General features: G+C 42.4%; 3 protein-coding genes across 5 annotated transcripts; 1 reads left to right on the forward strand and 2 right to left on the reverse strand.

Moving 5' to 3' along the window:
* Nucleotides 1-144625: 144625 nt before the first annotated feature.
* Nucleotides 144626-286075, forward strand: SLCO5A1 (solute carrier organic anion transporter family member 5A1). Its single transcript, XM_047782862.1, is given in 10 exon segments — nucleotides 144626-144736; nucleotides 145720-147120; nucleotides 206836-206968; nucleotides 211853-212070; nucleotides 228646-228810; nucleotides 260819-261017; nucleotides 277051-277210; nucleotides 279342-279583; nucleotides 281480-281544; nucleotides 285606-286075. Coding segments are annotated over 9 exon segments (2568 nt in total). The 5' UTR covers nucleotides 144626-144736; nucleotides 145720-146204.
* A 12402-nt stretch (nucleotides 286076-298477) lies between these two features.
* LOC125129261 (uncharacterized) lies at nucleotides 298478-300779 on the reverse strand. The gene has a single exon (XM_047783784.1). The coding sequence runs from the start codon at nucleotides 300777-300779 to the stop codon at nucleotides 300015-300017; it is 765 nt and encodes a 254-aa protein (XP_047639740.1). The 3' UTR covers nucleotides 298478-300014.
* Nucleotides 300713-456126, reverse strand: LOC125129260 (extracellular sulfatase Sulf-1). Of its 3 annotated transcripts, none has more exons than XM_047783781.1 (22): nucleotides 455784-456126; nucleotides 388019-388091; nucleotides 387488-387722; nucleotides 371829-372068; nucleotides 361296-361447; nucleotides 358290-358459; nucleotides 346581-346731; nucleotides 345167-345342; nucleotides 343238-343366; nucleotides 342911-342967; nucleotides 341986-342115; nucleotides 328508-328724; nucleotides 325210-325462; nucleotides 323445-323541; nucleotides 322244-322338; nucleotides 321589-321654; nucleotides 320490-320662; nucleotides 317076-317218; nucleotides 316858-316981; nucleotides 314298-314331; nucleotides 312948-313013; nucleotides 300733-300793 (listed from the first exon to the last, which is right to left on the reverse strand). In XM_047783781.1, exons 3-22 carry the CDS (start codon nucleotides 387660-387662, stop codon nucleotides 300763-300765), a joined length of 2679 nt encoding a protein of 892 aa, XP_047639737.1. In that variant the 5' UTR covers nucleotides 387663-387722; nucleotides 388019-388091; nucleotides 455784-456126; the 3' UTR covers nucleotides 300733-300762. The 3 variants fall into 3 exon arrangements, with proteins under 3 accessions (XP_047639738.1, XP_047639737.1, XP_047639739.1); XM_047783783.1 differs by lacking the exon at nucleotides 312948-313013 and adding an exon at nucleotides 311462-311517 and having other exon boundaries at nucleotides 300747-300793; nucleotides 455784-456125; XM_047783782.1 differs by lacking the exon at nucleotides 312948-313013 and having other exon boundaries at nucleotides 300713-300793; nucleotides 455784-456125.
* Between the last annotated feature and the right edge of the window lie 120590 nt (nucleotides 456127-576716).

Below are 576716 nucleotides of genomic sequence, written 5' to 3' on the forward strand. Positions count from 1 at the left end.
ACTCCTTTGCAGAAATGTGTTTTACAGTTTCTAACAAGAATGGAGTTCAGGTGAATTCAAAAGGACGGAGTTCCCATTGTGGCTCAGTGGTTAACGAATCCGACTAGGAAGCATGAAGTTGCGGGTTCGGTCCCTGCCCTTGCTCAGTGGGTTAAGGATCCGGCGTTGCCGTGAGCTGTGGTGTAGGTTGAAGATGCGGCTCAGATCTGGTGTTGCTGTGGCTGTGGTGTAGGCTGGCGGCTACAGCTCCGGTTGGACTCCTACCCTGGGAACCTCCATACGCCACGGGAGTGGCCCTAGAAAAGGCAAAAAGACACACACAAAAAAGGAGGCTTTTTCTCTACCTTTGCCTCCTTGGGGCCCTGACTAATATGTTTGTGGCCGTCCCCTGTTATGTTTCTTAACAGAATAAATTCTTTAAAAATGCCTCCTGAACTTCATTAGTTTGTAGCAAGTGTTCAGATATGAATTAAGTTCCCATCTTTATTTGGATTCATGTTAAAATCCTTAGTTTCTACCCCTCCCCTGTCACATGACAAATACCTGTTAATGGTTTGTTTAGCACCAAACAGAATTATTTGGAGGACCCAGAAGTTACTTATTTACCCCACCATCTGTGACCTGTACCAGCTGGGGGAAAAAAAAGTGATTATGAGGACCTGTTGTCATGGCTCAGTGGTAATGAACCCAACTAGTATCCATGACGATGTGGGTTCGATCCCCAGCCTCGCTCAGTGGGTTAAGGATCTGGCGTTGCTATGAGTTATGGTGTAGGTCTCAGACGAGGCTCCAATCACCCATTGCAGTAACTGTGGTGTAGGCCAGTGGCTTCAGCTCCGATTTGACCCCTAGCGTGCGAATTTCCATATACCACAGGTGTGGCCCTAAAAACAAAACAAAACAAAACAGAAAGAAAAATGATTACGAAATGAAGAAAGGCTAAACATTGCAATAGACTAAGAAATACATAAATGTATTTCTATTGCTCTAGCTTTCAGCCTGATCTCATTCCTGATGGAGAGACAAGTGGAATTTTTCACAGGTCTTCTAATTAGCTGGTCCATCTAGTATATAACGTGAAATGGAAAACGTGCCATACACATTGTCACAAGGCTGGCGCAAGCTTCTGGAGACTATTCTTCTAATGCCCAGGGAAATGGCAGACTCATTTCATGTGAGGGAAAATAGCCAGCATCTAAGAGAACATCAATCCTATGAGATGGTGCCACTGAGTGAGCACTTTACAGATGAGGAACTTGAGGCTGAGGGAGGAAGGAGAAGTGGTACAGCATTTGCCTCTAAGGGCAAAGTCAGGTCTGCCCACCTCTGAGGTTCAGCCTCTTAATGAATCAGCTTTCTATCAACTATCCCATTCTTCCCTATATTAGGATAAGCAGCAACACACTCATAAATATCTACATGGAAGAGTTCCAGGTGTGGCTCAGCAGGTTAAGAATCCAACTAGTACCCGTGAGGATGCGATACAGGTTTGATCCCTAACCTCAGTGGGTTAACAGATCCAGCATTGCTGTGAGCTGTGATGTAGGTCAAAGATGCACCTCGGATCTGGTGTGGCTGTGGCATAGGCTGGTAGCTGAAACTGATTCAACCCCTCACCTGGAAACTTCCATAGGCTGCGGGTGCAGCCCTAAAAAGGCAAGTAAGAAATCACATGGAAAATTGGAGGGCAGAATGAAAATGCATCCTAGCCACAAGCAGAGCTCCTAAGCTACTAGGTCACATCCCGAGCCCTGGGTCTATTGACCGCCTAGGATTTTTCTGCACCCTTTTTTATTCATGGTCCGTGTCTCTCCCAGTGGAGAAATTTCGCTGCGGAACAGATGCCCCTTCAGAGGGAGGCGCCCAGCTGGGGCAGAGTCCTTTGAGAAAGAGATGTGGTGCAGGTGGAAAAGCAGTGACAGATTTTCCTCTGGGGGATCCTTGGCTGTGCTGAGGAGGTCTGAGTAATTTATCCTAATGGGAGCATGCCCTGTTGTTTTAGGACTGTTTTAGTTCATGTTAATTAAGTCAGAACAATGGTCTTTGGAAAAGATCAGGGCTCATCCTGTAATTAGCCAGCCTTTCTTTGACTGCTAGTTCCAAATATATTTTGAACGTTATTCTAAAACCAGACACTAAAGCAAGACATCAGGAACTGGTGAGATGCCAATTTTTTCACTAGTTGAATAATTCAAATTAACTACTTTGTTCTTTGAACCAGAATAGTTAGCAAAGGAAGGTAAATTTCTTTTCCAACACAATGGGAACTCCTATTTCTACAAAGTTTTGATCATGTTGACCAGGTTGCATATATCAATTTTTGGTTTGAAAAATACAGGCAATTCCTAATACCTCTTTTTAGTAATTGCCTTAAGCTCTCTTATGTTTATTTAAAATGTGCATCTCTGGGAGTTCCCATCGTGGCTCAGTGGAAAGGAATCCGACTAGTATCCGTGAGGATGCAGGTTTGATCCCTGGCCTTGCTCAGTGGGTTAAGGATCTGGCATTGCTGTGGTTTGTGGTGTGGGTCGCAGACACGGGTCGGATCCCAAGTTGCTGTGGCTGTGGTGTAGGCCGGCGGCTACAGCTCTGATTCGAACCCTAGCCTGGGAACTTCCATATGCCACATGTACGGCCCTAAAAAGAAAAGAAAAACAAATGACATCTGAACCCTGGAAAAATAATGAAGCTCAAAGTAAAGTGGCATCCCTGATATTGATGGGACGGTTAATGGGCCCTCAGGGTGTTCTTCTAAGGCTTGAGAAGTTGGCCTTCCCATGAACAAAGCTGTCAAATAGACAGATGTTTGGGACCAGACTTCTGTGGGGCCCACTGTAGGCTCATAAAGTTAGTTTGTACACAGGGAGTACAAGGCATAAAGTTAGTTTGTACACAGAGAGTACAAGGCAGATTGGAATTTCTAGAAACTCCCATTCACAATAAGATAAAATCACAAATACCATCCTAGACCGCCTCTTGCTGGGTCTAATTTTGATGTTTACAGTTTGTACAGAATTTCATTCATGATAGTTTTATGTATTTTATGTATTTTATTCATGATAGTTTTATGTATTTTCAGAATGTTCTATGACTTCTCAAGGACAGTAATTACACTGAACTGCTATTTTATGGCCCTTCTCCAAAGTTCAGGAGGATGGATTTATTTGTTGTTGTTGGTTGTTGTTTATTTGTTTGTATTCTTTTTTGCCTTTTAGAGCCACAGGTACAGCTTAGGAAAGTTCCCAAGCTAGGGGTTGAAGCAGAGCTGTAGCCGCTGGCCTACACCACAGCCACAGGAACACTAGGTCCGAGCTGTGTCTTACGCCACAGCCTGCAGCAACAACAGACCCTTAATCCACTGAGCAGGGCCAGGGATCAAACCCTTGTCTTCATAACTACTAGCTGGGTTCGTTACTGATGAGCCACGGTGGGAACTCCAGGAGGACGAATTTATGTATTGAAGTCTTTTCCATAGACACATTTAACACAAATATATCACAGCACTTTATGTTGGTTGACATATATCGAAATAGAATAACAAAATTATTTTGAAACAGAAACAGTTTTTAGAAATACTATAAAATAGAGAATTTCATGGTGGCCTAGTGGTTAAAGGACCCGATGTTGTCACTGCTACGGCTCAGTCATTATTGTGGTGTGGGTTCAATCCCTGGCCCAGGAATTTCCCCATATCTTGGAGTGGGCCAAAAAAAATCCCAATAAAATAGAGATAAACTTCTCCTTCAATGATAATCTCTACATAAAGTGTGGGAATTTCATAGAAAACTAGTTTTCTTCATTATTTTAAGAGTTTATACAGGAAATATAAAAAGTGGAGTAAATTGCATGTTTTAAAATTATGTAAATTCTATCTGTAAGTGTGTAAAATTTGTTTTGGATTTATTTCCAGCTTAGTACTTTGTGATGAAAGCCCTTCACTGTTAAAATATACCAAAGAGATTGACATTCTATTTATTTATTTTTTTGTATTTTTAGGGCCACACCCGTGGCATATGGAGGTTCCCAGGCTAGGGGTCAATCGGAGCAGTCGCCTTGGGCCTACACCACAGCTCACAGCAGTGTCGGATCCTTAACCCTCTGATCAAGGCCAGGGATCAAACCCACAACCTCATCGTTCCTAGTCTAATTCGTTTCCGATACACCAAGACGGGAACTCCCTGAAATTCTATTCTTGATTTTACAAACTTTTAAAACCCCGTTTTCATTTGCTTCCATGTTCTTTTAGACATCTATGTATCAATTTTTTTTTTTTAATGCATATAAGAATACTAGGTAAGGAGTTTCCATTGTGGCTCAGTGGTAACAAACCAGATTAGTATCCATGAGAACGCAGGTTTGATCCCTGGTGTCGCTCAGTGGGTTAAGGATCTGGCATTGCTGTGGCTGTGGCGTAGGCCGATGGCTACAGCTCCGATTCAACCCCTAGGCTTGGAACTTCCATATGTTGTGGGTTGAGCCCTAGAAAGACCAAAAAAAAAAAAATACTAGGTGAGATTTTAGGGCCAGATATGTGATGTCTCCCCATTCTTCACCAATTACAGGTAGCAAGATAACTGAGAAGGAAGAGTTCACAATTCACAGTAAACCTGCTTTTGATGACAGAAAGTTTTTTTTTTTTTTCTTTTGGAAGGGTTTTCTCAGCCTCTAATTGCTGCAAGACTGCGAAGGGCTGAACCAGGGCAGGGAAGCTGAGGCATTTTGGTGAATTCTACTCTCCCGGTTACCTGACTTAAAGGTGTCAGAGCCAAATTCTCTTAACTTTGCGAAACTTTCTTCCACTAAAAATGGGCAGGATGTTTTCCAAGGGGCTCGTCCAGATTCTCCCTTAGAAGGAGGCTCCTCTTGGAGTTCCCGTCGTGGCTCAGTGGTTAATGAATCTGACTAGGAACCATGTGGTAGCAGGTTCGATCCCTGGCCTTGCTCAGTGGGTTAAGGATCCAGCATTGCTGTGAGCTGTGGTGTAGGTCACAGATGTGGTTCGGATCCTATGTTGCTGTGGCTGTGGCGTAGGCTGGTGGCTACAGCTCTGATTGGACCCCTTCCCTGAGAACCTTTATATGCTGTGGGAGCGGCCCTAGAAAAGACAAAAAGACAAAAAACAAAAAACAAAAAAAAAGAAGAAGAAGAAGGAAGCTCCTCTCCATTTCCTAGTTAAACTGCAAATTCTTTCAGCCCCAAAGGCCCCCAGGGCAGGTCTATTCCCATAACTGGAGGGCCTGGAATCTCCCCTGGTGAAGAGGAGCCTAGGGCTGGGTAGTGCCAAGAACAGGCGTGACAGAGATTCCAGTCTTTCCATTTGCCTAAGGGAAGACTGAAAGGGCTGGAAAGGCCAGTGTTGAAGATGGTGCTGGAATACAAGCCCTTTGAGCCACAGCTCTGGACACCAGGCGGTACTGGAGTCTGAAGACCCGCAGATGCTCCAAGGTGTTCCCTGGTGGTCTGGTGGCTGAGATTCATGCTTTTACCTCTGCAGCCCGGATTCAATCCCTAGTCTGGGAACTGAGGTCCTTCATCCAACCGCTAAATGCCGAGAGAGGACAAATGCTCAGGGGAGTTTCAAGGGGGAAGAGCCTTGCTTGAGTAGGGCCAGCCAAGGGACTTGGCAATTGTCAATTTACAGGTCACAAAGGCCCCTCCTGGTCCACTACTTACCTGGGGACTTAAATGCTGTTGTTTTCCCAAGGAGAAGCAGGATTTGAGGGGCAGAAAGTAAAAATGAAGAACTGGGTGTTTTTCATTTGTATTGTTTTGTTTGGTTTTGTTTGTTTATGTTTACAGCATATGGACATTCCCAGCTTAGGGACTGAATCTGAGCTGCGGCTGTCAGCTTATGCCACAGCTCACCTCGAGGTCGGATCCTTAACCCACCGAGCAAGGCTGGGGATCAAACCCAATCCTCATGGATAATAGATATGTTACCGCTGAGCCACAATGGGAATTCCCTCATTTATGTTATTTGAATAATAAATACACACTGTCAAGAGACGCTAAAAAACAGTAGTCTATATGTGAACTATATATATATTTTTGGACACCGGAAAAAATGTGGAGTCCCTGGGGCCAGAGATCAGATCCAAGCCACAGATGCAACCTAAGCCGTAGCTGTGGCAATGTCAGATCCTTAACTCACTGCACTGGGATGGAGCCCGTGTCCCAGGGCTCCCAAGATGTCACCAATCCCATTGCACCACAGCAGAAGCTCCTGTGAATTATCTTAATTACAGAAATACTTAGGAGTTTCTGTTGAGGCTCAGCAGAAACGAATCTGACTAGCATTAGCATCCAAGAGGATGCAGATTCGATCCCTGGCCTCGGTTGGTTGGTTAAGGATCTGGCATTGCCGTGAGCTGTGGTGTAGGTCACGAACCCAGCTTGGATCCGGCATTGCTGTGGCTGTGGTGTGGGCTGGCAGCTAGGCTACCAATTCGATCCCTAGCCTGGGAAGTTCCATATGCTGCTGGTGCAGCCCTAAAAAAAAAAAAAAAGAAAAGAAAAGAAGAAATACTTAAATGCAGAAAAAGAAATTCTGAGAGACCTAATCCTAACAACCCATATGTCTGGCATCAACTGGTCTATCAATCTGGGTTTGAAAACTGATTTCAGATGTAAAATGAGAAAACCAGGTTTGTGGTTACAGCTGTTTACTTATTCACCCTCTGAGACAGTCCTAGCCCCTAACTTTCTAATAATAGATGACATACTGCAAGAACAAGAAGGTATTTTGAAAGAAAGACAACCAGCCATCCATTTTTCAAGCTTGTACTATTTTAACCCCAAACAGAAGGGGGTTTATCCACCAGAGTAATGGGGTCTCTATCAAGCTTAAGCCTGTGTTTCTCAAACTTGCCTAGAGATAATCATCTAGAATTGCCTATGAACCCTCAAGGTGAGTGGGGAGGGGAGCAGGCTAAGGGTGCACCAAACTAAGCATCTTTTTCTAAGAATCTCAGGAAGGTTCTGTTGGGTTTGGAGGCTTTAAAAACTGCTGTCTGGAAAAGAGGATAAGTAAGGCAATTTAGAATCAATAAATGAGACCACACAAGGATCCGGCGTTGCCATGAGCTGTGGTGTAGCTAGCTTGGATCCCACGTTGTTGTGGCTCTGGCGTACGCAGGCAGCAACAGCTCCAATTAGACCCCTAGCCTGGGAACCTCCATATGCCGCAGGAGTGGGCCTAGAAAAGGCAGAAAGACAAAAAAAAAAGAGAGAGAGACCACACAATAGCCAAAGAATCGGGGCAGCCCATGTCCCTCAGCAGATGGATGGATAAGCAAAATGTGGTCTGTACATGTGACAGAATATGATCCAGCCTTAAAATGAAGAATATCCTGGAAGTTCCCATTGTGGCTCAGCGGTAACGAGCCTGACTAGCATCCATGACCCGACTAGTATCCATGACGATGCAAGTTCAATCCCTGTCCTCGCTCAGTGGGTTAAAGGATCCAGCATTGTTGAGAGCTGTGATGTAGACTGCAGATGCAGCCCGGACCTGGCGTTGCTGTGGCTATAGTGTAGGCTGGCAGCTGCAGCTCCAATTCAATCCCTAGCCTGGAAACTCCATATGTCGTGAGTGTGGCCCTAAAAAGCAAAAAAAAAAAAAAAAAAAGGAAGAAAATTCTGACACGGAACAACATAGGTGAATCTTGAGGATATGATGCTAAGTGAAACAAGCTGGTCATGAAGAGTGAATACAACATGATTCCATGTATACAAGGGGCCTTCACTATGTCAAATTCATAGAGACAGAAAGTAGAATCCTGGTTGCCTGGAGCTGGAGGGACAGGGGAATGGGGAGTTACAGTTTTGTGGGTACAGTTTTCAGCTTTGTTAAGATGAAGAGTTTTTTGGCCATGCCGGCAGCATGCAGAAGTTCCCAGGCCACAGATCTCAAACCCGAACTAAAGCAGCAACCTGAGCCACAAGTGTGACAACTCCAGGTCCTTAACTCTCTGAGCCACCAGGGAACTGCAAGATGAGTTTTAGAGCTGGACAGTGGTGATGGCCACACAGCAGTGTGAATGAACTTCTTGCCACTGAGCTGTACACTAAACGATGGTTAAGAATGTGAAGTTTTTTATGTGTATTTTATTATAATTAAAAATAAATGAGGGAGTTCCCTGGCGGTCTAGTGGTTAGGACACAGCTTTTGCTGCTGTGGCCCAGGTTCAATCCCTGGTCTGGGCACTGAGATCCTACATCAAGCTGCTGCATGCCTAAAAAATAAAAATGAAAATAAATTAAAAATAAATGAGACTGAGGATAGCTACTCCAGAGGCACAAACCACATGAATTCTGGGACTTGAAAAGTACCACCGTTGATGGGAGGCCTTTCCTAAGCTCTGAGTGGCTTTTTCCTGCTTGCTAGCCTTTGTTCCTAATCACTTCCTCCCTGATCCCAGAGGAGCTTCACTTTCAGACGGTTTACCCCAGACTCTCTAAGTGGCTACCTGTCAGTTTCCATCTCAGCTCTACCTTTCTACGTACAGGACAGCTGACCACCAACTGACATGTTACCTGTATTGATTTTCTAAGAGCCGTCAAGGTGGAGGGAGTCTTCTCGAAGGCAGCCCTGGGCTCTTAGCTGAGTGGGATCGTAAACGCCCCCATTAAAGGTTTCATTCGATAACAGTCTTTGCTAAAGTAAATGGACGTCAGTCTCCCATCACCGCGTCCCCCCCCCACCCCTGGCCCCCGCCACTGATCCAGAGGCCATTATCAATGGAGAGCGCGCTGAGCTGCGGCGTATCAGTTTCCACATTTTCAAATGATTCCTTTAATGAAAAGCTGCATTCTTTGCAGGCCATAAAACACCAAGGAAAAGTCTATTCATTTAGCTATTGTACATATTAGCTTATTTATTTATGGCTAATGCTGCCATCAGCATTCTCTGGGTGTTGGGTTAACTCCCTTAATGATGGGTTGATAACCTGCTAAAAAGCAAACGTGCTTGAAAAACGACTCTGACAGCATACGGTGTAAGGGCCAAAGTGTATTTTTTTATTTCCAACACAAATCTTCTGCCTTTAAACTCTGTTTAAAGTTATCTACCTCGGGAGTTCCTGTCGTGGCGCAATGGTTAACGAATATGACTAGGAACCATGAGGTTGCAGGTTCGATCCCTGCCCTTGCTCAGTGGGTTAACGATCCGGCGTTGCCGTGAGCTGTGGTGTAGGTTGCAGACGTGGCTTGGATCCCGCATTGCTGTGGCTCTGGCGTAGGCTGGTAGTTACAGCTCCAATTCGACCCCTAGCCTGGGAACCTCCATATGCCGCGGGAGCAGCCCAAGAAATGGCAAAAAGACAATAAATAAATAAATAAATAAATAAATAAATAAATAAATAAATAAATAAAATAAAATAAAGTTCTGTACCTCGGAATTCTTGTCGTAGCCCAGCAGAAATGAATCTGGCCAGGAATCATGAGGTTGCATGTTTGATCTCTGGCCTCCCTCAGTGGGTTAAGGATCTAGCATTACTGTGAGCTGTGGTGTAGGTTGAAGACAGGGCTCAGTTCCTGTGTTGCTGTGGCTGTGGCACAGGCCTGTAGCTACAGCTCCGATTAGATCCCTAACCTGGGAACCTCCATATGCTGTGGGTACGGCCCTAAAAAAAAGAAAAAAATAAAAATAAAAAATAAAGTTATGCATCTCATGTAGAGTATTTCATATGTGCAGCTCACAAAGATTCATTTCAACCATATTCTTAGGACATATATATCTCACCATCATGTCACCAGATATCCTTGAGTTATTTAAAGAAGACCTTCACCACCAAATTGTAAGCTTGCTGATGCCAAGAATCATCTTCTCTTTCTTTCTCTCCTCTTCCCTTCTTACCACCTGTTCTTTCACCAAATAATTACTGAGCACCTAATCCGGATGTCTCAGTACCTGTGTGTCCTGCCCAGTAGGGACTCAAAAGTTGATGACAGTTTTGTTGGGGGAAAAATAGTGCCCAAATAAGACCAAAGGAGAAAAAACTGGAACTTGCATGTTGGTGATTTCTGAAGATTAGGGCTCAAAACTTGATTCACTGCTTCTGTTAGTGCAGTTCTGATGCTTATAAGCGTTCAATTGCATTTACTTGTTAATGGCTAAATGGTGCACAGAGAAACATCAATAATGAAAGTGGATATAGCAAAATGTAAATTTTCATTGAATTACAGTCACTTTTTTGGGAGGTTAGGTGAGACATAACTGAAAAAATATTACAAAGAAAAATCTTATACACAATGGAATACTACTCAGTTGTAAAAAAGAACAAAATAATCCCATTGGCAGTAACATGGATGGAAGTAGAGACACTCATACTGAGTGAAGTAAGTCAGAAAGAGAAAGACAAATACCACATGATATCACTTATATCTGGAATCTAATATAGGGCACAAATGAACCTTTCCACAGAAAAGAAAATCATGGACTTAGAGAATAGACTTGTGGTTGCCAAGGGGGAGGCGGAGGGAGTGGGATGGATTGAGAGCTTGGGGTTAATAGATGCAGACTGTTGTCTTTGGAATGGATTAGCAGTGAGATCCTGCTGTGTAGCACTGGGAATTATGTCTAGTCACTTATGATGGAGCATGATATGATAATGTGAGAAAAAACAATATATACATGTATGTATAACTGGGTCATCGTGCTGTACAGTAGAGAAAAAAAAGGTAAACAAACAAACAAAAAAAACACCAAAGAAAAATCTTAAGGCATTCCTGATGTGGCTCTGCAGAAATGAATCTGACGAGCAATCATGAGGACGAAAGTTCGATCCCTGGCCTCGTTCAGTGGGTTAAGGATCCAGTGTTGCCATGAGCTGTGGTGTAGGTTGAAGACTCAGCTTGGATCTGACGTTGCTGTAGCTGTGGTGTAGGCTGGCAACTGCAGCTCCGATTAGACCCCTAGCCTGAGAACCTCCATATGCTGCAGGTGTGGCCCTAAAAAGACCAAAAAAAAAAAGAAAAAAATCTTAAAAGTCACTTCTGATTTATGTTCTGCTGAAACAAAATTGGAGAGGAAGGAGGATGGCCGGTCAGCCCTAGGAATTTGGGAGAGCCGAGAGAAAGGTAATATTAGTAGTGCTGGTCCCACCCTACAAGTGTGACACCTGTGGATATTCTGACCTCTGCTGGGACCCCCCCACACCCTTTTTTCTGGAATCTTTACAGGCCCCCTGCCTATACTTCATCTGCATATGCTGGGAAACTGCCTTCTCCTCCCAGTGCGCTCTGTCCCCACGGTAGCACTCCCAGAGCTGGCTTCCACTGCCACCTTGACCTTGCCAATTTCCTCCTGGAAATCTGTGGCTTGGAGGCAACTGATTTTGCCACACCTAAAACTAAACTTTAAATTCTTTCTGACAAGCCCACCACATCCCTATCTTAGGAAGAGTCCCACCACTTCTTGTCCTAGGAACCTGGCTGTCACACCTCCCCATTTCGTTCAGATCTTGGAAGCCTAAGGCCCTCCACCCGCAGTGACATTGACACCATAGCTATTGCATCTATTTCTGCCCCTCCAAATCCTTTCCTTCCTACCCCGAGGCACCTTTTTAAAACATGAATCACTTCTTTGCTCAAAGTTGCTTTTTTTTTTGCCTGTTTTAGGGCTGCATCCATGACGGAGGCTCCCAGGCAAGAGGTCTAATCAGAGCTGTAGCCACTGGCCTGCACCAGAGCCACAGCAACACAGGATCCGAGCCTCGTCTGTGACCTACACCACAGTTCACAGCAATGCCAAATCCCTAACCCACTGAGCGAGGCCAGGGATGGAACCTGCAACCTCATGATCCCTAGCTGGGTTCCTTTAACCGAAAGGAACTCCCTCAAAGGCTTTTAATAGCTTTGCATTTACAGTCCCAAACTTTGACCTTAACCTACAAGGTCTCCAGCATCTTCCGGAAATACACTCGCCTTAGACCTCTGCCCAGCCACACTGGTTTCTGCCTCGGGGTCTTTGCTGTTGATATCCTTTCTGCCAGGAGCACTCCCCACCCTTCTGGAATCTAGCTTTGAGCACTGACTGCCTAGATTTGGATCTAAACCCTGTCACTTTTCCAGCTGTGTAACCTTTGGCTCCTGTAAGCATCCAATCCTTTATCTGTGAAACGGAGGAACTAACAGTATGAACCTGATCGGGCTGTAGAAGGATTCAGTAAAGCCATGTACCTAATCTTATCCTTAGTATAGGGCATGGCATTTAGCATGTGTTCAATAAATGTTCGATTTTAACATCCACATTATTTTCTTCTGTGTTCCCAATAAATGTAGTGCCCTGTGTATATAACAGGTGGTTTGTTCAATGAATACATTGAATGAACAAGTGTATGAAAGATGCGATATGGCCTTTCCTTTATTGTCAGTACTGCGGAACTAAAGTGTAAGAGTAACAGCAGCCACTCAGGGTATGTGACAGCATGGAGGGGCGAGGACAAGGACACAAGGCCAAGAGCAAGTGGGAGAGCATGGCAGCAGGTGAGAAGACAGGAGGGAAAAGGCAGCGTGGTGATGAGCTCATGCCTTGTGCTAGCCGGCAGAGACGAGGCCCAGTTCTGCCAGGTGGGACCTGGGGGGGGTGGGGACGGGGTGGGAGGCACAGTGGGACCATGGAATGTGTTCGTTTAGCCAGCAACATGCATGGTCCCAGTGCTAGAGAGGCCAAGAACAGTGGGTTCAAGATATGCCTCAAGAGGAGTTCGAGTCGTGGCTCAGTGGTTAACAAATCTGACTAGGAACCATGAGGTTACAGGTTCAATCCCTGGCTTCTCTCAGTGGGTTAAGGATCTGGCGGTGGTGTGAGCTGTGGTGTAGGTTGCAGACGCGGCTTGGATCTGACGTTGCTATGGCTCTGGTGTGGCTGGAGGCTACAACTCCGATTCAGCCCCTAGCCTGGGAGCTTCCATATGCTGCAGGTGTGGCCCTAAAAAGACAAAAAATTAAAATTAAAAAAAAAAAGGTACATCTACACTACTCTGTGATGTTTCTGCAAGATACCACATGGCCACCATCAGGCTGCATCTATACCCTATCATTCCCAGCCCCCACCAGCTTTTTTTTTTTTTGGCCACACCCAAGATACGCAGAAGCTCCTGGGCCAGGGATCAAACTTGAGCCACCACTGTAACCAGAGCCATAGCAGTGACAACACCTGATCCTTAACCTGCTGGGCCACCAGAGTACACTAGCATCTTGTCATTTCCATGCACTCACAACAAGTTCTCAACCTCCTCATCAGTAATCAAAGCCACGATCACACTCGTTCTATAGATACAATGTATAGTAAACCAGCACAAAGCTTTTAGTAGGTGGTTCAGCACTGGGCACCAAAAACCTTTTTAAAAGGTCTGTAGTCTTCGGAGTTCCCATTGTGGCTCAGCAGAAAAAGCCCAACTAGTGTCCTTGAGGATGCGAGTTCAATTTCTGGCCCCGACTGGTGGGTTAAGGATTGAGTGTTGCCCAGAGCTGCAGTGTAGTTGACAGTCGCAGCTCAGATCGGGCATTGCTGTGGCTGTGGTGTAGGTTGGTAGTTATAGCTCTGATTCGACCCCCAAGCCTGGGAACTTCCATGTGCCATGGGTGCAGACCTAAACATTTTTTTAAAATAAATAAATAAATAAATGGTCTGTAGTCTTTAACCTGAGTAATTCCAGTTCTAGGAATCCATTCTATAGAGTGTCAGAAATGCAAAGATTTAGGACAAGCATGTTCTTAGCAGTCCTGTTTTTGATATTGAAAAACGTGATAGGAGTTCCCATTGTAGCGCAGTGGTTAACGAATCCGACTAGGAACCATGAGGTTGCGGGTTCGATCCCTGCCCTTGCTCAGTGGGTTAAGGATCTGGCGTTGCCGTGAGCTGTGGTGTAGGTTGCATATATGACTCAGATCCCCGAGTTGCTGTGGCTCTGGTGTAGGCCGGCAGCTACAGCTCCTATTAGACCCCTAGCCTGGGAACCTCCATATGCCGAGGGAGTGGTCCAAGAAATGGCAAAAAGACAAAAAAAAGAGAAAAAAGAAAAAAGAAAAACGTGATAACATAAATATCCAGCAACAGAGCTGGTTTCACAGGAATACAACGGAGTGTTGGGTGGCCAATTAAAATTGAGGGTTTTTTTTTCTTTTTTATTTATTTTTTTTGTCTTTTCTAGGTCCTCACCCGAGGCATATGGAGGTTCCCAGTCTAGGGGTCTAATTGGAGTTGTAGCCGCCAGCCTACTCCAGAACCACAGCAACGCAGGATATGAGCCTCATCTGTGACCTACACCACAGCTCATGGCAACGCCGGATCCTTAACCCACTGAGCAAGGGCAGGGACTGAACCCGAAACCTCATGGTTCCTAGTCAGATTCATTAACCACTGAGCCACAATGGGAACTCCTGAGGGTTTTTTCCATATGCACACTGAGGTATTTGATTGGCCAGTGGGGACCTGCTGTATAGAACAGAGAACTCTACCAAATATTCTGTGATAATCTATGTGGGAAAAGAATCTGAAAGAGAATGGATGTGTGTACATGTGCAACTGAATCACTTTGTTGTACAGCAGAAATTATCACATCATGAATCAACTATACTTCAATAAAAGTTAAAATAAAATCAAGATTTTTCAAAGCATGTTTTGTATTCTTTCTATGAACCCTCTGCATGACCTTGGAAAAAGCTCACAATGTAATGCAAAGCCAAAGAATCCAATCTCTCTAGATAGCTGGTGTGTATTTGAGCAGAGTTTATGTGTATTTCCTCAAGACCCGTAGAAACTACAATTTTCCAGATGTTAGTAACTAGGCAGGGAGAAATTAGACAGGAAGCCCCCTTGGAAGGCTTTATTTTATTTTACTTTATTTCTATATATAATGACTTTTATTTTTCCCATTATGGCTGGTTTACAGTGTCCTGTCAATTTTCTACTGTACAGCAAGGTGACCCAGTTACACATACATGTATACATTCTTGGAAGGCTTTATTTTAATTCTTTCAAGGCTGTCTTTCTGTACTGAGACTATTGTGCCCTCCAGGACTGGCTTGTCACTCCACTGAGATTCAGTTTCCTTATCTGTCACATGAGGAGGTTGAACTGTTTTATCATCACTAAGGCTTTGATGAACAAACATGCAAGGCAGCTAACATTTGCTGTCATTGACTTTCCTTTTTTGGCCCATTGGGAAAGGCAAAGCTAGTAAGCATTTGAAGGGAAACTCAAAAACTGGACAGCAGCCTCCCACCAGGTACTTTAGGCTCCTAATGTTTGTTGTGGGGACACACAGCAAATTCTGAGGAAGCATTTCTGCTCCCAGGGACCTGCCAGCAGATGGCCAGGACACCCTTTCCTAGCTGGGTCTCTGGGGAGCCCTTGGCTGCCCTGGGTTCCATCCCCCACTGGTTTTCTGATCTTGAGTGGGAGTTGATCGGGACTCTGCTCTGAGGTGCTGAGACCCTTCTTCCCGCCAGCCGCCCTCACCTCAGGATGTGCGGATTCCTGGCACGAGGACTCCTGGCAGGTCGTGTGGCCCCCTAACCCTGGTGGGGAGGAGGAGGGGAGAGCGAATATTCCCTTCCTGCAGCTGCCCCAGCCCCTACAACTTCTCCCAACATAGAATGGACCACTTCCAGGGAGGGGAGATGCAGAGGGGATTCAGAATCGAGATTTTTGAAATAACTTTTTTTTTCCTGTTCTCTTTGGGGAATATTGATGCTATGCATCCAGCCACCTAGAAGAAAGCATTTTCCAGTCTCTGCCCATCCAGATTATGTCTCTAACATTTTCCTTAGTAAACAGAAACTCTTTTGTAAACTGCCTCTCCCCCACTGACCATATAATGAACATTTCCTGTTGATCAGCAGTAGCCTTCCATAAAATGATTTTCCATGCGGGCATTAATCCGCGTGTGCCAGGATGTATGATCAATGCTGATCATTTCGGTAGCTTCCCATTTCTCATTATTACAAATAGCTGTGCTAAACATCCGTGTAGGTATTTGCCTACATCCCGCATTGTTTTTCATTCAATTTCTAGACGAAATTAATGGGACCGAAGTGGTAAAGAATGGTAAAGTTTGGGTAAGCCCAGGTGTACTGAGCACAGCACAGCAACAGCAGAGTGGTGGAGATTTCAACAGGAGCTATTGTTATTACTGTCTTGATTTTTCCACTAGCTCGCTCTCCCCCTCGTAATTATTATTCAGAGCTGTCCTGGATAAAGCGGGGCCCTGATTTTATGTGGACTGCCAGCGGTTCCGGCCAAGAGACCAAGCATCCGGAGTGGGGCTGGCAGTTCTGGGGAGGCAGAGTCCAGACCCAATTTATGGATGGATGTCCCTCCCAGGTGACGTCCAGGGCCCCGCCCTACCCCATCGCTGTGCATGGGCGTGGCGGGGGGGGGGGGGGCTCGTGACAATGGCCTTGACGACAGAGGGCCCTCTTCTAAGCCACTGGCCATGGGGAGCCGCAGTCTCCCCCTTCCTCCTTTCTCCTCTCCCTCCCTAACCCCACACCAGACCTCCTTTCCCTCCCCTCCACCCACGACTGCCAGAGCCCCCACGCCCGGGTGAGTTGGAAAACCCAGCTACCACCTAGACTGGCCTCTGGCCAGAGTCGGGGCGGGCGAGCGAGTGTGGCGCGCATCCTATAGAGAGAAACTGACGCGCGAACTGGCTCCCTGCTCCCCACGAGGTCCCCGGCGTCCTGGAGCTCCGAGACCGCTCCAGGCTGAACACCGTCCCGCCCAGCTCCCCGCCCTAACCCTGGAGGCTGGGCGGCTCTCACCTAACTTTGGGAGCCACCCAGGCTGCAGCTAGAGACCCGCCGTTTGAGGAAAGGGTCTAACTCGGGGCTCTCTACCTGCACACTGAGATGGGGCCACAGGTTTCTTCTTTTCTTTTTAATCATTGTGTACAATCTGAGAGAAGACTCATGACAATTCCAAGCAGATCTAAAAGAAAAGTTCCTTTTAAGCTATGTTTGATTGCAGGACGTAACTAAGTAATTCAGGAAAGGAGGAACAATAAGGAATGTCTGCACCCCAGCGATTCCGAGGCCGGTCTCAGTGCAGGGCCGGCCCGGGGAAAAGTCCTCACGGACTGAATGAGAGTCCCGATGGGGTGTCTCCGGCTCCAGGCCAGAGCATCATCGAAGGGGCGCTGCGGGCAGGGTGTAAGGTTGGGGTTCCTTTTCTTCCAGGCTTCCATCCTGTTTTTAATCTGAATTTCCAGCAACTTCCGGGGCGGCCCGGGCTCCTGGCTGCGATCTGGCCGCGCCTCTGTCCCCATCTGCCGGTGCTGGCTTCTGGGGCGGTTTCGCGCGCCACAGATCTGTGCGGTCTGCAAGCATCCTCCGGCTTCTTGGGATGACCTTTGCTCTGTCTGGGTTTCAGCCATTGGCTCCTGGACACGTGCGTCTCCACCACGTTTTCGGCCCCTCTCACCTCCAGAAACGTCTCTGGGCCGGTGCCGGGTGTCAGCAATGCGCAGCATCCCGCTTGCATAGTAATTGCGTCCCTGCAGAACTGGGGGGTTTGGCAGGCATGGCAGCTCAGCTCAGCTCAGGGAACTTATCCAGCGCCCAGGCCGGGGCCTGTTCCCGGTTCAGGGGCGGTGGCATGTGTGACTCAGGACATGCCCACCAAGAGAGCTCTTCCAAGGTCGATGCGTGGGGTTCCACAGCTTCAGCCACCGGAAAAGTCCAAAACACGTAACCGGTTTAGGAAAAGGGGCGAATGATCTTGGTTTCTTTTGGTGACCTTTTTCTTTTTGCTGGAAGGAATCCAGACCTCAGAGAGAAGTTCTTGGTGGGACAGGACTGAAGCAAGGCGTCAGAGCCCGCAGGCAGCCTTCCCCGCCCCCACCCCTTTGGCAAGCAGATCAGGGAGTGCAGGGGTGAAGCCTGAAGTGCCAGCTTGTTGCAACCATTCACCTGGCACCTATAAAGTTTTCCATTATTCATTCTCTGATTGCCCTGTATATGTCCCTTGCTAATGCAGACACTTTTTTTCTTTTCTTTTTCTTTTTAGGGCTGCACCTGCGGCTTATGGAAATTCCAAGGCTAGGGGTCCAACCAGAGCTGCAGTGTTCAACCTAGCCACAGTCACAGCCATGGGAGATCAGAGCCTTGTCTGTGACTGACACCACAGCTCGCAGCAACACCTTGATCCTTTAACCCACTGAGTGAGGCGGGAGATGGAACCTGTGTTTTCATGGATACTAGTCCAGTTCTTAACCTGCTGAGCCACAGTGGGAATTCTTGTGTACTCTTTTTTTTTTGTCTTTTTGCCTTTTTGCCTTTTCTAGGGCTGCACCCTCGGCATGTGGAGGTTCCCAGGCTAGGAGTCTAATCAGAGCTGTAGCCGCCGGCCTACGCCAGAGCCACAGCAATGTGGGATCCAAGCCATGTCTGCAACCTATACCACAGCTCACAGCACCGTGGGATCCTTAACCCACTGAGCAAGGCCAGGGATCGAACCCGCAACCTCATGGTTCCTAGTCGGATTCGTTAACCATGAACTCCTTGTGTACACTTCTTGAATGCAAGGCACTGCCTCTTATACTTGCACTGATGGTTCCTTAATACATGAATATACATGTAATGTATGTCTTCATATACTGAATGTATGTATGTATGTATTTAGTGTATAACCTGCTTGCTACTGCTTAGGCGAGAGAGAGAGCTAAGAGTAAAACGGCAACAATTGTGTACATGGCAATAGGCTGCCTCATGCTCGCTGCTGGACCATCATTAATGAAAATGTCCTCTGCGGAGTTCCCATTGTGGCTCAGCGAAAATGAATTCAACTGGCATCCATGAGGATGCAGATTCAGTCCTTGGCCCTGCTCAGTGGGTTAAGGATCCACTGTTGCCGTGAGCTGCGGTGTAGGTCACAGACATGGCTCAGATCCTGTATTGCTGTGGCTGTGGTGGAGGCGGGAACCTCCATATGCCATGGGTGCAGACATAAAAAGATTTAAAAAAAAAAAAAGTCCTCTGCATGCTTTGAAGGGTAGGGAGACGGAAGGGCAGAGAAGTTCCTCTCCCTGGATCCCTGTGTTCCACCTAGCTGAATTCCACATCTTTTAAGTCTCAGCTTAGTTTTCTCCTCCTCCGGGGAGCTGGTTCTCATCTTTCCCCACAAAATTAGAAAACGTAAATAGTCAGGAAAACCACCATTGAATGGATTAATTAAAGTCGATAATCCCTCTCTCATGGTCTGCAGTTCCTCAGAAGTGAAGGAGTGGGAATCATGGAAAGTATATATCAGATGTCTGAGCAGCATGAACTTGAAATGTGCATTCAATATACAGCTAGTGAGTGAGAGTGACCTAGAAGGATTGAGACAAGATGCAGTCAGAATGAAGGAAAGCTTTATGGAAGGCAAATACTGTGAACAGAATTTTGGTGAGGCGGAAAGACGATATGTAGGGAGGAAGTCTCATTAAGCCATCATTCTAGAAAGACTGACCCGTCGAGGGAAACCATGAAAGGAAGATAGAAGGAAAGAAAGAAAGAAAGCCTAGCAGTGTACGAAATCTAAAACTTCTTTTTCCTTTTATTGTCAAATTTCTGGAAGGAAAAAAAGACTAGTAAGTACTATATACTATGTATGTTAGCACAAAAATTGAATTGAGAAAGAAATGTCAGCTTTATTTGAATTGCTTGGTGTGGAAGGTCCAAGAGGAACATGTCAGTTTGAACCCAGTTGTTTATATCTGCTCCCTCGTTAAGCCCGACTAAAATGATACTGGAAGTTACCCTTGTGACTTAGGGGTAACGAACCTGATTAGTATCCAGGAGGACACGGATTCGATCCCTGGCCTCGCTCAGTGGTTAAGGATCCAGCATTGCCGTGAGCTGTGGTGTAGGTCACGGACTCTCCTTGGATCTGGTGTTGCTATGGCTGTGGCATAGGCTGGCAACTGCAGCTCTGATTCAACCCCTAGCCTGGGAACGTGGGAACTTCCATACGCTGCAGGTGTGGCCTTGAAAAGAAAAAAGCAAAAAACCCCAAACAATAATAATAATAAGGGGGGAGGGCAGAAAACTGTAAGGACAAAGGGAAAAGAAATCATAGTGGACAAGATATTTTGATAAAATTTTGGAGGCTGGAAAGCAGATGGTCAAGTATTAACTGGTGTAGCCAACCTGAGAGAGCTGACTCCCTGGAAGTGGAGAGGAAACCGAAAGGACCAAGATAACTCCTATCATAGCTCGACAGAGATGTCCCATCCACAAATGCAAGTGTGGGGTGGGGATGAAGTTAGGAGAATTGGTTGCAGGTTTTACAAGGAATCGTTAGATCCTCAGATCTTATTCCCCAACCTGTGCATCCAGACCCACCGGGGGGGATGGGTGTGCAGAAAATGCCAAACTGAACATTGATATCCTGAACTTGTTTCATTGACATGGAAAAAAGCCTTCCGTGTGCCAGACAAAGATCAAAATAAGAAAGTAGGAAACAAAACAAAACAGAGCTGGGAGGAAACAGAGCAGGAGAAAATGTTGAAAAAAAATCTCAGACCTCCAGAAATATACTGGGAGAGGTGTTTGGGGGTTTTTTTTTTTTGTCTTTTTTTAGGGCTGCACCCTAGGGTTCCCAGGCTAGGGGTCTCATCAGAGCTGTAGCTGCCGGCCTACGCCAAAGCCACAGCAACTCGGGATCCGAGCCGCATCTGCAACCTACACCACAGCTCACGGCAACACTAGATCCTTAACCCACTGATAGAGGCCAGGGATTGAACCTGAAAACTCCTGGTTACAAGTTGGGTTTGTTAACTACTGAGCCACGATGCAAACTCCTTTTTTTTTCTGGGAGAGTTTTTTTCTGGGAGAGTGTTCCTTTTGGTTAACTCCTTTCCCCCCGTCCCCCAATTTTTCCAAAGTTTTATTGAAGTATAGTTGATTTATAACGTGATCATTTCTGCTGTACAACAAAGTGATACATATACACACATCCACTCTTTCTCAGACTCTTTTCCCATATAGATTATTACAGGCTATTGGGTGGAGTTCCCTGTGCTATATAGCAGGTTGATTAACTTCTAATTTCAGTACATTATAACCAATGAATATGGTCTGTGTGAACTTTTTTTTTTTTGTCTTTTTGCTATTTCTTGGGTGGCTCCCACGGCATATGGAGGTTCCCAGGCTAGAGGTCCAATCGGAGCTGTAGCCACCGGCCTACGCCAGAGCCACAGCAACGTGGGATCCGAGCCGAGTTTGCAACCTACATCACAGCTCACGGCAACACCGGATCGTTAACCCACTGAGCAAGGGCAGGGACCGAGCCAGCAACCTCATGGTTCCTAGCCGGATTCGTTAACCACTGCGCCACAACGGGAACTCCCTGTGTGAACTTTTAATTTGAGGAATTCACTGAAATTTTTTACTGGCCTAATTAATATATGGCCAATATTTGCAAATATTCCCTGAGTGTTTGAAAAGGATGTGTATATTTTTGATGGGAAAGAAAATCTGTGTCTTTGAATTCAAGCCTGTTAATTAAACTGTGTTATTTAATCATCTGTATCTATTTTTGTTATATATATTTGATATGGGTTTTTTTTGGGGGGGTTGCTTTTAGGGCTGCATGTACGGCAACTGGATGTTCCCAGGCTAGGGGTCAAATAAGAGCCACAAGCGCCACCCTACACCACAGCCACAGCAATGGGAGTTCCGAGCCGAGTCTGTGACCTACAACACAGCTCTTGGCAACACTGGACCCTTAACCCAATGAGCTAGGCTAGGGATTGAACCCACATCCTTTGGATACTAGTCAGGTTCATTAGTGCTGAGCCACAATGGGAACTCCTGATCTGTTGATTTTTTTTTTTTTTCAATTTAAGTATAGTTGATTTACAATGTCAGGCCAATGATCTGTTTTTTTTTTTTTTTTTTTTTTTAAGGGCCGCACCCACGGCATATGGAGGTTCCCAGGCCAGGGGTTAAATAGGAGCTGTAGCTGCCGGCTTAAGCCTCAGCCATAGCAACGCTGAATGGGGGCCTCCTCTCCGACTTACACCACAATTCATGGCAATGCCTGAGCCTTAACCCACTAAGCAAGGCCAGTGATCAAACCTGCGTCCTCATGGATGCTGGTCAGATTTGTTTCCACTGAGCCACGACGGGAACTCCTGATCTGTTGAGTTTTGAGTGAAAAATTAAAATCTCCCTCTATATTGTGGTTTTGTCAATAACTCTGTCTTGCTAACAGGTTTTGCTTTAGATATTTTGAATCTGTGGTGTAGGCCGGTAGCTGCAGCTCTGATTCGACCCCTAACCTGGGAACCACCATATGGTACACCTGTGGACCTAAAAAAAAAAAAAGAAAGAAAAAAAAGAAAATATCTATTCGTACCTGTGTAACTCAAACCATAAATAGAATAAAATAATTTTCCCTGTTCAGTCAGATGCACTTGTTTTTTTTTTGTCTTTTGTCTTTTTAGGACCTCACCAGCAGCATATGGATGTTCCCAGGCTAAGGGTCCAATCAAAACTGTTGCTGCCAGGGGTCCAATCTGAACTGTTGCTTCCGGCCTACACCAGAGCCACAGCAATGTCAGATCTGAGCCACAGCAACACCGGATCCTTAATCTACTGAGTGAGGCCAGGGATTGAACCTGAAACCTCATGGTTCTTAGATTCGTTTCCACTGCCCCACGATGGGAACTCCAGATGCGTATTTTTATCATATCATTAAAAGTGCTGATAATCAATCTGTTAGTGTACCTTTCATGCTCAGCACTGGCCTGCTTTTCCACAAGAGGAGTCTGGTGTTCTGATTTTATGACATGTCCTTGAATAACTTTCCGTGATTTGCCATGCAGCATTTTTGGCACCTTCTCGAAGTTCCAAAAGGCTTTTTCTTTCTCATTTGTTTTGGGAAATGTCCCTTTGTTCTAGACATTTTCCTTTTTTCTTTTTAAAAATTACAACTCCTAAACTGAAATGCAGTCACTCTTCTGTCTTACTGAGCAATTTAGTTTATGGAACAAGAAACTCCATATTATTGAAAATATTTTGCCTAAAAGACAGAGAATTGCTGAAGTTTCATTTGAAGTAGTTTGGTGGACATGAGAATGAAGTCTCTGGGGAGACTTAGGGCCCGAGGTTTTTTTTGTTTTGTTTGTTTATTTATTTATTTATTTTTGGTCTTTTTGTCTTTTTAGGGCTGCACCTGTGGCACATGGAAGTTCCCATGCTAGGGGTTGAATTGGAGCTATAGCCACTGGCCTACGCCACAGCCACAGCAACGCCAGATCCAAGCTGGGTCTTTGATCTACACCACAGCTCATGGCAACACTGGATCCTTAACCCACTGAGCGAGACCAGGGGATGGAACTCGTGGCATGATGGATGCTAGTCAGATTTGTTTCCACTGAGCCACGATGGGAATTCCTTTCTTTCTTTCTTTCTTTCTTTTCTGTTTTGTTTTGTTTTGTTTTTTTCCAGATGAGAAACATAACCAGAAGGCAGAAGTGGCGGGTCTTGAACTCAGCTTTTTAGAAACCCCAAATTAAATTTGCAACTGCCATGTTCTATTGCAAATGAGGGAATGATGGACTTCATGACCAGACTTTACTCCCACTTGATGGGTATTGGACCTGACTTGCTTTAAGAGCAAAACTTGAGTGGTTTTTTTGTTTGTTTGTTTTTTCCTTTTTGACTGCCCTGTGGCATATGGAGTTCCCAGTTCAGGGATCAAATCCAAGCCACAGCTGGAACCTAGGGCAACACCAACACCATTCTTTCTTTCTTTCTTTCTTTCTTTCTTTCTTCTTTCTTTCTTTTTTTTTGCCTTGGAAAGTTTGCATATGGAAGTTTCCAGCCTAGGGGTTGAATCAGAGCAGCAGCTGCCAGCCTATACCATGGCTCATGGCCATTCCAGATCCTTAACCGATTGAGTGAGGCCAGGGATCAAACCCGAAAGCTCATGGGTACTAGTCGGGTTCGTTTCTGCTGCACCAAAATGAACTCCCAGCAATGCCATTCCTAACCTACTGTGCTGGGCCAGGGATCAAACCTGTGACCCAGGAGTTCCCATCGTGGCTCAGTGGTTAACGAATTCAGCTAGGAACCATGAGGTTTCGGGTTCAATCCCTGGCCTTGCTCAGTGTGTTGAGGATCCGGCGTTGCTGTGAGCTGTGGTGTAGGTTGCAGACGCGGCTCGGATCCCGTGTTGCTGTGGCTCTGGCGTAGGACGGCGGCTATAGCTCTGATTAGATCCCTAGCCTAGCCTGGGAACCTCCATATAGTGCAGAAACGGACCTAGAAATGGCTAAAAGACAAAAACAAAAACAAAAACACCCTGCGACCCAGCACTCCAGAGACACCACTGATCCCATTCTACCACAGTATGAACTCCTAGAGTTCTGAGAATTTGTCATCTTACTTTTTTTTTTTTTTTTTAATCAATCATCCAGCACACATTTCCAGTTAAGTTTCCTCGAAGTGCCCCTGAGCAAACACTGGGTACTCATGCAAAAGGCTTCTTACCAGAGATTGATTTGTTGATTTTTAAAATGCCTCTTAAAATAAGAATCCCCATTAAATTTCATATTGGAAAAAGAAGCCATCCATTTGATGGACATCACCAGGAATGTCTGCATGCTGCATACATACAATTTTTTTGTCGTCATTGTATTGAACATGCCTCGTTTTGAGAGGATGACCTTGAGTTGTCATTGCTTTAGAAAACCTGGACTGGTTAGGACATCCATTAATGTCCTAGAACAAATGCTACAGCAGAATTCCCAAGGGAAACAGGCATTTTACTAGTCTCCGGACACAGGAATCCATTTGTTGGAGCATATGCTGAGTGTGATGAGCTGTAAAATGAAGTTAATTTCTGTGCCAGACCAAACTAGGCAAAAGACAGAGCAACCGGCTAAGATGAAGGCAGTGTATCCTTCAGAGGAAAAAAATAACTGCATTTTTTCAGATATTGTCACACACACTTAAGGCCGATTGGACAGTAAAGAGGAATGTAATCTAAGAACCCCAAATCAGTGTTTAGGAAGCTCTCATTGCGAAATTTTTTATTTCAGGTTGTACTTCATGCAGCATCATGGAAGAAAAGAGGACGATGTCTTGTTGCTAAAAGCAGCCGGTGAGTGAAAAGCTGTTAGTTCTTGTAGTTGAAATCTTTAAAATGGAAGAATTGGAATTTTCTATCGTCCATTTGGGGTACCTGCTTATCAAAGCAGGTGTAACTTTTTTTTGTTTTATATGCACTATTAGGAGTTAATTTGAAGTCCTGGAGTACTTTTCTGGACAAGAATCTCTTTAAGTTATGAATAGCTTTTCCAGTCTTTTCTTTGTCAAATTTTCCTTGCTCTCCACAGTGAAAAGCAAAACCTCGAGTTCCCTGATGAACTAAGACTTAAGGATTCAGAGTTGTCACTGCTGTGGCTTGGGTTCGATCCCAGACCTGGAAATTTCTGTATGCTGGGGCACGTTCGGGGATGCACTCAAGAAAAAAAAAAATCATAAAAAAAGAGTAAAGCCCATATTTGAATTTTACTCCCCACTCCTCCCCATCTCCACTCAGTCATAACCATTTTGTAAGCAGAGGATCGCCTTACAATGCTGCCCAGTATGGTAATTAGGCTCGGAGACTTTTAAGCTGCTGTATTTGAAATTCTGCTTGCTTTTACAAACTGAGGAAGCTACCTCCTATTTTCTGACAGGCCAGTGGTGTTGTCATTAAGAGGATGGACATAGAAACATGTATCATTAATTGTATGATTTGAGGCAACTAACCTTGGAGCTCAGTTTCCAATTTGTAAAATGAGGATAATTCCTTTCACACAGGCTTTTTGTGTGGATGAAATATTTTCTTAGAATACTATCTGGTTCAAATATTGTAGCATCTTTTTCACTAGTTGTATGATTGCTATTATTTAAGTGCTTTCTGAAAATAGAGCCATAGTTTATTTTTTATTTTTTGCTTTTTAGGGCTGCACCTATGGCGTATAGAAGTTCTCAGGCTAGGGGTTGAATCGGAGCTGCAGCTGCCAGCCTATACCACAGCCACAGCAATGTCAGATCTGGGCTGCAGACTCTGCAACCTACACCACAGCTCAAGGCAATGTCAGATCCTTAACCCACTGAGCGAGGCGAGGGGATTGAACCTACGTCCTCATGGATACTAGTTGGGTTCATTATTGCTGAGCCACGAGGGGAACTACTATTTAAAATTTTTTAAGCACTCTGACTAAAATTTTACCTTCAAAAAATATGTGTGCCAAGCCCTGTTCTGAATATTTTATAGTGGCTTTTATTATCATCCTGTTGTGCAGATGAGAAAATAAATACAGACAGAAAAGTAATCTGTCCAAGTGTACAGCTGTGAGGCTTACACAGGAATCCCACCGCAGAGGCCTTCGACTTTTTACCTTTAAAATTTTTCCACTAGGTAAGACATACGCATGGTTTAAAAATAAAATAGGGGGCGTTCCTGTTTCAGCTCAGTGGAAAGGAATCCGACTAGTAAGTATCCATGAGGACGCAGGTTTGATCCCTGGCCCTGCTCAGTAGGTTAAGCATCTGGCATTGCTGTGAGCTGTGGTGTTGGTCGCAGATGAGGCCCCTTGCTGTGGCTGTGGTGTAGACCAGCAGCTACAGCTCTGATTCAACCCCTAGCCTGGGAACTTCCATGTGCCGAGGGTGAGGCCACCCCTAAGTTTTTTTTAATTAATAAAAAAAAAAAAAATAGGAAGATCCCTGATGGCTCAGTGGGTGAAGGATCCATCCGGCATTGTTGTTGCTGTGGCGCAAGTTTAGTTTCAGGCCAGGGAACTTCTGCATGCAGCGGGATGGCCTAATTAATTTATGAATTAAAATAAAAGTCTATGTAATAAAAAAATGTACAGTGAATTATCTTCCCTCTTCCTCTGAGCCTCTCCCACTCTCATGAGATACCACTGTTACTGGCGTCTGAGATTCCTCCTAGGGTTTCTTTCTGCAAATACAAATGTATGTCTTATTCCCTCTGCATTTTCTTTCATATGAACTTTTCTCATTTATCCCCATATCTTCAAAATCTTTTGCAATCAGACCCTAGAGAGGGCTCTCCTGTTTTAGAGCTGCATAGGACTCCATGGTAGGGATATGCCACCGTTTATTTATATCCTATTGATGCACTGTTTTTTTTTCTGATCTTTGCCATCATAATTAAGGCAGCAATGGCCAACCCAATGGTCTTGGCCATCCCCTCTTTGCTTTTGTGCAAGGACAGAGGGAGGCATTCTTGATGCGGGTAAATACTATTTTCATGTGTAATATTGACAGATATTGCCAAGTTGCAGTCCAAAGGGGCTGTGCCAGTTTACGCTCCTCCTGGTAAAATAAGAGGGCACCTGTATAAATCAAGAATGCTGGAGTTCCCGTCGTGGCGCAGTGGTTAACGAATCCGACTAGGAACCATGAGGTTGTGGGTTCGGTCCCTGCCCTTGCTCAGTGGGTTAACGATCCGGCGTTGCCGTGAGCTGTGGTGTAGGTTGCAGACGCGGCTCGGATCTTGCGTTGCTGTGGCTCTGGCATAGGTCGGTGGCTACAGCTCCGATTCGACCCCTGGCCTGGGAACCTCCATGTGCTGCGGGAGCGGCCCAAGAAATAGCAACAACAACAAAAAAGACCAAAAAAAAAAAAGAATGCTTCAACAAAACTTCTAAAAACTTAAAACTTTAAAAATTAAAAAAAGAAAAATATTACTCTAGGTAAAGATACTTCTACCCTCACTTATATATTGTACTCTTTGTATGAAAGTCACAATGAGTAGTCCACACTGAAAGAGTGGGAATTTATGGTCTCCCTTAATGAGGACTGGGTACCTACGAAAATGCTTTTAATTGTCTGCATGAGAGATTTATCTTTTCCCCTTCATTTTTTTTTGTCTTTTTGTTGTTGTTGTTGTTGTTGTTGTTGTTGCTATTTCTTGGGCCGCACCCGCAGCATATGGAGGTTCCCAGGCCAGGGGTCGAATCGGAGCTGTAGCTACCAGCCTACTCCAGAGCCACAGCAACGTGGGATCCGAGCCGCGTCTGCAACCTACACCACAGCTCACGGCAACACCGGATCGTTAACCCACTGAGCAAGGGCAGGGACCGAACCCGCAACCTCATGGTTCCTAGTCGGATTCATTAACCACTGCGCCACAACGGGAACTCCTTTTCCCCTTCATTTTTATCCAATCGCTTGTCATTAGTAAGGACTTCTGAGTATTAATTAAACTTAAGTGTTAACAAAAAATAAATAAATAAGTAAAAGATACCTTTTCAAATTAAAAAAAAAAAAAAAAAAAGAGGGCACCTGTGTCCTCACAGCCTTGCCATGCATGTGACCCAATTTATGGAGTTTTTCTATTGATAGATGAAAAATGGTGTCTCACAGTAGTTTTAATCTGCATCTCTTCTAATGTGTGGAGTTTCATAGCCTGTAATCATAGCATCTGTATTGTGTGGCCACCAAGGATACTAAGGGGCCCTCGTTGAAGAGAATAATTGTTATCCTCCCTTTCTGATATTTCATTTAAAATATGTGGGCTTGAAGTTCCCTAGTGGCTCAGTGGGTTAAGGATCCAGCCTTGTCACTGCTGTGGCTCTGTACTGCTGTGGCTCGCGTTCGGTCCCTAGACTGAGAACTTCCACATGACTTGAGCATGGCCAAAAACATATTTAAACATTTTCTTTAAAAAAAAAATAAATAAATAAGGAGTTCCCGTCATGGTGCAGTGGAAACAATCTGACTAGGAAGCGTGAGGTTTCGGGTTCAATTGGATCTGGCGTTGCTGTGGCTGTGGTGTAGGCCAGCAGCTACAGCTCTGATGAGACCCCTAGCCTGGGAACCTCCATATGCCACGGGAGCGGCCCTGAAAAGACCAAAGACAAAAGACAAAAAATAAAAAATAAAAATAAAAATAAAATATGTGAACTTGATATTACTGTTTCTATTATTTTGGCCAAAAAAGAAAGTCATAGTCCTGGCCAAGAGGAAGGGAACTAAGTCAGGGGCCTAGCCCAGTGAGCACTAGGTACCTGAGTCTGGATGTGGCCAATGGTTTTTTGTTTGTTTGTTTGTTTTTGTTTTTGTCTTTTTGCCTTTTCTAGGGTCGTTCCCTCGGCATATGGAGGTTCCCAGGCTAGGTGTCTAATTGGAGCTGTAGCCGCCGGGCTACACCACAGCCACAGCAACGTGGGATCGGAGCCACGTCTGCAACCTACACCACAGCTCACGGCAACGCCAGATCCTTAATCCACTGAGCAAGGCCAGGGATCGAACCCACAACCTCATGGTTCCTAGTTGGATTCTTTAACCACTGAGCCACGATGGGAACTCCATGGCCAATGGTTTTTTGACCTCAATAAACTTCAGCAGAAATCACTGAATTCTATTTTGTAGATTTGTTAAACAAAAGGGCTTGAATGCAAATGGCATTTAACGGTAGATTCTCCATTTGAATGTTTAATTATGATTTACCTACATAAATTCTTATTTTGTTTTTGTTTTCGTCTTTTTATTTTAGGGCTGCACCCACAGCATATGGAGGTTCCCAGGTCAGGGGTCAAGTCAGAGCTGTAGCTGCCGGCCTACACCACAGTCATAGCAACTTGGGATCTGAGCCATGTCTTCGACCTATGCCACAGCTCACAGCAATGCCAGATCCTTAACCCACTAAGTGAGGTTAGGGATTGAACCTGCATCTTCTGCTGCACCACAATGGAAACTCCTACATAAATTCCTTTTTTTTTTTTTTTTGCTTTTTAGGGCCACACCTGCAGCATAGAGAAGTTCCCAGTCTAGGGGTCAAATCCAACCTGCAGCTGCCAGCTGAGCCACGAAGGGAACTCCAGTTCTTCTTTGTGCTTACTTGAAACACACCTTCCAGTAGCTTCCACCCCTTGATGCCATATAGAACAAGTGGAATCTGTGATGCAAAACCATTTTTTATATGTGTTGAGGACCATTTTGTGTTTTTTTCTGAGATTTTTTTTGGCTTCCCCACTCTTTACACCTTCGACCGTTTTTCCCATGGTATTTAATCCTCAGAATAATTTAGGAGAAGCTTGTCCATCTGTGGGGAGGAAGAGAGAGACTTGAAATTTGAGAACAATGCATCAACACTTATTTATTTCTTTATTAAACATATTTACCTGAATGCCACTTTCTTAGGTGCTTAAGAAAAAATTACCAGTGGAGTTCCCACTGTGGCTCAGTGGTAACGGATCCACTAGTATCCATGAGGATTCAAGTTCGATCCCTGGCCCTTGCTCAGTGGGCTGAGGATCCTGTGTTGCTGTGGCTGTGGTGTGGACTGGCTGCTGTAGCTCCGATTCAACCCCTAGCCTGGGAAACCTCCATGTGTCTTGGGTGCAGCCCTAGAAAGAAAGAAAGAAAGAAAGAAAGAGAGAGAGAGAGAAAGAAAGAAAGAAAGAAAAGAAAAAAGGAAGAAAGGGAGGGAGGAAGGGAGAAAGAAAGAATAAGAAAAAAATTACGAGGAATGACAGCCTGTGCCCTTTAGGAATTTAAAACTGAAATGGATACAGTTTACATACATACACAGAATATGGCTGCAGCCCAACTCAAAGCAGTAGATGATGAATTGGTAAGGTGATTTCTACCTAGAGTGAGTGAGTGGTTGTGAGGAGGCAGGACTGAGACTGTGGGCTAGAAGATCACAAGGCCTCAAGGAGGCAGGTGGGCTTCCACAAGCTGGACCGGAAAGGTTGAATTTGTGCACGTGGCAGAGAAAACAAATGGCATTTCAGGTAGACTAGTGCCAGACAAACGGGCTCTTCCAGGTTCTGAGAGCCTTGGTTGCCAAGATGAAGAATTTGGGCTATAGCCTGAGGACAAGGGAGAGACACTGGCAGCTTTTGGAAAAACAAGAGAAAAGCTGTGTGAGAGGATGCTCAGTGTGGAGGATAATTACACTGGACCAGAGACCTGGAAAGCAGGCATTTGGGAATAAAGATCAGCCCTGAAGTTGGATCAGAGTCTCAGTCAAACCTGGAGGGCACTCAGCCTCTCCCCTCTTTTCCACAGAGGCCATTGCAGCCACTGGCACATAGGAGGTGGTCCATGGCGTAGGTGTTGGATGACGATGGAAAGAGTACGGGTTTAGGATCAGACAGGTGTCACATCCAAACTGGGATGTAAGCCCAGTTTCTATTCTAGATTCCTTAGAAAATAGAGCCCAAGGGGAGTTTCTGTTGTGGTTTAGCAGGTTAAGAACCCGCCTAGTATCCATGTGATCTCAGGTTCCATCTCTGGGCTTGCTCCTTGGGGTTAAGGATCTGGCATTGCCATGAGCTGTGATGTGGGTCACAGACACGGCTTGGATCCCAGGTTGTTGTGGCTGTGGTGTTGGCTGGGAGCTGTAGCTCCAATTCAACCCCTAGCCTGGGAACCTCCATATACGGTGGGTGTGGCACTAAAAATCAAAATAATAATAATAATAATTTTATATTAGTTACATATTGCAGTGATAAGATGTTCGATAGATTATAAAAACATGCCATAGAAATTAATTTCACGAGTTAATTTTTTCAATGTGGCTATTAGAAAATTTTAAATATTTCCATTGAAGAGTGCTGGTCTAGGATATTGGGCTATTTCCTGTTAGAGAACTCTGTTCTGAGTTTGGGTTTGGAGAAGAAGAGTTTCTTGTTCCATATTTTGTCATCTTCCTGCAGAGAAGGGAAGACCATGTCATCGTTATCATCATCATATTCTTTCTCTGGCCATGAGCAACACTTACTCAATATCCTGAATACCGGAGGCCCTGTGTTCCTAATGCGAAGTCCCCAAACAGTGCTGTCAAATAGTGTTACTGCAGCAAGTAAAGTGGTTATGGTTGGAGAGTGTGTAGAGTCTTCACAGGACTATTATTGAATGACTGTATTCCAACCTGCTTGGCATAAAAAGTAAGATTAAAAAAAAAGGATCGTTAAAAAAAAAAAAAAAACAGTAGGGACTCTGTGCCTTGCAATAAAATTGCCTCCTTAGTTTGCCCTTGCACAGTTTAGCATCAGTGCCTTATTGATCAGAATTAGGAAGTTAATAAGGTTTGGGCTAATTAATCAGATGGGTAGGGACTGGAACTGCCCTGCAAGGCTTAATCAAGTCATCAAAGCTCTCAAGCCATGAAGAAGGTAATTAAAGGAAAAGGATGCCCGTTATATAGTAACAGGAGACCAGGAGCGACCAAGAGCAAGATAGAGAACCTCCATCTTCTTTTGTACACTTTTCTGGTATAAATCAGACCCAATGACCAGAGCACCGCTGCTCAGCTTCCTATCAGAGAATTAACTTGAATGAATTTCTAAATCACCTCAGTGGGTAATTTACTTGCCCTAGACCAAATGTCAATGAAACTGGACTTATTTATCACAAACTTTGTCTTTGCCAAGTTCTGGGGAAATGAAGTCCTGAGGATAACCTGCAGCTGTCCTTAACGGCTACAGCAATTATGATTTAGAAGCAACAAATAATCCAGCAGGGGGTTATTCAACAGATGCTGAGTACCTCTGCTTCCAAACCTGGTACACAACACTGTCCTGTGGGCAGAGACCTATTTATTCAGATAGATTGTGCCGCAGGGCAAATACTGGCGATTCTGGGGCAATCTTTGCGAACTCCCAGAGTCTCCTCAGTCTCTCCCCACATACTACCCCCCAGAAATACTTCATCGCACCCTTCTGAAACTCAAGTGGGAAAAGAATGGGACAGAGTGGGGAGGAGGCTGAGGGGAGGGAGAGGATGTGAAGGAGAGGAGGATGCTTGAAGGCAAAGGCAAGGGTTACTGGGTATGATCTAGACATCATTGCACGCGGGCTGGGTAGAGTCTCCTGGCCTGGGAGGATGGACCAAAATCAAAAGGAGCCGAGGTTGGAGTCCCCCGGTGGCGCAGCCGGTTAAGGATCTGGTGTTGCCGCTGCAGCAGCTCTGGCTGCTACTGTGGCAAGGATTAAATCCTGAATCCTGGCCTGGGAACTTTCATATGCAGGTGGCGCAGCCAGAAAAAAAAAAAAAAAAAAAAGGCGGGGGTGGGGTGGGGTGGGTGGAGCTGAGGTTTGCAGCCATTCAAACTAGGTCTGATCTGACACCTTGATGGGGGTAATAGCAAAGCACGGCTACCTTCCAGGGGCTGACCCAGGACCCTAAGTGACCCAGAGAATTTGTCAAGAGTGTTACAGGGTGGAGGAGAGAGCAGAAGCCAGGTCGCAGGGGGAGGGAGTGAAAGCCTCCCCCTCTTTCTGGTCGACCCTTTCTCCCTGGAAACTCTCCCGCCCTCCTTCTCTCTTTCAGCACCTCTAGCGTCAGGGTGGCCCCATTGAGCTAATTAACATGTGAATGTTCCCTCCTTTTCCTGCACAGCCCCCCACAAATCTCTGATTCCCGGAGTCCCTCCAGTACCTAGAGTCTCCTTAACCTGTGAATGAGACCTTATCTCTAAATTAATACATCTATGCAATGTAATGGAATTTCTCCAGATTAGCTGGGGGAAATTCTGAAAGCAAATAAATAATAGGAATAAGGGAGTCCTAGCTTTAGCAGACATCAAGATGTTTTATAAAACTACAGTGAACCTGACAGTTTATTTACTACTGACCCATGAATATACAGATCAAGAATATATAGATCAGGAGTTGCCCTTGTGACTCAGAGGTAATGAACCTGACTAGTATCCCTGAGGATGCAGGTTTGATCCCTGGCCTTGCTCAGTGGTTTAGGGATCTGGCATTGCAGCAGTGAGCTGTGGTATAGGTCGAAGATGTGTCTCGGAACCTGAGTTGTTGTGGCTGCGGTGTAGGCCAGCAGCTGCAGCTCCGAATGGGCCCCTAGCCTGGGAACCTCCATATGCTGCAGGTGTGGCCCTAAAAAGCAAAAACAAAAACAAAACCCTAGGAGTTTTTAACACAACATTGTAAATCAACTATATGCCAATAAAATTTCAAAAGATTGAAATTTTAAAAAGTAAAAATAAAAAGCAAAGTTTTGGAGATTCACTTCTCCTTACACATACCTACTTTAATGGCTTGAATTTTTTAATAATTAAAAAAATAGTTTAGGAGTTCCCGTCATGGCACAGCAGAAACCAATCCGACTAGGAACCATGAGGTTTCGGGTTTGATCCTTGGCCTCGCTCAGTGGGTTGAGGGATCCTGAGTTGCCATGAGCTGTGGTGTAGATTGCAGAAGCGGCTTGGATCCCAAGTTGCTGTGGGTTGTGGCGTAGACCAGCGGCAATAGCTCCGATTAGGCCCCTAGCCTGGGAACCTCCACATGCAGTAGGGTGCGGCCCTCAAAATGCAAAAGACCAAAACAAAAACAAAAGCAGGACTTGGAGTTCCCGTGCTGGCTTAAGAGGATTTTTAAGAAACCAACTAGTGGAGCTCCCATCGTGGCTCAGAGGTTAATGAAAATGACTAGGAACCATGAGGTTGAGGTTCAATCCCTGGCCTTGCTCAGTGGGTTAAGGATCCGGCGTTGCCATGAGCTGTGATGCAGGTCACAGACAAGGCTCGGATCTGGCATTGCTGTGGCTCTAGCGTAGGTCGGTGGCTACAGCTCTGATTAGACCCCTAGCCTGGGAACTTCCATGTGCTGCCGGTGTGGCCCTAAAAAGACAAAAGGCAAACAAACAAACAAATCCGACTAGTATCCTTGAGGATGCAATTTCAATCCCTGGCCTTGCTCAGTGGGTTAAGGATCTGGTGTTGCCTTGAGCTATGGTGTAGGTCGCAGAGTCTGCAGCTTGGATCTGGCATTGCTGTGGCTGTGGCATAGAGTGGCAGGTGCAGCTCCAATTCAACCCCCTCGCCTGGGAATTTCCATATGCCTCAGGTGCAGCCCTAAAAATACAAAAAAAAAAAAAAGCAGAAGTTTCTACTGGCTCATGAGTTATAGATCTGGCTTTGTCATTGCTGTGGCTCAGGTTGTGTGTACGGGTGTGGCTAAAAAAAAAACCAAAAAAAGCAAATCATGATATATTCATGTTATAGAATATCATTCAGCCATCAAAATTACCATGATAAAAACAATCTTAATGATGCTCAAAAGGTAATGTTAAAATAGGATGCAAAAGTGCAAAAAAAGAAGCGGCAGAAAAAGGAGGAGGAGGAGGAGAAAGAAAAGGAGGAGGAGGAGAAGCAGAAGAAAATACCTTCAAATTCTGGCTCACTTGGAGTTTCCATTGTGGTGCAGCGGAAATGAATCTGACTAGGAACCGTGAGGTTGTGGGTTCGATCTCTGGCCTCGCTCAGTGGGTTAAGGAGCCAGCGAAGCTGTGAGCTGTGGTGTATAAGTTACAGATGTTTCTTAGATCTGGCGTTGCTGTGGCTCTGGTGTAGGCCAGCAGCTGTAGCTCTGGTTGGACCCCTAGCCTGGGAACCTCCAAATGCCACAGATGAGGCCCTAAAAAAAAGGAAAAAAAAAAATTCTGGCTTGCTCCAAGCTTAAATTACATTCTGCATTCATTGTGTCATCCTGCCCTCAGGGAAAAAGAGAAAATGTGCCCTTTGTTCTATCAAAACCGAACCCCATGCTTCAGATTAGATATCCCCATGGGTTCCTCCCTCCTAAGAATCAATGGCTTCTTCCTCCTTCCTCCACTTAAAACATTCTCTAGTCTCCCAATCTCAAAACACAAGGACAATAAAATTATCACCATTATTATCAATGGCCTCCTCACCTACTCTAAACCCTCCCTCTAAACCCAAACAAAACAAGACTAATATCTCCCATGTTCAGTTGTCACCACTCACTCTCCCCTCCCTTCTATAATCACATGGTTTGAGAGAAGTTTGCACACGGTCTCTACCTCCACACCTCCCTCCTCACCTCCTGCTATCTGACTTCTGCTTCCTCCGCTCCACTCAACAGTTCTTGACACGGACTCAAGTTTTTTTCCGGTTGGTAAACACAAGGGCCTCTTCTCTCACCCATCCTAACTGTCCTTCCAGCCCCACTGGCTTCTATGCCTTGAACACTTGTTTATCTGTTCTCCCCTTGACTGGGGAAGCCATCCGCTTGTGGCTTGTTTCCTTCATCTCATCTTCAGCCTCCTCTATGAGGCTCACCTCCTTGGTCCTTCCCTTGAATGCTGACATCCTGCAGAACTCTGTCTTACGCTCCGTCCCTGTTCCCCTCTGCGTGCTTCTCAAGAATGATGTGTGTTTGCTAATGATTCTGTCCTTTATACCTTCAGCCCAAATCTCTCCCCTGAACTTCACAATTGTATGTATATCTGGTCACTCATTCCTTAAACACCTGTTATTGAGGAACATAAATGCAAATGAGGTTTGGCACTTCCTTTCGTGGCTTGGCAGTTAACAAACCCGACTAGGATCCATGAGGATGAGGGTTCAATCCCTGGCCTCGCTCAGTGGATTAAAGATTCAGCGTTGCCATGAGCTTTGCTGTAGATTGCAGACCCGGTTCGGATTCTGCATTGCTGTGGCTGTGGTGTAGGCCAGCAGCTACAGCTCCTATTCAATCCCTAGCCTGGGAACCACCATGTGCCACGGGTGCGGCCCTTAAAAAAAAAAAAAAATCTGGGACTATGTCTGGTCACTTATGATGGAGCATGATGATGTAAGAAAAAAAAAGTATGCATGGGAGTTCCCATCGTGGTGCAGTGGAAACAAATCTGACCAGGAGTCATGAGATCACGGGTTCGATATTGGCCTTTTTTAGTGGGTTGGGGACCTGGTGTTGCTGTAAACTGTGGCGCAGGTCGCAGACTCGGCTCGGATCTGGAGTTGCTGTGGCTCTGGTGTAGGCTTGGCAGCCACAGCTCCAATTAGACTCCTAGCCTGGGAACCTCCATATGCTGCAGGTGCGGCCCTAAATGAAAGACAAAAAACAAATGTATACATGTATGTGTAACTGGGTCACCATGCTGTACAGCAGAAAATTTACGGAACACTGTAAACCAGCTATAATGGAAAAAAAAAAATCGATACATTAAAAAAAAGGCAAAAAAATGCAAATGAGGCTTAACGCCACTGTTCTAAGTCATCACGTGACTTGGAATCTCTCACAAGAGCTGGGAGTTTCTTATCTCTCCAGCCTGCCCTTTCCCCACTCCTGCAGTTCCTGGATGGATGCACTAAGCCTTCTTTTGTCTCTACTTCGCACACATATTCCTTCACCTGTAACACTTCCCTATCTCCCTCTTTGTTCCATTCCCGGTCTGATAATTCCTACTCAGCCTTCATTTCTTAGCCTAGACATTGTTCCCTCTGGGAAGTCTTCCCTAATCCTCCAAGGTTGCGTTTAGATACTTAAAGGTGGCAGAATGTCATGGTTAAGAACACGAACTCTGACTGCCTGGGTTTGGGTCCTGGCTTGGTTGCCTGCTCTAGGACCTTGACTGAGTGACTTAACCTCTTTGCACCTCAGCTGCTTATAGACAAAATGGTACCTTCCTCACAGGGGTATTATGAGGATCAGGTGAGTTAATAGTACATAAAGATTTTTTTTTTTTTTTAATCTTTTTAGGGCCTCGGGTGCGGCATATGGAGGTTCCCAGGCTAGGGGTCGTATCAGAGCTGTAGCCGCTGGTCTACACCACAGCCATAGCAACACCAGATCTGAGATGTGTCTGCAATCTAGGCCAGCTCCAATTTGACCCCTTGCCTGGGGCCCTCCGTATGCCTCGGCTGTGACCAAAAAGACAAAAAAAAAAATCTCTATCCAGTTGAGTTGGTTGGGTGCGTGCAGCCAAGAATTCCATGAAGAATCCACAATGGCAAATGCTCTTATGCAGGAGAAAATGGCTTTGATAGAGGATGGGTCATAAACATTAAATACAAATCTTTCCTTTTATATTCTGGTCTCTTGCCTCATGAAGAGCTTTTTTTTTTTTTTTTTTGTCTTTTTGACATTTCTTGGGCTGCTCCCGTGGCATATGGAGATTCCCAGGCTAGGGGTTGAATCGGAGCTGTAGCCACCAGCCTACGCCAGAACCACAGCAATGCGGCATTCGAGCTGCATCTGCAATCTACACCACAGCTCATGGCAACGCCAGATCCTTAACCCACTGAGCAAGGCCAGGGATTGAACCTGCAACCTCATGGTTCCTAGTTGGATTCATTAACCACTGAACCAAGATGGGAACTCCGGTGAAGAGCTTTTCCAATTTCTAAGTCTTAGTAATATGGGAAAGTTCCCATTTAGATTCAACCCAGCTTAAGTCTGTTTTGAACTGGTAATCAAAACCCCAGATTAGATGCCAATTATTTTAAAAAATGTAATGTTAATTTTTCTTTTTATGTTTATTTTTAAGACAATTTTAAAAGTTATATTTCATTTATAATTATTACAAAGCATTGGCTATACTCCTCGTGTTGTGGCCTATTTTACACCCAGTAGTTTGTACCTCCTACTCCTCCACCCCTACATTGACCGCCCCCCCACCCCCGACCCCGTAAAGACTAGTTTGTTCTCTGTGTCTGTGAGTCTGCTTCTTTTTTTATTTTTTGTTTTTTCCTTTTTGGCCACACCTCGGCAAATGGAATTTCTGGGCCAGGAATCAGATCCAAGCTGCAGTTGAGACCTAAGCCACAGCTGTGGCAATGCCAGATCCTGAACCCACTGCACTGGCTGGGAATCAAACACACGCTGCCACAGAGACAATGCTGGATACTTAACCTGCTGTGCCATAGTTGAAACGTTGCATTCTTTTTTATGGCTGCATAATATTCCTTTGTGTGTGTGTGTGTGTGTGTGTGTGTGTGTGTGTGTGTACACATCACATCATTTTTTTCCCCCATCTTGGGTCACTTTTATTAGATCTTGCTGGCCTGACCACTTTCTTACCCTAGAAGTTTTTTGAGGAACAAAGTCCCTTCACCTCTTTCTAACCAAGCCAAAACATCCCCTCGTATCGCAACTGCGGGTTGGGGGGAGCCCTTTATTACTGATGGAGGGAAGCCCTTTATTACTAATGGAGTGAAATCTAATGGCATCTAGAACCAAGCAGACAATCAGTAAAGGGCAAGCCTGAGAAGACTCTCCTGGTGGGTCTAGCATCAAGAACCAGGACTGCCCAGTCCTGCCGGGTCAGGGATGGCTCCTTATTACCCCAATTGCCTCAGGCCAGGGGCTGTGAAGCCTCTCTCCGTTCTGGCTGTACACCTCCACGTGGTGGAGGTCTGCATCCATGTGGTCAAAGATGAGCTCCTCCTGATCCTCTTTTATGTAAATTCCAAAGGAAAATTAATGTTCTCAGGCAAGTTCCACTACAACCTGAACGCCATGTCATCAAGTGCTCCTAATAGATTATGAACTGCAATTTCAACCAGCTAATCAGAATAGGACTTAGAGAATTCTACATCACATCTTTTTTTTTCTAGGGCCACATATGTGGCATATGGAAGTTTCCAGGCTAGGGGTCAAAGCAGAGCTACAGCTGCCGTCCTACGCCACAGCCATAGCAAAGTCAACCTACACCACAGCTCACGGCAATGCCAGATCCTTAACCCACTGATTGAGGCCAGGGATCCAACCCGAATCTTCATGGATTCTAGTCGGGTTCATTACTGCTGAGCCACAATGGGAACTCAGACACCACATCTTTATCCATTCATCTGCAGATGGACATTGAGTTCGCTTCCATATCCTGGCTTGGCAATGGTAAATAATGCTGCCATGAACAATGGCATGCATGTTTCTTCTTGAATTAGTGTTTTTCCATTTTTCATATATGTAACCAGGAGTGGAACTGCTGAAGCAAATGGTAGTTTAATTTTTAGTTTTTTGAGACACCTCCATACTGTTTTTTCCACATGGCTGCAACAATGGACATTTTCATCAACAGTGTACCAGGGTTCCTTTTTTATCACATCCTCACCAACACTTGTTTTTTCTGTTCTTTTTGATGATAGTCACTCTGACAGGTGTGAGATGATATCTCCTTGTGGTTTTGTTTCCCTGATGATTTTCAATGTTGAGCATCTTTTCGTGTGCCTGTTGGCCTCTGCATTTCCTTTGGAAAAATGTCTATTAAGTTCTTCTGCCCTATCTTAAACTTTTTTTGCAATACTTTCAAACTTTGAGAAATTTCAAGAAAAGTACAGAGAAGTGGAGTTCCTGTTGTGGCGCAGCAGATCCAACTAGGAACCATGATTCGACTAGGAACCATGAGGTTGCAGGTTCGATCCCTGGCCTCGCTCAGTGGGTTAAGGATCTGGCGTTGCTGAGAGCTGTAGTGTAGGTCACAGATGTGGCTCAGATCCCAAGTTGCTGAGGCTGTGGCTGTGGTGTAGGCGGGCAGCTGCAGCTCCGATTAGACCCCTAGCCTGGGAAACTCCATATGCCACGGACACGGCCCTAGAAAAGAAGAAAGAAAGAAAGAAAAGTACAGAGAAGTTCTATATACTCTTAACCAATAAGACTCACCAACTTGTAATAAGTTTGATAATCACCTAAAATTTTTCTTCATACATTTTATTAAAGGTTCTTGCAAGCTAGATATAATATGCAATAATATCTAGTCTAGCACAAAGTATATACTTTTTACACTGCCTTTTTATGTCAGTTTTTCATGGTTGTTAATAACAAGAATTTCTACTTCCAGGTGTTCTAGCACATGAAAAATTTTGAGACATATTGTCCCTGGGAAGTCCCCCCCTCATGGCACAGTGGAAGCGAATCCGACTAGGAACCATGAGGTTGCAGGTTCCATCCCTGGCCTTGCTCAGTGGGTCCGGCATTGCTGTGAGCTGTGGTGTAGGTCACAAATGCGGCTTGGATCCGGTGTTGCTGTGGCTGTGGTGTAGGCCTGCGGCTACAGCTCCAATTCAACCCCTAGCCTGGGAACCTCCATATGCAGCTGCCCTAGAAAAGGCAAAAGACAAAAAAAAACCAACTTTATTTTCAGCAAATTCCATAAAAGCAAAACTTGAATTTGCCACTTACTAGCAACTATTTATCTAACATTTACATAGAATTAGGCATTATCAATAATCTAAAGATGGGAGTTCCCATTATGGTGCTGCAGAAATGAATCCTACTAGTAACCATGAAGTTGCAGGTTCGATCCCTGGCCTCACTCAGTGGGTTAAGGATCTGGCATTGCCGTGAGCTGTGGTGTAGGTAGCAGACGAGGCTCTGATCTGGTGTTGCAGTGGCTGTGGTGTAGGCCTGCAGCTACAGCTCCAATTTGACCCCTAGTCTGGGAACTTCCATATGCCACAGGTGTGTCATTAAAAAGCAATAATAATAATAATCTAAAGATGATTTAAAGTATATGTGAGGATATGTGTAAGTTAGGTTACATGCAAATACTACATCATTTTATGCAAGGGACTTAAGTATCCAGAATTTGGTATCTGCAGGGTTCCTGGAACTAATCCCACTATCCCTCTCTGTTCTAAGGAGGACAAGCAGATCTGAGAGTAGCCATACAATAGTATTAATCTTATTCCCTTGCTTTCCAATGTACCTTTTTTTTTTTTCTTTTTGGCTGTACCCACAACATGCAGAAGTTCCCGGGCCAGGGATCGAGCACTTGCCACAGCAGCGACCTGAGCCCATGCGGTGACAACAACGGATCCCTAACCCACTGAGCCACAGAGTAACTGCCCCGTATGCTTTCTTGAGTAGGAGGGAAAGGGGTGACATTATAAGTGACCAACCAAGACTGGTGCCTCTTCCTGGGGGTGCATGTATGTGCGCTGTGAAAGTGGACAGCATCTGTCAGGACTCACGGTGGAAAAAAGGACAAAACTTCCAGGCTAGAATATCATCATGAAGGAAGCTGTGAGATGTTGACCCCACTGGCCCCTTCCCTGACTGGAAATGAACAGAGGCAGCCATGCCAAGGATGCACAAGGAGGTGATTTTGCAAAACACCCATCCTTGGTGTGTAGAGTAAATACTAGATTCATGGTCTTTATTCTCTGATGGTGCAAAGCACTGGTAGCCATTTTTCCTGGTCGTGAAATGAGATTTCCCAAAAGAAGGACCCGGGCTCTCTCAGAAACTATTATTATGGGGCTCACACATTTCCTAAGATTTGTAACCTAAAATGACTGGAAGTGTTGATGATGGAAGCCTCTATGACCTGGAAAATTCATTTGTGTTTGAGTTGCTTATAGTTTGCATACAAAGACCCATTGGTTACCCATTCTTCTTAAAGTTCAATTATTAGAAAATTGATCACATGTCGAAACTGACAGATTAATTGCCCTGGAAATCTAAATGTGTAAGAGCCTGGCATCTGCAGACCAACTGGTGCCTGCATGTTTGGCTCAGGATGAACGGATCAGACTCACACATGTATATTCTTTGGCTGTTTAATGGCTAATATGTATCATGGCAGATGTGGATTTGGTGGGGAATAGAGTGTGATTCAAAAGTGTCAGCCAGGAGTTCCCGTCGTGGCGCAGTGGTTAACGAATCCGACTAGGAACCATGAGGTTGCGCGTTCGATCCCTGCCCTTGCTCAGTGGGTTATCGATCCGGCGTTGCCGTGAGCTGTGGTGTAGGTTGCAGACACCGCTCGGATCTTGCGTTGCTGTGGCTCTGGTGTAGGCCGGCGGCTATAGCTCTGATTCGACCCCTAGCCTGGGAACCTCCATATGCCGCTGGAGCGGCCCAAGAAAGACAAAAAAAAAAAGTGTCAGCCAAAGATAGCAGTTTGTTTTATTTATTTATATGTATCTTAATTCTAATGGAAAAATCTTGAAAAGCCTATGTGCAATTTCTTTTCCAGATTTGGTTATAAATTAGTGTTATTAAGAACAGTCATTTGTTTATATTATTTTAATTATGCAAAGTAGATAGATGCTATATAATAATAGTAATAGCTAATACAATTGCATGCCCCCTTTCCCTCTCAAATGTGTCCTGGTGGGAGCTCCTCTCGAGGCTTAGTGGAAACGAATCTGACTAGCACCCATGAGAATACAGGTTCAATCCCTGGCCTTGCTCAGTGGGTTAAGGATCTGGCATTGCCATGGGCTGTGGTATAGGTCACAGACATGGCTCTGATCCTGTGTTGCTGTGGCTGTGGTGTAGGCCGGCAGCTGTAGCTGCCATTGAACCCTTAGCCTGAGGACCTCCATGTACTGCCTGTGTGGCCCTAAAAAGAGAAAAAAAAAAAAAAAAAAAGGTGTCCCAGTGGAGTTCCCATTGTGGAGCAGCAGAAATGGATCCAATTATTATCCACAAGGATTCAGGTTTGATCCCTGGCCTCGATCAGTGGATTGGGGATCCAGCATTGCTGTGAGCTGTGGTGTAGGTCGCAGACACGACTCGGATCCGATCTAGACTGGTGGCTACAGCTCCGATGAGACCCCTAGCTTGGGAACCTCCATATGCCGCAGGGGCAGCCCTAGAAAAGGGAAAAAGACAAAAAAAAAAAAAAAAAAAAAGGGGTACCCTGGTTTTGGAGTTCCTACTGTGGCACATTGTGTTAAGAATCTGAATGCAGGATTTCCTGTTGTGGCTCAGCTGGTTAAGAACCTGACTAGTGTATTCTTGAGGATTCAGGTTAAATCCCTGGCCTTGCTCAATGGGCAAAAGATCTGGTGTTTCTGTGAGCTGTGGTGAAGAGTTGCAGACGCAGCTTGGATCTGGTGTTGCTGGGCTGTGGGGTAGGCCAGTGGCTTCAGCTCTGATTCCACCCCTAGCCCGGGAATTTCCATATGCTGCAGATGCGGCCCTACCAAAAAAAAAAAAAAAAAAAATCAGAATCTGACTATAGCAGGGCTCCGGTCTCAGCAGAGGCTCAGGTTATATCCTGGCCCAGCACAGCAGGTTAAGGGTCCAGTGTTGCCACAGCTGTGACTCAAATTCAATCCCTGGTCTGAGAAAGTGTCCTGTTTTTATATGCTATGATCACCCTATTCACTGAAAACTTACTTTGTGCTAAGTGCTCTTCTAAGTGCTTTATGTGGACCCATTTATACATAGTCTGGGTCCCATATATATTGTAAGAATATACCTTCAAATTTTGAAGACAATAACTATTCAGCATTAGCCAGAATGATATTGTGCATGCTCTTAATAGACTCTTCTTAGCATTTTCATTAGTCAGGGGTGTAATGATGCTGGGACAATCTAATAATAAAGGTAAGCAATGGTAATTGGTTGTTATGGATTAATCAAAGAGTATATAAAGCAGCGCATATAAATTCTGGATCTAATCATCACTGTTTGGAAGTGCTCTGGGTCCTTTCAGGGAAGACGAATGAGTATTGAGAGAAAACTGACATTTTTTTTCTCCTTAATGACACTTCCTTTCATTAAAGATGAGTTTATCACTGGTGATTACCTTTTTTCCTTTCAGCAGGCTTTTATAGAATAACAAGGCAAGAGAAAAAACAATGCTAAAAAACTTACCACAATTAAGTGGAAATTATTGGGTCTTTCACATTAGCTTTCTTATATAACAAAGGTTAAATATGAGGTTCCTGATGACTCTGTGAATATATAAAAACCACTGACTTTTACACCTTAAGTTGGTGAATTACATGGTAAACAATTTATATCACAGTAAATATGTAATAAAAAAATTAGGTACTTCTCCCATTGTAGTTTATAATCTCAAATGTCTTTATGCACAAAGAAATATCTGCATAAAGTATACATAGGGACACCAATTTCCATTTGGTGCAATTTTTTCAGTATTGCATGTACAGGTTCCACCAAATGAAAATTGTACTTGAGGGGGGATTATGTGATATGAGCATTGTGTGCTTTATGAAAAGACTGAATTATGTTTCAATAGGATTGATTATAAAGTCAGTCGAGCAAAGGTTTTGATGAATGTCACAAGTGCACCAAATATAAAAATCGGAACCTGGAGTTCCCTTTATGGCTCAGCGGTTAACCAATCTGACTAGCATCCATGAGGACGCAGGTTTGATCACTGGCCTTGCTCAGCGGGTTAAGGATCCGGTGTTGCCATGAGCTGCGGTGTAGGTTGCAGATGCCTCCTGGATCCTGTGTTGCTGTGGCTGTGGTGCAGGCTGGCAGCTATAGCTCCGATTCAACCCCTAGCCTGGGAATCTCCACATGCCACGGGTGAGGGCCTAAAAAAGCAGAAAAAAAAAAAGTTATACTTTCAGAAGCTGTGAAAATAGTGTAGATAATTCCAGCAACCATTCAGGAAGTTTTCCTGTGTGTTAACCTCCAACCTAACCGAAATACAATGATGAAAACAAGGAAATTAATGTTGGGACAAAGCTACAGTTCTTTTACAAATGAAGAAACTGGAGGCCCAGAGAGCTGGAGTAACACACCTAAGGGCACACAGCTCCTTGGCGACAGAGTACCTATTACCTTTGAAGACAAAAGTACCCAGTTACTTTTTTTTTTTTTCAGGTTTAATTTCTTTCTTTCTTCTTTTTTTTTTTTTTGGCTTTTAGGGCTGCACCCATGGCATATGGAGGTTCCCAGGCTAGGGGTGGAATTGGAGCTACAGCTGCCGGCCTACACCACAGCCACAGCAATACCAGATCCTTAATCCACTGAGCAAGGCCAGAGATCGAACCTTAGTTCTCATGGATCCTAGTTGGGTTCGTTACCCACTGAGTCACGAAGGGAACTCCAAAAGTACCCAGTTCCTTTGGTTTCACCTGAAATCCAGCTTATAGTAAAACATGTTTCTAGAGCGAAGGCTGGGTGTAAAGATCATGCTGTCACCTCTGCGCATGAGAGACCCTCCCTCTCAGAAGTTCCTCAAGCTTGGTTTAATGCTCGAAGGCTGTTGCGGTCTTAAATTCTTAATCATTTTTTTTCTTGGAACTTCTATTTTGTTAGTAAAGGCTGATGGTACAATGGGCTGATGGGGCAGCAGTGGGTGGCAGTGTGGGGACTCCTGCCAGCGGGCGAGAGTGTGCAGGCCCCCGAGCCATTGGCCTGGTGCCCAGTGCGCCCACGCCAAACTCGAGCCAGTGGCGGGAAGCAGGGGGCTGGGAGAGTCGGGGTGAGGGTGGGGCAGGACTCTAGACTTCATTAGTGGCAGTGACCCTAGTGGCAGAAGAGAGGGGGCTCCACACCTCTGTTCCTGGCCTATCCCTGCAGCACCTTCTGGCCTGCAAACATTGTTGGTAAATTATTACAAAACAAAAGTGTACACAAGGACATTGCAATAAAGCATCTCAGGGGTTCCTAGAATTCATCAATGAATTTAGAATCTCTGGATTTGAAAACTTGCTGCGACATCTCAAAGGCAATATCCGCAAGCTTAGAAATAGAAATTCAATTTAAAGATTGTCACATTGGATGGAAAAGAACACTCTTTTCATGTGATGCTTCAGCTGAACCATTTATCTGCAAAAACAATTTTGGTGTTCCCACTGTGGCACAGTGGGTTAAGAATCCAACTTAGAAACTCAAGTGGCTGCAGAGGAGTGGGTTTGATCCCCAGGAAGGCACAGTGGGTTAAAGTGCCCCTCGTTGCCACAGGTGGGGCATAGGTTGCAGCTGCAGCTCAGATTAAGTCTCTGGCCTGGGAACTTCCATATGCTGTGTGTGCAGCTATTAAAAAATAAAAAAAAAGAGGTCCCATTTTGACTCAGCAGAAACAAACCCGACTAGTATCCATAAAGACTTGGGTTCAATCTCTGGCCTGCTCAGTGGGTTAAAGGATCCAGCATTGCTGTGGCTGTGGTGTAGGCCAGCAGCTGCAGCTTCAATTCAACCCCTAGCCTAGGAACTTCCATATGCTGCAAGTGCAGCTCTAAAAAGCAAAAGCAAAAAAAAAAAGTGCATTTATTGTGATGGTATTATTCCTTAAGCTTGAACTTTGAACACAGATGTTGTCTGACTAAGCAGCTCTGTAACTTTGGCTACCTAATAAATACATGGCTAGGAGAGAATTAAAGCATCATTGAATAGAGACTTGAAGGATCAGAAGTCTTGAAGGATCAGAAGTCTTGAAGGATCATGTCCAGTGGCTAAGAAGTAATTACAGGGTTGGCTATAGGGATAGAGTGCACTGGATAGAGACTCACAAAGAGGCAGGAGTCAGAAAAGACAAAACAATGCAAAAGATGAGTTGAGGAAAGAGAGCTTACCAGTCTTCTTTTCTCTCTTTTTTTCACTCTTTTTTTTTTTTTTGGTTGCCCCTGTGTCATAAGGAAGTTCCTGGGCCAGGGGTTGAACCTACGGCACAGCAGTGACCCACACTGCTGCAGTGACGTTGCCAGATCCTTAACCTGCCTCGCCACTGGGGAACACTACCAAAGTTTCTTTTTTCTTTTTTCTTTTTGTCTTTTTGCCTTTTCTAGGGCTGCTCCTGCAGCATATGGAAGTTCTCAGGCTAGGGATCTAATCGGATCTATAGCCACCGGCCTACACCACAGCCACAGCAACTCGGGATCTGAGTCGCGTCTGCAGCCTACACCACAGCTCTCGGCAACACTGGATCATTAACCCACTGAGCAAGGCCAGGGGTCAAACCTGCAACCTTATTGTTCCTAGTCGGATCCGTTAACCACTGAGCCATGACAGGAACTCCCCAAATTTTCTTTAAATTAACTTTTGGTTATTATGGTTTGCCTCAATTTCCATTAACCTGCAGGATTTGGCTTTTTCCCAAATAACACTGAAAGATCTACCCAGAAAACCCAAGTCAGTGTATAAGCAGGCATCTGCCCTGTGTCTCACTGCTGCCTCCCAGAATAAGTTAGCCTTTGTTTTTTCTGTGATTTGTCATCACTCTTTTGAGAAGATGAGATATTTAATATCCCAAGGGGTAAATAAGTATTCAGACTCAATACTTGGAGGGGAGTGAATGGTGGACCTCCCCCCCAAAAAACATGCCCTGTGCTAAGTACCAGAGCCTATGACTGTGACCTTCTTTGGAGAAAGGGTCTTTGCAGATGTAAATAAGTTAAGGATCTGAAATCATCCTGGATTATACAGGTGGGGCCTAAACCAAAGACAGGTGTGGAGAAGAAGGAGAAGATCAGTGAAGGCAAGGCAGAGATTAGAGCGATGCCTGGAGCCACTAGATGCTGGAAGAGGCTGGGATTCTCCCACTGAGCCTTGGTAAGGATCACAGCCCTGCCGACATCTTGATTTGGGACTTTTAGCCACTCCTGCACCGCCCCCCCCCATCTGTGAGAGAATCCATTCCTGTTGTTTTAGGTCTCCCAGTTTGTGGGATTTTGTTACAGCAGCCTCAGAGAAAGGAACACAGCCGTTCCCCCAAGAGCATAGGGAAGCTGAGCTTCATTGCTCACAAATTCTTGTTAAGAAGATTTATTCACCTTGTTATTTATGAAAATGGCATTGCACTTGCATCTCCCAGCACTGTCCTGTGGCTCCTTCCTCATGCCACCCACACTATCTCACACCCACAAGCACCGCCCCCCCCACGTCCCCTTTTTTTCTGAACCACTGGTCTGAGTAAGACCCACACAGGTAATACCCAAGGTGGCTTATTAGTAAGACAACTACCTAATTTAGTGTTCCAACATCAGAAAACATAAATCTAATGAAGGATGGTTTTTACGCAAATGAACGTCAGGAAAGTAATTATCGCGGTGATTTGGGGTGAAGTTCTGCTCATTGTTTCCTTAAAGTATTACTTTTCTGCACTAACAGCACCACCCAGACTTGGAAAACCCCATTAGGAGGAGAAAATATGTTTTTTCCTAAAGCTGTGAGCCATTTTTCTATTTTCCTCATGATTAAAAAATAGTCATTTACTACTTAAGCCATCAATTCTCTGTTCTTTTTTAAAAAGATCTTTGAGAGCTAAGCATCTTTAGACCAAGAGTTCATTTTCCTTATTAGTATTTTGACTTCAGGCAATGCTGTGATTTAACTAGGATAACAGCCCCATTATCAGAATCCTGAAGGCATCTTCTCAAGTCTCTTACGGGATCTCGGGTTGAAAAGGAACCATCTCTGAGCAGTTCCAAGGAACAGCCAGCTTATCTGCTCTGATTGGTTTATTAAGACAGTTTACTCTCAAGTAAGTTACAGTTGTGACTTTAGTTTGTACTCCTCATTTATTTCTCAGCAGAAGGTAAAGCAATTAGAAATGAAAAGCAATTGACCCTGTTGATGTTTTTAAAAGAACTTTTAAAGTCCTCTCATTGTGATTTTTCCCCATTTGATTTGTAAATTATCGTGGATTATTAAGAAATGCTGGAGCTCCTGTTGTGGCTCAGTGGAAACGAATCTGACTAGTCTCCATGAAGATGCAGGTTCGATCCCTGGCCTCGATCACGGCGTTGCTGTGAGCTATGGTGTAGGTTGCAAACGTGGCTCGGATCTGGCATTGCTGTGGCTGTGGTGAAGGCCAGCAGCTGCAGCTCCAATTCGACCCCTAGCCTGGGAACCTCCATATGCGATGGGTGCGGCCCTGAAAAGAAAAAAAAAAAGGCAATCCAGAACTTCAGGCAAGGTCTTTGTGGCTATCCAGAAGTAGTGGTCTAACAGCTACGATTAGTGACATAAAAAAGGCCTTTTTTGGGCTGAACCTTCAATGTAGCGAAGTTTCTAGGCTAGGGATCAAATTAGAGTTGAACCTGCAGCTACCGGCCTGCCTACACCACAACCATAGCAACACCAGATCCAAGCCACATCTGCAAACTACATTGCAGCTCACAGCAACTCGGGATCTTAACTCAATGAGTGAGGCCAGGGATTGATCCTACATTCTCATAGATATTAGTCTGGCTCATTACTGCTGCACCACCACGGGAACTCAAAAAAAGGCCATTTGAATTTTAGATAATTTTATCCTAGAATTTTAGTTTTCCAAGAGAACAGAGAAAATGTGCAGGTTTTGTTTGTTTGTTTTGTTTTTCCTTTCAGTGAAAATTCCTAGACTAATTTTTTGTTATGAGATGAAATATAATTACACAGACTATAAAATATTATTATTATTATTATTATTATTATTATTTTTGTCTTTTGTCCTTTTAGGGTCACACCCGCAGCATATGGAGGTTCCCAGGCTAGGGGTTGAATCTGAGCTGCAGCTGCTGGCCTACGCCAGAGCCACAGCAATGCCAGATCTGAGCTGCACCTGCGACCTACACCACAGCTCACAGCAACACTGGATCTTTAACCCACTAAGCGAGGCCAGAGATCGAACCCGCAACCTCATGATTCCTCGTCGGATTCGTTTCTGCTGTGCCACGACGGGAACTCCATACCAAACAGTATTATTTCTTAAAAAACCATAACATAATAGATCATTTGGATAACTCCATAACCACAGAAATCAAATCATTACAGGAGGGCTTGTGGACTCAGCTGACCATTTCATCCCGGTTGATATGGCAACAAGTTGGAAGATGAACACATTCAGGAAAAAGCATCTGAAGGAAGATGACAATGGGATTCAGATTTTCTTTTACAGAACATTTTATTTTTCCAAGATAAGATAGAGACTCCCCCTTGTTCCAATAATGGGCAACTCACTTAACAAACCACTTTTCAATTATGAGTGTATTCACAAATCCCCTGACAGCTTTACGAAGCTATTGCATAACATGCTTAATGACTTACATTTCACTCCCGTGGCTTCATGGTTAAGTGATCTATAGCTTTTCCTCTGTCTTGTTTTCTGTTCGATACCCCCATGCCTTTCCCATCACCCTCACTCTAATGGTGCAAGATCATCAGAAAAGATAACCTCGGAACTGTAAGTTCAAAACCTGTTTCAGAATACCCTCCCACACTTTTAGAAGGACACCCCCGCCACACACACACACGCAATAGAGAACCACTACCCCTTGTCATTTCTGTCACACAGCGATGACTCAGAATCCAACAGAGAAAGAATATATTACAGTAACTGTAGTTCTGATATTATGAGATTATCATCATAGCTCCATTGTTTGAAAATTGATAAGCCAAATATGAGGACCATAATAAGCATTAAAGAGGTGATTTGACGGTAAGAACCCTTTCTTCAACCGATATCACTGGGTAGCAGGGTTTATGCTGCAAATATCTTGACCTCCAGGTAACATATACTATAGATATGCAAACACTTTCTTTTTGGTCACCCCATATAACAAATAAGCTATTTCTGCTACTTGGAAAAATTTTCAGTTGATACAAGCTTGAAATTTTATTTTGAGCATATGTAATAACAACTAGAAAAATAATTACAAATCAATTGACTGTTACATGGATGCTAGAAGATGTCTTTTCTGATGTTGGGTTATTTATTTATTCATTTATATTTCTGTCTTTTTAGGGCCACACCGGTGACATGTGGAGGTTTCCAGGCTAGGGGGTCCAACTGGAGCTGTAGCTGCCAGCCTATGCCACAGCCACAGCAACGCTAGATCTGAGCTGCATCTGTGACCTACACCACAGCTCACAGCAGCACTGGATCCTTAACCCACTGAGCAATGCCAGGGATCGAACCCGAAACCTCATAGTTCTTAGTCAGATTCGTTTCCACTGGGTCACAATGGGAACTCCTGGTGTGGGGTTATTTATTAAGTGCTTAGCCAAAAATGATAATTTCAGTGGCCAAATTTATTTTATTTTATTTTAATTTTTGCCAAACCCAGAGCATGCAGAAGTTCCTGAGCCAGGGATCCAACCAAGCCACAGCAGTGGCAACACTGACTCCTTAAGCACTAGGCCACCAGGGAACTCCTATATGGTGCTTTTAGATCTTTCCCTCCCTTATGTAATTTGGGCCCTGGGGTGCTTTTTTTAATCCTTCATGTTCTTATTACTTGGCTAAATATGTTTGTGGTTTTCTGGAGCTCTTGATAGTACAGATTTGCAAACACTTTCTTAAATGGGAGAATTAGTCTGCCTTTTTTTTTTTTTTTTTTTTTTTTTAAGGCTGCCCCTGAGGCATATGTTAGTTGCTGTGCCAGGGATTGAATCTAAGCTGCAGCTGCAGCAATGCCTAATCCTTTAACCCACTGTGCTGGCCAGGGATGGAACCCACACCTCTGAGCAACCCAAACCACTGCAATTGGATTCTTAACCCACTGCACCACAGTGGGAACTCTTGTGTCTTTTTTTGATGGAGAGCTTTTTATGGCCACACCCACAGCATGTGGAGGTTCCCAGGCTAGGGGTTTAATTCGAAATGTAGCCGCTGGCCTACACCACAGCTCATGGCAATGCCAGATCCTTAACCCACTGAACGAGGCCAGGGCTCAAACCGTGTTTTCATGGATCCTAGTCGGATTCGTTAACTGCTGAGACACGAAAGGAACTCCCTGTGTCATATTTTTAACACCTGAAGGTTCTGTTTCAATCTCTATGCGTTATTGTATAGAATGATAACAGGACATCTATTGATTTAAGAAAATTTACATTCTGCGTCCTTCTCTTCAGAAGAGAATAGCAAATGGTTATTTCTCCTCAATGTTCTTTTTCCCCTGTGATCACTGGGAAACATGGAGAAGGAGCAGAAAATTCTTTATAGCCAACTCAGTGAAGAGCACCTAAAGATTGATTGATGATCTATCCATCTATCTATCTGTCATTTATCTATCATCAAAGCATTTGCTTTTAAATATTCTTCCTCACTGCCTTCCAGCTATAGAGATTTATGGATAAGAACAAGTCAAAGATGCTCAAAATGAATGTATCACCATGAACTTTTGTGGCAAAACCAGGTTAAAAAATTCACACACACTGACACACTAACTTATGTTACACTGGCTTATTGTGATTGTAAATTAGAAATAATTTTAACAGTAAAAGACCTGCCAATCCAATACTGGTGATCTGTCATTGAAGGGAAAGAGAAGCTCACCTCCTGCTCCCCGATGAATCAATTCTAAGCATTTCTAACCAAATAGGCTCTCGAGTTTCATCCAGATTATATTTTATTTTGATTTAGAAATGTTTATTTTTTTAATTTAAATTTTTTTTTGTCTTTTTGCCTTTTCTAGGGCCGTTTCCACGGCATATGGATGTTCCCAGGCTAGGGGTCGAATCGGAGCTGTAGCCGCCTGCCTACGCCAGAGCCACAGCAACTCGGGATCTGAGCCTCATCTGTGACCTACACCAGAGCTCACGGCAACGCCGGATCCTTAACCCACTGAATAAGGCCAGGGATCAAACCCGCAACCTCATGATTCCTAGTTGGATTTGTTAACCACCGCACAATGATGGGAACTCCTAGAAATATTTAAATTTATTTATTTTTATTGAAGTGTAGTTGATTTACAACATTGTGTTAGTTTCAGGTATACAGCATAGCGATGCAGTATTTTGGCAGATTATACTCTATTATAGGTTATTACAAGATAATGGGTATAATTCCCTGTGCTGTATAGAATACCCTTGTTGCTTATCTATTTTATATACAGTAGTTTTTCTCTGTTAACCAAATAACTCGAATTTGTCCCTTCCCACTTCCCCATCTCCTAGGGAAGAGGATAGGGCTTTTTTCTTGGCTTTTAACTCAATGAATTTTATTATATTTATAGTTGTACAACGATCATCACAGCCCGCCCCCATTTTTTTTTTTAATGAAAGAAAGATCAACAGGTACATCAGTGAGATACATTTACGTAGTGATTCTTTCCAAAGAGAAGTTCTTTACCCACTGGGATTGAGACTTATTAACCTTGGACTAATTGTGGTCTTGAGCTGTCACTCATTTATTATTTATCTTCATACCCTCTAAGCTGGTTCCCTATCCAGTTTAAACAAACAAGACAGCCCTAAGGGCTCTCTTAAACCACCTAAATTATATATTGCTTCTCGGCCTTCTGGCTAAGATCAAGTGAAAACCACCTAAATTATAGACCTTTCTCTTCTTGGGCATCAGCCCTCAGTGCTGTCAGTGCCCTCTGCTGACCTAGGCAGGACCAGGAACCAAATTCTTGAGACAGGTAAAACTTAATTCTTGTAGATTTAAGGGATCTCAAACCAAAAAGCTACGGAAAGAAATTAGTGGGGTGTGGAGTTTCCAATTGTGGCTCAGTGGTAACAAACCTGACTAGGATCCATGAGGACGCAGATTTTATTCCTGGCCTCGCTCAGTGGGTTGGGGATCTGGCATTGCAGTGAGCTGTGGTGTAGGTCGCAGACACAGCTCGGATCCCTCATTGCTGTGGCTGTGGTGTAGGCCGGCAGCTGCAGCTACAATTTGAACCCCTAGCCTGGGAACCTCCATATGTTGCAGGTGTGGCACTTAAAAAAAAAGGCAAAAAAAAAATTAGTGGGTTATGATTGTCAGCAGATGCCTGGGGTGCTCCATGGCTGGCTTTGCTGCCTGTGCTCATGGGCACTGGTCCCAGATGTCCATGTGGAAAGTAGTCTATTTGTAGACACAGAGAGCGAATGTACAGCTGAAATGACAGCAGGGCATGCCCCCACTGCCCTGCATTATGGACACTGATTGAAGAATATTCCATGGAGGCGAGGGGCCCATTACATACCACTGTCCTCATCTCCTTCTTGCTTGGAAGACATTTCAGTTTGTCGCTAAAGTCTAACCAAAGTCTGCTTTCCATGTTCCCTTTACCTCGGAACACAGGGCAGTCTCTCCCTCACAGGGTTTCCTCACTGATGGAAACAATCTTTTACCTTTCTCAGGCTTCCTCTGTCCTCCATCGGCCTCTAATCCTCACCTTCTCACCTCAGCCTCACTTTTGTTCTTTGTCCCTATTTCAAAATGCTGTTCTAGCAGTTCCTGGTGTGGCTCAGCAGTAACGAACCCAACTAGTATCCTTGAGGACACGGGTTCAATCCCTGGCGCTGCTCAGTGAGTTAAGGATCCCGAGTTGCTGTGACTGTGACATAGGCCAGAAGCTGCAGTGCCAATTTAACCTCTAGCCTAAGAACCTCCATATACTGTGGGTGCAGCCCTAAAAAGATAAATAAATAAATAAATAAAAGAATCAGGGGAGCTCCTGTCGTGGTGTAGCGGAAATGAATCCAACTAGGAAACTTGAGGTTGTGGGTTCAATCCCTGGCCTCGCTCAGTGGGTTAAGGATCTGGCATTGCCATGAGCTGTGGTGTAGGTCGCAGATGTGGCTTGGATCTGGTGTTGCTGTGGCTCTGGCATAGGCCGGCAGCTGTAGCTCTGATTTGACCCCTAGCCTGGGAACCTCCATGTGCCACAGGTGTGGCCCTAAAAAGCAAAAAAATAAAAAATAAAAATACTGTTCTATTCAAGCAACAAAGCCAGTCCTAGAAGGAAGTCTCAGAGACAGAGCTCAACCCAGGGTTTCTCAGACTCTCCTAGAAGGGAGGAGGCACCCTGGTTTAAAAGAGACTCTCGGGCCTGGGACCTAGAGCAGCATAACCGAATGAATCTTCAGAGGAAGGTACCAGGATTCTTTAGTTTTAATCAGTCCCTTCCCCATCCCAGCCCTGAAGACTTTTTTTTTAAATCACCGGGATAGTTTGGTTAACAGCGAATCAGTGCTTCTCAAACTTGACCCTGCCTCAACATCATTTGGAAGGTTTGTTAAAACACAGATGGCTCCCCCGGACCCCCATTCCCCTCCTCCCTTCCAGTTTCAGAAAATCTGGGGTAGGACCTGATAATTTGCATTTCTAACCAGATCCCAGAAGCTGCGGCTGTTGCTGGAGGTTTGGGAACCCCACCCTGACCACCTCTGATTCTAGTGTAGTGGCTTCTCTTTTTTTTTTTTTAGGGCCCCACCCATAGCATATGGAGGTTCCCAGGCTTGGGGTCAAATCAGAGCTACAGCTGCCGGCCTATGCCAGAGCCACAGCAACACCAGATCCGAGGCATCTGCAACCTACACCACAGCTCACAGCAATGCTGGATCCTTAACCCGCTGAGCGAGGCCAGAGATCCAACCCTCATCCTTGTGGATTTTAGTCGGATTCGTTAACCACTGAGCCAAGACGGGAACTCCATAGTGGCTTCTTTTGAAACTGCTTTAACTACAGGTGAGGGGATGACTCAGCCAGGACTGAAATGCTAAGCATAGAGCTACATCCACGCTAAAGAAGAGAACCAGACTTCCCCTGAAATGTGCTACCCAGAGGTCACTTACTAGAGAGCAAACAGCCCTTCTCCCCACACTCCAGACCTGAATCCACACAAGTCTTTAATTCTGCTTTTCTCGAGCACTGAATTACCAACAAATAAACCAATTTCTTAGTCTTTGTTTTCAAAGCTTTGTTTCATTTCATGTTGGCTTCTTCCTTCCTTGTCTTTTCTTCCTTTTTTTTTTTTTTAAAGGGCCACACCTGTGGTATATGGAAGTCCCCAAGCTAGGGGTCAAGTCACAGCTGCAGCCCGCTGGCCTATACCACAGCAACTCAGGATCCAAGCAAAGCTGTGTCTTCAACCTACACCACAAAACGGCAACGCTGGATCCTTCACCCACTGATCGAGGCCAGGGATCGAACCCGCATCCTCATGATCCTCTTTGGGTTTGTTACCACTGAACCCAAGGGGAGCTCCCTCATGCTGGCTTTCAACTTTTTTTTTTTTTTAATCACAAAGTATCGGAATGACAGGAAGTTTTTGGGTCCCAGTCAGAGAACCTTACAACTCTTGGAAGCCAGTGTCTGTGAAAAAGTTTTTCATAGACAATTCCAGACAGAGGAGCTTTGTACACTGATTCCTGGACAGCACAGTGCCTGTTTCTGAAGGTTTGTTACAGGCCGTGGGGATGGTACAAGGATTCAGCTAGTGCCTGGAAGCAGATGCATCAGCCGGCGTTTTGCTGATCAATTGGGCATCGATGCGCTTGCTCCTGTAAGTAGGTCTTTGGGGAGAGACTCAAAAGGGATCCAATACTTGGCTTCTGTGCTACTTTGCAGACATTATGAGAGTTAATAAAACTCATTACCTCTTAGCTTCTTAGCTTCCTTCTGGCAAGGGACAAAACACCAATTTACTTGAGCACAATCTGTGTGTGTGTGTGTGTGTGTGTGTGTGTGTGTGTGTGTAACTAAAATAACTTTCATGGAGAGAAATGTAGAGTGAAAAAAACTGGTGACTAACATTTATCAGCAATTTATCTATGGACTCCTCGGAGTTCCCGTCGTGGCTCAGTGGTTAACGAATCTGACTAGGAACCATGAGGTTGCGGGTCCAGTCCCTGGCCTTGCTCAGTGGGTTAAGGATCCGGTGTTGCTGTGAGCTGTGGTGTGGGTTGCAGACGCGGCTTGGATTCAGTGTGGCTGCGGCTGTGGTTTAAGCCGGTGGCTACAGCTCTGATTAGACCCCTAGCTGGGAACCTCCATATGCCATGGTTGTGGCCCTAGAAAAGGCCAAAAAAAAAAAAATATCTATGGAGTCCTATATTTTCAGTGTATTTGATAATGATGCTACTTTCTATGTCTGACTTCTTGGAATATAACCATCAGCCGGAGAATGGGTGGGAAACCTCATATGCATTTATAGACTTGTTCCCACAGACTCATGAGAGAGGCCTGAAGGCATAAGTCAGGTTGTGGGCAGAGATGGGAAGGAGCATCGGGTGGAAAATGTTTGTAATTGTTTCACAGTGTTAAGTGTGCAGATGCAACATGAAGAAAACTGTTTCATAAAAAGGAAAGGACATCCGTTCTTTTCAGGATCTTATCTGGAGGCAGAAGAGTCCAAATTCATTACACAGGGAGAAAAATAAGTATTGGATATTCATCTTAATGGACAACACACACTGAGTGATGTTTTCAATACTTACTTTTTTTTTTGTCTTTTTGCTATTTCTGTGGGCCGCTCCCACGGCATATGGAGGTTCCCAGGCTAGGGGTCGAATTGGAGCTGTCTACGCCACAGCCACAGCAACGCAGGATCTGAGCCACGTCTGCAACCTACACCACAGCTCATGGCAATGCTGGATCGTTAACCCACTGAGCAAGGGCAGGGACCGAACCCACAACCTCATGGTTCCTAGTCGGATTCATTAACCACTGCGCCATGACTGGAACTCCTGTTTTCAATGTTTTCTAAAGTCTTTGTGTAAATAGTGTGTAAATATAAAGAACAGGAAGTTAGATGTAAATTAAACTTACAAGGAACTAGGCAAAAGCAATCAGAATTAAAGAAAGACGAATGTGACAAAATCAAGGTTCTGTCTTTCAAACTGCTTCTCCTTGGAGTTGCCCAATGGCTCAGTTGATTAAGGATCCAGCCTTGTCACTGCTGTGGCTCTGGTTACTGCTGTGTCCAGGGTTCCATCCCTGACCTAGGAACTTCTGCATGCCAAGGGTGAGGCCACCTGCACCCTAAAGACTGCTTTACGCCTCCTTTCAAATTTTATAGGCTTTGTCTTTATCCATTAAGGAGAGATAAAACTCTGCCATTCAGCTTTGTATATTGTGCAGGAAAAAGAAAGGATGCTTCTGTCCAGCACATTTTGGAGGTGATTGGAGGTGAGATGGGGGAAATGAAAAGTCAGATAACATAGGATTCCCTTGTGGCAGCAGGGGTTAAGGATGCAACAATGTCACTGCAAAGGTTGCTGCAGTGGCCTGGGTTTGATTCCTGTCCTGGGGAACTTCCACACGCCAAGGGTGTGGCCAAAAAATGTTTTAATTTTAAAAACTTTTGTAGTTCCCGTCATGGCGCAGCAGAAACAAATCCGACTAGGAACCGTGAGGTTGCCGGTTCAATCCCTGGCCTTGCTCAGTGGGTTATGGATCTGGCATTGCCATGAGCTGTGGTGTTGGTCACAAAAGTGGCTCGGATCTGGTGTTGCTGCAGCTGAGATGTAAGCCTGCAGCTATATCTCTGATTTGACCCTTAGCCTAGGAACCTCCGTATGCCACAGGTGGGGCCCTAAAAAATAAAATAAAATAAAATAAGCTCTTATTTTGTAGAATTACAGAAGTATTGTGCACTCATCATACAAAACTCAACTATTACAGAGATGTATGCGAAATATTTCACTTCTGGCCCCAATAGTTTCTTTTTCTTTCTTTTTTTTTTGTCTTTTTGCTATTTCTTTGGGCAGCTCCCACAGCATATGGAGGTTCCCAGGCTAGGGATCTAATTGGAGCTGTAGCCACCGGCCTACACCAGAGCCACAGCAACACGGGATCCGAGCCACGTCTACAACCTACACCACAGCTCACGGCAACGCCGGATCGTTAACCCACTGAGCAAGGGCAGGGACCAAACCCGCAACCTCATGGTTCCTAGGCGGATTCGTTAACCACTGCGCCACGACGGGAACTCCCCCCAATAGTTTCTTAATCCATTAAACACTAGCCTCCCCATTTTATTTAGGAAACTAGGGGAGAGTATGAGTAAATATTAAGTTTCCTGGAGAATTAATCGGGAATCATAACCACTGACTTTTTTTTTTTTGCTTTTTATGGCCGCACACGAGGCACATAGAAGTTACCCGGCTAGGGGTCAAATCGGAGCTGTAGCTGCTGGCCTACAGCACAGCTATAGCCATGCGGGATCCTAGTCCTACACTACAGCTCAGGGCAATGCCAGATCCTTAACCCACTGAGCGAGGCCAGGGATGGAACCTGAGTCCTCATGGATGCTAGTCAGATTCGTTAACCGCTGAGCCACAATGAGAACTCCCATAACCACTGACTTTTGAGTTCATGGTATGCTTTCCCAGTCTTTCTCTCTGTGGACTTCTAAAAATGTTTATCCTGTAACTACTTTTAAGAATAAAAGTAGTTTATTCTTAAACATCAGTTTAAGAATAAAATTTGATGTTAGATTTTGGCATTCAATAGAATCTGTCAGTTAATCGTTCTTGTAGAGGGTAAATTATTGCACACAAATGCTTCACTTTTCCTTTGTGGGCCTATTAATCTATTCATTGATGAATGTCTCATGAAAAAATAAAAAGGTCAGAATGAACGTTATGCCATATAGACCCTCTTCGTTAATAATCTACAGATTGGACTGTGTGCTCCTTCAGCAAAGACCGGGTGCAAAACCATGACCTAATAAATCTAATTACTGTATGTTAACATAATTGCAGTGGCTGCAATGAGGTTAGCAAGGAGTGACACCGATTTTTTTTTTTTTTTGCGGCAAGTTTTAAAGGCTTTTAGGAGTTTTCAATTTTTCATTTAATTGTGTAAAGGTGTTGCAAGGACCCATGACTGACTTTGGCTCTTTGTGCTCGTGGGGTCTCTATTTAGGTTAAAAAGAAGCACTTAGCCCATCTTTTAAACAATCAAATGTAGTCACGCTCTAATACCTTAACCCCGCAGAGCTATTGTCTGCTTGCCAGTATATTCTATAGGCTTTGCATTCAAGATTGATCTATGCAAATAAGAAAATCTTTTGTCAAGTAAATTTAGGAATGCAAATAAATATACAAGAAAAAGAAGCAATTAAAAAATCTTTAAGCTATATTACTCGTCATTCAAATAGTAAAGCAATTGAAGAAAAAAATTATGTGGGGTTGTAAATGTTGTTTGAATTAAGAGCTGAAATATATTCTTTATATTATGAAACAGTATTGTTTAATAGTTATACTGTTGCGCTGTGAAACAAACTAGTGAATATAACAATGCAGAAAGAGACTCACAGACATAGAGAACGAACTAGTGAGTCCCAGTGGGGAGAGAGAGGGGGAGGGGCAAGATGGGGGTAGAGGCTTAAGAGGTACAAACCACTTGGTACAAAATAAATTACTAGGATACAGTGTACAGCACAGGGGTAATGACCAGTATTTTGTAATAACTATAAAGAAGTATAACTTTAAAAAATTTTGGATCCCTACGTTGTATACCTGAAACTTACATGATATGGTACATCAACTAAATAAATACCTCTTCCACAAAAAAAAGTAAGGGTCCCGAATTGTTCCTTTTGTAAATTTGACTAGGAGCGGATAAATTAAGTGAAACCTTTAGATATAATTTCTTCTTCTTATAATGTTAATACATACCAATTATTTTTTGCCTCCGAAATATTGTGGTGTGCCAGATTATAGGCCAATCATTTACGATATTTTTGTTACTTTATGTAAAAAGGCAGCATAGATATCAAATAATGAGTTCAGTTTACAAGAGAAAATTGTGAGACATCTTCTTTCCACTTCTGTCATTTTTTGTTGTTGTTGTTGTTGTTGTTGTTGCTATTTCTTGGGCCGCTCCCACAGCATATGGAGGTTCCCAGGCTAGGAGTTGAATCGGAGCTGTAGTAGCCACCGGCCTACGCCAGAGCCACAGCAACGCAGGATCTGAGCCACGTCTGCAACCTACACCACAGCTCACGGCAACGCCGGATCGTTAACCCACTGAGCAAGGGCAGGGACCGAACCCACAACCTCATGGTTCCTAGTCGGATTCGTTAACCACTGCACCAAGACGGGAACTCCCACTTCTGTCATTTTTGACAACCATTTGTCCTAATGGTTAGGACCAGGGGGCAGTAATTTTACCTACTACTTTTAGATTGGGCAAATCCAATGATATTTAATTGTATAGAAATTTTCTAATGGCAGGGGAGGGGGCAACAAGGGACACAGAAAGCAGGCTTTGTCCTTCCTTTCGTAGCTTTGTGCTAGACCGTCTTCTTCCTTCATCCCCTCCCAATTCATGCTTACAATGAATGTATGACCTTGGGCAAGTCAATTAACTTTCAATGCTTCACTGTTTTCATCTGTAAAATGGGAATAATAAACATAATACTGTACTGAGAGAAATGCTGTGCCAATTGAAGAGATGAATGCAAAACGCCCAGAGCCTCTTTGAAATCTATGGAGTACTTAATAGAAGTAAGCTATGTGGTATTATTATTATTCAGTATGTATATTTTTAGATATAAAAGTTACCGTTACAGGAGTTCCCGTCATGGCTCAGTGGTTAACGCATCTGACTAGGAACCATGAGGTTGAGGGTCGATCCCTGGCCTTGCTCAGTGGGTTAAAGATCCGGCATGGCTGTGAGCTGTGGTGTAGGTTGCAGACAAGGCTCGTATCCCACATTGCTGTGGCTCTGGCGTAGGCCGGCAGCTATAGCTCCAATTCGACCTCTAGCCTGGGAACCTCCATATGCCATGGGAGCGGCCCTAGAAAAGACAAAAAAAAAAAAAAGTTGCACTTACACATACATGGACCCGTAAAAAAACTTTGAGATGTTTTCCAGGAGAGATAATAACCACCAACGTTGACCGCGTATTTGTTTGGGAAGAGACCTGCTGCCATTTCTCCTTGGAGTTTCCCAATTGTGTTTTGTGGCAGAGCTGGGGTGGAGTGCCCAGCATTTCAGGCTCAAGCGCCCGGCTCGCACTCACTCTGTGAGGTCTCTTTCCATGCCATTTTTGAGTGAATTCCTCCTTCTGTGTCTTCTACTACCCTTGGTGATTCTATAGCTCCGGCCAGACCTTCCTCCTAAAACCCAAACCTGTCACTTCCAAATGCATACTTTTTTTTGGATGTACCCATGGCATGGAGAAGTTCCTGGGTCAGGGATGTGAACTCGAGCCACAGCAGTGGCAATGCCAGATCCTTAATCCGCTAGGCCATCAGGGAACTCCCAAATGCATATTCTTTACATCTCAAATGGAATCCTTTCCCAACTAACAGTCTCTCCTGAGTTCTCTATGGTCACTTAATGGCATCACCAGAAACTTGAGAGTTTCTGGATGCTTATTTCCTTGTCCTCCACATCCAGCTGGTCACCAGGTCCCGCCCCTTTCCAACTTCAAATCTTTTTCTTCCTTCTAATAGTCATCACCTTCATTCAGAGCCTCACCTTAATTCAGAATGACTTTCTGAGAAACACCCTGGTCAAGTCTCCTTTGATCTTTTATTTTTTATTTTTTATTTTTTTTTTGTCTTTTGTCTTTTTAGGGCTGTATCTGTAGCATATGGAGGTTCCCAGGCTAGGAGTCTAATCAGAGCTACAGCTGCTGGCCTACGCCACAGCCACAGCCGTGGCTGTGACCTACACCACAGTTCATGGCAACACCGGATCCTTAACCCACTGAGGAAGGCCGGGGATCGAACCCGCATCCTCATGGTCCCTAGTCGGATTCGTTTCCGCTGTGCCACAATGGGAACTCCTCTCCTTTGCTTTTCCTTCCAGATAACCCACTGCTTTCACAACACACTCTTTCCTGAGACTTACAGGACACTGTGATCTGGCTTCTACACACTGCCCACCTTCAAAGCTGAGTGTTCATCCCTCCAGGTGACCTCACCAATCTGAGGTTTCAGAATGATCCAGGCTGCTCCTAGTCTCTGTGTACATGCTCACGTCATTTTCACAGGTTGAAATATTATAAACTCTTGCTGAATAACACACCCAAACACTCCACCTCCCCTGCTATATACTTACTTACCTCATTGTATTTTTCTACATAGTTTCCTCAGTTTTCTATTAGTTTGAACTCCTTAAAACCAAGAAGGCATTGGAGCCAAGTGGAAAAAACAGACAAACAAACAAACAAACAAACAAAAAACAGGTTTTTGGACAGAGACACACTGGGTTTATTAACACTGTGACTCTAGGCAGATGTTGGCTCGATAACATCTGCCTCATAAGACTGCTATGACGATTAAATGAGATAATGACGGTACTGTTGTTTTTGTCATATTCTTGTATTATCGGGTAGAGAGTTCTCAACAAAAGGCACATAAATTGGGAGTTCCTGTTGTGGCTCCGTGGTAGTGAATCTGACTAGCATCCATCAGGACTTGGGACTCATCCCCGGCCTCGCTCAGTGGGTCGGGGATCCGGTGTTGCCGAGAGCTGTGCTGCGAGTCGCAGACTCAGCTGGGATCTGGCGTTGCCGTGGTTGTGGTGTAGGCTGGTGGCTACAGGTCCGGTTCTACCCCTAGCCTAAAAAGATTTAAAAAAAAAGCCACATAAATGAATCAATCCGTTAATACTGATACTCTGTCCTTTCTCTTGGTAACCAGTGGGATGTAATCACAAGACAAAGATAAGACATGTTACCATGGTTGTGGGCATCCTTATGACTCAGTGGTTTTAGAAGAAACAGTACATTGTTCTACAAGGAGGTACATAGAAATCTAGGTTGATGTTATTTAATGGACCATACAGAAAACAATTCTATCCTGTGTTTTTCAAAAGTACTATTTTATTTTATTTATTTATTTTTTTAAACTACTGCCTTTATTTTTATTCATTCATTTATTTATTTATTTTTGGGTCTTTTTGCCATTTCTTGGGCCGCTCCCGCGGCTAGGGGTCTTATCGGAGCTGTAGCTGCCAGCCTATGCCAGAGCCACAGCAATGCGGGATCCGAGCCCCGTCTGCGACCTACACCACAGCTCACAGCAACGCCAACGCCGGATTGCTAACCTACTGAGCAAGGGCAGGGACCGAACCCGCAACCTCATGGTTCCTAGTCGGATTCGTTAACCACTGCGCCACGACGGGAACTCCCAAAAGTACTATTTTAAAATTTGGAGAAATGTGAATTTAAAATTAGAAAACTATCTGGCCAAGATTTGAAGAAAATTTCTAACATGGAACTAACTTAATTCATGATCTGATACTGCTTTGTTTTACTTCTGTTGATGGGATAGAAATGGGAGCTTTGGGAGTTAACTTCCCATGAGGGGCAGAGAGAAGGCAATTACTGTTACTCTTTGCTCGCCGGAAAAGTCCAGGAAATTCTGGTGCCTATATATGACATTGATCAGGTTCTTTCTACCACGAAGCTACTACCAAAACAAGGTCCAAATTGGAGCATTGGATTTTCCATACTCACACATTTTTTTTAAAAAGGTAACTGAAGACAATTTTATATCTTCTATAGTATAACATAGGGCATATACAATAGTAACATATAATGCATACATTTTATGTTTTTTAAAACTTTGACGTGTTTCAAGTGCGTAAGAATGCTTTGTTGACATTCTCACATTTTATTGCCAAATATCAATGATGTCATTAGTTTTTCATCACACTCTGGAGGTCGTGTACAGGTAGGTATTCAATAAATATTTCTCGAATAAGGTTCTTGAAATAATAAAATGTATGTCAGGATGGGAAGAAATAAAAGAGTCATTTCTGTAGCTTTTGGCTCCATCAGCTCTCTTTAAGACTTTATTCATTGAGTTCCCACTGTGGCTCAGTGGTAATGAACCTGACTGGTATCCATGAGGACACAGATTAGATCCTTGGCCCTGGTCAGTGGGTTAAAGTTCCCATGTTACCGTGAGCTGTAGTGAGGTGGCAGAAACGGCTTGGATACCAAGTTGCTTGTGCTGTGTTGTAGGCTGGCAGCTACAGCTCCCATTTGACCCCTAGCCTGGGAACATCCATATGCCACGTTTTCAGCCCGATAAAGAAAAAAGAAAAGAAAAGAAAAGAAAAAAAGACTTTATACAGCGTATTGGTTAAAATTCTTTCGACAGGTTCAAGCTAGAATTTATTGTAAAGGCACATGTAAGCTTCTTGCAGGCCAAGTTTCCCAAACTAGAGCCAGGGACTTGAGTGCACTGAAGCTGTCTTCTCTTTCTTTTGTATCCACATTTCTTTTCAGATCTCTGCTTGATTCATTTTCCTCTCTGCAGCTTCTGTCCACACAGCAGGCTACCTCAGTTTTTCTTTCTTTTTCTTTTTTTTGCCACACCCATGACATGCAGAAATTCCCAGGCCAGGAATCAAACACACACCAGAGCAGTGATCAGAGCTTCTGCAATGACAACACCTGATCCTTAACCCTCGGCACCACAAGGGAATTTCTCCTTCAGCTTTTGAATTTAGTTAGTATAGGTCCCCCTCCCTGCAGAGGTTTAAATCTCCCTCTGGGTCCTAAGCAGGTATTGAGGAGGAAAGGATTTGTTTTTTAATCCTAGGTTAACTTCTAGTTTACATTTTAATTTAAATGAAAAATGTTTTCAGGAGTTCCTGTTGTGGCTCAGCCAATGAATAACCCGACATAGTGTCTGTGAGAATGGGGGTTTGATACCTGGCCTTGCTCAGTGGGTTAAGGATCCGATGATGCCATGAGCTGTGGTGTAGTTTGTAGATGCGGCTCAGATCTCTTGCTGTTGTGCCTGTGGTGTTGGCCGCCCACTGTAGCTCCAATCCGACCCCTAGCCGGGAACTTCCATATGCCATGGGTGCAGCTATTTAAAAAAAGGAGAAGAGGAGTTCCCGTCATGGCTCGGTGGTTAACGAATCCGACTAGGAACAATGAGGTTGCAGGTTTGATCCCTGGCCTTGCTCAGTGAGTTAAGGACCTACACCATGAGCTGTGGTGTAGGTTGCAGATGTGGCTCGGATCCTGCGTTGCTGTGGCTCTGGTGTAGGCCGGCGGCTATAGCTCTGATTCGACCCCTAGCCTGGGAACCTCCATATGTCGAGGGAGCCGCCCAAGAAATGGCACAAAGAAAAAAAAAAATAAAAAAAAATAAAAAAATAAGAAAAAGTTTTAGTTTGACTGAGTTATAGTTGACATACAGCACTGTAGTATATGTTTAATGACCTGACTCACATATATTGTCATACTGTTACCATAATTTACCAAGTTTAGTTCATCATCTCATACAGATACAGAAAAAGAAAAAGGTTTTGACGACGATTTTTAGGATCTATTCTCTCAGCAATTCTCAAGTTCAGCACACAGCAGTGTTAACCACAGTCATATAGTCATCACACTGTGCATTGCATCCCTAGTACATTTCTCTTTCTTTTTCTTTCTTTCTTTCTTTCTTTCTTTCTTTCTTTCTTTCTTTCTTTCTTTCTTTCTTTCTTTCTTTCTTTCTTTCTTTCTTTCTTTCTTTCTTTCTTTTTTTTGTCTTTTTAGGGTTGCACCTGCAACATATGGAAATTTCCAGGCTAGGGGTTGAATCTGAGCTGTAGCTGCTGGCCTACGACAATACTGGATCCAAGTTGCATCTGCAACTTACGCCATAGCTCACGGCAATGCTGGATCCTTAATCCACTCAGTGAGGCCAGGGATCGAACCCTCGTCCCCGTGGATACCATGAGGTATGAAATACCATGGATACCATGTCTATGAAAATCTTCCAGCCAGAGACAATTTCATTAACTAAGGTTGTGATTTTATTTTATTTTATTGAGGTATAGTTGGTTTACGACATTATGATAATTTCTGCTGTACAAGATGAATCAGTTATACATAGACAGACATCCATTCTTTTTCAGATTCTTTTCCCACATAGATCATCACAGAATATTGGGTAGAGTTCTGTGTGTTACACAGCAGGGCCCTGTTGGCCAATCATTTCATAGACCACAGTGTGCAAATGTGCAACCCCTTGTCCACCCCTCCTTCCCCCAGCAACCGCCAAGGTTGTGATTTAAAAAAATTTCTTTTATATTACAGTTGATTTCAAAGTTGTGATCTTTTTTTTTTTCTTTTTTGTCTTTTTGGGGCTGTACCCACGGCAAATGGAAGTTCAGGATAGGGGTTAAATGGGAGCTGTAGCTGCAGTCCTACGCCACAGCCACAGCCACAGCAATGTGGGATCCGAGCCACATCTTCGATCTACACCACAGCTCACGGCAACGCCAGATCCTTAACCCAGTGAGAAAGGCCAGGGATGGAACCTGAGTCCTTATGGATGCTAGTCAGATTCGTTTCTGCTGTGCCAAGACAGGAACTCCCACAAGGCTGTGATTTTTTAAATCCCTCAGCATTTAGGGAAATCTGAAATTATGACGGGAGGTCATTTCCTCAAAAAAATCCTCCTTAATTCAACAACGATCATGATGAATATGGAAACAATAGCGATGTAAACGTGTGCTGTAGGGGACGGTTTCCAGGTATTGGGCTCCCATTTAGTTTCCGAGGGCTGTTGGAACCAAGTCCCACAAAATCTGGGTGGCTGAAAAAAAAATTATTCTCTCGGTCCTGGAGGCTACAGGTCTGAAATCGAGGTGTTGGCAAGGACTTGCTCTCCCTGAAACTTCCAGGGAGGGGCCTTCCTTGTCTGCCACCATCTGGTGGCCCCAGGCATTCTTTGGTGCAACTTTCCCCTCGGCTTCTGCCCTCATTTGCCAGTCTCGCCTCCTATGGGGTTAGGGACCATTCGAATGACCTCACCTTAACTTGATTACATCTGCAAAGATTATTTCCAAATAAAGTTCACGGGTGAGGGAAGCTTAGTGCTTTGCGCTATCTTTTTGGAGGGCACAACTCAGTCCTTCTCAGGACCCCAAGCCTCTCCCTTCTCTAATGGGTTTTACCCTGAGTCTCTACCTCTGAGTTTAAAATTCCTAAGAAAAAACACAGATCAGTCGATGCAAGTGTAAATTCTTAAAATCTGGCTGGGGCCTGAGCTCTGGATATCAACCTTAGAGAACCTCTTTTAATCCTCTTTCTTTAAGCAGTGGTAGAAACTTTCCCCAAGACCCCACCTGGGCTCAGAGGAGATGAGCTCAGCTCCTTGGGGGGAAGGCTCTCAGGCTAGTTCAGGCCCTGAAGCATCTGATTCCCTCTTCCAGGAAAGCTGCTCACCCTGCTTTATTCTGCGGAGCTCTGTTCAGGACTTTCTATCAGCGTCCTTGTCGACAAGCTGAAGGAGATGAAGACAGGTGGACAGAAAGGCTTTAGGCTACACCCTGAACGGTCCCCCTTCCTTCTGAGCTCCTGTAACACGAGATCAGAGCTATCTCTTCATCCAGTCCAACAGCGTGCACATCGCTGGCCACCCTCCTGAGGGGGAAATTTCCCAAGTCCATTGGCAGGGCCATTTCTCTCTTTCTTTTTTTCCTTCTTTTCTTTTCTTTTTCTTTTTCTTTTCTTTTCTTTTCTTTTCTTCCTTCCTTCCTTCCTTCTTTCTTTCTTCTTTTTTTTTTAGGACCATACCCTTAGCATATGGAAGTTCCCAGGCTGGAGGTTGAATTGGAGCTGCAGCTGCCGGCCTATGCCGCAGCTGCTGGCCTATGCCACAGCCACAGCCATGCCAGATCCCAGCTGTGTCTGCAAACTACACCACAGTTCACACCAATGCCAGATCCTTAACCCACTGAGCAAGGCCAGGGGTTTGTTGGAAATTACAGTAACTCTGGCTCAGGTCATCAGTGTCGGAAAGTGAGACTCGTGGACAAGGAGAAATCTCGACAAGGCTCTTTACTTCTGCAGAAGGGCTCGGGCACTCCAAAAAGTGTGTGCACTGCCGAACAAAGGACCCTCTCCTATTTATCCTTAACGCAGGTGATGTACCTGTCCCCTTCCCATGGGTGGGGTCAGGGCACACATTCTTCCCAGTTGGCTAATTTGAAACAAATTGTTACTGGGAGAAGAGGGAAGGGGGGGGGGGGATTCAGCAAAATGGAGTAACCAAGATTCCCTTTGATAGAAAAGATATTATGTTACTTTCCGCAGGTTAAACCCACATCCTCATGGATCCTAGTTGGGTTCGTTACCACTGAGCCACAACGGGAACTCCCTGCAAGGCCATTTCTGTTGTCCTTGAACCCTGACATGACAGACAGCAAGGTGGAATTGAAATCTGGCCCTATTTGGAGCCCAAGATGTTGATGATACACTGACGAGTAGGCAACAAGAGGATGTTGTTGCTGGTGGGAATACGAAATGGTACAGCTACTGTGGAAAATGGCCTGGTGGCTCCCCACAAAAATTAAACATAGAATTACTATAAGATCCAGTAATTCCACTTCTGGGTATGCACCCAAAAGTAGTGAAAATAAGGACTCAGGCAGATATTTGTACACCCATGTTCATAGCAGCATTCTTCACAATAGCTAAAGGCAGAAACATCCCAAATGTCCATCGATGAATGACTAATAAATAAAATGTGGTTTATACATGCAATGGGATATTTTTCACCTTAAAAAGAAGACAATTCTGGAGTTTCCATTGTGGTGCAGTGGTTAAGGATCCAGCGTTGTCTCTGAGGCGGCTCAGGTTTGATCCCTGGCCTTGCTTAATGGGTTAAGGAATCAGCATTACTTTGGGCTGCAGCGTAGGTTGAAGATGCGGCTCAGTTCCAGTGTGACTGTGGCTGAGGTACAGGCCAGCAACTGCAGCTCTGTTTTGACCCCTATCCTGGGGACTTCCAGTTGCCAAGGGTTCTGCCCTAAAAAGAAAAAAAGGGGGGGGGGGGGAAGAGTGCTATCACTCCTCTGATTCTAGTGATCCAGTCACCACAGAGCTGTTTTCTGAGACTCAAGTTCTGTTCTGTTCCTGGCCAGCAAAGCAGTTCAGTGTTCCCAGTGCCTCCGCCCAAAGGACGGTGACAGTCACGGGCACCAGGGGTGGATATCTGGGATGAAATCTTTGCCCTTGCATCTAGCTATTTCTTGAATCACAAAGAGCAAAACATACCTCTGGTTTTCAAAAACCAAAGCATCATACTGGGAGATTTTTTTGACATTCAGAATTTCCAGTTAAACCAAAGATTCATTACAGTGAAGAATTTGGGGACTGGTCTCCTGTGTAAGTGCAGAGTAAGAGACTAAACGGTGCAGCTGTCCAATTTCTACCAGCTCTCTGCTCTTCATAAAAGCTCAGTGTCACCTCTCTCCACATTGCTCTCTTGTGGTCACTGGTTGTTGTCGAGTTGAAAATGGTAAATGACCCTTCAGCCTTTGCTGAGAAACATTATCTATTCAATTAATGGCCCATAAAATGATTTAGCCAAAGACAAGACTGCAATTTCTTCTTCCAAAGGAGAAAGACGATACTGTCTGATTTACTAAACTTCAAGCTTTAAAAGGTTTTAGGACATATACAATAATCACTTGCATAGGATTATAGAAGCCACAAGAGGACACCAGAAGAGAAGAGGCAAAGAAAGACCACAGGTGCATTTTGAAGAGGAAACATCTCTCCAGCTCTTTCCTGGAAGTATGAATTATGCCTCATCTTTCTGCAGACAGATTGCTCATCTGATTAATGCAAATGTTGATATGAAATGAGGTGAGCAGTCCTGTGCACTTAAAAATGAAATGTGGAGGAGTTCCCTGGTGGCTCAGTGAGTTAAGGATCTGGTGTGTCAATTCTGTGGCTCAGGTCATTGCTGAGGTGTGGATTTAATCCCAGGATCTGCTATGACACCTGCCACAGAACTAGTCTCTCTGTGCTTGCCCAGCGTTCTGAAGAGATGAGGTTTGGAAGAAGAGTTGAGGCTGCTTTTGGAAGCCCCCTTGCCCCCTCCTGGGAGGGTCTCTCACTGCACTGCAGCTCTCTTCTCTGTTCTCCCTCAGAGTCCCTCTGAGCCAGGCGATAGGGATAACACTCAACTCTAGTATCGTAGAGCAGCTTCTCGCTTGAATTGCACCTGAAAAATCCTCCCTTGAAAAGACAGGAGTTATGGACTCTGGGATTCATTCAATTATCCATCCATCCATCTATCCATCCATCCATCCATCATTCAATATTGGACTTTGTGTTTCTCACCATAGCTACTAAAGCAGCCAAAAACATATATTTGATCGCTTTTTTTTTTTTTTTTTCTTTTTAGGCCTGAGTCTGTGGCATATGGAAGTTCCTGGGCTAGGAGTCAAATCGGAACTGCAGCTGCTAGCCTATACCACAGCCACAGAAACTCAGATCTGAGCTGCATCTGTGACCTACACCACAAAGCTGGATCCTTAACCCACTGAGCAAGGCCAGGGATCGAATCCTCATCCTCATGGATACTAGTCAGATTCATTCCCACTGAGCTACGATGGAAACTCTTAAGTTGGCTTTTTATTTATTTTATTATTTTGTTTTATTTTGTCTTTTTAGGGCCACACCCAAGGTATATGGTGGTTCCCAGGCTGGGGTGGAATCAGGTCAAATCAGAGCTGTAGCTGATGGCCTACACCACAGTCACAGCAATACCAGATCCAAGTGGCACCTGAGACCCACACCACCACAGCTCACCACAACACCAGATCCTTAACCCACTGACAAGGCCAGGGATTGAACCTGGGTCCTCACGGATACTAGCCAGATTTTTTTTCTGCTGAGCCAGGACGGGAACTCCTGAGTTGGCTTTTTAATCAAGCCCCTAATTGCCTGTCTCCTACCCTCAGGACTCCCCAGGCACTGACTAGGCTCTGCCCCAGGACCTTTGCACTTGCTCTTCTTTGTCAAGCTCCTTTCCCAAATGTCCAATTTGCTCCTCCCTTCGGTTAGTTCTGAGCTCAGATGCCATCTCCTCCAAGAAGACCTTCTAGCCCACTACATCCAAAGTCCCACCCCAGGCCCCTCTATCCCCTTACCCTTGCTCTGTTTTCCTTCATGATACTTACACCACTTTATCTGCTATGTATTTGTTTATTTACTTACTGTCTCCTTCCCTGCACCTGAACAGAAGTACCACAAGATGAGGGATTTGGTACAAATTTTCCACTTATTCCTCTCCGAGCTGCTGCTGTTGTTGGGGGTGGAGGTAGATATTGATGTGACTAATAATGAAACTTTACCCAGAAGCTTCCTCCATTGGGACAGTCTTGCTGCCCCAGGGAATTTGTCTAAAGCTCACCTTTCTGAGGCTCCATGTGGGTCTTTATAATATGAATTAAGGGCTCTGACTATGCCGCCACCAAAGCAGTGTGTTCTAACCGCAGCTTGAAAAGCCTCGTTACCATCACAATGACTAATATTTATGGAGCTCTTATTTTGCACTCACCCCCGATAATCTCTTTATGGGCTTTGAACAAACCTTTTCTTTCTTACCCTCTGAGGTGGACACGAAGCTTATCCTCATTTTATAAATAAGGAGGGAGCTGAGTGAAGCCGTCACACAGTTGGTCTGAGGCTAAGCCTAGAGAAACCCAGCTCACCTGACTCCAGGCTCCTGCTGTTCACCCTATCACAGTGCTGCTGGGTTCCGGAAGGCCTGCCGGCTTGGAAAGTCCATAGGCCCCCAGTCCAGGTGTCTTTCTAGATCCTACTGAGATGCTGGGTTCTTGGGGGAGAGGACCATGAAGGTGATATATAAATATATATTCATTTGGGAGTTCCTGTCGTGGCTCAGTAGTTAATGAACCTGACTAGGAACCAGGAGGTTGTGGGTTCAATCCCTGGCCTCACTCGGTGGGTTAAGGATCCGGCATTGCCGTGAACTGTGGTGTAGGTTACAGATGTGTAGGCCGACAGCTGTAGCTCCAATTGGACCCCTAGCCTGGAAACCTCCATGTGCTGTGGGTGCGGCCCTAAAAAGACAAAAGACCAAAAAAAAAAAAAAAAAAACCACACACACACACACACACACACACACACACACACATTTGGGAGTTCCTGCTGTGGCACAACGGGATCAGCAGCGTCTTGGGATCCCTGGCCAGCCTGACACAGTGGGTTAAGGATCCCGCATTGCCGCAGTTGCAGCTTAGGTCTCAACTGTGGCTCAGATCTGATCCCTGACCCAGGAACTCCATGTGCTACAGAGTGGCCAAAAAAAAAAAAAGTTCTTGAATGATCTAGGGATCGTACCTGTGTCATAGCAGTAACCTGAGCCACAGCAGTGACAACACTGGATCCTTAACCTGCTGAGCTACCATATATAACTCCATATATATATATGGAGTTATTCCACCTACAAGGTTGCTCCAAATCCTTAGTCATTCTCTCCTGTTGATAAGCTGAGGAGGGTAGTGGGAGAACCTCAGAATTTCTTTTGGTGTTCTAGCTGTGGCACAGTGGGTTAATGACCTGTCTTGTCTCTGTGGAGGCACCTGTTCAAACCCCAGCCCCACACAGTGGGTTAAGGATCAGGCCTAACTGTAGCTGTGCTGTAGATCAAACAAAGCTCTGGCTCAGATTTCATCCCTTGCCTGGAAACTTTCAAATGCTGCAAGATCAAATGAAAAAGAGAAAAAAAATTTCTTCCTTTCATCCTATGGTACAAGAAAGAGCAGCTGGAATCTACCTGCTCTGGGCTGGTAGATTTAATCTGGGCCCCAAGGGGTTCTGCTGAGCCCCATGAGCTGGAGGGGCCCCAGAGTCTCTTTGCCTACACTTGGTGGTGGTTGCAGGGCCTTTTTTTTCTTTCTTTCTTTTTTTTTTTTTTTTTTGCTCTTTTTGTCTTTTTAGGGCTGTACCCATTGCATATGGAGGTTCCCAAGCTAGGGATCTAATCAGAGCTGTAGCGGGCGTCCTACACCAGAGCACAGCAATGAGGGATCTGAGCCGTGTCTGCAACCTACACCACAGCTCAGGGTAACGCCGGATCCTTAACCTACTGAGCGAGGCCAGGGATTGAACCTGCATCTTCATGGATGCTAGTGGGGTTTGTTAACTGTTGAGCTGTGACGGGAACCCCTGCAGGGCTTTTTGAGCTTTGTTTTTCCTCCCACAAAAGTCCTAATCATATTTCTAAATTACACATCTTGAGGACACAATTTTGCCCTTTCTCAGAGCTCCTTCCTCTGGTGGCGGCGGGGGGGGGGGGGGTTGCTGCTTGGGCAGAGGGAGGCCTTGACCTCGCCCCCTGAAGGTTAGAGGGTCTGACCCAACACAAAGCAACATGCATTTGGACTTAGTTTTCATTTCAACAAAGAGGTGATGATTTTCCAGAGTGACATATAATCATTAACCTCCTAGTTGGATTGGAAAATGGATCTCTCTTTGCAGCTTCTGTGCTCAAACCACTTCATCACACTGTTGTCTTTGGGTAATTTCAATTAGAGTAGAGACTGTCTAGCCGAGTCTCACGTCCCAGTAGTACGGTGGCTGGTTAAAGGACAGGGAGAGAAGGAAGGATGCGACTCGTGTTCCATTGCCTAGAATATCCGCTGGCATGTCTATGGGTAAGCGAGGCTGGTCAACAACTCAGCACCTGCCTAGTGCATTCTGACCACCTGTGATACACTCATACACAGTCCTGTAATCGTGGGGTGAAGCTGGATGTGTACAATTGGACTTTTTTTTCTTTCTTTCTTTCTTTTTTTTTTTTTGCTTTTTAGGGCCGCACCTGCGGGGGGTCCAATTGGAGCTACAGCTAGGGGTCCTGCACCACAGCCATGGCAATGCCAGATCGGAGTCATGTCTGCAACCTACACCACAGCTCACGGCAACACCGGATCCTCGACCCACTGAGTGAGGCCAGGGATCGAACCCACATCCTCATGGAACCCAGTCGGATTTGTTGCCACTGGGCCACAATGAGAACCCCAATCTGATGTCATTTGATTGTGGTATCGCTTTCAGGGATCCAAGACTTGCCCCTGGCTGGGGATCTGAAATACATCTTCTTGGATGTTCTTGTTTGTTTCTGAGAAGAACCTTCTGTTATTGAACATTGAACTGTCAGTTCTGAGGGAAGCAGATGATTCAGTTACGATTCTTAGTCTGCCTCTGCCGAGCAAATGTGCTGCACCTAGTGCAAATGTTCAAACCCAGAGCATTCCATTTCACCTTTTTAGGCTTCCCAGTTCTGGGGGGAGACTGACCAGACTGAGATTGACTGGTATCAGCTTATGCTCTTAAAGGATTCAAGTCTTCTGTCTTCATGGCTTCTATGACAGTGAGAATGAAATAGGAAAGTCTTGGTTGATGATCCCAGAGCTGAGTGATCCTGGGAAGAAAATATTGTGATGAATCGAGAACCAGGCTAGTTTCAGAGCTGTGAGCTCTACACGTTGTCTGGATCATATTGATGGCTCGTGCTTGTAGCCCATGGATTCCCAATAAAAGCTTATAATTGAAATGGACATAAAAAGCAGAGCCACATGAATTTTACAAAGCAGCTAATTTAATATGAAATGGAAATCCTTTGAAACTAAGGAGAGGACATAAAAGTCCATTCAATAAATATATCAGACAATAAAATAGATAATTGCCAGTCACCATTAGGGAGCAATCCTAAAAGAAAAACTGGATGAAGGGAGAAATATTTGGATGGAGTCATAGATGTTCTTTTTTGTGTGTGGATGTGTGTTTTTAGGGCCGCACCCAAGGCATATGGAGGTTCCCAGGCTAGAGGTCAAATAAGATCGAACCCACAACTTCATGGTTCCTAGTCGGATTCGTTTCCGCTGCTCCACGACGGGAACTCCAGGCCTGGGAACTTCTTTAAAAAAAAAAAAAATCAGCCTCAGAGGTACAGGGTGGGAGAGATTTAACTTGGCCTTTGGGTGTCACATAGGCCACATCTGTGTGTCACCTCTTGGTGGCTGACTGGAGATTGTGTTAAGAATGAATCTGAGGAGTTCCCATTGTGGGTCATCAGAAACAAACCCTACTAGTATCCATGAGGATTCAGGTTGGATCTCTGGCCCCAATCAGTGGGTTAAGTATCTGGCGTTGCCATGAGCTGTGGTGTAGGTCACAGGCATGGCTTGAATCTGACGTTGTCGTGGCTGTGGTGTAGGCTGGCAGCTGCAGCTCTAACTTGACTCCTTGCCTGCAAACTTGCATATGCTACAGGTGTGGCCATGGTGCGGGGGTGAGGAAGGATCCAAGGATGCTTCTGGGTTCCAGAGGACAGTGTGCCACACTGATCAGCATTGTCTGGCATAGATGCCTGGGGGTGCACACCCAGCGAATAGCCTCACATAAAATTGTCTGTGCAATTGAGTGCATCACAGCTTCCAAGTGTGTCAACAGTATAAGCCGAGTGCCTCAAATTGTCAGTGTATGTTGGAGGAAGAACAGAGCCAGGAGGAGGGGTTGCGGTTCACTGCAGGGGTACTGTGCTCAGCACTGGGTACTGCCCTTAACGGGGAGGTGTGGTGTGCTCACTCGAGTGTGTGGGACCAGGGCACCAGGGATAGTGAAGTGATTCAAGGAAGAATGACTAATGTTCGAGGGATGGTCTGGGTGTGAAAAGCATTGAGAGGGACGTTCCTGTCGTGGCTCAGTGGACACGTATCTGACTAGTATCCATGAGGATGCAGGTTCAATCCCTGGCCTTGCTCAGTGGGTTAAGGATCTGGCATTGTTATGAGCTGTGGTGTAGGTCCCAGACACGCCTCAGATCTGGCCTGGCATTGCTGGGCCTGTGGCTCAGAGGCTACAGCTTCGACTTGACCCCTAGCCTGGGAACTTCCATATGCTTCGGGTGTGGCCCTAAAAAGACGGGGAAAAAGAAAAAGAAGAAGAAAAAAGCATTGAGAGAAGAACTGGGTTTATTCAGAAGGCCAGTAGTTGAAGTTATAACAACTCAGATTGCCACTTAATTTAAGGATTCCTTAACAATGCAAGTTTTTTGCAAAGGGAATGTTGCCCAATGAAATAGTGAGGCCCCTGCCAGTGAGATGTTTGAACAGTGACTCGATGGCCTAAAGTACCAATTTTGCAGGGATGTTGTGGAACAGACCAGAAGTTTGAATGAAAGGCTATCTAAGGAGTTCCTGCTGTCTCTGTAGTGCCAGGATGTAGGTTCGCTCCCTGGACTGGCACAGTGGGTATTGGGAGCTGCAACTTGGTTCTGATCCCTGGCCCAGGAATGCCACATGCTGAGGAACGGCCAAAAAATCAAAGAAAAGAAACAAAAAAAAAAAAAAGAAAGAAAAAAAGAAAAGTAAGGCTATCTAAGAGTCCTCTGACCAAGATCCTTTAACCGTAAGTCAAGGCAGAAAACGGGGAAGGAGACTAGAGGGAAAGGCTGCCTCCTCCACCCTGACCGTCCAGGGGGATGGGAGGGGGGAGGGGATGCAAGCTCTCTTAAAGGTCCAAGTCCATGACTCAGGCCCCAGGGGACCTGCATTTCTTCCCCCTCATCTGAAAGCCGGATTTGGGACCGTCTGCTCTCTTAAGCTGCAGCCCTGCTCATCTCAGCCACCACCAGTCTCCTTAGAGACCCCTCCCCAGGCTTGCCCTGACCCTGACCGCAGGCTTTGCTGATTAGCCCTGAGCTGCTGGTTGCTCTGGATTTCCTGTATCATCAGCTCCTTGGGAGGAAATGGGCAGATCAGGCCGACAGGAAAGAAGATAGAAGAAGGTTTGACTGTATGCTAGTACACTCAGGAGAATTGTTATTTAACTAAAAAGAAAAGCACATCCAAGGTAATCCTTAAGGAATATGTTCTTTCTCACATGAAAAGTGATTTCTAGGGGTTCCCGTCGTGGCTCAGCTGAAAGAAATCTGACTAGTATCCATGAGGATGCGGGTTCGATCCCTGGCCTCCCTCAGTGGGTCGGGAAGCTGGTGTTGCAGTGAATTGTGGAGTAGGTTGCAAATGTGGCTGGGATCCCTCATTGCTGTGGCTGTGGTATAGGCCAGGAGCTGCAGCTCCGATTCAGCCCCTAGCCTAGGAACTTCTATATGCTGGGGGTGTGACCCTAAAAAAGCAAAAAAAAAAAAAAAAATTCCTAATAATGTCATCAGTCTTGATTTTGTCAATATTTTAATCGGAGACTTAGATAAATATAACTAAAGTTTACTTATCAAATTTGTGGATAAAGTCAAAGGGGATTACAAATATGTGAGATCAAATCTCCCAAAGACTAGCGAGTTCCCACTGTGGCATGGTGGTTAATAATCCAGCATCACTGTAGCTGTGATGTAGGTTGCAGATTTGGCTCCAATTTGATCCCTGGTCCTGGAAGCAGCTGAAAAAGTATGGAAAAACAAACAAACAAAACAAAACTCCCAAAGACCATATTGTCTGGCTGCAATGAGAAATCAGATCCAAGGAGTTCCCGTCATGGCTTGGCGGTTAACGAATCCAACTAGGAAGTATGAGGTTTCGGGTTCAATCCCTGGCCTCGCTCAGTGGGTTAAGGATCCGGCGTTGCTGTGAGCTGTGGTATGGATGCAGCTTGGATCCTGTGTTGCTGTGGCTGTGGTGTAGGCCAGTGGCTACAGCTTCGATTTGATCCCTAGCCTGGGAAACTCCATATGCCCTGGTTGCGTCCCTAAAAAGACAAAAGACCAAAAGAAAAAAAAAAAGTTCACTGCTTCCTGGTAAATGGGGAGCTGGCCAGTGAGGTGACTTACCTGAGAAAGTAGGATTAGGGCCAGCAGCAAACTCAGCATTAAGAACTTTCTAGTAGCCATACAGGTTGTCCTGTGAATTAGTGAACTGATGATGCTGGAAGGGCAACAACCCCTTGAGGGAGATGTGGCAGGGGACTTCCCAGAATGGCGCTTTGAGCTGGAGAAACCTCATTGTCCCTTTCAAGTTTGATTTTACAAATTCCTTTTTCCCCTCTTAGGGACTAGTCAGGATTCTTGAGTGTGTGTGTGTGTGGGCGCAACAAAATAAAATTTATGAGTTAGAAGGGACTTTAGAGACGTCTAGGTCACCCTTCTTGTTTTCTTAGAGGTTGGGTGTCTGTTCAAGGTCATATGGCGCATCAGGCTTAGAAGGGTCTAGAAGTTGTCACTTCGTTATATCTTCTCCAGGTGAACCTAAGCCTTGTTAAATGGGAGAAATTTTAGGCGAAGTTACAGGGAGCAAGGCTGTACTTAGTTCTTTCTTTCTCACTTTGAAGAAAAGGAGTTACTCTGTCAGTGCTGTTTGCCTATCAGGATTCTGGAAAGGTCATCGCCGGTTTCCTTCAGTTGAAACCAGTGCACGAGCGCCACCTACAGGACTTGTGGAGAAGAGACACATAGCATTTTCCTATTAGGACACTTGTCTTCTGGGGCAAAAATCCTAGATATTCACTTCAGGTCACCTGAAAATTATTATTACTAGTAGTCAAAAAAGGCTGCTAACAGCGGTTTTGCAGAGGGAAAAGTTACACCTAAGAGGAACGGAGGAGGCAGTGTCCTTCGGGGCTATGTCATTGGAACCATCTTAAACAGAACTTCCTTTCTTCCTCAAAGCTCACCGTTTTCCAAGGCTTTTCTCCTTTGAGAAAACATTATCTTTTAGTAAAATACAATTACTAAGAGTGTTACACTTGAGAGAGGCAGAACGGAGTAATGGGAACAACAACACCGGCTTTTGACTTTGCAGACTCAGGCTCAGATCCTGACCATGAGGATATTTAACGTGTGACCACTGCTCTCGATTTCTTCATCTGAGAAAAGTCATGTATAATAAGAATAACAGGAGTTCCCATTGTGGCGCAGCAGAAACGGAATCTGACTAGTATCCATGAGGATGTGGGTTCGATCCTTGGCCTTGCTCAGTGGGTTGGGAATCTGGTGTTGGGGTGAGCTGTGGTGTAGGTCACAGACTCGGCTTAGATCCTGTGTTGCTATGGCTGTGGTGTAGGCTGGCAGCTGTAGCTCTGATTTGACCTCTAGCCTGGGAAGCTCCATGTGCCACAGGTGCAGCCCTAAAAAAAAATAAAAAAATAAAAATAATATTATCTGGGATCTGGCGTTGCCATGAGCTGTGGTGTAGGCCACAGATGCTGCTCAGATCCCGTGTTGCTGTGGTTCTGGTGTAGGCTGGTGGCTACAGCTCCAATTGGATCCTATCCTGGGAACCTCCATGTGCCGCGGGTGTGGCCCTAAAAAGACCAATAATAATAATGATACTACCTGATGTTGTTGTCAGGAGGGTTTCTTTTTCTTTCTTTCTTTCTTTTTTTTTTCCTTTACGGCCACACTTGCAGCATGTGGAGGTTCCCAGGCTATGGGTTGAATCGGAGTAGCAGCTGCCTGCCTACACCACAGCCACAGCAATGCAGGATACAAGCCATGTCTGCAACATACACCACAGCTCATGGCAATGCCGGATCCTTAACCCACTGAGGGAGGCCAGGGATTGAATCAGCAACCTCATGGTTCCTAGTAGGAGTCATTTCTGCTGTGCCACAACCAGAACTCCTGCCATGAGGATTAAAGACACACAAGGTCTAGTATCAAGTTCTCCAAGGCCAACTGCAATGATTTTTAATAGTCCTTGCCTCAGAGGTTTTTTTTTTTGTTTTTTTTTTGTTTTTTTTTTTTTTGGTGTGTGTGTGTGGCCATACTCATGACATGTGGAAGTTCCTGTGCCAGGGATCAAACCCATGCCCATAGCAGTGACTTGAACCACTGTGGTGACAATGCTGGAACTTTAACCCACTGTGCCACAAAGGAACCCAAGAGGGCATTTTATTTGTTTTTTGTTTTTTGTTTTTCCGGGTTACACCTGAAGCATATGGGAGTTCTCAGGCTAGGGGTCAAATTGGAGCTGCAGCTGCTGGTCTATACCACAGCCACAGCCCTATCAGATCTGAGCCACATCTGTGACCCACACTGCAGCTTGTGGCAATGCTGGATCCTTAACTCACTGAGCAAGGCCAGGGATTAAACCCGCATCCTCACTGATACTAGTTGGATTTGTTACCTCTGAGCCACAACGGGAACTCCAAACTTTCCTTTTCTATCACCTACTTGTGCCTTGCTGATTTGCAGAATACAGTGATTTGTATTTTTGTCTAATCCCCACTTTCGGACTCTAAACTCATTGTGGACAGACCGGGTTTACACCTTTCAAGTCTTCACAGCATGTGGCATCTTGCTTGCTCATAAAAGACACTTAAACTGAGCTTATTGAGTTAATGTCTTAAGGTCCAGAGTCAAACTATGATAGGACATACCAGGGAAAATTATTAATAAAATAGGTCTTAATTGCTGGAAATATTTTACCAATGTTTGCTGACTGTTTTAAGGGTTGCGGGAGCCCCACGAATTTCTAGGGGCAATTCTACTCCTCCCCCGTCTTTGTAAACACACTTTTCAATTCCTCCAGGTTACCCTAAGTGCCTTCTATACAGCAATTCTGACGGGCCACGAGTCTGTGCTCTGGATTTCACCAAGAAGTAGAGCGCTTTGCTGTTCTTTCTACCTATGCCCGCGCGCCCTCTGCTGGAAATGCCTAGAAGTGATTCTCAAAACTGCTGGAACTGGCACTTTCTCCTGGATTTGCTGGGAAAGATGATCCTTTCCCCCCTTAATTTTGGGGAAAGATGAATAGTTTCACTTCTTTATTTTTCCTCATATCTTTCCTCAGCCAGTACTGAACTCCTTCCTGGAGGCGAGCACTTCCGTTCGTGGAGGGGTCCTGAGTTTCCTCCAGCTGTTCTGTCCTTTTGCAGAGCCCAGCTCAGGGTTCCCATGAAGTGGAGCTCTCTGACCCGACTCGGGGTGAAATGACACCGGGCAGACCATCCCGCTCTTCGGAAGGGCACCTGGGAACTCTGAATTCACTGAACCCAAATCAATGCAGTGCATCTAATCCACTTAAGAAGGCTTGCGTTTTCTAGCAGCCCCCAAGAAGGGGAAAGTGTGGTGGGACAGGAGAAACGCGGTGGAGAAAAACGCAGGTTAGCCAACCACCAAGCTGTGCTAACATGTGCGAGGTGGGATGTCAGACCTGCTTCTTAGCCACTGCACTGGCAGTGAGTGGAACTTGAGACCCTCCTTCGAACTGTTGAAAATACAAAGATCAAGTCTGCAAATGTTAAGGGTTTACTGTTACTGTATCTAAAAATAAACTGATGGAGTTCCCGTAGTGGCGCAGAACCGAATCCGACTAGGAACCATAAGGTTTCGGGTTCCATTTCTGGCCTCGCTCAGTGGGTTAAGGATCCGGCATTGCCGTGAGCTGTGGTGTAGGTCGCAGATGTGGCTCGGATTCCGTGTTGCTGTGGCTGTGGTGTAGGTTGGTGGCTACAACTCCGATTGGACCCCTAGCCTGGGATCCTCCATATGCCTGTGGGTACGGCCCTAAAAAGGACAAAACGACAAAAACAAACAAACAGACTGACAACTGAGGACAAGTAAAACCATTCCCTGGGCTGAAACCAAAGATAAATTTCTACTGTCTTGTAGACGACATCGTATTATGTCATGAACAACATCCTCAGCAACATTCTTGCAATAAATGTGAGTGCCCTATAGATATATCTATTAAGATTCCTTCACTATAGGCTGAGGGCTCACTACCAAAGCACAATTCATTAGAGGTAATTTGAGGCTGGGTTAGGACAGTGTTTGGTATATGGGAAGAGTTGGGTCCAAAATACACACCAGGACGAAGAACATTCTGACAAAGTGGCAAGTCACTGGCATTTGCCTGAGTACATTTTCTTCCACAGAACACTTTCCAAGTTGGTTGTGGATACTATTTTCAGCTGTGGATTATCCTCTGTCCGAGCTGTTAAATGATCATGATTATTTCCTAATACTCAGCAAAAATCCCACCGCACCAAAGTTAAGGAACACAGACCCTTCCTGCCCTTGGGCAGAATGTTAGATTATTTAAAGTGAGATTTAGAAGGTGAAGAGAAGAACCCGTGACCTGCAACGCAGTGCAGAAGACCCATTAGTCACTGCTTTAACAACTCCTAGCTATTGCGTGGCATCTCTTCTCTGTCAGTTTTCATCATTTGTGCTATTATATATTATATGACGGTGAGCAAAACACAGGGAAGGTCAAATTGATTTAGTCCAGACAAGGTCATTTGTCCAGGCTCATCTTTTCAAAAATTATCAGTGACCAAGAGTTCTCTTGTGGAATAGTGGGTGAAGAATCTGGCATTGTCAGGTTACTGCTGTGGTGTATTTGATCCCTGGTCTGGCCTTTCTGTATGTGGCCAACAAACAAACAAACAAAAAAGAGTGATAGTTCTTTCCTCTTTATTATTATTATTTTTGGCTTTTTTTTTTTAAGGCTGCACCTGCAGCACATGGAGATTCCCAGGCTAGGGGTCCAATTGGAGAGACAGCTGCCAGCCTACGCCACAGCCACAGCAACACCACATCCGAGCCGTGTCTGTGACCTACTCCACAGCTCATGACAATTTCAGATCCTTAACCCACTGAGCAAGGCCAGGGATCCAACCTGCAACCTCATGGTTCCTAGTCAGATTTGATTCCGCTGCACACAATGGGAACTTCTCTTTCCTCTTTAAAAGTGGTAAAAAAAAAAAAAAAAGTGATCAGGAGTTCCCATTGTGGTGCTTTGGAAACGAACCTGACTAGTATTCATGGGGATGCGGGTTTGATCCCTGATCTTTCAGTGAGTCAGGAATCCGATGTTGCCATGCCCTGAGGTGTAGGTTGCAGATGCAGTTTGGCTCCGGTGTTGCTCTGAGTGTGGTGCAGGCTGGCAGCTACAGCTCTGATTTGACTCCTACTGGAAACTTCCATGTGCAGCGGGTGCGGCCATAATAAAAAAAAAAAAATAGGTGATCAATATTTTGCCTTAATTTGTGTGTTTATTTTTATGAAGCTTCTAAATGTCAGAACTGAGACTGGGTTTTGCTGTATTTTGTTTTTGGCTCTGCCTGTGGCATACAAATGTTCCTGGGCTATGGATTGAACCTGAGCCCCAGCAGTGACAACGCTGGATCCTTAACCCACCACATCAGAAGAGACCTCCACAAATGCCTTAAAAAAATAACTCTAAAGGTTAATCTTTATTTAATTTTATTTTACTGTGGTAAGAACACTTAATATGATATCTACCCTCTTAACAAATTTCTCAGTGCACAATACAGCTGTGTTGACTTCGGGTACAATGTGGGGCCGCAGAGCTCTTTCTTTCTTTTCTTTTTTCTTTTTTTTTTTGTCTTTTTGCCTTTTCTAGGGCCACTTCCCGTGTCATATGGAGGTTCCCAGGCTAGGGGTCTAAATGGAGCTGTAGCCGCCGGCCTACACCAGAGCCACAGCAACGCAGAATCCGAGCCATGTGTGACCTACAACACAGCTCACAGCAACACCGGATCTTTAACCCACCGAGCAAGGCCAGGGATTGAACTCACAACCTCATGGTTCCTAGTCGGATTCATTAACCACTGCGCCACGACGGTTATTTTAGACCTTTCTTAACTTTTTTTTTAAAAAAAAAAAAACACAATGAAATGATTGTTTTAGAAACCTCATGTTAGTGGAATCATGCAATATTTTTCTCTGACTGGCTTATTTCACTTAGCATCATGTCCTCTAGGTTTATCCACATTGCAGCAGGTGATAGGATTTCCTCCCTTTTTTTGGGAGGGGGTTGTTGTCTTTTTAGGGCCATATATGTGGCATATGGAAGTTCCCTGGCTAGGGGTCAAATCAGAGCTGCAGCTGCCAGCCTACACCACAGCCACAGTAATGCCAGATCTTTAACCCGCTGAGCGAGGCCAGGGACCAAACCTGCATCCTTGTGGATAATAGTCGGGTTGGTTGTGGCTCAGCTATGACAGGATCTCCTACATGATGTCATTTAATCTTTAAAAGACTAAGTTTGGAAGTTGAGGCTTGGAGAGGTTGGGCAAGTGGACACAGGGCGACAGTCATGTTTAGTGTTTGAGACTCAGGCTGAGGCAGGAAGCCAGGCCTCAGAGTACAAATTTATCAGGCAGTCAGCCCTGCCAAACCTCATTTCCTTGACTATAAATTAGAAATATTGGGAGTTTCCTGGTGGTCTAGTAGTTAGGATTCAGCACTTTAACTGCTGTGGCTGGGGTTCAATCCCTGGTCTGGGAACTGAGATCCCACATCAAGTGGCTGTATGCCATAGCAGGAAAAAAAAAAAAAAGAGAGAGAAAATAAATAGAAATATGCATAGTACTTCTCTAAAGGGTTATTGTGAGAATTATATGAGTAACGTATGTAAAATCCTAAGCAAAGTGAGTAAATGTTGGCTATTGTTATACTCCTAATAATTAAGTTCTGTGCTTTTAGCCACTCCCGCCCTCCCTTTTTTGGTCTTTTTAGGGCTGCACCTGTGGCATATGGAGGTTCCCAGGCTAGGGGTCTAATCAGAGGTGCAGCTTCTGACCTATGCCACAGCCACAGCAACGCAGGATCCAAGCCACATCTGCGACCTACACCACAGCTCACGGCAATGCCGATCTTTAACCGACTGAGTAAGTCCAGGGATCCAACCCGTGTCCTCATAGATACTAGTCAGATTTATTTCCACTGAGCCACGACGGGAACTCCACCACTTTCCTTTTTATTTCAACTGGAATGTTGTACTTGGTTTCAATACGTGTGCTTTTTTTATTTTTTTAATTATTTTTTATTTTTATTTTTATTTATTTTTTATTTTATTTTTTTGTCTTTTTGCTATTTCTTGGGCCGCTCACGTGGCATATGGAGGTTCCCAGGCCAGGGGTCGAATCGGAGCTGTAGCCACCGGCCTGCGCCAGAGCCACAGCAACTCGGGATCCGAGCCACATCTGCAACCTACACCACAGCTCACGGTAACGCCGGATCCTTAACCCACTGAGCAAGGGCAGGGACCGAACCGGCAACCTCATGGTTCCTAGTCGGATTCATTAACCACTGCGCCACGATGGGAACTCCCGTGTGCTTTTTTTTGCTCGTCTCCACTTCTTGTGTTTAGTTTCTCCCTTTGAACTTGATAAAAATCAATAAATGTGGAGTTCCCATTGTGCACAGCAGAAACAAATCCAACTAGTAATCATGAGGTTGTGGGTTCGATCCCTGGCCTCGCTCAGTGGGTTAAGGATCAGGCATTGCTGTGGCTGTGGTGTAGGCTGGTGACTACAGCTCTGATTAGACCCCTAGCCTGGGGGCCTTCATATGCCTTGGGAGCGGCCCTAGAAAAAACAAAAACAAACACAAACAAACAAACAAAAAATTGATAAATGTGCCTCAGGGATAATAAGCTGACATTTTAGGGAATAGCCAAGCATATAAAACTACTCAATTTCATAGATGCTATTTTATTTATTATTTATTTTTATTTTTATTTTTTTATTTTTTGCTTTTTTTTTTTTTTTTTTTAAGGGCTGCACTCACTGCATATGGAGGTTCCCAGGCCAGGGGTTAAATAGGAGCTGTAGCCATTAGCCTACACCACAGCCATAGCAATGCCAGATCCTTAATCCACTGAGCGACGCCAGGGATCGAACCTGCATCCTCATGGATGCTAGTCAGATTCGTTTCCGCTGAGCCACAATGGGAACTCCTTTAGATGCTATTTTATCTTTAAAATAGGATTGCTGTTTGAAATGCATATTCGACAAAAGACAAGCCACTAACTAGCCATTTTTGTATACATATGACAGAATTATAAATTAATGAAACTAATATCCAAAGAGCTTTTATAAATCACTAAGAGACAACAAATATTCCAATAGAAAATGGGCAAAGGACATAGACAATTCATGCCAAGAAATAAGTGCAAATGGCTAATTAACATGCAAAGGAAAAAAAAAAACCATGAAAAGGTAGTCACTCTGTAATACTGTAACAATGAATTATCATGGTCACAAAATTGGCAACATTTTAAATAATCGGAATATTTGTTACTGGTGAGAATGTGAAAATTGAACAGTCAAACACTATTGTTGGCCACGTAAAATGATATACCCCATCAATGAACAGAATAGCTGTTTCTGGAGGAAAGTTTACATGTGTGAAAAGCCTTTAAAAATATGCAAGCCTTTTGACCTAATGATTCTACTTCTAGGAATATCTTAAGGCAAAAATTGGATGAGCAGCAAGCTGTATATGTACAGGGATGTTTGTACAACTGTAGTTATAATAATAAAGTAGAAACAACCTAAACATGCGCTAATAGCTATTACAGTTATTATTATAAAGACAAAATTGTTCAGTGAGATGGAAAGAGTTTTTTCAAGTAATACTATTGAAAACAAAAAAATCAGACATCTCATGTTTGTTTAAGAAGAAAAGTATTGCGTTCCCATTGTATCACAGTGGGGGTGAATCTGACCAGTATCCATGAGGATGTGGATTTGATCCCTGGCTTGCTCAGCAGATCGGGAATCTAGTGTTGCTGTGAGCTGTGGTGTAGTTCACAGACATGGCTCGGATCTGGCATTGCTGTGGCTGTGGTGTAGGCCAGCAGCTGTAGCTCTGATTCCACCTGGGAACTTCCATATGCCTCGGGTGCAGCCCTAAAAAAAAAAAAAAAGAAGAAGAAAAAGAAAAATGTTCATATAATCACAGAAAAAATATTGGAAGTGCATAGCTCAAAATTTGGAAGCAATTGCCTTTGCATGGAGAATTATTGTTTTTTTATTTTTTATTTTTCTGCAATGAGTTGGTCTTATGTTTTAGTTGCTATTGCTGCATTGCAGACCGAGGCAAAACTATGGCATAAAGGAACAGTCATTTTACTATGTTTACAAGGTCTATCTATGGGTCAAGAATTTGGAAAGGTCAGAGCAAGGACAGCTTGCCCCTGCCACATCCTATCACACACCTCAGCTAGGAAGACTCGAAGTCTGGGAGTGCCTTGACAGCTGGGGACTTGAGGACCTGAAGACTCCTTCACTCACAGGTCTGACCCCTGGAAGGATTTGAAGACTCCTCTGTCTGCTGGAGGTGCCTACATGTGGCCTCACCATGTGGCTGGACTCCCTCCCAGCATGGAGGGAGTGCAACTGGGCTTCTTCCATGGCAGCTGAGGGCTCCAGGTATGGACAGTGCAGTGAGCAAGGGAGATGCTGTGCTGCCTTTTCTGATTTGGCTTTGGAGGTTGTGTGGTCTTACCCTGCTGCTTCTACTGAGTATGAATTGCAAGCTCATTCCTATTCAAGGGGGAAGCAACATAGACATGATCTCTTGGTCACACTGGAGAAAAGTGAGAATGGGAGATAGCGTTGCAGCCATCTTTGGAAAATGCACACATCTTGCTTTTGTAGTTAGGAGGAAATAAACCCTCCATAAATATTGTTTCATTAAGAAAAAAAAGTTAATTAGGATTTCCCGTTGTGGGCCAGTGGAAACGAGCCCGACTAGTAGCCATGAGGATGTGGGTTCGATCCCTGGCCTTGGTCAGTGGGTTAAAGATCTGACGTTGCCGTGATGTAGTGGTGGTGTAGGTCACAGACGCAGCTCGGATCTGGCATTGCTGTGGCTGTGGTGTAGGCTGGCAGCTGCAGCTTCAATTGAATCCCTAGTCTGGGAACCTCCGTATGCCACAGGTGCGGTGGTAAAAAGACCAAAACCAAACAAACAAACAAACAAACAAAAGACCCCTGAAAAACTCCTATATAAAATAGCTATGAGCCTATCTGAGTTTTGGATTAGAGAACCATTTTGCATTAATTGAATTGAAAACAACCTTCCCAAAATTTGTGTTGTGTCCTGTCCTATCCTTTCCTTTTGTTTTGACCCTGTCCACAGCATGTGGAAGTTTCTGGGTCAGGGATGGAACCTGAGCCACAGAAGGGACAACGCCGGATCCTTTAACAGCTGTACCACCAGGGAACTCAGAGTCTCTGGTCCTTGATGCATTCCTGAGTGTGGGCACAAGGATAAAAGTGTGGCTGAGTGGGTGTAGGATTCCCAGCTACGATATAAGGAAACCAGTTAAATCTGAATTTCAGATAAAGAACAAATAAAAGTTTAGTATAAGTCTGTCCTAAATTTTTCATGGGCCATGCTGATACGAAACAATTATTCATTGTCTGAATTTCAAATTTAACTGCGTTTCTTACATTATTGTTTTGCTAAACCCCGGTTGCCTAGTTGGAGGGCCGTGGTTATCTTCTGACTCCCCCCTGTCGGGCAGGGAGGGGAGGAGCTTTTGGCCGTGGTGCAGGATTCTATTTTCAGCATGGGCATCAACACTGTCTCAGAATAGAAGAGGCTGAGAGATGGATCGAGGGAAAGAATGTTTTCCAACATGCAAGGCTGGAGACCTGGACTTGATTCCTGAACGTGTTGAAAATGTCCTATGACCTTGGATAAGTCATTAAAATCTCTCTAGGTCCAAGTCTCTTATGTGAATCATACTAGCCTAGCATAGGGTTGTTGGGAGGGTGAAATTAAGACGAGTCAATCTATTTCAAAGACCCCAGAAAAGATTTAAAGCCTTGGCACTGGATTTCCCACCCTGGTGCAGTGGGTTATGAATATGACTACAGAGGCTTATGTTGCTGTGAAGGCACAGGTTCAATTCCCCAGCTCAGCCCAGTGGTTTAAAGGATCTAGCAGTTGCTACAGCTGTGGCGTAGGTTGCAGCTAGGGCCTGATCCAATCCCTGACCCAGGAACATCTGTATGCTATGGGCGTGGCCATTAAAAAAAAAAAAAGGGAGTTCCCGACGTGGCGCAGTGGTTAACGAATCCGACTAGGAACCATGAGGTTACAGGTTCGGTCCCCGCCCTTGCTTAGTGGGTTAACGATCCGGTGTTGCCGTGAGCTGTGGTGTAGGTTGCAGACACAGCTCAGATTCCGCGTTGCTGTGGCTCTGGCGTAGGCCGGTGGCTACAGCTCCAATTGGACCCCTGGCCTGGGAACCTTCATATGCCACAGGAGCGGCCCAAGAAATAGCAAAAAACACCAAGAAAAAAAAAAAAAAAGAAGAAGCCTTGGTACTGACTGGTTTGCTCTCACTCTGAGTCTGAGTAGCACAGAACCTGAGGGGGAGTAACACCTGAGGGGCCACCTCTGTAAGATTTTGGCCACTAGAGCCCATCACTTTTTTAATTTAATATTTACATTTTTTATTGGCCAAGGAACATAGCAGGTGGATGTGGGATCTTAGTTCCCAGACCAGGGATTGAACCCAGTCCACAGCGATGAAAGTGCTGAATCCTAACCACTAGACCACCAGGGAACTCTCCACATCACTGTTTTTAAATAAAACAGCAAATTTGTTGTTGCTTTTTCAAATCTATCATCCACAGTCCCCTCATGAGCTATTGAACTCAGGACAGGAGTCAGGACTTGAACTAGGGCAATAGCAGACTGTCTTGTTAATTAGGAATTAAATGTGTCATTAAGTTCTTTGTCTTTCTCTTCATTTAAGGACTGTGACTCTCTTGTGGAATTCACACAAGTTAGAGGCTAAAATGCTCTAAAGAGTTATATCCTACTAGTTACAAAATAAATAAGTCAGGGAGTTCCCATTGTGGCTCAGCAGGTTAAGAAACTGACTAGTATCCATGGGGATGCAGGTTTGATCCCTGACCTAGCTCAGTGGGCTCAGTGGGTTAAGAATCTGGCATTGCCTTTTTCTGTGGTATAGGTTGCAGATGGGGCTCAGATCCTGCATTGCTGTGGCTGTGGTGTAGGTTGGCAGCTGTAGTTCTGACTCAACTCCTAGCCTGTGAATTTCCATATGTATCCCTAAAAAGCAAAAATAAACAAATAAAGAAGTCACAGGGGTATAATGCACAGCACAGAGAACTTAGTGGACAATATTATAATAACTTTGTGTGGTGTATAATCTAGAAAAATAATGAGTCACTATGTTATAAAGAAACTAATACAATATTGTTAGTCGAACTATACTTCATGAAAAAAAAAAAGAGCTTAATAAAAACTCCCTGAGTTCCCGTAGCTCAGTGGTTAACGAATCCGACTAGGAACCATGAGGTTGCAGGTTCAATCCCTGGCCTTTCCCAGTGGGTTAAGGATCAGGCATTGCCGTGAGCTGTGGTGTAGGTCGCAGACGTGGCTTGGATCCCGAGTTGCTATGGCTCTGGTGTAGGCTGGTGGCTACAGCTCCGATTGGACCCCTAGCCTAGCCTGGGAACCTCCATATACCACGGCAGCGGCCCTAGAAAAGGCAAAAAGACACACACACACACACACACACACACACACACACACACACACACAGCTCCCTTCCTTTTCTTCTTTCTCTGCTAAGATGCGATTCTAGTAGCTAAGAATAGGGTTAGTGAATTTATGCCTGTTTCCAAAAAGAAATCTGGTCAATGGCAAAGGCTTTTTGTTGTTGTTGTTTATCAGTTGCTGGGTAGAAAAGGATTCTGCGTAGCTGCAACCTGCCAGAGTCCTTCCTATAAGGCAAGAAAAAACCGGAGTTCCCGTCATGGCTCAGCGGTTAACGCACTCGACTAGCATCCATGAAGACGCAGGTTCGATCCCTGGCCTCACTCAGTGAGTTAAGGATCCAGCGTTACCGTGAGCTGTGGTGTAGGTTGCAGATGCAGCTTGGATCTGGTGTTGCTGTGGCTGTGGTGTAGGCCAACGGCTACAACTCTAATTGGATCCCTAGCCTGGGAACCTCCATGTGCCGCGGGTGGGGCCCTAAAAAAAAAATTAGTCTCAATAGACTTGACAGTAGTGAATTATGGATAATTATAGTATGCTAATCTCTGGAGAATTAAAATTCTTTTCTCTGAGTGTTTTTATCTTTGGGTCTGAACCCAGTCAAGGGCTGTCTGTTGCTCTTTCAGGGAGGAATTCCCTCCCTCTCCTTTGTGCCCGGCCTGCTGCTTAGCAGCACACAGGTGACAAGGAGAGGACACAGGCCCACCTTGGCTTCGGAGCAGACCCTCTCAGGGGACCTGTCTGGGTCTCCCCAGCTTTCCCAGGAGACAGGACAGGGCCTGAGCTCCAGCTTTCCGTTACTTTGAGGAGAGCTGGCTGCTGGCCGAAGCGGAAAATATTTCCTGTAAATGATAAGGCAGAATTAATATCCTTAATGGCCAAATTGGAAGTGTTGTCAGCTGCTGGTCACACTGCCTGCCTATCCAGACAAATTCTTATTATTGATAATGGTGCATGCCTGGGACTAGAATGAGGCTTGGGAATATTAATATTGGGGTGACAGCTCAGGGGTTGGTGGGTAGGACAACCTGAGCACTGTGTTTGTTTATTTTGGACATGGCTTGATGTGGGATCCCAGTTTCCAGACTCCAGGTTAAAGCACCTAGATCACCAGGGAACTTCGTGAGAGCTGTGATTTCCATTTTTTTTAAGGGTCATACCTGAGACAAATGGAAGTTCCTGGGCTAGGGGTTGAATCAAAGCTGCAGCTGCCAGCCACAGCAGGATCCGAGTCACATCTGCAACCTACACCACAGCTCATGGCAACGCCGGGTCCTTAATCCACTGAGTGAGGCCAGGGATCGAATCGGCATCCTCCTGCATCCATCCTGTGGATAACCTACTGAGCCACAACGGGAACTCCCCTGAGAGCTGAGTTTTAAATCAAATTATGTATCCTTTCTATCTGAAAATACTTAAAAAAATTTTCATTTCTTAAGTGTGGAATATGGTTGTTCTGGCCTCCTGTTCCAAGGACTTTGTAAAATCTTGGAGTATTGAAACACTTGACAAAAGAGTTTAATTCTGCTTATTTGTCTTTGTTCTTAGGTTTGGTTTTTTTCCGTGGCTCCTAATGAAACTGTTTTCATCGATTTTATACTACATTGTCAGGGGTGAGGATTGTGTTTGAGGTTTTTTTTTTTTTTAATTTAAAGTGTCGGAGTTCTTGTCGTGGCTCAGTGGTTAACGAATCTGACTAGCATCCATGAGGATGCAGGCTCGATCCCTGGCCTTGCTCAGTGGGTTAAGGATCTGGTGTTGCCATGAGCTGTGGTGTAGGTGGCAGACGAGGCTTGGATCTGGCTTTGCTGTGGCTGTGGTGTAGGCCGACAGCTGTAGCTCTGATTAGACCCCAAGCCTGGGAACCTCCATATGCCACGGGTGCGGCGCTAAAAAGTAAAAAAAAATAAAAAAATAAAAAAAATGTCAATTCAGCCATTTAAATCTGGAGCTAATTGATCAGGGTTGGTGGGTGAAAAGTTTATACAGATTGACTTTTAAAATAACTTTTTTTTTGTGGGTGATCTCTGTAATGATGATGTACAAAATTCAAAAGAACCTGAGAGTTTATGGTTAAAAAGCAACATTTCCTGTTATCTCCTCACCTGTTCATTTCCTGTTCACAGACACACTTGGAAATGATATGATGCACTCTTTCTTATGTATGGTTTCGGAGAATTCTACAGCATATTTAAAAGTTTGTGTGTGTGTGTGTGTTTTGTATCCCTTTAAAAGTTAGACCACATGCGAAGGATGGCTTGTATATGCAACTTGCACCTGCCCCCGACTGCTTTTTTTCTTTTTTGGCTGCACCCGAGACTGTGGAAATCCCTGGGCCAGGATTGAATCCATACCACAGTAGTGACCTGAGCCACTGCAGTGACAAGACTGGATCCTTAACCCACTGAGCCACAAGAGAACTCTGCATCTTGCTTTCTAAATTATGTATACTGAATATAATACAAATGGTACTACCTAATTTGTTTCAGTATCTACATAGTATTCCATTCACCTGAGCATTTCTTTTTTTTTTTTTTTGTCTTTTTGCTATTTCTTGGGCCGCTCCCGCGGCATATGGAGGTTCCCAGGCTAGGGGTCGAATCGGAGCTGTAGCCGCCGGCCTACGCCAGAGCCACAGCAACGTGGGATCCGAGCCGCGTCTGCAACCTACACCACAGCTCACGGCAACGCCGGATCGTTAACCCACTGAGCAAGGGCAGGGACCGAACCCGCAACCTCATGGTTCCTAGTCGGATTCATTAACCACTGCGCCACGACAGGAATCCACCTGAGCATTTCTTTAGCCAGATGTTTTGTTCTTTCCAGTAAAAATTCTTGTACAAAACAGCATTTGTTATAAGTGTGAGCATAACTGTTGGATCAATTTCTAAATATGGAATTGCCAGACCAAAGAGAATATACATTAAATTTTTTTTTTGTCTTTTCTAGGGCCGCACCTGCAGCATATGCAGGTTCCCAGGCTGGGGTCCAATCGGAGCTGTAGCCTCCAGCCTACGCCAGAGCCACAGCAGTGCCGGATTCGAGCCACGTCTGCAATCCACACCACAGCTCATGGCAACGCCAGGTCCTTAACCCACTGAGCAAGGCCAGGGATCGAACCTGCAACCTCATGGTTCCCAGTCAGATTCGTTAACCACTGAGCCACGACGGGAACTCCTACATTAAATGTTTTGATAAATATTTCCAAATAGCTCCTCCAAAGAAGTTGTATAAATTCGTATTTCCATCAAAACAGTTTCCTCACTTTCTCACCACCACAAATTTTTGGTATTTGCTAATCTGAAAGTCATAGTCGTATCTCATTGTATTTAAAACTATTATTTTTCTTTTAAGTAAAATTGAGCATGTTTTTATATGTACAAAAGACCTTTGTATTTCTTTCGTTTACTCTTTTACCTATTTTTGGTGATTTTTTAAAAGTAGATTTTAGGCATTCTTTGTATATTAATGAATTATTTGTTTATAGCTAGTGATATTTGTTGCAAATATTTTCTCATATTTTGTCATTTCTTTTGATTACACCACAGCTCACGGCAATGCCGGATCGTTAACCCACTGAGCAAGGCCAGGGACTGAACCTGTAACCTCATGGTTCCCAGTTGGATTTGTTAACCACTGAGCTATGACGGGAACTCCTAAAGGTGAAACTTTTAAATATGTATCCATTTGCTTTTTTTCCAAGTAAAAATATTGGAAAACTATGGTAAAATGTACACCACATAAAACTGACCAGGTTAAACATTTCTAAGTATATCTAGTTCAGTGGCACTAAGTGCATTCACGTTGTTATGCAACTATTGCCACTGACCAGTTTGTTTTTTATTTATTTGTTTATTTAATTTAATTTAATTTTTTGTTTTTTAGGGCCCTGCCTGTGGCACATGGAGATTCCCAGGCTAGGGGTCAAATTGGAGCTACAGCTGCCGGCCTACACCACAGCCACAACAATGCAGGATCCAAGACACACATGTGACTTACACCACAGCTCAAGGCAATGCCCAATCCTTAACCTACTGAGCAAGGCCAGGGATGGAACCCGAAACCTCATGGTTCCTAGTTGGATTTGCTTCCACTGCTCCATGAAGGGAACTCCCAATTTTTTTTTATTTTTAAAAATAAATGTACAGGAGTTCTCCTGTGGCAGAGCAAAGATACGGCATAGCCACTGCTGGTCTCTGCTGTGCTGGGGGTTCGATCCTTGGCCCAGGAACTTTTGCATGTTGCATGTGTGGCCAAAAATAAAAAATTTAAAAATTGTACAGCTTGTCTTTTAAGATACAGAGATCTGGAGTTCCTGTTGTGGCTCAGCCATAATGAGCCTGACTAGTATCCATGAAGATGTGGGTTCCATCCCTGGTCTCACCTGGTGGGTTAAGGATCCAGCATTGCTGTAAGCTGTGGTGTAGGCCTGCAGCTGCAGCTCTGATTCAACCCCTAGCCTGGGAACTTCCGTATGCTGCAGGTGTGGCCCTAAAAAGACAATAAATAAATAAAAGACAGAGCTCAGCTTAAAATGATATGTTGAGGGTTCCCATTGTGGCGCAGCAGAAACGAATCCGACTAGGAACCATGAGGTTGCGGGTTCCATCCCTGGCCTTGCTCAGTGGGTTAAGGATCAGACGTTGCCGTGAGCTGTGGTGTAGGGCGAAGATGTGGCTCGGATCTGGTGTTGCTGTGGCTGTGGTATAGACCGGTGGCTACAGTTCACATTCGACCCCTAGCCTGGGAACCTCCATATGCCACTGGTGCGGCCCAAAAAAAGGAAAAAAAAAATGATATGTTGAATTCTTAAGAGGCAAAAGCCAGTGAATAAATTGAAGCCAATGTGCATAGTGTCTTTCCGGATTGCACTGTATAAAAGGAATGTATTTCTTGGCTCTAAATACCATAATGCATTAAATCTGGCCATTTAGAAATTGATCTGAAAGTCAGTTCTTAAATGCTCAGATTCAGGTTGAGCTCAGAGTTAAGTGGCCTCTACCCCTTATGACCTTAGGACAATAAGACTCATCAGCACCCTTTGCTCAGTAGCTGTACCCTCTGTGGAAATGTGGAAACATCCAAGGCCCAGAGCTTGTTATGTTTTGGATGAGATTATTCTAATGTAATCTAGATAAATGGAGAAATTCGTCTTTCACACCTCCCGGCTATGTGTCTCCTGCCCTCTTCTCATCTTGATTCAGGTGCCATGCCCACAAAATGAGCCAATTAATCTGGGATTATCTGTTTTTTAATTGCATGTTGACATATGCCAGTGGCACTCTGAATGGAGGTGCCAGTCTGCCATATTGCTGCTCCCCGCCATCTACAAAGCCTTAGCCAGGCAAGTCTCAAGGCCATCCTTCAGTGGAGAGGCCCTTTTCCAAATTGCAGTGTTGGAGGGACATATGTTAATGAATGGGGCAGGAGAGAGTCCGTTAAAGGAAGCTCTTGGCCTCTTGCTGCAGAGCGAGCTCTCGGAGCGGGCTCAGGAGCAGCTGTGCACTTCTTGCTGACAAAATCCCAACCCCTTGCCCATTCAAGAGGCTGCTTGTCAGCAGATTGCTGCCAAAATTGAAAATGGAGAGCCCATCACAAGGCCAATTTCCTGTTCCTTTTGTACTCTATATTTTTTCTCCTATATTTTTTTAGTAGTCATTTCCCCAATACAATTTTTTTCTACTGTACCGCATGGTGACCCCGTTACACATATATGTACACATTCTATTTTCGCACATTATCATGCTCCATCATAAGTGACTAGACATAGTTCCCAGTGCTGCACAGCAGGATCTCATTGCTAATCCATTCCAAAGGCAATAGTTTGTACTCTATTTTATGCATTCGCTTTAGCTGTGCTTATTGGCACAGCTGGTCCACAAAAGTTAAAAATCGGCTTCCCATTATGGAAAACTATAGGACATGGCAGATTGTATGTGTTACTGGAATTAATCTTTGCATGAGAGGAATAAAGATTCCTCCTCTCTTCACTTTCTAAATCATGTTGAGAGATGCTGGAGAGAGGAAAAAAAATTGAAAGAGCGCTGAACCAACCAATGAAATTCAAGTGTAAGAAACATGTTAGAGTCTTGCCTTTTTTTTTTCCCATGTAGATAACTTGAAGCTAAATTGGTCATTTTTTTCCCCCACATATAGAATGGGAATAATAATAGTGTCTTCCTTGTAGGGTTATGGTGACAATTAAGCAAGTTAGCAGACAGGGAGCCCAATAGTGAATAATCTAAGTGCTAGCTAGTGTTGTAAGTACTCTCACTATTCTGTTACCACCATCATTTCTTGGCCCATCTCTCTCTCTCTTTTTTTCTTTTTAGGGTCGTACCTGCAGCATATGGAGGTTCCCAGGTTAGGGGCTAAATCAGAGCGGCAGCTGCCGGCCTATGCCACAGCCATAGGGATGGGGGATCCGAGTCATGTCTGTGACCTACATCACAGCTCATGGCAATGCTGGATCCTCGACCCACTGAGAGAGGCCAGGGTTCAAACCTGCAACCTCATGGATCCTAATCAGGCTCGTTAACCACTGAGCCACGAGGAGAACTCCCCTCGGTCCGTCTCTGAGTATATTCTGAGACACTGGCATTTTTTGCTTTCCTTCTGTTGGAACACTGCTTCCACATTTCAAGAGGCAAAAGCTACCCAGCTCCCTACCTCACTGTGAAACGAAGGACAGCAACACAGCAACGACATTATTACAAATTATATTTTGCTTTGGATCAGAGCTAGAGATTACACTGCTTTTTCTTTTCCTTTAATAAATGACACTTTCTTCAAGTGTATTTGTTCACAGCAGTACATTTTGGAAGAGGAGAGGAAATGGGTCCTGGAGTCTTAGAGCTGGAAGGTTTTCACTCATTTGCATGAACTGCCAGGTTCTCCCTGGTGGCCTAGCTTAGGATTCAATCTCTTTCAACTGTCTGCTGCTGGTCCCTTAGCCATGACGGGAACTCCCTTTAATCCTTTCTAAATGTAATAGTTTGCATCTACTAACCCCAAACCCCAGTCAATCCCTCTCCCTTTCCCCTCCCCCTGGCAACCACAAGTTTGTTCTCTATGTCCATGACTCTCTTTCTGTTTTGTAGATAGGTTCATTTGTGTCCTATTTTAGATTCCACATATAGGTGATATCATATGGTATTTGAATTTCTCTTTCCAATTTACTTTACTTAGTATTATAATTTCTACTTCATCCATGCTGCTGTGAATGACCTTGTTTTGTTCTTTTTTGTGGCTGAGTAGTATTCCATTGTATACATAGACAACTTTGGAAGTTCCCACTGTGGCTCAGCAATAACAAACCTGACTCGTACCCATGAGATGTGGGTTTGATCCCTGGCCTCACTCAGTGGGTTAAGGATCCAGCATTGCCATGAGCTGTGGTGTAGGTCATAGATGCAGCTCGGATCCCAGAGTGCAGTGGCTGTGGCATAGGCCGGCAGCTGCAGCTCCAATTTGACCCCTAGCCTGGGAATTTCCATATCTTGTTAGTGTGGTCTTTTAAACAAAAAAAGAGACAAACTTTTGTGTGTGTGTGCCACCTTTGCAGCATCCAGGAGTTCCTGGGCTAGGGATGGAACCTGTGCCACAGCAGTGACAGTGCCAGGTCCTTAACCTGATACACCACCATGGAACTCCTTTTTCCTGATTTTGAATTCTGTGAACTGTTACTGTAAGAGAAAAATTGCCGGCAGTCAGCATAGTGATTCTATTTGTACTTTTGCCACCACAGTCACAAAATCAAAACCATTATCTTCCATGATACCTATATCATAGAAGAGTGGAGACTCCAACAGTGAAAAAGTAGGACGGATTAATTTTATGTAATCTCAGATTTAAGAGCAATTTTTAAAATTCAATAAAGGGAACTCTGAGAAAAAAGAAAGAGCTTGTTGGCTTTGTTTTCTCATTATTTTTGTTTTAAAGGTCCCTACCTGCAGCCTATGGAGGTTCCCAGGCTAGAGGTTGAATCAGAGTTGCAGCTGCTGCCCTACACCACAGCCACAGCAACACAGGATCTGAGCTGCATCTGAGATCTACCCTGCAGCTTGTGGCAACACCAGATCCTTAACCCAGTGAGTGGGGCCAGGAAGTGGGCCTGCATCCTCATGGACACAAGTCAGGTTCATAACCCACTGAGCTACAGTGGAAACTCCCAGCAGTGGTCATCTTCAATCGATTATTTTTTCCTTCTTATTGCTTCTCTGTATTTTCTAGATTTTCCATTATGAGCATACATTTTATTGGTAATAAAAATAAGGTTTACTTGGAGATCTCATTGTGGCTCAGTGGAAACGAATCTGACTAGTATCCTTGAGGATGTAGGTTCTATCTCTGGCCCTGCTCAGTGGGTTAAGGATCTGGTGTTGCCACAAGCTTGTGGTATAGGTTGAAAATGAGGCTCAGATCCCACAATGTTGTGGCTATGGTGTAGGCTGGCAGCTATAGCTCTGATTTGACCCCTAGCCTGGGAACCTCCATGTGCTATGGGTACAGCCCTAAAAAGCAAAAAAATAAAGAAAATAAAAAAATAAAAATAAGTGTTACTTTAGGAGTTTTCTTGTGGCACAGTGGATTAAGGATCTGGCATTGTCATTGCTATGCTGCAGGTTTGGTCACTGTTCTGGGAAATTCCACATGCCATGGGCACGGGCAAAAAAGAAAACCAAATTAGGGTTACTTTACAAAGATTTTCCAGGTGTTTATGAAATTCTGTGAGAAGGCATCAATTTCTTTCTTTTCTTTTTTTTTTGTCTGTCTTTTTGTCTTTTCTAGGGCTGCACCTGTGGCATATGGAGGTTCCAGTTTAGGGGTCTAATTGGAGCTATAGCCACTGACCTACGCCACAGCCACAGCAATGCCAGATCTGAGCAGCGTCTGTGACCTACACCACAGCTCATGGCACCACCAGATCCTTAACCCACTGAGCAAGGCCAGGGATCGAACTCACAACCTCATAATTCCTAGTCAGATTTGTTAACCTCTGAGCCACGACGGGAACTCCAATTTCTTAATGATTCATATGAACTGGAAACACAGAGCTTCCATAAATCCAAGATGACATTCCTAAATTGTCTAAATGGAATTTGAACTATTTAGAAAGCCATTTGGTCAGCAGTTCTCAAACACTGGTAAGTTTCAGGCTGCTTCTGATTTGGAAGGTTTTGGAGGGGACCAGGAAACCAAGATGATTCTGTGGCAGTTGTCACAAACCATACCTTTAAAACACAGTTCCTGTCACGATTCAGTGGTTAACAAATCTGACAAGGAAACATGAGGTTGCAGGTTTGGTCCCTGGCCTTGCTCAGTGGGCTAAGGATTGGCATTGCGGTGAGCTGTGGTATAGGTCGCAGACGCGGCTCAGATGCCGTGTTGCTGTGACTCTGGTGTAGGCTGGTGGCTACAGCTCCGATTAGGCCTCTAGCCTGGGAACCTCCATATGCTGCGGGTGTGGTCCTAGAAAAGGCCAAAAAAACCCAAAAAACAAAAACCAAACCAAAACAAAAAACCCAAAACCCAAAAACCCAAACCCCAAACCAAACCAAAACAAAACAAAACACAGCAGTATGTATAAAACCAACTGTTGTCAGAAATACACACCTAGGAGTTCCTGTTTAGATTCAGTGGGTTAAGAACCTGATGCTGTCTCTCTGAGGATGCAGGTTTGATCTCTGGCCTCGATCGGTGGGTTAAGGATCCAGCCTTGCTGCAAAGCTGAGGCATAAATTACAGATTTAGCATTGCTGTGGCTGTGGTGTAGGCTTGCAGCTGCAGCTCCAATTTGACCCCTGGCCTGGAAACGTCCATATGCCACAGGTATGGCCATAAGGAGAGAAAAAAGAAAAACATACCCGTGGAAGCAAATCACAAAATAGCTCTCAAACAATGTTTAATAATGACAGTATCCTCTGCTTAAAATGCATTTCCAAAAATCTACTTCTTATACTTTCCTACACTTCCTAGCAAGAGTCATTCATTTAACAACTGTTTCTGGGTATATGCCCCATGTCGAGTACTGTGCTTTGCCTTGGAAGACAGTTGTGAATAAAACAGGCTTGGCCCCTGCCTGTCACCCACCTCTGCGTCCCTGCCCCATCTCTTATCACTCCTCTGAAGATGTCTGGCAAATTCCATCAAGTTCACCATCACCATTCTGGTTTCCCTTCATCTAAGGAAAAGGAGTGTTAACTGAATTTGCTGAAAGGGATCCCTTTGATTTGCAATCATTCTTCATCTCAGAATGACCCACTTTGTATATATTTCTGCGATTTTCTTCTTATATTCCTTCAGAAGGTTAAGTCTTAGTCAACTCGGGCTGCCATAAAAAAAAAAAAAAAATCCACAGACTGGGTGGCTTAAACAACAGACATTTATTTTCTCACAGTTCTGGAGGCTGGAAAGTCCAAGGTCAAGTCCAGCAGGGCTTGGTTCCTGGAGAGGGCTGTCTTCCTGGCTTGTAGATGGCTGCCTTCTTTCTCTGTCCCCATGGGGCAGAGTAGACTCTACAATATCTCTTCCTCTTCTTATAAGGACACTAATCCCATCATAGGATCCCCACCCGCATGGCCTCATCTAAATCTAACTACGCAGAAAGGTCCCACCTTCAAATATATTGAGGGGTTAGGGCTTCAGCATTCTGGGAGATGCATAACACTATACCTGTTTTAAGAGTCAAGTCGAGAATGAAGTTTTCTTTTCTTTTTTTCTTTTTTTTTTGTCTTTTTGCCATTTTCTTGTGCCGCTCCCTCGGCATTTGGAAGTTCCCAGGCTGGGGGTTGAATCGGAGCAGTAACTGACATTCTACAGCACAGCCAAGGCAATGTGGGATCTGAGCTGCATCTGAGACCTAAACTGCAGTTCACGGCAATGCCGGATCCTTAATCCACTGAGCAGGGCCAGGAATTGAACCCGTGGCCCCATGAATCCTAGTCAGGTTGGTTAACCACTGAGCCACGAAGGGAACTCCAAAAATGTATATTGTAATTTTATTAAAGCAACAACAACACAACTACTAATAAAAATGTATGTGCCTGTGGAGCCCCACTTGACTTCTTAAACCTTGGAGTCTGATGGGACACTACTGCTTTCATTTTCTATTCTTCACTCATTTTCATGTGTACTTGCTTTTTATCAAGGCAGCTGCTAAACACCTAGCTTTGCAAAGATATGACATCATTGAAAAAAGTGAAGCAATCTAATATTGAAACTGTGACTTGGCAGTTCTGTATGCACTGATGGAAAACAATTGCTGATATATAAAGCATCTTTCAGGAAAAAAAAAAGAAACTGTGACTTGCCTCACGTTAGCAGTTTGCCTCGTGTCTGACAGTTGTCAACTATCTCACGAAAGTCAAAAACATTTTGTGAGTTCCCCGTGGAGCCCCAGTTGTGTGGGCACATGGTTTGAGAACGTTACTAAATACTTATGGGTTCTTTTTTTTTTTTTGTCTTTTCAGAGCCGCACCAGAGGCACATGGAGGTTCCCAGGCTAGAGGTCTAATCTGAGCTACAGCTGCTGGCCTATGCCAGAGCCACAGCAATACCAGATCCAAGCCGAGTCTGTGACCTACACCATAGCTCATGACAACGCTGGATCCTTAACCCACCGAGCAAGGCCAGGGATTGAACTCGAAACCTCATGGTTCCTAGTTGGATTCGTTTCCACTGTGCCATGATGGGAACTCCATCAATCAGCCTTTTGTTGTTGTTGTTGTTGTTGTTGCTATTTCTTGGGCTGCTCCCGCGGCATATGGAGGTTCCCAGGCTAGGGGTTGAATCGGAGCTGTAGCCACCGGCCTACGCCAGAGCCACAGCAACGCGGGATCCGAGCCGCGTCTGCAACCTACACCACAGCTCACGGCAACGCCGGATCGTTAACCCACTGAGCAAGGGCAGGGACCGAACCCGCAACCTCATGGTTCCTAGTCGGATTCGTTAACCACTGCGCCAAGACAGGAACTCCCTCAATCAGCCGTTTAAAGATGCTCAGTGATTCCTAAATTGTAGGACGCTGTTAAGTTTCATTAAAACTTTTCTTTTCTCAGAGCTCTTAATGTGTTTGGAGAAATTAAATCTTGAATATTGGAGAAGATTTTTTAATTTTAATTTTATTTTATTTTGTCTTTTGTCTTTTGAGGGCTGCACCGGAGGCATATGGAGTTCCCCAGGGCAAGAGTCGAATCAGATCTGCAGCTACTGGCCTATACCACAGCCACAGCAACGCAGGATCTGAACTGGGTCTGTGACCTACACCATGGCTCATGGCAATGCAGGATCCTTAACCCACTGAGCAAGGCCAGGGATTGAACCCACGTCCTCATGGATACTAGTCAGGTTCTTTAACCACTGAGTACAACAGGAACTCCGATTTTGTGTGTGTGTGTGTGTGTGTGTGTGTGTGTTTGTAGGGCCGCACCACGGCAAAATGAGGTTCCCAGGCTAGGAGTTTAATTGGAGCTATAGCCACCAGCCTGCAAGACAGCTCATAACAACATCAGATCCTTAACCCGCTGAGTGAGGCCAGGGGTCGAACCTGCACCCTCATGGTTCCTAGTCATATTTGTTTCCACTGAGCCAGGACGGGAACTCCTGATTTCTTTTTTTTATTATTGTTGATTTACAATGTTCTGTTAATTTCTGCTGTACAGTAAGGTGACCCATTTATACGTACATATACATTCTTTTTCTCACATTATCCTCCATCATGTTCCATCAAGTGACTAGATATAGTTCCCTGTGCTATACAGCAGGATCTCATTGCTTATCCCCTCCAAATGCAGTAGTTTGCATCTATTAATCCCTAACTCCCAGTCCATCCCACTCCTGGAGAAGATGGTTTTTGAATTTGAAAGTTTGATAGGCATATATCATTAAAACTGAATAATGTTAGAAAGCAAACCCTGGCTTTCTGCAGGGTCTTAATTAATTACTCTTGTCCCAGATAAGGAAACTTAGTCATTGAAAGAGTCAACCAAAGATAAAAATGTGCAGTTACAGGCCTAATTATGTGGCTCAGGGCATACAGAAGCCACTGTTCCCTGCTAGGGAGTGGCCTCCCCAGACTGGACAAGCTGAGGCCACCCCCAGATAGGTTTTAAAGGAGGGGAATTTGCAGGCATTCTTGGCCAGGCTACCCACACTGGAATGGGGCTTGCTGGTAACTTGGCCAAACAAAGATTCCAGGCTATCCTCGGGAAAGGTAAGGTGGGCAAAATTGGAAGGGGCCCGAGGATCTGGTCCTTCTGGGAAGGGACAGTTGGCACAGATGCTGATTCTGGGTGATGCTGTAAGGTCAGGCTGTCAAAATGAGGCTGGTTCAGCTCAGGGGAGAGAGCCCCCTCCTTGTGTCCTTCACGGGGTCCAAGAGGTGGTCTGCTGGCTTAAGTCCCTGTCACACTTCGGGGTGGAGTGAGCCTGGCCTCCCTGGCTTTACTCTCCCTCTCCCTCACTGTGTTCTAAGCCCTCCTGGCCACTTTTTTGTTCCTCCAACAGGCCAAGTTTGTTCCCATCTGAGGGTCTTTGCATTGCTTTTGCTGTAAACTTCTGCTCCCTTTTTGGTTATGCATGACTTCAAAATGCTGAAGTCATAGGATGTACGTGTAAGTCAGAAAGTAGCAAGAATAATGTGCTATTAGCCAGAGAAATTCTAAAGTTCATTGTCACAAGCAACAGAATGTGTATCTCCATCATGCAAGGAGGATTTGGTTCCTTAAAGGAAGGCTCTTGTGGAGGTGCCGTTGTGGCTCAGTGGTTATTGAACCTGACTAGGATCCATGAGGACACAGTTTCAACCCCTGGCCCCACTCAATGGGTTAAGGATCTGGCATTGCTGTGAGCTGTGGTGTAGGTGACAGACGCGGCTTGGCTCTTGGGTTGCTGTGGCTGTGGTGGAGACTGGCAGCTACAGCTCTGATTCAACCCCTAGCCTGGGAATCTCCATATGCTGTGAGTGTGGCCCTTAAAAGACAAAAAAAAAAAAAAAAAAAGGAAGGCTCTTGTATTTATATGTTGTCTTAGCCGTTGAAATATTATGCAAAAACCTTCATGTTGACAGTAGGAACACAGCAAATTTAATTAAACGGAAGTCAGGAAAGGAAGCTGAAAGAGATTTCCTTCCTACGTTAAGTTTATTTGAAACATTTTTGTTTTTAGCTATGGTTTATCTCCAAGTATACCGACACGGTATAAAATATGTTTATTTATATAAAACGTATGGGTTCATTTTGTTTAGGAGAAGCCTGTGAAAAGTGTATGTGCAATATTGTGCACATTTGTTCCAACACTAGTATCCTGGGGAGATTCCAGGACTGGAAAGTGTCTCAATTCTGCCACACGTTGTCATAACCTACCCAGTTAAATGAGCAAATGTTCCAAGGGCATTAGACTATCTGTCATGTAGACACTTGCTGTCTACTACTATTAAATCTTGTGTATCATGAAGCAGATAGTAGGATTAGCTCCACTTTACATCTAAGGGTTTATATAACATATAACAGAGCTGGGACTTGAGCTTTTAAGCTAGGAGGTGACACTGGCTAGTGAGACGCCCCCTGAACCCAGTTTTCTTACCTGCATAAAAAAGATATTACTGGAAAGCTCCCTGGTGGTCTGGTGGTTAGGACTTAGTGCTTTCACCGCTGTGGCCTGGGTTCAATCTCTGGGCTAGGAACTGAGGTCCTACATCAAGCCACTGAGTGCCATGCCCCCCCCCCCCCCCCCCCCCCGCCAAGATAATGTTGAATCCCTTATTTCCTCAGGTTACTTTCCTAAGGACATGTCAAAGCCCTGGGAACAATGCAATGATGAGTAGAACCCCACCTCCCCTCCTGGCATTGTTAGGGAGAATCCCAGCGCTCTATCTCCTTCCCTTCTCCTTTAGGGTGTTTATGTCCCCTCCTTGTAGTTCTGCTTAGGGCCCTGTCTTTTCTGCTCTTGTGTTTTTATCACTTTTCCTGCTGTTGGTGGGATTGAAGGGAGTCTTTGTCTTCTAGCCAATGATTGATTCTATTATTTTCCAGGCCTTTAAAAGGCAGTTGCCTTTTTAAAGTATGGAGCTTCTTGGGGCTAAGAACTGCAACACCTAAGAGCTACCCTCTGTTCATAGCCTAATGCATCTTTTTTTTTTGCTGTTTTATCCTTTTTTTTTTTTTTTGGTCTTTTTGCCTTTTCTAGGGCCACTCCTGCAGCATATGGAGGTTCCCAGACTAAGGGTCTAATCAGAGCTGTAGCTGCTGACCTACGCCACAGCCACAGCAACGTGGGATCTGAGATTTGTCTGCGACCCACACCACAGCTCGTGGCAACGCCAGATCCTTAACCCACTGAGCAAGGCCAGGGATCAAACCCACAACCTCATAGTTCCTAGTTGGATTCGTTAACCACAGCTCCACGATGGGAACTCCCTATCCAGTTATTAATTGTCTAGATATGCAATTTACTTATTAAATGTATTCACCAAGTTCTTTGTTCACCTTTCCTTCTTGTATCTCAGACTTCTTCTGGGTATCCCATTCTTTATGTTTGGGAAGCACACCTGTGAGAATTTCCTCTGGTGAAGAGTTGCTGGCTGCAAACTCTGTTTTTGATTGTCTGAAAAGACTTTGTCTTCCTTCTTTTTTTTCCCCCATGCCCATAGCATCTAGGTGTTCCCAGGCCAGAGATCAGACCCATGCTACAGCAGTGACCTGAGCCACAGTAGTGACAACTCTGGATTCTTAACCTCTAGGCCACCAGGGAACTCCCCGGTTGACCCTTGAACAATGCAGGAGTTAAGTGCACAACTCCTCCTTCCCCCAGTTGAAAATCCACATATAACTTTTGACTTTCCTCCAAACTTGACTCTTAATAGCCTGCCCTTGACCAGAAGCCTTACTGATAAGGTATTTTGTGTATTCCATATATATCTACACATATTTTATGCATTCATGACATATTTTTCTCAATTTTAAAAAATATTTCTAGGTTACCTGATTTGTCTGTGAGTGTCTCAAATGGTTGCAAATCTCCAAAAATTATTCTGATATATTTATTCAAAAAACCTGCATGTGAATAGACCCGCACAATTTAAGCCTGTGTTGTTCAAGAGTCTATTGCATTTAGGATTAAATTCAGCTGCAAATGAAGGACCCCCCCCTTCCAAAATCAGAAATTTAAAGAAAATTGGAGTTCCTGTGGTGGTGCAGCAGTAATGAACCCAAGGGCTATCCATGAGGCTCCAGGTTTGATCCCTGGCCTCGGCTCAGTGGGTAAAGGATCCATCATTGCCGTGAGCTCTTGTGGCTCAGATCTGGCATTGCTGTGGCTGTGGTATAGGCTGGCAGCTACAGCTCCAATTTGACCCCTAGCCTGGGAATTTCCATATGCTATAGGTGTGGCCCTAAAAAGACCAAAAAAAAAAAAAAAAAGAAAAAAAAGAAAAAGAAAGAAAAGAAAAGAAAAATACAAGTGTATTTCACATGCAAGAATTTCCGAGGTCGTCAGTCTTGGAGGGTTATGAAATTTCGTGGGTCAGAGACCCAGACTCCGTCTCTCTTGTGCCTCCACCCGAGTTACTTTCCCTCCCAGTGTCATCTCTGGGCACACAGAGTGGCTGTTAGAGCTCTAGGCTTTGTGCTTACAGTCCAGCCAGCAGAAAGGACAGTGGAGCCTTCCACTTTGGCTTGTATCCCGCTGGTCAGAACTTCACGTGGAGCTGTGGAGCCTGGTAAATGCAGTCTTGATTCTGAGATCTCCTTCCCCCGGTTGAAGATTTGGTCTTCCATTACTAGGGCAGAAGTCGGGACCGTATGTGAAGATGTCTAGCACCATCTAGAACATCAACTCATTTAACTATTTGTCCAGCCTCCTACCATCTGGCAGACTCCTTGCTAAACACCGGGAATATAAATTGGAAAAAATTCAAAGTCTGGGATTTTTTTAAATAATGATTTTTATTTTTTTCTGTTATAGTTGGTTTACAGTGTTCTATAAATTTTCTACTGTACAGCAAAGTGACCCATCAGTCTCTCTCTCTCTCACACACACACACACACACACACACACACATATTCTTCTTCTCATATTATGGGCTTTTATTAAAAAAATTTTTTTATTATGGTTGATTTGCAATGTTCAGTCAATTTCTGCTGTACAGCAAACTGACCCAGTTATACGTATATTCTTTTTCACACATTATCCTCCATCTTGTTCCATCACAAATGATTAGATATAGTTCCCTGTGCTAGACAGCAGGATTTCATTGCTTATCGACTCCAAATGCTATGCTTTGCAGAGATCTTATATTTTTGGTGGCTCCTAATGGCTCGTGGAATTGCAATTCAATATTAGCCTTTTTTTGGTAAGTGTCTTGCTCAGAACCACATGTTTTTGACCACTGTTACTTGTGCATGCAGACTTTCACTTCTTTTTTTAACTTTAAGAATTCTAAATAATAGGGTCGAGCAAAGTGCGTGGTGTTCTTTGTCCCAATATTATCATTAGTATGATAACCATCATACTAATCATTCTATCAACTCTGTCATTCCGGAAGTAACATTGCAGAAGTATCCAGAGCAATCCTGTACTAAGAAGCAAAGTAAAAAGTCCTGAGTGGGATTAAATGGGGTCCTTTATTTTTTTATTTATTTTTTTGTCTTTTTGCCATTTCTTGGGCCGCTCCCGCGGCATATGGAGGTTCCCAGGCTAGGGGTCCAATCGGAGCTGTAGCTGCCAGCCTATGCCAGAGCCACAGCAACGCGGGATCCAAGCCGTGTCTGCAACCTACACCACAGCTCACAGCAACACCGGATCATTAACCCACTGAGCAAGGGTGGGGATCGAACCCTCAACCTCATAGTTCCTAGTCGGATTCGTTACCCACTGCGCCACGACGGGAACTCCAGGGGTCCTTTATTTTTAACTACATACAGATTTGCATTAGACCAGTATTCATTAAGTGAGTAAAATCCCAGTATACTCCATGATGACTGGATGCATTCATACATAGGTTAATCTCTGGGTCAGCTGAACAGTTTTCTGGGACTCTTTTGTCAAAAGCCCTCAGGCTCAAATGTATGGTGAGTGGGTTAGGGCTTTTATCTTTTTCTAGGCTGATTCACTTAATTCTAGACTCTGGTAACAACTAAGGTATTCAAACGGAGGCTGTTTCAAGCTAAGAACTTTTGTCTAACATATGGTTTGTTCGTAGGTTTAATCATCCTAAAGAAAACGAGGGTGCTTTCTCTCATTAAAAATCCCTTAAGCCAGGGAAATATTTGGGGATAGTGTTTATTGTTATGAGGTTTACTTTGATTAAATGCAGATAATACTTTCAGGCGCTTTGTATTTCCAAGTAATTTTATGGCTGCTGCTGTAGTTTTAGGCAGGTGTTTAGTGATTTTCCCATCGCTTATTTTCCTCTTGCTTTTATTTTACATTGCCTTCTGAAATGTTTCTGCCATAAATCAGGTCAGCTCTCAGATTAGAGATGTGGGAGTTGGGAAGAGAAAACATAATCAACTCCTATAAACACGTGCTGAGTCAGCGTCATTTTTACGGCTGATAAATTTAATCCCAGAGGCATCATGTGTTCTTCAAAATGCTAATGCTTTTTGAAAAGCAAGCACATTAGGACATTTAAAACATTTCAAAACAGGATTAATTTGGACCAATAATTTCAAATATTAGAGGTCATATGAAAAACACCCATTATATATTAAACACAGCTCTTTAGAAATGCTTTTTATTTTCTTAAGAGATAGGAATAAAAGTAATAGGAAATTATATAAAATGTTTCCACAGAAAATTCTTTTTTTTAAATTTATTTATGGCCCTACCCATGGCATATAGCCGTTCTTGGGCTGGGGATCAAATCTGAGCTGTTGTGACCTAGGCCACGGCTGTGGAAACGCTGGATCCTTAACCTGCTGTGCCACATTGGGAACTCCAGAAATGCCTTCTATGTCCTTAAGAAACAGGAATAAAAGTAATATGAACTCATATAAAACCTTTCCATAGGAAATTCTTTTTTACTATGATTAAGCACAAAGTACCTTGGTTATCCAAAACAATGCTCTATCAGAGTTCCTTGGTGTCTCAGCAGGTTAAGGATCATCACAGCTGTGGTATGGGTTCTGTCTCTGGCCCAGGAATTTCTGGATGCTGTGGGCAGGCATGGCCCAACACAAAAAACCCCCAAAAAACCCAATGATTCTAGTCCAAGTTTTAACCCTTAAAGAATTTGTTCATTTCCTTTTCTCTCTTTTTAGAAATTTTATTGAAGAACAGTTGATTTATAATATTACTTTAACTTCCTTCCTTCCTTCCTTCCTTCCTTCCTTCCTTCCTTCCTTTTCTTTCTTTCTTTCTTTCTTTCTTTCTTTCTTTCTTTCTTTCTTTCTTTCTTTCTTTCTTTCTTTCTTCTCTTTCTTCTTTCTTTCTTCCTTTCTTCCTTTCTTTCTTTCTTTCTTTCTTTCTTTCTTTCTTTCTTTCTTTCTTTCTTTCTTTCTTTCTTTCTTTGCTTTTTTAGGCATGCACCTGTGGCATATGGAATTTCATAGGCTAGGGGTCCAATCGGAGCTGCAGCCACCAGCCTACACCACAGCCACAACCCTGGATCCCTAACCCACTGATTGAGGCCAGGGATGGAAACTGAAACCTCATGGTTCCTAGTCAGATTTGTTTCCACTGAGCCAGAGCATGAGCTCCACGACACGTTAATTTCTGCTGTACAGCAAAGTGACTCAGTTAATTTCTCTTGTGTGTACATATATATATACACATTTTTCATATTCTTTTCCATTATGTTAATCATAGGATACTGAACATAGTTCCCTGTGTGATACAGTAGAACAGTGTTGTTTATCCTCCTATATATTCATTTTCTTCTCTCTTAGTCTCATCCTAACTCACATGGCCCCTGTGAGCTCAGAGTCTCTCTTCTGGAAAATTGTAATAATAAACATACAATCCTCAGTGTCATGGTTCCGTCGTGGTACAGTGGAAATGAATCCAACTAGGAACCATGAGGTTGTAGGTTCAATCCCTGGCCTCGCTCAGTGGGTTAAAGATCCAGCGTTGCTGTGAGCTGTGGTGTAGGTTGCAGACGTGGCTCGGATCCCTTGTTGCTGTGGCTGCAGTGTAGACCGGCATCTGTAGCTCCAATTAGACCCCTAGCCTGGGAACCTCCACATGGCGCGGGTGTGGCCCCTAAAAGACAAGACAAAAAAAAAAAATCCTCAGTGTCTATTACGTGATGCCTTTGTGCAGTGCAAAACCTGCATAGCCTACTCTGGTCCTGCATGGAGATGCTCTTGCCTAGTTTTTTGTGTGGTTCCTGCAGATGGGAGCTGAGGAACATCCGCCCCCAGGGAGCATAAGGCAATCTGTGTGTGGGAATCTTAGTCTCTCAGTGACAAGTGTCTCAGACAGAGGGGAACACTCTTCTTTTTCTTCTCTTTTTTTCCTCCTCTTCCTTTTTGTGGCCATGCCCGTGGCATGTGGTAGTTCCCCAGCCAGGGATCAAATCTGAGCTGGAGCTCTGCAGCTCAGAGCTATGCCACAGCTGAAGCAATGCTGGATCCTTAACCTACTGCTCCAGCCAGGGATGGAACCTGTGCCACACAGAGACAAGGCCAGACCCTTCACCCACTGTGCCACAGTGGGAACTCCTGATCTCATTTTTTTACGTAAAAGGTAGCATTGGATATATACTGTTGCGCATTTCTTTCACTTACTATATATTGGAAACCACTCAAATCACTCCTCATTGGTACATAGAAGTCTTATTTTTTATTTTTATTTTTTTTGCTTTTTAGGGCCATACCCATGACATATGGAAGTTCCCAGACTAGGGGTCAAATTGGAGCTGTAGCTGCCAACCCATACCACAGCTACAGCAACTCAGGATCCAAGCTGCATCTGTGACCTACACCACAGTTCACGGCAACTGTGCATCCTTAACCCACTGAGCAAGGCCAGGGGTTGAACCAGCATCCTCACTGGGTACCAGTCGGGCTTCGTTTCCATTGAGTCACAATGGGAACTCCCTAGAATTCTTATTCTTACCGTGACTGTATATACTTTATTGTGTGGGTAGTTTATTCAATCAGTTCTGTTGTGAACATTTGGGTGTTTTTAATCTTTTGCTATTACAGACAATTCTGTTAATGACTAACCTTGTGAAATTGTTCCATATTAGTCTATCTACAGGATAGATTCCTAGAAGTGAGATTGCTGGGTCTAACGGGAAGTACATCTGTAATTTACTCCCATCAGCAATGTATGAGAGTGCTGGTTTCCCCACAGCGTCACCAGAATGGAGTGTTGTCAAGCTTTTGGATTGTTGCCCATCTGATATCTGAAAAATTGTATCTTAGTGCAGTTTTGTGCATTTCTCTTATTTTGAGCTGAGATAAGCATCTTTTTCACATGTTACAAGCAAATGAGGTTTCTTTTCCTGAAAACTTTAAGGTTTTTTTTTTTCTATAGAAATTTTTGTTTTATTTTTAAGAAATTTTTATATAAATTTTTGTAATGTTAAGCTATAAATGTTTTCTCACAGGTCATCATTTGTTTCTTGACTTTTCCTTGTAATTGCTTTTGAAATGGCAAAAATAATGTAACAACAATGTCAAAGAAAAAAGTCTTGTATGATCTCAACATAACTTTTTATTTTGCATTTTCTGTCCTAGATATATTTATATTCATGCTTAGATAAAAATCAATTCCAATTTCTGGTCACATCTTCTGTCACTTAAAATTAGGGGGTAAACTGCTTGGATGAGTCAAATTCTGACAAGTTTGGTAATTTCTCTCTTTTTTTAATTCAACAAATTTTTGATTGATTGATTGCTTTTTAGGGCTGCTCCCACAGCATATGGAAGTTCCCACGCTAGGGGTTGAAGTGGAGTTGTAGCTGCCAGCCACAGTCACAGCCACAGCAACACCAGATCTGAGCCATGTCTGGGACCTGCACCTCAGCTCATGGCAACACTGGATCCTCCACCCACTGAGCTAGGCCAGGGATCAAACCCACATCTTCTGGATACTAGTCAGATTTGTTTCCTCTGTGCCACAACTGGAGCTCTTATTTTTATATTTATGTATCTATTTATTTATTTTGCTTTTTATGGCCACACCCTTGGCATACAGAGGTTCCCAGGTTAGGACTCTAATTGGAGCTACAACTGCTGCCTTCTCCACAGCCATGCAGGATCCGAGTCGAGTCTGAGACCTACACCACAGCTCACGGCAACGCCAGATCCTTAACCCACTGAGCAAGGCCAGGGATCGAACCCGAAACCTCACGGTGCCTAGTTGGATTTGTTTCCCTGAGTCACGACAGGAACGCCTCCTATTTTTATTTTAAATGTGCACTATATATGTATGTATTTTTAAAAGACTTTTATTAGAGTGTAGTGATTTACAGTGTTGTCAGTTTCAGCTGCACAGCATAGTGACCTAGTCATACACACACAGACACACAGACACACACACACGTTCATTTTCTCATACTATTTTTCATCATATTCTATCCCAATTAGATATAGTTCCCTGTGCTGTACGGTAGGACCTCATTGCATATCCATTCTAAATGTAATAGTTTACACCCCAGACTCCCTGTCCATCCCACTTCCTCCCCTTTTCCATGGTAATTTCTTCAGAGGGAATCGGCCTGCTCTGGCCCTGGAGTCCTGAGTCACTTCCGGACGTCCCAAGGTCACTGGAAGTTGTTTGCAGCTGACAATCAAATCTTTCCCAGCACTTGGAAGGATGAGTCAGTGCTGGGGCCAACAACAACTGCCCGCCAGAGCTCCCTTTGGAGCCTTGAGACTAGTTAATGCCTTGGCTTTTGTGTCTGTCCTCAACCACCACGTATAGAGCCAGCTGGCAAAATTCTGTCCCCTCTCCTGGGTCTCTCATTTCAATGTGCTGGTGCTTCCAACCTGCACACAGCATCTCTGTCCCCTCTTCTCTCTCTCCTCTTCCTCTTCTCCCTCTCTTCTCTTAGTCATGACCTGGACTCCACATCGCGCCTACAGTTAACAGTATGGAGATCATTTACTCCATGTCTAAATCTGTCTAATAAGAGGATTTCCACGGGCAGTGGAGCAGGTGAGGGCTCTCCCCAAACCCAATCTCGCTTAAATATTTTCCTTTGGGAGTTCTCCCCAAACCCAATCTCGCTTAAATATTTTCCTTTGGGAGTTCCCGTTGTGGCGTTGTGGCGCAGTGGTTAATGAATCCGACTAGGAACCATGAGGTTGAGGGTTCGGTCCCTGGCCTTGCTCAGTGGGTTAAGGATCCGGCATTGCCATGAGCTGTGGTGTAGGTTGCAGACGCGGCTCGGATCCCGCATTGCTGGGGCTCTGGCGTAGGCCGGTGGCTACAGCTCCGATTGGACCCCTAGCCTGGGAACCTGCATATGCCGTGGGAGCGGCCCAAGAAATAGCAAAAAAAAAAAAAAGAAAGAAAAAAGACCAAAAAATAACCTTAAAAAAAATTTTCCTTTGGCAAGTTTGAGGTGACCAGATTCATAATTCCAAATAAATATACCATTTAATTTTTTTTAAAGCTTAAAGCTCTTTTTGATGCAACATAAACTTCTTGGGCATTGAAATAATCTGTAGAAAATACACCAAGTTTATTTTTGTTTCTTATTTTTAGAAAGACAGTTACATAACAAGTCTAGTCACATCTTGGTTTGAGTGCATTTCTCGTTGTCCTATTTTTCTTCCTTGTTAAATAGAAGACTATTTTTTGGGGGAGGGATTATCTATTGAAAGATGACAATATAGAATACATCTCTTTTCTGGAGTCTCTATTTCTTCTTTAATTCCAATATTCCAGAAAAAATTTTAAAGCTATGGTACTAGTAATGTAACAGTTATGTCAAATCGTCATGTTGTACATCTTAAATATACATCTTTATTTGTTAGTATAATGCCATACAACTGGAGAAGAATTTTTCAAATGAACACAATGTATATTAACACACATCAAAGAAAAAAAGACCCCAAACAATGGTGCCTTGTATTAACACAACCTGTTCACAAATATTTCTGCATGTATTCACTTGCTGGGTTCTGGCCAGTTACTATTCCTCTGACAGTAGTTTAGTTAATAGAATTTGTTAAATTTTCTAGAACCCTAAAGCACTTGTTTCAAATCTCTGTGAAACTTCATCTTAAAAATGATTCCCAGGAGTTCCTGTGGTGGCTCCGTGGGTTATGAACCTGACTAGCATCCATGAGGATGCAGGTTCGATCGCTGGCCTCTCTCAGTGGATTAAGGATCTGTCATTACCACAAGCTGTGGTGTAGGTAGCAGACGCGGCTTGGACCTGGTGTTGCTGTGGCTGTGGTGTAGACCCACAGCTGCAGCTCCAATTCTACCCCTAGCCTGGGAACTTCCATATGCCATGGGCGTGGCCCTAAAAGAAAAAAAAAATGGTTTCCAGCTGTTTAATTGAGATATTATTATGTAACGCTGGATAAGTTTAAGCTGTCCAATGTGATGATTTGATATACATGTATATTGAGAAATGATTATGACAGTAAGATTAGCTAAATTACCATTTTTTTCAGGGATGAGAACTTCGACTTCCAAGTATACAATGAAAAATTGTTAACTATGGCCATCATGTTGTACATTAGATGCCCAGAGCTTGTTAGTTTTGTAACTGGAAGTTTGTACTCTTTGGCCACCTTCCTTCGCACCCCCGCTCCTGGCAACCAGTCAATCTACTCTCATTTGTTGTTGTTTTTGTTTGTTTTTTAGATTGCATATATGAGTGATAACACACAAATTTGTCTTTGACTTATTTTACATAGCATAGTCCACTCAAGCTCCATCCATGTTGTCACGAATGGCAGGATTTTCTTCTTTTTTATGACTGAATAATATTCCATTGCACATACATTTTCTTTACCCATTCATTGGATGCTTAGGCTGTTTCCTTGTCTTGGGTGTTGTCAGTAATACAGCAGTGAACAAGGGACTGCAAGATATCTATTCAAGATTGTGATTTCAGGAGTTCCCACTGTGAAGCAGTGGGTTAAAGAGCCTGCCGAGGGTGTGGCTGAAAAAGAAAAGGAAAAGAGATTGTGATTTCATTCCCTTTAGATATACACCCAGAAGTGTGATTGCTACATCATACTGTAGTTCTATGCTTAAGGGTTTAAAAATTTTTTTTTTTTTCCTTTTCTAGGGCTGCTCCCACGGCATATGGAGGTTCCCAAGCTAGAAGTCTAATCGGAGCTATAGCTGCCGGCCTACGCCAGAGCCACAGCAAGGCGGGATCTGAGCCACGTCTGTGACCTACACCACAGCTCACGGCAATGCCGGATCCTTAACCCACAAAGCAAGGCCAGGGATTGAGCCCGCAACCTCATGGTTCCTAGTCAGATTCATTAACCACTGCGCCATGACAGGAACTCCTAAAATTTTTTTTTTTTTATTCTTAAGTTTTTGAAGAACATCCATACTATTTTCCATAGTGGTTGCAGCAACTTACATTACCACCAACAGTGTGCAAGGGTTTCCTTTTCTCCACTTCTGACTGGCACTTGTTATCTCTTGTTTCTGTTTTCCCTTCATTAAAAAAATTGAGATACGATTAGTATATAACATTATATTAGTGTTGGATATACAACATAATGATTCAAAAACATGTATAAATTGTGAAATATTCACCATCATAATATGGTTAACATCCATCATCACATCTGTTGTCTTTAGACTATAGTGGTTCTAACAGATATGAGGTCTCTTTTTATTATTATTATTATTATTTTTTTTTTTTAGGGCCACACCTATGACATATGGAGGTTCCCAGGCTAGGGGTTGAATCCCGGCTGTAGCCTGCCGGCCTACATTGTAGCCCACAGCAATGCTGGATCCTTAACCCAGTGATCGAGGCCAGGGATCAAACCCGTGTCCTCGTGGATGCCAGTTGGGTTTGTTAACTGCTGAGCCACAACAGGAACTCCTTAATTATTATTTAATTATTTAACTTTTTGGCTATATCTATGGCATGTGGGAGTTCCTGGGCCAGGGATTGAACTTGCACCACAGCAGTAACCAGAGCCACAGCAGTGACAATATTGGATCCTTAATCAGATGAGCCACCAGGGAACTCCTGTGGTTTTGATTTGCATCCCCCTGATGACCATTGATGTTGACTTTCTTTTTATATGCCTGTTGGCAATTTGTATGTCTTCTTTCGGAAATATGCCTGCTAAAGTCTTTTGCCCATTTAAAAATCAGATTTATTTGTTCTTTGCTGTGGAGTTATAGGAGTTCCTTATGTATTTTGGGTATTAACCCCTTATCAGATATATGTTTTGTGAATACTTTCTCCCATTCCATAAGTTGCCTTTTCATTTTGTTAATTTTTTTTTTTTTGGCTTTTTAGGGTGGTGTCTGTGGCATATGGAGGTTTCCAGGTGAGGGGTCAAACTGGGGCTGCAGCCAGGCCAGCCTACACCACAGTCACAGCAATGCGGGATCCAAGCTGCATTTGCAACTTATACCATAGCTCATGGCAACGCTGGATCCCTGACCCACTGAGTGAGGCCAGGGATTGAACCCGAATCCTCGTGGATTCTAGTTGGATTCGTTTTCGCTGAGCCACGATGGGAACTCCCTGTTAATTGTTTTTTGTTGTTGTTATGCAGAATATTATTAGTTTGATATAGACCTACTTGTTTATTTTTGCTTTTGTTGCTCATGCTTTTGCCACAAAATCATTTTTGTCTTTTTGTCTTTTTTCTTTTTGTTGTTGTTGTTGTTGTTGTTGCTGTTGCCATTTCTTGGGCCGCTCCCGCGGCATATGGAGGTTCCCAGGCTAGGGGTTGAATCGGAGCTGTAGCCGCCGGCCTACGCCAGAGCCACAGCAACGCGGGATCCGAGCTGCGTCTGCAACCTACACCACAGCTCACGGCAACGCCGGATCGTTAACCCACTGAGCAAGGGCAGGGACCGAACCCGCAACCTCATGGTTCCCAGTCGGATTCATTAACCACTGTACCACGACGGGAACTCCCACAAAATCATTTTTAAGACCAAGGTCAAGGAGCTTTTTTCTTAAGTTTTCTTTTAGAAGTTTTAAAGCTCCAGGTCTTACATTTAAGTCCTTAATCCATTTTGAGTTAATTTTGGGAGTGGTGTTAAGATAGGGGTCCAGGTTCATTCTTTCGCCTGTGAATATGAGTTTTCCCATCACTATTTATTGAAGAGACTATCTTTTCCCCATTACATATTCTTGGCTTCCTTGTCAAGTATTAGTTGACCATATATGAAAACTTAAACTTTCATTCAAAATCTTGATTTATTCCTATAGCTGTAGGTACTAAGTACAATAAACAGCAGAACAGTATGCGGTTGGCTTTGCAAATTTTTTTTTTTTGTCTTTTCTAGGGCTGCTCCCGCGGCATATGGAGGTTCCCAGGCTAGGGGTACAATTGGAGCTGTAGTCGAAGGCCTACACCACAGCCACTGCAACACCAGATCAGAGCCTTGTCTGCGACCTACCGGATCCTTAACTCACTGAGCAAGGCCAGGGAATGAACCTGCAACCTCATGGTTCCTAGTCAGATTCATTAACCACTGCGCCACGATGGGAACTCCTGAAATTCTTACTGTTTATTTGTATGTCTAAATGTCTATGAACTGGAGTTCTTTGTGGCACTATGCGTTAAGGATCCGGTGTTGTCACTGCTGTGGCTCAGGTTGCTGCTGTGGCTCAAGTTTGATCCCTGGTGGGGGAACTTCCTCATGTCCTAGGTGTGGCCCATTTAAATAAATAAATAAATGTCTCTGCACTGCCTCACACATGGAGCTGAGAATTTGCAGAGTCTTTTTCGCAATTTTGCTTTTCACTATATAAAATGTTAACTGGGCGATTACTCTGTCCGTCGGCTCGCTGGAATCATTGTTCTGAAAAATAAGCGAAAACCTGCTTACAGTGTTCTTAATTAAAATGAAGAGCGAGTCATGTGGGATAGTTCTATCTTAATGAAGTCTCATGCATTCGTATTGTTAAAAAGCTTTGTTTTAAAAACTATTCGTCCCACTTGCCAGTGTGTTAAACTATGATTTCCTATCTGTGCTGTATAAACCACCATGTGATTTTTGTAACCCAAATGTAATATATGTTTTCCCATTGATATTCTCTCTCTCTTTTTTTTCTTTCTTTTTCTTTTTCTTTATTAATATTATTATTTTTTTTTTTTTTTGGCTTTTTAGGCCCACAGCATATGGAGGTCCCCAGGCTAGGGTTCGAATTGGAGGTACAGCTGCCACCCTGCGCCACAGCCACAGCAACTTGGGATCTGAGCCGTGTCTGCGACCTACACTACAGCTCACAGCAATGCTGGATTCTTACCCACTGAGTGAGGCCAGGGATCAAACCCACATCAAGGCTCCTAGCCGGGATCTTTAACTGCTGAGCCACGACGCAGGGAACTCCCATCATTGATATTCTTGCCTGAAGCATTCTCTGCCCTGTTACGACCAGTATTATCACAGCATTCTATTTTTGCCTCTGCTGATTGGAGTAAGAATAGAAGAAGAATAGAAAATAGGGCTCCTTTGTTTGGGGCTCTTTTGCAGTTATCATGAGTGTATAATTTCTGGAACTAGATAGAGCCAAATTTAACCCTTTAAAAATAGCCGAGAGAGATCGGTTTCCTTTGTTGCTCCATCATTGTTGTGGGATCAAGACATTTTCTCCTCAGTGGATTCAAAAAACTGATCCTTGCAGCTGCCTGGACTGTCTACCTTCCACAGAAAAATGATTCGGAGACTGTTTGTGACTCCATTGCTTACTGTGCTGTGTGACCAGCTCTCACGTTTCCATGCAAATGAAGGTTAGCTGATCATCCCCCAGGGTCCATTTTAGCCACTAGTTTCAGTCTTTTCCTTTATCAAATCTCCTATGAGCACTGCTCCCAGGGAATGGGTGCAATGAATGACGTCGAGTTTCCTCCAATCTCACTCCTAACTGCCAGCTTCAAAGGACATTGTCTCCTGTTTTCTTTAATTCCCTTGTCCCCTCATGTTTAAAAATATGGTGGGTTTTTTTCAGAAGCTCCCTCCTCTCTGCCCTTTTAGGACTTGTTTTTGTTTTGTTTTGTTTTTGTCTTTTTAGGGCTGCACCTGAGGCATATGGAGGTTCCCAGGCTAGGGGTCCAATCGGAGCTGGAGCTGCCAGCCTACGCCACAGGGACAGCAACACCAGATCTGATCCATGTCTGCGACCTACAGCACAGCTCACTGCAACCTTAACCCACTGAGCGAGGCCAGGGATCAAACCCGCATCCTCATGGATACTAGTTGGGTTCGTTACGGCTGACCCAGGACGGGAACTCCTTTTAGGACCTCTTAATCAACCAGTTTCCATTTTCGCCTTCTGGTTGCCACAGCATCTATTTTATCCATGTCTCCTTGAGACCAACACCTTCTAGTCGTTGAAAATTCCTGGGGCTCCTTAATCTCCTTGCTTTTCTGCAGGATTTTGGACAATGGGATCAGTTGCCACAGATTCAGGAATCATTAGTGACGGTCAGAGCTGCTTGCTTGCATTTGTCTCCCACTCTGTGTCCTACCCGGATTTAGGCTGCCCTCACCGTTCTCATGCAGGACCTCCATGCTGCCTCCTGGTGGACTGGACACAGTATGGCACCCCATTCAGATCTTGCCCAGCCCTGTTCCGTGCAGCCCAGCCCTTCTGTTCTCAACCTAATATTTCCTATCATTCAAATTTCATTTCTGCAGGGCCTTACTCATGTGGAAGCTCTCAGGCCAGGAACTGAAACTGTGCCACAGCAGCGACCCAAGCCACAGCAGTGACAATGTTGGATCCTTAACCTGCTGAGCCAGTGGGGAACTCTGGGGCCTTAACTCTTTTGAGGGCCAAGATCTCCTTACCACATTAGCAGGTAACTTCTGTCTGCCAGTTCCATGGGGGTGGCCCTGATCTCTATACCTTAGATATTCAACCCCTGGTTCCTCTGTCCACCTGGTCCCTGCCTGACCTCTTCTCCCCATCTTGCTCCTCCCAGAACCAATTTAACTCTTACCTTGCTAACTCAGGTTCACCCAGTGTCAGGCCTATGTACTGCTTTCACGTTAGCTCTGCTGGGCCCCCCATGGCTTTCTTATCAACCAGCATCATTTGGCTGCTCACTCAGAGGGGGCCATTTTTTTCTCATCACTGCTATACTTGGCAGAGTCTGTTTTGACTTGGGAAGTTTTGGCTGTTAATCTGAGAAATTAGTTGAGGTCCCTCCCCACCCCACCCCACCCCACCCCAGCTTCTCTTCTCAGGTCTTCTAGGATTTATGGGTCTGTCATCATTAGCACCGTTCCCCTCTGAGTCCATCCTTAGCTCAAATTTGTTCTAACTCATTGCTCAAAGCAGCCACTAAAAGTAGAGTGAAGGTGAGAGAAATGTATGGGATGTTTCTGACTTATACAATATACCATTTTCCAGGGATATTGGTGACAATACCAGGAGGAATCTCAGGAAGTGTATTTGTGAGCAGAAAGTTTTTTGTCATTCCTTAGGTGTTCTGGATCCGGGAGATTCTATTTTTCTGTCGATAGAGCTGACCTATCATTTAAGCAATGCTACTTTATCGACAGCCTCTGTTTGGATTTAGAGTTTATGCTGGTATTTTTTTTTTTTTTTGTCTTTTTTAGGGCCGCTCCTTCAGCATATGGAGGTTCCCAGGCTAGAAGTCTAATTGGAGCTGTAGCTGCCGGCCTAAACCAGAGCCACAGCAACGCGGGATCTGAGCCACATCTGTGACCTACACCACAGCTCACTGGCAATGCCGGATCCTTAGCTCACTGAGCAAGGCCAGGGATGGAACCTGCAACCTCATGGTTCCTAGTCAGATTCATTAACCACTGTGCCACGACGGGAACTCCTGGTATTTTTTTTTTTTGTAAGTGAAGGGATTAATGATAGAATTTTTTTTTTTTTGAACCAGTGTCCAGGCATGCAAAAGTTCCTGGGTCAGGAATCCAACCCGAGCAATAGCAGTGATAACTCTGGGCCCTAAAGTGCTAGCCCACCAGGGAACTCCATCCTAATGATGGAATTTTATATCACACACATTTAGCTGGATTTGAATATTCATGTTCTATCCCACCACCATCCTCCTCATTCCCCACCCACCAAATCCTCACTTTATTTTTTGCAGTATGGCTCAGAAATGCAAGACAAATATTTTTTTTGTAGTTGAAACAAAAATGTGGTTATTTACCCCCATGTTAGGGAAAAAAACTGGGTTCCTAATAGATGATTTGGTATATCCAAAATCACATATCAGCCCCTTAGAATCAATTTAGAGAGGTAAGGAATCATTTGAGTACAGAATACTATATTTTTTTAAATTTGATTGTGGCACCCACAGGGCTTATGGAAGTTCCCTGGGTTAGGGACTGAATCCCAGCCACAGTTGCAACCTACGCTGCAGCTGCAGCATCACTGGATCTTTTAACCCCCTGTGCCAGGTTAAAGGAACTCTTGCCTCTGCAGCCACCTGAGTTGCTGTAGTCAAGATTCTTAACCCGCTGCACCACAGCAGGAACTCCTACACAATATTTTTATCTAATGCTGTCTTTAGACTGTTACCCGACTCTACTCTGTTTTATTTATTCATTCAGGAAGTCTTAAGCTTCTCATGCATGCCAAGTCCTGAGTTAGGTACTGTGGACTTAGAGATGAATCAGATGAATCAGCTTCTCAAGGAGGTTTTACTCTAGGAAGGAGAAATGGACTGCAAGCAAATGAGAAGTTAAGGTGTTATGCAAAGTACATAGAGGGCATGCTGGCGGAGTAAGGAGGATGTGGTCACCTTTTTGAGGTTGCTGTAGGGTTATGGTTAAAAAAAGCTTCAGAGAGTAGGTAACTGCTGAGCTGTGTCTTAAAGGATGTTAATGGGTTAGTTAAGTAAATAGTGGGCAGAGGGGTAGCTTAGGTTGGACAAAACTTTACACGAGGTTAAAGAACCGCCAGGTGGTTGAATATGGCTGAGGCCCAGGGGGTATGCACGTGGGCGGAGTATTGAGAGTTGTCGCTGAAGCGGAAGGAGGAGAGATGACATGGTGGACACATTTATACTTTATTTATTTATTTAAATAATTTTGGCTGGGCCTGCAGCATACGGGAATTGATCCTGAGCCCTGGTAGTGACAATGCTGACTCCTTAACCATTAGGCCACCAGGGAACTCCACCAACTTTATATTCTTCACTATCAGCAAGTGGGAGCCATTGAGGGGGTTCGAGCAGACAGTGGAAGGGTGAGTGTGACAAGAGGGGATTTTTATTCTAGAAAAGTGTATCTGGCTAGCAGCATGAACAAAGAGTGGGAGAGAGGGCGAGGAGAAGGGAAGATTGAATAATGATACAGGGAGAGAGGATGAGAACCCAGAGTAAGGCAGGCCGTCTTAGGAAGGGAAAATAAGTGACAAATAAGATATTGAGGATGCAGAATGGTGTGGAGGTAAGGATGTTTGGATGAGAACAGGGGTTAAGGAAGAGTAAAAACCAACTCTAACTCCCAGGCAACTGAATCAATGGTTGCTATAGACTGAACTTCTGTCCTCCGCAACCCCTGAATTCATATGTTGAAACCTAACATCCAATGTGATGGTATTAGGTGGTGGGATCTTTGGGAAGAGATTCGGTCATGAGGGTGGCACCCTCCTGGATGTGATTAGTGCCCTTTTCAAAGGGACCGAGAGCTCCTTTGCCCCTTTCACTACAGTGAAGGCATAGTGAAAAGGTGGCTGTCTATGAACGAGTGGGTTCTTACCAGACATGGAGTTTGCTGGGGCTTTGATCTTGGTCTTCCCAGCTTCTGGAATTGTGAGCAATAAATTTCAGTTGCTTATAAGCCACCCAGTCTACAGATTATAGCAGCTCACAGGGACCAAGACAGTAGTGATGTCTCCATAACTGTAGACTACTCTTCACTTTCACTTAAATGATTACCTTCAGCAAGTATTTTATAAATAGACTTAAAAGCATTTGGGCTATTGTTCATTCAATCTGGCGAATATTTATAGGCAGTTTATTTTAGGTGCTTAATACTTTGACAGATGCAAAGCTGAAGGTTTACAATCTCATTGTGGAAGCAATGCATAAATACATAAGATTCTACGGTTGCGGAATGAGACGGTATGAAATTATTATCAAAATAGTATATTTTTTTTGCTTTTTAGGGCCACACTGGTGGCATATAGAGGTTCCCAGGCTAGGGGTTGAATTGGAGCTACAGCTGCTGGCCTACACCACAGCCACAGCAATGCCAGATCTGAGCTGCGTCTTCGACCTACACCACAGCTCACAGCAACGCTGGATCCTTGACCCACTGAGCGAGGCCAGGGATCAAACCCGCAACCTCATGGTTCCTAGTCGGATTCATTTCTGCTGCGCCACAACGGGCACTCCTTTAAAATGTATTTTATATTACAATATTTTAAAATATTGCCATGTACAACAAAGAAAACATTTGAAGCCATTTAAGAAATAACAATTGCAATGCAACTAGAGATTCTCATACTAAGTGAAGTAATTCAGACAGAGAAAGACAAATAACGTATGATATCACTTCTGTGAAGAATCTTAAATGTGGCACAGGAGTTCCCGTCGTGGCGCAGTGGTTAACGAATCCGACTAGGAACCATGAGGTTGCAGGTTCGGACCCTGCCCTTCCTCAGTGGGTTAACGATCCGGTGTTGCCGTGAGCTGTGGTGTAGGTCGCAGACGTGGCTCAGATCCCGCATTGCTGTGGCTTTGGCGTAGGCTGGCGGCTACAGCTCCGATTCAACCCCTAGCCTGGGAACCTCCATATGCCGAGGGAGCGGCCCAAGAAATGGCAAAAAGACAAAAAAAAATGTGGCACAAATGAATTTACCTGCAGAACAGAAACAGACTCACAGATATGGAGAAACTCTTTTGCTTGCCAAGGAGGAGAGGAGGGAGTGGGATGGACTAGGGGTTTGGGGTTGGTAGATGCAAACTATTACATTTAGAATGGATAAGCAATGAGAGCCTGTGCAATCTCTTGTGAAAGAACATGATGGAAGACAGCATGAGAAAAAGAAATATGTGTATGACTGGGCCACTTTGTTGTGCAGCAGAAATTGACACAACATGGTAAATCAACTGTACTTTAATAAAAAAATAAAAAATAACAACTGAAAACGAACCCAACCAACTGTGCCCAGCATCGTAGACTCCCATTAAATACTAAATCATAATAATAACACTAAGGAAATGATAGGCTTATGTTATTTTACAAAATAAAAAAATGTTAATGCTGGAAAAGATGTTAAGATCATTCAGGTCCAGCGATTCCAGCCATGGTAATACAAAGGAGAGGCAGATGTGATTTCTCACTTGAGCATTTAAATGCAAATTAAAGTCCTTGGATGCATTCGTAACGTTTGCTATCTAAATAACAGGGCCTAAACAAGGCCTTAAAAAAAAATAAATGAAAATGTAGGACAAATTTTACATAAAGCAATAGAAACAGAATGGACTATTTTGCTTAAAATAGAGCACTCCTATTTAGGAGCCTTTAGTCTGGCATGACCTTGACATTTAAGGCAACAGTTTTAAATCTGATCATAACCTCCATTCGCTACCTTTCATCTCTAAACCACTCAGGGGGCTTAACCCCTCTGCCACAGGAGAATGAAAACAGTATGTTTCTACCTAAGCATTTCAAAACATTAATTTCTTTTTTAAAAAATTTTTCTTTATAGAACCGTGTGTGAAGCCTATGGAAGTTCCCAGGCTAGGGGTTGAATCAGAGCCTCAACTGCCGGCCTACACCACAGCCACAGCAACGCCAGATCTGAGCTGCGTCTGTGACCTGTACCGTAGCTTTTGGCAACACTGGATCCTTAACCCACTGAGCAAGGCCAGGGATCAAACCCACGTCCTCATGAATACTAATTGGGTTCGTTACCGCTGAGCCACCACGGGAACTCCATCAAAACATTAATTTCTTGCACTCCCTGGCCAGCAACTCTTTGTGAGTGTGCGCTGGTGGTTATCCACAATTATATTGTATATGACCATGCCTATGATTAAATTAAGACTGTGTGAGTGTTGTGTTCTAGTCTGTGCTGTTGAGTCTTACGGTCTCAGCACGAGTCAGCTACTTACTAGTTCAGTGGCTGGTGGGCATGCTCCAGTCTCTCTCTGGGCCCCTTCCGTATCATCTGTAATGTGAAGAGATCAGGCTAGAACAGGGGTTTTTCCACCCTGGCTGTCCTGTGGAGTCAACTGGGGAATTTTCAGAAATGCCATGGCATTCCTGTTTCTAGAGATCCCTGTTTAAATGGGTCTGTGTTGGGCCCCAGGTATTCGTTTTTTGGAAAAGTTCCTCAGCTGATTTAAATGTGCATCTGGCGTTGAGGTGACCTGACCAGAAAGATCTCTAAGGGCCTTGACAGCTTGGAAACTCTTATTCTACAAAATGATGTAGACCTGCCACATGACATGCTTCCCGGGTCTTAAGCAACGTCGGGGACCATCTTTAATGCAAAGAATAAAAAAAAATCACAAACAAAATTAGATGTGAAAGAGGACATTTATTCAGACTGAAAAAGAAATCCCAACAAATCATGCATTTTAAAAAGAGGACAGGGGAGTTCCTGTCGTGGCGCAGTGGTTAACGAATCCGACTAGGAACCATGAGGTTGCGGGTTCAATCCCTGGCCTTGCTCAGTGGGTTAATGATCTGGTGTTGCCGTGAGCTGTGGTGTAGGTTGCAGACGCAGCTCGGATCCCGCATTGTGGTGGCTCTGGCGTAGGCCGGCGGCTACAGCTCCGATTGGACCCCTAGCCTGGGAACCTCCATATGCCGCGAGAGCGGCCGAAGAAATAGCAATAACAACAACAACAACAACAACAACAATAACAAAAAAAAGACAAAAAGACAAAAAATAAAAAAATAAAAAGAGGACAAATACCACAGGCATAAAAATAATCCAGAAAAATATTAATATTTTTATTAACTATCAGACCTAATAATATTTTTGTTAACTACCATCTCTGATACTTTTTTCTTCTAAATCTTTTGGCTGCATACTTATTGATGTCTTCTTCACTGGACAGCAATTTCGTTATTTTTCTATGGAGAGAATAAAAAGAAAACTTAGCCTTTTCTTTTGTGACTGTAAAATTTACTTATTTATTTATTTATTTATTTGCTCTTTCAGGGCCACACCTGTGGCATATGGAAGTTCCCAGGCTAGGGGTCGAATTGGAGCTGTAGGTGCTGGTCTACACCACAGCCACAGCAACACCAAATTTGAGCCTCGTCTTCGACCTACACTGTAGCTCACAGCAACACCAGATCCTTAACCCACTGAGCAAGGCCAGGGATCGAACCCAAGTCCTCATGGATACTAGTCGGGTTCATTACTGCTGAGCCACAAGAGGAACTCCTCAATTTATTTTTGTTATGGATAGTTTAGAGAAGTCGGTCTCAGCTTCACAATCCATGATCGGTAATGATATGCAAGTTTTTAGGATTGTTGTCAAATTTGAGAAAATCTCTAGGAAGAATTCAGCACATGTGAGCTGTCAGATTTGGCAGGATTTTCTGGCATGGTACAGGTGATGTTTAATTTTCTGTGTCAACTTGACCGAGTCATGCGGTGCTCAGACGTTTGGCTAAACATTATTCTGAATGTGTCTGTGAGGGCGTGTCTGGGTAAGAGTAGGGATTGAAATGGTTGGCTGAGTCAAGTCCATTGCCTTCCCCAGTGGGCAGGATCCTCCAATCAGGTGAAGACCTGAGGAGAACCGAAAGGCTGGGTAAGAGGGAACTCCTTCTACCTGACTGTTTGAGCTGAGACCTGGGTCTTTGCCTGCCTTTGGATGGAATGGAAGAGTCAGCTTTTTTTGGGTTTTGAGTCTGCTGGCTTCCAGGCTAGAACTTACCTCATGTGCTTTTCTGGATCTCTAGCTTGCTACCTGTAGTTCTTGAGACTACCCAGCTTCCATACTTCCTTATAACAAATCAGAATCTATCTACCTATCTATCTGTCTGTCTATCTATCACCTCCCTCATATATATGTATATATATATATGTGTGTGTGTGTATGTATATATTTGAATCTCCCCACCCCCTATTTGTTTTGTTTTTCTGGCGAGCCCTGACTAATACTATATACATCAAACCTTATCTCTTTCCACTCTCTGTTGTAAGCCGGTGGGCACAATGTCACAGTGTGACCTCCAGTATGACAACCTTTAAGTTCAGATTTTGAGTGAGTAGATGTTGTGGGCCTTATGTATTTTCCTGGGTGCCATCCCCGCTCTGGGGTAGCCCATCTCAGTCTAGCTGTGAATCAGAAAACTATAAGTACGATATGAACGGAACGACTCCTCTTTCCCCCAGACATGGATCTCACAAACAGCCATGGCAATTCCAGTGCCAACAGATCGGAGAGGAAGTTGCACTGGAGAGAGGCCAAGGCCTTCATTGGATTATAGTTAAAGCACCTTACTGGAGTTCCCCTTGTGGCTCAGCAGTAATGAACCCGACTAGTATCTGTGAGGATGAGGGTTTGATCCCTGGCCTTGCTCAGTGGGTTAAGGATCTGGCATTGCCATGAGCGTGGTGTAGGTTGCAGGTGTGGCTTGGATCTGGCATTGCTGTGGCCGTGGCATAGGCCGGCAGCTGCAGCTTCAATTTGACCCCTAGCCTGGAACCTCCATATGAGGAAGTTTCGGCCCTGAAAAGCAAAAAAAAAAAAAAAAAAGAAAGAAAAAAAAAAGAAAAGAAGGAAAAAGGAAGTAGCCTTGTATTACTGAGAGGCAAATGAAATGACTAGGGTAAATCCGTGGGAGCCAGTCACAAGCTGAGGCTCCTTGATTCTCATCCATCTTGGTCCTGGCTGTGATTTGACACTGTTTGTGGAGAACACGCACTATCATTTCCAAAATAAATTCACATTTGTAAAATGGCTCCTAAGTCATTTAAAGCCATGTGATTTGAATAGTCCTCATTCCTCCTTATTTCCTCCCAGTACAAATCTGATGGGTACCGGCAAGTGTGAAGAGGGGCACAGCAAAGGTAAGGAGTGACACCACTCACCTCTGTGTCTGTAAAGAGAATTCCGTTGCCTGAGAGGAGAGCTAAGTCTGAACTCTAAGTAAGGGTTTGGATGTTGTCCAGAATTTCATATGGGCTGCGCAAAATTGCACGAGCTCTAAATACTGTCTAAGACTGTGCAATGGGGTAGCTAAATTAAAACCTGATTTTGGGTCATTAGAATCTTAAAAAGAAGCCAGTTCCACCCAAGGGATTGTAACGCAATTGTTTTTGTTTTGTTTTGTTTTGTTTGGGGCTGCATCCAGGGCATATGGAAGTTCCCAGGCCAGGGGATGAAGAAGAGCTGCAGCTGCCGGCCTATACCACAGTCACAGCAATGCTAGGATGGAGCCCCATCTGTGAACTACACCACAGGTTGTGGCAATGCTGGATCCTTTAACCCACTGAGCAAGGCCAAGAATTGAACCCACTTCCTCATGGATACTAGTTGGGTTCTTAACCTGCTGAGCCACAATGTTTTTCAATAGCTTATATTACTTTGTTCATTCTCAGGTTTGCTTTTTAGTTACCTGTATGAAAGATATTAATAAAAAGACACTTTCTGGAATTCCCAGATAGTGCAATGGGTTAAAGATCCACCATTGTCACTGCTGTGGCTCAGGTTGCTGCTGTGGTTTAGGTTTGATCCTTGGCCTGGGAACTTTCGCATACCACAGGAGTGGCCAAAAAGTTAAAAAAAAAAAGACATTTTCTAAGATTAGTAAAAATTGTTTGTAGGGCTTCACACTTCTTTCTTTCTTTCTTTCTTTCTTTCTTTCTTTCTTTCTTTCTTTCTTTCTTTCTTTCTTTCTTTCTTTCTTTCCTCCTTCTTCCTTCCTTCCTTCCTTCCTTCCTTCCTTCCTTCCTTCTTTCTTTCTTTCTTTCTTTCTTTCTTTCTTTCTTTCTTTCTTTCTTTCTCTTTCTTTTTTGCTTTTAAGGGCTGCAGCTGCGGCATATGGAGGTTCCCAGGCTAGGAGTTGAATTGGAGCTGCAGCTGCCACACTACACCACAGCCTAAGCAACATCAGATCCGAGCTGCATCTGTGACGTACACCACAGCTCACAGCAATGCCGGATCCTTAACCCACTGATCGAGGTCAGGGATCGAACCTGCGTCCTCATGAATACTAGTCAGATCCATTTCCGCTGAGCCACAATGAGAACTCCCAGACCTTTTTTTTCCTTAGGGAAGCCTGAAGAGGATGAATGTAACCCAGAGAGAAAAATGCCTATTTTCATTGAACTATACTCCTCTTATTTCTCCTCGGAGCACATTTCATTTTCTCCACTGGGGTTTAAAATGTATCCTGGGTCCAAAATGAGCGAACGTTCACAATAGTTCTTTTCTGTTTGGAAAAAATCACATTTTTCCCCTGGTGTGAAATTTCTACAAACAAAACTAGCTAACGGAAGGAAAAAAGATCACGATGTTTAGAGGTTATATTTCCACTGTACACATGCCTATTCGCCTGGTCATTCTTCGGTTTGAGCAAACTAAATTTAGACCCTAGTGGCTCTACTTTTCACGGAAGGAATGACATAAGACAAATCACTTGTCATGTAAATCCCATTCCTTGATGACAGTTTTGCAGCCCCCAAATGGAACACTAAATCCTTTAAAATCACTCCCCTGATGGTCCAAGTGGTACATTCTACTTGTGTTGGGTCATTTGGCGCTCGTTAGTTACAACAAAGGAAACAGAAGACTTGTCAGGGTGTCTATTAACATCCAAAGAGAAAGGAGCATAAAAGTCAGGCCAGATACTGGCACCTGTAGACAAGGGCCAAAACCAATAGTAAAATAATTAAAAATAATATAGCACTTGAACTGGGATTTTGGGGGGTTTTCTACAATCAGATAATTGCCAAAAATGTCATCAGCAAGGAGTTCCCGGTGTGGCTCAGCGGTGTACGACCTGATTAGTATCCATGAGGATGCGGGTTCGATCCCTGGCCTTGTTCAGTGGGTTGCTGCAAACTGTGATGTAGGTTGAAGAAGTGGCTCGGATGTGGCATGGCTGAGGCTGTGGTGTAGGCCACCAACTGCAGCTCCGAATGGACCCCTAGCCTGGGAACTTCGGTTTGCTGCAGGTGCAGCCCTTAAAAAAAAAAAAAAAAGGAAAAAGAAAAAGAAAAAGAATCTCATCAGCAAAAGAGGATACAGAGAAAAGGATCTGAATGAACTTTGTAAAGAGCTCTTTCTTGTCGTGTCAACATTAAGAAAGGAGTGTTTCAAAAGACACGCAGCTCTGAGCTTGTGACCATTCTGTACCGCCTCCTACCTTTTTGATTTATTTTATTTTATTTTATTTTTTTAAATTCTGGGCGTTCCCATTGTGGCACAGCGGAAACGAATCCGACTAGGAACCATGAGGTTGCAGGTTCGATCCCTGGCCTTGCTCAGCGGGTTAAGGATCTTCTGCTTTCGTGAGCTGTGGTGTAGGTCACAGATGCAGCTCGGATCCCGTGTTGCTGTGGCTGTGGCGTAGGCTGGCAGCTGTAGCTCCGATTGGACCCCTAGCCTGGGAACCTCCCTGTGCCGCGGGTACAGCCCTAAAAAGCAAAAACAAAAAACAAAACAAAAAATTCTGCTCTCAGGATCTCAGGATGTCAGGGTTGATTTCATCTCCCTCTGCAAGACTAGCTCTGAGGGAATGAGGCCAGGGTCTCTCCCCAGCTGACCAGTTATTCTCAGCCTTTCGGTGGCAGGTGGGCAGCAGCATTCTGAAGGATGGGCGTTCTGACTGTGAGCTTGATGGGTGATGCTCAAGTTCCCGAGTAAAGGAAAGGAAAGCAGAGGAGGCTGGGGAGAAGTCTCAAGTTGGGAATGAAACCACTGCTAGTGACGGAAAGGTTGGACAGCCCCCCAAAAGCCTGAATTCCAAGTCATTATAGAGATGATAGTTCTATGGGTAGCTTGTTTTGTAATTTTATTCAAAAGCGATAGCACGCCTTGTTTGTATTTAGACTGCTTCATCCTTTAATCCACTTCAGTATTTCACTATAGAGACATGCTTCATCTTCATCATAGATGAGTTTTTAAAAATTATGTAAATCCCAACTGGGAGAAAATATAGCATGGTGGCTTGGAGAGTAGGTTGTGGAAGGTGGCAGATCTGGGTTTGAATCTCTCTATCCATACTTTTTTTTTATTTGTTATTTCCCAAATACCATTTTTTTCCTACTGTATAGCATGGTGACCCAGTTATACATACATGCATACATTCTTTTTTCTCACATTATCATGCTCCATCATAAGTGACTATACGTAGTTCCCAGTGCTACACAGCAGGATCTCACTGCTAATCCATTCCAAAGGCAATAGTCTGCATCTATTAACCCCAAATTCCCAGTCCATCCCACTCCCTCCCCCTCCCCCTTGGCAACCACAAACTATTCTCCAAGTCCATAATTTTCTTTTCTGTGGAAAGGTTCATTTGTGCCATATATCAGAGTCCAGATATAAGTGATATCATATGGTATTTGTCTTTGTCTTTCTGACTTACTTTATTCAGTATGAGCGTCTCTAGTTCTATCCATGTTGCTGCAAATGGCATTATTTTGTTCTTTTTTATATCCATACTTTTTTTTTCAGCCTCATCGGCAGCATGCAGAAGTTCCTGGGCCAGGGACTGAACCTGTGCCACAGCAGTGACAACTTGGATCCTTAACCTGCTGAGCCAGCAGGGAACTCTCACATTGTCTAAGCTGAATGATTTAGGGCAAGTTGATAATCGTATCAGATCCTCAGCTCCCTCCTCTTGTAAAAGGGAAGATAAAATAATGTCTGTAAGATACACAGTCAGTCCTAATATGATAAACGAGAGGTAATTATTGTTTAACTTTTGTAGATATTTGCATGGTGGTGCGGGTACGAAGGAGGAAGGATTTCTACATTAGAAAGATACAAAGTGAAACAAAACAAACAAAACTACCAAATATTGGACCCCAAAGGATATGTGATGTTTCATCGGTTTAAACTTAATTTCCTGATAGGAGCTAATCCTAGATCAATGTGTGGTTTGGGTGAAATAGAGGATTCCAGATCCCCTGCCCTCTGATAATCAGTGATGGAAACACATGAATAAGACGAACACAAAAGGCAGCAATGTGTAACGAGGACAATGGCTAACACATACTAGTCCCAACCTTGGTCCAGACCCTTCTGTAAGTGTTTTGCCTACGTTATCCCATTTTCTGCTTACAACAACCCTGTGAGATGGATACTGTGAATAACCCCGACTTGGAAACTGAGGCAGAGAGGTTTAATAAATTGCCTGAGGCGATACCACCATAAGTGGCAGAGCTAGGTATTCCTGCTGTGGCACAGTAGGTTAAGGATCCAACTGCAGCAGCTCGGTTCTCTGCAGAGATGTGGATTCGATCCCTAGGCCCAGTGTAGTGGGTTAAGAATCTGGTGTGGCTGCAGCTATAGCTCAGATCCAATGCCTGGCCTGGGAACTTCCATATGCCACGAGTGTGGCCAAAAATAAGGGGGAAAAAAAAAAAAAAGGAAGAGCCAGAGTTAAAATTTAGATAGTTTGGCAACAGAGTTTTCTTTTTCTCTCTTTAATCATTAAGGTTAAATCACTTGTTAAGATATGTCCTCATCTAACAGGCAGTACTTTTTTTTCCTACTTAGTCGTATGTACAATAAAGGTGTATTTTATTTTTATATTTATTTATTTATTTATTTATTTATTTATTTATTTATTTATTTATATTTGTCTTTTTAGGACCACACCAGTAGCATATGGAGGTTTCCAGGCTAGGGGTTAAATAGGAGCTGTAGCCACTAGCTTATGCCACAGTCACAGCAATGCCATATCCGAGCCGAATCTTTGACCTACACCAGAGCTCATGGCAACACCGGATCCTTAACCCGCTGAGCGAGGCCAGGGATTGAACCTGCGTCCTCATGGACACTAGTCAGGTTCGTTTCTGCTGAGCCACCACGGGAACTCCAATAATGGTGTATTTTAGAATTAAGGAAGTTTCTTGTGATGAAATATGTCTGAGCGACACCCATGCACTCACATGACCATAGAGGTGAAAGAGGGTTAGTTTGTTGTGGACTCTTTGTTCTGACCCACTCTGCTCTAGCTGTCCCACAGAGGACACAGACCTTGGACAGACATGGGGAAGTGACAAGGATTGTGCTGTCCCCCAGGCAATAGAACTGGGCCTTATAACCGCCTGAGCTTCAGGTCCTTTCCTATAAATGTAAAGACACGAAGTCTGCTTTGTCTGTCGCTGCAGTGATTGTGTCGTTTCATATTACCTTTTTTTTTTTTTTTCCAGGGCCGAACCCACTGCATATGGAGGTTCCCAGGCTAGGGGTCTAATCAGAGCCACAGCTGCTGGATTACACCACAGCCATAGCAATGCCAGATCTGAGCTGCATCTGCGACCTACACCACAGCTCATGGCAACGCTGGACCCTGGACCCACTGAATGAGGCCAGGGATTAAACCCACAACCTTATGGTTCCTAGTCGGATTTGTTTCCACTGTACCATGATGGGAACCCCTCATACTATCTTAATTATTCTTATATACCCTGGAATGAGATCACCTCCCCTTCAGGTCACCTCTGAAATCCGAAACTTTCTAGTCATCTAGGGAAGAAGCATGTTCTCAGCCAGGAAATGGAAATCCAGAAGGTGAGAAGGCGAGAGGAATTCCAGCTTTCTCTTGGCTTTGCCCTCTCGATCCAGATTCTGAGATGCTTCCAGAGAGTTCAAGGTCATCCCCAAAGGGATACCCAAAGGGACTTCTTCTGTAGAGGGACCCCAAACTGTGGAGGAGTGGCCCTGATTTACAAGCTGACTAACCCATGTATTGCTGTTTTTTTCCTTCCTCTTTTTTGGTCACCGCATGGCATATGGAATTCCCAGGCCAGGGATCAGATCTGAGACACGGTCTTGACTGAAGCCTCAGCTGTGGCAACGCTGGATCCTTAACCTGCTGTGCTGGGCCAGGGATCAAACCTGAGTTGCAGTGCTCCCAATATGCTGCCAATCCTGTTGTGCCACAGTGGGAACTCCTCATGTATTGCTTTTTGCCCAGAGAAACCACTCCTGGCTTCCAGGCCAGAAAGGGTTTCACCACAGGAAGCTGTGAGTTTAAGAATCTCTGGAAGGGCTGGTCTTTAGGTTGGGTGCCCAGGCAAGACTCTTAGAATGGCAGATCTCTCCTTTCGGGGAAGCTGGTCCACCTGCCAGAATTTGGAGGGTGGGAATCCAAAGTCTTCACTGGTCTTCTGACTTCAAGATGCCCTGTTGTGGTAAATCCAGAGATGCAACACTGTAACTGGAGTTCCCGCTGCGGCGCAGTCGAAATGAAGCCGACTAGTACTCATGAGGACACGGGATGAATCCCTGGCCTCGCTCAGTGGGTCAGGGATCTGGTGTTGCTGTGAGCTGTGGTGTAGGTCGAAGACACGGCTTGGATCCCATATTGCTGTGGCTGTGGTGTAAGGCAGCAGCTACAGATCTGATTCAACCCCTAGCCTGGGAACTTCCATATGCCTTGAGTACAGCCCTAAAAAGCAAAAAACCAAAACCAAAACAACAAAAACCCCCCAAATCAATGCTGCAACTGCCTCTTGACATCCAGAAACTGACAACTAAGGGCTGACATAGAAATATAACACCTCCATGACTTGCTTGCTGGCATAAGATAGCCGTAAAGGCTGTGGTGCATGCCTCTGCCACCTTCCAAAACTTGTAAGCCTGTATTCATTCTAATCCAGGACCTCATCTGCAAAGGAGTCAAGGAAATGTAGTTTTGGTGCTTGCTTTGCTTTTCAGACCCTGCCACTCAAGAAAGAATAGAAATGTTGGGGCTGCATGCTGTGTGCCCCTCAACCGTATCTAACTCAGTTTCATGTTATCTCATGCATTTATTTTCTTTTACTGGTTGTTAGGCTTAAAGAAAGCTCTGTTTAAAAGTTCAGGCCATAGTTCCCACCATAGCTCAGCAGAAACGAATCTGACAAATATCCATGAGGATGTGGGTTCGATCCCTGGCCTCTCTCAGTGGGTTAAAGATCTGGCATTGCTGTGAGCTGCGGTGTAGCTTGCAGATGTGGCTTGGGTCTGGTGTTGCTGCGGCTGTGGCAGAGGCCAGCAGCTCTAGCTTCGATTAGACCCCTAGCCTGGGAACTTCCATATACTGGGGGTGTGGCCCTAAAAAGCCAGGAAAAAAAAAAAAAAAAAAAGCTCAGGCTTTGGGAGTTCCTTCTGTGGTGCAGTGGGTTAAGGATCCAGCATTGCTGCAGCTGTGTAAGTTGCTGCTGTGGCTCAAATTTGATCTCTGATCTGGGAACTTCTATATGCCGCAGGTGTCGCCATATAGACGACCAAAAAAACCCCTCAGGCCTTGGCCCAGCTGCTGTACTATAGAGTGAAAGAGAAGCTGGGCCAGAATGTTAACAGCTTGTGATGCCTCACAAGAACCCTGTAGGGTCTAGGATTTCAAGCTCCTCCTAAACTACCAAGTTAGCCTGCTACTGCCTCACGGATCCTGCTGAGGAGAAACTGCAGAATCAGAGACAATGTATGTTGTCCCTCATGCAAAAGCAGTAGGCTGAGTGTCAGGCTGAAGTCTACTCCTGTTCCCCTCTAAGCCCCATGGGTGATGGAGTCCGTAGTTATGGAGCATTGGCCTTAGGGGGCTGCTCTGCCGCCAGCAGAACCAAGCCTGCTCTTTGTTTGGATGTAAAGGTTACATCACCCCTCAAGGCTGCTAGTTGCAAACACAACCTTGAGCATCGGCCTCGGTGCCTTGCATTTTCAGTACACCCACAGAGAATGCGCAGAGATGCTGAGGGCCCTGGCAGAGCGTCTCTCATTGTTTTCTTTTCCTAGGCCCAGGTGGCAGCGGAGATAATTATGAAAATCTTTCGAGGGAATGTAAATGTCTGGGGACAGATGTCTCTTCTTCACAGGGAATTTTCTCCTCATGACTAGCCTTGGAGTATCTGACATTTTTTCTTTTTTGTCTTTTCTAGGGCTGCACCTGCAGCATACGGAGGTTCCCAGGCTAGGGGTCCAATCGGAGCTGTAGCCACCGGCCTACACCACAGCCACAGCAATGCCGGATCCGAGCTGTGTCTGCGACCTACACCACAGCTCATGGCAACGCTGGATCCTTAACCTGCTGAGCGAGGCCAGGGATCAAACCTGCAACCTCATGGTTCCTAGTCAGATTTGTTAACCACTGCGCCACAACGGGAACTCCTGACATTTTTTTCATTAAGGGACTTGGTGGCAGTTTCTAGAAGGTCCTGGTTGATACAGTGTTTGTTGTCTTCTTGTCCTGGCTGCTTCGCCGAGTCACTGCCCTCTTGTTCGGCTGAGGGTGACCGAGTGTCCAAGTGTTCACAGAACTGTGGTTCCCTGGGTTGGGAACTTGCAATGCTAACATTATCACCGTTGGTCATCATATTCAAACCACAGGGCAGGAGTGATTGCCTGAATGCACTGTATCCCAGGGCCAGGTCTGTCCTTCTGCTCTTTCACCCACCTTGAAATTTACTTCTAAGTCAGGTGTAAATGCCACGTTCTGTTATGAGTTTACCTTATAACCTTATCATTAATAATATTGTATTGGATATTTGAAAATTGCTAAGAGAGGAGACCTTTTTTTTTTTTTTTCTTCTTTATATCACTGCACCTGTGGCATAGGAAGTTCCTGGGCTAGGGGTTGAATCGGAGCTGCAGCTGCTGGTCTATATCACAGCTACAGATGTGGGATTCGAGCTGCACCTGCTTGCGGCAAGGCCTGATCCTTAATCCACTGAGTAAGGCCAGGATGAAACCTTCAACCTCACAGACACTATGTCAGGTTCTCAACCCACTGAGCCACAATAGGAACAAACTCTGGGAGTGGACCTTAAACATTCTCATCACAAGAAAAAAATTTTCTTAACTATATGTAGACTTGTGGTGGTGATCATTTTGCAATATATACATAGAATATGAAATCAGTATATTGTACATATGAAATAAATACAATGTAATATGTCAATCATATCTCAATAAAAATAAATTAAATAAAAAGAAAAGAAATTGAGGAAATCAGTCATATCATAAACTACCTTTTCTGAATCAAGAATAGAGATGCAATTCATGTCACAGAGGCTAACAATCTAGATAAATCTTCAGGGTCTGTGAAGAAAGCTGTATTTCAATTTTATAAATAAGTATAAAAGATTACCTTAAAGATACAACTTATCCCCTCTTTGAGAACCAACACCACAGTTCCCATGTCAGTGGGTTAGGGATTGTTGCAGTAGTTGGGTCACTGCTGTGGTGCGGTTTTGATCCCTGGCCTGGGAACTTTCGCATGCTAGGGTGCTGCTAAAACAAAAACAAAAACCTAATTCAATTAGAGTGGTAGCAACTATGGATTGTATTCTTATTTATTTATTTTTGCTTTTTTTAGGGCTGCATCCACAGCATATGGAAGTTCCCAGGCTAGGGGGCGAATTGGAGCTGCAGCTGCCGGCCTACACCACAGCCACAGCAACTTAGGATCTGAGCTATGTCTGTGACGTACCTTATCATTAATAATACTGTATTGGATATTTGAAAATATCATGGCAACCCTGGATCCTTAACCCACTGATGAGGCCAGGGATCAAACCCACATCCTCATGGTTACTAGTCAGGTTCTTTGTGTGTGTGTGTGTATGTGTGTGTGTGTGTGTGCGCGCGCGCGTGTGTGTGTGTGTGTGTGTGTGTGTGTGTGTGTCTTTTATTTTTGCCATTTCTTGGGCCGCTCCCGCAGCATATGGAGGTTCCCAGGCTAGGGGTCTAATCGGAGCTGTAGCCACCGGCCTACACCAGAGCCACAGCAACTTGGGATCCAAGCTGCGTCTGCAACCTACACCACAGTTCATGGCAACGCCGGATCCTTAACCCACTGAGCAAGGCCAGGGATCGAACCCACAACCTCATGGTTCCTAGTCGGATTTGTTAACCACTGAGCCATGATGGGAACTCCACTAGTCAGTTCTTAACCCACTAAGCCACAATGTGGATTCCTATGTATTTTTTTAAATGATTTTCATTTTTTCTATTATAGCTGGTTTACAGTGTTCTATCAATTTCCTACAGTACAGCAAAGTGACCCAGTCACATATACATATATATATTCTTTTCCTCACATCATCCTCCATCATGCTCCATCGTAAGTGACTAGATATAGTTCCCAGTGCTATACGGCAGGATCTCATTGCTTGTCCATTCTAAAAGCAATAGTTTGCATCTATTAACCCCAGCTTCCCAGTCCATCTCACTCCCTTCCCCTCCCCCTTGGCAACCACAAGTCTGTTTTCCAAGTCCATGGAACTCCTATGTATTGTATTTTAAGCTCGGAAAATATTCTAGACCAAAACCCAGTTCTTGAGTCTGGGAGTCCTCTGAATTAAACCCTCTTAAGGAAAAAGGGAAAGGAATGGAGAAAGGGGTCTCCTTGGCTTTCCCTGCCCCTTTCTAGGAAGCAGCTAGATTTTAAGCCCACAGGCAATTCCAAAGGCTACCATCTTATTATATGGAGATTGGGAAAGAAGCAATTTGTGTGTAAATTAGACTGACTAGTGACATAGAAGAAGCATCAGCACATATGGAAACTTGAAGTGAGTTTTTATTTATTTATTTTTATTTTATTTTATTTTAGTCTTCTTAGGGCCACACCCTCGGCATATGGAGGTTCCCAGGCTAGGGGTCAAATAGGAATTGTAACTGCCGGCCTACACCACAGCCACAGCAATGTGGGATCTGAGCCGCATCTGCAACCCTACGCCAGATCCTTAACCCATGAGCGAGGCCAGGGATCGAACCTGCATCCTCATGGATGCTGGTCAGATTTGTTTCCGCTGAGCCACAATGTGAACTCCTGAAGACAGTTTTTAGTCACGTGCTTCCTCTCTCCATATACTTAATAAGGCAGGAGCGGGATCCTGGCAACTGACCTCTTTCATACCGTGTGAAAAAAGCCATGGCTGTAGCAGAACCCCATGAAGCAAGTTCATTTCTTTCTATGAATCTGAAGATTAGGACTGATGGAGGTGCCCCTGGCCTTTCCCAGAGTCACAGTTTACTATGCAAGGGAAAAGCACAAGAAATGTCTGTAGCTAAATGTTTTCTTCTTGTTTCCTATATGGGTAGCTAGCTGCACCTCTTGAAGTCTGTCTATAAATCATGATATTTCTATTAGTGGCCCCCCCCAAAAATCTACAGGTTCTTAGAATTGTTTCTAGTGTAACTATGGTAATTGACCATGAATAAACACAGTGTGTGGAAGGAACATGATTATTTGACTTTCAGCAGGGAAGCCCTCTGCAGGCATCTGGTGTGACAGATTGAATTTGCCGCAGAACAACTGATGTCTGAGGCTGAGTCTGACATGAGAGAATGGGCCACAGAGCTTAGAAGGATGTAATAGGAGGCAGATCGATTCTGTTTTGATCCAGAATAAGCTCAGAGGAATAATCAGGTACAGGAAATGCCACAGAGCAAAAATCTGGGCAAGGGTGGCAGCTGGAATCATATTTCTTGTTTGTGGAAGAGTGGCAGTGGGCTTGACAGAGATCTCAAGAAGAGGGGCTGGGGCAGGGGGTGAGGAATGAATGAATCTTTGCCCTGTTTGATCGGTCATTTTGGCAGCTGCCAGATCAGTGCTGTCTCAACATGGACTCTGTGGTATCAGAATCTTTGCCCTGTTTGATTGGTCATTTTGGCAGCTGCCAGATCAGTGCTGTCTCAACATGGACTCTGTGGTATCAGCTGACTTATTTTGTTCTGTAAGCATCACTTGTACATAGGGTGGTTGTTGGACTAAAGTGAGATAGTTAACAGATACAAAATGTGTTGAAAAGTCAAGCTGTGATATGATTACAAGGGAAATGGGATAGAGTCAGAGTTAAGAGCATGGACTTTTTTTTTCTTTCCCCAGCAAAAGAAAGATTGACTTTACATAGCACATTTTCTAGTATGTACATCTCACATCCAGGACTCTCTGAGAAGGGCACAAATGTTTATTGGCTCTTCTGCGCATTAAGGCATAGGCTGAATGTCTCAACTACGTCATTTCATCTATCCTCTTGGCAGTTTCTAGTGGGGAATCTTGTCCCTATTTTACAAATAAGGAAATTAAGATAAATAATAGTCAAATAAGGAGTTCCCTGGTGGCTCAGCAAGTTAAGGATCTGGTGTTGTCACTGCTGTGGTTTGGGAACTTCCACATGCCTGGGTGTGGCCAATGACAAAAAAGAATAGTCGAATAAATTGTTCATGGCCACGATAACTGAGCCAGGATGAAAATTCAAGTTGCTTCCATACTCTTCACTATCCTATGATGCTTTCCAGTATTAAATAGGCTCTCCTAAGAGAATAAATAATTTAATATTCTTGGAACTTCCAAATTGTCATGTAAAACACTATAAGAAACAGTGAGTGGAAGCTTATTTCTCTATCCAAAAATAAAACAAATTCTGGTTTGGAGTAAAATGATTTTTTAAAGCAGATTAAAAGCTTATTTTAGCCATCCCTGGGGAATCAAGTATTAGGGAGCACAGACTTTTTATTATCCAGAGACTAGCTCACTGCCTTTACCCAGTTACTAAATCTCTCTACACTCTCTACACTCATTGGGCTTGTAAAGTGGACACAGCGCTCTCACTGGATGGGGCCAGGGGCCCCTGAATGGCTGTGGCATGGCAGCAATGGCCAGCATAGTCACTGATCATTGCTGAACCACTCCCTTCCCTCACTGGCCCACTCGGAATCAAGAAAGTATTTCCATTCTTTTATTTGGTGTGGTGGGCACCTGCCATATCCCAGGGACCAGAGCAAGTTCTGGGACCCAAAGATGAACAGGACAGAATCTCTGTCAAAGTTCGACAGTGTTTTTCTACTTGCTGAAGCTAATGGACTCTTTTCAGTCATCATCCTATTTGGCTTCTCAGCAGCCTGCGATGTATCCGAACACTCCTCTATTTTTTTTTTTTTGGCTTTTTGTTTTGAACACTCTCTTGTTCAAGTTTCCTTTGGCTTTGGTGACACTTGTTCTTTTCTGATTCTTCACAGATCTCTCTGACCATTGCTTGTAATCTTCCTTCTTAGCTGTTTTCCTCTACAGTTCCCCTTTTATTTATTTTTTTTTTTTTGCCTTTTTAGGGCTGCACTTGCGGCATATGGAGGTTTCCAGGCTAGGGGTTGAATCAGAGCTGCAGCTGCCAGCCTACACCATAGCCACAGCCACTTGGGATCCAAGCCGCTTCTGTGACCTACACCACAGTTCACTGTAATGCCAAATCCTTAACCCACTGAGCAAGGCCAGTAATTGAACCTGCGTCTCATGGATACTATTCAGCTTCATTACCGCTGAGCCACAATGGGAACTCCCTTCCTCTCCAGCTCTTAGATGGTGATGTCCCCAGGGCTCTGTCCTTAGCCCACCTCTCCTCAGATCTCCTGCATGATCTTCCTTATTCACCTCATGCTGCTTTCGGGCTGATGTCTCCTAATCCATGTCCCTAATCCCAACTGCCTGTGTGGCATATGTCCAACTGTGTATGGGACATGTACAGTCAGATGCCCCAAAGGCATTTCAAAGTCAACACATCTGGAGGGAAAAATATCTCTCCCCTAAGCGCAAGTTCCTCTTCCTGTGTTTTTCTTTTCATTCACCCAGTTACCCAAGTGTCAAACTTGAGAGACATCCTACATTGGCCCATTTTCTCAGCCTCCAGATTACATCGGCTTCCAAGTCTGGCCACTTCTACTGGGTTAGTGTTTTCAAGCAGTTCCCTCTCCTCCATGCCCTGGCTACTGCCCAGTCATATTTTGCTCAGAGATCACCTCTCAACTTGTCTCCATACCCTCCCTGCAGCCTCCACTCATCTACCACTGCCAGGACCAGCTTTCTGGTGAGCAAATCAGCAGGTCATTGGCTCTTCAGGACCAACAGCACAGGACAGATGAAGCCCGTGCTGACCTTTCCTATTCTGCCACTCTTTCTTTCCAGTCCTTTGCCCCACCCCAGCAATCATCATCCTGTGAACCATCTGCTTATTTCCTTGCAGAACCGGGGCCAGGCCCCTGGCCCTTTGCACATGCCTTTTCCTTCTGCCTGGAAGTGAAGGTCTAATTGGTTAACAATGGACGTTAAGTTCTCCAGTATCACCCTGCATAGAATTTACCGCGTTGTTTTAGGCTACTTACAGGGGGTATTTCTTTCACCGGAAGGAGGTTTCACAGTCCAGAGATTCTTGTCCTGTTCCTCTTTGGTCTCCAGAAACTGCTATAGTCCCTGGGATATGGTGGGTGCCCACCTCGAGGAATAAGAACGGAAATGCTTGCTATATTTCGAGTGGGCTCTTTGCCTCGTCAGCTGACTTTTCTGGAGTCCTGAACCCTCAGGCTCCTCGCCCTCCCCTGCCTCTCAGGTGAAGGGCAGCCGAGTGGCTCTCTGCCTTCCGGCTGGGCAGGGCGGCTGCCCGCGCGCCTGCGCCCTCTGCTGCTCCGCTCCGGGCGCGTCTTGTGCGTCTGGGTCTGTTTGGAGAGGCTTGGGTGACAGGCGAGGGGTGGGGGGAAGAGTTCAGCTTGACTCACAGCCTCATTCACTGATTTCGCCCGCTGGACCGAGGCTGCCTCCCCAGGCGGTTCCTAACTACCCTCGCACCTCCGAGGTCCCCACTACCGCCTCTCCACTTTCAGCGACGGACCGACCGGCCGACTCTCGAGTGAGTAGCGGCGGCTCATGCGCCCGGCAGCGCTGCAAGCTGTCGCCGGAGGTCCTGTCTGTCTTCCTGCGGGCCGTGCTTGTGTGTACGCGCGCGCGCGCGCGCGCGCGCGTGTGTGTGTGTGCGCTCGCGCGCGCAAAGGGAGTCCCTGGGGTCCCACGCCATCTCCGAGAGCCCCCTGCCGGGGTCCGTGTGTTCTCCCGAGGCTGCGCTGCGGTGCGGGCGCCCGCCCGGCAGGGGCTCCAACGCCCCCGGCGCGGGCAGCGAGTTTGCCGGGATTCCCTGGCTCGGCGCACGGCCGCGGGTGGGGTTTCCCGGGAAGGCGCCTGGGCAAGGAGGCGGCGGGAAAGCCCCGGCTGTGAGCGGCTGGCAGGCGGGGAATCTGGGAGCGGGTCTGGCACAGAAGCGCCGAGGGAGACGCCGGAGCGGCGCCCCGGAATCCCAGCCTCTCCGCCTTTCTCCCTTACCCTTCCTCCTTTCTTTTCTAGCAGCATCACAAAAGCGCGCCGCAGAATGAAACCCAAGGCAGCGAAGTCCTGCTCTCCTCTCCCACCTGGTGCACATTCCCACCCCCTACCCGCGGCCGGAGGAATGGAGTGGGAGTCCCCGAGATTAGGGAAACAGGTTTACCCCGGGGACACACCTGTTTCCCGCCCGCGCTGAAATCAAGCTGGGTGCCGGATCGCACGAAGGGTTCCGACGCAGAAACGCCGGGGTGTGTGTGTGTGTGTGTGTGTGTGTGTGTGTGTATGCGTGTGTGTGCGCGCCCGCGCGCACCCGGAGCCCACGCTGTTGGGGTGCGCTCGATGTAAATAGCACACCTCCCCGCTGTCCGGCGTGTGCCAAACCAGCTCTGTGAGCTCCCGGGGCGCTGTGACAGCGCGTCGGCATCTCTTTGTTTGGTTGTGGCTTCCCTACCTCTCCGCAAAGCAAATTGATTTTCGGTTTCGCTTGACACCGCGCGCAGGGACTTCGTGTGGGCCGCAGCCTCGAATGCCCCTGGTATTTGTAATTGAATAGTTGTCTCTGCCGGCTGGGAGTAGGGGTGTTATTTTTAGTGTTGAGAATAAAGAGGCAAGCACGTTGACCTTTTGCCGCCGCCTTGGGCCTTGAATACTTGTCTCTGGTTGATGGAGAAGAGGAATTCACATCCAGTCGCGCACACGTGCCTGGGCACAAGTGTGTACACACATTTCTACGCACGTAGCTTTCTTTTCCTTTTCTTTTTAAAAGTCAGTACTGGGAATGCATTGTCTTTGGAAAAAAAAAAAACTTTCCTTTGTTCTTTTGGGCTTTTTCTATTTTGAGTAAGGGAGTAGGAGTACCAAAAGGTTGCAATTAGTTCACTCGAATAAAAGACACTGCCTCTGAGTCAGAACTGCCAGGTTGATAATTATTAACATATAAAAGCAGATGAGCTGTTTTAGGCAAAAGGGGCGGGGAGGGGGCTGGTCCACCGTAGACAATGAGGGAGGGTCTTTGCCGACCGCCTGCTGCTTATTGTTCGGGCACTAGAGGCTGCAGCCTGCAACCGCCTCCTCCTCCAGGGCTTCGCTTCACATTTGTCCCTCTGTCCCACTTGGGACCGTCCGAGTCCCCCAGCGCCCAGTGTTGTTCCCCCTCCTCCTGTCGGGGGTGCCGGGACGCCGGCCCCAGCCGCAGCTGCCTTTCTCTGACCGCCTTCTCTCTGCTTTGCAGGCTGGCAGCTTTGCGCCCGAGGGTTTCGCGAGCAGAGGCGGCGAGGACAGGACGTCTCTGGCCCAGTCAGCCAGGAAGCATGCGGTTCGGGCAGCAGCGCTAAGCGCCCCCACGCTGGGCACGGGGCGTACGAGCTCCGCGCGGCTAGCAGAGCGGCGGCGGTGGAGGGGATGCACCCGGGACGCGCCAGGCTCCTGCCGCGAGCTACCAACCCGAGGTGGACCCTAAGTAGGGCTCATCGCAGGACCGCGCAGACCCCTGCCCTCCGGGGCGCGCGGCTGCGGAGCCTCGGGGACGTGTCTGCGGTCAGGATGCCCTGGGCACCTCTCAGCTGGTGAGGATGTCCTGCTGCGCGGCTCTGCATCCACAGCCCCAGACCCTGGTGAACACGACTGCCTGGGCCCGGCATTGGCCCCTCGTGCCTGTGGATGAAAAACGCTGGAGTCCTTGAATGCATTAGCGATCGAATCTGAATTCTAAGAGCCATGGACGAAGGAATTGGGCTGCAGCCCCAGGCGGGAGAGCAGCTGGAAGCACCGGCCAGAGTAGGAGCTGTCCAAGAGCAGTGCGAACCAGAGACCTTTAGGTCCAAGAGTTTACCCGTCCTAAACAGCGCCTCCTGCCGGTCAGATCGGCGTCCCGCGCGCGAAGGCGCAGAACCCGCCTCCGGCTGTACGGATTCTTCCGACCATAGGGAGTTGAAGCAAGGACCCGGCCCACAGGCACCCAGCCCCTCCGCCCGGTCTACTTCGGCAGAGATGGTAGGGCTGGTGGAACATCACCACAGGGTGGAAGTCGGCAAGACCATGTCGGTGTCCTCCGCTTTGGCCATGCTCCAGGGCAGAAGGTGCCTCTATGTGGTCCTCACTGATTCCCGTTGCTTCCTGGTTTGCATGTGCTTTCTGACCTTCATCCAGGCTTTAATGGTTTCTGGGTACCTGAGCAGTGTCATCACCACCATCGAAAGGCGCTACAGTCTGAAGAGTTCCGAGTCGGGGCTGCTGGTCAGCTGCTTTGACATCGGGAGCCTGGTGGTGGTGGTGTTTGTCAGCTACTTTGGTGGCCGGGGGCGGCGGCCCCTGTGGCTGGCGGTGGGGGGCCTCCTCATTGCCGTGGGGGCTGCCCTCTTCGCTTTACCTCACTTCATCTCGCCTCCCTACCAGATCCGAGAGTTGAACGCCTCAGCCTCCAACGACGGCCTGTGTCAGAATGGCAACTTTTCGGCCACGGTGGAGCCTCCCACCTGCCTCAAGGACTCAGGAGGAAATAATCACTGGGTCTACGTGGCTTTATTCATTTGCGCACAGATTCTTATTGGAATGGGCTCCACGCCAATTTATACTCTGGGACCAACCTACTTAGACGACAATGTCAAGAAAGAAAACGCATCCTTGTACCTAGGTAAGACTTCCCTGTCCTTTCAGATAAGCTTGAACTCAAAAATCACAAGGAAGCACTTTCCTTGTTATCTATTACATATAATGTATGATGCTATATGTTATATTTATGTCTTTAAGCATTAAGTTTAAGTTTTTATTTTTATTTTTAGCTTTAGTGTGGATCGTTTTCAGTTCGAGAAAGAATCAAAGAGTCGATAGTTCTTTGAACTAATTTTCAGACTCCCACTTGTCTTTTCCCAAGTAACACAAACTTTTAACTGTGGGTTAGTGCTCCTTTTTCTTGCTGCCTCTCTTTGGAAAAGCCCTAATTTATGACGTTTATCTTCTGAAAGCTGTCCCTTCTAGAAAGGCTCAGGAAGGAACAGAAGTAACTGGGGTGGAGTGAGGTTATTTACTGCTTTTATCTGCTGCCGCTTCTCATTCCTGCCCTCAATGGCAGGGTTAATGGAGTGCCCAGACTACATAAAACACGCTTTATTGCCTCCATATCTGTATTTCTTACACACCATCTGCATCACTATTAAAAAAAAAAACTTGAGTGATATCAAATGACGAATCTATCTTTATGTGGAAGCAACGTCACAGGTTGTAAAGTTTATCCCAAACTATTTTTACTGTTGATTTGAAGACCTCTAGCAACATGAAGTTGGGAGAAGGATCATTACTACTTTCTGAAAAGCCATGGCTCTTGGACTGTGAAAGGGCAGTGAACATGATACTCAATTAAGAGGGCTTTGCTTTTTCCTCAGTACAACTGCTGTCCCCAGAATCGGGCGTAGAAGATGTCTGAACAAGTCTGAGCCATTTATAATCCTCAGTATCTGGCCCAAATGCATTAGGACAAGCATTTTATAATTTATTTTTATTATTAAATGCAAGAGGAAATTTTACCTAACTCAGGAACTTAAACATCCAAAGAAAGTTAATAACCATTCCATTTTATCCTCAAAAGCCAGGTTGTATTCAAATGTCCTCAGTTGTCCACTCAAGGTCTTTTATAACTATATGTTTTTTTCAAAGCAGGAGCCGATCAAAACTCATTCATACATTGCATTTGGCTGTTGGACGTCTTAGTATTTTATAATCTAGAACATTTTATAATCTAGAAGTGCTTCAACTTCTTCCTTTGTCTACCACATAGACTTTTTGTAGGAACAAGGGATTTATGGACTGTTCCACATTCAAGATTTATTGATTATTTCATTGTACGAGTCACTTACCTTGTTCCTCCATTCCCTATGTTTCTTGAAAACCAGAAGTTCAGTCTAAAGGTGTGATGAAATTCAGACAATATGTTTTTGTCCAGACTACTCCATAGGCAATGCTGTGTTTTCCATTACATGGCTTTGGCCATTTATTAGTGTTTGGTAAGTTTTAAATCACTTGGTTGGGTGGGTGACTGCCAGATCTTTCCATTGTGAATATACATTTCTCTCTTTGAAAATGTTATGCAATCTTTAGAGTGACACATAGACCCTGCAAATATCCCAATTATTTTCTGTATACTTACTGATCTTTGCCTCCGTTTACTTTGAAACCTTGGATCTCCCTTCCATCCCACTTCTGGATGCCATTGACACAAATCTGCTTCATGAAGAACACAGGCAGAGCCCTACACAAAGGGAGACCATCTATTAGTCAGAGCCCTGAGATTTTTTTTTTTTTCTGGTAGTGGTTGCCCGTCAAGAAGGAAAACAGCAAGTGCATATTCTGTGCTGGTCATTGTGTTACTAATGGGAAGACCAACAATGAGACATGGTCCCAGCATCTGAGGTACCTTCAATGAGTGAAGAAATATTGCCAGTTTAAGGAAAGGGTGTGAAGTGACACATAAAAGGGGAAGAAAGTTTTACACATGGGATTCGATTGCCCCCCTCTCCTCCCTCCTCCTCCTCTTCTTTTAGATATTGACTAATAATCGTGTTTTGGAAAACATTTTGATGACTGCCTTAGGACACATTCTTTGGGAAGCTCATGAAAATTCTGCTTCATATGAAGTGAATCTCAGTAACAGCGCCAGGGGTTTGAGTACCAGGAATCTTACATTTATTATTATTTTACTTTTTTTTTTTTTGACCACTCCTTGGCATGTGGAATTCCCAGGCCAGGAATCAGAGGCAAGCCAAAGTTGTGACCTTAAGCTGCAGGTGTGGCAATGCCAGATCCTTAACACATTGTGCCGGGCCAGAGGTTGAGCCTGCATCTCAGTTCTCCCAAGATGCCACTGATGCCATTGAGCCACAGTGGGAACTTCACATGTAGTATTTTATTTAATGTTCTCAATGGCCTTATGAGATGGGACTTGTCTTCCTCATTTTACGCATGAGAAAACTGAGGCTCAGAGAGTTTAAGTGACCTGTATGGCCCCAGAGCCTTTGAACTTCCCTCTACATACGTTGGGTGTTCTTTGGCAAGAGGATCTGAAAGCCAACTGAAACCAATGGATGGGCCACACTCAGTATAGTTCTGAATATGATGCAGAGGGATGCAGAACTAGCCCAGAACCATCAAAACATGATCAAAACCAGACCATTCTTTACACTCTTAAAGCAGCTTTTACAGGTCACCTCAGTACAAGATGAAATCAGAGACAAGTATATTCTTAGAACATGAGCAGTGTTTACTTATTATGATTTTTTCCAACGAATAACTGGCTATACGTTCTTTGTTATTTTCCACCAAACTCTTCTTCTGTATTACCTTGTCTACAGCTCACCCTTTTCTTAACTTTTTAGTCAGAGTTTCCACCAAAGGAGAAAGGAAAAAAGCAGGTAGCAGGTTAGTAGTTGCAGACAGGAACAAATATCTGAATTAGTGTAAAAACCATTGAAGTGGATCGTAAATGTATACCTTAATCTTTGGACTGTTGTGGCATTAACATTCTGGCAGCTGTCAGTGTAGAAGAGATGAGGTGGTAGATGAGCTCCAACAGCCTTCACACCCATTAAATGCCCTAATTCCTTCTGCCAGGAGAGAGGTTCAGTGTTCACCCCGAACACAGAGAAAGCTTTGTAGGTACGAAGAAGTGAGGTTAGCACCTGGATCATGATTTGTAATTGTATCTCAGGGAGAGGGAGAAAATGCGACCCTTAGGGGGCAAGAAATTCATGAACCAAATAGGGAAACAAGAAAGAATGGCTAGCAGGTGGGAAAAGGAAAAAAAAGATGGATTTCCAGACTAGAAAGCCATACCTCTGATTCTCAGAATGACTGGCAACGGGCTGGCCATTTTTCCAAGAGGTATGGGTGTAGCCATGTCACCTCCCTGGTATGTCCCCCCACCTCCACCCTTCACAGAAATGGCACAAGGCCTTAGAAAGAGCTTGAGAAGTTCCCATTGTGGCTCAGTGGTAATGAACCCGACTAGGATCCGTGAGGATTTGGGTTTGATCCCTGACTCTGCTCAGTGGGTTAAGGATCTGGCATTGCCGTGAGCTGTGGTGTAGGTCACAGACGTGGTCTGGATCTGGCATGGCTGTGGCTGACAGCTGCAGCTCCAATTCAACCCCTAGCCCTGGTACTTCCATATGCTGTGGGGTGGGGCCCTAAAAAAAAAAAAAAAAGAGAAGAAAAGAAAGAAAGAAAGAAAAGAAAGCTCCAGACTAGGAGGCAGTGGATCTATTTTAGTCTGGTTCTACCAATGACTGGTTGTGAGACTTCAGACAAATCCCTTAACTTCTCCCAGCCTCTCTTCCCGTGTGGAGAGTATTACATTTGTTTCCCTCACTGCGGCATGTTGAGGATTACATGTGTGCAGGCACTGTGCCAACTGTAAGAGGCAGCACTTGTTCTGCTAAAGCCGAATTCTAACTCATCCCAGAGAGTGGGCAGAGCGGGGAGCCGGAGCTGTTTTACTCTGAGTGTGAAAACCTTTAAACATAGCTTTTTATAATTGGAAAAAGGAAAGAAACATTATGTAGGCACATAAAACATTGTATGGGAAATCTCTCTGACATTGTGTGGGACAGTCTTTTTTTTAAAAAAGTATTTTGAATATTTGCCCATGCTTTTAATGAAAAAATCGTTCTAGAATGTTGCCTTTATTCCCTGTGTTATCCTGCTTGTAGCTGATTTTTTACATAATAGTTTGTACCCCTTCATCCCGGCTCCCCACTGGTGACCACTAATTTGTTCTCTATACCTGTGAGTCTCTTTCTTTTCTGTTTGTTTTATTCACTAGTTTGTCGTATTTTTTAGATTCCACATACAAGTGATAACATATAGTTTTTGTCTTTCTCTGACGTATTTCACTTAGCGTAAGACCCTCCAAGCCCATCCATGTTGTTGCAAATGGCAAAAATTCTTTCTTTGTTATGGCTGAGTCGTATTCCATTGTATATATGTACCACATCCTCTTTATCTGTTCATCTGTTAATGGACACTTACATTGTTTCCATATCTTGGCAATTGTAAATAATGCTGCTAGGAACGCTGTGGCACATGTATCTTCTGTCAGTGTTTCTGTTTCTTTTGAATATATACCCAGGAGTGGGATTGCTGGATCAGAGGGTAGTTCTATTTTTAGTTTTTTGAGCAACCTCCACACTGTTTTTCAGAGTGGAGGCACCCGTTTACATTCCTACCAACAGTGTGTGAAGGTTCCTTTTTCTCTGGACAGGGAGATCTTGATCAGGGTTTCAGCAGTGCTATAGTCCAATTAATTGCATTTTCTGAGACCCCAGGGTTTACTACAAGAACTTTCTGCCTGCTAACCTTTGACAACGCTCTTTCTGTAATGTATGAACATTTATATGATGTATATTTGTGCCTGGTGTAACATAACAAAAGCTCTTTGGGGAATTCCCATTGTGGCTCAGTGGAAACGAACCTGACTAGGGTCCATGAGGACGTGAGTTCAACCCCTGGCCTTGCTCAGTGGGTTAGGGATCAGGTGTGGCCATGAGCTGTGGTGTAGGTCGCAGATACAGCTCGGATCCTGCATCGTTGTGGCTGTGGTGTAGCTACAGCTCCGATTCAACTCTTAGCCTGGGAACTTCCATGTGCTTCGGGTGTGGCACCCCCCAAAAAAAGCTCTTTTGAAGTTTGAGGGCCTACAGTGTCCAGGCTTCTCCACTGTGGGTCCTCGTTGGTCTACATAGACTGTACAGGATATTGGTGAGCAATAACTGGTCCCAAACCATGAATAAAATAAAAATGTTGGAAGTAATTACCGTTCTTTTAAAATAAATTTCTAATAGCTGCTTTATTTTTAAAAATATCTTCAGTCTTTTAAAAGAAGGATGAACTTGAAATTAGTTGAGTTCTGTTTCAACAACATTTTCTAGTAGTATAAACATTATATATGTGAGCGTGTATATATGTGTGTACATGCATATATGACCCCTCACTTCTCTCTCTCCATCTATCTGGCATATATTGCTCTTCCTGAGTATGAAAAGCCTTAAATGTATCTTTTTTATATGTAATTAGAAAAAAGAAAAGAATTCACTTCTTCCAAACATTGTCTAAAAAATATGGATTGAGGAGTTCTCTGATGGCTTAGCAGGTTAAGGCTTCTACATTTTCACCACTGTGGCTCTCTGGTCACTACTGTGTGGCGTGGGTTCAATCCTTGGCCCAGGAATTTCCACATGCTGTGGGTGTGGCAAAAAAGAAAATAATAATAATAAAAAAACACAAGAGAGAACCTGAAATAAACGTTGCAACTCTCATTTAAAAAAAAAAAAAGGAAAGAAAGAAAATCTTGATGGGTTTTTAGCCATGTTTTATAGCGCAATCTCTATCTCTGTATATAAGATTTTACTGACATATGGCCAGGGATCGAATCCCAGCTGCAACTGCAGTAACACCAGATCCTTAGCCTACTGTGCGGGGTGGGGAATTGAACCCTGTCAATGCCACAGAGACAAGCCAGATCATTAACCCACTGTGCCACAGCGGGAACTCCCATATATGTATCTTTCAACTCAGGGTTCCTGAGAACCATATAACCAAGTGTATCTTGGTTTGACAAGTTAGGGGGTTATTTATCTTGAGCCACAAGCTGGCTTGGGCAGGTGGTCAAGGGCTGGTCCAGCCTTCCCTGGTGCCAGCTTCCTCTCTTTCCCTGCCCAGCTCTTAGCAAGGCTGCTCCACCTCAGGCATCACAGCCTCTTCCTCAGAGGAGGAGAGAGTGGAAGAGGCAGCGTCTGCTTACTCTTGGGGATGGAGTCCCCTGGCCTCTTCTGGCTAACAGAATTTTTGGGAAGGCACGTCTTAGATTTCAGTGTGAGTGCGAAAGCAAGGAGGTGAGGGTGGACTGAGCACTGAGTGGCCTCGAGTTATAGCTACCACACTGGTCACATGTTCCCTTTTGCCTCAGTATCCAGAAATTTCAGGACATTCCCCTCCACCCCCCCCCACCTTTTTGGCTTTTCAGGGCTGCACCTGTGGCATATGGAGGTTCCCAGGCTAGGGGGAGAATTGGAGCTTCAGCTGCACTACAGCCACAGCAACAAGGGATCCAAGCCACGTCTTTGACTTACATCACAGCTCACAACAACGTCCGATCCTTAACCCACTGAGCAAGGCCAGGGATGGAACCCGCACCCTCATGGATACTAGTTGAGTTGGTAACCTGCTGAGCCACTGTGAGAACTCTCCTGATCACTGTTAATAACCTATTGTAGGTGGCTTGTAGCATGAACTTTCCAGATTTTTTGGTTAGGATTTTGAAAGGGCTTAACAAATAGCACCCTGGCTGTTACGTAAGTTCTGAGCTAACTGAGAAATAAGTCAAAGAAGTAAAGACATGGGAGCCAAAATATCACTATTTATTTATTTATTTAATTTTATTTTCTAAAATTTTATTTTATGACCGCACCCGTGGGGTATGGAAGTTCCTGGGCCAGGGATTGAATTCAGTCTGCAGCTGTGACCTATGCAACTTGCGGCAGTTGCCAGATACATTCAAGCCGATATGCTGGACCAGGGTTTGAACCCATGCCTCTGCAGCCACCTGATCTGCTGCAGTCCAGTTCTTAATCCATTGTGCCACAGCGGGAACTCCGAAGTATCACTTTTTAAAACTGACGGAATCAATCTTGAAAATGCAGCTCCTATCTTTGTGCAATTGGATTTTTTAATAATCCCATCCATCTGATAAACAGGCTTACCCATCCAGCCACTGCCAATGCTGGACCTCAACAGGGTGGCAGCCCTGGCTCTCCCCATGTGGGTGGGGGCTGGGGTGTATATAGGTAAAACTTGTGCCAAGAAGGGGCAGGGCAGAATCTTTGCTCCCCATGTACATACTCACTCCCAGGAGGCAGAGAGGAGGAGATGCACTGAGCATCCCATTTGATTTTCAGATTCATCCGTCACATTAATCCCCTTCTGCTTTCCTGGGGAGAAGCAGTGATGAGGGCCTGGGAGAGCTGAGAAAGGAAAGATCATGCGAACACACATTATCTCCTAAGACGTCTAACTGGGTATTTATTCTGCTTTAATTTTGCTCATCTTGTTTACAACGTGTTCATCTTTGTAAGCCACGCACAATCCCCTTGGGAAGTAGGTTCTGTACAAATAATGAATAAATAGAAAAATAAACTCCACTGGAAACTAAGACGAGGGAGAGCGATGGTTGAGGGATTGGAGGCAACGATCCAGGACATGTGGGGGGATTCCTGGGATGGAGGCAGTGCAGAGTGAGAACAGCTGGGCATCAGTGGCCTGTGGCAGCTCCTTGCTGGGGTGTGGGTGAGTTTCATGTGTAATTAGGACAGTTCATCTCGGTCTTAATGGTGCACTGTCTCTACCCTTAGCAATTCCCGAATTTATTGGTTGCCTGGTGGTCACCTTTGGCCAGTCAGTCTAAGACGCTGACAGAAAACTTCAGATTCTAACTGAAAAGCAAAGGGATTTCTGGTCTCATCATGGAAAAGGCAGTTGGGTGCACAATGATTTATTCAACCCCCTCCCCCTGCAAAGAACAGAGAACAGTCTTTTCAGTCAGATTTATGATACATCTTTCCCATTGCTGTGGATTCGTTATCTATGTGGTTTGAAACGGTCCTTCCGAAGCTTGAAGGTGTGTGTGTGTGTGAATCACCAGGTTATCTTTTCAAAATGCAGATTCTGCTTTTGGAAGTCTGGGGTAGGGCCTGGGATCCTGCGTTTCTAATGTGCTCTCAGCTGAGGCCGGTGCTGCTGGGCCAAGGGCCGTGTTTTGAGCAACAAGGGTCTAAAAGACCACAGAGCTGGAGTTCCCGTCGTGGCGCAGTAGTTAACGAATCCAACTAGGAACCATGAAGTTTTGGGTTCGATCCCTGGCCTCGCTCAGTGGGTTAAGGATCCGGCATTGCCGTGAGCTGTGGTATAGGTTGCAGACGTGGCTCAGATCCCACGTTGCTGTGGCTGTGGTGTAGGCTGGTGGCTATAGCTCTGATTAGACACAGCCTCGGAAACTCCATATGCCACGGGAGCGGCCCTAGAAAAGGCAAAAAAAGACAAAATAAATAAATAAAAGACCACAGATCTTTGGCTCTTTTGACAGGTGGAGAGTCTCTCTCTGGGCTTGAGGTTGGAGCCACTGGTGGCAGAACCAGCTGCTGACGAAAGTTCTGCTTTAGCAGGAAGAATGCCGCCATCTCTCAGTGCATTTGCCAAAGCAAGACATCCGTTTTGGGCATTTCTATGCCGTGGCTACTTTTTTGAAGTCTGCTGTTGTGTGAGAATGGTTTTGAATGAAAGGTGTTCACTTTGCTCTTAACCAAAGGAAGCGCCACTGTCCTTTTCCTCTGACCCCCCTGAAGGATCTGTGCTCACAGGTTTCTCTCTGCTGGTGGTAAGTCTGTGAGCTCTGTATTTGCCATCTCCCTGTTATAGAGAAAAGAGATAGGGATTCCACTGCTGCCTGGTCTTCCTCGTCCAGGCAGTTGGTATCCAGGCATTGTGTGTGTTCTGAACCTCAGCTCCCTGTGGAAAACTGCATAGGTTACAGGTCATTCTAAAACAGCGGGTTTCAACTTGGGGCATTTCCCCCCATTCCCAGGGACCACACTTGTTAATGTCTAGAGTCATTTATTCTTTTTTTTCTTTTTACGGCCACACCTGCGGCATATGGAGGTTCCCAGGCTAGGGGGAGAATTGGAGCTGCAGCTGCCAGCCTACACCACAGCCACAGCAATGTGGGATCCGAACCGCCTCTGCGACCTAGACCACAGCTCACGGCAGTGTCAGATCCTTAACCCACTGAGGGAAGCCAGGGATGGGAACCTGCATCCTCATGGATCCTAGTCAGGTTCGTTAACTGCTGAGCCATGAAGGGAACGCCAATCCATTCCATTCATCTGTTGATGAACACTTGGGCTGCTTCCACTTCCTGGCTATTGTGAATAATGCTGCTATGAATGTGGATGCACAAATATCTCTTTGAGATACTGATTTAAATTCTTCTTCTTCTTCTTCTTCTTTTTTTTTTTTTTTTTTTTTTTTTAAGAGCTGCACCGGAGGCATACGGAGGTTCCTAGGTTAGGGGTCAAACTGGAGCTGGAGCTGCCCGCCTATACCATAGCCACAGCAACACGGGATCCGAGCTGCGTCTGCAACCCACACCACAGCTCACAGCAATGCTGGATCCTTAACCCACTGAGTGAAGCCAGGGATCAAACCTTCGTCCTCATGGATACTAGTTGGGTTCGTTAACCACTGAGCCATGACAGGAACTCCCCTGATTTAAATTCTTTTGGGTATATACCCAGGAGTGAGATTGCTGGATCATGTGGTGACTCTACTTTTAATTTTTTGAAGCACCTCCATACTGTTTTCCATAGTGGCTGCACTATTTTACATTCCCACCAGTAGGGTGTGAGGCTTTCAACTTCTCTGCACTTTCACCAATACTTGCTGTTATCTATACTCTTGGCAGTGGCCATCCTCATGGGTATGGGGTGATATCTCATTGTGGTTTTGATTTGCTTTTCCCTAATGATGAGCGATGTTGAACATCTTTCCATGTGCTTATTGGCCATTCGTGTATCTTCTTTGGAGCATGTCTATTTAGAGCCTTTGCCATTTCAAAATCAAATTATTTTTTGTTATTGTTGGCCTGGAGAAGACACTCTTCCTGTATTCTGGATATCACACCCTTATCAGCTCTGCGATTTACGGTCATTTCTTCCCATTTTGTTCGGTTGCCTTCTCACTCTGTTGATTGTTTCTTTTAAGGTGCAGAAGTGTTTAAGTTTGGAGTCGTCTCATTTGTCTCTTTTGTCTTTTGTTGCCTGTGCGTTTGATGTCATAGCCAAGAAATCATTGCCAAATACAGTCATGTCCTGAAGCTTTCCCCCTGTTTCCATCTAGAGGTTTAATTGTTTTAGGCCTTACGTTTAGGTCTTTAATCCAGTTTGGGATAGTTTTTGTGTACACTGTAAGGTAAGGGTCCAGCTTCATTCTTTTGCATGTGGATATCCAGTTAAAAATCATTTGCTGAAGAGACTATCCTTTTCCCATTGTGCAGTCTTGGCTTCCTTGTGGACAATCAGCAGCTTGTTCACATTTTATAGAAGAGAAACATCAAGGTTAACTAATGCACTCAAGGTCATCCAAAAAGTGATAAGACCAGCCCTCAAAGTCATCATCCAAAGCCCAAGCTCTAACTGTTGCCATTATGGAGGGGGAGGGGAGGGAAAAGTTTTAAAAACTTCTGGTGTGACTTCGGCTGAGTTTCTTAATTTTGCTTATGTTTAAAGTGGACAAGGAAGCAAGGTTAGTGGTTTCTTAGTTTCCTGTCACCTTTTCAGTTAGTTCTGTGCCTCGTTCAGCCTGACTGGATATGATTTGATTTGCAGCTCGGGATTCTGGGCTGCCGAGGAGTTGTAGCCTGTGCTGCTTCCCTTGAGTCATCGGAAGCAGGGCTTTTTGGAGCTTCCTCCACACCCTGGTGGCTTGAGTGATGTCGCCATGTGACAGCTGTCCCTGGGGAGTCAGACATTCCTTTTGCTCTTTTTCCAGGCAGCTGCGTATTACCTGGTGGCAAATCCAGACTCTTCTTCCCCTCCTGGGAGTTATGATGGCTTGTGAAATTGTCACCCTGCAAAAATACTAATCCCTGTTACCTAATATAAGTTAGAAAGGCAGGTGCAGGTTACTCTTGCTTAAAAGTAAAGAGCATATTCATGTAATTAATATTTTCAGCAGGATGAAATTACATAATTTGCAAGTGTTTGATATTGAGTTGTATAGTTCCTGACTTTCTAACATATGAGAATTCTTTAATGATAATAATAATAGGTTTTGGTCTTGGCAAAATGTTTTCCTAGTTTTTTGGCCTTGAGTTCTAATGAAGGACAGGATTTTTTTTTTTTTTTGCTTTTTAGGGCTGCACCTATGGCATATGGAAATTCCCAGGCTAGGTGTTGAATTGGAGCTGCAGCTGCCAGACTATGCCATGGCCATAGCAATGCAGGATCTGAGCCGAATCTGTGACCTACACCGCAGCTCATGGCAATGCCAGATCCTTAAAGCACTGAGCGGGGCCAGCGATTGAACTCACATCCTCATGGATACTAGTCGGGTTTGTTACAGCTGAGCCATAATGGGAACTTCAGACATTTTAAGATAATTTTTTTTTTTCTTCAGTGAGAAGAGGGAAGAAATGTATGTGAACATGACTGTAGAGAGTTCTAGCATTCTGGCTGTAAATCAGCCTCTGATCAATGTATAAAGATGTACAAACAGAGTTCCCATTGTGGCTCAGTGGTTAATGAGTCTGACTAGGAATCATGAGGTTGTGGGTTCGATCCCTGGCGTTGCCGTGAGCTGTGGTGTAGGTTGCAGACGTTGCTGTGGCTCTGGCGTGGGTCGGCGGCTATGGCTCTGGTTAGACCCCTAGCCTGGGAACCTCCATATGCCACAGGATCGGCTCTAGAAAAGGATCCAGTGTTGTCACTGCAGTGGTTTGGGTCAGTACTGTGGCATGGATTCGATCTCTGGCCTGGGAACTTCTACATGCTTCAGGTGTGGCAAAAAAAAAAAAAAAAAAACCCAAAACCAATAATCCTAGTTTGCAAAGTGTCTTTGTATTATTGGGTGAAAAATATTGACACTATTTTATCAAGAAATAAACTAGGAGTTCCCATTGTGGCTCAGCGTGTTGAGATCCCGCCTAGTATCCATGAGGATATGGGTTCGATCCCTGGCCTTGCTCAGTGGGTTAAGGATCTGACATTGTTGTAAGCTGCAGTGCAGGTTGCAGACACAACTTATATCTGGCATTGCTGTGGCTGTGATGTAGGCCTGCAACTGTGGCTCTGATTCAACCCCTAGCCTGGGAACTTCCATATGCCTCGGTGCAGCCCTAAAAGGAGAAAAGATTCCCCCCCCCCAAAAAAAAAGAAAAAAAAAGAGAGAGAGAGAGAGAAAAAGGAAGAGAGGGGCTCCAGTGGCTGAACTGTGTTCTGGGTGTGCAGTGTTCCCCTTGATACGTTCTTTCTTTCCTTTTAGGTTCTAGAGCCGTTGTTGTCAAGGAAAGGCCTGCGGGACTGTCAAGTGGATCCCATAGGGCGCTAATTTAGTCACTTCCGTGATGTCCCATACCACCTTAGGAATGATGAATTTAGGACTTCAATCTTCTAGGTCATCCAGTCTCATATAAATTCATCTGTAATTACTGATATCACTCTGACTTAGTTACGTAAACTTTTGGGACCTCAGTTTCTTCTTCTGTTGAATAATCTAATTTGGCCATACCAGAAGTCTTCTAAGCTAATGTATGGTGACTTTTTGAAAGCTTGATTAGGGGTTGGAGCAGTGAGAGAATAGAGTCGATATATACACATACATTTGCATTTTAGGGCCACACTAGCGGCATATGGAGGTTCCCGGGCTACGGGTCCAATTGGAGCTACAGCTTCCAGTCTACACCACAGCTCATGGCAATGCCAGATCCCCAACCCACTGAGCAAGGCCAGGGATTGAACCTGCAACCTCATGGCTCCTAGTCAGATTCGTTTCCACTGTGCCACGATGGGAGCTCTGAGTCAATATATATTATATTTCTAAAGCTAACCCTAAAAAGTGGCTCCTATACAAATTAACTTATTTACAAGACAAAAACAGACTCACGGACTTGGAAAAAAAACCTATGGTTACCAAAGGGGACACTTGGGGGAGAGGGGTAAATTAGGAGTTTGGGATTGACATATACACACTATTATGTATAGAATAGATAACTAACAAGATCCTACTGCATAGCTCCGGGATCTCTACTCAATATTCTTTTTCTTTCTTTCTTTTTTTTTTTTTTTGAATTCAGAACACTTTTTTTTGTCTTTTGTCTTTTGTTGTTGTTGTTGTTGTTGTTGCTATTTCTTGGGCCGCTCCCAAGGCATATGGAGGTTCCCAGGCTAGGGGTTGAATCGGAGCTGTAGCCACTGGCCTACACCAGAGCCACAGCAACGCAGGATCCGAGCCGTGTCTGCAACCTACACCACAGCTCACGGCAACGCCGGATCGTTAACCCACTGAGCAAGGGCAGGGACTGAACCTGCAACCTCATGGTTCCTAGTCGGTGAATCCAGAACACTTTTAATACATGTAGCTAAAAAGGGAGTGGAGGGCAGGTGTGTATCTGTAGTCTTGACTGTGGTCAGCTGTCTGATTGGTTACTGATTTCTACTCAATATTCTATAATAAATTATATCTGAAAAGAATCTGAAGAAAGAATGGCTATCTGTACATGTATAACTGACTCACTTTGCAGCTCACCTGAGACTAACACAGCATTATAAATCAACTATACTGCAATAAAAATTTTTTTTTAAAAAAGAAAATGCGTTGGGAAAAAAGCACACACATACACACAAAAAGGCTCCTGATTGCCAAGGAACTTATAATCTTTTTTTTCTTTCTTTTTTTTTTTTCCCAAAATTGAGGCATAGTTAATTTATAATGTTATATTTGTTTCGAGTGTACAGCAAAGTGATTCAGTTATATTTATATATTCTTTTTCAGACTTTTCTTACAGTTTAGTTTGATTTTTTATTTAGCACCATCTATTCTGGATGATTTAAGATGATGTGTGAGCTCTGTGACATCTGGCAAGTCATTTGTCATCTCTGGCTTTCAGTTTTTTTTGTTTTTTGTGTTTTTTTTGGCCATGTCTGCAGCATGTTGAAGTTCCTGGGCGAGGAATCGAACCTGCGCCATAGCAGTGACCTGAGCCACGGCAGTGACAACGCTTGATCCTCACCCTGCTGGGCCACAAGAAAACTCTGGGTTTCAGTTGTTGAATTTATAAATTGATGGCATTGAATTGGAGCATCTTGAAGGGTCTTCTTGGACTATACTTTCCGATTTCTTCTGGACCTCCTGTGGCATAGATCCAGAAGTTTGCATATTCAAGGCAAATGAATTGTGATTAAGAGTGGCTGCTGGAGTTCCCGTTGCGACCCAGCGGAAATGAATCTGTTTAGGAACCGTGAGGTTTTGGGTTCGATCCCTGACCTCGCTCAGTGGGTTGAGGATCCGACATTACTGTGAGCTGTGGTTTAGGTCGCAGATGTGTAGGCTGGCAGCAATAGCTCCGATTAGACCCCTAGCCTGGGAACCTCCATATGCTGTGGGTGCAGCCCTAAAAAGACCAAAAAAAAGGAAATGGCTGCTGGAGCCTGGCTGCCTGGTTCAAAGCCCAGCTCTGCCAGGGCCAGGAGTGTAACCTGTGCAGTTTTTTTTTTTTTTTTTTAATTTTTGTCAATTGTTTTACTCCCAGTTTAAATATATGCTACATAGATATCTTATATCTTGGCAAGTTTTTTTTTTTCTTCTTTTTTGGCCACCCCACAGCATATGGAGTTCCTGGGCCAGGGATCAGATCTGAGCTGCTGTTGCAACCTATGCCATAGCTGCAGCAATGGAGGATCCTTTAACCTGGTGTGCTGGTCCAGGGATCTTACCTGTGTCCTGGTGCTGGAGAGATGCCCCTGATCCTATTGCACCATAGCAGGAACTCCTATTTTGGCAAGTTTTGATGCCAGAACACGTAAGTTTGTGATAGCTCTATTCATAGCTAACGCACCAAGGCAAAAAACAAACATACAAATAAAAAGTACTGATTTTGAAAGGAGGCAAAAACATACTTAGTTGCACTTAATATGATCAAATATCTAAAGAATCTCGGAGAACCAACTGAAGATTTTTAGAAACATGAGCTATTTTATTAAGGTATTTAGTTACAAAATAAACATGCAAAAATACAAAGTTTTACTGTATATGATAATAAAACCATTATGAAGACAACCACCACAAGAGAAGTTTCTTAAATCAATGCAAAGAATGTCTAGTTATGAGTATGGTAAGAAATTAAAAGTTGTGCTGACATTCCTAAGCCTGACGGATATAAAGGAAACTGAGTCAATGGAAAAATGTTTTATGTAAACATAGAAAACACTATTTATCCTTTTATGGGCAGGTTCTGTGAACTCTCTGCTGGATCCCACCTCTGTTAACTGTGGGATCATTGTGGGCTAGTTGTGAGTTAATGCCTCTGATGCACTTTAAATAGAAGCTGGCCTGGCCTATGATTAAATACCCAAATCAGTGGGCTGTCATTATCTAAAAAAAATTAATCCTCTTTGGGAAGAGAGTGGTGTTAGCTTTCCTTGTAGCTGGCAGGGCATGGCTTTTCTTGCGACTTTTCTGCACAGGTTGCCTCACTGATCGCCCCTGCTCGGCTCACTGTGCATCAGGCTGACACTGAGCAGGTGGAAGGAGGCACGTGGTTCCATTGCATCAGGGGTGTTCTTGGCTGGTCAGTGCCTTCCCTGGAGGCACTCACCCCCCTTCTCCCATCCCCTCACAGTGAGGGACTCTGGGCTTTGTTGGGTCTGGAGGGTCTGTAAGCTCCCCTACAGAGTGGAGTGACCATGGGGAGAAAGGAGACAAAGCTTTCGGGTTATAAATAGCTTCCTGAGGAGATGCTCTTGCTGTGAGCCTCTGATAATTATGATGGGAGCTGCTGGCTATAATCAAGTTTAATTGCTATGGAGCTAGGGAGGTAGCCCGAAATGCACATGCGCGTGGGCTCTCTTTGTGCTCTTTCTGTCATATTCTAGACTTAAAAATCTCTGATGAAACTAGGAGTTTGGGGTCAGTAGGTGCAAACTGTTACATTTAGAGTGGATAAGCAATAAAATCCTTCTGTACAGCATGGGGAACTAGAGCCAGTCTCCTGGGATAGACCATGATGGAAAAGAATATTAAAATAATGTGTGTGTGCATATATATATGACCCAGTCACTACTGTACAGCAGAAATTGGCACAACATTGTAAATCAACTATATTTCAATTTAAAAATCTCATTGGTATTCCTGTTGTGGCTCAGCTGATTACTGACTAGTATCCATGAGGATGCAGGTTCAATCCCTGGCCTCAATCAGTAGGTTAAGAATCTGGTGTTGCCTTGAGATGTGTGTAGGTCACAGACATGACTCAGATCCCGAGTTGCTGTGGCTGTAGCTGGCAGCTGCAGCTCCACTTGGACCCCTAGCCTGAGAACTTTCATACGCTGCAGGTTCAGCCCTAAAAGGCAAAAAAAAAAAAAAATCTTGATCAGGTCTTCAACCAGCAAGTTAACAAGTTCTGCTAACTCCAGAGCCTTCTGTGGTTCCTGGAGTGGGTTGGTGACTCTCCTGGGTAGTTCACTCCTCATGTCTTGGCTCTTGCTTATTTTAATTTTATTTATTTTGTTTTGTCTTTTTACAGCGGTACCTGCAGCATATGGAAGTTACCAGGTTAGGGGCTGAATCACCGCTGCAGCTGCAGGCCTACACCACAGCCATGGCAATGCTGGATCCCAGCTGCACCTGCAACCTATGATGCAGCTTGCAGCAATGCTGGATCCCTAGCCCCCGAGCCACTACGGGAACTCCTCATGTGGTTTATTATAGTCGGGAAGGTGGGATGGATTATGTAAAAATGCAGCTTGCTAGAGCTGGAGTAGGAATGTTTGTATTTCTTCTAATCTGTATTTTTCTATTGAATGATATTTAATATATTTTTATCAAAGCCTCTTGTTCTGTCTCTCTCTCATCACAGTGAGTTTATTGCCTATGGTGTCACATTCATAGTTTGCCTGGGCAAAGAAAGGAAACAAAGGCCTAGTTAATTGATTTTTCTGTATTTAATTACACCTATAAAAGGTTTTGCATACAAAGTTGATGACCACAGTGAAGTTTGGGTTCTCATCAATGAATCATGTGACTTGCATCATAATATCATATAATGGTCGCATTATTAGTATTTGTGGGTATTTGGGTTTCTTCTCTGCTGTAGGAATTGCTATCAGCTCCCTCCTTGTCCACTTTTAAGCCTTTTGCCTCCAACAACACTTGGCAGGTGTCTCAGAAAACCCCCGCAGGCTCCACTTCCTACCCTGAATTCTCAAGCAGCCTGCCTTGCCCCAGCGCCTCCATTCATGTGCGTGGCCCCGACCATCGTTCCCCTCAATCTGCTCGGTCCCCGTGGATTTCAGTGCAGTGTTTCTTGGATCTTTACGGTGACTTTACTGGAATGCTGAGCTTTTTCTCTTTCTTGGCTCCCTGCTGCGCTTGCCCCATCCCATTGTGTACAGAGGGCCTCCTCAAGCTCTCAGAACCTCCAGCGAGGTCTGGGGCTCTGGACTCCCTTGTCCTGGTGTGGGACGCCGACGTGTAAGCCACACACAGGGGTTCTGCTGTGCAAGGCTGGACCGCTCGGGGGGGATCGTCTTGTGTCTATAGCTGGTGAGTTCCCTGGGTAGTGGGTAGGCATAGCCCAGTGTTAATAAGGCTTCTGATTGTAAGTTAACAGGCGAGTCAGGTACCATTGTTCTGTCCCATAATCCACTGTCCTCCCCTTGTCCTGTCAGCTGGCAAATGAGGTTGCTTGCTGACTAGGAGTAGGAGCCATGCGCACCCATCCCATTGCAGAGAACAAATAGGAAAACAAAACAGACAGCCCCCACTTCACCCCATTTCCCCCCCAAAAAAAGACCATTGCAAAACCATCTTAAGTCAGTAACTATCTCAGTACATGGAAAATATATAATAAAAATTATAATTAATTTGGCATTGTCACGAAGGCATGGTAATTATAATCATCACCTTGTGAGGAGACTGATGAAGGCAGAGTGTTTAAATGGTATGACCAATCTGGTCTGAAGTGACTCAGACCATCCTAGGTCTTTTCAAATTTTCTTTTGCCATGTTTGACTCATATTCTGATAGGTTGTTTGCCTTTTTTCCCCCCAGTGTATTTATCAAACAAAATAATTACACATCTCTTTGGCAATTGGATTTAGATTAAAGAAGTATTATTTTTCTCCTATTTGGTCTTGATATCTTTTCATATACTTAAAAGAGGAATTGTTACTCTTTTTTACCTCTAGTTATTAGACTAAAAAAAGACATGTTGGTCATTGCACATTTTCTTTAACGAAGTGATTTCAGATTATATTGGCTCATTTTTGAACTGGTAGGTTTGTCTTGCTTTTAAAAAAACTAATATGCAAAAATAAAAACTTAGGATGTTCCCACTGTGGCTCAGCAGAAACGAACTTGACTAGTATCCATGAGGATACAGGCTCGATCCCTGGTCTCCTTCAGTGGGTCAAGAATCCAGTTTTGCTGTCAGCTGCGGTATAGGTAGAAAATTTGGCTGTGTTGCTGCAATCCTGCATTGCTGTGATTGTGGTGCAGGCTGGCAGCTGCAGCTCTGATTCAACTCCTAGCCTGGGAAATTCCATATGCGGCATTTGCAGCCCTAAAAAGCAACATAAATAAATAAATAAATAAATACAAATAAACAAAAAGATAGAACATACTTTTTTCAGGTGAGATGGTGCATTTCTCCAATTATAAGGTTTTATGTATATATATTTATTTATTATTAATTGCTCCAGCTATGATTTTCAAAAATGTACTCTGTAGCTTTTAGGAGCATATGCATCCATTAAAATCTTACATATGTATATTCTAATTCCAGATGTCTATTTCTCATTGATCACAGAATCCAGCTAGGAAATGGTTCTCTCTCTTTTAAGTTTTCTTCCTCTTTTTTATTTGGCATCATCTTTGGTCTTAATTTGAGGGCTCTTAATCCTTTCTGGGGTCATAATTAAGCTGACTACCAAGTCTGTGGGTTTCCACTGAGACCTTCTTTAACTCTAAAAACGTGATTGGTTATTACCCTTTGCTTTAATTTACTCCTGCCGACTTGTCTTTTGACAGCTCTAACGGGAGTCAATCTGAATTACTGTTTCAGAGAAGACTTGAGGACGCCTTCAGTCAAATACTTACTAAGGTTTCCGTGCTTATTTAGTTACTCAATAAAGCCTCCATTTTTTTCTAATTTTTTTTCTCACTGATTCTATTATTTTTTGTTTGTTTTGTTTGCTTTTTTGGGGGGGGGGCACGCCTGTAGCATACGGAAATTCCTAGGCTAGGGGTCGAATTGGAGCAGCCGCTGCCTGCTTAAACCACAGCCACAGCATTTCAGGGTCTAAGCCACATCTTCGACCTACACCACAGCTCATGGCAATGCCAGATCCTTAACCCACTGAGTGAGGCCAGGGATTGAACCTGCATCCTCATGGATACTAGTCATGTTTGTTAACCACTGAGCCACGAGAATTCCCTATCACTGATTTTATTACCTAATTTGCTATGATTTGCTCTCTCTTTTGCATTCTTTTATTAGAGATATTTGCTGAACTACTTCGTGTAAATATAATTTGAAAAACTCACTGGTTTCTTTTAAAGAAAAGTTGCCATTGTGCTAACAGGCTCAGTACCTGACTTCCCTTGTGACTCTGTACAATCAGAACTGCTGTTGTGACTTAATGTCACTTTTCCAGGTATGGGACAGACATGTCAGAGTCTCTGTTAACAAAGTATTACTAGTCCCAGATGGGCGAGTTTCTAATTTCATTATTGTTAAAATCAGATTTTTTAATGACCAGTGTAGTCATTTCAAAATTATAAATGTATTTTTATCCATTTAATTTCTAGAATTTCCTTTTCTTAGATATTCCTTTTAGTTTCTTATAAATTATTTAGGTTAGAAAAAACTCATGATATTTTATTCATTAGCCTCCCCTCCATATTTAGGTTTCCATTAAATGTGCTTTTCTTTCTTTCTGGCAAAGGATTCTTTTACTATCAGTTTTGTGAGAGTTTTTTGTTTGTTTGGTTGGCTGTTTTTTTTTTTTTTTGTAGCTAAATAATCTTCCTCTCATAATGTGCATTTTTTTTTTGGGTCTTTTTGTCTTTTGTTGTTGTAGTTGTTGTTGTTGCTGTTGCTATTTCTTGGGCCGCTCCCTTGTCGGAGCTGTAGCCGCCGTCCTACGCCAGAGCCACAGCAACTCGGGATCCGAGCTGCGTCTGCAACCTACACCACAGCTCAGGGCAACGCCGGATCGTTAACCCACTGAGCAAGGGCAGGGACCGAACCCGCAACCTCATGGTTCCTAGTCGGATTCGTTAACCACTGCGCCACGATGGGAACTCCCATTTTTCTTTTTTATCAGAGCTAGAATTGATCATGCCAGGGTATTCCAGCAAACTTTCATTTTCCCACCCTACATCATCTATATGGTTTGTCTATTAAAATAAGAGTTTGTGATTTCAAGGTTTCTACATAAGTTCCCAGTGGCTTATGCTTGTGAGTTGCACAATGACCGGTCATGCAAATAACCATGAGACTTTGAGACTCAGGGGATTTCTTCAGCAAGTTTCATATTAATAAATTGGAACCCAGTTGTGCTATTTGCTGTAGGGTGGCAACACATGCACATACAATTATATATATATACACACACATATATATATACATATATATATTCTTTTTCAGATCTTTTCCCTTATAGATTATTATAAGATATTGAATATAGTCCCCTGTGTTATACAGTTGGTCCTTTTTTTTTTTTTTTAATTTATTCTGGCACAACTATTGCTTCCTCCTCTCTGAACCCTATTCCCCAATTAATTTTTTTTTTTGTCTTTTTGCTATTTCTTTGGGCTGCTCCTGCGGCATATGGAGGTTCCCAGGCTAGGGGTCAAATCGGAGCCGTAGCCACTGGCCTACGCCGGAGCCACAGCAACACAGGATCAGAGCCGCGTCTGCAACCTACACCACAGCTCAGGGCAACGCCGGATCTTTAACCCACTGAGCGAGGGCAGGGACCGAACCCGCAACCTCATGGTTCCTAGTCGGATTCGTTAACCACTGCGCCACGGCGGGAACTCCAAGTCCTTTTTTATTTTATATATAATAGTATGTATTTGTTGATCTCAGATTTCCAATTATCCCTCCCCTCCCTTTCCCCTTTGGTAGCCATAGGTTTCTTTTTCTTTCAAAATTTTCTTTCTTTTTGGCTTTTTTAGGGCCACACCTGCGTCATATGGAGGTTCCCAGGCTAGGAGTGGAATCGGAGCTGCAGCTGCCAGCCTATGCCGCAGCTCATGGCAATGCCAGATCCTTAACCCACTGAGTGAGGCCAGGGCTCGAACCTGCGTCCTCACTGTTCCTAGTTGGATTAATTTCCACTGTGCCAGGACGGGAACTCTCTCTTTTCAATATTTTCTTAATTGAAATGTAGTTGATTTAAAATGTTGTTAGTTTTAGGAGTTCCTGTCGTGGTCGTGGCACAGTGGTTAGTGAATCTGAGTAGGAACCATGAGGTTGCAGGTTCCATCCCTGGCCTTGCTCAGAGGGTTAAGGATCCAGCGTTGCCGTGAGTTGTGGTGTAGGTCGCAGACGCGGCTGGGATCCCGAGTTGCTGTGGCTCCGGCGTAGGCCGGTGGCTACAGCTCCGATTCGAACCCTAGCCTAGGAACTTCCATATGTCGCAAGAAGCGGCCCTAGAAAAGGCAAAAAGACAAAAACAAAATGTTGTTAGTTTCATGTGTACAGTAAAGTGATTCAGATATATATTCTTTTTTTACATTCTCTTCCATGATAGGTTATTATACGATATTGAGTATAGTTCCATGTGCTATGCTGTAGGTTCTTTTTGGTTATCTTTTTTTAAATTTGCCATACCTGAGGCATATGGATTGAATCCAAGCCGCAGCTGTGGCAACACCAAATCCTTTAACCCACTTTTCTGGGCCAGGGATAGAACTCATGCCTTGCATTCTTAACTCGCTATGCCACAGTAGGAACTCTGGTTATCTGTTTTATATATAGCAGCATGTTTATTTTAAATCCCAATCTCCTAAATTACCCCCCCCCCAACCTTTGGTAACCATAGTTTATTTTCTATGTGTGTCAGTCTATTTCTGTATTATAAGTAAGTTCATTTGCATCCTTTTTTTAGATTCCACATATAAGTGATATCATATGATATTTGTCTTTTTTTGTCTGGTTTACTTCACTTAGTATGATAATCTCTAGGTCCATCCATGGTTGTTGCATTTGGCATTATTCATTCTTTTTTATGGCTGAGTAATATTCCATTGTGTATATGTACTACTTCTCTCCTTCTTCTTCTTCTTTTTTTTTTTTTGTCTTTTTAGGGCCGCACCTGCAGCACATGGAGGTTCCCAGGCTAGGGGTGGAATCAGAGCTGTAGCTGCTGGCCTACACCACAGCCACAGAGACTTGGGATCTGAGCCGTGTCTGTGACTTACACTACAACTCACAGCAACACCAGATCTTTAACCCACTGAGCGAGGCCAGGGATCAAATTTTGTCTTCATATACTAATCAGATTTGTTTCTGCTGAGCCACTATAGGAACTCCAGGTGTTTCTTTTTTTTTTTCCTACATCTTCTTTATCCATTCATCTGACAATGGCCATTTAGGTTGCTTTTATGTGTTGGCTATAGTAAATAGTGCTATGATGAATATTGGGGTGCACCACTATTAGTATCTATTAGACTTTGAGTTTTTGTCTTTTCCAGATATATGCCTAGGAGTGGGATTACTGGCTCATGTGGGAGTTCTGTATTTAGTTTTTTTTTTGTCTTTTTGCCTTTTCTATGGCCGCTCCTGCAGCACATGGAAGCTCCCAGGCTAGGGGTCCAATTCAAGCCTCAGCTGCCGGCCTACGCCAGAGCCACAGCAACTCGGGATCTGAGCCGCGTCTGAAACCTACACCACGGGAATGCCGGATCCTTAACCCCCTGAGCGAGGCCAGGGATCGAACCCACAACCTCATGGTTCCTAGTCGGATTTGTTAACCACCGCGCCACGACGGGAACTCCCTGTATTTAGTTTTTAAAGGAAACTCCATACTGTTCTTCATAGTGGTTGCACCAGTTTACATTCCCATCAACAGTGTAGGAGGCGTCCTAAAAATAATTGTACTCCATTGACATTATACATTCAGCAATAAGATGAACTGAAACAAGTGAAGATATTGTCCTTTCATTCAGCAAAGAGTAATAGTCATATACTTTGTGCTAAATACTGGAACGGAAAATTGCTTTCATAGGACTAAGTCCAGTGGAGAAGACAAATAATAAACAGGTGACTGGTAAATAATTAAAAGTCATGGCACCATTGCTATAAATAGAGGAAACCACATGGTGTTGCATTTGCGGAGGAGGTACTTAAATAGAAATCAAAATCCATAAGAGGAAACTAAGGCTTAAAGGATTTTTGAGAACTGTGATATGTGAAATGTAACGTCAGCCCACCATTTGATTATTGGAACCCCAGAGTGGGATTCTTAAACAGGTCTGCACCTCATTATTACCAGAGAAACATCCTTAAAAATGTGATTCCTGGACCCACCTCTCAAGGTCTAATTTGGTAGAACTGTGGTCAGGTCCTAGAATCTGTACTTTTTCAGAGCTTCCCAGGTGATCCTGTTAATCTCTCAGGGTTGGAAACTATTCTCCTAGAGAAACCCTAGGCAGAATGGATGAACTTTCAAAGGAAGGACTGTGACTTAGTCTTTTTTTTGTGGCGAGTCGGGGGTGCGCTCCCTCGGCATATGAAGGTTCCCAGGCTAGGGGTCTAATTGGAGCTGTAGCTGCCAGCCTACACCACAGTCACAGCAATGCCAGATCCAAGCCGCGTCTTCGACCTACACCCCAGCTCATGGCAAGACCAGATCCTTAACCCACTGAGCAAGACCAGGGATCGAACCCGCAACCTCATGGATCCTAGTCGGGTTTGTTAACTGCTGAGCCATGAAGGGAACTCCAAATTCTTCTTGTAACTTTATACCTGGGAATTCTATGGCAGTAATGGTTGAAATTCCCTTCCAGCAAAATTCATTGTACTTCCCTGCTGCCAAGTTTTAAGATAACATGTATACATATTTATGTCTATTATAACATGTGTATATGTTTAATATAATGGAGTGGTTTAAAATATGGAGCTATGAGTGGCTCTTATGTTGGGATCCTAAGGTCTCAAAAAGCTCAATTTGAATCTTGGTGAAAAGGAATCAGGAGCTTCGTCCTCTTTTCTCTCTCCCTCTGGGGATTTTCGAAAGCTGGTAGCAGTTTATTTGAGAAGATGGAGTGGCCACTGGGATTTACCCATGAGAGGCTTTTGCAAAAAGTTGTTTCTTTTAGAAATCTTCTATGCTCCAAAGTATATTTTAAAAAGGTTGGTTGGGAGTTCCCGAAAGTGGCTTAGTGGAAATGAATCTGACTATCATCCATGAGGACGCAGGTTCGATCCCTGGCCTTGCTCAGTGGGCTAAGGATCTGGCGTGGCCATGAGCTGTGGTGTAGGTCACAGATGTGGCTTGGACCCTATGTTGCTGTGACTGTGGTGTAGGCCGGCAGCTGCAGCTCCTATTCAACCCCTACCCTGGGAACCTCCATATACTGTGGGTGAGGCCCTAAAGAGAAAAAAAAAAATTAAAAAAAAGGTTGTTTTTTTGCTGTCCAGTAGTGTTTAGTGGCTGGCAGGGTGTGGCAGGTGACAAATAATCTGTTGGAACAGATTGTCCTCGGTTGTTATTCTTAGTAGTTCTGGCGGGGGAGGCCAAATCACCTTTGTGCCCAGTGACTGCTGCTTTTAGGACTTCCCAAAGCTGAATGACGACTATCATTCTTTGATGAGAAGGAGTTAAGCCAAGGTCTCTGAACGGATTATCTCTACTTACTTATTTATTTCTTTTCTTGGCTGCACCTGCTGCATATGCAAGTTCCCAGGCTAGGGGTCGAATCTAAGCTACAGCTGCTGGCCTATGCCACAGCCACTGCAACTTGGGATCTGAGCAGCCTCTATGACCTATACCACAGCTCACAGCAATGCTGTATCCTTAACCCACTGAGAAAGGCCAGGGATTGAACCCATATCCTCATGGATGCTAGTTGGGTTCTTAACCTGCTGAGCCACAGCAGAAACTCCCAGATCATCTCTATAAAGCCCTGTGTGACTGTGCAGGCCTACCTTGCCTTTGGGGAAGGAGAGCTCAGAAACCTCAAGGTTTCTCTGGCAGGAGGACCCTGGGGTGGGGCAGTAACTCCGGAGTCGGACTCTGACATGTCTGGTCACTGGGAACAGCTTGCCTCTGGTTCTGCATCATTTTCTCACTCATCCTGAGTGTACAGGTGGGGCGTGTGGCCTCCTGTTTGATGTGCTAATAACTATGGAACAGACGACTGCCTTCCTTTGTTTTTTTTGGCATTCTGAAAGAGGCTGCAGCTTGTGAAAGGCTTCCACAAATTCTGAGAACAAGAGAAAAATAAACTCACAAAATAGAAGCTGTAAACCTGATTGATTTTGTTTTGTTCTTTTTTGCTTTTTAAGACCACGCACGCGGCATATGGAAGTTCCCAAACTACAGATTGAATCGGAGCTGCAGCTGCCGGCCTACACCACAGCCACAGCAACACCAGATCCAAGCTGCATCCAAGACCTACACCACAGCTCACGGCAATGCCAGATCCTTAACCCACTGAGTGAGGCCAGGGATCAAACCCATGTCCTTAAGGATACTAGTTGTGTTCTTAACCCAATGAGCCTCAATGGGAACTCTGCTGATTGATTTTTAAGGTATAGATTTTAGGTCTGAACACAAATGTCTTGCTTTCAGCCTGGTTTTATCCTATGTCCTCTCTTGAGGATTCTAACGTCTTGGACTGTGAATAGTTCACGTCTACCGGGCCAGAGGTGGTGTCTCCCGTGGTCTCTGAGCTACTTCACAAGGAAGGAGCTGCCTCATCACCTCCCCTTTCCCTGTAGTGGAGATTCCATGTGTCAGGACTCCCTCCTAGCTATTCGCTCAGATTCCTCCGTGTCTGATTCTCTCCCCTACAGGGAGGTGAGGAGAGGAGTTGAGGGTGGGACCCATAGGGCTGGTAGAATCCCTTGATTGCTTGAGGGACGGTCTTGTAGCTAGAGCCTTTGTTTTTAAATCATGTGATTTTTCTCCTTTCACTTTTATTTTATTTTAATGAATTAATTTTAATTAATTAATTGTCTTTTTTTTTAGGGCCGCATCCACAGCACATGGAGGTTCCCAGGCTAGGGGTCGAATCGGAGCTGTAGCCACTGGCCTACATCACAGCCACAGCAACGCGGGATCCGAGCCGCGTCTGCGACCTATACCACAGCTCATAGCAACGCCAGATCCTTAACCCACTGAGAGAGGCCAGGGATCGAAGGATGCTAGGTGGGTTTGTTAACCACTGAGTCACGACGGGAACTCCTATTCTATTCTATTCTATTTATTTATTTATTTATTTAGGGCAGCACTGATGGCATATGGAGGTTCCCAGGTTAGGGGTCAAATTGGAGCTGTAGCCACTGGCCTACACCACAGCCACAGCCACGCAAGATCCGAGCAGCATCTTTGACCTACACCAGAGCTCATGGCGACGCCAAATCCTTAACCCACTGAGGGAGGCCAGGGATCAAACCTGCAACCTCATCGTTCCTAGTCTGATTTGTTTCCAGTGCACCACGATGGGAACTCCTTTTTTTTTTTTTTTTAATATAATTAAAGCGTAGTTGATTTGCAACATTTCTTCAGTTTCTGTTGTACAGCAAAGTGCCCCAATCACACCCATTTCCCTGTGCTATACAGTAGGGCCTTATTGGCCATCCATTCCAGGTATAAGAGCTTGCTAGAGCTTTGAATACTGCTAAAACCAAGACACAGGACAGAGGTTCGAGATGGCAGGTTCAGGAGAACGGGTGAGGGAGGGTACAGAAAGGTGTACGCACCCCCCCCCCTCGCTTTCACTGAAAAAAATTAAGAGGAAAGGAGGCAAAGTCATGTCAGGTAACGGGGGCCCAGTCCAGGTCGTTCTAGGCTTTTGCTGGATTTGCAGGTATCGCTGGCACAGGGGTCTACCTGGAGTGAGGGGCAGGACTGGGCTGGGCCAACAGACTGAGGGGGTGTGATGTAAAGAGGGGAGATGGGGACGGAGCTTACAAGTCTCTCAGCTTGGCAGGAAGCCAGCGTCGTCCTGGATGAGTGCAACAGCGTGTTTGGGCCAGACCGTGAGGGTTTCGCAGGCTTTGTGACTTGTCAGTGATGTTTATGCCCCTGGTGTTCTGCATTCGATGATGCTTACTTGATCTGGCCTCTTCTAGTAAAACTTTATCAAAAGTCACCCTTGGAGTTCCCATTGTGGCTCAGTGGTTAACAAATCTGACTAGGAACCATGAGGTTTCGGGTTCGATCCCTGGCCTTGCTCAGTGGGTTAAGGATCCAGTGTTGCCGTGAGCTGTGCTGTGGGTGGCAGATGCGGCTCGGATCCTGAGTTGCTGTGGCTCTGGTGTAGGCTGGTGGCTACAGCTCTGATTAGACCCCTAGCCTGAGAACCTCCATATGCTGTGGGCGTGGCCCTAGAAAAGGCAAAAAGACAAAAAAAAAAAAGTTACCCCATTGTTTATCTTCTTTTAACAAAATGTGAAAACAGATTAAAAATGACTGTATAAATTGTCCTCTCTAGTGTTTTTCAATATTAACATTAATTGAGTTTCATTTATTTATTTATTGTTTGTTTGGCTGCAGCCTACAGTGGCTTAATGTGGGATGTTAGTTCCCAGACTGGGGATTGGACTCAGGCCACAGCGGTGAAAGCTCTGGGTCTTAACCACTAGACTACCAGAGAACTTCTTAATTGGGTATTAATGGGGACCTGCTGTATAACACAGGGAACTCGCTTCAGTATTCTGTAATGACCTATATGGGAAAAGAATCCTGGGGTTCCCATTGTGGTTCAGTGGAAACGAATCTGACTAGCATCCATGAGGACGCAGGTTCCATCCCTGGCCTCACTCAGTGGGTTAAGGTTGCGGCATTGCCGTGAGCTGTGGTGTAGGTGGCAGATTCCACTCGGGTCTGGCTTGGCTGTGGCTGTGGTGTAGGCCAGCAGTTACAGCTCCGTTTTGACCCCTAGCCTAGGAATCTCCATATTCTGTGGGTGTGTCCCTAAAAAAGACAAAAAAAAAAAGACTCTGAAAAAGAATGGATATGTGTCTATGTATGACTGAATCACTTTGTTGTACAGCAGAAATGATCACAACCTTGTAAATCAACTCGACTTCAATCAAACTTTAAAAAAATGGAAAAAGTTAACTGGGTTTTCTGCATTGTCTTTGGGAATATAATCAAGTGATGAATTCGAGTCTTTCTTTATGTGTATGTATTGTGTGTGTGTGTGAGAGAGAGACTATTTCTTATTTTGGAGAAAGAACTCAACCTTTGTTAATGCTTTAATTGTTCTAGGGTAACTGGTTTTTCTGTTATAACAGATGGTAAAATGACTGTCAAGTACGTTGGACTAGCTGTTAAACTGATTAATTCTCAGTGAGATACTGTGTGTTAATTAGGGCTTTGTTCTATTGGAGGGAATTGCCAGTATGTTACCATATATGATGATTCTAAGACTCTCAGAAAACATGAGAAATTACTTTATTCCCCTGGAAAATGCTCAAAGCACCTTATGAGAATTGCTCACAAATAATAGGCTTCTAGGATTTCAGGGGTTGCATTTAACTTAAAGATATCCTAGATCCGTGCTTCTCAAACTTTATTGAGCATCACATTCTTTTGGAAGGCTTGTTCAAATCCAGATTGCTATTCACCCTGTCCTCCTCCCCACCCCTACCCCCACCTCCCATCCTGAGACCCCTCCGCCTCAACTAGTTGTCTGGTTCAGTGGGTCCAGAGTAGGGCCCGAGAATTTCTGTCAAGTGTCTGGCTGTTGCTGATGCCTGGTCTGAAAACAATTCCTCTTGTTCTACAGAACACTCTTTTCATGGGCTTTGCTAATTGGTCTGTTAGTTTATCAGTTCAAGAAATACTTAAGCGGGAGTTCCCGTCGTGGCGCAGTGGTTAACGAATCCGACTAGGAACCATGAGGTTGCGGGTTCGGTCCCTGCCCTTGCTCAGTGGGTTAACGATCCGGTGTTGCCGTGAGCTGTGGTGTAGGTTGCAGACGTGGCTTAGATCCCGCATTGCTGTGGCTCTGGCATAGGCCAGTGGCTACGGCTCCGATTTGACCCCTGGGAATCTCCATATGCCGTGGGAGCAGCCCTAGAAAAGACAAAAAAAAAACCAAAAAAACAAAAAACAAAAAACAAAAATAAATTGTGCTCTATTCACTGGAAGAAAAATATTAAACACATGGCAAAGATTTAATACACTAAAACATAACTGTGATGTAGTTTTCCCCTCCTTCCAGGTCTGCAGTCTTTGGCAAAAACAAACAAAAAAAAACCTTATGCATCCCTCTTCTCAGAATTTTAGGTGCTGGGGGTGGGGGTTACAGTTATGTCCACCACCAAGCGCTGCTCTCTGGAAGCCCCTGTTCTAGTGCAAGAGGTCGATGGTCCATCATGTAACTCTAGGCAGGGATAAGGGATATGAAGAACACCAAGCAGGACCCTGCAGGAGCCTGGTGGCCACGGAAGGGGTCTTGGGGAGATGAGCCCTCCAGACAGAGGGTGAGGCAGGTCGAGGGCCAGAGGCAGGAAGGGGTTGGGGTGTTTGGGGCTCATTTTACTAGAGGATGGGGCACAGGACGAGGGAGAGTGAGGAGAGTAGTAGGTAGGACACTGAGGTGAGTCCAACAGGGAAACGGTCCTCTCATCAAATAAGTTCGGGAAACACAGATGCCACCAACATTCGGTGTTGTTTTTTTTCCCTTTTTTTTTGGCTGCCCTGTGGCATATGGAATTCCTGGGCCAGGGATCAGATCCTAGCCACAGTTGTGACCTTTGCCGCACCTTCTGCAGCACCAGATCCTTTAATCCACTGTGCCTGGTAGGGGATTGAACCTGAGTCCTGGTGCTGCAGAGGTGCCGCTGATCCCGTTGCGCCACAGCGGAACTCCTCAATGGTTATTTATTTTTTTAAATTTATTGCAGAGTTTCTTAAAGCCTTTACTCTGCTGATATCCATTAGAAATCTCCAGGAAAGGACTGAAGCATTTAGTCTTCCTCAAACTTGGGTGACCCAAATACTTTTAATCTTACAGTCGTCTCAAGAGGCTGGTCTTGTTTGAAACCCTCTTGGCAAATCTTGATCTAGTGAGTCCTTCTCCCATCTTCCAGTTGAGGAAACTGAGGACCAGATAAATGACTTGTCCAGAATAATGAAGCTTGGGGCAACACAGGGTGCTGGAAGCACACTGAGTTCGGAGGTGGAAGCCTGGATTGGAGATGTTGCTTTAACCCATTGTTGTTCGGACTTAAGCTCGTCATGCCAAGTCCTGGGGTCCTTGTTTCCTCTCCTAAAATGAGGAGATCACACTCTCTGCTTTCTAATGACGCTGAAATCACTTTGGGGGAATGGCTACTGGTTTTGCCCTTTTTTTTTTTTTCCAACTACTGAATTTGTGTCAGCTAACTAAGGCAGAGGAAAAACTTTGGAAGGTAAATATACATATATTCATCAAATACCACTATTTCAATTCTTTTTTTGCTTGCAAATGAATTGCAAATGAATAAATGAATTTTATTTTATTTAATTAAAATAAAATCTGTTAGAGAATGTAAAACTCTGCCTCATAAAGTGTTGGTAAGGAAAATAAGAAATATATAAAAAGATTCAGATCTATGGTCATGTGCTTTCCTAAAAAATATTTTAACATAGATTTCAATTTTAATGAAATTCATATTTGATTTGAATCCAAATGGCAAATCTCCTGAGAGGTAAAACTTTTTTTTTTTTTCCTTGCATGTCCTGCAAGGGATTATTGAGGGAATCGTAAACACAAAAATGCTCTCTGATGTTAATCTGTTACTAGTTGGGGGTTACTTTGGACAGCTGTTCTCTGGGCTTCATTTTCTTCATCTGTGGAAGGGACCCAAATGTACCTTAAAGGTTCTATTCATTTAAGCTAGTACCATAAAGGCATCTTTACAGCTATGCTAATTCAGTCTATATTTGGCAATCTTTCTCTTAAAAGATATTAGAAATAGAACCTTTGTCAAGGTGTGGCTTGAACCCTAGGGCTCCAGGGACTCAGGATGCAGTAAAGTCAGGGATGTTCCTCTCCATTTTGGGCCAATGGGCAGAGTGTACTTAGCCTTTGTGAGGCCATGTGACAAGTTCTGGCCAACAAGTCATGTGTAGTGACAGGTGCTAGTTCCAGGCCAGAGCATTTAAGTGCCAGAGCAAGACCCTGCAGAGACTTCTTTACCTCGCTCGCCAGAGTGGCAACATTCAGGTGCCATCAGCTTGGGTTGTGAAGTCAGAAGTCATGGACCAGATCACCCTGAAGCTTGATGGATCATGAATTGTGTGCAAAGAATATACCTTTGTGGTTATAAACCCAAAGAGGTTTTGGGATGCTTGTTACAGTAACATCCTGTAGCCTATCATGACTACATGATGGATTCAGTGAACTGGGAAAATCTCAAGATAGTGAAGGAAGACCAGCCTTTGGGAAAATAATTATTGTAAGAGAAGATGACAGTTGACTGCTCCATCTTTAAGGGAGTTTGCCTAAGGAATTCTGCTGTTCCTGTGAACAGCAAAGTTCACAGACTTGGTTAAAGAATGAATGAATGAGCATAGGTTCTCTCACTGTGTGTTCAGACTGATATGTATTATATAAGCACAATGTGCAAGAGACAATATACCTGATGGTTAAGATCCCAGGTCAGACTGGGTAACCTGGGTTCAGAACCCAATTCTGTTACTTTGGGCAGTTTTCTTAAATGTTCTGGGCTTTAGTTTCTCCATTTGTAAAAAGGGATAATGGTAGTACCTTCCTTAGGGCTGTTGTGAGGAATAAGTTCCTTAATGTATGTCAAGAGCTTGGAATGTACTGGGCAGTCAGTAAATCTTAGCTCTTTTTCCCCTCTCTGCCTCCTCCCTTCCCTCTTGTTATTATTATTGACATTGAAAAAAAAAACTGGAAGAATAAACAGTGTTAGAGCAGTCATCTCTGGATAGCAGGATTATGAGTGATTTTTTTTTTTTTTTTGGCCATGCCCTTGGCATGTGGAAGTTCCTGAATCAGAAATCAAACCTGAACCTCAGCAGTGACAACGCTGGGTCCTTAACCCACTGAGCCACCAGGGAACTCTTGTTCTTGGGGGGAGGGTACCAAATGTGTCTGTGCTGAAAAAGCTGCGTTTTAATTAGAAAAAAAGGTCTTTAAAAAATACATTTACTGTGATTATTTTCCAAGAAGGATGTGTCATTATACACATAAAATCCCATGATTGCTGTTTTTGCCTCACCATTTTAGGGTCTATTTCTGCTGAGCTTTTAGCTGCTCTGAAACCAGCTCTCCATCTTGACTTTTTATTTTGTTCATGATTCTTTCCATCTCTTGGCCACATGTTATGGAGACTAGTGAATCTCTTGATTTCTTATAACTTACCAAGTCTTACAAATTCTTTCTCCTGAATCCCTCTCACACCACCCCCACCACCCCCAGCCTAGTTCAGATCCTTACCACGTCACACCTGGACTGTTGGGTTTTCTTGCCCACCAGGGCTTCTTTCAACCCTTACATAGTGATGCCATCACGACAGTCTGTGATGTTCTTAAAATACCACTTTGATTGTATCCTTTCTTTGCTGAAACACTTTCAGGGGCTTCTTAGGTTCCCCATTACCGAGGATAAAATCCAGTTTCCTAGGCTGATAGTGAAGGTATCTCCACATTTGTTCTTTCCCTGCTCTCCCGAGTATGCCATTTGGGTTAACCTTATTTTTGGACTTTTCCTACCATATTTCTGTGCATGAGTGCCTTTGCTGTCCCATCCCTTGATGTCCAAATTTTACTCATCCTCGAATATCTTGCTTAAATATATTCTTGTCCAAATGTTCACATTTTTGCTTTTGTAAATTGCATTAGCTTTGTTCATTTGGCTGTTTATCACTGCCGTGTACTTTTCTTGTGTTGAAATGGCATTAGTCTCTTTGCCTTTTAACATTTCACATGCTTCCCTCCTCTCTCTATCTTACTACTTTGGAATGTTTCTGAGGGTGCTTATGCTTTTTAGCATCCAGTGTTTTGCATAGGATATTGACTGAGAAATTCATATATGTTTAATATTTGATAAACATAGATTGTAAGAATAAAAAGGTTTACTTTTTTTTTAAAAAAAAGACAAGGCAGAATTCAGTCGTTATTTTCCTCGTTGACTTTATTTTTGACAACTGTTTATAATGTTGTTTATCCTGATAGTCTGTGCTTCTTTTAATGGTCAGATCCCCGATATTTGCTTGAACATCTCTCACAGCAAGCCTTCTGTTATTCATTTATTAGAGAAAGCCATTAAATTATTGAATTGTTGCGTGTAGGATATTTTTAAACAAAATAAACTCCAGCTGATGAAATCTTAGGGATAGGGAGCAAATGCTTGTGCTATTTATGCCCCAAATGCTGTCCCACTGAACTGTGAGCTCCTTGAGGAAGCTGTTGTTTCTGTCACTTCCATGAGTCCTAGTGTCCAACACAGTTCCTGACATAATGAGTACTGAGCATGTATCAGATCAAAGACTGCAGACCTGGAAGGAGGGGAAAACTACATCACAGTTATGTTTTAGTGTATTAAATCTTTGCCATGTGTTTAATATTTTTCTTCTAGTGAATAGAGCACAATTTATTTTTTTTTTGTTTTTTGTTTTTTTGTTTTTTTTTGTCTTTTCTAGGGCCGATCCCGCGGCATATGGAGGTTCCCAGGCTAGGGGTCTAATCGGAGCTGTAGCCACTAGCCTACGCCAGAGCCACAGCAACGCGGGATCCGAGCCGCGTCTGCAACCTACACCACAGCTCACGGCAACACCGGATCGTTAACCCACTGAGCAAGGGCAGGGACCGAACCCGCAACCTCATGGTTCCTAGTCGGATTTGTTAACCACTGCGCCACGACGGGAACTCCTGAATAGAGCACAATTTAAAAAAATGATTTTATTGAACTCTAGTTGATTTACAATGTTGTAATTTCTGCTGTACAGCAAAGTGACTCAGATATACACATGCACATTCTTTTTCATATTCTTTTCTATTATTATTCTTATTTTCTACTGCAGGATATTGAATATTGTTCCCTGTGCTCCATAGTAGGATCTTGTTGCTTATCCATTCTACATATATTAGTTAGCATCTGCTAATCCCACACTCTCAATCCATCCCTCCATAAATCTATTCTGTGTTTGTTGGTCTCTTTCATAGATAAGTTCATTTGTGTCATATTTCAGATTCTGCTTAGAAGTGATATCATATGGTATTTGTCTGACTTCAGTTACTATGATAATCTTTAGGTCCATTCATGTTGCTGCAGATGCCATTATTTCATTCTTTTTTATGGACAAGTGGTATTCCATTGTGATGTACCATATCTTTTTTATAGTGGTTTTTATTTTTTCTGTTATAGCTGTTTTACAGTGTTCTGTCAATTTTCTACTGCACAGCAAGGTGACCCAGTCACACATACACATATACATTCTTTTACTCACATTACCATGCTCCATCTCAAGTGACCAGATGTAGTTCCCAGTGCTATAAGCAGGATCCCATTGCTTATCCATTCCAGAGGCAATAGTTTGCATCTATTAACCCCAAATTCCCAGTCCATCCCACTCCCTCCCCCTCCCCCTTGGCAACCACAAGTCTGTTCTCCAAGTCCATGAGTTTCTTTTCTGTGGAAAGATTCATTTGTGCCATATATTAGATTCCAGATATAAGTGCTATCATATGGTATTTGTCTTTCTCTTTCTGACTTACTTCACTTAGTGTGAGAGTCTCTAGTTCCATCCATGTTGCTGCAAATGGCATTATTTTGTTGTTTTTTATGGATGAGTAGTATTCCATTGTATATCTATACCACAGCTTCTTAATCCAATCATCTGTTGATGGACATTTAGGTTATTTCCATATCATGGCTATTGTGAATAGTGCTGTAATGAACATGCGGGTACATGTTTCCTTTGCTGTGCAATAGCTTGTCAGTTTGATTAGATCCCATTGCATGTACCATATCTTTTTTATCCATTCCTCTGTCAATGGACATTTAGGCTGCGTTCATGTCTTGGCTATTGTGAATAGTTCTGCTGTGAACATAGGGGTGCATGAGTCTTTTTTTTTTGTCTTTTTAGGGTCACCCCCATGGCATATGGAGGTTCCCAGGTTAGGGGTAGAATTGGAGCTGTAGCCGCTGGCCTCCACCACAGCCACAGCAATGCCAGATCCAAGCAGCGTATGTGACCTATACCACAGCTGACAGCAATGCCAGAGACTTAACCCACTGAGCGAGGCCAGGGATGGAAACTGCATTCTCATGATACTAATAAGATTTGTTTCTGCTGAGCCATGATGGGAACTCCCATGAGTCTTTTTGAATTATAGCTTTGTCTGGATATAGAGCAAAATTTTTAATGCTTGTAATTTTAGAATATGATTTTTTTTTCCCATGACTGCATCTGTAGCATATGGAAGTTCCTGGGCTAGGGTTTGAATCTGAGCCACAGCTGCAACCTACATTGCAGCTGTGGCAATGCTGGATCCTTTAACCCACTGCCCTAGGCCAGGGATCAAACCTGTGCCTTTGCAGCGACTCGAGCCCCTGCAGTGAGATTCTTAATCTGCTGTGCCACAGCAGGAGCTCCTAGAATATAGTGGCTTTTAAAAAAGGCTTTCGCTTCATGTTATGGACTGAATTGTGTTCCCTCCCCACCCCCAAATTCCTGTTGAAGCTCTAACCCCCCAGTATGACTCTATTTGGAGATTAGGGACTTTATGAAAATAATTAAGGTTAATGAGGTCGAAGGCTGGAGCCCTAATCCAGTAAGACTGGTATTCTTAGAAGAAGAGGAAACAACACCAGAGCTCCCTCTCTTGACACATGCATGAAGGAAAGGCCGTGTGAAGACAGTGAGAAGGTGGCCGTTTGTCAGTTAGGAGGAGAGCCCTCACCCACCCTGACAGCACCTTGATCTCGGACTTCTAGTTCCCAGAACTGTGGGGAAAATAAGTGTCTGTTGAAGCCACCCAGTCTGTGGTGATTTGTTGTGGCAACCTGAACAGGACCAATACATACTCTGACTCAGTACCTCCATGGATTGGGTTTACAGCACCTACCCATTTTATTGTGACCACTGCCATCCTGGTTTGCACAGATTTCATGTTTCCCTGTCTCCCTTCCCACAGAGGGATAATGCTGGCTGCCTATCCCTATGCACGTCCTTGCCTCCAGTTTTTGCTTCCTTGAAATATGATCCAGTCCACCCAAGGCTGGCTCTTCCTACCAAGCAAGGAATGAGAGAGAAGGTGGCCTTGATCAGAGATCCTCTGGTGTGTGGGGACTGACAAGCAGGAATAGGAAGCCTCCGTTCTAGCCCATTTGATGCCAGAGGAACAGGGAAATCCCAGCCCTTTGCTCTTTTCCTTTTTTTTTTTTTTTTTAAGATGTTAGTAACATTTGAAAGGAACGTCATGTGATGACAGTGTTGGCAGTGGCTTTTGATTCTCTTCCAATCTTCTGAAGTCGTGACTGCCTCTGGCCTGAGTTCTTTCCAGTTCACACTCTCTCAGTTGTGGATGACTCTTCAGTTCTGTTTGTGTTGCCCTCAGAATATCAAAGGGCTTCCTTCACAACCCCTCCCACCTGCTCATCTTCACCCTCTGTAACCTTGACCATGTCCTTGATGTCTCTCAGTGGACATAAAACTTACAGGTACTTGCTTTTCCACCTCCACACTGATTTTCCTAAGTTCGTTTGGATCATATGTTCAGCACTATTACTAGTATATTCTTTTTTTGGACAATAGGGGTCAAAATTGTTCATAGATAAATGGACAAAAGAGAAGCCACAACTGTGCAGACCTATTCACCCTGGTCATTGGCTGAGGTTCATTGACCAAGAGGCCCATTGTTGTGTCCCAGGTCAATTTCTTTTTTTGTCTTTTTGGTTTTTAGGGCTACACCCACGGCATATGGAGGTTCCCAGGCTAGGGGTCCAATTTGAGCTGCAGCTGGCGGCCTACGCCACAGCTGAGCGGAAGTATTGGATTCTTAACCCACTGAGTGAGGCCAGGGATCGAATCTGAGTCCTCATGGTTACTAGTCAGGTTCGTTAATCACTGAGTGACGACAGGAACTCCCTTGGGGTCAAATTCTACTGCTTGAAAACAAAATGTGTTTCTTGGGGGATGGAACACACACATTCAGAAATAGAACAGATTATTATGTGTGTACAAATTAATATACATGTTTGGGGGGATTTCAGAGGCAGATGGTATTTAGATAAATCAGCACTGTGTGTTGTATCCATAAACTCAGTACGCATGTATTCCAGATCAGGCTAAACTTCTTGGACCCAAATCCTTGTCTTAGGCTTTTCTTCTGGGGGAATCCAACCTAAGATATTTGCTCCAGAAACATTCATATTTGCGAGAAGATAATTTTAGATCATACCAAGATTATGATTTTAGTTGGAAGACTTCCCTTGTCCCGTAATTAAGATGCACAGTAGAGAAGCATCTTATTTAAAGAATAAAATGATCATATATTATATTGTTATAGTGTCTGATTCATTGTTTGAACTAAATGGATTTTAAAAAAATGATAATTACACACGTAATCAGTTTATACCAGGGTTGTTAGCGTGCACTGTTCACCCAAGCACTAAGGGATTATTATCATCCTCGCTGCAGTCTCATATATTACAATGTTTATGATTCTGAGAGCATCAGGCTGATAAAAAGCCCACATGATGTATTGTAGGCCAGCATTTTTCAAGCTGAGCTGGCAGGGTTTGGGTGAGGAGTAATCCAAATTACTAGGGTAAATGTGGAATAAACAGCGAGGAAGACTGGATCACTTAAGCTGCTTATGGTGACCATGACCTAGGACAGGTAATGAGATTTGCCTTCATCTCTGGATGCTAGTTTTGGACTCAGCAAATTACTGTCCAATTCAATATGAACACTCTGAGCTTTTTCACCGCCTTTTAATTTTTTAAATCGAGTGTTTCCTAGTGGTGGTAGGATCAACACAAAATTCAAGTTTATGGGATGATCACGCAGGAATTCACTGGAAGAAGCAAAGCTGCCTTAAAGGGATGATCATCTGCATATAATTTTGGCCAAAGGAACAGAACTAGTGAATGACCTAAGGGTTGCTCCTGTGGGTGTCCGAATCCCCTGAAATAATTTGAAATGTGACTTTTTTTTTCTTTTAAATCTACCTTTTGACATGCTATGTAGATCTCTAATGATACTGAAATCCTGTTATCAAAGAAAGGCTGGAGTAATATTCAAAGGAGAAAGAATTCTGATTTAAAAAATGCTCTTAGGGAGTTCCCCTGTGGCTCAGTGGTTAACGAATCTGACTAGCATCCATGAGGATGCAGGTTCGATCCCTGGCCTCGCTCAGTGGGTTACAGATCCGGCGTTGCTGTGAGCTATGGCGCAGGTTGCAGACAAGGCTTGGATCCCGAGTTGCTGTGGCTGTGGCGTAGGCCGGTAGCTCCAATTTGACCCCTGGCCTGGGCACCTCCACATGCTGTGGGTGCCGCCCTAAAGAGACAAAAGACCCCCCCCCCCCAAAAAAAAATGCTCTTAGTATTTGTTTTTTCCTTCTCAGTGTATTTGCCTATTGGTAAAACTTCCTGAAAGTAATTGAAAATTGAGGGATTGGATAGGTTGTGGGGTTTATAAGGTAGTGATAAATCTGTATCATTGAGAAGGGCCTAAAATATAAAAAAGAGTTGCTGCATATAAAAGGGTGTTATTTATTTAGGCCTTTTCTGATACAAAATGCAGCACTCTTTTTTTTTTTTGTCTTTTTGCCTTTTCTAGGGCCTCTCCCGCGGCATATGGAGGTTCCCAGGCTAGGGGTCTAATTGGAGCTGTGGCTGCCAAGCCTACGCCAGAGCCACAGCAACTCAGGATCCGAGCTGCGTCTGCAACCTACACCACAGCTCATGGCAACGCCGGATCCTTAACCCACTGAGCGAGGCCAGGGATTGAACCCACAACCTCATGGTTCCTAGTCAGATTAATTAACCACTGAGCCACGATGTGTACTCCCAAAATGCAGCACTCTTAAAAAGAGAAGGAGAGGGAGTCATGGCTCAGTGGTTAACAAGACCAACTATGATCCATGAGGATGTGGGTTCGATCCCTGGCCTTGATCAGTGGCTTAAGGATCTGGCATTGCCATGAGGTGTGGTGTAGGTCCCAGACATGGCTTGGATCTGGCATCTCTGTGGCTGTGGTGTAGGCCAGCAACTGCAGCTCTGATTCAACCCCTAGCCTGGGAACCTCCATCTACCGCAAGTGCGGCTCTAAAAAGACAAAAAAAGACCAAAGAAAGGAGAGAAATTGACAAAACTCAAAGCGTTTTTGGCCGTCACAATTGATGTTTATATATACTAGTTTCTTTGATATTTTTAGAACTATATTAACTTCACATTTGAACTATTAAATATCACATAATAGCTATATTATCTCTAGTCAGGTCTCAGAATTCGTGCTCTGTAAGTGATGAGGTTACTGTAGAAATGTCTTGAGAGCTTGATAAAGTATGTGAATAAATTTGAAATTTGAACATAGTAAATTCATGGAAACATCTCTAAGATACCTTTGCTCTGAAAACTGTAATGGTTCCTATGACAGTCCAGGATTTTATTTTTAAAGGTTAGGACTTAGTGTTGAGATTTCTTTATGTATTATTTGTCTATTGTATAAATCAATGTCTTTCTGCTGGGAGAACACTAAGGATCGTTTAAATTTTTTTTATGCTTTGATTTTAATATTTGTTGGGTGTGAAGTGTGATTTTATTTAAATCAGACGGAGGCCACTAGATGTAGTGGTCTTTGGAGTCAAACAGACTCTGGCTGGAATCTACCGCTTGCTGGTTTTGTGACTTGGGGAATAATTAAACTTTCTCTTCAGATATTTTGTTGGGAAGATTATTGTGTTTAAAAATCAAAGAGAAGGCACTTAACAAGTATTCATTTTCTAATTCTCTCCTTGTCTTCTCATTGTTTTTTTTAACTGGGACAACTTTGTAGTGCTTATCATAGAATGTCTTATGTTTTTGATTATCTTTTTTTGTGTGCATTTCATTCCTCCCAAAAAAGATCCCCCTCCACACACAAAAAATATATATATATTTGCTTTTTAGAGCTGCACCCGGGGCATATGGAGGTTCACAGGCTAGGGGTCCAATCATGCTACAGCTGCCAGCCTACTCCACGGCCCACAGCAACATCAGATCCAAGCCGCGTCTGCGACCTACACCACAGCTCAAGGCAACCCCAGATCCTTAACCCACTGAGTGAGGCCAGGAATCGAACCTGCAACCTCGTGGTTCCTAGTCGGATTAGTTTCTGCTGCGCCGCGACGCGACAGGAACTCCAGCACTCATAATATTTAACACCAGGTATTTTATACAATATAATTTCAACAAGTAACTGCTGATTGATTAATGATTGAGGCATAAGGTGTTTTGGGTAATTGAAGTCTGATCATAACCAGGTATGAGAATCCCATCTTTAAAGATTTCGGAAACAATAAAATGCACTTAACACTAAAATGATACTGAATATAACATCATCATCCTTTGGTGGCTCTGAAGATCCTTTAATGATCTGTATTGTCTCAGAATCATAATTTTAACAATGAGGTTAGATATAGTAATAGAAGTAATAATAATGAAATTGTTAAAGCTGACATTGACTGACCACTTAGTGTTAAGAGTTTTATGTCATTATCTCATTTATCCCCTCACTAATTCTTGGAAGTAGATAAATTATACCCTATTTATAGATGAGGCAGCTTGACTAGCAAGATTAAGTATCTTGCCTAAGATCACTGGAGTCAACCCCTGATAGAGACCCACACAGCAAGTGATGCTGAAGCCAACGCTCTTCAAATATTGAGTTGAATAGTAATTGCCCTCATATAATGACATTGAACATGACTTTGTATTTTAACACAAAATGCCTGTTATTAGATTGTTCATTTGCCATATTCTTTTCTCATTAAAGAAAAGTTGTAAACCAGCTTTCCAAAGAGAATTTACTTCTCTAAGTTAAAGTGTTGTGTGACAGGAGAAACACAAAGCACGGAGGTACACTAACTTAGTAAAATGCTTGTATTGATAAATTATCTTCATTATTGTTTGGTAACCAAGAGTCAGGGATTATCTGTTCTTAATTTGGATGAATTTATCCTATCCCTTCATTGATGAGGTGGTTACAAAGGAGACTGCCTCAAATTAGGACAATAATAGTACCTACCTTGGGAGTTCCAGTCGTCGTGCAGTGGAAAGGAGAGGTCTGTGCATCATGAGAGGCCACTTGCTAGTCTGCAGGAGACTGAGTAGCTCTGATGCAGGCTGCATGCTGTGAGAAGCCACTTGCCAGTCTGTGGGAGATTGGGCACTTCTTTGGCAGGCTACAGGTGGCCAGCATGTCTGTGGGCTAGGAGCATTAGGGGGCTAAGTGCAACGCGGTGCCTAGCAAGCATCATAGGAACCATGAGGTTGCAGGTTTGATCCCTGGCCTCGATCAGTGGGTTAGGTATCTGGTGTTGCTGTGAGCTGTGGTGTGGGTCGCAGATGCAGCTCGGATCCTGTGTGGCTGTGGCCAACAGCTGCAGCTCTGATTTGACCCCTAGCCTGGGAACCTCCATATGCTGTATATGTGACCCTAAAAAGCAAAAAAAAAAAAAAATAGTACCTACCTTATATGGTTGCCGTGAAGATGAAGTGAGAAAATACACATAAAGGCATTTAACATGGGATCTTACATATAATAAAGGGCCAATGTTAGCTTTTTGTAATAGCCCTCCAGTCAGTGACTGCAGACTTTTACTATGAACTCTCGTCTAAATATAAAAGTAAGCTTTACAGTGAGCCCTTGTGTAAGAGTTTTATACTGATAGAGTCAATTCCTGTGGATTTATCGAGATGGGTGGGGAGGATAATATTAAAGGTTTTTTTTTTGGTCTTTTTAGGACCATACTCTCGGCAAATGGAAGTTCCCAGGCTAGGGGTTGAATCAGTACTACAGCTGCCAGCCTACGCCACAGCCACAGCCACACCAGATCCAAGCCACACCTGTGACCTACACCACAGCTCATGGCAACGCTGGATCCTTAACCTACTGAGCAAGGCCAGGGATCGAACCCACATCCTCATGGATCCTAGTCGGGTTTTTACCGCTGAGCCACCATGGGAACTTCCCTAAAAAGTTTGTATCGTTCGAATGGCTATAAAATCTGATGGATGGGAGTTCCCGTCGTGGCGCAGTGGTTAACGAATCCGACTAGGAACCATGAGGTTGCGGGTTCGGTCCCTGCCCTTGCTCAGTGGGTTGACGATCCGGTGTTGCCGTGAGCTGTGGTGTAGGTTGCAGACGCGGCTCGGATCCCGCGTTGCTGTGGCTCTGGCGTAGGCCGGTGGCTACAGCTCCGATTCAACCCCTAGCCTGGGAACCTCCACATGCCGCGGGAGCGGCCCAAGAAATAGCAACAACAACAACAACAACAACAAAATAAAAAAAAAAAAATCTGATGGATGGACACGCTGATTCCAGTGACTGTAGGACGTTTGCACGTGACATTATTCCACTGTGTCTGAGTTTTGCACTCTGCTTGGATCTTTCCTGCAAGAATCATGCTTCCTTAAGTGCCTGGAAAGCAAATTGGAGTTGTGTCATACCTATGGCTGTTTACTTGGAAGGTGTTTCTTGGCAGTGACTTATTTTCTCAGGAGGTATATTTAATATGCTCTCAACAGCTGGTCTGCTCTTCTGAGTCTTCACCGTAATTACCGAAAAAATGTCATACCACATATTTGGAATATATGTTTCAGATAATGTACATTTCTCTGCCATCTTGATGGCAGCAAATTAGAGATGAAACTGAAGGTGGAATTTTAAATAGTGAGCTTCTTTTTCGTTTAGAATGCTTTTAAAACTCCTGTTCCTAGCAGTTCCAAAAGTAGTTTGAGATTTTCAGCTCTAACGGGACTTATTTCTTCAGTAGTGGGGACCTTGACATGTCTTATGATTAAACTCTTGTTGCTTTTTTGTGTGTTTTGGTGAAATGTGTCCATAAGTGGGAAGAAGACAGGCTTTTGGTGTCAGGTCTCAGAGCCAAGTTCTAATTTTGGCTGTATCATTTGCTAATTGTTGATCTCCTTAGTTTTCCAAAGTGTTTTCAGGGACTCATCTTTCTCAGCTGTAAATTGGGAATGAAAAAAAAAATTTTTCCCCCCATGAGGTTGTTAGTGTTGAGTGGGATAAAAAATGTAAAATACCTAGTGTAGTTTCTGGAAGGTAGTTTTTCTTCTTTACAGTGAATTAGAGTTCAGCTAAAATGTTCCATGGAGTTTTCACTCTTAGAAATTGAATATTAGGTGTTCCCATCATGGCACATCGGAAATGAATCCGACTAGGAACCATGAGGTTGAGGGTTCGATCCCTGGCCTCGCTTAGTGGGTCGAGGATCCAGCGTTGCTGTGAGCTGTGGTGTAGGTCGCAGACTCGGCTTGGATTTGGCATTGCTGTGGTTCTGGCGTAGGCCAGCAGCTATAGTTCTGATTAGACTCCTAGCCTGGGAACCTCTGTATGCCACGGGTGCAGCCCTAAAAAGGACAAAAGACCAAAAAAAAAAAAAAGAAAATTAAATTAAAACATATATAGAAAAGTGGCTTTTCCAGATGTGCATTTAAAGAAAATCTCACTTCTACCTCAGTGATTTATATCCATAGCTTAGATAATTATAATTACCTTAGAGGTGAAAATTTAGAAAACTGTGTGTGGATATTTAGCTGATAGTAAATATGCAATAAATGACTATCATTATTTATTATGAGGGTTGGCAGTTTTTTCCTTTTAATTAATTTTTATACTGTTTTTGAAGATTACACTTCATTTACAGTTTTTACAAAATATTGACTATATACCCTATGTGAATATATATATATTCCAGTGAAGCCATCACCACAATCAAGACTGCAGGACATCTGCAGCATCTTCAAAAACATCCTTGAATCTCCTTGTAATCCTTCTCTGGTGCCTGGCCCCTTCTTTCCCCTAGTTACCACACACGGGTTTTTTTTTTTTTTTTAAATTACTTCAGATTAATTAGCATTTTCTAGAATTTTATAAATTGAATCAAACAGTATGTATTCTTTTATGTCAACTTTCTCTGAGCGTGATTATTTTGAGCTTTATCCTTGTTTTAGCGTGTATCAATCATTCACTTCTTTGTGTTGCTAATTATTATTCCACTGTATGAATATGCTACAATTAGTTTATACGTTCACCTCTTGATGGATGTTTGGTTGTTTCCAGTTCCTGGCTCCTACAAATAAAACTTCTATGAACATTTGTGTATAACTCTTCTTATGGAAATATGCTTTCATATTGTGAAAATTCCTAGGCAGGACATGGTTGAAGTATATGGTAGTTATAGGTTTGCTTCCTTCAGACACTACCAAACTGTTTCCCAAAGTGTTTGTAACATTTTATGTTTCATATCAGCCAGGCATGAGAGTTTTATTTGCTAGACATCTGCACCAATAGTTGGTATAATTTATCTTTTCCGTTTTAACCATTTTAATAGAAGTTTAGTGATATCTCATTGTGGTTTTTTTTTTTATTTATTAAAAAAAATTTTTGGCCGCATGCGTGGCATGCACAAGTTCCTAGGTTTGAATCTGTGCCATAGCAGTGACCCAAACCACTGCAGTGACAATTTGGGATCCTTAATCCGATGAGCCACAAGAGAACTCCTCATTGTGGTTTTAATTTGCACTTCCTAACAATGACTAACAATGCCAAACATCTTTTTTTTTTTGTTTGTTTTGTTTTTGTCTTTTTAGGGTCACACTCACAGCATATGGAAGTTCCCAGGCTAGGGATCAAATCGGAGCTGTAGCCGCCACCCTATGCCAGGGGCCACAGCAACATGGGATTCAAGCTGCGTCTGCAACCTACACCACAGCTCACGGCAACGCCGGATCCTTAACCCACTGAGTGAGGCCAGAGATTGAACCCACGTGCTCATGGATGCTCGTTGGGTTCGTTAACAGCTGAGTCATGACAGGAACTCCTACTTTGAAAATGTTTCTAAAGGAAGATAGTGAGTTTCAACCAACTGTCGCTCGCTGTGTAGTGAGGGAAAAATACCCTGAATCTGCTTAAAGCCATTTCCTTCATCTTCTCATGTGTGACCTAAGATGTTCTCTGGATATTTTAGCAAAGTGATCGACTCTTCCTTGACTGCTATGGCAGCTGTTCTTTGGCTGTCAGGCCTGTGTCAAAATAACTGAATCACTTAAAAAAAAATTGCTCCTCAAGATAACTGAGAGCAAAAGGTCTCTTAGCTGCCTGGGAGTGGAAGAAAGGAGCCAGGGACTATTTGCCTTCAACATGGTGCTCTGGGGCTGTGAAGTACCTTGGCTAATTTCAAAAAGCTGTGCAAAAAAATTAAACAAAATATAAGAATTAAATATTAAAAAAAAAAGAAGCTATGGAAGTTGAATGCAAAGTTGGCGTCACCACTGCTGTGGCGTGGTGACATGCGACTTATTTTTTATGTCCTCTTGTTGTGAGTAGTAGCTGTGCTACCCAACACATTCAAGAGGGGGACCTGCTCCCGCCACGTCCCTGTGGGTTTGGTGGTCATTTGGGCACCTTAGGCAGGTAGGCAAAATGTTTCTTGGCGGGAGCATCCTGGGTGCTGGGCCAGGTCCTGAGACTGAGCTTGAGTTTTACTTGTAACCTGAACCCCCTCAGCATTAGTTCCCAGCAGTGAGTACCACCACGTGGGTCACTGAGAAAGTAGGTCCTGCCCCAGGGGGGACTTGGGGGAAGAAGCAGTGGGGCAGAGAGGGATGAGTAGTGGGAGATGGGGAGCAACACGGATGCAAAGGCTTGTCTTTGAGAGGCCAAGTTCAAATAAGGGCCTGGCCAACCCAGACCATGCAAAGAGGTGCGAAGAGTTTGGGAAGCCCAGTTGGGGAGCTTCGTGGCCCATGGAAGGCCTGGCAGAGGTAAGGGTCAGGCCTGGAGTGGGATGGGGGACAGTCAGTGCTCTGTGTCTGTAAAGCATAGTAACTGTCTTGGTCAAACCCAGCACTTTATGGGAAAGGAGGGGTGTGATGGCACACAGGATAGGCCAGCCCCAGGGATCTAGGGAGCAGGAGCCGATGGATGGCTCTTCAAGGCAGGGCTGCAAAGATGAATCCACTTTGATGGCTTTCGTTACTTCACTCCATGCTGGAAGGCTATGTCTTCGTGGCATCTCTGTTCAACAATGTTTATTAGAGGTGGCGGCCCACACTGTGCAGGTGTTGATAAGACATCAGTGCAAAAAGGCAGTCTTTGTTCTTTGGAATTGACATTCGGGTGGGAGAGACAGATAATAAGCACAAAGCCACATGTCTGATGTAAGGAAAACTCCAGCAGGGTAACGGGATCAAGCACAATGGAGATGGGGAAGGGGGGGTGTATGTTAGATATGAGGTGAGCCATGGCTTCTCTCAGGGGTGATATCTGAGTGGAGGTCTGGAAGCAGTAGGGGGTGAGCCACACGGATGCCTGGGGGAGGATGTTCCCGGGAGAAGAGCACCTGATTGATAGGCCTGGTCTGGTCATCTGCCTATGGATGGACCACGGAGGAGAGGGCCCCACAACAGACAGGCCATTAAGACTGTGTGATGGGGAGCTCCCGCTGTGGCTCCTAATGTGGAGCGTTACTCGACCATTTGGGGTATGAGGCCAGGAAGGAAGTGCCTCTGTATCCCTCTGTGATACTGGGATTTTTGCTGTTTTTCTTTTCTTTTCTTTCCTTGCCACACCCTTGGCATGTGGAAGTTTCTGGGCCAGGGATCAAACCAACACCACAGCAGTGACCTGAGCCACAGCAGTGACATTGCTGGATCCTCAACCTGCTGAACCACCAGGGAACTCTGATCTTTGCCATTTTTGAGCAGGCTCCTCTGTTTCCCAGGTCCAGTGAGGCTTGTGGCTGCCAACAGAGCACTGGGAGGAGTTCTGGAGTCGTTTCTTGGGATTTAGGATGTAGGGAAGCAAAATTCACCAACTCAGAATCTCTCTTTGGTATGTGGCGTATTTCAGGCTGCAAATAATCAAGGCCCCAAACTCGCAGGAAGAACATTTGATTTTCCTCTTAACTACCTGAAGAATGAAGATAGAGGATGTGGAGAACAGACTTGTGGTTGTCAAGGGGGAGGGGGAGGGAGTGGGATGGACCGGGAGTTTGGGGTTAATAGATGCAAACTATTCCATTTAGAATGGATGAGCCGTGAGTTCCTGCTGTAGAGCACAGGGAATTATATCCAGTCACTTGGGATAGAACATGATAGACGATAATACAAGGAAAAACGTACAGTAGAAATTGACACAGCATTGTAAATCAACTATAATAATAATACTAAAAAGGAATGGAGATAGAGGACCTGTTCTAGGAAGGAGCTGTCATTGTAGGTAACTGTAGATGAATGAGGTATGGATGGGGAGGAACCCAGTGAAGTCTGTTAAAATTCCTCTCTGTGTCCCAGAGTCTCTGCAGGGCTAGGAACATTGGTTTACCAAACCTTTGCTTTTCCATGTCAGTGGCCTCCCCCTGCCTTGGAGGTTCCAAACCACTTCCCCAACATCCTCTTTTGTCTTTAGCTGAAAATGGTATTCAAGGGGAAGATTTTGGCCATGCCAGTGAACTACTCAGTTTTCCCGAATCTCTCCTGCACATCCGTGTTATTAAGCTTTTGTTTGACGTCTTCTTGTTAATCTGTCTCTAGTCAATTTAACTCTTAGACCAGCCAGAAGAACCAATAAGGGTAGAGGAAAATGTCTTCCTCCTCAGTGAAGGGCGGGTTGAGTTTCTCAACTCGGACTCTAGAGTTGGGTTCAGAGGGCTGCTCCCTGGGTTGCAGCTGACCTCATCAAATAACCTTATTTGAGAGAATCCTCGATGTAGCCAAGTTCGGCTTTTGTGATGAGGAAGGAGCAGCTTTCACCTCTGCTGGAAATGGAGAAAAGGAAGTTAAGTGTCGGTCTGCAGGGTGGGGCAGTTGCAGTCTGGCGTCATTGGGGTTATGCACCCCCTCTCTAGAGGCGTTGGGGAAGGCCGACTCAAAGGACCCTCCCCAGGGCAAGCGGAATGACTGAAGGGCCCTCCCGGTAGTTTGTTTCACTCTGCAGTCCTGGCTTGTCTTAGAGTCAGTGCTTATTCATCAGAGACCTTGGATTTAGCACTTGCATTTTCTCATTCCTGGACAATTCAGGACAACAGTCATAGGGTCCAGCTAATCAAATACGCTGTGTGCACAGTGAACCTGGAGGCTGGGGCAGAATGAGCACTGAGTCACTCAGGCTACCATTCCTAACTGATGGGAAGAGTCCCACAGGGCAGCTGGGGCAGGACCACGGAGGCAGTGGGGAGATGGGCCCAGATGTGATATGAGGCCTGGCCCAGCTTCTAATGAAATCGATTACAGAATAGGCAACATGTAAGAGAAGTCTTATCTTAAGATAAAGGCTGTTGGAGTTCCCGTTGTGGTGCGGTGGAAATGAATCCAACTAGAAACCATGAGGTTGTGGGTTCGATCCCTGGCCTCGCTCAGTGGGTTAAGGATCCCAAGTTGCTGTGAGCTGTGGTGTAGGGTGCAGATATGGCTCGGATCTGGTGTTGCTGTGGCTCTGGCATACGTTGGCAGCAACAGCTCCGATTAGACCTTTAGCCTGGGAACCTCCATATGCTGTGGGTGTGGCCCTAAAAAGACAAAAGACAAAAAAAAAAAGAAAGAAAAAGAAAAAGATAAAGGCTATTAAAAGAAGATCTTGTCAGAAGATAAAAAGAAAAAAATGAGTTCCTATTGTGACTCAACAGGTTAAGAACCCGATTAGTATCTATGAGGACGCAGGTTCAATCCCTGGCTCTGCTCAGTGGGTTAAGGATCTGGAATTGCTGTGAGGTGTGGTGTAGGTTGAAGATGAGGCTTGAATCCCGCATTGCTGTGGCTGTGGTGTAGGCCAGCAGCTGCAGCTCTGATTTGACCCCTAGCCTGGGAACTTCCATATGCTGCTGCTGTGGCCCTAAAAAAAGCAAAAGAAAAAACCATCAAACACGAAAATATAAGGTAAAATTCAGGAGTATAGCAAAGATTTACAATTTAAAATCAAGTCAATTTATAAGAATAAAAATAGTAAAAAATTAGCTAGGAGCTCTCTTGTGGAGCAACTGATTAGGGATCAGGTATTGTCACTGCAGCAGCTTGGGTTGCTGCTGTGGTGCAGGTTTGATCCCTGGCTGGGGAATTTGCACATGTCAGCCAAAAAAAAAAAAAAAAACCTACCAAAACCAAAACAAAAAATTAGCCTAATATGGTAAGGCTAAAAAAGTAAGCAAACTTACCTAGGGTATACGAAATAGAAGGTAATAAATAATTTAAAAGAAAAAATTGAACATTATTTAAAAAATAAAACCCCAGTGAAAAGTGTTTCAAAAAAGATAAAATGCATTAGAAAGTAAAGTAAGATCAAAAGTTAAAACAGTTTATGATATAAAAGTAAAAGGGATACTAGATTATAAAGGTTCTGTCTACAGGACAAATGCTGAAAATGGAAGGTAATGGGATTAAAAATAGAAGTTAGCGGGCTTTAATGTAAAAAGCGTCAGTGATCACAGAATAGGGTAAAAAGTAATTTAGGGAGGAAATTGAAATGGGAGATCTGAAGGTGACACAGCTTGTGAAAGTTAAATGACAGCAACACAGGCTAGAAACTGGGGAGGTGGTCTCTGCTGAACCAGCCGTGATATTCAAATCTAAGGTGAAGAGCTGGTTCTTCCCATGAAAGGGGCCCTTTCCCATCAAGTGTGGCTTCTGAACGGTGCAAAATACATGGCTCTGCTGGGTTTGGAGCCGGGGTTATAATCCTCGGGCTGTGACTGTCTGATTCAAGGCAGCACACACATAACAGAGCTCCAAATCGGTCTTACAGTCATCAGGGGAATAACCCCAGTCCGACAGCTGTGATGGCAAAGAGCTGGCATCTGGAAGGGATGATTGAGTGAAGTGGGTCATAGCCATGGTTATTGTAGGGTAACACACGATTTAGCCGTAACGAATGTTCTAGAAAAAAATATTTATCAACATAGGAAATGTCGGAGCTATTACGTGAAAAACATTTTAAACAAGTGCTCTCATATTACAATTATACAACAAGTACTATACAATGCCAGCTACTTAAAAAGTTTATACAGTATACGAATATTACAGTGTATTTATTACCATTGTTATTCAGATGGTAGGGATTGTGGTTGATTCTTAAAAAATTGTGACTTTTTGCGCTCTTGAGAGTGTTCTCTGCTGTGAATCCATGTTATATTTTATATCCCTGGAAAATCCCTGAAGATTATTGATGAAGGAGAAGGACAGATCTAGACATATGTTCAGCTTCAGAAAGATGTGCTATTCTGTCCTTCTATGAGGAAGGAAAGATCTAGACAGTCTCTCCTCCCACTCCCATCTGCCTGGCCCATTATCAAAAACAGTGATTCCAGAAAAGGTCATTTTCTCAGGTACTCCAAAGCTGTTAGGTATGTCTTCTGTTAAATAATGTATGTTTGATCTATACAAAGTTAATATTTAATAATATTTATTAGGGAGTGGATAAATAATCCTTCAGCACATAAAAATACAACTTCGAATTTCTTGTATTTATTATATAACTATGCACTTTATGTGCCTAATTTTATTTAATGTCCATTTTTAGAGAAAAGAGAGGTTAAATCATTTTTTTTTTCTTTTTAAGGCCATGCCTGCAGCATATGGAAGTTCCCAGGCTACTAGGGGTTGAAGTGGAGCTGTAGCTGCCAGCCTATACCATAGCCCCAGCAACACCAGATTCGAACTGCGTCTGCAACCTACACCACAGCTCACAGCAACGCCAGATCCTTAACCCAGTGAGCGGAGCCAGGGATCAAACCCACATCCTCAGGAATACTAGTAAGATTCGTTACCGCTGAGCTGTAAGGGGAACTATGAGGTTAAATCACTTTTGCTGTTGCACAAAGGCAGGGAAGTGGGAGTTTAACCTGGGGCAGTTTGACTCCAAGGTCATGTATGCTGCACTGCACTGGCTTCCGTGCTCCCTGTGTGAATTGTTTTGTGTTTTAGGTCTTGGGGGAGATTCAGAGATGGGTAGTTCATGTTGCCTTCTTCCAGAAGTGTCTAGCCTAGCTGGAAAGATAAAAAGGTGATGAGTGGGGTGTAGCAGTAATTAGCACCTGGTAGAGAGGACAGTGATGTGACCTTCAAGGAAAGACATTCCTGTGGTCAGAGGGGCCCTCAGGAAGGAACCAGGCTTTGAAGGATGGGAAGGGTCACACATGAGGGCCAGAGAGTCATGGGTCCAGCAAGAAATACCATGTTTGGGAGTTCCCATTGTGGCGCAGCAGAAACGATTCTGACTAGTATCCATGAGGACGAAGGTTCGATCCCTAGCCTTGCTCAGTGGGTTGGGGATCTGGTGTTGCCATGAGCTGTGGTGTAGGTCACAGATGCAGCTCAGATCTGGCATTGCTATGGCTGTGGTGCAGGCCGGCAGCTGTAGGTACAACCCTAAAAAGCAAAGAAAAAAAAAAAAAAGAAGAAAAAGAAAAGAAAAAAGAAACACCATGTTCTAGTGAAAAGGACTAGGGAGTGACCACACAGCCGGCACACAGAAAAAGAGGAGACTTTGGGGATGGCTCAGGCCTGAGGGGATGTTACTGGAAAACATCTGCTTGCTGACTGGGCAAGTTGAAGGCAGCGTCAGGAGAGAAATGATATCCAAACTCCAGGAGACAGGCTAGGGGTCAAGTGAGGACAGAAGTGGTAGATGAGCCGTGAAGAGATGGCAGAGAGGAAGAGTAAGGTGACAGCAAGGGGTCCAGTCTCTAAGCCCGTGACTAATGAGCAAGTGGTAGGGACTCTCTGTGTCTGTGAGGAAGCAGATCCAGACAGAGGAGAAGCCAGAGGCACGGGGTGCGGAATAAGGGATATAGTCCTTCTTTAGCCATGGTATTGTTCTAAAGTAGAACAAGTGTATTAATAGAAAAATTTTTTTTTGTCTTTTTGCCTTTTCTAGGGCCGCTCCTGCGGCACATAGAGGTTCCCAGGCTAGGGGTCTAATTGGAGCTGTAGCTGCCGGCCTACAGCACAGCCACAGCAACCTGGGATCCAAGCCGCATCTGTGTCCTACATCATGGCTCACAGCAATGCCAGATCCTTAACCCACTGAGCAAGGCCAGGGATCGAACTCACAATCTCATGGTTCCTAGTCAGATTCGTTAACCATTGAGCCACATCGGGAACTCCAATTTGAGGTTGGTGAGGCCAAGGGATTAGGACAAATTGCCGTTGAAAAGACAGATTGCTTGTCACAGTTGCCAAGAAGGGGCACATACAAATCCACATGAGGAAGCACCAGGGCCTATTTCAGGAGGTGGAGGGAGGAATTGTGGGCTGGAGCCTTTACTGTGCTTTCGCCAGGAAGCAATGGGTGAAGTGGGGTAAGTGGATTTAGGATTGGCTGGTCTGAATAATTTCAGTGGGTTCTCAAGCTGTGGAAGCAGCCTAAGGTTGCACTGATGGATGCGTGGGCGAAGAAGATGCAGATATGTCTGCAGTGGGATACAACTCGGCCAAATCAAAAGGAGAAATCTTGCCATTTTTGACCAGTATCCATCTGGACCTCAAGGTTATGATGGAAGGAAATGAGGCAGATAGAAAAAGCCAGACGCCATATGATTTCACTCAGGTGTGGAATATAATAAAGAAAAAAAATGAATGACAAAACCAATTCAAAGGCAAACAAACACTTAGATACAGAGGACAGAGTAGTTACCAGAATGGAGAGGAAGGGGCGGGCAGGAAAAATGTGGTGATGGATGGAAACTAAACATTTTGGTGGTGAGCATGCTGCAGTAGAACTCTAAATATAATGGAACTTCTATAATGTTATATACCAATGTCACTTCAATTAAAAAAGAATGTAGAAATAGTTCCCAAATTGCAGGTGATAAGCATCCCAATGGCATGTAAATATGGAGATCCATATTTATGTGCCCATTTTATGTCTAGTATTTTTTTTTTTTTAACAGCTGCACCTGTGGCATGTGGAGGTTCTCAGGCTAGGGGTCGAATCAGAGCTGCAGCTGCCGGCCTACACCACAGCCATAGCAATGCAGGATCCAAGCTGTGTCTATGACCTGCACCACAGCTCATGGCAACATCAGATCCTTAGCCCACTGAGCCAAGGCCAGGGATCGAACCCACATCCTCACAGACATTATGTTGGGTTCTTAACCCTCTGAGCCACGGGGGAACTCCATATGTCCAGTATTTAAGGAAACAAAAAGCAATTCACGCAAATAATTTCAGTGGGCTCTGGGTTTGGATGCTGTCCCTAGTTGTCTGTACCTGGCCCTGGGGTGACTAGGGCAGGGGATAGTGGCCCCGGGTGTAGAGCCGATAAAAGAAGCAGCTGGGGTGTGAGCTCCACATTGGTTGGTTTGCATTTGAAAACTGCACTCTCACTTTTGGAGCTATTCGCCATCTCTAGGGGGTGGCTGGTCCTGGGAGGGGCTGTTCTTCCAGGGTTTGAAAATCCTTAGATGTCAAAGCACAAGAATACATAAAACAAAAGATATGGTTAATACAGATATATAACCAACTCATAAATATTTATCGAAGGCCTCCCATGCCCAAACTCCAAACTATGTGCATCTGTTAATACAAAATAATAATAATAACAATAAAACCCAGAATAGTGTTCTGTAGCCCTCATTTTGTACCAGACAGTCCCTATACTTTACAAGATTGGACCCATTTAATGACTATAACAACCCTATGAAGAAGTATTTTTACCATCTCAGTTTTACAGATGAGGAAACTGAGGTTCAGAGAGGTTAAACAACTTGCTCACTTCACACAATTAGGAAGAACCGAAGGTGGGGTTGGAGTTGGAGGTTGGAGTCTGAGCTTTAAAGATGAGAGAGTAGGGAGTTCCCGTCGTGGTGCAGTGGTTAACGAATCCGACTAGGAACCATGAGGCTGCGGGTTCGGTCCCTGCCCTTGCTCAGTGGGTTAACGATCCGGCGTTGCCGTGAGCTGTGGTGTAGGTTGCAGACGCGGCTCGGATCCTGCGTTGCTGTGGCTCTGGCGTAGGCCGGTGGCTACAGCTCTGATTCAACCCCTAGCCTGGGAACCTCCATATGCCGCGGGAGCGGCCCAAGAAATAGCAACAGCAACAACAACAACAACTACAACAACAAAAAAGACAAAAAGACAAAAAAAAAAAGATGAGAGAGTACTATATATGACAAGGTTCCTACTGTCAAGGTTGAAGAGCTACTGTAACCTTGTGGAATCTTATTTAGAAGATATACAGGAGTTCCCGTCGTGGTGCAGTGGTTAACGAATCTGACTAGGAACCATGAGGTTGCGGGTTCGATCCCTGGCCTTGCTCAGTGGGTTAAGAATCTGGCGTTGCTGTGATCTGTGGTGTAGGTCGCAGACGTGGCTTGGATCTGGTGTTGCTGTGGCTCTGGAGTAGGCCAGCAGCTGTAACTTGATTAGATCCCTAGCCTGGACCTCCATATGCTGCGAGAGTAGCCCTAGAAAAGGCAAAAAAAAAAAACCCCAAAAAACAAAAAACAAAACCACCCAAAAACCAAAAAAAAAAAAAAAAGAAGAGAAGATATACATATATGAAGAGATATGGAGAAGTAAAGAGCAGGGTGTATTTCATCTCAGAAGGATGGAATGGGTCCAGCATTCCCATAAAAGGGACTTGTGCATAACTGAAAGTGTGTGTGAGACCATCGTGGAGGGGGCAGGGAGAAAAAATGGTACTTCTATTTATGTTTCTAGCTCATTGAATAGCCTGTCTTCCTAATACAAGCTCCTTCTCATGAGAGAAAAGCAGTGATGCTCGAATCACAGCTGATGGACAATAGTCAAAAGCCATGAAATGATCAAGTTCACTCTATGAAATGTGGACTGACATCCATGTCATTAGCCAGTATCTCAAGAGATGTGAGACACCGAGGGAGAATTTTACCACTGACGTCTACTGTTGCGATGCGTAGAGGATTCAGACCCAATGCGGTGAGGAAGATAATGGATAAGGAGAGTGAGCTCGATGCCCCTTATGCTACTGGCTATGGGGGATGCAGCCGTGAGCGCCCCGCCAGGAGTGCCCGCTCGCCTGGAGCTTGCGTTTTAGTTGGGGAGGACAGGTGACAAGCAAGAGGAACCAAGGAAATAGCCAGCGTCTTGGGTGATGATATGTGTTAAGGAGAAAAATATAGCAGAGAAAGGGTGGGAAGAATGGGGGCAAGAGTTGTAAATGTTTAGAGAGTGTGGCTGAGGATTGGTGAGAAGGGACAGAGGGACTATTGGAGGAACTCAGGGAGTGAATCATGTGGCTGTCTGGGGGTAGAGCACTCCACAGACAGACAGACAGACAGACACAGCAGTGCATTACGAACACACAGCAGAGTATTACTCATGCACACGCGCGCGCGCACACACACACACACCAGAGTATTATACACACATATACACAGGGCAGAGCATTTTACACACACACAGGGCAGAGTATTATACATACACATACACCCTCCAGAGCAGAGTATTACATGCACACACACATACACAAAACAGAGTATTACACACACACACCAGAGTATTACACACATACACACCCAAAGCGGAGCATTCCACACACACACTCACACACACACACACCTAGAGCAGAGCATTCCCACCCCCTCCCACACACACACTCACACACATACACTCACACACACACAGAGCAGAGCATTCCCACTCCCTCCCACACACAAACACACACATGCAGAGCAAGTACTAACACCCTAACAGGAACCTGCCTGGAGGGATGAGAAGAGTGAGGTCAGTGAGCCCAGGGCCCGGTGAGCAGAAGAGGGCTGGAGAGCTGGTGGAGAAGTAAGAAGAGGTGGGACAAGGGTGTGGACAGGTCCTTGGAGCCACGTACAAGGACTTTGGCTTTTTCACCGGGAGTGCAATGGGAAGAGACTGGAGGGTGTGAACCAAGAGGTGATGTGATCTGGCTGGTGTTTCTAGAGGGTCAGTCAGGCTGCTGGGTTGAGCATACATTGGAGGGAAGTGAGGATGGAAGCACAGATGCCAGCAGGAGGGCCCAGAGCCATTTTCCAGGTGAGGGATGCTGGGGGCTTGGACCAGGGTTAAGGTACAGAGCTGCATATTGGGCAGGACTTAATGGTGGAATTAGTAAGATTTACTGATAGAGATTGGAGCTGTGACAGGGACTAATGGCACATACACAGTACTTTACTGAAAAGAACACTGACGGTAAATGCTGAAAACCTTTTACCGATAGGGGCGTGCAATGAAAAATTGTGGCGGCCCCTGGAATAGACCATATTGTCTATGGGGAGGATGGTCAGTGCTGGACATGGTTGGGCCTTGAAGAATGGGAAGAATTCAGATAGAAAAAGGCCAGGAGGCACCATGGGAGCCACAAAGGAAGGGAGCTGGTTCTGCCCAGGCCTGTTCTGAGTCAGTCTGCACAGAGTCTTGAATACAGGCAGTAGGTTTTAAGAAATGGCAGCAAGAGGCCAACTTGTCCCGCCCTTGAACTCCAGGGAGAGTTTTTTTCTTTAGGCAGTGGGGGCCCATTGGGAATTTTTGACTGGAAGAGTGAATGGTTGGATTTACTTCAACAGTTTGCTCCTCTAATAAGCTCCAAATGAGTGCCATTAATTAAAGAATTAATAAATGTTAACTCAGTGGCTAGAATGATTTACGTACTAAATGGGACCATGTCAGTGAGTTATTATATGTACATATATACTCAGTGATATATATTATCAATACATATAAACATGCATTTTTGTGTGTAGTATAGTTACTGTACCGTGTTATATAGTAGAGCACATAGTATAGTTACATAGATATACATCAGTAGGTGTACGTATGTGTATTTCTGTTAAGGAGAATGATTCCACTGGATTTAACATTGTTTGCTATATAATAACAGTGAATTCTTCTGATAACATAGCTGTGTTTTAAAAGCTTAATCTCTCGTTCATAAAGCAGGTAAGGTTTCTCGGTGAATGTTCTTTAAATTGGTTTTCCATTCTCTGGCTAATGCGTGGTCCAGCCAGCACACAGCCCGCGCATGGCTTCTTGGTGCTCGAGAGGCTGGAGTCAAGTGCCCAGGCATAAACAGTATGGTGGAAATACCCTCTTCCCCTGTCTGTGTTTGTAAGACAGTCTTTTTCATGCCAGAAGAACTATTTTAGGGAGATGATTCATGTCACATTTTGGCCTCATTACAGTTTGAAGTTGTAAATGGCGCTCTTTTGCCCGGAGGTGTAAACACATATTTTATCTTTGCGTGCATATGGGAATACCTGGAACTGAAGAAGTCCTTTCTATGCTTGAGTTCTGCGTGAGGCTCTAAGCAGAGAGGTTAACAAGATATTTATCAAAATTCGAATTTTATTTTATTAAAAGCATGCTTCCAAAAGAATGCCAATTACTTGCGTGCCTCTGTTCTCCATTTCCAAACACAGATGGAGAAGTCGAAGGACCTAATATCTTTTTGTTACAAGCAGATGATCCTGTAAAATAAATAAACACTGTGCTTTCTCTTGTGAGATGGTGAGAAAAGTGTGAGCAGGTGTTAAATTACTGTCTGTAGTTATAAGTAACAGGAAGTAGAAGATTATTCAATGTTTATTTAGGTGCAGCTGATAAAGTCAGGTGAAGCTATTCTGATTAGTCCAAATTTGCTTTCTGGTAAATAGGTACTATTTAAAGGATATGACAAATCACTTATTTAATTCTGTGGTTTCATGATAGCAGCAGAATGAGAAGCAGGTATCACCTGAGTTTATCATATCTTGCACACAGTGGTATCTTAAAAGTGTTTATTGGCTTGTCCCCAAATAACTACGTTTCAACAGGGAGAAAAATGTGTTTGGAGTGTTGCTAGATTTTTCTATGACTTTCAAGGAATTTCATATTTTACCTCAAGCTTACAACATTGGCAATATATTATTTATTTAAAAATTCTAAATCACAGCATTAAAAGCAATATAACGAAATGACAGTGAATTTGTTGTTATTTTTTGCTATCAGCCCATTTTGGTGGCCACGTTTTTGGACAGAATGACAAACTTTCTGATCTATTGACAGTAAACCCTCCACCCCCTCTGGACAAATGCTTTAACCGTTTTTCTAATTCAGCTGTCTGTGAATTTCCATTTGGACTTTCTCACTCATGTCATTTAAAGAGATTTATTAATCCTCAAGTAAGATTCCTCAGTTAACAGTAAGCCAAATGCTGTGAGGTCTTCTTTAATTTTAAAGTTGTGACTCGAGGAGTTTCTGCTGTGGCACAGTGGGTGAAAGAAACCGGTATTGTCTCTGCAGTGGGCTCTGGTCACTGCTGAGTTTGATCCCTGGCCTGGCGCTGCTGCAGCTGTGGGGTAGGTTGCAGCTGCAGCTGGGATTCTATCCCTCTTGAGGGAACTTTCATATACTGCAGAGGTAGCCAAACAAACAGTCCAAAAAAAAAAAAAAAACTAACAAAACTTGACTTGAAAATATTAGGGATCTGAGAGTGCTTAAGTAGCTTTCGTAATTCAGTTGGATCCAACTTCATGGCAAAACTGTCCTTGAGTTCCCTCAATCTGTTAGAATCTTCCAGCTGGGAAGAGTGACAGCTACTTTTTTCTTTTTTTCATCTTTTTTTTTTTTTCTTTTTGCTGTTTCTTGGGCCGCACTGCGGCATATGGAGGTTCCCAGGCTAGGGGTCGAAACGGAGCTGTAGCCACCAGCCTACGCCAGAGCCACAGCAACACCAGATCCAAGCCACGGTCTGTAACCTGCACCACAGCTCACGGCAACGCCGGATCCTTAACCCACTGAGCAAGGCCAGGGATCCAACCCGCAACCTCATGGTTCTTAGTCGGATTCATTAACCACTGTGCCACGACGGGAACTCCTCTTTTTCTCATCTTGAGGCTACCTGTTATCCTCTCTTGGTTATGCAGTGACTGCCTCAATAACCAGCCTGGGTCTCCAAAAAGACTCTGATGTTCGAAGGGGACAACAGACAACAGTTAAATAAAGGACATGGTTTGAAACCCAAATGTCAACCTAGACAGAATCTCTAAAGTTCTCTGTTTTCGGAAGTTGTTAACTGGGTTTAACTGTGACATATGCCTAGTATGACTGAAATTAGAAAACTACTGAAGCAAATAACACAATGTTATATTTAGCTTTTCCCTTTCTGTCTTCTCAGCCATCATGTATGTCATGGGAGCGCTTGGTCCTGCAGTGGGATATTTATTAGGTGGACTTCTTATTGGTTTTTATGTTGATCCCAGAAATCCTGTTCACCTTAACCAGAATGATCCTCGTTTCATTGGAAACTGGTAAGAATTGTTTACTAAATATTTCATTCCGTTTGTTATTTTGATCATTAGGGTCATAGACCCCTAGTAGTTAAAATAAAAATTTCCCCAATGGGAAGATGAAAAACAGCCACATGTCACCTGGGAGGGGGTGGTAGGCCGAAAAATAATCCGCAAAGATATCCACTTCCTGATCCCCAGAACCTATGAATGTGTCAGCTTTACATGGCAAGAGGACTTTGCCAAAGTCAATAAGTTTAGGATCTTGAGATGGGAAGATTATCCTGGTTGATCCAAGTGGGTCCAGGAAAATTACAAGGGTCCTTATGTGGGAAAGAGAGAGGCAGAGGAAGAGAAGGAGATCTGATGACTGAAGTGGGTGATGTACCTTGAAGGATGGAGGAAGGGACCTCGAGCCAAGGAATGCAGGTGGGTTGCAGAAGCTAGCAACCGGTTCTTCCCCAAGCTTCCAGAAGGAATGCAGCCCTGCCAACCTGTGTTTTCTGACCTCCAGAACTAGAAGGTGATACCTATGTGCCGTCTTAAGCCACGCAGAGTGCACTGATTTGTTATCGCACCAGCAGAAACTAACACTGGAGGGTCAGGAACATCAGTCAGTCCACATTCTTTAGGATTGAGATGGCTGTTGTCTTCACAGCAGAGTGAAGGAAAAGGGGGATGTGGCAGGATTGGGGCTTTCCTGTGTGCTTTAATCATAGCTTTCATCATCTCTTCTGTACCTTTTATTTATTTATTTTAAATTAAAAGAATTTGTTTTTGTCTTTTTGCCTTTTCTAGGGCTGCTCCTGCAGCACATGGAGGTTCCCAGGCTAGGGGTCTAATCAGAGCTGTAGCCACCAGCCTACACCACGGCCACAGCAACACAGGATCAGAGAGTTTATTTCATTATGAGAAACTAGTATCAAAATAATTTCTTTCTAAAGAGTTTCTTGGGAGTTCCCATCATGAGTCAGCAGTAATGAAGCCAACCAGTATCCATGAAGTTGCAGGTTCGATCCCTGGCCTTGCTCAGTGGGTTGGGGATCTGGCAGTGCCGTGAGCTGTGGTGTAGGGAACTTCCATATGCTGTGGGTGCAGCTCTAATAAATAAATAAATAAATAAAGTTTCTTCAATTGTGTTCTGTGTTTCCTTAAAAAGTAACCTCATAACTTGTATGTGGGAATAACATTTAACACGACTTTCTAAGCAATAAATAAATACTAATTAAATTATAGGACACTTGCTATTTTCATAAGTTAAGTGCTGTTTTTCTTTCTTTCTTTCTTTTTTTTTTTTTGTCTTTTTGCCATTTCTTGGGCCACTCTCACAGCATATGGAGGTTCCCAGGCTAGGGGTCTAATCGGAGCTGTAGCCACCGGCCTACACCACAGCCATAGCAACACAGGATCGGAGCGGCATCTGCAACCCACACCACAGCTCACGGCAATGCCAGATCCTTAACCCACTGAGCAAGGCCAGGGATCGAACCCACAACCTCATGGTTCCTAGTCGGATTCATTAACCACTGAGCCACAACGGGAACTCCCTTTCTTTTTTTTTTTTTTAAAGTGAGTACTCTTTGAAGATGGAAGTGCTAAGATCTAGATGAGCCTGGCCTGGCAGAATTTTCAAATCAGACAAAAGGGAGTTCCCTTTTCAGCTGTAGGGGAATCACACAGGAATTTTATGTTCTTTTTAAAAGTATTTATTTATTTAAAAAAATTAAAAAAATTTTAATCGAAGTATAGTTGATTTACAATGTTGTGTTAATTTCTGCTGCACAGCAAAGTGATTCAGTTCTACATATACTTGTATCCATTCCCATGGAAGTGACCACAGACTACTGAGCATATTTCTCTGTGCTATATGGCAGGTCCCTGTCGACCATCCATCCCTATGCAATAGTGTGCATATGCCAGTCCCAAGATCTTACCCTATCCCTCCCATCCCCCCTTTCCCCTTTGGTAACCATAAACTTGTTCTTGAAGTCTGTGAGTCAGTTTCTGTTTTGTAAATAAGCTAATTTTGTAGCATTTTTAAAGATTACACATATAAGTGATAGCATATGATATCTTTTTCTCTGTCTGACTTACTTCGCTTAGTATGAGAATCTCTAGGTCCATTCATGTTGCTGCAAATGGCATTATTTCGTTCTTTTTTATGGCTGAGTAATATTCCATTGTATATATGTACGACATCTCCTTAATCCATTCCCCTGTCAGTGGACATTTAAGTTACTTCCATGTCTCGGCTATTGTAAATAGTGCTGCAATAACATTGGGGTTGCATGCATTTTTTCTAATTATGGTTTTCTCTGGATATATGCCCAGGAGTGGGATTGCTAGATCATATGGTAGTTCTATTTTTAGTTTTTTGAGGAGCCTCCATACTATTTTCCGTAATCGTTGTACCAACTTACATTCCCACCAACAGTGTAGGAGGGCTCCCTGTTCTCCACACCCTCTCCAGCATTTTTTTTTAAAAGTTTTATTGGCGTGTAGTTAATTCACAATGTTGTGATAATTTCTGTTGTACAACAGAGCCATACATATACACATATCCATTCTTTCTCAGATCCTTTTCCCATATACATTATCACAGAATACTCTCCAGCATTTATTGTTTGTAGGCTTTTTGATGATGGCCGTTCTAACTGTTATGAGGTGATACCTCATTGCAGTTTTGATTTGCATTTCTCTAATAATGGGGATGTTGAGGAACTTTTCATGTGCTTTTCATCTGTCTGCCTTCTTTGGAGAAATATCTGCTTAGATCTTCTGTCCAAGGAATTTTATGTTCTTGATCAATAGTGAGACTTTCGGTCTAAACTACTATTTTCTTTGCAGTTCTAAAATGATTTAGAGTAAGGAATTTTTTTAAATTCTCAGAAAATTAGATTATCAAAATATATCTATGAACATCCCATGGATATTCTATGTCCTTATTTTTCCTTCCCATGCCTGTGGCAAGTGGAATTTCCTGGACAGGGATCAAACCCTCACCACTGCAGTGCCCTGAGCTGCTGTGATGACAATGCTGAATCCTTAAACTCTGCTCCACAAGGGAAATTCCAATAGGGGTCTCTTTGAAAATGGATTTTGTTCATTGAGTAACCCTGTTTGTAACAGCCTTCTACCTTGAACAAAGACAGTTATTTGACACAATGTTATTTTTCAATGATGCCTAGTGGTAAGGACAGATTTTTCAGTCAATATATAAAGGAAGGACTGAATGATATTTGTTGGGTGGTTACTATGTGCCAAGCATTATACTGAGAGCTTTACATTTTCATTTAGGACTTTTAACAACCATATGAGGTCACAAAGAATTTGCCCATTTTGCAGATGAGGAAATTGATGGTCAGTGATTGAATCCTTGCCAAAAGCCTCAGAGTCAGTGAGAGCGGGATAAAAAACTGAGTCCACGGTGGAGGTCTTAGTCAATATACCTAACTGTTCTCTTTTCCTGAATAATCTCTGAGTAATGGTTCATGAAAGGGAGTCAGGGGCTTGGTTTTTTCAATGTCAGCCAAGAGGTTCATGATTATACACTGAATAATTGAAATTGCTGGAAGTTGGCCCTGAGCAGTCTTCTGAAAATAAAATGTTTTTCTGATTGTTTTAGAATCTAAATTTAATAACAATATAAAATTAAGTGTCTGAAAATATCACACTGGATTATTAATGATGGGTTCTAGGAATCATTCTCTCAGCTAAACTGTGACCTTTAGCAGCTGATAACAGCATTTTAAGGGAAATACTTATTTTTAAAAAACACATTTTCTTTGCAGTTGATCTGTATTCTTACCGGGTTGTATTCAGCATGAATGCTTAGAATGCTGTTTGCATTCTGATAACAACCGCTAGAAATGTGTTGATACAGAGCCTGAATCTCAGCATTTATGAACTTGGAAGCTTTGAGGGCAGAGTTTGAAGTTAAGGAATCCTAGTTGGAAGGTGGTGGCCATGTTAGGCAGAAGTAGGGATCTCTTAGCTAAGAAAAGGTTGAAAGGGGACTGAAAAGTTGCCCTTGGGGAATTATGCAGGCAGAAGCCTAAGGCCTTAACACATGCTTTAGCACAAGGCTAGAATTTGAGATCTACTCTATTTGCTTCCTAGTTTCTGTAGCATGGCAACATCAGATGAGTTTAAAGGCAGAATCTCAGTTTGACATTGCTCATTTCTACTTCTCCCTGGAGGTTTTCTGACACGTTGATGTTCCCTCTGAATTTTTATAGCATTCATCTTCTATACCATGTGATCTAACAATTAACTATGTACATCCTTGCATTTCTTGGAATTGCTTGTAATTTTTCTTTCTTTTTCTTTTTGTAGAGCAACACCTGTGGCATATGGAAGTTCCCAGGCTGGGGGTCGAATTGGAGCTGCAGCTGCCAGCCTACGCCACAGCCATAGCCACTCGGGATCCGAGCCACGTCTGTGACCTACACCACAGCTCATGGCAACACTGGATCCTTAACCCCCTGAGCAAGGCCAGGGATCGAACCAGCAGCCTCATGGATCCTAGTTGGGTTCCTTACTGTAGAGCCACGATGGGAACGCCCTATATTATTTTTCTATTAAATTTAGGAGCTGTCGGGATTTATTAAAAAATGCACATTGTAGTAGGACTAACAACGTTAATAAGCAGAACTGACATAGGTGTGCTCAGAAATACTTGAATGAAGTTCTAGTCAGGCTGCTGATTAGTGTAATTATTGGGTAGATTTCTCATTCATACCCCAGAAAGGGAATATTCCTCTATTTCTCAGGTTCCCTGTCTTACTGCTGCACAGTTGACCAAGGTAGAAAGTTCTCTCTGGGGAAATTTATCACTACTTTGCTAATTTGTTCTTACTCGTTATGCAAAAGCATAAATGCTATTCACATTTCCCGATTTTTTAGGTGGAGTGGATTCCTCCTTTGTGCCATTGCAATGTTTCTTGTGATATTCCCAATGTTTACTTTTCCAAAAAAGCTTCCGCCTCGACACAAGAAAAAGAAAAAGAGAAAATATTCTGCTAATGTTGCTGGCGATGATGATGTTGTGAAGGAGAAACCAAACAGTTGTGAACAAGCGGACAAAAAAGTTTCTTCTATAGGATTTGGAAAAGATGTCAGAGGTAAAGTATATCTTTTGAATAAATACGTGCATCGCTCTTCAAATCAGTGCTACTCAAACTGCGGTCCCAGGCCAGTGTTGTCCACCAGCAGTTACTGACCTGGGACAAGAAGCGGGCTGAAAGTGAGCGTAAGTGCTCAGAAACTTTTAAAAAGAAATTTGACGAGTTCCCGTTGTGGCTCAGTGGATTAAGAACCCAACTCGTATCCATGAGGATGCACGTTCAATCCCTGGCTTCGCTCAGTGGGTCAAGGATCTGGCAATGCCGTGACCTGTGGGGTAGGTTGCAGATGGAGCTGGGATCTGGCGTTGCTACAGCTCTAATTCGAAGTCCTAGCTTGGGAACTTCCATATGCCACGGGTGCAGCCCTAAAAAGCAAGAAGGAAAAAAAAAAAAAGGAAAGAAATTTGACAGAGTGATTTTGTGTCTGTTGAATCTAATCACAACAGTAATGAATTGGGCTTAAATTTTGTATGTTTTAAGAAATTCATTTTCTAACACCTCATCTTTGATGTATCTTGCAAAAAAGTTAGTAACAATAGATTGGAAATAATAATAATAAAAAAAGATCCTTCCTCACAGCTTGAGAAGCACTGATTTAGAATCTCAAGTTGAAGACTGTAATTAGGGATGTCTGATTTTTTGAATACTTATTGCATTATACAATGGATGGTTTGTCTCAGGGAACCGTGTGTTTGGGAGTGTGGCCTGGTCCACACCTACCCCTGGGAAGGGCTCTCGTTCAGCAGTGGCTCTTATGAAAGGCTTGTAAATGGCCATGGAGAGGGGTAGCCAGGAGACGGTTCTACAAACCCAGCGGAAGAACATCCAGAGAGTTTCAGTGATGTGTATTGGTCTATTTTCTTTTCTTTTCTATTCTATTCTTTCTTTTCTTTTTCTTTTTTTTTTTAGGGCTGCACCTGTGACACAGGGAAGTTCCTGGGCTAGGGGTCAAATTGGAACTATAGATGCCAGCTTACACCACAGCTATAGCAACTTGGGATCTCAGCCATGTCTGTGACCTACACCGCAGCTCACAGCAACGCCAGATCCTTTACCCATTGAGTGAGGCCAGGGATCAAATCCACATCCTCGTGCATAGGTTCTTAACCCTCTGATCCACAACGGGAACTCCTATTTTTTCATTTTTATTTATCTTAAAAATAACGACTTCATTAAAGCTAGATTAGGCAATTGTAAATCTAAACAACTTAAATTAATCTTAACCAGGCCATCTTGTTCTGTATTCAATATCTCTGTTGAGTAGCAATAAATCCCTTTAATCTAAATTCTCATTAGTTCCTGCCTATTTCCTGAGTTCTCTGAATTGATTTCTTAAAATTATGAAGCATGACATTTATCAAGTGCTTACATCGTAAGTTGTTCTCAGTAAAATTTATCTAGGCATATAGGTCATCTCACTTTGACTACACCCACAGTAAAGGCAAAGAGGAACCTTCTAGGCCTAGGAGGAAGTCATATATTTTGGAACTGTCTCTGCAGCCTCACATGGTTAGATTGGATTCTTCTTAAAGACTATTCGTTCAAAGCAGTGAAGTAACCTTTCATTAGAAATGCTTCTTCCCAGTGAAATTTTAGATTTGCCCTCTCTGCTTCCTCCCCATCACTTTGGGACAATGTGTATTTTTGGAACTGCCAAATTTACTTCTGCTCTCTTAACATAAAAGATTCCTTGGGTGGTAGTGTTGCCTAAGCTCTTACCTGATGGATCAGTCCATCATTTTTCATAGATGTGTTATGGCCCATAATACTACTAAGGGAATGTTTTTTTTTGGGGGGGGGGAGTGTTTTGTTTTGTTTTTTAGCAACTCAGTTGAGAGCAATGTTGATGTTAAAGAATTAAAGAATAAAGTCTTAATTTATGGAGACTGTAGAGTAGATTCAAGGGGAGAAATAAAGGATAAGCTAAAATTGTATATTTTATAACTTAGGAGTGGTTGGCTTGAATGCGAAATATATGCTCTATTGGATAGTAGAGAAAAGGGAGAGAGGCGACTGATATAAATGCCAACGGCTAACACATCGTCGATGGGCGTGGAATTCTTGCAGACGAGGCAGTGTGGACGATGCTTTCAGTGTCCCATCTGTCCTCTGGGACCTTACTGTCTTCATGGTGGAGGATGAGGGTCCTCTTTTTGCCTGAAGTCTCCTTTGGAGGCTGCAAAACTGCTTGGCTCCTGCTGAAGGCAGTTGCTAAAGTCAAGGAATTAACACCCTGGTCTCCCACCCCTAAAGCAGTCTTAACCAATGGCTGATGAACATCTCAGCCCAGCCCCTCATGGGTGGGGCCGTCCTAAGGTTTGTTTCTCCATCCTTTGTAAGCTGTCCTTTCCTCCCGTGTATCATATTCATGCTCCTAGTCCATCGTTTCCCGAACCTCCCAAAGAAACGACTTGAACTTGAATCCTTGACTTGGGGGGACCTGCTTCTGGGGGAAAGCTCACTTAGGCATGCAGGTTCAAAAGTGATAGAAGCCATCATGGAACTTAAAAATTATTTTTCAGAATTGAGTCTATGTCTGATTCTTTTGGATGTCTTCTTGTTCTGCTGTCGGTTGTTTTCCATCTTTTCTGTGCTCAATTTGATGGCTCGGGGTGTTTTCTTTTAGAGGAAAGAACAAGAGGAGTCTTTTGACAGTGATGGGTAGTTGGTTTACAAAATCCATTTTCATTCTCATTTTCTTGTCAGGATTTCTGATAAATTCTCATCTTTTTCTCCCTATGCCTTAATTATGATGATTGATCTCACTTCTGTAGCTAACCTTCCTGATTAGGACACAGAGATGGTTTATTTTATTACTTCCACTTGCACTGGATTCTCTCATTGTGTCTAGTCTGGAACTTCAAGAGATACTCTCTCTTGTTAGGAAGGAATCCTGATTATAAAGTGATAATGTTTTACTAAAAACTATTCAAATGATGTTGATGATATTGGAATAATGTTCGATTACGGTGTTTAAAATTAATACGTATATGTCTTGCCCCCGTTTATTTCTAACACCTATCGCCTGTAGGAAATGACAGTCTAATACTTAATCTGATTTTCAGAAGAATCAATTAAATCTCTGAGAATCATTCCACCATTGACATAATTTGTATTGCACAGCTGAGGTTCATTATTAAAGTCTAGAGTTAAAGAATGATTGCTAAGACTTTATTGGGAGTTAAATCTGAATTTGATTCTCAGATCTTCTTTTTCCTTGTCCTGTTTTCTGGAGCAGGGCTCCATTTATTCTTTATTTTATATTTAAAATTTGTACATCAATATTAGCTTCTTCAAAGAGGAGGTGGAAATATAGCCATGTTAGTACCTTTTATTCCCTTAAAGCAAAAATGACTTGGGGCATACAGAATGGTGCTCTCTGAGAAGTTTTATTTCAGAGAACACAAGAAGAAAACACACTACTTTCTACCCTCCACCTCCACATTTTGATGATAGACATTGGGGAAATTCGACTCAGTGTTTCTAGATTATTATAAATTATGCAGGAATAAGACTGTTTCAAAACACCACAAAGGAGAAAGCAGAATTTTTAGTGTGTCTGTATCAGCTTTCCATAAAGAGATTAGCATTGAGTGCTGCGACATCTTACCAATAAAAATAAACAGTTAAAATATTTAAGTGGATCAATTTTCCCGAGGTTTGAGGTTCAGCATTTTAGAGGTCTTCCAAATGTAGCCGGGTATCTTCCTAAATATAAAATTTTGGTGGCAGTTATTCATAAGAATTTTTTTTGTTCTTTTTTTTGTTTGTTTTTTTAGGGCCGCGCTTGAGGCACATGGCAGTTCCCAGGCTAGAGGTCGAATCAGAGTTACAGCTGCCGGCCTGCACCACAGCCACAGCAACGCGGGATCCGTGCTTGTCTGGGACCTACACCACAGTTCATGGCAACGCCAGTCCTTAACCCACGGAGCGAGGCCAGGGATCAAACCTACATCCTCATGGATGCTAGTCAGAGTTCTTAACCCAGTGAGCCACAACAGGAACTCCCAGAGCATTTTTATTTTTGTGTCTGCTTTTAACCTTTTTAAGCTTGATTGCTTAACATTATTAATTAGCATAAAATATAACAGACTTTGCTAGACTTCATCTGTGTTAGAGTACCATATATTATAATCCTAAGTAAAATAGTTATTCTGAGGTGATGGACTGATTAAAAGAGGCCATTGGAAGTTACAGAATTTTGATCACTTGATTTTGTTGTCATCATTTAATTCAATAACTATTCACGCTGTAGAAGCTGCCATACTCCAAGCTGAGGCAGAGACAAAGATGAATGAGTCATGGTTTGCCCTCAGAGACCTTGTAGTCTGCTGAAGGAGACAAGACACATACAGACGGAAATATACTAAAGACTAAAACCAAGAGAGACACAGTGGTGTGAGGGTCGAAGGCAATTGAGGGAACATTTAGTTGAGGGATGAGGAATGGTTTCATGGAGGAGATGGGATTTGCAATGTACCTTGGAAGATGGGGAGAATGTCAGTTGGGGGAGGTGGGATGGTGGGAGTATTCCGGTCAGAGAGAGCAAAGGCAAGCAGATCCGACCATGCAGATGCAGTTGAAAATGCTCTACAAGCGTATCAAGGTTGGTGTGTTGGATATGCATGGCGGAGGCCTGGCGGATGAGGTTGGGAAGGTGAGGTAGGGCCACCTTGTGCATTGAGAGCTGGAGTCCTTACCTTTACCTGAATTTGTCCTGAATGGGGAGAGTCGAGGTCTGAGCAGCATTTGGCAAGCTCTCCATTAAGTAGGTTAGGGAGGGAGGGCAGTGGAATGGAAGGAGGGGGCCTAGGTAGAAAGCTGTGGGTGGAGCCCAGGGGAGAGGCGATGATGGTTTTGCCTAGTAGAGACGGAAAGGACAGTAGCCTCCTAAACTGGTCTCCCGGCTTCTATCCTTGTCCCCTTTCAGCTGCTTTCAACTGTGCAGCCAGAAAGATCCTGTTGAAATGCCACTCTTCTGCTCAAAGCTTCTGTGGTCTCCCATCTCACTCACAGAAGAGTCCCCTCCCTCTGTGACCCACAAGGGCTACCATCAAACCCTTGGTTACCTTGGACTCCTTCTCTTTCTTGCAGTTCCATTTGTTCATTCTCCTTCAACCACATTGGGCTCATCACTGTCCTCAACTAAGCCAAGGACAATCTCACCTCAGGGCCTTTGCACATGCCACTCCTATGCTGGGAATGTTCTGCCTCCCTATTTAAACATTTCTACCTTCCTCTCCAAAGCTTCTTATCTCTTTCCCGCCTTTACTTTTCACCGTAGCACTCATCACTAACATACTATGTATTTCCCTTATTTATCTTTTTTTATCGTCTCAGCAAAGAGAAAGTAAGCTCCATGAAGGAAAGGATGTTTTGTCCATCATGTTCCCTGATGAATTCACACCACCACCTAGTAGATATTCAGGAAATGTTTGATGAATGAATTATTGAATGATGAGAAGGGAAGGAAGAGGTTGTGTCTCTGGGATGTGGCAACTGCTATGGGAAAGAGGGGGAGGGATATACCAAAGATGGTTTCAGGGTTTCGACCTCAGAAGATGGCGAGAGGAATAGAGGGGCAGAAGGAATAAATTCTGAATTAGAGTTGCCTAGGAATATACAGAACTATTGCATGTGGCCTTTGCTAGGTTTTTTAAAACCTCACGTAAGAAGGAATATGTTAGAGGCGACACTTGACTCGGCAGTTAAGGGCTATGCCATCTTAGCCCTCTTGCCTTTGTCTTTGCTTTTTTTTTTTGCTGAATTGCATTTTAGTCTTAGGTTTGCAGCTTTTATTGAAAGCTGTTGCCTGAATTCCTCATATTTGCCAAAGGAGCATTGCTCAGAGCCCTTTATATAAAACCGTATTTCTTGAGAACAGTGGTTCTCAAACTTGGCTACCTAAGAAGTGCCATGAGGGCTTCTTAAAACCCAGAGTGCTGGACCCCAGCCCAGAGTGTCTGACTGAGGTGTGGCCTGAGAATCTGCATTTTATTTTATTTTATTTATTTATTTTTTTTGTCTTTTGTCTTTTGTCTTTTGTTGTTGTTGTTGCTATTTCTTGGGCCGCTCCCGCGGCATATGGAGATTCCCAGGCTAGGGGTTGAATCGGAGCTGTAGCCACCGGCCTACGCCAGAGCCACAGCAATGCGGGATCCGAGCCGCGTCTGCAACCTACACCACAGCTCACGGCAACGCCGGATCGTTAACCCACTGAGCAAGGGCAGGGACCGAACCCGCAACCTCATGGTTCCCAGTCGGATTCGTTAACCACTGTGCCACGACGGGAACTCCAGAATCTGCATTTTAAACAAGTTCCCAGGTGATATTGATGCTGATGGTCCAGGGACCACACTGGGAGGATCACTGCTCTAGAACTTAGTTAGGAAAAGCTTTGTTTTCCACAAGAAAATTAGAATGTTCCTGCCAATGGTGATTAAACAACTTTTTGCTTTGGTGGCCAGGAAATTGAGGGTCAAATTCGAAGCCCCCCAAAAAGACTGTAATCATGTATGTGTAATTGGGTCACCATGCTGTACAGTAGAAAAAAAATAAAAGCAAAAAGAAGAAAAAGAAAGAAAGAAAGATTCCAGTAATAAACAAACAAAAAAAGAAATTGTAAATATTCAAAATAAAAAATTATTTTATTCAAAATAAAAAAAATTGAAGCCCAAGAAGAATCTTATAGACATATTTAATTCTTTTTTTGGCTTTCATTTTCTGCTCTATTTATATCTTCTTATTTCTTCTTTCAAGGAAATATGATGAATTTATTATTTCTTTTTCCTTTTTTAATTGAAGTACAGTTGGCTTACAATATTGTATTATTTTCAGGTGCACAACATAGTGATTCAATATTTTTATAGACTTATGGATTTATAGATTATACTCTATTTAAAGTTATTACAAAACAATGGCCATATTTCCCTGGCCATATTTCCTTATTGCTTACGTATTTTATATATAGTAGTTTGTATCTCTTAATGTCATACCCCTATCTTGCCTCCCTCTTCTCCCTCTCCCTTCTCTATTTCCACTGGTAACTTTGAGATTGTTGTCTATATCTGTTTCTGTTTTGCTATATACTTTTTTTTTTTGGTTTTTAGGGTTGCATCTACCACATATGGAAGTCCCTAGGCTAGGGGTCTAATTGGAGCTACCACTGCTGGCTTACGCCACAGCCACAGCAACACCAGATCCTTAACCCACTGAGTGAGGCCAGGGATTGAACGCATGTCCTCATGGATACTAGTTGGGTTCTTTACCTACTGAGCTGGAATGGGAACTCCCTGTTATATTATTTACATTTGCTTATTTTATTTTTAAGATTTCACATATAAGTGTTTACAGAGTATTTGTTTTTTTCTCCATATGACTTATTTCACTAAGCATAATACCCTCTATATCCATCCATGTTGTTGCAAATGGCAGACTCTTATTCTTTTTCATGGCTGAGTAGTATTCCATTGCATGCACACGCGCACGCTTGTGTGTGCATGCCACATCTTATTTATTTATTTATTTATTTATCTTTTTAGGGCCACACCAGCAGCATATGGAAGTTCCAAGGCTATGGGTTGAATCAGAGCTGCAGATGCCAGCCTGTGCCACAGCCACAGCAACACCAGATCTGAGCTGCATCTGCAGCTTACACCACAGCTCACAGCAATGCTGGATCCTTAACCCACTGAGCGAAGCCAGGGATCGAACCTGCATCCTCATGGCTACCAGTTGGGTTCATGACCACTGAGCCACAACAGGAACTCCCCACATCTTCTTTATTTATTCATCTTGTTTTCTCTATTTCTAATCCTTTGTTTCATTTCTCTTTTACATTTACTTTGTTGCATGTATGTTTTCTTGTGGTAAGCTGTACCGTTAGATTTGGACCTTTAGCATATGGGGCAAAATGTGAATCGTAACAGGCCTGGCAAAGAAATCCTGAAAAAAAAAAACCACTTTAAAAATACCCCGTTCAAATTAACTGTGGAACTACTACTCATCAGAAGGGCATCTATTTAGAAAGAGATATAAAAATTCACATTAGATTTAAACAAGAAGGATAGTACCATGGCCAGTAACCGTGACTGATGTATTTGGGCTCTGATGGCCACTGGTTCTGTCCACTGCCTGTAGGTAGGTGGTTCAGGAGCTTTGTGTGTTTGCCCAGAGGTGACTGGTGTGCCAGGGTCATCCAGCTGCTTCTGTTCTTTTATTGGCCAGCAGGGAATGGTGTTTGCTAGTATGTTGTTGGGGGTGGGGGAGAAACTGGAATACTTTCATGGGCACTCATGACTGGCGGGGTCATTAATTTCAAAGAAAATGGGCAAGAAATGGGGGCCCTTGGGTCCTGTGTTGGAAGTGTTACACAGGAAAGGCAACTTTGGTTTTGCTTTTACAGAAAGAGGTGACTAAAAATAGTCTGATGTTCTCTTGTAATTGACATCAAAAATTTCTATCTGCTTTATGCCCATGAAATACAAGGCAGGCACAAGATTTACAGGCCATAAAGGGGGCTATTGAGGCTTTCACTGCATGATCACGGTCTGTATCCATTGGCTTTTTAATGCATCTGGAAGCTTAAAAGTAGATGATAAGAAGAACTAAAAGATGAGAGGTAAAGGAAATTTCATGGAAATTTAAAGGAAGCAGTTCTATAGTTTGTACTTGTAGATTTTAATTTGTGGAAGTGACTGAGTGATGACATGGGAGGTCCGTGACATTGCAAGAGGAATTTATTACTTCCATCTCCCAAGAGAAGGGGGCACACCATGCCATGCAGGGCCACAGGGGAAGCACCAGGTTTTGGTCAGGAAACAAAAGACAGGAGCAAGGGGAAAGCCAAGGCCAGGGCCTCTCTTGGGGTTTCCATGGGGAAGACAAGGCAGGCAGCGTAAACAGCTTATGACTGGCTAGTCTGAGTGATTCCAGTGGGCCCTGGGTGGTAGAGGTGGTTTCTAGTTATCTAGTTCCTGGCTCTGGGTGGTTTAGGGCAAGGGAAATACTGCCTTGGTGTGTGAGAGTTAGATAATGAAGTGGTTGGAATTGGTGGGTTAACATATAAAAGATGAGCTCCCAGCTGAGCCCTTGCTATATCTAAGCACTGGTGTTCCAGTCTCTTTCCAGCCAGAAAGCTTTTTTTTTTCCTCTCCCAGTTTTAAGGAGTTGTCTTTATTTTCAGAGATTTCCAAGTTAATAATGAAGGTAAGATGGGTTTATTTTCCCCTTACTCCTCCAATTTGAGAATGTTCAGCAAGCTTTTTTTTTCTTCTTCTTCTTCTTTTTTTGCCTTTTTTTAGTGCTGCACCTGCGGCATATGGAGGGTCCAGGCTAGGGGTCCAATTGGAGCTACAGCTGCCAGCCTACACCTCAGCCACAGCAATGCAGGATCCGAGCTGTGTCTTTGACCTACACCACAGCTTATGACAATGCCGGATTCTTAACCCCTGGATCCCCGAGGCCAGGGATCAAACCAGCAACCTCATGGTTACTAGTTGGATTTGTTTCCACTTCACCACAACGGGAACACCTGTTCGGCAAGCTTTTTAAGATGTCCAAACATGATAAAATACAGAGAAAAAGTACTTAGGGGTTCCCTGGGGGCAGAGCTATTAAGGACTTGGCATTGTCACTGCTGTGGCTCGGATTCAATCCCTGACCCGGGAACTTCTGATGCTGTGGGTATGGCCAAAATATGATGCAGTTAAAAGCTTATGTTACAGTCAGAGCACACTTTTACTCCGTCCAGGTTCACTAATGACCATGTGGACCTCCCTCTGCCTTCCTTTCCACCACCTTCCCTCGCCTCACTTTGTGGAGGCCTTTCCTGAGCTCATGAGGCCAAGTCTTCCATTCTGCCCATGCACTTTGAAAGGCAAACTTATTTTTAATGCATCATGCTAGTTTAGAAAATTCCCAGTCTTCTGCATAACAGTGACCCCTACTCTGCTGTTTCTTTTTTCCCTCTTGGTCTCCTTGGCCATGACCAATGTCAGTTCTGAGCCTGGTTTGATTTCATCCATTTGAGCCGCCTTTCTCTACTTGTTCAGTTGAGATTTCCTTTCAAATTTTACTTTTATCTAAGAAATCGGCACTACCTAAGACTTTTAGGAAGAAACAAGAATGGTTCCCAAGTATCGTTCTGAGTCTTGAGATAGATGGCTGGCCATATCCATCTGAAGAAAATTTCTCTTTCTTTCTTTGTTTCCTTTTTTCTCTCTCACAAATATCTTTATTGAGCAACTCCTGTGGTATAGAGAACTCAGGATACATATGTGAAAAGTTACAGTCCTGGCCTCAAAGGGGGGTAGAAAGAAAGCATAAAAAATGCAAGTCTTGGCGCTCCTGTCATGGCACAGTGGAAACAAGTCTGACTAGGAACCATGAGGTTGTGGGTTTGATCCCTCACCTTGATCAGTGGGTTAAGGATCCAGCTTTGCCGTGAGCTATGGTGTAGGTCGCAGACATGCCTCAGATCCTGCAATGCTGTGGCTGTGGTGTAGGCCAGCAGCTGTAGCTCCAATTGGACCCCTAGCCTGGGAACCTCCATATGCCGCAGGTGAGTCCCTAAAAATCAATCAATCAATCAATCAAATAAAATGTAAGTATTAAAATGGAGAAATGTACATTCTGAGGAAGGAAGGAATGTTGAAGGAAGAAGAGGATGGGACCTACATCACAGCTACAGCAACACCAGATCCGAACCACGTCTGTGACCTATACCACAGCTTGTGGCAGCACTGGATCCTTAACCTCACTGAGTGAGACCAGGGATCAAACCCTTGTCCCCAGAGAGATGACATTGGGCCCTTAACTTGCTGAGCCACAGTAAGAACTCCTAGAAGGTACTATCTTTTGCATATGTATGGGTTTGTAAAAAGGTCTGTTTCAGGACGTCCAAGACAAGTGCAAATGGACACACCGTCAGTGTTTTCAAGCGGTAAAGGACAGAAGCAAGTTCAGGCCACCTGAGGTATTAGGGATCAGCATGAGACTCTCGGGGCCCCCAGTCAGTGCTGGAAATGCGTTCTTTGCTTTCAGATGCACGATCCCTCTCTGCATCCCTCTGCGTCCTCGAGTGCAGATCGAGGCTCTGTTCCTTCCCCATTTCTTTCTTCTCACTCTAATCTTCACATTCACCACCTAATTCACCCTCTATCTCAGGGGGCAAACTCTAAGGGACACAAAGTAAAGGACTTGGTCAGTCTGTGTCCACACACTGGTACCAGGCTGCTCACGCTGGGATGCCTTCCAGGATCCTCTCTGAGCCTCCTTGCCTGGACCCATCAGCTCATTTGGGGATATCAGGTCACGGTGTAAAACCACTGCCTCTCAGCATAAGGAGCCACTGAAGAGGGTCTTACAGGGTGGCAGGCCCTTCTAGACCATTCTCCAGAATGGGAAACACTTCTCACCAAACTAGATGTGTTCCCAATGAGTTCCGCCTCCTGCCCACTTGAAAAGAGCACTGTCACCTCTCAGGTTCCATGAAACCCAGGCTCATGGAACGTTTTAGTCTTCCAAGTCCTTCCTCTAAATAGAAACTTCAGGTTCTAGACTTATTATGAATGAGCTTAAAATAGTCACACCTCCTGGAGCACGTTTGCTTGATGGGCAAAAAATGCTTGATGGGCAAAAAATGTCATACATGTCAATATCTGGTGCCTCATAGTATGCTGTGAGCTGTGAGGCTTTGGAGAACAGTAAGGTATGCTCTCTGCCCTTGCTGACACCGTCCCTTGTCAGCTTCCATGAGAATCCAGTCACACCAGGCAGCTCAGATTTTCTGAAACTTTGACTAATAGTTTGCAAGGTCAAGGGGGAAGGACCACATCACGTTTGTTGTGGCGTAGCCCTGTGGTGATGGGGGTGCGATTTAACACCTGGTCCAGGTGCACCTGATGGCTGGATGGGGTCACCTGCTCTGTCACTGACATGTACGTGGGAATGAGCAAGGGATCTGCCAGTGACAGCAAGGCTTCTTCTCAAGGTGATCTCTAAATATTGTCCACCTTATATGACATTCTCTTCAATTTGGGGGCTTTGTATTAAATTTTATTCCCCATTTACCATTGTCAAAGGCATGTCTGGTTTTAGTGTCAGCTTGCCCTTATAATTGAGTTTGTAAAATTTCTTAGCACATAATGATCAAAAAAAAATTAATCATCATCACTGTTAATCTCTCGTCCATCACTCTTTTCACGGCATCTTTGATCTCACAAGGACACAGGTGTAAAAGACAAAAGGAAGCTTATCCAAATTATATTCTACAGCATAATAATCAGGTATTGGGCTGCAAATTGATGGACTTAGCAGCTTCTTTTCTAACTTAGTTTTTTTATACCCTGTGTTTGTGAAATGATTTTGAATTTACATAGGAAGCCACAGAAAGAGCACACAGAGTTCCTGTGTACCCTACCCCCCAATTCCCAGATGCTGATCCATCTGAGAAGTCACATGCATGACACTTTACTGTCCCCCAGTGCTTTGGTGTGTTTCCAAAGTACAAGAGTACTCTCCTGCAGGACCAAGGGCTGCCATCTAAATCAGGAAGTTAACCTTGATCCTGTGATACCATCTAGACCATAGACCCTGTTCAAGTTTCTCTGATCATCCCTACGATGTCCTTTATGTCCAAAATCCAGTCCTCCACCACATCTTGTGTTTAGTTGTAGTGTCTTTTAGTCCTTCTGTCTGAGTCAGTTCCTCATTTTCCCTGATCTTTCATGACCTTGATCTTTTAAAAAAAAAGTGTAAGCCAGTAAGCCTTTATAGAAGGTCCCTCAGTTTGGGTTTGATGATGTCAACTCTTGACTTATGCACTTCTGTAGACATACCTCTGAAAGGATGCTGTGTTCAGTGCCTCGTCACAGAAACCACGCAATATTAATTTGCCCTGTTATCAGTCCTATCTTGATAAGATCGGATCTGCCAGGTTGCTGAACGCTAAAGTCAATGAGTACATTGCGTGTATTCATCCAGCAGTCAATACATAACTTTGTATTAGATGTGTTTCTGTTCAAAGTCACCTTATTTAATGTATATTGTTGCGTTTATAAAACAGTACGTAACTTATAAATACTCTGTGGGAAGGCACTTTGAGGCTATGTAAGTACAGTTGATTCTCGTTATTTGTGGTTATTGTGTTCTCTACAGTTATGGTAAACATTGAGTTAGTGAATGTGGGAGCATTGCTCTGGGGGAGATCCAGGGTTAGATTCCTGCCGCCACGTAATCATCCAGCAATCAATACATAACTTTGTGTTAGATGTGTTTCTGTTCAAAGTCACCTTATTTAATATATATTGTTGATTCATTAACATTAACACACAGCCAACAGTAGTGTAACTCATGCCTGAAGAAAGCTTACCTAACTCATGTTTTAGACAGTTCTCCAAGGAGCTCTGGTTTCTTTTAGTGTAAAATGGCATTTAGGAACCAAGAACTGGGTGGGCTCATTGCTAAAAGGATGTCATTACCTTTTTTTTTTTTTTTTGCTTTTTAGGGCTGCACCTATGGCATATGGAGGTCCCCAGGCTAGGGGTTGAATTGGAGCTGCAGCTGCCAGTCTTCGCCACAGCCACAGTCATGCCAGATCCGAGTCGCATCTGTGACCTACACCTCAGCTCACGGCAACGCCGGATCCTTAACGCACTGAGCGAGGCCAGGGATCGAACCTGTGTCCTCATGGCTACCAGTCAGGTTCGTAACCCACTGCACCACAGCGGGAACTCCTGGCTGTCATTACTTCTAAGCCTTGTTAGTAGACAGTTAGGAAGTGGGTGTATGTGTACACACACACATGCACACACACATCTCTCCGCCTATTTGTCTGTCTACCTACCTACTTATCATCTGTCTGTGTAAACCATGAACTCACATCATTATCTCCAGTTCCAATCAGATATTTAACTGTCCACTTTCCATATTTGTAACTTCCCTCTCTGGCAGTTAGAAAACTCCCATTAGCGTGGATGTATTTGCTTGTTTACTCATGTCCCCTGTATGTAAACAAATAACCAGCCCCACCAGCCAAAGATGTAGCCCTAGAGACGTGGCCCTCCACTCTGCAGGGCATGTAGTTTGAAAGTTTAACTCCAACAAAAGGCAAGGAGGAAGGTGGAAGAAAAAAGGAAGCTAACTTAAAGTTGCTGAAAGTTGGAACTTTTGCCAAATTCTTCTTAAGCAACAGTAAGTTTTCTTTCAAGTAAAAAAGAGAAGGAGTTCCCATGTGGCTCAGTGGTTAACGAACCTGACTTGCACCCATGAGGACTCAGGTTTGATCCCTGGCCTCGCTCAGTGGGTTAAGGATCTGGCGTTGCTGTGGCTGTGGCGTAGGCCAGAAGCTGCAGCTCCGATTCGACCCCTAGCCTGGGAACCTCCATATGCCATGGGTGCGGCCCTAAAAAGACAAAAGACATTAAAAAAAAAAAAAACAGAGAGAGAGAGAATCACCATGTGTGTTTTTTAGTTAGCTTTGAAATTAGAAGGCTATCTTACCGTACCAAATGGGCATAAGAGAAAAACCAGTTTTATGTAACTAGTATCTTTTAAAATATTCATGTTATACATATGTTATCTTCTTGGATTTAAACATTTTATTTTGTATTTTCCCCAGATGTTTTCGATTCAACACATTGGCTTTTAATATATTAGCTAACTTAATTTGAATCTTTAAATGTTGACAGGAAATCTTATTAACTTTCTAATTTTTAATTTTGGGCATGGCATTTTGATTTGCCGTATTTATAAGACAATATTAGGTACTTATATGAAGTACTCTGATGATACTTTTTCTGGTGTGTTTGTCCATGTTAAAAAAAAGTATGCATCTTAATTTTTCTTTTAAAATATTTAAGCTTGAAACAATTAAATTATGATCTAGAACATCAAAGTTAGTTTGCACTTTAAAATGATAATAGTGAATAGTCTTGACTTTGCAAGTCTTAAATTCTGGTGAACAGGCTCTGAATTATAGCTTTAATAAGAGTTGGTGCTTAATTTTTATGAAATGATTGTAGCATAAAGAGATAACTGTTCTGATAACTGAGAGACTGTACATGTCAAAAGTAATGCAGCTTATGTACCTTTTCCAGGAAAACATGTAAAGATCATATACACGTGAGTGAATTCACATTACAAACATGCCAAAATACAAAACTATATACATAGAACCCCTTTTTATTTCTCTTTCCCAATGTTACTTGATTTATAGAATTTCTCGGTGTTATATATTTTTTTGTTTGTGTGTTTTTTGTCTTTTTTTTTTTATAGCCACATCTGCGACATATGGAGGTTCCCACACTAGGGGTTGAATTGGAGCTATAGCTGCTGGCCTGCACCACAGCCACAGCAACGCCAGGTCTGAGCCGCGCCTGTGACCTACACCACAGCTCGCAGAAGTGCCAGATCCTTAACCCACTGGGCAAGGCCAGGGATCGAACCTGTGTCCTCATGGATGCTAGTCAGATTCGTTACCGCTGAGCTACCACGGGAACTCCGGTGTTATGTATATTTAAAAGTATACATTCAACTGTATATAAATGCATTGTTTTGGTTTGTTTGATTTTTAGCTAAATATTATATGTATATTTACACACATGTATAGGTATATTTCTGCGGCAGCTTGCTTTATTCATTAAGTATAAATACTTCTTGGAGTTCCTTTTATGCCAGTACATAAAGCTCTATTTCATTTCTATTGCATAGTATGTCATTACACGGCTGTGCCATAATTAAATATTTCCCATTGATGGACATTTAGTTTTTTTCCCTAAATTTCTGTTGTTGAAAACAGTGCTGCAATGAAAATGCATATTCATCTTGAAGCACGTAGATAGCAGGTTATGCAAAATAAATGCCTAGATTCCAAAATGAGGCTTTTTTTCTCTTCCTTGAGAGGCAGCTGGATGGCCCCTGAGCTCCCGCCTCTGGGCTGTCCCGCTCCTTCGGAGATCATTTCCGTTCGTTCCTTGAGCCAAAGTCCCTGGAATGTCTGGCGTGGTGGCCTTATCCCTTTTAGCTGTAGTATTTCCTGTTTCATAACGAGGCTGGAAGAACAGATGCCTGTCGTCATGTACCAGCTCCTCTGCTGTGGGCGTCAGCGTGTCAGGCCAGGCAGATGGCACCTCCGAAGTGACTTTACTCAGGGAAATGGGAGTTGGGTGAAGTGGAAACTAATTTAGGACTACATTGCAGGTACTTTCCACATTTGGCAGACTTTTTTAGGGTCTTACAAAAAATAGCTTTATTTTAATCCATAAAAATGCCAATCATTTGCCTTAAGCAGTTTCTGAAACAAGAGTCATAGATTGAGTACTTCTTATAAGGATATGTGTGTATGGGTATGTGTTTGGATTCTATATTAAAGTTCCTTATCCTAGTTAAAAAAAAAAAAAACAAAAAAACAAACCCAAATCTGTTTAATAAAGGGGATGAGTTCTAATTAGTGATCAGGTTTTTATGTATTGCTGAATGGCTAGTTCCAGTTCATTTCAGAAGCAATTCAATTTTCTTTTCTTTTCCATCCCTTGTTTATAACATTCATTTGTCATTTTTGTCATTTTATAGACCTACCAAGAGCAGCTGTCAGGATCTTAAGCAACATGACATTCCTTTTTGTGAGTTTGTCATACACAGCTGAGAGTGCCATTGTCACTGCTTTCATTACCTTCATTCCCAAGTTCATCGAGTCACAGTTTGGTATTCCGGCTTCCAATGCCAGCATCTACACTGGTAAGGCACTGCTGTTAGAACTCCTTGAAACCATGATCATTTTTGCCCACTAAACTAAAATGCAATGAGTGAAGAGAAAGTTCGTTCTAACATCGAAGTGTTAAATTTAAGTTCATTCACAGCAACCTTCCCCCTCGCAGATTTTAGGAGGAAGTCTTTGAATGTTTTCTCTCTGCTTCGGATTGTATTACTGTGTGACACTTTTTACCAACTGTGTTCTGAAAAAGGGGGAATTCTGCATAGTTGTGTTCTTATGGTTCTTAGTTATAAAGCTTGAAATAGGCAAAGCCTTCACATTTAAATCTGAATAAATCTTATGGGTTGACATGAGTATGAAAGTATTAAACTAAAAAAAAAAAAAAAATTGGGAGTTCCCCTCGTGGCGCAGTGCTTAATGAATCCGACTAGGAACCATGAGGTTGTGGGTTCGATCCCTGGCCTTGCTCAGTGGGTTAAGGATCCGGCGTTGCTGTGAGCTGTGGTGTAGGCCGGCGGCTACAGCTCTGATTAGACCCCTGGCTTAACTTCCATGTGCTGTGGGCGTGGCCCTAGAAAAGGCAAAAAAAAAAAGAGACAAAAAAAAATTCATGGTATGAAATATAGATCAGTTTCATGGTAGCAGGATTTTCCCTTCATAATGTGAACAGATTTTAATTGCGTTACTGGAGATGCTTGAAGTTGGAAAGGAAATCTGTGGATTTTATTTTAGATGATGTTTTATGTCTGAGAAAATTGATTTTTAAAAGACTTTGGCACTTGGACCCACAGTATTTAATGGTCAGATAGTCAGAATTTTTTTTTTTCCATAGTAAGGTGAGTGCTCAGAAATGTGGGAACATGAATTCTCAGATACTGGGATTTTTAGTGTATTGTATCATGTAATATTATGGATGTTTCCTTAGTGGTTTCAAAGATGGTGAAATAACTTTATCCACCTAAGGCTCAATTTATTAATAAAGTATATTTAAATAGTTAAGTGGAGAATTACAAGAACTTCTCTGTGGCCTTGGCTCCCACTTTCTGTTCCACATTCATATTCAAACTCAGCAAGCTTGGATCACCTGAATATTAACAGACACAATTCCATTATTGTAGAAAAAGAAGTTGACTTGACATAGCTGCGTAATTATTTTGTTGTCTTTTCACTTTGCCCTTAAACAGACATACATATTGGCTTGTGAGTTCATGATAGCTAATTTTTTCATGAAGCATGCCCTGCTGTGGACCTTGAAATTATCACCTATAAATATGTTTTTTTTTCTGTTGGTTTTTTAAAAATGTATGTTTTCCTGATATCAAGGTCATATTTATAGACTGTGAAACAAGCCTTGAGCAGGAAAACCAAGAGTTGTCTCGTAGGTAGATCTGAAGCCACAGAACTGTCAAAAGTCATCTCAGCATTTCCCGAAATAAGTTTCAAAATTAAGAGGTGTTACTGGAAAAGTTCAGCATCAAATAAATTTGGGACTTTCTGAGTTAAACAATAGTTCTTTGCTGCAGGACTTTTCACAACTTTTAATATAATAATGTGCATTGAGAAACTTCCAAGGAAGGTTCGAAGTACACTCTTTCCCTAATTTATTTGATCATAAAGTCCAGCTTTTTTTTTTTTTTTTCTATAAGGCATTCTTTTTCATGAACAGTGTTCCTCAGGACACTCATTGGGAAACACTGCTAGTCCATCCTGTGTGTCTCTGTTCCAGCCAGACTAAGGGGCAGAGCTGTCTGGATCATCCCATTTCCCTCCAGATGCACCATTTTGACCTCAAGGTTTCTTGGGCAGTGGTCCAGATCTAAGCTGGGTAGGAATTGATGCATATTGACTGCATATTGACTAAGGCCGTGTCTTAATTACTGGTTGAGGCGGAGGCTGGATAGGCAACTTCTTGCAGAAAAATGGAATAAAGAGCTCAGCAGGAGCTGGGTTGTTCGGCTGCAGAGGTCCACAGTGGTGTTGTCAAGGCATTGGTCACTGAGTGTGGCCTCCTTGGTGAAGAGGGTACAGGATTGAATAAAGCTAATCCCATGTTCCAACATCCGGGTGAAAGAAGCAGCATCACACAGTACCAGTGCTGTTCTGGTTTCATCATCGGCAGGCTTTTTAATTTTTATTTTTACTTATTTATTTTTATATCTTTGATGATGCAGTTTATACCAGGTTTGGCTGTCCCCTGCATTTTGATAAAAGACCTTTCATTCCCAGCTCTTATACTTTTTCCTGCCTTTCCAGACAGATAACAAATAACAATAGTCAAGAGATAACTCAGATTAAGAGTAGAGGGTAGCCTGACCTATTACAGTCAGATTAAACAGGGATGCTCCTTCTTTTTAAAACTCACCTTGATTTTTCGAATTTGTAGCAATTGAATCCTTTTTACTCTCTAAGCAGAGATTTGTGTTCTTTTAAGGACTTAACTGCATTCAACGTAATCTTTTGCCTCTAATTCCCTTTCTGTGGCTTGGAGAATTAAGAAATGTAGTATCTGAACAAGGATTCAAAAATAGTTTTAATTTCTCATCTGAAAGAATTTTCGCGTTGAAGTTCTTTTTTCATTTTAAAAAATTACCTTGATTTCCACAACAATTTGCTTGTGTTGTGTTATGTGGTAGAGATGAACTCCATACATTTATCAAAGGACAAACCTTTGCTCATTCACACCCCTGCATAGCTTTTTCTTTTTTTGTCTTTTTAGGGCCACACCTGTGGCATATGGAGGTTCCCAGGCTAGGGGTCGAATCGGAGCTATAGCCACCAGCCTACACCACAGCCACAGCAACATGGGATCCGAGTCATATCTGCAACTTACACCACAGCTCACGGCAACGCTGGATCCTTAACCCACTGAGCAAAGCCAGGGATCAAACCCGAGTCCTTATGGATGCTAGTCGGGTTCATTAACCTCTGAGCCACGGTAGGAACTCCCCCTCGCGTAGCTTTGACCACCAGCTCCGTGCACAGCGCTGTGCTGTGCTGTGTGTGTGTGTGTGTGTGTGCGTGTAATATAATGATTCAAGACCTTAACTTGCTTGTAGATCTAAGAGGAGAGAGAAAGCTTATGAAGTAAGTTTAGAAAAGCTGTTTAAATAAATAATAGAAGCTTTGGGTTTCAGTGATTATTTTGGCTGGCAGCTATCTGTGTTTAAGTCGCTTTTCATGGAGGAAATGGCTTTTCACCAGGCTTTCAAGGAAAAGTGGAATTGGACGATTTGGAGCATGGAAGACAGGTGCTTTACTCTCTGTAAAGGACCAGCTTGAGCAAAGGCAAAGAACAGGGAAGGATAAGGCTTGTTCTGGCAACAAAACAAAACGAAAACCAAGAAAGTTCCTAGGACAGAAATAGAGAAGGCTCAGAAAGGCAAGCAGCTGGGAGGAGGTGCGGGTGGTGGCGAGATGAATGCTTTCCCGTATTGAGATAGGACCGTCAGTGCTACTGGGCTCATTGGCATCACATTGGAGGGCCCCTGCCCTGGGAGGAGGTGGTGACACTGATAAGAGCATCCTCAAAAAGCCTCCATTGACCCTAGTTCATCCCATCACACTGGTGTTTGTACCTGCAATGGTGGAGCTGTGGTCGAGTTAACCCTCCCCGTTTGTGGTCTTTCTGCTGATCCGCTTAGGGTCATGTTTATTGACAGAGATTAAATATTATGAAGTTGATGTTTTGGAAAAGCCTGAAATCATGGGAAAAACCCTGCAGGAAGTGTTAGAGCAGGTGTGAACCCTGCCTTGCTGGTCGCTTGCTCTGTCACTTCGGGCAAGTCCCTTAACTCCCTGAACTTCAACTAAAACTGAACTTTATCTGTATCATGAGGACACTTTCTCCTCCATCTCACTCTGTGTCAGTGTTGTCGGGATCAAATGAAGGAGTAAAGAGTGATTCGTTCTGAAGCTTACCTAACTGCAGAAGGCACAGCAATATAAATTGAAATGTATAACTTAGTCATATATTATAGGAAAGAACATTATTATTTATGATGATGATGTAGTATCTTACATTTGAAGTCCTGTATCTTGAGCAGGTGTCAGAATGAAGGTGCTGTAATAACAGTGATGATGGTAAAATGACAATATTTATTGAGTGTTTACTAAGTAGAAGATGCCAAGTTTTTTTTTTTTTTTTCTTTTTAGGGCCTCACCTGCAGCATATGGAAGTTCCCAGGATGGGCGTTGAATCAGAGCTGCAGTTGCAGGCCTATGCTACAGCCACAGCAATGCGGGATCCTTAACTCACTGAGCAGGGCCAGGGATCGAACCCACATCCTCACGGATATTAGTTGCATTCTTAACCTGCTGTGCCATGACAGGAACTCCTTGTGTAAAACATTATTTAACCCATGAAATTAACGCCTATGCTATATGTATTATTGGTGATGCCCATTTTTCCAGATGAGGACACAGAGGTCCAGAGAGCTTTGAATAACTTGTTTGAAAACATGCAAATGGTGAGAGCTAGGAGGCTGGAGTTTGGCATTCCTTGGAGTATATAAATGTCCATATGTGATTTTTGTCTTTTTGTCTTGTTCTTTTTTTTTAGGGCCACACCATCGGCATATGGAGGTTACCAGGCTAGGGGTTGAATCGGAGCTGTAGCCGCCGGCCTGCACCACAGCCACAGCAACGCCAGATCCAAGCTGCGTCTGCGACCTACACCATAGCTCATGGCAACGCCAGATCCTTAACCCACTGAGAAAGGCCAGGGATTGAACCTGCAACCTCATGGTTCCTAGTAGGATTTGTTTCCACTGCACCACGACGGGGATTCCCATATGTGATTTTTATTGAAATATTGCAATAGGCATATTCGATTGTCATCCATTTCCAGGTTTTTTTTTTTTTAACTATTTCCATATAAATAACAGTCTAAGATTCTACTTCCTCACACTCTATAACAGCATTTGCCATTCAGCCGTGGTCAACAACATTCTTTCAGAACCCCATGGTCTTTCAGCATCACCTTTGCTTTCCTGAGATCCTGCTCTTTGTGTGTAGAATTACACTGAAGAATCATCAAGATACTTTTCTCTGTAGTTTGAAAAGATAAAGGGATTAGCTTGGGGGTGTGTCTTTAAAAAATTACTGTAAATTTTACTGCTGTCTTATTAACCAAATATTTGCCACCCATCTTCAACCTCTGCTTTGGAGTTCATGGATGAGATTCAAGGCAATACCAGTGAACTCGAATTGCAGCCTTTGAGATTAAGTGCATGTTTAGATGCAAGAGAGGCATGAACATGCTTTCATTTGTTCCATCCTTCTGAGAGCTTGTCTATACAAATTCTTTATGAAAGTAGTTTAAAAAATTTTTTTTTATTAAACTAGAGTCGATTTACAACTGTGGTATTTTGAGTAATGCAGCATCACCACCAGCCTTGACCATGACCAAACATTTTTGACCATGAGCATCAACATTCTCTCTTTTGCTTTGTTGAGGGCCGCCTGAGGTAGTCTGCAGACTTTTCTTTTAATCCCAGATCTGTCACTTAACTAAATGCGTGATTTCAGCCAACTCACTTCACGCTGTATCGGTTTCTCATTTGTGAAATATGAATGATCCTATCTCAGAGCTACTGAAAAAAAATTAAATGAAGTAATTATATTGCAAAACATTTGGTGTATAGTGATAGGTGCTCAGTACAGATTTGTTTCCCCCTTTTCAAGTTGTGAGCCTGTTAAATTCAAATCCCCTTTGGAAAGTTCTGGATTTAAGACAAACTTTCGTGTGTGTGTGTGTGTGTGTGTGTGTGTGTGTTGTGTGTCTTTTTGCCTTTTCTAGGGCTGCACCCATGGCAGATGGAGGTTCCCAGGCTAGGGATCTAATTGGAGCTGTAGCCACCGGCCTACGCCAGAGCCACAGCAACGCCAGATACAAGTCGCATCTGTGACCTACACCACAGCTCATGGCAACGCCGGATCCTTAACCCACTGAGCAAGGCCAGGGATCGAACCCGCAACCTCATGGTTCCTAGTCGGATTCATTAACCACCGAGCTACGACGGGAGCTCCGCTTAGCCATTCTAAATGCAATAGTTTGCATCTACTAGCCCCAAATTCCCCGTCCATCCCACCCCCTCCTCCTCCCTGTTGGCAACCACATATCTGTCTGTTTCTTACTTGTATATAGGTTCATTTGTACCTAGATTTTTTCCATGGTATTTTCCATGCCTTGCCTATTGTGAATAGTGCTGCTATGAACATAGGGGTGCATGTATCTTTTTGAATGTAGTTTTGTCTGGATATATGCCCAGGAGTGGGATTGCTGAATAATATGGTAGTTCTATATTTAGTTTTCTGAGGTATCTCCATACTATTCTCTATAGTGGTAGTACCAATTTATGTTCCCACCAATAATGTAGGAGGATGCCCTTTCCTCCATACTCCTGCCAGCATTTGTTATTTGTAGGCTTATTAATGATGTCTAGGCCTTTTTTTTTAATAGAAAGAGAAAAACAAATCATGATGTTACACTGATATTTCCACTTCCAATGCAAGACTACAGGTTATCACACCTGCAGCATATAGAAGTTCCCAGGCTAGGGGTCGAATTGGAGTTGCAGCTGCCAGTGTATGCCACAGCCACAGCAAGGTGGGATCTGAGCCGCATCTGTGACTTACACCACAGCTCACAGCAATGCTGATCCTTAACCCACTGATCGAGGCCAGGGATCGAACTGCATCCTCATGGATACCAGTCAGGTTCGTTTCCACTGAGTCACAGAGGGGACTCCCTCACTTCCTTGATACTGTATCTCTTTTCTTTAATGCTGAAAATCTTTTTTTTTCTAATGACTTTTATATAATTACTTTATCCAAGCGTGCGCACGTGTGCGTGCACGCGTGTGTGTGTGTGTGTATAAAATGGTTTCAAACCAGCTATCGGTATGATTACTAACTATGAAATATGAAATGCAATTTTAGATATCTTTATAGTTCTTCCTGGTTCTTTCTGCCTGTAGGCTGTCTCTTGGGGATTTACAAAATACTGTAACCTAAAGTTATTTGAAAAATTCTCTGTTTGGGTGTGCTTACAATGTGATAGGTCGTAAAGATTATTTCCTTTAATTGTTTTTCAGTTTTAGGGATTATTTTTATATTTTAAATTTAATTTGTTTTTTAAATTATGTAAGACGTGTATGATGTGAAAGTCAAAACTATAAAACAAAGGACATCCAGAGAAGCCTTGCTTCCATTCTGTTTGCTACAATTTTCTCTCTCTTTCTACAGATAGCATTTTATTAGTTCATCCCTCTCTTGTTTCTTTTTGAATATGTAAGTAAATATGCATATTATGTATGCAATATATGTAATACATGCATCAGTATTTTATATTTGTTTTTCCCCCTTCTCTTACCCCAAAGTTGATGCACTCTTCACTCTGTCCTGCACTGGAGCAGCATCAGAGACCTTGCTCACATCTTTTACAGCTGCATACTCCTCTGGTTATGGATGTACTGTAGTCTATTTGGTCCCCTATTGGAGGACATTGGGTTGTTTCTGTTCTTTTGCTGTAATGACACGTGCAGTGATCTAAGTCCTTTCATAAGTGAAATATACTTATTTCTCTTGAACTACTTGACTTCAGTGTCCAGCTTTCAATTTGCCTTTATCCTGGCGGAGAAGCTGTTTCCAGCCAGGGGAGGGAGACTCATGAATCTATTTGTCACATGAGATTCCATCCTTACTCCTCACCCCCACTAAGGTTTAGCATTTCCCTCAGGTTGTTATAAAGATCAAAAGAGAGAGTCTTTCTGCAAGTACTTGGAAAAATATATAGCTTTTGGAAATCCAAATAAGCTTGGAGTCTTTCCTTCATATGAGCCTGTGTTAGGATGCTAAAAGCCAGGGACCTTTATCAGGATCCCACTGTCAGCCGGGCGCAGTGGTAGAGAGGGGCTGTCTGTGCAGCTTTGCATCCTTGCCTCAGCGCTGTAGTGGAGGAGGTCCTACTCTCTCCAGTGTAGAGTGGACAGAACCAAGGTTATAGAGCAGTTTTCACAAGCTCCACATCCAGGAACCCATAATACAGGCCCGCAATATATGGATCGAGCTGGTCCGCAGAGAAGGTGTTCATATTTTAGAATTTTTTATTGCACTAATTCTTGTCCCTCCGACTTTTAATGTATTGGGTAAGATATATAGTACAGTTTTGTAAGGAGGCAGATCTTGTTGAAATTCTTGCTCTTTCTTTTCATCCATCCATCCATCCATCCATCCATCCATCCATCCATCCATCCATTGTCCATCGATGCACAAATATTTATAAAGCATCTTTGATGGGCTTGGCACTGTGCTAGGTGCTGGAAAAACCATAATGAGAACAGAGGGATCCCACTCTCAAGGACCTTACAGTATAGTGACCCTAGTGGACTGCCTATGTTCCTGGATAAGTTTATTAACTTTTATGAGAGTTAGAGGTTGTGATGATTAAGTGAAGGGAAATAGATGGTGTGTGTATCACAGTGCCTAGAAAGTAGCTATTAATAACCACAGCGCCCACTTTGTGAGATACTCCCAGGAAAAGGAATCTAAGGCAGAGGAGTGAAGCTGGGACTTAGGACATGCGGAAATATTCATGGAAAAGAGTATCTGGGAGAAATTGACTTGAAAAGTAAGAAGAGAGGAGAAATGGCTAAAAGTAGTAGGAAAATGAAAGAGAAGGCAAGAGACTTGATATTAACATGAAGGCTGATAGATTATTTCATCAGAACTGAAGGATGCTTGGAGATGTAATGTAAATGATAAAAATATACTTAAACCTATTGGTAACAAGGACCTACTATACAGCTTGGGTAAATCTGTTCAATACTCTGTGATGCTCTATATGGGGAAAGAATCTGAAAAAGAATGGATATGTATGTATATGTATAACTGATTCACGTGGCTGTACACCTGAAACACAGTATTGTAAATCACTTACATCCCAATAAAATTTCTATAGAAACAAAACAAAACAAAAAGTGCACTTGTTTTAAGAGTGTAGCACATTACATGTGAGACTGATTTCAGTTGAATCAGTGTTGAGCTCGGGTTAAATCTTTATATCTGATTTATTTATTCTCCTTTATTTTTCAACCTCAAATAAGTCTATTTTTCTCAACTCTCAGAAGGAAGAAATACATTTTAAGTGTTTTAATTTTCAAATATTTGAGCACAGTGCAGTGAAATGTCAATTGACCGAATCTCTCGGTTAGATGAAATGTTTTCATTTCACTCATCTTTGATGATTAATAGCAAAGTCCTTACATCAGAGATTTGTTTCCCTTGCATGTGTGTGTGCACGTGCGCACGCACGCGCACACACGCACACACACACACACACGCATGAAGACAGATAACCTTTATAAGGGATTTTCGGGGCTCAGAAGACATTCAGATCAGTTTTCTCCAGATTTCCAGATCTATGTTCATGGATTCATTCACTGATCATTGAGGCTCAGAATGACCCAGAAGCCCCTTAAGAGTCTTAGTCATCAAAAATACTATATTATGTTCACAGAGCAGGATTCATTTTTGGATTAAAGTTGAGAAAGATTAGGGAGTGTTTCAAAAAGACTGAAAACCCAGGGGGAAGAATGAAGTGTCAGGAGCAGATTTAAGAGCATTTCTGCTACCAAATGCCTCACATCCTTGGTTATATTAGTATCCAAGATACACCCAACAGATTTGATGAATGAATGGATGAATACAAACTTTAAGCTCTTTGACCCCCAGTCTCATCTTTGGAATGAGGGATTGAATTAGACAACCTTTCACCAAAGACCAACTAACAGACATCCCGCTGTCTCTCCCCCACACTCCCAAGCCCACCAAATTCTCTGATTTTTTTTTTTTACAGCCGCACACACAGCATACAGAGGTTCCCAGGCTAGGGTCCAATGGAGCTACAGCTGCTGGCCTACGCCACAGCCGCAGCAATGCCAGATCTGAGCCACGTCTGTGACCTACCCCGCAGTTCACAGCAACACTGGATCTTTAACCCACTGAGCAAGGCCAGGGATTGAACCCACAACCTCATGGTTCTTAGTCGGATTTGTTTCCACTGCGCCATGATGGGAACTCCAAAATTCTCTGATATTTGTGAGCAGCCTCTTTTTCTAACATTCAAGTTAGCCACTGTCTTACCATTTTACACATTTTACTTTGGAGTTATGTAATACGTTTTCCTGGCATGTTACATTTTTTTTTATAGATATATTGATTTTTTTTTCTCCTCTGGTTGATGTGACTGGAATTGAGGCTACACTTTGGGCTTTTTCTGGCGAGACTATCAGGGAGTGAGATAGCTTGATGGTTAAACTTCTCCTTTTAAGAACTCAGGGACTTTTTACTGAGCATGGTCTTGTTTTAGCAGGTCCACACCTTGCTAAAGTAAGGTGATCCCTATCTGCTGTGTAGTGAGTCAACATCTTATAAGAGACAGGTGATGAATTTTGGAATCATAAGGTCTGGGGTCAAGACCTCCTCCTGCTGTTTATTAGCCATATAACCTTGGGTGAGTTAAGTAATTTCTCTGGCCTCCGTTTTACTAGCCGTGAATGCTGCACATAGCCATTTTACAGGGTTGATGAAGTTTTTAAAAGTTTTACAGTTACTTATTATGTGTAAAGAACAATATACATATTATTAGCAAGAATGACCCTGGCTTTCATCTCAGCAGATAATCCCGTTTTCCATAAAAGGACAGGTAAACCAGGGTTATTCTTGTGAGAGACGAGGAAGGGAGCAAAGCAGGGGCTGGAGTATAATATTGTCTCAGATTTATAGATAAAGTATAAACTTTAATTGAAGGATTCGTGGCCTCACAGGTAGTGGCAAACTGGGGCTGGCGATGAACTGTTCTGACTCCCAGCTCATGCGACCATTTCTCATTTCCTCAGAGATGCTGTTACCTTGTAAAAATCACATCCAGACCAAATGAATATCTTGGCCCCTAAGCATGGCCAGGATATGGTTATTACCACACAGGCAGGAAATACCTTACTCTTTTTCAACTAAATAATGCAGCATGTGCTTAGACATTATTAGAAGTTGCAGTAATGTCCTCTTGTAACCGGAACCATCTCATGATGGACCACAAAGAGTTTGCTTTGCTGCCAGCTTCAACTTCCCAGTGTGGCATCTTCCACTGCCAGAAGGTAGAACATGGGGTTATTTTCATTTATTACTGTTAGACTGATTAGATTTCAGGCTAATTGTTAATTTTTTTTCAAGTCATTGTATTGACAATTTTCTTATGTCTCCATTTGCAGTAAAGATGCATATAATTTATGTGTTTTTTTCAACCTCTGCTTTTTAATATTTTTTTATTTTTTTCATACTTTTTTATTACTCAAATGAATTTATCACATCTGTAGTTGTATAATGATCATGACAATCTGATTTCACAGGATTTCCATATGTTGTTTTTTTATTAAAGTAGATATTTTAAAAGATTATGGCTCCCACTTCTCTTACCTGTGCAAAGAACAATTTGTGTACAATTGTTGTATATAGTAGATATTTTGCAACATCTCCCTTAAGTTTATTTGAAATATATTCTGTGTCAATACCAAACTGGAAATGCTGTTGAATTGGGCGGAATCATTCGGTAATGGAGTAGAATAGGACAACTGTGTAAATGTCACACCCTTTTTTAAGATTTTCCAATAAAACTTTCGTATTTGTGATATTGCAAGTTTTTTCCTGTTGCTCTCATTTAAGCCTTATTCTCAGCAATAGTTATTCATGTAATCAATAGGTTGATAATTGTAGTTGCAAGACAGAAATATAAGGTCCTACTGTCTAGCACAGGGAACTATATCCAGTCTCTTGGGATAGACCATGATGGAAGATAATATAAGAAAGGGAATGTATGTATGTTAGTGACTAGGTCACTTTGCTATACAGCAGAAATTGGCACAACATTATAAATCAACAAATATTGTATATATACTAACAAACTGTCAAATTGTACTTAATTTTTTATTTGATAGCATCATTGGCATTTGCTTTGCTGGGCAAAGCATTTCTGTGCATTAATTGAAGGTTTTTAGAATGAATATTTACAATACTTAAGGAAACAACTTTACAGTTGCTTCAAGTACTGTGGGAGTATCAGGTGTGTTTTTAGTGCTGACAGCTAATAATAGATAAGTCTTCCTTTGTTTTTAGATCCAATTCCCAAGAATCTTGGAGCAAGGTGGCAGTAGAGATTTTGTATTAATGCGAAGTGTCTGCGCTGAGGAGAATTTTGCTCTATGGTGTGTGCTCCTGGCCCATCTCGGGGTCATAACCTGAGGATACTGTGTCCACTCCTTGGCTTCATTGAGTGTTATTGATCGCCTACAAGTAGCAAGCTATTCTGATGGGTATTAGGGCATAGATGAAGACGAATAAGAGTTTTAATAGAGGAAATAAAATAGAAGAAATAGTGTGGAATGGTTTTTGTTATGAGCTTTATGTCTCTAGTTGAGGATTTTTTAGATGACGGTAAATAATAGAAAATAGGGGGACTATTTTTTTTAAGAAAGACTGCTGCAATTCTGTTAATTTCAATGGTATTATTATTCTATGGAGCTCCATTTAATTGAATGGACACTCATATATAGTGGTATTTTTGAGTCACTTGGTATATATGCTACTGTTTCTGAGAGGCATACTGAAATTGTCCTGAACAAATGAGCCCCTACAATTTTTTTTGGAGGGGAAAAAATTAAAGAAAGAGATTATGCAATTTTTGTTAAACCTTTCCTATTGTTTAATAATCCTATTCATTTGTTTTAAAAATATTGATGTTTCATCTCAAATTCTCTTTTAAAGGGATCAGAAATACTTTAGAAATAATGTTTGATTTATAGTCAAACATTTGTTATGCACAAGATTAAATGTAGTCATGAAAATGGCCCTGTAGCTAGAACAAAAAGTTAGTTTTGATGTTGTGCAAAACAAATACATCTGTAAAATACTTTGACGTGGCTGAAGATCAAGGTTCTGGTCTCATGCTCTCCTTTTGGTGTGTGGCCCATCTAATAGGTAGGTTCTTCCATCAGCATGATTTGTCATTTCTGCTTATATCAGTGTAATAACACTTCAAATGTCAGTCATTTGCTAGAGTATATGTTTATAAAGTCTGTTTATATATGTATGTTTATATGTTAATAAAGTCTCACTTACTGTGGCTAAATTATGGATCAAGACTGGTCACTATCTGCCTCATCTCTGATTCAGACAAATTAATTCATCACACTAAACATGCATATGTACACATAAATATATGTATATACACTCGTACACACATTTACTTGCATACACAACACACAGAGACACACACACCACACGTAGGTTAACAAATTTCGGCAATCTGTGTTGAAGCTTTTAGTTGGTTTTAGGAGAGAGTATAACTAATTGAAGAAAATCAACAGGCATTAAGAGATTAAATTTCAGCTTTAGAAGGAACAATGAATTTGGAATTCAGGTAGTGGATTTCTCATCTCAGATCTGAAAGAACTCTGGCTTGGAAACCAGATTTGTGTCCTGCTCTGCTGTATTATCTTGAGGATATTGAGCTGGGTTTATCATTCATGTGTCTTAGTTTCCTCTCCCATTAAATGGGGTAAAAAGTAACTCACCTCATGGGATAAGATTAAATGTCAGTGTTTTAAGAAGACTTAAGATAGTCTACAAATTTATCATGATGATTATATGCTCATTTCATTTTCCCCAATGTTCATCTCCTTATTGGTGTAAGCAAATAGTACCTGTTCACAGAGCTAATGTACTGATCAATTAATAATTGATATGAAGGTGCTTTGAAAAACCTGGAAAGGCTTACTTCCCTCATATGATTTTAGGTTGTTGCTGCTAATTTTGGTTAAAGTTGAAGTCAGCTTGCTCTAACATTTAACCTTTAATCACGGCATTTATTTCTTTGTGGATGCCTCACACTTCAAGACAATAATAGGTAAGATTCTTTAATTTTGAGCAGTCTTTTGCTGTTTTAGGTGGAAAATTAGTCTAAATAGAATGTAGAAAAATTACTCTCAAAGTAATTTCTAGAAATAAAAATGTCATTAGGGAATAGGTAGCAATCACTGCTTCCACTCCCAAATTTTATGGATTTATGATAACAAATTAAAACCCCAATTAGTTTTATATTATGTGGGAATAATTTTGCAAATGTTAATAAACACTAAAATGCATTCTAGTAAATACAAAACGCAATCTCCCTTCCTGCCCTCGCAGGTTGAAACTTGAGTTGAATGTGTAAAAATACTTTTTTTCTTTTCTTTTTCTTTTTTTTAATTTTTAATTTTTTTTATAATTTTTTTTGGTCTTTTTTTGCTATTTCTTGGGCCTCTCCCACGGCATATGGAGGTTCCCAGGCTGGGGTCGAATCGGAGCTGTAGCCATTGGCTTACGCCAGAGCCACAGCAACGCTGGATCCTTAACCCACTGAGCAAGGGCAGGGACCGAACCCGCAACCTCATGGTTCCTAGTTGGATTCGTTAACCACTGCGCCACGATGGGAACTCCTCTTTTCTTTTCTTTTTTTCTCTTCTCCTCTTTTCTCTTCTCTTCTCTTCTCTTCTCTTCTCTTCTCTTCTCTTCTCTTCTCTTCTCCTCTCCTCTCCTCTCCTCTCCTCTCCTCTCCTCTCCTCTCCTCTCTTTTCTTTTCTCTTTTCTTGTTCTACTCCCCTACCTTTAATGGTTGCTTTCAGTTCCAGTTCAGTTGTCTAAGACATCAGCTACTCCTCTCCAGCTTTGAGTAAAAAACGACTTCGTTTGAAATGCGCCTAGCCTATCCTTCATTTTGGAGAAAAAAAAAATGTTGAAAGATCCAGGACTACCTTTTAACCTGAAGTAGTGCCCCTAGTGTTGTAAGTGAGCCAGTTTCCCTCACACTGGGAGAGATACCCATTAGCCATTAGCTGGCAGGTAACTTGCTTTGATTGCTGCACTGTATTTTTTTTTTTTCCTTTGCTGGTTCACGTGTATCATTTGGGGTGAAATTTGAAATATTTGTTACATTTCTTATTCTTTTAGTTTCTGAAGATCTATTATTGTCTTCCAAAGAGAAGTTTTATTTGAAAATGTGTGGTTTTATTATTCAAAATCAAAAGTAGATAAGATCTGAACAATAAGGAAAAGAGACCAGTAGTGTTTTGTGAATTAGAGATATATCAGTTGGTGGAGTTTGTCGTTGTATTAGGAAGGTACACAAAAACCATGTCATCTGTTTCTTTTCTATTGTTTTTTACCCAATGGCTATTTTTATAAAATTGATTAATTAATGGATTTCTGAAACTTAAGTTTTCATAAACAGTAAGTTTGGTGTCCTCCAAGGATACTCAGACCATTTTATTACTAGATTGTGTTTGCATTCATAAAATTTATTTTGTGGATTGCATTACCTGGTAGGAAGTATGCATGTCATTTGAAACACAATAAGGAGTTCCCCTTGTGTCTCAGCGGGTTACAAACCCCAGTAGTAGTATCAGGAGGATTTGGGTTCAATTCCTGGCCTTGCTCAGTGGGTTAAGGATCTGGTGTTGCTGTGGCTGTGGTGTAGGCTGCCACCTATAGCTCCCCTAGCTTGGGAACTTCTGTATGCTGCAGGTGCGGCCCTAAAAGGAGAGAGAAATACAAAAGAAAAGAAACAAAACAACATCTTCAGGTAAAAAGTGCGGTATGTAGCATGATAGTTAAGATTTCCATCTCAGCTGCCCCCTGCCTTGCCCATAGTTCTTAGTTTTTCTGGCTTAATCCATCTTATTTGGCAAATAAGTTAGGTTGATTAATTTTTGGATTTTCTTTTAGTTATAATATATTCTGGCCTTTAATAATCTTGACCCTTGGAAAATTCATTTTACTGCATAGATGAAAATTTTGTGTAATTGGGGAATCATTTATTTTCTGTGCATGCTGTAGGTCCTTTCCCCCCAGTTTTTGCTCAAAGGGACGTCCCCTGGTGCACCCCATTTAAAAATGCAACACTTCTCCCAGAACTCCGGATTTTCCTTTCTAGGCTGAATACTTTTTCTCTGTAGTGCCTTTCACCTTTTAAAATTCAGTATGGTTTGCTTAGTTATTGACTTACTGTTTTATTGTCTTTTCCTCCCACAGTAGACTGTAAACTCAGTGAGGGCAGGATTTTTTGGTCAGCTTTAATTACAATGTATCTTCAGGGTCTGGTACAGGGCCAAGACATAGTTGATGCCCAGTAAATATTTCTATGAAATTAAATATATGATTTAAACATGATATATTTTCATGAGCTTTCTGAAAGTTATGCTTAACATGTTTGTAAATAACACAAGAATTAATACTAGCTCAGCTACCATTTAAGTGATTAGAAACTAAAAACACAACGCAATCAAAGGCATCTACAAAAAACCCACAGCTCACATCATACTTACTAGTGAAAGACTGGATGCTTTCCTCTTATGGTCAGGGATAAGATAAGGGTGTCTGCTCTTGGCACCTTTATTCATCATTGTTCTGGAAATTATAGCAGGAAAATTGGGCAAGAGAAGGAAATAAAAGGCATGAAGATTGGATAGAAAGATGTGAAAATATCTCTATTCACAGATTATGCCATCTTATAGAGAGAAGATCCTAAGGAGTGCACTAAAAAAGTATTAAAAATAGTAAATGAGTTTAGAGAGGTTGCAAGATACAAGATTAATTCAGAAATACACCTGAGATATTGTGGGTTAGATTCCAGGTCCCTGCAATGATGTAAATATTTCAATAAAGCAAGTCACACGACTTTTCTTTATTTCTCAGTGCATATACAATTTATATTTACTCTGTACTGAAGAACTATGTACACACCTTAATTAAAAATGTTTTTGCTAAAAATTCCCAACCATCATCTGAGCCTTCAGTGAGTCATAATCTTTTTGCTGGTGGAGGGTTTGAAATCTTGTGAAAATTACTAAAGTATGATGCAGAGAGGTACAAAGTGAGCAAATACTATTGGAAAAAATGGCTCTGATAAACGCACTTGACTCAGGGTTGCCACAAACCTACAATTTGTAAAAATGCAACGTCTGCAAAGTGCGGTAAAGCAAAATGCAGTAAAGTGAGGTGTGCCTGTATGTAGACATCAATAGTATTTTTATGCACTAGCAATGAACAATTGAACAATGAAACCGAGGAAACAACTGCATGTACACTAGGATGAAAGAATGCATTTTTTGGGAATATATTTAACAAAAGAAATGCAAAGCTTTTATTCTGAAATCCATAAAATATTGTTTAAAAATGAAAGGAAACCTGAATAAATAAGAATATATTTCATGTTAGTGAATTGGAACACAGTGTTATTAAGATGGTCACACTCCCCAGACAGACTGGACACAATCCCTGTCAAAATTCCAGCTGGCTTCTTTGAATACTTAACAAGCTGATCCTAAAATTCATGTAGAAATGCAAGTGATCCAGAATAGGCAAAACAATCTTGACAAAGAACAAAGTTGGAGCATCCAGACTTCTTAATTTCAAAACTTAATAAAAAGGAACACTAATCAAGACAGTATGGTGCTGTCTTAAACTAGACATAAACATCGATGGAATAGAATTGGGAGTCCAGAAATAAACCCCTACATCTATGGTCAACTGATTTTCGGCAAGGGTGCCAAGACCATCCAATGAGGAAAGAATAATTTTGGAAAAAAAAAATGGCACTGGGGTAGCTGAATAGCTACATGCAAAAGAATGAAGGTGGACCCTTACCTTACTCTCAGAAGTAAACATAGAATGAATCTTTGTTGACCTCGAACTAGGTAATGCCACCAAAGAAAAAATAGACAAGTTGGATTTTATCAAAATCAAAAACTTGTATATGCCAAATAACACAATCAAAAAAGTTAAAAAAAACCCAGAGATTTGGAGAAGATATTTGCAAAACATATATCTGATAAGGGACTTTTCTATTATAAAATTCATATTCTACATGAAGAATTCTTAAAATGCAATAATAGAAAGAAAAATAAACCCATTTTAAAAATGGGCGAGGAGTTCCCATCGTGGCGCAGTGGTTAATGAATCCGACTAGGAACCATGAGGTTGTGGGTTCGGTCCCTGCCCTTGCTCATTGGGTTAACAATCCGGCGTTGCCGTGAGCTGTGGTGTAGTTTGCAGATGTGGCTCGGATCCCGCGTTGCTGTGGTTCTGGCGTACGCCAATGGCTACAGCTCCGATTCGACCCCTAGCCTGGGAACCTCCATATGCCGTGGGAGCGGCCCAAAGAAATGGCAAAAAGACAAAAAAAAAAAAAAATGGGCGAAGTATCTGAATTGACATTTCTCCAAAGAAGATGTGTGCAAATGGCTACATGAACAGATGCTCAACGTCATTAGTTATCAGGGAAATACAAATCAAAACCACAATGAGATAACACTTTACACCCACATGGATATCTGTAATCAAATATTATTTCTGGAAAAAGCAAATGCTTGTGAAGATGTGGAGCAATTGGAACCTTCCTGCTGGTAAGAATGTCAAATGGTGCAACTGCTTTGGAATAAACAGTTTGGCACTTCCTCAAGCAATTATGATATGATCCAGAAATTCCATTTCTAGGCATTTATCCAAGAGAAATGAAAACATATGTCCACATAAAAACTTGTACGTGAATGTTCATAGCAACATTATTCATAACAGCCCAAAATAGAAACAAGTCCAGTGTCCATCAACTGATGAGTGGATAAATCAAATGTAGTCTGTTAGTACAATGGATTATTATTTGGCCATAAATAGGAATGAAGTCCTGTCACACACTGCAGCATGGATGAGCCTTGAAAATATGATGCGAAGTGATAGAAGACAGCCAGACATATTTTATGACTCCATTTACATGCAATGTCTGGAACAGGCAAATCTATAGAGACTGAAAGTAGATTAGTGGTTGTCTAGGGCTAAGCGAGGGGCGTGGAAGGAAATAGTGTGACAACTAATGGTATAAAGTTACTTTTTAGGGTCATGAAGATGTTCTCAAAATGACTGTAGCAGTGGTTGCACATCTCTGAATATACAAAAAACATTGGATGGTACACTTATTTAAGTAGGTGAAGTGTATGGTATGTGAATTATAGCTACCGATAAAAAAAGAAAGAAGAAACCCAGAACATTTAGATGAGCGAGCTGACGATCTTTATTAAAAGGCCATTCTGGTCCTCCTGATTCACTTGGCAGAATTAATATGGTTTTTAATGAACCAAATGGCCACTTGGTCCCTTGTGGGGCAAATGCATTCTAACGAGTAGAGTCGAGGTGTGTAGAAATGTGTCAAAACAATTTTTTTGGGGGGGATAACTAGAGTTTGAAAAATCTGCTTCCTTCTCTCAGGGGAAGGAAAACTTTGTCAGGTTTTGTGGCTCAGCTGTTCGAGGGCATATGATGATCAGCCCTCTCCATGGGAAAGCTCCAGAGCTGCTGGCTTTGGACCACAGTGGAAAGGGGAGAGGTTGAAAGCTGCTGGCAGAAAACGGATCTCACCCGAAGGGCCTCCCAAGAGGGTTTTGTATTTGGCACCAGCTTACCTGGCTTTGCCTCTCTGAATGGAAACTAACTACCACAACTTAAAACCAAGGTCTTCCTTTGAGGCTTATTTTGACAACTGAAAAATGAGATCCTGTTAGTCTCCTGTGAAATGGCCTCTGCAAGAGTCTCCCCCACTTCTTTGGCAATAGTTTGTTTAAAGCTTTGGCGGGTTCACCCTGAGTCTCTCAGAGCCACTGAAAAACAGAAGGAAACACTCCAATTTTTGTGCATTTCATCATTTCAAGTTATTTTTTGCCCTCTGTGGCTTCATCGCCCGGATGCAAAAAATTCTTTCAGGTTTTTTAAGCCCTAAAAGATGAAATATTAATTTGTTTGATTTTCGAATGCCTTTCATCACACAGCTTGGCGTTGGATGGGATGTGTTATTGCAGCCAGAGCTTTGCAGAAACCTGAAATGAGAAGTGGTCTTGTTTTCTCTGTTGAATGAACCTTTTTATTACCTTTCCTTCAGGGCTCCCAAGACGTGAGTCCCAAAGATTGTGGTTCTCGTATTTCTCTCCTACTGCATGGTGCTTCCTGGTGTTGACAGAGTTGAAGAAAGTGCTATTGTGATTGAATGGGGACTATTTACCCTGGTGGGAGTTCCAGGCGAGCTTGATTTTTTTTTTTTTTTTTTTTTTTTTTTTTTTTTTTTTTTTGCTGCACCTGAGGCATGTGGAATTTCCTGGGCCAGGGATCCAATCCATGCTCCAGCAGTGATTCGAGCCGCTGCAGAGATGAGACTGGATCCTTAGCCTGGTGCGCCACAAGAGGACTCCTGGTGAGCTTGATTTTGCTGTCTCTGTGCTGAGATGATGGAGGCTAAGGTTGTCAGAGGTGTGTAATTCCTTGGAAAGCCTTTATTAATCATTTCAGCAAGGCCATGGGAGACTTCAGAGCACTGTCTGTTGGTGAGCCCCCCTGTGGCCATCACGGGGTCCTTGAGAGAGATAGCTGTGGTCTGAGACTCTGTTGCTGGGCTGGTGTCCTCTAACTGAAGCTGTAGAGGGGCAGAACTTGAGACAGGCTGTCTGCAGCAGCCCTGTGCAAGGCTAGCCACCCTGCCAGCTTAGCTGCCGCAGGAGAATTCCTACAAGAACCCCTAGGAGTCCTGCCACTCAACATAGTGGGCTTCTCCCCAAGTGCCAAGCTATGATCAACATATGCTGCTCAGTTCAACACACATGGACTGCCTCTCCTAATCCAGTCAAATAGGGCATCCTTTACAATTCACCTGGACATTGTGCTCTGAAATATTGTGGGTTGAAATTGAAAGATGGGCAGAAGAACAAAATAGACATTTCTCCAAAGAAGACATGCAGATGGCCAATAAGTACATGAAAAGATGCTTCTCATCGCTAATTATTAGAGAAATGCGAATCAGAACTACAATGAGGCACCGTTTCACACCAGTCACATGGCCATCATTAAAAAGTCTACAAATAATAGGAGTTCCCCTCGTGGCTCAGTGGTTAATGAATCCGAGTAGGAACCATGAGGTTGTGGGTTCGATCCCTGGCCTTGCTCAGTGGGTTAAGGATCTGGCTTTGCTGTGAGCTGTGGTTTAGGTTGCAGACATGGCTTGAATCCCTCATTGCTGTGGCTCTGGCGTGGGCTGGCGGCTACAGCTCCGATTAGGCGCCTAGCCTGGGAACCTCCATATGCCTCAGGAACGGCCCTAGAAATGGCACAAAAAAAAAAAAGTCTACAAATAATAAATGCTGGAAAGGGTGTGGAGAAAAGGGAACCCTTCTACACTGTTGGCGGGGATGTAAATTGATGCAGCCACTATGGAGAACACTATGGAGGTTCCACAAACTAAAATAGAGTTGCCACATGATCCAGCAATCCTCCTCCTAGACAAAACTATAATTTAAAAAGGTGCATGCACCCCTATGTTCATAGCAGCACTATTCACAATAGCCAAGCCGTTAAAGCAACCTAAATGCCCATGGACAGATGAATGGATAAAGAAGATGTGGTGGTACACCCCCCCCCCCCCATGACTATTACTCAGACATCAAAAAGAATGAAATACTGCCATTTGCAGCAACATGGATGCCCCTTGCTTGTACTAAGCAAAATCAGAAAGACAAATACCATATAATATCATTTATATGTGGAATCTAAAACATGACCCAAATCAACATATCTACGAAACAAAAACAGACTCTCAATTATAGAGAACGGACTTGTGGTTGCCAAAGGGGGAGGGGGAGGGGGGGAGTGATGGATTACGAGTTTGAAATTAGCAGATGCAAACTATTATATAGAGAATGGGTAAACAACAAGGTCCTACTTATAGCACAGGACTTACATTCAATATTCTGTAATAAACTATCATGGAAAGAATATGGAAAAGAACATATATATATATATATATATATGCACACACATGTAGAACTGAGTCGCTTTGCTATACAGCAGAGAATGACACAACATTGTAAATCAACTTCAGTAACATTAAAAACAAGAAATACGGATTGAAAGAAATGGTTTGGTCTCTGTCTTAAAACCGCCACTGTATAAAAAAGGCATTATAATTCTAATGAGGTACCTCATTCCTGGTTTGTGAAGAGATTTTTGAGACTTTTCACAAAGGTGGTCTTGAGAGATATGAGTTATATTGTGTTCTTGTGATACTTTGTGGATTTATGTATAGTGTGTGAAGTGTGTACTTATTACTATGCCGTCTATTCTCAGATCACTTAGAATTTGCGAGCTTCAAGGTTTAAACTTTAAAAATAATCTCTTCTATTACCCCCAACAGTCATTATTATTTATTTCCCACTAGAAAGTATTTGTAAGGGAAAGTGGAAGCTTAAAAGGGTAAAATGATTAGCCTTGTGCATTAGAAAAACATTTATTTGGTTTCATAAGATGAGAAGCATAGTCTTGGCAAAGTTATACTTGAGTTTGTTATCCTGCCCTATCACTCACTAGATGTTTCTTCACGTGGCATGTGGAAAGAAGCTATATTCCTTCCAACCTAAGACACTGTAAGTTGCCCCATGATTTACTATGAAAGAAAAATGCTTCTAATTAAACGATGACATAAGGTCAAGACGCTGTTTATTAGAAGACACATTCAGATTTCGGAGCAACTCAAAATGTATACAATTTTGAGTTAGATGGGATCCTATACATACAGTTGTTGTCACAGTATCTGGCATATAGCCAACATCAGAGTGTGTGTGTGTGTGTGTGTGTGTGTGTGTGTGTGTGTGTGTGTGTGAGTGTATGGGTACGGAAAGAGAATAGAGGGGGAGAGAGGGAAAGAGGGAGAGAGAGAGAGAGAGAATGGAAACTGTGCTTCCTTCTCTTCTAGATGCTCGCCCTGCCTTCTCCTGCCCTCCCCCTTGCCTGGCCGCATCCCCAAAGACAGCGGCAGAACCTGGAAGCCCTAATGGCTTCATTATAAAGATATTCTATATTGATTCACAGTCTTAGGTTTGCAAACTGCTTACTTTTCAACATAACTAAAGAAAACTGGATGTGAAATATGCAGAAAAAGTCAGTGAATTTAAAGAAAAGGACACAAGGACTTCTAAGATTCTGAGGATCTGTCTATAGTAACTTTATTCACCACAGTGGGACATTCTGCACCTTTGTAATCTCATAATAGAAAAGAGTTATCAGAGGGCTGTTGACATTTCCACACTTGGACACCTATGGTGGCTTAGCAGTTAAGTTTTTGCTAATAACACCCAAGGCAGAATTTTGATAACAGTGAGATTTTTCAGGCATCCAACTAGATATTTCATGCCTGCAGGTTTAAACTGATTTTAGCAAGTTATTTTAGCCCCAAATGAGATCTTGGATTTCCTGTTTATAATTTGGTCCCCTCTCTTCCCGTTCAAGGTTTTCTTGTGTTGCAAGTGATACATTAAGCTTAGGCATATTTTAGTGTTTCTTTGTGACCTAGATAATATCTACCTATTAAAAAATTGAAGTGAAGAGGAAAAATTCCATCAGTAGCTTTTGTATCTGGTAATTCCCTGAATATCATTTTTCATAAAGACCTTTTAATTCCATCCAGTCACACTTTATAGGGCAAGCAATTTTGTGACCCAGAGTAAAAACTTCAAAATTGAATGTTAGGGGAGTTCCTGTTGTGGCTCAGTGGTAATGAACCCAACTGGTATCCATGAGGATGCAGGTTCAATCCCTGTACCCGCTCAGTGGGTTAAGGATTAGGCATTGCTGTGAGTTTTGGTGTAGGTTGCGGATGAGGCTCGGATCTGGCATTGCTGTGGCTATGGCTATGGCTGGCAGCTGCAGCTCCGATTTGACCCCTAGCCTGGGAACTTCCATATGCTGCAAGTTTCCACTATCCTAAAAAAAAAAAAAAAATTGTGTTTGAAATAAGAGCAAGACAGCAAATAGGGCAACTAATATGTCAGTCTGCTTGGAAAAATGAGTAGATAAAAGATCTACAGGGAAACAGTAGAATGGGTGCAGATCTGTTATGAACAAAGTGGGGTCCTTTTGTCAGTAGTTAATGCAGTGATTAGTTCTTTAGACTGAGATATATACACACAGTAACTCAAAAGCTAACACAAGTTTATGTGTTCAGGAGGACATGGTAGCTAGACATCAAACAAAAGTTTGTATATTAAAGAACATGTACAAGTTTATGTGGGACCATTGGGCAGTAGCTTCAGTTCAATCCTATAGGTTAAATAGCATAGAGAAATTTGCCTAATTATAATTCTAATCTATTTATTTGGGCCAATTTTAAACTCATTATAGCAATATTGTACTTGTGTCTATTGCTGCCATTTATTGAGAATATACTATGGGTCAGACACGGTTTTAAGCCCTCATATGGCTTAACCCGCTTAATCCTAATAGGAGGAAGCAACCATTCTTATCCACGCTTTACAGATGAGAAAGTCCAAGGCCTGGAATGTTCAGAAACTTGCCTGAGGACAGACAGCTTGCAGGTGGCAGAACTGAGATTCCAACTAGAAATCTGCATGGCCACACTCTTACCTGGAATTGTCTTAGACATCTGCAGATGCATTGGCCTCCATCCTCCGCCATCTTTGTGGGCCCTTAGGATTGGTCCAGGCATTCTCCTCTTTCCACAGTGCTCTGTCTTACCTCCTCTGCCTCATCCTTTTCCCACCCTCTTGTGCCCTGCCCTTCCCACATCTTGGCCACTAGAGGGCACGAGGGGCAGAAACTCAAGGGTAACGGAACTATTTTTCTTTTTTTTTCTTTTATGATTTTTATTTTTTCCATTATAGTTCATTTACAGTGTCCTGTCAATTTCTACTGTATGGCAAAGTGACCCAGTCATACATATGTATATTCTTTTTCTCACATTATCCTCCATCATGTTCCATCACAAGTGGCTGGATATAGTTCCCTGTGCTAAACAGCAGGATCTCATTGTTTATCCACTCCAGATTCAATAGTTTGCACCTATTAACCCCAGACTTCCAGTCTATCCCACTCCTTCCCCCTCCCCCTTGGTAACCACAAGTCTGTTTTCCAAGTCCATGGGTTTCTTTTCTGTAGAAAGGTTCATTCGTGCTGTATATTAGATTCTAGATATAAGTGCTATCATATGGTATTTGTCTTTCTCTTCCTGACTCACTTCACTTAGTATGAGAGTCTCTTGTTCCATCCATGTTGCTGCAAATGGCATTATTTTGTTCTTTTTATGGCTGAGTAGTATTCCATTGTGTGTGTGTGTGTGTGTGTGTGTGTGTGTGTGTGTGTGTGTGTGTATACCATATCTTCTTAATCCATTCACCTGTCACTGGACATTAGGTTGTTTCCATGTTTAAGCTATTGAGAATAGTGCTGCATTGAACATACAGGTGCATGCATTTTTCCCAAGGAAAGTTTTCTTCAGATATGTGCCAAAGAGTGGGATAGCTGGGTCATATGGTAGTTCTAGATTTAGTTTTCTGCAGTACCTCCATACCGTTTTCCATAGTGGTTGTACCGGTTTACATTTCCATGAACAGTGTGGGAGGGTTCCCTTTTCTCCACACCCTCTCCAGCATTTGCTATTTGTTGATTTGTTAATGATGGCCATTATGACTGGTGTGAGGTGGTACCTCATAATAGTTTTGATTTGCATTTCCCTAATAATAATCAGTGATATTGAGCATTTTTTCATGTGCTAGTTGGCCATCAGTATATCTTCTTTGGAGAAATGTCTGTTCAGGTCTTTTACCCATTTTTCATTTGGGTTGTTGGCTTTTTTTTGCTGTTGAGTTGTACAAGTGGTTTGTATATTTTAGAGATTAAGCCCTTGTCAGTTGCATCGTTTGAAATGATTTTCTCTCATTTCCATAGATTGTCTTTTTTTTTTTTTTTAATGGTTTCCTTACTGTTTCTGTGTGACTGGGAAAGGGGCTGGGTCAGGAGCAGAGGCTCAGAGGAGGGGAGGTAAAGGAGGGGCTTTGGAGTCTGGGGACACCAGGGAAGGGCAGGAGAGCAGCAGCCAGTGAATTTGAGCTCCTAGCAGCAGGAGGGCAGCTTTGGCCAGGAGAGCCCATCTTATATGCTTATTTTCCTCTCCCCAAAAGGGACTGCTGAAGTTGGGGACTCCTAAGTGGTAGCGGTGGCAGCGGGTTGGTGGGTGGAGAAGCTGACCCCAGCCCCTCCATGCTCCCCACATGCAAACCCCAAACTACTAAAGCTGGGTTCGCCAGGGCCAGGGACTTGGAGAGGCGGCCATGAGAAGGTGCTCTTGGCCCCCATCCCCCACCCCGCCCCCTATTCAGCCCAAATCTTCCCTCCTTTTTCATACGCCTAAAATTCTAACACTGAAACTCAAGCTGGAGATGGGAGCATTGTAAGATTATCCTGACAACAGTCAGACTCTTTCTGTTTTGATAGTGCAGTGAGATTTAAATGACAGGGGACATGAGAAGGAAATTTTAATAGATCTTCTCTCTGTTTGATGAGCCCTCATCCTTACTCATGACAAATATTCTGTTTTTAAGAGGTGAATACTAATAGGGTCCACAGTCAATAGATTACACTGCTTTTAAATGATGACACAGCCGTGAGCATTGGGGTTGGTTTTGTTGTTATCCGGGGGTCTAGCACAGTATCTATAACCACATAAATCATTCAGTTGAAATAGGAATTTTATTAATGGACCAGTTTCACTCTAAAGGTAAAGATTTGCCTATTTATTCCTATAGCCAGAATGTGTACTATTCTGTAATGAAGAGGAAATTACTGACCAGCTCATCTAAGCCCAGAGCTCAGGTCACCATACCTGAAAGAGTCCAAGTAGCCATCGGTTCTAAGAGGCAGCTGTGATGCTGTGGACTGTGTGCTAAGCTGGGAATTTTTTTTTTATTTTTCATTTTTGGCTATCCCAGGCATATGGAGTTCCCAGGCCAGGGATCAGATCTGAACTGCAGCAGGGGCAACTCTGCAGAGTCAGGGATCAAACCTGCATCCTAGCCCTGCAGAGATGCCACCGATCCCCCTGTGTCACAGTGTGAACTCCTAGGCTGGAAATCAGAGACTTCAGTTTTCATTCTGTGTCTCCCTCCCTTGTGTGGCTGTCACTTCCTCATCTGTAAAAGGGCCATTACTGGTTTTATAAAATCGGGACCAAGGTGAGGATTACAAGATGAACCCCCCCTTTTTTCCTGAAAACTCAGGCAAAGCTCACACTTTAGATTAATCTAACCCTTCTTCTCTGCTCCTTCACATCAGTTGTTGAACAGGCAGGAACAAGCCCTCCAACTATGTGCATCCACGCAGCTGCAGACCTCTGGAATCTAATGTCCTCTGGACGCACATTTTTCTGCGTTTGCAAAGCTGATTACATTTTTTTTTGTCTTTTTGCCTTTTCTAGGCTGCTTCCTGTGGCATATGGAGGTTCCCAGGCCAGGGGTCTAATCAGAGCTGTAGCCGCCGGCCTACGCCAGAGCCACAGCAACTTGGGATCCGAGCCGTGTCTGCAACCTACACCACAGCTCACAGCAACGCCGGATCCTTAACCCACTGAGCAAGGCCAGGGATGGAACCTGCAACCTCATGGTTCCCAGTCGAATTCGTTAACCACTGTGCCACGACGGGAACTCCTGATTACATATTCTTATTTAGTGCTCTCTTCACTGTCCTACGATTCATATCCTACAATGGATATTCCAACCTTGACTATATTTAAAGTTTATATCCTTTCCCTCAAAGAGTTTAGTTTTCAGTTATTCAGAAAAGAACAAAAGCCAACCAAACACACACACCCACATAGATAGATATCAGTTCTTGAGGGAAAGAAGCATAGAAAAAAATGGAGTGAAGTATGTCAAAATGTAAGCTGTGTTTTTTTTTCCTTCATGTTTCTCTGTGCTTTTCAAGTGTTCTCTTGCATGGTGTGTCCAAACAGTAACAGAACAGAAGGACTACATTTGAAGAGCTACCACTCATCCATCGATGTATCCCCCCTGCCCCCACCTTCCCAAATCATCTGATTCCCATCCCAGATGCTGGGCTCTCTATCTCTCCCTCCGTCCTGCCCTCCCTCCCTCTCTCTCCCTCTCTCCAGGGCAAATCTGATCATCTGCGCTATTTTTTTTTTCTTTTCTAGGGCCACTCCTGCAGCATATGGAGATTCCCAGGCTAGGGGTCTAATTGGAGCTGTAGCCACCAGCCCACACCAGAGCCACAGCAACTCGGGATTCGAGCCACGTCTGCAACCTACACCACAGCTCACGGCAACGCCGGATCCTTAACCCACTGAGCAAGGCCAGGGATCGAACCCACAACCTCATGGTTCCTAGTCAGATTGGTTAACCACTGTACCACGATGGGAACTCCCATCTGTGCTATTTATTCCACCTTCTCTTGACTTCTCAGGGATCTTGCCTGCCTGGGCATTCGATAAACTTTTTCTCTACATCCAGCCTCCCATTCCTTTTTAGTCCCTTTTTGTGTGCAAATAAATATGCTGAAGTCCCTTCCATGTGTGAACAAGAAAGTAAAACTCCCTAAGCCCCAGCTCTGCCTCGTCCCCACTCTAACTCTAGACCTATACCCCTTTTTCCTTTTATAGTCTAGAAAGTTCTAGAAAGCATCTGAGTTCCAGCCTCTGAATCCCCACACCTGGCAGTTCAGCCCATGGCAGGCGGGCTTCGCCTTCACAGCGCCCTCACACCTGCTCCTGCTGAGATCTCTGGGCACGTAGCGTCCTTTCAGGCTTCCTCTTCCTCTGCTCTTCTGACTTCGTTCAGTCTTGTTGGGGTGTTCTGTCTACACCATGAATTTCACTACCAGTTATAAACACCCCAGGCCAGCTCTTTCCGAGTTTGTGGTACAGGGACCACTTTGTGAGGCTGTTGCTGTCCATGCAGAGCCTGCCCGTGCCTCACCAGGACCTTTGTGGGTGCTTTCCTGACCACGTCACTGCCTCCCGTGTTGGCCCGGTCTAAGCTGTCTTCCATCTTTGTAACACACACTCCCATCCTCTTGGAACCCAGCTCAGAATTCTTGGGTGTCCTCCCATTGCCCAGAGGTGCAACATGAGCCCCTCCCCAAGGTTCTTCACTGTCTCGCTCTGCCTGACGTTTCTTGCTCATGTCCCCGCCAGGCCTCAGCAGCCTGCATGCCACACTCCCATCACTTGGAGTACTCAGAGTCCTCAGTTCTGTTATCTCATGCCTCTTTGCACATATTTCCTTTGTACAGGATATTCTCTCTGTGCTTGTATATATTGGACAGGTTCAGTCTAATCTGTGTGTCTGCTCAAATACTGCCACTTCCATGAAGTCCTCCCTGATTTCTCCCAGAGAAGACTCAAGGGCTTCTTCCCTCTGTTCTCCCTGCCCCTTGTATAATTGTCTTACTAATCTCTAATTTGTTTTGTTTGTTTCTCTTTTCAATTGTAAGGTTCCTGGGGCAGCAGTATGACTCATTTTTTAGCTTTTTTTTATTGTGAAATAAAATGTACACAGAAGGGCATTTATCAAAACTTAGATCACTTATATGTGGAATCTGAAATGTGATACAAATAAACTTGTTTACAAAACAGAAACAGACTCATAAATATAGAAAATAAACTTATAGTTACCAAAGGGGAAAGAGGGGAGGGACTAATTAGGAGTTTGGGATTAGCAGATATAAACTACTATACATAGAATAGATAAACAGCAAAGTCTTATTATACAGTACAGGGAACTATATTCTATATCCCACGATGGAAAAGAATGTGAAAAAGAACATGTGTATATATCTGAATTACTTTGCTATATAGCAGAAACTAACATAATGCTGTAAATCAACTATGCTTCAATTTAAAAGACCTTAGAAATCATGAATAATCATAAAGCGAACACTTACCAAGGTCATAGGATGGAGTATTTTCAGTCCTTCAGGAACCCCTGTATCTTTTCCTGATCCCACCCATTCTGCTACTATGCTGGCTTTTATGGCAATCTTTTTTTTTTTTTTTGTCTTTTTGCTATTTCTTTGGGCCGCTCCCGCGGCATATGGAGGTTCCCAGGCTAGGGGTCGAAACGGAGCTGTAGCCACCGGCCTACGCCAGAGCCACAGCAACTCGGGATCCAAGCCACGTCTGCAACCTACACCACAGCTCACGGCAATGCCGGATCCTTAACCCACTGAGCAAGGGCAGGGACCGAACCCGCAACCTCATGGTTCCCAGTCGGATTCGTTAACCACTGTGCCACGACGGGAACTCCGCAATCTTGACTTCATAGTTGCCCTACCTGTATGTTCATTTCTAAGGAACTCATTTAGTTTCACCTGTTTTTGAAACTTTATACCATCAGGTCATGTTTTCTATTTTACTTCTTTCATTCAACACTGTGTTATGCAATTATGTGTCTTAATTTTTAATGCAGCATGGCAGCATTTCATTACATAAATTTACTGCATAGGATGTATCTATTAATGGACGTTTGGTTTATTTCCACTTTGGGGCAGTTATGGAGCTTCAGGTATCTCATGCACTTCTTTTGTCCCTGTGTGCAGGAGTTTCTTTAGGGTAGAGATCCAGGAACGGAATGGATTCCACTCCATCAGATAATGCTACACCATCCTTCAAGGTCTTTCACAATTTACATCCCACCAGCCATGTAGAGTGTCCGTTACTCTGTATCTTTGCTAACACGTGGCATTGTCAGACTTTTCCATTTTGGAGTCGTTTTTAATTGTAGCTTTAATTTGTATTTCCCTCTTAGTAATAAGACTAAGTGCCTTTTGGGAGTTCCCTTCATGGCTCAGTGGTTAACAAACCAGACTAGGATCAATAAGGATGCGGGTTTGATCCCTGGCCTCACTCATTGGGTTAAGGATCTGGCGTTGCCATGAGCTGTGGTGAAGGTTGAAAATGAGGCTCGGATCCTGTGTTGCTATGGCTGTGGGATAGGCTGGCAGCTATAGCTCAGATTCGACCCTTAGCCTGGGAACCTTCATATACCATGGGTACGACCTTAAAAAGACAAAAAAAAAAAAAAAAAAGAAAAGAAAAAGAAAAGAAAGAAAAAAAAAAGAAGACTGAGCACCATTATGTATTAATGAGTTGGCTGAATTTCCTCCTTAGGGAAGGGCCACTGAAGTTTTTCTCACTTTCTAATGGGTGGCTTGTCATTATTTTATGGCTTACAAAAGTTTTTTTGCACTCTGTTTATGAGTCCTTTGTTGGTTGTTTTGTGTTGAAAATAAATTATACTATAAAAATCATGCACTTTGGAGATTTATTGATTACAGTATTTAAAAATTTTTTTACCTTACTAATGAGCAAGTAGAAACAGAATAATTGAAAACAAGTAGCCATTTGCAGCAACATGGATGGAATGAGAGACTTTCATACTAAGTGAAGTAAGTCAGAGAGAGAAAGACAAATACCATATGATATCACATATCTGGAATCTAATATATGGCACAAATGAATCTTTCCACAGAAAAGAAACTCATGGACATGGAGAACAGACTTGTGGCTGCCAAGGGGAAGGGGGAGGGAGTGGGATGGACTGGGAGTCTGGGGTTAATAGATGCAAACTATTGAATCTGGGGTGGATAAACAATGAGATCCTGCTGTATAGCACAGGGAACTATATCCAGCCACTTGTGATGGAGCATGATGGAGGATAATGTGAGAAAAGAGATGTATATATGTATGTGTGACTGGGTCACTTTGCCATACAGTAGAAATGGACAGAACTCTGTAAACCAGCTATAATGGAAAAAATAAAGATCATTAAAAAAAAGAAAACAAGAGTTCCCGTCTTGGTGCAGCGGAAACGAATCTGACTACGAACCATGAGGTTGCGAGCTAGATCCATGGCCTTGCTCAGTAGGTTAAGGATCTGGCATTGCTGTGGCTGTGGGATAGGCAGGCAGCAACAGCTTTGATTAGACCCCTAGCCTGGGAACCTCCGTATGCTGTGGGTGGGACCCTAAAAAAAAAAAAAAAAAAGGAAAACAAGTAATAGTATACATTACTTCAAATTAATCCTGTCCTTCCCGTCTTCTCTCCAGGCGTCGTCATTGTCCCCAGTGCCGGTGTTGGGATTGTCCTGGGAGGCTACATTATAAAAAAATTGAAACTTGGTGCGAGAGAATCTGCAAAGCTAGCAATGATCTGCAGTGGCGTGTCTTTATTGTGCTTTTCCACCCTGTTTATTGTCGGATGTGAAAGTATCAACCTCGGGGGCATAAACATCCCTTATACAACAGGGTAAGTATCTCGGGAGAGCCGTCTGGTCTCGTCCTGATCGTGATTTAAATGCAAAGCCCTGCGGTGTTTGGATCCCAGGGTCCCTCCCTCCATGGGGGACGTGCTGCCTGCTTTGTTTCCCCAGATGGAGCTGCACCCTTGGAGGGCAGAGGCTGTGGTCTCTCCCCTGTCTGTGCCCCCCCTTGACTCTCACAGAATGTCTCCGGTTGCATTTGGATCACAGAACATGACGAGGGAATGCTTGTTGGCATAACGAAAACTGCTCTTTTCCTTTAATATAATGTTTTGAATACGTAATACATTCGAATACAAAATGAAGTTCAATGAAAATACGGCCCTTCACCCCTCTTCTCTGTAAGCACAAACCAGGGAGCTACTTTAATTCGTTTCTTGTGTATCCTTCCAAGGATGTTTTTATACAGGAAATGATGAATATGTGTTTTCCAGTGTTCCCTGTTTTCTATCCAAAAAGCAGCATCCTATGCATACTTTTCTGAGCTCATTTTTTAGTGCAACAGTATAGGTTGGAGATCTTTCTGTCCTAATACTAATGATGACGACAATGTTCAAAATATAGCCAACTCTTATATTAACACTGCCGCATGCCAAACATTCTCCTAGATGCTTTGCATGTACTAACTCATTAATACTCACAACAACCTTATCTGGTAGCTACTATTATTATCCTGATTTTACAGATGGCAAAATAGAGGTACAAATCACCCCTATCAGTATATTAATCGGTTCGGGCTGCCGTAGGAGAACACCACAGATCAGGCGGCTTAGAAACAACAGAAATGTATTTCTCACAGTTCAGAAGACTGGGAAGTCCAAGATCAAGGTGCTAGCAGATTCGGTGTTTGGAGAGGACTTGCTTCTTGGTTTCTAAACGGCTGTCTTTTGTGGAAACCTCACATGGTGGAGGGATGAGGCATCTCTCTAAGGTCTTTTTTATAATGGCGCTAATCCCATTCGTGAGGGGTCCACCCTCAGGACCTCATCACCTCCCAAAGGCCCCATCTCCAAATACCATCACATTGGGAGTTAGCTTTCAATGCATAAATTTTTCAGGGACCCAAAGATTTACTTGATTTCAATAGTTAATGACCTTAGAAGACTGCAGGCAAGGATTCCATGAGAAACGCATGTAAAGCTCTCAGCTCTTCTGGCACAGAGTAAATGCTCAGTGATAGTTAGCTACTATCATTAATTACTAGTAAATTAAGAATAGTTTCTATTTCAAATTACTTTTACTACAATGGGAAAGCATAAATAGATCTAAAATTTAGTAAGGAAAAAACCAAAGTTCCTACCATGATGCAACAGGATCAGCAGCATCTCTGGGGCCCTGGGCTGCAAGTTTGATCCCACCTGACACAGTGGGTTAAAGATCCCCATTGCAACTGCAGCTTGGGTCTGATCCCTGGCCTGGGAAATCCATATAGCCAAAACCAAACAAACAAACAAACAACCCACACAAATCCTCCCCCCACACATACACACACACACACACACACAAAAAAAAAAAAAAAAACAAGAGAAGAGAGAAACGAAAAAACAAAAACAAAACAAAGAAAGTTCTATTTAACACATTGTAAATCAACTATACTTTAATTTAAAAAAAAAAAAAGAAAGAAAGAAAGAAAGGAAAACCCCAGCAGTCTCCTGACTAACCTTTCTTCCCAGGGGCAATAATTTAAAATTCTTTTCAGCTATTTCTTCTGGTATTTATTTACCTCTGTATTTTTCAGACATACTCTATAAATTTTAGAAATTGAGACGTTATTTATGGTTTCCTGTCTTGGTGAATGAGGAGTTTGGCATCTGCCTCACAAGTTGGCTCAAAGCCTTTTTTGATCTGTTATGATTATGACAGTGTTGTTGGCGTCTGAGACACACGGGTGTATCATGATTAGATTTCCTCTTCTGTACTGCACTGATTTCCCTGGAATTAAATCATTGCCTTATTTTCATTTCCGTTGTTTTCTTTGAACTTGCATCTGGTTTCCCATTACTATCTAAGGGCTCAAGGAATCTCGATATGATTTTTCACCCATCTGATGAACTCATGACTCCGTTGCCCCATTCCTGGGAGTCATTTCTATGGGGGCCGTGGGTCCCTGCTCCCACCCCGACTCAGAGCAGGGTCTGCTGCCTCACTGTCACCCTGGAAGCCTATTTGCCAATCTCAGTACTGATCCTTGTTTTCTGGGCTCTGTGAATGCCTCTTGTTGGGCTTCCTCTTTTATTTTGTTGCAGTATATACTCCAGTAGCTACAGCAAGGCTCCATAGGCTGTTACTTTTTTTTTTTTTAAATTATAGTTGATTTATAATACTGTGCCAATTTCTGCTGTACAGAAAAGTACCCCAGACATACATACATTCTTTTTCTCATATTGTCTTCCATCATGTTCTATTCCCAAGAGACTGAATAGAGTTTCCTGTGCTATACAGTAAGGTCTCAAGTTGCTTATCCATTCTAAATGTAATAGTACGCATCTACTATCCCAAACTCCCAGTCCATCCCACTGCCTTCCCTCCCCCCTTTGGCATCCACAAGTCTGTTCTCTATGTCTGTGAGTCTGTTTCTGTTCTGTAGATAGGTTCATTTGTGCCATATATTAGATTCCACATATAAGTGATATCATATGCTATTTGTCTTTCTCTTTCTGACTTACTTCGCTTCACACGAGATCTCTAGTTGCATTGAAATAACCTTTTTTTTTTTTAAGTTAAATTTGGTTGTCAGATTGGTTGGGTAAAGAATTTTGGATCGGATGGATCATTTTCACTAAAAATTTTAAAGTTTCCACTCCACTGTTGTCTAATTTCTAATACTGTTGTAGGAAGTCTGGCCTTTTTTCCCCCTGGTCCTTTGTGTGTGCCCTACTTTTCCTTCCTTGGAGTTTCCATTTATTTCCATTTCTAAATTTCACCATGATACACTTTGGGACATGTCTTTTTTTCTCTTTTGAACCCTTGGTGAGCTTTTAATATTTGGAGACCACATCCTCCAGTTCCATTTTTAATTAAAAATTTTCACAAATATTGTCATTTCCTCCCAACAGTTTTTACCCTTTTCTCTCCTTCATTGATCCTCTACTTTTCTTATTCTTTATCACCTTTTTTTTTTCTTTTCATTTTATGGCCCTACCCACCACATATGGAAGTGCCTGGGCCAGGGATTGAATCCGAGCCTAAGCTCCACCCAAACTACTGCAGTCAGATTCTTAACCCATTGGGCCATGGCAGAAACTCCTTTTTTTTTTTTTTGTCTTTTTGCCATTTCTTGGGCTGCTCCCACGGCATATGGAGATTCCCAGGCTAGGGGTCAAACCGGAGCTGTAGCCGCCGGCCTACGCCAGAGCCACAGCAATGTGGGATCCGAGCTGCATCTGCGACCTGCACCACAGCTCATGGCAACGCCAGATCCTTAACCCAGTGAGCAAGGTGAGGGACCGAACCTGCAACCTTACGGTTCCTAGTCGGACTTGTTAACCATTGCGCCACGACGGGAACTCCCAGAAACTCCTTTTTTTTTTTTTTTTTGTCCTTTTGCCATTTCTTGGGCCGCTCCTGCGGCATGTGGAGGTTCCCAGGCTAGGGGTCGAATCGGAGCTGTAGCTGCCAGCCTACGCCAGAGCCACAGCAACGCGGGATCCGAGCCGCGTCTGCAACCTACACCACAGCTCTCGGCAACGCCGGATCGTTAACCCACTGAGCAAGGGCAGGGACCGAACCCCCAACCTCATGGTTCCTAGTCGGATTCGTTAACCACTGCGCCACGACGGGAACTCCCCAGAAACTCCTTTTATCATCTATTTTTAAATCTCATTTAGCCCTACTTTTTGCAAAGATTTCTTCAACTTTATTTTCCCAGTCTTCTGTTGAATTCTTTTTGTTTTGTCTATTGTGTTTTTTAGTTTCCAAAGTTCTCTCTTGGTTTTTGATGGTTCCTTGAGTCTGCTCTTCTTGCTTCGTGGATTGGATATCTTCTCTTCTCCAACATTAAATAATAAGAAACTAAATAGAGTTTCTTTTCTTTCCTAAATTGTCTGTGCCTCCTGAGTATCTGCTTTCTATCTATTTTGCTGCCTCAATTGTGTTGAAAGCCCTTCTCAAATTTCAGGTGATCCTTAGCTTTCTCTCAGTATTGCAGAACATGAATTTAAAAGGCTGAGTAGGTGCTCTGTGTCTGAGGGTAGCTAGGGTTTATCCTTTGGTGGATTTCACTGTAGGATAGTTGCAGGGGGGCAGTTGGCATTTTCATTGGGGTGCTCAGGTTATGTGTCCCTTTCCCCTGCACCCCCTACAAAAATTAGGGAGTTTTATTCTGAGCCATCAATATCTAAGGTCAAAGCTTCGCTTTAAAGTTTTTTCCCAGGAGTTCCCTTTGCAGCTCAGTGGTAATGAACCTGACTAGTATCCATGAGGACACAGGTTCGATCCCTGGCCCTGCTCAGTGGGCTGTGGTGTAGGCCGGCGGCTATAGCTCCAATTCAACCCCTAGCCTGGGAACCTCCATATGCTGCAGGTGCAGCCCTAAAAATACAAAACAAACAAACAAAAAAATCCAATTTCTTTAGAGAAGAGATTAATGATGAATTTTGGGGCTCTGAATTGAGGATGGAGGTGGGTGGATATGAGAATGGACGTGCCCATTGATACAGTCTTCTCTCCCTCACATCTCCAATGAGTCCCATTGTTTCCAGCTCTGCACTCACTTTGGTCCCCCACTGCACCGGCTGAATTTGAGCTCAGAGCCTTGCAGAGTTTCCATGGCGTGGGCTGGCTCCACTCCAAGGTTGGCATCTGCTCATTTCACACACACCTTTTCACATCCCCTTGCTGTTTTCATGGGGTTTGGTGTCACCCTTTTCATTTTTTTTTTTTTTTGCTAGCTTTCTTCCTTTTCATCACAGTCACTTTTATTTTAAGTGCATTCTCACAAGAGATGGATGGCAGACTCCCAAGTCTTACCTGTTTTTAAGCTGCAAGTCCCTTTCAAAACTTCTAAAGTTTTTGCTTAAGACTGCATCAGTCTCACCAATCCTGAATCAACTGATTCCGGACTCCCCAGCACTACTGGGAAAAAGAAAATTATGTAATTGTGCTGATCGGCTCCATTACAAATTTATGAGCTCCAGTCTTTAGCAGGCCCTCATCTTTGCTGAGCAATCCATTTCCTTGGTCAGCTTCTTTTCCTATGCCTGTATTGGTGGTTCCATTTAAAAAATTCCTCTCTTCACGTTTTCAGTCTTACCCTAGTCTTGTTTTTTTTTGTCGGACAACCTTGTATTCCTTCTTAGTGAGAAGAGGTCTCAAGAAAGAATTCCTTGAATTTTTCTCCCATGTCCCCTCAAGTTCCTTTGTCAAAGACACCCTTCTTTTCAAAGGCAGATACTAGTGCCGTCATTTTCTAGCTATGTGACCTTATAAAAAATTATCTCATATTGTTGACTCGGTTTTCCTCATATGTAAAAGTGGCAATAATGCCCATCATACCTAGTTGCAAGCATAATTAAAGTAAAACACGGTGCGGTTGAAAAAAATACTGCAGAAGAGTAAAAAATGCAAAAAGTCAGTATCTCCTGCCTCCATTCTCAACCTCCATTTTGAAGCATTTAAATATTATAAACAAATGTTTGTAGCTTTGATTTTAAGGGTTATGTAAGGGAAGTTTTCTGATATTTCCCAGCAAAGAGTATAGCACTTGGTATGTTATGAAAAAAGTTAATTTCTTGGCTCTACTCCCATCTCATCTAGATCATGCAAAGCAACCTTTTTTTTTTTTTCTTTTTTTAAAAGATTAATGAGGAGTTTCCGCCATGGTGAAGGGGGTTAAGAATCTGACTGCATGGAGTTCCTGTTGTGGCTCAGCAGGTTAAGAACCTGACATGGTTCTGAGGATGTGAGTTCGATCCCTGGCCTCACTCAGTGGGTTAAGGATCCAGTGATGTCGTAAGCTGTGGCATAGTCACAGATGTGGCTCAGATCTGGTGTTTCTGTGGCTGTGGTGTAGGTCAGCAGCTGAAGCTCCAGCTTGACCCCTAGCCTAAGAACCTCATATGCCACAAGTGTAGCCCTAAAAAAAAAAAATCTGCAGCAGTCCTGGGTCCCTTCGGAGGCTCGGGTTTGATCCTCAGCCCCACCTAGTGGGTTAAAGGATCTGGCGTTACTGCAGCTGCTGCTCACATTCAACCCGTGGCCTGGGTACTTTCACATGCCACTAGTGTGGCCATAAAATTAGAAAAAAAAAAGATTAATGAATGTCTTGCATCCACCTCTGCACTGGGATGTTTCTTGTATAGTGATGCTGAAACAATAAGAACTTGATGGAAATAGACATCGTAATGATCTAAATCCATGATTTATGGTACACTTCTTCTCATTTAATTGTATTCAACAAAGAAAAACTTGATTAGGAGTGCAAGAAGCTGCTGCAAGCATTCATTCATTCTAGTATTTGCAGCCTGACTTCCTTGAAGTTTATAAATTAGTGAAAAAAAACTTATTTTTCTTGGAGAATTCCTCTGGCTTCCCAAATACTTCTAGGAAGAGAGTTACACATTGAATTAGTATAGACATATTAGGGTGATACAGCTGCACAGGTCTAACACTTTTAAAGTAGCAGTCACTTTTGTGTGAAAAATAAAGGGGACCTTTCTCCAAGCAGGGTATGGGCTAAATTTCACATCTCCTGGCTCTCTTGTCTGGGTGCTCTTGTGCAGTGCTCAACCTGCTCATCAGTACATGGTTGACCTTTTTGCTAACAACCTTGTATTGTTCTGCATGATTTTGAGACTTGGCATATTGGATCTTCTTCTCCTTTTAAAGCCAATAAATAAAGAGACGAAGGGGAGTGGTAGAGAAGCAAGTCGCCTTTGTTAGTCACTTGTTTGGTTTAGATTCAGTGTTTGGCACTTGTATATATACTTGTGTATATACAATATATATTTTTGTATACACAATGTTTACATCATCACTCTACCATGTGTATTATTAGCCACATGTTTTGGTTAAAGAAACTGAGGCTTGGACAGTAAATTATTTGCCCAAAGTTATCAGTAGAGGGTGGAATGGAATGACGCCTGGGTTCTCTATTTTAGAGTTTGTGTTCTTTCTGAGCACTGTGCCAAGATTCTCTTTTAAATTTTGCATTTCATATAAGCACCATCTATGAGCACACGCCACATTCTTACTCAGAGAGCTGTAGAAAATGCATCTATTTCTTTTAGTAGCATGCTAATATTTGGCCTTGCCACATACTAGTTGTGTGACTATGGGCAAATTAATCTTTCTGTGCCTTGGTTTCTACGTCTTTAAGGTGAGCATACTAATAGTATCTATCTGGTTGAATTGCTGTGAAGATCGAATAAGGTATTTGGCAAATTCTTTAACCTCTCTGTGTGTTAATTTCCTCATTATTAAGATGAGTTAATCAAAATCTCTTAGAATTTGATCCAATCTCTTAGAATTATAGAGATGATAAAATGGGATAAAACCCACAAATAATAAGCAATTGTTAAATAAAAATTTAATGTTGTTTTTCTCATTTTAAATATGAGAAGAGATTCAGAGGGATCAAATAACTTGCTTAAAGTCATGTACCCAGGAAGTTCCTGCTGTGGTGCAGGAACTTAAGAAGCCAACCACTGTGTTTTGGGTCATTGCAGAATCACAGGTTTGATCCCTGGACCAACCCATTGGGTTAAAGGATCCAGTGTTGCTGCAGCTGCGGCTCAGATTTAGTCCCTGGCCTAGGAATTTTCATATACTATGGGTGTGGCCATTAAAAAAAAGTCATGCAGCCAGAAAATGATAGAGCTACAATTTGAATCCAGGTTTCTCTGATTTTGAGTGCAATGTTTTTGATTATTAAACTATCCTGAAAGAAGAAGAGAAACACAAATAAGAAAGCACAATATATAAGTCGATTCCATTTGTTAAAGTTTGTATGAGAAGCTCCAGGTTCACCAGCATGGTGAATTTTCTGACATTAAAGGAGGTAATGAGTAACCCATCTTTGAATTAGCATTAGTACTCAAGCGACACCTTAGTACCTGGGATGGGGTTGGGAAGTTTTTAGAAGGATAAACTTTTCTTACTGATCCAAGATGGAGTCACAGGTTTTTTGTTTGTTTGTTTGTTTTTGTAGAATGAACCTGATGTGCTATTAGTGGTTCCTTTAGAAAAGTCAGATTTGATAGCCAAGATGTGGAGGTAACCTAAATGTCCATCAAGGCATGAATGGATAGAGAAAATGTCTGCATACTTATAATGGGATGCTATTCAGCCTTAAAAAAGAAAGAAATTCTGTGATAGGTGACAACATGGATGAACCTTGAGGACATTATGCTAAGTGAAATAAACCAGTCTGAGAAAGACACATATTCTGTGATTCCACTAAAATAGTCAAATTCATAGAATCAAAGAGCAGAATGGTGGTTGCCAGGGGCTGGGGGAATGGGGAAAATAGGAGTTACTCATCCAGGGAAATGTTTCAATAAAGCAAAATGAATAAACTCTGGAGGGCTAACGGACCCCTTTGTACCTGTAATCAACAATACTGTATTGTTCCCTTAAAAATTTAAGAGAGTGGATCTCATGTTAAGTGTTCTAACCACAAGAAGACAAAATTAAAGAAGAAAAAAAAATCCAGATTTGAGAATCTGATGATTTTTCAGTATGAAAGATCTTAGGAGCCCTAGATAATATCCTGGCCCATTTTCAACTCAAGTAATTACGGTTCCAGCACCCACAGGTGTATCCTAATCATTTTGTAGCCAAAGGAGCAAGTGAAAACTGTAGCTTAAGCAGTGTTTTATAGAAGCACATTGCATAATGTGAGTTACTTGCTCTTTACCTTCAAAGACATTTCTCAAATGGGATTAAATCTGATGTCTCTGGACAGAATTTTTCACCAGTACTAGGTCTTGATAAATCACTTAGTGCTTCTAGCTTTATTATCTTTCATTTATCAAGTGTCATCTCTTTGGATTTAAACTAAAATCAATTATATCATCTTTTGGTTTGGAGACTTGAGTTACTGGGCCAGAACTTTTCCAGGGATGCTTTCGTGAGCTCTGACGTGACCAAGAAGTATTTTCTTAGTTTTCTGTGTTGGGCAGTGGCTGTTGGATGGAGTGGTCCAGCAGTCCCCAGCTCCAAAAGCTCAGAGGCTGGGATTTTTCTCCTGCAGATATCTCTTTCAATATAGTTTTATTGCCCCAAGGTACCAAGATTGTAGGAATTAAAGATAGTCTGATGAGTTCCTGTGGTGGCTCAGAGGGTTAAGAACCTGACTAGTATCCATGAGGATGGGAGTTCAATCCCTGGCTTCACTTAGTAGGTTAAGGATACAGTGTTGCTGTGGCTGTGGTGTAGGCTGTCAGTGGCAGCTCTGATTTGAGCCCTAGCCTGAGAACTTCCATATGCCGCAGGTGTGGCCCTAAAAAGAAAAAAAAAAGTTCTGTTAATTCGGACCTTTGCTGCAGCTTCCCAAAGGTACACTTCATCCTCTTTGTTGCCACTCCTGAACTTGCCATTCTGCCGCTATTTTCATAGTACTCTACTACCAGCTCCCAGGGACCTAGCGTTTCCAGCCAGATTTTTCCTGACTTCAGTTAAACCATTCGTCTCATCTGTGTTTCACAGACAGCTTAATCTCCTGAAGTTTTTTTTTTTTTTCTATTGTGTATTTTTCAGGTGATTTTAAGATCTTTTGTGTATTATAGGTATTACTAATTTTATTTTACTTATTTTATTTTTGGCTGTGCCTGTGGCATGCAGAAGTTCCCAGGCCAGAGATTGAACCTATGCTGCAGCAGCGACAATGCCAGATCTTTAACCCACTAGGGAATTATGTGCCAGGAAACTCCTCAGATATTACTGATTTTAAAGGAAATTCCTGAAAAATAGAGGAAAAACAGTTTACTCAAAGGATCTTAGATATGTTTGTTTCTGAATTATCCTGACTACTTTTATTAATAGGCTCACAGTTCATTTCTAGCCATAAGTATATGATTCAATCTATTTTTTTGGCTCTATTTGGGAGTTACAAAATTTGCTTTACGTCATGTTATGAGTATCTAGGGGATATGAAATATAAGCAAATTCTCTTTCCAGTGAGTTTTAAATTTTGTAACTAAGATCTAAACAAATCACAGGAACTCTATAAAACCATGTAATATCTGCTTAAGCATAATAAGCCTTGAATATTATTAAACTCAGGACCAAATTTGCCATTCATAACCTCTGGTAACATGGCCAATAGAAAATGTTCATCATGTAATGTTAACAGGAAAAACAGAATTTAGAATTCTCTGTAAAATTTTAACAATGTTATTAACATTTATTTATATGCATATTGAAAAAAAAGACCAGAAGGAAAGTAGTACTAAAAGCATTCTGGTGGGTATTCCTGGATGGTGGCATTATTGTGTGAGCTTAATTTGATTTTTTTTTTTGTCTTTTTGCCATTTCTAGGGCCGCTCCCGCGGCATATGGAGGTTCCCAGGCTAGGGGTCTAATCAGAGCTGCAGCCACCTGCGTACACACAGCCACAGCAACGCAGGATCTTTAACCCACTGAGCAAGGCCAGGGACCGAACCGACAACCTCGTGGTTCCTAGTCGGATTTGTTAACCACTGAGCCACGATGCGAACTCCCTTAATTTGATTTTTTAGTCCTTTTGTATTTTCCGATTTTTCTACATTGAATATGTATAATTTATAGCAATAAATAAAGGCATTGCAAAACTGTGTCCAAGGGACATGGTTCTAGATTTAAAGAAGTGTTTTGCATAAGTTGTAGGCTATGTAAATTTCAGATTATATCTGCTTTGAATTTGTTGACTACAAGGGTAATGAGGGGTTACTTGGTGTTACTCAGATTTAAACACTTAAACCATTGTTATAATCCAGTCTGTTTTCTCGAGCATGAATGACAGTCAAACGAGGCAGTATTACTCTTTTTTTTTCATTTTTTAAAGCTTTGTTGAAGGATAGTTGATTTACAGTGTTGTGATAATTTCTGCTGTACAAAGAAAGTGATTCAGTTATATACCTACACAACATCCATTCTTTTTCAGTTTCTTTTCCCATTAGATTATCACAAAATATTAGGTAGAGCTCCCTGTGCTGTGCACACTGTGGTATATGGACAATATTACTCTTAAAAATAATTTCTTTTATCGGCACAGTGTAAAGGATTAACTGTGTCAGCATCTTTCTTTTTCTGTGCCACTATGGCCTTTTTTCCTAATGACTTTTTCCATGAATGCTCCCTTCTTTTCACTGCTGTTTGTATTTGTTGCTTGTTTTGATTTTTCTCGGAGCTTTTCATATTGTATCTTTTCTTTGTAGTAGACACCATGATCTCATGAGAAAAGCATCCCCAAGGGTGACCTGGGGCCGTGCCTTTGTTTCCAGAACTCAGAAAAGCTTTTGCCTTCCTATCATTTCTGAGCATCTGTTGACATTCTATTTAGATTCCTTTCTCTTGAGTGGACATACTCATAAAGGAGAGGTATTTGGAGTCGGCGGCTGTTGTAAATGAATACAAAGCATGCTGTTAATAAGAAACCCCTTGTAACTTCTAAATAGCCATAGTAATAACACCATCATATGGATTTGAAGCCTGTCATTTTTAGTGACTAAGCATGCAGGCAAATAAATCCCTTTTATTTGGTCACAGCTTGCAGTTTGATTCTTGAAGAACTGGCGAAGAGAATGGTACTGCACATAGAATACTCTTCATGTGATACCAGTTAAAGCAGCATAGTCAGTCTCATAATGAATCATTTGGCTTCCTTGGACTTCTGTTTCATCATCCATGGAATGTGGTAATAGGCCTAGAACAGGCTTTCTCAGACGCAGTATATTGGGATTTGGGCCAATTAATTCTTAAAATTTTTTTTTTATTGAAGTATTGTTGATTCACAATGTTTCAGGTATGTAGCAAAGTGACTCGGTTTATATATATATATATTTATATATATACACACATTATATATTCTTTTACATATATACACACATTATATGTTCTTTTTCATATATGCATATATTTTTTAGAATCCTTTCCATTATAGGTTATTGCAAGATATTGAATATAATTCCCTGGGCTATACAGTAGGTCCTTGTTGTTTGCTTTATATATAGTAGTAAGTATCTGTTGATCCCAAATCCGTAATTTTATCCCCCCTTTTCCTTTATAACCAGAACTGGTTTTTTTTTAATGTCTGTGGATTTATTTGTTTTGTAAATATGTTCATTTGTATCATGTTTTTATTCTGCATATCAGTGATATATGATACTTGTCTTTCTCTTTCTGACTTACTTGGTCTGATAATCTCTAGGTCCATTCTTGTTGCTGCAAATGGCATTATTTTGTCCTTTTTATGGCTTAGTAATATTCCATTGTATATATGTACCATGTCTTCTTTATCCATTCATCTGTCAATGGACATGCAGGTTGCTTTCGTGCCTTGGCCATCATGATTAGTACTGCTATGAACATAGGGGTGCATGTATCTTTTTAAGTTAGAGTTTTCATCTTTTCAGGATATATGGCCCCAAAATGGGACCAGTTAATGCCTTATCATGTGTGTGGGGGTGCTGCTCTGCACATTGTTGGATATTTAGAAGCAGCGCTGGCCTTTACCCACTAGGTGCCGATCACACCCCTTTAGTCGTGACCAACAACAGCATCTCCCAATATTGTCGAAATTGCCCCTATGGAGAACTACTGGTCTAAAATCACAGTTCAAAGTTATATATCGAATGGTGTGATTCTAAGACTTCGTGAACATAATTATTATGAAAGTCCTGTGATAAGATTTCTTCTGTAAAATGACAGGGATGAAATTTGTTTTACTTTTGCCTCTTTGGAAGCCTTTGTTGATAAGGTTTAAATAGTGCTATGAATTTATTCCTTCTGTTAAAATTCAATGACTCAATTAGCAGAGTGTGAAAGTGGACACAGGAGAAAAGCCTTTTTTTTATTATCACCTCTGTAGTTGTATAATAATCATAACAATCTGATTTCACAGGATTTCCATCCCACAGCCCAAGCACATCCCCCCACCCCCCAAACTGTCTCCTCCGGAGACCATAAGTTTTTCAATGTCTGTGAGTCAGCATCTGTTCTGCAAAGAAGTTCCATCTGTCCTTTTTTCAGATTCCACATGTCAGTGAAAGCATTGGATATTGGTGTCTCATTGTATGGCTGACTTCACTTAGCATGATAGTTTCTAGGTCCATCCGTGTTGCAAAAAATGCTGGTATTTCGTTCTTTTTAATGGCTGAGTAATATTCCATTGTGTATATGGACCACATCTTCTGGATCCACTCCTCTATCGATGGACATTTAGGTTGTTTCCATGTCATGGCTATTGTAAATAGTGCTGCAATGAACATCGGAGTACATGTGTCTTTGCGAGTCGTGGTTTTCTCTGGATAGATGCCCAGGAGTGGGATTGCTGGATCAAATGGTAGTTCTATGTTTAGTTTTCTGAGGAATCTCCATACTGCTTTCCACAGTGGTTGCACCAATTTACAATCCCACCAACAGTGTACTAGGGTTCCTTTTTCTCCACACCCTCTCCAGCACTTATTGTTTGTAGACTTTTGGATGATGGGCCATTCTGGCTGGTGTAAGGTGGTACCTCAGAGTGGTTTTGATTTGCATTTCTCTAATAATGAGTGATGTTGAACATCTTTTCATGTGTTTCTCGGCCATCTGTATGTCTTCTTTGGAGAACTGTCTGTTTAACTCTTCTGCCCATTTTTGGATGTGGTTGTTTGTTTTTTTGGTATGGAGCTGCAGAAGTTGTTTATAAATTTTGGAGATTAATCCCTTGTCCGTCGATTCACTTGCAAAGATTTTCTCCCATTCTGTGGGTTTTCTTTTTATTTTGTTTAGGGTTTCCTTTGCTGTGCAGAAACTTTTAAGTTTGATTAGGTCCCATTTGTTTATTTTTGTTTTTGTTGTCAATACTCTGATAGGTGGATCTGAGAAGATGTTGCTGTCATTTATGTCAGAGAGTGTTTGGCCTATGTTTTCCTCTAAGAGTTTTATAACGTCTGGTCTTATACCTAGGGCTTTAATCAGGAGAAAAGCCTTTGAACAAGCAACACTTTATAGATTAATACATATCATTGGGATGGGCTAGGCTACTGGGTGAACGGCTGCTCAATATAGTCATTAAAGATAAATTCAAGGGAGTTCCTGATGTAGTGCAGTGGGTTAGGAATACTGCAGTGGCTGGGGTTGCTGCAGAAGTACAAGTTCAGTCCCCAGTCCAGGCAGTGGGTTACGGATCCAGTGTTGCCATAGCTGAGGCTCGAATTCAAACCCTGGCTCGGGAATTTCCATGTGCCCTTGGTGGGGCCAAAAAGTAAATAAAATAAAATAAAATAAAATGTCAAAAAAGAGGCAAATCCTGGCCCATAAAAGACATTCCAAAATATCTATTGAATGGATGGATGATGAATAATTGGACATGTGAATGAAGGATCTGCTCTTGCTAACTCATGTGGCTTTAGGAACAGTATTTCATCAGAGACACTTAAAAAGGGTGGTCACAAAAGCAAAGGAAGGAGGTCATTGTATGTGAATGCTACAGGGTCCCTCTCATTCATCCACGGTTCCATCTGGTTACCTGCTTGCCTCTGCCTTTCCATAGCCATTTCTTTCTACTTCTCTCTCTCCAGCCCTATATCGTTACTCACCTCATTTCCCCTTTTATATTTCTTGCCTGAATTGATTTTTTTTTTTTTTTGCTGCACCTGCAGCATAGGAAAGTTCCCAGGCCAGGGATTGAATCTGAGCTGCAGCTGTGGCAACACTGGATCCTTAACCCACTGCGCTGGGCTGGGGATTGAACACTGGCCTCTGCAGTGATCTGAGCCACTACAGAGACAAGGTTGGATCCTTAACCTGCTGGCTGCTGCCTGAACTCCTTGCCTGAATTTCTTTTATTAGAGTATTTCATATTGCATCATTTCTTTAAATCAGACATTGTGACCTCATGAGAAAACAGAACCTGTCACATTTGCCTTTGATGCCACATCTGTTTTTTTTTTTTTTTTTTGTCTTTTGTCTTTTTAGGGCCGCATCTATGGCATATGGAAGTTGGGCCAGGGACCAATTAGAGCTGCAGCCACCGGCCTATGCCACAGCCACTGCAACGCGGGATCCAAGCTATGTCTGCAACTTACATCACAGCTTATGGCAACGCCGGATCCTTAACCCACTGAGCGAGGCCAGGGATCCAACCTGTGTCCTCATGGATACTAGTCGGGTTTGTTAACTGCTGAGCTACAATGGGAACTCCATATCTGGGCATTTTGTTATGAGCCACATGGGAAGTTGACACATCTGGACATTTTGAAGGGAGGAGTGTTTAATTGTTGTTTTCTAGTGGTCTGAATCGAACTAGTGACATGATTCGTGATAATCTTCAAAAAAAAAAAAAAAACCTCCTTTTGATTTTCTAGTGTTCCATGTCCTTCTTTGATCATTTATCCCAGAACAATTAGAGATTTTGGTCAAAGGAACCTGTGTGGACAACGGTGATTGATGGATTCCATGTTAATGCCTCATGATGATAGAATTAGTTGGCACAGAAAAGTATTTCTTCCATTTTCCAGTTAAAGAAATTGAGGTCTCAATTTGTTGAGATATCGAGCCAAGTGACTCTAGTAAGTAGTTATATGAGGGTCAGAACTACTGAGCTCAGATCCGCAGAACAGGGTGGAGGGTAGAATTGAGGCAAGATTGGCAGGTAGAATACATAATCTGATACAAACATACAGAATCTGTAGAGCCGGAAAATTGAAACATTTTTTTTACATTTTGTTTTCAAGTCATTAGAGTAATGATCTAGGGTGAGTTTTCACAGTACCATAGCTTTGATTTCATGGGAATAGCTTCTCTAAATGGACGCCTTACTTAGCCTCAAGAACTAACTCTCCTACGGGTTTTATTTTAGCAAATGTTGCTCACGATCTGCTTCTTTTCTCTCCTTAGACCTTCCCTGACCCGGCCTCATAGGAATCTGACAGGAAGCTGCAACGTTAATTGTGGTTGTAAAATACACGAGTATAAGCCTGTCTGTGGATCAGATGGAATTACATACTTTAACCCTTGCCTGGCTGGCTGCGTTCACAGTGGTAATATGAGCACTGGGGTGAGTTTCTGTGCTGTTGTTAGATTTCATATGCAAACACAAACCTTCACTCTCCCTTTTCAAGAACCTTCAGATAATCTGCAAAACACCTTCTGACAAAAGCCCAGAGGAAAGAAAATTACCCAGTACTTTCATTTGTTCCCCAGGGGTGTTTGGAGCATATGAGAATAGTGGTCTGATTCCACGTCCACCCTTCCCTACTTACATTCGTGCCGACCCAGTGAAACCTGATAAAGTTAAGAGCTTGATCTCTCCTTTGTTACCCTGTCAGGGCCCTTGTGATGGACTTGAAGGTCAAGACGACTGCATTTGGTGCAGGTTGAAGAGAGACTAGAGCAGATCAGAGCCTGGGAAGATGGGCAATGGCCATTTTTCATAGATTGTCAGTTCAGACTTTTTTTTTTTAATTTCAGAGTAAAGATATTTCTGTCAGTTCAAGAATAGGCTATTTTGAAAATTCCCTTCCCCATGAATTATAAATAAGTAGTAATACTGTGGGAGAAGATTTTCATATTTTACTCGGTTCTTTATGGAGCCTGGTTTCATTCTTTGCATAAGAACAGATTGTTGGAGGCTGCTTTCATGAAAAGGTTAAAGTGCCTTTGCTTGTTCTGTGCAGGTGATAAGGGATTTTACTGTTGCATGTTTCTGAGTTTTAACCTATAGTGATAAATTGAGAATTCATCTTGATGGCTCCTCATTATTTAATTGGCAAGCTCCAGTGTGTGACTGAATTGAAAGGGACAATGAGATCTGTTCTTCTCAGTGGCTAAGTCCTTCCCTAGACGTGAGTGGTCTTCTGGTGCACAAGCCCTCATTTTTCCATCTTTGAAAATAACTTTATTACATCCACTTGATATCATGCTGAAAATTAACACATGTGGATAAGTAGCACCTCAACCATGAATTGTCTCTGTCTCATCACAATTTTAAAAACTGATATATGCTTGTTCTAACAACAGCAGCATGGATTATTCCTATATAGGGAGCAACGTATTCAACTTGTCTTCTAGTCTAGATATTGGAAAGGATAAATCAGAAATATGCAAAGATGTCTTGCTACGCATTGTAGAGTTCACCAAACAATGCACTGTAAACTCAATTGATAAGGAAAACCAAGAGCATCATATAATTAAAAATCAATAGCAACTTTGACCCCCTTACCCTTGGCAAACGTGGATAAGTGTTTCTAAGGAGGTCAAGCACACAGACCACCGAATGTCCTATTTTATGGAAGCTGGTTCCATTTCTGGAATCTTTCCTGGGAATGTAAAAAAAGGGGGTGGAAGGAGACAAGATCAAGCTTTCTGGACCTTACTCTGGTCTAGATATCTGCTCATTTGCCAAGATCAACAATAGCATAAGTCTTCAAAACTCTTGCTTCAGGAGAGGAAGGAAAACAAGGGCTCCTTGGGGATCATATCCCCAGGTCAGCCCTCATTCATAAAAAGAGGCCAACAGTCCCCGGAACACAGGCACCCATAGAGCATGCCATCTTTGTGTTTGTTCCTCCTGCCTCTCTAAGTGGCCGAGAGGTCACAATGTAGCGAGCTCAGCTAGTGCCCATTCAATAAAAGCAGGATAGTAGGCAAGAAGGATAATTCGTTTGAAACACATTGCTAGTCCCTTGAATTAGCTGGTTTGCAATGAAGCATCCAATGATACGTTCACTGTTATTGGCACTGAAGTCATCACAGTGCATTATGAATTCTCTGCATGTATTTAACAGATATTTACTTTTGGTCCTACACTGTGTTCAGGGTTACACTATGCCCTTCAGTGAGTACAAATAAAAATAAGGCTTAGTTCCTGCTTTTTGAGGGGCTTCTCCATTTGGAAAGCCCAAGTGGCCTATGATTATGGTGAAAAATGAGCATCTGGAATGAATGATACAGAATGGAGGGTTGAAAGCTTCTTATCAAAGTTTAGGTTTAAGCAGTCGTGGCCAGCCCATGTTGTTAGTTGCACTTTTCTGGTCCTTCCTATTAAAATGAGGAAGGGTATTTTCACTGAAACATCCTGCATATTTTTCAATGCTAGAGCTATTGTAGAGCATTTTACCTTCGTCTTTCCATCCCTGTGCTGAATTTTGCTTTTGGCTGGCATCCGACTGATCTTTCTCATCACTTAGATAAGGAATTACACAGAATGCACGTGCGTCCAAAGCCGCCAAGTGATCACCCCCCCCACGGTGGGCCAGCGCAGTCAGCTCCGCGTGGTTATTGTCAAGACCTATCTCAACGCAAATGGCTACGCTGTGTCCGGGAAGTGTAAACGGACCTGTAACACCCTCATCCCGTTCTTAGTTTTTCTGTTCATAGTGACCTTCATCACAGCGTGTGCCCAGCCGTCAGCCATCATCGTGACACTCAGGTGAGCACAGCGTTCCGCTTCAAGGGCGGGTCACCACTCAGAACTGCCAGAATCCATATTCCAGGCTGGGGACCGATGGGGTAAAGCAGAGAGCAAAGCAAAACGAGGTTGTGCAGGGTTCAGACATTCCTTCATTCACCTGGTGTACTTGAGAGAAGGGAGCTTTCCTGTGTCAGAGACGGGAAGGAAAGGAAGGTGTTAACATTTCATCCTCGAGAACCTTCTTTAGTCAGATGAGCTCTCTCTCTGGAGTTTAGGGAAACTTCTCTTGGGCACCTTTGGTTCCTAAAAGGTTCACCTTCAAGAGCTGAGAGTTGTCACCGTGTTAGCTCCAAGAGGCCTGGCCCCAGAGGAGGCCAGGAGTCATTTGGTGAAGTTGCTGAATCGGGCATGCGCAGAAGAATATTCTCTCCAGCCCTGTAGATGGTTAATATCTCCAGGATCAGTGACCGCTGATGCTGGGCTGACAGTTCCAAATGCTGATGTCATTCACTTCACTGTCATATAAAATTTGGGAAGTGAATCAAGGACAGGGAAGACCAGGAAATGTAATGTTTAAGTTGTTCATGCTATTCTTTCTCTTTCTTCTTCTTCTTCTTTTTTTTTTACCACCGATTTTTTCCTAAGATGTTCATGCTGTGCTTTCTTTGCCATGTTATCTTTTTTTGTGTGTGGGTGGTGTTTATTTATTTATTTATTTGCTTATAAGAGAGAGCATGGAAATTACCTTAATGGAAGTCCTATTCAAAATGTGGACACCAGCACATTCAAATCAGAGTGTTGGTATTTGCAGTAAAGACTGAAGCGGACAAAGGAAGGAAGGAGATGGCGGGGTGAAGAAACAAAAGCAAAAGCCCGCAGCAGCTTTAGGGGGACTGGCGATGAGGGAGTGAGGGGTGTCAGTCTCTCTTCCCCCTTTATGTCCTTCCTGGCTCCTCAGTATCCCACCATACAGGGCACCTGGTGGGACGCACCGGCTGAGATGTCATTCTTAGCAGGGTGGATGGACTGCCTGCCTGTTTATTCTGCATGTTCTGGCTTCCCATCTGAGTTAGAAGATTCCCAGGCAGTTCAGTCCTTGACAGTAAGATAACAGCCCATGCAAATCCCATTGGTTTACTCCTTCGGTTCCCCCATCAGCAGAGACTCATGGAGTAATGACAATGTGTGCAGTGTTGGGGAAATTGCTGTGAGAAAGCAAAGAACCTGGGGGAAAAGATGACAATGTGCGCCCGTCCTTGGGAATTTTACGTGATATACCGAGAACCCCATGTGTGGGGGACACAAAGGATAAAGTACTTCCTCATGAAAAACATCTGAATCATTAGCAATCTAATCTTTCAACTTTGATTCTATAAGAGATGTTAAATAACCCAAATAAGGGCTGCCCATTTTGTAATGTTCAAGCATGACACATCACCAGTTGGCTTCTAACCCAAAACTTCAGAAAAGGAGCCCTTTCATTTTTGCTAATTACAAAATCAGTAGACTCCAATTTCCCTGCCCTGTGGGAATTATTTGGAGCATAAGTTTTAGGAAAAGAAGAAAAAGTGAGGTGGCTGGCAGGGATTCATTCTTTTTCTGACTTTTGACTTGTGTCCTTTACATTTTGGGACCATTAAAAAATATTTTTTTCTCTATGCTTTTCCTTGAGCAATGATGGGAGTCATTTTCAGTGTAAACACCTACCATCTGGCAAAGCATAGGCAAAAAGAGAAAAAGAATGCAACAGTTAGGGTAAAATGCTATGTATTTTCTTTTAACAGAACTGATTTTGTGAATTAATTATTTTGGCATCTATTTGGTCCCTGGCTCCATAGCTAGGCAGGCTTGATTTGACTTTGATTTTCTTAAGGTCATTATTCTAAAATATTTCTTTCTTTCTTTTCTTCATAGGTCTGTAGAAGATGAAGAGAGACCTTTTGCCCTGGGAATGCAGTTTGTTTTATTGCGAACACTTGGTATGTTCCTGAATTTCCAAGAGTGCCTCTTAGTTCCTCTTTGCAGATGGCAAATTTTCACTGTCTTTTAAAAATGGCAAGTCAAGACATTTGTTACCATTAGTAGGAGCTAGGATTTTACAGGCTAGTGGGGAGGGCACAACTTCCTCATTTTCTGACTTGGACTAAAAGCCGACCAATTCTGTTACTAATGAAACAAAGCAAAACTGACTTTACATGTCAGTTTCTTTTTCACTGTGAACATAAACTTGAACTAAATTCCCCAGAGTTTTTACAGTAAGAAATCTCGAATCAAGAAATTGTTATGAGTTTGCAATCCTGGTGGTTTTGTCTTTTTTTTTTTTTTTGTCTTTTGTCTGTTGTTGTTGTTGCTATTTCTTGGGCCGCTCCCGAGGCATATGGAGGTTCCCAGGCTAGGGGTTGAATTGGAGCTGTAGCCACCGGCCTACGCCAGAGCCACAGCAGCGCGGGATCCGAGCCGGGTCTGCACCCTACACCACAGCTCACGGCAACGCCGGATCGTTAACCCACTGAGCAAGGGCAGGGACCGAACCCGCAACCTCATGGTTCCTAGTCGAATTCGTTAACCACTGTGCCACGACGGGAACTCCGGTTTTGTCTTTTTGTAACATGAAACTGATAGGAATTGTTGCTCATTGTGTGTGTGTGTGTGTGTCAAAACTTTAATTCCTTACTTCTTTCCAGCAATTTTATTGGACTGGGTAAAGAGTATACTGATCAAGTTTTTTGAGAAAAAGAAATTAAAAATTCTAAAAAGAAAAAAGATCTCCCAATTGGTATATAGGGACTACTTTTTACTCATTGACAAGAAAAGCTTGTTAGCTCTGTGTCACTGTGGTAAGTCACAGAGTTTATTTGGGCATGAAGACGATTGTTCTGACTTTTACAAACATCGCATCACCTGTGATGTCTTGGGACAGTGGCTGGGAAACAGAGTGTGAAGTGGCTCATTCCCTTGATTGATTTTAATGTCTTTTGATATGACTTCCTCATCATCAAGCATCTTTTGTTTTTTCTTTCTTAAGGGGCAGCCTGTCATTTTCTTCAGCTGTTATTTCCCCCAGTCATCAGTATCCTTGTCCACAGAACCAAAAAAAATTATTACTTTTTTGGATTCAAATTGTTTCTTTCAGTTTTGAAGGATGAAACATTTTAAACATTTAAAAATCATCTGGCCCTCGGAAACACAAATCCTCTCTGGAATTCTCATTTTTGTCTTAGGTTGTGGTAGATGGCTTGCCCAGACCAAGACTGATGACTTGCCAGTGAGCATCAAAGGCTTCCAGTGGCTTTGAACTGGATGGCTTATTTTTTTGGGTACCCTGAATACTTTGAAAGTGCAGCTTTCCAAAGAATGCTGGTTCAAGGAACTTCTGACATACTTTGATATAGTTAAGAAGTGGGCTTTATACTTCTCATTAAAAATAAAAAAGTTATTTTCAGAGGAGGAAATTTGTTTATCGAAGGGGTAGTTGAATGGGAAAAGAAAAAAAAATTGTTCCTTCTTTTTTGCTCAGCTTGTCTCTGATACCAGGGGATTGGGTAATTTGATACGGATGTGGAGATAAAGTGAGTCAACAGATGGACAGCATAGCATCTGGAATAAGTGCAGGGAGAACAAACACATCAGGCATTTATTATTTAATTCAACCTAATCTTAAGTTCTATTGATTATGAAAAAGCATAGTTAAGCCAGCAAGCCATTTTCCATCTCCCCGAGTTCCGAAGCAAAAAGAAAGCATTAGGCACTTTAATGATGTTAAATTAAAAAAAATTTAAACATGGTTGACATACAATATTATGTTAGTTTCCAATGTAGCAATTTGACATTTGCCTACATTATGAAATGATCACTCCGGTAAGTCTAGGAACCATCTGTCCTCATACAACATTATTATAAAATTATTAATCATATTTCTTATGTTGTATATTGCATCCCTTTGACTTCTATTATATGTTTTGTACCTTTTAATCCCCTTCACCTATTTTGCTCACCCCAATAATGTTACATTCCTACAATGTTACATTCCAATTATAGTGACAATATCTCCTTTTATTGTATTTCTTTTTCTTTTTTTTTTCTTTTTTCTTTTTTTTTAGGGCCACACCTTGGGCATATGGAGGTTCCCAGGCTAGAGGTTGAATCGGAACTGTAGCTGCCACCCTACACCACAGCCACAGCAACGCTGGATCCTTAACCCAATGAGCAAGGCCAGGGATCGACCCCACATCCTCATGGATCCTAGTCAAGTTCATTAACTGGTGAGCCACAAGGGGAACTCCCACAATATTTCCTTTTAAATGAATATAGTGTGTGTATGTATGTATGTATGTATTTTTGTCTTTTTAGGGCCACACTCATGGCATAAGGAAGTCCTCAGGCTAAGGGTCAAATGTCAATCAGGGCTGTAGCTAACTGGCCTACACCAGAGCCACATCCACGTGCGATCCGAGCTGCATCTGTGACCTACACCACAGCTCATGGCAATGCCAGAGCTGTAACCCACTGAGCAAGGCCAGGGATTGAAGCCAAGAGTCCTCATGGATCCTAGTAGGGTTCCTTACCACTGAGCTAGGACGGGAACTCCCAGTACAGGTATTTAAAAGTGTGTCACGGAGTTTCCGTCGTGGCTCAGTGGTAAACCAATCCGACTAGGAACTATGAAGTTGCGGGTTCGATCCCTGCCTCGCTCAGTGGGTTAAGACTCTGGTGTTGCTGTGAGCTGTGGTGTAGGGTGCAGACCCGGCTCGGATCCCGCGCTGCTGTGGCTCTGGTGTAGGCCAGTGGCTACAGCTCCGATTCGACCCCTAGCCTGGGAACCTCCATATGCTGCGGGTGCAGCCCTAGAAAAGCCAAAAAATAAATAAATAAATAAATAAATAAATAAATAAATAAATAAATAAATAAAATAAAATAAAATAAAATAAAAAATAAAAGTGTGTCACTCACAGCCTCCTGGCTATTGCCCACCTGTCCTCTCTCCCCTCGTCCCCTCCCCCTCCCCTTCCCTTCCTCCCTTTTCTCTGTTCTTCTTCTCTTCCTTCCACTCATCGTATCCTTTTAAAAACTCTTATTGAGGATCCATGGACTGTTCTGATAGGTCCTCGGGGTGCAAAGAATAAAAGGCATGAGCTCTGCCATCAAGGAGCTTATGAGTGACAGCTGTAACAGTTTAAATTCTGCAAGATAGTGGACACTATGGACGTATATACGAAATGCAGTGGGAATAGAGTCGCATCTGAGCAGGTCAGGAATTTAAAGGAGGCGTAGATATTTGCAAAGTGAACAAGTTGGGGTGGGGACACATTTCAGCAAAGGGAGCAGCATGTGATGAAGGCTGTCTACTTGGACAGACTTTTTTTTTTCCTTGTGGGAGTAAAGAATGTCTACATCATAGCCTAGACAATGCAGCTACTACTCATCACAGATGCTTCCTAAGCTTTAAAGATGAATATTAGGCCTTAATTATTTCCATACTCCATGTGCCTTTTTGAAGTTGCTGTCTGATGTGGTCTCCAACTTATGCGGGGCAGTGCTTTCCTCATAATTCTTCCTGCAGCCAAGGACTTGAACCCAACCCGCAAGAACGCAGTGTATTGAATTTCTGAGGATCAGGAATGGTCTAATATGGCCACTTGTGTATTGAAGGACAAAAATCTGATTTTTAAGTTTAAAAGGATTCCCTAATTGCATTTTTATCAATAGAAACTTTTCTGTCTAAAAATGTGTTATTAATTTTTAGAATTTTATATCATAATCTGTCTAATATAATACGTCATAAAATGAATGTCCTCTAACATCTAAAAAAAAACCCATTCTAGCTTGCAAACTGGAAGCCTTTAAGGAGTTACAATTTAGTGAACATTTCTATAATAAGACTATGATGAAGTGATGTACATATTTACCAGAATCAAGTTACACAAGAGAACTACCCCACAAGTGGTTGTCGAGCAAACAAGCGCCCCATCGAGTCACAAATCTGTTTCCCCTTAGAAGGTGTGCTAACTTTTTTTCTTTTTCTTTTCCCCAACAACTCTAGCATACATTCCTACTCCAATTTACTTTGGAGCAGTCATTGACACCACCTGCATGCTCTGGCAACAGGAGTGTGGCGTGCAAGGCTCTTGCTGGGAGTACAATGTCACATCGTTTCGTTTTGTCTATTTTGGTTTGGCAGCCGGCCTCAAATTCGTTGGCTTTATTTTTATTTTCTTGGCCTGGTACTCCATTAAATACAAGGAGGAAGAACTGCAGAGGCAGAGGTGGAGAGAATTCCCTCTGAGCACTGTGAGTGAGATGGTGGGCCATACCGACAGTGCCGATAAGTATGCCCGGACTAGATCTTGCCCAGCTTTCAACACCCAGGGAGAATTCCATGAAGAGACTGGTCTGCAAAAAGGGATCCAATACACAGCACAGACCTATCCGGGGCCCTTCCCAGAAGCAATAAGTTCCTCCCCAGACCCGGGGCTGGAAGAAAGCCCTGCTGCCATGTAGCCTCCCTCCTGAAGCTTGAAAATGGAAGACTTTAGTTTTGTTGGTTGAGTTGAATATGGCGACTTGAGAAACACCTGTGCCTTCTTTACTTTCTTTCTTCTTTTAACCTCGAGAGACACAATCCTCAAACCAACAGAACTCAGTATACACAGCCACTGTTGATTGAGGGCTGGATACCTCAACAAGACTGAGCCTTTCCCCACTTCTGTCCAAGAAGGAGGTGTTTATATAGATTTGTTTCTATTTCTGAGATGTTAATTTGACGCTCATGCTCCAATATGGGTATACGGCTGGGTGCATGGTTAACAAAATCATGGGATGTGTAATGCCGGTGCATATCATTAGCAAACACTCCAAACAAGGGTGAGTCTGACCATGACTTTGCATTTACAAATCCAGGTTTTGAGATATGAACACCTACTCTGAGTTCGGCTACAAAGCACAAATGAATTTGCCTCAACTATGCAATTTGGGACGATGTAAGTGCAGCATGTTACTTTTGCTTTCAGAGACTAAAGCAGATACATTTTTGAAAAGAGGAAGCTAAACTTTCCCTAAAGTACTGTTCGTAGCATTTTAAGCCATAGCAGAATTAAAAATCAGGTAGAACTTTTCAAAAGCTTCAAAGAAACCCTAAGTATAGCGTGATAAAGGAAACAGCTACTTCATTTCATAAGACACATTCTCTTTTAGTCTGTCTGCCCCACCATAAAGGAGTTAAAGAAGCTGCTGAATCATGAACCTAAGAGCTTGAATATAAATTCCAGGATTCTTTTTTATGGGGCTTTAACACTAGTGTGCTAAACAATATGGCTAGAAACCTTAATATGAGATGCATAATAAGGTAGGAAACTGATGGCTTTCTCACCCAAAGAAAATTGCTGCCGAAATTTTAAGGGCCCACATGAAGGTGGTTAAGAATTGTGACCTTGACACTCTAAGTAGTTGGAAAAAGAAATCCCACGGGAGTAAGATTGGGTCTCACCTGATCATTTGAGATATATCTGGAAGCACTAGCAAATCTGCAGTTACATATATAAAATTGCTGTGGTTGCTCTGAAAATGGAGTCATTTAATTAGGAAAGCTGAACCTGCAATATGAAAATCACTTTGAACGCAGCAGGAGGGAGATCTGGGAGCCGGACCTAGGTTATGATCTAAAGTCATGACTAAAAATTGTTTAAAATGTACTGGTCTATCATACAGAATCCACCCTTATCAGAGTTAGAATCATTTCACTTCTCATTTTGATTCCTTTCTACTGTAATCTTTCCAAAGGGATTCTGAGACAGGGTTTTTCTGTTTCTAAATGCACTTTGGGTTTATTATCCGTCATTCTTTTCTGTACCTTCCAGCACATCACTTTGATTTAGATGCCACACAGAATGTTTTCTATGTGGTTCCTAAAATAGATGCCTCCTGACAGCCCTAGGGAGCTGATAGCAAGTTAATTCATGGATCTGGCTGTTCAGAAAAGGAATTATGACAACTCAGATTTAGGAGGGACTCTAGTGTACAAATATCAATATAACTGTGAACTGTTTCTGTTGATGAGCTTCTGCTTTTGGAGGGCTAATTTGGGAAATGGTTTCCTTGGCTGATTTACACTCTTCCACGGAAGGGATGTGATTGACCCATGATTCAGGCTTTTAGCCCTCCATCGACGGCTGCACAGGTAGAGTTGGGTGACTATTCCTGGGTAAAAGGTTGTTTTCCTCTCTACTTAGGAATAGCCTGGGTCAAATGGCTCTCTTGGTTGCATGCAGTTTATGGAGAGGATTCTCACAATTGGACTAAATGATGTCTACAGGGAGTGGAGGCAGGGGTCTCAGGTGACAAGGACTTCCCTTGGAGCAGATTTGTTTAGCTGAGTCATCACTGCTGTTACCTGTAATGACACTGTGTCTGTCAAACTGTGGTCAAAGTGGCTTTTTCTGAAGATCTTCAGAGAATATTGTTGATTGTCTTTGTGCCTACTCTGGGGCTTCAGAGTAGACATAAGGGAGATCTTGGATCCCTTAGAAGAGAAAGTTTTCCTTTGTGTTGGGCCTAACCATATATGGATTGGGAAGAGATGATGTTTTCTTAATTTTCCTCTGACTGTTAAGAGATTGCATTGAGAGAAGTTGGGTGGGATTGGCACTTTTTTTTTTTTTTTTTTGGTAACTAAGATTGTGAGTTCCAACACTCTTGGCATTCTCTCTTCCTGGTAGCACATGTTGAAAAGGAGCTGCTCTTAGAAATCTAGGAAAGGAAATGATGCACTCAGCAGGTGTAATTAGAGACACCCTCCCTCCACCTTTCTCCACCTTGATCTGTCATCCAGTTCAGCCATCACTGACTGAGCGCCACGTCCCTATCAGGCACCATTTTACCCACTTACCATCTGCCAGTCTATGACATCCTTTCCATGGATTAGGTCAGAATTCAAAGAAATTGGCGGTACCCATACGCCACAATGTTAATAATGGACTTCCTCAAGTATCCGGTACCTATAAGTAGCTAGTATATCATTCCTGTGTTGTTGGCAAATGTAGCATGAATAGTAAAAAAAAAATCATGGGGGGGGGCTGATGTTTTGGAATATGGATGAATTGAGTTGTCCTCAAAATGCTTTGCGCTCTAGTAGCATCGCTGGAATAGTCACATAGTCAACTAAGGTGACTATTTGATAGATGATACCTTCTAATTGTATATACGAGGTCCTTAAATGCTTGCTAATAAGTTGGTCATGTCACTTTAGAGTCATCATTTTTATTACACTTTTAATTGCCACTCTCTGTGAGCTTCGGCTTATAATTATTATTATTATTTTTTGAAAAGTCACCTTGTTCCTTAATAAACTCTGTAGGTTAATGTATTGTTTGGCTTTAATAAGCAAATATCCTTGAGTCTAACCTATTAATTTAGAAACTCCCAGGGGGTGCAGTGGGCAGTTGGTGCTCATTATTTTGACTGTCTTCTTTAGCTTGACATCCTTATCCTTTGTGGTGGATTTAATTCTTAAAAACAGTCAAAAGTCATTCAGAACTAGAGTGAGGAAAGAAAGGAGCAGCAGAAAGGAAATAAATTAGCATTTGCTGAATGTTGACTATTTTCAGAGCATTTGGTCAAGCCAAGCAATTAACATACATCATTCAGTTCTCTTGTGACTTTGCAAGATAACTATTTATTACTATTATTATTATTTTTAAAGATGAAAACTGAGGCTCAGAGGTAAAATGACTTGTTCAGGATTGTACAGAGTGGTTAAGTCAGGGTTCAGATGCACATTTCTCTGTTGCTCACTTTTTTTTTTTGCTTTTTAGGGCCGCACTCGAGGCATATGGACGTTCCCAGGCTAGGGGTCGAATTGGAGCTATAGCTGCCGGTCTACGCCACAGCCACAGCAACGTGGGATCTGAGCTGTGTCTGTGACCTACACCGCAGCTCAAGGCAATGCTGGATGCTTAACCCACTGAGCAAGGCCAGGGATTGAACCCTCAACCTCATGGATGCTAGTCAGATTCGTTTCCGCTGAGCCATGAATGTGTTGCATACTTCTTACACTACATAATGCATAACGTAGTTTTGATTAAAATACGCAAGGTGTGACTATATGGTAGTGAGGTGGAGTGTTTCATTTTTTGATGTGTTACTGTTTCTGAAATGTAGAAAAGTTATTTCTTTGTGTAAAACAGAAAAAAATCTGTAGAAAATCAAAATTGAATGTTTCAATTTTCAAGGTAAACTTATACTTATTTAGCTAAGTCTTATATTCAAAACTGTTTGTCCTAAGATACCTCAAGAATTTATTTAGAGTTCCTGTTTAATAGAGAACAAATCCAATTTCGATGTTAACTCTGAATCTCAGTAGAGTTTCTGAAACAAAACATTATGAGGAGAGGTGGTTCAGATTTGTCGAATCTGAGCTTTAGGGATTTCAGGTGTATGCTTTTTTTTGGTCCTTTTTCAGAATGTTAACATTTCCATTAGTTTTTTGTTTATTTGGTTTTTGGTTTTTTAGTGAATGAATAGTGGTTTTAAGTTTACTAATAAAATTTTAAATGACCATATACAAAGTGTTACATAGTGAATGAACATATATAAAATGTTGTATGTTATACACCAAACCACAACCCGATTGTTGCCAATTGTTACCATCAGTAGCTGCAGTAACAAACCAAAGCCTGGCCCTGGAAATGTCAGCCATCAAAAAAGCGACCTCCATGGAGGAGGTATCGGCAGTCCCACCTTTCACCAACCACTAAGAAAATTCTCCCTTGGTTTGCATTTCTAGCTTGCATTCCTTGGTGGCCTTAGAACCAGAAAGTTTCTTTTTGGAGCCTGTTTTGTATCAACTACAGGTGCACCAAAGAGGAGCTTCCTAGTTTAAGTGGACCTGAAGCATTTGCAGAAATCCTCTGGTTGTGTCTAGGAGCAGCTGGAGAGCCCCAACCTAGGGTGACAGCCCATTATACTTTTTGTGATTTTGTGTGTACTGAAAACATCCTACATGACACAGAAATGTGAATATAACTATTGATATGGAGGTGCATACTGAGTATCCTAAGTAGCAGATAGGTATCAGAACACTGCATAATCCCAGAATGGCCTAGACGGCAGGTTTGCTAACTCTCTGTTACAGCGGCTGGTAGCTATCCTTTTCACACACCTATTCGCATTTCCTCTTCCGTAGTACGGAAGGGAGTGCCGTGGCTGGCAAGGCGAAGTTAGTGGCCTCGTTCTCTTCATCTTTTCTGTCTTCTCTCCTTTCCTCACCCTCCAGGATGCTGCTGTCTGCGTCTGTCCCAGACTTCTTGCTACTTTGAAATCCGATCTGTGTATGTTTGAAGAGGTTATTTTCAGCACTTGGTTTTTACTCAGCCCTAGGAAGGGTCAAATAGGATGAAAACCCTCCCTGGGTATTTGCTTTTGCAACATTAAAAAGTAAATGCCTTGGTGCTAAAAGTATTTCATGCATGTTCACTGCAAAAACAAACAAACAAAACCCACTGAATTCATGGTATTTCACTGAGAAGGGACTGCATGTGCTTTGCTTTTGGAAATCTGGAGAACTTCTCAAAAAACAAGCTCTCATTACTCTCATTACTACAGTTAATCCATGAACTTGACACTGCAAAAATGAAGAGTGTGGGGGGGAATACTTTTTTATGGAAAACCCAGTGCTTTTTATATTTATTTTAACAAGAAAAATCAGATGCTAAAAATAATTTCAGAGAGAGGTGAAAACTGTTTCAGATAGACTTTTCTTATTTCTTTTCCAAAAAAACAAAACAAAACAAAAAACCTTACACCCGTGTACCTTGTTTTTAATATTGAAGTTTGGAAGGTATTGTCTTTTTCTGGTATTCTGCTATTACAGATTAAAATCAAAGGAGAAGATATTATTGATAACTAAAGTAATGGCAGGGATGTATTAAACCAAAGGGGTGAACAAAAGAAGTTTAAAGTTTGTATGTAGAAATGAAAAACAAGGACAATTGGTAAAACTTTATAGTGGGCATTTTTCTTCAAATACATACCTCTCCCCCAAATATTCATCTAGAAGCATCAAACTGGCAGGTCAGCCTCTAACTCCTTAGTTACAGGAAGTGTAATACTGTGTCAAATAAACTGGCATTAGGATCCTAGTGGAGTGTGTGTCCAGCGTGTGTGTTTTTGTTTGTCTAGGTGTGCTTGCGATGAAAGGCTGTTTTGAGTTCTTGAGCAAAGGGAGTTTGATTTTGTGGTTTTTAAAATGACTATTTATTTGAAGACCTCTTAGGGTCATTGAAAAGATGTATAATTTCCTGTGTTCAATGAAATCTATTGTCAATGTACTAATAAACCTTGGTTTACAACATCTGGAATACTTGATTATTGAAAATTCAGAAAAGAGGTAAAAGAAAAAAGAATAAAGTGTGTTGGATTGAAATTAGTTTGTTTCTTAGGATTTTTGTTGTTGGAAGGGATGAAATAATGATGCCAATGTTTTCTCTCTCTATAAAGACCCAGTGTTTATTTTTTTAAAGTTATTGTATTGCTTTTTATTGTGTAAAATTGTTTCATTGATTTATGTCATTAAGAAAGGGGGTGGAGTTCCTGTGGTGGCGCAGTGGAAACGAATCCTGCCAGGAACCAAGAGGTTGCCGGTTTGATACCTGGCTTCATTCAGTGGGTCAAGGATCTGGCATTGCTGTGGCTGTGGTGTAGGTTGGCGGCTACAGCTCCAATTAGACCCCTAGCCTGGGAACCTCCATATGCTTTGGGTACGGCCCTAAAAAGACAAAAAGAAAGAGGGTTACCAGTAGAGTGCTTTGATGGGATTAAATGGGCTCAACTTACTCTGGAAAATGGCAGTAATGAACTCTTTATGTAACTGATAACTCTGCCTCAAAACCAAATGTCCTATGTGTGAACTATTAGGATTATAGTTTTAGGAACCTGCAGTACTGCATTTTCCATTGAGTCATCAAAGACAGTAATTTTAACTATTTCACCACTTACCTATTCCAATTCAAATAGAATTTGGGGTTGCAGAATTATGCGCCTTGAATGTGGTTGGCATTATTCAGGATAGGCTACATTATACGTATGGAACATGCCAACCTCCAAATCTCAGTGGCTTCATAGCACAGAGATTTATTTCTCATTTACAGAACATGTCTCTATGGGTCGTTTCCAGAGAGACCCTCAGAAATCCCGTCTGACAAAGACTTCCCCATTTTGAGGTTGCATCATTTAGAACTTTAAGGGTTGCTGAGACAAGGAAAGGAAGGGCCCAGAGAAAGGCAAAGGGACTTGGCTCTTTCTCAGCCCTGAAGGGACACATGTCACATTGCATTAGTCTGAACTAGTACCACGTCCCTGCTTAAGTGCTGGGATCCTGGCAGTGTTGGGGAACATATGGCAGCCCTTTGATGGGTATTATTCTTTGCCACACAGTTGACCATGATCAGGTAAGGATATTCCTAAAGGAGTCCAACTCATTTTTATAAAAACTGGTAAATCGAGGGCAATTCTCAAGCATAAAAAGTAATTTCCAAAGGAGTTCATATCAAAGCTTGGTCAACACAGCAGTTAAATGCTCCCTTTCCTTAATCTCTACTAGATAATAAGCGAATCTTGCTCAAGGGGCCCAGGAGCTGGCTTGAGACTGGAGGAAGAACTTGTGGTCGGACAAGAAAAAGTCCTGGATGTTGAGGTCTTGTCTTATGTCCAGCAGAGTTCTCTAAGTAAACTGGCATCTAAAACTTTTAGGTGAGAGGCGGAAGGAGCTAAAGGAGCCATGGAAATAACAGCATGACTCATAGACTGAAGTGCAAAGTGGTTATATTTAGACTCCAGCCTCAAGCACCCTAGGTGGAAAGCAGGGCAATTGATTTCCATTTCTCACTCCATCCCGCCCTTGCACACCTAAACTAAAAGGTCACAGTGGCCCAAGACACATGGACTATTGGAGGGAGCATTTGCATCTGTGCTGACTTCTGGGTGAACCTTTCTTTTCCTCCCTGGCTTGGTGCATTTATCTAGGGAGCCATTTATGCAAAGAGCAAATAATAACCCCTGCCCAATTCTACCATCTTCTCTTCAATGACGTGTGCAATTTAAGCAAAAGGGTTTCTCTTGAATCTCTTCAATACCCACACTTTCAAGGGAGAGGCAGAGCCATTCTGGATACTATGCTGTTTGAAATACACACACAAGAGAACCGTTTCTCTTTAAGAAATGAAGGGAGGAGTTCCCATCGTGGCGCAGTGGTTAACGAATCCGACTAGGAACCATGAGGTTGCGGGTTCGGTCCCTGCCCTTGCTCAGTGGGTTGACGATCCGGCGTTGCCGTGAGCTGTGGTGTAGGTTGCAGATATGACTCGGATCCTGCATTGCTGTGGCTCTGGCGTGGGCCAGTGGCTGCAGCTCTGATTAGATCCCTAGCCTGGGAACCTCCATATGCCGCAGGAGCGGCCCAAGAAATGGCAAAAAGAAAAAAAAAAAAGAAAGAAAAAAAAAAGAAATGAAGGGAGCAGAAAGGTTATGAATGTGGCCACTCATCTTCCTTGCTTTGTCCCAGACTTGGTAAAACCTCAGCATTTTAAGAGCTGTTAAAAAACATCCAGTGCCTTTCTTTTTCTTGAAATTGCCATCTGGGCAGAGATGGCCTCTGTAGCTTCAGGGTATGGGAGCCAAAAACGTTTTTTAATTGCACAGGGTCATTGGAAAGCAAAGAGATCAATATTCAGTGCTCACTCTTGAATTTAAATGTCAAAGTTTGATGCAGTTCCAACTCATAACACTGATATAAATCAGTAGAAGGCCAAGCTATTCTTTGGCCTGCTGGAATGGCCAAGATCCTAGGCACTGAAAAAGAATGAGTCTGCTATGGATCAAGTTGTTCTAGGTGTTTTCTTGTCGAAATGGTTGTACTGCTGCCCTTTTTTTTGTTTTTGTTTTTGCATTTTGGGGCTGCCCCCGTAGCATAGGCTAGGGGTCTAATTGGAGCTGTAGCCGCCGGCCTACACCAGAACCACAGCAACGCCAGATCCAAGTTACCTCTGCGACCTACACCACAGCTCATGGCGATGCCAGATCCTTAACCCACTGAGTGAGGCCAGGGATCGAACCCACAACCTTATGGTTCTTAATTGGATTCATTTCCGCTGCGCCGTGACGGGAACCTCCCTCCCACCTTTTTTTCCTTTTTTTTTTTTTTTTTTTTTGATTTTAGAAATCCGCTTTGCCAGGGCCCAAGTCCTGGCACCTGGCAAAGAGGTCTTTAGTTGCGCTAGAGTGACACCTAATGGTCATTATGGGAAACACATGCTCTGCTAATCTCGGCCCTTCCGGTTCCTCCTGGGTTTGAGTTCCTAATACATATTAGGGTGGCAAGGTTGATGACATCTCCTCTTCTGCTGACACCTATTAGTGGTTGGCTTGGTTCCCCTCTGGCTCTGGGTCTCCTGTGCTGTGCAGGCTGGGAGGTGCAGTAACGTAGGGGAAGAGGTTTGGCAGGGGGAAGGATGCAGATTCTGGAGTCCTGGGATGCCCACCTGTGTGGGGGCTAGAAATTCAGAACAGAAGGGAGATACCTTTAATCACCACTTCTATTCGTCAGCAGAACAGTGAAGCAATGCTGAGCACAAAAGACCGCAACATTTGCAGCTCCCTTTGCCGCCCCCCAGCACACCTCCCCCCCCAACCCCGCCCTCCGCCGTCTGCCGTGCTTTCCCTAGTACCAGGGAGCAGGAGCATCCTCATCTCAACAGGGAAAAATCTAATTCTTGAAAGTATTGTCTCTGCTTCATACAGCAGTGGGCTCACTTTCAGCCCAAGGTACTGTGCTGGGGAAGTTCCTTACACCCGCCGCACAACTTAGGGGGAGGTGAGTCTTCTGGACCAACATCAACAGGAGGCACATGAGGCCAGAAATGGGGGCAGGAGTCAAGTTATGAATGTGGCCAGTTGTTCCTCACTCCCTTGGCTTCAGGCAACATCAGTGTTTCTTTTTGTTTTTGTTTTTTGTCTTTTGTCCTTTTAGGGCCGCACCTGTGGCATAGGAGGTTCCCAGGCTAGGGGTCGAATCGGAGCCATGGCCACCGGCCTACACCAGAGCCACAGCAACGCAAGATCCGAGCTGTGTCTGAAACCTATACCACAGCTCACGGCAACGCCGGATCGTTAACCCACTGAGTGAGGCCAGGGATGGAACCCACAACCTCATGGTTCCTAGTCGGATTCATTTCCTCTGTACCAACATCAGTGTTGAGAGAGACTGAGCAATGGGCAAAGTATTATGTCCAGGGATTGGGGGGTGTGGGCATCCAGGGAAGTTTACATAGAAGGAAAAGGTAAAATTTGAAATGACATGGGAATGAAGGATGGGTGAGAGGTCTATGGGTTGAGATGGGGAATGGAGCTACGCCCAGGAGGTTTAGATGGAAAGTTAGAGAAAAATTCAGACCTGGGCGGGTGGTGCTAAACCAGGGGAAGCTGGTAGTGACAGGCGAGGTGGAGAGGGGAGAAGGTGATGACTAGAAGTCTAGTTTCTGAGCAGGAGGCTGAGGTTGGAGTCGTGGCAGTGAGAGGCTCAGCCGGCAGTGAGTGTGGATGTTGGAGGTGGAGGGGCAGGGGGCAGGGAAGGGGCTTAAGCAGCTTTTACAGCTTTCAGAGCAGCTTCTACAGGGTACAGAAGAAGCAGAGAGGGAGGGGTTAACTACTAATAGTCGGGTTAAACAGAGGGAGACGTGGCAAAGCAATTGGGAAGAGAGCGGAGACAGAAAAGCAGGGAGGAGGGAGAGGAAGATGGAGGGGAAGAGGCTTTTTCTTCTCTTTTGTCTTTTTAGGGCTGCATCCTGGGCATATGGAGGTTCGCAGGCTAGGGGTCTAATCGGAGCTGTAGCTACCCCTTCTGATCCATTTCTGCGACCCACACCACAGCTCACGGCAATGCTGGATCTTTAACCCACTGAGCAAGGCCAGGGATCGAACCCGAGTTCTCATGGATACTAGTCAGGGTCGTTAAGGGCTGAGCCACAACGGGAACTCCCAAGAATTTTTTTAAAGAAGCCAGCTGGGAGGAGCCTCCCGTATTACCTAGCTTGGGTCCAGTAACTAGGTTTTTATCTTGCAGGCAGGCCAACACCAGTTTCACAGTGTTGGGAGTAGCTGGCTGGAGGAGCAGCTGGCTGCACTGCGGATTCTAAAGGCACAAATGCTCTGGCTTAGTGAAGAATTGTTCCAATGAATTAGCACCATCTTCTCTGGGCACATTTTGGGAAAAGCAGCACACATGTATTTGCCGTCCTTGATTCAAATCTCCCATTCTATAGTCAGAGCAGCTGTTTTGGAGGGGTCTGCTGACTTTGTCAAATTCACACAGGTAGTAAAAGCTAGAGTTTGCAGTGAAGTTAGTCTTCTGCAATTTCACGTCTGCAGTTCTTTCTAGGGCTCCTTATCAAATGGGGTCCCACCGTGACCTCTCTTCTCACTAACTTGGTGAGCGTGTGTGTTGGGGCCAGGGTGGCAGGTTCTCCCCTACCCTGCCCGCCCCGCAATGGGCGTGCGCATGTGCATTGAGAAGAAAGTGGAGCGGGGCTGGCCCTCACCTCTGCTCAGTCTCATTTCTAAATCTGTGGGGAATGTGCAGCTGGGAAATCAGCTCAGTCTTCCGGGTGTCGGCTTTGCCGGAGGCCAAATGAAACCCCCTGGCCAATCTCCAAGAGCCCTTCGAGATCTGAAAAAGCCTCTCTTGTGCCCTTTCCACATAGTAGCTACTCCAGAGATAGTTATTGAACCAAAATGGAATTTTCTCCAGGAGAGCAGCATTTGGCCTGTTCACATTTGATGGGACAGGAACAAGGAGGAAGGCATGATGCCATGTCTACAGACAAGACTCTTATCCTGGATTCTTCTCCTGATGAAACTGTGGTGTTATGGGCTGACCTGAGTTCCCTCGAAATTTATGTATCGAAGCCCTAATCCCTGGAGCGACTGTATCTGGAGAGATCTTTAAAGAGGTAAAGTTAAATGAGGTCCTACAAGTGGAGCCTTGATCCAGTATGACTGGCGTTTTTATAACGAGAGATCCCAGGGGTGTGTCTGCACAGAGAAAAGGCCATGAGGACACAGCAGGTGCCCCTCCACCAGCCAAGGACAGAAGTCTCAGGATAAGCCCGACCTGCTGCTACCTCAGCTATGGGTTTTCAGCCTCCAGAACGGTTAGGAAATAAAGTCCTGTTATTTCAGCCACCCAGTCTGTGGTACGATGGCAGCCCCAGCAAACAAATACAGATGGTTTCCTTCAGTATTCCAGGATGGAACTGGCAGATGCCAAAGTCCTTTGCTTTTTTTCCTCTATGATTAACCTTCTGAGCTCTGGACATTTCACAGATGGAAAGCTCCTCCACCTGTAGGGGAGAAAGGTCCTCAGGACATCTGGAGCAGAAGGAAGTCTATGGAACTTGTCAAGCAGGAAACCCGAGGTCTTGAGTTCTCCACCAAGTTCATGGTTCCCCAGAGAACCCAAACTCACTTGGGGGGGGGGTCCTGTCTCCTAGCATTTGAAAAACTCCATTTGTGCTGCCCAAGACTGGCTACATAATTTGGGGATTCACTGAAAAATGGAAACGTGGGGTCCCTTGTTCAAAAACTATTGAGGATTTCAAGATGGCGACAGTAAAGAATTCGACCCAGCCCTGGCCTTGCACAACTGCCCGGTTGCATGCCTGGGAAGCTGCCCCTGGGGGGGACTCCGACGACCTCCCAACAGCAATGAGACACATCTGTGTTGACATCATTACCCTGAGAATGTTCTGTAATACACTGGCTTTGGAGCAATTTGACAAATAAGGCTAGAAACTGAGATGAGGACTCAGTTTTACTTGCAAAAATGGGTAGACCACACAATCTCGGTTAAGTTCATTTCTCTGCAACAGGTAAAGTTTAAACACCTTTTATTTCAAGAATATTGCTTCTAGACTTTCCCGAAGCCAGAATTGTTCTATAAAAGTATTACAGAATATTACACAAGATTAAAAAAAAAAACGCAGTATGCTTCCTAATAACTTGAAGCTTTTTTACAAAGCACGTCATTCATGACCATAAATATGTTTCTTCTGTCATTCAGCCGGTGACACACACATCGGATGAAGCGAGAGTTATTTTTAACATATGTACAGAGTCTAAGGTAAAGACTTAAAAGTATCAAAGATTCAACTATAACATATTAATTTTCTTTAAAAGAGTTTACCTTAAGCACTTAAAGAAAACATAATTTACCTATGCATTTGAATTATCTAAAAATAAAATGAAAAGTACTGTTAAGCTAAAAAAAAAAAAAACTTTCTTGGGAAGTTGGCTAGGATACCGGTAACTCTCAATGAGGTAATAATCCTTTTGCTGGTATTTAAACATCTAATGTTATGACAAGAATATTTTCAAGAACACAATTTCAAAAGCAGTTTTGAATGATGCCTTAAAAAAAAACCCAGAACCTGGTGAAGGCCTTAAAAATAATCATACCGACACATATGGTGTTTAAATTATGAAACATTCATGAGTTTGTTTTACTGAAAAAGATTCCTTATGCAAATGCAACATATTTTCTCAACACTGAAGCTTATTAGCCAGGTCAAGAAAACAAAACAAAGATGGAAAAAAAAAAGTCTTCAGTCCTTTGATCCTGTCAAGAAAATAATAAAAATGCAGCAACCTTAAGCATATGATGAGCACACTGAGGCTGGGCAGAAAGAGAGCAGGCGATCTTTGTTTTGTTTACTTATTTATTTTTACTGCCGACATCCTTAGCCATGCCTTTCTGCTAATCAGTTTTAGCAAGTCGAGGTACAACACATGCATTATGTTCTGGAAAAAGTGGTATGCGGGACAATATGTGAGCCATCCTGCGTGTCATCCTTTGGGATCCACTTTGTCACACTGAGAGCAAGCAGACTGTGACAAGCCTGTAGGGTGGGGTAGAGGGGAAGGAACCAAATAGACATGGCGTTCCAATCTCAAAGTGCAAAAATCACGAACTAAAAATGAGGGCACGGAAAAATTCCAGTGGTTAAAAACGAATCAAAACCACATTGACGTGCGCAGTGGAATGTGGATTAAAAGGTTCACCGAGGAGATCAAGGTTCAGAAACTCAGAAAAGGCACAATTCTAGCCATCATGACGGAATAACATTGCTACACGCATGTCCCTACAACTTTCAAAGATAATACTGTTTTAGTACCCCCGCCCCCCAACAAACAAACATAATCCCACAAGGGGAGTCACTTTCTCCCCTTGGTGAATCGTGACTTTGAGCCCCAAGTTCTTGTGCGCGGACCACTCGCATGCGCATTAACGTCCGCTGCGCGGGTGTCCCTGGGGCAAGTTTGGAATGTTGGTTGTCATGATTGCCTTTATTAGTTGACTAGGAAAAAGTTAAAAAAAAAATACTGTGTTTAGGGTAAGGGAACAGGGCATCTAATCAGAGGACAGTGGAAAGGAGGCACTGCCTTCCTGACCCTGGAAGCTCCCCCTTCTGTGATTCTCTTCCACCTTGTTCGACATCCTCTCGGTGCTGCTGGAGGAAGCAGCCTGCTCCACGGTGGACACTTTCATCATCCGCACAGGAAGATGCAGGCGGTCGTCGGCAACATCTTCTCTTGGGTGATCGTCCTGGGGAAGTGCCTTCTGGTGCCCGCTCCTGGGCTGCCCCAGCTCGGCCGGGCCATCGCCACTCCAATCAGGTTCAAGACGCTGGATCCCTTCACGTTCCATCCATTTGTCAGTTTTATGATTTCTCCAGTGTTCAGAATTCAAACGATTGACTTCCGGAATGTCGTTATTCCATTCAAGTTTACTCTCGGGACTGAATGTGGGTCGATTCCAATGCAGGGTTGGAAGGTCAGCTGGCAAGGTCAAAGGAGGCGCTTCTTCAACCCTACGCCGGGGGTCTTTATCTGACTCCGCGGAGGCTGTCTCTGCCGGAGCAGAGCGCTCAGCAGACACAGCCAGGAACCCATCACTCTGAGCACTTGTAGTCTGGTTTATTCTATTTTGCTCATGGTGACGGTTCAGCAGTGCAAATACTCTATCTACATCCTTCAAGTAATTAGTCCAGTCAACCAGACTAAGTCTAGAGTTCTGTCTGTCCTCGTAGATGCTTCCATTCCCACCGTAAACCTCCTCCAGGCCTTGCCAGTTGACGTCTGCAGTGAGAGGGGCCAGGTTAACCTTCCCATCCATCCCATAACTGTCCTCTGTGAAAAGAGAAGGAGGTGGGACCTTAGCGGGGAAAAGATTTCCTGCTTATGGAATAAGCAACTCACACTTTATATGGCACACATCAACTTGAAACATAACATTAAAAAGTATATTTCTCTAGTAATTTGTTATTGAGGAGTGGCCTTAGGTTACAAAAGTGACTGAATGATAATGAAATCTGGAAAGAGGATCAAATGGGTGAAAACTTCTATGACCAGGCTTGGTTGCTACTGGAAATACACGGGTATTTTACAGTGTTCTACTCCTGGCTCTACTCAAGTCATCTCTGCAACCAGGAAATCCTGTGAGAGAGCTTGGGTCTTGGTTCCTCATCAGTCAAGTGTGGAAATAGTTTATGTGATAAAACCTTTACTACTTACAGGGTTGTTGGGGGAATGATGTGTTTCCAAGTATTTTAATGTGATAGGTGATCCTCAGCAAGCTATTTTTGTTTTAAATCCCCTGGCACTCAGTACGAAACTGCATTTGAGTGCAATTAAACTCTTCAAATTAAGCAAAACTGTTTCTTTGTTTTGTTTTTGTTTTTCTCTAAAAGTTCTAGCCTTTAGATAAATCAATTGTTGAGTGTTTTTTTTCCCCCCAGCATGCAAAGACTACACTAGCTTTCTCTCTCTCAGACTTTTCTACATCACCAAGATGACCACAGTTCTGCAGAAAACAACATCTTTTCTCTAGGTGTGGCCAAGTACTACTTAGAAAGAGGTGGCCTAGATGAATGCAATGAATTATAAAGCAATACAGATGAGCAGGAAGAGGAAGTAAAACTACACAAGCTCCACACCCTCAGTATAACTAGAAGATAGAGAATTCTATAATCTTCAAATCACCTGTAATTAAAAGAAGAAGTTAATACTAAATCTCAGTAGAGCTGCATGTTACACTTTTGGTGCAAGCCTGGGGAAAATAGTAGCGAGAAAAAGGAAGTGAGAATGGAGTTAAAAATGTATTTGAAACCATTGCTGGAAAGAATGTCAACCTGAAGTATAAAATACTATAGAGTTTTGGCAAATCACAGTAATGACAATGAGGAAGAATCTTCAAAGGGCTCATGAATCAAGGTGGCAGTTTTGAAAGGCATCACTTCAAGGAGAAAAGGGGACAAAGGAAGAGGGAAACATCCTTTGGAAACTGGGTGATAAAAGAAAAAAGAAGCCATGGTGGGGGGGAGCATTTCAGGTCCTGCAAGAAAAAAAGAGAAACAAAAAATTGGGGGACACACAACCTCTTCAAATCCCATCCTCAAATAATAATAAAATAAAAAGGTAAAAAAAAGGTATACGTGGTTACACTGACAGAAAAGGATCTTCTTAAACTAGGCATCTTGTAAATACTTGAAGTTCATTAAATTAATAAAAGGAGTCTAAATACAAACAAAATTATTACAAAAGAAACAGAAAATAAGAATAAAAATTCTATCATCTTATGAAAATGTCCCTGCCAAAATAAACTATGAAGTGGAGAAAACTACAACATAACACTGCTAAGTACATTACATCTTCTCAATCAAACATCTGAGGATGTGAAAGCCATCTTAAATCAGAAATGAAACTGTGAACCAGGGATTGTATATCCAGTCAAGCTCTCCATCAAATATCAAGGCTACAGAAAAACAGTTTCAAACATGTGACTGTGCAATAGCTCTTGAACAGTTTTCTAGGGGATGTGTCATTCAACCAAGAAATCACTGGGGAAACTTCAGCAAAAGGATTGAAGATGAGCATTTAACATTTATTGGGACATTTCTAGAGCTCTCTATATTATAATGCTCTATGAGCATTTATTAGATCCAGGAGTAAAAGAAAGGTAGGGGAAGGGATACACACACACACACACACACACACACACACACACACACACACACACACACACACACACACATATACATTTTATATGACAAAGTAGAAATAATCCAACTAAAACTGGGAGAAGTAGAAAAGCTGGAAGATAATAGGTCATTGAGTATCATTCAAGTAGTAGTTGGTAGTCAAAGAACACCATTAAAAACTGACCAATGCAATAACATAAGATTAAATAAGAAACAGGGGAGTTCCCGTCGTGGCACAGTGGTTGGGGAATCCGACTAGGAACCATGAGGTTGCAGGTTCGGTCCCTGCCCTTGCTCAGTGGGTTAACGATCCGGCGTTGCCGTGAGCTGTGGTGTAGGTTGCAGACGCGGCTCGGATCCCGCGTTGCTGTGGCTCTGGCGTAGGCCGGTGGCTACAGCTCCGATTCAACCCCTAGCCTGGGAACCTCCATATGCCGCGGGAGCGGCCCAAGAAATAGCAACAACAACAACAACAACAACAACAAAACAACAACAAAAAGACAAAAATAAATAAATAAATAAATAAATCAGAAACAGGGATTTGGGGCATTAAGAATGTATAAGTTCGGAGGCAACCGACAGAACAGGAATACAAAATCTACTAAGTTTCAAAGGTGGGAGAGGAAGGGCAACCATCTTCATAAAGAAGAAACCTGTATAAGATGCAATGAGAAATACACAGAAACGGTAATAGGAGATACTCAATCTAAGACAGGTCACACGGACTCAAAATATAGAAGATTGAAATATATAATCAATCAAAATATATAATCAATCAAGTAGTTCTCACAGATACGTATCCAAGGGTCATATACTCTGAGAATAGAGATTCCACTTTCTCAAACACGCACAGAAAGTCACGCAATTTGATTACATATTAGGTCACGAAGAATACATCAGGAAGTTGCATAAGGTAGAAATGTTACAAACAGCACTCTGATAAAATACTATAAAACTAGAAGTTAATTAAAACAAGAAAGCCCTTTAATCTGGAAATGAATAGACCTTCTATTAAACATCTTCTGGGTGAAAAGGGAAATACAAATCTAAAATTATAGAATTTCTTAAACATAATGCTAATGGAAAACAGCAGATTAGAATTTATGATGCATTTAAAGCAGTAACTAGAAGAAAATTCATAGCATTACACACTTCCGTCACAAAAAATAAATAAATCAAACCCTCAAACTCAAAAGGCTGGATAAAAAGAAAGCACAAAGAAAGAAATAATAAAAATACAAGCAAAATGAGGTAGTGAAGAGAAAAATGACATATCTAATTATTAAATCAAATTTCTGGTTCTTTCAAAAAAGTATCAAAATGGACTGTCACTAGCTGACCTAATTAAGAAAAAGTGGAGAAATTTCAGAGTTCCCATTGTGGCACAGCAGAAACAAATCTGACTAGGAACCATGAGGTTGAGGTTCAATCCCTGGCCTCACTCAGTGGGTTAAGGATCTGGCATTGCTGTGAGCTATGGTGTAGGTCACAGATGTGGCTTGGATCTGGTGTTGCTGTGGCTGTGGCTGTGGCGGGCAGCAACAGCTCTGAGTAGACCCCTAGCCTGGGAACCTCCATATCCTTTGGGTGCAGCCCTAAAAAGACAAAAGACAAAAGACAAAACACACACACACCAAAAAAAAAAAAAAAGAAAGAAAAAGGGGAGAAATTTCAAATATTCAAAACAGAAAATGACAAGAGAAATAATCATTGAGATATAAAAAATTTAAAACATGGGCAACTACTTTGCAAATATCAAAACAAATAAATTGAAAGCCTAGGTGAAAGAGATAATTATCTAGGAAAATACATCTTCTTGAAATGGATTCAATAGTGATAGAAAGCTTAGATAGAACAATTTCCAGAGAAGGAAAAGGTTTATAACCTTTATGTAGATTATTTGTTTATAAAAACTACTATAAGAACTTTATATCAGCTTTATAAGAACTGCACTCCAAAAAAGCCCCAGTTCCATACAGTTTCACAGGGGAATATTCTCAAACCTTCAAGGAAAAGAGACTCTTAATGCTATACAAACAGTTCCAGAGCAGAAAACCAGAGAAAACGTTCAAACTCTCTTTATGAAGCAAGCAGAGCACTGTTGGCTGTGGTAGGTGGAAGAGTGGACACCCACCATCTACTGATGTCCCCATCCTAATTCGTGGAAACTGGTTTTGTTGCCTTACATGGCAAAAGTGACTTTGCAGATGTGAATTAAGTTATGGATTTTGGGATGAGGAGATTATCCAGGCATAGCTAGGTGGGGCCAAGGTAATCCCAAATGTCCTTTTCAGGGAAAGGGAGGCAGGAGAGTCAGAGAAAAATGTGACCTCAGAGGCATAGGCTAGGGAGAGAGAGTGAGGTATTGAGATTTGAAGATGCTACATTTTTTTTTCTGCAGCATGTGGAAGTTCCTGGGCCAGGGATTGAATTTGCACCACAGCAGTGACAATGCTAGACCCTTAAGCTGCTGAGATACCAGGGAACTCCCTAAAGATGCTACATTTTTAGCTTCAAAGATGAAGGAAAGGACCAAAGAACAAGGAATGCAGGCAGCTTTAAAAGCTGGAAAAGGCAAGGAAATGGGTTCTTTCCAAGAGTGCCCCCAGTGGAAGGAATGCAGACCTGCTGGTACCTTGATTTTGGCACTTTAGTACTTGATTTAGTACTGTATGCACAGCGAACTACATTCAGTATCTTGTAATAACCTATAATGGAAAATAATCTGAACAAAATAATCTGGATCACTTTGCTGTATATCCAAAACTAACGAAACATTGTAAATAAACTATATTTCCATAAAATAGTTGTTTTGAAAAAAAGTTTTCAGGGAGTTCCTGTTATGGCACAGTGGAAATGAATCTGACTAGTATCCATGAGGATGCAGGTTCAATCCCTGGCCTTGCTCAGTGGGTTGGGGATCTGGCATTGCCATGAGTTGTGGTGTAGGTCGCAGATGCAGCTCAGATCCCATGTTGCTGTGGCTATGGCGTAGCCCAGCAGCTACAGCTCTGATTTGACCCCTAGCCTGGGAACTTCCATATGCTGCAGGTGCGGCCCTAAAAAAAAAAAAGAAAAATTTCAGACTTATGACCTCTGGAAATGTCAGAGAATAAATCTGTTGTTTTAAGGCATAACTATAATTAGTTATAGGGGCAACAGGAAATCCATATGGTACCTAAAAAGATAGTGCTAACATAAACAAAATTTCAGACTGAGACGATTTATTAAGATACAAAAATTGTAAATGAAATATTAATGAAGAGAACTCAACATTATATTAAGAAAATAACACATAATGGCCTAGTAAAATATATTCCAGAAACAAAAGGTTGGTTCATTTTTGGCAAATCTATTAATATATCATGTCAGATCTAAAGAGAAAAGTTATTTGAGCATCTCCATAGATGATGAAAAGGCTTTATTTGGGGGGGCTGCACCCGTGGCATATGGAAGTTCCCAGGCTACGGGTCAAATCGGAGCTACAGCTGCTAGCCTATGCCACAGCCACAGCAATGCCAGATCCTTGACCCACTGAGCTAGGCCAGGGAACAAACCCGCATCCTCATGGATACTAGTCAGGTTTGTTTCTGCTGCACCACAGTGGGAACTCCCTGAAAAGGCTTTTGACAAATTCAACACTCACTGTTGATAAAAACACTTTAAAAAAGAATTGAAGGCTATTTCCTTAATGTGATAAAAATGTATATAGCTTAGTCCTAAAGTCTGCTTCTCTTTTCATGGGGAAGTCCTAAGAGTATTTTCAATAAAAAACAGGGACAAGGTAACATTGTATGAAAGTATTAGTTCATTCAATTAAATAAATCAATTAGAGATATACAAACAGGAAAGGAAGAAATGCTCTTTCTACTTGCAAACATATGACAGTGTGTCTGGAAAATCCAAGAGAACCCATGACAAAGTTGACTCAAAAAAAAAAAAATCAAAAAGTAGCAGGATGCAAAATTAATATATAGAAGCCAATAGCCCTCATATACACAAGCAGTAATCAAATAGAGGTTTTAATGATGCAGGGAAACCCTATTTACAATAGAAACAAAGATGATAAAGTGCTTACAAATAACTTAGGAAATGTTCAAAACAAATAAGAAAACACTTTAAAAAGCTCCTAAAAGACCCAGGAGTATACTTGGCCAAATAGACATCCTCTGTTTTTGGATAGAAGATTAAGCATCATAAGGATATAATTTTTTTCTGATAGCCAATATTTTATTTCATTTTGTCTTATTCTATTCTATTTATTTACTTTAATTTTTTTTTAGAGCCCCACCTGCAGCATATGGAAGTTCCTGGGCCAAGGGTTGAAAAGAGCTGCAGCTGTGGCCTACAACACAGCCACAGCAACACAGTGGGATCCCAGCTGCATCTGTGACCTACACCTCAGCTTGTGGCAACTCAGGATCCTTAACCCACTGAACAAGGCCAGGGATCAAAAGTGCATTCTCACAGAGACAACATTGGGTCCTTAAACTGCAGAGCCACAATGGGAACTCTTATTTTATTCATTTCATACTTAAGTATAGTTGATTTACAATGTTGTGCTACATTCACAATGTTGTGCTGCTTTTAGTTTCAGGTGTACCGCAAAGTGATTCGGTTTTATATAACCATGTATCTTTTCTTTTTCAGATTCTTTTCCCTTATAGGTTATTACAAAATATTGAGTAGAGTTCCCTGTGTACACAGTAGGTCCTTGTTTATCTATTTTATATATAGTAGTGTGTGTACCTTAATCCTAAACTCCGATTTATCCCTGCCCCCATGTTTCCCCTTTGGTAAACATAAATTTGTCTTCTATATCTGTGGGCCTGTTTCTTTTGGTTTCTTTGTATATTCAAACATATACTGAACTCTTCATCAGCAGGTTGGTTTTTGCAGTAGTGTGATTTAGCAGTTCTGCAATGGCTCGCTGTGTACCGCAGCATGGAACAAAGGAGTTAATCCACTGAGGGAATGGGAACCGCATGTCTCATTGTTGGAAAAGGAAATTCTAACATAGGAACTAGAATGAACCTTGTGCTGCAGAATTAGAATTAGAGGCATCAAGGATTTGGCATTGCCGTGAGCTGTGGTGTAGGTTGCAGGTGTGGCTTGGATCTGGTGTTGCTGTGACTGTGGCGTAAGCTGATAGCTGTAGCTCCGATTCGACCCCTAGCCTGGGAACCTCCACATGCTGTGGGTGTGGCCCTAAAAAGACCAAAAATAATAAAAAAAAAAGAATTAGAGGTATCAGTATAAACATATGTTTTTACTAAGTCTATATCCACATAGGGATAGCTGTTCAGTATATGTATGTGTATATTTTAGCTCTGGCCACCAAAAGGGTCTAGATACAAAGACACCTTGTTTATACACTTCAAACCCAGATCTTGGTATCCTAATGCCATCCCCTATTTAAAAGGAACAGGGGTCCTTTGGAGAAATGGCTGATTCCAGATGTGTGGGGGGGTAAAAATACAAGCTGTGTGGGGAACGTATTGTTAGGCTAAATGGCAAGCAAAGGGCTCAAAAGATGATGAGGATGCATCCACAGGACACAAAAGCCACCTGAAAAGATACTATTGGCTAAATCTGGGACTCCTTGATCATCCAAACAAAGAATGGCAGCAGAAGAGTATCCATGGAATAAAATGAGGATCTATGAGTCCATACTGAACTAAATAAATAAATAAACAGAAAGAAGGGAAATCTCTTCTCCATGGTAGAATACCGCTTAAGAAATAGGAATGATTGAGTTAGAAAAATTGCCCATTTGCAGCCACCATCATCATAGTGATTCAGGTAAGAATCAGGAATTCCTACCAAAGCTAGTGGATGAATTACTTAGGAGCTAGAAAAGGAAACATGGGAATTTTGGGGTGGATTAGCTACCTTACCCAAATCATCAAAGGCAATGATTATTTCATAGACATGTCACGGAGCTCCTGATAAAGTATCCTGAGGGCTCAGCATTACTCCTGTGGTTTTCCTGCCCCCAAAGCACCGCTTCAGTCCAATCACGGAGAAACATCCAAACAACCCCAGCTGAGGGACATTTTTCGAAATGGCCTGTGTACTTTAGAATGTCATGAATGATGATGAAAAGGCGAGGAATTATTCCAGGTGGAAGGAGATTTAAAAGATAATTTACAGTAATGTGTGATTCTGGACTGGATGCCAGGCCAGAAAAACAAAAATGAAAAAGCCCATAAATATGACATTATTGGGACAATTGGGAACATTTGAATATGGGTTGTGGATTAGATAACTGTATTGTATCAATGTTAAATTGCTTGGTTTTGATAAATGGATAACAGTTACGTAAGAAAAGTTTTTGTTCTTAGGAAATATGCGCTAAAACATTTATATTACTTGCAAATAATTCAGAAAAAAAAAAAGGTGGGTGTGCGCGCCACGCGCATTTGTGTGTGTGTGTGTGTGGGTGTGTAAAAAGAGAGAACAAGAGAAAACAATGAGGCAAATGGGGTGAAATTCCTTGGAATTACCCTTGTAAAATTATTTCAAAATATAAAATGAAACCATTTATTAGAACCTAAATTTTCCACACATCTTTTTCTGGTTTCTGCCAGTCCTCATCTCACCGAAAAAAATCTTTTTCGTGGGTTATTCTGAAGCCCTTCATTCAGAGAGGAAAGGTGTGGATAGATTTCTCCTGAAAAGTGAATTCTTGAAATAAATGTGAATGATTTCAAGTTACAATTTTCCTCCAGCCCCGGAAATAGAAAGGTTGGGAAACCACTAAGGCAAATATGAAAACACGTGCAGGTTTCAAGCTGAGTCACATTCCTTTCTGGATGACACTTAACAGACTTTTAAAAATATGACCACCTAATCATGTCACCCTGTATTCTACAGATGGGTAACTTGGAGATGGCATAGCGTGGAATTTCAGCTCTTCCTGGAGAAGTGTTGAAATCAACAAGAGCTACCAGTGTCATAGCACCATAAAAAGCAGAATGGATGCTTTCCACACAGACGCCAAGACCTCTTCATCTTATTCTTTTCCTTCTCTTACTTGGCCTCCGCCTCCCAGAACAACGTACAATGATTTTGAAAGCACCAGACTCTCTCCCCAGAGCACCTGCATTTATTCCTACAATGTGCTTCTCTGCCTCACCATCCTGGTCAGCTCTCAGCCTTCAGCATTCAGGTTGAGCATCAGCCGCTCCACAAAGGCCCTCGTGATCACCTCTCCCCTTCCTCTGGAGTTCCCCCATCCATGACAGCGTCCACCTGTCATGGTTCTGAGTACCAGAGATCAACGACTAAGTTTGAATTTCACCTGGCAAGGTGTCTACAGTTTCAAGGAGCAAGTAATAGGTCAACTGGAAATCCATAAAGCATTATAGTTTTGGCAATCATTGCTAACTGACAGGATATTTTAATTAATGTGGCAATTACTCTCCCCAAGTTTCATTTCTGAGGGCACTAATTTGATTTTCAAAATTGAGATCGCCTGAACAGAGATCTTACATTGTAAGACTATATATAATATAGTCTTTCTCCTAAGCTCCGCTATATGTCCTCCTTGAATGTTCTTTTCTGAAGGCACAGGATTTCCAATATTTGGAACCAAATCAGTAGGCATGCTGGGTGATTTTCAGGCTGCTTGAAACATGACATGGTTTCAATTGAAGTGGAATTTGATTTGGGTTTTGAAATTTCAGAGACTCTGAATTGATGTCTGGCATAGAAACTAAAAGCCAATTGTAAATATCTATTTATAGTCATTTGCTATGCATAGAAGAATTCTAATTTATGTAATTTTTTGATGAATTGCAGGAATTCACATAAAGTAGACTATGAACATTAAGCTAAAGAAGGCAGTAGAGAAATATGAGTACACATAAGCTATACCATGTATTCATAGATGAATAACTTTGTTTAGTCAATGGCTTATTAAAATAACATGCCTGCTGATTGGGGTGCATGCATGTAATCTTTCCTCTTAATATTTAATCAGTAATAAAACTTCTAATTTTATCATCCATTAATGTGATGGTAAAAGTCCTTCAAAATTCTAGGGCTCTCTGATATGGTCTCTCTCTCACTGTTCAAATACATCAAACATTAATCATAGAACAACATAAATTCTGGGCTTACTTGTGCTAAATACTTTTCAGGTATTATCCCATGTAATCCTTGTGCATTCTTTTTTAAAAAATGGATTTCTTTAAAAAATAAAATTATTTTTTTTTTCCTTTTTAGGGCTGCACCTGTGGCATATGGAAGTTCCCAGGTTAGGTGTCAAGTTGGAGCTGCAGCTGCCAGCCTATGCCACAGCCACAGCAATGCCAGATCTGAGCTGCTTCTGTAGCTCCTGGCAACGCCAGATCCTTAACCCACTGAATATGGCCAGGGATCAAACCTGCAACCTCACAGACACTATGTCAGGTTCTTAACCCACTGAGCCACAATGGGAACTCCCTTATGCATTCTCAGGTATGTGTTTATTACCATCTTTTAGGGATTAAAAAATTAACTCAATTGTCCAAGAGCATTAGCATAGCGTAGAGAATAAAAGCACATGATAGAACCAGGTCCCTAGGTTGGGCTGTCTCTTCCACCATGTATCAGCTGTAGCGTCTTGGGAATGTTAGTCTCTCTGTGACTCAATCTACCCATTTGGAAAATGGGGACAGTAACAGTACCGACCTCACAATGTTGTGAGGGGCAAATGAGTTAAGCTATGTATCACTTAGGAAAATACTGGAACATAGGAAGTTACGCAACTGTTAGCAAATAGTCCCCAAATTGGGAAGAGACGGAACTGGAGCTTGAGCCCAATCTGACTCACCAAGCTGTTCTCATGTCCTGCTCTATAGCCCAGGGCGCTATGTCCAATCACTTGTGCTAGAACATGATAGACAATAATATGAGAAAAAGAATGCATATTTATGTATAACTGGGTCACTTTGCTGTACAGCAGAAATTGACAGAACACTGTAAATCAACCATAGTAAAAAAAAAAAAAAAGAAAGAAAGAACACACAAAAAACCCCAAACCGAAACCAAAACCTGTTCTCATCACTCTTTGTTACCTAATCTGATCAACCCCAATCCTCTCATATTATTTCTCCCAGTTTAACAATCTTGAGTAGCTTTTGATCACTTTCAGGATAAAGACATAGCCTCTGAAGTAGCATAGAACTTGGGTGACAAATTTCTTTGCCTGGGATGGTCCCGGTTAGTCTGGTATACACAGCATCCTGTGCAGTTTAGCATTTGTCCAGAATTTTTGGAGTTTTCAGAAAATGTAGTTTAGAAAGTAATTTTTTAAGGACAACTATTTTAAAGAACTACTGGCTAATCCATTGGTTAGCAAACCCGTATATCAAAAACTGATCTAATTTTTGTGATTTTTAGTATTTCCTCCGAGGTCATCATCTCCTGCCTGCAAAAGGGATTTCAGCGGAAAGGTAGTTTGCCTCATGGATATGGTGGAGTCTGAGATGCCAGACATTTTGAGTTAAAGAGGAGCCTTAGGCTTGTCTTTGATAAGGAATTTAGAAGAAGAAAAGAAAGAAACAGGTAACACTCAGTCACCATGCACACACACTTTCACTGGCCACATTACCAGAGAAGAGATGCCATCAACAACTCAAGTTCCCCAGGGTTTGCCAAAACCACCCCAGAAACGATGGATTTGGCCCTGGTGAGTGGTGACAGGGATGAGGGAAGGGGGACTCCCAGATGCCTGCCCTTTAATCATGACTTCAGTGCAGCTAAACATTGTTTATCTCAAAGTGGTCCAGGGATAGAGTGATGAAGAACTCTCTTCATCTCTCCAGACTTGTGCCTTTTTTTTTTTTGTCTTTTTGTCTTTCTAGGGCCGTACCTGCGGCACATAGAGGTTCTCAGGCTAGGAGTCGAATCGGAGCTGTAGCCACTGGCCTACACCACAGCCACAGCAACGCAGGATCCAAGTCATGTCTGCGACCTACACCACAGCTCACAGCAATGCAGGATCTTTAACTGACTGAGTGAGGCCAGGGATCGAACCCACATCCTCATGGATGCTAGTCGGGTTCGTTAACCACTGAGCCATGACTGGAACTCCCAGACTTGTGTCTTAAATAACCTATTAATACCCCTTTATCTCTTTCATGACAGGAATAAAAGAGGGCCAGACATCAAATCCCTTAGCTGAAGAATTGAGTGCATCATAAAATAGCTGTAAGGTCAGTATCTACAGTCAGGTCTGCTTCAACGACACACTTCAGATACGTCTTCATGGGACCCCCAGGAGGCAGGCAGGTCGGTCCTGGCGTGTGAGACATTACCTTGTCAGCCCATATCCTGGGTGAGACCAGCTTAAGAAGGGGCTCTTCTGCTTTGTCTTACGTGGGCTGAGGGGACACAGCGGGTAGGTGTGGAGGCAGAGCAAGGAAAGGAAAGAGGGAAGACAAGAGGGAAGAGAAAAAGAAGAGATAGAGAAATGGTTATCAGGACCCTGCAAAGCCCAGGCTTCTCTGTCATGTTTGCTTGCATCCTCCCCGCCATCCTTCCTAGGTGCCTTCAACTTCTCTCGGAACCAATAAGCTGCCCTTTAGAAGGAAAATCTGAGATCACAGCACACGAGGCCGGGGGTCGGGGGGACCAGGGTGCCCTGGAATGGCAGTATTCTTCCTTCTGCGACTCCAAGACAGTATCAGTATGGGTGACCCCGATTAAGTCCATGTCCCTTTGATGGAAGTCTTTCTTCCAAGAGGATTCATGAACAAAGGCAATGGCACATCCATGCCTCAGGTTCCCCACAGTGAAGCCCCCTCCTGCTCTGTGTGGCATGTTTTTGACAGACCTGCCTGAGATCTAAGCTCAGGGTAGATTCTTGGCAAAGAGCTGACTTGGCCAGTGGGCATTCTGGTCCCCTCACTCCCTTCCTCCCCAGCACAGGGAAGTAAGAGGGATGGAGGGGGGGCTGGAGGGGGATGGGAGGACTGGGCTGAGGGCTGTACATGAGGATGTCGAGTGTCAGGCACATGTCTCTGTGTGACATCGAGACCTTTCTGTGAGTCTTGACTCCAGTTGCCCTGACCCCGATGCCCACACCTCCTCTTCACTCACCACCTGCAGAGCCATCTGAACCCTGTCACCGCTGCTGTCACCATCAGAGTCAACTCAGGACTGTCAACTAGGAAGCTCCTCTTGCCTCCAACTTCAGCCCTAGAACGCTCTTAAAAGTCCCATCACTCCTTGTGTGATTTTGATGTCACATGTCATAAACATCTCTAACCAGTGTCCATGAAGCCTCGCCACCAAATTGACATTTAAGTACCACCAGCGAAAGAATTCTTCCTGCTTCTGCCCAGGGCTTCCCAAGGTCATTCTGTTCCCCCCCCATACGCACCATTCCATGCTCAAAAGCACCATTCAACAAGCAGACAAGCGTGGGAGTGATGGGAGTAGGAAGGGCACTCAGACACGTCTTGTCGTGACAGTGGGCTGATATATAAACGCAAGATGACAGATCTGTCCCCGAAGACACAAGACGGTGGAGAATGCTGTTAGAACATGCAAGCACCCCAAGCCCAGCGGTGTGCCGAGGTAAGAAACAGAAATGAGTTAAAAATGACTGGATCATGCAATTATTGGGGAAGAAGCTGCCAGGGAGAATAAAAAAGCATGAATACCTGTGTAGGTCATAGCTTCCTCCATCTTTACTTCCTGATATAGGAAAATATAAGAGTAATTTAGGTTAGCTTTAGAACTCACACCACCATCCACTATGTCGTGTTCCACGCACAACATCTAAATCCTAGAAAGAAACATATCGTGTTAAGTACAGACAGCGCCGGAGTCCAACAGAGCTTTCCTGCTCGGTTCAAAATGAGGGTTGAAAGCTATACATAAAAAGGTTTAAGATAAAATATATCCGAGTTCACACGAAAAAGGGCTAAGGATGAAAAGTAATGACAAGTACTTCCAAACATCCGTGTGAGTGTCAGTAATGAACTTTGATTATTTTAGACAAAACCCTTGGAGAAAAGGGCCAGTAATCAACTCCCTTAGGAATCACTGAGAAGGGGGACAGGACAACTTGAAGGGTTAACAGCAGTGACAGGCCATTATTCACCTGAATGGCCTGGCATGTCCTTCATCTCTTAGAGACGACTCATCAGATTTCCCTAAGCAGAGGGGTTATGTCATTAGCAATAAAGGTGCTATGTTCGTGGGGGAGAAATATCTGGTGTAATGTAATTTTCAGTGCCTCTCGTAGTTGTTTTCCAGGCCTTCATGGGCTTTTTTTTTTTGGTGGGATTTGAGGAAAAGGTCAACAGATAACAGCAGGATATCTCCAAATATTTAAGCTGAGTGGGGTCAGTGACCAAAAGATTTGGACTGGTGATCCATTCCACTAAGGTGTTCACTGAGGGTGTGACTGACAGCTGTGATGGAACCTCCCACAGGATGTGGAATTTCTTATGGGACATGCAGCTCGACAGCTTTCAGGACCCTAAAGTGGTAGAAACAGGAGTTCCCGTTGTGGCAGAAACGAATCTGACTAGTATTGATGAGGACGCAGATTCAATCCCTGGCCTCGCTCAGTGGGTTAAGGATCCAGCGTTGCCGTGCTGTGGTGTAGGCTGCAGACGCGGCTCAGATCTGGCGTTGCTGTGGCTGTGGCTGTGGCTGGTAGCTGCAGCTCTAATTCAATCCCTAGCCTGAGAACTTCCATATGCTGCGGGTACAGCTCTAAAATAAATAAATAAAATAAAATAAAATGGTAGAAATGGCAAGTGATGGTGCTGATCATTTTGGGATGACCCCCTCCCCCAACCCTGCCCTCCCTATCAAGTCACATGGCTCAGGAAGCTGCCTACTGGTGATGCTGGTGACACTGGCTCTGCAGGGGACCCACAGAGACACGAGCTGTCAAGGGCACAGAGAAAACGCAGCTGCCTAACAGAGGGTTCTTGCAAATTGCTCCCCATGTCCTGTGGGTCCAGCTCTTCACCCTTTAGGGGTTGGGATGCTGGGCTGATGCCAATGCCCTTGGCCAGCTTCAGCTCTTTCTCCTTCCTTCTCTGGACAGCTTGTGTTACATTTCTACAGGAATTATGAGAAAATAAGTATTCTCATTAATCAGAAAAGAGCTGGGACAGACACTGAAAAGAAGTGAATGTCCAAGAGTTGCCATTGTGGCTTAGCAGGTTAAGAACCCGACACAATATCCATGAGGATGCAGGCTCAATCCCTGGCCTCGCTCAGTGAGTTAAGGATCCAGTGTAGCCATGAGCTGCGGCGTAGGCTGCAGAGGTGGCTTGGATCTGGCATTGCTGTGACTGTGGCATAGGTCAGCAGCTATAGCTCCTATTCAACCCCTAGCCTGGGGGATGAATCCATGTGCCGCAGATGCAATAGTAAAAAGAAAAGAGAAAAAAAAAGAAAAGAAAAAGAACTGCATTTCCACGAGCCAAAGGAGAGTTACATGGCTTGAACACAGCAGACCAGGGAGGGGCATCGGCTGATTCCATACAGCCCTTCTTATACTTTCAGGACAACGACGTGCTCAAACATCTCTAGTTTCAGACAAGAAATACGGCAAAAGACATCTAATGCCGTGTGTCATGGGCAGGAATCCAACTGAGGAAGTGCCAAACTCTGCTCAGCAAAAATAGGGCACTGCTGTGTTTCTATCCGAAATCGCTTTTAAAAATGGGATATCCTGGTTTACCTAGAATATATCTAATGACTGTTGACAGCAATCACAAATAAACCCCCAATGCTTTCATCCCATCTTCCAATGGATGCTTCCATCAGGAACTGAGGTTTACTAAGAGAACAGACCTGTGCAAGAGATTGCAATGAAATGCTCAACATATCTTCCGGGGCATTGTTACATTGTTCATTAGTGTAACCAGAGCTAAATTTAAAGACTAGGAATCCCCAGGTGGCTCAGCAGGTTAAGGATCCGGTGTTGGCTGTGGCTCTGGTTACAACTGTGATGAGGGTTCAGTCCCTGGTCTGGGAACTTCCTCATGCCCAGGGCATGGGACCAAAAAAAAAAAAAAAAAGAAATTCTTAAATTTAGAGAACAAAATATGTTTGGAATTGCCTAGATAGTTTCCCATGGAAGGATCCCAAACTATATGTTTCTATGCCTTCTATCCCCAATTACATGTTTCAGAGACAGAAAACTTGACAACCAAGTTTCCAGGTAATAAAGGACAAAATTTCGTTTTTCCTTACCAAGTTCAAGGCCCTTAGGTCTGGGGTTGCATTGCTTATACCCTTGACAGCTCCTGAGCTCCATCAGTTGCACGTGTAGCTGATTCAAAACGCCCCTTTCTACCGTGTGCACAGTGTTGGTGAGCTGCGGACGAAGAGGCCAGGACAATGTCATTAAGCTCATGTTCCCGTTATTCCCTTCTCAATAATCTTCAGAAAGTGAAAACCTATTGACTTACCTGATAAGGATCTGTATTCATATCAAAATACTCCAGAAAGCCAGTGGCAAACTCGCAGAAAAGAAAATTATGCGTCTCATTAACTGTCCGCAGACACCAGTAGGTGTTATTGTTAGAACTGGTGCACGCACAGAAAGAGCCCACTGTTGGTAAGAAGGAGGAACAAGGTGAAAAGAACGAAAAAAACCTAGCAGCCGAGCCGTTCCCACATTTCCACATCTCGACCCCTTAAACGTCACCTTAAAGGTCACATTTTCTTTCTTACAAATACTTGTGAGGAGGAGTTCCCGCCGTGGCTGAGTGGTTAATGAATCCGACTAGGAACCATGAGGTTTCGGGTTCAATCCCTGGCCTCGCTCAGTGGGTTAAGGATCCGGCGTTTCCGTGAGCTGTGGTGTAGGTTCCAGATGCAGCTCGGATCCCGAGTTGCTGTGGCTGTGGTGTAGGCCGGCGGCTACAGCTCTGATTGGACCCCTAGCCTGGGAACCTTCATATGCCGCGGGAGAAGCCCAAGAAATGGCAAAAAGACAAAAACGAAACAAAAAAACAAAACAAATACTGTGAGGAGACATTAAAATACCTGTATTTTCCTCCCTCTTTATACATGGTTGCTGTGAGATGAGGTGAAGATGGAAAAAGCAGGGGTGATCTATGCTGGTGGTTATAGGCTAAAAGGTGAAGTTGAATTTCAGGCCCCAATGCCCCTTCGCTCTGTTGGGCCCTGGTCTCCAAAGCAGGGTGACTGACTGGAGAACGGGAAGGAAGGCATCAGAACTTCTATTTATGGGTATTTTATTTTTTTAAACATGGAAAAAAACAGTTCCTTAATAAAGAGGTGGACCTGATGCCTTAGCTTGTTCTGTGTGTCAGAAGGTCATGTGTCACAAATGTCTGGAAAGAGGGATTCTGCAGGGTGGACATGTTTGGAGATGGCTCGAGGCCAGCTCAGTGAATTTAAGGAGGTGGAGATTTGTGATTGGAGTTCCTGCTGTGGCAAAGTGGGTTAAGAATCTGACTTCAGTGGCTTGGGTTGCCGTGGAGGCTCAGGTTCGAGCCCTGGCCCAGAGAAGTCAAAGAATCTGGCATCGATGCAGCTGCAGCGTAGGTTGTAGCTGCAGCTTGCATTCAGTCTCTGGCCCGGGAACTTCCATATGCTGAGGGTGTGGCCATAAAAAAAAAAAGAAATCTGTGATCATTGGAGACTCTCTAGAGCACCTGAACAAGAGATGGACTCTAATCACGAACATCCTTTGTATCATGCAGAGGGTCACTGGTTAACTCGTAGAAAGTCTGAGAAAGTGCTGTTGAATTTGTCAGATTAATGTCCCACTATTGCTTCTGCCTGGGGTGCTGCCCCCTCTCTGGGCCCCACCATTCTCATGATCCCTCCTGTTCACCCCTAGGGTTCAATTTCACCTCTTCAGAAATTCCATCACCCCACCCTCTCTAAAAGGGCACCTTTTTTTTTTTTTTTGGTCTTTTTGCCTTTTCTAGGGCTGCTCCTGCGGCATATGGAGGTTCCCAGGCTAGGGTCTAATCGGAGCTGTAGCCGCTGGCCTACCCCACAGCCACAGCAATGCCAGATCCAAGCTGCATCTGCGACCTACACCACAGCTCACGGCAACTATGGATCCTTAACCCACTGAGCGAGGCCAGGAGTCAAACCCACAACCTCATGGTTCCTAGTCGGATTTCATTAACCATTGCGCCACAACGGGAACTCCCTAAAAGGGCACTTTGATCACCGTTTCCTTCACAGCATTATTACAACTCATAATTATTGTATGTATTTCATTTACTTTCTTTCTTTACTCTCCTTTGGGAGGTAAGTGTCCCGAGGGCAGAGGATGAGGGGTGTCTCTCTGGTGTGTCTCCTGTGCTCGGCTCAGAGCCTGATGGAGAAGAGACCCCCAGCAAGCTCTGTGGCCTCCACATCCCCACCTTCAAGGCTAAAAGCTAGGCCTTCAAGAGCTCACTTGGCCTCGAATGTGTAAACATGATGTAAACATAAATGCAAACATGGATACTGAAATCAAGATACATCAAAACGGGAAGACAGAACACAAATCATCACAGATAGGACCTAAGTCTCCCCAAGGAGGGTCTGTGGCACCCTGGGAGTCTCCAAACCTCACTTTGAGAAACACTGACTGGGTGTCTCCTGGGATCCTTTCTTTTTTCTTTCTTTCTCTCTTTTTTTTTTTTTTTTGGCCATGCCAGCAGCATGTGGAAATTCCTGGGCCAGGGATTGAACCCATGCTGCTGCAACAACAATGCTGGATCCTTAATTGCTAGGCCACCGGGAACTCCTCCTGTGATCCTTTCAACTGGAAGACTGTGCTTTAGCTACTCCATGGTTTGGCAAGGCTTCAGCCAGATGACATGCCGCAAAAAGTTAGGGTGTTATTTCTATGTGGTCTCAGTGAATATTGTGCACAGACCACCAAAGCAAAGATAAGCATTCATTTTAAAAGTGCACAAGTATTATCGTTCCCTATCTTCAGCAACTCTATGTGAAACCCAGTATTTTGTGAAGTCCCTTTTATTCTGCAAGCAGTGTTAGGTACTAAAGGGGACTGAGGAGAAACAGGATACAGTCCCTGCATTTAAGGAGCTTTTACTTCCTTTTACTCTATGCACAGAATATGCACTTGAAGTAAAGCAGAAAAGAAATATATTTGGGGCAAAATTATTCATCCATTTCTTTCGTTATTTAGTGATAGAGCCGTCTTGCTGGCTGGGAAGTCTGTCAGGGGCTGGGTACTGGGTGAAATGTTATCAGGAGACAAACCCAGGGAGACCTTGGCATTTTCTTTTTTTCTTTTTCTTTTTTTTTGTCTTTCTCTTATTTTGGGGCCACATCCACGGCATATGGAAGTTCCCAGGCTAGGGGTCCAATCGGAGCTGTAGCCACTGGCCTACGCCACAGCCACAGCAACCTGGGATCTGAGCAGTCTTCGACCTACACCACAGCTCATGGCAACGCTGGATCCTTAACCCACTGAGTGAGGCCAGGGATCGAATCTGTGTCTTCATGGATGCCAGTCAGGTGCGTTAATCGCTGAGCCATGACGGGAACTCTAGACCTTGTCATTTCCCAGCTGTTCCCTGGTGGTGCAGCTGATTAAGGATCCAGCATCGTTGCTGCTGTGGCACAGGTTTGATCCTTCGCCCAGGAACTTCTGCATGCCATGGGCGTGACGAAAAAAGGACCAAATTAAAATTTCTAAAGAAAAAAGTAATTTGGGGCAAAATAATTCTAGTCATCAGTATAGAAAATGCTCTGAAGCTTTCCTCTGGAATCGTTCTAGATTTCTGGTTTTACGGTGCTGAAATCCTAGGCCAAGTAACTGTGCATGGGCTGCTGGCTCTCCTCAGGGTGGCAGGAAGTGGCATTTAGAAGAAGCAACTCACGGTTCCAGAACGGCGCCGTCTGCCAGTGGTTGTTGTCGTGGGTGAAGCAGGTGAGGCCGGGCAGGCTGCACTCCTCCCCCTTCCGCTGCCGTTTCTTCTCCTTCCTCTCTTTCTTCCTCCTGCGGGTCTCCTTGAAAAGCTGCAGTTTGCTGTCTACTTCCTGAGCAGCTTCTCTATTCCAAGAGAAAGGACTTTTTAATGATCAGAAAGCACGGTCTCAATTAAAAAGAGACTCATTGCTCTGAATCTCACATGTTTAGGCACGAGATGACAGATGGCCTTAATTTTCTAGATGGCCTCAAAATACACTCACTGACATTGACGATAAACTCATTAAGGGCCACTGGTCTCAGACTTTTACTGAGTCTTCACAGGATGAACATTCATTTCCTTATTGACATGCAAACATTGGTGCAAATAAATGTTCAAGTCAATCAGTAGATCCTGCTTGCCATGCCCTTTGGGCCAATGGCTTAACTTCCTGGCAGCTCATTATCTATCAGCCAATGGAGTCAATGACTGGTTGGATTAGATGACTTGAACCAGGTGGCTAAAATTCTCTTGTCAAATCCTACCAAATAGGCTTGGAAAGAATTAAAAAAAATATTTTTAGTTATCTTCACTTTTTCAACGAAGGGCTCAAAACTTGGTGGAGTTTCAACTATTAAATCCCCTTCACCTGTCAGTTTTACTATTATTTTAAAAAGATGTCTATTTCTTTCAGCTTTCAGAATTCCGCATGATTTCAGGCTGCTCTCCAGAACACACGGCCCTCATTCAGTGAGTCTACATCTCCTAACCACTGTCCACAGAAAGCAGTGCGTGGAGTAAAATCCAGTTACCAGCCCATATATCTGCAGTGAGCACACACGAAATGAGAGCAGAACTTTGCATGGCGCCCCCTATAGGATTCCAGATGCATCCCCATGGTTCCTTGGCAGGATATGGGCTTGTTTTCAACTTGAGCTAATGCCCTTCCAGTGTCATCTCCTTTCCCCAAACGGCAGCACTTGAAACACAGGAATCCTGGTAGCCTTTCAGAAGCACCCAGCAAATGGTACCCTTCCCTCCCGGCAAGTGGGGCAAACAGTTAACTTACTTGAATGGGTGAAGATGGCTCTTTAATTTCTCTTGCTTTTTTACACCTTTCTCTTTGTTGTAATAGCTGTGGGCAAGACGGTTCAACAGTGAGTCTTCATAATCATGCATCTGATCAAATAGTGAATTTACAGAATGGAAGCAAAATAGAAGGTGGGCAGTTACATTGTTGTGTGCAACTATCTTAGTGGGATTTGTTTGTTTGTTTGTTTGTTTTTTTAGGGCTGCACCCACGGCACATGGAGGTTCCCAGGCTATGGGTCTAATTGGAGCTGTAGCTGTCGGCCTACACCACAGCCACTGCAACTCGGGATCTGAGCTGTGTTTGCGACTTACATCACAGCTCAAAGCAATGCCAGATCCCCAACCCACTGAGCGAGGCCAGGGATCGAACCTGCAACCTCATGGTTCCTAGTCAGATTTGTTTCTGCGGCGCCACGACGGGAACTCCAGATTTTTTTTTTTTTTTAACCTTCTGTTTAGGTTTGTGACATATTTCATTTGACCTAAATGGTTAAGGTCATTACCATATGGGATAGTGGATTCGATTTATTAAGCTTTCTCTCGGTAAAAGAGAGAAGCAAGCCTAGTGCCTAACAGGGTAGCTTGTGTAAAGATGAATTTGGAAAGAGACTGCAGGCTGGACCCAAGCTCACCTCTGTTTACTGCAGCCACACTCCTCAGGTTTCCTTCTCTTTAGATGTCCTCTCACCTCTCTTAAATTTTTAATTTTATCTTGCAAAGCTTCAATCTGGAAAACACACATGTGAACAATTACATCTTAAGATCAAAATTTCTGTACAAAGTACCTTTCTTTTCACCCTATCTCCAGTGTTCCATAATGACAGCTCTTTTTCTGAGATGACCATTCATTTGCAAACAAGCCAGGCAAAGACTATGTCTACCTCTATATTCCAACCCACGTGTCATACCAAACAGCTGTTTTGGGAGTTGCTGTTGTGGCTCAGCAGTGACAAACCGACTGGTATTAATGAGGACGCGGGTTCGACCCTTGGCCTTGCTCAGTGGGTTAAGGGATCTGGTGTTGCTGTGAGCTGTCGTGTAGGTCCCAGACAAGGCTTGGATCCTGAGTTGCTGTAGCTGTGGTGTAGGCGGGCAGCTGCAGCTCTGTTTCGACTCCTAGCCTGGAACTTCCATATGCAGCAAGTGCAGCCCTAAAAAGTAAAGTAACGTGACGTGACGTGACGTGACGCGACGTGACGTAAAGTAAAAAGTAAAGTAAAATAAAAAGTAAAGTAAAGTAAAGTAAAAAAGTAACATAACGTAACGTAAAAGTAACGTAAAAGTAAAAGTAAAGTAAAAGTAAAGTAAAAGTAAAAGTAAAGTAAAGTAAAGTAAAAGTAAAGTAAAGTAAAAGTAAAAGTAAAGTAAAGTAAAAGTAAAGTAAAGTAAAAGTAAAGTAAAAGTAAAGTAAAAGTAAAGTAAAGTAAAAGTAAAGTAAAGTAAAAGTAAAGTAAAGTAAAAGTAAAAGTAAAGTAAAGTAAAGTAAAAGTAAGGTAAAGTAAAAGTAAAGTAAAGTAAAAGTAAAGTAAAGTAAAAGTAAAGTAAAGTAAAAGTAAAGTAAAGTAAACTAAAGTAAAAGTAAAGTAAAATAAACAGCATTAAGTTGCTCCTAGAGATCTTCTACTTTTCTCACCCCCTCTTTTGCATGCAGTCAGGACCATCATTCTATGACTGGAGAAAGAGGCAAGAGAAGTACCTTGTTCTTCTGGTTTTCAAAAGATTATACAGAAGATGAGTGTACACACGATATGGCCCAACCCAGCATCCCAGTGGGGCTGGTGAGCCACATTTGCATCAGGAAATATACCTTCCTATCACATGGCCATGGCTCACCTCCTTATCAATGTATGCCTTGTGGTCCTTCCAGGCTCTGGCTGATTGATAAAGCTCTCTCTCACAATGGATTGTATCATTTGGAAGAATAAAGCACCTGAAAGAAAAATTTAGGAACTTGAGTATCCTCTAAATTCTTAATTTGGATGCAGGCAGTAATTTGGAGCTGAGCCATAGATAAGGTCCGTGGGAGTGTTTCCAGGCTACCGGTGAGAACAGAGGATGGTGTCAGATGGAGTCATAGGGAAGGTCAAGGCAACATTCAACATCCGTGTCCCCATGAACAAATAGCACACCAAATTCCTTTTCTTTTTTTCTTTTTTAGGGCTGCACCCATGGCAGGGGACCCATTCCCAGGCTAGGGGACCAATTCGAGTTTCAGCTGCAGGCCTATATACCCTGGCCGCAGCAGTGCTGGATCCTTAACCCACTGAGTGAGGCCAGGGATCAAATCTGCATCCTCACGGACACTATGTTGGGTTCTTAACTTGTTGAGCCACAATGGGAACTTGCAACTCCATTTCTGAAAGCCCCACCAAATACTGTAGGAAGAAGAATGAGGTTTTCATAGTTGTAGTAGGAATGGCTGATGTGGAGAAACTCAGAGTTAGAAGGCGTTATTCACGGGATTCATTTTGCCACAAAGAGCCTGCCCAAGGAAGCCCAATAAGTTTAAAGCAAAGAAACAGCCCCAGGGATGGAGTCAGTGGGATGGGAGCTAATCAACACTGACAGAAAAACAAACTGAGGTCTAAATCTTTTAGCAACCATAACCACCGCAGCCACCAAGAGACCTCTTCCAAAGGTAAAACTCCTCCTGGCACCCTGCCTCCCGAAAGTGATGAAATAAATGAAAGAGGAAACAAAGATCTTGCTCCTAAATTCAGAAAGAAAAATGTCTTGGAGTTCCCATTGTGGCTCAGCAGTAACAAACCCGACGAGTATCCATGAGGATGCGGATTCGATCCTGGCCTCACTTGGTGGGTTTTAAGGATCTGGCATGGCCTTGAGCTGTGGTGTAGGTTGCAGACTCAGCTTGGACCCCACTTTGCTGTGGCTGTGGTGTGGGCTGGCAGCTGCAGCTCCAATTTGACCCCTAGCCTGGAAACCTCCATATGTCGTGGGTGTGGCCCTTTAAAAAGCAAAGAAAAACAAAACAAAACAAAACAAACAAAACAAAACAAAAAAACAAAAGATTTCTTTATCAAGAAAGCACGTAAGTTTTGAAAGGAACTGAGAAGCACAGTGGGGGAATCACCTCCCTCCCTGTATCTATGACTCTCCAGGATCTGGAGGTCAGGTGTTTCTACATCTCACATCCATCCCCACCTATGCCATCTTTCTGGAAGCTTCTCTAGGATCCACAGTCCTCCCTGGGGCTGTTTCTTTTCTGAGGCCCTGACCGTATAACTCTGCCGTGAGCCACAGTGACTTTGCAGAATGGAGCGCCTTGCCAGTCCTGGTCATGGTTTTCATGTGTTTTCCAGAGCCCACAAAGGTAACTACTTCTGGGCAGAACTCCACACCTGCTAAGTCAGGATGTGCCAGCATCCCCTTGGCTATATGCCCAGATGACCAGAATTCATGTGCAACTGACCCACAGCAACCATCCGAATCTATGATTGTTTGGACTCCTTGTTGCCTGTTTAACCTCTGGTCATCAGACACCGTTCTGCCGAATGACGTCACTTTGTAAAGGGGCAAGATGGTGACAATAGGAGGGATGGCTCTGAACTCAACCCCCATGAACGCAAAGCCTTCCTACTTGTGCGTCACCCGGACGGTGGTGGGTAGGCCCACGGCATTGCCACTGTCAGCCAGCATGGTGTCCCCGTCGCCACCGCTGGCAGCCTGGTGCCCTCCCGGCCCCTGGCGGCCTTCACTGTGACGCTTGGTGATGCTTCTTGGTTGCAACACCTGAAGTTCTTCTTCTTCCAGGTTTATGTCATAGATCTCGCCTTCAAATTCGACGGACAAGGAACGTGTCTGCCGGGTATGGACAAATCTGGGCTTGTACTCTGGAAAGAAGGGAAGACAGGTGAATTTGAATGTCCAGATGTAGTTTAGGAGGGAATGAAATAAGGAGTTCCTGTTGTGGCTCAGTGGTAATGAACGTGACTAGTATCCATGAGGATGCAGGTTCGATCCCTGACCTCACTCATCAGATTAAGGCTCTGCTGTTGTTGTGAGCTGTGATGTAGGTCACAGATGTGGCCTGGATCCTGTGTTGCTGTGGCTGTGGAGTAGCCTGGCAGCTGTGACTCTGAGTTAACTCCTAGCCTGGGAACTTCCATATGCCTCGGGTGCAGCTCTGAAAAGGCAAAAAAAAAAAAAATAATAATAAATTTTAAAAAAAGAGGGAAGGAAATGACGGCCGGGCTGGCTGAGCATTTGGGAAAGGGGCAAGTGGTGCACGCTGCACTGGTGAGGGGCTCTGGCAGCCAGCCCACTGGAATTCATGTTGGGAGAGGTGGGCTCTGGTCCTGGCTTTGCCAGTGCAGAGCAGTGTGATAGATGGAGTGCTCTTCTGGGGCTCAGGCCCTTCGTCTCTCCCGTGAGGGGGTAGGTCTAAGACCCTTTCCATTTACGGTAGGCTGTGAACCTTTACAAAGTTTCCAATGTGAACTACAAGGCAGTTTGGCAAAACTATTAATAATAGTAATGACTCTTCATTTATTGAGCTTTGGCTATGTATTATTCACCTCGTACTTAGATCTAATGCATAATCATGAAAGACAGGTATGATTACAATAAATCCTTACATTAAAAGATTTATCATATCGTCAAAACAGGCTCATGAATGTGGTGTTAACTTTATATTATGATGAGATAACTGAAGCTCTGAGTGTCAAGCATCTTTTGCAAGGTGATGCAGCCAATGGCTGTAAGCCAGGACTACGACCTATCAGATTTTTTTCAAAAAAGTTATTTAGTTATTTATTGTTTGCTTTTTTAGGGCCATACATGCAGCATATGGAAATTCCCAGGCTAGGGGTGGAATCGGAGCTGTAGCTGCTGGCCACAGCCACAGCAACGTGGGATCCAAGCTGCAACCTACACCGAAGCTCATGGCAAAGCCCACCAGATCCTTAACCCACCATGCAAGGCCAGGGATCAAATCCTCATCCTCATGGTTACTAGTTGGGTTTGTAACCAGCTGAGCCACAATGGGAACTCCCAATCTATCAAAGTTCTAAAGGTGATAAAATCTTCCCACTACACTGGCTGCTTTTTGGAAAAGGTAAATGCTCCAGATACCTTCTAGTCTCATAGATAATAGAAGTTTGCTCTAAGTAAAGTTAAATTTTGCAAATGCTTCCAATACCAACTGGCTAAATACCTGACAGATGGAGAGTAATGCCGGGGGCAGGGGGTGGAGGCCAGCATGTTTTCTGGTCACCAAAGAGCACTGCCCAGGCTCACTGCGGGCTGTATAAGAGCTTTAGTGGGCAAACACTGGCCCCCACTGATCAGATGCGCTCAGGCTCTGCGGGGGTGCACTCAAAAGCCTTAGGTGTCCAGCCTTCTGCTAAAATAGGAAGAAAGGGAGCACACTGAATGGTCTTGCTCCTTGCAGGACTCTGCTCTGAGGGAAGATGCTTTTGTGCACTGGATCATTAAGAATGCTTGTTAAGTTCCATCATTATGGAAAAAACACCAGACTCCATGCAGCTTGAAAAAGTAGCCCCAGAATTTAGCTGGTGCTCAACATGGAAAAGTCAGTATAAATCAGTGGGCTTTATGATCAGTGCCTGGGGGCAACATGGAACGTCCTGGGGGAGGAGAGGCTGCCCCCACTTCCAGGCTGGTTACTGGGGATCTGCTTCTGTGAAGGGAGGGGATCAGGGGGCCTGTCTCTTGCTGTTTTCCCATTTGAAACCTCTGTGTGACTTATTAAACCCGGCATTTTCTTTCAGGAAGAAAGAAAATCTCCCAAGTCAATGATTCTCAGCCTTCTGGGTTATGGATTCCTTCAAGAATTTGTTGAAAGTTATGGACATCCAGAAACATGTGCCTATATCTATAGAATGTATGTAAAATTTTGGATAAAATGCTGGAGGACCCATGATCCTATAAGGTTCATCTGTAGAATCCAGGGCAAAAAAGCCTATTCCAAGGGTTTCCATCGTTCTAGTAAATGATTTGATTTGTTTGTTTGTCTTTTAAATTATATATATTCCTTTTCTTTCTTTTCTTTTCTTTCTTTCTTGTCTTTTCTAGGGCCACACCCTCGGCATATGGAGGTTCCCAGGCTAGGGGTCTAATCAGAGCTTGTAGCCACTGGCCGCCACCACAGCCACAGCAATGTCAGATCCAAGCTGCATCTGCGACCTACACCACAGCTCATGGCAACACCGGATCCTTAACCCACTGAGTGAGGCCAGGAATCGAACCCGCAACCTCATGGTTCCTAGTCGGATTCGTTTCTGCTGCGCCACGATGAGAACTCCTGGAATTTAATTTAATGTATCTTGCTTTCCAAACCAGTACAGAAAGGCGTTATCACAGAAATAAATCACTTTTCACACTTGGCCACTAGATGACACTAAACTCTCATTCTTTTATAGACAGTGACGCTGCGGAGTTTTCCTATCCATGTAATCATAAGAATCTGATAGCTGCCTGATAAGAGTTTTCATAAGGAAAATGCAAGGCAGTGCTTTTCATACTGAATTCAACTAGTTTGAGCCTGCCAGTCAACAAGGGGAAAAATATATTGTCCTAAAACAGATAGGCTTTTTTAAAAAGTATGTATGCTTTTCCCATTAGTTAAATGCACAAGCCCTGAAACACTGGCTTTTTCTTTTCTTTCTTTTTTAAGTGTGTGCATGTTTTGTGTCTGGTGCTTTTACGGAATATATTTTCATTCTAGGCTTAATATTCACAAGAAAAAATTCAAATGGCCTGAGCTTTCATATTTTAAATGGAACATCCATGTGCTTCTAAACCTCTGCATGAATCCGATCTAACACTGTAGATGGATCAAGGGTTTTTTTATGTCCCTAACGTCCCTCCCCGAAGGCCTCGACCTGCCATGGTGAGGGTCACAGTGTATGGCTTACTCGGGGTCCCCTGGTTCCTCAGGAACTGCCTCTGACTCTTCCTCTGGCTTCTGCTGGCCCGATAACCGTTGTCTCCACAGCTGCACTCTTTGTCCTTGTCGTGGAAGCCACGAGAAAAGAGCTGCCTCGCGCTCTGCCGCACGGCCAGCAGGTCACTGGACCCTTTGCACTTGTGAATTCGAAGCTTGCCAGACGTGTCCTCGACGCACTGCCACTTCTGCAAAAGCCAACATGAAAGTGTGGGGGACGGTGTGGGGGGATGCATCCCAGGTCAGGTGTTTCTGATTAAAGACTGCTGCTTTTGTCTTTAGAACCCTGGCAACACCTTAAGGAGAGTGAATGATAAAAAGCCAGCTTGCAAGTGACCCTGGGGTTAAGTCAACTCCCTGTTCTCTTAGTTACTGCAGGCAAACACGGATGACCACGAAATTACGGGAAATCAGCACTACCTCAATGATACCAGAGCCAAAAATTGATATATAAATTGTCAGCATCCAGACTAAACAGAGTCTTGAATGAAACATGGAAAAGCCCTTACTTAACTCACCAAGTCACAGAGCACAGCTGTCAGGGCTGTTTGCAGCAGACCCCTTTCTCTGGAAAAACAAATTCGGCTGCTTTGTTCTCTGCCCTTGAATTTCTCATGTAAGCCAGGGCAGAGTGGCAGGCACATGAGGAAGACAGAGATGAGTTTAATCTGAGTCTGTCATGGGGCGAGCCAGCTTTCATACACCCCAGACATTGGCAGACGTGCCAGGCTTTCTTGGGGCTTTTTCTTATCCTTCTACAAACATCGCACACCCAGCAGAGCCAGCTGCTCCCTAAAGATGCAATGTTCACCGCCTGATGGGGAGCTGGCACTGGCTTTTCTGGGTTGAGTTTTCCATCACGGTGACTACAGAGACTGCAGGCTTAGTTCTGGATGCATATGATACAGCATAGGGTCTCAGTGCTCTTTACCCTGATTCTTGGGTATCAAACTTGGTTGAAATAAGAGCCCTTCACCAGGAGGGTGATTTCATGTGATCCTCCATAGCTGACTTCCTAACCTTCCTTTTACTTCTTATTTCCCCCTTTCTCCCTCCCTAAAATGTTGATTTGGCCAACAGGAGGAACAATGACCCTCCTTTCAAGTTGATCGTGTTGTTACAACAGGCTACAATGTAGCGTTTCAAACTTTTTGTCTTTTCCTTTCCCCTTCCATGTATGAGCATCCTTTACATGCATAGTATTTACTGATCCTTCTTTTCTTTAAAGGGACACATTTCTAAACTCTGGCCAAAGCAGTAATACTTGGAAAATTATGTGTTCGTTGTGCCAGACATATATTTTCAAAATATATTAAAATAAATGAAACATTACTAGATAAAAGATGTTCTTTCAGGCACCATGCAAAATGATCTCGTATAGCCCCTTGCTGTAGGCATACTGTTGGGGAGCATCTTGATTTCAAATTGTCCTGGTGAAGTTTGGCCAAGGAACCCAGCTGGCTTGGTCAGCTGACAGATGACACTCAGGTGGGTACCACCCTTCACAGTGGATCATGATGCTGAGTCACACTTCATTTTTCACCTTCAATCTTTTTTTAATGCCCATACCCACGGGATATGGATATTCCTGGGCCAGGGAATGAATTCTAGCCATAGTTGCAAACTATGCTGCAGGTGCAGCAATGCCAGATCTTTTAACCCACTGCTCCGGGCTGGTGATTAAACCCACACCTCTCCAGTGACCTGAGCTACTACAGTCAGGTTCTTAACCCGCTGCACCACAGTGGGAACCTTACACTTCGTTTTCTCTTAATGCAGTTATATGCCTTCAGTTGGTGCTGAATGATCATAGCTGCCCTTGTGCTTCTTCCATAAAGTTCCCAAATCCCTGGTATATAGAACTTGATCTTATGATTTCACTTTAGCACCTCCACACTCTTGGTGCCACTGAATTCAATTATTTCAAGACACACCAGGTTACAGCCTTCTTTGGTGGCTTGGCCAGAATGTCTTGAATGTTCACATCTCTATCCAGAGAAGCAGGAGCTCAGGAGACAAGATAACTACCTATTTACAAAGCCATGAAAAGGTAACGCAGATAAGAATAATCCAAGGACTAGATAAATTAGAGATGATTTAATGAAAAACCAACCAACCAACCAAAAGTGAATTCAACTTTTGAGAAGGCACATGGGAGTTCCATCTGCTCAGTGGTCCTCACACGCGGTTGGACATTGGAATTTTTCCAAAGCTCCCTTCTTGATTCTAATGAGCAGCTGGGGTAAGAACACCCATTTTTTTTTTCTTTTTAGGGATGAACCAGTGGCATATGTAAGTTCCCAAGATAGGAGTCAAATCAGAGCTGCAGCTGCCAGTCTACACCACAGCCACAGCAACTGGGGATCTGAGCCACATCTTCGAACTACACCATAGCTCATAGCAACACCAGATCCTTAACCCACTGAGTGAGGCTGGGTATCGAACCCACATCCTCATGGATAGTAGTTTGGTTTGCTAAAGTCCTCAAGAAGGGCAGAAGGGATATACCTTGTCTAAGGAACTCAGATGAGCTTTGAGAAGGATGTGTGTATTTTGGGGTGTGAGTGTGAAAGGAGATCTATGTCTAGAAATGTAATGATGTAACCAGTTCAGAAAATGACTCCAGCTGAACAGGTGGACATTTTCAGCTCATCTCACCTGGCAGGACAATGTGCTCTATTTAAGAGTAACCAGTCTTCCTCATGCTCTCACCTAACCCTAATCCTAACTCTAACCCGAACAGCTGACAAGTGACAGACTTAGTCTTTGCACACTCTTAGTTGAAAACTGCATGTAGCTTGTTCCATGGTTCTGCCATTTAACGTGGAGATGAGTGATTTCCAGGCCAGGGTTTGCAGCACTCCTAGGTATGTCCACTTAGCTTGAGGAGGTGCCATGAACTTCTCATAAAAGTTCTCTAAGACTCATATACGACGCCATTAAGACACAATTAAATGTCATATGGAATTCTTGCTAGTGAAATGTGTCACCAAAATAAATAACATTCCACAGCTCCAAAAAGTTTGGGAATCAGTGGTGCCTGAGTGTCATTACCTATGTCTGTCTTAAAGCCAAACAGTGGAAGACATCCACCCATCTGAATGCCACCAGTCTGCATCCATCAAGCACTGAAAAATGAAGAGTTGACTACTTAACGTCTCAGTGGCAAAAGAAGCAGTCAGTGGATTCACAATTCACAGCCATACAGAAGCTTAAGAAGTGCTCTCTTTTCTCTCAGATGGAAAAATGTGGCTAACTCTATTCTTGAAAAATGATGGCCTTCTGTCTTTTTTGAGTTCCAATTTATATCCATTTTCATGCAAATGCTAATATTTAAAACATCCGGCTATCTTGAAAACCTTCACTAGTTTTACAATCACAATGCATTAAAAAATTCTTTCTTTTTTTTTTTTTTTTTGGCCTGGTAGAGCTGAGGGGACCAGTAGATTCCTGTAGAACACAAAAATGTAGGCAGAATTTTTGGTGACATAGCCTATTGGGAATACAACTGGCATTTTCCTAACCGTGTTCCTTGTTGATTTCCTCTAGGAGAGGGAAGAAGAGAAACCATGTTTCTTCCTAAAGAGTAGAATTTAAACATGCCTAGGGGCTGGCACTGTCTCTGGCACGGATGATGTATCTTATAAGATCAAATTTACATACACAGAAGCATGAACACGTACAACACACCCACACAACCACATACAGACATAGACCCACACATATTCTTATATAAAACAAGAGCCACTGACAAAAAAGCCAATTATTTTCTGTACCGAGGACTCTCTCTGAACAAGTCACAGACCCTATTAGATAGAGTAATTAGCTGGAGGCTTTGAAAATCTTCTTAGAGACAAGCATACTAGGAATTTTAATGAAATGTAATTACCACATATTGGCCACAGTCATTGTAGTGTTCGATATCATGACAATTTTTATGGCTGAGCAATAAAACCTTGAAATAGCAGCAACTAAAATGGTCATCTTACTTAGAGAGTTTAGAGAGGGAGGCGGGGAAAGAGAAATTTTAAAAGAATTACTCCGAAACATGCTGCAAGCCATTTACGGGCTCCAAATAATGAGACGGTTTTGCACTGCAGAAGAGTTGCAGGAATCCGATGAAAGCGGGAGCTCAGGTGAGGCTAATGGGATGTGGAGTCAGCCTCAGAAATGAGCTTTGTGAGACAAGTGCCCTCGCTGCAATACAGATGTCACATCGCCTCGATTTTATCAGTGTTCTTGGAGTTTATTGGTAAACCAGTTAAGGGCCAAATCCAATTGTCTCCATTTTCTCGGACTACTCACTCCATCAAATTCCCATCTTGCTTTCTGGGACAACCTCACCTCCACCCTCCTCCTGCCACTCTTGACTGATTAACCAGGGCTGAGAATTTAGCGCACATTCATTCTTCAAATAATTTTGCACATCTCCCATGGACGAGGTGCTCGATAAAACTGTTTCAATGAAGTTGTTATTGCATTTTCGTCTTTCCAACTACACTGAAACTTGAGAAAGGGCAAGGACCACGTCTCTGACTCCTGATTCATTCCCCAAGGCTAACTCAGCATCGAATCACTCCGTTCAGTAATTATGTCTCAATGTTTTTGATGGATTGTATGGCACTTAAGGTAAATCACACCTACTGATGAAGAGAAGGTTGGCTATTTTGGTCTAAGGAGTCACATGCTCAGCTGTTTGGGTGGAATCCAACCTGATGAGAAATGTTACTTTATTATTACCTCTTAAATTCTTACTTGATACACAGTGCTGGTCTAGAGGGCTTTATATAAAAATGTATTCTGATTTAATCTTCACCATAACCTCAAGAGCTATCATAATTTGCTTACTGGAGTAGGATTTTGTGGCAGTGGCTATCACCTCTATTCTGCCCAGGACTTAGGAATGCCGTTTCATACCCAGATTGATGTGGCTCAGTGGGAAAACGCTGGACTTTCAAGCTAGAAAGCCTGGAATTGAATATCAGCTTTATCACATTGCTGTGGAGCCTGGACCAAGTCAGCTACACAATCTGAGTTTTTGCAGAGTCACAAGCATTAGGGATATTAACAAAGGGAGGACTTAGCACATGGCAGGTACTCAGCAAAGGTAGCTGCTATTATTGTTATTATGATGATTTTTTACACACGTAGTTTATTATGTAAAGAATTGGATCTAATGTAAACTTGATGAGATGTAGCCTTTTTTTTTTTTTTTCCTGGCTGTCTCTGTGACATATGTGATTTCCTGGGCCAGGGATCGAACCTGAGCCATAGCAGTAACCCGAGCCACAGCAGTGACAATGCTGAGTCCTCAACGGCTAGGCCACCAGGGGATTCCAAGATAGCCATTTCTAGTGGAGACAAGTATTGGACTAAGGATCTGAAGATCTCAAATTTAATTTTCTTTTACTAACTCTATGTCCTTGAGCAAAGTACAGAATCGCTTTGTTCTTCCAGATTCCACATCTGGTAAAATAATACCAAGGATATGTTATGAGAATAAATTGACTGTTTTCGGAGTTCTGAGGAAAAGATGTACTACAGAAATCCAGAGCAGAGCTATTATAAGTGACCTTTAAAAATGGCTATCCAGTCCTTGGGCGAGTTATGTCCTCTGGTTAGAAACTGTCTTAAATGTTACTATTACTTAAATAATTACTATTTAGAGAGACTTTGAGTCCCAAAGATCTTTGTTTGAATGCAGACTTGTTACCTTCTGAGTGACTTTGGTCGCATGAACTTTGTCTTTGAAACTCATATTTACAACGAGCATGATATCTATTTTATTTATTTATTTACTTTTTTGTCTTTTTAGAGCCGCGCCTGTTGCATATGGAGGTTCCCAGGCTAGGCGTCAAATCAGAGCTACAGCTGCCTGCCTACACCACAGTCACAGCAACACGGGATCCCAGCCGCATCTGTGACCTACACCACAGCTCGTGGCAACGCCAGATCCTTAACCCACTGAGCAAGGCCAGGGATCGAACCTGCAACCTCATGGATCCCAGTTAGATTTGTTTCCACCGAGCCACAACAGGAACTCCCATGATATCTATTTTATAGAAGAGTTTTCAGGTGTAAAATATTCCATGGTAAATGCTTAGCACAATAGCATACCAATGACGAAACTGGTTACTTCCCTTTCTTGAAGTAACCACTAGATGATCATTATAGTTTCTATGTTTTGAATTGCATGTATTTCTCAAATCGATTAAGAACATTCTGGGAGTTCACTGGTGGCTCATGGGGTTAAGGGTCCAGCATTGTCACTGTGGCCAGGGTTTGATCCCTGATCCAGGGAACTTTTCCACGCTGTGGGTTCAGCCAAAAAACAAAAAAGAGAGAATGTTCTGTATTCTTATTTATACTTATTTATACCCATTTTCACGAGTAAGAAAAAAAAATGTGGCTACCCTGTTTCTAGGTACACTGCAATGGAAGCTTAAATTTTATACACATATACACATGCACATTAGTTCTCCATTATTATATGTCTTATTACATGGATTTGGTCCTAACGCAGGTCACATCATGTTCTCTGAAATGTAACAACCACACAGTAATTTTCTAATAACCTAATTATCCTTTAAGCCAGTACCAATATCACTGAAATCAGTTACCTGTATGCGGATGTGTATTTGGAATTTTCATCTGGGGTGGGAGTGGGGAAAATGGGTGAAGGCATACATTTCCAGTTATAAAATAAGTAAGTCAGGGGGATGTCACTGTAACACAGGGTGACTACTGTTAATAACACTCTACTGCATATTGGAAAGTCGCTAAGAGAATAAATCTTAAAAGTTCTCATCACACACCTACAAAATTTAACTGTGTGTGTGGTGATGGATGGTAACTAGACTTATTCACAACATATATAAATATCAAATCATTATGTGGTATGTGAAAATAATATAGCATTGTAAGTCGATTACACTTCAGTTAAAATTTTTTTCATTTCAACATGGGAATATAAAAAGAGTATATAAACACCGTTGTTCAAGCTGCTATTTAGCTCAGGCTATTGTTCAGCTTTCCCGCAAATATGAACTAGTCTGCTTGAGCTGAGGATATTTCTCTCCTGCTATCTCTGAGATGGGATGGGGTTGGGGGGAAGGGCAGAAGAAAAAGCAGAAGAAAGAGAAAATGTTTCCTCCTTTAGATTGTAATCTGAATAACCGTTTGTCAAAGTCAGTGCTGGACTGTCGGAAGAAGTATGGCTCTTGCAGATGAGGGAAAAGAAAATTGGTGAATTGACCTTGGCCAACAGTCAACACCTAGTACTCGCTAAGTGCTTGCTGTGTGCTCCAGATGCTTAATCCACTTAACTCCTGTGCTCTTTATAGAGACCCCTGGAGGCAGGTGCTATTATTGTGCCCATTTTCCAGATGAAAAAACTAAGGCAGAGTTAGGTTAAATAACTTGTCCATGGTCCCATACCAAGCAAGCCGTAGACCCAGGATGCCATCCCCAATTGATGAGGACACCAATACAAAAGGAGAGTGGTTTGGGGCAGGATGTGAAGCTTCAGGTGGGCGCCGGTTGAGAGGTTAGCACTTAGAAAGGCAGAGGCAACAACTTATATGCAGATGAAAACATTACATTTAAAAGTCAGGGAGACAGGGGAACTGGACCAGGGCGGGTATAGTGGGGAATGAGATGGTGTAAATTCAATAAGGTGGGGCCACATTACATAGTTGATGATAAAGGTGTTCTTATGTTGGTTATTTAACTGTGTCAGATTCATTCGGAACATTATTAAATGTTTCACATTTAACCCTGCAATTTTACTTATTCATTCACTTTTTCTTGCTGCTGCATGCAGTGGCTTGATGTGGGATCTCAGTTCTCAGACCAGGGACTGAACCCTGGCTACAGTGGTGAAAGCACTGAATCCTAACCACTAGACCACCAGGGAGCTCCCCAACACTGCAATTTGTATTTTAAAAAATGCAAAGTAGCCAAACATCTAAGTAGAAGCGCAGCTGTTCAGACTCTCCCTTCAGTGCAGGTTGAAGAGAGGCTGAGCCTTCTGTACTGGGTCCCTGTGCAGACCAGAGTTCAGCCAGAGGATGGCGCTGGGGCACAGGCTTTTTGGCAGGCTTTTCTGGAACCAGAGAGTCAGGGTTGGAGGGGGAAGTTTGAGAGGATGGCTACAAGCCATGCTGTGATCTTAACCAGGGCTCAGTGGGTTTCTGGAAATAGGCAACCCATTTCTGGCACACTAACAATTCTAGCCAGATCTTTCTGGTAAATGTCTTTTTATTCCTGCTCTGCAGCTGGTCATGAAGGGTCAGAGGGATCGATGGTCAGAGGAATATCTTACGGATGACAACATAGATCTTGGAGCTAAACCCGTTTACACTCAACAAGCTGCATTCTAATTTCCTTTGCTTGCTGCTGGGGTCCTTTTAGAATTTTAACAGATCTTTGATTTTCTATTGATACAATAGGAGAAAGGCAAAGTAAATTACAAAGATGCTGGAATCCAGCCACTCTATAAAAGGACATAACATTTGTTCTGTAAAAGGAAAACAAGCTGCTTTTTCCTCTTAGATGAAGGAGACTATATAAAATGCACCTTAACATTAAATGCCTGGAGGATTTCTCTCCTAGGTAACCCCTATTTAATGAATCAATATCTATACCTAGAAAAGGAAATAAAAAACCCAGTAATGTTCACCCAACACGAATGGTTCTTGATCTTGGCTACTCATAGGAATCACTTCAGAGCTTGAAAAACCCCACTGCTGTCTGGGTCCCATCCCCTGAAGTTCTGATTTGCTGTGTCTGGGTTGGGACCCGAACATCGGCATGTCCCAAGCCTCCTAAGTGATTCTAATGGGCGGTCAAGGTCAAGAACTGCTATCCCAGATGCTGTCAGGGCTTCAGGGAGGTGAATGCCATTGACAGTTTCAAAAAGAAAAATCTACTGTCTTCCACTTTTGCAGAGACAGCATGTTCTGGGGAAGAAAAGACTGAACATGAAGTGAAGAGATGCAGGTTCGGACATTGGGTTTGTCGTTTTCTGGATCTAAATTTCCTTATCAGGAAAAGGACATCATTCGACTAGATGACTTCTGAACTTCCTTTCCACCCTGATGTTCTAGGATTCCAGGTCTGGGTTTCATAACCCCGTAAGAAATAGATGCGTCAGCCTCACCTCCTGACCTGTTCATCTGATTGGTCCGAGGTGAGGCTGAACATCCATAGTTTCAAAAGCTCCCCAGTTGATTCTAATGTGCAGACAGAACTGGGCACCACTGATTGGCGTTCGCTATTGAACCAAAGTCTTCAGACGGCAGTTGAGATTGATTGATTGAGTGTGTGTGTGTGGGTGCGCGCGCGTGCACGCGAACGTAGTGTGTCTGTACATAAATATGCCTGGGGGTGTAACGTCAGCTGAGAGAGTGGTGGGAATTCACACTCAGATTCGTATTAATTCAGGAACATGGCAGTAATGCAAACACATATGTCCGTGCCGTCTAAATTAGTCCCTGCTGGTTGTTCTGCTCACATGGTGGAGAAGTGATGCCAAGTGTCTGGGATTCCGGCCCATTTTAGGTCCCTGTTGGCTCCCTAGGAATGAAAACAACAGGTAGGATGGCCTGGAACCATATGACACCCCACATCCGACATTCGCTCAGTGCTTTCCAGCTCAGCTAGCGCTTTACACACATGATAGTGCTTTATCCTCCCAAGACAGAAGACAATTTTCTTTGTTTAGAGATGGAAAACCTGAGAGTCGGGAGAAACTGTCTTGTCCAAGAACACACAACTGAAAGGTAGTGGATGCGAGTATTCGAAGCAAGCCTTTGAACTTCATATTCATCTTTCCTTTATTGACTCCACTTCCTGCAGTTCCCGGCATTGATCCTGCCAATCAATCCTTGGGCGACCGGGCATGAGGGTTGGGAGGGGGAATTAGGAGTGAAGCTAATGGGGCTAATGGTGCTGATTTTCCCTCTACACCCCAGGGGGAGTCATACCAAAGAGAAGATTATGTTGCCTTGGAAGAAGGCAGTTAACCTTGGTGACAAGAAGAGAGGCAAGGCACGGGCCAGGTGTGCAACCCATGTCAAGAGAACTCAGGCAAGTTAGTTCTAGCCTTAAGCGGATCCTGAACAATCTCATTATTCTGGACTTCCTTCTTCCCTTCCAAGTCAGTGCCATTATAACTAAAAAGATAATCTTCAAAGCGGAGCCAGATAGAAAGAATAAAAAGCCAAATTATGAAGGTTCTACAGAAGAAACTATGACAGGTTGGAGCTACAGATTTGAAAACTGTCTTGAAGGGGCTCTAAATTTTCTTGAAGCTCTCAGATTCCAAAGCTATGGTTTGAGCACCACCTATAGCAGGAAATCAGCTTCAGGACAGAGGTTAAGTCCTTGTTCCATTGCTTCAGGCACTTCTCAAAGAGATCCCGCCTAACATCTCGTATATTTATGTGAGAGAATCCAAATTCAGGCTGATTAACATAGAAACCATGCAGCAGAGGAAAATTCCAGGGAGCCAGATATGAAAGCATTTCATGGGGGCAAAATAAGTTTAGAAAAGTATAATAAAACCAAGCGAAGTTTTTAACAGAGTTGGCATTTAACTCACGAGGGAAGAGCTTGTGCCAAAGGACCATAATCTAGTTTATGCTGCATTTGCCCTCGAGGACATACATTAAAATTTCAGTGCAAACCATATGGAGAGGTTTGCAAAACTATACACTGAAAGATGGGCCATGTACCTTATTCTCAAATGGTTATAAGTCTCGCCACTTAGAGGGCTGGAATAGTAACAGGATCACCAATCTCCATGAGATAGATTTAAGGCTGAACATTTCCAAGCTCTTGAATAGAAGTCGAATGAGTCTATGGAGGCTGGCTCATAAAAATCATTTTAGTGCTACGAGTCTGAGGTTTTAGTCATAATAACACTTAGAGCTTCCATAAGAAGGATTTGAAGACTTCAAATTAAAATATAATGAATAGGTCTAAGCTTCTCCACGAGACACTTGAAAATTAAGACTTACTAGAATGCCGTGAAAGGCTGGTTTTATCCCTTCCTTCAACGCCCCCCCCCCACCTTTTTCTACTTCAAAGGAATTCCTGGGTACAGAAAGGCATGAGGAAATACACAGACTATGAGGGTCAAGCTGTTTATTATCAACGTCTATTCAATACGCTAGATGCCATATAGAACGAGAATAATAAGTGAGTCATTTTATTAACAACTGGTTTATCCATTTCATGTGTCTCATACCTTGAACCGGTGCTGGCTAATCATGTGGCTATTTAAAGGTCAGATACATTTAAAAAAAAGATTCCCAGAAGAACTGAACTTCTCTTCACCTAGTTAATGAAATTCACCTTGGGAGGCAAGCAAGGGGCTTGAGTTTTTGTTGTTGTTATTTTGCTTTTTCTTTTTAGGTCCATGCCCATAGCATATGGAGGTTCCCAGGCTAGGGGTCAAATCGGAGCTACAGCTGCTGGCCTACACCACAGCCACAGCAACGGGGGATCCAAGTCGAATCTGCAACCCACACCACAGCTCACAGCAATGTCGGATCCTTAACCCACTGAGTGAGGCCAGGGGTCGAACCTGCATCCTCATGGATACTAGTCGGGTTCGTTAACCGCTGAGCCACGAAGGGGACTCTCTTGAATTAATTTATGGATGCCCCAATTGCAAAAGGGGGCTGGCTGAGGCTTCCTCACTAGACAGATATGAGGAATACCTTGAGGTAATACATATAAAATTCTGCATACAGTGCCTCACCTAAGACAAATGCTTGAATAAACGTTACCCTCTTTTCCAATTTTGTTCTAAGTGGCAATAATTTAGGCAGAAATTTAGTCCCTCTCATCATGATATAGTGTATTTCTCCCAGCTGGTATAGATTTCAATCAAGAGTGCTTAAAATAGTTTGTGTTCCTATGTTCCCACTTTCCCTAAAAACAGGTCTGTGCTAATTCATCACATGGTAATTCTTTTTTAAAACTATTTTTTAAGGGCCACACTTGCAGCATATGGAGGTCCCCAGGATAGGGGTGGAATCAGAGCTACAGTTGCTGGCCTACACCACAGCCACAGCAACTCGGGATCTGAGCCCATGTCTACAACGTACACCACCGCTCATGGCAATGCCAGATCCTTAACCCACCGAGCGAGGCCAGGGATCGAACCGGAGTTCTTATGGACTTTAGTCGGGTTCATTACCGCTGAGCCACAACAGGAACTTCCTAAGTCTTTAGCTATTATTGGTAATAGTATTCTGGGCAGCCCTCAATTCTCCAGTAATATTTCTGTTAATGAAGAGGATCCATTTTAATGAAATATTTGATGTCAGAAATTCTGTGAGCACAGATGGAAACAATAAACAAATAGAATATGGTTTTTCTTTTCCTTCCCCAACCTTGGTCCTGGATGCTGTCCTCCTTTCTGGGTTGGATGACACGTGACTTTTGTCCAGCGTGGGAAGACCCGATTATGTCTCTTGGGGTGGTTCACTTCCCAGAGGCTTGGCATCTTCCCATGGTCTCTTTCTCTTTCTTTTTTTCCCCTGCTTTTTAGGGCTGAACCCATGGTACATGGAAGTTCCCAGGCTAGGGGTTAAAACAGAGCTACAGCTTCCGGGCTACACCACAATCACAGCAACGAAGGATCCAAGCCACGTCCACGACCTATACCATAGCTCACAGCAATGAAGGATCCTTAACCCACTGAGCGAGGCCAGGGATCAAACCTGCAACCTCATGGTTCCTAGTCAGATTTGTTTCTGCTGCACCAGGATGGGAACTCCCTTCCCATGGTCTTGGCCCTTCTTGATAACCAGTTAAGAGGGGCCTCAGGGATGGTGCTTTCTCCTGAGATGGAACCAGTCTCTAATCTTTCCTTTTTTTTGTTGTCTTTTTGCCATTTCTTGGGCCGCTCCTGCAGCATATGGAGGTTCCCAGGCTAGGGGTCCAATCGGAGCTGCAGCTGCCGGCCTACGCCAGAGCCACAGCAATGCCGGATCGGAGCCGCGTCTGTGACCTACGCCAGATCCTTAACCCACTGAGCAAAGGGCAGGGATCGAACCCGCAACCTCATGGTTCCTAGTCGGATTCGTTAACCACTGCGCCACGACGGGAACTCCTGATCTTTCTAACCAGACTCTCCCTGTCACAGATCTGCTCTCTTGAACTGATGTTGGCTAATTTCGTGGATACCTACAAGTCTCTCTGAATGCACTCTCTCTCTTCACTGGAGGACGCTCAGGCTCAAGGAGTGATGAGGAGACCCAGCTTAGACCAGTTAGACACTGCTCCATCAGGGAAAAGGTCTCACAGGGAGCATTCCACGACTACGATGAGAAGCTTATCTATACATGAGTGTACATAATCTTACAGGTTGAAAATCTTTTACATTTGAAATGGAGAAGCACATAAGTGGTGGTGCAAAAAAGCCGTGTCACTCACCTGCCCAGGTTGTTCACAGGCGGTCTGGTACCTGGCCTGCTGGCACAGTTCTTTAACTCTCTCATATTTGGGCAGGTGATTTGACTGTTGGATGTTCTTGTTGGAGTCTTCCTTCTTACGCAGAAATTTCCTTTGACAGAAAGGGGAAAGCCTCTTATAGGAAATGTGATCTGAAATGACCTTTGCAGGGACCTGCCTGTTCTTTTTCTCCCTGTCACATGACCTCACATTCTCCAAACAGCAAGAAATAGACAGTGAGGCTCTACCCATGGGAGTTCAACATTTCATGAATCCCTGGCAAAAATTAAAAGCTGGGTACTATGAAGAGGAGAAATCAGGAGAGGAAGAATTATTTTCTCCAAAAGCATTCCTTTCAAAACTTGGGGCGTACATGTTTTTAACTTTATAGGCTCAAAGTTCTTTTTGGTTATAATGAATGATAGAAATGGTTTTCTCTTGCTCAGCGTAAATATGGAGAAAAACAAAGACAAGGGGAATTACAAATCAAAAGCGGAACCCCAGAAGTGACTATGGAGCAATTGCAATCTGATATATTTGTATATTCAAAACGAGGAAATGCATATAAGGAAAAGAAGCAGAAGTGTCAGGCAGAACTTGGGAAGACGGTTGAGAAAGTCAATATTCTGGTCCATTTAGGAACCAGGCAGAGACATGCAATGGTAAATTCATAGCCATATAAGGGCTGCAGTCTCATCTTATAAAAATTTAATTTTCTTCACAATTCTGATGCAACGCTCATTGCTCTGCCGGCCAGTGAAGGATGAGCAGCAAACCATTCCGTCTTATGACTAGGTTTACGAAATCCACACGCTTAGGAAACCAAAATGAGGGGAAAAACATTCTCAGCAGGGAGAGCTGCCCACTAGGACTGGTTCCCAGAAGCACCCCAGGAACCAATAATTACCCTCTTTCCACGAGGAATGTATCACGCCAAATTTTGGCCTTCTTGTTTGTTCGAAACCTGAAAGCAAAATAATAATATTTACCATTGGCATCCGGGCGTTTTTCCAAATGGATCAGTGCTAACAGTTTATTTAAAGCAACACCTCTCACTCCCCGCAGACCAGGACTGCGTCTCCATCAATATGCTGTTTACAAACAGCCGAAAAAAGTCTCAGCTCGGGGCAATCCTCAGGGGCAAAGCCTATTTTGCCTCCACTTCTTCCAGCTGCTGGCCACCTCTGGGAGCTGGAGTGCCCAGCGCTGGCTGAGGGGAAGGACATTGACGCACCTGTTACCTGGTTTCTCCAGGTCCAGAAGCTTGAGGACAGACTTGCCATCCACGTCGGGAGGCGTGTCGAGCCCAGCAATGTCCAGGATGGTTGGGGCCAGGTCAATGTTTAGAACGATCTGTGGGACTCTGCAAAGTGACAAGTGGTTACATGATGGAGCCAGCACCAGTGGAGGGTGCCACTAAGCCCTTTCTCCATCCCATGACTCACTGGCCCTCACTGCTTCTCAGTCTCTCCATTGGTCCCCCTAGGGATGGGAGGGCTTCTGAGTGGTTAGCAGGCAGGGTGGGACAAGATTAACCAACTCTCACAGCGGGTCAGGCTGGAAAAATGCCTGCACCCCTGAGCCCTGCCCTCACGGCAGACACTCTGGGACCTGATATTTGGTTTTTCTCCGATGTATACTTTCTTTTGAAACCCGACAGCCCATCGCTTCTCTGTTGAACTGGGGCTTTGCAATCAGTCTTCTGAAAAAGGACACAAGGTTTTTATACTTGAATTCAGTCCTTGCAACCTAGTCTTTCAAACAGAAAGCCTTCTAACTGTAGATCTGATGATCCTCCAGGGGTGTCTAATGATCTGAGAGACACAGCAACATGCTTCAAAGCATGCTTCAAAGCTGTTGACTGCCAGCCCCTCCCCCAAGGATGCAGATAATGCAGCAGTTGGAATGAGTGAGATGGGGTGGATGTGACTCGGAATGTCTAAGACCTGAGCCCCACTGCTGCTACTTCTAGGACCAGTGTGCATACATGGTCTGTGGAGCTTCTTCCCTGTGAAATCAGGGGTCCAGGCAGGATGCTCATTATTAAGGGCTGATGCAGCTTTTGAATTTTCCTTGCACTCTTTTCCTTCACCCTTTTTTTTTTTCCTCACAGGCAGCATTTGGAAATTCCCAGGCCAGGGATCAAACTCTCGCCACAGAAGTGACAACACTGGATCCTTAACCCACTGAGCCATCAGGGAACTCCCAGAATATTCTTAATCAATCTGAGAGATATATGCAATTCAAAACATAGAAACTATAATGATCATCTAGTGGTTACTTCACGAAAGGGAAGTTCCCAGGCCAGGGATAGAACCTGAGCCACAGCAGTGACAATCCTGAGTCTTTAACCACTCGGCCACCAGAAAACTCCCTCATTCTTTCTGTAATTGTTTCATGTACATGATCTCATTTTATACAAAACATTCTGATGTGATTGGCAGGGCATATGATAACCATTTTTTGATGGGAATACCGAGCTACAAAGGATGCAGTGACTTGCTGAAGGTGACAGGGATAGAATTCCAGTCTTTAGGATTCTTAAAATTTAAATGAATGTTTTAAAATTTGATTTTCTTAAAACAATTCTTTAGTAATACGTTTTTAAAAAAACCCAAGAGGATGGGCCTGGTTATGATTTTTTAAAATTATTTTTTATGGCTACACCTGAGGCATTTGGAAGTTCCTGGGCCACCAGGCTACAGTTGTGGCAACACTGGATCCTTTAACTCACTGCACTTCTGTAGGTGATCCAAGCCACTGCAGTTGGATTCTTAATCCACTGCGCCACAGCAGGAACTCTGGCACTGGTTATTATTATTATTTTTTTAAAGAGTCAAAGAAGACAAAGATGATGTTTCCAAAGATCACATTCTGTGTCTGCACAGAATTTTGGATTCTGGTCAATTTGAGAGAATTAATCATGAATAATGATTTTTCCTTTCTCTTTAAGTCATATTCTTTCCCTTAGGGGGTGAGGGAGGGGGCAGATCGGGGAGGGGGTTTTCATCTTTTAAATTCCCAAGCGACAGGCACCTTTTTTTTTTTTTTTTTTTTGGTTTGGTTTGGTTGAAAGGAAACCAGACCCTGAGATTGGTAATTGAATTATCTCAGATGTACATGAGCTACGACAGCTGAATGCTGGGAACAGAGAAATACGTACATGGATCCTGGTTCTACACTTGGACCACGAATAAAGAAAGGCACGCGGATATCAAAGTCATATGGCATGGATTTCCCCTTGACCAGCCCAAACTGGCCGATGTGGTAACCGTGGTCGGCGGTGTAGATGATGTAAGTGTTTTCCAGCTCACCCGTCTCCACCAGCATGTTATACAGCTGAAACACAGCAAGAGACCAGTCAGAAGCAATTGTGATGGCGTAAGGTGACAATAATGTGGCTGTGATTGCCCCCAAATCTTTTTTCCATTATTTCTAAAAGGCAAGAGTTGCTTGAATGAGGTCGACAAACATGTACATTGTATATATCTTCTAGTTGCTTACAATCCCGGAGGGAAAAAGTCCAACAATATAGGTGATTTTAGGGAGTAATGTAACTTTCTAAACTCTGGCATGTTCTGCTTAAAGGTTCTGTTTGCCTCTTTGGGGAAAAAAAAAATCAAAACAAATTCTGTCGCCAAACTTTAAGGTTTTACCTTGAAAAATCCATTATTATAGCAAATTTTACTATCATCACTCCTATCTAGTTATTGAGAGTTAAAAACAGACTACTTCTGAGCCTGAAGTAGATCTGGCACTTATGGCATGTCTCGCTATGTTTTAAAATTCAGAAAATTTCAAATAAAATCTTTATTTCTGGCTTCTTTTAAACGTCAGAAGACTTAATCTTGGATCCCCATTTCTACATGGCAAGAATTAGTTGAAGCTCCTTGCTTTATTTTATTTTACTTTTTATTTATTTATTTATTTATTTTTGCTTTTTAGGGCTGCACCTACAGCATGTGGAAGTTCCCAAGCTAGGGGTTGAATTGAAGCCGCAGCTGCCAGACTATGCCACAGCCACAGCAAAGTGGGAACTGAGCTGCATCTGCGACCTACACCACAGCTCATGGCAATGCCAAATCCTTAACCCATTGAGCGAGGCCAGGGATCGAACCTGCATCCTCATGGATACTAGTCAGATTCGTTTCTGCTGAGCCACAATGAGAACTCCCAGCTGCTCCTTGCTTTAGATGGCGGCGCTTAGTTTTAAGCGGATCACAATCCCCACCATCCCCTATTGCCTTCTACTGGTTCTGCTTTAGTAATTTACATTAATTGCTTAATTCCTGATGATATTGGTGGCTACAGTCCTTGATTTATGATGTCTTGATTTTAATCTCCTCTTTAATACTGGCTCCAAAAGAACCATGCCTGGAGAGGTAACAGAAAGGGGATGAGATAAGGGAGGGAGGATAAATTCACTGAATACACACACACACACACACACACTTTCTCTCTCTCTCTCTCTCTTTTAAAATGAACAACAACCGCCACCACCACAGGACTGGCAAGAATGGGTCTACCCGAGGGAAGCTGGACCAGATCCTGTCCCTGAGGCAGGTTCCTGTGCTTACCCTTTCCACAGAATCATCCACTGACATCAAAGTCTGAAGCCGTTTGCGATGCAGGACGTTTGTAAATTCCATGTGGATGGGCAGCATGGGTCCTGTGTACTGCATAATCCAGTGTTTATCCATATTTGGTGCATAGTTATAACTAGGAGTTCTGCAAATATCCAGAAAGGAGTCTTACTACATACGTTTTTCAGTCATTTAAAGAAAGAGCTCGAGTTAGCGGTTGTGAAATACCCATTTAGGAAAGATAATTTAGACACTGCTAAAGGGTTTTTCTCTCCCCTAACGTCTCTCTGTGTTTATAAAGAGATCTGAAATCTGGATTCAAACGTAGAAAATCAAGACTGGCAGCTAAAAGCCGAATTAGTGCACGTTCATCTGGGCTTATTGAATAAAATATGAAAAAGCACCTCGAGATGACTGTGATCATGTTACAAATTTACAGATAAAACTCAGGAACGTAGAAGGGAATGTTCTTACGGTGATGTTCACTCATAAAATTTTATCGCTAATTAGACTACTAAATATAGGCACACATATGTTATGTGCAATGATGACAAATCAAAATTTCAACACATTTTTCTCTTGAATTTACTAGGGTAGTTTATTGATTAGTTATATATCTAGTCTCTACAAATTCTTCTCATTCCTAACCTTGTACATAGATACCATTAATTTAATTGGATTTACTGGAATTAGAATCAAGTCTACTGCCATATACGTGCTTACCAATGAAGCTATTCGTTATAGACAAACCAATACAGGTGCTGCGCATACTTTTTGTTAACTATAGGGAAGTAGGTCCTTTTGTTCTAGGACAACTGGTTCTAGCTGGTCTTTCTTTCTTTTTCTTTCTTTTTATAGCCACACCCACAGCATATGGAGGTTCCCAGGCTAGGGGTGGAATCGGAGCTATAGCTGCCGGTCTACACCTCAACCACAGCGACTTGGAGTCCCAGCCAAGTCTGCGACCTACCCCACAGTTCATGGCAAAGCCAGATCCTTAACTCACTGAATGAGGCCAGGGATGGAACCTGCATCCTCACAGTCACTATGCTGGGTTCTTAATCCACTGAGCCATTAAAGAACACCAGCACTTCTCTCTTTAATAGTTGAAAAATGCTGTTTTGGTACCAGTGGCCTTCCTTCCTGGTGTAAAAAGTTACCCCGATGATCTGTATGGATGCTGGTTACCTAGCAGAAGTGCCACAACACAAATGCCAATATAACACTGGGTAGTGGAGACACTGTCCCTGAAAATGCACAGTTATGCTCAGAAGTCTAAGTCAACTCCCCTTTAAAGGGACAGATTTGTAGAGTGGGAAACGCATGAGAAGCCCAGGCTGCTCAGTTGTAAATGGGGATAAGAGCACCTCTCATAAAAAGCTCTTTAGAGGAACAACAAATCTGTCTATGTATCAATCTATGTATCTATCTATCTATTTCTATATCCATATCTTCCTCCTTCCCTCCTTCCTCCTCTTCCCTTTTTTCCTTCCCTCTTTCTTTTCCTTCTTCTTTCCTTCCTTTTTTCTCTTTCTTTCTTTCTTTCTCTTTCTTCTTTCTTTCTTTTTCTTTCTTTCTTTCTTTCTTTCTTTCTTTCTTTCTTTTTTCTTTCTTTCTTTCTTTTTCTTCTTCCTTCTCTTCCTTCTTCCTTCCTTCTCTCTCTTCCTCTCTCTCTTTCCTTCCTTCCTCCGCCCTCCCTCCCTCTTTATCCATTTAATCTATCACTTTAAAGTGCCCAGAAGAGGCACCTGCGTTCCCTACCCGAACCAATAAACAATTGTATTTTATAGAAGGATCTGGGTTGAAAAATCCCGTGGCATTAAAAAACAAAATTTCTGGTATCACCTGCAATTCTTTTTCAGAGAAACAGGCAACGTCAACTTTCATCTGCTTACCAGGTAAAGGACTCATGAACCAAACAGTCCCATTTTGGCCTGAAAGGGTTCTTGGCATCTAAGCTTGAACCGCTGGCCTGGTCAGACCCTGTGTCTTAGGAGCTGGGGGCCAGAGGAAAGGACCTAAGCCCTATTCTTATTTCTATTTCTTATTCTTCACATGGCGTGTCGCCTTACAAACAGGATTAGAAGAAGAGGCTGAGGAGGAGGTGGAGGGAAGGCGCTTCTAAATCCCAGACGAAAGGGATTTTCATCTGTGGGGGCTGTTTGAGGTCAGAGAAATACAGCAAGTTGGTCACGAAAGGTCCCTCACCATTCACTGATGTGTGCCCTGAAAAAGGACACGGCTGTAAAAGATTACATGGGGCTTCTTCATAATACCTAACCAGCCTCCTCTTCCTGCTTTGGATGTTGGTTTGCCTTAATTTAAAAATAAATCAAGTTGACTTTTTTTTGTTTAAACCACAAAACCTCAACACCCAAAAAAATTACAATAGGGAAACGCTGGCTTGCGGGGGTGGGGGGGCGTCAAGAAGGGGCAAATTGCATCTCCAACTGATTACCTTTAAGTGCCTGGCAGAGCTCCCCCCGACCTGGCTTTGAGGCGCAGGGAAGGTTGCAGCAAATTACAAGCCTCGAATTGGACTCCTGGATTTGCAGAGTGACATATGCTGAACCTGGCTTATATTAAAAGGGAGAGTTCGAGTCTGTTGTCAAAGCTGTCCTTTCCCATCCCCCCTTTTTTCTTAATTTCTCAAAGTGGAAGATGACAGGCCCCACCCCCAGCTCTGGGGATGAGATTCCAGGTGGGATCTCAGCAGGGGGCAGTGTGGGGGGGGGGCGAGCATGTGCCTTTTAAAGGAAGACAGGCTGCCACTGCTTCCCGCAGAACAGCAGCTGTTCAGGGACCTGCAGGTGGAAGGTCGGGTCTCTGGAACTGACAATGTTGTTGAAAAGTGATCTTTTGCCAAAGACCTGCGGTCGCCTCCTGCTGGTGTCTGCCAAATTCCTAGAAGATGCAGCCTTCTGTCCCTCAGTGATAATTAAGGCTTGCTTCCCTCTAAGAATTGATTTACAATGATTCAAACAGGGCCTGGAGCTGTGGGCTGGAACACAAGGAAGCAGGTAACTGTTTCAGAGAAGAGTGGCAAACCACATATCTAATTGTTCCAGAATATTTTGGAATCAGACCTGAATTCTCCGGTCCTGTTACTTACTAATGTGTGATCTGGAGCAACTTTTTCCTCTAAGCCTCTGTTTCCTCATCTCCATAATGGGAGCAAGAACTTCAAGGAGTTCTTGTGAGGCTTCAGAGAAATTTCAGTGACTCCAGAGGACAAATCCTGGGACCCCATGACACCCACTCTTACACGTAGCTGGGAGAGGTCTTATCATGTCACAGCTCATTTGATTGCTGTGGCACCCAGCCTGGAGAAGGCAGGGCGTCTTAGTGCCACTTCACAAATGAGAAAGTAAAGTGTACAGAGGTGGTTCAGAAAGAAAAACAGAAATAAACAAATGGGACCTAATCAAACTTAAAAGCTTTTACACAGCAAAGGAAACCATAAAAAAACCCCAAAGGACAACTTTCAGGATAGCTACAAACAAAACAACCAACAAGGAAGGGCTTAATCTCCAAAATATACAAACAACTTGTACAACTTAACAACAAAAAAATAAACAACCGAATCAAAAAAAATGGGCAGAAGACCTAAACAGACATTTCTCCAGAGAAGACATGCAGACGGCCGGTAGGCCCATGAAAAGATGCTCAACATCACTAAATATTATTAAAATGCAAATTAAAATTACAATAAGGTACCACCTCACACCTGTCAGGGTGGCTATCATTAATAAGTCTACAAACAGCAATGATAAATAAATAAATTGGTACAACCACTGTGGAAAACAGTATGGAGCTTCCTTAGAAAACTCAAACATAGAACTACCATATGATCTAGCAATCCCACTACTGGACATATATCCAGACAAAACTATAATTCAAGAAGAAAATTGCACCCCTATGTTCACAGCAGCACTATTCACAATAGCTAAGACATGGAAACTACCTAAATGTCCATTGACAGATAAATGGATTAAGATGTGGTACATATACACAACAGAATACTACTCAGCCATAAAGAAGAATGAAACAATACCATCTGCAGCAGCATGGACATGACTAGAGATTCTCATACTAAGTGAAGTTAGTCAGAAAGAGAAGGACAAATACCATATGATCACGTATGTGTGGAATCTAAAATATGGCACAAGTGAACCTATCTATAAAACAGACCTATGGACATAGAGAAAAGACTTGTGGTTGCCAAAGGAGAGGGGGAGAGAGAGGGAGAGGGATGGACAGGGGGTTTGGGGTTGGTGGGTGCAGACTCTTACATTTGGAATGGATAGACAATAAGGTCCTATTGTCCGCACAGGGAACAATATCCAATCTCCTGGGATAGACCATGAAGGGAAAGAATACAAAAAACAAAAAAAAATCCTCAACCCCCTCAAATTCATGTCAAAGTTACAGTCACATGTGCCTCATCTGCTAAGACTTCCTGTGGTCTGTTCAGATACATGTTTTGACCATAACTGTGTACTCCAGACCACATACTCTCAGGAATACACCTGTAACCCTTGACAGATTGCTCCAATACTTAAAAATGCGAGCTTTCCCCAGCAAGCCTTCCCTGAATATGGCTTTTCTCTTGCCCTTGTTTGTTTGGATTTATTGCTCTGCACACTAGCTCAAAGACCCCTTAAGACCACTGCATTTGTAAGTTCGACGTTGCCACCAAGGTTCACTGTCCCCAGACTTTGGATGTCTTGCTCATTTTGCTTACATAACGGGGAGAAGAATTCTGAAAATCGATCACGTCACCTTTCTTTTGGATGGGTGGGTATTTTAGGAGAATAATTCTTCCTGGCACAGAAATAGCTTCAAGAAATGCACGTGTTGTGTATTAAATCCATACTCGGGGAAATGCAAAGAACTTAGCAGTTCATTTTCACCAGGGATGGCCTTTGCTGTCACCCCAGAGGAAATAAATATATTTTGAGTGTTTTATATTTGAACATGTGTTTTCTTCATTTGTTATTTGGTCTCGTACAACAACAAAAGCCCTAACTCTTAATAACCTTGCTGGTGGCAGAACCATCACTCACTGAAAAATAGGTCTCAATTCCCCAAATAAGCAAGTTGTACAGATTTAAGATGCACACTCTCAAAGCATTAAATTGGAAATTCTATACTTAATCTCCCAAGCCACACCATCTCAGCTTTCACTAAAATTGAACTTATTTAATTGACTTTGTGAAGATATGTCCCGCCTGAGTTCAAATGTCTTTAGGTAGGTGACCTCTACACACATGCAGGATAATACCAAATGATCTTGATTATAGGAATATCTTAAAACTTTAAAATAAAAAGGTATGCCATAAAAGGAATTTAAAGTCTTCCAAATGATGCGGCAAACTCCAATTAGAATAGTGCAGATATGTACACAGGGACCACTTCTGCTCTGAATTGTGACCATGATGGGTACTGAACAACTTTAGTGTAGTGGAAGATCTAGGATCCAGCTTCATCCTTGTCTACTTATTTGACCTGGGCAAAGCCATTTGGGTTTGTTTGGGGGTTTTTTTGGTATAACTTTTTTTTTTTTTGGGCTGTCCCAAGGGATGTGAAAGTTCCCCAGGCCAGGTATGGAACCCCAGCCACAGCAGTGACAATGCTGAGTCCTTAACTGCTAAGCTACTAGGAAACTCCCTAAAAAAAAGACTTTGGATTTTTTTTTTGTCTTTTGTCTTTTCAGGGCCACACCCACGGCATATGGAGGTTCCCAGGCTAGGGGTCTAATTGGAGCTACAGCTGCCGGCCTACGACACAGCCACAGCAACACCAGATCCGAGCCACATCTGTGACCTACATCACAGCTCTCTGCAACCCCAGATCTTTAACCCACTGAGCAAGGCCAGGGATCAAACCCACAACCTCATGGTTCCCAGTCAGATTTGTTTCTGCTGTGCCATGACTGGGAACTCTGGATATTTTTTTTTTAATCTAAAAATGTATGGAATTCTACTATCTTTAGGCATCCTATTAATTCATAAAACCAACTGTTCAACTATTTTAAAAAGTGGGAGTTTGTTTTGTTTTTCTTTTTTTTTTTTTGGTCTTTTTAGGGTAGCACCTTCGGTATATGGAGGTTCCCAGGCTAGGGGGTGAATCGGAGCTGCAGCTGAAGTAACAAGGGATCTGAGCCATGTCTGCCACCTACACCACAGCTCATAGCAACGCCAGATCCTTAACCCACTGAGCAAGGCCAGGGATCAAACCTGCATCCTTATGGATCCTGGTTGGGTTTGTTAACTGCTGAGCCCCGACTGAGAACTCCTAAAAAGTGTTCTAATGACAGCTGGTTGGTGGGATTAACATGTTTATTCATTTGCTAAATAAAAATGTGCTGTGCAAACAAGGCAGCAGGAGTTGTGCTCACCAGGCACTGGGAGGGAGAGATGGATCCCTGGGTCCTGCCTTCAGGAAAGAGCTGGGCACCATTTATGTGGTATTTTGAGTGAATACTGCCCCCTACAGTTGTGCCATTTGACTTTGGAAATCTGGGTAAACAGCCAGTGCAAAGGGATACGGAAGAAACGATGGAGAACCAGGTGGGGATGCAGGAAAGGGGGCAATTACTTCTGTCCAGGTCAGAAAGGTTTATAGAGAATTTAAAATTCTCTCATCTTGGAATGCATGTCCTTCCTTTTGTGTGTTTGTGGAAGAAATGACAGACAATGGGCACATTCATTTTAAGACAAGACATGTCTTTCCGACTTTAGATAACAAAGGTATTTCTACAGCTGTTCTGAGGTTACACCGATGTAGTTTTCCCTTTGACATGCTACGTCCTTCTAAAGCCTTCACTTTCAGAACAATTCCTGCAAGGCAGTGGACATGGATCGTGCTACTGAAATGTCAGATTTCACAGGAACCTCAGAGTGTGTGTATGTACATACAGTCATATACTCTTCCAGGTAAGGAAAGAAAGAACTGTTGAACTGGAACAATTTTTTTTTAAGTTCATAGAGGCATAGTTGGTAGGAAAGGGATAAGGGAGTCCCTCGCAAACTATCCCCCTCCTCCAAAGTAGATCTTTGGGAAGGTGAATAGAATCTCCTTTCTCATCATGGCTTTTGTGCTCAGGTGCATGTTCTCACATCAGTGAGGCCAGGAGGGAGACGTGATGCAGAGGGAGGCTGAGGACATAGGATTACTATGAGGACACACGGGGTGGGGGGTGGGGGGTAATTCCTAGAAAAACACGCTAGGGTCTCGGCCACCATGAAGGGCTCTAGGGTAAGGATCATTACATATGTAACAGTGACAAAGGTTCCGTCAGGTCTCTCGGAAACCAGGAAGGACTGAGCCACTGTCTGATTAAACAGCGCCTCCTTGGCTGGAGTGGTTGGTAATCCATTCTCATCCTTGGTTGGCAGAGCCTCTAGCCTCCAGTTGGTAAAGCCAACAAGCTAGCACTTGGACAGACTTCTTTGCTTTGTTGGGAACAGCAAACACGGTGGAAATGCGATACATTTCAGCTCCAGGCTGAGGGGGTCAGACAGTCCTAATCCAAGGCGGATGAAAGGCACAGGGATAATGCTTGACCACCAAGGTAGGTGACCTCAGGGAAAGCGTTCATGGGGCATGCATCCCGCTGCCCTCCACCCCCCACCACACACCCACAGGGGAGAGCCTACAGCATCTAGCTGTTTTCACAGGGCTGCTAAATCTCTCTGCAAAGTCCTTAACTTCCTGCCTCCTTTGCTTGAGTGCCTTGCTAATGCTCTCATGCAGGAAATCACAATGGAAAGCCTGTCTTCAAATTGTCTCTCTCCTTTTGTCTGCGGACTGAACTCGGAGCCTGGGCAGTTGCTCCCAGGGACAAGGGACGCATGAGGACTCTCCTCAGCCCTTTCCTCCAGCGGCAGCAGGGAGACCTTTACCATGAAGATGCCCGGAGTTCAAGGCTTCTTAGGCCTGCAGGAGACACAGCCGATCCCCTCATTCTAGATGCACTGAAGCCTCAGGCTTAGCAGCAAACGTGGCTGAATCACCGCCCCTGCCTCCCAGGTGAATTTTCATTTTCTGTGGCTAACAGTGTCCTCCAAACTGGCACTTGCCGATAGCACATTTTGCACCTGGAGAAGATAACACTACACAGGCTGGTGCTTCTCCTGCCTGTGTTTTCAGAATTGCCAGATGTGAGGGGCTCATCACAATGCGGGCCGCAGCTCCTCAAGAGACATGTCCTGTCACAAGGGACAAGTATCAATGGGTCCTTTCTCTAGCTGCTTCCCTGGGATGGTAAGTTGAGCAAGGAAATTGCACTTTTTGTAGGTCAGGAAAGATAAGATCCAGAAAGAACGGTTTTATATGGTTCATCTTAATAGAAAAGAGCCCAGGAGAATTAGTATCCGTGAAGTAGTCTGTGTCCCAGAAAGGGGTCTTGTCTTAATTGTCATTCATGACCTCATGTCAAGAGGCTGGTATTACCCCCTGTTTTGCAGATGAGACTGTGAAGGTTCTGAGAGGTGGCAGCAAGGACGGCTGAGATAGGAACCCACGCTCATCTGCCTCTGAGGCCTGAGTACTTTGCATTCTGCCACGTGCAGGTCTCCCTTTAGAGAATCACCGGTGAGGCACACAGCTGGCTCATTTGAACTAAAAAGGAAATAATGAAACTCTTTGCATGTGAGAATGATCATGGGGGGGGAAGGATCAAGGTGGCGGAGGAGTAAGACATGGCGCTCACCCTGTCCCACAAACACATCATCGAGTCACAGATGCTGTGGTCCTCCCTTTACGACACAACCTCCAGGGACTCTCTGCTTATGCTGACGTACAAATTTACTCAAATTCTCAATGTTCTGTGAGTTTCTCTTTCTAGCTTTATCTCCTACCGCTTTCCTCACTTCCTGGCTCATGTCTTAAACAGCCTCACTTCACCAAGACCACTTTTCCACACCACTTTCTCTTGCGGAGACCATCTATCTGATTTCTGCGGATCAGCTGCAGAAATTTGGCCCATCCTTTGAGGTCCACATTGAATGTCCACATTGGGCTCTTACATTTTCCTGGTTCTTCCAAAAGGTGTGCATATTCCTCTTCCACATTCCCCAGCCCCTTGGACCCGTGTTCTGGCACTTACTTCTGGGTCTAGTGTTGATTAGGTGATTTGGACACTTGCCTGTCTTCCCCCTGGAGCAGGGGTCCAAGACAAACTTATCGGGGAGAGGACCATACAGTGAACAGTTTGGGTCCTGCAGGCCATATGGTATCTGCCACAACCACCCAACTCCACTGCTGTACTGCAAAAGCAGCCAAAGACAATACCTAAGTGCACGAGCATGGCTGTGTTTCAATAAAACTTTGTTTATAAAAAGTGGTGGCAAGCTAGGTTTGGCCCCCATGTGCCAACCTCTGCCCTAGTTCATTGGTTCTCCAGGGTTAGCAATTGTACCTTCCTCATATCTAAATTCCTCTGTGCTGTATAAGGTCCCAAATGGCATTCATAAATATTTGTGGAACTAAACAGAATTTTTAACTGCTGGAATCAGATTTTTTTTTTTTTTTTTTTTTGCTTATTTTAGGGCTGCACCTGCGACAATGAAAGTTCCCAGGCTAGGGGTTGAACTGGAGCTGCGACTTCAACCTACATCACTGCTCACAGCAATGCCGGATCCTTAACCCGCTGAGTGAGGCCAGGGATTGAACCCACGTCCTCATGGATATTGGGTTCGTTACAGCTGAGCCACACAGGGAACTCCTCTTTTTTTTTTTTTTAAAGCCATTGTCGCGGCCCCGGCTTCTCTGCAGCTTCCTCCAGTCTGCGTTGCTGTCTGTGCACTGCTGAGCTCTCAGAACCTCTTGACCTGCGGCTGATTTTCCTGTAGGCTCAGGATCTTGCCCTGAAGCTTCAAAGGCAGGCTGACTTCCAAGGAGCCATAAAACCACATTTCATCAACCCTTTCTCAAACTCAGGAAAACACTGGTGAAGTTTATAGTTGTGGAAAGTCATCTTAGGCTGGGATTCTACTGATGCAACAAAGGAAGCCACAGGAAATGATTTGTGACCCCCAAAGAAAAGGAAAGGTGGGGCCTAGGGCACAGAAGAAGCCTGCAAAGACTTCATTCTTTCACTGAACCAGCTGGTTACTAAATCTGTACTGATCTGTACTCAGTCAGGAATTTGGTTGCACAGTTATATGCAGGGTGGATTTTCAGAAGCTTGTGTATCTGTCCGTAGGGTTGGTTCCAAAACACCACGGCTCATCCAGATCCGATTCCCCAGGTCCTGTGGCCATCTTTCTGATTTGTCAACAATATTTTATGCACTAAAACACTTCCTAGCCTGCAAGTTCCTGGGCATGCTCAGTAGAGACCCACCCTGGCTTCAGATGTATTGCTAGTTCTTGTCTTCCCTTTCTTCTAAGTCCCCATGATATGTTAGAGAGGATCTAGACACCACTGACCAGGAGCCATCTGTTTACTAGATATAATAATTAACAAATTAGAATAAAAACTTTTCCAGGAATAATGGCATGACCAGCAACTAGAATACCTTCAGTAGTTACTTATCACTTTTCATAAAGAAGTACATTTAATCTCTCTCTCTTTTTTTTTTCCCTGTCTGAGATGATACCCAGAAAATCAGTGTGGATGAGATGGGGTGATATTTAAGCACAAACAGATTAAAAGTGAATTCTGGATAAGCAATGAGGTCCTACTGTACAGCACAGGGAACTATATCCAGTCTTTTGGGGTAGAACATGAATGGAAGACAGTATGAGAAAAAGAATGTTCATATATATATATATATATATATATGACTGAGTCACTCTGCTGTACAGCAGAAGTTGACACAATATAATAAATCAACTATACTTTAACAAAAATAAAATGAAATAAAAAATATTCAAAAAAACCCCACCCTGAATTCTGGATGTTTAGTGATGAAGGAAACAGAAATTCCCTGCTCCCTACATCTCTGATGGTCAAATTTTCAGCAGACATAGAGCCAATTGCTTTCTGTTGAAGACCGTATATTCTTGCAATGGTTAAGGAGAAAGTGTGAAGACAGAGTAAAAAACAAAATCATGTTCTTTGCTGCCTATGCATCCAGACTCTTGCATGGGAGGCTAGTGAGAATGATTGGCATCACACAGCTCCGCTGCTCTTGGTATCGACCCCACAGGCCATAAGCAGACCCCCCCCCCCCCGCCTCCCTGCCCCCTCCTCACCAAGGCTCATCTCAAAAAGAAACATCAGGTTATTTTAAAGCCGTGACCTGAGAAGCCTCTGGGGTGAGCCCTCTCCAGCTGCCTCTTCTAATTGCACATCTGCGGCAAAGCTGCAAAAGTCCGTGCCCAGAAAATTCAACCCCTGTTTCTATAACCAGACCCGGGGTCGCCACTCTGCTGCTACGAAAAGCATACCATTTGATCATCGTTATTATATGATCACGTTCCTGAATATTGTTTCAGACAACCAAAGGAAATGCTTGATAAAAATTGCCCCATTCACTGAGCCTGCTTCTCTTTCTTTTCCTTGAGCCACTTAACAAGTGATGGAAATGTGATTCCTAATCAAACCACCTAGCCAGAACCTGCCTGTTCCCTAGTCCCTGGGGTAGAAGCCTGCGTTCCTGCCTCGTGGAAGGAAAGGGGGTGAAGGGGAGGAGTGTGAGGAGCCAAGGAGGGGCCCGCATTCAGCAGGGGCAGAGCTGAGGTTGTTACTCACATGTGTTGGGAGGCATTGGGGTACAGTTTTGAAAACTGTGGGGCCGAGTCCTCGGGGCCGTGGGGCGCCGCGTGGCTGATCACCATCATAATGGGCCTATGGGGATACATTCTCTTAGACATTTTGAAGTAATTAATGCTCTCGTTAGTGATTAAGTCTGTGAAGTAGTCCTGAAACATACATTTGACACAAAACAAAAATTACAAAAGGTGACAGTCATCAGATCACATTTGAACAACCTCTTTCCCTGAGAATCAACTCACTGAAGGAGGTAAGATCTTAAGCAGGAAGGGAAACTGTACTTCCCAAAGAGGCTAAAAGTTCTTCCGGAAACAGAGAAATCAGTTGCCAGTTACTTTCTAGGGTGCTAGCCTGGAAACATGCACAAACTTTTTTTTAAAGTAATGTACAACTGAGCAATTAGGAAAAAGAAAAAAAAAGTCAAGTCCTGTTTACCCAAGATAATGATCATATCTGGCAATACAAATGTTAGAGCACATCAAACACCGGATACATATTTCATTCTCAGGTTTCGCTGATGTAATTCGTTGACAAAAAATTTAATTACTTCAAGAGGAGGAAATACCCACGCCCACTACAAATTCACAGTGGCAGAATACACACACACACACATGCATAAATGCACAAACAAAAGATCTTTCCTTTAAATCAAAAATTCACCTGCGAGAAAGTACACAACAATTGCTAATGAAAGTTGTGGCCAAAATCTGAGTGTACAGGGAAAAGCAGCAACATTTTATCAATTCATTTATTTGAAGCATTCAATATGGGGAGCAGTTGATTTCCTGCAGATTATACTCTGTTAATTGCACAACTAAAATGATCCAGCTGCTGGGGTTAGAGCTTGACTTGTTAATAAAATGACTCAACCCGCAGTCTGAGAGGCTGATGCAAGACCATCAGGAGGAGGGAAGAAATGGAATAAAAAAGAAAGAAAAGAGGAAAACTTAAAACACCTGCTTCCTCTAAGTGTATATCATTGGCCTGGAGCTTGGGTGTAAAGTTTATTGAGAAAGTGCCCAGACAACGTGCACAGTCAGAGGCTCCCAGGCATGACTAATCGCATGTAGATTCGAGGACCAGAACAGCTGCAAAAGCGGTGCCCTGGGGACCAAGTCTGTGTCACGTGTCATTGTTAAGACAAGTCCAGAGGCTAGCACCTTCTTCCTCAGGAGTGTCTGTTTCATTCTTTTCCTCCCTAAAAAAGGATATACATTCTTTTCAACACAGTTGTCTTTGACACTTAATTAGCTGTGATAATGGGCAAGTTACGCCGATTTAGTCTTTGGAGGGAATCTTGATTACTTTGCTCTCTTTAGGACAACAGGGAAAGAAAGGTTAATAGCTTGAACAAGGAGCATGACAAGCATCCTCGCAGATAAAAAAAATGAGAACAGTAACAATTAGTGCACTTTGTAGGACGTTGCTCAAATTGGCCTCCAAGGTCCCTGCTAGTTCTCAGCTAGGATGAGATTGGAAACCTGTTAGCAATGTTTGTGAATTCATTTGCATTCATTGTTTTCTGAAGGGTAGGAAAGGGGAGACTTACACCTTGTCTCCTCGAACCCCAACCCCCAGTCCCTCGAACTCAAATCAGGCCAAACATAAAGAGCAACGTGCCAAAATTAAATCAAGTCCCCTCTTCCTGATTTCTGCCATTGGCTTTTTCACAGCAATCTGTGCTAGATGGAGCAGATACTCAGCCTCTTTTAGATAAATGAGGAGATGGATATGGCTAGAAGGGAAGAGGGTATTTTAGGCTAATTAGCAGGCTAAATTCAAAGATATTTCCCCCTCCACTCCTGTGATCTGGAAATACTTTTAAGTTGGCAACCACAAAACCTGTGTGAGTTTTTTTTTTTCTCCCTTTTCTTTTTAGGGCGGCACCCTCGGCACATGGAGGTTCCCAGGCTAGGGGAGTTGAATTGGAGCTGTAGCCTCCAGTTTACGCCACAGCCACAGCAACGCTGGCCCCAAGCTGCATCTGGGACCTACACCACAGCTCACAGCAACAATGGATCTTTAACCCAACTGAGCGAGGCCAGGGATTGCACCCGAATCCTCATGGATACTAGTCAGGTTCATTACCACTGAGCCCCAAAGGGAACTCCATGGGTAGGTTTTTAAAAGTCTATGCAGGGACCCATTTGCTAGAGAACCATGGGACATGTCCATTTCATCTTCATGGATACTAGTCAGGTTCATTACCACTGAGCCCCAAAGGGAACTCCATGGGTAGGTTTTTAAAAGTCTATGCAGGGACCCATTTGTTAGAGAACCATGGGACATGTCCATTTCATCTTCATGGATACTACTCAGGTTCATTACCACTGAGCCCCAAAGGGAACTCCATGGGTAGGTTTTAAAAGTCTATGCAGGGACCCATTTGTTAGAGAACCATGGGACATGTCCATTTCATTTTCTGTGAACTGATTTGGAAATTGTAGGATAGACAGCCTTATAGGTTCTTGTGGACTCCAGCTGCCATGGGGCAGGTGTCCTTGTCCAAGCATATGGTCAGACGGGAGTAAAAGCAAAGAATGTGGTTTCCCAATTCTGGATTATTGCCCTTGTCTGTTCTTATTTTTCCACCTAAATCTGAAGCCACCGACAGGATATACTTTCACCCCAATGAAACACAAAACAGTACAAGTGAACATTTGATCATGCGGACAAGTCCTCTGGAGGGGAAAAAAATAAAAAATTATCACAAGACATAGTGGAGGCATCTATGATTTTCCTGATAATACGTTCATCAAAGGCTGATTGCCTTTCATCCTAATGAGGGGGAAAAAATCTCTATTCAAAGTCAGTGTTCTTTGAGTCTTTTTCTCGCTTGGAGTTTAAAATTACCTTAAAATTTCTCATTCTAATATTACGAGGATGTAGAAAGCCAATCTTGTGCATAGGCTAACACACTGAAAATGGCTTTTCCCCATTATGCAAGAAGTAAATTGATGCAGTGTAAAAGTGCCTGAAAATTACCTTTGCATAATCAAATCCATGCTTTTCTTTGATGCCATTGCGACAAACAGTGTAATTATAGAAACGAGAATTCTTGATTAATCCAAGCCATTCTCGCCACCCAGGAGGGACGTAGCTGCCATTATACTCATTGAGGTATTTTCCAAAAAAGGCTGCAATAGAGGAAAAAAATGGATTATTTTCTCATATGAAATGATTACTCATAACTAAATGCATTAATATGAAATTACGACTTGAAAAAAAAAAGGCAGTGAAACAAAACTTAACCTAGGTAACAGGGGATGCCAAAATGACATTCATGTAACACTCTGATTCTTTGGCAAGGTGATACACACACATTTTCCTTTTGAAAAAATAAAAGTAGTGCCCAGGTACATGGCTTATGGTTCAATAAAATCACCATAATCGTGATACTATGAGTGTATTTTTTTGTGCTTCTACTGGGATAAAAGCAGAACGTACCTTTTTGTTAAACTGATGTAACAATCACAGAAGGAGCCAATGTGAGGTTTAGAACACCGAAAGCTCAGTCTTTGTGATAAAATAAGTTTTCTGACTTACTGGTTGAGGTTGCGAATTATAAAAATGCTATGGAAAAGCCTGTCTTTGTTTCTGCATATCAGGACAGTACACATTTTCCCGGCCAAGGAACTATGATAAACTCCATTTTTATGGGACGTAGTCAGGGTTTTACGCCACCTGTATTTTATGTCATTGGTGTTTGCTTTATGTGTATTTTATAATTATGTGTTTATTACTGATAATCAAAAATTCTGGCACATGGAGTTAAAACTTAGATGGCTAATTTTCATAGAATTATAGTATACTAGAAGTGTATGTGCCACAAAAACGCCACCGGTCATTGAAAAGGCCACAGGAAGAACTTCCTGTTTGTGACTTTGGCATGGTCACTTCCAAGAAAGGCCACCATGCAACAGGGTTTACTGATCCCTTTAAAGAGGGAAACTGCAAATTTGTCCTCTGCCAAAACTGATAACAGGAGGAGGGTGAAGGGGAAAGTAAGGGAGGTTGGGATTTGGTGAACAAAATAGGTTAGATCTTAAAGTCCAATAACTTATAATTATCCAAAGGGTAGCCATAAATGTATTGTTGGCACATTTTTGAGAGAGAAAGATGAGGTATTCTCTGTAATCATTGTAATTACACCCAGAGAACTATTTGGGGGTAAACCTAGATGTTTGGTCACCCTGTTAGCCAGGTACATAGCATTTCCCTCAAGTAGGAAGGACTAGGAAAGACATACATATTGTTTTATATGTATATACAGATACACGTATGTCTGTCCTATATATGTGTATATGTGAGTGCAAATATATATTTCTACACACCTCTGTCTATGCAAACATACACACATGCATGTACATTTGAGTTTTTCTGATTTTTACAAGCTTTCAAGCTTCTATTTTAGGGAAAGATTACATCCAAGGCCAGTCAGATGCCTTCCATGTCAAAGCCACTTTCCGGCTTCATTAAGCAGGTTTTACAGATGCCTCCACTTACAGACATGAAGAAAGACAGTTCCTGGATGCCTGACTCGGAATGATGAAAACAGATGCTAGAATCCAGGTGCTTTGTTGGTATTGCTCTTAGAGCACACATTTCTGAATCTCAAAGTACCCAATGTAAATCATTTCTGGGTCTTTATGGGATGGCTATTTGGCTTCCTTTCATCTCTGATACACAACTACCTGTAGCCTATCTCCATCGGAATGTTTTCTTTGCTCACGAACGCAATCACCCAGAGCAGATTTAATTTTCCCTTCCAAGTTTACTTCTTTCTCTCTTCCGACATCCTTTACCTCTCCAAGTGGCAGAATCACTCCCCAGGCGTGGCAACCCAGTGCCGTCCCGGCCCCGTCTGCTCCTTAGCTTCCCTCGCTGAGAGCTCTGGGACCCGTCCCTCCTTCTCTGATTACTTGACGCCCCTCCTGGGGGGCCAGTCTCCTGGCTGGCTCTCCTATTCAGGCTCTAGGGTCCTTCCACTCTCACGACCAGCTTCCTGAAGACCAGCTCCGGTCACATCACCATCTCGCAGCCTTGGATGGACCCTTTCCGTCTGCAGAATCATGGTGAGTTGGAGCTTGCCGTTGGAGGCCTTCCTCATATGTGGACAAAACGTCTCTCTTTTTATTTTTTTAGGGCCACATCCATGGCATGTGGAAGTTCCCAGGCTAGGGGTCGAGTGGGAGCTGTAGCTGCCAGTCTATGCCACAGCCACATCTGAGCCACATCTGAGACCTATGCTGCTGCTTGCGACAATGCCAGATCCTGAACCTGTTGAGCGAGGCCAGGGATTGAACCCACATCCTCATGGATACTAGTTGGGTTCTTAACCCATTGAGCCACAGAGGGAACTCCCCCTTCTCTTCCCAACCCTGCCCCTGCACACCTCTGTGAACTGTCACTCTCTCTAGAGGATGTGTTGCCTCTGCTTGTGCTGGTTTCACCTCTGTCTTTGCCTGTGCTCTTCCTTCTGCTTCCCTCTCTATGTCTCAGGCCAGAGCAGAAGCCATTTCTCTCCCAGTCTCTGCCTGGGTCCCACACACTTTGTCTCTACGGCTCTGATGCCATCTTTCCCTCCTTCCTTGTTGGTATAGCTATGTTCATGAATGAGGCCAACCCTCCTTAAGCTATCAGGCTTTTGAGGGCAAACCTTGCCTTTCCCTCATCTCGGTACCACTTTCCCCATCCTTGCTCATAGCAGAGGGACTTTGGAATTTTGGTTTCTTGAACTGGGATTTATGGGTCTCCACGTAGTCTGGGGACTCTATAAGTTCTAACTTGTTAAATTTTGAATTTTCAGTTGAGTTATAATTTTTTTTTCTTTTTAGAGCTGTACTTGCAGCATATGGCAGTGGCCAGGCTAGGGGTCAAATTGGAGCTGCAGCTGCTGGCCTACTTCACAGCCACAGCAGCGTCAGATCCGACCCATATCTGTGACCTACACCACAGCTTATGTCAACACGACATCCTTAACCCACTGAGCGAGGCCAGGGATCCAACCCTCCTCCTCATGGACACTATGTTGGGTTCTTAACCTGCTGAGCCCCAACAGAAAATCCAGAATTACAAGGTTTTTTTTTTTTTGGTCTTTTTTTTCAGGGTCACACCCATGGTATATGGAAGTTTCCAGGCTAGGGGTCAAATCAGAGCTGTAGCTGCCAGCCTACACCACAGTCCAGCAGTGCCTGCAACCTACACCACAGCTCAATGCAAGGCCGGATTCTTAACCCACTGAGCAAGGCCAGGAATCGAACCCTCGTCCTCATGGATATCAGTTGGGTTCATTATTGCTGAGCCATGACGGGAACTCCCAGATTTTTTAAAAGCTTACTTGGGCAGAATATCTTCATAGGGTAGAGCTTCAGAGTTGCAGAAGCTAATACCTCTCACTAGATGTATCTTTGAAGAGCTGACTCAAGTCTGAGAAACACAGCAATGTTTGTTTCTTTGCTGCATGAATGTTTATGTATCGAATCTGTGAATGAGCGAATCAATCAGGTGATCAGTTAGCCAAACCCCCACCGCCAGGGCCTCCCGAGCAGACGGCTGGCTGGGTGTGGAACAAAGCATCAGAGGGTCTCCCCTGATGACTCAGGATTTCCCTCCGCGCTGATTACCAGACATCGAAATTCTTCTAATGAGGGTTCTTGTCTTCAGAGACTAACCACCTTCTCACAAGGAACCGCAAGATGATTTTTCTTTCAACAAAAGGCAACGTGACCTAAGAGTCACATTCGACAGACTAAGGCCACAAACCACCAACATTACTTCTGCACGGGACTGTTTCCAGGAGCCTTCACTTCATAACCCCGGGACCCGCTTCCCCCCCTTGCCCCCAGCTGCTCCTCATCCCTGGGGATTTTCCCCACTTTTTTCTTATTTTATAAAAATTCACAATAGTTTGGAATAGAAAACCTGGAGCCAGCCTGCATGGTTTCACATCCTGGCTCTGTATTTGCTAGCTATCCATCCAGAGGCAAGTTACCTAACCTCTCTATCTCTCCAACTCCCTTTCTGGAAAACCATGCAGATGATAATAATAGTAGAGGCAGAACTGTGCTGTGGATTAAAATGAATCAACACTTAGATAAATTGCTGAAAACAGTACCTAACACACAACAAGGGCTTATTAAGTGCCACGTATTAAATACTGATAGTATTAGGATTCCATGGCCATTATCATTAGCCTTTCAACTCTCTGTTCTGATTTTAAATAATTTACCATTCTGCAGTGCAAGGACGTCTTAGAGGTCTGCTCTTGTGCCTTTGAAATAATTTCTTGAGAGGTCACATATTTTTCTTCCCCAATCCGACTTATTTTGTGGCAACCGATTCTATCCCAACTGGCTGACATTTTCCTGCTTAATTAGTGTGTAGATTTTTTTTTCCCTGCTAGTTTTGTTTTTCCCTTCCAGGGAAGCCACGCCAAGTCATCCCTGCCCTTCCTTCATTGTTTTACTCGTCAGACTATTTAGGACTGTTTTCCACCCATCGCCATGGCTATTGCCCTTTCCTTAATCCTCCCCTTATAAATCGATTCCTTTAAGTCTCTTAAGAGTCCTTGTTATTTGCTTCAGAACTCCCTCCAGGTTTTCGGTGTCTTTGTGTTAATGGGGTGTAAAAAATGTACTCAGTATTCCAGATGTGCCCTCACCCATCACACCGGTTCCAAGAGGGACCAGGACCTTGTGTGTCATGCGGCAGCGCCCAGCGTTGTCAGCTTCCAGTTACTCAGCCTTTCTTGCGGCTCCTAAAACCGAGGCTATTTGTAATCACCCCTGGCCTTTTTCAACATTATGCTTCCTGGCAGCGCTCTGCAATTGATTATCTGGGCTTCTAATTATTTTCCTCCAGATGTATTAAATCACTGTCCCCCTCCCTAAGGTGAATTTCATTTTCTCGCCCGTATGGCCACTACATGATGTGTGGTGTTAAATTTTGCTGTCCTTTGGCATTGGCAATTCAACTCAACTGTCTGAATATATCACTCACACACCATCTACCCCTCCTTGAGAACATTCTCTTCTCTGGGACGCTATTAAGCACTTCCCTTCACAGCTTGTTAAGAGGGTGATGGGGGTGGGAGTGGCGGAGGTTGGGTGACAGGGAGAAAGATCAGAAAGACCTGATTATAGGGACTGTTGACTTTAGGCCATGCTACTTGTATCCAAGACGACCTGTTACATAATACTTAGAAATTTTTCCTTGAACTACTGGAGGCAAAGACATTTATTTTTAGGTCAGCAATAGTCACCATACAAAAGATCTCAAACCTTATAGAAAAACTGAGTCTTATATAACTGAGTTTTTACTCCTTGTAATTATTAGTTTGGGTGTGGCAGGCTTTCACTAGTAGGAACTAAATTTTACATACTTTTGAACAAAGTTCGAATTATGATTTTCCCATGTCACCTTGTACACAGGAGTCTAGTTTCCTCAACTTGATGATAAGTCTAGAGAAGACAGGAATCTTACTTCATATCTCTTCATATACCAACGTCTGGTATAGTTTCTAGCATACTGTGGCTCAATATATAGCATACTATGGTATACTGCAGCTTATGTTTGTGTACTTATCAAAAAATCAATAATACCGTAACTCATAAAAATAATAATATTAGTCTGTCTTACCATAGTGAACTCTACATTTTAATTAATCTCATTTTAGAGAATATAGTCGCTATGAATCACATAAATAAATTCCGCCAAGTAAAAAGACATGAAACTAGAAAATTGATTTGTCCTCACTGTTTTCTTACAAACAAGTTTCTTTACAAAAATTTTTATTGCAGGTCTCTATTAAAACAGTGGCCCTTCCACACCAGTCATATGAAGTAGAATTAGTATGACTAAAATTTAATTCACGTGGGATGTTATATATCCTGTGTTAGGATTATAATTTGATGAACACTACCATGGATAAATGAATCAATATGATTATAGTGATTATAATAAAATTACCGTATAGTTTTGGACAGAAACTTAGGAATCCATCCAGGCCTATCTCTGCATTATATAGGTTAGACAATTGGACCATTTTCTGGACGAGTTCTCAAAACAGGTTCAAGGCAGAGTGAGAACGTGACTCCCACTCTCTGCCATTCGGGTCAGCGTTGTCTCCTAACACTTGATGCTACCTCTCAAACATGGCTTATTACTCTGACCTTAAAATTTACCCCAGATTTTACATTCATGTCTAGCCTCCGACAAGAAATGTAAGCTAAAGAAAATTTTTGGAGTAGATAGGCAAAACTTTCCTTTTCATGATAATCTGATATCACTCCTACTCAAAACACAAAATGCAAGAGACAAAAAAAAATGCAAAAGACAGGTTACTGCGGTTTCCCTTCTTAAACATTTCAGCTGTTGTAGAGTCATATTTTCCATGAGTAAAGTTAGAAAAATTTAGGTTATAGCCAGTCCAAAAATATGCCTCAGTTTTGAAAAAGAAAAATCAGGTCCCCCAATGGTAAATACAATATTGGATCAATTTGATTCATTTAAATCCATGTATTCTGGATGCCTCCCAAAATAAGCCTCTTAGTAATTTGTCTTCTCTGAGTTGTTCTCCATAAAACTGATTGCTGCTTTGTACTTTTCTCTACATGGATTTTTATGTATCATACATAGTTTAGTTTCTGTCATTATTTTTCTTAAGTTCTCAACTAAATGTTCCAAATAATGTATTCATTATTAGGAAAACAATAAAATCTTTATATATTAGCCTCCTCTCTCCCCCCGTTTAGTGGCTCATAAATCATTATGCTGGTTTAAAATCTACTCACCAGTTCTCTTAATTTCCCAAGATATCTGTCATCCTGATGTGCTTATTTGTGGATTTTCAAATGGGTCTCCGTCCCTTGGTTGGATCGATAATTATTGTCACAGAGACATCTTTACTTCCTAATTGTCTGAGATACGTCAACATTTCCCCATCAGAGATGAATTTAAATTATAGAGCTCATTACCACTGCCGTTTCAGCCTTCCAGTTTTTAATCTTTTTGGTTTACTAATGGGCACATCAACATTTATTTTTCTGCATGCATAGCATCCGTTTTCTATTCCCAGCTAAGTGTTTGGAAAAGTCCTAAGTGTTTGGAAAAGTCCTGTCTCTCTTAAAGAATTCCTCTTACTTTGTAGGATGACTCACTGTAAATTCCATTTTACCTAAGTGTCTAGACCCCTGGGAGGAAGGCTGGCTTCAGAATCTGAGTTAGCGTCCAGGAGCAAATCTCCTCCCTGAACAAGAAAGTTGACTGAGGCAAGCCCACTGGGCTGAACCAAAGGACTGACGGTTGTCCCGGAAAAGCCTGATACTTTGCAGGTGTATCCTAGACCTAACCCATAAGGTCAGGGGAGCCCACTGGAAAGACCCCTGAAGACCAAGGTCCTGATTCCTGCTCTTCCCATTGGAACATCGGATGCGTCACTTCAGCAAGTCACCTTCACCTTGTGGGTCTAAGTTTGTTCATCTGAAAGTGAGGGAATTGAACTAAATTCTCTCCGAGTTTGATTCAAGTGCTTGTAATCCACCTTGGGGTGGAGACCAGCACAGTAAAATTGAAAGGAGTACCAAGATACACTCTGCTTCTTGGAAGCAACTGCCTTGTTTTGCTCTCGGTGACCCAGTAAACTTGGTAGTGGATAGCGTTTCCATTTTTGCTTTTGCCACCTGGCAGTTTAGTTCCAAATATGCAGCCTTTCTCTACAACTCCCTGGCAGGCTTGCAGTTTGTACACTAACCTTTGCCTTGATGGTAACTGGTCCAACTCTTGGTTTCCATTTGACAGTCCTATTAAATTCTTATTTTTTGTCTTTTGTCTTTTGAGTGCCACATCCGAAGCATATGGAGGTTCCCAGCTAGGGGTCAAATCAGAGCTACAGCTGCCAGCCTACACCACAGCCACAGCAATGCCAGATCCGAGCCTCGTCTGCGACCTACACCACTGCTCACGGCAACGCCAGATCCTTAACCCACTGAGAAAGGCCAGGGATTAAACCTGTGTCCTCATGGATACTAGTTGGGTTTGTTAACCACTGAGCCACCACAGGAACTCCTCCATTTGACAGTCCTCATTGCTCTGCATCCCATGATGTTTTATGTGCCTCTGTCTGGTACTTTGGAATGAGTCAGGATAGAAGCATATGGAGAGAAATAAGATAATGGGAAGAGGAAAGACAGGTGTGCTGGATTCATTCTATCGCTGACTAGTTTGTGACCTCAGACAAACTCTCCTGAGTTTCTGTTTCTTCATTGCCAGTGCAGGCAAGTCCTTTCAAGGTTGCCAGAAGAATTAGCGGGGGAAACGTAGCTAAAGTGCTCGCTAAAGTGCTCGGTGTGGGGTGAGTAAACACCAAATAGCAATTTCTCCCGTTCCCCCTTCAATCCTGCTGCCCAGGTTTACTCAGGCATCACTGAGAACCAAACGGGTAAGGTTTCCTGCCTGAGAGCTCGCCATACGTAAACATCGTGAACTATTAGCCACTGCCAAGCCAAGTAACATACCCATCAGCTCACATCTTTACCAGTTTTCATTTAATTCTGTGGCAAACCTACCTTTTAGCAAATTTCAAGTACACAAGGGATAAACTGTCACCTTTAGCCATACCATGGTTCACTTTCTCTCCAGAACTTACTGTCTTCTTTTTCTCCTTTCTTGATTTCTCCCCGAAACAAATAAACAAGCCCTAGACAGTTCTGAGTTCTGACCGGGTGCTCTGTGTCACCGGCATCTCTATTTCCTGGGATGGACGCCATGCACGCCAGTTTGGGTACCATGAGAGTTCTAACTGCCTAAGTTTCAGCTCATCTGTCTCTTTCCGCTACTTGGAATTAACGGAGAGGGAGCCTGAGAGTTGCAAGGCACTGGTTTCACACAGTGCTCCCCGTGAACAAAAACCATTTGCTGGTCAAAATCAAGAGCCAGGCCTCAGAAGACCATTTCTGATTTTGCTTCTGAGCTGGTCACACAATATATGAAATCCCCACCTCACTTATAAAATGGAGCCAAGTACATTTGCTGTTTATGAACCCTACAGGGATGTTGGATAGATTTGCAAATTGCTTTAGAGCTCTCTGATGAAAGGTGCTATAAATTTAAATCACTTATGTGGGAAAACACACTCAGGATAAGGCACTCTGAGTAATCTAGTTTCTTTCCGGAGCATAAGCAGACACCCTCAAGATTTCTGGAAGGAGTTTCTTCTGTGAGGGGAGATCTTGAGATGCTGTCATGACAATGCTATCATATCCACAATCAATATTTTCATCCATAAATAACAAGTATTAAGTGCCCACAAGGCGCTTGGCAAAGAAGCAAATGGCCATAATTTCTTAAGTCCAATGGGAAAGATTCATTTCATTTTGAAAAGAGACTTCAGAGACTACATTTATCCGAAATCCTTTCCTTTTAAATCTTTAGAATAGAGAAGAAGCTGGAGACCTGAAAATCATCTCCGACAAGCTTTAATGAGGACACCTTTAATTCTTATGAGAAGGTCTAGGTTGTTCTGAAAGACTATGTTTTTTTCAGCCCTCTATCTACGTCTTTGATTCCTTTCATGAAGAAATGCTTAGAAAACCCAAGGAGAGCATCTAACTGCTGGGAGAATAAAGTCTTTGGGGAAAACCTTTATTAGAAGGAGATTCGCTTCTTTCTTAGAGAGGCTAGCATGAAGTTCACGACCTTTCTAGAAGAAGGGCCCCAATTTTCAAAAGACCGACTAACCAAAACTCTCATCCTATGTGGGTTAAACAGTGATAGAAGGTGTAGCAATTCAGATGCCCTTCTTTACTGGAAGAAACATCTCTGATCTAAAAGTAACAACTAAGCCAAAGAGGTTCCAAATCCTATTAATTATGAGTAAAAAAAAAATGGATAAACTCATAAGGTACACCTCCTTGGCTTATTTCCTTCAGCTACTTATGAATTCCATACATGATTTTGATAATCTATTGTGTCTCAGATCCTGGGGTCAGTGCTAAAGCAGTTTCAAAGTATTTGATGCTTTCTTATTGACACAGTTATCAAGAATTTGCCAGCAGCTAAGACACACCTCAAGCCGCATCATGGTGTCTTGGGATTTGGGAGGTTGAGGCACGCAGGTTCATGAGATGGCAACTTTTTTTTTTTTTAATTATAGTTGATTTACAACATTATGCCAATTTCTGCTGTACAGCAAAGTGACCCAGTCACGCATATGGATGAAAACTCTTCTGTTGCAGGTTCTCCTGGAAAATGCTAATCGCTAGGTGCTCTGATGGGGACAGCATGTTCTCAGTACATCCACAGAAAATCACTCTAACTTTTCTCTAAGGGATCCCTCACTGGGATGTTCTTCAGAGGGACATGTATCTCGGTATCTCGGGGAAGATACTGAGAGAGAAAAGTCTAGATTTCTTCTCTTTGGGGACCAATTGGAACCACACATATTTCATTACATGGTACATTTTCCTGTGTCTGAGATGCGAACCCAGAAGTTCCTGGGGCTGGAAGTTGACCCTTTACCTGTTCTGTAGCCAGTGCTGTTCAGATAGACGGCAAACGTCCGTGGCTCGTGTACCGCCTGCCAGGAGGGGGAAGAGCAGTTCTCATTGTTGGTGTAGACATTGTGGTTGTGCACGTACTTGCCCGTAAGCATGGAGGAGCGTGAGGGGCAGCACATGGGCGTCGTCACGAAGGCGTTGGTGAAAGTGGCTCCCCCGAGCTCCATAATCTTTCGGGTTTTGTTCATGACTTGCAGGGACCCTGGAAGGCACAAGGTTGGCACTGCTTAGCGGACAGCGCCGCACGATCACCCACTGATGCCCCGCCACTCCGCGACTCTGACCCCTGACTTATTAACTTCCTCCCTTGGCTTGAAGGAGTCTATCACTGGACCAGTTCTGGTTTCCAGAACAGAATGAAACATTTGGGAGCCTATCATCTCAGGTACTGTGCAGAATAATGAACGCATTTTGACTTCGCTCCTTAACCACAAAGGAGAAAAAAAAAAGCAAGCGCATCGGATAATTAAAGCTAGAATTTTTTTTTTTTTTTTTTTAGGGCTGCACCCATGGCAAATGGAAGTTACGCTGCAGCCACAGCAATGACAGATCTGATCCACATCTTCAACTTCAACCACAGCTCGTGGCAATGCCAGATCCACTTCGTCCACCGAGTGGGGCCAGGGATCGAAACTGCATCTTCATGGATACTAGCTGGCTTCATTACCACTGAGTCACAACGAGAACTCTAAGCCAGGATTTTAGATATGGAACAGATTCAAAGGCCAACAGCCCTTTGAAGGTCATAAAAGGGCATCAAAACGCCTAGCCCACCCCATCCTACTGACACCGCAGAGGTGGCAAGATAGTGTTTTTATCATATGAAACAAAAGAGGGATAAAAATTTCCAATTAAGTAAAAGTCCTTCGAAAATGCCTACATTTAATTTAAAAAAGCTCTTCAATGTGACTTAGTATCCTTTAGCAAACTCACCAAATACCTTCCAGTTTTTCTATCAGGGCAGCACTACCAGTTCATACGTTCACCTGTTCCACATTATTTTAAAAGATAGGTTGTTTGCTTGTGAAGGAGCCACGATCCTACTGCACTCAAAAGGATTCGTAAGAGTTGTAAAAAAATTCCAGTTTGAATTCTAAAGGACAAAATTGTACATAAGATTGCTGAGGAAGAAAAAACAAATCTATTTCGATTACTCTATCCAGCCAAACACTGCAGCTGAAACCCATCCAAATACTGCAGGAGGGGAAAAAAAAAAAAAAGGCTCAGGCCAGAATTCAATAGTCTTTTCAGGACTTGTCAAGAAACGCAGTACAGAGCACTAGAGCCAAGCCCACTGCATTTGAATCCTGGAGCCTCACATTTCCAACAGGTCCCACTTCTTCCAAAGAAAGGGAGAAAGTCTATGTAGTTTTCCAGCAAGGAAGGAAATCGTAATGCAAACCAGGCAAGCATTCAGAGCAGAAGAGAAGCATACAACCGTCCAAAAAGCCACAGTTGGCCTGATTTTTTCACATACGAGCTTTTTACTGTTCACATGAAACATGAAAACCGAAAAGGTGGTTTCTAATTGAATCTCATTAGCACTCCCCCAAATATACCTCAGTCAGGAGCATTCCCAACTGCTTTTTCTTCTCTGGTTGTCTTCAGGGCATCAAGCAACCTTTTGGTAACATGTGTAAGTGCCCGCTTCATGCTGAATAGTCTATCAACTTTAACTCTCTGGGCCAGTACCCCCTCCAAGTGTAGTATTAACAAAAGAAACGGAAAATTCTCTGCTGCCTCTGGTCTTCAGCAGTCAACTATCCAGAGGAGAACTTGCATAGGAAAGTCACTTGGGGATATTTGCAAGAGCAAGGTACACATGAGTGTGGATATGGCAGCAGCTGGATACACAAGGGCGGCAGGGACCAGAGGCAATGTTTAATAAGAACTCTGCCGAAAGAGAGGAAGGCAAACGGAAGGAAAAGAGGAGAAAAATGTTGGATGGGTAGAGTGTACTGTTAGCAGCATGGAAAGGGTGTTAGGAGCTGTGCTCTGGAGGCAGGAAGAGCTAAGCGAAGGGATGAAAACAGCACAGCACGTGAATTTTCTGGAATGAAAACGAAGACGGAGACTTCCCTTCATGAAACTGGAGGCAGAGTTAGCCAACAACGTGGAGGCGGGCAGAGATATTCGGACTGGACAGAAGGAACATATTTTAAATTTGGCTTTGTCAAAGGCATGAAGAACATGGTAAGAAAAAAAGTCTTGGCCAGGTGTTGTCATGGCAACAGAGGTATGTGCATTGATGGAGGGAACAGGCTGGTCCATCAAGGGTACAGCCAAGAGGTCACTGTGCCCATCAGGCCATGGGATGATAAGAACTTGAACTGGGTTGTTTCTCTAAAGTGGAGTGACTCTTAAGCAGACCCAACAAACATTGTAATGCATCAGAAGGCTGTGAGCTGACTATAACATCACAGGTTTCAGCCTTGGAAGAAAACTAGAAAAGTAATGATTTCCCTGGCGCTCAGGAAGTAACTAAAAAGAAAAATGCCCTACAGAGGATCACAGAAATGCATTTGAGAAGTGTTGTGGCTTTTATTTTTGTTGACATACAGTTGATGTATACTGTGTTTAATTTCTGCTGACCAGCAAAGTGATGTAATCATATTACATATATTCTCTTTTATATTATTTTCCATTATAGTTTATCTCAGGATATAGAATTCAGTTCCCTGTGCTATACAGTAGGCCCGTGTGGTCTATCCATTCTGTATGTAATAGTTTGCATCTGCTTACCCCAAGGTCCTGATCCATCCCACTATTCTCCCTCCTCCTGTCTGTTCTTTTTTTTTTTGTCTTTTGTCTTTTTTTGGTTGTTGTTGTTGTTGCTATTTCTTGGGCCGCTCCCTCGGCATAGGGAGGTTCCCAGGCTAGGGGTTGAATCAGAGCTGTAGCCACCGGCCTACGCCAGAGCCACAGCAACGCGGGATCCGAGCCGCGTCTGCAACCTCCACCACAGCTCACGGCAACGCCGGATCATTAACCCACTGAGCAAGGGCAGGGACCGAACCCGCAACCTCATGGTTCCTAGTCGGATTCATTAACCACTGCGCCACGACGGGAACTCCATGTCTGCTCTCTATATCTGAGTCTGTTTCTGTCTTGTAGATGTGTTCATTTGTGTCATATTTTAAATTCCACACATAAGCAGTATCATATGATATTTGTGTTTCTCTTTCTGACTTACTTCCCTTAGTATGATAGTCGCTGCAAATGGCATTATTTCATTCTTTTTTATGGATGAATAATATTCCATTGTATATATACACCACATCTTTATCCATTCATCTGTTGATGGACACTTAGGTTGCTTTAATGTCTTGGTTATTGTAAATAGTGCTGCTATGAACATAGGGGTGCATGTATCTTTCTGAATGAAAGTTTGGTCTAGATATATGCCCAGGAGAAATGTTGCATTTTGTATTTGTGTTGGTTGATTATATAGGGGAAAAGGTCCTGGAGATAAAGAGACACAGGAGTAGGGAGAGAATTCAAGGTCAATGCTGACGTCCACTCACTTATTCCTCTCTCCTCTTGAGAAATCTGCAGTGATGACTTATTACTTAAATTTTGGGAAAACTCAGCAAACACTGTTGACCAATTTTTATTGCCTAATAGTCTCTTAATGTTAATAAATGACTTCTTATGAGCCTAGCTGGACTCAAAAAAAAAAAAAAAAAAAAGGCAGCTGGAAGCCACCTCTATGATCCTGAATCACAAAGCAGCAATCTCCAATTTACAGACTCATTTGCACAGCAACACAGGATGGGAGGTGGAAATTTGATTTAAGGTCAAATAATATAAAAACAGGGGCTAAAACAGCCCAAGGCCTCATCTCTGGAACTGTCCCCCCACTAAGACTCTCTTCACATTCTAATTTCTCAGTTTCTGAGTTCACTGAGCTGGTTGTGCTGAGGAACTAACCAATCCCTCCAAATGCTCTGCTTCCAACTGGTCCACATGTCAAAGGGAACAAAGACTCTTGGTCCCTGCAGGTGTCAGTGACCATGGCAGCCCCACTGGCAGGGCTCCTGAATGTGAGTATCTGGCTTGAAGTTTCTCAGTAAAGAGAACATTCTGAGACAATGCTTCTCCAACTTTAAAAATCATGTGGATGGAGCTCCTGCTGTGACTCAACAGAATCAGCAGTATCTTGGGAGCCTCTGGGATGTGGGTTCGATCCCTGGCCTGGCACAGTGGGTTAGTTGTGGCTCAGGTCACAACTGTGGCTCCGATCTGATCCCTGGCCCAGGAGCTCTGTAGGCAACAGGGGAGCCAAAATAGGACCCCCCAAAAAATAAAATAAAATAATCTGGAGGTATGTTAAATCACAGAATTCTGGGCCCACCCGGAGATACTGATTTAGTAAGACCTAGGAAGGAAGCAAGAATTTGCATTTCTTTTTCTTTTTCTTTTTTCTTTTTTTTTTTTTTGTCTTTTTAGGGCCACACCCATGGTGTATGGAGGTTCCCAGGCTAGGGATCCAATCAGAGCTGAAGCCACCAGCCTATGCCACAGCCACAACAACGCCCAATGTAAGCCACATCTGTGACCTACACCACAGCTCACGGCAACGCCAGATCCTTAACCCACTGAGCGAGGCCAGGGATTGAACCTGCATCCTCATGGATACTAGTCAGGTTCGTTTCCTTTGGGCCACAATGGGAACTCTGAGAATTTTCATTTCTAACAAGCTCCCTGATGATGCTAGGGCTGTGGTCCATGGACCCCTCGTAGAGAAGTATTCGAGGCCCAACATGGAACCAGGGAAGCCTGGAGCTGGAAGCAACTCTAGTGGGTGCCTCATTTTAAGTGATCTAAGTGGCTTAGAGCATGTCCAAGGCTATTGATATGATAGGCAGACAAGAAAATAGTGGTTTCATATTCACTCTCACGGGTTTTATACTTGCACTTCTATTATTATTTAAAAAAATTTTTTTGGCTTTTTTTAGGGCTGCACCTGCAGCATATGGAGGTTCCCAGGCCAGGGCTCAAACTGGAGCTACACCTGCTGGCCTACGCCACAGCCACAGCAATGTGGGATCCGAGCCACATCTGCAGCCTACACCACAGCTCACGGTAACACCAGATCCCCAACCCACTAAGCGAGGCCAGGGATCAAACCCGCAACCTCATGGTTCCTGGTCGGATTCATTTCCACTGCGCCGTGACAGGACCTCCTACCCACTCCCACTTCTAAGTGCTTCCCAACTCATTTAATCCCGACAATATAACCTTCCATAGTGGCTGCTATTATTTATTATTCCCGTATCAGGGATGATAAAACTGAGGTGCAGAGGGTTAAATGACATACCTAGGGCAGCAGAGACCCCAAGCAGCAGAGCCCAGATGTGAACGCAAGTGGTCGGCTCCAGAGACCATGCCCTTAAGCTCCATCTAGGCTGAGCCCCGGCTGTGACACTGACATTCTCAAGACTGAGAAAGAGAAATGACATCTGCTCGTAGTCAAGATACGCCTCATTTTCTGTAGTCTCCTATTTTGCTTCATCTGGCCTCTTAGGGGAGATACTAATAGACATTAAAGCCTGTCTCCTTCCCTCTTAAGGACTGAAGTGGTTTCAGTGGCTCGGGCCCAGGTGGGGGTGAGGGGGCCGCAGCCTTGTCTGTCAGTAGCTGACAGTCACACTGGTATTAAATGCTGCCTCTGATCTCAGATTCCCTGGGTAGACACAGTTGATGGAGCATAGGAATCAAACCGCTTCCCTCTGCTGTGTCAGTGGCTTCAACAAGTGAAGCACAAAGAAACTTTTTCTCTTTTAATAGCTGCACAATGATTAATGTCGGCCAACAACACTGCCTTGCATTTCATCATGGCCACTGTGATTGCACTACTAATTTTTCTTTATTTTTTATTTTTTTATTTTTTTTGCTTTTTAGGGCTGCACCTGCAACATATGGAAGTTCCTGGGCCAGGTGTCGAATCAGAGCTGCATCTGCGACTTACACCACAGCTTGCAGCAACACTGGATCCTTAACCCATTGAGTGAGGTCAGGGATCAAACCTGTATCCTTGCAGAGACTATGTCAGGTTCTTAACCCACTGAGCCAGAGTAGGACCTCAGAACCTCTGACTTTTCATTGGGAAAGTCTACCAAAAACTATTCTGCATGAACACAACTCATAATGATGCATTTTTGGCTCTTGAGGGAAGTAAATGGGACAATATCTTGTCCAATAATTGGAAGGACCCAGTTTCATCTTAAGCCAAAGCCCCCTCACCTCTCTGGGTTTTAGGCCTTTGTTGCCTAAAATGTAAATTACGCTCATTCTTAGTTATCAAAACAAATAGTTTATAGGAATGATATGAAGCTTAAGACTGAAGACTCATAACAAGATGCTCAAGGCAGGGTTTAGGAGGATGCGCAGAGGAAGCGAAAGAGCCGTGGACTTGAACTTGGGGGAAAACATCTGAGATGTCATAGATGAGCTCGAACAAGTCATATGCCCTCTTTGGGTTTGTTTCTCAGCTGTAAAATGGAGCTAGTGGTAGCTCCCCAGACTTGTCTGCAGGGCTGCTGAAGAGCAAATGGCATGAGCTGCGATTTTACTTTGTGATCACTTCAGCCCAGTATGTTTCGTTCACTCTTGCCTTCTCCATCTCCCTCCCTTATAATCACATCCAAATTCCAAAAGCTGAAGTAATAAGGCATGTTTGTATCCCAACCAACCCCGAAATTCACAGATTGAGACCCAGTGCCCAGAGGGATGGCGTTAGGAGGTGGGGCTTCTAGAAGGTGAACAGGTCATAAGGGTGGAATCTTCATGAATGGAATTAGCGTCCTTATGAAAGAGACCCCAGAGAGTTCCTTCTTCCTTTCTTCCATATGAGGACACAGTGAAAAGACAGCCTTCTATGAGCCAGGAAGCTGGTCCTCACCAGACCCCAAATCTGCTAGAGCCTTGATCTTGGATGTTTCAGCCTCTACAACTGTGAGAAATAAATGTCTGCTGTTCATAAGCCACTAAACCACCCAGTCTATGGCCTTTGGTTACAGCTGTCCTCGCAGCTAAGACAGAGGTCAACAAGCTTGTCTGTGCTGCAAGATGTAAAATGCTCATGCTGGCTTAAAGTTAAAGACATCAGTTCCCCCACCCATCGTGAGAAGCCTGATTTCATTATCATTATCATTTAAAGTTGTCCTTTGAAAGAAAGATGTACAGATGGTCAACAAGCACATGAAAAAATGCTCAACATCACTGATTATTAGAGAAATGCAAATCAAAACTACCATGAGATACCACCTCACACCAGTCAGAATGACCATCATTCATAAATCCACAACTAAAAAATGCTAGAGGGGGTGTGGAGAAAAGGGAACCCTCCTGCACTGTTGGTGGGAATGTAAGCTGGTACAACCACTATGGAGAACAGTATGGAGGTACCTTAGAAATCTCTACATAGAACTACCATATGACCCAGCAATCCCACTCTTGGGCATATATTGGGACTTGTGGTTGCCAAGGGGAAGGGGGAAGGAGTGGGATGGACTGGGAATTTGGGATTAATAGATGCAAACTATTGCCTTTGGAATGGATTAAGCAATGAGATCCTGCTGTGTTGCACTGGGAAATGTGTCTAGTCACTTATGATGAAGCATGATAATGTGCAAAATAGAATGTATACATGTATGTCTAACTGGGTCACCATGCTGGACAGTAGAAAAAAATTGCATTGGGGAAATAATAATTAAAAAAAATAATAAAAAGACATAAAATAGATAACTAAAATAAAATAAAATTGTCCTTTGAGGTGGAAGCCTGACAGGGATGCTCAGAAGTGACTGTAATTAAGTCCAGTAGCTGGCGTGAGGGCACTGCTGACTGGGCTGGCTTGAGGACAGGGAAGGTCCAGGCCACAGCTGAGTCTCAGGGCTGCCAAGAAAAGCTGTCCCAGCGCCAGAGTTCCAGGTTGGGGCTGGGGACATCTGCCATCACTTCTGTAGGGATGAGGATGCTCTGACAGCCATCAGCTGTGGACCAGGATGATGCTAGGTTGGTGGGGACTGGGAGTGGAGGAGCGGCACTTTTGGGGAAGCCTGCAAGATTGCCAGCTTTGCAATTCTGGGCGAGTTAAAAACCCAGGCTCCAGAAACAGTCCTTTTGGAGGGTGTATGTGATCAGTTACTGGGACTAGACAGGACCACAGCCAGGAATTTCAATCATCTACACACTTCAACTCATTTACTCCCAAATCACAGGTGTGAAAAAGGTCAGGAAGGAGAAAAAGTCCCACTAATTGGAATGACTTTACCAGGATCACTCAGAAAGCTTGGATCACTTTATGTACGTGTTGAACTGTACAACAAAGCTCTGCCTTTCCTGATTCAAACATCTTAGCATTGGAATGCTCCACGTTTTGTACTATGAAACATCGAAATTTTCATCAAGGCTGTTCCTCATGTCCAGAAATACTTGTGAAATTAGTAATTCAATAATAAATTTTGTCATTATCATCAGTGAAGGAAGTCCTAGGTATATGGGAGTCACACACACCTGGCTTCATAGAGACACACCTCCATGTGGATTGCAACGATTCATGGTTTGATGAGTGATAATGACAAGCAAATACAATTCTTATTAAATGTGCAGCAGTGTTTCTAAACACCACTGTTTTATGATGGGGTAAGGTTAATGTTTTAAAGATATAAATGGTCTGTACTAAGCACATCTCTGCTATTTTCTTATGCCAACAGTGAAATATGGACCCTTAAACGTGATATTGTTCATATTAAAAGTGGCTGTATTGGTCTATTGAAAATTCTAATTCTGAAAGCATTAGAAAAAAATAACATGATCAAACAATACCCTTTTTTTTTCCTACCAAAACTATGGAATTGGTAGGAAAAAACCAGATGTTTCAGCTAAAATCAGAGGAGGGAAAACAAGTTGGGGGAAGAAGGGACCAAGAAGCAGATAATAAATCTGTCTGGAAGGTTTCCAGGTCACTAAGACTCATTATTTTTTCTCCCTAAAGAGCTAAAGGCCATTAAAAGTGGAGACTAGTTTTGTGCGGGAATGGAAGTAACAATGCCTACAGGGCTAGACAGAGAGGGCAGGCCAGTGAAGGCAGCCAGGTATGAGAAAATTCACAGAGCTTTTGTCACTCCAGTTTGTTACATTTGATAGAAATGTGGGCATACAGAACTTCTCCCGACTCTAAGAAAAACAGCAGTGTGGCCATGATGATAAATAGCAAGTGCTCCTTGGCCTGAGCTCTGGGGAGCAATTGAGAGGGGTAGGAACAGTGACGGCCTGGGGAAGACAGGCCCCACCTACCAGGGGCAGCTCTGACTCTCCTTCAAGCATTTAACTGATGGCTGCCCTCACGAGAGCAGAGGCCCTCGATCTTCAGAACTTTTCAGAAAAGTCAGAATTTGGATTTTTTTTTTTTTTTTTTAGGTAACATCACTTGCTTTTTTAAATGCTGCCTTGATTTTTCACAAGTGTGCTGGTCAAGCAAAACACATCTGTGGGCTAACTCTGGACTGTAGATCCTATTTATGACCTCTGCTTTAAATCACGTATTTCTGTGTATTTACGATTTCTCAATGCTACTTATGAGCTAAGAGGAGCTCTGGGTCAGCATTACTGAGATGTCTGCACCAGCCCAATTTCCTAAGAATTTAAGAAAGGCCACAGTGAGTCAAATCATTGGTCCAATCAGCTATTTTGCTTCTGAGTGGCACCAAGGGACCACTGGGGAAAGATTGCTGGGGCTTAATCTCTTTGACTCTAGTCTCAGAAAGTTAGGGCAGTCCCCCAAGCATTTGTGGTTTTCTTCCCTTGGATTTGTAAAATATTTCAGGTGCAGGGAAAAACAGGATAAGTAACTTGTCTTCTCGCTCGGTCAGAGCTTAACATTTGATCACAGTTGCTTCGGGTGTATTTTTTAAATTTTAAAATAAAATGTGAAGACTGCTGGTGTTCTTGGTTACCCACCTTCTCTAGACAGTAACCATTCACCCTAAACTTCTCGTTGATCATGTCCACTTGTGTTTTTCTAGCTTAAAAATAAGTGTAAACTGGAGTTCCCACCACGGCGCAGTGGTTAACGAATCCGACTAGGAACCATGAGGTTGCAGGTTCGATCCCTGGCCTTGCTCAGTGGGTTAAGGATCCAGCTTTGCCATGAGCTGTGGCATAGGTCGCAGACATGGCTTGGATCCCATGTTGCTGTGGCTCTGGCATAGGCCGGTGGCTATAGCTCTGATTAGACCCCTAGCCTGGGAACCTCCATGTGCCATGGGAGCGGCCCTGGAAAAGGCAAAAAGACAAAAAAAAAAAAGTGTAAACTTTCCAGTCATAAGCTTTGCCTTAAAACCTAAACTATTTACAGGTAGAGGTATAACCTGAACCACTTCCTAAGTTATGGAAAATGTAAATCCAGACGTACAGGGGCCATTGGTTAAATTACTTAATCTTTTGACAAATTAAATTTTCTCCTGGGATAATGATCTTTGCACTATCCACCCAACTTGGGTGGGATGACGAAAAAATGCAATAATGAGAACAAGTGTTCTTTGGAAAAAGATAAAGTGTTATCTGCATGTAAGGTTCGAGCACTTTTATTAATAAATTCCTTACATGTCTTACTCCTTTCGCAAAGTACTAGTTTATTTTACTTGTTCCCAAAGCTGAGGGAGGGGCCCCCATTCCTACAGAGTAAGAGCTTTCCTTCCCAGCTTGACTTCATCAACTTGGATTATAATCCTTCTCAGCCTTTGTCTTTCCAGACAAAGAATTGTTTTATTCTTTCCCCAAAGGGAAAGTATTCTATTACGATTTTTGGAACTGTTTTTTCCTAAGCTTTCTTAAGTCTGTTATATTCTTCTGGAGGCACAGAAGAAGCCAAAAATGCCTGCAGTATTACAGGTGCAAAAGTTGTGCTTAGGCACAGATTTATTAAATATTTGGCAAACATAATTGTATATAAGTAAAAAACCAAACCAAAACAAAACCATATCAAACCCACAATGAGCTACCATCTCACACTCATTAGGACGGGTATTATCATGAAAACAGCCGATAACAAATGTTGGCAAGGCTGTGGAGAAGCTGGAATCCCTGTGCACTGTCAGTGGAGTGTGTAATGTTGTAGTCGCTCTGGGAAGCACTACTGCAGTTCCTCGAAAAATTAAAAATAGAATGATCTAAAGATCCAACAACTCCACTTCTGGGTATATACCCCAAAGAATTGAAAGCGGAGTCTCAACAAGACAGTCTTTTTTTTTTTTTTTCTTAAACAGCCACACCTTTGGCATATGGAAATTCCTAGACTAGGGGTTGAACTGGAGCTACAGCTGCTGGCTTGCACCACAGCCACAGCAACACAGCATCTGTAACCTACATTGCAGCGTTCAGCAACACTGGATCCTTAACCCACTAAGCAAGGCCAGGGATCAAACCCATATCCTCATGGATACTAGTCGGGTTCTTAACTTCCTGAGCTACAATGGGAACTCCCGCAAGGAGATATTTATATACCTATATTCATAGCAGCATTATCCACAATAACCAAAAAGCAGATGCCAAGGCTAATGTCTATCAACAGATGGATGGGTAAACATAGAGTGGATATACATATAATGGAATATTATTTAGCCTTCAAAAGGAAGGAATTCTGAGACATGCGCTAACAGAGATGAACAGTGAGGAAGGACATTATGCTAGGTGAAATAAGCCAATCACAAAAAGACAAATACTGTGTGATTCCACTTATACAAAGTACTCAAAGTAGTTAAATTATAGAGACAGGATTTTTTTTTTTTTGTCTTTTTGAGGGCTGCACACATGGCATATGGAGATTCCCAGGTTAGGGGTCTAATCAGAGCTGTAGCCACCGGCCTCACCAGAGCCACAGCAACATCAGATCCGAGCTGCATCTGTGACCTACACCACAGCTCACGGCAACACAGGATCCTTAAACCCACTGAGCGAGGCCAGGGATCAAACCCTCAACCTCATGATTCCTAGTCGGATTCATTTCTGCTGAGCCATGACGGGAACTCTGAGATAGAAATTTGAATGGTGGTTGCCAAGGGCTGGAAGTATGAAGAGTTATTGCTGAATAGGTTGAGTTTTAATTTTGTAAGATGAAAAGAGTTTGTGATATTGGTTGTGCAATAAGGTGACTGTACTTAACACTATTGAAGTGAACACTTAAAAATGGTTAAGATGGGAGTTCCCGTCGTGGCGCAGTGGTTAATGAATCCGACTAGGAACCATGAGGTTGCGGGTTCAATCCCTGCCCTTGCTCAGTGGGTTAACGATCCGGTGTTGCCGTGAGCTGTGGTGTAGGTTGCAGACGAGGCTCGGATCCCGCGTTGCTGTGGCTCTGGCGTAGGCCGGTGGCTACAGCTCCGATTCAACCCCTAGCCTGGGAACCTCCATGTGCCGTGGGAGCAGCCCAAGAAATAGCAACAACAACAACAGCAACAAAAACAACAACAAAAAGACAAAAAAAAAATGGTTAAGATGATTAAAAAAAAGAAAAAGAAAAACACCAGGGAGTTCCCACCATGGCTCACTGGAAACGAATCTAACTAGTATCTATGAGGATGCAGGTTCGATCCCTAGCGTCGCTCCGCAGGTTAAGGATCCAGCATTGCCGTGAGCTGTGCTGTAGGTCACAGACCTGGCTTGGATCCTGCATTGCTATGGCTGTGGTGTAGGCTGGTGGATACAACTCCAATTGGAACTCTAGCCTGGGAACCTCCATATGCCCTAAAAAGACAAAAAAATTTTTTTTCGAAGGATGGATTAATGGAAGGATCATGGTCAAATATGTAGCCGTGGAGATGAAGACCTACTTCAGGTCCTAGATGCAGCACTTCCTAGCACAGCCTACGTGACTTCTCTACACCCCATTTATCCTAACCATATAAACTGAAGAGAGTAATAGTAACTTCTTAATAGAGTGATTGTCAAGATGAAACAAGTGAATGCTTAGTGTGCTATCTGGCTAGAAAATTAAGAAAGGAAGTAAAGCCAAATTTGCAGGAAAGAGCTAGGTTGATGGAACGTGGCCTATGATGCTTTACCATTATGTCCATGTGCTTCCAATGGAAGCCAGTATTAGTAACTGCTCAGTAAATGTTGACTGAATGAATGAATGAACTCTAAGGGTGAACTTTTGAATTCTGTTAAAATATATTTATCAAACAATTCAATCCCTGGCCTTGCTCAGTGCGTTAAGGATCCAGTGTCACCGTGAGCTGTGGTATAGGTCACAGACACAGCTCGGATCTGGCGTAGCTGTGGCTCTGACGTAGGTTGGCAGCAACAGCTCCAGTTGGACCCCTAGCCTGGGAACCTCCATATGCCACAGGTGTGGCCCTAAAAAGACAAAAAAAATTTTTCCTTAATTTATTTTAAAGACAAAGAGCTAGATCATGATGGATACTTATTCATTTATGCGAATTGTGCTAACTTTTTTCAGGTCCTTGTGGGTCCACTGCGAGTTTATTTATTTATTTATTTATTTATTTATTTATTTATTTATTTTTGTCTTTGTTTTTTTAGGGCCACACCTGAGGCATATGGAGGTTCCCAGGCTAGGGGTCTAATCAGAGCTACAGCTGCCGGCCTACACCACAGCCACAACAATGTGGGATCTGAGCTGCATCTGCGACCTACACCACAGTTCACGGCAACGCGCCGGATCCTTAACCCACTGAGCGAGGCCAGGGATTGAACCCAAAACCTCATGTTTCCACTGTGCCACGACGGGAACTCCCATTTCGAGTTTATTTAGTATTTTTTAGCACCTACTAGATTCCCAGCACAGTCCCAGGATCAGGATTGCACCTGAAAACAAAGTACTACCCTACCTTCTAGTTGTTGTCAGTCAGTGGAACAGATAGGTAAGGGAGCACATGGATTAAGGGTCTTGCCAGAGGCAGGTTCAAGGTGCTGGGTGCAAAGGAAAGTTGCACCCACCCTGCTGGGGGCGCAGGAAGGTTTTGGCGAATGAGGACCCCCTGCCCCCACAAGGGCAAGGCATCTGGACTGGGTCATGAAGAATCGGTGGGACTTCTTCAGGAGGAGAAAGAGGGTGGGGGGGCGATGCCACGTACGAAGGCATGAAATACAGGTGAGGGAGATGAGACCGCTAGACATTTTCAGGGAAGTGTAAGTTGCTTCCATGAAGCACAAAACAAAAGTGGGGGAAAGGAAAATAGCCCAACACAGAGAAGCGGGGGCCTGCTGCTCAGAGCTCATTAACCTGCAGAGGAGAGAGAGGCTTAATTCTTTTGCTAAGGAAGACCACGGAGGGTTTTAAGCAGAGACCTGATCAGATACTTGCATGAAGGGAAGAACAGGCAGGAGGGCCAGGTAAGTCAGGTGACCAAACAGGGAAAAACTGGGAGATGACAATGGCCTCAAGAGAAAGGGATGGATATGAGACACGCTAAGGAAGGTGAGTTGAAATGTCTTCACGTTACTTGTTCTGTAGGTGAGTAAAAATGTTAAACCATCAGCCACACACGTACTTAAGTCAGACCTGCAAGACTTCTCATTTTGGAATGTTGCCTGAAAATCCATCATGAAGAGAAGGCAGACTGCAAATCCCCTTAAGCGATCCTTACCTGGCTTCTAGCTGAACCCAAAGAACTTTGTTGGGATTTCCTGGTTTGGTTGCAAACTGGAAATCAAAGCTCCCTTCCCTGTGGATCAAGGCCCAACCTGGAGGCTTTTATCCTCAAGAACCCGAGCCAGAGGAGCTCTGCAAAGAAGCGCAAGGTGCCTCACCAGTATGAAGTCTAAAATACACTAGACAGTCAAAGTTGACTGTGACAAGTAAGACTAGCTGAGCGATTCCTGAAAACGAGGAATTGGGTCCAGGAATGGAAATGAGGGGTGGTGACAACTTATAAGGGTCAGCCTTTCATCTGTCCTAGGTACCCAGAAGAACCGGACACCAGCCTTACAGGCAGGACCATAGGGCTGGGCTATTAAAGAAGGTATGAACCACAATCAGAAGATAACAGAAGCTAGATTGAAAGAGAAGATGCGGCAGACTTTCTAAGCGCTCCGGGATTAACCCAGTGGGTGATTTCTTCAGAAAAGCATCACGTCTAAGGCGGTAGTAGGGAATCATGACTTCGCAGAATACTGTAACTTTCAATTCCCTGACAGTCGCGAATTGTGAAGGAATGATGCACTGTAATAACGATGGCCATCGAACGTTCTTTTTGGAACTATCTTTGCTCATATGCATTGCAGAGAATTACTAATCTCCTACACTTTGAAACTTTGTCCAAACATTTTTAAAAGTTTTTGAACAAGAGCTTCCAAGACCCATGATCTAATGCCTGAGGTCTATAGTTTCCTGTTTCCTCTTGCCCCACAGCCTCATCTTCTCCTATTTCTCACCCCAGACCGCTTCAAAAATTTAAGACCAGAAAAGTCAGATCGAAACACAAGCCAAACACCTTAGAAGCCACACAAGTGCATTTTACAAACTAGGGTGGCGGTTAAGGTACGACCATTCAGTGCCAAACCCCTGAATGTTCACTGACTGTTAGAGATGAGGCAAAGCCAGCGCATCAGCTGAGCAGAAGAGACTGACAAGTGGAAGCCCCAGGGTCTCACCCAGCTCTACATCCTGATCATCGGTCAGCACAAGAATGATGTTGGGCCGGATGTTCTTCCGTTCCTGCTGCATCCGTCCTCGGAACCTCGGAGATCTGACGGTCGAAGAACAGAAGCTTCCCAGCAGTTCTGTGCCCAGGACGGCCAAGACCAGGGCACAGCAAGAGTACTTCATTCTGTTCGGTCCAACTTCACAAAACTATCAAAATGTCTGTCTCTCCTGGTTCCTGCAGGTCTGAGCAGTCGGAGAGAAAGAGAGAGGGAGAGACTAAAATGAAATCCAAACTCCAAACACAGTTGCAGTAAAAGGGCTCCAATGCAGTGAGACCTAAGCTGGCAGAAAAAGGACTGCCCGTGAGTCAGAAGTGTTGGGTTGTGGCTTTTTTTTTTTTTTAAAGCGCTTGATTATTTTGCAAATTCGCTTTTGTTCTTTATTCTCATTCCAACTTTTCCGATTTCAAAATTCGTTGCCAAAACAGAACTTCCAACACAGAGCTCGGATGTAAAAAGCTTTCTGACAAGAGCTCATACCTTGAATTAGGTATCCTGGTTGAATGATCGATTTCTGTACTCAGAGGTATTCAGGACATCTGCAGATGGGGTCCTGCAAGGGGGAGAAAAAAATACAAAGGTAATGTCATTCAAGGATTTTTGATACAGATTTTTGTTCTGATATAACTTCTTGAAACAGCATATATATATATAGTTTATATATAAATATATTAATATATAAATTATATATGTATAGATACACATACATATAATTTAAAGCTGAACTGCAAAAAGGAAAAACAGAAGGAAACAACATTCGGAACTGCTAACGAATGACTTGAATACTACACACATTTCAGAATCACAAATACAGTGATACGGGTATCATTCCTGCTCACACTTTAACAGTACTTTAAAGATCCCCAAGAAAAGAATGATTGATCAGGATGAGCCTGCAGTGCCTGCAAAAGCACAGGGCAGTGGACTGTTTGCATCTGGGGAGCGGCTGGCGCTTGGGGCACATGGGGGGGAGCGTTAACTCACCTGCAGCTGATACTGAGTACTAATCAAGCCGAATGAAATGCAAAGCTGTCATGTGTCATCTGCCTGATGTCACTCCCTACCCAGAAGAGTTCTTTCTGCTGACAAAGACTTCAGAGTAAGTGACTCTGAGGACAACCCTTCCCAGCCTCCAAAAAGCTCCTCACTGTCCTCCATCAATCACCAGAGGAAGGGGTGCCTTTTCCGGGCGGGGCTGGTCCCTGGCTCCAGCCTGTGTTCCCAGAGCGTCGGCGCCTAAGGGGACAGAGCCCTCCGCCGACTGTCAGCACCAGCCTCACTGCTGCCCAGACCCAGTGCAGCGCCGCCAGCACTGAGGTTTGGCTTTGCTGCAGCGGATCTCGACCTGCAAAGCAAAATGACTGATTGATCGGCTCTGAGGCTGGAGGTGAGAAGCGACTCTTCCACCTTAAAAGAGAAATGAGTAAAATCTGGAGGGGGGAGCTCCAAAATCGTTGCAGGAGGAGACTTTTGAAAGGGTTGGGAAAATACCCCTTTCACTTTAGAACACTAACCTGCTGAAAGCTTTTCTCTTGGACTTCTGAAAGATAGCAAAGGGCTCACTTAAAAAAAAAAAATCTTTCTCATGCGTGTCAGGACGGAGGATCTGTATGGGAATTTTGGATGCCCTAAAATTAATTAGATAGCAGCCCGCTCCAGCAGGCACTCTGTCCTCACACACCTGAGGGTCTGTATTTTGATCCTCAACAGTAAACTGGCATCAGACAAATAAGCATCATGAATTAAGTGTGAGGGCTGCAAAGCAGAAGGGAGGGGACCCTGCCTTCAGTTCTGCAAGGTGACGAGGGAGAGTGAAAGAAGAAAGAAAGATGCTATACGGTTTGCCCCTGCCACACACATGACTGTGTTTTAGACACACACCCACACACACTCACCCACCCACCTATTATTTTAAACTTTATGAGCTGTTTTGTAAACAGTTGTAATGCTTTTCACTCTCCAGCCTGTAATTATTCTTCGAGAGGGGAGGGGGAGAGAGGGAAGGAGGGAGGGGGAGAGAGGAAGAGAGAGAGGAGACTCAACAAGAACTAGGTTTTCACACAAAAATCCAGTGTCTGCAGCAAGGAAGCTCTGACCACATTATCTGCAGAGCAAGAAGTCAGCCTCCTCTGACTGATCCTGTGGCTTGGTGTGTGGGTTTTTTGGGGGTTTTTTTGGTAATAACTTGGGGTTATTTCACTGACTGCCTTGCATACTGAACAGTGAAAGCCCGCAATTGTTCTGCACTGACTGGTTTCTGGGCATTTGTTTTAAATCATGAGAAAACTGATATGAACACGAAAGGACAGCAAAGTGAAAGAAATGAGCGAAACACTGTTTTTTTCCCACAGAGCATGCATCAGCCGAAAGAGTTAAATGCAGAAATTTCTCAGAGGATTGGTTCTCGAAGTAGCAAAACTCTGCCCACCTCTCAAAGCCGGCGAAGGTGTGTGAAGAGACAGCAGCGTTTCTTGCGTCTGATATGGCTTAAACCAACCTCTGCTGACAGGGGTGACCCAGAAAATACAGACTCAAGAGTATGGGGGAGGGCGGCACTTGGTTTAAATAATCAGTCACAACATTAAACTGAAAATTCTTGACAATTAAGACGCTGATAACATTCCCTGGAACCCAATCAATGTTCCAGGTTATTCTTTTCTTTATCTTATTTACTTTACTTCTTCCTTTAGGAAAAAGAAAATGAACCTTAATGGCACCTTATATAAACTACATTGAAAATCATTTCCGCATAAGAAAACGGGAGCGGAAAGGTGGCACATTTTATATAAAGTGGCTTTCTTTCTGGAGTGTTCAGTGCAGAAGAGATCGACTTGTTTTTTTGGCCACAGTTTATTATTGATTCAGAGGGTTCATATGTAAAAGCTGAGAAATTGAGTGGTAAAGAAAATGAAACATTCAGACAGGTCTAGCCAGCAGGAGAGCCCCCACTTCTAGTCCACCTCCCCTCACTAAAACACACAAAACACACCACTCTGAAGAAAAGTGCACACAGACAATTCTTTATTCAAAAATGACCTTTTAGAACCTGTCATCCTCTCACTGCTTGGTTTCCAGCTCCAGAAGGAAAAGAAGTAAAGAAGAAGGAAAAAAACAAAAAAACAAAAAAAAAACCTGACAGACAAAATGCAGACCTTGACAAAGACGACAAGGATGCCATGTTTGAATTGGATACTTCGTGGCGGACGACAAGTGTCCTTAGAGACTAACAATTTGTCTTGAGAAATCGTTGCAAATGGGAGAAATGTCAAAAGAGGTTTTTCTCACACATGGAAAGTGAGCTTGAGGAACGATGCTGTATTCACGAATCAGCACCAGAACACAAGCCGCCTTTTCTTCAAGCCCTAAAATGAAAACGCCAATTGTAGCTACGGCCAATTGGTGTGGCAAGTTTACAGCACTTTGTTCGGGGCAGTCCAGCCAACTATAAATGTGACATTAAAAGTTTCAAGTCACATATAAAAGAAAGAAAAGACCGGGAAGACTTCAAGCCAACTGGACAGAAAGTCTAGTTCACATATGCTTGTCTAGCAAAACCCAACACTAAATCAAAGCCCTCATTGCCCCGGTACGTTTAAGGGGTGTCTGTCTTCATCACGCCCCCTCCCCCTTGTCTGAGCAGTTGGTGCCGAGGTAAAGGGGATGCCGGTGATAGGCTTGTCCACCGCGGTGGCTGTCAAGCTGTACTCTGGGAGGACCCTGAGATCCTTGTGGGCAGAGCCTACAAGGCCAGAACTATTTCGATAAGAACACACATCACTGCCTATTTTCACTTTGTTGACATGTGCACTCATGGTGTAAGAGCAATGATGGATAAAACTGCTTTTGTATGAATCAAGGGGGTATCACATACAGTTTTTTAAAAAGCTAGTTTCACTGCAGATGAGGCAGTAAAATGGTTAATTTGATTAACCTTTGACCACTGGATACAAAGCTTCTCTTTAAATTTTTCTGTTTCATGAGAGGAGAGACATAACACTTTACTGCCTATGGAGGCGAGGTTGATGCTTGTCGGGGAAAGGCACGGTGAGTGAGTTGCAAAGTGAACTAGACACATTTTATTTTGCAAACCAAATTCCCCAGCCAGGGATTGAACCCGCGCCACAGCAGTAACAACACCGGACCCTTAACTGTAAGGCTACCAGAGAACTCCTGGACACATCTTTTTTTTTTTCCCCCTTCTGTTTTAACTTGAAAACTATTTTTGAAAGAATTATTTGGACAGATTTTTGGCAGATATTTTCTCAAGTCATAACTGACATGAGACTATCATTGCAAGGAAAATGGTATTTGTTGCTAATGATAGAAACCATAGATTTCAAGGAGTTCCCATTGAGGTGCAGAGGAAACAAATCCCACTAGTATTCATGAGGATGTGAGTTCGATCCCTGGCCCTAATCAGTGGGTTAGGGATCTGGCATTGCCGTGAGTTGTGGTGTAGGTTGCAGATATGGCTCAGATCCTGAGTTGCTGTGGCTGTGGCTTTGGCATGTAGACCGGCAGCTGCAGCTCTGATTCGACCCCTAGCCAGGGAACTTCCACATGCCACAGGTGCGGCTCTAAAAAGCAAAAAAAAAAAAAAAAAAAAAGAAGAAAGAAAGAAAATCTAGCTTTCAATTCAAAAGCAGAATTGCAGAATTTTGGGAAAATGTGTCTGCTACTGTGAGCTTAGTAGCTTCCCAACGTATAAACTCTTCCTGTGACACTGATATTGATACTAATGAATATTATTTCTTGATATTGTAAAGTGAAATGTGTCAACGTTAAGCCTATTGCCATAATTCGATGAACCAATATTTCCCAAATGACCAAATACAATGCTACGAAATCATGCATGAGTTAAAAAATCAATTAAAATGCAAGATGGCCACTGAATTTTAACATAACAGACTATTAAAAGCTCACCGACGTGGTTTCAGCTCACCCTTAGAAATCACCACTTGTCAAGTTTGGGGATAGTATCAAAGTAGTTCTACAAGTACTTGGAAGAGCTCTTGAAATACTTCTCCTTTTCCAACTATTTATCCATATGAGGCTGAATTTTATTCCTATCCCTCAACCAACACAATATATTTCAACAGATTGAATGCAGATGAAGATATAAGCATTCAATCCTCTTCTGCTCAGATAAATATTAGATTTGCAAAAATGCAAAACAATGCCACTTTAATCACCAACATTTTTTTGGTTTGGAAAATAGTTATTTTTCATAATATATCTCTTAACATACAAAAGATTTATTTTTTAATTTTTTTTTCTTTTTTTAAGGTCCACAACTGTGGCGTATGGAAGTTCCCAGGCTAGAGGTCAAATCAGAGCCATAGCTACACCACAGCAATGCAGGATCCAAGCTGCATCTGGGACCTACATTGCAGTTCACAGCAATGCTGGATCCTTAACCCACTGAGCAAGGCCAGTGATTGAACCTACATCCCCATGGACACTATGTCGGGTTCTTAACCCACTGAGCCGCAGTGGGAATTCTCTATTTTTTAATTGATATTTTAAAAATTTCTCAGTTTAAATTTCTGAGTATCAATAGCTACAATCCCCATAAACACAAGCTTAATAACACAAAGGCATAAAAACACAATTTCAATAGTATAAAGGGATCCCGAGCCCAAATTGTTTGAGAGTTACTGAACTATAGTTTACCTGGTTCCATAGTCAAGCCTGGCCTTTCACTTCTAACGCTATAGACTTGGCCCTGGTCACTAACTTAATTCACTTTTCCCCCCTTAAAGCCTTGAAACTGCCCTAAGTTCTAAAAGCCTGGCATCACATAGGAGTTGTTGTGTGATAGCTTTCCCTATGTGTGTGTGTGTGCGTGCGCGCGCGCCTTTAACCTGAGGATAACACAGAATTTTATGAATGAATGACTACACATCTGAAGTATGTGCAAAACAGGATCAGAACAACACACTCAGCACAGAGATCAATTTCTCAGGTCGGGCAAAGGAATTTTTTCTCGTACAAAGCCATGCCATTCCAGAGTGAAGACAGAGAGGAAAAAAAGGGACACCATAACCAACTGCAGTCGCAGGAAGATTAGGCCAGCAGCAAGCAGTGACTCTATGCTGAATTTAGCCAGAACACACTTAGTTTATCATCAGAGTGGGGGCAAAATCGGATTATAACTAGCGAGAAGGTGGTGTCCACCCCCCTACCCACAACCTCCTTCCCCCGACCCCTGTACCAATCTACATGGTTCTCACATTCCCTAGGGTCAGTTTACATGGCCCTTTTCCTTTAATTTTGACTTTCAAGTTGCCCATACATCACTTTTTTTCTTTAGAGGAAGCCTTCAGGATGCACTGGCTTCTTTAAGATATATGTGAAACCATGAAGGAGATAATTTCTTCTTTAAACCCCCCCCAGTCGGCAAAGTTCATCTACTGTTAATCCCCAGAAAGCCTGTTTCCCCATCTAATTTATTACAACTCCAAGCAAAGAAGATAGACAGCAGTCTCCTTCTGGTGCAGTTACATTTTTATTTTCCTCTAATAATAAATCTCTTCCAGCCACCAATGACAGCTGAAAAGTGTGTGTCTCTGACCTGCAGCACCTTTGGGGAACTCCTTGGCTAAATGTGAGACCCTCCTTCAACAGTGTTTGTTTTTCTTCCCCTTCTGCTCTTTCTCCCACCAACACTGTGCATCTTGACATTGGAAAGAACCTTGAAAAGTCATCTATTCACAAAATTGTTAGTGTTGTTTATCCCTCGGGTATGGTGAGGGAGAGCAACAAATTAAGTTTTAAATGCATTTATGTCTAAGTTGGATTTTTTTCCCCCATGTTCTACTGCAAGATCTAAATAGAACTAAGTAAATTTTTTTTCTAGGCTTTCCCTCTAACTTCTCATGCAGGAAGAGAACAGAAAGTGTTAAACAGTCATAAGAATGAAATGAGAGGTTATAGCAAGAAGTGTACTTTTGAGTTACCCCACCAAGATAGGAACCAAAACCCATATAAAACTGAGCTTACCAAGGCACTTCAGCAAATGCAAAAAAGTCCAAGACTAAGATTCGTCCAGCTTCTTTTCAAAGAGAAATTAGCAAAGCAGAGAAAAAGGAAATGACCTAAAATGACGGGGGAAAAAAACAAAACAAAACCCAGGAGGACATGATATTCCAGAAGCAGATGCTACAAAGTGTCCAAAGGGTCTGATAATGGTCAGGAGTTCCAGTGATGGCAAAGAGATCTGAGAGAAGGAGAACAAAAAGGCTGTTGGACTTTCAAAGTGGGGGGGAGCATTGGAAACTTCCGTTCAAATGGGTCAGTGAAAGGATAGCATATGAATAAAAATAACTACAAATGCAGTCTTAATGCATCTTAGCTTGGTCTTAAAGTATACTTTTATTATATTTGCCTTTGGTTTTAAATATTTATAGCTCGTCTGTGTTGAAGTATCTTGAAGTATTGCATAAATCAGTGGGAATAGTTTGCTGCAATAACAGTAACAGAAAACCCCCCAAATATCAATGCTTAACCCATCCTACAAGTCACACACAGAGTGACAAGGAGCTGTGCTCTGCTGGGTCGTCCATGGACGCAGGCTGATGGGGCACTCTTGTTTGGTTGCTGCAATAGCTGGCCCAGGAAGCAGAGGAAGAAAAAACAAAACAAAACAAAAAAACTGGAGAATCTTGCAGGAGAGCTTCCCCTGGCTTGAACCCGGAAGTGACTCAGACCACTTCTAATATTTCATTGGCTGTCACTAGTCACATGGCCCCAACCCACTGCAAGCGGCTGGAAATTGAGGGCGCAGCTAATGTGTTTGCTGAGCACTCTTGTCTACCACAAGCATCAGGTTTCATCAGTGCCTTATGTGTTTATCTTTTTTTCTTGCAAGATACACACACGTTTGTGCATGTGCAGGCACTCACATACGCGTACTTTAGGTATGTATATAAGTATATTCACTCAGGCAGACACATATTTCAAGTAATGAAGAAACATAGTCTTCTTTGCAGCTTGAAGTTCTACCATTCTTAGTCCTAAAAATGTACCTTTTAATAAGTTTGGGAATTTCTTGGACATGTTTGATTTTAGTTTGTTTCTCTGATGTACATAATCTGGCAAAATAGGAATTTATTTTAAAGCTCCACAATTCTTGATACATTTAAGTTGAAGACAATATTGTTAAAAAACAATTAGGTGCAACATTTTTATTTCAAGAGCGTTTCAAAAATATGTTCCTGTAGTTAACATCTATGTGAGGAAAGAGGAACACTTGACTTTAAAAATTAAGCTACAGGCAAGAGAGTTTCCACTGCGCTACTTTCTATGCCATAAAGCTCACTACTTATATAACACTCTTCAATGCCTTCTAAGGGTTTAAATACAGCAGAGTGGAGACACAGATTCCTTCTGAGGGACCTTGCTCCGCGGTAACGAACCTGACTGGTATCCATGAGGACGTGGGTTTGATCCCTGGCCTCTTTCAGTGGGTTAAGGATCCGGCATCACTGTGAGCTGTGGGGTAGGTCACGGATAGGCTTGGATCCCGAGTTGCTGTGGGTATGGTGTGGGCTGGCAGCTGCAGCTCCAATTTGACCCCTAGCCTAGGAACTTTCATATGCTGCAGGTACAGCCCTAAAAAAAAAAAGCTTAGCTGAAGGAGTTCCCTGGTAGCTAAGTAGGTTAAGGATCCAGCGTTGTCACGGCTATGGCTCAGGTCACTGCTGTGGCATAGGTTCCATCCCTGGCCTAGGAACTTCTGCCTGTTGCTAGCATACCCAATAAAAGAAAGAAAGAAAAAAAAAACCCTTAAAAAAAAAAAAGAGGTCAGGAGACACAGTATGAAAAATGAGTACACATTTCAAAAGATAAGAAATTCTAGTTCTCAGCTCAAGATCTAGGGGCCAATTATGAACAATAGCTCTGATTTTTTCCCCCTTCCAAAATGTATACTTACAAGAGAAACTTTAAAAAAAAAAATCACATGTTTAAATCAATATCTTTGCTCAGAGACCCATTTTCAAGGAAATGCTAACATTCAGATTAGGTCATGTATTGACATTTCAAAAACACTTCCTTCACAAGTTGTACTGGGATATGCTGGTTTGGGATTTTTTGGTTAAATATATCATTCCAAGACTTTCAATGACAATCATCTTCCACATGTGCTTTCTACGCACCTAAATCCCTAAACTGTCACAGATTGTCATCTTTCCTTTAGCTGTCTACTTATCTCCCAGGGCCAAATAAGCAGAGCTGTACATTTATCAAGTCAAAAAAAGCAACTCTACTTAAATTTCAAGTGAAATTCAGGCCATTGATCATGGAAAATATCACTACCGTAGAACAAACTGAGTTACTAGCAAGGGTCTTTAAGAGAATGAATGTATTCATTGCAGCCACAAAGCACAATAAAGCACACAGCAAGGATAAACTGTCTACCCATATTTATTGACATCCATCTGATTTATGGCATTCTTGTCCAATCAAATTCATCGACCTACCCCCAAATAGTATTGGGACACAGCGATATTCATCAAAGGCTTCAGATGAATTAGCACCTGAAGAGACCCAGTAGGAGATTTTCAAAACCATAAATTCACCGACACTGATTTGAATGATGGTACTTGTATTGAAGGCCTGTAGTAACTTGAAACTTAAAATATGACTTCTGTCTTAATTTTTTTTTTGTCCAGATAGATGCTGGGTAATGTTTTGGCTACCAAAAACTCACCTTTCACTCTCTTGTTACAAAAGAGTGAACTTTATGAAGTTTTAAGCAGAAGAATTTATAAGATGAAACATTTAAGAGCTGTATTATCACCCTAAACAATTGTCATATTTGTAAAATAATCTTCCTGAAAAGGCTCAGAATATGATCTACATATAGGGACATTTGGGGTAAATGTATGTTTACTGTCACTAAAGTATCTTTATAAATAGATGTTTACAGCTAGTTGAGTCCTTAAAGCTCATCTATGCTTCTATACTACAAACACCCAATGGTGTTCCCATTCAGAATTTATTTTCTCACTAACTATTCTAGTTTGTTTTAAACCTTCATTTCTCAGCGCACACACCAGCACTTGTCACACAAAGGAGCTGATATAATTAAACCAGATGATGTGCCCCACAAGTAAAATGAGCCATTCATGAAAGCTGGTCACCAGAGGCCATTTCAAACAATGCATATTTCAAAGTAATCTCAAATAATCCCTTCTCTCCACAGATTTGGTTTCCGTGAAGTCTTAAGCACATGTGTGCTACAAAAAGGAGGCTTATTAAAACCTGATGTGATATTAGAGATTATAATGCAACTTGGTTGGGCTCATTTTAATATCTAAGTCCTCAGAAAGAAAAGCAGTTTTTGATTATATTTGTAAGCTTCCTAAAATATTATGCGTACAAAGGTACATAATGTTTACTTATTAATTAAGGAAAAATAAAGAATGCTCCCCTGTTATCTGAACTGAGCTTGTATATAAAATTTGCATATACAAGTGGAGGAGAAACTAAAACAGTTTTCACTGATGGACAGATTAGCAAAGAGCAGCCTGGATTTATAACTATAAAAAGTGATGAGTCTGGATTGTTTAGAAAATTCCTTGTAAAGTTTTGAATATCTAGGACATCATTCTTTTGGCTTGTTATGGTGAAACATTATCAAAATGTGTCATGTAACAGCATGACAGCTTCAAAATATTAGTTGTCATCATTAGCAGAACTGGATTCTTACAGTTATTGGGTAAGTCTGGCTGTCTACGAAGTTTACCAAGACCTCCGGTCCTGGTGGATCTCTGCAGGTTTTGTTTATTTGCTTGTTTGCTTTTCTTGACCCTTTTTCTATTTTCTGATTGACTTTAGTTTCAATCATGGATGAACATACAAAGGATTAGATTTGAGATGCTTCTGGTCCCTCCATTTTAGGATCTCCCACATACACCCTCAAAACGCAAACCAAAGGAAACCGGTACATGGTCATGAACAGGTTTGCAAAATTAGCAAACAGCAACCCCCTGATGCAGATCTGCTGTACTTCTTTGGAACACTGTTTCTCAGGCCAGATCACATATGAAAAAGGAGACAGGCAACTTCCACTCTAGAGAGATAGAATAGAGGAAAGCACTCTTCAAAATACATTATAGCATCTCTGAGTTTGAAGGTGTAGTCCAGTCAGTGTTTATATCCCCCCCCACCATTCATATGTTGAAACCCTAACCCCCCAGTGTGACAGTATTAGGAGGTGGGGTCTTTGAGGAGAGTGATGAGATCATGGGGGTGGAATCCTCATGAACGGGATTAGTGCCCTCGTAGACGGGAATGCAGAGAGCTCTGCTGGCTACATTTCCATAGAGAAAATGATCATCTATGAAGCAGGAGGACATGGGCTCTCACCAGACAAAGTCCGTCAGCACCTTGATTTGGACGTCCAGCTTCCAGAACCATGAGAACTGAATGTTTGTTATTTAAGTCACCCGGACTGTGGTATTTTTGTTATAGCAGCCCAAACTGACTAAAACAAGGGATTATCAAGTTCACCTGGATTAATTTTTTTTTAGGGCCACACCCACGGCTTATGGAAGTTTCCAAGGTAGGGGTCAAATTGGAGCTACAGCTGCCAGCCCACACCACAGCCACAGCAATGTGGGATCCGAGTTGCATCTGCAACCTACACCACAGCTCATGGCAACGCCGGATCCTTAACCCACTAAATGGGACCAGGGATTGAGTCCACATCCTCATGGATACTAGTTGGGTTGGTAACTGCTGAGCCACTATCAGAACTCCCTCACTTACATTAACCTTTAAGTAATAAATAAAACATCTCTAGACCACCAAAGAAAAACGCCCCTGTCTAGGTAACATGGAACTCATTAGGCTACCTGTTTTGTTTTGGGGAGCATTTAAGTTTAAAAAAATTTTCCATTTTACTGAACAAAAATCTGCCCTCCTCTCTTCTAGATTGTTTAGTCATGATTTATTCTACTGAGCCACACAAAATAATTTTATATTCCTCTCTGTAACAAATGCTTTAAATATTCGAAGATTGTTTCCATCTAACTCCTGAATTTTTTTAAAAACACACCTATGTGGTAAATTATGTGAGGGGAAGGGGTTATTTTGAATTGGGCCATTGGCTGGTGAAGGATTGGATCAATAAATCCTAGAAATCTGTAGTTAAACAGACAGGAAGCCAGCATCCTTAATGCCCATCTGGCTCAAAGGAATTCTGACTTCTAGATTACTAATCATTGCTTTCCAAATCCACTAAGAAAAATTTCTTTTTGTACCACACTTTTGTGTTTGGATTAAATTCAACTCAGAAATCTTCCAACACTTGCATAAGTAACTTTTTTTTTTTCCCCTTTTTAGGAGTGCACCCTCGGGATATGCAAATTCCTAGGCTAGGGGTTGAATCCGAGCTGCAGCTGCCAGCCTACACCACAGTTGCAGCAACGAGGGATCCAAGCTGTGTCTGCAACCTACACCACAGCTCATGGCAAGGCCAGATCCTTAACCCACGGAGCGAGGCCAGGGATCAGACCCAAATCTTCATAACCCATTGAGCTGCAACTCGAACTCCAGTGACTTATTCATCAGTCTCATTAGAGAATAAAGCCAGACAGGAAAGATGAAGATCCAAGCAAGGGTCATAATCCAAGTACCAGATATTTTTCATTCCTTTACAATTTAGTCATTGATTTCTCTCTAGATTTTGAGGAAGTTTTCTTCCTAAGAAGAAACATCTTCTTTATCATACTCGGCTCCTAGCTTTAGAACACTGGATACTTTAAAAAAGAGCCACGCAGAAGAACAACCCTTTACTATTAAACAAAGACCGCCAGCTCAATTACTTAAATCACAAGGCAGAACAGGGTTTCATCGCAATCATTGGAGGGCTTGATAATCACTCCAGAGTTCCTGATTCAGGGGTCCTTTACCACTTCCCTTTCCCTTGGCTCTTCTGGGTCTCCAGCCTGCCACAGCTTCCAACATATAGACCAGCCTTTACCTTTCATCAAGAAGTAACACTTTTCACTAACATCTGTGGAGCACATACCAGGTACCAAACTTGTCACCAGCTCCCTTTATCCCCACCACCTACCTGTGAAGCAGGCATTACTATTACCATTTTTTTTTTTTAATGAGGAAACTGAGATTCAGAGAGGTTAAGAAATCTGTCCAAGGGGACACAGCAAGGGGCAAAACTGGGGCTACTTCATGCCAGAAACATTAACTGTTTTATATTTCTGTGTTTTCTTCTTTTTTTTTTTTTTGTCTTTTTGCCATTTCTTGGGCCGCTCCAGCGGCATATGGAGGTTCCCAGGCTAGGGGTCTAATTGGAGCCGTAGCCACAGGCCTACGCCAGGGCCACAGCAACGCAGGATCCGAGCCGCGTCTGCGACCTACACCACAGCTCATGGCAACACCGGATCATTAACCCACTGAGCAAGGGCAGGGATTGAACCCGCAACCTCATGGTTCCTAGTCGGATTCGTTAACCACTGCGGCACGACGGGAACTCCCTGTGTTTTCTCCTGAAGTGCATTTTCCCTTGAAGAGATCTTGCAGGCCTGATGAATTTTGAACGAAGCAAATTAATGGGGAGACACTTGGGACAAAAATGGGTGTCAGGTGTGGCTGAGGTTTCCAGGCAGCTGTCACTGCGCCTTCTAGCATCTCCCCCAGGAGCACACAACGGGGCATCGGTATTGCAGCCACACACCCCATACAGGCCCCCTTTCACCTTCCAAACAGAAGGGGACCCCTCAGCGCTCAGTAAAACAAAGAGTCGTTGCTGGGCGAGAGAGTGGACTGGCGTGGCTGAACATGAATATTCAAGACCACGAGTCAGAGCTCCGTGAATTAGGGGGTCTCCTCTATTTGTATTTAGCATTGTGTGGTCGCGAGACGACGCGCAGTGATTAATTAATCCTGGGTGCCAAGGCAGAAGGTGAAATAATGTGTGCGTAGTCACGAAGTTGGTCATTCTCAGGCTCCCAGTTAGTGCTGGAGGGCTTGGTTTTGCAGAGATGGAAAGATTGGACTTGACTTTCTGCTTTGTGCCTGTGATCCCCGTGATCCACACTCCCCACCCCTGAAATTTTCTCAAAGAAGGGCAGGTGGCTGCCAGCTGTCCTTAACCCACACCCTCACGACATCATCCTCAATATCACCAGTCCTTGGAGACGCCATCCACTGAGACCCCCCCACCCCCAGGAGGCCCTGGTTCCCGGCCCTAAGGAGGCACACCCATGGGAGCCCTCCCCAACTTGCTGGGTGGAGGAAGGACAATCTGGTTCATATATGGCATGTGGCTGCTGGTGGCTGTTTTTCCACTAGTGCAGTTTTAGAGGCTATTCACAGTAATACCTCAATTATTTATCACATTGGGGGAAGGGTCTCTCAATATGTGAACTTCCATGATATCTTATTTTAATTATTAAAAGAACTTTAAACAAACAAACAAACAACAGGAACCATTTTAAAAGCACACTGAATTTGCATTAAAAACTTCCAAAGCTCGGAGGCTTAAAACTAAAACAGAAGGGTTATGTCTCCTTGGGTTCCGTGGAGGCTGCAGGGGTGGTGGCTTGGCCCTGCTCCTGGCAGTGGCTCTCCAAGCCAACCCACTCCGAGCCTTAGGCTGAGGCAGCAGCCCCCATGTGAGACATGCCCTTGTCATGACAGACACCGGGCACAGGAGAGCTGGTGGAAACCTGAGATGCCACTCAAACCATCTGGACATGGCATCTGGTGCACCTGCTAGCCTTCCATTTGCCAAAGCAATACATGTGGTGGAGCCCAGGTTGGGTGGGGATATGTTCTGCTCCCTGAGAGGCTCTAAAAGTCCCAAGCACTGGGTGGGGACATGAAACTCTGGTCACTTCTCTGGCGGGGGAAATGGCAGCAGTAACTGAGATTATGATTTAATCTACCACATGCACTTTCAAAAATTAAGCATGCATTTCCTCATCTTCAAAGAATACTGGGAATGATGTCACTGTTTTGTTTTGTTTTATGGCTCTGGGTCATCATTGTTAACATGGTTATTGCCTTTAGCTATAACTCAGGCTTTTCCTGTGGGATATGGAAATGTGGAACGCAGTCTGTCCAACATGTAAATGCTGCGCAACCAATACTATTTGGAATTCCTTCTGAATGAATGCCTTTCATGGTGCTGTTTTCACCTCCTTTGCTATCCACTATCACTTCATGTTATTGGAAGGGTATTTACCTCTCACAAGTCTCTGCTAGTGCACTGAGGTGATACCAAAAGAGTTGGTTTACTAGATCTATGTTTAAAATGAGAGTGAAGACATGAGGGTTTCTCTCAAGAGCAGTATGTGGGTGGGTTTGGTGCACAGACTCTGGGACAGATGTTTGGGTGTGGGCACTTGATGGGGTTATTAGAGTCCTTCTGGTTCTTGACTCAGTCTGGTGAGTTGATGGTGTCAGTTAAGTGAAGTCAGGGAAGACTGGCTTTGGAGTCAAATTCCACTGGAGCACTTCTGCTTTGCCATTTTCCATATTTATTTCCTAGACAGTTGACTAAGACCTAAAATTCCCTGTCATTTCTTGCTCAATTCCAGACTTTAACGACCACCCGCATATAATTCAGCAGTCTCATAGAGCACCTGGGTAAAACACACTATTAGGCATGATGGGAGATAATGGGTGAATGGGAAAGAAGCCCTGCTTTCAAATGGATAGTTACATCCAACGCTAAGAATCATACAGATCCAGAGTGTGTTGGCAACTGCCCTCTTTCTAAAGGTTGGACAGGCAGCACACTTTGAAAAGCACCAGCATAGATCCAGAAAACTCTAATTTACATGCATCCCAATGTTCACAGCATGATTTATAATAGCCAAAACATGGAAGCAATGGAATGAATAGACAGAGGAATGAATAAAGAAGATGTGGTGCATATACACACAATGGAATATTACTCAGTTGTACGAAGAATGAAATAATGCCATTTGCAGCAACACGGCTGGACCTAGAGACTGTCATACTAAGAGAAGTCAGACAGAGAAAGGTAAATGTCATATGATATCACTTATGTGGAATCTAGACAAATGATACAAATGAACTTATTTACAAAACAGAAACAGACCCACAGACTTAGAAATCAAACTTTTTCTTTTTCGAGCCACACAGGTGGCATATGGAAGTTCCCAGGCTAGGGGTTGCAGGGTGCTGCCTATACAACCAGCTGCCAGCCTGCACCACAGCCACAACAATGCCAGATCCAAACTGTGCCTGTGACCTACACCACAGCTCCTAGCAACGCCAGATTCCCAACCCACTGAGCGAGGCCGGGGATTGAACCCAAATCCTCACGGATACTCGTCGGATTTGTTTCCGCTGTGCCACAATGGGAATTACCAGAAATCAAACTTATGGTTTCTAAAGGGCAAAGGCAGGGAGAAAGATAAATTGGGAATTTGGGATTAATAGATACCACTATATATAAACTAGAGAAACAACAAAAACCTACTATATAGCACAGGAAACAATATTCAATAGCTTGTAATAACCTATAATGGAAAAGAATCTGAAAAAGAGTATATATGTAACTGTTGTATACTTAAAAGGTTGTAAATCAACTATACTTGAATTTAAAAAAATGAAAAAAGAAAGGCTCAGAGCTCCCTAGAATGTGAACAACATTCGTTTTGAGCTGACATCACCCTGAACACCACAGTGAATCTGATGCTCACTTATTTTCAAATGAAAAAAAAAAAGTAAGAAATTTCCAACTTGGTTAGTGGACAACTCTTTTTTAGCTAGCACTTTCCTCTAATATACATCTAGTTATCCTCTGAAAGCCTGACCCTACATTGATAATAACTGAACTGTGGATAAGATTCTTCATATGAAAAGAATGTGTATATACATGTATGTGTGTGTGACTGGGTCACTTTGCTATACAGTAAAAAAAAATCGACAGAACACTGTAAACCAACTATACTGGGAAAAATAAAAATCATTAAAAAGAAGGGCGGGGAAGTTCCCATCATGGCTCAGGGTTAATGAACTCGACTAGTATCCATGAGGATGTGGGTGTGATCCCTGGCCTCGCTCAGTGGATTAAGGATCTGGCGTTGTCCTGAACTTTAGTGTAAGTCATAGATGTGGCTCAGATCCTAAGTTGCTATGGCTGTGGTGTAGGCCGGCGGCTACAGCTCAGAATGGACCCCTAGCCTGGGAACATCCATATGCCTTGGGTGTGGCCCTAAAAGACAAAAAAAAAAAAAAAAGATTCTTCATACACTTAGGTGTTTTCTCGAATCTCCAATTGCATTAGTATCTTTGCTGTTTTGTGGATTAAAAAACTCCTTCTATGTTCACAATGCATCACAATTCAGGAAGGTCTCTGGCATGAATTACCAAATCTGCACTACATGACAGCTTCTACAGGAAGCTAGAGCCAGCATGATTACTCCTTCTGAGTCCATTACCATCCCCTATACGGCAGTTCAGAAAGCTGAAGCTGACACTCACACTCAGATCGTCTGACTCTGAGGCTGGTGGCTTTTTCCCCTAATAAAGCACTTCTTTTCCCTTTTGCCCCATTATTTTGTGAATGGTTACCAGCTTGATCAGACTCATGCAAAAAATACTCAGACTCATGTAATGCATAAGCATGCAAAGAAAAAAGTGCATTCGTATGTGTTTCAAACTTTTCATTCCAACTTTTTACTACAGCTCAAGGAAACAGAATATTGGCATTAGGTTTACTCACACTTTCTGTAAAAAAAAACCCACAAGCAAGGAAATCACAAAGAACTAACAATGCCCCTAGTAATGGGAACAGAGTGAGTTAAAGTGCTAATGTTGTTTAATAATTTTAGCAACATTATTATGTTGATCAGAGTATCCTTAATAGAATCTTAGGTTTAAATAAAGGCATGGGAGGGAATTCCCATTGTCGTGCAGTGGAAATGAATCCGAATCCGACTAGTATCTATGGGGATGCAGGTTTGATCTCTGGCCTCCATTGGTGTGTTAAAGATCAGGCATTGCCATGAGCTGTGCTGTAGGTTGCATATGAGGCTCAGATCCTGTGTTGCTGTGGCTGTGGTGTAGGTTGCAGATGTATCCATCGTAGGATGGCAGCTATAGCTCTGATTCGACCCCTAGCCTGGGAACCTCCATATGCCGTGGGTGCAGCCCTAAAAAGAAGGGGAAAAAAAGGTATGGGGAAAAACAACTTTTTGGTAACAGTATGTCTTATGAGATAATTTGGATTAAATAAATTGAGGATTAATAACTTCAGGAAAGCCTAGAAAATAGGTTGATTTTAACATTTTAACAAAAGCAGACTAGAAAGTTAGATTGATTACACTCCTGAAAACGCATTTGTAGGTGCCATAAAACTCAATTAAATAGGAAAAGACTACTTTGTAGGAAGTTAGGACTTTCTTGGTGGACAGCAGCCAAAAATTTGTAGTTGTCTAGGTAGGAGGTAGAGTCGTGGGAAGAGGGCAGCAGGGTCTGCCAGTTACTTCTGGAAATTCACCTCATCTTCAGTCATTGCTTTGCCTGACCATGGGGATGAATGGAGAGATCAAAGTAATATTTCATACAGTGATAGGGCAGTTTTATTTTGTCTCATGGACATAACCTATTTTTCTGAGCTAAATTCTGAGCTCATATAATTTTTGTTTCCATTTGTTGGAAGGAAAAAATACATTCATTTTTGACGGATGCAAATAATCTTAAATGATAAGGCAGAGGCTGTTCATTCATTATTACCTTCCTCATTTATAACAAGATCCTGATTTTGTTTGCAGCTTTAAGTGACATCTCCCACCTTCCTCTGCAGTTCTGTATACCCATGTGACAACACTTTTTTCCAATGAGATGTCAAGAAAGGGTTGTGTGGGACTTCTGGGATGGTTCCATAAAAAAGTGTGAGTGGTCATTTGCTATATTACATGGCTGGAGCTTCAGCAGTCTGTTTCTTTTTTTTTTTTTTTAATTGAAGTATAGTTGATTTACAATGTTTCAGGTATATAGCAAAGTGATTCAGTTTATACATATACATATATACATGTATATATATATATATATATATATATATATTCTCTTCAGATTCTTTTTCACTATAGGTTAATACAAGATATTCCTAATTTATCCTTCTGACCCCCATTCCATTTTGGTAACCACAAATTTGTTTTCTATGTCTGTAAGCCTCTTTCTGCTTTGTAAATAAGTTCATTTGTATTATTTTTTTTAGCTTCCACATATGTGATATCCTATGGTATTTGTCTTTCTCTTTCTGACTTTCTTTACTTAATATATTAATCTCTAGGTCCATCCATGTTGCTGCAAATGGCATTACTTCCTTCTTTTTATGGCTGAGTAATATTCCATTATTATATCTTTTATATTCCATTATATCTTCTCTATCCATTCACCTGTCGATGGACACTTAGGTTGCTTCCCTGTCTTGGTTACTGTAAATAGTTCAGCAGTCATCTTGAACCATAAGATACTCTCACTGATGGGATGCTCCATGGCTGAGCAAAGAGGGAATAAAAAGCCTGAGTCCTGAGTGTATTATCCCAGCCCTGACAACCTGACTCTGGATTTCTTTTCTTTGAAAGAACAAAACCTTTTGTGGCTAAGGCACTGTTTTGATTCCTGCTATGTGTAGTCAAAATTCCCAAAGACATCTTCTAACTGACACTACTGCTTTTTTTTCCTCTCATTCTACCATCATCTTATATTTAAAATGTTAGGAAAACATGGACTTTTATATCAAAACAGAAGAGCTTGATTTATGTTCAAAATAGGAAAAAAACCCTGTGGTTAACGAGAGATTTGAAAACATAAAGAACTACCCAAATAAATGTGTAATTACAAGTTATGGTGAGTGCTATGAAATCCATAGGGGCAAGTGAGAACATGATTCTCTCAGCAGGCTTTAAGCTCCAAACTAATACTTAACTAATATTTAAGACAGTTTAAGATTCCTGGGTCAATTAATGAATGTTAGAAATCTCTCATTAGCTTTGGAAAGGAAAAGCAGAAATAGATTCCTCCATCTTTTGGTAATTTCCCAGGCCTCAAGTGGATTTTTTTTTATGGTATGAATTGCCCTTTAGCATCTTAAAGAAAAAAAAAAAGGCCCCAAATCTTTCTGTAGACAATAACCAGTACTCTATGAGTTTTTTTTAAAAGAGGTTAAATCGTAACCCCTCACTGATGAATTTTCATATTTCACATCCAAATGAGGAATTTTAATATTTTTAGAAAACTTGCTGAAGATATTCTATTACTGTCTTAGCTAATTGCAAATTTTTATCAGATACAAAAATGGTAATAAAAATAACCTCTCTGAAGAATGTCGAGACATGTTTATTCATGAGAGAAACTTAATTTTCGCTCTTCACCTGCAGACTTTTCCCCTTTTCACTCTTGCAAATATGACTTTTGTTTTGGGTGGAAAATAGGGATTCTGCCTGAACTTGAATGGCAAGTATTTTCTAAAAAACTCAGACCTCTGAAACCTAAGGTATCTATGCTTTAAAGGAATTTTTAAAAATGGTTTGTTCCTCATATATGTCTCAGTTATACCTCAGATTACAGTTTTTGAAACTAAAAGTACATAAATGACACATTATTCTTATACTCATGAAACTGCTGCTATAACAACTACTAATGATAACATTACCATTAATAAACTAGCCAAGTTTAGAAGGAAAAAATATGAATGCACAAACCCAAATAACTTCTTCAATTTGATTTATGTTTAGGCACCATGAAATGGAAATTATTTGGTCCATTTTATCAGTGTAGACGGTGTTCCCCAGCTGTTCCATGTCATGGCACACACAAAACACCACCACCAATTATGTTTCTATAGCACATCGGAGAAAGCAGACGAGGTGACTCTGGCCAGTGCGGCCCTTCCCTCCATCCTGAACCGAGGAGATTCAGGGTATTTTAACACACTTGTATCACTTTGTGGCTTGCTGCCAACACAGAAGGATGACTAGGACACTGTGTTCTAGAGAGTCGAATTGGGCTATGATGGGTTTTAAAATGATGTGGCTATTTGTCCAAAAAATATTATGTACAGACATTGAAAATAGAAGATTAAAAAAATCAGGGGTGGAGTTCCCATTGTGGCTTGTGGAAACAAACTTGACTAGTATCCATGAGGATGTGGGTTCGATCCCTGGCCCCACTCAATGGGTTAAGGATCCAGCATTTCTGTGAGTTGCAGTGTAGGTAGCAGACATGGCTCGGATCTGGCATTGCTGTGACTGTGGCGCAGGCTGGCAGCTGCAGCTTTGATTCGGCCCCTGGCCCAAGAACTTCATATGCTGTGGGTGTAGCCCTTAAAAAAAAAAAAAAGCAAAAACAAACAAAAATAAAACACAAAAAGATCAGGGGCTTATTTTCTGTATTTTAAGTATGTATTATACACAGCGGTGCTTTTAGGGTTATTTAAAAAAAAAATAAGGAAATGAAACAGAAGTAGTCTGATTTGACCAATAGGAAGAATTAATTGGACAGCCAGCTTACATCTCCACCTCCCAGAAGCAGAAACTCATAGAAGTGATTGCCTCATAAACTCAGACTCATAAAGTCAAGAATGGACATTGGAAATCATCTTATTTAACTTATTTTTAAACTTTTTACATTTTTTTGGCCACACATGTGGCATGTGCAAGTTCCCAGCCAGGGATTGAACCTGTGCCACAGCAGTGACCCAAGCCACTTCAGAAACAATGTCATAACCTTAATCTGCTGGCCACAAGGGAACTCTGTAACTTCTTTTAAAATTGAGGAAACGGAAGCTTCAAGTAATGAATGATACTATGTGCATCAAATGTATACACTACAAAGACTGTCCATACCTTTTGTAATTTGAATCTTCCAGTAACCCTCCACAGTACTTCCCTACTTTTTAGAGGTGGAACTAGATTGAGGGAAGCTAAATGACGAATCCCAAATCACTACTTCTCAAGGCAGAGAAGGAATCCTGCATCTTGTACTTTCCTGCGACATCACAGAACGCTCCACCATGACCACACGTAAGCTCTACGCTGCACTTAATGCAAAATGAATTTAAGGCAGTTACTTTTGAGTTCCACGAATATTTGCACTGAAGCCAGTTCTGTCTCCGATTAAGGGAGTTGCTCAAATGAGTAAATTGCATTTGTAGAATGAAGGAATATCTTTCACCCCTGCCCCACCCACATACCTAACATTTATGAATCCCTTTCAAACATTCTTTAGGGTATGTGGAAATCCCCAGGTTTCAAAGTGGTGACTCCCAGGAGAAGTCATGCCACTGAGGAAGATATGGGAGGACGCACCAAGGGACCATTTTCCTGGAAACTTATCATGGTCTTTCATTTGTGGATTCTACCTGGCAAAAGGAAAAAGAAGGCATCACAGATATCTATCTAGGATCTTGAATTGTGATCAACCATAGTGGAAAAGAATATATACATGTATAACCAAGTCACTTTGGTATACAGCAGAAAGGAACACAACAATGTGAATCGACTACACATCAATAAAATAAAAAAAAATACCCCCCAAACCAAAATAGCTATTTAGAGTGGCGCTGTCAAATGCCACCCTATAGCAAAAACATACACTTCTAACCACAATCAGCAACACATATAAGCAGGAAGTGAAGCCTGGGCAAGAAGTTAGGAAACTCCACCCCCAAGACAGAAAGCTTGAGTCCAAGAAGCTCAGAGACAGCTCCTAGAAACAGAAGAAGGCCTGCCAGAAGAGAAGGATAGATAAACCTGGAAGGAAGTTCTGCTGTTTCACTTAATAGTTCCGTGACTCTGGGGAGAAGGCGACAACCCCTCCAAATCCGTAGTTTCTCATTTCCAAAATTTGACAGTTCTGCTTGTCTTCCAAATGACTTAAAATTAGTGGAGCACTTGATGAACATGAAATGCCTCGTAAATTTGGGTCTCCATTGGCAGAAAATAATCCATGTCATTCATTGTGTTGAGGGAAAAGTGGCTTTGGCTCTTAGCAGTGTCTCTGTGACAGTGGTACAACCATCATTCCATGAATGACAGACGGATCTAGAGGCCACATGGACCCCTTTTCTCCATTTATTCTGGCACTTTCCCTGCTCATCAGATCAGGTCACTTATCCTGCTGATTTTGTCATCTAAAGCTTTCTCCATTCTGTTCCCCTTTTTCTATTTCTTTCTTTGATACCATAGTTGATGCCTTCTTCTTTTTTCCAGATCATTGTAATAGCTTCTAATGGTCAGGCTCCAAACTACTTCCTAAATTCATCTTCAATTCCTCTGGGTACCAGAGCAATCGTCCCAGATGCGAGCCTAACCACGTCTCTTCCCTGTTCAAAATTCAATGCCTTCCCAAACATGGCATTAGTGTTAAAAATGCCTTCTCGATTCAAGCACTGGGATAGCTGCTGACCAGTTCCACTCCCAACAAAATGGTTGATCCCTTTTTTATTCACCAGGAGAGTTCAGACATTAATGAAGCTGCTCACACCCCTGGGAATTCTGAGTTCCTCTCCTGAACTCTAGCTAATACCCAGTGCATATGGATTATCATTGTCCCTCCAGAGCCCACCTGGAATCTAGCCCACCCTAGGGCCTTAGAAAGTGCTTGTGGAATAAAATAATGAATGGCTAGATTGAACTCCTTTACAGGCGTTTCTTTAATCTAAATGTAAAATACTAAAAAAAAAAAAAAAAAAAAGCTTAGGCTGCCCTACCCTCTGGTATTTTCAACCATATCTAGGCATCTCATTAGCAACTGTCTGGGACAAGATCTTTTCATATTTGCATATCATAGTGCAATATAAAAAATTAGTGCCTTTTTCAAATAACACGTGATCTTTCATCTTTAAAAGCCTTTCCTTTTTCAATGAGCTTCAATTTCTCTAAAAGATCATTTTCATTCAGTAGACTCAAAAAAAGAATGAAGAGCTGTGAATGTCTGACCCTCTTCCCAATCAGTTTGAAAGCCGGTGCTTAGTTCTTAAGTTGTCCTTTCTAAGAACAAAGGCTCAGGTATTTGGATTTTGAAGCAGCCCCTTCAGCCTTTCAGCAAATGAGGTGCCAGCGAGGTGACTGTGTGAACAAAGGGAAGAATTCACGGACACACGGGGGGGTCTCTGTTCCCTTCACAGACTGCCCTGGATACTAGCCGGTAACCAGTCCCAGGGCTCAGCTCTGGCTTATCTCACATTGTGTTGGAAATAAACTGAAGGTTGCAAACTGACAGAAGACTACAGAGGATTTTCTGTTTACTCTCATTGCGTCATTTTTGCTCAGTATTTTGTTCCCAACCTTCTCTCCATAGAAATCACTACTGGAGTTCCCATTGTGGCGCAGCAGAAACGAATTCAACTAGGAACCATGAAGTTGCAGGTTCGAACCCTAGCCTTGCTCAGTGGGTTAAGGATCCGGCGTTGCCATGAGCTGTGGTGTAGGTTGCAGACGAGGCTCGGATCCCGAGTTGCTGTGGCTCTGGCGTAGGCCAGTGGCTACAGCTCCAATTAGACCCCTAGCCTGGGAACCTCCATATGCCGTGGGTATGGCCCTAAAAAGACAAAAGACAAAAGACAAAAAAATTTTTAAAAAAGAAACCATTATCAAGAATACCTCCTTCACCTTCTAGACAGGTGCTTTCAAAACTCTCAACTAGCTGCCCTGATGGAGAAGACTCCTCAATGCTGACATATTCAAGAAAGGGGTTCTGGCTTTAGTACATGAGCACACTTAGCCTAGAAATCTCAAACCAAATTTCTAGACACTAAAGGCAGCAAATGGGTGTCACAGCTTAAGTTATTTAAATTCTAGGGCTTGTACAGGAGTAGAAGGGTGAAAAACATGTAGTAGGAAAGAGTTTAGTTGCTGTGGGGGAGACAGGCAAAACAATCTAAGAAAGTATGCAAGCACACAAAACAAAAAGCAGGCTGACTGCCCCTCTGCTCCCCCACTCCCTTCCCCCACAATCATTTTCTCAGGTTGTATGATATTTCAATTCCAGATGCATGGTTTTAAAAGCCCTGAAAAGGAGTTCCCGTCGTGGCACAGTGGTTAACAAATCCGACTAGGAACAATGCCTCACTCAGTAGGCCAGCAGCTATAGCTCTGATTAGACCCCTAGCCTGGCAAGCTCCATGTGCCGTGGGTGCGGCCCTAGAAATGACAAAAAGACAAAAAATACAAAAAAATAAAAAGCCCTGAAAAGACACAGCCTCTGAGGAATCTGAAAACCAGTGAAAGAAGTGAGGAGTTGAAAGTCAAAAGTGACGTCTTACATTGTACAAAGTACCACATATCACAGACTCGTATTTCAAAGGTCAGTACCTCTGACACTCTGGCAAGTTGGAAGCATTTCTGCAGGCTGCTTTGCCCTTTATGGGTAAAATGGGAAGTGCATGATTTGACCATCAGGGAATGGCTTGGTCATGAGGAAGAATCTCCTTGAATGAGCCGCATTCCTGAGGGAGCCCTTAGATGCCCACATCCATGCTGAGAGCAGAGCTAAGAATTTTCATATCGATTTAATATGGTATACTCTTGGAGTCCAGAAGCTGGATCAAGAAAATCTTTTAGGAGTTCCCATCGTGGCGCAGTGGTTAAAGAATCCGACTAGGAACCATGAGGTTGCGGGTTCGGTCCCTGCCCTTGCTCAGTGGGTTAACGATCCGGCGTTGCCGTGAGCTGTGGTGTAGGTTGCAGACGCGGCTCGGATCTTGCGTTGCTGTGGCTCTGGCATAGGTCGGTGGCTACAGCTCCGATTCAACCCCTAGCCTGGGAACCTCCATATGCCGCGGGAGCGGCCCAAGAAATAGCAACAACAACAATAACAACAAAAACAGACAAAAAAAAAAAAAAAAGAAAGAAAATCTTTTAATAGGAGTTCCCATCTTGGCGCAGTGGAAGTGAATCTGACTGGTGTCCATGAAGATTCGGGTTCCATTCCTGGTCCCCCTCAGTGGGTCAAGGATCCAGCATTGCCGTGAGCTGTAGTGTAGGTCACAGAGGCGACTCAGATCCAGTGTTGCTGTGACTGTGGCATAGGCTGGTGGCTGTAGTTTGGATTCGACCCCTAGCCTGGGAACATCCATATGCCTCAGGTGCGGCCCTAAAAAAAAAAATCTTTTAATAGAATTATGAATATTTATTGATAGTTCCTGGCAATAGAAATCCATAAATGGGACATTTAAGAAGGAATGTTTGGAGTTCCCGTCGTGACACAGTGGTTAACGAATCCAACTAGGAACCATGAGGTTGTGGGTTCGACCCCTGGCCTTGCTCAGTGGGTTAAGGATCCGGCATTGCTGTGAGCTGTGGTGTAGGTTGCAGACAAGGCTTGGATCTCGCGTTACTGTGGCTCTGGTGTAGGCTGGTGACTACAGGTCCAATTTGACCCCTAGCCTGGGAACCTCCATATGCCACAGGAGCAGCCCTAGAAATGGCAAAAAAACAAAAAAACAAAAAAAGAAAGAAAGAAAGAAAGAAAGAAAATGAAGGAATGTATGAAACTACCAAGCAGTTGATACCTCTGTGGGTGAGAAGGGGTTTTCAGCCAGGGTGCAGACATTCATTCAACAAACCTCTAAGGCAGCACCATGTGCTGTCAGGTGTACCTGGAAATCCGGGCATTTCCACTTGGTTCTCGAGCTAATCTCTTTCCACCCACCTGCAGTGAGAAGAAGAGAGGCTGCTCTGAAAGTCCTAGCTCAGAGCTTCGCTCTTTTCCAAGGGCACAGATGCTCTAAGGATATGCACGACGTGAGTCAGAGATGCTAATAAAAGCCTCTCTGATTGAGCCCACAGGCGGTGCCCAGAAAACAGGGGAGGTAGGGCTATTTCTCCCATTTTCAGATGAAGAAACAGAGACATGGAGAGGTTAACAGCTTTTCCAACATTACTTGGCAAGTTGGGAAGGCCCCTTGGGCAGGAACATGATTTTCTACCATCTTCCCAAACTTCCTGACATTTTCTACTCAGTCTTGTTTCTGTAGCTTGTTTTTCTGAAATAAGGGCAAATAAATTGGAAAATACATCTGCCACACTGCTCTAAATGAGTAGATTTATCTAATGAATCAACATACCAAGCACCCCTAGAAAACGGAAATATCCTCGACTGTCTGTGCTCTGGGGCTCCGTCCTTAGTAATTTGTTTGCCAAATGATTATCTGAAAATGCAACCCACTTTGGCCTGGGGAATGTGGCTGATTGGTTCCAGTCTGACACTGCCCCCAGGCAAATGTACCCAGTAGCAGGGTGTCCTGCTTATCGCCGATATTTATAAACATGCATAGCAGGCTGCAAAGAGATTCTGAGTGTCCTCTGATATTTATTAGTAATGGTAGGACAAGAGCTATTTTTCATTTAAATTGCAAATGGCACTCAGGATCATGGAGTATAGACAAGATGAATTTCTGTAGCACATCTAATGAAAGGGAACAACGTTCACCTTCTGATCCTCTGAACATTGTTTGAAAAGGAACTCAATGATGCCTTCTTAAGAGCTGCAAGATGAATTCATGCACATAAACACATGCATCGGGCTTTGTGACACCCACATACACAGCTGCTCGACACCAAACAGAAAACCATGAGCGCTAGATGGAGGAGAGATGGTGTGTGTAAAACACCTGGGCATGAGGAGTATAAATAATCAAGATCAAGGGAGCTCCCATCGTAGTTCAGCAGAAACAAATCTGATCAGTATTCATGAGGATGTGGGTCCGATCCCTGGCCTTGCTCAGTGAGTTAAGGATCCGGCGTTGCCGTGAGCTGTGAGGTAGGTCACAGATGAGGCTCGGATCTGCCATTGCTGTGGCCGTGGTGTAGGCCGGCAGCTGTAGCTCCGATTTGACCCCTAGCCTGGAAACTTCCATATGCAGCAGGTGTGGCCCTAAAAAAAAGCCCCTCCCCCCCAAAAAAAATCATGACAGGTCAAATTGATGGACGTTTCCAGTATTGAAGTGATTTTCACCATCAATCATGGGGTGCTGGTGATGACATACAGGGCTCTCCTTGGAAAAGGGTGTTTGTGTTCTTCCCTGGCAGGTGTATGTGGTTTCCCAATTGGAACATTCATCTTCCATAAGCTGGTTTCATGGATTTAATGTTAAAAGTATACAAGGCTAGAACTTTACTTCCTATGTTATGGTACCAAAGGGGCTATTCACCTTTTTCCTATCTAGCAACGGCCCCCACCCCGATTTTTGTAAATGGCTCTGATTTTTGGCTTTGAGGAAATCATTTCTTCCCCACTGATATGCCATGGACTTTCAGGAATAGTCACACTTCCCACCCTTCTCCCATAGGGTATATTGTCTTGAATGCATTTTTTTTTTCTTTTCTCGACAAGAGTGATTGTCTCAAAGACTCAGCATTAACCAAAGCCAAGTCATTGAGAGCCAGTAAGACTCACTTCGGAAGCTATGTGGTTTGAGCTGTGGACAAAGGCAGTGCTCAGTCATGAAGACTGTGAGGGTGAAAACTGGAGCAGCAGCAGCCACATTGTAGACACAAGGGCATAAAAGTGTCTAAACATAGATCTCTCCTCAGCAGACAGAGCCAAGAGAGATAGGGAAGGAAACAGAATAGGTGACTCTGAGCTCCAGAACAGCCCCAGCAGCAGTGAGCAGAGGTCTCTGGAATTACCATTTGTACACCCAAACGCTCCTGTTGCTAAATCAATTTGGGCTGATTTTTTTTTTCTATTTCAAGCCAAAGCATTATAAATTACACACGCGCACACACACACAATGTAAAACCTTAATTTAAAAAATAGTTGCTTTTATGATTAAAACAATCCTTTTAAAGTCTACTATGATTTCGTTTCCAATCAGCACATCCCTCTTTGAATTATTTAAGATTTTTTCACTTGAGAATAATTATGAATGGTGACTTTTGTGTTTGGGATAATGTAAAGATACGGTTCTTGTTAATTATGTATGACATCAATTGTATCATTTTACAAGACTGGGAAATTTGTAATCTCACCAACCTCCTCAAATTGCCTGTGAGTATTGCTATCTTGTCTCATTTGTCTTAAGTCTTAGGATTCATTCATTTGCAAGGAAATGCAGTCCATAACATATGGAAGATCAAAGTGACTTCATTGAAGTTGAAGTTTGTATTGGTAATAAAACAAATATAAGAGAAAGGAATGTAATATTCCTGCTTTTCTAGCAATTTTTCTTGTGTATTATAAAACTTCAAATGACTGATGATGCTTCTAGAAATATATCCCTATCCTTCAAAGCTGGTATCTCCAAGTGAACTAGATTCTTGTTTCTTGTGACATACACATAATTCACTTAAAAACCGAATTAACAGTAAGTCACCCAGAAATTGACCATGCATGATTTAGTGAAAATAGCCATTATGTATCTCTAAATTTAGATGTTTCTCGAAGAGTCATTTGGCTCTAAAGATGTAATATGATATTGCAGATATTTAAACAAAGCAGTCATAAATGCTTCCTGAATTTTTCAATTTTCATTTGGTCCTTGGAGATTGCCTATTTAATTAGTAGCTACTTCCTGTATGAATTGCAAGTAAGGAAAACTAAGGGCTCAATAATGTGAAACCTACATAATCAAGAATATTCCTTAAGATGAACTTGGATCATGCAGCTCTCACTAAAGTCATTAACAGGAGATTTCCCCAAACCATTGATAACTTCCTTATCATTTCCATTCCATGTCACAGTTTTTGTCATTATCGTAACTGCTAAAAATAAAACTCCCTTGAGCTGGGAAAAAATAGTCAACCTTACAACTGAACCTTACAAATATTTTCTCCTGGTCTCTTGTTTGCCTTTCAACTTTGTTTATGGAGTTTTAAGCTATTCACAACCAACCTTTGATTTTAATATCACAATAGTGCCAGATTAGGGGTAAAAATAACCACATTCTTTCCCACTTGCTGGGTTTTGGAACAAATGGCCCACAGGCTTTCAGGGTTAGGTTTTAACACTTTCCACAGCCTAATATGACACAGCCTAGCTGGGACTGTAGGTATCAGTGATCAGGTTTTTAACAACTTTTGCATAAAATCAAGTATATAGAAGACTATATTAAAAACAGAGTCACACAAACATTAAAAAAAAAAAAAAAACTTTGGTTACCAAAGGGGAAAGGCAGGGGGATAAATTGGGAATTTGGGATTAACAGATAAACACTACTGTATATAAAATAGATAAACGACAAGGACCTACTATATATCACAGAGAATTATATTCAAGATCTTGTAATAACCTATAATGGAAAAGAACCTGAAAAATTATATATATATATATATATATATATATATATATCTGAATCACTTTGCTTTACACTTGAATAATTGTAAATTAACTATAATTAAAACAAGAAATAGTAAACTAAGTATTCTTAATCACTTGGCAATCAGGATTCTAATCTGTGATTTTCTTATATTAGTACATCCAGAGTAATCAATATGCATATCTAAATCTTATTTGTACTCACAAATATTCTAATTAGTAATAAATCTATGATAGCTACAGGTCAAGTGGGTAGTTGCCACTTTCCTCTTATATTCTTTTTTCACGTTCTTACTATAGAATACCTTTAAAGACCCCAAAGCAATACTGAGGAACAAAAACCAAGCAGGAGGCATAACTCTCCCAGACTTCAGACAATATTACAAAGCTACAGTATTCAATACAGTGTGGTACTGGTACCAAAATAGACATACAGACCATTGAGCAGAACAGAGAGCCCAGAAATAAACCCAGACACCTATGGTCAATTAATCTTTGACAAAGGAGGCAAGAATATAAAATGAGAAGTCTTTTCAGCAGTTGGTGCTGGGAAAACTGGACAGCCACATGTAAATCAATGAAACTAAAACACATCCACACACTGCACAAAAATAAACTCAAAATGGCTTAAAGACTTAAATGTAAGACAAGACACCATAAAACTCTTAGAAGAGAACATAGGCAAAACATTCTCTGATATCAACTGTACAAATGTTTCCTTAGGTCAGTCTCCCAAGGCGACAGAAATAAAAGCAAAATTAAACTAAATGGAACATAAACTGACAAGCTTTTGCAGAGCAAAGGAAACCATTAAAAAAAAAAGGAAAAGAAGAAACAACACCAAAAAGACAACCTACAGAATGAGAGAAAATAGTTTCAAACGATGCAACTGACAAGGGCTTAATCTCTAAAATATACAAACAATTTATACAACTCAACAGCAAAAAACTAATAACCCAATGGAAAAATGGGCAAAAGACCTGAATAGACATTTCTCCAAAGAAGATATACTGATGGCCAACAAGCAAGGAAAAAATGCTCAACATCACTAATTATTAGAGAAATGCAAATCAAAATTACTATGAGGTATCACTTCACACCAGTCAGAATGGCGATCTTTAATAAGTCCACAAATAACAAATGCTGGAGAGGGTGTGGCAAAGGGGAACCCTCCTACACTGTTGATGGGAATGTAAATTGGTATAACCACTATGGAAAACAGTATGGAGATACCTCAGAAAACTAAATATAGAATTACCATGTGACCCAGCTATCCCACTCTTGGGCATAGAACCCAGACAAAACTTTCCTTGAGAAAAAGACACATGCACCCCTACGTTCACTGCAGCACTATTCACAATAGCCAAGACATGGAAACAACCTAAATGTCCAGTGACAGGTGAATGGATTAAGAAGATGTGGTATATACATGCAATGGAATACTACTCAGCCATAAAAGGAACAAAATAATGCCATTTGCAGCAACATGGATGGAACTAGAGACTCTCATACTAAGTGAAGTCAGTCAGAAAGAGAAAGACAAATACCACATTATATCGCTTATATCTCGAACCTAATATACGGCACAAATGACACTTTCCATAGAAAAGAAACTCATAGACTTGGAGAATAGATTTGTGGTTGCCATGGGGGAGGGGGAGGGATGGATTGGGAAGTTGGGGTTAACAGATGCAAACTATTGCCTTTGGAATGGATTAGCAATAAGATCCTGCTATATAGCACTGGGAACTATATCTAGTCACTTATGATGTAACATGATGGAAGATAATGTGAGCAAAAGAATATATATATATGTATGACTGGGTCACTTTGCTGTACAGAGAAATTGACAGAAAACTGTAAATCAACTATAATGGAAAAAATAAAAATCATTAAAAAAAAATAAAGACCATACAATGCAGTCTCTTCTTTCAGAGGGTAGTGAAAGCACTAGTTCCTTTCTGTTTATGAGCTAACGTTCCTAACAGTTAAAAATAGCAGCAAAGTATTTGTTGTTTTGGAAAAACGGGAGCTAGTGATCTGTTTTTCACAATGCTAATGAATCTCTTCTATTCATATTGTGGTCAAGTGATGTTTTCTTTCGTCTTCTTTTTTTTTTTAAGAATTGAAGATTGTTTCCCCCTAAATATTAAAAATTCTTTTAAGATTCAATGAAGCTTAAAGCTTTCTCATGGGTAGATTTTGAAACAATCATTTTAAGGCACAGAATAACTAGTTTCCTTATAAGACCCTTGGGCAAAAAAAAGAGGCTTTTAAATAAAAAATATGAAGTTTGAGGCGAATGGACGACCTGAAGAACAATTTTGTCATCTAAATGGATATGTTCCTTCATCTAAGGGCTTGTGTCTCAATGTTACTGAGTGAAGAGCGGTGACTGCATGAATACTCTTGCTTCCTAAGCGCTAAATTATGTTCCTCTTGGAGTGTCAGTAAAGCTACAAATTACCCTATCACACGTCAGCAGCTGGAAAGCGAGTCTTGAGTCTCAGCTCAGGCTGCCACGAAGGATGGGAATTCCTGAGTTCGGCAGAAAAGTCTTCCTTCTATAGAAGGAACTGCCTCTCTCAGTGGTAGTGACACTGAGCTGACAGTCGCCACACAGCAGAAACAAAGAAAAGGTCTTCTGGGGAATTACAAGGAAGGAAAGAAATAAAAAGTATTGGTTATAATGTGCCCACATTAAAAAAATGATTCCAAAATTGGAAATACTTCTTTTTTTTTAATGGCCACACCTATGGCATATAGAAGTTCCCAGGCTAGGGGGTCAAACCAGAGCTGCAGCTGCTGGCCTATGCCACAGCCACAACAGCACCAGATCCAAGCTGCATCCATGACCTGTGCCGCAACTTGGGGCAACACTGGATCCTTAATCCACTAATCGAGGCAAGGGATCGAACTGAATCCCCACAGAGACAATGTTGGATCCTTAACCTGTTGAGCCACAACAGGAACTCCAGGAAATACTTCTAAGATGACCTTAAGGTCTAGGGTCCCCATGGGGACCTCTCTGAGTCACAATACAACTAACTTTTCTGTTTCCGTATTAATTACTGTAATCACAACTCTAAAGCAGACAAATACATTGACTATGAAAAGACTTTTTTTAGAGGTTATAATCTTCGAAAGTTTGGGGAGGTAAATAACATGATCCTAAAATATGAAAAATCACTTTCTTCTCCACCAATAGAAGGGAACACTCTGGGTTTTGGGATGGAGATAGGGGAGGCTGGTGGTGGCTCAGCTGAAAATTTCCCAGGAGAACAAAAACTACCTTCAGAGTTCTCCTGGGGGTAGAGCGCCCTATTGGTGGGGAAAAGGGAAATTAAAAGTGACTGCTAGAAATTGGCACAACGTTGTAAATCAAATATAATTTAAAAAGAGAAATACTATTTATGAAGGAGATAACTATACATCTGGAAACTCTTAATTTATACACGTATGCAAAACGATAAAAGAACTTTTTAAAGATCAACACTTAGAAAGCAACTAGTATCCATAAGGATGTGGGTTCGATGCCTGGCTTTGCTCAGGGGGTTAAGGATCCGACATTGCCGTGAGCTGTGGTGGAGGCTGGGATCCAGTGCTGCTGTGGCTGTGGTGTAGGTCAGCAGCTACAGCTCACATTTGACCCCTAGCCTGGGAACCTCCATATGCCGTGGGTGTGGCCCTAAAAAGACAAAAAGAAAAAAAGAAAAAGAAAGCAACTCGGACAATCCAAGGAGACAGCATGGGAGTGAGTGAGGCTTGGTCATTGAGAAGATAGTTTTTTGAGTGGGATGTGGACAGTGTGGTTAGGAACCAGGCTCAGGAAGACCTGAATTTAAGTCCCAGATCTGCTTCTTGTTCCCTGAGCATCCTTGGGCCAGTTACTTACTTTAGTTTTCTCTTCCGTAAAGTGGGATGATAATCACACCGATTACCTCATACCCTTCTCATGGGGATTAGAGAGTTGCCAGGAGCGTGAAAATGTTAGAATCCTCCTGGCACACAGGAAGCCCTCAAGAAGTACCTTTCCTTTTTCTTCCTCCACTTCATCTCTTCTCAGCTGAATACCAACAGCTCCAACCCCTTTGGAAACGATGCTTATCTGATTGAATATGTTGGTCAAAATGCATAGAAAGTGTAAATCTAGGTTTGGGTCAATGCCAGTATTGAGGATTAGCTGGATTTTCCTCTTTCTAAAATAAAGGAACTGGATTATGTGTCCATAAACAACCCACGACTCTTAACTGAACTCCAGAAAGAGGTACCATGTTGAAGTGCTGGCTGTCATTTATTATCAGGTTATTAATGGTACCACTGGGAGTTTGGGATTCATTTTTCTGCTTCAGGGCAAGACCAACAGATAGATGAAATAAAAGATGAAAAACAATTCAGGTAGTTGTTTGTAGAGGTTCTCCATGGGTTTCATTGTTTTTCCTCTGCTCAGGTAATCAGATGTACCACTGTTGTTGTCACTGTGACATCATAAATGAGAAGTCAGGGCAGAAACGGTATAACCATCTGATAGTAAGCAAGGTTTAGTTTTCTGGAGACGCCAACTTTCTCAATTGTGATAAGAGGTGGTGTGATGTTTAATTATCCCTAAGGCTTATTTTAACAATGAATCTCACTTAAGAATAACAGACTGAGCCTTCCCAATGGTTCATTATGTCTAAGATTCTGCCTAGACTGTAGTTCTGGTCACTGATAGGTATCCAATAAATATTTGTCAAATAAATGACTGAGTACAGAGAGTAGCCTTAAGCCTGCCTAGTTTTTCTGTCTGCTCAAAGTGCTTGATGGTTGAATGTCCTGATGAGCCTTATACTCAGACACAAGTCCTACACTTGATGATGGCAGCAGGGCAAGAATATGACAAGTTGCTAGTCCAGCAAGACTCCTCGAACTCTCCCTCTCCTGGGAGAGATGGAGGGCAGATTGCCTGCTACATTCATAACTCTTTGAATGTATTTACTGCTTTTATTCCATCTCTCTGTTGGTTTTGCCCTGAAGCAGGAAAAATGAATCCAAATCACCAAATGGTACCATTAGTAAACTGATAATGTGTGGCATGCAGCCTCCAACGGAGTCCCCTATGCTTCTCACCTCCTGGTAAATCACACCTTTGTGTAATTCCCTTCCACACCTAGTAAAGCCAACCCAGTTAACTAATGCAAATTGCACAAATGATGGAATGTGACTTCTGAGTCATAGAAATCATTGCGGTTCTGCCTTGATTTCCTGGATCACCTGCTCTGGGGAAAGCCGGCTGCCATGTTGTGAGGACACTCAAGCAGCTCCATGGAGACAGGTCAATGAAGCCTCCTGTTAAAAGCCAGCACCAATGTGCCAGCCATCTGAGTAAGCCATCTTAGAAGAGGACCCAGGAGTTCCCGTCGTGGCACAGTGGTTAACGAATCCGACTAGGAACCATGAGGTTGCGGGTTCGGTCCCTGCCCTTGCTCAGTGGGTTAACGATCCGGCGTTGCCGTGTGCTGTGGTGGAGGTTGCAGACGCGGCTCGGATCCCGCGTTGCTGTGGCTCTGGCATAGGCCGGTGGCTACAGCTCCGATTAGACCCCTAGCCTGGGAATCTCCATATGCCATGGAAGCGGCCCAAAGAAATAGCAAAAAGACAAAATAATAAACATCCTGTGAACAGTAAAGTGGCCCAAAGAAATAGCAAAAAAAAAAAAAAAAAAAGAAGAAGAAGAGAACCCTCCAAATCTAATCAATCCCTCACATGACTGCAGGCCTGGATGAGGTCTTGGACTGCAGTGTCATGAATGACTCTGAACCAGAACGTTGCAGCTAAACTGCTTCCAAGTTCCTGACCCATAGAAAGTATATGAGATAATAAATGCTGATTATTGTTTTAAGAAACTTACATTTGTTTTTTTGTTTTGTTTTGTTTTGTTCTAGGGCTGCACCCAGGGCATATGGAAGTTCCCAGTCTATCAAAGCTGAATCAGAGCTGCAGGTGCAAGCCTACGCCACAGCCACAGCAATGCCAGATCTAAGCCACATCTGCAACCTACACCCCAATTCACAGCAATGCCAGATTCTTAACCCATTGAGCAGGGCCAGGTATCGAACCTTCGTCCTCATGGGTACTACTCAGGTTCGTTACCACTGAGCCACAACAAGAACTCCATTCATTCAGAGTTATTTTTAATGCAACAATAGATGGGTAATATAATGTCTTCTAAAGAAGACTGACTTCACAAATGACTAACTGAAGGTAGCTTTTGGTTTTGTAGTGAGAGTTACAGTGTTAATTGCTAATAATTCACAAGAATAGAGAGGAGGGGTAACCTGAAAGTTTAGCAGCTCCATCAGTGATGGGTCTAAGGAATTTTCTAATGGCTTTTTCAGAAGATCCGTACTTCTTTCCCCCTTTCATATATCCAAGCACCCTTTCCCATCAAGCACAGTGGTTTAGAATAAGTGTGAGTTTGGGGACCTGACAAGCTGGGTTTTGATTTGAACTCTGCCGGGTGCCAGCTTCGAGGACTCACAAAGTTCGAGTTTTTGGACTGAAGTTTCCTCATCAGTTTACTGATAATGCCATAGTACCCACCTCATGGATATTGTGAGGGCTAAATTACCTAATAGATGTGAAGTTCTTAGGAGAAGAGCTAGTACACACAAATCTTCCTGTAAGAATTATCAGTTTTGTTGCCAATTTACTTTCACAGCCTAAACATATTACCCCAGGTCACAGTGTCTACTTGTTTTTTACCATGATCCACGAATCCATGTGCCCTTCCTTTGGTCGACTAGATGTTTTCCGAGTTGAATTTGAAACCTGAAGCAGACAAGGATGCACTATCTGAGAGAGCCACTGTGGGTGGTCAGCTGTCTTGTCTGCCTCCATCCTGCCCTCCCAGTTAGACTATGTCACACCACTACTGACACCCGGAAGTCAGGCATGGTGGTCTCATTTCATTCCCACCCCCAGACCTAAATCACACCTTGCCTCAAGTTACATTCATACAACTCTGTCTTCTAAGGGTTGGCTATCTGACAGCTGGGTTTTTCAAAGAAAATTTTAGGGAACCAAATACTCCAGTTTTCCAGCAGAGTTGACCAGTACATAATTAAAGAAAACCAAGTGCAAGGAAGAAAAAAAAATCAAGGGTCACCTCAAGTTCAAAGCACCATCCTAAACGGAGTCATCTTTTGAGAATTTGATCTTTTTCACGGACTTTGTATGAGAGAAGAAATCAGAACCTGCTTCAGTCTGTAAGATTTTTCATCCTTTTCCTATTTGACGAGTGGCAAGAGAATAATGAAATCCGGCCAATCTCGTAATAACAGCCCCTCTTGCAGGAATTGCTGAAGTGGGGATTTAGGGTGGTCCAGAAGATTATCATATTTATACACTCTGCCATTTTATCTGAATTCAGTGGCGGAGGGAGAGAGGAGAGGAAAACAGCAGGTGGTTACATCCAAATCTCCCTGAAACTCTGAACTCATTTTTAAGGTTAGGAGGCAAGGTGTCAAAAGGTCATATGGGGGCAAAGGGCAAGAAGATTGAAAAGGATTAAAATATAGAGATGGTGGGGTTGGACCGAAGAAGAGTTACTGGGAAAGCAAGAAACTGGGTGGATAGATCACATTTCTATTAGTTAGCTTGAATTATCTAGCGAAACTAGCCTTCTTTTAGTTTATTGCATAATCCTGGGTGTGGGGGGAGGTGTGTGGCCAAACGAACTGTGAACAAATACTCTTTCTCATTTTGTCTCTCTCTGCTCCACCCCAGTGAAACAGATTCTGTTATCCAAGCATCATTTTTCCTCAAATATTTTTCCTGCAACGCTAAAGAAACACACACTCTCAATGCTCACACTATATGTACAGAAATCACATGGGAATCTCATTCATTTTTAAGCCTTTAAATCTGTATGGATAATGGTTGTTTATTTTTCATTTACTCTATCTATCTATCTATCTATCTATCTATCTATCTATCTATCTATCTATCTATCTATCTATCCTTCTGTCTCGCCTCCATTTACTTAGGAACATGTGACAAAATATGTCCTTTGGAGACTCCTGCAGTTCTGGTTTACGCATAACTGGAGTTTTAAGTAAACCCAAACCTTATGCTTGCCTAGTCCCTGAGCTGCCCAGGACATCCCACCCCCTCCGCTGGCTTGGGGCATCTGGAATGACGTCTTCGGGGGCCTCTCCGCAGAGCGCTTTGTCCTTCTGACCTCCGGCGCTTTTCTTGCTCTGCTGGTCATCCGCTTTGTCTTTTCCCTTGGCCCCAGTGACATGGCTATTGTGAGGTTTTTGTATTATTTTGGTTTCTACTACAAGGCCTTCCATGGGACAATCGGATGGCTAGCAGGTCCCGCCACCCCCCGCCCCATACCCCGTTGTTTTCTCTTTTCTGGATACAGACAACTTAGAGGTTGAGAATATAGCCATAAACTGTTAGAAAAAAAAAAAAAAAGCTCCAAATACAAGCTACCTTTGCATTCTGAGCATCTGGGCTGAAGAGCACTTAGTGCGTGCGCGCGCGCTCACACACACACACACACACACACACACACACACACACACACACACACACACCTGGCTGCTGGGGAGGCAGAGTCATTAGCAATCTGGAGGTGAGCTCTTGGGATCATCCTCAAGTTACCAGCTGAAGCCGACTGGGCACTGCTCACACTGACATTTCATTATTTGTATTTCTAGAGTGTTTAAAGTACTTTGGGATTAGTCTTATCTTGCAGACACTTACAAAAGAGGGTTGTTTATTTATATATATATATATTTGCCATCTTCTTTATATATATATATATACACACACACATATATATATATATATATATTTTTTTTTTTTGCCATCTTTTTCATGAAGCAAATCCTCTACCTTGAGTGGAACTCATGTCACCTCTCTCTATAAACCTGGGTGAAAACAAGTCTTTTGAAATTGAAATAGGTAAAAAATTTGACTAGTCAAAAAAAAATCATTTTAACAGACTGATGAATAAAATAACATTTGTGGAGTTCTCATGGTGGTGCAGTGGAAACGAATCCAACTAGCAACCATGAGGTTGCGGGTTCGATCCCTGGCCTTGCTCATTGGGTTAAGGATCTGGCGTTGCCCTGAGCTGTGGTGTAGGTCGCAGACACGGCATGGATCCTGTGTTGCTGCGACTGTGGTGCAGGCCGGCAGCTGTAGCTCCAATTTGACCCCCTAGCCTGGGAACTTCCATATGCTGCGGGTGCAGTTCTAAAAAGAAGAAAAAAAAAATTGATAAGAGATAGGTTGGTCTTTGGGAACAAAAGTCCATACATTTAAATTCTCTTTTGCACTAAAACACAGCCAACAACCCAAGGAGAAAGCCCTTTCTGCTTAAAGAGTAGTGAAGGCGGGCTCTCTGCCTGGTAAACTGCATTTCTAGTTTGGCCACAGGAGTGAAGGGATTCTGTTGTACTCAGAACACCTGGCTGATGAGATAGTGTTACTGGTAAACACATCATGACACCATGTGTCCTGAGGACCCTTAAACTGGCAAGTGTGGGCAGAAGCCTGGCACTTAGCTATGTAGCAATTTGTATTTACAAACTTTACAGCGGGTGGGAGGATCTGGCAAATGTTCATTACTAACTTCTTTTATAAAAAATTTATTTTATTGAAGTATAGTTGATTTACAAGGTTGTGTTAATTTCTGCTCTACAGCAAAGTGATTCAGTTATACATATATACACATTTTTTTTCACATTCTTTTCCACTGTGGTTCCTCACAGGATATTGAACTAGAGCACATAGCTCCCTGTGCTCTACAGTAGGACCTTGTCTATTAACCTCTAATTGTTCTACTGAAAAAATAATTTTTGTTTGTTTTTTCGTTCCTTTTAGGGCCACCCCTGCAGTGAACAAAAGTTCCTATTCAAGGGGTCAAATTGGAGCTGCAGCTGCAGGCCTACACTCCAGCCACACCCATGAGGGATCCAAGCCGCATCTGTGATCAGCACCAAAGCTTGCGGCAATGCTGGATCCTTAACCCACTAAGCAAGGCCAGGGATTGAACCTGCATTCTCACAGACACAACGTTGGGTTTTAATCTGTTAAGCCACACGGGAATTCCCTGAAATATATTCTAGCAGACAATAAAGCTGACGTTATTAGCCACTGAAGAGTTTTAAGATATATGGACCAAGCGCTAAAGACCACTCATTACCCCTTTAAAGATGCAGCTTCTAGCAATCACACCAGCCGGGAGCTTCAGCTCACACTGGGCCGTCTTAGGATCGTCGTAGAATATAAGCTCCTGAAAACGGGGCCTGCAGGTCACACCGACATCACATCCTCACAATATCCTGCACATGTAAGGTAAGCACTGACACTTATTAAATGGATAAATAATCGAGATTTGCCACATCAGTGAAGTGCACAGAATCCAATTCATATAGTATTGGTTGCCCAGGAAACTTACTGAAATTTATAAAACAATTGCTATTTATAGTAAAGTATAAGCAAGATCCTAATTCTTTTCTTTTTTTTTGTCTTTTTAGGGCTGCACCTGTGGCATATGTAGGTTCCCAGGCTAGGGGCTGAATCAGAGCTGTAGCTGCCAGCCTACACCACGGGCACAGCAATGACAGAACCTTAAGCCATTGAGTGAGGCCAGGGATCAAACCTGCAGCTTCATGGATGCTGGTCAGATTCTTTTTTGCTGAGCCACAATGGGACATATGCAAGATCCTAATGTGAAGGAAAAATCCTGTACTTAATGTTCTTTCCCCCTTTGAAGATCCCTTTTCTTCCTCCCTAATTTCCTAGAAAAGTATAAGGAAGAGGTTTCTTCTGCTTTACTGATTTATTTTCTTTCTTTTTACCGCCACACCCAGGGACCGCCTACACCACAGTCCCTGGTGTGGCCTACACCACAGCCACAGCAACGCCAGATCCAAGCCATATCTGCCACCTACATCACAGCTCACAGCAATGCTGGATCCTTAACCCACTGAGCTTGGCCAGGGATCAAACCTGCATCCTCACAGAGACAACTTCAGGTCCTTAACCCACTGAGCCACAATGGGAACTCCTGCTTTACTGATTTTTAAAATGAGTCACCTGGTGTCAGCCTTGCTCTTACTGGAGGCAAATACATGACTCATAAACATGGAAAGGAAAATTACTGCGGGGAACTTCTACCTGGCCGTCTTTCTTGATTTCTTTCCAAAGAAAACAGGATTCAGGAGCTCCCACTGTGGCTCAGTGTAAACGAATCTGACTAGGATCCATGAGATGTGCGTTCAATCCCTGGCCTTGCTCAGTGGGTTAAGGATCCGGCTGCTCTGAGCTGTGGTGTAGGTTGCAGACATGGCTCAGATCTGGTGTTGCTGTGGCTGTGGTGTAGGCCGGCAGCTGCAGCTCCGATTCGACCCCTAGCCTGGGAACCTTCACATGCCACTGGTGGGGCCCTAAAAAGACAAAAAAGAAAAGAAAAAAGGAAACAGGATTCAATTCTACTACAAAACGGAACTTACAATGGGATTGACAGTCAAGTGACTGTGTCCCACTGAGCCCTTTCTGAGTATCTGTGGGCTCAGATTTGTACACAATCTGACTAAGGTGCCATTCTTGATTTCTAGGGGAAATTTTTTTTTCAAATATTCCTATGGCATCAAAAGTGGATTATAGCTTAATGACAAAAATATAAAAATGTGATCATCTCCTCTGAGCCGTCACCAGGATAAATATTATGAATTACTTTTATTGGCATAAAATTGAATAGATATCATCAAAATAAATTCACATCTGAATGATCTTTTGTTAAAGTGGGAGAAGATGCAAAGCCATAAAAAGGGGGTAATAAAGCTACCACTGCATATAAAGCGCTATCCACCATCCTTCAGAGATTTCAGCTCTTTTTCCCAGATAAAATAATTGGTTTACTACTGCCGTAAAGCAAACCTGGACCACCTAGGCTCAAATTGGATTCCTTCTTCTGTGCCTTCTACTGTTTGACACCTTTTTCAGGACTTTCTTGTTTATTTCACAGTAAAATAAGAAGCAGCAAGTTACTACTGGGCATTTTCATAGTTTCTGGTGAGCAAAGAGGAAGGAATTCACTTTGGTAAAATCTTGCTTTATAGGAAATGTGATGATTTATCCAGGTTTGGGGGTAATGATGCTGTCTTTGAATAACATAATTCTAGAAAACTGAATGCAAATTTGGGTGTATCCACCGACTCAGTGTTAGGCTAAAATCGTTCTTAAAGGCTGCCAGCCCACCTGCCAGCTTGGCTGCATCTCTTTCTGTCTCTTCCTCCTTAAATCTGTGTGCTTTCCTATTTCTCATCTTATGAAACATTTTAGCTCATGTTATCGGATTACATAGCCTATTACTTCCTTAGTCATCAATTGACCTCAGGACATTCCTTGTCATTCCGATTTTAGCTCCTGCTTCACTCTCACCCTTCCCAATATTACACCTATTTGAATTTGTGGAAATTTCCTTCTATGATGTGAGCTTACCAACTCCACAGCCTCTATGTTTCTGGACCACCTCTCTCCTACCCTAGCCGCTCCCTGGACCAATCCTAGTCAACCCCTAGCCCTTAGCAGTACCGAGAACTGCCACCCTTCCTGCGTCTTTATTTCATGCATCCTGCCCCCTGATGTGTCTCGTCTTTCCACCATGCCAACTGCAACAATTCTCCAACCTGGCGACCCAGCTCTTCAGTCCTTTGATCCAACGACTCTTTGGCCAGCCTTCCCTCCCTAAACATCCTCACTTCCCTCCTGACCAGGTTGAGGTCATGTGACATGGTCATGATAATGAGTCTTTGTTATTCTCTCCACCCACTTCTTCCCCCATCACTTCGCCATCTTGCATGGTGCATCACAACCACAGCCAAATCTGACTCCCCACCACCTCCTCATCTGTACCTGTGCAACTAGACATGCCTGAAAAAACATATGGCCCTGAATGGTCCCAGGTACGGCCAGACAACCAGACCTGACCTCCCTCGTCCAGGTGCCCTTCCATCTGTCAGATGCCCTTCCCATCACCTCCCCTCACCTCACTCTTTAAGCACTCCTCCCCCCTCCCCCAGCAGATGACGTCTCTTTTATTTCATAGCACTCACTACTTTCTAATATACTGTCTGTATTTGACCTCTGTATGATGCTTCATTTTACTTTCTGTCTTCTGCCACTAAAATGGAAGATCTATAAATGTCAGGCTCTCTAAATGCTTTGCTCACTAAAGTACCCCAAGGACCTAGAACAGGGCTTGGCATGTCGTGAAGCAATGTTCAATGAATAACCGTTGAATTAATGAATGCATAAGTGAAGGAAGGAAAACGAAGGAAAAAGTGAATCAACCTGGTCTCGCTGAGCTATTTAGTTGAAAACCCTTTTGTTGAGACTTCAAAAGAAATTCTTTCCCTAAAGTGTTATGCCTGACATTAAGAGCCTCTGTTATTGAATCTGACTGGTTTCCCAATTAGAATGGGCTCCAAGTAGCTGAGAAATTCTCACCCATGTTACACTAAAACTAGACGTAACTTTGCCTCAGCCACGAGAAACTATTATGTATACTCTGGAGACATAATAATAAGAGCTTTCTGGAAGACAGAACTAGGTGAGTGGCCTCATTTTAGGGTCTGATATAAAATCAAAACTCAGAGCAGGTTCATGGAAAGCCTGGCCAAGTTTCCTGTAAGGCTGGCTCACAGGGAAAGAGAAACTAAGCTGATACATCATTTCAAATGGAAACTATGCAAAATTCAGTGGCTTCATGTGGTTTCAACCCCAAACCAGGTGGAACCTGAGGCTTTGGCAAAAGGTTGCTTTGAATTCCTAACTGGGGAATGTAAATCAAGGAGGGAAATGGAGAAAAACAAAGTGAAAGAAAACCTTTGGTTTTGAACGGGTCTGGAACCACAAACTTAAATCACCGCTCTCTAAACATCAGCTCATTCAGGCTTTAAACAAATACCACCATTATTTTGAAAAATTTCCCTCAACAATGAACCAGCCTTTTTTGTGATCCTCTATTAGAATTTCAGGGCCTCTTTGCACTCACGTGGAGAGCAAGTTATTATTTCCATCTGGTAGATTGTGTCATCAAAGAACAAAGATGAAAAGGTGACTTGCCGAAGGTAACTGCAAGCATGAACCAACATCGAATTCACAGCTGAGCTCCTGAACCTACAAAACAGCTGCTTTTCACTGAAGGGAACCAGAAGTAGGCTCAAAGAGAAACAAAAGGGAATTTTAAGAATCCTGTGGATCAAATGAGATTAAGTTTTAAAAGACTGTGGTTTTGATAACAGCAATACTGTGTGAACCCTGACTTGACCTACAGAGTAGGAATAATTTATCAGCACTGTGGTTTGTATGCATGAGCATGTGTGTGTGTGTATTTAGGACTGGATTACTTGTGAATTTCAGGGACCCTTTAAACAGGTAAAAGTATTTGAGTTATAGGAAATCTCCCATGTTCAGAAATTTTAAACATCACAGAACAAGAGAATTTCATAAACCCTGTACTTTTCCAGATACAGATATTTCTTTTATTTTGATTATTTTTTAACGTTATTTTATTTATTTACTTATTACAGCCACAGCAACGCCAGATCCGAGCCACGTCTGTGACCTATACCACAGCTCATGGCAACACTGGATCCCTGACCCACTGAGAGAGGCCAGGGATGGAACCCACATCCTCATGGATACTAGTCAGATTCATTTCCACTGAGCCACAACTGTAACTCCCTGGTGACCATAAAGGTGCAGGCAACAAAGAGAACCAGCTCTGGAAATCTCTACGGGTCCCCTTGAGTCCCTGGCTGACCCCTAAGCTCTAGGTCTGTGGGTGAAACTCCATTGTCATTTGGACAAAAGACACTCACCAGGCAAAGGAAGACTTGACCTAGTGCATGGGTGGGTAGTCACCTAGTTCAGCCACTGCTGCTGGTAAAACACCACGTAGTATGGTGGTTCTGCCTTTTTGCCTCATGAGAATCATGGGGCTTTGTTCGCATAAAGTCACCTTGTTTCAGGCACTTCACCACCAATGCCGTTTTTCTGCTGCCTCCATCTTGTTACTTCTCAGCCATGAATGGTTGTACCATTTGGCTTGCAGCTGTCTCTGTAGTATTCCTATGCCCCAAGGGTGATGGTCCCTCAGAGTGATCCCTTGAAACAAGCTTTTTTTTTTTTTTTTGTCTTTTTGCCATTTCTTGGGCCGCTCCTACGGCATATGGAGGTTCCCAGGCTGGGGTCGAATCGGAGCTGTAGCCGCCGGCCTAAGCCAGAGCCACAGCAACTCGGGATCCGAGCTGCATCTGCGACCTCCACCACAGCTCACCGCAACGCCGGATCCTCAACCCACTGAGCAAGGCCAGGGATCGAACCCGCAACTTCATCGTTCCTAGTCGGATTCGTTAACCACTGAGCCACGACAGGAACTCTGAAACAAGCTTCTTTTAAGAGACATCGATGTGTGGCAAAGAGCTTTGGAGAGTTCATTCATTATTCCAGGGTGTCCTTGCCTTTTGTAACAACTCTGTATGTACCTGGTATCTCATTAAACTCCACAAGACAGGAGTTCCCGTCATAGCTCAGTGGTTAATGAATCCGACTAGGAACCATGAGATTGTGGGTTCGATCCCTGGCCTTGCTCAGTGGGTTGAGGATCTGGTGTTGCCGTGAGCTGTGGTGTAGGTCGCAGACGTGGCTCTGATCCCACGTTGCTGTGGTTCTGGCGTAGGCGGGCGGCTACAGCTCTGATTAGACCCCTAGCCTGGGAACCTCCATATGCCTCAGAAGCGGCCCTAGTAAAGGCAAAAAATAAATAAATAAACTCCACAAGACAGACTCTAAGTCAAGACATGGCTCCTCCTCGAAATTTAATTCCAGATCTGTCTGCATAGGAGCCTTTTAAATATTCAAATACTTAAGAAAATAGAAGAAAAAGTGTAAATAAGAGTTTTAAAAAGTTTACCACTGGAACTGATCCAAGCCAAAGCATAGAGGCCTCTTTGGGGTGATTCACAAAGCTCAACACAACTGGAAGGTGGCAACTTTTTTTTGAATATTAAAAATGAGCATTTACTGTACACTGAACTACTTGCAAAGTGCTGTGCTAAATGCATGAGAAATGGAAAGATAATACACCAGCCTCAAAAAGGACACACACTGGAATGGGAAGCAGAGACAGGTAAATGACAGTATGATACAAACAAGATTTCAATAATACAAATCATAAATAAAGCATGAAGTCCCCACACTCTCAGCAATGTGCTATCTACATGGCCCTGGGCTTGGTGTTTTCCACACATCTGAGTCCCTCTTAATAACATTGTGAGCTAAAGGCTGTTGTCCACAATTTACTGAAAGGCATCATGAGGATCAAAAGGTTAAACCCAGGGAGTTCCTGTTGTGGCGCAGCGGAAACGAATCCGACTAGAACGATGAGGTTGCAGGTTCGATCCCTGGCACTCAGTGGGTTAAGGATCCAGCATTGCCGTGAGCTGTGGTGTAGATCACAGATGCGGCTCAGATCTGGCATTGCTGTGGCTCTGGTACAGGCCAGCAGCTGTAGCACCGATTCAACCCCTAGCCTGGGAACCTCCATGTGCTGTGGGTGTAGCCCTAGAAAAAAAAGAAGGCAAAACCCAGTTCCACAAGGTAAGAAATAGGGGACTATAAGCCTTGGTTCTGCACATCATGGGCAGCCACTGCCCTGCTGTTAATGCCATGCTTATGATCACCTTTAATTTTCACTTGGGAGGAGCTCCCTTGTGGCACAGTGGGTTAAGGAGTCCGCATTACTGCAGCTATGATGTAGGTGGCCGCTGTGGCTCACATTCCATCCCTAGCCAGGGAACTTCCTTATGCAGTGGGTACAGCCACAAAAAAACAGTAATTTTCACTTGGGGGATGTCGAGGGCAGACGATGGAGCGAACAGTGAACAGCACTCACACATCCAACATTTCTTCTTTTTCTTCAATGTTCGGGGACTTGCCCACTCCTGGCAGCCCTACATACTTAACAGTGGAGAAGGTCAAGCGGAAAATCCAAATGCCAGGTTTTATTATTTTAAGGTTCTATGACAACATTCAACATGTAATTAAAATTTTGAATTTCATATAAAATTTTTTTAGAAGTACAAAATACAGACTGAATTGTGCTCTCCACTGTGTGAAAACTATCCCAAATACTGAGGCATCTTCTCATCATTCTCTAAGGATTTTTTTTCTTCTTTCCTTACATCAGGGAATCTTATTAATGGCATAAATAAAAAAAAGCAGGATGCAGTAGAGTCATCAACCTGGAGGCTTTGAAATTCCAACACCGTTTAACTACATAATTTACACACCAAGGATTAAGAAAGTTTTCCTGAGGCAAACTCATCGTATACTTTTGGCGAACTCCACATCCAGCTCTGTAGAGCTGCACAAAGGGAGGGTCTAGACGAGGAGTAAGTATCCAGCTGGTTGGAGGATCAGAATCTGGGCCCCGTGAATCATTAGAGCCTCCCAAAGAGAATCTTTGCATTGGATTTTAGTGATAATCAGTTTTTATCTGTTAATATTTGCCAAACCATGGTTGGCTGGGGAAAAAAGGTAAAGCTAAGGCTAAACAAATATGAAGGAATCTCAGAAATTAGAAAATTAAACACGGGTTTAAAAAAAAAAGATCTTTTGGCCATACCTACGGCATGCAGGTTTCTGGGGCCAGGGATCGAACCTGTGCCACTGAGCAGCTGCAGTAACAGTGCCAGGTCCTTAACCCACTGAGCTGCAAGGGAACTCCTAAATGTTTTTCATATGGATGCTGATGACATTATTCCCAAAGCACTTTTTCCATTCATTGTGTTATTGACCCTCTCAACAACTATCACAAGTGTACCAATGTGGATTTTAAACGTGTAAATATAAGATATTATTGCTATTATTTTTGAAACGTACATATCCTCTTTCAGACTAGTTTCCACAAGGTGGGTGCTGTGGCCCATGACTGGTTTCTATATAATGCCTGATACACGACTCTGTGTGTGTGTGTGTGTGTGTGTGCATGCACATGTGGATGTGGGTGCATTTAAGTGTCTGGAATTATGGTCAGACTAACGTTATGTTATGGGAACTTATCTACTTTGTTCATTTCTGGATTCTTAAAATTTTCACACAGATAACAATAACAGGTAACAAGCACAAAGCACTTTACCAAGTGTGAGGCCTTGCTCTGAGCCCTTTATACGTATAAACTTATCTAATTCTCCAAAGAGGGAAACAAAGTTGGTGTCATTACTGGCCCCCATTTTTTCAGATAAAAACACTGAGACAGGAGTTCCCGTGGTGGCGCAGTGGTTAACGAATCCGACTAGGAACCATGAGGTTGCGGGTTCAGTCCCTGCCCTTGCTCAGTGGGTTAGCGATCCGGCGTTGCCGTGAGCTGTGGTGTAGGTTGCAGACACGGCTCGGATTCCACTTTGCTGTGGCTCTGGCGTAGGCCGGTGGCTACAGCTCTGATTTGACCCCTAGCCTGGGAACCTCCATATGCTGCGGGAGCGGCCCAAGAAATAGCAAAAAAAAAAAAAAACAACACTGAGACACAAAGAAATTAAGCTACACAGTTAAACAATGGCATATCGGGGATTCAAACCCAGGCCGTCTGGCTCGCAAATCCTATGCCCCACTGCCCTCCTGCACCACTGGAAATTAGAAAAAGAAAGCTCTCCATTTTAGGAAGACAGCATGACCTTTGCTGGTGCCAACTCTTCAATTTCCCCCATAGGCTCCCAAAGGCTGTTTTCTGTGACACCAATACACATCACTGTATAGTTTCAGACACCCATGAAGGCCAGTGGTTCAGACTCATGGTTACCACATACATGAGGCATGGTCTTATCATCCACGTGAGCCAGGAAGAAAATAATCAATGTTTTGATGGTCAGAATTATTGTCTGTCACATTTAGGAGTGGGTTGTCACGAGAACAGTTCTTCATACAGATACACACAAGTCATACCATACAAACTTTGCCTTACTATGTCCATAGCCAGAGAGAAAGTTCTTTAAGCGAGGTGGAGGGGGTGGGATGGACTGGGAATTTGGGGTTAATAGATGCAAACTATTGCTTTTGGAATGGATAAGCAATGAGATCCTGCTGTATAGCACTGAGAACTATATCTAGTCACTTATGATGGAGCATGATGGAAGATAAGGTGGGAAAAAGAATGTATATATGTATGTGTGACTGGGTCGCTTTGCTGTGCAGTAGGAAATTGACAGAACACTGTAAATGAGATATAATGGAAAAAATAAAAATCATTTAAAAATTAAAATAAGATGGACTGCCAAATGAGAAACATAAATTGCATTCTTCTTCTTTCACCCAGAAGGGACATTTCAGCACTTACAAACTACTAAGCTGACATAGTATCTGACATTGGAAAGAAATTCCTCTATAAACCAATGCTTGGGGGTGGAAAAAGCAACCAGAAAACTGAGTATTTCCCTAAGAGAAAGGCTGTCTTGTGACAAGCACTGATGGAGGGCAGAAGGATGTCATTTTTTACTCTGGCCTCTGCCTGGGGAATGCAGATGAGGGCAATTTCTCAGTCCATTTTGGTTCAAACAGGAGCCAATCAAGAAGATATTAAAAGCAACAGCCCCTACCTCCAGTGAGTTAATCTTACACATCTTTTTCCTCATCACAAACATTACTTGGAGTCAATCTTTAGCTGAATTCCAACAACTGCAAGTGCATAATACAGTAGGAGCTAATTTCTTCACTTCTATTTTTAATGCTTCAGCCAGAAAAGATATTTCATTTTGAAGCTTTTCTTAAAAATGCACTGAATACGTAGCCTTAATCTGAGTGTTCCTACAGCCTTCCATCTCTGCAAAGCATTTTTGAATTTTTGCCAGCCATCAAAAAATACACATTGGGATTAGTTTCCTGGAAGAGATATAAAACTAAAAGAATAATGAGGCAGAAATCAGGGGCTGGGAATAGCAGTTTCATGGGAAGAACTATGATTATGGAGCAATACCTTAGTCTTTGACTATTACAACAGCAATAGGTTGTGTTTGAGCAGCTCCAAACATCTGCTCCCTGCAAAGGTACCTTAACATCTTTTTTGTCGTTCTTTAGGGCTGCACCTGTGGCATATGGAAGTTCCCGGGCTGGAGTCAAATCGGAGCTGCAGCTGCCAACCTACACGACTGCTCATGGCAACTCCAGATCCTTAACCCAGTAAGCAAGCAAGGGATTGAACCCGCATCCTCATGGATAGTAGTCAGGTTCATTACCACTGAGCTATGAGGGGAACTCCCTACCTTTACATCATTTATATTTGCCACAGCGCAGTAAGAGGAGGACAAGTACATTCTAATTGTCTAGAAAATTGCACAGTAAACAAAATGCCTGTGACTGCAACCAACTCTCAATGCAGGGTCCTTTGGATGGCAGGATTTTGAGACTAGTTATATTTTGGCATAATCATCTTCAGGAGAGTTTCGCTGAAATATCTTTCTCTCTTATAGCATAGGGCTGACTGCACTGAATGGCTGTTAGTTCTCCCTTGGCCGCTGTTCACTGTCGAGCATCATCCTGTCTGGCTGGACCAGACTCCTGTGAACACTGCAGCATAGATTTAATCTGCTGGGGCAATCTTACTTCATGTACTAAATAAGTACATTTTAATGCAAAAAAAGCATCCAATCTTGGTAAGACTGTAAGAGCAAATCATTTTTAAATTAATTTTATGGTAAGTCCCCTTGTTAGAAGCCATGCCTGATTTACATGCTTTGTAAATAGTGGATTTGCTTAAACACTTGCATTTTACCTGCCTCGGTCAACTGGCTATCAATAATGGACTCAGATTTTTTTTTTAAAGCCTGATAGAAAATAAGCAGAAAAGAAAATTAAACACTGTCTTGACACCTTGGAAAGTTCTGATGGTTCTGAGCATTTGTTTGGAAATATTTCAGTTACTTTTTAATGTTTACATAATTATTCTCTCTCATTCATCCTAGAGGCTGATTACCTTCCATTTAAAAATAAGGGAAGAAGAAATCACTGCAGTTGATGGCAGGATCTACCCAAAACAGGACACCTTAAAAATGTGCCAGTTTTTTGGGGTTTTTTTTGCTTTTTAGGTCCGCTCCTGCAGCATATGGAAGTTCCCAGGCTAAGCAGGGGTTACATCGGAACTACAGCTGCCAGCCTACACTACAGCTATAGCAACGTGGGACTCAGGCTGTGTCTTAGACCTATACCACAACTCATGGCAACGCCAGATCCTTAACCAGAGTGAAGCCAGGGATCGAACACACATCCTCATGGAGACTAATTGTGTTTGTAACCTGCAGAGCCACAAGGGGAACTCCCGATTTCCATTTTGATAGCCACAATCCACAGCAGCTTCCGAACAATTTTGTGCCATGTATATCACTACCTCCCCTAAGCCCCAACTTGGCACACTAGATTCCCTAGTCATCAGAGAGCAAAATTCGAATTCTTACGGTAATCCAACTTTACTTTGACATCTTTTTTTTTTTTTTTTAGGGCCGCACCGGCAGCATATGGAGGTTCCCAGGCTAGGGGTCCAATCGTAACTGTAGCCTCTGGCCTACGCCACAGCCGCAGCCACTGCAACATGGGATCCAAGCCGCATCTGCAACCTACTCCACAGCTCACAGCAACGCCAGATCCTTAACCCACTGAGCGGGGCCAAGGATCGAACCCACGTCCTCATGGATGCTAGTCAGGTTTGCTAACCACCGAGCCACGATGGAAACTACTTTGACATATTATATATTCTAAGACAGAAAGATCTTTCCCTTGAATATAGACACGGCCCTGAAGACTAGTGGTTTACCAAAATTCAACATTAAGTTTTCCAAATTCTCTAAACCACAGATGCCAGTGTAAAAAGACTGCAATGTTCCAGTTTTCTTATACCTAACTTATGCAGCAAAAAAAAAAAAAAAATCATTTAAAAAAGGCCTCAATGACTTACTTGTTTGAAACCCTGTTAATGCAATACAACAGGATCTTAATAATAGGATCCGACCCTATCACATAATGATTCCAGGGATGACTTCTTAGAAAATCTGACCTTCGTTTGTAATCGGGGTGCCCTCTCATGAAATCTAAGCAAATGAATGAGGTTAAACTAGGACACCATTGAGATGGGGAACCTAAAATTGAATATATCTGCCACCAGTGGCACTATGAGCTCAAGATCGACACAGATCAAATGCTTCCTCTGTAAGTAGAATTAATCAGTCCTAAAAATGTCTTCACATGGTACAAGGCAGTGTTTCTTTTCAGGAAGTGCCAACTTCCTACTGAGAAATAGCTTCCGTCTTCACTTCAGAACGCCATTCAAAATTATCCTACCCCAAAGGGCACCGATTTAAAAATATATGGCTTGACACCAAATTGTGCAGTTACATTCTGCTTCTTGAAATTCACTGTGTTGTGAGAATCCAGACACTCTATCTTAAACAGTGGCACTCTATCTTAAACAAATGTTGTGAACCTAGTGTGGGCCATTGTTTTCAGCACTAGATGAAATGATTCTGCCCTTCTTATCCATCTTAAAGATGTCTTGGAGATATCTTAATGCAAGCAGGGTCCTTAGACCCCTCCTAAGAAGCATTACCACAAGTAATCTCTTGTAGCATTTATGGGTCTGGCCATAGAACAAGACCATTGTGTGTGACCTGATTTCATTTCAGTGACTGTCCCAGTAAAGAATGACATCATCCATTCTTTTTCTTCATCTCCACTTGTGACTGTCCCTGTCCCCCAGCCCCCACTCTCATCATAATTAAACTGCTCCCCCCGGCCCCATTCCTCATTCCCCATGGGAATGGCTATTTTCCTCCTAACTTCCTGCCTGGATGTATCATTATGTCAAGAGCAAAGGGTTTTCTTGTGGTCGGTCAACACTGCTGGAGTTTGCTTCTCTGCTGCGGGAGACAAAGCACTATTCTGTTGGCAGCCAAAGCCCTGGGACAGGTCTCCATCAGATGGGAAAGAAGAGGAGCCAACTGAAGGCACCCAGCCGGACGATGTTTCCCATCCCCTTGGAGTCTGGTTTTCCTTAAATACAAACTCATTGGCTTTGAGGATGTGTGGTCTAAACAGATCCACTTCACTGTCTACATACCACGTGTACACACTTGTACACTTGCACGTACTAAGACCTGCTTTCTTACATAAAGTTACACAGAAAGACCCCTCCCCCTGGCCCATGTGAAAGTATTTCATGTCAGACAGATGAAAGGATGATGCAGAGAACCCCAGGTTAAAAATTGGCGTGAGAATGCAACCAAAGTAATCGCTGTGCCAAGAAAGGCGCTGATGGTGTTGTGTCATCTTTTACAGGGAAAAAGCAAAATTAACCCATGTCCCACATCCATGTAATAGAACAGGATACAGGACTTTATACACAACTGATGAAGACAATGCAGAAACTGTGAACTGTTTTGAGAGAAAAGTGAAAAAAATCAGAATAAAATTGTATATTCGTCAAGTTTCTAGCTATGTAAAACATGAGGGAGTAGCATATAAAATTGCTGCCTTTGTAGGTCAAAAATAGTCAAAGAGCAGCAATTTTCTAAGATTCCACATAGCATATATTCATGGAGAAAAGATTTACGGGCTTGGGTTCAGCGTGTGTGGTTTTTTAACTTGCAAAAAAAAGTTCCTATTAGGTAGCTATTACATTTACAATGCATACATGATTTTAACTGACATTAAGATTCAGTGTAATAAATTGCCCTCTTTAAAGAGAAATGTTAAGGGAAAGACGGTCACATAGAAAGAGGCTTCTCCTTAAGGACACCCAAATTCAGCACTTTACATTCTGTAGCAAGTTTTAATTGCTCTTGGATACCAAGGCGAGGATAATTTTAGTGGTTTTGAGGATCCACATCTGAAACTGATTCTCTGAAAAGATGTTTTGTACTATTACAGTCCATGGACAATTTTTTTAAATACTTAATTTTAAATTAAGGTATTGAGCATAACTTATATAATTAAAGTAATAAAATAAAGTGCCCAGGGGCACAGCTAAGGCATGCTTACGATAACATTTTTCCATCCCAAGTAAGTATCAACAGGGCTAGGAAAGATCTTAACTTCCTTACAAACAGCATAGTTGCTTTTTGAAGTGATCCCATTTGTGAGCACCAAGCCTTGTCTGACAGTGCAGTTTCGGAGTCCAGAAGGGACAATAGGGGCCATTCAGATTCTGGCAGGTGTATTTCAAGCTGAAAACCAGGCTCCACAAAAAATAACAGTCTGTTCCACAGGTGTAAACATTTTTGAGCAGAGCCCTCAAAATCTCCCCCGAGCCATGAAATTTAATTGTCCTTTTGGTGTCTTAGTATATGTGAATACGACCTAACTGTCCTTAGAACAAGAGAGAATCTTCTGGCAACTGAACAGCCAGAAGATGCTTGGGCAGCTTCTGAGATTTGCTTATATCATCTCCTGGTTCCTTGCCTTGCCTTATGAATTTTGGAGGTGATGCCAAGTTCAGTGAACTGCAGATAAGCAGTTCATGGAAAAATAATACATGAAAGGACTTCATACCCAAATGACATGAGCAGAGAGACAACTGAAAAGGGACAGAGTAGCATTTTGAAACCCAAAGACTCTTTAAAATGGGCCCGATTTTCTAAACCTGACTGAGCACACACAGAAAGGACCCATTTCTTTCCACAAGAATTGCCAGCTAGGAGGACAGTGACCATCTACTCCAGCTCAAATGAAGGAGGAGGAAGAGGGGCCGAGATCTCTGAGGCCAGCAGCTGGTCAGACTTTGAATTTGAACTGTCCAGTCACAAGACAGTATGAGCAGACGGGAGCCTGCTCCCACAGAGGTCCCACGGATTTTTAGGAAATTGTCACATGGGTAACATTTGAGCAAGTGATTCCAGATCCAGAAGTAGAGTAAACGCATTTCAGTTTTCTCGTAACAAGGATGTGCTGAGAAATGAAAGGCTGTAATGTTTCAAGTGGTGAAATGACCCCTGACAGGGAGAAAAGTGTGAACTGAAAGAGGACAGGCCAGATAATAAACAACATGGCTTTCCAGAAAAGTGGCCGCTTCATAGCACGAAAAGAAACTAAGACAGATGCTTTGAAAAATCAGGTCTTCAGTGACCTTTGGGAAAGACATAGGGTGACCTCCACTCTTAAGGGTTTTCCAGCTTCTTCCACAGTTCATTTTGAATGACACGATGTTCAAGGTCAACCTCTTTCTTTCCTGCAGAAAAAAAAACTGATGCATTGGACTAGGGCTTCACAAGGAAAAAGATTGGCAAACTGACTCAAGAAGATGAAGCAGTCTTAAGAAGTCACAGTTCTACTGTCTCTTGAATTTAGCTCCAAACAGGTATCTTTTTCATGTTGCTGTGGAAGAGTTTCCTCTCTGGTTTGGAGTTTCAAAGTAAAGAGACCTAAACTTCAACCTGTCTTCTCTTACTGTTGATTTAGCTCGTGAATCACAGCTGTCCCAGACCATCTGCAGACAAAGCTCCGAGAATGAAAGAAAAACGGCCGGGCTTCATGATTTTAGGTCAAGGAACTAACTCCAGCCTCCCATAAGCTTCCAGCCATTCTCTTCTTCATTTGCCATTTTTGAATGAAGACAAAGCATTTATTCCATAAGTATTAGAAAGAGAAGCTGGAGAAATCAACCCCCGAATGACAGACCTGAAATTCAAGTCAGACCTCAAGACTTTTGTCTTGTTTTGTTTTGATCGGGTGAAGTTCATGAGCTTTTTGGTGACTAAAGAACTATTCCAAGTCCACCTGGGCTAACACAAGACTTACAAATAAAAACCAAGCAAAGGACAATGATTGTGAAGAACTGCAGTTTGAAACCAAGAGGAACTCAACAGTTTCCACTGTGTTAGTTTTGGTTGAGGGTGGAGTGATTTGCCATTTGAGAAGACTCATGGCCAGCAGAAACTCCTACGAATCAATACCCCTAAGAATGTTTTTGCGACCAAGGCTGTATTGTGGAGGTGGGTGTCTGCAGTTCACCCTGGCCCCACAACGCTCTTGGCCCTAATCATCTGGCCAAAGCAAGAAACGTGAGGTCAAGCTGTGAACAACACAGGTGATATCTGTAGCTTTCATGCCTGAATCTGTGGATGACCGGGCAAGGCTGGCCTGCCGATAACTATCCCTCTAATCCCCTGAGCTTCCTGAAAAGCCCATGACATCTTAGTCAGTTTCATGATTCTTCAGATGCTTCTTTGCCATTTCTGAAGATGAATTTCATGAAATGCCTCTGCCTTTTAGCTCTCTCAGCCAAGGATGAAAAAGCTACACAAGAGGACAGGATTGTCAACTCCTCCGTTTCTGGTAATTCTCCATCTGTGAAATGTTCCCCTTTTCAGGTGATGGGGAGTACTCTGGTTTAATCAGTGCCTTAGTTTAATTAATCAAGAGATAACTGTTTGATATGAGTACCTTTGAATATTTTCTGCAGTCACTCTCTCTTGGAGAACCTGCACATCATTGGCCAAATTCACCTTCTTCAGATCAGAGTGGCTGGCTGCCAGCACTTACAATGGAAGAAAGGAAAAGTGCCATCAGCTACATGCCATCAGCCCTTTCACACCTTCAAAGGAGGACACCATTAGGAACGGTAGTCTCCCAATGCCATCCAGACTGAGTTTCTTACAATCACTCCAAGAGACTTTGAAGCATTCTGGGTAACTTGGTCCTTTCATAGAAGTTTCCATTTGACTTTCTCTTCATTGAGAGAAAGACTTTTCATGAGTCCATCAGATTCATTTCATATTATTCTCTGACTGAATTGCATAAAGCCAATAAAGAAGAGTTTCTTTTTCACAGTTTACAAAGTGTTCCAAGTTTAAAAGTTGAGTGATGTCTAATTTCAGGTTCTAAGACCCATTTTAAAGGAAAATGTGCAGCATCATAAAATTTTCTAAAGTGACTGCAAGCTATCATTTGATGAGTAGCAAAGTAAGAATTTACAAGTGGTTAAATTTGTTTCTATTCTGCATTTACAATGGTTGAAAAATGTAAGTGACTAAAATCAACTCACTTTGAATAAGAAGCACCCATTTTAAAGCATTAAGTACTTAAGGAAGCAATCTTGCTGCCATAAGTAGCACATCTTAACATATACACTCTCTATATAAATATGAATATGACATATAAAGTAAAAAAGGAAAGAGAAGATATGTGGTATATATACATAATCTCTTAGAAATATAAGTTATAAGAATAAGAAAATATACCCTATTTAACAACCTAAAATTTCCTTTACATTTAGAGTATTTCACTTGCCCATGAAAATATTAAGGCGTTTCCTGTGGTGCTCTCTCACCTCCTCACCAGTGAATAATCTCAGAGGTAATGGGCGTTGACTATGTCAACGCAATAGATCTGGAATCTCTTCCTGTTCTGAACTGGCCCTGGTGATTCGGGTGAAACGTGGGCAGCCCCAGGTTCTCCGCTCTGTTCTGGAAGCTTCGCTCTTACAGAGATTGTTGCAGCAGGACCTCCCTGCAGCTGGCCTTCTGCCTCGGGACTCTTCCTCCCACGCCATCCTTACCCTTATCATGTCTCTTTCCATTTCCGGCAGATCAACTCCTCCACCCTCTGTCTTCTGGCACGCCCAGCCCAGTCAGCTCCCTTCTCAGCCTGGGAGTTGGTGAGTTCTAGGAGGACTTTCATAGTCTCTGCTTCCATGTCTCTGATAATATTACAAGTGAGTGTAAGCCTCACACACATCTCCATTTGTAAAATGTGTTCCCGGAAGACTTATAACTGTTGATGCTTATAATGGTGCATGGCACCCTGTTTACATGTGATCGTGAGGCTACAAGTATCTGGCTGTGGTCATGCTGGATTAGACTAACGTCAAAGAACAACATCCTTTCTGTGGTTATTTTGAATCTACTCCTGGGAGCAGCAGACCCTGGAATTAGATGCCTGCATTCCAGGCTTCAGCATCCAGGCTACGTGACCTTGAGCCAGTTACTTTCTCAATGCCTCAGTAGCCTCCTCTGAAAAAAAGAGGATTAAAAATAGCATCTGTCCTATAGGGTTGATGTGAGGATTACACACAAACATTCGCGTGAAAAAATTTAGAAGAATACTGTCCCATCATAAGTGTTCAGTAACCGCTGGTAACCATTATTACCAGCGCTGGACTTTTCTTTTTTAAGGCCAGTAAGAAAAAAGACACAACTTCCCCTGCAGTGGTAATGTGCCATCAAAAGACATTTTCATGGAATGAGGCCAGAGTTTTCATAAATTTTGTAAATGAAGACTTTGCTTTGTCATCATTAAAATGATCATGTGGGGGAGAATAATAATTGAAGAGCTCTAGGCTTTTAAAAAACAAAGGCAGGTATTTATACTTGCTTGATAATGTGTATGCATGTGAAAGTCAAATATTTCTGCTGGGCTGAATGAAGTTTTATTTGCCAAGAGAGAGTAAGGTGACTGGATGACTGAGCTGCCATGCTTCTTAGTTCCATAACTGTGACACCAGCAGACGGATGGCCTGGATCCTTTCTTCCTTTCTCTGTGCCAACTTGTAATAATTCATTTTCAGTAGTCTTAATACAAGATGTACAATGGACATTTTTATTTATAATATTTCTCTCTCTCTCTCTCTCTTTTTTTTTTATAGTTTCATTAATGAACCCTGGTTAAAACAAATTTATTCTTTAGTTTCCGCAAGACAGCATCATCTGGCAAATAAAACTAGTGGTTCTAATTTTAACCAATTAATTCAGTTCCACCAATGGGATACTACCGGATGATGGTTTTGTTTATATTTATTGCAATTTATTTTGGATTTTCCATTTGGTAAGTGTAATTATATCACTGTGGATTTATAGTTATATAAATATAATTACTTTATACCTAGTTTGGGGGGAATACTTGTTTCAGTAACGGTTTAGTAGATAGTGATGGACATCAGTCCCAGGGCTCAAGTCCATTGCTCAGGCGGACAGGTGCTCCTGGAGAACACCCGTCAGACAGGCTTCCTTGGGGTCTGAGCCATGAGACCTCCAAGCTTTCAATTCTGCTGGAAAAGTTTGCCTTTATTCCCTCCCCATCAGACAATGCTAAGCCCCCTCTGGGATCAGCCAATAACCTTGATTTTCATTTATCTCCCCCAGAACACCTACAACACTTAAAATCTCAGCCACATGATGCAGCATTTAGTTACAGGGTCTCTGCTGCTGCCTAGACGAAGGAATATCACATCTCTCTGATCAGGTCTTAAGATTCTGGGGCGTGAGGACTGTACCTGCTGTCTCCCTTTATGCTCTAATCACGCTGTGGCCCCATAGCTCCCATGCACAGATTGAGCCCCGCTGTACAGGCAGAACCTGAGTCACACCTTGACTCTTGGTTTGTTTGGGAGTTTATTCACGTTTTGGTCAAATCCACCTAATCTGACCCCCTCAAATGGCTCCTGAAGCAGGTCTACATGGGTGGCCCCCAGCCCTACAGGGCCACATGAACCTCAATGGAGCAGGGGACCCAACTTTGAGTCATGTTGTCCTTCCTTTTTCTTAAGCCCGAACCATAATATTTTCTGCCAGCCATGATTCAACATAAGACTCAGACATAGGGTGTGTGTGTGTGTGTGTGTGTGTGTGTGTGTGTGTGTGTGTTAGGCGAGAGCTCCCATGAGTCTCAGTTTCTCTGTTGGTAAAATAAAAGGTAAGCTTGGAAGACCTCCAAAATCTCTTCCTGTTCTGTAAGATCTTGGCACATATGCCCATTCATTTGACATCAACATCCACAAGTAAGTGTGGGCATGAGCCAAAATTTCACCTGCTGATGAGATGTTGGGAAGTTAAGCTTGATGGTTTAAGAGCTGTACTTTAAAAGTTTGGTTTGGCTTCTCCCTCTGTATTAGCGTTACTGCCCTTAGCGCTTAGGAATCCATGCTATAAGGCAAGAAGATGATTGAAATGAACTCTCCCGGCTTTCTCAGTTGTTCAGAAACTGAGCTGCATTTCCTGGCTCTCAAACTTCGTAAACTCATCAGATTTTGCTGCAGAGAAATGTCATTAAAATAACGGTCATTGGTGGAAAACACTAGCAACCATTCATGGCTGGTGAAATGCTGAAAGAGTAACTGATATGTTTAAACCGTGAATTGGAGGCAATTCTTTATGCTGTACATACACATGTGTTTAGATAGATGTGCAAAATAAATGTTGATGTGCCTTAAGCAGCTGTCCTTCCACTGTTTCCTAAAAGTGGCTTTAGCTGTGTTGCAGAAAGGCATTCTGTCTCTGCTCCCTTCACCCTGGAAAGTAATAACCAGTTCCCAACTGCTTTCCCTAAGGAGTTGTTGGAAGGTCCAAAATGTCCTCATTAGAAAACTTCACACTGAACTACACAAATCTTGCCTTGTGGATGGTGCACGCATGTGGGACTATTACTTCATGCACAATGACATGAGACCAGAAAACATGTGAACAGGAAGCCAAACCCAAGAGAGAGTTGGGGCACTTCCAGCTTTCCACGGAGCACAGAAATGAAGCAAAATTCAGCAATATTCTGGACTCAGGTGTCTGGGGGGCCGCACAGCTGCACCCTCCCCACCTTTCAAATACAGCGTCAGAGAGCACAGTGGCTCAGGCTGCACCCAGCCTGGAGTAGATCATTATGTCAGCAAACCCAAAAAGACTGTGAAGTTGTAGCCTTTGCTTATAAAGCCAAGATTTAAATGACTCGAGCAACCTAAAAGCAGAATGGCCAGCACCATAGTTGCAAGCTCAGTATATTCTTCATACTTTCAATTGTGCTAATGGGAATTCCCCCCGATATATCTTGCTCCTCTTTAAACAATTCACTTTCCCATGATGCAAGCTCATCTTATTCTAAAGTATATATTTGGTGATTATTTTGTATAACTGAGATAGTAATAGCTCCCTTGGGGGACTCTTTTTTATGGGAAGCATTTTAGCAAACATAGAAACCTTATTCCTCTTTTCAAAAACCAAAGTAAATTTCTGAAGCTTGGGGAATTTGAAGTGACCTATCAGAAGCTGGATGGAATTCAGATTATAGCCAAATACTATTTTTCTGATGAGTGATAAAACTCCTTATATTTAGAGAGGTGAAAAGAGCTTCTTAAATCTGCTGTTAAATGTGTTGATACAATTTACCTACCAGGAGAAAATGTCATATGACTTTGTGAGACCAGCCTTGAAGGCTGGGGCTAAGCCCCTTCCGTAATAAATGGTATTTGCTCTGAAGTGTTCAGGTGGGGTAAGAGCTCTGAAATACAGGAAATCTGATACAGGCTTTGCCATAGAAGATTAGAAAGGGTGAAAGGATATAAGAAAACTAAGGTTATCAAGTAATCAGAGCTCAAAGACTTAAAAAGTCACAGCTTCCTGTCTGCTAATCAGATTGTTTTCTATTCATTCTAAATGTTAAAATTCTTCCAGTTGTTATCTTAGGAAAATTCACAAACGTGCTGCACCACTCCCTTCCAGCTGCCCACCATTCGAGTCAATGGGTGAACTTCCCGCTCACCCTGAAGGAGGAGGAAGTGTTTATAGCATAAGTCATGGCCACATAATAAATCACCTCCTTTGCTTTAATGTTAAGTGTCACCTCTATGTATAACCCTAAAAGACCAGAATTGCCAAAGCAATCCTGAGGAAAAGGAACAAAGCAGGAGGCAGAACCCTCCCAAGACTTAAGACAGTACTACAAACCCACAGTAATTAAAACAGCATGGTATTGGCACAAAAACAGATACATGGATCGATGGAACAGAATAGAGAGCTCAGAAAAAAATCTGCACACCTATGGTCAATTAATCTTTGACAAAGGAGGTAAGAATATACAATGAGGAAAACACAATCTCTTCAGCAAGTGGTGCTGGGAAAGCTGGACAGCTTCATGAAAATCAATGAGGTTAGAACACATACGCAAAATAACTTCACCATACGCAAAATAACTTCAAAATGGCTTAAAGACGTAAACACTATAAAGACACAACACTATAAAACCCCTAGAAGAGAACATAGGAAAATATTCTGTTCATTTTCTGACATAAATCATACCAATGTTTTCTTAGATCAGTCTCCCAAGGCAACAGAAACAAAAGCAAAAAAAACCAAATGGGACCTAAAAACTGATAAAGTTTTGTACAACAAATGAAACCATAAACAAAATGAAAAGACAACCTACAGACTGGGAGGAATTATTTGAATATTTGACCGACAGGGCTTAATTTCCAAAATATGCAAACAGTTCAAATAACTCAATAACAAAAAGCAAACAACCCAATCAAAAAATGGGTAGGAGACCTGAACAGACATACAATTTCTCCAAAGAAAACGTACAAATGGCCAATGGACACAGGAAAAAATGCACAATATTGCTAATTATTAGAGAACCGCAAATCAAAACTATAACTTACACTGGTCAGAATGGCCATCATTAAAAAAGTTTACAAATAACATGTGCTGGAGAGAGTGTGGAGAAAAGGGAACCCTCCTACACTGTTGGTAGGAATGTCAGTTGGTACAGCCACTAAGGAGGCTTCTCAGAAAACTATGAATAGAGTTACCATATCATCTAGCAATCTCACTCCTGGGCATATATCCAGACAAAACTACAATTCAAAAGGATACATGTACCCAGTGTTCATAGCAGCACTATTCACAATCGCCAAGGCACGGAAACTACCTAGATATCCATTGACAGATTAAGGGATAAAGAAGATGAGGTACAGGAGTTCCCGTCATGGCACAGTGGTTAACGAATCCGACTAGGAACCATGAGGTTGCGGGTTCGGTCCCTGCCCTTGCTCAGTGGGTTAACGATCCGGCGTTGCCGTGAGCTGTGGTGTAGGTTGCAGATGCAGCTCAGATCCTGCGTTGCTGTGGCTCTGGTGTAGGCCAGTGGCTGCAGCTCCGATTCGACCCCTAGCCTGGGAATCTCCATGTGCCGCGGGAGCAGCCCAAAGAAATAGCAAAAAAAAAAAAAAGAAAAAGAAAAGAAGATGAGGTACATGTATACAATGGAATATTACTCAGCCATAAAAAAGAATGAAATAATTCCATTTGCAGCAAAACATATGGATCTAGAGGTTGTCACACTAAGTGAAGTAAGTCAGAAAGAGAAAGACAAATACCATATGCTATTACTTATATATGGAATCTAAAATATGACACGAATAAGCTTATCTATGAAACAGAAACAGATTCACAGACCTAGGGAACAGACCTGCGGTTGCCAAGGGGGAGGGGGTTAGGGGCGTTTGGGATTAGCAGATAAAAACTATTATGTATAGAATGGATAAACAAGGTCCTATTGTTTTGTTTTGTTTTGTTTTTCCTGTTTATGGCTGTACCTGTGGCATATGGAAACACCTAGGCTAGGGGTCAAATCTGAGCTGTAGCTGAGGCTTACGCCACAGCCATAGCAAACAGATCCCAGCCCTATCCTAGATCTATGCCACACCTTGTGGCAAAGCTGGACCCTTAACCCACTAAGTGAGGCCGGGGATTGAACCCACATCCTCACAGATGCTATGTCAAGTTCTTAACCTGCTGAGCCACAATGGGAACTCCACAAGGTCTTACTGTGTAACACAGGGAACTATATTCAATATCCTGTGATAAACCATAATGGAAAAGAACATGAAAAAGAACTGCGTATATATGTATAACTGAATCACTCTGCTGTATAGCAGAAATTGACACAACATTGTAAATAACTATACTTCAATAAAAAAATTCCCCCAGAAAACCCATGCGGAAACATGCAGAACAGTAATAAATGAAATTAGACAAAACAAACACAAAAGAAGTTACCTCTTTTTCTAGTCTCAGAGTGGGCCTCCAATACAAGAGAAGTATAAATTCTTCATGACTAAGTGTTCTTTATGGATAAGCATTCGATCTGACCATGAATTTTTTTCCAAGTCTCCAGGAATTTCTAAAGGCTCAGAGGAAGTACGAATTTCTCTTTTTAAGGGTACACATACTTATTGGCAAGACTGCTCTAGGAATTGCCTTCCTGCTGGAAAGTGAGTGGGGGCAACCATCCATTTAATAGCAAGGATACTAGATAAAAACTCAGAGCCCCATGGGTCCAGATGCTAACATTCTGGGGGGGGAATTGAGCATAATGTGGAAAGCCTGGTTTTTATGTTTCTTCTCCAAATTTTCAAGACAAATCTGGCAATTTTACACTTTTTCAAAATGACTATCTTAATGTTGTAGTTTATCCTCTCAGCCCAAGTTATCCCAACTAACTCTATTATCTTCTATTCCCTGTACCTCTTCTTGTTTTAGAGTATTCCATTATAGCCGCTCAGTTGTCCAAGCCTATAATGAATATTATGAACATTTCATTTGTCTTCATTCGGTCCCCAGGTTGAGAATGGCCCACCCTCTAAAGACCTGTGGAATCTGTGTCCCATTGTCCACCCACACTGCTCCGGCCCTCAGCTTTTCTCACTTTATCTGACAATAGTCTTTTGACTGGCCTCCTCGTTTACAGCACTGTCACCCCCTAGGTCTTTACCCAATACACATTCCATACTGGATGGTAGGTGATCTATATACGATCTCCCTAACACATAAATCACATCTACTTTCCACCTTCTCAGCCCCAAGCACAGTCCTTCCTTGTCTCTCCATTGATTATAAACAATAATCTAGGGAGTTCCTGCCATGGCGCAGTGGTTAACAAATCCGACCAAGAACCATGAGGTTGCGGGTTCGATCCTTGGCCTCGCTCAGTGAGTTAAGGATCCGGCGTTGCCGTGAGCTGTGGTGTAGGTGGCAGACGAGGCTCCGATCTAGTGTTGCTGTGTCTCTGGTGTAGGCCGGCAGCATAGCTCCGATTCGACCCCTAGCCTGGGAACCTCCATATGCCGAGGGAAGCGGCCCTAGAAAAAGGTAAAAAGACAAATCATCATCATCATCATCATCATCATCATCATCTAGCAGGTGCCGGATCTGGGTGAGGTAAGGAACTTGTGCTACAAGGCTTCCATCATTGAGGTGGGCTTGTGACCAACAAAAAACCTAAATAAACAAAATAGTCTATGATCTAAATAATGTCTTAGTGAAGTAGGTGACTTATATTTCAGCCCAAGCTTTTTATATCAATGTGAATGTATAAAAGAAACTTGCTTTGGATTATGAGCTGGTCCAAAAAGACTCATGAGCATACATTTGCTTTTAACTAGAGTAAGGGGTCCAAACGCCTCAGCATGAAGCACTACAATATCCACTACTGGCCCCCTAAGTAAATCTCCAGCCCCCCTGGATTCAACACTCTATTACCCACTGAAACCAGTTCCCAGTCCCTTGGCTTTCTCATGGGCTCTGCTCTCCAAAACTTCTGGAATGTCTTTCCACATTCCCTGCTGATCCTTTAAAACTCATACAATCAACATTTTATCTTTATAAAAGTTCCTTTGACTTTCATTTTTTTGGTCTTTTTAGAGCCACACCCACAGCATATGGAGGATCCCAGGCTAGGGGTGGAATCGGAGCTGTAGCTGCTGGTCTACACCACAGTGACAGCAACGCCAGATGTGAGCCACATCTGCGACCTACATCACACCTCACAGCAACACCAGATCCTTAACCCACTGAGCGAGGTTAGGGATCGAACCTGCGTCCTCATGGATACTAGTCAGATTCTTTTCCGCTGAGTCACGATGGGAACTCCAGCACCTCTTCTTTTTTCAGATGTTATACGGTAAAGAACATTATCTGCCGTTTTGGTCTGTTTTCTCAGAGTATGAACGCTTTCAGGGTAGGGCATTAACCTAATTCATTTTGGTATCACTAGCACAGCATGCAACACGAAGGAGATGCTCAAAAAAAAAAAAAAATGAAGGCACTGAATCACAGATGAGAAAATAGAGCAAATGAGGAAAGCCCTAAAACTGACTGAAACACTGTTGTCTTCAGAAACTGCTAGATATTTTATGTATATTATTTCCTTTTCAACAATCCTCTCCTTGGGGTAGGGAGTGCTGGTCTCACTTTAGAGATGTGAAACTTGAGGTTGAAAATCTGAAAGATCTTGCTGCTGGTCACATAACCAGGTAATGACAAAACCAAGCCGCAAATTCAGATCCCATCATAGTTTGTGTTATTTCTACCATGACTGAGTATGCCTCCGAGGTTAACACTGACATAATGTGACTGATCTCTGTAACTAAATTAGCTAGAGTATAGAATTTGAGTGTTGACAGCTCACTTTTAAATTTAGGGTAAAAACAACTAGAATCCAGTCTTATTTTCAACTTTAATTATGCCTTAGAATTTCTTGGAAGCCACAGAGAATTTGAAGTGGAAATGTCATTTAAAGGGAATATTAAAAATAGACATGATTTTATAATGTTTCCCGTTTGTTGAATAAATAATGAATAAATAGCTCTCCTGCATTCTGAAATTTGATATGAAATCTTTCCACTTGGTCTATTTTGGGTATTATGCTATCATGTAAAATACTGAACCCTAAATAGTTACAGCAAATATAAGAGTTTGGGATGATTAAATATATACATTTATATTTAATTAAAAATATATACATACATTTAAGTATTCTGAAATCTTTTATACACACACACACTAGTATACACACATTGCATATGGTTTTCATATCTGTTCATCTAAAGATGAAGGCAATTAATCACATCACTTATGGGAGTTCCCGTCCTGGCGCAATGGAAATGAATCCGACTAGGAACCATGAGGTGGCGGGTTTGATCCCTGGCCTCGCTCAGTGTGTTAAGGCTCCAGCGTTGCCATGAGCTGTGGCGTAGGTCGCAGACATGGCGCGGGTCTGGCGTTGCTTTGGCTGTGGTGTAGGCCGGCAGCTACAGCTCTGATTCAACCCCTAGCCTGGGAACCTCCATATGCCTCAGCTGCAGCCCTCAAAAGGCAGAAAGACAAAAAACAAAACAAAACAAAAAATCATATCACTTATGGCACTAAAAGCAAGAGGTCTTGCTTTTTTACATTACTGTCAATTTATATATTTCTTAGTTTTCTTACCTGAAAGTAAGATAATAATTTTCTATTTCTCATACTATACCAACTTATAATCATGCTTTTATAAATGCAAAGTGAACAACTACCCTAAACAGACCTTTATTTTCTTGGCTTATTCAATTAGAAAATCAGATTTTCTAAGTGTTCAGAAATTGTTTCTTAGTGTTAGCCTAGAGTTTTAAATTCACCTTTTGTTGAAAGACAATTTCCCAAAGCCATACGCATCACCCTGGAGAAAAATACTCTGTTAATTCAGCATCCTTTACAGAACCATAGTTCAATAACAAAGCTTTGGGTTTTACCAGTGCTTAAGAAGTTCTTGTCCAGTTTCCTTTAATACATACACAGCTATATGGTGAAAAACTTATTAAGTATCCAAGTGCCCACTGCAGTTACAGTGCTTTGTAAAGTTCACACAAGCCAGCCAGGGTTTCAAGCCTACATCAAAACGCGGGGCTTATTTCATAGTGTGAAGAAAAACTTCCAACAATTATACTTGCCTGAAATTGTGAGCACGCAAAGCTGAGAAACTGAAGCTCAGAGCTGCAGCATGGTTTGTCCATGCCAAACAAGCCAGGTGGATAACCCGGGCTCCTTTCAAGGTCGAGAAATGTGTATGTGTGGAGAACAGTCAGACGCCACCAGGAAGAACCAAGGTGCAATTTCAGCATCTCCTCTGGGTGCTGTTTTGTTTATAAGTGAATTATCAACAGAAACCTCTTTCCCCTCCTATGATTTTTTAGGAGGGACTCAATTGGGGTAAACTTTGGCCAGAAGCACTTTCCATCCTGAGAGCATCTGAAAGCGGGAACCCATCCTCGGAAATAAGTAAAACGAAATGGACTAGGGCAGTAGGAAAGTTTGTTTCCTTCCTTTTGAAAGAAAAAGCCGAGCATCATACTTACAAAAGCCGCCTTCAAAATCTTCTCTAGAGAACAAGCCCTGGGAACTGGGAGCGTGCCGAGGAGCAGAGATAAGGTGGCAGCGGGACTTCCTTCCTCCTCCTGGGGGCGAGAGTCATTGTCCCTTATCTCCCCGACCTCCGGGGCGCGGGGACGCGGGAAGGCCCGGCCTCTGACCCCCGCTGCCCTCCCTGCTGGCCTCGGCGTCTCGGGTTGGGGTTTCCTCTTAGCCGCTCAAGCCTGACACCGGCCCGAGGACGCATTAGGGACCGTCTACGAAGAGCTTGCGAGATGAAGCGGGTTATATAAGCCCGCGTCGTATTATCATCACACACCCCCATAGAACCAAGGCTGCCAGACAAACAAAAGGCAGTTCCAAGAAGGGGAGGAGCGGAGGCAGAAGTTACACTGGGGGTGAATTTCGGGACACTGCTGAACTGGCTGGGGAGAAAAAAAAAAAAAAGGCAACTCAATATGAGCATGCAAACCTCGGCAAACAAACTGAGCTGCAGCTGGCCGGCCGGCGACGCGGGAAGGTTGGGGAGGGAGGAGGTGGGAAGGGGGGGGCAGGGTTTCCAGCGTGCGGTTCCTGTCCCCCCCCCCCAAGCACCCGGCACCTGGCACAGTAGCCGCCTGTGGCGGGATGGAGTGGATGAGGAAGATGTGGTTATTTGGAGAGGCAGGCGTTCCAGAGACCAAGTGCTTAGTAAACACGGATGTTTCTTAGGCTCAGACCAGGTGCTTTGGCCTCTTTGCTTTATCCCCGGGCTCTTGCTTTCCTAGCGATGGTTTAGGCAGGGAGTTCCCTGGGCCAGGGCGAAGCCTCTCTATTTTGAATCTCTGTGGGAGCCAAACACCCAGCCAGAGGGTTCTTTAGGCCACAGTTTGGGTCTGAGAAAGTTCTGGTTCACTCTGAGCACCAGTCCTCCCGGCCCTCCGCAACCTGCTAGCTCCAGTTTTCATTAGATTATTATTTTCCTGCCCCTTTCCCAGCCCTGCTCCCCGACCAGAGAGGCACTTCCTCATCCTGACCTTCCGCTTGTCTCCGCACTCATTTCCCACTTCCCTCCGCCTCCGCTCACCTACCCCGAAGCATTTGAATATGAATCATTCTCCAAAGGCGGCCTTTCGGTTCTTTCCATGCCGGTCCTTATTCACATCCCGCCCCCCACCCCCACTCCACCCCCCGCGCCTGGAATGTCCTCGCTCCCTGTTCCTTCCTTCAAAGTGCAGTTCGAATCCCATCTCCCCCCTCCAATTTCTCCAATAGCCTCCCCCTTCTCCCCGTGGACTCTGCTTCTCTATGGCAATTCTTCACGTTTGTTTGGCTTTGTAAGCCTGGGGCCTTGCGTGGCTCTCCGGGTGGCCCACGACAGGCACTTAATGAGTGTGGACTGCATTTAACTGTCAGCCCACCTGATCTCACCTGGCTCATCAGTCTTGGAATGAAAGGGCCACAAGTCACCGCCAGGGCCTCAGGTGAAGGGGCCACATGTATTGATGTTGTAGCTGTGTGGTGGGCCCTTGAGGGTCTGTGCTCACCTTTACTTATGGGTATGTTGGGAACTTTTTATAAATTAAAAAAAAAAAAAAACTTTGTAAAGTGTGGAGAGGGTGGTCTAAAGTTTACTTGAGTCAGGTTTCTTTGGGGTGGGACGTGTGTTGCTGAGGGTGCCAGGCACGCTGGCATCTACTGAGCCCCTCTTCCTGCACAGCAGAAGTCCTAGGTGGACCTTCCTTAATAGCATGCTAGGAAAATTCCCCAAAGGTGAGATTTTTCAGAAATCCCAGACTTCTGGGATGCATTTTATGAGGGAACTCCTCCACTGTGGAAGGAATGCAGACTATCACAACAGCAGCTCGACAGGAGAACAATAGCTTTCCAGTGAATTGTTTTATGATCTGAGTGAAGAACAGAACCGAGCTGTCAGCTGCTGAGTTTCTGTGGCCTGGTGTTCAAGGGTTCCTAATAACATTCCCCTGTGATTCTTTGGTATAAGCAAGCTGCTTTAAAGGCCATCTGTGGGGGCTGGATCAACCGTGGTGTCATTTCAGAGACTTGGGCTGTGTGGGGCATGCTCTCCTTGGCACACAGAATGTTCAGTGAATTAGAAGACTGTTGCCGCCTCTGCTAGTTTGGAACAATAAAAACCAATTCGGGTTCTAAAGAGGAATTTTGGCCTTGCGTTCTTGAGGGTTGGGCTTCAGGAAAGACAGAGGTTTGGTTGAAATTGAGTAGTCAAATATACCATCTTCCCTCATTTTGTTCTGCCCAAGTCAGAGCCGTAACTTTTAGGATCACCCCAGTTAGGGTTCAGGCACTGAAAGATGCTTTGCATGCATTCTTAACACAGCAATTGGCCTGAAATAGAGTTATTTGTAAAAATAATCTCCATTTTACAGATGGGAAAACTGGTCATACAGCTTAGGAAGTGACAGAAATAGGATGTGAATCTCAGTCTCTTTGTCTCGTCTATGATTTTTCCATTCTGCTGAAAACTGGCAGAAACCTCAAATAGTAGCACATCTGCTGGTTTTCAAACTGGGTTCCAAGGAGCACTAGGCTTCCGAGGAAGTGCTTTGAGGGTGGGAGAGGATAGAGAGGGAGCAGATAAGAGGAGGAGACCAAGTCAACTGGGTTTGGGCGCCATTCACTGAATTCAAACAAAGAAGTTTGATTTCCATCTGTTTTATAGAGTGATTTTATTTTATTTTTTATTTATTTATTTATTTTTTTTGTCTTTCTGCCATTTCTTGGGCCACTCCTGCGGCATATGGAGGTTCCCAGGATAGGGGTCGAATCGGAGCTGTAGCCACCGGCCTACGCCAGAGCCACAGCAATGCGGGATCCGAGCCGCGTCTGCAACCTACACCACAGCTCACGGCAATGCTGGATCGTTAACCCACTGAGCAAGGGCAGGGACCGAACCCGCAACCTCATGGTTCCTAGTCGGATTCGTTAACCACTGCGCCACGACGGGAACTCCTATAGAGTGATTTTAGACTTTGCTTAAAATTTTGTTTGCTATGAAAAAAAAAATTATTTTGCAACCCTTGGATCTAGTTTAACTTCTTCACTAAAAAGGTACAGAACTTAAGGTCCAGAGAAATTAAATGCCTTAGCCAAGATTTTATAACAGGCCTATCGTTAACTTCAGATGTCCAAGTTCTGCCTGAAACCCCGGGCCTCTTGGGTCCTTTATCTTCTCAGCTGTTACATCTCAGGGCAAATGAGGAAGGATCTGACCTACTGTATTTCCTGTCAGTATTCTTCTGGAAAACTGAAGACAGGCAATACCCTTCACTTCGGCTAACTAGACCACCTTTTGTCTCTTTGGTTCTAAGTCTAAAGTTGGTGACCATTTCACCTCGTGGCAAATGGAAGGCAAGGGAGGAGTTAATATGTAATTTGTCAGGATGATTTAGGCCTCTCATCCTCTTCTCATTCAAATCAAAGCGAATTGCAGAGGATACTTCTGCATGAATCATCTAGCTAATTATATAGCCTTGGCCTGGGAGTAACTCTTGCTAGAAAACAGTTTATGTCCCACGTTTATCAATTCCATCAAAAGGGACTCTTTTCACACAAGACACAACAGGTGTGGCCAAGATACTCTAAGAGGGCTCGGTATAGCCAAGGGGAAGTGAGCATCCTAGAAGCTGACACAGCTTTTATGGACCACTGGCTTGTAAGATCTAAGACTTCCCATGCTGCCTTGACATCTTTGAGCCTCATGGGGCCCCACAGGGCCGTGAGTTCCCCACTTCTATCTCATGTGCTCCTACCCAAGAGGGGAAGTCTCCTCCACTGGCTGGTTCCCCTCTGGCAGGACAGCAGCACTCCAACTGGTCCTCATCCTAATAGGTTCCACTTCCCAACCGGCCCACAGTCACTGAAACAAGCCAATCACATCCTCCCCTGGGAACCAGGGTGCCCCTCATCCTCTTGTTACTACAGAGCCTGCTCTCCACATCCTCTCCTTGTTCACGCTGGTCCTGAATGCAGCCTCTGGGTTGCCCTATGTGGCATGAAGCATTCTCTTCCCCTGGGCTGTTAGTCTATGTGACTGATAAACTGTTCTTGATCCCCTGTGTCCCATGTTAGAGATCCTGTGTCTGGTCATCCCAGAACCCTAGGGCAGGACTGTCCCTCATCCATGGGGTGAAGAGGAGGCAAACAAAACAATGACGAGATATTAATGCTAATACTAAATGGAATTTTCAGAGAACTAGTGCCAAATATCACATCCTTTGGAGTTGTGCTAAGCATCAAGCTATTTGCAAATAGAAATAAATTTTAACTGAAATTATGTCAGCCGGAACTGACCTTTATTAATTTCAAGGTCCTTGAGCTTTCCCATCTGCTCGTTTTCATTTTTATCGTTCTCACCTGGAGATTTTGGGGAGCAACAGCATTGCTCTCTTTCCTGAGATGGCTTAACTGTAGACTTGCCGAAAGGCAAAGGAATCAAAAGATGGCCCTTCCATTCTTGTCATTTAAATCTTCACTAACTGCATTCTTTCAGGACAGTGTAGCAGAAAGAATTTTTCTCATCTCCACAGACAAGAGCTTGTAATAAACAGATCTTTTTTTTCCATCTGAAACATTCCCATATTGATGTGTTTCCAAATTCTCAGGCCTAGGAACAAAGTCTTCGATGTAATTTCTTTCCCTATTCATGAGATTTACAATAGGAAGGTCATATTTGTAGATTTTGACTTGAAATTAATCTTCTTTTCTCCTCAGCATTTCTATAGAACCCAAGCCCTTCATTATTTAGTCCTTCCCAAATATTAAATGCTTGTCATTCTTGAACAACGATCTAATCTTCCCTTTATGGGTGGAGAAACTGAGTTGTGGAACTTACAAAGCATCGCCAGGACATAGACTGTGCTAAAGGTTGTGGCTACCCGGTAAAATGCTTTCCTCCACTCAGATGACAACGTAAAATTGTAAATTGTCTCATAAGCAGCAAGTATAACATCCTCTAGCTATTAGGAGCTATTCATTAAAAGCTCATTTGCATTTTGCCTTTTGAGAGAAGCTTTATGGAATAAATAAATATATTCAAACCCCATGACCAACCTCAACACAGGCTGAGTTTAGAGTCATGTCCCCTCTCTCTCCCTAGTACAGATCAAAATGTATTCTTAGTTCGGTTGAACAAGGGTTCATTTAAACCACATCTGTTGCTCATCAAACCTCTATTTTAGGAGTGAGGAATTCTTTTTCAGAGATAGATTCTGTCTGGAAGGTCTATGGCAGCAAACAGTCCTCATTTAATTTCACAATATTTTACCAACATATATACAATGCTTGCTTTTATGTGATTATGGAATCCAGGCAAAACCCTGCACCCCCACTTCAAAGAATTCCTCACTTGACTAACTCTAAAGAGTAAATTGATTTTCTCATCATTTGTTGTGTTTGACAATAGAAAGGCTGACACAGCAACATTGCTAAAATGACAGCTCATTTCTATTCGAGGGGAAAGAATTCCTGTTAATATTCTTAATGACTGGCATCTTTATGAGAAATGTGAAATCATTTATCCTCAGCAATAACCTGCTTAGGATTAAAATGTACTTGGTACTTAGAACGGAAGTCATCTGTCAGGAAAAATTATTTAGACGGATGCAAATGAACTGAATAAATTGGCTTCCTAATTATGGTGTGTATATTCAAGTTTGTTAAAATCGGTTTGAGCTGAAGAATTTGGAGAGGATCTTTCAAGACGTGATCTGACATTCCGCTGGAGGAAAAGATAACACATTTGTTTGATAAATTCCTTTCACATTTCCTAAGAATTTCTGGAAATGACTTTTAAGAAGCAAGGGCATGTAAATCAAGGGAAAACACACTAAGCGCACGTTATGTCTTGTTAATTTGGAACAACAGTAGTAATAACGCCTTACGGAAACCATTATGATGCCCTAGATTCTAAATAACCATTAGTGTTTTCCATGGGGGTTCGTTTCAACCCTCTCAGCGCCAGCTTGTGCCAGCTTGTGCGTGAGCCCACGGGACAAGCCAGCCCTTAACGATGTAGAGACCAGTCTGTATTCTGGAGTTGTTCCACTCTTAACAGGCGCGGTGTTGAACACCAGTTAGCAAGTTTTATTGGAATCTCAGTCCTCTTCCTCGCCAGCTTCATAGCAAACCTTCATTTAGCTCTTCACCAAATAGCTTAGTAAATTGTGGGAAGAAGTGTTTTACTGGCCTGGGCAATTTAATTAGTCTGGGGAAAAAAAGGTGTAAATTGCAGGCAAATGTAAACTCCCTCCATGTAATTAATGATGGGTTTTACTATTTAGCATTTAGTAGAACTTTCTTTTGAGAGACAGCATTGATTTTTAAAGACAAATGGACTTGGGTTCAAATCTAGCACTAGAGGTATGTATTTATTTTTTAGTCTAGTTCCTTTAACTTCTAATTAGAATGACTAGTACCGGAATAACAGAGAATAGCTGTTATTCACTTCTGAAAGGGAATAGCTGTGTCGAGCATGTGCGGGTACTTGATATCATTCAGTTTCTCCTTCTTTTTCTGATTCATGTCCTAAGCTTTAGTTCAGTATTATTTGCCCCAAGTGAGTAAAAAACATTCCTTTTCCTAGTGAACACGAACCAAGCGGTGACCTTGACGACAGCTGCCTAGGTTTCTGTATTTAAATATAAATATTAAATGATATAAGGAGGTAATAAGGATCTCTTTAAAAAGGATGGTGATTGATAATTATGACTAATAACCTGAATGCTATTGTTGTGACTTCAGTCCCGGGGATAAACAGTTATTCATGGGATTAGGTAAACTCGAGATGTTAAGATTGGTGTCAGAGACCCCAAGAAAGCTTTTGCTAAAACACAAAACAAAACAAAAACAGTGGGAGTTCCCTGTGCAGCTCAGTGATAAAGAACCCAACTGGTATCCATGAGGACACAGGTTTGATCCCTGGCCTCCCTCAGTGGGTTAAGGATCTGGCATTGCCATGAGCTGTGGTGTAGGTGGCAGACGCAGCTTGGATTTGGCATTGCTGTGGCTGTGGTGTAGGCCAGCAGCTACAGCTCTGATTGGACCCCTAGCCTGGGAACTTCCATATGCCATGGATAAAGACCAAAAAAATTAAAAATAAAAAACAGTGGATTAGAGAGAGATTGGAAAAATGAATTGAGAGAATATCACCCGAGAAATTCAGTAGTGCCTAATCCAGTTTGTCTCCTCCAGGCTTTTCATGAACAGGTAGAGGAATACATGGCAAATGCAAAAACGTACTTGAGAGCAGAGTCTGGACAAAGCCTAGGAGCACAGACTGGATAGAGAGGATAAGGAGAAAGCAGGAGGTGTAGGGACACAGTGACCGTAGGGGTTGCAGTCTCCAGGGGAAGCTGGTAGGCGATGCGCCAAGCCCAAGTCAGGAGAAAAGCTTCATTCTCAGAATCTGCAAGAACCCATGTCCAGGGCTGGCAGGTGCTTAAGTAGGAGGAACTGGAGGCTAAGAGGCAGAGTCTGAGGCAAGGGCGATGGACAGCAGGAGTGATAATGGGCAGCGCCTAAAAGGAACTGCTTTAATGCTGGAAACTGGTGCCAAGATTTCTGAGAGCTGATGTGTGATTGACTTCCACGAATGCACTTTTTACCCTGAAATTCCCTGACCTCAGTCAAGTTAAGCCATGCACTTAAGGTGTCCCGTGTCCTAGGCTGGAATGAACAGAGTAGGACAAAGTTTGTGTTATTAACGCAAGGAGGCAGGAGAACGTGGTCCTTTTAGTTCACCTAAATATTCTTCTTAGAGGAAAAATGGATCCCAGTGAACATCATGGGAAACTCTGGACTGAGAAGACACCACAGAGGGGCAGCTGGAATCGCGGGTTGGAAGCAAGAGGGTGGAAAAGTGTTCCCCCTATATCCTGCCACTTCTTCCCAACTTCTCATTTCTTCCCTGACTGGTCCCTTCCTGCATCATTGCTCAGCCAGCACCTGCGAAGATGCCTTACAGAGTAAGTCAGCTGTGTTCATCTTTTATCCTGACTGGTTATAGCAGAGGGAAAAATCATGGAGTCCCATTGTCCGTGAGACTGTTAATCATTTTTTTTTTTTATCATAGAAACAGATTATCCAAAAAAAGTTTATCTAGGCAGTGCAAATCTGTCAGGTTATTGACAGAACAGTTCAACGACCCAAGGGCTGACTTAAAAAAAATTTTAGGTGAAAATTTGTTTCCTTCTTTTATTATCATTTTTTTCCCCTGGGGAAAAAAAAAAAGAAACTGTGTGCTTTGCTGTAAAGCTGAGTTTTGGCAAAATGAACCAACTCAATTTTTAGGTCTTGTGTTTAAGTATTTAGACCGTGATGTCTTAAAGGTTTTAACAAACATCATTTATTCATTTAACAAACATTTACTGAATGCTTAATGTGTGCCAGGGGCTGCTGCTGATGAAAATGAGATATGGTACCTGCTTTTTCAAACCTATGCTGTCCCTGGAAAGAACTCTCTCCATTGCAGAATTTAAAGGTCACTAAATTATGGGAAAGAAATTGACTAAAATATCAACTGAGCTTAAAGGTAAAATGGGAAAGTGTAGAATAGGACAGTTTAATTAGTGGTAAGGGGTCTGGAGTGGTCCAGGTCCTGCCTTCACCTCTATAGGTCTGTCGCATCAGTCAGGTTAGTCCAACTCTCAGACCATTTCCTTGTTTGTATAATGGGGACCATGCAAATTGCATGTCATAGAGATGTTGACGACATTAAAGTAGACAATGTATATAAAGCACTTACTTGCACACAGTAGGTAGGAACTCAATATATTTTAGTTATTATGTATATTATTAGTGAATAAGACATAGGCATCTTTCTCAGTCGTTTGTCTTGTTCTTTAAGAGAATGGTATTTTTTTTTCTCTTGGTAAATACAGCATGAGCCCTAGAAGTTTCAGATATGGCCATTAGGAGTAGGAAAAGGCATTGGAAAGTCAAAAGAATATATTGGGGAAAATATTGGTCTGAAATTTTAGGACTCGAGTAGCTCTCTGTAGAATAGGGTTGCCGGTTAGTAGCTATGAACAACAATGATACAGGTAACTTTCGCAGCCTATTTTTTCATTTGTAAAATGGGTCTAAAAACGCCTGTGCTATCTGCTTCATTCAAAGAGTTATGAGGATCAAATCAAATAGGGTTGTAAAAATAGTTAATGCAAATAAAAGTTATAGTTAAATAATAATTATGAGTTTTCCCTAAGCTATGGGAAATGAGGTGGATCCCAGTGAACATCATGGGAAACTCTGATTATGGACGACTGGATGGCAAAAGGTGTAACTGTGGTTCAGAAATACTTTGAGTGGAAATTACTTTTCAGTTTATACAGGAATAGATTATAGGTTTGGCGGAAATGTGGAGAAATAGAAGACCTGGATTCCAATTAGCTCTATTAGCATATGCAAATTATTTGTCACCCTATCTCTGTACTTTTTAAAAAAAGTTTGTATTTGAAAATAATTCCCCCCCCCAAAAAAATCTGAGGTTTGGAGGATTGAGCTTACAGAAAAGTTACCGGAATAATAATACACTTTATTCAGATTCATCTATTGCTAACAGTTTACTCCAATTCTTTTGTCAATTGGTTACTCAATTTCTCTTTCTATGTATGTACATTTATATATAGTTTTGTTTGTTTTCCTTGAATTGGATGAAAGTTGCATACATCATGGTCTTATAACCCTAAATATTTTTCAGTGTGTATTATCTAAGCATATACCTCTGTTCTTATTCTTTAAAAGGAGCACAACAGGTGCTTGGTTCTGTCACATGTTCCACAGGGTTGTCAAGATCATATGAAATGTTTGAAAGCATAATTTGTTATATACATTTAAAATATGTGTTTTGCATAAACTGGGAGAAATCAAATTCTATAAACTTCAGAGGACTTCAGAGTGTAGGTGAGTCCAAACTAAGTCAGTCCACTGTCTGTGCATAAGAAGCTGAAGATGAGCGCTAACATAGGAGTCTCTGGGATGAGCGAGAGAAATGAGAACAATACTCTTGAGAGATGTTCCTTCTGGAAGGACTTGCATCTCTTTTTAGTGCTGCTTTTTACCTTAAAAGTTTGCTGTTTTATGTGGTCTTTTGGTGGAGATTATATGCCCGTTGAAGGAAAGGGCAGAGAAACTTAAGGACAATTGCTGCTCAATAGCAGAACAATAGAGCTGCAAAGAATTTGGTGAGAGGTCAGCTTTATTTCTTCTGCTCCTCCCTTTGTGGAGTGAAAAAGACCTGCTTTATTCTCAGTATAAAGGTACATTGAAATAGAAATAAGAAATAGGAAAACATGCTTTACAGAAGTTGTCAGTGTAGAGGCTTAGTTGTAAATAGCATGAGCAAAGCATTCTTATGGACCAGAGACACAGGTTTTCATAGAATTGTTTTTCAGCACTTGCTGTAATTAAAGTTTATCTGTATAACAAACAGATAATTATTCTGCCAAATTCCCTCCACATTCAAAGTAGGATTCTCCCTTTCAGCAGATGTAATACTGGTAAGTCTGATTTCTTTCTAATTCTAACCAGGTTTCCAAGCTCTCTGATGGATTGAAATATAGCCAATAACTTCACAATCTGAATGCAGATACTATTTTCCTGTGACATATTTCTTTCACTGCTCTGCAGGTCAAAATCGCTTTCTTTAGATTTTTACAAAAGGAACTCTAGAACATGTTTTAGAATCAAAACCATTTTTTTCAAGAAATCAAAACCATACCTAAGCTTTCTAAATTAAATGTTTATTTTGAATTACTAAATTGTTATTCTTTGCAGTGCAAGATGAAACATCTAAATGAATGACTGAAATGTACTTACAACCCAATGATAATTAATTTCACTTTCTTTACAAGTAAGTCAGTTTTTAACACAAATTATGTAAGCGTATAATGGTATAGGCACTGACGTAGTTGATTAAGCTATGAAGAATATGGCTCTTATACTTCTTTTGGGAAAATTCCAGTACCTGAGGACATATTTCAAATGTTTATTTCTCGCTGAGGTGATGACACCGGGGGACAGCCCAGCTGTTGCAATGCAAAGGCTTCCCTAACATAATATATTTTGAATCATTTGAAGCATGAAGCCATGAAGTAGGTGTTACAAGACATGGGTTCTAAGACTGATTTCTCCCCTTGCTCTCTAGAATCCTCTCTCAGATTCAGTTTTCTGGTGCGCAGAGATGACGTGCTCGTCTTCCTTACCCAAATGTTGCAAGTTCCAAAGCTTTAACTCAAGGGGAAAGATGGTTTGAAGGAGTGAGGGTCAATATTGTCATCATCACCTGGGTAGCATTCTTTTGTCAAAGGTTAAGAAAATGCCTTTACAAACAAGGTTCTTCGTAGAGAAGCCACATACTTTCAGATCAGTGCTTGAGTGTGTCTGTTAGCATGGATTTTTCTGCAAAGAACATCTCTAAAGAGTAAATGCTCTTGCTGGTATTTGTTCTGGTCCCAAGAATTCTCTGCAGTCTCTGATTATTCATGATGGAATGGGCAAAAGGGTCCGTGGGAGAGATGGGCTCACACCTCTGAGTTCTCCTTAGCTCCAGTGTGCAACTGACCTGGTCAGCTTCTGCTAGTCCTGATGGAATTTTACTGCCTTGAGCTTTTTGGTAAAGCCTGACTTATAAAATTATCTCTAATAAGAGTGAGTTTTATGATTTCTAGGCAGGCTTCGGTTTCCTCAGATGTAAACTAAAAGATTTAACTTAGATGATCTCTGAAATACAAGATTTTACTTATAATGTCTCTAATATTCGGTGCCTCTATGATATCTTCCATGCCTTTCCTGGAAAAATCTAGCCTGAATTCTGATTATTTAAGAAAACTCTAAGAAATAAGGTCCAGTAGTAGCTTTGGCAGAATGTGTCATAATTTCCTTTCTTCTCGGTGACTTCTAGCCTCTTATCTCACTGGCAAATTGTCCTATAAATGAGAATGTGATTTTGAACCAAGGAATTTTTACAATCAAATCCCACTCCAAAAAAAAAAAATGCAATATGATTTACTGTGGAGTGTACAGGGCATTTTAATTTGTGATAGGCAGCAGAGAGTGGATATTTTCATTCAGATGGGCAGGTCTGTCTATTAGACCCTGTCCCTACAATTCTGGTCTAGCCATACTTTTCCAGGTCTTTAAAAACAGAATTGTCACAGTCTCTTCAGTTCAGGTCTCAAAAGAAATTAATTGATAACATAGACTCCTGAGTGGCTGACATATGAGTGACACCCAGTTCTACAATTTCACATCTAATCAAGGAAGATGGGAATTCTAGTTGGCCTATTGTCTCTTTGAATCTGTTTCTGGATGGAATCCAGCTGGCTCAAATGCAGCCCTGGGAGATTGATGGGGGCAGAAGAAGGAAAAAAAAAATGTAAGCCAAAAAACTGGCACATGAGATAGTGCTTTCCACATTGTCAAAAGACTTGCCTGACATAGCTGTGGATTTACTTGTGATTAGTTTCCTGAAATTTCTCAATGGCTCAAATGCAATTTTCTATCCCAATCGTCCTTGACCATTCTGGCTATGAAAAGATAATGAAGACCTTTGGCATCTATCAGATACAGCATCTTGAAGTGATGCCTGAGAGAGGCAGAAGTTTAAAAACTCAGCTTCTACCTTAATGTTCCTAATCATAAAGAGGGGAAGCAATACTAAAAATCTATGGAATAGCAAGGAATGCAAAATGGGACCTAATTAAGAGCTAAAATTACATGGCAACATTTTAAGCAGTAAGAGACCATCTATGAGAAGGAAATGATTAATAGTTAATTTATATATGGAATAGTTAGGAAAAGAAAGTTCCATGGAGGATGGAGTCATTTTTTCCTCAAGGATGAGTGAGATACAGACATTCGCAACCATGATGGGAAAACAGCCCAGGCCCAGAGCACAGTAGAGCAAATCCTTAGTAGCACACGTCTAAGTGATGTAAATTTAGGAGATGCTGGACCAGTTTAGTGAAGAACAAAATGTGCAGAGAGGAAGAGGGATGGCTTTGGTGGAAAAGATGTTGCAGGACCTCAAAGGCTGGCACTTTATTGAGACTGGATGCTGCAGAAAAAGATGGATGTTTTAGAGCCATGGAAGGGTGTGATGAAAACAGTGCTAGAGGAGGATTGGTTTCAGAGTGACATGTCAGCTGAATGGGATTAAGAAAGAGAGACCGTTTAGAAGCAAGTGGTGATGCAGAACTGGATTCAAGTCCTTCCCCGTTCCTCCCACCATCCTTTTTAGTCTCAAGGAGAATATTTTCTTTATGTAGACTGGTCTTAAGGGAAGAGCAGAGTGCCAGTTTAGGAGAATGATGGAATTTAGATGGAGGGAACAGCAGAATAAAGGTAAAGAGGTAATGGGCGGTATGGTCCTGAAAGGTGAACTAATTTGCCCCAGGTCTCATTATTAACAGGAGTCAAGTTCTAAAATCAAAAAATCCAATGTTTTTCCACTGTGCCACCTTGCTTCTTCTTCCTAGGTATAACACTACTGCCACTATTCAGCAAATTTTACTTCGTTGCTAGTCACATTTTAATGTATTGCTTGCCCAGCATGAAACACGATTTTCCTGAAGCCAGTGAGGCAGGGCACTGGGGTTTTCAAAGCTTCCGAAGGCAGAACAATAGAAGAAGCAATTGCAGGAATACTTCCAATTCCACTTCCGGTGGCTTAAGGGATTGCTGATTTGGGAGCAAAACCTCTAATGAGAATAAAAATTGCTCTGCATGAAGTGTTTCATAAAGCTTATTTCCTCTGTTTTCTGTCCTTATTTTTGTGTCAACAAACATGACTCTAGGACAAAACATGTTCTGACTGGTATTTTTTTCCCTTTCCCCTCTACTTCTTCATTTTTCCTTTCTAACTAAGATCACGTGTCTATCATTCAAGAAATCTTTGTCCCCCTGAGACAGGTCGACAAGCTGAACATGGAGGAGGAGAATCCGGAATTGAAATATGAGTTTAGATGGGCTGAGGTGAAGGAGTTTAGGGATCCAGCATACGTTCCATACACTCATTTCCACGCAAGTACAGGAGCGCATTGACCTAAGTGGATACCAGCTGAAGAATCTAGTGTTAGGCTTGGTAGCTAAACCCAAATTTTGTGCTTGCTGCAGAGACACGAATTGCTCTAACTATGGCTCTTGTGTATTCTATCTTTTCCCCTTGCTTCACTGCACTGGATGTCTTGAGAATTACCAATTCAGGAGTTCGTGTCGTGGCACAGCGGAAACGAATCTGACTAGGAACCATGATGTTGTGGGTTTGATCCCTGGCCTCACTCAGGGGGTTAAGGATCCCGTGTCGCTGTGGCTGTGGTGTAGGCCAGCAGCTACAGCTCCGATTAGACCCCCTAGCCTGGGAACCTCCATATGCCGCGGGTGTGGCCCTGAAAAAGACAAAGAAAAGAAAAGCTCTCATGGAGTTCACAAGTTGCTGCCTGGCTCAAGTCTCTTTCAGTTCTGTAGTTGTGCTGAGAGCTGTGTTTTGAGATCAATCTCTTGCCAGACAACATCCCGATATCGCAGGTGGCATCCAATTAAATTTGTAAATTAAAAAAAAGAATTACCAGTTCAGTCATTAGCCATTAATAACTTCCAAATATACACTGACTCATGCCAACTTGACCCCAGTATATGGCAACCCCAAATGAGAACCTAGATTACAGGTGCTGATACTCATGCTGGCATTTCTCCCATAGGAACCAGGGAATGTGCTTCAGAAAGCTCAGTTGAATAAAATGAAACGGGCCAAAATCTTCATTAAAAACTTGAACAGAACCCAAGTCTCTTTTGAGGAACCACATGCTGTCCAGCCTTCACAGGTCAATGCTATGCCCACAAATTTCTAGCAACAGGACAACACTTTTTAGTGCCAAATCTTGCTGATTCAAGCAGTGTATTCTTTCAGTCATGCTACCCGCAGCATCTAGTGCAAGAGTTTGAAAAGGCAAATCTAATCTTCTACTGCTAATAAAATTATACCTAATCCTGAAAATTATTTATTGATTGGGAAGAATGGCTCTCCTGTTTTGGAGAGAAGCTTAAATGAAGTGTGGCAGAAACAAATAGAATGAAAGGGTAAATAAAGCAAGAGGAGATAGAAAGACAAGCATAGAAGTGGTAAGATCTTTCCCAAACCTTAAAATTAAGAATGATTTGTCTTCGTAGTGTGTGAAAAAGGGAGTGTCTGTGTTACCTGTAAAATAAGTCCTTCATACATTCTGCAAAAGGATGTCAACCAAGGAAGAATCTGAAAGTTTATGAGCAGAAGCAACTTAAATAGTTCATCTCTTCTTGCCTCTAGACGCTCTTTAAGTTATATGTCCCTCTCCACCAACATTTTCTTAGTTGAAAGAGGGAAATTATAGGTATTTTGCAGAAGTAGTTGGATGTTCTAACTTGAAAATCCATTACTTCCCTAAAGTTTAAAAACACTAGAGTAGTTATTTGGTCAACGCTTTTCTTAAATGGAGAAGACTCTTTTTATCTAAGGAGGAAATGGTCATAAAAACATCACAGTCGGAGTTCCCGTCGTGGCACAGTGGTTAACGAATCCGACTAGGAACCATGAGGTTGTAGGTTCGGTCCCTGCCTTTGCTCAGTGGGTTAACGATCCAGCGTTGCCGTGAGCTGTGGTGTAGGTTGCAGATGCGGCTCGGATCCTGCGTTGCTGTGGCTCCGGCGTAGGCTGGTGGCTATGGCTCCGATTAGACCCCTAGCCTGGGAATCTCCACATGCCGTGGAAGCGGCCCAAGAAACAGCAAAAAAAAACAAAAAAACATCACAGTCATGTCTTCTGTCTTCTGTCTATATATGATCAGAAAGTTACATTTTAATCGGTTTTAAATTATCTTATTAAATATTTATATGCATATGCATTTACCTGTGTTTGCATTATAAAGTTATCCCAACCATAGCCTGGGACATTTATGACGCTGCAAAATGAAATTCCACTTCCAGCATCCTCATAGTCCTTAGGTGGTATCACCATTCCCTTATTTCCTGGGCTTGATATATCAGTGTCATCTCTGTCACTTGTCTTTCCCTTGTCCTCTACTGCCAAGTGGTTGATACTGTCACTTAGTTCTTCACAATATTTCTTACCTCCCCCCTTTACTCATGCCCAATGTCAATGATGAGAATAGGCAACCCCCCTTTTTCTTTTCATGGCTGCACCCGTAGCAATGGAAGTTCCCAGGCTAGGGGTCGAATCGAAGCTGCAGCTGCAGGCTTACACCACAGCCATGGCAACATCGGATATGAGCTGCATCTGCAACCTATCCTGCAGCTCGTGGCAAGGCTGGATCCTTAACCCACCGAGTGAGGCCAGGCAATGAACCTGCATCCTCACAGACACTGTGTTGGGTTCCTAACCCATTGAGCCACACGGGAACTCTTTTTCCCCCTTTTTGGACTCCTGGTATCCCTCCCAATTGTTATGTTCTCTCCCTTTCTCTCCCCTCACCTCCCCTTCATTGCTGAAAAACCTACTGCTTAAATTTCCTAAGGCATCTATTTAATTAAAGTCTAGCTTCTCTACCTGATGTCCTGCTATGTAGACACTCTAGAATCTGGCCTAATTTAGCTCTGGTATGACAAGCTGAAAATAGAAAAAAGTACAGAGTAGAGGCAACAGAAGACCATGCTCTTTCTCTTCCTCCTTTCTTGTCTCCTCTCTCTTCCTCCATCACTTCTCTTTTCTCCCTCTTCCCATTCCTTTCTATCCCTCTCCTTTGCAGAGGGCCTTCCTTCATTGTATCCCCAGACCGCAGCTATGCAAATCCTCTGATTTAAAAATCCTATGTCTTGGGAGTTCCCTGGTGGCTCAGTGGGTTAAGGACCTCGCATTGTCATTGCTATGACTCGGATTGCTTCTGTGGTGCAGATTGGATCCCTGGCCCAGGAGTTTTTGCATGCTGTGGGTACAGCCAAAAAAAAAAAAAATACATACCCCCAAACCAAAAATCCTATGTCTTGATTTGAAAATGATATACCCAGTTTATCTCCAAGCCTTAACTCAAGTTGTTCCTTTTGCCAACTTGGAAAAAAGATGTTTGAATGCTTACTTTGTGCTGTGCAGTGTTAAACATCTAATTTATGTGATCTCCTTGAACCTTTATAACAATACTTTATGATCAACCATGTCCCCATTTTATAGAGAAGGAAACTGAGTGGAAAAGGGTATATGAATTGTCCCCACCAAGTTTGTAAAAAATGGAGATGAATCAGAGCAAGAGCAAAGCCTTGCCCCAACCAGGCTCCAGTCCTCCAATAGGGGGCTCTGTTGACAGCTCTTTTATTTAATGGGTATTAACAACTGATCCTCAACCACAAAATTCTTTGCATTACTACTAAAAAAGTCTTTGTGTTTGGGTCTTCCCTTCACAGTTAAACTAGACATTCCTTCAGGGCAAGGATGGTGTCTTACATTATTTTGTATTCCTCTCTACATAGGATAGAAATACATACACAGGAAGTTCTTAAATGAATTAACACACTGATGCAGCCTGTTCTGCTGGCTCTATTTAGAAGGCACCTTATGACTTCCTTAAGATGTCAACTCAACTGCCAAAAAGTAATTTAGGCTGTTGGATATTGACTCTATCCCCCCAAATCTCTTTTACTAAATATAGATGTCGTATATGAAAAGAATGGGATAACACACGTGAAGCCTCTCGGTGTCTCCCTTAAGAAATATGACATATCCCATGCTTTTATTCATTTGCTGTGTCCAGAAGACTTTCTTTTTTTCTTACCAACATGAAGCTCTCAAGAGGAAAAAAGGAGCTCATGATTTGTAGGGGCCTCTATGGGGAGGGGAGAGCCCTTCTTGTAGATGAAAGTTAAAAGTTGAAGTTTCAAGAATTTCTGGATGCAATGCCAAGCACATCTGTGTGCTAGGGTGTTCTAGTCAGGGGAAGATTGATTATTGGCAGGTGAAGGTTAAGGGGGAGGCTTTAAACGGGCAGGAAGTCTATTTGGAGGACATGGTCTATTAGAGAAAGGTGATTTTGATGCGAAGCCGTATCAGTGACAGGGGTTCGAGGAGAATGTCCATGAGTGCACACTTCTAAATTAACTTATCAATAAATGTACACTCGGTGTGCGTTTCGTCTTTTCTCATCATGACCCTGCCATGGCTAATATCTAACATTCGATCTTAAGTTAATATAGCAGGTACTGTCTATGAGTTGGAATGCCAGACCACAAAACTAGACAATAACTAGAACTCTCTGTAATTCAGATTTCCGTTTTATGAGGAATGTGCTCTTTGCTCAGAAAAATGGGAAGACACGTAGATTGCATTTGGGGCCTCTATCAAGAGAATGAATATGGGAGGATTTGCCTGAGTTCTTGAAACAGACTTGTGTTGGGACTTTAATGTATTCCATGAGGTGGAAAAGCTGCATATATTAATAGCTCTATTTGCAGATAGGGAAAGCCATAGACCAAAGTAATAAAAACTTGAGAGTTTCCATTAATTAGAGCAATAGAACTTCTCTGCAGCAAACACTTTGTAGCTGAGCTGGAGATCTGGACAATGCAAACAACAGAATAGAGATTAAAACTGAGGAGAGGAGTTCCTGTGTGTTCCTGAGGAGCACAGTGGTTAACGAATCCGACTAGGAACCATGAGGTTGCGGGTTCCATCCCTGCCCTTGCTCAGTGGGTTAAGAACCCGGCGTTGCCATGAGCTGTGGTGTAGGTTACAGACACGGCTCAGATCTCGCATTGCTGTGGCTCTGGCGTAGGCCAGCGGCTATATCTCTGATTCGACCCCTAGCCTGGGAATCTCCATATGCCGCGGGAGCGGCCCAAGAAATGGCAAAAAAAAAAACCCCAAAAAACAAAAAACTGAGGAGAATAAAACAAAAGCAAAAATACATCGACGTAGATCAATGTCTGCATCAGAGTCAACTGCTTAGGAAGAGAAAACTCAGTTATTGTGGTTTTGTATCATATGGGATGTGTGATAAAACGAGTCCCCATCTTACGATGGTGTTTCTCTTACACAAGGGTCCAGTCTTACTCCTGAGTTTATCATCCACATGAACTTGAGAATCTTTATTTTATGTTCAAATGGAGTATCCTGGGCTCTTGCCTGTTCCCAAATGCTGCTCCCACGATCAGCAGCAGTTGATCCATCCAGTTCTCTTGTGGGAGATTTTGATCATTATTACCAGAAATTTGTAGATTAATTTTGGGATAATCTTTCATATCACCCAGAAACATGCTGTGTCTGCTTATTTATGCAGCGCAGGGGTTGAGGATCTTTTTTTTTTTCTTTTTGGTGCTGCATCTGGGGCCTACGGAGGTTCCCAGGCTAGGGGTCTAATCAGAGCTGCAGCTGTAACCTTGAGCCACAGCCCTGGCAATGCAGGATCTGAGCCACATCTTCGACCTAGGCTGCAGCTTGTGGCAACACTGGATCCTTAACCCACAGAGCAAGGCCAGGAATGGAACCCACATCTTCATGGATACCGGTCAGATTCATAACTTGCTGAGCCACAACAGGAAATCAAATATCAGCCTCACTCACTATAGTGAATGAACAGTGGCGTGGCCAAATTTCTAAGGTTCACAATTTCAAAAATGCAGGAACAGTTTCCTACAGATTTGTAGTCATGTAGTAAAAAGGAGATCAGAAAAGAGTCCACCTTTGAAGGTCAAGGTTTAAAACACTGCTGTGCTGTAGTACATGGATTCCCGTGTTTTGAGCAGCTAGTTTATCTGCTGCAGCTGAAGATGAGGTCAAGCCACCTAACTGGGTTTTTGTTTGTTTGTTTAGGGCCACACCTGCAGCATATGGAGGTTCCCAGGCTAGGGGTCCAATCGGAGGTGTAGCCTCCGGCCTACACCACAGCTCACGGCAATGCCGGATCCTTAACCGGGGATCGAATCCGAAACATCATGGTTCCTAGTCGGATTCATTAACCAGGGATCGAATCCGAAACATCATGGTTCCTAGTCGGATTCATTAACCACTGCGCCACAAGGGGAACTCCTAAGCCACATAACTGTTAATGCTTCTTTTTGAGTGTTTGATTGTCATGTTTGCTGAGAAGAGATCTGCATCTCCAGAAATAACTGCCTTGCCCTTCGCTTAGAGGAATTCCAGTTTCTTTTCTTTCCCTGGTCCGGGGCAGGTGCAGACCAGATGATCAGGACTGAAAAGAAGATCCTTTGACCTATCCCAAGATCCTGAAAACTGAAACTGAGTGACCGGTGTCCAAGGACATATTTGCAAGGTGGCCTTTAGTGCTTGGTGTGATAATTTCTCAGTCAGCTGCCCTCTGGGGGCAAGGGTACAGCTAGAGGGCTCAGTCTTTGATGGTGGGTGCAGAGTCTGGGAACAGAGCTCAAGCTGATTGCGTTCAGCCTTTTGTAAAATTTGGTTTAAAGGTGAAGGACAACAACGGTCCAAGCCCCTTGTTTTGTCTAAATGGTATCTTGCTTTACCAATTACTTCTGGAGGCTTGACCTGACTCTCTCCAGTGTTTTGCCAAGTTATTATTTCTTTCTAAACAGTGGGCCAAGAGGAAGGAAGAAGAGGAGCACATGACCCTTTGGTGAATTCAACTCCCTGCTGGGGTCCACGGCGTGGGCCTTTGTTCCCCCAGCACAGCGGCCCAGTGCCTGCTCTTTCTTATCCTTTAATGCTGGGCCTGGGACTCCCTTCTCCCTGCAAAGCGTATTCAGCTGTCACCATTGTCCCTACAGGTCCATTAACTCAGTTGCTCCAAATCCTTCAATGCAAAAAGCAGCTCCTCTTTCTCTCCCTCTCTCTCTTCCCCACTCCCTGCTTTTGGTGGGAGAGAATAAGGGTAAGAGAAGACACCCGCCAAATACACAGAATGATTGACAGGGCTGAGATGAACACATCCATGCATCTTAGACCTACTTCCACATACGCACTTACCGACTTGCTCTCGCCCCCATTTATTGCACATGTGCCAAGCTAGGTGCTTTGTGGTTTTCTCCATGACATCCCCAAGGAAAGCATTCCTCTCTTCACTTTTCAGAGGCAGGAGCTGAGCCATTAAGTCACCTGTCCAAGGCCACGCAGCTACGAGACGTGGTACCCGGATCAGGACATGAGTTTTTTTTCTGAACTGTACTCTCCCGCTTCTGAAATCGTCTTTGGAATTTTATACCATAGAGGGGCAGCTAATAGATGGGATTTCTACCATGGTCATAGGAAGCTGAAAGAGGTGGGGATTTTTCATTTAAGACCCAAGCTTAATTTGGGAGCAGTCATTTCACATTTTGCCCAAATGGCATTTTTCCTAATCTGCCCCCAAATCTGACCCATCAAGTTTCACTGTTTTTTCCCTTTCCTCTTCTGGGTGGAGAAGAGGTTCCATTTACTGGCTCCAAAGTGGGGTAACTAGAGAGGAAAGTGCCTTGGATGTTTGAAAGTCCATGTGAGCTAGTCAACACACATTTATTAGCATCTTCTGTGGGGTACAAATGTGGCTCAGGCCTGTCCCTGTCTTAGGAGACTTCACCCTCCCTAAGGAGTCAAGTGGTAAAAAGACAAAGTAGAATCTAACAAAACAAAACAAAAAACGATACCAAAGAACTTACAAAACAGAAACAGACTCAATGATTTTGAAATCAAATTCATGGTTACCAAAGGGGAAATGTGGGGTGTGAGGAGTAAATCAGAGGGTTGGGATTGACATATACGCACAACTACATGTAAAATAAATAACAAGGACCTACTGTATGGCACAGGGTAATTTACTCAATACTGGGTAATAACCTACATGGGAAAAGAATCAGAAAAGGAACAGATTTATATGTATATGTATAACTTACTTATCTTGCTGCACACCTGAAACTAACCCAACTTTCTAAAAGTCAACTATACGCCAGTAAAATGTCTTTTTAAAAAGGCAAAGTAGAAAGCAGGGTTTTTTTTTTTTTTAAAAGGCAATTGTGTTAAATGCAACCTATAGATCCCTAATAGTCAGCCCCAAATGAAGGGAAACCTCACTGGGAGATGTGGTAGGGGGGCTTCCAGAAGGAAGTGGAACTTTGGTGGAAGCTTTGAAGTGTAAATATAGAGGTGACAAGGATGTTCTACACACAGGCTTATAAACCTAGAACCAGAAGGCACGGCGCATATGATGGTAAACTCTCACTTTGCAGACAGTAAGATGGAAAACTCGAGTAATGAGGTGTAAGAGAAGAGACCAGGACTGGGGTGGGGGGCATAGAGCTGAGCACTTGAGCTGCAGGGAAGGGCATGTTTGCTGCCCTATGGATTTGGTGGGAGATACAGGTGGAAAGTTGGGGCCGAGTTACAGAGGGCCAGCAAGTCAGACTCAGCAATTCAGGCTTCTCCTCTGGATGATGAGGGTCCATGTGGTAAGTCTCAGCTGAAAAATGCTTGGCTGGAAGCCATGTTTTAGGAAGCCCAGCTGGCAACCCATGGAGTAGAGGGAAGTAGAGGCAAGAGGACTAGTTAGGAGGTGGTTGTAATGACCCACGCGTGACAGCATCTTTGCACTGGAGCGGTAGCTGTGGTCCAGGTGTGGGAGAGGCTTTAAAGGAAAGACTCACAGGATTTGATGACAGATTGGCTCTGGGGGCTAGAGGAATATTAGAGAGGGGGAGAAAACAGCTAACAGGCTAATACCCCTCCTTCCCAACACATTGAGATAGAATTGAAAATATTTTAAATAGGAAACATATTTCAAGACAAACTTTTCCCATAAAATATCTTCTTTCAAATATCTCTCCCTTCCCCACCCCTGGCTATGGATATAACCTAAAGGAAAGGTAAATTTACCATATGACCATGGACTTCATTGCATACACGAGCCTCTTTTCCCTCAAAGTCAATAATGATGATTAAAAATAATAATCTATTTAGAGTCAGCTCCTTAAAGATTTTAATCCCCGTCAATTTACTCCACACGCTTGCTACGCAAAAATATCGCACAGGGGAGAAAGAACCAGATGTCCTGACCTGACCCATTGGTTGGTCTCATCCACATGGCAATAGCTGGCGAAATCTCAGTATCAGAAATCCTGCTGGATGAATTCTTAAAGAATAAGCCATTTAAAATCTAAAACATGCAAGAACCAAGCCCCCATCCAGCCCCATGTGGGTGTATAATTAAGACAGGAAATGCAAACTGCCACACTTGTCACTTGTGTCTACTGTTGCAGCAGAAATGACCACGATAATGTGCTTCAAGTTACATAAATTTCTTTCGAAGGAAAGAGGAGAGAGAGCCCATTTAGTTCTTTGCTGAAGGTTCCCGCTCATCATCTACGCCCAGTTCACGGACTCTCTAGGTTCATCGTGTGTTTTAGTTTTCCACGCCACTATCAAAGTGGGTTTTCTAAGTTAACGGGTCCAGCTTGCCAATTGCTTTTTGCTTCTGAGAGCGGTCACCTTACTGCGTGCTTAGATGGCAGCAGGGAGCCACAGGGCAAGTGGAAATCCACCCCTCACCCCAACCCTGATTTTTCACTTCCCTGGGAGGGATGCCCCGCGTGCTGGGCTGTTACGAGTACTGATGGGAACTTCATGTGTGTTACCCGTGCAAGTGCTGTCAGGAAGAAACCAAATGTCAACCTGAGGTATGCAGAAGTCACCATAAATATGTCTCTGAATGTTTACCATCTGGAACCGTGGATTTAGATTTTGACAAGAAACTAGGATTGCCCTGCGGGCCCTGTCTTGAAACGGGCCTTTTGGCTCCCCAAGTAACTTCATATTACCTTAGCCTTGTTAGGGAGAATAACACACAACTTTGCCTTCTGCAGGTGTGAATTTATTATTTTTCAACACTTCCTTTCTTGTTTCCATCCTGCCTAAATCCTGCAGACAACTGATTTAGGGAGGGGGATTTTCCCATATTGCCAAACTCCTGGGGCAGCCGCCTGGCAGTCAGTTGGTAACATTAGCACCATATGCTTTGAGGCTCCAGTGGTGAAACAGTGACGGATTTGCTTTTGTCAGATGCCATCATACTGCATCTCCCAGAGGAAGACCCCAACAGTGACTTAACTTTCTCCTAAAATATCTCTGCCATCACGAAAAATGCTATTGGTAGCCAGCACGGAACCTGCTAGGGGCTGTGTACATAATCCTAATCCTGACACCACACCAGCTATTACTTTGCCTTTCTGTCTTTATTTTTTTAAAACCCCCAGTTCCATTGTAAAGCTAAAATGGAATGACTGGAATGTCAAAAGACTGCAGCTTATGAACTTAGTCCTCTTTTGGTTATGTAATATTGGGAATCGGATCATACTCGGTCGTAATAACTGCCTGGTGATTTAGGAGGATATTTTCTTGTTGGAGAAGGTTTTTGAGATGATTTCGGAGAACGCTCTGGATAACTGGACACTATCGCACATTGAAAAAAAATGTTTTAAGGAGTAATTTAAAAAATCAATTCTCTTGCTGCAAAATTCTCAACGCAATTTGAAACATAATTTTCCAAGCATCTTTATGCAGTTGAAGACAAGAATCCCAGAGCATTAGCCATAAATCCTGTTATTCAACCTACGGAACAGCTCCTATTTCAGAATAGCTTATATACAGTATTATTCACAGAATCTCTCACCTGCGAAGGGTGAGGACAGTGTTGGGTTTCTGTACCCACTGTGAAAGTCCCATAGGAGCAGGAATTCTTGAGCACCACAGGTACAGAAATACTGCTGTAGGGGGGCAAGTCTGTTAGGATGCAAAAGAAGTTATGGACTCCATTCCCTTGATGAGAAACTTGGAAAAAAATGAAAATTGTATTTTTTTGATCCCTGTAAAAATAGGGCATCCATGGGAAAGGCCTTTGTTATTCCTCAAATTAAGTATAATAGATGAACCCCCATTGCTCCACTCAGTTCAGTTTAAATTTGGTGGCGCTTTTGGCAGAATCGTTATGTTAATGGCTCCTCACATATATGATGACAACTCATTTGGTGTGACTCAGGCACCGGATGACCATTAATTTCCAATGACTAATTTATAATTAAAACCCTTTAAAAAAACATTTGTTTATAACCAAGCCAGAAAATCTATTTACATTTAATTAACACTTCAGATAGCCTGTTTAAAACCCATAAATGCAGTGACTTTAATGATCCATTACAGAGATGCTACTTCAGTTTTCAGTGACTTGTAAAACTTTTCACAAACAGATCTGCAAATGAATTACCTCCATCTGCTCCCCTGCAGCTGCAAGAGGGCTCCGTTAAAGAGCGTTTTCCTACTTCCTCCTTTTCTGCTTTTCTTCTCACTCTAAACATTTTTGTTTTAAAGTCACTCTATCAGCCGCTCCCAAGGCAGCCCTTCTCCTAAGGAGTTTCCAACTTAGAGTCCATCTCCAAATTGTTTTTTTAGAAACACTTTGGTCCCTCACAAATCAGGCAGGATCTACATTGAAAAAAAAAAAATCACTGAAGAAAAAGCTTTTCCATCTCTGCCAGTAACTCAGTGACAGATTCTTCCAAGAATCCTCAGGCACCGAGGAGTGCAATGCAACAGTTTGAAAGTCAATTTTCATTTTGAAAGCTAAGATCCATGCTTTCTTGGGCTTATCCATCCTTTGTGAACAATTTATAACTCCGGTTTTGAGTAGGTAACGAGGAGATGAAAGGGTGGGGACAGACACGGCTTCTAAAGACATTTTCTTCGCTACACCTTCCAGAGCGAGGCAGGAGGAGGGTTAGTTCTATAAAGACAGCCAAGCACCCAGCTAGGTTCACTGTTATCTGTCAGCGGTACAATAGAGGCATTGATAAGAGAGCAACAACTGGGTTTGACAAGTGTGCTGTGCTAGCATTCCATTCAAAAGTATGTTGAGAGAGAGAGAGAGAGAGGGAGAGAGAGAGAGGGAGAGAGAGATGCATTGAGCGTCTTTTACTTTACCTGGAAAAACTGCTTTGCTTGTGGCTGCAGAAAATGAATTCCTCCTCTTCTCCCCCCAAAGCCAAGTGGTTCTCTCGCCGGCCACTCTCACTTGGAGAAGACCACACAGCTCCAGCAAGGCAGCCTTCCTGCTCCTAATCCCCACTCGCATGTGATGACACACGCTAACCCCAACCATCTGGTGAAACACGTCCTCAAGCACTCAGCACAGCGGTGTGGCAAGACGGGCTGCCCAATCCAATCGCTGGGGCTGGGTGTCTCTCACCGACCGGAGGCTGAGGGCAGGGCTCAAACTGGAGGGCTGAGAACTCCCAGTCAAGTAACCTGAGATTTTCCGAGAGAAAGAACTGCTATAAAAAGAGAAGAAGTGGGAGGCGCTAAAGAGAAGGTGGAGGGAATGAATTATTCCGGTGGCCAGTTGTGTATTACTTTACACAACTCCTTGCGCCTCCCCCCTCCCACCCCGGGACCACTGGGACTCTCCGGAGGATGCACAGAAACACTAAAAATCTTTGCCTGCCAACCTACGGAGCGCGATCTTCTCAGCCAGGCGCCCCCCCACCTCCAGGAGATTAAAAAAATTCATCTTGACATATTGATCAAATATTCATGTAGGAGTCGTTTGCCCTGAAATGTGGCATCTACATTTTGAAATCTAAACTCCTACCTTCCTTTGATGAGATCGTGGCTCCAACATTCCTGGGAGGAAGGGGGTGGGGGCACGGCTAAGAGCAGAAACTTCTCTGTTCCCACATACAGCTCTTGACTGTTCGCCACGGGCTGAACTTCAGAAACAGTCAATGAAAATCATTTTCGTTTCTACTCATGTAAAATAGCACGCGTTCCCATAGATAAAGGTGGCTTAAAAAAAAAAAAAAAAAGAAATCCCTCGCTGCCTTCACAGACATCTCTTTGTAAAAAAGCACTGGGTACCAGAGGGCTGCACTCTGTCATTGATTATTTTTATTGGCTTCTAGTTAATTGCACTTATAATGTCCATATAGCTCAAACAGCTCATTAACAATCTTGCTTTGAAATGTTTTCAATTTTTGGCCAATTGCAATACCTCCTTCTTAGGTGCATTTCTTTTTCTTTCTTTCCTTTTTTTTTTTTTGAGTTCTCTGAACTGTTTTATATAACTAATTACTTTGATAGCAGTTTGAACCAGAAAATGGTTATCCTTGTTACAATGCTTTTAAAGAGATATCTGGAAAGAAATCAATTGCTACAAATCTCACCATTTAGAAAATTCCATCAGGCTTCTAAGGATTTTGATAATCTGAAATAGAAAATAGGAATTTGAAATATTATCAACCTCCTGACAGTTTCTGTGGGAAGCCAACATTTTAAATATTGCACCTTTTGAATTTCTTTGAACTGGGAAGGGGAATCACTGGGGGAAAAAATACACCGACAAACAAAACAAAACAAAACAAAACCCTTTAAATTTGCCTAAAGCATGAGAATCTAGACTATAAATAGATACCTATATCCTCAAACTACCCATATCACAAAGAGAATTATTTCAATAGACAGCAAAATTGACTCACCTTTTTCCCCCAAGAATTTGTGTGTGGTATTAAGATACTTACAAGTTACTCTTGGGAACATTTTCTGAAGCACAGGATTTAGAGACCTGTTATTTTCAGACAGTAAGTTTTCCCTATAACTGGGCTATAGGAAAGAAGGGGGAAAAAATAAACCCTAAAACCCAGCATTAGAAGTTCGAGTCCTGATTCATTTGCTCAGTTTCTTCCCAGAAGTGATTATGGGGTGTCTGTTTCACAATATATGGTAGACTGACTAAACTACTATTCCCAATCAGCTAAATCCAGATACATAATCAACACTGAAACATTCAACAATGACAAGTAGCCCCCCAGGGCAAAAACTTCCCTCTGGCACCGTAAAATTTTTAATAGCGCCAATTATTGCAAGGTAATTTTTTTCATTACAATTTTTTTTTTCTCTTTCGGTTAATCCAACCAGACTCACGTCTGGAAATCTGGATTACCTCAACTACGTAGATTTTGAGGACCCTGGAGACATTATTAAGGTAGTTTGCTGTTCTCTTAAACTGCAAATTGAGTTACAAAAGCAAAGCCTAAGAAACTGTAAAGGTGTTGAATCACGTTTTATCAAGCCCGTGCTTATAACACACCTTCTGTGAGGCATTTCCCAAGTGGTCCTGGATCTGACCCACACTATTGTTGAAAGTGCTTTTTAACACACACATTTCTCTTCTATTCTCAATTGTAAACCTTTTCGCTAAATCTCAGTCACTCCTTCTCTTTTATTGATAGCTTCAGTTACTTGCTTGAATATAAAAAATACAAGTGGGGCAACAGATTCTGCCCATGTGCTCTGATCTTAATTCTCGCTCTGTGCTGTGTCTGTAGGCATTGCCTTTCAAAACGATTGTAAAAAGTGTCCACCATGACACATTTTTGGGTTGATGTTCTGAGATGCTTTTGTTGGGAAAATCAACTCAAACAAAGTCCTGAAGCTGGTGCTGCAGGATAAGGTCCCAGCTCCCCTTCTCTCTGAAAACAGCTCCAGTGCTCAGCAGTGTCAGTTTAGAAGTTAAGAATTTTCCATTACCTCCCTTCCTTTCCCCTTGCCATCTGCAAACAGTTTATTTTTTAAGGAAAAAAAAAAAAGTGAAATTGATTGTCTTGAAACATGGAAACCTAAAACATGACACTTTCTAAAAGATGATATTCAGCATTTGAATGTAATGTTGATCAGAGCTAGATGGGGGGGATGGAAGGTATGGCTTCATCATAGGAATTAAGGAGGGATACCCCTAAAATGAAAGATTAATTGTAGGTAACAGTGATATTGAAAAATAGCCCCTCCTATTCTCTTCCCACAGTTAAAATGTCCCTTTACTTATTAGCTCCAATTAGTTTCCATGGTAACCGACCAGCCCTTGTAAACCCGTACTCTGAGCTTCACTCATCTTTGTCTAGACTGAGCTCACCACCCTTCTTCCTCCACAGATGGCAGTTTAGCTGGGTCTGTATCTATATCCATATCTTTTGCACACGCATAACCGGCACATAAGTGCCCACGTCCACATTATTGCTGGTACAATGGTGGCCAAGAGAGAATGGAAGGGGTATTGAATCCCTGAGAGACAACGTGTGCATCTGCAGCCACACTAATTTTCCCTCCTCTTGGTTATTGTTTCTTCCAGTCTTGTTCCATTATCAGCTGTTTGCTGCTTGTAATTTCTTTTCAGGGAAGCCAATACAGTATAATAAAAACCTCATTAAACAGAAACACCTATCAGCTAGAAGAAAGCCCTGAACGGCTCCTTTTTGTCTAAAGAATCATTAAAGTGAAAAAGCAAAACCACTTGTTTGTCATGCTTGAAAAAAAGAGAACAAAGCCAGCATAAAAGTTTACCAAGCCAGGGGGCTAATATGAAGATTTAATGCACTTAAGACACTGTGGTTCTTTCCCCTTGTGTTGCCAGTTGGCCAAGAATCCCAACTTGAGCTCAGTAAACAATCAGTGAGGGTGAGTGAGCCTGTGCTCCAGACACTTGGAGGCGAGGGAGGGAAGCCTGATCTGCAGCATCTTGGCTGTCACAGGCTGCACTGGGTTGGGATAGGTGATGCTGCTGGAGTCCCCGGAAGTTAGCGCAACTGTAGAAGAATCCCATGGAGAGAATTGGGGGAGGATCAAGCACAAGTGCTTGAAATCGAGAGAACTGAGCAAGACAAGGGCTCTCATAATTGGTGCTGACTTCCCTTCTTTGGACACACCTCCATTTTCATTCACTGCTGTTTTGAAGTAAACCATTCCTTATAAGAAATTGAGAAAATGCCAACAGCTTAGAAGCCAATTCTTTCATTATGGCCGTGTTTAGACTTAGTCAAAATGGTAGCCTTAGATTTCTCCCATTACCTCGGCCATCACCACTTTTTCAACACTTATAACTGAGATGGAAATTCCCCTGATTCTGATGAAATGTTTAATTTTTAAAAATTGAAACATAGTTGATTTACAATGTTGTGTTAGTTTCAGGTGTATAGCAAAGTGATTCAGTTACACACACACACACACATATATATTTTTTGTTCCTGGGCCAGAGATTGAATCAGAGCCTCAGCTTCAGCCTATGCCACAGCTTGACAAGGATGAACCCACTGCGCTGGGCTAGGGATCGATCCTGTGCCTCCACAGCAACCCAATCCCCTGCAGTCGGGTTCTTAACCCACTGTGCCACAGCAGGAACTACCAGTTACACATATATTTATATCTATTTTTTTTTCAGATTCTTTCCCCTTTCTCTTGTAGGTTATTATAAAATATTGAGCATAGGTTCCTATGCTATATATTAGGTCCATGTTGTTCATCTGTTTTATATCTAGTAGTGTGCACATGTTAATCTTAAACTCCTACTTTATCCCCCCCCCCTTTGGTGACAGTAATTTTGTTTGCTTTCTTTTTTTTTTTTCTTTGTCTTTTTAGGGCTGCACCTGTGGCATATGGAGGTTCCCAGGCTACAGGTCGAGTTGGAGCTACAGCTGCTGGCCTACACCACAGCCACAGCAACGTGGGATCCGAGCCGTGTCTTCGACCTATACCACAGCTCACAGCAACGCCAGATCCTTAACCTACCGAGCGAGGCCAGGGATTGAACTTGCATCCTCATGGATGCTAGTCAGATTCATTTCCCCTGAGCCATGACAGGAACTCTCATAATTTTGTTTTCTGTTTTGCTCTTGAAATAGTTTCTGAGGTTGGCTCTGAGGTCATCTTAACCTACATATTAGGAAAGAAAAAAGTTCTGATCATCAATGTTTTATCTGAAAGGATATGGGAATCTGTGAAGGTCCTTACACAGGTGAATTCTTTTCTTTCATAGTAACATCCCTTTAAGTTTTTCCCTTTAAGACAAAGGGCAAGGAGTTCCCATCATGCTCAGCAGGTTGAGAACCTGACTAGTACCTATGAAGACTTGGGTTTGATCCCTGGCCTCGCTCAGTGGGTTAAGGATCTGGCATTGCCCTGAGCTGTGGTGTAGGTCTCAGATGCAGCTGGGATCCTGCCTTGCTGTGGCTGTGGCGTAAGCTGGCAACTGTAGCTCCCATTCGAACCCTAGCCTGGAACCTCCATATGACTTGAGTGCGGCCCTAAAAATAGAAAAAAAATGCAAATGTTTCTAAAGTCCCATGGCTCTAGAAATATGGGTAATAATTAGGTAAATGACAATTAAATATCATATAAAGTGTCTGAATATACCCAATAAATCTTGTCGTTTGGAACATAGTGTCCTTCTCAATTACTCAGGGCCACATGACTTTAGACAATCACTTATTCACCTTCAACTAAACTTTGCTGCTTTTATTCATCTGAGAACCAAATCATTCTCAGAAAGAGAGGGGAAATTACTGCCTGTTAAATGAAGTCATATGGCACGCAACGAGATTTTGTGATTTCAGTGACTGCATAGCTACAGGGGGGGTGACTCTGGAGCCAGTGGCGACTTTATCAGATGAGAGGTTTTATCACTGACTTTAAGTTCCCTCCAGGAAGCACAAGCCTAAGTACACTGAAAAGGGGTGTGTTAGCTGCACTGTAAATGCTTTGAGGAGAATGAGGTGGGATGCTAAATCCCTTAGGACTCGCAAATGGGGTAATTGAATAAAAGACTCTAGATTCAATAGAATATGGCAAAAAGGATAGCCAAAAATGTAAAACTCTATTTAAAATCGGTATTTGTGGAAAGCAGCGTTTGAAGCCTTGGGTAATAGTCTTCATTTGAGCAGATAGTTACATTTAGGAGACATCATATTAGAAAGTATAGATATCAAGTAAGAGAAAAATGTGAATATAGATATCAATAAGAACTTGAGGTGCTATTGTATCTCCTTGGAGGTAGGATTGGGATATGGAGATGGGGTGTGTCCTAGACCTAATGAATCACATGGTTGTCTTCCATTTGTGTTATGTACATTCCCCAGTTAAGGTAAATACTGTGAGTGAAGGTAGAATCCAAAGATGTACATCACTCATGTCCAGAAAAGAGAGCACAATTTGCCTTTGAAAGAAATGGTAGATAAAACTGAATCCCCTAAATCCCCTGATTTTAGAGATGAGAAAAGAGGCTGAGAGAGGATATGGGAACCATCTAAGTCATTGATGGAACAAGCATAAACCCTAGGAGTTCTCTGGTGGCTCAGTGGGTGAAGATCCAGTGATGTCACTATGGCTTGGGTTGCTGCTGTGCCTGAGGTTTCCATCCCTGGCCTGGGAACTTCTGCATGCTGCAGGTGTGGCCAAAAAACAAAAAACAAAGGAATAAATCCCAAGATTCAATCTATTGGCTCACATCTTTTGCTCTCAATAGCAACACACACTTTTAATTATTAGAAATAAAATTCAGAACTGCAGAAGTTCTCTTTAAACGGGAGTAAGTAGGTTTTATTGGTGATACATAATTTGAGAAACCACTGGGAGTTAAGATGCACAAAATACCTTTAGTCCTACACTGTTTCTTCTTTACGCCACCAGAGTGCTTAAAGGTATGGGATTTGGTAGGAGGTATAATCATAAATGCCACAGAGCTTTACTTAATAATTAATAGATAAAATGATTTTTCTTGTGGCCATGCTTTATTGTAAAAAGTGGGATAGATCCTAGGAGGCATCATCAATCTTTCTTTCTCTCATATACGTATTTCTTCATTGTACAAGATTACAGATTTGGGGATATCGCTAATAAGATTAATACCATATTGGTTTAGGAAGAAAAGGACATCAGATCCTGAACTGAACTTCTTCCTTTCTGGGGCCATAAGAATTGGGACATTGGGCAGGAATAGTTATAAGCCTGATGTCTGGGAAATTAACAAAGGTATATTGCCCTATATATTCACCAGGATCATGTTGTAAAAAGTAAATTTCTCTGCTTTTCTGACATTGATTTGAAAAATCTAAAATAGGAGTTCCTGTTGTGGCTCAGTGGTTAACAAACCTGACTAGTATCCATGAGGACACGGGTTCGATCCCTGGCCTTGCTCAGTGGGTCAAGGATCTGGCGTTGCTGTGAGCTGTGGTGTAGGTCGCAGATGTGGCTCAGGATCTGGTGTTTCTGTGTCTGTGGTGTAGGCCCTCAGCTACAGCTCCCATTCAGCCTCTAGCCTGGGAGCCTCCATATCCTGCAGGTATGGCCCTAAAATAAAAAAGACAACAACAACAAAAAAAGCAGAATATCGTCCCTTGACAGACTTTTCTTCTTAAATTTGAGGAGGTGCTATGATCCTAGACCTCACTAGTGGGAAGTAAGTGCTTGTGTAAAAGTTTCTGAGTAACTGACAGAAAGCAGCAGCACCCTTGCTACTATTAGAATCTTTACTGAGAAACCAAAGCTTTCAGAAGTTAATGTAAAAAATGTTCTTTTCCATAGAATAAATAGTTTGTTAAATGAGCAGCCATCTTTGGTTGCTTACTCAATGGATTTTGTTAGATTCTTTTAGAAAGATATTCAACACACTGACATTTAATAATAATGCTTGTCCTTTTGTCCGTCTTTCTTAGTCATCACACAGCAGGATACGCAAAAAACACAACTATATAAAAATAGAAAACTGCTTCTTTTCTCTTGACAGTCGGTAAGATGTAGTTTGCTTATTATTTTGACAACCACGATTTCTTTTGCATCAGCTAAATTTCCTAGGAATACTGTTGAAAGAGCAGTCACAATATTTTTGCAGTTGATTTTCAAGGCAGATTTATCAAGTATTTTCCAACAGACCTCTTTTTAAAAAACAGGGCATCCCTAAACCAGTGTTAACTCTTTCTTATGCTAAATAGCTGTTTCTGGCTTAATTTAACAAAAGCTTTGGTTTCAAGTGTAAATATGTCAGAAGCTAAAGTTGAAGTAGTTTATTTCCTCTCTGCTTTGCATCAGTGAAGATTTCTAATTCATGGTTTAATTGCCTCTAATGTCATACAATACAATATTATTAGAGCCCAAAGCTATAAAACGGTGCAGTTTTAGAGGTTCATTACTTTGATTCTTATTTATTTTAAAAACAAACAATTTTAAAAATGAATTCTCTAAAGTTTTTTTCTCTATTTTACTTTAAAAACTTATTTAATTTTCTCCACTAAAATAAACCTTGCCAGCAGTGAATAACTTTTCATTTAAAGATATTGCTCTTTAGTCTGCCTTTTCTTCCCTGACCCATCCCATTAAAGGGACAGATTCTTATTCCAGATTCTTATCACCATCATCATCATCATAGCTAATAGTCTTGGAACGTTTACTATTAGTGGGGCTTTTTAATATTTTACAGGTTAATTTAATTAACCACCACACTACGCCATTGAGCAAAAGCCTGTAATTATCTGTATTTAACAGACAAAAGAACAGAGGTTTAGGAATATAAAATGTGTCTATTTGAACTTACATATCCAGTAAGAAGCAGATCCTGGATTGGACTCCTACCTTCAGAGTTTATGTTACTAATGAATTTGCTCAACTCTCTAATTTCTGTTTAGGAGATTTTAAGGTGGTAGGATCTCTCAAGAGCCTCTGTCACTTTACTAGAGCCCAATTGTCCTCAAGCCCAATTATCCTCATGTTTATATAGGTGTTTATGAAGCACAAGGATACCTTCTAGAAGGAGAGGTTTCTACAAATTAGAGAAATAACTCCCCATTTTTTGCTCTGAAATGAGAAACCAAGTGAACCTTGTTAAAAACAAAACAACAAGCCCAAAATGGAGTCACTTATGTTAAGCCCCATGTCATCAAATGAAGACTTACTTATACTTCTGCTCTCCCAGAAGTGGACTCTTAAACCAATCAATCAGGAATACCCTGATCAGCACTAGTGAGGTGAATGGCTTGACAGAGCCCTGCCAGCACCTAGAGGAAAGTAACTGTGCACCACCGAACCTCCTTTTTTGTCTGGTATAATTTCCTTGTTGTAGTCCTTGTGCAGTTTGGAGAAAGAATTTCCAGACTCATAGTGGGGTGAAAAGAAAGACAAGCTTATTGAGATAAGAGATGCTACTAGAGCAGTGGGATGACTTCCTGAAGATCAGGGAGAGTCCACCCTGAATGCATGGTTGTGTCTGTTTTTCTAATCCAGGGAGAAGAGGGGGGTCTTATGATATACCTGCTGACCTGCTGATTGGTTGAGGAAAGAAGGGTCTTCCAATACACTTGCTGGTTGGTTGGAGGCATAGAATACCCCTAAAGGGATAGGGTGAGGAGTGGGTCATATACCTTTCCCAGCAGGTTGTAGGAATGCCTAAGCAGGGCCAGATTGCCCAAGTTGCTGGGAGAGAGAGCTTGAGAACTTTGTAACTATTACAATGAGACAGGTGGGGCCATAAGGATCTGGTAATTCTTATCTTGGCCACAGGCTTTTTGAGTTTTATCTCCTTGGAGAGGTGTTGAATCCCACACTTGTTCCTGTTCCCTTCTGCCTACAAGTCTTTCACTTGGTACATCTCCTTGGAGCTCCCTTTCATTTGCTGGATTGGATGCTTCCCAATTCATGAATCATCGAATAGAGCCAATATGATATTAAAAATGTACCCAGTGTTTTTTTTTTTTTTTTTTTAAGCACTGAAAGAAGAGTTTTCCTACAACGAATGCTCTGTCTCTGGCATTCAATGGGCAAGATCTCATTCCCCCACCCAGACAACACAAGGACATGGTGCATTTAGGACCCAGGTTATGTTATGTGAAGTGATACTAAATAGTGTTGAGTCAGGTACATCTGTCAATTACCCCCATATTCCCTGAATCAGATCCTTGGTCATCTTTCATTTTTCTAAGCCTCTATATCTTTTGCAGGGCCACAGAGGCACATGCATTTTTTTTTTTTAATATGGTGACTATCCCCATGACAGTCATTAACTATCATTCTTAATCCATCATTTCCAACTCCTTTAATTCATCCCAGGAAAATGTTAATTGACAAGCATGACTTTCTCAGGACAAAACCATTCACAATTTTCTGATGCTTCCTTTGGACCAGAAGTGAGTTCTAACCCCCCAAAATGTTTGATAACAGTTTAAACCACTGTGAATGCCATTATAGGATTAGAAATTAGACTTAATTTTGTCAACTTTTGTTTTCATCATTTGAAGTTTTATTGAAGTATAGCTGACAATGTTTTGATACTTTCTGCTGTACAACAAAGTGATTCAGTTACATGCATACACATATCCATTGTCTTTCAGGTTTTTTTCCCACATAGATTATCACATAATATTGGGTAGAGTTCCCTGTGCTATGCAGCAGGACTCTGTTGGCCAATCATTCCATATACCTGAGTGTGCATGTGCCAATCCCAGGTTCTCAGTCCATCCCTACCCCCCAACACCTATCCCCTTTGATAACCATAAGTTTTTCAAAGTCTGTGAGTCTCTTTCTGTCCTGCAAATAAGTTTATTTGTATCCTTTTTTTAGACTCCATATACAGGTGATATGATAATATGATATTTGTCTTTCATTGTCATATTTTTTGTCTTTGATTGAAGTATTGTCAATGAATACTTCACTTAGTATGATAATCTCTAAGTCCATCCATGTTGTTGCAAATGACATTGGTTCATTCTTTTTATGGCTGAGTAATATTCCATTATGTATATGTACCACAACTTCTTTATCCAGTCCTTTCTTGATGGACATTTAAGTTGCTTCCACGTCTTAGCTATTGTAAATATTGCTTCAGTGAACACTGGGGAGCATATATCATTTTGAATTATGGTTTTCTCCAGATAGATGCCCAGGAATGAGATTGTCAGGTCACATGGTAGTTCTATTTTTAATTTTTAGAGGAACCTCCCTACTGTTTTCTACAGTGATTGTATCATTTACATTCCTACTGACAGTGTAAGAGGGTCACGTTTTCTCTGTACCCTCTCCAGCGTTTATTCTTTGTAGAGTTTTTGATGATGACCATTCTGGCTGGTGTAAGGTGGTACCTCACAGTAGCTAAAGGATACATGTAAAGGGTTCCACCATTAAAGAAAAAAAAAAAAAGACTATCTGTGGCTTTTCTTTTTTCCCAGAGATATTTTTTAAAATGGTTTTTCAAAATATGTTAAAAAAGAAAATTTGATATGATATGGTAGTTTCTACTTTTATTACCCTGCTGACTGATTCACCTGGGTTATAAAGTTCTCAATGTGTAAAATACTTCATTTATCACAGGCTCTTTTATTGACTAAATAAAAAAATAAGTTTGTCCTAAAGAAAATACATCTGGGCCTTGATTTTCAAAGTATGTCAATGGGTTTAGGAAGTTATAATTTAGCATTTGATGATAAGGTCATTAATAAGATATTTTCTGGAGTTACTTGAATAAATTCAAGGCACATTTTTGAGGAGGTGATTTAAAATTAAATAAATGGAGGGAACTGAATTCAAGGGAACTTTGTTTTTAGAGCAGTATCCCTATAGGGCATCAACTGGGAGAATATTCCACATGTCACACCCATGGAGATTAACAGAAGGAAGAATTCCAGATCCCTGTTTTGTTTGTTTGTTTTTTCATCTGTGGCATGCTGAAGTTCCTGAGCCAGGGAGAAGAACCACAGTAGTTACTGCAGCCACAGCAATGACAGTGCCAGATCTTTAACTTGCTGAACCACCAGGGAACTGCCCTGACTTCTGAGCATCTTTGAGAACAGAAGTGTCAATCTAGCATTTGTATTTTGTGATCCTGGCAAGTGAAGTCTTTCAAAGGGACAACTTAGAGTGTTTTGTTATTGCCTTAAGTGCCACTGTTTTCTGAGATTCATGGTATTATGCAGTCACGAGGATTAGCCACTTGTCATTCCATAATTAGACGCGAAGTCCAAATTGTAAGAATACTTTCCTCGTGGTTTGCAATCCTTGCAAGGAGAAAGAAAGAAAAAAAAAAAAAGGAAGAAAGGGAGAAAAAGAAAGAAAGGAAGCAAGCAAGCAAGCGGAGGGAGGGAGGGAAGTGGGAAGCAAGGAAGGAAAGAAACTCATCAGGGCTCTATCTCTGCTGTCTGAGCCTTATTAAAATGAATTCAGTATAATATCAAACTCAACCTGAGGTCCAGGCATCTAGGAGATGGGAAGGGAATTGCTTATACAGTCTTTAATGTAGGAGCACTGGGAGTCTACAACTGACCCAATGCTTCTTCTTGCCCAAACATCCACCACTTTGAAAGTCTCCTAACTTGCATAGCCCTGGGAAGCGCAGCAAAAACCTTGGAATTATATATAACCTGAGAGTTATTGAGTGGGAATTTAGGGAAACTGATCCTCACAGGAAATTCTTAGCCCTGTTGACCTCTCTCATATCTGAAATTCCACCGATGGAGATTTACCTGGTTTAGTAGGTGCAGTTTTAAGAACAAAAACCATCTGCCCTTAATTCTTCAGAGAAGAAATTTGCCAACTCATGATGAGGATATTGGCATTTGCATGGGAGGGTGGTGTGGGAGGGATGGCAGGGCAGATGTAAAGAAGGGTGGGAAGATATCAGATAAAATCTTTGCCTGTTCCCAAACTGTGCCTAGAATTGACCTTTCACTAAGCTAGGGAGTGAGATTCCTCCGTGATGTATTAATTTAGTTGAACCATGGAGCAATTAGGCGTCTGACCCTTGTCTCAAAGATAACCACATTTATAACATCCTATCATCAGGAAAAATATTTCCTTAAGTTTCCAGACAACAGGAATCCAAAGTGAGTGGGGCATCCTATGTTTTTCACATTATCGATAGAAAATTTAAAAATGAGAATTATGTTAGCAATATATTTGTTTTGTAACCACCCAGGCAGTCCCCAACTTCTTCCTATATCTCTTTGGAAATTAATGTACTTTCTCTCCCATCTTCCTTCTTTCACCTTCATCTCTGCAGTGGTTTTGGGGGCCCAAATTCTGTAGACCCCTGTTAGTGATAATATTGTCTAGGAGAATATAAGTTTGGAGGAAAATTTCTGGCATATTTTCTTTAAAAATATGAGACTGCTGTAACTTAATACATCTTTGTGGTATATATGTACATATATATGTGTGTGTGTGTATATATATATATATATATGTTAGTTTGTTTTCTTTTTCTTTCTTTCCTTTTCTTTTTCTTTTTTTTTTTTTAAGGCTGCACCCATGGCATATGAAGTTCCCAGGCTAGGGGTCTAATCAGAGCTGCAGTTGCAGGCCTATACCATAGCCATAGACAAACTGGATCCATATCTGTGACCTATGCTGCAGCTGTGGCAACGCTGGATCCTTAACCCACTGAGTGAGGCCAGAGATCAAACCAGCATTCTCATGGATACTAGTCAGGTTCTTAACCCACTGAGCCACAATGGGAACTCCCTTGTGGTAGATATCAAGAGTGGTATGTATTTCCACTTGAAACGTTATGCTTGTAATCCACAAATATATAATGCAATATGATTGTGCCATTCATACTATGATTATAAGATGTATCAAAAATAGTAATTCCTAGTACACAACAGAGAGCATGGACCAGAAATAGGACACACACTTAAGGTGAAAGACAAACATCTTTTTTCAATCCTTAGAGTACTTCTGGATCTGTAAATGTAATCACATTTGGAGGTACTATCAAAAGTCTGAATTTGGGTCTCTTTGCAGATGTTCTATGCAGACCAAGGTCACATGTAGTCTATGCAGAGAACAGATGGGAAGAAGTCTTAGGGAGTGGGGTCCTGAGACAGAAACAGGGAGGGAAAGGGAAAGAGAGAGAGAGAATGAGAGATCAGATCTGAAGTACCATTACTTGGAGAAGATTCAGAATTCAAGTGGATTGGCAAGAGGTCCACCATCTTGGCGATGAAGAGCTCAGACAGAGGCGGAGGGAACGCAGTCCTATTACAGAGGCTTGGATTGGATTGGGGAGTTCATGGCCATCAAGAGAAAAGATGACTTCAGGCCAGGTGAATAGAAAACCATTGCAGAATCTGGAAGAGGTGGGTACCATTGCCCAATTTTAGTATATGACGGTTACCAAGCCAGAGGCTTTCTTTTCTCTGCCCTGATTTTAAACGCTTTCCTGGAAATAGCAGATACGAACTAAGAAGATGGGGAATTTTTGTGCAGACTGAAGCCATGTTGCTGGACAGGAGCTTGTGATGAGCAACCAGCACTATTCCCCAGTAAGCCTGACTCCAAGCGCTGGGAATGAAGTTCACAGTTAAAATACTGACATGTGTCCAGAACACACACACTTTCCTGTTGTCTATTTGCACAACTTCTTGTTATCCCCAAAAGTCCTGCTCAGGTGTCACATCTGAGAATATTTCCTACCTTCACAGACAAAGACAATCTTGCCTTTCTTCTCTCTGTTCTGTGCAACAGGTTTAATGATCTCCCAAAATTTTTCCGTGTAAACTTTCTGTGGCTTCAGGCGTGCTCCCCAGGCCACTACGCAGGATAGCTTTGCAGAGACCTGCCAGGAGGCCACCAGGATAGAGGCAAGAGGTGTTGAAAAGCTGAATCTAGTGGTTGGCAGTGGGGATGGAAGGATGCAGGTGGATACAAAGACCATTTGAAGGAAAGGTCAACACAGTTTACCAACAGGAGATCCCGGATGAAGGAAAATACTGAGTAAAAGAAGACTGTAACCTTTCCGAGCTGTGACTCACTCGCTACTTCCCGGTTTTGGATTCTAATAATTCAGATGATTGGCCAAAAGGGTACCAGAGAAATGTGGGAGATGGGGGATGTATTCAAGAAGGAATCATGAATATGTCAAGTAGGAGATGATGGTGTGACAGTTGGAAATACCTGTCCCTGAGCTCATGAGAGAAACGTAGACTAAAAATATAAGCTGGATGTTCATATGCAGAAAGTTTAAACTTTGGAGGGAGAAAGGATATAAACAGCAGGTCTGTGCCCAGGGTCCAAGTTTGGAAGAAGCACTTCTTTTTGACTTAGGAGAATCCAGGAACGTTTTTAAAAGACCCAATTACTACTAGCAGCAAATATTGTGTCATCCAAAAAAGGAGGATGGTTGTGTTTCACAGTAAATACGTAATTTTTAAAAAAGAATCCTCTTTTGATCTTTGTCTCTTTTTCTTCATCTCATTGTTTTTGTCCCCCAACTTCTTTTTCTTCCCCTTCTCCCTCTCTTCTTCTTTAAAAAATTTATTTTGGTATTCTATCCATGACAGAATTCATCTTGACCATTTTATTTTTTTTTGTCTTTTTGTCTTTTTTGTTGTTGTTGTTGTTGCTGTTTCTTGGGCCGCTCCCGCGGCATATGGAGGTTCCCAGGCTAGGGGTTGAATCGGAGCTGCAGCCACCGGCCTACGCCAGAGCCACAGCAACGTGGGATCAGAGCCACGTCTGCGACCTACACCACAGCTCACGGCAACACCAGATCCTCAACCCACTGAGCAAGGCCAGGGACTGAACCTGCAACCTCATGGTTCCTAGTCGGATTCGTTAACCACTGCGCCACGACGGGAACTCCCCATCTTGACCATTTTAAACTGTACAATTTAGGGGCATAAACTACATGCATGAGGTTGGCAACCACCAGCATCATCATCTAGTTCTAGAATGTTCTTATCTTCCCCAAAGGTAATCCCACACCCACAAAGCAAAACATCGTGAAGCAGTCATTTTTCATTCCCCTCTCTCCACAGCCCATGGCAATCACTAATCTGCTTTCTGAATCTAAGGATTTGCCTACTCTGAATATGTCATATAAATGGAATCGTACAGTAAGCAGTCTTTCATGTTTAGCCTATTTTACTTAACATAACTTTTTCAAGAATTACCCATGTCATAGTACGTATATATTATACTCTTCTTTATGGCCAACTAATATTGCATTGTATACATATACCACAATTTGTTTATCCATTCATAAATTAGAGGACCTTCAGATTGTTTTCACCTTCTGGTTATTATGCATAATGCTCTCTGAATATTTGTGCACAAGTTTTTGTATGGATATAGGTCTTTATTTCTCTTGAGAGTGGAATTGGAGAGTGGGTAGTATAGTAATTCTAGGTTTAATTTATTGAAGAACCACCAAACTGGTTTTCCTAGTGGCTGGACCATTTTATATTCTTGCCAGCAATATATGAGGGTTCCAGTTTCTCTACATTCTTTTTTTTGGGGGGGGTGCACCCATGGCATATGGAAGTTCCCAAGCCAGGGGTTGAATAGGAGGTGCAGCTGCTGGCCTAACCCACAGCAACAGCAAGGCAGGATCCCCGCTGCATCTGTGACCTACACCAAAGCCCAGGGCAACACCGGATCCCCAACCCACTGAGCAAGGCCAGGGATCGAACCCGTGTCTTCACAGATACTAGTTGGGTTCGTTATTACTGAGCCACCATGGGAACTCCCAGTTTCTCTACATTCTCACTAATGCTTGGTATCTATTTATCTGTCTGGCTAGCTAGATATCCTAACTATCCCAGTGGGTATGCAGTGGCGTGTCATTGTGGTTTTGTTTTGCATTTCCTTGATAATAAGGACACTGAGCATCTTTCCATATATTTGTTACACAATCCTATATCTTTTTCTGAGAAATGTCTATTCATGTCCTTTGCTCATTTTAAATTTGAGTTATTTGATTTTTTGTTGTCGACTCATAAGGGTTCTTTATATACTCAGGATACTAGACATTTCTCCCCTCCCCCTGCTTTAAACTGGGCTCCAAAGGAAAAATATAGGTGATAAAGAATCTGGGAAGATCTTTCTGGGCAGAGAACACAGTGCATGCCTGTTGTCTTAGTCTGCTCAGCCTGTCATAAACTGGTACCATAGGGCAGGTGGCTTAAACAGCTCTCATGTTTTGGGGGCTGGAAGTTTGAGCTCAGGGTGCCAGCATGGTCAAGTGCTAAAGAGAACTCTTTTCCTAGCTTCCAGATGGCTTCCTTCTCTGTGTTTTAGGAAAGAGTGAGAAGGGAAGGGAGAGGGAGAAAGACAGCTCTCTGGTTCTTTTAACAAGAGCACTAATCCCATCACGAGGGTTTCATCCTCAAGACTTTATTTAGAGCTAATTATCCCCCAAAGGCTCCATCCCCATCACCGTGGAGTGGGGGTTTAGGACTTCAAGTTATGGATCTTGGGGCACACACACTTTCAGCCCATAGCACCTGGGAAGGCTCTATGGGGGAAAGGGGGTGTGGAGTGTGAGGCATTGAAGGTGCACCTTTGCTGCAGAGTCAGAGGGAGCTCAACCCTTCTCAATCCTAATGTGCATCTCAATCACTCAAGGTCTTGTAAAAATGCAGGTAGTGATGCAGTAGTTTTGGGAGGCGGTAGAAACGCTACATTTTAAATTTCCCAGGTGATACTGATGTTGAAGCAAGAACATAAAACCCCAAAGAGCCTGATAATACAGTGATCTTTTCTATGAGCAATGGCAATTTGCTGTATGATTGAAAAAAAAAAAAAAAGAAGAGAAACAAGGTCAACTCTGAATTTTTAAATGCTCCCTGTTAGTCGCCCAGTGGAAAATTTATTGGAATAGGCCAAAAGAATAGGGAAAGAGTTAGTTGCTGGATTAATCATAGTTAAGTAAACTCAGGGCTGTGTATTCATATGACAGCTTGTTCTATAAACATTAACAACAGTGGTTATGAAAACATTTTCATGACAAGGAAAAATATTTAGGATATAATACTGAATAAAAAGGCAGAAATCAAAATTATATATACAAGGTGGTTTCACCCTTGTAAAACAATGTGTGTGAAAAGATGCAAATGCACCTCGTTTGTTGACAGGGCCCCTTGAGAGGCTGGATGATGGGTGGTTTTCAGTCTTTATGTTTTCTTCTGTATCCTTTTTCTTCCACTCTCACTCTGATATTCTGTTGGTTTACATTTCTTTCTAAACAACAAGCAAATATTACCAAAGTTATCAAAGACTAGAATGCTTCTACAAAATTTGAATCAGCCTCTGTAGAACTGCAGCTCTAATACAGTAAATAGGGATGCTGGCAGAATTCATTTCCTGGCCCCTCTTAAGGTGCCATGCTGCTGCTGCTTGTCAATTTCACACATGCTATTTCTATCCATTCAGAGCTGACAGCTTGGATTTCCCCCTCCATTGTAAGAGCTGTTCTCTCTTCTGGCTTCCCCAGGCTTGCATTTGGTAACCTTTGCCCTTCTATTTGGTACGAGCCAAAATGCCATCTTTGGAAAACTAATGTACCAGAGAAAATGGTAGCATGAAGCCACATAACCTACTGTTCTTTTCCTTTCTGTTTGTAAAGGTTATTATTAGAGCTCATTTTAGAGAATTTCAAATCCATTCAAAGTATCATGGATTTAAAATTTTCTAATGAAAGCAAGGCTTTTGATGCTTGGGTTTAGAAAGCTGCCCAGCCTCTTTAGAGTTCAAATTTTCATACATTAGCACAATTGATCAAAGACTTTGTTTTAAGATACGGAGAAAAGGAAATTTACCTATAGTTGTTTTGTATTCTCAACATTATTATACTCTTCCCCTCCCACCCCCTGAACCATCTTCCTGTTTGAAGGTCTGCTTTTTTACTAACACGTGTTGGCTTTACCTTGTTTTTGATCAGCCTGAGAAACCATCTGGAAACAATTGAGAGTGACGTCACAAATCCAGCATTATGATTTCAATGTAGGATCAAAGAATAGGAGGAAAAAAAAATCCAGGAATGGAGAAGCTTGATTAAACCTTTAAGCACAAATATCTAAAAGGATAGGAAGAGGCAAGAAAACATGACAAAATGAAAGAATTTTTTATGGCATTAAAGAAGGGTAGTTGGTTTACCTAAAGGTTCAGCTTAATGTATTGACACTATTTTTTACATTTATTGTGAGAAAAATGGTCATCCCAGGGTAAGTCTGATAAGCGATGTCACAGTTAAGACTGTCCGGAGTTCCCGTCATGGCTGAGTGGTTAATGAATCCGACTAGGAACCATGAGGTTTTGGGTTTGATCTCTGGCCTTGCTCAGTGGGTTAAGGATCTGGCATTGCTGTAAGCTGTGGTGTAGGTTGCAGAGGCGGCTTGGTTCTGGCGTTGCTGTGGCTGTGGTGTAGGCTGGCGGCTACATCTCCAATTATACCCCTAGCCTGGGAACCTCACATGCCGCAGGTGCAGCCTTGGAAAAGACAGAAAGACCAAGGAAAAAAAAAAGGCTTTGTTCTATTGGGTTTGGCTAAGTGTCTAGAAGCTAAACACAGACCACTACGGAAAAGTCTTAAACTGGGGCTAAAGGTCATGAGCAAGGACAATAGAGCTGGAATCTGAAGGAATTCATACTCTACTGAAGAATTCCTAGACCACTCACGAAAATAAGAGATTGCCTGGTCACCAGGGAAAACAAAAACCCAAACTAAAACTAAGCCACCTCTAGAGAGGGAGCAAATGACTGATTAGAAGAGAGGATTTCAGGGAGTTCCTATTGTGGAGCAGCAGAAATGAATGCAACCAGTGTCCATGAGGATGCAGGTTTAATGGATCCCTGGCCTTGCTCAGTGGGTTAGGAATCAGGCGTTGCCCTGAGCTGTGGTGTAGATCACAGACGCAGCTAGAATCCCGAGTTGCAGTGGCTGTGGTGTAGGCCGGCAGCTGTAGCTCCAATTCGACCCCTAGCCTGGGAACCTCTATATGCTGCATGTGTGGCCCTAAAAAGCAAAAAAAAAAAAAAAAAAAAAAAAAAAAAAAGGCAAAAAAAAGAAAAGAAAAAAGAGGATTTGATTTCAAAAGTGAGAAAGGGTGCAAACCTAGAATTTTCAGGTGAATGACCCTGACATTACAGCTAATATAAGAAGTGGTATCTTTTTATCTCTAGAAGCTGAGCTCTCAGTACCTAAGTTTGTTCTTGAGAATGTTAGCTCATTCTGGAGAGAACTGTTTCTAGCTGACTGAAATAGTGATCTCCTCTTTATGGCTTTCAGCCAGAAGCTAAGGCAGGTGAAAGAATTTCAGGGATGTGATGTGTCTGGCAGGTAGAAAGACTTTTCTTTGGAGAAACCAGGGAGCAGCAACTCCAAAATTCTTTTCTTACTCTTTAAACCAACAGTCTGGCATTTTTCCAGGGCCATCCCCAAATGTAATATATTTGTAGATTTTTACATATCTCTTTTAATATAAAGGTGATTTCTTTAAAACATTCTTAAATGTTATTTAATTTTAATATCTTTGCAAAATATCTTTATACCAATACATGTTATCATTCATTTAAAAAATTATTATGGAATCGTATGCTCTAATTTAGGTTTAGAAAATATGGTCACTGTACTAGTTTATAAACTTTCTTTGGCCTCCAAACTATGCCCAAAGGGAGCTTTCTTTTATTTTTTGGCTGGGCCCTTAGCATACAGAAGTTCCCAGGCCAGGGATAGAACCTGCACCACAGCAGTAACCAGAGCGATAGCAGTGACAGTGCCAGATCCTTAACCTGCTGAGCCCACAGGGAACTTCCAAGAGATCTTTCTTTAAAGTGGTTATTATTACTCTTATAGTCATAGAAGTCTTTCAAATGATCTACTGAAGGCATTTTAACTTAATGTAATATTTATTCACCACCTTTGATTTTCTTGTCATTCTTCTTTATTTAACTACAACATGTGCTAAATAAAACATTAATAGAATCTCATTTTTTAAAGTAAGAAAACAAACATGTGAGCACACCTATGGGAAAACCGACAGAAGGAACACATACAAACACATAACTACTGCTCTTAATTTGATGTGAGACGTTTTTAAACACTCAGGAAAGGCAAACATATGTCTTTTGTGCCCTATTCCCTCGCCCGTAGAAGTTCATAAACAAATTGCTGCAATCTTCTGAATCTGGCCAAGGCTTCACAATCACCTGTGGTACATTGAACACAATATAATAGGAGTCGGTAACAATGGATTGACGTTTGCACTGGAGTTCCAGAAGCATTTGCCTATCTGGCTTGAGATGAAGAACACTGCGCTTCTGTGGATAATTTTGGAGAAAGATATATGTGGTTTTATTTAGACATGGAATGATTTCATATTTTTGCTTAAGCACAATTTTAAATGTATAGACAAGACGTTCCCAATTTACAAATGTTCCATTCGTTGGTTGTTTCAAACTTGTAAACTATGAAAACAGCAGTTGGGAGTGGGAGGATTCAGAAAGGAGGCCGAGTTTGTTTTACCTGTTTCTACCAGCCCAGCAGAGCACTTAGAAACCCAGTCTTGTAGCTTGAGATGGTTCTGGCTTCAACTTTCTCCTTCATCTTGTATTACATTGTATAGATTCTTATCTTTAGACCTTAGTTCCCTCATTTTTTTGTGTGTGTTTTCTTTTTTCCTTTTTTTTTTAGGGCCATACCTGAGGGATATGGAAATTCCTGGGCTAGGGGTTGAATGGGAACTGTAGTTGCCAACCTACACCACAGCCACAGCAACGCCAGATCCTAGCAACATCCATGAACTACACCACAGCTCAGGGCAACACTGGGTCCTTAACCCACTGAGTGAGGCCAGGGATCAAACCTGCATCCTTATGGCTACTAATCAGGTTCTTAACCCCTGAGCCACAATGGGAACTCCCAGTTTCCTCATTTGTAAAAGAGGGTTGTTTTCAAAATTGGATGTGGAAGCTCAGGCGAAGTGTTTAACTTGGTACATGGTACATAGTAAACACTTCATAACCTTTGATTAATAGAGACATCAGATGTCTCTTCCGAGTAAAATGAAGACAACCCTGGACAATTCTAAACTTTTTTTCCCTCAGCGTCCTTGGCAAATTTTTCAAATTAGACACCTCTGAGATCATGGAGTATGCTAATGTGATGCAGGTGGGACAAAAGTTAATATTACATTAATGTAAGTTAATGTAATATTAACATTAACAAAAGTTAATATTACATTAATGTAAGTTAATGTAATATTAACATTAACTTAATATTACATTAAGTTAAAATGCCTTCAGTAGAACATTTGAAAGACTTCTATGACTATAAGAGTAATAATAACCACTTTATTAAGAATGGTAAACCAGAGTCCTGGGTCCTGCTGGGTCTTCAACAATTATTGAGCAAGTTATTTAACTTGACTGAGCTGTCCATTTCCCACATAAAGTTATGGTTCTAAGACAGTATGATGTTAGGAGGTATTATTTCAGAGGGATTTGGAAACTGGGGAACTGTCAACTGACTCTTTAATGTTCTCTTTTGATTTCTTCTCCTCACCCTTCTTAGGCAGCCACCCACTCAGGCACTCAGAGTATCTGCCCAGGTCATTCAGAGTCAAGAATATATCTATATCAAGGGAAAATTTGTATCTATATCAAGGGAAAATTTATATGTGAACCCAAGGGAAATGAAAACATAAGTCCACACCAACACTTGTATACAAAAGTTCAGAGCAGCAATATGCATAATGGCCAGAGGCAGCTACAATCCAACTGTCTATCAACCAATGAATGGATGAATAAATGTGGTCTATCCATTTACTGCAATATTAATTAGCTATAAAAAGGAAGGAAGTTATACACCGCATTATGGCCAAATCTTGAAAACATTATGTTAAGTGAAATAAGCCAGTCATGAAACATCATGTGGTGCAAGATTCCCTTTATAAGAAATATCCAGAATAGGCAACTCCATAGAGACAGGAAGCATATGAGTGGCTGCCAGGAATGGGAAAGGGGAGAGTGAGGAGTGACTTCCAATGGGAATGAATGTTTCTTTTTTTCTTTTTTTTTTTTTGTCTTTTTAGGACTGCACCGTGGCACATGGAGGTTCCCAGGCCAAGGGTTGAATCGGAGCTGCAGCTGCTGGTCTACACCACACCACAGCCACAGCAACACCAGATCCGAGCTGCATTTGCAACCTACACCACAGCTCGTGGCAATGATGGATCCTTAACCCACTGAGTGAGGCCAGGGATCGAACATGCATCCTCATGGATACTAGTCAGATTCGTTTCCACTGAGCCATGATGGGAACTCTGGGAATGAAGTTTCTTTTGAGGGTGATGATAATATTCTAAAAGTATTGTAATGATGGTTGCCCAACTCTACAAATATATTAAACATCTTTAAAGTGTATATTAAATTTATTTTTTCATAAAATTTTTTAAACTAATAAACTTTATTTTTAAAAGCAGTTTTAGGCTCACAGCAAATTGAACAGAAGGTATAGAGTTTCCCGTATGCCCTCTGCCTCTCCAGCATAGCTCCCCTGTTGTCATTGTCCCCCTCACCAGAATGGGGCATTTATTACAATGGATGGACCCACACTGACACATCATTACCACCTAGGTGAATTGTATAGTATATGGATTATATCTCAATAAAGCTGTTCTTCAAAAGATAATTCGGTTTGAAAAAGATTCAGAGAACAAAATGGTGACTCATTCATCTTCTAGGTAAGTTTTTAAGGAGCTTCCTAGGACACAAAACAAGCTTATCTAAAAATGTCAGTTAATCAACAGTGAGTCAGGAATGTATCTTTGGTGTCTTGTATTCAGGACAAAAGAAATCAATTCAGAGGGAATGGAGACAAGAGTAAAAAGAGCATCAGCATCTAGATTTTGTAATAGAGTAGGTGGCAAATCGAAATATTCACTCTAAAAATTAAGGTGAAGAGCCAAATAAATCTGTGTCAAGGGTGAGGTTTCCCCTAGAGCCAAGTAAAAATAAATCTGCTTTGAGGATTCTGATCATCTACATTTGCTTTTCATTAATTTATTTTCAAAATATTTTATTGTAATTCCTAAAGATAAAGTGCTCTACCAATAGGACCAACCAAATAATCGTTGGGTTTATAAGGCAATGGTCAGTCAGCTTCTCCCTCCCTTGCTTAATGCTGGGACCTCTGACTTCTGTTCTAGAATATATTTTTGTCTTGTAAACCTACCCTGGAGACTTGTTTTAACCTGATATTATCTGTTTGTGTGTAGCGGGTAATTGCAAATCATCTATCCGTTCCTCAATGTTATGTTCCTAAAGATCTTTTGGTCACGCTTATCCCTAGTTGAGTTTTCATTACTAGGCACCGTGAAAGATCTTATTCACAGTGGTTAAAAAAAAAAACAACCCTCAAAACTCGCTCAGAAACAAAATAGGTCTCTCCTGATCAGCAGATAAAGGCAAACAGAAATAGAAAACAGAGCAGTTTTACTGTCATTTTACTTAAGAAAAGTAGAGGTGGAGGTAAGCTGGGGAGGGTTCCATGCTGCTTGCCAGCTTGGATGTTCTATGAACTCCCAAGGACCAAGGAAAATGGCATCTTTCCTCCCCTTCCCTGGCAGCATGTTAAGAAATCACTGCTCCTTAGGAGTCTTGCCTCGCTGCTCATCCTGGTGGAGATACTGGGTCCAGGATACAAATGAACTTATTTGCAGAATAGAAACAGATGCACAGACTTTGAAAACAAACTTATGGTGACCACAGGGGACAAGTGGGGTGGGGAGGGATGGATTGGGGACTGGGGATTGGCATAGGCACACTGAGGTCTACGGAATGACTGGCTAACGGGGACCTGCTGTATAGCACAGAGAACTCTACCCAGTAATCTGTGATAATCTAAGTGGGAAAAGAATCTGAATGAGAATGGATGTGTGTACACGTCTTACTGAGTCACTTTGTTATGCAGCAGAAAGTATCACAAACTTGTTAATCAACTATACTTCAATAAAACTTTGAAAAATGAAATAAAAAGTTAGAAAAAGACACTTGAGTCTAGGAGCACACAGAGCCACATAGATCATTTCTTCTTTCCCAAACGAAGCAAAGAGCACGAGGGGCTCCAAGTACAGGACGTATGTGTATGCTTGGATTTTAAGGTAGAGACTGAGCCGAGATGGTATTGCTGTTGTCTGTGCTTGGGGAGCAATTGTAATAGAAACTGAAAGATTTCATCAAAGTGATGAGAAAGGAACAAGAGCAGATGTGGGGATGGGATCGACTGGGTTTTCCAAGGTCCTTTCCTCTAGATCATCCAAGCCAGGTAAGCGCTGATGCCAAAGAGGCTGCTTGGGGCATTTTCTTCCCATGGTTTCAAGCAAAGGCCCAGTGTTCTCCAGAGCCAAAGCTTTGATTGAGTAAAGGCAAGAAGAAGAAATTGTCTGGGCAAGTGAGAAGTGGTGGGAGGGAGAAGGGCAGTGGGATTTCTGCCAGGGACCTAAAAAGGGGAGCTGCTCCTTCATCTCATTATAAAATATGCATCCTATGACACTCACTCTTTTAGGTGCACAATTCACAACGTGTAATTCATGGTGTTGTGTGATCCCATTGTTAGTCTCAGAAATGTGTCATTATCCCAAAAGGAATGCATTTAGCACTGGCTCCCCACTCCCCAGCCCCTGGCAACCACTAATCTGATTTCTGTCTCTAGGGAAACTTGTACATGAATGTTCCTAGCACTAGGCATAATAGCTAGGAAGTAAAAACAGTAGATAAAAAGTAAAAACAATCCAAACCTCCATCAATAGATAAGTGAATAGACAAAATATGAGAGAGCCACTTAATGGAATATTATTCAGCTATTAAAAGGACCAGGGGACTGATGCCACAGCACAGATGAATTTGCACTACTGGACATTGCATTTTTTTTCTTTTTTAAACAATATTCCCTTTATTTATTTATGTCTTTTTAGGCCCGCACCCACACCATATGGATATTCCCAGGCTAGGGGTCGAATCGGAGCTGCAGCTGCTGTCCCTTACCATAGCTACAGCAATGCCAGATCCAAGCTGACTCTGTGACCTGAACCACAGCTCACAGCAAAGCCGGATCCTTAACCCACTGAGCAAGGCCAGGTATCGAACCTGCATCCTCATGGATACTAGTCAGATTTGTTTCCCCTGAGCCACGACGGAAACTCTGGACTTTCCATTTCTATCTTTAGAAAGAATGAGGCATCAGCAGGGGATTAGCAGAAAATCAGACAAGGGCCCATGGGCCTGGCTCCGGGAAGGGTTTCTTTACTCTAGGGTGCCCATGAGGGCACCCATCAGCACCATTCAGCAGTGTCAGATGCTCCTGCTCTAAAACAGAGAAGAAACCTTTCTCCTGCATATTTTCGTTCAAAAAACTTGAATTGTTCCTTTGAAGTGCTTTAAAAATGCCTTAAAACAGGGCAGTGAGTAACTTAGGGTTTAGAGAACATCAGCAAAAATAAATCAAGACGGGCAGAACTGGGACTTCCCATCCTGGCTCAGTGGGTTACGAATCCAACTGGTGTCTATGAGGATGTGGGTTCAATCCCTGGCCCCACTCAGTGGGTTAAGGATCTGGCATTACCGTGAGCTGCAGCGTAGATTGCAGATGTGGCTTGGTTCTGGCATTGCCTGTAGCTCCAATTCGATCCCTAACGTGGGAACTCCCATATGCTGCAGGTGCAGCCCTAAAAAGAAAAAAAAAAAAAAAAAGGGAGCGGGGGTAGAATTATCAAACAGCCTCGCCTCTCACCTTCCTTTAGCAATTCTTGGACTCAGTTTCCCATGCTGTCTCCTCTAACCCTCGCCTGTTGCCCACCATCTCCCCTTACCTGGTGGGGCTTGTCTCCTTTGAAGCTGTTTGGTGATCTGTTCCCTCACCTTGCTCGGGGACACTTTCTGTCCCCAGTACTTAGCCTGATGCCTGGTGTATAGTTGGTGTCCATAAATGGCAGTCGAAAGAATAATGAGCGAACAGAAAAAGCAAACGTCCTTCTCTTGGAATTCAGTGGGACAGACACACACTGAAGCAGGTCCCATCTTTTGAATACCACTTTCCCCAAACTCCAGATCCTTCATCTGGAACTTTCCTATCACCACTTACCCTACTCCTTCTTATATTTTCCGCCTCCTGGCTGTAAAACTCTTATCCCTATTCACCTTTGTAGTTCCTGCAACCCCTGGTAGAGCAGCCACACAAAGATGTACTCTATATAATATTCACTGTAGTGAAGTACTTAGAAAACTTAAACAAAATAAATGAAAACTCTACATAATCTCCCCTTTCCAGACTTAGGTGAAAATTCCTCTGGGAAACTTTCTAAGACACTCCTAGGCAGGTCTATCCCGGTTCGGTCCTCTGAGAGCACTGTTTATGCAATTTCTCTACAGCAGCCAAGGATTTTTGGCTTAATGTTCCCCTGAGGAACTGTGATGTCCTTTAAGACAGAGATGTCTTCATAGATACTGATTGATTGAATAAATAAGTGGATGAATTCTACTAATTCTAATTTTTCTTTTTGAAGCTAGGACAAGCTCCATCAATAATAAAAGGATTAGATAATGAAATAAATTATGAAGTAAGCTTTGAAGATGTGTCCATTATCTCATTTGGGAAATCACAATTTTAAAATGTAGTATAGTACTCCTATTTTCATAAAAGTGATTTTTATTTTCTTTTACTTTGAGCCCCATTGTGTATACCTACAGTTGAAAGAGCTTGATAGTTGTACAAGTTATGTTAAGAAAAATAGCAATTCTCTCCGCCCTGCCCCAGATTTTTCTTCCCAGAGGTGAACACTCTTTTAACTGATTTTTAAATTGACTTCTGTATCTCTAAATTCCACAATTTTCTTGCTATTTCTGACATTTAGCTTAGGTATTACCTGTCTCCCCAGATGGATGATAAGGGTTCAGCTCCCTTTCATCCTCCATCTCTCCCCACACACGTGCTCTTCATCCTCCCAACATAGCTTTATAACAGTTTTGATGACATCAATATTCACAGTTTATTTTACCATTGTAACATAAATGCAAATGCTATTCACAGTGGAGCCAAGTCCTAAGTAATTCTTACTTTTCCTGTCAGGATATTATTTTTCCTCTGAAGATAATTATCTTTTTTAAAAAAAATTGACATAAAACTTTATTATTTTGTATGTAGTAAAAAAATGTTATTTCTGATGTAGTATGAATGCACATTGATCCATACATGAAATATTTTTATGTCTCATATTTCAACCTCATGGAATATGAATTAAATATTTTACAAGACAAATTATCTTGTTTTTGTTTGCTTCATTTTCTTATCATTAATGGTTCAACTATCTAAATGCCATGTATGAGGAATTAGTATACCCAGAACCTGATCTGTGACACAGGAAAGGCATGTGGGTATGAGCCACGCCCTGGAGACATTCTGACTGATCAGCATTTCCCTTGTTTTGATCTTCTTGAAGAAACCCCTGCCAGAGCCTTCTGGGCTTAGCACATGGGCCTGGGGATGTGGGTGACGTGTGAGCGCTGCCATCTTGGGTCTCTCTCCATCCTCTTGCCAACTCCTGCACCCCTCTTCACAAGTGGAGGCTCCTTGTTTCCTGTGTTCCATTTCTTCCTTTTTCCTAGTTTATGACTTCATTTTTCAGTAGTGTATATTCCAGTAGTTTTCTGAGAAAGCGTGCAAGCAAGGTAAAATTTTTGAACTCTCATTTGACTGCAGATGCGTCGTTATTAGCCCTCTGACTTGGTCTGTAGTTTGGCTGGGGGTGGAAGTTCTGGGTAGGGAATACGTTTCTTTCAGGAGTTTAAAGGAATTGCTCCATGGTAAAATTTTTGTTTGCTGTCTACAGGAATGCATTTTTCTCCTTAATCAATATGTAATTGACAAACAAAGTTGTGATAAAGGGTAGAACATGATTTGGTATTTGTATATGCTGTAAAAGGATTCTCACCATTGAGTTAATATGCCCATCAACTTACATATTTACTTCTTTTTTTGGATAACATTTGTTCTATTCTTTTAGCAAATTTCAATTATAGAATACAGATACTTTAGGATCTCACTTATATGTGGAATCTAAAAAAAACTGAGCTCATAGATACAGAGAACAGATAGATCATTGCCAGAGGTTGGAGTGGGGAGGTGGGCAAAATGGGTGAAAATGGCCAGAAGATACAAACTTCCAGTTATAAGAAAAACACATTCCAAGCATTAGTGTACAGCATGGTGACTATAGTTAACAATAATATATTGTATATTTTAAATTTGCTAATTGTAAAGATCTAAAAGTTCTCATCAGTTCCCATTGTGGCGCAGTGGAAATGATTCTGACTAGTATCCATGAGGATGTGGGTCCAATCCCTGGCCTCGCTCAGTTGGTCAAGGGTCCGGCGTTGCTGTGAGCTGTGGTGTAGGTCATAGACATGACTCTGAGCTGGCATTGCTGTAGTTGTGGCATAGAGGCTGGAAGTTGCAGCTCTGATTAGAACCCCTAGCCTGGGAAGTTCCACATGGCACAGGTTTGGCCCTGAAAAACAAAACAAAAATTATGATAAAAAAGTTCTCATCGCAAGGAAAAATTTTGAACTGCGTGAGGTGATGGATGTTAACTAAACTTACTGCAGAAATCACTTTGCAATTTATCTATATATCAAATCAGGTCGTCCATCTTAAACTGATACATGTTATATGTCAATTACATATCAATAAAATTGTAGAAAAATACTGTGTTATCAACTCTAATCACTATGTTATACATTAGATTGTTAGACCATGTCCATCTTATAAATAAAAATACGTGTGCATTTTACCAGTCTCTTCCTACTTTCTCCATCCCTAGGTCCCTGTCTATGAGTTAGCCCATTTTCCCCCCAGATTCTATGTATAAATGATGCCATGCAGTATTTGTCTCTTACTGTTTAGCTTATTTCACTTAGCATAATGCTCTCCAGTTTGATTCATGTTTTTGCAAATGGCAGTGTCCTTCTTTTTTAAGGCTGAAGAGTATTTCATTGTATTATACCATATTTTCTTTATTCATTTATTTGCTGATGGACACTTTGGTTGTTTCCATACCTTAGCTATTGTGGATGATCCTGTGATGATCAGGGGAGTACAGACATCTCCCCGAGATAGTGATTTTGTTTCCTTTGGATATATACTCAGAACTGGCATGGCTGAATCATATAGTAGTTCTATTTTTAAAATTTCGAGAAACCTCCCTAATGTTTTTCTTAGTGACCGTGCCAATTTACATTCCCACCAACAGTATTCAAGGGTTTCCTTTTCTCCACATTGTTACCAGCACTTGTGTTATCTCATGTCATTTTGTTAATAAACATCCTAACAGATATGAGGTGATATCTCATTATGCTTTCAATTTGCATTTCCCTGATGACTAGTGATGTTGAGCACTTTTTCATGTACCTATCGGTCATTTGTATGTCTTCTCTGGAAAAATGTCTATTCTGGTCCTTTGCTCATTTTTAAATTGGGTTACTTGGTTCTTGGTTTATTTTTGCTATTGAGCTGTATGAGTTCCTTGTATATTTTGGATAGTACTTCCTTATTTTATATGTAGTTTATAATTTTTTTCTCGTGTAGGCTTCTCTTATATTCTGAAGGTTGCCTTTTCATTTTGTTAATTGTTTCTTGAAGCACAGAAGATTTTTCATTTGGAGTAGTCCTACTTGTTTATTTTTGCTTTTGTTGCCCTTGCTTTTGGGGTCAAGTCCAAAAAAATGATGGCTGAGACCAATGTCAAGGAGTTTACTTTGTTTGTTTTCTTCCCGGGGGGCGGGGGTGTTTATAGTCTCAGGTCTTACATTCAAGTCTTTAATCCATTTTGAGTTGACTTTTGTATATGGTGTAAAAAAGGAGTCCACATTTCATTCTTTTCATATGGATATCCAGTTCTCCCAGTGCCATTTATTAAAGAGGTTATACTTTTCCCATTGTATATTCTTTGTCAAAAATGAATTAAGCATATACGCTTGGGCTTATTTCTGGGCTCTCTGTTCTGTTCCCTTGATCTACATGCATGTTTTTATGCCCAAACCATACTGTTTGGATTACTCTAGCTTCATAACCAGGAAGTGTTTTGTCTCCAGCTTTGTTCTACTTTCTCAAGGTTGCTTTGACTATTTGGGGTCTTTTGTGCTGCCGTACAAGTTTTAGGAATTTTTTTTTTCTATTTCTGTGAAGAGCGCCATTGGAATTTGGATAGGAATTGTATTATTATTTTATTGTTTTTGGTGCTATTGTAAATGGGATTGTTTTCTTAGTTTTGCTTTCTGATAGTTGATAGTTTGTTCTTAGTGTATAAAATTGCAACTTTTTTAATATTGACTTTGTATCTTGTAACTTTACTAAATTCATTTATTAGTTCTGACGGTTGTCACAACTATGCAATTTATAATAAATATATTAAATAAATGTAAAATACAGTGTGATTTATAATAAAAATGTATGTCTTCTTCATCACTATTCCTGGCACAGAGCTCATAAAACCCTTAGAATTTCCTAAACGATGAGAGTGGTATGGGTGTCTTTATATCCATAACAAACACCTTTCAATCACACTTGAGTTTATGATAATGAAGAGGCTTTTGAACAGCACGTAAGTGTGGGGTGCCTGCGGAACCAACCTTGTGATTGGAGGGTTGAAACTTTCAGTTCCTCTCTTTCATCTCTCCACCCCCACCCCCAGGGAGGGGAGAGGGGCTGGAGGTGGAATCAATTGCCAGTAGCCAATGATTTAATTAATCATGCCTATGTAACTACTCCTCCATTAAAAAGAAAAAAATGACAGCATTTAGAGAGCTTCTGGGTTGGTGAATTAATGGGGATTCAGGGAGAGCTGTGTTCTCAGAAAGCATGGAAGCACCATACCCATTTCTTTATACCTTGTTTTATGTGTCTCTTTCATCTGACTATTCTTAGCTATATCTTCTGGTAATAAACTAGTAATCTAGCAAGTAATATATGTCTCTGAGTCTGTGAGCAGCAATTAATTGAACACCAAAAGGGGGTTGCTGGAACCTCTGATCTAGAGTCAGTCAGAAGCATAATTAACAAATTGGACTTGCCATTGGTGTCTGAGGTGGAGTCGGGGAGGGCATCCCATAAACCTTGTGACCTGACACTTTTTCTCCAGATAGCTGCTTGATGGTGTGGAAACACAGAAACACACATTGGAGTTGGTGTAAGAATAGTATAGTTTCTGTGGAGTCTTTAGGATTTTTATATATAAAATCATGTCATCTTCAAATAGAGAAATTTTACTTCTTCCTTTCTTATTTAAATGCATTTTATTTCTTTTTCTTGCTTAGTTTCTCTGGCTAGGACTTCTAGTTTTACGTTGCTGTATAAAAGTGGCAAAAAAATACAGAAAATTAAACAAATAAAAAAAGGATTTCCTGTCATGGCTCAGTGGTTAACGAATCCAACTAGGAACCATGAGGTTGCCGGTCTGATCTCTGACCTCACTCAGTGGGTTAAAGATCTGGCATTGCCATGAGCTGTGGTGTAGGTCACAGACTCGGCTTGGATCTGGCATTGCTGTGGCTCTGGCATAGGCTGGCGGCTACAGCTCCAATTAGACACCTAGCCTGGGAACCTCCATACGCCATGGGTGCAGCCCTAGAAAAGACAAATAGAATAGAATAGAATAGAATAAAATAAAATAAAAATGGCAAGAGTGGGCATCCCTGTCTTGTTCCTGATCTTAGAGGAAAAGTTTTCAACTTTTTACCACTGAGTATGACATTAGCTGTGGGCTTCTCATATGTCTTTTATTATGTTGAAATACATTATCTCTCTACCCAATTTGCTGAGAGTTTCATCATGAATGAATGTTAAATGCTTTTTCTGCCTCCACTGAGATGATCATATGATTTTTATCCTTCATTTTGTTAATATGGTTAATCATATGGATTGATTTGTGGATATTGAACCATCCATGCATCCCTGGAATAAATCCCTTTTAATCATAATATATGATCCTTATAGTGTATTGTTATTTAAGTGATTTACCTACCATCATTACCACATTAAAGTGTTCTGAATTTAACTACTTTTTTGCCTTTAAATATACTGTTACATTCCGAGGAATAATATTTGTGTTGAGGATTTTTGCATTTATGTTCATGAGGAATATTGAGCTATAATTTTTAGTTTTTGTAATACTCTTATTTGTCTTTGGTATCAATATTTCCACATCTATATATTATTTCAATTTTTTAATAAAAGCCATATAATACTGTTATCATCTGAAAAAATAGCAAATAAAGAACTTCGAGAATAAAAAGAATACATGTATAAAGAGAATAGTTTAGTTTTTTTAATTTTTTTTTGTCTTTTGTCTTTTTTGTTGTTGTTGTTGTTGTTGTTGCTATTTCTTGGGCTGCTCCCGCGGCATATGGAGGTTCCCAGGCTAGGGGTTGAATCGGAGCTGTAGCCACCGGCCTACGCCAGAGCCACAGCAACGCGGGATCCGAGCCGCGTCTGCAACCTACACCACAGCTCACGGCAACGCCGGATCGTTAACCCACTGAGCAAGGGCAGGGACCGAACCCACAACCTCATGCTTCCTAGTCGGATTCGTTAACCACTGCGCCACGATGGGAACTCCAATTTAGGTTTTTTTTAAAAAGCAAGGAATAAAGATATTCCATAAATATATACATTTTTTCATTTAAAAATTAAAAAAACTAGGAGTTCCCGTCGTGGCGCAGTGGTTAACGAATCCGACTAGGAAGCATGAGGTTGCGGGTTCGGTCCCTGGCCTTGCTCAGTGGGTTAACGATCCGGCGTTGCTGTGAGCTGTGGTGTAGGTTGCAGACTGGGCTCGGATCCCGCATTGCTGTGGCTCTGGCGTAGGCCGGTGGCTACAGCTCCAATTTGACCCCTAGCCTGGGAACCTCCATATGCCACGGGAGCGGCCCAAAGAAATAGCAAAAAGACAAAAAAAAACCAAAAAACAAAAAACAAAAAAAACCCTAAATTTATTTTGGGTGAAAAATTTCAGACCAATGAGACATCAGCAATCTAAATTTAAAGGGAAATGAAAAGAAAGACAATTATGTATGTATATATATATTTACATACGTAAGTACATATTATGAAGATATGCCACTGAAGAAGAAATAAGAGAAAAGTACATACAACAAGAAGTTCCAAGGAAAAATCAATAATGAATTTAGCAGTAAGCACTCAATGTCAGTGATTCTGGAGTCTCTCCTTTAGAAAAATCACTTTAATGAGGGCAAAACCAACAGTTTTCATTTTCTCTAGTGTATCCACCCAGTTGAAGCCATTCTAGGTTAGGAAATTTTCCCTTTTTCTTCACTTTCTTTAGTCACCAAAACTCACTGAAAGTGACAAGGAAGCAGCATGTCATGAAGCACAGGACTCTCCCATTACCCTGAACTTATTTTCTATTTCTTTTGTATTTTTTTTTTTTAAACTCCTCTTACAAAAGAACAATAGAGAAACCTAAATTTCTGTCTTAAATGCGTCTCTGTGCTGTGGAGACATTTCATTTTCTAGCGATTTCAGGGTTTGTATATTCCCTGCTGTTATAGTCTTCATTAAAATAAAAAGAAAGGAAAAAAGAACAGAAGAAATAAAAGAAAAAACTCTACATGACAAGAACATTAAACCCCAAGGGTGGTTCATTTCAATTTGGAAGTCTTTCTTCACTACTCCAGGGACACTTATGTCAATGTCTTAATAAAGGAAATAAAGCAGTTTATACGCCTCAGAGCACGTGTGTTCAAACCAGAAAATTGGTCTGAAGGGGAGAAGGCCAGCTCTGCCTTGGACCAAGGGCAGACACATAGTAAGGGGCCTCTTCGGGGAAGGACCGGATGACACAATTTGCAGAGGGCAGGCTTCATTTTGTCACTCTTAGAGCTGGAAGGAAAATATCTTTGAAGAAACATTTGTTTTACTCCCTTGCTCCAAATCTTGAAGTCATCTCATACAGATGTTGGAAGTCAAATTCAATTAAATTCTATTTTTATAATGTTGAAATAATCTTGCCCTGTGAATCAAACTGCTATATAGGGATTACATTTCAATTTCACATCATGAATTACTTCTCTATATAAATTCATAAATGATATAATATAATGAATCAATGATTTGGTTCTATTTGCATTTTGATAAATAAAAAGCAAATGGAAAACAAAGCTATTATTTTATTTAAATTTTTAATTTTTCTATAAGTAATATTTAATGATATTGAATTTGTATTACCCCATTTTTGCTTTATATTATTTAGGCTTTGAGGTTCTTAGGACTTGACAAAAGTAAGGGGTGAAAATAAAATAGATGTATCTAAATATTTTAAAGTGTATATTTCCCATAGAGATCTTTTTTTCCTTTTTCTTTTTTATTACAAAATCTGCCTCAAGGAAAGGGCTAGAAGTTTAGGAATAGTTCACTTAGGTTTAGACTTTTATGTCAATTTCCCCTTGTGGGTTATAATTTTAAGGCTCACTAAATAGTGACAATCTCTTTAAAAAACAGCAACTTACATACATTTGGACTGACACAAAGTCTTAATAGTCAAGTTTGAATAAACTTTTGAAACCAATTTTATAAATTTTAATTAAAGTCAACAGATATATTAACCTGCATTCTTTCAGTTGAAAGTGATCGAAAAAACTCAAACTGACACTTCTGTGAAAAGGAAGAACACTTTTTCTTTTCATAACTATTCTTGACATAAGTCCAGAGGTTCAACTGGCTTCACATATTGCAGACTGTAGAAACTTTCTTTCTTCCACTTTTTCTTTTTTTTTGTTGTGTGTATTGGTTTTAATCTTAGATAAACATTTCTCAGTGGTAGCAAAAAAGGCCATCAGCAGTTTTGGGCTCATATCTTAAAACTTTAGCAATCTCAACAGAGAGCCTCTTGCTAGCATTTCCAGCCATTTATTCTGATTCTCTATGAATTAGGACATATGACAATTCCTGAATCATTCACCATGTCCAGAAGAATGGAATATTCTAATTGGCTGAGTTTGGGATATGTGCTCATCTCCAAAGCTAGAACATAGGCTCAGCTCCATCTGAACCACGATAATTGGGATAGAGGAGGAAAAAAATTCTAAGGCATAGTATAAAAGACTGCATCAATGTGTTTGATGGTCAATGCCTATTATCATTAGTCAAGATAATTAGGGTAAAAGTAAAGAATGTGGACTAGGATACAGAAGATCAAAGTCTTTATTGGTTGATGGTCTTTATACAAATAACTATATGAATTATATTTATAATTATGTATTATAAGTTACAGATAATTATACTTTAATATAATATTAATATAATAATTTGTTAATATTATATAAATTATTAAGTATTAAAATATTTATAATTTAAAATTGTGACAATGATTTATAAATTGAGTTTTCTAACTGTAAAATGAGCCTAATCTCTGTTTCTTGTTTCGGTTGCAGCCTACATGATGATGAATCTTCAAACTTAATCTCTAGATTAGATCTCTCTCTGACCTAGTATATTCTAGAATATTCTTATTGGAGGATATTCTCTAGACCTCTGGATCACCAGATTTGTCTTCTCCCATCCCTACACTGCTATAGCCCCCAGGAAGCCTAACTTTGAGGACACAAGAATAAGCTTCCTTGCCTACTGACTGACTGCCATTTGTGTTCGGCCAATGAAAACCATTGGCAAAGAATTGTGGGGGAGAAGAAAGAGAGGTGAGCATATCCATTCCTCCATAACCTTTCTCTCAGCCAGTGGGTTGTTAGCAGTTTTGTCTGAACCGATGGCCACAATTCTTGTCTAGCCATAACTCCTCTCTCGCTCATCCCTTCTAGCCTAGGTATGGTAGAGCTTCACCTCTGATTTCTAGTCTTGGGGTGCTTCATCATTTCTTATTGATTTCTTCTGACACTACTCACAACTTTGTAGATAGTTTCTCCAAGAAGACTGTTCAAATGCCCTTTTTCAGTCCACTATATATTTTGTGTTGGGACCCTGACTGAAAATAGTTCTAGACAAATGTCTAAAGGCATCCTAAGTTCATGGACAATGAGGTCCTACTGTACTCATAAAATATATCCAATTTCTTGGGATAGAACATGATGGGGGATGATATGAGAAAATGATATATATATATACACACACACACATATATATATGACTGGGTCACTTTGCTATATAGCGGAAATTGACACAACATTGTAAACAAACTACACTTTAATAAAAAAAAGAAGGTAAAGTCATCCCAAGTTCAAGATTTGGAAAATTAAAATTATTACCCCAATTCAACTGAAGAGTATTTCTTTTCTTCATTTGATGCAACAGTATCCATCAATCATTTCAACTTAAAAACCTGGTGACAAAAAAAAAAAAAAAAAAAGGAGTTCCTGTAGTGGCACAGTGGTTAACTAATCCGACTAGGAACCATGAGGTTGTGGGTTCGATCCCTGCCCTTGCTCAGTGGGTTAACGATCCGGCGTTGCCATGAGCTCTGGTGTAGGTCGCAGACGCGCCTTGGATCCTGCGTTGCTGTAGTTCTGGCGTAGGCCGGTGGCTACAACTCCGATTCGACCCCTAGCCTGGGAACCTCCATATGCCGTAGGAGCAGCACAAGAAATGGCAAAAAGACAAAAAAAAAACAAAAAACAAAAAAACAACAAAACCTGGTGACAGCTTCTAGTTTTCATTCTTCTTTGCTTTCAAATTCAATTGGCTCTTAACAATTGTAGTTTTGTAGTTTTATCTCATAAAAAATATACTCTCCTCACGATTTCTCATGCCTAAAAGGCCCTTCTATTAATTCAGTTCTGATAGTCCTATCTTCCACATGATCACAAATCTGACCATATCCCACTTCCTCTATAACAAGTTCACAATCCTAGGAATCTTGGTCAACTACAAGATAATTCTGAGAACCTTTTAAATGCTCTTAAGATCTTTCATGATATGGGTTATCCTTAGCTTCTAAGACTGTAAAATTCTCTGCAATACCTTGGACATCCCATTCTCTTTCAAGTTTCCATGTCTTAGCATACATTCTTTTCTTTGTTAAAATGTTCTTTTTCCTTCTCTATTTAAGATATGCTGCTCATTTTTAAATCTTGCCATTCAATTTTACTTTCTCTATGAAGGATTATCAATTAATATAATTAACCATTTGTATAAATATATTACATACATATTTTAAAGCCCTATGTCATTGCATGTATATATTAGTTATTAATATCTATTCCCCATCTTGATTAGGGATTCCTTGGAGGCAGGTTCTGTATCTTATCTATTTTTGTAGTATTGGTATCTAGTTACAGAGCCTATATATAAAATGGTGTCTTAAAAAATAAAGGACATTTAAAAGAATGAGAAGATAAGTCATGGATTAAAAGAAAATGTTTGCAAAACATGTATCTGATAAAAGACTGTTATTCAAAGAATTCTTAAAATTTGACAATAAGAAGGCAAACATCTCAATTAAATATGGGCATAAATTTGAATGGACACCTCACTGAAGAAGAGATACAGATGGCAAGAAGATATATGAAAAGGTGCTCAACATTAGAGAATTGCAACTTAAAACAATGAGATACTACTACACACTAATAGAATGACTGAAATACAAAAAAAATTATAATACCAAATGCTGGTAAGTGTGTGGAACAACAGGAACTGTCATTCATTGCCAGTCAGGATGCAAAATGATATCGCAACTTTGGAAGATAGGTCAGCAATTTCTTACAAAGTTTAACATAGTTTTACTATTTAATCCAAAATTATGCTTTTAGGTATTTACTCAAGTGAGTTGACAGCTTATGTCCACACAAAAGCCAGCATACAAATATTTATCATAGCTTTATTCATAATTGCCCCAATCTGGAAGCAGTCAAGATGTCCTTCAGTAGGTGAATGGATAAATAAAACTGTGGTACATCCAGACAATGAAATATTATTTCATGCTAGAAAGAAGTGAGCCACCAAACCATAAAAAGACGTGGAGGAAACTTAAATGCATATTACTAACTGAAAGAAGCAAGTCTGAAAATTCTACATGTTTGATTCCAACTATATGACATTCTGGAAAAGGAAAAAATATGGAGACATTAATAAGATCTGTGGTTGCTAGGGGTTATTAGAGAGGAAATAAGAATAGACAAGGCACAGGGGATTTTAAATTGGAGAAAGTATTCTGTATGATACTGTAACGCTGGATATATGATATTATGGACTGAATATGTCCTCCCAAAATTCATAGGCTGAAATCATAACCCCTGGTGTGACTTTATTTGGAAATTGGGCTTCTAAGGAAATAATTAAGGTTAAATGGAGTTTAAGATGGGGCCCTGATCTGATAGGATTAGTGCCCTTACAAGAAGAGACACTAGAGAGTTCTGAAAGCTCTCTCTCTCCACCAAGTGAGGACAAGCAAGAAGGTAGCATTTGCAAACTGGACGAGAACCTCAGCAGAAATCAACCTCCTGGCATCATGATCTTTGACTTCTAGCCTCCAGACTATAAGAAAATAAATTTCTGTTGTTTAACCACAAAGTCTATGTATTTTGTTACAGCAGCCTGAGTGGATAGACACAAAATATTATGTATTTGTCAAAACCCACAGAGCTGAACAACATATAGAGTGAACCGAACAACATATAGAGTGAGCCGAACAACATATAGAGTGAGCTTTAATCAGTGCATTAATATTGATTCACCAGTCATAACGCATGTGCCATATTAATACAAGATGTTAATAATAGGGGACACTGTATGTGAGAGAACGAGGATTTGGGGAATTCTGCTTAATTTTTCTGTAAATCCAAAGCTGCTTCAAAAGTTATCTATTAATAAAGTAAGTTAAAATTTTAAATTAGTGAAAGAATTGACTATTTTCCCTAATTACCTCACCTCCTAGATTTACTGTGAATCTGAACTGAAATCATGCATGTAAAGGACTTTGCGAAAGATTATGTGCTTTTTCACACAATCTGGAAGTGCTATTTAAGTAGCTGAGTTGCCAAAATCAAATCAAACTTGATGAGAATGCAAAACATAAAACTGACTCTTGGCACAAGCTGAATAATATCTCATCAGAATATAAAAATCAAAAAGGGAAGAATGCAATGGCTGAAATAGAAATAAATAAATATAAATGAAGGTTTAGCATATAACATACACGGAATAGTCTGTATAGATTAAACAATAAACAGTCTAAATCTGAGAGCTGTTTTGAAAAGATATTTGATGGTGAATGTTATAGAACAAAGGCAGTTAGGACCAGGAGACTGAACTATAGATTATCTTATTAGGAGAAAAATGATTGTTTTTAGTAGAATAATAAATTCTGACCACATAGTAGACAGAGTTAGGTGAACTATCCAAAATTTAATAATTTTTAGATATTTGTTTGAGTCATCTGGTTAAAAGTTAAGGAAGAGCACATGAGGCTTTTTGATTTGGGTAGAAAATATCCTGTAAAGTGCTGTGACCTGGGTCTACTTGGTAGCACTGTATTATCAAGTGGCTAGAGCAGGTCCTGAAGACACAAATTTATTCCAAGAGCAGAGGGTTCACAGTTCCAGGGCACCTGTCCCTTTGTCATCTTCCAGTCTGCACCCATTCTTCATGGGGTGTTACGAAAGTCCAGTTGACTAGTCTTCCATGATGGACCAACACTAGCTGGAACAGGACTGCTGCAGAACTGAAGCACCCATTCAGTTCTGAGGGATACTTGGATGCCATATCTTCCAGGTAAAGAACATTGAGAGTTTCATCTGCCTCTCCACTTGCCTGGGGTAGTGATCAGTGGTTTGATCAGGGACTTAGGGAGACCGCAACTGGGAGATGGATGAAAAGAAAGTTTGGGGAAGAGGTACGGAAATAGGACTCCAAGTAGGTGGATATTTGTGTCCCAAATGAATATTCATCATTAGGACTCCTTGTTGAAGTGGGTCTCAAAAATCCAGTGCACAAAATGACTTGCTCTGTGGATAGTAGTCTCTTTTCCAGCCATCTCAAATCTGTCTTTGGGCACATGAACAAGGAGGCTGTGGTAGCAGGAACAGAGGAGTAAGAATCTAGATTCCTTCTCATGAAGGTTGATCAAATTATCGCTAATTAACCTACTGCTGGTCTATTGAAAATATCCAAGTTGAGCCCCCAGTAGGGTACCATATTCTAGCAGAAAGTGGATTATATTAGATCTGCTCTGTTTGGAGAAATTGTATTCATTGGAATAAGGGCTTATTTTTGATATGCACTTGTTTTCCCTGCTTGCTATATTTCTGACTTTAAAATTACTGCTTACATTACTCACTATTTTGGTGAATGAGACACCAAATGAATAAGACACTTTGCTGAATCACTTAATGTTGATTCTAAACAGGAGAGATATTTTACAGAAAAAGAACACAGAATGAATAGTGGAGGAAATGATTTATAAAATTATAAAACATGGGCTCTATCTTCATGACTATTTTTTTTCTTTTTCTTTTTCAGGGCTGCACCCATGGCATATGGAAATTCCCAGGCCAGGGGTCGAGTCAGAGCTACAGCGGAGCTGCTGGTCTACGCCACAGCCACAGCAGCACCGGATATGAACCACACCTGCGACCTACACCACAGCTTATGGCAATGTGGGAACCTTAACCCACTGAGGGAGGCCAAGGATCGAACCTGCATCCTCATGGATACTAGTCAAGTTCATTACTGCTGAGCCACAGTGAGAACTCCTTCATGACTATTTGAAGATATGAAGAAATGATGTTACATTTTCTTTCTGGGTTTGGGGGGTGTGTATGTGTGTTTCCTGCTTTTACTTTCCTTCCTCCTTCATAAATGTGAGCTGGTTTACTTTGCAGTTATGATTTCCAGGGTATCAAGATGGGGTAGTAGAACAGAAATAGAGTAGAAGTGAGCAGAGATTTGAAAGAAAGATCTTTATATGTTCAGCTATAATGTTTTAAAATTTTCTTTAAAGAGCAAGTTGTTCTTGTACAATTCTGAAAAAAGATAAATTAAGTATTATGGTTCACAAAACAAAATGTGAATAGTTTATGTATCTTTTATGGCTGCGTTGTTCTGTGTGCAACTGTATAACTGGACGTTTTCTATACTTCTATGTTTTTTAGTTTTGAAATCATTTTCTAGTCCAAGCTTGTTCATAAACAGTGAATATTTTGCAAAGCTATACTTTCATTGAACTGGGATAGGAATTACAGCTTACAATGAAAATTGTGCCTTTAGCTCGGGTTTAAATTTTACATTTTTTCTTTCCTTATTGAAGTGTAGTTGATTTACAATGTTGTGTTAGTTTCTGGTGTACAACAGAGTGATTCAATTATAACATATGTACATATATGTATGTTCTTTTTCAAATTCTTTTCCATTATAGTTTATTATGAGGTAATGAATATAGTTCTCTGGGCTATAGAGTAGGACCTTGTTGTTTATCCATTCTATTTATAACAGCTTGCATCCGCTCATCCCAAACTCCCAATCCTCCTCCCCCTTGGCAACCATAGTCTGTTTTCTATATCTGTGAGTCTATTTCTGTTTTGTGCCATATTTTAGATTCCATATATAAGTGGCATCATATGTATTTGTCTTTCTCTTTATGACTTACTTCACTTAGTATGATAATCTCTAGTTGTATCCATGTTGCTGCAAAAGGCATTCTTTCATTCTTTTTTATGGCTGAGTAGTAATCTAGTGTGTGAGTGTGTGTGTGTGTGTGTGTGTGTGTATCAATCTTCTTTACCCATTCATCTGTCGAAGGACATTAAGTTGTTTCCATGTCTTGGCTATTATAAACAGTGCTATTATGAATATAGGGGTACATGTACCCTTTGAATTAGAGTTTCCTCTAGTCATATGCCCAGAGCGGGATTGTTGGGTCATCTGGTAACTCTTATTTTTAGTTTGGTAAGTAATCTCTATACTATTTTCTATGGTGGCTGCACTGATTTACATTCCCACCGATAATGTAGGAGGGTTCCAGTTTTTCCACACCCTTTCCAGCGTTTATTATTTGTTGATTTTTTAATGACAACCGTTCTGACTCTTGGTCCAACTTTTAGCTTTGCTTATTCCTTTGACCTCAGGATGGTCTTCCTTAAGACTTAAGGGTGGTTGGGAGAACAGGAAGAAACAGAAGGTCACAGTCAGAAGGAGGAAGAGGAGAAACTTCAGGTTAGCACACATAAGTCTTTTTAAATAGTCTAATTGAGCTAAAATGATTTACTGACTTTTAAACCAATGATAGTTACTACGGTAATTCCACATGTACTACCTCAAATTCATGAAGCTCTATCATGAGATTTGGGAAGAGAATTGACTTTGTTTTAATCAGGAGAGCAGAAAAGGGGGGGGGAGAAGAACAAAATTGGGAGATGGATGGGGGCAAAAAAGGGTTGGAAACAATCATAATTTCCTGACTATTCAACAAATTCTTATCATTCACCACAGTGTGCTTTTAATTGTCTTGTCTTTTCTGAAACTACTCTTAAAGAATTAATATTTATCAGCATTTTTCATGTTTAAAAATATTACATAGTCTCTGAAGGCAATTCATTCATTTGTTCACATTTTAGGCCTTTGGCAAATAACGAATAACCTCTATGCACAAAGCAAACCTGCAAGGCTATTTCAAACTATACCATTTGAATCCATGTATAGTTTCCTAATAAGATTATATTGATATGACTGGATTCATTTTTTAAATGTAGTATGCATCCAATAGAACTTATATCATTGTATTGTCATTTCTCATAATTACATATCATATTCTAAGAACAATTTAAATTATCATTAGTTAAACATTTTAGAGTTAGTATGTAGGAATGGAAATTTGTTTTAGAAAGAGATGAATATTCAAATGAGTCCTTATTTTTCTGACAAACTCATTTTACAAAACGTCTATTTTTTTTGCAGATGAAGACATTGTTTGAGTTCTATGAAAGGTCTGGCAAAATTCTTTAAAGCTCAGTAGTACCAGAGAGAGGTGTTTCTTGGCTTCAGTTTGGAACATAAGCTTTTAAATCCTTCTGAAATGTAAATTGACAAAGAAAGGAAAAGAGAAATATGTCTTATTTTATTAAAGGTACTTCTAATGGATAGCAATGAAATAGCCTACATGTTCTCCTTTTAACTGGGATTTCAGGAAGTCACATTGATTTGGCAATATCTGATCTCATTATAAATACATATTTTTAATATTAGCTCTTTTTGGTTTCATTCATTTTTTTTTCTTTTGTCCTTTTAGGGCCGCACCCGCGGCATATGGAGGTTCCCAGGCTAGGGGTGGAATCAGAGCTGTAGCCGCAGGCCTGCTCCAGAGCCACAGCAACGCCAGATCTGAGCCGCATCTTCGACCTACACCACAGCTCACAGCAACACCGGATCCTTACCCCTCTGGGCAAGGCCAGGGATCGGACCCACAACCACATGGTTCCTAGTTGGATTCGTTTCCACTGCGCCAGGACGGGAACTCCGACTCTTTTTTTTTTTTTTTTTTAATGTCTGTGAAATAAGTGTTGTTCTCCAACACTTATGTGCATTCAGAGCATTTCTGATCTGAATAATTCCAGTGGCTCTGAAGATAAGTTACAAGAATGGAAAAGTTGAAAAATATCAAAGAATAATAGTTCACACTGATTTACCAGTGAGTGGAACTTTTGTGCGTAAACACAACCAGCCACTAATGTGGCATTTGGAAACACAAACACACCACGAATGCTTTGTTGCGGGTTCACATCAACAGAAACCCGGGGTCAGGAAAGTAATGAAGCACAATGAAAACAATAGCGCCGCCCCCAACCAGTACATTGTATTGCCTAACTTCAAAGCTCATTATAAATGATGGCGTATTGGATCATCCCATCTCTATGTGGTAAGGGTATAATTCCCCACCAGAAACTGAGGAAAAGGGATTAAGTGATTTGTACAGACCTCAGGGAGCCAAGCTAAATCCCTGAGATTTTGTAGTAAGAAAATCATTTTCGTTGCTTACGTTCCTCGAAAGTGATTTAGGACTTAATTAAAATTATACACATTTTGAAATACAGAAAATTCTAAATGCCAATCAAGGCTGACCTTGACTGTGGTGGCTTGACTCTTTGGAGCATAAATCAATTTTATGGGTTATTGCTGTAAGTTTTTCAAGATTTCCTGGAGGCTTCTTCCCTTAAGAATCTAAGAGGTTATGTGCATTTATTTATGTGCGTATACAATTGATTGGGGAAGCCTGTAAATGTCATTTTCACTGATCGCCTGACTGTGAGTACATATGCATGTATGTACAAAATATTATACAAAATAAAACAAATTGTGGTAGGAAAATGAGAGGATAGTGTTACCTGCTCAGCATGTGTGTTTGTTCCTTCAATGATATACCTACTACGTATACTTGAACTCTTTGGGAAATATTAGATTAGAACAGTTTCCCCATTTTTTTTGGGAGGCGACACCCATGGCATATGGAGGTTCCTGGGCCAGGGATCAATTTTGAGCCACAGCTGTGTCCATCTCCACAGCTGTGGCAATGCCTGATCCTTAGCCTGCTGCGCCACAGTGGGAACTCCCCCACTTTTTTGACTAGTGAATTCTTGTAGTATATAATCTCACAGACCTTCTTAATGAATGTTTAAAGTCATTTTAGGATTTTATGAAGAGATTTATTTCATGTAAAGATTATATTATCATATTAGTAAAATTAGATGTATAAAGTGTTTTTAATAGAATATTTAATACTATTCATACAATAGAAGTAAATTTCAAAATTTCTCCATTATCAAGAGACTCATGCTATTTAAATATGAAAGAAAAAGAATGACTTGTCAACACATGTGGTATAAACATTTGGCACAATCACCTCAATACACTTCATAAGACCCATAGAATTTTCAAAAGTTTTAAAAAGGTTAGTACATGCCAGTGTGGCATTTGTAAGTACCAATCCACAAATTATATATTGTGCCTATATACCGTTTTTGTTTTACTAAAGTCAATTTAGATATATTAACCACTGTAATTACTCTTTTTAATCCTAGTCCTAAAATATTAGAGATGACTTGGTATAAAAAAATTGCTTGGACAAATGCACTGTATGGTTCTGATGAATAGTATATTGAGGTGATTGTGCAGAATTTTTGTTATTTTTATGGTCTTCATTAATGTTCTATATTTGAACATGTGCTCCTTACAGTTCTTATATTTTTTCAATAATCCATTATGGGTATAAATTGAACAATATGTACCATGAATCAAAACAATAAAAACTTGCCTAGCTATCAACAGCTCCTTGGTAGTTAATGGCACATAGGTGGGTGGTAAAGCAAAAGAGAGACTAAAGCATAAGCAGGTTTTTAAATTTTCCTTCACTAATTCTCTGTGTACTCTCACTCAATGTGTACTGGATACTTTCAAATTGCTCTTCCTTCAGGTAGAGATTATTTAAATATTTTAAATGTCATTTCACCTTTAATTATATAAATCCTGGAGTTCCCATCATGGCTCAGCGGTAACAAAACCAACTAGTATCCATGAGGATGTGGGTTTGATCCCTGGCCTCGATCAGTGGGTTAAGGATCCAGCATTGCTGTGGCTGTGGCATAGATCAGCAGCTACAGTTCCAATTTGACCCCTAGCCTGGGAACTTCCATATGCTGCAAGGTGTGGCCCTAAAAAGAAAACAGAGAGAAAGAAAGAAAAAGAATATAAATCCCCTTGAAATCTTTCCCAAGTCCCAGTGTTTCTCACATGTTCATATAGAGTATGCACCTAAATCTTGGGAAAGTGATTAAAGGCACTGATCTTTGCTTGGTTATCCAATATATGGGCTATTTAAAAATAAAAGTTAAGGAATTCCCTTGTGGCTCAGCAGGTTAAGGATCCAGCATTGTCACTACTGTGGCTTGGGTCACTGCTGTGGCATGGTTGCAATCCCTGGCCTAGGGATGTCAAGGGTGTGGCCAAAAAGAAAAGAATAAAAATAAATATTAAGTTAAATAACAAAGACAAAAGAACACATGAGGAAAAGAAAGATCAAAATAGAAAAAGGTAAAGAAAAGGCTAACAAATTAAATAAAAATGGACAGTAAGCAAGGCTCCTTTTGTAGCCCTCTACTTTCATCCTCTGTGTCTACTCACCTTTCCATGCCTTGAACACCTTGAACTCCTCTCTCCAACCAGTGGTCCTTGGCCCAGGCTTGTCTTGTCTCTTGCCCTTGGGCCCCAAGTTCATGTCAGTGCTCCTTCAGCTCTCAGCCCATGTCATCGGCGAACCTTCCCTTCACCCCCTCACCCAGGCTAGGTTACATCAACCATGTCCAATATAACATACTGTGGGCTTTTGCTCCATAATGCTTATCAACATTGTTCATCATTAATGTTTTTTAAGGGCTTATTTAATCAGGGCCAACCTCTATATTGTCAACTCCTAGAGGAGAGGAAAATTACCTGCTAAAAACTATACTCTTGAGGCTTAGCATGGTCTCTGGCATGTTCAAATAAAGATATGTTGCAGGAAGAAGAAAGGAAAAACAAAGAATGAAGGAAGGAAAGAGCAAAAAATCCAACAAAAAGAAGAAAATAATGAGATCTTAGAATAAGAGTTAATAAGACAAATGTTAATTCATCTGATTCAGCAAACATTTGTTTGATGTCTATTATGTAAAAATGCAGGTGGAGATAGAGGGAGACCCACATTGATGGGTATAGTGAGAAAAAGAAGCAGAGAATTAGATCACATAGCCCACTCCCCAAATGAGTGTATGATCTGGTGCCTCCACAGTATTCTCCCTCTTCTCTCATGCCAACTTATTTTTTCTCTGTTTTTTTTTTTTCTTTTTCCTATCACAGTAGATGTCACTACTTCATCCAAGTGTAGAAAATACTTTCTGAGGAATTGATAGTACAAGGGTGGTGAGAGATAGGGCAGTATCTTAGTGGAGATAGGGGACCACCAGAGGCTGGAGGGGGACTTTATTTCCACTTGGAAATGTGGTCTTTTATCTGAACTTTTATCATAAGATTATCAGATAAAACTAGAGGTGGTAATTTCAGGTTCGAATTCAGAATTTAGAATGGAGAGCCAGCATTTGGTAGAAGTTGATTTCAGCAAGCATGTTGGCTATTTGATGTACATTTATTTATTCATGTATTTACTCATTAAGAAACACTTCTTCAATAGCTCTCTTGAGAACACTAATTTAAGATGCTTATCAGGGATACTGTCATAGGTTAGAACCTTCTTTAGTCTCAAATTTAGAAAGTAAGAGGAGAGATAGAAAATATACACAACATTCAAATGCATCTTGAAATATAAATCCTATAAAAGGTGTATTGAAAGTGGTTTGACAGCTTGGTCATTCATTTACTATTGAAGAAATAGAGGGCACCCACGAGGGGCAAGTTATTATCTCAGTGGAAGGGAGAATCCCCTGGCCTCACTATGGCTGGGTGGGTCTGTCTGTTGCTAGAGGCCTCTGCTGATGTTCTGCATCTTCTTCACCATCTCTGCTCCGACGGAGTCATGGACCCAACTTCCAAGGGCACAGAACCCAAGAGCAGGTGAGAGGTCAGACCATCTTCTTTCTGAATCTCTATTTTATTGATTTCCTCTTTGATCTTTATCATTTCCTTCCTTCCGCTGACTTTAGGTCTTTTTTGTTCTTCTTTTTCTAATTCGTTTAGGTGGAGGGTTAAGTTGTCAATTTGAGATCTTTCTTCTTTTTTGAGGAAGGCCTGTATCGCTATGAATTTCCCTCTGAGCACTGCTTTTGCAGCTTCCCATAGATTTTGGGAGGTTGTGTCTTCATTATCGTTTGTCTCAAGGTATTTTTTAATTTCCTTTTGATTTCCTCATTGACCCATTGGTTTTTCAGTACCATGTTGTTTAGACTCCATGTATTAGGTTTTTTCTCATTTCTTTTCCTGTGGCTGATTTCTAGTTTCATACCATTGTGGTCAGAGAAGATACTTGAAATAATTTCTATGCACCTAGATTTGTTGAGGTTAGCTTTGTGTCCCAATATGTGGTCGATTCTTGAGCCATCTTCTTCCTGGACACCCTACATATCTATTCTTGCCCTGCAGCAGTGAGTTGTCCAGTGAAGCCCTTGTTTCCAGAAATGTCAGGATGAAAAGCGGACAAACAGTCAAATTCTAAGTCTTCGTGAGCATCCAGGTGGGAGCGGATGAAGTCTCGCTTTTTCTAGGCATTTTACTACCAGAAACTCCTCTCCTGGCCCTGCCTCCCTCTGGGGAAAGACAATCTCATTTCATGAACATGGCAACACCATCAGGCTTATGACACCGAGGACCCGTTTCTTTGTCCTAGTTCGTTTCTTAGATTGGCTGGGGTGGAAGTGGAGGAGTAGGGAGAGGTGAGGTTGTGATGTTTGATTATGGTACGTGGATTTCACCAATTTTTATTGGTGAAGGTGGTGGTGGTGTGGCTTGTTTATGCCCAGTTGCAGAGCTTCTCATTCAAATGCTGAGTGTGTGATTTTATTTACTTTTTAAAAATTGAAATACAGTTGATTTACGATGTTGTGTTGGTTTCAGGTGTACAGCAGAGTAATTTGGTTATGTGTGTGTGTTCTTTATCAGATTCTTTTTCTTTTGGGTTATTATAAACTACTAAGTAGGGTTCCCTGTGCTATATAGTAGGTCCTTATTGCATATCTATTTTATGTATAATAGTGTGTAAATGTATAATAGTGTATAATATGTGTATATGGGAATCCCAAACTCCCAAATTTATCCTTCCCCACCCTACTTTCCTTTTTGGTAACCATAGGTTTGTTTTCTATGTTTGTGGGTCTATTCCTCTTCCATATATAAGTTCACTTGTATCATTTTTTTTTAGATTTCACAGATAAGCTATATCATATGACATTTGTCTTTCTCTAGCTTAATTCACATAATGTGATAATCTCTAGGTCCATCCATGTTGCTATAAATGGCATTATTTTGTTCTTTTTATGGCTGAGTAGTATTCCATTGTATATATGTACCACATCTTCTTTATCTATTCATCTGCTGATGGACTTCTAGGTTGCTTCCATATCTTGGCTATAGCAAAATGCTGCAATGATCATAGGGGTGCATGTATCTTTTCAAATTATGGTTTTCTCCAGATATATGCCCAGGAGTGAAATTGCAGGATCATATGGTAGCTCTATTTTTTAGTTTCTAAAGGAACCTCCCTACTGCTCTCCATAGTTCATGCCTCTTATTTTTAATTATGATCATGACTAATTCTGGGACAATAAGAAAAGTTATACTCAACATACTTTGCAGAAGTATCCTGAATTTTTTTTTGTCTTTTTTTTTTTTTTTTTTTTTTTTTTAGGGCTGCCTGAAGGTTCCCAGGCTAGGGGTCTAATCAGAGCTGTAGCTGCTGGCCCACGCCACAGTCACAGCAATGTAGGATCCGAGCCATGTCTGCAACCTACACCATAGCTCACAGCAATGCCAACGCTAATCCTTAACCCACTGAGTGAGGCCTGGGATTGAACCCACAAATCTCATGGTTCCCAGTCAGATTCATTAACCACTGAGCCATGATGGGAACTCCTCTTAATTTTTTTAAAAAATGGGATACAAGTGTTATACTTTCATCAAGTAACTTTTTATTATATCTATTACAATTTTCACCTAGTTTACTTATCTATTTATTTATTTTTCCAGATGATTTATAATGCCATTCTTTCCTGGCATTAAATCATTCTTACATTTCTCTGATTCTTTTAGCATTCAATTGGATAATACTTATGTGTTTTTCCTGTGCAACAGAGATGACATTTTAAAGGGAAACATCCCTTCCCCTGGAAAGAGTTGCTTGCTGCTAGCCTGGATAAGACAGGCCATAGATTATGTGTAATTTCTGAGATGTTCAATGCAATTCCACTTCTTTCTCACTCACAGATTTGGTATGCACAATGCAGGATTTAGGAACTGCTGAATTCTTGAAATCAGCTTTCTGGTACTTAAATTTTTCATCCATGTTACACAACTTTTTGTTGTTGTTGTTGATATTTGTTTGATTTGTTTGCTCAAGCATGTACTTTTAACTTTCTATGGCAATTCGTATATCTTATAAAGAGAATAACTTGATTTTAAAAGTAGAATTTAGTTGAGACTTTGCCTTTAAAATGATGTATCGTAGTTACAGGGATTAATGCATTTGTTCTTCATTTTGCTGTCACATGGGGAATTACCCTTGTGTGACAATAGCTCAAAAGGTATTAGTCAAGCAGGGTCAAACTATCCCAATGATCATGGAACAGAGACGCTTATAGATTAAATTAAAATTCTCAAGTTACATGGTTTACTCAGTCATTTAAAAACACATAGCAGAAGTAAGGAGAAAAAAAGAAGGGAGAGGTTAACACAGAATGGGGTGCAAACAGGGTCACACTGCCTGATTCCTGGTCCTTCCTCCCAGCTGATGGTATGGTTCTGAAGAAGCCCAACAATTGATATGTTCCCAGGGTCAACACACTCACTCTATCTGAGAGCAGCAGACAAATATGCCTGATCCCTGCTGTGATTTGCCCATTAGCCTCCAGAACTCTATATTTTATCTGAATTTTTTGAGCAAAGTGCATGGAGGGCCAGAATGAGACCATGCTAGGTATTGCCAGTGGATGGCCAACTTATAGATGGCATGGCTTTTAGCAGAGAGGTAACATGATCTATAATTATTACTTGGTCTTTCCATTCCTTTATAAGTGTCATCCTTGTTGTGCCATCATATGTTCCATTTATTTTGTGTGTCTTTTAACATGTCTTAGAGAATAATAACTTCCTCTGTATTTAATAAATCTTGTGTATGCCATCTGTGTCTCTCAAGCTTCCTGCTTACTCATTACCTACAATTAATACATCCTGGAAGTTTCATCTGTTCTCATACACTGCTTGCTTAATGTCTATGCTTAAGCCTTCTAAGGTTTTATTCATCCTATTTATTTTTCTTGCTTGCTATAGCAGAGTTGAGTATTCTCAAAGAAGAGAGCACACACACATTATATTGGCATTTGGCAATGACCTGACAGTTAAAGAATCTTAACCCTATATCTCTTTAATAACCAAGGTCAAGACTATATCTGTAATGTTTGGAAAATTATTTGGCTTGGTTTTACTTTGCTCTCCTTCTCCCTAACTGCCATAGTTTATCAGTGCTTACTTTATTAAAGACACTGGCAATTGCTACTAAATAATTAACCTAATCCAATTTTACCTTACACTCCTTTCAAGGTTTATTACTAGAATTTGCATTTGATTTTGCTTTTAAAGGTATGACATGTATTTAAACTTAGTGCTATGTATGTTATATTTTAATACGTTTGAACAAAAATACATCTATATCTCTTGTCACCGTTGGATGCTGTTAACAATTGTTCATGTGCTGTCATTTCAGACTAGCAAACTTTTGGCCTAGTAAATAACTATTTGGAAGTCAATCTGTTCTTAATTGGAGGACCTTCTGAAATTTTAGATAATGTATTTATCTCTAAGGAAAGGAAAAAACCCACCAAGTAAAACTATTTGAGCTATGTAATGATTTTAACTATGTGCCTTTTTTTTTTCAAAATAAATACACTGATATCTACTATTATAATCAGAAAAACAACAAGATAAAATTCCACGTTGTACTAAATTTATAACATGTGTGAAATAAACACAATAAATGGACAAGGAGGTGCAAATCTTCACTCATTGATAAAAACAGTAGGAAAAAATTCAGAGACATGGCAAGGTCTCAGAAAATATATATCACCCTGAAAAAGTTACCTAGAAAGATAATTTAGCCAAAGTAAAGATAGATGAAAGTTGGGAATTCAAGATGAAGTTATGATGGACTCTGATGGACACATGACCCCAAGAGCATCTCAAAATGGGAACATGACCATCCAGGATGCACAGTATTCTAGTTGTGTACCAGTAGTAGTAGTAGTACGTGTTCTAAGGCAAAAACTGCAAAAAGAGCTTGAACTTGGCCATTTTGTTGTCGACAGTGAAATGAACTGATTTTATATGTACTGTAGGATACAGTGAATGAGTAAATCATGTTGATATTATTGGGAACTAGGGTTCTGGGAGGATGTACAAATAAGCAATGGAAACAGGAAAAATCCTCTGGTACAAGATTTGAATTTCAGATGAAATAGCAACTCATTTTAATAAAATGTGTTTCACAGTTTGATCCATTGAAAGACACTAAATAATAACATCCTAGAATCAGTGAGTACAACTAGCACTTACGTCTTGGTCTCTAATACCACTCCCCAAGAACAGGACAAAGGTTTCAAGGAAATACAGCTGATTCCAGGTCTGGGATAGGGAAGTGCAAGGTGTGCCTAGAACATTTTGTAGCTACAAAACAAAGTGCTCAAAAAGTGGAAATATGTCAAAAGGACACAGGAATTGGCTGAACGGGGGATTACACTACATTTGGAATAATTCAAGCTTCAACATGAATAACAGCGGTAAAAGGGCCATAATACATTTGCTCAACATTAATCCATCAATCTATTATAATATTCCAAAAAAGATGAGGAGGCAGAGACAAAAACTTCTCTGCAGAAAAGTCTAGCTTACAAAATTAGAAAAATTACTGTTTTACAATCATCTGTGTAATAACCAATTCAGGCAAAGATTAGCAATTGACATGAAAATTCTTTTTTGATTATAAAGGAGTAAGTGTACCTTCAAATAGGAGAGCTGACAGAAGCTACATTAACCAAGTGATCAAATTCAGCATTACCACTATTGGACAAATGAATTTATATATGCCTCTTGATGTGCCAGAGGGAGAATCATGTAATATCACTTATGCTGTATTCTTGCCAAAGGGTTTAATCTGATTGTAGTCATGAAGAAGTGACAGACAAATCCAGACTATAGGACACTTTACAAGACAACTATCATGGACCTTTCAAAGGTCCTAATGGCAAAACATGTAGAGGGAATCTATGCTGCCTAGATTCTTCAGAGGTATGTACTGAAGGATTCAGGGGTAAAGTGTTACCATACCTGTAACTTACTTTCAAATCTATCTATCTATCCATCCATCTACCATGAAAGTAAGAAAATGTACCAAAATTGGTAAATCAAGATGAAAGGTGTATCAATTTTTTTTGTGTGTATCCTTGTCTTTCAATTTCTCTTGAGGTTCGAAATTTGTCAAAATAAAATACGGAAATGGAGAGAAAATAAATATTCTTGGTTAGAAAGGAATAATGCATTGTTGGTGATTAAATTAAAAACCAGACTCTGAAACCATTCCTGTATTTAGATTTTGGTGTAAATTTAAATTTACTACTCACATGACCTTAGCCAAATTATTAAAAAAATTATCTCCTTACTAATCAAGTAATATAAGGCAAATGTAAAAATGGGACATAATTTATTCTTCTTTTATATTCCTGTCAGTGTTGAGACAAAAGAAAATACCAAATAATTACTGATTTACTGATTCTCACTATATGTGATACAAGATTTTGGAGGCAAGGGCAACATGGGCTGGGCTTCTTGGAAATTTTGGGATTTGTTCACAGCCATTCCCTTTATGAATGTGTTTGAGAGTAAATGAAAATGAATATCAACGTCAAGGAGTTTTAATTTCTATTTTAATCACAGTTTTCTTATTTTCAAAATCTATATTACTTAGGATTTAGCACAAGTGTACTGATTATGTCTGTCTTAGTTGTAAGAGACAGCCACCCTGAAGTAGTTTAGGCAGGCAGAGGGATTTCCTAAAGAAAAGTTTGAAGAGCTAAAACACAAGAGGGTAAAGATGTGACTGGGTCTTAGGAACAAATGGAATTTGGGACAAAAGATGACGGCTGCCTTTTAGTCTCTTTCATTTTATCATTTCTCTCTTGTTAGTTTCATCCCTCTAATGGCTGTGTCCCTCCATGCCAAAGGGAACACAATAATTAAGAATAACTTTCTCATTGTGTGGCTTCCACCACCAGATAGGCCAACTCTACCTTGGATTCAGTGCAAAAGGCCTGGGAAAGGAATGCGATTGGCCATTTGGGGTCAGGTGACTACTTCTGGACCAATCAACTGCGGCCCAGAGTTTGAAGGGAGTTAGAGTCCGGTCAGATCACCACTGCTCATGCTTGGAGCCGAGGAAGGCTCAGCTCCAGAAGAAGTGCAGTGCTGGCCAGGCAGTGATGTAGATGTCTGCAACACCTGAGTCTCAAGTTTTACGTTGATTTCAGTTTTGGTCACTGAAAAATATAGAATACACCTCAAGATGTTATAAAACAAAAATCTTAGAAATCTAAATAATTCATTGAATGTCCAGAGAAAATGTAAAAGTCAGGGACATCAAATTAGGATAAACAGGAAGCAAAAATAATTATTCTGTTTCTCATAAATGAGGTGTTGTATGGGTGCTTCGAGGGTGGAGACAGAAGGCAGTGTAATTATACATCCGGGTCTGATAACTCAGAGCAAAAATACACTGTGACATCAATATGACTAAGAAAATTGTTAAGGCATACACAGCGAGGAGGTTAAGAGAGGTTAAACTGAAGAGTTACCACTTGACACTGTCCCTTTAAAGGCCAGCTAACTCAAATCCACAGCCACAGTATTTGTTTTTGAACTGTACTGACTCCCACAACTGAATAGCTTTAACTCCTATATACCTGGCATTTTACCAAAAACTTTGGGGAATTCTTTCCATGTTATTGGCTTTCTTAACCTGTGAACATGTCCACAACAAACAAGAGAAAATAAACTTTCCCTCTGAAATGTTTCCATACTCTAAAGTGTTTGGCATCCCCCATCTCTGGCATTCCCCAGATGATAGCAAGAGGCAAAAATCGTGCCTGATGATGTGGCAGATGTCATACTGGCATCTACTACTTTCAAAAAGTAGTTAAGAGTAATTGTCCAATTATGAGGGAGTGGAGCTGCGGCTAGCAGAAGGAGCCAAAATTGCTCAGTCTAAGTAGATGATGTTGACTGTAAGATTCAGTTGGCCTGGTTCTCTGAAGCTTGTCCCATTATAAAATCTCATGCCAGGCGATTGGGTGTAGTAGGGTCACTATTTATGCTGTTTTAAACAACTCTTGACAAAGTGTATAGATTCAATGTTATGATCTCCAGTTTGGTTCCCAATGAGAGAATAAGGGAGTAAAAAGAGTGAGAGAAAGAACAAATATGTCCAAAAGGCAGCATTAGGAAGCCCATTTCACTGAATAATGGCTTCATGTCATCAAATATTACATGCATTGAATAGTAACACTAGAGCAGATCAACACTAGATTGCCAGAGACAAAGCGCTTCTGCTTAGAGGTGACACTTGATTGCTGCGTAAAAGGAATAGACAATCATTCAGTGCACTTATGGATGCAGTAATCTTGGATCTAGAGCTAGAAATAAGACAAGCATCTATTCTTGAAGATATTGGAATTTAAAAAAATGTATTGCTTTGTTTCATGAAAATAACTAGGGCAAAAAAAAAAAGAGCAAATATTAAAATAAATTGGAATTCACTATCCTGGCCTGGTGACCTGGTATTTTCAAAAATGTATCATGTTTTTAAGTTTAAAAGAATGAATAATATATATGTATCATTGAATCTCTTTGCTGTACACTTAAAACAAATACAACACTGTAAACAAATATACTTCAATAAAATTAAAAAAAAAAAGAAAAGAACAAAGAAAAAGTGCTTTTGGCTAATTTTGTAATAGTTCCCAACTTTAGATTAGTACATAGAGGTTTGAAAACACCTAAATATCTGAATCATAGTAGATACAATATCTGAATTAGACACACACAATACATGTATTATATTCAGTAATAGATGTTTTTGCAAGTTACAGATAAATCCTAGTGGATTTGTAATAATCTGGTGTTGTATGGAAAATTCACAAGCCAGTTTTAACTGAGGCAGAGCCCAGAGAGTTGGGGAGGTGATGACAAGTAACTCTGAGGGGCCACCCGTGCTGGATCTATACCAGTTTGTTACTCCAGGGATCACACTGGAGCTGCAGTCTTGACCTAAGTCATAGCTGTGGCAACAGTGGGTCCTTAACCCACTGTGCCAGGCTGGGGATCAAACCTGCATCCCAGTACTCCCATGACACCACCAATCCCATTGAGGCCCAGCGAGAACTCCATTACTTGGTGTTTATATTCAAGTTGGCCACTAAATTCTGTTTGTTTTACTTATATCCCTCAGTGAAATGGTGAGACCAACCTCTCACATATGGAAACATTTCTACATCGCAAGAGAGAAAGAATGAGATTTCAAAATAATGTCATATGGGATATACAATTCCGGGGGAGCATACTAGATAATATTTCATGTAGCGAAGGGAATAGTCTGGATGAAAGTTTGTATCTCTTCCCCTTTTCTTCTCAAATCCATTTCTTTAAAAAGTGCTTTCTGAATCCATTCGATGCTGTGGGGTACATTTAAAAATATGGATTCTTCTTCTTGACAATCTCGGTCTGCTTCTCATATTCCAGGAAAAAATAAGTGAGAAAGAGATATTGGATTCCATGAAGTTCAACTGCATGAGCATCTATGTATTAAAAAAAAAAAAAAGGAAATTCCAGAAATAGCTTTTACACCACCTGATACGGTTTATTTTCAAATTTAATATAATAAATATGATAATTTTGTAAGCAAATCAATTTCCATATAATATAGGTAATACTCATAAGATAGCAGAGTTATCTTAGGTCTAGAAAATCTGCTCGACTATTTGCATGATTTTAATATTCCCACTAAGTTATTTTTCTTCTTTCATCCTTTGAGGAAAAGAACAAAAAGATGGAAAACAGTATTTGCCCCCTCATGGTTTCAAAATTTCCAGAAATGTTAAACCTCTTTTTAGGATGTCACTGATGTAGGTTGCAATTATCTATAAGACGTGGAATTTTCCTACACTAATGAAAACTTGGCAGGTTAGTGAGTTTGGGGATTCTGGATGAAAGGATTTGTTTTCACTTATGTGAGAGCATTGTGCCCATTTTATAATTGTTTCAATTATTTAATTTTGAAACATCCAATTTCAAATTTCTTTCTTTTCCAGGACTCAATTTTGGCAGGTAATCATTTAGGTTAACTTCACCGAGCAGCCCCTATCGCTTGCATAATACTCATTTGGAACTCCTGTGTTCACACAGCCTTTAATAACTGTGTTGCATAGCAATGAAAACCATTGTTCAACTAAAGCACTTTGGCTCTCATATCAATAATGGGAGGAAATAAAATCGCCATCCTGTTTTTAATTAGTGTTTGGCCATATAGCCCAGCACTATAAAAATGCTTATTTTATTGTATTGTGTAAAATTTGTGCCACATTTGTGAATGCACGTACAGTGGCAATGCTATGGTGGGTCCATGAAAATAAAATATGGCTTCTTAAGTCCATGTCAGTGAAAATGAGGAAAACTCTATCAAGATAAATTGAGAACTTGCTCAATTAATACAAACAGACCAATAAAAAAGAAAATCAAGTAGACCACATATGGGTGGCTTTATTTAAAAAAAAAAAGGTTTATTTTTCTTTTAAGTTTTATTATAAAAAAAGGAGTATAAAGAGGATATTTTGCATTAACCCTCCCACTTTCCTCTGTGAAATAGTCTTCAGATTTGTGGCTATTATGTACAATCTAACAAACTACACGCTACATCATTTTGAAATAAAGGCTTGCCAGAAAGCAAGATATAATGAGCCTCTGGCCCTAAGATACCCTTTGCAGTAATAAAGAGAAAATAATCAGTGACACAACTAGTTGGTTGAAACCAGGAAATGGGGAGGGAGTAATTATCAGTTCGTAATCGCTGTGACCGTTACCGTTGACTATAGTCTTCTCTCAGTGAGGCTTCTGCACCTGGCAGCTGAGGACCCAGAGGCCAGGCCACAATGGCTGGCCCTCCAAGCCTGTCGCCCTCTCAATGGCTGCAGATGTTTGTGAAGAATGCTCACTCTTAGGTAGCCTCCTTCAGTCGTAATCCCGGAGTCCTCGGAGCAGCCAGAGGCTTGAGCTCTAACATAAAGGCCAGGCCTGAATGAAGGGTCTTGGGAAACCTTTGATAGGCCGGGCCTTAGATGTTCTAAGCAGATTGTGAAAATAATTTACAAGAAATGGTCAGGTTAATTTAAAAAGGGTTTTTGTTTGTTCGTTTGTTTGTTAAGCACAAAACCCACATTTTGCTGCTTCCGAAAATTTCTATAAATTGATAAGCTTGTCTGATGTTGATTTCTGAATTTTAAACACATACACGCTAGTACAAGCACACTGGACTATAACTGGTTCTTGTTATGCTATTAAAAGGGAAAACTGAAAAGGGGCTTTAAGTCAGGTGCGTTCAATAAAACTCTATATGAGTTGGCACAGAGGCCACTGTGTATGTTTTCTAGTGGAGCTGGTGTTGGAAGTTTATCACCTGTATTACTTACAGTTAAATGCTATTTTGCGTCCATAAAAGTACTGTTCTAATTTCTATCAGCTATCATTACAGTATATTCATAATTGATGAATTAACATGATGTGAAGAGGCAAGTAATACAGTCCTTAGATTTACTGGCTTTTTATAATGATTTATGCATGTTGATTAGCCATGACTTTCAGGAGAAGGAAAAGGAGTTCAAAGAGGGCTCTTGAGGGCAAGATAAGTGCTCCATTTATACTGATAGATTAAACATGTTGATTATCACTATCAATATTGTCTAGCTGAGATAAGAAATCATTCTCAATAAAGATGGCAAGTAACATACTAATTTAAGGGCCAGATTATGGTTCGCTCTTTATGAGCCTAAGGAATCATAGGATCGTTCTTCATGATCCTTCCTGAAAGGAAATATTTTCTTCATCATTCATGGAATGTTTTTGAAATTTGGCTGAAGCTGGAATCATTGACTCTTTCTGCCCTTCCACGCTCTCTGTGTTCCTCTGGGAAAGTATTTGTCCTCCTTGGAATTTGGTAACACTGTTTGAATTGGCCGAAGGAGTTGGCAAGAGGCAAACTGAGCCCTGCAAATGTGAAATTTCAAAGAACGCCGTCATGGCTTCCGCAACACACACCCTCCGTCCCCTGGACCAACAAAACAGCATATGCATGATAGGATGTGCTCTAAGCATGGCAAAGATAATTCTTAGTCAACATAACATGAATTCTGTCTAAGGTACACATGTTCACTTCCTGGAGAGATTAGCTGATCTGAATTTGATGCTTTTCTAAGCAACTAAGCTATCTGAGACCCACTGGATGTTAGTTCTCTATAGTAAATACTCTTTTTAAAGCCAACAACCTCCCTCCCATGATGTGTCTTTGAGAGATGGTGGCCCTGATGTTTGTTCATCCCTGTGACAGTACTGTAGCCAGGCATCCCCAGACACACATTTCTCACATCCATTTCTGAAATAATGTAGTAAAACGAGATCTCAAAATTGTGTTCATTATTTGGAAAGGATTGTTATGAGGTTTTAATTAGAAGTTATGCGCACCGAGAGATTTATGGCTGTAAATTTCCCTGTACACATGGTTTTCATTATAATGGCGGTGAACCAATAACTTTTATGTGATTCCCACTGCCCACCCCTCCCTCTGCCCCCTGTGAAATTGAAATCATATTAGAGGTCACCCAGGTTTTTGAAAGAAGGGTGGACATTTATAGATTGTCTAGAAACAGGAATCCTTCTGTTTAAGCAACAAGCCAGAAATACCGTAGAAAAAGATGAGCTAGATTATTCTTTGTCATGTAAGTGTGGGAAAATAAAAACGATCTGAAACTCAGGCTTGTTCTAAGGGTAATACTTTTTCTTTTGGAAATTCGTATTTTCTGCGAAGAATGTATTAATCAACTCAGGGTTGGGTTAATGGTCACAGACTAGTTAATGTACCCCAGTCGTTTCACCATCATATTGTATATATCATTCAGTTGGAAATCTGTGCAAAAACACAGCTATTGTTCTCTGTGGAACACACACACACACACACAGACACATACACACACACATACACACACTCTAGTTGGATTTCTGCATTATAATGTGGCCTAGGTTATGAAATATCTCGTGTTTTCCCTCAGTGTAAATTGTGACTATTATGTATCATTAAACAATTTTCATATTAGAAACCGTAATTCTAAAATCTTTAGTTCCCTAGGGTGGTCGTCTGAATCCATCATCTTCAACACCAGAAGGAGAAGATGGGTAGAAGTGACACTGAATTGTTTTGAGCGGAAGGAGTTTTTTCACAGGAGAATGCTTTCTGTATTCCCATATTATAGTCATCATACTTTCATAACTTCATGGAGAAAATAAATTTTGCTAAAACTGATATGAATGAATTCAGTCCTACTTTAAAATATATTCATCATTATAATAGGATGTATATACATTTGAGGAATAACAGAAAAGTTCTTTGCAATATATCATTTATTCAATATAAAAATTTGAGGGACCTGTAGATTCAGGAACGCCTCTGCCTTGATTTCCTCAAGGGTTTGTGACTACAGATTTGAAAGTATTGTTGTCATATTACATTCAAATAGTCACGGTCCATTTTAAAACAACAGCAACAATTTCTTTAGGGCCCTGAGAACATGTCTGTGGACTTTACTTGAAAAAAGTAAAATCAACTTTATAAAAGTTTTTCTGAACTTTGCATTAACACCGCAAAACAATTTTATTTATAAGATTATCATGATGCTGAAAATGCAATGTTTAAGATGTTGGTAAACTTGGGGCTTCTGAAAATATGTCTGAAGATCCCTCAGCCCAGGAAAACTTAGACGCCTCGGATACTAGTCACAGAGCATGACAATCATTTTGGCTTTGAAAGTGGACTTGGAACTTGGGTTATTTCTTAAATTAGAAGCAAGAATATACTAGACTATTCTGTGGGAACTTAAGGCCTTTTGAACTAAAGAGAGGGGTCAAGAAAAATTATGCATTGAGTACCTACAGTGTACTCGACAATGTTGACCTATGTGTTCTATTGACCCCTGAAAATAATCCTAGAGTATAGTTGTAACTATCTGCTCAGTGTAGCCAATGAGGGGCAGTGAGATGGGAACTGCCGCGGGGGAGACATGCTAGACAAATAAACTCCCGGGAAGAAAGATTCCCCATCTGAACCAAATGGCAACCAGGATGCTTATGCTTAGACATTAACTTGGAAGAATAGGTGAAGAAGCCCAGCATTACTGAAGGGTGGACCCAGCCTTAGCAATTGCACAGCTATTGTGCTACAGACAAACAACACACAATACAGAGAGAGCCGGGCCAAGGGAAAGGCTTTCTGAGGACCGAAGCCAAGCAGGCTCGTAGCAAGAGTAGAGAGGCAGCTGCGAGCTCTCCGAAGACCAGGAAGAGATCATTTCAAATTTCCGTGGGAAAGAGCCAGCAGACCTGGTAGGGACTGAAAACACATGTTAAGCACATAATAGGAAATTAGGAAGTTTTTAACAAAATGGATGAGTGGGTGTTTTAGTAACTATTGCTACCTTATGAATGCCCCTAAATCTCAGTGGTATAAATATCATTTTACTATGTTTCTGGATTGTGAGGAATGGGAATTCAGACAGGCCACCATGGGGATGGCTTGTGGAAGGCTGGGTCACTCAGGGAGGAGAGCCTGGAATCATCTGGAAGTGTGTTCACATATGTAGCTAGAAATGGCAGCTGGCTGGGACCACACCTGGGGCTGTCCACTGGAACACTCCACCTGGCCTCTCCAGGTAACCTGTCCAAGGCGGCCGCTTTGGGCTGCCCCATGGTGTGGCTCCTAAGAGAAAGCAAACAAAAGACCCAAGCAAAGATCAATCACCCTTTATGACCTAGCTCCGGAAGTCACATGACATCACTTCCACCGTAACCACAAATTTAAGGGAAGGGGCAAGAGTCAGACTCAACATTGTAAGAAGAACATGTGGGATGGGAAGTATTGTTGCAACCAGTGTTGGAAAACAACAGTGGTAGTAGTTCCAGGTGCTGGGGAGGAGTGGGGCAGGAGTCTCTTAAGTTGGTCTGGAAAGGTCTGAAGCACAAGGAAAGAATCTTGAGAGTGAAGAAAAAGTACCTTTTTCTTTCAGACTATCATTGCTAGTCTTAACATTGTCCTTCTATGCTCTGGGCTGGGCCGGAGATGAGTCCAAACAGTTTAGTACCAGACCCAGCATCAGTGAAGGAGAGAAGGTTCTAGCTGAGAGGGGGCTATTGGCTAAAAAAGGAAGTTTCAGGAATTAGAGAGTAGAGAAAATTATGAAGCAAACTTATTGAGAACCTATAACCTTGTCATTTTCTCTTATTTTTTATAATGATAAGAGATACTAATTTTTTTTAATTAAAAACTTTTTTTTTTGCTTTTTAGGGCTGCACTTATGGCATATGGAAGTTCCCAGGCGAGGGGTTGAATTGGAGCTACAGTTGCCAGCCTATACCACACGACAGAAATGCAGGATCTGAGCCACATCTGCTACCTCCACCACAGCTCATGGCAATGCCAGATCCCCATACCACTGAGCAAGACCAGGGATCAAACCCGAGTCCTCATGTATACCAGTCAAATTCGTTTCCATTGCACCACAATGGGAACTCCCTGAAGACACAAATCTTTTAAAGATTAGTTTGTCCAAATTGGGGGACAGCAAAGAAATAGCATGTTGGAGAGACTGTTCTACTCAATCACTAATTCATAGATTAATACAAAAAACATGCGAGTACAATTATGTGCCAGCCTTGGGGGAGGGGGGGAACTTTGAGAAAAAGTGTAGTTAGTGCCTGAACGGAGAGGTGAAGGAAAACAGCTGAAGCCAGGAGATCAGTAGGAAGGAGAGAGGACCAAGCCTCATACAAGGAAAGAACTTGGGGGCTCAACTAGCAGGACACCTAACACCGACCTTATTCATTGTTTGGTGAAAGCGATCAGTCAGCGATCATGGACAAAGATAGGCTAGATCCCACTTGGCTGATGTTTTGGGCTAGAACTCAAATTAATTCCACTGCAGACACTTTTGATCCAAGACTGTGATTCAGATTAAAGTATGCTTTCAAGGAGTTCCCATTGTGGTGCAGTGGAAACAAATCTGACTAGTAACCATGAGATTGAGGGTTCGATCCCTGGCCTTGCTCAGTTGGTTAAGGATTTGGCATTGCTGTGAGCTGTGGTGTGGGTCACAGATGTGGCTTGGTTCCTGCATTGCTGTGACTGTGGCAGAGGCTAGTAGCTGTAGCTCCGATTTGGCCCCTAGCCTGGGAACCTCCTGATGCCATGGGTGCGGCCCTAAAGAGAAAAAAAAAATATATATCCTTTCATGGCCCTTTGTCCCTCTTTTGTGTGTGTGTGTGTGTGTGTGTGTGTGTGTGTGAGCTTTAAAATGTCTATTGAGAAATTTATTTTGAACTATCTTACTCCAAAGCCTCCACATTTTTTATGATTTTCCCATCTTTTTCCATATTCTTAAATATTTTATTGTTGGTGTAAACATCACAGTATGGAAACCCTCAGCCGATGCTTGGTTTTTCCTTGGCTGATTATCTACTAAATGAGAGATCTAAGTATTTTGCTTTTCTCCCCGGCAGCTATCTTTCTTTTAGCTTTTTACTAGTTATTAGCGCACTGTGGGTGGAGGTATGCGGAAGCAAGAATGAAACTCAAAACACAGTGCCACTCATTGAATACCATTTCCACTAATATGATCAAAGAAAGGGGGAGACTGTAAATTCTAGTTAAAATAATTCTCTCTCAATTACCTACAAAGTCAGTTATCCATGCTGCCTTGTTTGTTTGTTTGTTTGTTTATTTCCAGAGCCACAGCCGTGGCATATGAAAGCTCCCAGGCTAGGGGTTGAATTGGAGTTGCAGCTGCCAGCCTATATCACGGCTACAGCAATGCCAGATTCAAGCCCCATAGCTTGCAGCAACGCCAGATCCTCGACCCGCTAAGCAAAGCCAGGGATGGAACCTGCATCCTTAGGGATACTAGTTGGGTTCTTAACCTGATGAGCCACAACAGGAACTCCCTATGCTGCATTGTTTTAGCTCTTCACACAAATAAAGATTCTTTTGCAATAGGTGTAAATTCACAAATTATATATTTGACACAGGATTTCTCATTTTATATGCTCTAATCTCCTTCCAGATGCTCTTCAGCTAGGATTCTGGTTGTCATTTAGGTTTATCAATCAGATGCTCTTAAGTTGGAAATAAGGCGACACCTGTATTTCTACTGTTCCTACTGTTTTCTCTTAGCTGACCCTGAATGGCACTGACGGGTGTTTCTTTGGCAGCCTCTTAATCGTCACAGTAATGTTATGTTTCTAGAGTTTTCCAGTCTTTCAGGTGGCTGCTTAATCACAGAGAACAGCTTATCTCTTTGTGGTGTAATTCTGAGGAATAGCTGTCTGTTTAGTCTTATGTTTCTTTGGCCTCCAGAGCAATTCCATTGGCTGTTGAATAACCATTAATCAATCTTTCAATAAACCTTTAATAAACTAGCTAGAATAGATTCTGTTCTCTGAAATGGATCCAAGACTCAAACAGGTGGGATGTTTGGCTGGCTGACATGGGGAAATAAACTTCCTGTTGTGTCCTGGATATAGAGTAATATGAACGTAGGATTACATCTGGCATTCAGAAAATGGGGTTTAAGGCTAGTTTCCTAGAAAATATCAGCCTACACATCATTCTCTACGGGCTCATGGTCCTTTAGAATCTGTGATGGGGTTGACTCCAAGGATCTATCCTCCTCCAAAGGGGATAAAAGCTGACTTGTTTTTAGGTAACAATGTGGGCCACCTTTCTTGGTCCCCCTTGGAGTTAGGCATTGATATGAGACTAAATCCTGTATACAGTGCGATATAAATGCAAGTTAGTGTGTTCTCTGGGAAATCATTAAAAAAAGGATGACTTTCGGAGTTCCCGTCGTGGCGCAGTGGTTAACGAATCCAACTAGGAGCCATGAGGTTGCGGGTTCGGTCCCTGCCCTTGCTCAGTGGGTTAATGATCCGGCGTTGCCGTGAGCTGTGGTGTAGGTTGCAGACGTGGCTCGGATCCCGCGTTGCTGTGGCTCTGGCATAGGCCGGTGGCTACAGCTCCGATTCGACCCCTAGCCTGGGAACCTCCATATGCCGCAGGAGCGGCCCAAGAAATAGCAACAACAACAACAACAAAAAAGACAAAAGACAAAAGACAAAAAAAAAGATGACTTTCTTACAGCCATCTGTAAACATAGACCCAAGAGGCTACGCTAACAGGACTGTTGTAGGGTATGAGACAAAGAGAAGAACCAAGGAAACCTTGATGGATTTGGGTCAGAGCTCCTACAGGGATAGATATGTTATCAGCTGAAATGGGGAAGGCTGTGAGCAGAGGTTTGGAGAAACAAAGTACGGGTTTGGACAGGTTGAGTTGGAGATACATATTTGAGACCCAGGGGGAGACGACAAGGAGGCAATTTGATATATGAGCCTGGAGTTCAAGGGAGAGGTCTGGGTTGAGGGTAGGGGTGGTTTTTTGAGTCTTTGATTTTAGATGGTATTTAAAGCTTAGAAATCAAATAGCATCGTCATGGGGTTGAGTCTAAAGACAGATGAGAAGAACAAGGACTGAGTCCTGGGAACAACTTCAGAGGCAGGGAGAGGAGGGGAAACTAGCTAAGGAGACATGGAGTGTAGAAAACAGTGTCCTGAAAGCCAAGTAGGGAAAGAAGAAGTGACTTCCTGGGTCAAATGTTGCTGATGGCCCCTAAGCTGAATACTGAGCATTGGCTTTTGGGTTTACCAGTGAGTGGTGACTGATAGAAGAACAATTTTGATAGAATGGTAGGAATAAAACCCTGGTTGGAGTTAGCTTACATTGTAAGGACCCCAACCCATGCTTCATGGATGGCTTTTCTACTGACTTGTGTCTGTCTAAAATATGGGACAATTTTTGTCATGGGAAAAAAATTCCTGTGTCTCCCCCCCCCCATTTTTGCATCATAGTTATGTTTTTTTTTTTTTTTCCTGTGAGACTCTGCTATTACACAGGACACTCTGTTTTACAGGGTTTACTTTCTTTTTGTCCAACCCTATTAGATAAGCACTTTTGCTATCTCCACTTAAAATGAAAAACCTAGAATGTAAAACCGTCCAAGCTCACATAGTCGGCAAGGGGCAGAGTTAACATTGGAACCCAGGCAATTTGGCTCTACCTTCTGCTGCACCTCTGATGATGAATATGATACATTCCCAAAAATAAGCAGAGGAGATCAGTGGTAAACAGGGAGTATAGAGCAGGAAATAGAGAAGAACAACCGATAATGTGGTTGGACAAGAGAATTTAGGAGGAAGCCTCTCAATCAGCCTTGAGTGTTCAAAATAGTCTTTCTTAAAGAAGGAGGGGCTGACCTGGCTCCAGAAGAACAAGTAATAATTGGTCAGATGAAGAGGGGACCACGAGGGAAGTACCTCCCAGTAGGGGCAGCCAGTGATGCTAAGGTCCAGGTGTAGGAGAGAATAGGGCACATTTAAACAAGGGTCTTCTCATCCCAGGTCTCATAAGCTCTTTTAAAGATTCTAGATTTTATCTGGAAGGAAATAGAGAATCATTAAAGGATTTAAGCAGGAGAATAAAGTGTTTAGCTTCGTATCCCAAAAAGATCCTTCCCAACTGCTTTGGGGTAGAAGAGCATAGTCTACTGGAGCCCCATGTTTCTCCTACAGCTAGAGGAATCAAACAAATAGGACACCAGTTTCAAAGACAGCAGAGAGATGAAGAAGCCATAAGGAATGGATGAATCAGCCTTTCTGAGGGTGCCTCTGCAGTTGGCTGAAGATGACTAGGTATTTTCTCTCCAGGAGACATTTGTTAATTCAAGGTTCATACTCTGGCCGGGTGAGAGAATGCCACTAAGAGAAAGAAGAGCCAGTCGTGTCAGCCTAGTGTGACAGACCTTGGAAACTTCGTGTTCCAAAGGCATGGGATGCATGTAAGAGTCTCAGGCACTTGGCAAATGGCTTTTGAAAGATGGAGTAAACACTTCCCTAATCTGGTGGAGCTTCAGAAACAAAGCCAAACTCATGGGAGTGGGCCTGCCTTAAATATATGTAAGGGTCTTCCTTTCATGCATTTGCCTGATTGTGAAGCTGTGGGAACAGGAGGCTAGAGACCTGTGATGGTTGAAGGCAATGTGAGGGGCGGGCCGCAGATTGAGTGATTAGCTTGTGTGCGATTCTTAGGTCGGTTGGCATCAAGATAAAGTTTTGAGCATTAACAATCTTCTGGTTTGTCTACGTGCTTGTGGTCAGCAGTTTTCATCAGGTGGAGGGGGGGTCTGCTTCCTGTAAAAACAACTTAGGAATGTGTGTCAGAGTTTTATCTATAGCCTTCAGGGAACTGGGGGTTCGGTGACTCTGCTTTGTGGCTGGTTTATGGTCTAAATTGTTACCAGTTTCCCAGCCCAATAGTCATTTGTTCTATATCTTCACGTTTCCTAATCATTAACTCTTGAGCCGGTCTTTGGAGACTCAGGGAGGCCTGGGAGACTAAAGCAAAAGCTTTTGACTTCAAAAGACAGGGACACAGGGGCTTGCATACATTCAGTTATCTGCAGAGGAGGTCAGGGCTTTGCCCTGAAATCCTAGAGGCCTGGGCTGTGATTCACCTATAGGGGCCTGTCAACAGCTCCACATCACGATTCTATCTGCACGGACACTTCTGCACCCTTAGATCTGCAGGATCATGTGGCCTGCAGGGCAGCTTGGACAGCAGCCTGGGCCTGTTGCAGAGCCCTCTCTTGTCCTGGGCCTCACTCAAAACTAGCAACTTCTTGGAGTTCCCATTGTGGCTCAGTGGGTTAAGAACCCAACTAGTACCCATGAGGATTCAGGTTCAATCCCTAGCCTCGCTCAGTGGGTGAAGGATCTGGGGTTGCCGTGAGCTGTGGGGTAGGTTGCAGAGTGGCTCGGATCCCGTGTTACTGTGGCTGTGGTGTAGGCCAGCAGCTGTAGCTCCATTTCGACCCCAGGCCTGGGAAATTGCATATGCAACAAGTGTGGCCCTAAAAAACAAACAAAACAAACAAAAAAAACCTGGTAACTTCTGGCTCACCCAGCAAATGGGGTCAGAGCAGCATGTCTAATGAGGAATGTGTTCCCTCCAAAATCCCACAAGGCCTGCTAGGTGTTGTGCCTCCTTCTTGGTAGTAGGAGGGGCCAGATGCCACAACGGATCTTTTACTGTAAGAGGATGATCTCGATAAACCCCACACCACTGGACCCCTAGAAACTTCACTGAGGTAGAGGCCTCTGAATCTTAGTTGGATGTATTTCTCACTCTCTGACACACACATGTTTTTAGCATTAATCTGAAGCAGTTGCTACTTCTCACTTGCAGGGTCTAATTAGCATAGTGTCATCGGTGTGATGAAGTGGTGTGATACCTCACAGAAGGGAGGGGTGATCAAGAGCCCTGCAACTTGGGATGGACGAGGAGTTTGGGGTTAGTACATGCAAACGGTTACATTTAGAATGGATAAGCACTGAGTCCTGCTGTACAGCACAGGAACTCTATCCAATCATTTATGATGGAACATGCTGGAAGATAAAAGTATGTAAGTATATATATAAATATATATAAGTATGTATGACTATTACATAGTCACTTTGGGTCACTTTTTTGTACAGCAGATATTGACAGAATTGATAGTGAAGTATCAGCTATACTTTAATTTAAAAAAAGAGCCCTGCAACCTCAGTCTTGATGTGGGACAGGAGAGAGGCTACGTCTCTGAACTAGGATAGGGAATGGATATTCTTGGCCTTGTCAGCTGAAAGCAACCTGATTCTGGTGGGCTTTATGCACAAATATGGGGGAAATGGGGTCTGCAAGTGTCTGCGATCCCTCTAGGGAGGCAGAATTGCCCCTGATTTACTGTTTTTCCTAGGTAGAGGAGTTCTAATGGCTTCCACTTGACATTTCCCACTCCAAGCCCTCACTCCAGGGATCAAAGAGCCAATGTGGGGGTTCAGCCAGCTGTTACATATGTCTGTTCCAATGATACACTCAGGAGCCGGAGGAATTACCACAGGATGGACTGAAGGACCCATTGGACCCATTGTGAGATAGACCTGGGCTAAAACTCCGTGAATCACGATACCTCAATACGCCCCTACTCTGACTGAAGAAGCACCATGATGTTTTGGGTCTCCTAGAATGTGCCAGTTCAGAGCCAGTGTCTGGTAGTCCAAGAAAGTTGTGATTATTTTCTTTTCCCAATGGACCCTGGCAAAAGCCTGTAGGTCTCTCTGTCCAAAGCCAAGAGAAAGATTAACATTGAAAATTTTGGGTAGTGTACTAGGGTCCTTCCTCAAGGGGATGCAGCCTTCTCTTTAGTAAAGAGGGGGTCTGTAATCTGCAGCCGTAGACCTGTGCCACAGCCACAGCAATGCCAGATCCCAGACATACCTGTGACCTATGCTGCAGCTTGCAGCAATGCAGGATCCTTAATCTACTGAGTGAGGGCAGTGATCAAACCTGCACCCTCACAGACACTATGTCAGAGGTTCTTAAGCTGCTGAGCCACAGTGGGAAAACCCAGGATCCCATTCTTTCTCAATCATTGCCTTCACTTTAACAGTAGACACCTCCGCAAGGCTGGGAGTTTGAGTTGGGTTATAATTCAAATTCAGCCAATCACAAGAGGAGGAGATAGACTTTTTTTTTTTTTTAATATCCCCCATGTCCTTAAATCTCATTTGACTATAATTTTCAAAGCTTGAGATTTATTTGTATGTGTATATATGTTGACCTGAAATAGTCTGCTAGGTATTTCTCCAGCAAAGAAGGCTTTCTTTGGGATCAGCAGAGCATTGCAATTTGGGGTCTGCACCATAGTGGCCCATGTTGCAGACCCCAAATTGCATAGCAAGGGAAGGAGGAAGCTTTGATAGATGGGAAGAGAAAGTTGGAAAGGCTAGAGTAACAAAAAGCCCATGATGTGCCCTTGGCTAACTCCCTGCAAGAGGGGTCTTTCTTCTTCCTGTTGGGCTCTGCTATATCACAGGGCATGAGAGTGTCCTTTTCTGGTCTCCCAATTCTATTTTATTGAGGTTTCTGCTTATTCATTTTTTACATCCACTTAATACAAGGGAGAAAGCTGAACTAATTTGAGCCTGAGACATACACTGTCTTAAAACAAATAATCTAAGAGAGTTTAATGAAATGTAAGATGATGATCAAGACTCTTAGGGAGACGAGAGTAATCTGGGAAGGCAAGTGTTTCGGTGGTTAGGATGCAAAATCATATTCAAAGGATGGGTAGGATTTGAATGAGAAGCATGAAAAAAGAAGATTCATGTATATGAAGAGGAGAAGGTGGATAAGCACAGAGTGGACATCAGCCTTCACATATCTATTGTGAGGTTAAGACGATGTGACCTGGGGCCAGGGCATGTTGAATGGAGCTGACCCTCTCTTTGAGTCCATGAGATTATCTTGAGTGATTTTGAGTTGTCAATAACTAAATTTATAGACAGAACTCAGATCAAGAAGACATATAATTATACCTAGGTGGAAAGTTCTTGGGTTTTCTAAACACGAATTGAGGACTCAGCTCATAGTATTGGATTCTATCCCTTTTATGACTTCGCAGGCTCACCATCTGACACCCAGGGTCCAACAGAATATCCAGTGGGTTTAAAGCATGCCTGTAATAAATATTTGTGGACTAAATGAATATGAGAATTTATAGAGCATGGGGAAAGTGGAGATGAGAGAGAAAGATATATATATATATATACACACATATATATAATTGATGATATTTGATCCCTGGATGCAGCCACAAACTCTGGGGAAGGATTTCTATGAACCAATAAATTTCTTTTTGGTCAAAAACAGTTTGATTTGGGATTTTGTTCCTTGCAGGCTAAGGAATGTTAGGTGACAGAGTCAGATTTGTGTTTTCGATACAATTCTCTTTCCGCTTGAAGAGAGGATAGATTTGAGAAGGGAAAAACTGGATCCAGGTTGACTTGCTGGATAGGATGAAATGAAATCACACGTGTAATACTAGAAAGGACCTGAGCTCTGTGGATGCTCAGGAAACAAGGGTACCATTTGCCTATTCATTGTTTGATAATCAGGAGGAATTGGGTTTTTTTTTCTTATTTGCATATTTAAATCACTGGGAAAGCTTAAGGAAATCCCAGTTCCAGTCCACACCTCAGATCAATTGCATCAGACTTTCTGAGGATGAGGTCTATGCATCAGCATTTTCCAAGTCTTTCCAGTTTTAACTTCTAGGCTTTTAACTGCCTTGCTGCTGCTCTCTCTAGCACCCAGCGTCAGTTCTACAAATGAAATTCTTCTGAGTCATATGTAGGGTTTTTTGGGGGAGGTAGTTTATTTATAAACTACTATGTTGGATATAATTCACTTACCACAATGCTCATCTATTCAAGTGTACAATGAAATGATTTGTAGTATATTCAAGACTTGTGCAACCATCATTAATTTTAGAATCAAAAGCCCCCTGTTCCTCTAGCAGTCACTTCTATGCCTTATTCCTCCTCTACTCTCTGGCAACTACTAATCTATTTTCTGTTTGTGTGGATTGGCCTGAAATGGGATTGTATAATATGTAGTCTTTTGTGTCTGGTTTCTTTTACTTAACATCTTGTTTTCAAGGTTCACCCATGTTGTAGCATGTATCAGTACTTCATTCCTTTTTATTATGAAGTCATAGTTCACTGTGAATCTAGCATATTGTATTTATCCATTCTCTCTTTGCTAGATATTTGGGTTGTTTCCACTTTTGTGCTCTTATGAATAACGCTGTTAATGAATATAGATGCACAAGTTTTTGTGTGGACATATATTATATCTTCATTTCTCTTGGGTATGTGTCTTGGAGTGGAATTGATGGGTCACATGGTAACTCTGTATTTACCATTTAAAAAAACTGCCAAAGTATTTTGGCATCAGTTTACTTTTTCACCAGCCATGTATGAAGGCTCCAATTTCTCTACATCCTGATCAACATTTTTTTTGGTGGTCTATCTTTGTGGTTATAGACATCTTAGTTGGGTGTGTAATGGTGTCTTATTGTAGATTTAATTTGCTTTTCCCTAAGGCCTAATGCTGTGGAACAGCTTTCAATGCGTTCTCAGATTTTTTTTTTTTTTTTTTGCCTTTTCTAGGGCCATTCCCGTGGCATATGGAGGTTCCCAGGCTAGAGGTCCAACTGGTGCTGTAGCCGCTGGTCTACGCAAGAGCCACAGCAACATGGGATCCAAGCTGCATCTACGACCTACACCACAGCTCACGGTAACGCTGGATCCTTAACCCACTGAGCAAGGCAATCTCATGGTTCCTTGTCTTTTCTTTTTCTTTTTTCTTTTTTTTTTTTTTGGAGTTCTCAGATTTTTAAGTAATCTGAATAATAATTGTTCATGGGGAGGGGTCTTTAAACCATTTTTTATATTAATTGGATCCTACTTTTTCTGAAAATGCAAAGAAATTGTATTTCTTTAATGCTGTTATTATGTTTCTACCTTGAGGATTAGTTTTGCCGTTCATGATAGTTTATTGTTTCATGGTTAGTGGATATCTGTCAACATTAAGGCATTTTGTACATTCCCAAATGCAACTGATCATCCTGAATGAAAGTCACTTAGGAGAAAAAATCAGTCCAAAGAAATCGGGAATGGTATAAAAGAAACAAAAACAACCTCTGATTGAAATTTTCTTTCTTTTTCCCTGTTTGCATGATGTTATTTTAGAGAGCATGGTTGATAAGTGAAATTTTGTGTTTTTTTTTTTTAATTTAAACACACTATCAAATTCAGTACTGTGTACATGCTAAACACTTAATAAAGGGCTTATTTGTGGTTGTAGAATTTTTTTTAAATAAATTGACTTTATTTTTATAGCAGTTTTAGGTTCACAGCAAAATTGAGCAGAAATACAGAGAATTTCCATATACGTCTTGCCTTCATGCCATCCCCAGCCTCCTCCACTGTCATCCTCCACACCAGAGTGGATATTAAATACAATGAATGAACCTGCTCTGACACACCATCACCCAGAACTCACAGTTTACACTAGGGTTCACTCCTCATATTTTATGTTCTATGGGTTTTGACAAATGTGTAATGACATGCATCCACCATTATAGTATTGTACAGAATAGTTTCACTGTCCCCGAATCCTTTCTGCTCTGCCTTTTTATCCCTCCACCCTGGAGAAAAGATAAGTAACAGCGTATCTTTTCATTATCAGTCTACTATAAGTGTTGACAAAACAAACAAACAAACAAACAAAAAAAAAACAAAAACCACAATGTAAGAATCATGAGTTTGTTTTATCCAGGGACTTACTGAGGACTATAGGCCAGGAGATAGCCTCTTAGTAGCTCTGAGGAAACTGCTCAGAAGAGATCAGAGAGAAACCAGTTTACACGTGATTTTTGGCTAGGGAATACGTGCAGTCGAGCATCCATTTTGGTAACATTGCTAATCACAAAGAAGAGCTATTTCAAGTTAATGATTTTCGTGCTTTTTTATGTACAGGAAGATGCAAGAAACTGGGTTTACTCAAATTCTTCCTGAGATAATACAGCGGACTGTCTAAGGGGTCTGTTTGTCCCAAGCACAGGGTACCTTATCTTGTTATTGTCTTCATTTCCTCTCAGAATGCACCGCAGTGCCTGACAACTTAATCCTGGTAGAACTAGGTGGTGAGCAATGCTCTTTGTTCTTCTCTGTTTACATAGGCCGATTTATTCCTGGGCTCTCTGTTCTGTACCATTGATCTATTTGCCTGCTCTTCTTTTGTCAATAACCACACTATCTTGATTACTATGGCTTTATCACCAAGTAACTCCTGGGTAGGGTCAATCCTTCAACTTTGTTCCTCAATATTAAATTGGCCAGTCTTCTGCCAAAGGTCTTCTGCCTCTCTATACGCATTTTGAAATGAGCTTGTGGATATCCACAAAATAACTTGCGGGAACTTGATTGGGATTGCGTTGAATCTATAGATCAATTTGGGAAAAACTGCTGTCTTGATAATCATATTGAATCTTCTTATCCATGACCATGAAATGTCTTTCAATTTGTTTAGTTCGTCTTTGATTTTTTTTTTTTTTATCAGACTTTCCCTCATGTAGATTTGTACATCTTTGGTTATATTTATACTTAAGTTTTTCATTGTGGTTTTTTTTTTTTTTTCATTGTGTGTATTGTGTTTTTAATTGCAAATTTTACTTGTTTACTGCTGATATATAGGAAAGCAATTGACTTTTATATATTAACTTTATATCCTGTGACATTGCTATAATTATTAGTTCTGGGAGATTTTGCTGATTTTACTTGTTTACTGCTGATATATAGGAAAGCAATTGACTTTTATATATTAACTTTATATCCTGTGACATTGCTATAATTATTAGTTCTGGGAGATTTTGCTGATTCTTTTGGAATCCCACAGACAATCATATCAACTGTCAACAAAGACACTTTTATTTTTCCTTTCTCAATCTGTGTACATTTTATTTCCTTTTCTTGCTTTATTTTATTAGCTTGAATTTCCAGTGCGATGTTGAAAAAAAGCAGTAGAGGGGACATCCTTGCCTCTTTCCTGATCTTAGCGGAAAAGCTTCTAGTTTCTCAGTGGAAATCTTTTAATGACAGAATGCTGATTTCATCTGAGGTATTTGTGAAACTTCATCTCAGATGTGTAAAGGGAAAATTTCCCACTGACCTAAGAGGACATTATAATCCTCCTTCAAGTTACTCTGCATAAAAAATTACTAGTCCTTGGTGTTTCATCTGCCTCATTTTTTAAGAGCTGAAATGGAAACCAGAAAACAATGCCATTTTGGCTTCTTGTGGAAAAAAATTTGTTCTTTGCCACTGTGAAAAATGATAGAATAAACATATGAAAGCTGATACCTCTCCAGGTAATTGGAAAGCAGCTCCCTGTACCTTAGTAAAGGCCACGTCAAACATGACACACTCTCATCAGCCACAGAAATGCCCATCCAATTGGGGCTGCCCAGGGTCAGGAGCACTTCCTGTTGCAACTGTTAAAAATTAGCATTTTAAATGTAAAATTAACAGGAGGAAGGGAGAATGCAACTTTAGTGCGTATCAGCCTTCAAAAGACTTCTTGTTGTTGTTTTTAATGTCATGATATTTTCCCAAGAAAAGAGTAGAAGCAGGGGAGACTTAATGGGAAGATAATCTGTCTCCTCTGGGAGAGTCCCATTAGAAAAGGATAAAAATTCACCTTGGCATCAAGTGAAGCCGTTCAGGAGTTGGAATGGCTGGAAAGGTATCCACTGGTTACAATGTGTAGCTGGAAGGCAGATCTGGGTTCAGCTTACACAGATTTGCTACTCAGTCCTCCTGCTCTAAGATGAAGCACTGGTGATAAATACCCTGTTTTTGTTATTAATTGTCCAAACACTGTTAGTTCTTAATTTGGCCATGTGGAGTGTTAGAAAACAATCTTGGTTTTTATAAAGGTTTTTGAAAATCCAACCAGGTAGGTAGGTTTTCCACAATAAGTAAAAAGCACTCTCCGCATACAAAACCCACTTAAAAACTTCATCAGAAGGCAAGACTTTGTGTGCAAACGACCAAATGTTTGACCTCTCTTTCGGTTTGGCATTAAGGCAAATACAAAGTCAGAATTGAGAGTGTTTATATATTTTATCCACATTTAAAATGTGATAGAAACGAAGGTTTGTAGTCATGCCAAACTTGCTGACATTATTATTTATTTGTTTATTTATCATTAGAGTCGATGTACAGTGTTATGTCAATTTCCGCTGTGCTCGCTGACTGAACCAAAAGAAATGGAAGATATTTTCTTGGTTGGGTCAGAAGAATTCATTTAACTAATCACCATTTATTCATTAAATTCCTACTTTGGTTAAGTTCTGTGGAACTGCAAAACATAGTGTACCTAAGAATCTAACATAAAGGAGTTCCTATTGTGGTGCACCAGGAACAAATCCAGCTAGTAACCATGAGGTTGCAGGTTCGATCCCTGGCCTCGCTCAGTGGGTTAAGGATCCTCCGTTGCTGTGGCTGTGGTGTAGGCCAGCAGCTGTAGCTCCATTTCGACCCTTAGCCTGGGAACCTCCATGGGTGTGGCCCTAAAAATCAGGAAAAAAAAAAAAGAATCTAACATAAAAGAATTTACAATGTAATGGTGGCGGGTATATACGAAAACATGTAAGTTCTGCCTTTGATCCAATATGGATCCATTTATCTCCTCCAAGGATTTTGGAGCATGAATCAACAGCCCCACACCCCTTCTGTGTCTTTAACCTCTCACTCTTTACTGACACTTTACTCCAAGTCTGTCAGCTTGTCTTTATCATCTAAAAATGAACTCTCTTTTCTGTGTCCACTTTAGCTATAATCTAGTCTCTTTGCTTCCCTTTCTAGGCATGTTTCTTATAAGAATTTTCTCTAATTCTTTCTCCTTCCATAGCAGTTGTGCTTCTGATTCTATCCTTCAACAAAAGATGGTTTCAGAACATGTTGCTCTGACCACCACATGCCATTGGTGGATTTTGACACCATGAACAAACAAGCCCTTGAAACGCCATCCCACTGGCTTCTGTGACCCTACTTTGTTCTTTCCTTATCTCTCATATCATTCATTTCTAGTTTTATACAGAGCTCCATTTATGCTTATTGATGTTTTGGAGGATTTTATTCTGTTTCTCAATGTATTCTTTTTTCTCCCAATTTAATTTAAAAACTACTTATTTTAATTAAAAAATTAAAAAAAATTATTGCAACTTTTAAAGGCTATAGTCTATAGTTATTACTATAGTACAAAATATAGTACAAATACAAAAATAGTATAGCCAATTATAAAATATTGGCTATATTCCCAGTGCTGTACAATACATCCTTGTAGCCTTACACCTAATAGTTTCTACCTCCCTCTTCCTTATTCCTCTATTACCCCTGCCCCATCCCTCATTGGTAACCACAGTTTGTTCTCCATATCTTTGAGTCTGCTTCTTATTTTTGAAAAAATATATATATTCACTAGTTTGTTGTATTTTTAAAATTCCACATGTAAGTGATGTGCAGTATTTGTCTGCCTCTGTCTTATTTCACTTATAAGTCAAAGAAAGTCAACATATTCTTTTTAGGTAATCTGATTCACTGTCTCGGTGTGAGTGATTGGTACAAAATGATTTACTCCAGAGTCTAAATACCAGAGGCATCCAAATAGGAGCAACTGTCTAAAAGAGTTAACAATTTCTCACTTTCCAATTATACCTTTTTAATAAAAAAAGAACAATTGACAATGTGGTGACAATGAGATCTGATTGGTCTGACTGCAAATGGACTGCTGATGATGCCAATTTTGACCAATCCACATGATATAGACAGGTGGCCCAGATACTAAAAGACCATCAGAGGGGCAAGAAGGCAATCTCTTTGGAAACCCACAATTAGTAAGGATTTGTCTCATAACAACAATCCAGTGTGTTGAATTACAGTTGTGTATATTACATATACCACAACCCTAAAACCATGCAATGGAAACAGAACTGGTGTCTGTCTGTATCTAGAAGATGTGGGGGCTGAGTCAAAACTTCTTTGTTGTTGTTGTTGTTATACTCTTTCAGAGTTAAGGTATTTAAAACCATACCCTCTGCTTGAAGTGTTGCCTTAGGTCACCCAGGCTGTTTTGGACACAGAGATGGTGGCGAACGAGACAGGGTTATTGTGAACCCAACATGACCAAGGAATAATGCCTAGGGGAGGCTCTCAGATCTCTCTCTCTCTCTTTTTTTAGGGCTGCACCTGCAGCATATGGAAGTTCCCAGGCTAGGCGTCTAATCAGAGCTACAGCCGCCAGCCTACACCACAGCCACAGTGACACAGGATCCAAGTCACATCTGCATCCTACACCACAGCACACGGAAACACCGGATCCTTAGCCCACTGAGTGAGGCCAGGGATCAAACCTTCATCCTCATGGATAAGGTCTGGTTCGCTAACTGCTGAGCCACAAAGGGAATTCCCATGACAGCTCTTTATGAAGCCTTTTCTGAAAGCAGCTCCCATCTGGGATTCTATTTACTTGTACGTCCCATTCTTTCATTGATTGACTCAACCTTAAGCATCTCCTAAGTATCTGCTAGGTCTTATGTGGGTGCTGGAGACATGAAAACTGATAGGTCAGAGACTCTGCTTCCACAGCCGTGGAGTCTAATAGAGGAAGCCTGCCCTATGGACAAATTGCATATGCAATCAAGGGTTACAGATCAAGGCTATAGGGTGCAGTTCTGGCAAAAGAAAGCAATGAATGATGGGGAGGAGGGTCAAGAAAGCCTCATGGGAACTTCCAGAAGAGAACCTTTTACCAAGTAGACAGCTCTTCATGCTTGCTTAGTTTGGATTACAGTATAAAAGATTTCATTTATCTCAAATATTTTATAATTTAAATATTTTAGCCTTTAGATGGACTCTCTTCTCCCTCCATTGTTCTATATTGTTAATGCTTTTACAGTATGTATATGAGTGAGAGATGGGAAGTTAGGACTTCGTAACCATCAGTTTTCATTGAGCCCATAAAAAAGGCTTGAAATTATATGAAAGACCTATTAAGCACCTAATGTTTTTGAGGCAATGTTCAATTATAAGAAAAACGGTAAAAATGTAATAAAGAAAACTTGCTGTGATAAGCCACAAATATGGACAAACACATAAGAATTTATAACACAAATATTTCAATGACAAAGAGATCTCATGAGGTAGCACACTAGTATTCATCAATTAAACTGCCTAATAAATAATTACTGGAGGAGTTCAAAGGATGAAGGTGGTCAGCAAGTTTTTATGAAGGTGGTGGAATCAGCTTGGTGCTGAAGCACAGGTAACATTTGAAAAGACAGAGAGGATGAGGGGAGTTCCTGTTGTGGCTCAGTGGTTAAAGAATCTGACTAGGAACCATGAGGTTGCGGGTTCGATCCCTGGCCTTGCTCAGTGGGTTAAGGATCCAGCATTGCTGTGAGCTGTGGTATAGGTCGCAGAGGCGACTCGGATCCTGCCTTGCTGTGGCTCTGGTGTAGGCCGGCGGCTACAGCTCTGATTAGACCCCTAGCCTGGGAATCTCCATATGCCGCGGGTTCAGCCCTAGAAAAGGCAAAAAGACAAAAAAAAAAAAAAAAGAAGGACAGAGAGGATGAGGAGATTATGACAATGATGGTGTAAATGGCTATGACTTTTGAATCAGAAAATTGGTTTTTCTCCTCATTTTCAGCGTTCATCCCTTCTGTGAAGGTTATTTTGAAAGTTAAGGTTATTTTGAAAGTTCAATAGGATGGTGTGTACAAAGTCACTTAGATAGTGTAAGGTACACACAAAATCTTGGCCAGTGTTATATTTCTATCCTTTGATGTGACCAAAAGCTTGCAGAGGGGAAGGCAGGAGTGTGTTAGGAGAGAGGGAGAGGGAGAGACCTCCAGGGCTCTGGGGAGGAAGATGAGAGTAGGTGGAAGTCTTTGCCCATAGGGCTCATTTCTAGTTCCTAAAATCAGTATCTTCCTTTTCTTCTCCTCCAGTTTAGCCAACACCAACAAAAGTTTGAGTTTTACCAGACAGATGAGGCTTAGGTCAGCCTTAAAAAAAAGTCCTGGTCAGCCTCTTAGCACCTTAAATTGAATGGTTTAAAAAAAAAAAAAAGAAAGAAAAAAAAAAGATTAAGGGAGTTCCTGGTGACTCAGTGGTTAAAGACCTGATATGTCACTGCTGTGGCTCAGGTTTGATTCTTGGCCCCAGAACTTCCACACACAGAGGGTGCACCCACCAAAAAGGGTTATTATTACTTTTTTCTGTGTGAAAACTTCCTATTGAAAATCTATACTGATTTTTTTGTTTTGTTTTGTTTTGGTTATTGCTTTTTACGCCAGATCCGAGCCGTATCTGCGACCTACACCACAGCTCAGGGCAATGCTGGATCCTTAACCCACTGAGCGAGACCAGGAATCGAACCCGAGACCTCATGATTCCTTGTCAGATTTGTTTCCACTGTGCTGGGACGGGAACTCCTGATTGTTTTTAAAATTAAAGCAATCAGATGCTCATTTTCTGACCATGAATTTTACCATTTGCAAATGTAATCATGAAAAAAGAAGATAAATGTATTACTTTGGGACTCTGCAAACATTGAGGAAGAAAATTTTATGTTTAGAAGAGTGTCCAAAGAGTGCTTAAAATTAATTTATTACTGATTTTGATCATCTGGTTTTAAATCATTTCAACTTCATGTTTAGCCTGGTCACACTCCTGGTGAACATTTTGTTTCTAGCCAGAGATGCTCATAAATGAAAAATAGTTAATAGATACATTTATAGGTTTGACAACCATAAAGTTGCATAAGGAATGTTCTGCTTGGGTCTGGGAAATGTAGACATTGTCATGGAGGCAACATGCAATGAATAACTGAAGTTTAAATTGCTCAGAGCCCACAGACATCCTGTAGTCAGAAAAAGTGATATTATTGTCGCAACCACTGTATACTTGAAACTTCACTTGTTATTTTCACTCCTTATTAAAAAAAAAGAAAGAAAGAAAAAAGAAAAAAAAGATCAGGGAGAAAGAAAAAAAGAAAACAAATTGCCCTTTTTTCTCTGGTGAAAGCTCTCGGTTTGCAAGGGTGATGGCTACAACCTCTGGAGAAATTATGGATTAAGGAACTTAAAACTGTGCGGAATGATAACGTTGGGCCACTGCTAAGTCTCTTAACCATCTTCTTCAAATTAAAATTCAGCTCTTTCCTCAAAGACCAAGCCGTTGTGATACATTTTGACCCACAATCATTATGAACACGTGCTTATATACAAACTGGACAAGGCGTTTTTTCCCCTTAATCCTTTACGAAACCTTCCTGCTTGAAAGAAAAAGGAGTCCTTCAAAAACGAACTTCATTAAGACCTGTTGTTCCCCTTCTCCGAGTCTAAGCCGAGGGCCCCTGCCCTTTTTATTTCCCTAAAGAGGATCGCACTAAAGATCCTAACTCTGCCACTGAATTAATCTGTAAACTCGACAGGATGCAGAAGAGCAGGAATTTGATTTGAGTGTTAATCATAGGAGCACATTCACAAATGGTACGGATCAATCAGGGCTTCTAGTGGTTAAAAACATGGGCATGAAAATTCTCTCCCGAGAACTCCCAATTCTTGCCTTAAAGTCTATATCCCAGAAGACTTAAAAAAGAAGTTGTTTCCTGTTTCCTTGAAGCAGCTAGCTAGGACCTATAGCAGTGCACTGTCATGCTGTTTTTTTCCAGGGAGGGAGAGAAAATGGGGAGTTTTTCCCAGTTTTCTGACTTATTACCTCCCATTCAGGGCTGTCATGGCCGAGTTAATATTCCTGGAAAGCAAATGGTACAGTGACAGTGGAGCCAAATCCTGGAGAAGAGGGGAGAAAAACTCTGTGAGGACTCAGCGTTTGAGAGCAGCAGCCTGAATCCCCAAACTGCCCTAATGTTTCAGCAAGAAAACCAGGAAAACAGAAACATTAAGTTACTGTGATGTCTCTTTTACTGTATTGTCAATCTTTTAATCTGATAAAAGACTCAAGGCAAGGAAAGTGGTACCCGAGTGTTTTGATTTGATGCTCTAGAGTTGTGATTCACAGCTCTTTTTACTCAAAGGCCCTTAAAAGGGCATGAAAAAGGGATGGGGGAAAAATACTGGCAGAGAGAAGGGAATACATGAGTCTGTCTCCTCTCCCCATCACCTTTTTTGTTCCCAGGCTAGGGTTCAAATCGGAGCTGTAGCTTCCAGCCTGTGCCACAGCCACAGTAATATGGGATCTAAGCCACATCTGTGACCCATACGATAGCTTACTGCAACGCCGAATCCTTAACCCACTGACTGGGGCCAGGGATCAAACCCACCTCCTCAAGGATACTAGTTGGGTTCGTTAATGCTGAGCCACCGTGGGAACTCCTGTCTCATCTTTTTAAACCTGTGACTGGGTTAGATAAATATTCAGCTTAGCTTACACTAAAAAGTACAAAATCCTGGGAGTAGATAAAATCCAGTTGTATCTTTTTTAATCTTCAAAATGATTATGTAAAAATTATGAAAAATGCATTCTCTCCTTATCTCCTTACAGTTTTATTTATTTATTTATTTATTTTTTGTCTTTTTGCTATTTCTTGGACCACTCCTGCAGCATATGGAAGTTCCCAGGCTAGGGGTCTAATCAGAGGGGTAGCCACTGGCCTACGCCAGAGCCACAGCAACGCTGGATCCGAGCCATGTCTGCAACCTGCACCACAGCGCACGGCAACGCTAGATCCTTAACCCACTGAGCAAGGGCAGGGACCGAACCCGCAACCTCATGGTTCCTAGTCGGATTCGTTAACCACTGCGCCACGACGGGAACTCCCTCCTTACAGTTTTAATAAGCCACCGAATGTTACTAAAACATATTTTGTTATCTCAAAATATGCTTTTCAGAAGCTATGTTCTGTGTCAGTTTAGCCCATGAGCACTTTGAAGAGATTTATCTGAAATTTATAGTTTTTTTTTTTTTTAAGGCCATTCTTATCAGCTCTGCACCTGTAATGGCAAAGACCTTTGTTCTGCAACAAGCCAGTCTCGGGCATGGGGATGGGCTATAGTTGAGGATGCTGTGCCCCTGGACACTTTTGCTTTTGCCTCCAGGTGCCCAAAAGCTCCATGTAGCGAAGGCAGAACGAACAAATTTTCCCTACGTGGGAATTCCAGATGTGAAACCTAGCTCAAGTTAATACTGGGATCTTTTTCTTTTTTTTCTTTTTTCTTTTTAATCATGACAAGATTAATACAGAAAATGTAAACAAGAGAAAACACAGGGTCTGGCTCATTCCCCTGAGGTAGGAGAGGAGAAATTTCTAGGGATATCAGGTTTCATTTTGGTATAATTACACACCCCATTGAATTTAATTATTTTGTAGCTAAATTCCTAAAAGACAAATGTCTCCTCAGTATCTGCCTTCATTTTCCTTCTGGTGTAATCACATTTTTCTGGATTGTTCAGACGAGAAATTGGGTTTTAGGTGATGTTCGAAGCCTGGCATGAAATGAGAGCTCTCTTTGCCTATTATTTAGCTAAGCTCATTTAATGTGAAAAATGAAAAATTGGCGAAGGCTCTTATTTTAAGGCCACAAGTCCTTATTCCCATCTTAATCTAGCTTTCTGAGGCTACTGAGGGACTTTTCAGGGTCTGATTATTAGGCCATTTGAAGGGTCAGCTCCTGCCTGAGCCACCCCACTGGGCTGGCCACATACTGCAAAGGGGATGAGGTTTTGAAAGATTTATCTCAGAGGCCAGAGATTGCAACCCAACCTCAGACATTCTGTAACTTTTCTCCGTGTGAGTTTGACAACGTCGTCTGTCTAAATTAGGTCCAAAGTAGATTATTGCCAAGTGTGGTCATGGGAAGTATGTTGGTGGAAAGACCTGCTTTCTTTCTAAGTCTGGCTCTGCCACTCATTTGCTACTTGACTCATACTTTCATTCAACATTTATTCAAGATTTGTGACTGCCTCTTATGTGGCTGACAGATGGTGTGTAGTTGGTTTTCTTCTTCTTCTTCTTCTTCTTCTTTTTGTCTTTTTTAGGGTCGCACCCGCAGCATATGGAAGTTCCCAGGCTAGGGGTCTAATCGGAGCTATAGTTGCTGACCTATGCCACAGCCTCAGAAATGCAGGATCCGAGCCGAGTCTGTGACCTACACCAGAGCTCATGGCAACACCAGATCCTTAACCCACTGAGGGAGGCCAGGGAACAAACCCGCAACCTCATGGTTCCTAGTCGGATTCATTAACCACTGAGCCATGATGGGAACTCCTGGTTTTCTTTGTAAATGATGGGAAGAACTACAGTGCAGTAGTTATCAGCAGGCCTTAGGACTCAGATAGTCCCAGTGTTGTGACCAATGAACGTGTCCTGTGATTTTGCTTCCTCTCTCGAGGCCTCAGTTTCCTTATTTGTGAAAAGGAGACAATAATTTCTATTCCACTGACTTCATTGGGATTCAGAAGAGACACTGAAGGCAATGCGCCTGGTACAACACCCTTTAAACAGCAACTAGTGCTACCACAGTGAGAAGGAGAAGCCAGGAGGGGCCAGTAGATTCTCACCGAAGTGAGTCTCAGAAGATCCGATTCGAGGAATTCCCATGGTGGCTCAGCGGGTTAAGAACCTGATGAGTATCCATGAGGATGCGGATTTGATTCCTGGGCATGCTCAGTGGGTTAAGGATCCAGCATTGCCATGAGCTGTGGTGTAAATTGCAGATGTGGCTTGGATCCTGTGTTTCTGTGGCTGTGGTATAGGCCTCTGATTTGACCCCTAGCCTGGGAACCTCCATATTGCTGCAGGTGTGGCCCTATAAAGAAGGCGAAAAAAAAATCTGATTTGAGTCTTTGGTTTACCACTTGACCTTGGGCAAGTAACCTAAACTTTTTCAGCTGGAGATCGTATCTGTACAGAGAGGACAAAGGAGTCTTGCCTTCCTCAGGGTTTTTGAATGGATTAAAATAGATGTGTGTGAAAACATTGCCTTCAGTCTGTTTCTGTCCCCCATCCCTCAGCCTCTAGAAGGAATTTTGTAAAACACAGTTTTGGTTTCACTTAACATTTGTCAATTCCTCCAGAATTAAGTCCAGATTTATGAGCATGGCATACTAATCTGAGCGCCCCAGTCTCTTTCTTAGGCTGCAATGCTACTCCAACTCATCATTCCATTGACTCCAAAGAATTTCTAATCACACGGAACCAACACACATTTCCTCTGTCAGGCTTTGCCTTTGCACAGCCTATTCCTCTTGCTTAGTCGCCCTTTTCCTTTTTGACTAAGCAAACCCCACTCATCATTGAGCAAAGCTTTCTGCTGAACTTTCTGACTACTTTGGTGGGAAGTGAGCTTGCCACTCTCTCCTCTGATCTAGCCATTTGTTGATGGTGTCGTTCTGGAACCAACAAATGGCCGTGGATATTTGTCAACATGTATCTTTTCTTAACAATAAGAACAGTGTTTTGTTCCTCTTTGCATGCCAGGAGGCTAGAACAATGCCTGATTTGGTATTCAATAAATTATTTGGTATTCTATATATTATTATTATTATTATTTTGCTTTTAAGGGCCATACTCATGGCATATGGAGGTTCCCAGGCTAGGGGTCTAATCAGAGGTACACCTGCCAGCCTACGCCAGAGCCACAGCAACGCCAGATCTGAGCCGCATCTGCGACCTACACCATAGCTCACAGCCATGCCAGATCCTTAACCCATTGAGCGAGGCCAGGGATCGAATCCTCAACTTCATGGTTCCTAGGCAGATTCATTTCCACTGCGCCACAGCGGGAACTCCTCAATAAATGATTTTTAAAAAAAGGAAAGGAGGAAAGAAAGCAAGCATTAAAGTTGTTGCTTAATTCATTTTTACTGTAACAGGAAAACCCATAGTTTTTTAAGTTAAAAAAGGAAAAAGCCATAGGCCTTTAGGACACGTTGTTCCAAAGAATCGGTTTGAGCTCAGCTGGTCCTTCAGGCAGGAAGGAGCTCTCTAAAGCCAGCAATTTTTTACAGTTGTAATTTCAACATTTATTGGTGTTAAAACAACAAGAATCAACCTTTTCTTTCTTCTAGCATACTGTAACTATACATAGATGTTCCTTAGACAAATTATTAACCAATTTTAAAATGAACTAAATATGTTTATATCATCAGTATAAGGATTTTTCTCGGCTTGGGTCTTAATAGAAAAATCATAATTAGTCTTTATAGGAACTGAAAACAAATCCTAATCAGAGATCACTGAATTTCAACACAAATGATTCAAAAGTACTTACCAACCCGAGACTGGAAGAAGAATTGGTGGGATGGGAGGGAAATAGGTTTAAGAAAAAAATAAGATTTTTTTTGGAGGCTTCGAAGCTTCCTCAGTATGGTGGGCATTTGTGTATAGGTTGACTTCCTGACTCTTCCATGAGATAGCACTAAGTTTGGGGGTTGGATTAAGTTTGCTTTGAGGCTGTTTCCACTTTCTTATCTTTTCCTTCAAATCCAAGTGTCCAAATATTTTCGCTGTATGGTCTCTCCATTTTGCCCTGGTCTCAACTGGTCCGTGAGCCTCTGAAATGACCCAGGTCCCCAAGTTCCCTTTTCTCTGCTTGACAAGCTGGTAGCTTTTCATCAGCTCTCACCTAAAGCAAACGGCTAAACGAATCCACCCTAGGGTGCAGCCTTCCCAGGGGGGTTCACCTTTGACAAGAGGTCAGCAAGTTAACCAAAATGCATTTCTAAGGGACAGAATTTCAAGGGCTGTGAGAAAGTGAAGTGTGAAATTTCATGCCTCTTGAGGCCTTTTAGCTTTGAAAGTGTTCGCAGTAGGGCCTCGCTATTCAGGCACTTCTCAGCCGTGAATTGTTGCCGCTGGATTTCCTGTCCCTCTGGGGAAGTGGAGGAAATTGTGCTGCTGGGGCTGGTGAAGCCAGAACTGGTGGCAAATGGTTACAGACACTTGGTAAAACATGGTGGCATACAAGTAAAAGTTGCAGTGTGTGTTTAAATCTGCCCAGTGTTTGCATCGAAGCTTTTCCTCTACGGTTGTAAATAATATTCCCCAAAGCTCATTTTTAAGGCTGCTAGTGTACACTTCAAAAAAACTCACTGTTAAAGTTTTGATGAAAATACAGGTTTGATGAAAATAAAGCCACTGGGCAGTCAGCTTCTGACTGTTGCTCTGGAGCAGAGGACATAACCAGGGGAGTGTCCTATAGTCTCATTAAGGCATTACTTTTGGAGTTCCCGTCGTGGCTCAGTGGTTAGTGAATCCGACTAGGAACCATGAGGTTGCAGGTTCTATCCCTGGCCTCGCTCAGTGGGTTAAGGATCTGGCGTTGCCGTGACCTGTGGTGTAGGTTGCAGATGTGACTTGGATCCCGCATTGCTGTGGCTCTGGAGTAGGCCAGTGGCTACAGCTCCGATTGGACCCCTAGCTGGGAACCTCCATATGCCACAGGAGTGGCCCAAAGAAATAGCAAAAAGACAAAAAAAAAAGGCATTAGTTTTTATTTTAACCAGTGTGTAAACCATGCTTTTTAAAATGCCATGCAAGTCTCTCAAAAGAGGGATGCAAAATCACTGTAAAAAGACTTGATCTGTTGACTAGGATAAACTCATAGATCCTAGTGTCGAGAGCCAATTTAAAGATCATCCTCCCTCTGACTTTTACAAGTCACTATCCCTTGAAGAAATGGGAGGCATAGGGTAAAGGACATAATTTGGTCTTGGAATCCAAAAAGCTGCTGTTACTCTCTGTGTGCATGATGGTAGGCAAGTCACTTTTTTTTCTACAAGAGGTGGTAAGCTGGTGGTTAAAGGCCAAGATTCAGTTCATATGTTTTGGTTTTCCTACAGCATTGCCTCCTAAAAATCTGGATTTCCAGATTCTCTTGGGGAAAAAAAAAATGTATGGGAGGATAAGCAGTTGATGTTGAGTCTGCATTTTTCATGACACTTGGCCAGAGCAGTGAGTGCCACCCCTTTGTGCTCTGTGTTATCTTTTTGGCCACTGTCCTCACCCCTCTTCTGTAATCCTGGCTCACCCCTTTCATTCATTATCTGTATCTGGAAGGCAATGAGATCTCTGAATAAGACATCCATGTAACAGTATTATTATCTATAAAACAGCCAGTGATGAAGGTGATAGGTGAGACAAGAAAAGTGGCTTTCAAATTTAGTTGGTGGTAGAAATAATTTGGCTTATCAATAAAAATACAAATTCTCAGGCCCAACACATGCAGATTCAGGGCCTATGGGAGTCTCTGATTTTTTTTTTTTAAGTTCTCCAGTTTATACCAGCAATTAGCTAGTGTTAGACTCTTGACTTAAATGATCTCTAAAACGCTATCAATCCAACTCACCCCCAGAATTCTGATAATTCTTTTTCAGGTCAATGGACTTCAATGCACTTAAGGCTCTGGTATAATTATTAAATCCAATTAGCCACTGAGTTAAATTATTTTCAATCAGCTTTAGGCTATTTACCGTAACATCCCCCAACCTGAGATCCAAATAGGAACAAAGGGACTTGGGAGGTGAATGCGACTCATCTATCACTTCCACATTCAAGCGACTTACTCACACAGCAGGTAAACATTCCCACAGCCTGCTCACTCTTCTGAGGATACACATATTAAAAACAAAAAAAAGTTAAGGAAGAGGAAATTCTTATCAATGCCCCATTTGAGTGTAAGTAACAGAGAGGGATATTCAGGATTAAGGGCCTTCTGATAACAGGCACATTGTGCAAGCCCTTTTTTAATGGGTGTTCAGACAGTGTCTTAGAAACTTGAAAATAACATACAGGAAGGATTTAAATTTGATGCAGTGGGGTCTTAGAAAATTTGGCACACATCTTTCTTTTCTTTCAACTCGCCCTTCAAGGTATCACAATGTGAGAGGACGCAGGCTTTGGGCTCAGACTGCCTAATATCAGAAAACTGTGGACTGATGTCTGTAGACAAGAGCCTTGGGCGGCTGAGTGGTTTCTATGGAGATGGGAATTAGTGAGGAAGTGCTTTCCTTTTGATTATTCTCCATCTTAATAGGAACAACTGCAGCCATTTATCTTTTTCGGAAGGAATAAGGACATCTCTGGGAACAATAGCAAGGCTTGGCTGAGACTATTCCATGTTAAATATCTTAAAATATCAACCCTCCCTGCTTCTTTCAATAATAAATCATGAGGCCTTTGATGGTGGCCTTTGCCGAGGAAGTAGGACTTTGATTTTATCTGAGAACAAATTCAGGAAACCCATGCTAGTTTGGTGTGTTTTATAATATTTTATATATCAGTATTTTATTTTATTTATTTATTTTTTGCTTTTGAGGGCGGCATGTGGAGGTTCCCAGGCTAGGGGTCTAATTGGAGCTACAGCTGCCAGCCACAGCAGCTCGGGATCAAAGCCATGTCTGTGACCTACACCACATCTCACGGCCAGGCCAGATCAGTAACCCACTGAGTGAGGCCAGGGATCAAACGTGCAATCTCATGGTTCCTTGTTGGATTGTTTCCACTGCGCCATGACGGGAACTCCCAGTATATTATTTTAAAGCCTAGATGTAAACTCAATAACTGTAATGATAAGGGCTTGAGTTCATGTTTAGTACCTGGACAATATATAACACTTTCGCCTATGTTCGAAAAGGAAGAGGTATGAATCATCATTCCTCTTTTTCTGATGGGAAACTAAAGCATAGACAACCAAAGTGATATTGTTCATAATCCATGAGAAGCAGTGTGAGGACACACACACACACACACACACTCACACACACACACATATACACATAAGATGTTTCTGGAATCCAAATCTAATGACCTTTTTTGGCATTCCCATTAACATTTTTTGCTAATACTTAACTGTGACTGTTGATTTAAACAGAAAAGTATAAAGTGAATGTCACACAAATTCCACTACTCAGAGGCAACAACTGCTGTCTCTTTAATTGATATTTTCCCAGGTTTTTTTCTTAGCCTCTATTCACGTACACAGATATAAGATGATTTGTTTACTTATAGTTTATAAAAATGAGCTTCTATACATTTCTGAAACTTTTTTTTCCGTGACAATATATCATGGGCTTTTTTCTCTGTGTCAGCACATCCAGATCTGCATCTTTTATCTACGCCTTTTTTTTTTTTTTTAATGAGTGCCTAGTAATTCATTATATGGATGTACCATTATTTATTTAATCATTTTCTTATTTTGGACGTTTGCTTTCTCTTTTTTCCCCCTCTCTTCCTCCTCTTCCTTTTCTTCTTCTTCTTTTTAAAAATAAACAATGTTGTTTTAATCAACATTTAGATGTTTGATAATCTGTCAATACATCCTTTAAACAGGAACCAATTTCCATGGCAGCAAAACCTCAGAGAAGGTACATTTTTCAACACTTGGGCTGTGCACTGGATGATTTTAATGAACAAAAAAAATCCTTTTAATGGTGTAGTGAAAAGCAACTCTTGGTCCCAATATGTACTTCTTTGATTCACTTCAAACAAGAATGCTAGAACCTTTTCATCCTAGTGCGTCTGAACCTTCCATGTATATCACATCTCTTGGAGGATTTGTAAAATTTCTGGTGTTCAGGCCCAAGCTTTAAATACATCACAACCCCTGGAGTCAACCCCCTGGTATCAGCATGTTTCAAATCTCCTCAGCTGATCCCACCGTGCATGGCTGGCTTCATGGGCTGGTGCTCAGAAGGCACCCAGACTTGGTGAATTCAGGGATCTGCTGTCACTGTCTCGAAATTCATAATAACTTTATCTTTGAAATTGTGTTTTTTACGTTAAGTGTTCTGGGACCACAGAGCATGCTGCTTAAGTAAAACCTCCCACATGTTCCATGAGCGCCGACTCTGGGGTACCCACCGTGTATGGGAGTTCAGGGAGGGGTGGGGCTCCAAGCGGCTACCAGGTAAGCGTGTTACACTGACAACTGCAGAGCTGGGGAAAAGGACAGCCCAGAGAAGCTACTCTTTCCAATCAAACCAGAACTTGCTTCAAATGCAGAAAGAGGGCAGTGATTGCTCAAGAACTACAAATGACCAAGAGTCCCTCTCGCACTCCCTCTCACTTATGTCCCTTCACCGTATTGGCCATTTCAGTGATACTGCAACTTTTTCTTCCTTGGAAACGGAATGATGAGGCAAAACTTTTCTTTGTGGGCCTTCCTTATACATCAGGAAGCTGGCCAGAGTGTGAGAGTGTTGGTAGGATGTGTGTGAATCAAAAAGTAAAGACAGTGTAAATTAAAAAAAAAAATAGGAAAGACAGTTGATTAGTTTTGTATGGCATTTTTACATTTCTAAAAAGAAAAAGATATGAGCTATAAAGTACAGATTGTATAGTGATGGTGATTCTACATCTGAGTTGGATGCTTATATTTGTTTTGAAAACTAACATTGTGCACTATAAGGAAAATGACAAAATTGTCCAATAATTTGAGATTTAAAATTTGCTGTACTTAGAACATCATTAAATGCCTGATGAAAAGCACTTTTACTAGTCAAGAGAGAGAATGCGGGAAAAAACTTTATGCTTTGGTAACTTTTTTCCTATCTTTGAACAGTGGGTCCTATATTTTATTTTGCACTGAGCGCCACAATTTATATAGCCTGTCCTGCCAATGCTTAGTCAAATTTGAGAATCAATTTATGGCCTAATCCTTACCTTATTTTGTATAAAATTCTCTCCCCTTCTACTTGGTCTCCAATGTCATTGTGTTTTGTTGTATTTTAGTTGCTTATGGTTTACCTTAGAGGAATGTAAATTTTTCCACCCTAGAAGTCATTAGAAATTTAGGATCTGTGAAGAATACAGAAGCATATGTGTATAATTGCTTTTCATTTTTCTTTTTTGCTTTTTAGGGCCACACCCATGGCATATGGAAGTTCCCAGGTTAGGGGTGGAATTGGAGTTGCAGCTGCTGTCCTAAGCCACAGCTCACAGCAATGCTGGATCCTTAACCCACTGAGCAAGACTAGGGATCAAACCCATGTCCTCATGGATACTAGTCGGGGTTTGTTTTCAATGAGCCACAAAGGGAACTCCTATAATTTCTTTTCTGATAGAAAGATAAAAGGTAGAATTCAAAGTAATTCTGATTATATTTTTGAAAACAATTATAGGAGATATAATCTCAATAGCTTATAAACTCCATAAAGGCATGATTTTTGTATCCCTCCCAAGAAATACTAAAGTGCCAATCATGTATATAGCAGATGCTCCAGAAATATTGCAGAATTCCTTAATCACCAAGTTTGCAAAGACCTAGTGGTTTTTTTTTTTTTTTTTCCCTGTCCTTTGTCCTTTTAGGGCCGCACCTGTAGCATATGGAGGTTCCCAGGCTAGGGGTCTAATCAGAGCTATAGCTGCTGGCCTACACCACAGCCACAGCAATGCCAGATCTGAGCCGAGTCTGTGACCTACACCACAGCTCATGGCAATGCTGGATCTTTAACACACTGAGCGAGGCCAGGAATTGAACCCAAAACCTCATGGTTCCTAGTTGGCTTCCTTTCTGCTGCACAATGACAGGAACTCTTTTTGTTTTTGCTTTTCATGGCCACACATGAAGCATATAGAAATTTCCAGGCTAGGGGTCGAATCAGAGCTACAGCAGCCAGCCTATAGCCCTATACCACAGCCACAACAACAGCCAGATCTGAGCTGTGTCTGCGACCTACACCCCAGCTCATAGAAACTCCAGATCCTAACCCACTGGGCAAGGCCGGGGCTCAAACCTGAGTCCTCATGTATACTAGTCGGGTTCGTTTTTGCTGAGCCACAGTGGGAACGCCCAAGATATAGTTTTTAAATATTTAAAAAAAATATTTTGAGGACTTTATTTTATTTTTTTAATTACTCAATGAATTTTATTACATTTATAGTTGAACAGTGATCATCACAACACAATTTTTTTAACATTTCCATCCCAAACGGTTTTTTAATATTTAAGGTTATTCTTCTTAGACATTTATGCATGCAATTTATGACTGCAATCTTATCAATAATTCATCTTGACTAGTGCTTCTGCTGTGGGTACTTGGCTCTCACTCTGCATCTTGAAATGACTCAAAAGCTGTAAAGTTCCATGGCTCACATCCTTGATTTTAATCGCCATGGTAAAGGGATCTTTGAGGAGCATTTTTATTTATTTATTTTTTATTTTTTTATTTTTTTCTTTGGGCCGCTCCTGCAGCATATGGAGGTTCCCAGGCTAGGGGTTGAATCGGAGCTGTAGCCACTGGCCTACGCCAGAGCCACAGCAACGCGGGATCCGAGCCGCGTCTGCAACCTACACCACAGCTCACGGCAACGCCGGATCCTTAACCCACTGAGCAAGGGCAGGGACCGAACCCGCAACCTCATGGTTCCTAGTCAGATTCGTTAACGACTGCGCCACGACGGGAACTCCTGAGGAGCATTTTTAAATGGTCTTATTGGTGAAAACAAGTTGTTTATTTGGAGGTTTGTGATGAGCTTGGAGATCCCCAGAATAGGAGGCGAGTCCGACATACACAATGAACCTTAGAAATATGGTCTCAGGCAGAAGGCATGGGCTGTGCACCACAGGGGCCCTTGTCGCAGAGACGACTTCTTTTTTGAAAAGACCTGGGGTGGAAGCAGCCAGGTAGGACTCCCCACTGCTGCATCCAGGCCTGGGCCTGCTTCAAATAGATTTATAGAAGAGAAGATGTTTCTCTGGGAAAAGGCGATAAGGATCTAAAGTGAAGGAAATGGGCAGAAATGTGGGAATCTACCAAGAAAAAGGAGTCATTTCCAAAAGTCTGAAGCAATGAAATTAAAATAATTTCTCCATTAGGATTTTTGGGGCTGCCTGTCCCTAAGTGTTTTTTCAGAACCTCCTGAAAGAGACAGAAGTTTAATTACTGCTTAAGACTCTGTCAACATCAGGACATGGAGACATGCACTTAGACAGTAGACTTGAGTTTTTGTCATTACATAATCAGATCAAGTGGTGCTGGCCTCCTGGAAATTGAAGAGAAGAGGATTATATTCAGCTTATTTTCAAACTAGTCTTAGTGATCATCCCAGACAAGGATATTAATTTTTAAAACGAAAATTAGACTATTTACCATGCACAAAAGATCAGTTGTGCTACCCAAATCTATGCTAATCTCCATTCCAAATCCCTTAGCAACTGTTGCTTGGTTGGGAAGGTTTAACATTCATGAAAGAAAGACAACTTTTGGAACATGTTGTGGTGCAATTTGGCTTTGGAGTATGGGGTTGTTATTAAAGATATTAAAAATTACACAAAGTGATGAATGGCTATTTAAAATGAATTTGAATTCGTTGTCTTCTTTTTTAAATGGCTGCACCCATGTGGCATATGGAAGTTCCTGGGCTAAGGATCTAATCCAAACTGCAGCTGTGACCTGCACCAGATCCTTTAAACCACTGCACCTGGCTGGGAATGAAACCCATACCTCTACAGCGACCTGAGCTGCTGCAGTCAGGTTCTTAACCCACTGCACCACAGTGGGAACTCCAAAGTATTCTTAAAATGAAGCAACTTCCTAAATCTGTCACTCAGATTAGATGCTTTAATTCCTGCTTTGTCATACAAGATAGTAAGTAATAGATATAGAAAAGTATAGCAGAACAGCATGTGAACTGGTGATAAAAGAGGCTCCCCACAGTTTTCTTTAAGCAGACATTCACTCATTCATTTTCTCACTCAATATATGGTATGTGAGCATCTCCCAAGTACTAGATTCCCAGTGAATAGAGGAGACTAGAGGTAGTGCCTAGACTGAGGGCAT

Source organism: Phacochoerus africanus, chromosome 6 (assembly GCF_016906955.1).
Source record: "Phacochoerus africanus isolate WHEZ1 chromosome 6, ROS_Pafr_v1, whole genome shotgun sequence".
Classification (NCBI taxonomy): Eukaryota; Metazoa; Chordata; class Mammalia; order Artiodactyla; family Suidae; genus Phacochoerus; species Phacochoerus africanus.

Bases quoted from the DNA above. Each gene is read 5' to 3' on its own strand.
- LOC125129260 (XM_047783781.1), bottom strand. From the start codon at position 387,662: ATGAAGTACTCTTGCTGTGCCCTGGTCTTGGCCGTCCTGGGCACAGAA. The intron at 343,367-345,166 runs GTACGTATTTCT...GTCACTTTGCAG, and splicing joins AGTGTAGAACCAGGATCCAT to AGTCCCACAGATCGTTCTAA. The intron at 316,982-317,075 runs GTAAGTCAATAG...CTTCGTCCGCAG, and splicing joins TGAATACAGATCCTTATCAG to CTCACCAACACTGTGCACAC.
- LOC125129261 (XM_047783784.1), bottom strand. From the start codon at position 300,779: ATGGATGGGAAGGTTAACCTGGCCCCTCTCACTGCAGACGTCAACTGG.